Genomic DNA, 576,716 nt, shown 5'->3' with positions numbered 1-576,716 from the left:
TAATAAACACCGCTGTGAAATGCTCCAGTGCTGCCTTCTAAAGGACATGCTGCAAGTTTTACAAGGTGCACAGGCTAAATGTAAATAATTATCAGTTCTCAGATTCTCATCCAGGCAGGAGAGATGCCAAGAGCTTGTGTGTTTATCCTCAGATCTATTGGGAAATTTCCCAGGAGCACGAGCTCCCAGACATTTAGTCAAAACATCTAGTGGTAACTGTCTCCAGAACATTCAGCAGCTCTTTGATTGACATATTTCTCATCAACAAGTTGGCTTTGTTTACATAGCTCTGAGAAGTACATAGGCAATAATGGAAAAAAATACAACCAGACTTTTCTGTTCTTAGACTTTCTTCTTCTGGCAAGATGGGTTTTATTTCAGGAGCTGTTACCAGCCCAGATTTGCTATCATTAACCAGCTGGGCTGTGCTGAAATGGCCATGCAGAGCAGCTTGCAAATACTCCTTGAGGAGCTTTCCAGCAGCTCAGATCTGAAGCAGCATCAGCAGAAGGCAAAGAAAGTTGGTTTGGTTGTTTTTTCCTTCAGCACACCTCTGCTTTCTGGGCTGAGCAGGTTTTTGTCACTTCTGTCAATCACACTTTTAGGAAGTAGATCCCATGTCTCTGCAAAACACAGGTACAAATCCTGGAATCACAAAATGGCTTGGAAGGAACACTAAAGATCATCTCATTCCAATTTCCTGCCATGGGCAGGGACACCTCCCCTGGACCACATTCCTCCAAGCCTCCTGATGCACCTCCAGAGCTGTCAGATCTCATTTTAATTTGCTTAATTACATAGAATAGTTTTTTATCAAACTGACCAACTCTAACAAATCCTCTTCTTCCTCAGCACCCTTGACACTTCTAAAATCCCAGAGGGGATTGCCTAGGTTTTACTTCTGACATGGTGCTGAGACAGTTCATCACCACCTGCATCTCCAGGAATCTTCCAGTTTATCCACCTCAAAAATATCTGTAATACTGACTTACCTCCTGGGGTTGCTGCAGAACTTAATTTATTTATGGACACATGGAATTATTCTAATGGATCACCTCACAGGCCCTCATCTATCTGTGTTTTCTTGTAACACCTCTCATTATGAGACCTAACTATGCACACACTGAGCTGCAAGAGGGGAGAATTTGGTGCTTCTTTTCCTACCACATTAATTCATGCAGTGGGACCCACACCAACCTAAGGAGAATAGAAGGAGGAGGTGAGGTAACTTAATCACTTACCTGCTCCTCAGTCTGCAAGCACACTGTGACATTTTTTTGCCCCACACCATATGGGTTTCCAGCTGCTGCCACTCTCCCAGGTGAGGAGCCTTGGACTGGAGCTGGTGGCTGGTATCCCAGAGGAAGGCAGCACTTCTTGTTCAACCCACACTCCTGAGAGCTGCACTCAATCTAGCAATGAGAGCACCAGAAATTTCTTTATCAATAATTCCAATTGTCCTTGGCCACCTCTGGGAGCACCTCACCTGCAGCCTGAGCAACTGCTCAAGCCAAGGTGCCTGTCCCTCAGAATAAATCAGTAACACCTCAGAGTTAATAACTGTGAAACACTAGAGCAAAGTCTGCCATATTATCCAGCAATTAGGAAGACTTCTGTTTTTAAATCCACAGCTACTGAGAGTTCTCAAAAAAAGAAAAAAATAGTGATTTTGGAACAGAAAGAAGGACAAGCTGTTTCAGTCATCATTTTATTACTGGCTCACAAGGGAAATCAGTGCATCTACCAGTGGTTCATGCAATTCTGTTGCCAGCTTCCCAGAAAGGAAATGTCATGTATAGCAACTTGTTTTTCTATTGCAGCAATTAAAGTACATAGGAGGCCGCAACAAAATCAATACAAAACTGGTAAATCCGTAATGAATGACAGAGAAATACTGATCCTCTTGCCTAAAGAAACATCTGTCTAAATGCCACCAAAGGGTTAGGCAGTAGAAGGCTTTTATGGGTTATTTTTGTAGGGTCTGCCATTTTTTATCCCTTTCTTTGTGTAAGCATCACAAACGGCCTCCTGCTTCCTGTGTTTGAGTTTCCTCTGAGGAGATCATGTGCAAGTGCAAATTTCCAAGGCTGGAGATATCCCTGAGGAGAGTGCAGTTTGTGCTCCATGAGACATGTGCTGCTGGTGAAACCCCTCAGAGGCTCCCCTGGAGCCCATGGGGCAGAATTCTGGGAGCCATGGGGCTGCCTACGCAAGGGAGAATTCATCCTTGTGCTGCAGGCTTTGGGATTCCACCATCCACAGCCCCGGTCAGGCTGGCTCCCATTCCCATCCATTCATCCAGATGAGATGATTGGCAAGGGGGCCCTGATCAGAGGTGAATATCAACTACTGCCCTCACAACAAGAATATGGCAATTTTTCAATACAATAATGTGTTTTCAGCCTGTTTTTTTTTTCACTGTTTCAACACATGACTTTTTTGTGTCTTGCCACCATGTTGGTGGTTCAGAAGGGCTGACTGCTGCAGCCTTCTGTATGGGGGCTGTCTCCATGCTGTCCTGTCCTTTCTGAGCCAGACTTGGTCCTATTTTTGCCCTCTGCAGTTACTTTCAAATCACTTTTTTGCTTCTTTTCAAAAAACACAGGCTGAGTCTCTTTTCTACTTCTTGTTCTCCTGAGGAATCATCATAATTAATTGTGCACATGTAATTTTTCCCCTCCCCATGGCATCTTTAAGTAATTTGCTGAGGTAGAGGCCAGCCAGTGCCTCTGACAGCTTCCTCACTTCCCAGCAAGGCAACACCCAGGGAGAGGTGCAGAAAACATCATCTCAGTACCCAGGTCACATACAGTGCTCATAAATAATTGCAGATCAGCCCTATAACCTTCACAGATGTAACCTCATCTGTTGCTGGGGTGTTTATTTTTCTTTTTCTTTTTTCTTTTTCTTTTTTTTCCTTTTTAATTTCCACCTTCCCTTCCAGCAAAACTGCATCCAAATGCTTTTCTAAGCAGAACCAGATAATGCTTTTGATTGTGGACAGGATGTTTGGTTATTCATGATATTGCTTTTGCGTCTGCTGGGGGGGTTTTGCTTATAATTTTTATCAAGCAAGTTGTTTTCTAGTGCTGGAATGGCTCGCTCTGCTGTGCTAAACACTCATTGTGTCTGTCACATGCTTATCCTATTCCAGCAGGGAAAAATCAATAGGAATTGATTTGAGAATGTCCAATCTTATCAAGTATTGAGCAGGGTGCTGGGACAAAGGCTGAGCTGGTGGTGTAACATCTAACAAGGCACGGAGCCCCGAGTATGACAGCCTTGTTTAGAAGGATGGTGGGGCTCCAAGGTGTTAAGTGCTTTTGTTCCTCCCCATGCCCTCGGCTTTCAGATGGAGCCAATTTCCACAGCAGCTCCCTCCCAGCTAAAAGCAGTGTAAGCACACTTTCTAGTCCTAGCAGAAGATTGCATTCTGGAGAGAGAAAAGTGTTGCATTTAGAAACAGAAACGCTGCCAGCAAATGCTATTTCAGCAATTACCTATGTTTAGTAATTATGCTAATGTTGATTCTCAAAAGGCTGTTATTTGCTCAGCATGTTCTTCATACTTTATCTCTCTACCTGCCTAACCCTTTATTTTCACTCTAGCTATTACTGGTTGTTTGTCAAGTTAAGTGATGTTTGCAGTGCCAAGTGTTGTCAAGGTACTGTTGCTTTAGCTGAATTCCTATTTTTCCAATACCGACTCCTGTGATTTTCTGCACATCACTAGTACAAGGCTTTGGGGATTGGATTTCACTGCTTACAAGGAACCTTGGGTGCTGCAGGTGTTATTGGGCTGTGGGATGAATGAGCAGCTCCTGGGGCCTGTAAAAACATGTCTGATGAAGTGTGATGGGCATCAATTTGTAAGTGTTGAACTGACACACGTGGGGGACCTGAGTGTGCTCCTGTCCTGCTGCAGCTCCAGCCAGTGTGCTGGCTAATGAAAAGAGCCCAGCACACACTCCTGTGGACACGGCCCTGACAGAAACACCACACCTGGAGCACCCTGCTGGGATGGGTGTAAGGAGAATCCTATGGAAATGTCAGCACATGACTGATGGACAGCCTGCAGCCTGCTCGGGGGAGTCTGTGTGTAAGAGTTTGTGGGGGGTGTGTATGTCCAGTGTGTGCAGAGCAAGAGGAAAGTGTTCAGTTACTTGGAGCAAAGCAAGATTGCCCCAAGGCCTGCACAATTCCAAGTGGATGAGGCCAATGGATCATTTCGGCCAGCACCAAAGCCATGCCCTCAGGAATGTGCACAGTGGCCTCAGCATTGCTCCCCAGGAACATCCCCTGACAGCAGAGAAACAGGGGGTGCTGTGCATGGAACAGGGAAAGAGAAACTGATCTGGGGCAGGAAAAGGGAAAAGCCCTACTCCAGAAAGGGATTCTGTGTGCACAAGGCTGGGACTTGGCTCTTCAGAAAGAGACAGCTTCGGAGGCAGGTCAGAACCGTGTGACACAGCGTGTCTGAGCCTGGAGACACTGGGAATTTATCAGGGCTCAGTAGTCCCAAACATGCTGCTTCAGGTCCCAGCCAGCCTTCCAGCATGGTCCAGGTCCCAGCCAACCCTCCAGCATGGTCCAGGTGCCAGCCAGCCTTCCATCACAGCTTGGCCCAGGGTCACTTCTGTCCCCTCTCCTCCCTCGCCAAGCACTCATGGCAGATACCTGCTGGTTAAAATTGTTTGCAACAATCCCCAAATTTGACCCAGGGTAACAAACCTGTTTCTAGACCATTCCCTAGGCAGATTCATGATTTAACAGGCTAGAGCTATTTCAACAAGCATCCTGCAAACAGCAGCCTACACTGCAGGGGGAGGGAGCTGGAGGTGAGCCTGCCAGCCCCAGTGTCAGACAGTGATACTGGGAATATTTAATTTACCAGCACAGGCACAGCTTGGAGAGCTTGACTCCTCATTGCAGCTCCTCCCTAACATGGAACAGCCCCAAACACACGGCGCAGCATTACACATTGATGGATTCATTTGCTCTGCATTTGCTGTCAAGTGACATTTGCACCTTCCTTTAACTTTTTGGGCTCCATCGATTTTATATTTCCTTACAGTTCTCCGCCCTGTTCCTGCGGTTCAGAGAACACATCACAAGCCCTCCCGTGGTTAATTTAGCAGCCATTAGCTTTTTATCAACTTATTTGTAAATGAATTCTGTGAATTCATTAGTTTTTTATCAACTTATTTGTAAATGAATTCTGTGAATTCTCTAATTGTTGGGATTTCCTTAGGAGGAAGGAATTCCACGCGATCCTGCTGCAGGCAGTGCGGAGCGAGCCCTCCATCCCTGCTCCCAAGCCGGGATGTGCGGTCCAGGAACAGCAGCGTTAGCAAAGAGCTGTCTAATGGCCAAGGTGAGCCAGGTACCAATCGGGCTGACTCGGCACACGTGTTTATTAGCTGACATGGGGGAGCTGCGAGCTGCAGAAAGCGGCAATTAAGCGCTAATTGTATCTTCTTTAAGGGGGCATTTTGAACAGCTCGCCCTTTTGTTAGGCGGATCTTCTCACACACATCACGTCTCCCCACGGATAAACAGCCCTTTATCTCACTTGACTCGTCTGTTTTCCTTTCCCTGTGAAATGCTGGATCTGATTTAAGTTCCGACTCAAAATTCAATAGATCTTCCTTGTTACCGCTTTCCTTTCGGAAAGTCTTCATCAACGAAATCCTTGAAGATGATTTAAATGACCAATAGGTAGTAGTGCTCTTTAACTGCGCAATCAGAGATGATTTACTGAATGCATTTCGGGATGATTGTAGCCCCGTTAAGGGATCGCTCAGGAAAAAGAGGGGAAGTGGCTGAGGTGTTCTGCCTCCCCTCAAAGGGCAATGCACAGCGGCAGGAACACGGGCTGCATATGTCACTATTATTATGGAACATGGAGCATCCATTAAAAGGCAGAAAAGCCAATATGTCACGTATTTGGAAACCTTCCACTCGCTGCAGAACCATCACAGAGCACAGGCCACGGAGATAGATCATGCTGACCTATTTCCTAGACTGCAAACTGAACCTCATGTGCTGTTTGCACGCTCATTATTTTCACCAGAGGCAGCTGCAGATGCAGTTATCCTCCTTGCACCTTCCCTGGAAGCTCAGTTCAAGTGCTGAAACGTGCATCTATCTCACATTAAACATGAGTTCTTCCTCCAACTTAAGTTATTCTTTTGTCTCAAGACCAGCTGTCACACTGTGCACATATAGAAGGTATTCAGGATAACAAAAAGGAACAACAAAACGTAAAGATCAGTGGCAGATCTCACTGGTGTGCTGCAGATTTACCCCACCTGCCTTTACTCAGTACAGTTGTGCCAGTTTAAATAAACTCTGTAAGTTTAAATTTACCTTCTTCCCAGCCTGTGAGAGCCCCTCAGAGCAGGATCTTACATCTCAGACCGAGAGATTGCTGTGTTCACTTTCTCTTTGCTGTTGACTTCGTGTATCTCAATCAGCCCTGGAACATTATACACTTGAACCTTCCTTCAGCTTAATCAGTTTCAAATATTTATTTGTCTTTCTAACCTAAAAGTCTTTCTCTGCCTACTGATCAGCTGAACTGAAGCCAAGATCAGGCTCTCAGCAGTCTGTAGCTCACGAATGACCTTGTGTAAACAAAAATAAAAGAGAATTTCAGTGGTCTGTGTGAGGATTTGAGATTACTATAATGACACAGAATTTACAGGAGCTTGAAAACATAGGAAAGGTTCGTTTCAGAGAAGAAATATGGTAATTTGTGGCCAGAGGGAATAAGGGAAGGTTTAGCCAAAATGGAAATTCCCTTTTGGGGGAATTGCTCCTTTACAATAACCCCTATAAGTCCAATTCTAGCAATACACTGGGTTGTTTTACTCATGTCCTATAACTCCAGCCCTTATGGACTTAATCCATACAGCACCTCCTAATGAACTCATTACTCTCCTGATGCTGAGTTATTAACGAGACTTTGCTCTTGTTTAAAGGGAAATGTTGAACAAATGTGTATTTAGGAAGCAAAGGAAGACATCATGGATATCAAACCAATCCAACTCTTTTGGGGATCCCATGTGCAAACACCCAAGTCAAGAAGAAGGTTTGATGCTGGGGAGACTCTGGGTTAGACACTGATTTGGGGTTTCTGGGTGTGAGGCAAAACTGCTGGGCTGATCTGGAAATCCTCAGGGTAACCTCAAACACAGAGCATATTATTCTCTCTGGGACTTTCTAATATTTTTCTGAGCTTGAGACAATGAAGCAATAAAACAGTTTGTAAAACTTTGGGTTTTTTTCCTGTGGTGCTCTTTTTATTTAATTTTTGTTGGGTTTGTGAAGCCAGTTCTGGTCCTGCAGGAGCACTGGCCTGTGTGCATGGGTGTTGAATTTGATTCTGAGGTAAGGTTCATTTTTTTTAAATGAAAACTGAGAGTTTCTACATAAATCTAATTTTTTTTTAATCAAAGCTCTTACTAAAATAACAAAATTAACTTATGGAGAATGACCCACAAAACCCATCTTGGTCTCCAAGAATTAGAACATGGCTTAGGGACTTTCACTCTCTCTGGTTTTTCTTTTCCTTTAGTATGACTTGTGGGTTTTCTTCTTTATACACAGAATCCACATTAGACCCTTCCATAAATGCACTTTCTCATTTATTTTCTGTTTCCCCAGCAAAAGGATTTCTGCAGCTCAAAAGTTACATCTCTGAGCCTTCACACCTCATCTCCTGGGAGGTATTCTCACACTCTCCTTCCCATCAGCACTTTGGATTTCCAAAGCAGTTCAAAACAGTAAAAACCCCTCCTTTGGTCTACACTTTCAATGTTTTCCTTCAGATCCTTCCCAGCCTCAGCAGTCAGCCAGGACAGCTCCACCTCACCCTCACACTCTGCTTTGCTCTCAGCCATCCCAGGCTTTGTTTTATTTTATTTTTATTTTTTTAAAGCCTCTTTGTCTGCTGCTGGATGGCAGCAGAACAGATGCTACAGGATTATGTTTCATTTCTATCTTTACTCTCAGGCAAAATTCAATGTTCAGGGGCATGGTCAAAATTATTTCTTGATGGCCTTTGGATATTTGTTAAATACACACAGCTCTGGTGTATGATGTCTTTTCAGTGATGTTATATTGCTTTCAGTAATAGCTACAATTTAGCAATTGCACATATACCAAGGCAAAAACACACTACAAAAGCCTAAAGCTAACCTGTAAATCCATGAATTCAAGGGCTAAAGAAGGCAGAGAATTTATGGTGATATTAAGCTACTTGGTAGCTGGAAGTTCCAGCACACAAGTCCTAATTCTAAAGTATTCAGCCTGTGGAAGTTCACAATCTAATAGAGAATTTATTTTTTTTTAACTCAATTTTTTTTCTTGTTGAAGCCTATTAAATTCCATGTGTTAAACTCATACCTAAGTATTTTCAGGATAAAGATGCTTAGGATATAACTAAAAACCCATTTGAAATGGCCAAAGTGCCCAGCTTTGGAACACAGGTACAAAACCCAGAAAGGTGAAGCATTAAAGCACTCAAAGCATTCCATCTCTTCTTTGAGTAAAATCAATATCCCTTAAAAGCTGTGAAATCTGATGTAAAATCTTGCAGTGAATTTCTGAATTTTCCATTCTGGAGTGGGCGTCCAGACACCCCAGTGATTAATGTTTTCATGACTGCCCAGCCAGATGGAAGCCTGAGAGAAGACAGAAACATAATGGCCATGCAAATAAAAATGTCTTTACCAAAGGCTCTGCCAAGGCACTGAAATCTCTGGGCCTGAAAGAAAACAGCAAAGCTGGGGGTGATGCAGTAATTGTCATGTGGTTGTTCCCAGAGGGGAAGCTCAGTGCAGACACTGAACAGGCAGAGAGAGGTGGGAGGCTTTGTTATGCAGCTAATATATTGTTGTTTCATATTAATTTAAAATGGAAGTTTTTATATGGAGCTGCTGGAAAAGCACCTGTGAAACAAATAAGCTGATCACCTGGGCAGAGCTAATGAGGCACCAGGGAAGCTACTCCTTAATATTATTTAAATGAAATTTGTCAGTTTACTGTAATTGTCCTTTAACTTTTGTAAGTTCAGAGTCTGCTTCCCCAAATTTCCTGACATTGTCACGTAATTTTTATTATTTTGGGGTCTGCTTCAGCCCCTGGCCTGGGCTCAGTTACCCCTATGGGCACATACTAATCTTCCAGGCCTTTCTTTTTTTTACAATTCAACAAAGCTGAATTATTTTCATTGAATTGAGAGTACTCCCAATAAGGATCCTGCCTGTCATCTTCAAAAGTTCACTTCATTAATTTCAGCAGAGCTGTGAAGCTCAGTCCTGGCTGAGTTATTCATAAGCAGACAGGACAGGACTAAGTGTGCAACCCAGGGAGCAGCAGCAGCACCAGGCAGTGCTGGAATCCTCCCCCATGGCTTGAACAACCAACTGTTAATATGCATAAGTGTGATTTTGCAAGTCAGGCCGTGGGCTAAGATGTGTGTGAGAGAGCACAGATGGACTTCAGAATTACCAGGCAGTCGTGAGAGATGAGCAGTAGAACAGCCCCAAAGAAAACCTGCTTGCAGATAGGTAAAAACCACCAAGCCCACATCCTGCCATGACAATAACACCAGCTTTTATTGCTCATCAATTATATATCTTAACAGGTGTTATTTTTCTTTTTTTTGTTTGTTTTTTGTTTAGATATTACCATGCAGACCATGGGAGGAAAGAAAATGTTGTCCACCTCCAAATATCTCATTAAGATTTACCTGTGGCAGACGCCTACAAAACATTTGCAGAGCAGGTTGCACTGTGATAGTCACGTACTACACCAAACATGGTTATTCCCCTACCTGTCCTGCCCCACACCTGCCTGTTTTATATCCTTTACTAAACATTGTTTTAGTGCTGTTGTGTGCAAAGCTTAACCCTGTGGAGCCCCAACCTGGAAGGACTCATTAGGGGCCACAGCAACATAAACAATAGATAAATCATTAATAACAATCAATAGCTGTACTCCTCGTATGCTTTGTTTCCAGTGAATAATCCCATCAGTCCGAGCTGCCAGGCATGGCAGCAGACAAAAAAGCCTCGAGCAGCTCTGAAAACTTCCCAAATGATGGCTTCCTGCAGTTCTTTTGAAGGGCTTTAAAAGGTCGGTGAAGGATGCAGGAAAGCCACAGGCAGAGTGACTTGGGTGTGGCGCTGACAGCCCAGCCTGCAGTCGGGACTGGCATGAATTGTAGGGAAAAGGAGTTGGCAAAGATTAAAGGATTTCCCCGGAACTGAAGAGAAGGAGATACAGACAGAAAAGGGTGAATGAAGGGGGAGTGACACAGCCAGTATAAACCTAGAATCACTGAATGGTTTGGGTTGGAAGGGTCCTTAAAAAACATCCAGTGTCACCCCCCGCCATGGGCAGGGACAGGGACACCTTCCACCACCCCAGGCTGCTCCCAGCCCTGTCCAGTATAAGGACCCAAGGGGGGCACTCCCAGCAGACGTGCAAAATGACACTCAGCCCAAGGTCACAGCATGATGCAAGGACCGTGCTGCACCCAGCAAGAGCACCTGCCTTCCACTTACCTTTTTTAACCACTTATCCACAATTTCGGTGTAATTGCACCTGCCTAATAGCCTTCTGTCAGGTTCCTGCCATTCATCCATCACACATTAACAGTCTATTCTGATTTCTGAGGTATATTTCATCTTCTCTGACACCCATAATTTTCATGTAACCCCTTTATTGAGGCAATTAAATCTTCTTTCCATCCATTCTTTTCGGTATCAAATTTACATTTTTAGTACTACTTTTGCAACAGCCCTTGCTCCTTCACAGTTGCAGGGTTTAATTCATGTTTATGTTCAGTTCATGTGGCACCCTCACCACATGGTTTATTTCTGTCAACTATGAAATTTAGATTGCAGCCCAGGCTCACTTTGCATTTTCACATTTCCACCACAAGCGACATGAAAACACAAGATTCAAAATGGGATGTTTCCCTCTAATTTTGACAATTTGCTTATGTCCCATAATATTTTTTCAGTGATGATTTACAAAAAAAAATTCTATCATTATTGTAGCTATTCTCCTTATAATGCATTCAAATGCATAGTCCTGTGTGTGTGAAAAACATACAGACGGGGGAGAAAAATCCCAAGGAAAAACTCAACAGAGCATGCAGTGCTTCTCTCTAGCATTTCTAACAAGTTGTCCATTTTTGTGGTCTTCAGGACCATTTAGAGTTCTTGGAACAGGTCAGTGAATGCTTGTCCTTGCATGATTTTCAGAACACGAGAAGTTAATAGCAAAGTTTATTGCTGTTTGCTGAAGAGGATAAATGCAAGGAAGTCTGGATGTCAGCAGCAAAGGCAGCCTCACCTGGCTGCTTCTCTTCCCACAGCAGCCCTGGGAATGCTGGATATGGGCACGGACCTGCCAAAAATCCTGAATGGAACAGGAGACCTCCAGAAAAACTCTTTTATTTCCCACCAGATTCTGCAAATAGGTGCTAAACCTGACTTTTGGAAGGGCTTTGCTGCCCACCCCTGCCCTGCTGGCTCACTGTGGGATGGCAGCAGCAGCTCCCTGGCCGTGGCCATCCCTCAGCCACTGCAAACACCAAATCTGGCAACAGCCAGTGGTTTCCCCAAGCAGGGTGTGATGGGCTTGTCTTCATTGGGAAGGAAGGGTCAGACTTCCCCAGAATTAGATTGGAGCAGTGTCAGAGGGTCCCATGTGTGCTGCCAGCTCCCAGTTGAGCTGTTATTCTTCCATCTGTAGGACAGTGACCAAATCCCTCAGGGAATAATTCTGAAGTCACTTTCAGACCTGGGTAAAGGAACATTTATAAAAATGACTCTGACATGTAGGCACTGCTGGATCCTAAAGCTGTGTAAGAATATGCACAAGCCATGGTAAGGAGTGGGACCAGCCAAGCTGAAGCACCTCACTCTGCAATCCCTCCCAGATCCTAACACAACCCACAGGGTCCTGGAAACAAAGAGGAAAACTTGGAAACCTTGCTTATGTCAGAGCACATTTCCCCTGAGGAGATGCAGCACTGTCGATTCACAGAACAAATAAAAACCAAATAGAAAATAAATCAAGAAAAAGAGCAGAATTAATTCTTCTTCAACTTAATTGTCTCAGTCTTTCAAAGGCATCACCCTTGTAAGATGGATCTTTGTCACAAAGAAGTGATGTTGGGGCTGCTCCACTGAGCAGGTTCGGATGCCAGGCACGGATTTCCAGCAAGGACCTCCCACAGGAGCACGGTGAGGAGCCTGCTGATATATGGTCTCCTCGAGCCAGGTCTCATAAGCTCTTGGAGATCTATATCACACCCAAGATAGCTCAGCTACCTTAGAAGGCATAAAACCAGCAGGATGGCTTCTGTGGCGGCATTGGAAACAGCAAAGTTTTAATAAAAGGCAAAATAACAAAACTCTTTACAGAGAAAAACTGAGGCAGGTGCAAGAGTTCCTTGCCCCTGGTACAACACCTCACAAGAGAGATTAGTTTCCTTGTTCTCTTCTTTTTCTAGGAAATTGCTTGGGAGGGACTTTTTGGCTCCTGTCCAATTAGCTATCCTTAAGTTTGAGGTGAAGTCCCCCAGGTCCCATGAGGTGTCTTTTTTCCTAATTGAGGGGAGAAACTTCTGGGCTTTTTTCCTTTTTAAGGAGACAAAGGATAGTTTTGCCACTCCATGAACAGGGGACACATCCCTACAGCCTGCTGTACAGTGTAACAGGACCCTGACACCTGGGAATGACTGGCATCTGACTCCAAGGCTTCGGAATGCTGAACACTCACTCTATTAAAGCTGTATTATATTACATTACAACTATATTAAAGAGAGATACTATACTATATCATACTTATTCTAACTAGAAAACCCGTGACACTCTGCCTGAGAGTCCCGACAGACACACGAGGATCCAATTGTCAATGAATCCAAGCACCATCACCAAATCCAATCAAGCAATCACCTTGGGTAAACAATCTCCACAACACATTCCACATGGGCACAAACACAGGAGCAGCAAATGAGATAAGAATTGTTTTGATCATTCTTTTCTCTGCCTCTCTCAGCCTCTCTCTGTTCAGAGGGCATGTGCAAATCACACTGCTGCTCTCAGCTGAGCCAGGAGATCACAGATTACAGATCTGCAGATTCCACTGAGATGAAATGAGCTGAACCCAGTGCAGGTCGTGGCCTTAGGGAACATTTGCAAGGGGACAATGGGACAGTGCCCAACCTTTCTGCAGTCCTAGAGCAGGGTGCACTGGTCCCAGCCTGTGGTGCCACTGTCACAGGACAGGAGGGATGTGGAAGCCAGCAAGCAGCACAGGCAGTCCTGGCCTCCCCTCAGGACACTGTGCCAGGCTCAGGGAGTCTCCAGGGGAGCCTGAACAAAGCTGCTCTGGGCGAGGTGAGCGTGGCTGTGGCTCCAGCTGTGCCCGAGGCAGAGCCAGCTGCGTGCTTGGGCAAGCAGGGCACTGCCAGGGCAGCAGCAATGGCCTGGTTTGCTGCCCACAGCACCTGTGCCAGAGCCCACAACAGCCTGGCTGGCTCCTGCTGCTCACTGGCATGTTCAGGACGGTGTTTACAAGGGAACATTCCTTGTGGGATGGGGAGCAGCAGATCTGCTCCCTGCCACATCCCTCCTTGCCTGGCAGCAGCAGCAGGAGATGCAAATCTCACCCTACCCAGCTGTCCCCTCCTGGCTCTGCCCTGTGCACATCTCACACCCAGACAAAAACCACACCTTTTAATCATTTTCCTCAATTAGTGAGAACAGTTTTCAGGTGCTAGAATATTGACACTGCCTTTTTAAAATTGGATTGGTGCTATTTAGGAGCCTGTTGTTACTTAGGAGCACAGGCTGTTCTACTGGTATTGTCATCTTGTCATCAATTAGCTTTTAATTAACGTGAATTTTATCTTTTCTCTACTAAGTGGGGAATAGGAGAGCAGTGGGCAGGATAGGAGTAGGCAAAGCAGCTTGAACAGCAATTTCACTGAGCAAACTATGAGCCACTAAACACTGACAACACTTCCTAATGTGCACTGCAACCATTGTCCACACAATGAGTGACATTAATTTCTAGTGCCCCTCTACATTTTTGACAAGAGCCACTACTTGAAGCCAGGATTCACTGTGCCACCAGCACAACCAGCACAGAGCCACCAGGCAGTGCTGTCAGTGCAGTGACATTGTGAGGCTGGAAAATCAGGTGGTTTGGTGGTTGTGATGTTGTTTTTGTTTTTGTTTTTGTAGTAGACAATCCAGAAATAGGGAAATCTCCTCCACTTGTTGAAAGCAAACACTGAAGGAGAATAAGATAAATCTTCTCTCACCTTCTCTCTCATTCCTGATTTATCTCTTGCTCCACCTTGTTGCATTTCCAGGGCCTAAATGGGCTGCAAGAGGGCTGGAGAGGGCATGGAGTGACAGGAAAAGGGGGAATGGCTTCAAGCTGACAGGAGGAAGGATATAAATTGCATATTAAGAAGAAAGAAATTTTTCTCTGTGAGGAGGGCCTGGCAAAGGGTGCCCAGAGCAGTTGGGGCTGCCCCATCCCTGGGAGTGTCCAAAGCCAGGCTGGACAGGGCTTGGAGCAGCCTGGGATAGTGGAAGGTGTCTCTGCCATGGCAGGGGTGTGGAAAGAGGTGATCTTTAACATTCCTTCCAATCCCAGCCATTCTGGGATTCTCTGATTTTATGCTCATCGTGGCTGAAGATCTCTCCATTACTCAGCTGTCCTACATGACCCAGCCGTCCTATCAAATCCTTGCCACAGATTCCTGTTTGTGCAGTGTCAGAAAAATAACACAGAATTTTATGTCTGTTTGTGGAGGAGAACTCCACTGAGAAGGAAAGCAAAAGTAAAAAGCTCCATTGAGAAGGAGAGTGGTGTTTGTGTGAGTCCCAGCTCCCTGCCTGACAGGATGCTGGCTCCAGTGAGTGGGGATGGCTGGGGAGGTGTGAGAATCAGCCCAGAGGCCTGGATTGCAGTTCTGAAAGAGGTTTAAATCCATTAGAGGGGACGCAGTAGATGTGGAGCCATTTGTTTCTTCCGAGTGAAGCAGTGGGTTTGCTTCTGTCCTTAAGCACTATTTCAGGGTGAAGGAGAGATACAAAGCCTGAATTTGTGGGAGGAACAAAACCATTCCTAACCCTCTCAGTTTAAAGGTTTATGTTCCTTGCAGCCTTTGTTAAAAATGGTTGGAAAAGATCCCTGGTCCCTCTACAGTTGTAGACAAAAATCAGTGTACTATTCATCTTTTGTTACATGGTTGGACTTACCAAAGCCTTTATCTTGAAGGTAACACTGATTATACCTCTGCTGAATTGGATTATTTTTGTCCCTCTAATTTCCTTGCAGGACAAGTCCACAATTCCTTGACTATCCAGGCAAATCCATCATCTCCCCATAGAGCACCTCCATCAGCCTGTTTTTGATGCAAGGCTTGATAAAGGGCAGAATTTAAGCCAGACACAGACAGAATTAAATAAAAAAATGGGGTTCTGCCCACCTCTTTTTTTTTGTCTCTTGAAATTACTTTCCAGCTCAGTCCCAGACTGAGTAATTCAAAGCTGATGGGAGATGAAAGTCATGGTCCGTGGAGAGCTAATGGATATCTAAAAGCAGCAAAAAAAGTTAGGGGAAAATTTATCCTCCCCTCGCCCCTAAATCCACCTGAGTTGAGAAGTGCAATACATCAACAGGTCTGTTGATAGGTTGTCTTCTAGCACAAGCTCATCATCCCATTTTATCAGCCTCATCATCTTGTGGACCTACATAGTGGCAGCAGACAGATAGCTCCAGAAAGAGTCAAGGTAACATTAAAGAGACAAATGCCTCCCATCTCCCTGGGTTTTTATGCACACTGACTCCACTCCAGAGTCGTCTGTACAGCAGTCTCCTCTTGCCACCAGTCTAAAATAAAACAAAACAAAGCCCTAAATAAATGCCAGCAGGCTGAGGTGAAAGGAGGCTCAGCAGTGTGAGAATGACACTGGCTCAGGGGAGGTGGCCCAAGAGCCTGCCCAGAGATGTTTCTTTCAGTGACACCCTCAGGGGACATCCCCTCCAGCCCTCCCTGCTCACAGATGACTGTGCACATGCCCTGCTTTTCCCCCAGGACATGCTGGTGGAGAAGATGAGACATGAGGACACAAGGATGGCACTTCCACTTTGGCCTCTTGTTTTCTCTCTCTGGCCTTGATTTCTGTCGCGTCTGCTCTCAGACTTGTCTTTGTCAGGGATGCAGGGAGAGTCAGGGAGGTTGAAACCAAGTGTTCACCCAGCCCTGTGTGATCTCTGTGATCACCCTGTGAGGGTGCTGAGTTCCTGGCACAGGCTGCCCAGAGCAGCTGTGGCTGCCCCTGGATCCCTGGAAGTGCCCAAGGCCAGGTTGGACAGGGCTGGGAGCAAGCTGGCACAGTGGAAGGTGTCTCTGCCCACGACAGGGAGTTTGGATGATCTTTAAGGTCCCTTCCAACCAAAATAATTGTGTGAGTTCCATTCTGAAGCTCCTTTGAGTGCCTCTCCCACTCCCAAAAATTATAAGCACATCCCAAAGACTGAAGCCATCAGTGGTTACATGCAGTGCATGGCTTGGGGAAGCTGAAAAGGGAAAGAAACAGCAGCACCTCATACCCAGGGACAAGACCTTTGATCCCAGGCTGTTTCTAAGAGCATTGTCACTGTGAGGACAGCAGAACTTGTTTGTGGGATGTGTTTCTGATGTGTGGGAATGATGGAAGCACACCACTCCAGAAGGGAAGCATGCCTTGGGAAAAGGCACAGTGGGAAACCAAACACCCCAGTGTACTCGTGGTAGATGCACAAGCCTTTTCCATCAGTGGGTCTGGATTTGAACTAGCCTCCCATAGATAGAATAGCACATTTGTCTCTGAGATCAATGGGGCAGGTGCAGCCCTAGACATGAAAAGCAGGGCAGGAGGCATTTGAGAAGTAAGAAACTAAAAATATGGCAGCCCTTCTGAGGGTCAAGATGAAGGTAACATGAGCAGACATGAGAAGAAGAGGAGGAAAAGGAATAAAACTTACAAACCATTTCCTACTGCTGCTTTCCAAAACATATGAGAGGTTTTAGTCTCCAGGAGCCTGTTGGAAAGAAGTTCTCAGCTCTGTCTCTGCTTCTACAAATAGCTTTCTAAAAATACCAGAACTCAGAAATTATCACAAGAATTATTTGATATTTATCGTCATTTAAATGCCTATGTAGACAAAATGAAAATAGAGATATCAGCCAAACCCTGGGCCTCTTCTTCCCTCCTTCTCTGCTCTGGATGAGTTGAGCAAATGGAAATCTCTGCCCCTGGCTGTGTCCCTTCTATTGATTAGGCTCGGGAGGTACCAATCAGAGTCCAAAGCACACTTGCCCCAAAATTTACTTTTCCCTGATGCATCCCTTGTGACAACTTGGAAACTCACAGAACAGTTTTGTTCCCAGATACCCGGCATCATTACAAGCTGGGAAAAGTAGATCCACTTTCCTAACTGGGTTTTACATGTTAAGCGCTATCCACAGAGTCAAAGTTGTGGCAGGGACAAGCCTTGCAGCAGTGGGGCTTTGCTCTTAAATCTCAGACCGAGGTTGTGCCCCTTTGCACAGCCACGTAATGCCAAATGACCCTCTGAGTGCTCATTAATGTGAGACCCAATGGGCAGCAGAGAGAACGAGGCAATAAATCCAGGCTGGAGCCTCCAGAGCCCAGTGAAGAGGAAAGGGTGAGTCAGAAAATCCTGCTCCTTCCTTGCAACATTTCCTGAGGTCCAGAGCGAGCTCAGAGGTGTCACCTCACTTCTGTCCCTTTGCAGAACACAAATGGGAAAGAAAGGAAAGCTCAGACAGAACTGACTCTTCTTCACTGAGATTTATTGCACGCATGGACTGGTGATGGGCATGAGCCAAGGAGTGCTGAAAAGAGAAAGAAAGATAATCGGGCTGTTCCCAGCCAGGCTGGGCTTTCACAGGCCAAAGGAAAAGCAAATTGCACTCATGTCCACCTTCTAAGTTGGACCTTCCACAGATTCACACCCGGCAGTGTTTCCCACCCGCCTTCCCCTTGCACTGAGATGAATGGAAACGTGCTGGATACACTGGACTGCTCCCTAAGAAGCAAAAACCAGCTTGAGAACCATTTTTCTCAGGTTTAACGGAGTGGGGAAATGATTTTCGCCTAGCTGGCAGTGAGTTCACAAGACCATCAGTCACTGCCTGCACTGCAGCCCCCGGGGCAGTGCCAGAGGGATTAACCGAGAGATGGCACAAGGCAGAGCAGCACAGGGTGCTGTTACCCTAATTTTTTAAGACTTTGCTAAGCCTTGTGATGTTTACATTCTTGTAACACACTTTCTCACACACAATTCTGTAAATAACTTATGTTTTGCATTCTTTCATGGAGGAGGAGAGAATTGATGGACTCTTGGTTTGTCCAGTGTCATTGGAGAGGTGGCACTGTCACCCTCCAATCCACTGTCACTTTTGGAAAACTATAAATGTTGGAGTCAGAAAATAAAGGTCCCTCTTTTTTGTTCACCTGGAGAGCAGCAGTGTCCATGTCGTCATTTCGTATCGTATTGCGACAGGGTGCAGCAGCAGCCCTGCTGCACAGCAGTGCAGGAGTGTGTTGTTACCCGTTAGCATGAGAAACTGAGCGTTCTTGCAGGTTTTTGCAGGGTGCAAAGAGCAAAGAGCTCTCTGCTTCCTTTGCAGCTTGGAGTATTCTGAATACACACAAGGGAGAGCAGGGAGAGTCACTGGAATGCAAAGGGAGGTGGATACCTGTGAAACGACATTTTCTCTGACACGGTGGGTCACTTGCGTGGAGTTACTTTATAAAATCACATTTTTGCCCTTGTGGCCACTCTCCAACAGAACAAACACACCCCATGGTAAAGCTGCCCCCACTGCATGCCATGCACAGATTGCAGGGGCATCCAAATGCTCGTGCCATACAAAGTCACTGTTTTCTTCAAATCCAGCCACTCTGGAAGCACCCAATCTTTTCATAATCTGCAGTTCCCAACAAATCTGTCCCTCCAAGTTCATGAAAGAAACCTCATGTGTTGCAGCATGAAAACCCAGTCCCTGCATTGTGTCCTGGTGGGATTTGACAGCCAGTCATGCCAGGGCACAGCTTGGTGATCCACGGGGAGCTGGAGCATAGCCAAGAGCAGGGACCGAAGTGCAGACAGAGCAGGGAACAGAAATTCCCTGGGGATTCACCTGGGCTGGTTGTTTTTACCATGACCTGCAGTAACAAAGGGGAGCCACATCCCCTCAAATATTATTTTACACTAAAAAATGAGGGTCAAATTCCTGAGATTCACTTGAACCCTGTCTCGAGATAAGGGTCAGAGTATGGTGGGTTCCAAAGGAACGTTCAGGTTTGTGAGGTGTGGCTCACTTCCCTCTCTACAAGAACAAGGAGCACATAAGAAAAAGTATGGTTTAATCTGTCTTCTGTCTTGTGTTTTGCTGACAGCTCCATAGGGGACCTCAGGAGCAGAGTAGCCGAGATATTGCAGGTGCAGCTGTGAGTGTAATGGGTTTTTCAGTTCATTTGGAAAACAAAACAAGAGCTGTTCTGTGTTGACCTGAAATATTTTTCCACCATAATGAGAGAAAAGGAGCAAAAACTCACCTTCAATCAACCGAAACATTCTGTTTGACCCAAAATGAAAGCTGTCATTTTGTTTCCACAGTACTCAACCACTTATTAATTCATGCTAAATTCAAAACAAGAAACACCAATCAAGCAAAATGCTTTGTGTCGAGCTAAATAGTTTTTCTTACCTTCCTGCCCTCACCTGGGGAACTCTGCTCTAATGCAAGGTGGGCTTGCAAATTATTTTGTGTTGTTTTTGAATTACATGGAAGAGTGAAGGGGAACCTTTCTGCAGGTTGAGCCCTCCTGCCCTGGTGTGTGGCCAGGCTCGTCGAACATTAACAGTGCTGCAAGAATTCACTCCTGCCTCCCTGGGCACGGCTGTAATAACAGCACCAGCTCCCTCAAATTAGCAGCTCGGAGCTCCTTTCTGCCCCATCCAAATGTCTGTAATGAAGGCAATTCCCAGCTCGGGAAAGGTGCGCCCTGCCTCCCCACTGATGGCTACCCGCTAATCAACGGCAGCCATCCCCCCTCCATCCTAAAAGGTGTCATTAACGGGTCGGCATCCCCCGGAGAACAGCGGGAGAACTGAAAGTAAACCATCAGGTTATGTCAGGATTTGAGTCACAGAGCAGCTCTAATTGAAACTTCTCTGTCATTTACTCATCAGGAATGCAGAGCTCCTTCTTTGAATGAAACATTAGACACCGGCCTGACAGCTCCAGGTGGAAGATTATCCAGCAGCTTAATCGCTCCCTGACAGCCCTGGTTACTCCCACATCAGCATCTATTAACCTTCCTTTTATTCAGACCCTTTTATGCCTTTTTAATCAGTGGCTCTGGGTGCTTTGGATCAAAAGCCAGTCAGATCTCAGGCGGGATGTGAGAGCTGCATCTCGCCATCGAAGTGAGGGTGCCAGGGCTGCCTGCCAGGTCACCTCCTCTTGGGTGGAAATCTTCAGAAAAGGGGTTGCCTTCTGAAACCACTAATCCAGCTCATCTCTGGGAAGGAGATAGGTATTTTGTCAGAAGTTGAGCTCTTATCAGAAGCTTCAAATTTTGGGGTATACTATTTAAAGCCCCAAGTCATGGATGTGAAAGAAAAAGCACTGTGAAAAATTCAGCTTTAATTTAATTTATTTTTTGATAAGTCAGTATCGAGCCTTTAGGTTTTCAGAGAACTCAAAGCCAGATGTGAGTGCACCCTCAAGGCTCAGACATTGGAAGACAGATAAAAAGAACCCAAAGTTTATCCTCTCTAAATCAAGACTGGATGTCTCTTGAAAATTGGTGCTATAACTCAAACAGAAGTTATGGTCTTGATGCAGAAATTATTAGCTGAAGCTGCCTGAGCTGTATTATGCAGGCAGTCAGACTAGATGATAATAGTCCCTCCTAGCCCTCAAGTCTATGAATCCTTCTCCTGTGTTGTCCCAAATTGTCGTTTCTTGTATGGTATGTTTGGTCCAGATTCTCAATGGCATTTGGACAGACAGTACCAGGCGTGCATTTTCAGGAGGAAATAAAGGAATTTTAGCACCTCCATAACATCTTGCACCAGTTCTTTCTGCGTGCTCTGAGGCCCTAGTGCAGACTTGGGGAGACAGAAAGCCTGTGGTGATGAGCAGATCGAGGCACTTTGGCTTCACGTTGTCCCAGGCTGGTGACACAGGGTTGTCCCACAGTGCGTGTGTGGCTCAGCCTCTCCTTAGTGACACCAAGGGTGTGACATTCTCAGCTCAGCACCTCTGGCCCAGGTAGCCCTGCTGAGCTCACCAGACATTTGCTGAGCAGATGGGGAGTGGAACAGCCGCCTCAAGCTCTGTGCTTGTGAAAAGGTTCTTCCCTTTGTCTGCCACCCTCGCCCCTTCCAACTCCATTTGCTGCTCCCAGCATGTCCCTGAGCTGGCTGGCTGCCAACTCCTCCCGATTATCTGTGTGCTGATCCACGTGCTGCTCCCTCCTCCATCTAGGGGCCCAGATGCCCAAAGACTCAATACTCCTTTCCCAACCCGTCCTGGCAGATCTTGCCTTGTGCCAGATTGCCTTTGCTGGCTGCAGTTGGCTTGGCAATACCATGGTGGAGCCATTTCTGGAATAAATAAATAACCCTCACATGAATGGACACTTCTGCTGCTCTAAGGGATGCTCAGGACCAATGACACACATCCTAAGTTGTCTCACTGGGGAGAAAAAACAACCTTCAAGTGGTGATCCTGTATTTCTGCAACGCAAGCCCTAGAAATCTGAAGTTCATCCTCTCACCTGGGTTTCCCAACCACATTAATAATCCAAATAAGACCAAGTCCATGCCCAGCAGAGCTTCCAGCAAAGTCAAACAAGCCAAAGCAGCATGCTAGATAATAGCTGAGGGTTGGAAGGAGTGGGGAGACCTGGGTGAAGGGAAAGAAACGGAAAGGACTGTTGAAGGGAACGTGGGGAAAGGTGGACTTGACAGAGGAGAGGAAAGGCTGCCTGGAGAAAAGGAGAGAAATGTGTCCAAAACAGTGGCAGCATGGCTGAAGGAATAACAGTCAGAGAAGAGACTGAGGGAATTAGAGAATAAAAGGGCTGTGAAATATAAAATCTGGACATACCTGAGGAGATTTGGAAAGGTATTTGCTGGAGACCATGTGGAGCTAACTAGGTAAAAGAAGGAAAAAGTCCAATGGTTGCTTTCAGAATGGTCCCAGTAAAGGACAATAAAATAGAATTGATGATCTGGGAGCAGAGACAGAGGTGTAAAATGTCAAAAGACAGAAAAGGCCAATTTTTATTTAATGAAGAAGAGTTAACTTTGTGGCTTATGAACTTTTTCATACTGTGAATGAGGTCAAAGGGGGATTAATTGAGTTAATGAGTGAGGAGTCTCAGTTTAAGTAAGTGTGTATACACAGATATTCCAGCATCAAAACAAAAGGATGAAAACACCCCAGGGAGAAGTTGCTGCCTTTCCAGAGCAGCTCTGGTGTGACAAGGAGCCACAACCATCCACACAAACACTGGGAGAGCTGGGTTGCTTGATGTGTCAGGGTCAGGAGAACAGGAGAGTGGCTGACTTTTAGTCCAACCCACTACCAAAAAAAAAAAAAAAACCAACCAAACAAAAAAAACCAACAACCCCAAAACAAAACAAACAACAACAACAACAACAACAAACAACAACAACAAAAAAACCCCCAACAAAACCCAAACCAACCAACCAAACAAAACCAACATTAAAAAAAAAAAAAAAAACAAAACAGAAAAATCAAACAAACCTCACGATTCTCTGTTTTCCTGGCTTGTATCTCTCAGACAGAGGTCAAGGCACCATGCAGCACAGATTGGAGAGCAGGAATGATGCTGCACGGATATCAGCTGTGCTCCTCCTGAAACACAGATGTCATTTCCCCTTCCATCCTTCCATCTCCTATTCCCCAAAGGGAGGTTACAGAAATGTCTTGGCTTGAAAGACAGGTATCTGCTAAAGCAGGCAGGAGCCTCCCTTGGAATGGAAAATGCTCCTTCCCTCTGAATTATTATAATTTTGAAATTAAGGGTGTCTCAAGCAAAGCTGTGAGGCTAGGAATAACAGTCCTTTACTAGTGTGTACAATAAAGCAAACAAACCCCACCAGCTCTGGCACTAGCACCAACCAGAGCACAAACGCAGCGCCAGCCGTCTCCTGGCCGCGGCGCTGTCCCCGCGGGGCAGTTCCGGGCACGGCCAGCAGGGGCACTGCTGGCTCCCGGCCGGGCGGGGGTGCGGTGACTCCCCCGCACCTGCAGGGGGCGCTGTGGGGCGGGCGCCGGGAGCGCGCGGTGATGGCGGCTGGGCCCAGGCAGGAAGGGATGGAGGAGAGGCCTTGCTCCACAAACCCTGGGGCAGCCGATCCCGGGGCCCCAGCAGGGCTCTCGGGAGCAACAAGCTGGGATGGCAGGACGTCTCAGCAGGCAGGGGGTGCGGGGCTGCAGTGTGGTGGGAACTCAGAGCAGCACCAAAGAAGCAGCAGGGGGCGGGTCAGCGGCAGTCCGGCTCTGAGCAGGGCAGGGAGAGGCGAGCTCAGGATCCCGGGTACCCGAGCAGGGGGGACAGGTCCCTTGTTTTAGTGAGGTGGGTGTTAATAAGGTCCCAGTTCAGTGGCTGCTCTCACTAGCAGAGGCTCACCCCATGGCAGAAGCAGCAGTTCTGGGCTGGGCTCCGGCAGCAGCAGCGAATTCCCTTTCCAAGCAGCAGCTCCGAGCATCCTCCTCCAAAACTGAGAGAGAGAGCCAGCAGCTGCCCCAGGCCCATCCCCTACTGCCCAGTTCTTGGGGTACCTCTGTCCCTTGAAAGAAACTCCTAGGAGTTTCTGTCCCTGAGAGAAACTCCCAGACAAGAGAAGTCCAACCACATGCCTTCCTCCTCTGAGCTTGGCCACTTCTTCTGTTTATCTTAAGTATCCCAGTTGTTAGTGTTTCCTAGCAACTTATGGGAAAAAAAATCCCTAAGTAAACAGGAATAAAAGGAAAGAGAACTAACCCCCAACAAGAAAAAAATGTGTTAAACTATCCCTTCTTTGACAGCATCATATCATATATTTGCATCAGCTGATCCATGGGAAATATTCAGATTTTACACTGTTGATGTCTCAGCAAGTTCATGCGAGGTACCCAGAGACATTTAATCGTTGGGTTTGTCTTTATTTAATAGAGGTTGTTTAATGGAGTCTGCAAAGCTGTTCAAACCACGGTGGATCAGCACATAATAAACCACAAGGGCACTTGGGGGTTTCCATGCCAATTAAGCATCGATAGCCCTGGATTTGGAGGGCTTTCACGTCAGAGTTTGATTTTGGCTCTGATAGTGAGCAATAGCATTAACACACACCCGTCTGCTTCAGCACTAAATCAAATGAGGCCTAAGCCATCACAGGCTGGTAGGGATCCAAACCTTCCTGATTGTCACTGGTGCTTCTATGCTCAAATTTAATTCAAACCTACTCCTAACAAGAAAAGAGAGAGTATTAGAGCAGTGCTCCTGGATTTAGGCATGACAGCAGCTGGAGAAGGATGGAGACCTTCCTGAGAACAATGAAAGAAGGTCAAGCCCAAGTATGAAGCACGTGCTGACAGCAGAGGATAACTTACTTACCTACAGTGTTGGTGATCCCAGCTCTACCTCTGATCATGGTTTGAGAAAGGAAGAATATGTTTGCTGGCAGTGGATGTGGAGATCTGAATTATGGGAGTTTGATAGGCTGGGAACAGCTTTGTCCCTGCTGAACAGCAAAGCTGGGAACAGGGTCATGACTGTGGCCTCTGAGGTGACTTTAGCACAGCCAACTCTATCTGCATAATAATTGTTCTGATTCTAATCATAATTTATAACCCTCACCTGAGCAGCACAAAAAAAAGCTTTAAAAGATGGTTTCAGCTTATTTACAACAGCTCCATTGGCTTGTAGCACTCTCCAGATGCATGTTAAAGCAGCAATAAGGGAAGCAAAAGCATTTTTAAAATCTGCTTTTAGAGCTGTGCATTGGTGACATGTATTTAAATCATCTGCACGCCATCAAGCACGGGCTCAAATTTAAATGTCACTGTGAATCTCCTTTTCTTATTCCTTCCCAGGGTTATTTGTCATCTTCCAATTCATGCAATGAAAGGAAGTGAACAGAAAATTAGACAAACAAATAAAAATCTATGTTTTTAATGCAAAATGCAACCCTGGAAACCTCTTACTGTAATTTTTTTTTAAAATACCTTTCAGAAGAAGAGACACAGAAAACAAAGCAAAACTGCTGCTAAAAGAAACAATAGACAAAGCAAAAGTCTTTCTCTTTGCTTAAATGTGAGAAGTAATAATGAAATGAAATAATCATTATCCTTGATCATCTGGCTGCCAAAGTGGATGTTTACTTTCCTGTTTATTACCCACCTTGTTGTGATAAATTTGAATAAGCACTGGGGGGACAGGACTTAAGTGGAAGGGTTTTTATCCCAATCTTTAATTCTAAACTCATGTGAGGAGCTTCATTTTCCAGATCACTGAAATGTCTTTTTTTTTTGTCAATGTGACAAAGTGACTTACATATTCTGATATATATATATATATATAATATTCCAATCATTTTTCAAGAATTCCCAGTTTATGCTTCCTCAAATTATAGCATTGTTCTGAATATGAAAACCTCGGTCTTTCTAATGCTTCTTTTGACCAGTGATCTTACTTTTTGCTCAGACAAAATATTAAGAAAAGAATCCATAGGTAATATAACATCGTTTCCATAGCTATCAACACTATTAAAGCATTATTTCAGTTTTCCATTGCAATGGAATCTACAGAACAGACACAGATTATATGATATCAGTAATAAAATAATGATTGTCTGCAGTCATAGGGCCAATGTTGGACTTCTAAGGCACAAAACCACTGGTGCTGATGGCAGAATGCAATCTGCCTTTTCACTTCAGGCAAAAATATTTCCACTCAATTTTAATGTTGGTTGATGCAAGAGATTTCTGATTATGGTCCTTTATTATTGAATATTTGTTGTCTCTTATCAGAGTGAAAATTTTGAATTATCCCCCAAAAAGTGAAGCTTCTGTGGTCTTGGGGTTGAGATGAGGATCACAAAGAATCTGTACAAAGAATCAAGGCTGTAAGTTAGACCCAAAAGTAAAGAAAAACCCCAACATTTTAAAAATATACATCTCAGGTTGTAACACCAAAAGAAGCACAAAAGGGACTCAGAGTGTTCTTTCCAGAGGTCTCATCATTCAATGCCAGACTCAGGCTTTGAGGAAACCTTGAGTAATAGATGTACACATAAAATCCATAAGCTTCAATCAAATTAGTTATAAGATTGAATTCCTCTCAAACTGGGATATTTGGTTTTTTCTGTGGGGTTTCAGTCAGAATTTATTTGTACCCAAAATAAAATATCATCACCAGAATAAGTCCCAAAGTCAACACCAGTGCTGGAAAAGAGACCTGGAGAATCCCACCCACTGCCCAAATCCTGCCTCTGGCACAAAGGTAGAGGTAGGACCAGGAGAGCTGCGAGGACAAAGGGAAATTATTTCAGACTGAAAGGGAGTAGGTTTAGATTGCATATTGGGAATAAATTCTTCCCTGTAGGGGTGGTGAGGCTCTGGCACAGGGCGCCCAGAGCTGTGGCCGCCCCACCCCTGGAAGTGTCCAAGGCCAACAGAATAGCAAACAGAACTGAACAGCAAATGTAAGAAAATGTTTTTCCAGGGTTCATGAATGAAAAAGCCTCACAAGGAGCCTGAATGGGTGTGCAAACACATTGGTTAACTAAGGAACACAGGTTTATGTGCCTGTAATCAGCTGAGGTGCTCAGTAGTTAATTCAGCATTCAGGGAAGTAGAAGATTATTTCATGTAGAAAAAAGAATAGTATGAACAGTTCCATTCAGCATTCCTAACAGAGCTGGAGGAATAATCTGCTCTGTGAATTTGGCCTCTGGTTCTGTTTTCCAATTATCCTCAGGCAGATGGTGATTTTGTTTTATTTATTCACTATTGGAATTATTTACTGGATAGCCTCAGTAAACAATTCTCACTTGATACATTGCCAGTGAGCAGTTTCCTTGGGACCTTCAGTGCTTGCTCTGCTTCAATAAGATGCAAAGACTACCTGGAATCACTGTGGTCTCTTCTGAGATGGGCAGATGCCTTAGAATCAGGTTTCCAAAGAAAAAATGGTGTGATTTTGGTTTCAACATTCCCTTTCTAGGAATATTTTTGTAAACTGAGCTGTTTTCCATGTCTGTCATTCCACTGCCCAGAATAGCCCAGGTACAGAAAACAGCACCTGAGCTCCCAGCCCAGCCACACACCCGGTCCCTCAGGTCTCTGCTTTCATTTCCCTGCTCAGAGCTGCAGCTTTTGGCTCTTCCTTCATGTGACAGACACTCATCAGCACAATGGTCAACGTGGAGGAAATTTTAAGCAGCCTTTGACTGCATACTCAGCCTTTTCAAATATTTTACCGTCCATTAAAATAAAAGCTTGTCAAAGAGAAGTGACATTAAAAGTAATAAGCTGCTGTGTATAAGCCTGCTTCTCCCCTCTGCCTGGATCCTTCAGGCTGTCCCCAGCCTCTGCAGTGACCCATCATCTATCCACATCCCTCCTGCTCCCCCACCTCTTCCTTCTGCTGGGAGAGGCTTTTAGATGCTGAATTCTTTTGACCCCGAGGTTCCCCGCTTTGGAATACCCCCACTTGCCATCCACCATTTAGCAGAGCTAAAAGACATCCTTGAATGGGGAAGGTTGTCCTTTGTCTGTCAGCAAGATGGATAAATAGATAATATTGGAGAAGCTGTTTAGCATCATGTTTGGATTCCACTGCATCTGAGCAGCACTGAGATATTATAAATACTCCAAAATAATCCAAATCAATAAAGCATAGGGAAATTCCCATCAGATATCTCATATAACAACTGCATCTGTCTGAGCAGGCAACCTAAAATATCCACATTCCAGTTCTGTTTTGAGGGATTATTCACCTAACCTAGCTGTCTAGTAATCACATGGATTCTTTAAAGAAGTGCCCACTTATTTATGAAAAAAAAATTTGCAGTTTGAGTTCATCCTATAAAAGTTGCCAATGAATTGTGAGCCTGCTCCACTTTTGCAGATACAGATTTCCACCAGGCAGAAATAAAGTACAAAATTACTTTTCTTATTTTATGGGCCATGAGAAAAAAATCACTGATCTCAGGACTAAAAAGCTGGCCAGCAAAGCAAATGACCATTTGAAGGAGAATTATAGAAGCATAAAGAATTGCTAATAAATAACACACCAATACTGAAAGCAAGGGGTGATCTATTAAGCACATCAGAGGAAAAAACAATGTTCTAAATGCTGAGATCCTAAACAACCCTGGCAGCAGCTCCTAAGAGGACAAACCTATATATTCCAGTGTCTCTGAAAAGGTCATTGGGGTTCTTAATGAACAGCCTGGGAATCAGCATCTGTACGTAGATGCAGAAATATATAAAGCCAGGAGCTCAGGCTTGTGACAAGCACGTTGAGCTTTGAAGTAACTTTGAACTTGCATTTCCCAGTGTAGAACAGGGCAGGAACTGAAATTGCTGTGAAATATCAGTGAAAACTCAGGGGGTTGTAACTCAGTGTTCGCAGAATCCCAGAAAGGCGTGGGTTGAAAGAGACCTGAAAGCTCATCTTGTTCCACCCCTGCCACAGGCAGGGACACCTTCTACTATCCCAGGGTGCTCAAAGTCCCATCCAATTTGGCCTTATGTTGCCTAAATGTGGACGTTAAAACTGAGAAGGACACAGTTCCTTCTCTTGGGAGGCTGGACTGGGAGCTGTGAAGGCCTGGACATCTGTGGAGAGTCACCAGCACATTGTCCTGACCAGGCTGTGCAATGGCTTTTTGAGAATAACTTCATTGTTAAACAGGGGCTTCTCACAGCATCACACTCTCCTGCTTTTGCCTGGTGGAGCAAGTCACAGAGCAATCTGGAGTGTGTTTATGGAAGGACTGTAGAATTGAGATCTCTCATTTGGATGCTGCAGGTAATCGTGGAAAGGCAGGAATTCACACCAGCCAGTCTGAGATGATGAGCTGGGCTAATTTGACTCTCTCTGAAATTAAAGGAGAAGCAGCCTGAATGCTGTGCAGCAGCATTTCAACCCGGAACCTAATTTAGCTGCTCCAAGTCACACTCTGGGAGCTCTCCCTGCTCCCCATTGATTACAGAGGGGAGAAAAGGAGATCAGGTAGCAAAGGGAATTGATTAAATTACCTGTCTGAAATTGCTGGTACAAATACCCTGCAAAGTGCCCTAGAATGAAAAGATTAGCACAATTTCCAGGGAGGTGTAAAAGACCTTGAGCTGCACCCAAGAAGAATTGCACAATCTTTCCAACTGCTGCTGGTTTTTGATAGCTGCTGCTGCTAAAAGTTCTCTGCACAAAATGTTGCTTAAATGCTGTAGAATGGCATTTAAAATAAAGCAAGATGAAAAGTGACAATTAACACCAAAATCCTAGATACATCTATTTTTCCTAGAATTCAAATCAGAGCACAGGTATGACAGAGCAGCACAGCAGAGGTGCTGAAAGGGAGAACTTCTCGTGGCAAGTGTAGGTGTTTGCAATCGAAAATTTGGACTTTAGAAAATAATTTTATAACAATGTTGAAGGATGACGTCCCCCTTATAAGATAAAAACCTTGTGAAACAAAGATTGAATAAATACCATTCAAAATAAAAATAAGAAGCATAATGATTAAGTTTTCAACTTCTTCCACAGCCTGAGAACAGATCTGACAAGTTCTGAAAACAAAGGCTGAAAACAAACAAAATAATACCTTTTTTCAATAAAAGAAGTGGGGAAAAATCAATTTGAAGTGACTGAAAATTTTTCTTTCAACTTCAGTGGTACTGACTCATGAATAACCTTTGGCTAAGAAATTTTAGGTATAACTTCATGACTATAAAGTTTATCAGTCCTTCAGATGGTATAAAATGGAAATATATTTTCTTCCATAAGCAGGTGCCATAGAGCAGTTTGAGTCTTCTACAGCACTTTAGTGTAAATTCTCTTGGAAACAGGGTCTGTCTTAAGTTCAGCTTGAGGTATGAGAAAAATCCTGAATTCACACATATTAAGGGACACACCCTGCCTGTATTAGCAGATATTCTTTATACCCAATGTTTTCCCTGTTTGGGATAATTGAGCTGCCCTGGCCCTGCAGACACTGCCCCAGAAAAACTCTCCCAAGATGGATTTGCTTTCACAGTCTCTTCTCTTCTTTCATCCCTGTAGAGCTGTAGCTGGCAGAGACTTATTTTACAAAATCTCTCTCTGTTGACTTCTGTGCCCACCATGTGGTCCTTGCTCACTGGAGCAAAAGCATTTTCCTGCCATCTCCCCGTCCTCCAAGTCCTGTTACTGGAAATGAAGTTTCGATGTCTCAGGCATTGGCGCGGTTGCTCCTGCCCATGGAAGATGGAAGCACTAAACTGTTAAATTAACAGCTGCAAACAGCTCACGGAATTGGGATGAAAGCAAATGATTGTGACTCCAAATCATTCCTCCTGAGCAGAGCAGGCCCCTGGTGCTGAGGGCACAAAGCAATCAGCCTGGCCAGGCTGGAATTCCACACCAAGCCAGATTCCACTTCCAAGACCAATCAGTTTAGATGAAACACTTGGAGAGAGAAAAATAATCTTGCAACTGATGGAGAAACCTTAAAAAAACATTCTGAAGCGAGGGTTATTTTAAGCCCCACATTGCTGCTCAGATGGCAGTGTTTTTTTCTGGACTGTTTCACCCATCCCTACACAATGATATAAAAGTCAGCGCTTCATTGAACTTCCTAATAGCCAGGACATATTTCCTTCACAACCCCAGCACTGCCTCTCGCTATGAGCTTTCTCCTAAGCAGCATGACACAACATATTGTAAAGGGAAAATGATAATTAGAAGGAACATTCGAGCAGAGGAAGTTGTCTGGAAAAATGCTTTAGTTAAATGAAGCGGTGAAGATTGTTTTTAACTTAATCTGTTAAACACACTCGCCCGCACGCGGATCTAGCCCAGCTCAGGAATGTCTGCTCACGGCAGAGCTGCTGCCCATGGATGGAGCACAAACCTGGGCAAGGAGGAGAGGAGAATTCTTGGTTTGATTTTACAGAGGTTGGAATGGAAATGCAGAGGGATTAAAGTGCAGGAGTGAAGGGCTCCAGAGCCATGGTGGTGACCCAGCTCTGTCACACTCTGTGGATGCGCTGGCTGCCCCTTCCACCAGCTCAGGAACATTACAAGGCTGTGACCCATATTCCCAAGGAAATTCTGCATCACCACCGGGAACACAGTCCAGTTTGGATGCTTGCATCTTGCTTTCAACACAGAACCATTCTTCACATAGATTGGTGTTTAAACCATTGGTAATTTCAGGCATATGTCTATTAGGGATGGATGGTAAAGACATATCTGATACAAATTATGAACACTGGAAAGAGAAATAAATAGAAGAGGTTGTCCTATGGGAAAGGAAAAAAAAGCACACCACAAAAAAAGAAAAACCTTTTGCCCTGACAGTCAATTTCTGTTTCAATATTTGAAATATCTTGTGGGTTGGATGGTGGGAGAAAACGGAAATCTAAAACATCCCATTTATTCAATTAGCCAGACCACTGCAACACCAATATCTCCTCCACTCAGAAATGTTTTGCTTTTGCATAGATGAGGGAACCGTCATTTTATTTTAGACCAAATTAATTTGGGCATGGAGGAGACAAGGATAGAATTCCATTTTTTGAACACTAAGGATCAACTTTGCTTTGGAAAGTTCACTCTTCCAACAGTGATGGTCCTATAAAAGCTGCAGGGATTCCAGGCTGTCAGAAGCAGCCCCAAGTGAAAGAAGGTTGGACAGTGTAGGCAAAGGGGCCAAAACTGCTTAATAGAAGTTGTTTTTCAAGGTAAATCATCCTGTAATTGTGAAATTACTGGGATGGTTCTCTGTGTGGAGATCCAGGGATGAGATAATGAACTGCCAAGCAGGGAATGACCATGGGAGAGGGAAGAAAGCAAGTGGTGCTGAAATTGAAAAGGGACTGTGTTGGGAGAGGGATTTTCTTTCTGCTCATAGCTCAGCCTCAGCCTGCAGGTGTGGTGCAGAATGAGATCAATACAGAACACATGTATTCTCCAGAACTGATTTTTTTTTCCTCTTTTCTGTTAATACAGAAAATATTTCTGCTAATACAGTAAGATTTCTTTTCTGGTAACCTTCTACTTTTCTCTTTCTGCCCTTGGTTTCCTTTTGTCTTCAAGCACAGAGAGAAGAATCTGAAAGCAGGGCTGGGTTTCAGCTCTTTGCTGGTGGCTCAGGGCAGAGCAGCTCAGCTCATTTGTGCTCAGGCTCCTTTCCACGGTGCTGCAGAGTCAGGTTGGGACAGGGCAGCTGTGGGTCACTCTTACAATCATTTCCCTTCACACTGTTTTTCAAAAAGCTTTCAGAGTAACATGACAATTGCCAGTGTGGATAAGGATCAGTGACGGTTTAAGCGAGTGACTTACCTCAGGAAATGATCAAAAAAGAAACTTCGGAGGAAAATATAAAACCTGCCACCCAAGAAAATAATGTAACCAATCCCTAGTGTAATAGAGAATAAATCTAGGGAAGAGCCCTGAAACTCTTAATACATTCAGAAGCTTCCTGCTTGATTAACTATTACTGTTTTGGGTATTTTAATGGTCCTCTTTGGATCTAGCTAGAAATGATGTACTTCTACACAGGAGATCAAATGAATCTTGGCACTCCTGGCCAAGCCTCACCCTCTGCGTCCTTCCACCCATTGCTCAGATAAATTGCCTTGTCCAGGAAGGTGTTAGAGACTGTTCACTGAGTGCAATGTCTGCCCACAAATCTGTTCTTCACATCTGTGTAAATCTTGACTTCTCTCACCCTGCAAAAGAAGCCAATTCCTTGTGGCCAAATGAGAAGACAAGAGGATAATCCAACACTCTAATGATTGGCCTTGATTAATTAGCTGGTCTTTCTGGATGGAAATAGCTGGGGTGGTCCTGCACTAGGAGAAAGGGGGTCATGGGAGGTAATATTCTCCAGCAGAACTTCTATAGCAGACTTTCAGCACAAATTATACATTTCTCCTTGTTGGGTTTTATGTTTCCAGTAAATTTTGTGCAGGTGGAAAATGCCACCTTCATTGCCCTGGAGACCCAGACACTGTTGCAGGCATTATTTCTTTTCCTGACACCACCTATAAACAAATGTTTCTTTTTTTTCTTTTTTTTTTTTTCCTATCCTTTTAGAAACTCTCCCATGACAATGGAGTTCAAATTCATAGTTTATGGGGGCAAAAGACATTCATAGATGACAAGGAGAAATTCTGCAACTACTGAGTGAGGAATCCCAATGCCTTTAGTCAGGTTGCAGGTTGGTTGACTTTGGCATTGATATGGGTTCCTAGTTTGTCTTTCCAGTTTAAGCATCTGTTGTTACAGAGAATGGACAATTTTTGGTCTTTAACACTCAGCTTGTGGATAATCTGTCCCTAAAATACCTTGCTACAAATCTTGAAGCAAGTGGAAACTGTTATTTTGCCATGTCTTATGTGAAACAAGACAATATTTTTTTCTCTTAGCTTGTTTGTACCCAAAAGTCAGAACAATGGTTTACAGCCAAGTGAATCCTCTGATATCACAAACACTCAAAATACTTGTTTTTTTAACATCTGGACTGGTAAATGATCTCATGGCATCATGAGGGTTTGACGTGGCTGGAAAACCTCCATGAAAATGGCAGAAGTGCCAGCAGCAGAGAGTTCAAACTCTGGCACCTGACTGTGCTCCTGCCTCTGCAAGTCCCTGCAGCACATGTGAGAACTTTGCAGCAGCCAGGTTTTCTGATTTGTTTTTCTGCTCATGAACTTTACCCACTGCTCTCAGTATCATTTTGAGAGCCCAGAAGACAAAATATTTTAGCTTTTTTTTCTAGAAGAATCTGTTGCAGGAGGTGCTGTAACAGCACCCACTGCCCACATGACCCATCCCTCATTTCTAAGGACAATGCATCAGCCAGACTGAGTAAAATACAGTTCTGAAAGTGCATCTGGCACTGTGGATACCAGGCATTATCTGCAGGCTGAAAACGTCCATTTTCTGCATCAATGGCAAAAAAATAGGGCAGAGAACAGTGGCTGACTTTAATAGGAGCAGGACAGGCTGCAGCTTAAAAGGAATCTGCTCCAGATGACCAGTCTGAGCTGGTGATTTATTATTTCTGCTGCTGTAGTAGATGCTGTGTTTGGGTGAAAGTCTATATGGGCTGTCAGAATTGTTGCTTGTGTGCTTTCTCCCCTGTAATAGGACTAAACACTCTGACACCTCCTACCCAGGAATATTTACTGCTAGAGCCATGAAGAAGCATCAAATTAAATTTTCCAACCAAGGCAGGCTTCCTCCAGCCCTATTAGAGCATTACAGATTTCCTCAATGACAGGTAAGGAACTTGAGACCATCAGCATTTATTGTTAGCTTTGATTTCTGGGTAAAAAGTAATAAATAAAATCCAAATTCAATAACTGCTCTCCTTGCAAAACATGTGTCACCTACAAAGATCCATCACATATGGGCAGGTGCTAAAGCACTCTCATTTGTACTTTGTCTGCAGGTGGCAAACTAAACCCAGGAAATAAATGTACTGTAATGGAAAAGTTAAATGTTCAAGAAAAAATTAAAAGCTAAACAAGCATTTTCACATCAGAAGAACTTTGACTTTACTACCAACAGCTCCACTGTACAGAAAAACTTCAAAAGGCCTTCAGCCCACGCCATGAAGATTTTTTCCAGTTGATGTAAAATATTTTCCTCCCCTTCCAGATCTCTTTTCCCTATTTTAACTTACATGATGGCAGTGTGAGCACCTGTATCATTGTGTTTATTTCCATCAGGGAGTCCTGGATGCTCCTTCTCCTTCCAACTCCTTGAAAGTCAGGAAAGGCAGACAGAAAACCAATGTGTGTTATAGCAAGATGTGCTCTCCTGGAGACATTGCTCATCCTTAAAAGATAGTGACTAATCTCCATTATTTCTCTTTCATTAGGGAAATAATTGTCTGTACCAGACAACTTGTAGCAGAATAATAAAGCAAAGAGTAAGTAGGGATGTGAATAAACAGAATATGTCAATATTGCTTTTGTTAAGTCAGATTGTGGCCAGAAATCTCATAGAGTTCTTTGAGGGTGTTTATGAGCTTGTAAATGAAAAGAATTGGTCAGCAAAGCATAGTTGTATATCCACAAGATTTCCATTAAATTTCCTCACTAGGGGTCTTAAAGAACTGAGTCCTCCCTGAGATAAAATAACTTCTCAATTTGTGCATTAACAACTGGTTATAATACAAGAAACAAAAAAGTAAGGATGTTTTTACTGGTTTCCAACAAGGTTGTAAAAGGTTGTCTGCTTGAACTGTTTTTATTCAGTAGTTCTACATAACCTCAAAATGGGGATGAATATGGCAAATTGCTGAGGATAGAAATGTACTCGTTATAACCAGACTTAAAATTTATTTCAAAGAAGTGTATAAAGCTCCCAGGACATATAAAAATTGTAGAGGAAATACATTGAGGGAGGGAATTTTTGACTGGATAAATTATAGGAGTCTGGACTGTGTTAAATAGGCAGTGATGATTCAGCTGTGGCAGATGAAGAAGGGTAAAAGCTGAGATAAACCTATGAAACTATTGGCTGTGGGGAGATGTACATGGTGAGATTATTCCATTTCTGTCAACATAAAACCAGGGATGTATATAATGAAAAGAGTCAAAAACAGAGTTCAAGCAAATAAAAAAATACATATTTTTAGCACAAAATAAAGAATTGCTTTGAGGAACTCATTGTCCCAGGATATTTCAGTGGCTGAAACTGTGAACAGATTGGAAAAAGATTCATTGAGATAAACTGCTGTTGTTGCAAAAAGCTATAACACCTATTACACATTATGAAGCCCAAAAAGCCCTGAATTCCAGAAGCTGGGAAAGTCATCAATGTAAAATTACCTTTCTTCTTGTAGATTCCATCCTAGAGAACCTTATAACTCCCATCATGATCAAAACAGGGAGTTAGTCTTTGATCCAGCAGTTCTTCCATTTTTATGGGAGTAATTCCATAGCATGGCCACCACCTGAGCCTGCCTGGCACATGAAGTGCCTGGAGAGGAGCTGGGCCACAGCTGGCACCAGATAGGCATAGGAGGCTACAATAATTCTGAATTTTATACCCATTTATACCTCAGATTGCTCACATGATATCTTCAATACATCCCACTTTATATCAGAGTGGCATTTTTCTTTTGCAGTGACGTGACATAACACCATATAGAAAATGGTCTAGTTTAATAAAACATTGCCTATCTGTATGTAAAAACAAGTTTTCCATGTCTTAATGATGCCATTGGAGAAAGCTAACTGGCTGTGGAAAAGACAAGATTATGGTGGAGTCAAACTCAGTGTGGGAAACCAGGGATGTTTCTCAACAGAGACACTTGGGGACTAAGAAGTGATGAAAAAGAGAGTTGATGAACTGTGACCGTGAGCCTCAAACCTGCCCTCTCTTCTTTTCCTCATACTTTAAATGGATTAGGTGGGTTTCGGAGGGATCTTGGCTGTGAAGGACATCCAGGAAACATCCTGCTCTTGCCCCTGTTCAAAGACCACTGGAGTCAAAGGGGCCCTTTCCTGCAGCACTTTGTGTTCAGGCTTCAGCTCCCAGAGCAGATTATCCATGGCAGATAACTGGCAGGGAAGCAGTGCTGTGCTGCCTTCCTCAGCCATTAATTGCAGATCCAAATCAACGGCCCAGATAGCAAAGAAAAGAACAGTTCCACACCCTGAGCCTGACTTAGCTCAATCTGTGTCCTGCCCTCCTGCCCATCCCCCCTCAGGGCTGCTCAACTGCTGCTCAACTGATCCATCCCTTTCTTCTTTCTCTGTGGCCCTGGTGTTTGCTGGAAACCACTCTCCTGAGAGGTGACACTTGCACATTATCAATGAACAGAGACCCCATCTTTTTGAGTGCTGGCTCCCAGCTCCATCCCGTAGGGGCTGCTGTTTCAGAATTGTTTGGGAGTGTGTGGGTTGCCTTGTCACATTGGTTGGGTAATTAAAGGGTACAGAAAATAGCCTGAGATCTGCTACTGGAGGCATGTAATTATTGCTGATCTCCAAGGAGCTTGTAAGTTGGGGTTTCTTTATTATTATTTGTGCTATGACTATGGGATCTTCACCTTTCAGCCTTACCCCATATTTAGCAAGCTAAAAAGATGGATGTATCAGCAGGGCTCCTAAGGGGGAAAGAGTGTGGTAGAGTGTTTAGTGCCCTGTGTCTGCACCCAGACTTCCCTTTAATGAAAATGCCCTACTGTGGGACTAAAACAGTGCACCTGTAAATTGTTGCTGGTTTTGAGCTGGATTCCACTTGCACACTTGCTTATCTGCAACTGCATGGAGAAAAAGCAAATTGAAAGGCAAGGAATGGTGTATATAAACTGGAGATGGATTGTGAGGGCACAGTGGGTATTTGATTTGCAGGAAAATACACCAGAACCAAGATCTGAGCACTCAGGCTTGGTCCCTGCAAAGCAGAGGCTGCTGTATCCATTGTCTGGTTGGGAGCAAAGGGGAAAGGAGAGAAAAGCAGATTGTGCGACTAAACTCCAGCGAAAATGAGCTGTGATCCATCGGGGGCAGAGTCTGGCACTTGCCTCACCTTCATCCGTGCCGTTTCCTCTCCTGCTGCTTGAAGATAGCCAAGAGCTTCCTTTTTAATCAAGGACCATTGGAAAGCACCAGCGGGCTCCCACTCACAACGCATTGATTGGCTTCCAACCGCAGTGACAATTGCATCCTGTAATCAAAGCAGCAATCATTAACGCACGATTATTCCCCCTCCACACACTCACACACTCACACACACTCCTGTAGCAGGAGGGATGACTCTGAAATGCAGAACACAAACAGAGCTCAACGTTCTCACGGCTGGGCCTCGTTCCAGGTGGATCCTTTGCCAGAGGCTCCAGGAGGGCAGGTGTTGGTGGCAGAGTCAAGACTGGAGATCAAAAGGCAAATCCAAAGGAATTGAGAGGGAATCCAGGGTGATGCTATAGTCATTTTTCCTCAGTGTCCTCCCATCCCATCGCTGCCGTTTGAGCATCCCTCATCAGGCTCTGCCTGAGCTGTTGGCACTGGGCTGGAATTGCTTTCCTGCAGGTTCCCTTCCCCAGCACGTGTAGAGCACTGTGGCCATAGGAGAAGGTGGAATTTTGGGGCTGTCTGACCTTATGAATGCTTGGAACACAGCTGGGACAATTTATTCTGGAGGCACCAAACCCTGCTGCCAGATTCCCTTTCCTTTTTCTGTCCTCACGTGCTTTCAGCTCCCTTTCAGATGTTTCATTTATGCATGGGCTGTTCCCTCTCCACACCCAGGATATGGACAGGGTCTCCTTCTTCTCTTCTCTTCTCTTCTCTTCTCTTCTCTTCTCTTCTCTTCTCTTCTCTTCTCTTCTCTTCTCTTCTCTTCTCTTCTCTTCTCTTCTCTTCTCTTCTCTTCTCTTCTCTTCTCTTCTCTTCTCTTCTCCTCTCCTCTCCTCTTCTCCTCCTCCTTCTCCCACTCTCCTGCTCTGTGTCCTTTGGCATCTGTCTCCACCAGTGGCTCAGAACATTCTTTAGCATATCTGCCTTTTCCTTTTTTCTTTTCTTTTCTTTTCTTTTCTTTTCTTTTCTTTTCTTTTCTTTTCTTTTCTTTTCTTTTCTTTTCTTTTCTTTTCTTTTCTTTTCTTTTCTTTTCTTTTCTTTTCTTTTCTTTTCTTTTCTCTTTTCTTTTCTCTTCTCTTCTCTTCTCTTTTCTTTTCTTTTCTTTTCTTTTCTTTTCTTTTCTTTTCTTTTCTTTTCTTTTCTTTTCTTTGTGAAATAAATCTCCACAGAAAACTTATCCAGATGAAAAAGGAATTCTTTTAACCTTTACACTTCCAAATCAGAAGAATAAAATAGGTGTTAAAGAATCAATGGCATCTGAACCTTGCAGTTTGCTTTAAAGGCAGGAGGAAAAAAATATAAGAGTTATGTAAAATCTCTATGTATTTTACTTAGAGTTGTGTTTGATGAAATAAAAATGAAAACTTTTTTTCACCAGCCAATATCTGGTATTCCTTTAGAAATTTGCTTCACTTTACTCCCCGATGATTAAAAAAATATTTTCCATGAAGGTTAATTTTTAAAGGTGAGTATTTTAGAACTGAGATTTGCAAAGTGGTGTTCTGAAATGCCAAAAAAAGAAAAGTAGTTGCAGTCTCAAAATCCACACTTGTATTCTCACCAAAGGCATGCACTGAGTTGAAGCTTATTTTATGTATAATTTTTATCACTCTAATTTTCTCTTTGGGGTCTTTTCACATTTACTCCTTGTAAACAGCCATCCATTCCTCATGGTTATACTTTTTCTTTTTATTTTCCTTAACTGTCCTTTTAAGAGTCAAAGTCTAAAGGAGTCCAGCTTAGAGCAACTGACACATTTCTCTGTAATGATAGAGGTGCTTATGGAGCAGTGAAGATCCAACCAGCTGCAGCAGCTCACCAGCACTAAACTAACTTTACACATACCTTTGTAGAAAACCAGGTTAAAATGCTGCCTTATTTTCCATTTCTGGGATATTGTGAAACATGGCTCAGACCTGGAATGAGATAGAGAGTTTACAGAATATTCTCTGTAAGCAAATTTCTGGACAATAGGAACATGAATTCTCTTTACTGCAAATCATCTTCTGGAAATGCTGTGTGGTATCATCTGCTGATTCTTTCTTTCCCTTCTCACCTGGTTTCCATGTTTTTAGGGGTGAAGAAGACTTCCATAAAATAATCAGTATGAGACAGAAAAAACAAGAACACAAGCCTGTCACTTTGGGAAAAGTATTTCCCTGTCAGCCTGTATCAAACTGACTTATTAGCAAATCATTAGCAACAAGCAAATCTCCAGAGTTCAGAATTTCTTTCCATTCATTCCAGATAATTATTTAAATGTGCTTGTCTTTATTACATTTCTCTGGGCTTATTCTAATGTGTTTGGCCTGGAAATCAGACTGAGGATTTTGGGGTCTGGAACACCTTGACAGAGCCCACAAACTGAATGCAGAATAAATTGGGGGTGCCTGATGGTTGGGTGGCTTGGCAAGGGCTGGTGTTTGAAAAATCCCTTTAGATTTAGGACCTATTGGGGAAGAAAATAGAAAAGTAGAATCATAGACTAGAATAGACATTCAATCTCATCTCCTTTCACCCCTGCCATGGGCAGGGACACCTTCCACTATCCCAGGCTGCTCCAAGCCCTGGGACACTTTCAGGGATCCACAGCTTCTCTGGGCACCCTGTGCCAGGGCCTCCCCACTTTCACAGGGAACAATTTCTTCCCAATATCCCATCCAACCCTGCCCTTTATCAATTTTAAGCCATTCACCCTTGTCCTGTCACTCCATGAACCTGTCCAAAGTCCCTCTCCACCTTTCTTACAAAAGGAGACAGTTTGTTTGCTGTGGGAGCTGCAGCCCTCCAGGTCCCCCTCTGAGCTGCCCTTCTTACAGGGGATGTTTGCTCCTGCTTCAAGTGAGACCAAGGGCAGGAAAATCTAACCCCATTTTTCAAACCCAGTAAATAGTTCAGGCCAGTTTTGAGAGTCTCTTTTGTTACAGCTTGTTCAGCTGCCTCCAGAGTCCTGCAGCAGAAAGGACGACCTGGTGTTGAAGAGGAAAAAAAGTCTTTCCCTGGTTGATTCTATTAATGAGTGGATTTATTCCCAGGCACACACGTTTCTATTTTTCACAACTGGTTCTGACCTCTATCAGGGGCTTCATCCAAGAATGGCTATCAAGCAGGGCACATCCCAACCCTCAAAGAGCAAGCAGCTCCCTAAGGCACAATTCCCCAGCAGCTGGATTGTTGGAAAGAAGGCCAAGATCTCCACAAAAGCAAATATTGCCTTACAGAAGCTTTGCCTTGAGGGGAAACTTGCACTGCTACAAGCCACTTCAGCCACTGGGTTCAAGGCAATTCCCAGTGGAGGAAAAAATAAATAAAAATTGGCTGGCTCTTCTACTACACAAACAGACACAAAAGCAGAAACATGTGCAGCACCGCCTTTCCTAAAAGTGCATTATTATTAACTGGAAACAGCAGCCAGATCCATCATGTTCAGCATGCCCCACATCACTGCTTCACTAAACACCACAGATTATTTCCCTGTAATTGCCTTCCTGAGCTGTCTAGCAGCCTCGATTCATTTCCATTAAAGCTTGGGAGGATGAGATCATTTCGTATTCTTTCACTTTTCCCCGCAGTTTTTTGTTTGTTTGTTTGTTTTATTTTGTGGGGTTTTTTTGGGGGGGTTGTATTTTTAATTTGTTTTGATTTGTTTTTATTTTTGTTTGTTTGTTTTGGGTCTTTTTTTTTCTTTTGGTAGATGTAACAATAATGTGCTCATTGTCACCCTCAGTCACTGCAGTTAAAGTTTAGCTCTTGGTATTTCAGGGGAGCAGCTGAAACAATAGCGAAGAAACAAGCGTAATTTTCTCCCATATGTGTTTTCTCCTGAACTTAAGAGGGAAATATACTTATGCCCTGCACAATTTGCCAGGCAACAGCTTTGCCTCTGCCGCATCCCTTCACTTTTCTCAGGACAACTTGGTGGAGCAGACATGAGGAGAGAGAAGAAAGCAGAAGAAAGCTCTGTAGCCTGGTATCATCCAAGGGCTGACACCAAACTGGTAAATCATCTGCTGATTGTTTGCCTTTTGTAGCTGCAGAGTGTTAATTAAAACTATTCTGGATGTAGATTAGGTTTGTGCACTCGGAAGTTATCATCAATGCCTCACCTGCCTTGAATAAGAACTGCACATCCTGTGATAAATGCAGTGAGCGTTTTGCCCGGTTTCACTGAGTGTCTGCAGCTTCCTCTGGAGGATTTATTCCTCACCAAGTCTGTGCCATCTCCTGTGCTGCCACTGAGCACAGAGTGGGGTCATCCTCCAGTGTGACACAGCCTCCACCTGCTCATAGCAACAGAAACACTCGGATGGCTTCGGATGAGATTGGATTTGATGCTAGGATCATCTCCTGGTAGAAAAATAGATATTAAGTGAACAATCCTTCCATCAGACATGTACAAATCCTTGAGCTTCTGCCAGTCTGGAAGAACTGTTAATGTCTCTATTAGAGTTTCAGTGCTGGCTTTGTCTCACCGATGCTCTGCTTTTGAGAACAGGATCCAAGAAGCCATGTTACCATCTCTGTGCCTTTTCCTCATTTTCTGCACATGAGTTTTTCAGTTCTGATTTTTTTTTTCTTTCTGATAACTGGTAATCTCATAAAGGAGCTATCAGATATTTCAAATCTCTCCTGTTCTGCTAATTACTACACTTTGATACAGCAATCTTTTGATGTTGCTGCAACCTCGTTTTTTCATTAGTTCCCCATGTCACTGCTGTCAGTGTCTGACCTGATCTGACCCCGTGCTCCCCCAAAATGTTGACTGCCAGACAGGAGACCAGAAAGCTTTGGACAGGGCTTTTCATCCTCATTTTGTGCTCAGCTGTGCAAGTGCCCGGTAAAGCTCGGAGCCACACAGCCTGTGCTCATCTGAGCTGTGCCACACCCTGTACCTGATCACATCCAGAAGTAAAAGCTCATTTAAAAGGCCTGCTGAGGCAGCTTGGAGATTTCTGCATAATTGAGAGGATCCCAGTTAGTGTGGAAATGTGTATTCCACACTGACAGCTCCATGGGGACATGAAAAGCAAAAATTCACACACTGTTAGTAAATGAAATGGCATAGAATAGGAAATACGATTAGCAAGAAGGACAATTCAGAAAGCAGAGCAGCCCCATGTTATCTTTCCAGTCTTGATCTCCTAAAGCAGCTCTAGCGCCTTTTTTTTTTTTCCCCCCAGCATTATTGTTTTTTGCAGCATTTCTGGTTTTGCAGTATTTTCTGCAGCATTACTGGGCTCCTCCTCAGCTCTGCTGGGCCACAGAGGTTGTGAGCATCGCCCTGGGCCCTGCTCTTCCTCTGCCTGCACTAACAGAGGCTCAGCCCCAGAGAGGGAAAAGCAGGAGAAAAATGGGGAATAGGGGAGTTCCTGGGCTCTAGGAAGGATTATGCCAGGTTTGCCTCAAAAAAATAATTAAATCAAAATAAAGGGCCTAACACAGACTTATGCAACACTTGGCCAGCTCCTAATTTTGATTTCAGGGGCATGTAATGATTCACATCAGCTGGATGTCTATCTCTACATACATATATTAAGATCTGACACAATTACCAGTTTGCCAGTGCTAAAATAGTCTGGGCATGAGGAGGAATTCAGATGTAACAGAACTGAAACATTGAACTGAGCTGCTCAAACGGCCTCTCTGAACCCCCAGGATGGCAAGCCACCCTCCAGGCACAGAGCTGCATGTTATTTGGGGAGCAGCTGAGTGAAGCACCCTGAGATCCCCTTGGGGTCAGACCACCAACACAGGGGTGAGGGATTTATCAAATCCTTGTCTTTATCAAGGAACTAGGGGCTACTTTCTGTACTGGGAGAGAGACACCATTCTCTGAACTCAAAAAAAGGGAGGGAAGGAAAGAAGGGACATCATTTCCCATGCACAGGCATGAAGGAGACAGAGCAAGACAGAGCAGGCATGTTAATGTTTTAATGAGAGAAAAGCAAGGCCTGCTCTTGCAGACAGATAGAGATATTACAAAAGAAAGGTTTTATAAAATATGGCTTAGGCCCTGCTACCTCTAGCGAAGCTAGCAGTACCTTGAAAGTTCCCATAAAGAAAAATCATAAGAATGAAGGCAGTTAACAACAACCTATTACAGTAAGAAAAGTAATTTTGCACCTGCATAAACAATAGATCTGTCCCGTGAGAATCAGAAATGTAAACAATCCAAAAATAGAGAGATTTGATGCAAAGGTAAAATGCCAGTTACTATCCAATGAACTGAGTGGCAAGAAAACTAGTAGCCAACTGGGGTTGAACATAAGGTCTGTAAAAACTGTATAAAAATGAATAAAGAATGGGCTTTTCTGCATGAAGAAACTGAGTCCTGTCTGCTTAGTAATGCAACAGCCTGCTTCATATGGTGTTAAACACACTCAGGAGATGCAGGAGACTAAAAAACTGGAAGGGGCTGCCTATGCCACTGCCCCATGGATACAAGGGGAAAGTTTAAATGTGACCAACATGTCACCAAGACAGTGGTGCCACTCAGGTCAACCAGCAGCCACAAAACAGCTCTGAGGGCCACAGATGAGCTTCTCCCCATGGAACCTGAGGGTTGGTGAAGTTACTGGGAGCGTTTGGCTGCAGGTAGCACCTGTCAGGGTAGGCTGAGGTGGGAATGTGCAGATTGACTGTGTTCCCTGCCCAGGTCAGACCCCAGAGTCATCCGTGCCTGAGGCTGGAAAGGGAAGCAGAAGGTGCACCCTGCTTCCCTGGGGCTGCTCAGCCACACAGAATCACACTCCTCCAGGGTTGTCACCCTGTTTGACCCCCCAAACCATCCCTTCCACCCTCTGCCACAGCTCAGGAAATTCTGGGATGTGCTCCAGGAGCCAGCTTCTCTGCAGCCCTCTGCCTTGGTGCAGCACCAAGGCTCCCGAGGGACCCAGAGTCCCAAGCTCAGTGTCAGTCTGACTCATCTAGTGACTGAAAGGATGCATTCCCACTGCACAAACCCTTTTATTTATTTTTTTTAGGCAATCAATAACCCCCTGATTACAATGTTCCCTTCCTTGCCCTCGCTCAGATCTGTGTGAGCCTGGTAACGTCACTGAGTGGAACAGATAAAAGTTTTACTGGTCCTTCAGGGCTATTATGCCAAATGAAGAATTGCTACATATTCACCAACAAACAGCTGTTAACGTTTAATTTTTTACTTAAAATGCTCTGGAAATAAAGATGCATTAGGCTGAGCAGCTGGTAGTGCTCAGCGTTTCCTTGCAGTGGCTGCAGTGTGGAGGGCAGTGCTTCTCTCCAGCATCACCTCTGCCACACTGGGTTCAATACATCAGCAAAGGGTGAGAGCTCAGCTAAAGCCTTGTTCATATCAGCTCCAGCTGCTGGGCTTGCAAGGGTTCTGGAACTTGGGCTCGCATTGCAGAGAACACTTAGACTTAAATCCACCATCTGAAAGAAGAAAAAAACTTCACTTCTGAGCAGGGAATGCTTTTTAGCTTCTTTTGTTTCTGTACATCAAAAAGAGTTGGAGTTTGTTGCCCGTGTCACAGGGAGCCAAACTGGTTTTTCTGCTTACCTTCATGATGTCTGATGTCTCCTGATTTCACTTTACAGATTTTTTAGATGGGGGCCAGTGGTTGAATGAAGCTGGACCTTGCCAGCAGCCTCCTGGTACAATGGGCTTTCACCTATTCCTCCAACAGCACTTATGAAATGAAACCTGCAAATAGAGGAGAAGCAAACTACTAGAAGGTCTCAAGAGGTGAGAGGAAGTGGAATTAATCACCCTCTGAAATATGAAGGCCATGGCAAATGAGAATAGATGAAGTTTGATGAGGTTTGTCTTCCAGGAGGAGAAGCTGGCAGTGGGGCTCAAACTCTGATAGCTCCTTCTCAGAACATGGCTCAGCCTGGCTTTCATCTCCCAAGGTCTGGAGCAGCTCTGTGCTTCAAAAAAAGCCTTTGAGGGATCCCTCTGTTGAAAAGGGAAAGAAATTGAGCAAGGCAATCACATCAACAAGTCCAGAAGTGCTCAGCCTGTGGAACCCAAAACCTCCCATGTTCTCTCAGGAAATCCATGTATTAGACATGGAATTAGGAAGCTCAGGTTTGAGAAATGGCTGCTGGTGCCCTCTCTCTAAGAAGTGACTCTTACTGTTCTCTTGGCATTATTTGAGCACACCTCATCTCAAAGGACATGGCAAACAGATTAATTAAGCCTCCAGTAAATAAACCTATAGGGAAAGTTTATCAAAGCAAGGCACAGAGCCACAAAGTGATTTATGCGAGGCTGTGGCTAAGGCTGATTCCCAAATCCATTCCCTGCACACCACTAGACTGCTTTTTTTTCACTGCCACCAGTGCTTTTGTACCACAAAGCTCAGCCAGCCCACAAAACTGAATAAAACAGGTCACTTAACACACAAGCACTCTGGACAACTTCCTGCTGGGTTTCTTTAACGAGGAGAGCAGAGTTTGGCTTTGAAGCCTCAGGGCAGAAGTCTTGGAGTGTGTGCATGTGAGTGTGCATGACACTGGATAAATGTGATCAGATGTGGTGTGACAAAACTATCAGGGAGACATTTGCATTGCCATTTCTGCAGCAGGGCTGCCCGTGCAGGGCAGAAAGGGAACATGTTCGGGGTGTCAGGCGTGTTACAGAGTAATGGGAGGTGACGGGAGAGCCAGAGAATGATCACTTTCATTAGCAGAGACATCCCAGACTAACAGGGACAGTGCCTGCTCACCACGGGCAGCTCCTGGCTCTGGAGCTCCTCTAACTTCAGCTCGGGGCAGTTGGAACATTGTGGATTTGTCCTGACATCCTCCCTTTCCTGTGCTGTGCCCTCCTGCCCAGCTCACCAGGTGTGAGGGACACCACAGTGCACCAGGGAGAGCCAGAGCCTTTTCCTTCTCTGTGTGCTCCAGAGCAGCGCAGCACAAAGGGACCTGCAGCCCATTTATTCCCTGAGCAGCTCCAAACTCACCTGGAAATCTGAATAACAGATTTAACCCCACTGTGAGCAAGGACTCACTGAGATCAAGGGTGATTATTTTAGGATGTGATTTGTACCAACTAGGACATTTTAGGTGTATTGCCTTTTTCCTTCCACTTTTGCACCCAATTGTGTGACTGGGGAGAGTGGTTTATATTACACCCAAGAGACTTTCTGAATGGAGAAAAGCTGGAGAATTGATTCATTCTGCACACCTCTACCTCAGCTAGTTTGTGATGTAAGAGCTCTCATCAAGGAAAAAAAACTGTCAGACATCCAAACCTGAGCATTTTGCATGTCTTTAACCAGTTCTTCCTTTTTTATTTATTCCTATAAATACAGTAGGATTTGGCAGGGAGAACTGCACAGGTGGAACTGAGTAATGGCTCTCAGGGTTTCTATAAATTAAGAACAGCCAAGCTGACAATGTACATGTCATCTTTACCAATTCACTCCCCAAGCCCGTGCCAGGCTCTCTGCAATAAACTTCCTCTCTGTTTCACAGCTAATCACGTGCAGCATAAATCCCACAGATCACAGCCTGCTCACAGGGCTGAGCAAGGATCAGTCTGGGGGTTTATCCTCAGATGTGATCCAGCTGACACAGCTTTTCTCCCCTGCCCACCCTCCACCACTGTAAAGGAACCTCAATGAGGGGAATAATCAGAGTTCAGCTTATTTTCTAATTCAAATGCAAAGTACCTGGACATCCCCACTTGCTATGCTGCCCACCACCTCTTCCCTTTCTGTTTCCCTTGTAAACAAGCTGCAGGTGAATCGTGCTGCTCAGCACTTTTCAGACTTTATCCCTCTATTTTTAAATACAGCACAAATGTGATTAGCACATCAGCCTGATTATCTCCACGAGGATTCAAGAAGAAGACTGCCAGCCAGCCTCAAGTCTTTGGAAATCCTATTAAGGTTAAAGACAGTGTTCACAGGAGTGAGGGGTGGTGCAGAGGGTGCTGCTGTGGTTCTGGAGAGGTGAGCAAAGGGAAAAGCTGCACCGTCACACTCTGCCTCTTTGTGTCACCCCAGCAGCACGAGTCATGCAGAGAACTGTTCAATCTGCCCTTTCCTTTATCACAAAGGTAAATATTGTACTAGAAGCTCACTGAAATGCCCTCTCTTGGCCTCGTGTGCCACATTTCATCCTTTGCTCTCAAATTACATTTTTCCCATGTTGCTGGCTTCCTTCCTGCTCTTTTGGACACTTGCCCAGCTTCTCAGACACTGATACTCTCAGCCAGTATGGACAAACAGGCATATGGGTGTCTTGTGGGAGCAGCACACACCAACCCTTTCAGAGGTATTTGGGTTTGCAGAGGCCCAAAATACGCCTTTTTTGGATTCAGTGGGCTGACTCTGGAAACACAGCACAGCATCTGCATTTCCATCTGGGAAGTGGGGAGGAAATCTGGACAGACATATGGGAGTCAGTGTTTTTATATTTCCAACATTGATGGATAAGCATCTGAATTTTCAACAGCCATCTCCTTAGCTCAGAGTCAACAGAGTTTGCTCCTTGTTGGGTAAAAGAACAAGTATTTCAGACCCAAACTCCACTGATGAGGAGTCAGAGCTCCTGTATGTCGAGAAGAGCTGCACTCCCTCTTGGGAAGCCTGTTGACATCACTGGGTGCCTTGATTCAGCTGTGCGAGAGCCTGGATTCAGCACAAAGGCTATGAGTGCTTCAGTCACACTTGAATCTAAAAAGTCAGCCCCAAGTGTTGACAGAGATGTGAAAATATTTATTCTCAAATCAGTTCTTCTTTGCAGACCTTAAAAAAAGGTTTTTTTCCTCTTGCTGTCAGCCAGATGTGGTGCTGAACACACATATATGCACATGCAGCTGTACATATACCCCTGTGCAATTTTCCCACAACCTTGCAATCTCCTGGAAAATTCCCCAGCAGGCATTAAACCCCAGAAATCTCCAGAAAGGCTAATAAATCATTCTAAGTATGATGTTTGCAGGGGAAGGCATTTTGGAGATGATAAAACGAAGCCCATTTTCCAAATGTCAATGAACCCACAGCAATGGTGAGCGGCTTTTCAGATATCTGCCCACTTATTAGAGATGTGCAAAGTCAGGTGCCTGCAGTATTCAACTAGAAAAAGTTAGAGTATAAATGAGTGTAGCCTTTCCAAGCCTATAAAAAGGGAGGCAGGGATCAGAAATGATTGGGGGGAAAAAATGAATCTCCCACAAGCCTATTTTTCAGAAACCAGAGTTCAGCTTGCTCCTGAGAGCAGCAGGAAGCACAGCATGGAGAGGTAATTGCCCATGAGAAATTCTCTTTGAATACATAGGATAACATTACTGGGCAGAGAGGCAAGAGGAGGAACAAACCAGAGCTCTGCGTGTGCTACTCAGGAAGCTGTTTGTACCAATTCCTACAAATCCACATACCTCTGATGTATTAATTAATACCTGGGAGGAAAGTCAGCCAGGCCAGGGGCTCGCTGTGTCTGTTGTGACCTGCCAAATCCCAGCACCTCTCATGTGCTGGGAGACACAAGAAATAGTAAACACAAACACAAATGTCATATCCAACTGCAGAAATGAGATGTGAGGGTTACTCTGGTGGATAATACATTCATTATGTTCCTGCTTTTGAGGTACTACTTTTGAGGGAACAGGATGTCAAATTCCCTCCATGCCATCACAATCACAGAGCATTTTACAATAGGATCCTACCTCCTTATTTTTTTGTCATTGGTAAAGTAACCATTTGGAAGTGAAACTCCTGCAACCTTTCATTAAAGAAGATGGGAAGCCAAGAAAGTGGAGGGGATAGATGGCATTTTAATGAAACATTAGACACAAAGTGATGGCCACACTATTGTGTGTTAGAAACTCTGAAGGATGCTCAGCCAACTTGATAGCTTGATGGAATGAACATTTAAATGCTTATTTTTGGGAAGGAGGTGTGTGATAATGGAACAGGGCCATGCTGCTGGCAGCTGAGGGGTTGATTTTTGCAGCACAGCTATGGCTGATAGTTTAAGTGTCCTACAAATGTGTGTTAGTATTGTAAGACAATTGAAATTAAAATGCCCAGGACCTGATTCTTCTCCCACATGCAGCATCAGTTTCAGGGAATTTGTGCCTCAGTCATATCAGTACAAATGAAGAGAAATTCCAGCTGGGTATTTCTGTGTACCAGCCTCCTTCCACAAAGTATTTAAGGACAGGTTTAAATCAATCCCTATCCAGGCAAGACTGATGCAGATCTTTGGCTTTCAGCAAAGAAACATGATTAAAACTTTTGTCTAATAGGAATGAACTACAAGCCAGGGCTTTAGGTTAGTTCCTGTACCTTTCCTGATGAACCTTGTTACAGAGGAAAGGCTTTATTTGAAAAAGAAGGTATCAGTGGTGTGAAGCCAGATTATCTTGAGCCTGCAGGGAAGTTTATTACTTGGCTGCAGCACCTCAGCAGGAAAATATTTGATATTGATACCCATCTACCAAATGCAAAAGAAAAAGAATAAAAAAGAGAAATGAAACACCAAGGAACTAAACAGCTAAATGGGCTAAATGACTTTTAAGGGTGCCTTCCAACACAAACTATTCATGATTCTATAATTCTATAAATATTAGATTGCACTTTTAGTGTTTTCCTACTTGTATCTGTCAAAACCTCCAAGCTTGCCTGTTCTCTGAGGGGACAGTCCTCACTGCAGCAAAAGTGCACCCTTGTGAGCTCCAGAGCCTACAGACCCTCAGTAACCCCCCACAAGCATACCCAGCTTTTGCACAGCCAAAATGTGAATTTCATAGATGCAGCTAAAAAAAGCCATCTGGATTTTTTTTTCCACTGTGTTTGCCATTAAGTGCTTGTTGACTGTAATTAAAATAATTTATATTTCACGAGGGCAGTTTCGTCCCGCTCCCCCTTCCACGTGGGGCCACGAACTGCAGCAGCAATTAGTGAGACATGAGTGATGGAAGTCATGGTTTCAAAAGGTCAGAGATGGCTTTCCTTGCTCACAGCAGCTACACAAGGCATCAGACCTGAAAGGAGCTAAAACCTCCACCAAGGGTTCGGGTTTGTAGCAGACATGTTGCACCCAGGAAGATGTAGGGGGTACCAACAGACCCAAAATTCTATAAAATACCCAGCTCCTGATTCTGTACAATAACCAGCTCCTGATTCTGTAAAATACTCAGCCCCTGATTCTATACAATACCCAGTCCCTGATTCCATACAATACCAAGCCCCTGATTCTATACAATACCCAGTCCCTGATTCTATAAAATCTCCAGCCCTGATTCTATACAGTACCCAGCCCCTGATTCCAAAAAAATCCAGTCCTGGCTCCCTGGGAGCAGCAAATGGAGCCAGGGGATCCAAATGGAGGATGAGATCTGGGGAAATTCAGTCTCCAACACAGGCCAACACAGCCCAAGGTGGGAGATTTCCCTTGGCCCCACATTAAAATAGAGTTTTCTCCGATGCAATCTGCCAAAAGTGCACCAGAGAAACAGCTGTAAATACACACATAAGGAGCTTTCTAAGAATAAGGAAACTTGAAGAATAATGAAATTTGCTGTGCTGATAGGGGTTAGAAAATCTTACATTATACTTCTTTCATTGTTCGTGTGAGAGCAGCAGCAGAGAAATCAGCACAAGAAGTCCTTGGTTTTTCTTGTGTTTTCATTTATTTTTATTTGCAGCAAAGTTTTCCCCATTTAGATCTCAATTTCCTTTGCCCTGCTGCAATGGGGTCACCCCGGCAGGGGTGAAGGCAGCGCGTGCCTGGCTGCACCCCCAGACACCAGCCCAGCAGAGGGAACAGAGAGCCTCCACCACATCTCTGTAATTGTTAGTGCAGAATGCACCGACCTAAATGGAATTTCACCTTGGGAGCTGGAGCTGAATTGAGTCGGAATAGAGGTGAAATTCCCCAGGCAGATGGCAAGTCCTCTGGCTGGTGCAGTCAGAGCCCTGGAGCACTTCATCAGGCCTTGGGAGCCCCCCATTAGCTCCACAGAGTGCTGGGATCAGGGGAGGAGAACAGCTGTAAGTGTCTATTCATGCCAGTGGGGAGCTGCAGAGTGCTGAACTACTGCCTGTGCAATAAAAAACAGGAATACAGCTCCTCTGAATTAGTTTAGATCACTGAGGTCTCTTTGTTTCAATTATCACTGGTACAGTCAAGTCTCCTGAAAGATCCCATTAGCTCCCAACTAGTTCTTTTACACAGAGGCACCTTTTCTAATACCTTCTGCTTTAATGAAGATGCTTTTTTTAATAGCTCACACTGGAGCAGATACCAAAAAGAGAGCAGGAGCACTTAAAAATAAATGGGTCAAATGTGTCCCTGGTGTAACACAGTGGGGTGTATTGATAGTTTGTTTAGATCTAAGCTGTTGGGCGAGTGAAATGGTGGGAAAAAAGGGAAAAGAACAAAGAACTGAATCTAAATAAAGACCTGTCTTGTCCCCCTTTTCCTGGTTTCCCTTCTACAGGTCAGTATGTGGTGCTTCTACTTTGCAGAGAGGTTTTGTGGATAAGGAGTCACATCCATCATTTTCTACCTGCTAATGCTATTTACAAAGCCCCTTTCAAGGAAATGGTTAAATCCTGGTGCCTCCATTCATGCCTACACTTCTGTAGCTGGGAGAGAAGATGGTTTCCAAAGAGGAGCAGAGTTGTCTGTTTCTTCTCCCTGACTGCTGCGCCTGCGTAAGGAAAAGTTCAAATTTGTTTAAAATGCCCCGGATTGCTGCTCAATTAAAGTTCAAAAAACATCAAATAAAGGCAAGAAGGCAGAGGTCAGATGGCCTGGTCCCTTGGTGCCTGTGACAGTTCTCCAGCATGCTGCTCTTTGCCCTGGGGAGCACAGACTGAGTTTAGCCCAGCAGGCAGCAGAGAAGGGATGGTGCTGTGGGACTGTGCCTCAGAGGCTTTGACAGCAGCACGAGCACCCCAGCAATCCTGGCTGCTGCCAGCACAAGGAGGAGAGGTTCTCACTGAAATTGGATGGGAATCCTTTTCTTTTAAGATACCAAATCTCATTATACACAATCTGCTTGCAAGCCCACCGCCAGTTCTGCTCGGTGATTTTCTGCTGGGAAATGCTGCTGCATTTCAAGGCTGACTTCCTCCACACTCATTTTCCAGCCCTCTTGTTAGGCTCTATTTTGCAGGGTCAAAAGGCCCTTTACTCTCAAGACTCCTCTCCATGTAGATACTCTTAAAACTAACGATAAAAATCTCCTCTCCCTCTTTTAATAAGATAATGAATAGAGTTCTTGGTGCTTCAGGTCATGTAACTCATTTCCCATGCCCTGGATCATTTTCCTAGCCTTCCTCTGAGGTCTGTGTAGCACCTTCCAGTCACTCCTGAGGAGTCAGTGTCAGAAGTGAGTGAGGTCTCCAGCAGCTATCACTCAGTCCTCAGGACAGAGATGAGGTTACTCCTCTGATTCCACTTGATTCTTTCCATGTGCACAGGGCTGTCCTTGTGCTGCAGAGCTGGGAGCTCCCTTTGAGGCTGCTGCCCCACCATGACCCTAGAGCCATCAGCTTCCCAGACAGGATCTCCCACTCTGTGCTCCATCAGCACTTCTCCTTCCCAGGAGCAGCAGCTGACTGTGTTTACCTCCAAGTGCTGTGACTGTCCCCCTGCACGCAGCACTGCTGAAGCCACACCTCAAGTCCTGCCTTTGGTTTTGGGCTCCTCACTGCAAGAAGGTCCAGAGCATGTCCAGATGAAGGTCTGGAGCACAAGGTGGATGAGGAGCAGCTGAGGGAGCTGGAGGGGGCTCAGCCTGGAGAAAAGGAGGCTCAGGGGAGACCTTACAGAGCTCTGACAGGTGGGGGTCGGCCCCTTCTACAAGTAACAAGCTACAGAACCAGGAAGAGAGGAAGAGGAAGAGAGGAAGAGAGGAAGAGAGGAAGAATGGCCTCGAGTTGCACCAGAAGTTTAGACTGGATATGAGGGAAAACTTCTTCATGGAAAGGCTTGTCAAGCACTAAAAAAGTGAGAGAGCTTATGGCTATTATTGATCTGTCCTTTTTAACTGAAAGGTGAGGAACCCTCAGTGCCCCGAGGGTTGGAGGAAGGGGAAAGAGCACCACGGACCAATACAAGCACACATACAGCGAGGCTGAAGGGAATTTTAGCAAACATTTCCCTTCTTCTGAGTTTTTTTTTTTTTTTTAAGAGAAATGAAGAATAATCTTGTCCTTCAGAGGAGATATATTCCACTGGATGGACTATTTTTTACAATAGCTGATGCCCCTGCCAGCCCAGAGGAAAGCAAACTGAGTGATTAGAAGAGTCTAAAACTATTGCTGGAAGTGAAAAAGGACGTGGAGCAAGGACAGTTATTTTTAAGCTGTGCAGCAGCATTGCATGATGATTCAACTGTGCAAAAGTTACAATTTCTTGTTGATCACACTTCTTTTTTTCCCCTCTTTCTAAACCTATAGCCAAACTTGTAATCTGTGCTTTATGAATTACTACAGTGGCTACCAAAGAGAAAGAAGGGACCAGTTTATTACAAAATTCATTTGTTGACACTTGAGCTCCTGGGAATTGCACCCAAATGCAATTTGTATTTGCAGATGTTAATGATGAATGAAAGGAAGCCCCAGATGAGGACAAGACAGTGCAGATAATTTTGGCTTTACAAGGTATCTGGAGAAGGGGTGAGTGTATTTGTGAGCTGCAGTTAATGGCACTGCATTCCACGGATGGCAGAGCCAAGACTTTCTCTTTATCACCCCAGATCCTCCAGCCAAGCGCAGTGGCCAGAAACGACCTCGGAACAGGTTTCAGGAGATGATAAAAGTTTAAAAGGAGGGGGAGGCAAGGGAAGATATATCCATTGGTGCTAAATGGAATAAAGAATTATACACAAAGAGAGCAAGCCTGCAGCAGCTGCAGTCAAGAAAACAAATCAACCATTTATTACTTCTCCTTCAGTGTTTTTAAATATTTATGGAATGCCATCCATAACCAAGTTAATTGTGAATGGATGATGGTGTATTTGCAGAGCCTTTTTCCACCTGCAAGCAGCAGAACTGCTGTGAAAGGGACTTTTCATCAATGACAATAATTATATGGCCCCTTAACAGCTCTCTGTGTGCCTTATGGCATAATCCAGTGCAGCTACTCCCACAGGGCTTTACTGGTGAGTGGAGCCAAGGGATGCCAAGGGATGGGAAGAACACAGTTCTGTGTGTCTGTGCAGGCAGGGTGAGTGTCCTCTTGGAGAAAGAAACCAGCCCCACTTTGCCAGGCAGGGACTCGTGAGCATCCACAGCTGAAAAAATAAAAAAGCTCCGAGCTCCATGCCATTTACAAGGGAGGAATTAATCCAGAGTGCCCTCATTACTGCTGGTAGCACCTTGCTTAACTCAGTATTTAAATAAAAATAAACAAAGAACAAAACCCAACCTGCTACTTGCGCAGTGACCTGGTGTCAGAAATGAAGAATTCGTCTCCACATTGATTTAATCATATCAGAAAGATGAATGCCAGGATTCATTACTGTGACAAAATGCTTACTGTTGAATCACATTATCTGCCAGCTCTTGGGGAGGCTGAGAGAGGTTTATGTGGCACAGGGATCACGGGAGCTGCCTCCTGGCTGCTGCTCCACACACGTGGCTCTGGGATGTTCTTGCTGTCCCCAGGTGAGGCTCAGCACCTGAAAGTGGCACCACACACCTCCCTTTCCTGCTAACCTGGCTGTGTGTTTTACCTACTCCCTTCCTTTCACCATGTGGACGCGGTCTGTTCACCCAGGTGCATGGAAAAAGGGCATCAGCAAACAGGTACCACATTGAAAGAGGGTTTCTGATTCCTTTCCACATTTGTATGTGAAATACTGTTGCTTCCTGGAGATGAAATCCAAAGAAGTTTTTCTTTTTGCCAATTCACAGCTTTTCCAGGCTAACCCCAGTCAAGGTTTGCCAGACTTCCTTCAGTCAAAATAAGCATAAGAATAAAAATCTGCTTAAGGTATTTCTGAAGCGTTTTCCATTTTGGTGACATCTAACAGATTTTCACATTCTGCTCAGCTCAGATGAGAAATACAGTGAGCAAAGCAAGCTCATGCTCTGGTCAGCTGGTTTCACTGTGAGTAACACAGAACCACAGAATGGTTTGGTTGGAAGTGACCTTAAAACTCACCCAGTGTCCCCCCTGCCATGGCAGGGACACCTTCCACCTAATCCCAGGCTGCTCCAAGCCCTGTCCAACCTGGCCTGGGGCACTGCCAGGGATCCAGGGGCAGCCACAGCTGCTCTGGGCACCCTGTGCCAGGGCCTCAGCACCCTCACAGGGAACAATTTCTTCCTGAGAATCTTCCAGAGAACAGGTAAAATGTTGGGTCCTGCTCCCAGCTGGCAGCAGAGCTGCGTCCCACCAGAAATTCCTGCAGCTGGGGTGCAGAACAGGGATAACTCTCCTACAAACCCTGCTCAACAGGATTGTAAATACACAACCATGTTCTCACAGCCCCAAGCTTACAGCTCCTGTTGTTACCACACATCTTTCACAGAGACAATCGGCCTCCAGCTAAGGGCTTCAAATGATGGAGAATCCACCTTGCTGCTGGGTAATTTATTTCAGTGGTTAATTACTGTCTGCTAAAAATGTACACCATATTTCTAGTCTGCACTTCTGCAGCAACTGCTTTAAAGCAAGTTTTTAAATGAGTTCAAATACATGCTGGAGCAGGACTTAGGGAGTTAATTAATACTGTTTGGATAGCCAGACAGTGGAGACATGTTCAACAAAGCTGACATTTATGTATCACTATCAATTCACAAAGATGAAACACTGAATTCACTTGCAAAGCAACAGGCTTGTGAATTTTTAGACATCTTAGTAGAATTTCAATAAAGCTATAAAGAATAATCTACTTAATTTCCACCAAACCCTCTCTCTATGATGTAAGGGTAGAGCAGTTTTATTTCCCATAATTTAGGGAAAAATATTCACTCTGTAGCCCCTTGCAAGCCTGGGCTGAAAAATATTTATCTTACTATTTTAATTTTTTTCCCCATGATTTATAAATGCTGCTGTCTTTCCCCAGAGATGGGTATGAGGCTCAGATTCCTGACATTGATTGATTCAAGGGGGAAAAGTTTGTCACATTTGATCTGACAAGGCGAGCACATGCAATCCTTGGACAGATGTACCAGGGAGGGAAGTCATATTTTTATCTTGAACAGGGTTCTGGTCAGATGTTATTTGAGTTCAGATCCTGCAACAAATTATTGTGAATATATTAAGAGAAATAACCTGCTGGGAGAAAAAGTCTTCCCAAGTTTTGCACAGACTGAATAGCTCTGGACAGCTAATTTATGCCAATTCTCCTTGAGATTCACACCTTGCTTGAAGTGAATGGACAGAACTTTCCCATGGTTCCCAAATCAGTCAGACCAACAAATCTGGGGCATTTCCTGAAAAATGCCAAGACATGCAAACATTTCTGCTGTCATTGCAAAGACAAATCTCTTCTTCCTCCCCACCACCAACATGCAGCAATCAGAAAAAGCAAGATTTAAAGGCATTTCACACTTCCATAAAAAATAACCACAAATCACTCCAGTGAGCTGCCAAACTGAGCTGACCACTAAGAAAGGCCAAGAACTGATTTTTTTCTATCCCATGAAGAATGATGGGAGATATTGGCATTAAAATCAATATAAAGCTTATAGCTCACATCAGTTTTGAAAACTCAAGATTTTTGCCTTTTGTGGTTTGGGTCTTTTCAAATATTTCAGTTCAATTTAATTTGAAACACCTCAGTTCACTCCGTTCCTCTGGTTTGTTTCACTTTTTTAACCATATTATTATTAAGGACAAATGAATAAAACCAAGATATTTTGTCTTGGAAAAAAGCAATAACCAAAGCTTAGAAATTTACACTTGGATTATTAAAAAAAACAATAATAATTTTTCCTATGAATAACTTCATTCACTTTTCATGAACTGAGAATTCCATTCCAAATGAAATAGAATTTTGTTTTTAAAAGCTCCCGACCAGCCTCAGCAAATATTTCTTTTTGTGTTTGTAAATCCTTCCTGCCTCCCTCTGCAAGTACCTGTAGGGCGTCGATGAAGACCTCCTATCTCACCCAATAAATTCAATATACCTGTCTCCAGATGTGGGAAACCTGCAGCATACCAACCTGTATCCAAGTAAAAATGACTTCAGCAAGCATTTCTCCTTTGTTTTACTGAGAACAACCTGGCAAGCCTTCCAGGGAGCTGACCCTGGAGCAAAACAGATGCACGGAGCTTTGCAACACCTACATCTTCATTCCCTGTGTTTTGCTTTTCAGAAGAAGTGTAGGTGTCTAATGGAGCTTGGGAAAGCCACATTTTCCTTCAACTACACACTCAAAGTAAATCAAGAGTGTTGAGTAAAGAGAAACTAATTCTATTTTTCTTGCTTCCAGTAGGAAGGAGAATTGTCTGTCCTCCCCTTCTTGCCCCGAGCAACAATCTTGGCAGCAAAGAATATTTTTTCATAAAGCATAATGCAGAAGCAGCTCTCATTCACTCCAGCAAATCCTGTTTAATCCTTGGATTTGTATCGTTTGCTGACTAGACTGAGAAATTTGGCTGCATCTAATCCTTTGGCTTCTGAAGAAAAATGGCTTATTTAAATATTTAGCTGCACTTTGTCAATAGCAGCGGGCTGGGGGTGATGGATGACAGCAATTATGCTGGGTGCATCTCCATTAACGTGCCACTTTCCCCAGGTATGGAGTCTGCCTCTTGTGTGCTTTGTTTAATGATCACGACTGAGGAGGAATTTTAATGACCCCTCAGCAGCCTGTGCTCACTTGAGGTTGGATATTATTCAGTGCTGTGGGAGTAGCTGGTGAGCTGGGATGATCAGAGCAGTGGATTAGACACATCCTCTGCAAACAAGTTGACTCAGGCTTCGTGGCACCCTGAGCTGCAGCAGGTGAAACACACCAGGAGACAGCCTCAGCTCCAGCCAGGACAGCAGAGGCAGCTCCCAGCGCTCTGCCATGCAGTTTTCATCACGTGATGAGAGCATTCTACACTGCTCACCAAATTTCTGTCAGCCAGATATCTCTCATAAGCCATTTTTTATGGATCTATTTCTATGGATCCATAGGGAGACAGAGACAGCAAGAGTGAAGGCAGCCATCCCTCCCTCACCTGCACCAGGAGACGCCTTCAGCACGCCAGGGCTGGGCTCAGCAGCGATGAGCTGGTGCCCCTGACATCAGGCAGGGTTTGCTGGGTTTGCAGCAGGGCAGTCCAGGATGTGTCCAGGCTCACCCCTCTCTCCTGGCTTTCCAGAGGGGGATGGAAGGGCCCTTCTGCTCCAGAGTGGAGCACGGCTCTATGGCACACACTGAACTGGGCACTGAGGACAAGTGCAAGCACTCCTGGGTCCTCTGGCTGCCAGAATAAGTGAATCAGGAATAAATCTGAGGCCATGCCACTGCTGCTCACCCTTGGCAGGATCATCTGAAACTGAGTGGGTTCAGCTGTACCTCACAGGCCATTGTAAAGGCAGAGACAAAGAGCCTGTCAATCAATGAAAACAGGGCCAGACCTACCAGGGAAATTTGAATGTAACCTCCAGTTCTTCTCCCTTCTTTTCTCCTTCTGTCTGAGCCAGGGGTCCTGTCCCTGCTGCTATTCTCTATGTACTATACATGTAAAGTGAATTCATTAGACTGCTGTTTTTAATGCTCTTCTTTTGCTTTTCTTGTGTACCTGTGCACACACAGGCCTCACATGAACCATTTCCTTCTGGTCAGAGCAGTACATATGAAAGAAATGTGGAAGTAGTCCAATGGTGGACTATTGCATGTTAATATTGCTGTAAAAGATGTCAGATAAAATGTGACAATCTAGTAAATCCCAGATACTTTTTGTTTCACGTGCACACGGTGCAAATCTTGGAAAGTCAATGAGATGCCCAGAGGACAGATAAAAGCAACACAGATCTCTGAATGTAATTTCATTCTCAGGTAACAGACACCCTTAAAAAACACAACATGCTCCGTAAACTGTATCATTAAACTGAAGAATTGAGGGTGATCCTGACAACTAACAGGGCATTATTAAAGAATATCTACATTAGTGCTGTTCTGTCCATCTTTGGTGCACATAGGATTTGGAGTCACAAAAGGCAGTTCAGTGTTCCTGATACATTTTGGAAGTAGAAAAAAAAATCCATTTGAAAAAATCTCCCTCCTCACAAATACAGGCTGGACCAGCATAATTTTTTTTATCTGTTTCTCCTGCTACAAGGTCTTATTTGCATTGGAAAGATCCCTGTACAGAAGATGTGATGGGCAGGTTTAATCAGTCAGTCCACAGACCTGACTGCCATCCTCCGCCCCAGCTTTCACTGCAAAGAAATATGCAGAGGCCACCTTAAAACATAATTAAAGGCAGACCACACAAGGGATCCAAGCAGCTCAGCCATCTATTAATGGAAATGATGGATGCTCTGTATTAACCTTGCTGCTGTTGCAGCCCTACATACAGAGAGAGCAGCAGCCGTGTGAGCCATCCAGTGAGGTTACCTCCTGGAAATTGTGTTAATAATTCACTTGTCTGTGTGAGCAAATCCCTCCTTCCCAGGCCAAAAGGTTGGACTAATTTAATGGTGCAAGGTTCAGATATCCATATGCTTCTACAGGCAGAGATGAAGCAGAAAACCTGGAGGTTGGCAGCCACCCTTTCCTGGGCTGTGTGCAGCAGCCAGAGGCTGCCCAACCTTTCTCGTGGGAGGTAGTGCCAGGACAAGGGGGAATGCCTTCAAACTGACAGAGGGCAGGGTTAGATGGGATATTGGGAAGAAATTATTCCCTGCGTGGGTGGGGAGGCCCTGGCACAGGGTGCCCAGAGAAGCTGTGGCTGCCCCTGGATCCCTGGAAGTGTCCAAGGCCAGGCTGGACAGGGCTTAGAGCAACCTGGTATAGGGGAAGGTGTCCCTGCCCATGGCAAGGGTGGGACTGGATGAGTTTTAAGATCCCTCCTGACCCAAACCATTCTGTAGTTCTGTGATGGCAGAAATCAAAGCTGGGGATCTGCAGTCTGGCCTTTTCCAGTTCAACAGGATCCCATACACATCCCTGGGAAAGACCTGGCAGTCCCGTGGCTATGGGCATTTTCTGATAGAAAAGGCAGCTCTTCTGCAATTCAGCAGGGATCCCATGTGCTGCAAACACACCAAAGGTGGGTCCAAAATGATTTACAAGAAAATCAAAGTATCACCTGTATTCTTAAAAAACTACTTTATGTTGGCTTATACTCCTTTTCTTAACTGACAGTGTTGACTTGTTCATGTCACTGGGGTGAGACAGCAGAGAGGGGAAAGGAAAGCACAGGGGACAGAAGATGAGGAAGCAATCATAGAATATCCTGAGGTGGAAGGGACACACAAAGTACATCAAGTCCAGCCCCTGGCCCTGCACAGACCCCCCAACAGCCCCACCCTGGGCATCCCTGGCAGCGCTGTCCCAACGCTCCTGGAGCTCTGGCAGCCTCGGGGCCGTGCCCATTCCCTGGGGAGCCTGGGCAGTGCCAGCACCCTCTGGGCAAGAACCTTTCCCTGTTCTCCAGCCTAAACAGCCAACAACCTTTGAGAAATGCCCCAAATCTGAGGGGGGAGGAAGAGCAATGGATTTCAAGACTGCCATACATTTTAAGCGTTTGTACTCCCTTGTTGAACGTCACCAATCCTCCATCATGGCAACCAGTGAAGTGTTACACTGCCTTGCCTTTTGCCTACCTACACAGTCTAATTTGGAGTTACCTGCTAACAGTTATTTAATCCACTGCAGAGATTTCATGCCATTTTCACTTCTGGAGCAGTCATTTGACAACATGTCAAGTGGGAGCAGCACACAGCCGAGGCTGAGAAATCCGGCTGTCCACAGGAAACGTGGGTGGCAGAAGCAGGGAACCTGGAAAGATCCAAGAGAAGGTGGTAATTGCCCAGGATCAGAGATAATTGAAGCAGACTAGCCTTACATGAACCCCTGCAATTACATTTTCTTGCCATGCACAGTGTAGCTGCCCCTCTCCTTGAGAGAGACTCAGGGCATGTGGTGACTTTAAAGCCCAGTTCTAGGGGTTTAACTCTGAAGATAAAAACATTGTGGCTTTAACTGGGAAGGGTTTAACATGGCTGGAAACCATAAATGTTATGGCTTCCCAGCAGTACAGCAACCATCACTGTGAACACACGGCTGTGATGCCAGCTGTGAGTGCCTGTGCTGGATGTAATTGCTTTTTTTCCTCCTAGTGTTCTTCATCAACCACCCAACCAACATATGAAGCAGAGGCATTTGCCATATGAAAGAGGAAATCTTGCACAAGATTTGCTCCAGTTTCTCTCAGTGTTGATCTGATATGAAGAGAAATAGCAACAAGAGATTACAGGATGTAGAAGCAAGAGAAGATTGTTTGCCTAAAATCCTGGTTGAATCCAAAGTCACAGGGGAAAAAAACAGCGTGAACCATTTTTCCTGAGGAGCCCTGAGTCTGAGCTCTCTGAGGAGTGCTACCACACATCTGGAAATACAGAACCAGTGTATGGATGTGACTCCAAAGCAGTGGTGACAGCTGGCTTTACAGCTGCTGGCTGCCTGTGCCAGGTGTAGCCTTTTCCATCGCTGACCCTTCAGCTCCTGCTGCAGCTCTTTGAGCTGCTTTGTACCTTCCCAAAGACCCCTCAGATCTGCTGCCTTCCACTTCCACCCTCCCTGCTTTGTACATTCTTGTCCATGGTACATCTTTGCTCTCTTCCCTCTCCCCAGCCTTCACCAGGACTCAGCTCCAACTCTGCTCACACAGCTGTGCCATGAACAGCCCAGAGTTCAGACAGCCTACGGAGCACAAACAAGAACCAAACCCAGTAAAATCCATCCCCCTTCCACTGCATGAAAAGCAGGCAGTGGCAGACCATGGAATCATGGAATATCCTGGGCTGGGAGGGACCCACAGGATCACCCAGCCCAGCCCCAGCCCTGCACAGACCCCCCAACAGCCCCACCCTGGGCATCCCTGGCAGCGCTGTCCCAACGCTCCTGGAGCTCTGGCAGCCTCGGGGCCGTGCCCATTCCCTGGGGAGCCTGGGCAGTGCCAGCACCCTCTGGGCAAGAACCTTTCCCTGCTCTCCAGCCTGACCCTCCCCAGCAGATGACTTTTCCAGCTGTTCCTGAGCCACCCAGCGTGAGGCAGAGGTTTTCCCTTCCCTCCGTGGGTTTGAATGACGCAGGGAGTGAAGACAGAAACCGGAATGTTTCTGTTTGTAGAGTAAGACAAATGTCAAAGCAGTGGAGGGATATTTCACAGCCTATGGACCCTGAGGACAGAAGTGCAGAAAGAGGCTGCCAAGTGATGTGTTTCTTGTTTCCAGACATCAGCTTTCCCAGGCACTCTCTGGACCTGCCTGAGGAGTGGTTCTCCCCAGCTCCTGGATGAATCTGTGACAATTGCAGTGAAATTCTGGAATTCTTTCTTTTTTTTTTTTTTTTTCCCCCAATTTTTGTTTACAGATCTAATTTGTATTGAAATACGAATATTGTTGGCTTGGGAATCTACTTTCTACAGCTGATTCTTTGATGGAAACAATACTTTCTTTCCCCTCAGCTCAAATGAAAGGTTTTTTTCCAAGGGGGGAAAGTACATTGACATCCATTCCAGATTTGTTATTCAGCAAACACTCCAATTCAGGGTGTCAGCTTCCCCGTTGATTTGCAATATAGACTGTGAGATGCTGTTATCCTGCTGCCATTTACTCTGCACAGTTTCACTGTAGAGAGCTCCTGACCCTACTAAATTTGGCTCAAGAGTTACCGTAGGAAAAAAAATATAAGGCAGTGCCTTAAAAGGGAACTTGAAAACGGCCAGTTTGTTATTCATTTGTTTAAATGAAAATACTAATGATTGTTTTTCCCAGAAAGCCTGATGGTTACTTACAGATACATTTAAAAGAGGGAGAGAGGTGTTAAAACCAGAAGAACTTATTACCTTGTTGACACTTGTAGGGAAATAACAACAAGTAAAAATGCCTGAAGCTGCTCAGCCCTAACACTTTCAGAAACAAACATTAACATTACAAACACTGCATGAGGACAGAAGAAGGATCTCACAGATGTGGTGTTTGTATTTTCAATTGTGGTATGAGCACTGTCTATGAAGACTTCAACAGATACATGCCAGAGCTCTAATTTGGACCTTTCATTTTTATGTGGAAATGATACAAAAAAAAAATTTGTTTGTTCTCTCTCTGGCTGCTCCCAGGTACTTTTTGAGTCAGTCAGTTATTTTTAACAAGCAAACAGCACTTTTTGTTACAAGAACTTCTGAATGAAGCTCCATTCAGAATGACAAATAAGTGTGAACATCATCTTCTGAGATAATTAGCAGGAAACTTCAGCCGCAACTCTGACTCCTAGAATTTTAATAGCAAGAGTAACCTTTGCAGCACAGGGTTGAATTCCTCTTTAATTTAGGGCTACTCATAAATAGAAACAAACACCAAAGCCGGAAATTAAAGGCCTCCATCCCTCTGAGTTTGCAATGAAAACCTCGTCCACCATCACTGCTTTAACCCTCCCAAGTACTGATGGAGGCAAAGCTCTGTCCTCCACTGCCATCTCCATTTCTCTCTACCCTCTGGGACTTCATGGTGCCTTTCCCAACACTGGGAGATCCCAAAGGCATGGAGCTGTAAGGACAGCAAACCTTGGAACTGCCCTGAAATGAAGTGTTCAAAGCCAGGTTGGATGGAGCTCTGAGCAACCTGGTCTAGTGGAAGGTGTCCCTTCCAGGAAGGCATGGAGGACTGGAACAAGACATTCTTCTAACCAGAACCAGCCTTTGATTCTATGAAAAGCAGAGGAAGAATAACCAAGAAAGAAAAAGGCTAATAGTGATGTTCATCATGGGGAAAGGCCAGTGCAGCCTTGAGGGACTCATGACAAATTGCCTGGGGACACAGCCCTTGGGAGGGACCTGTTTATGGCCTGATTGTTACAGAAAACCACTGCTGAGGAAAAGAATAATTTGGGTTTATATCACACCTTTCAGACCCGAGCTGTGGCAAAATAACTTGAGAGATGAGCTGCAGTGCCCTTTCTGGCTGGAGAAGCGAGGCAGGCTTTCCATGCACAGCAGCACCTTGCAGCCTGCCTTTGCCAGCACAAGGGTTCTGCTGAGCAGGAGGACTCGATCTAGAGGCAGGAGCGAGACAATTTGTTCTACTGCCTCTGCCAAGGATGCTCCTCACAATCTGTCCTGCTCGCCCTCATCACTAAAGCAGGACCAGCAGTACAAAGACACGTGCCAGTCCCACCTTGGGGCCAGCGCAGCCAAAGGGCGGCAAGAATCCGAGTGCCCATCCATGTGTCCTGCCCAAGGCCTAAGTGTGCCCCTGGGCAAACAGGTTTAACCCCTGAGAGTGCCCAGCAGCACCACAGGAGCTCTGTGAGCTGCTGCTCTCTCTGGGTGGCCCTGCTTGCAGTGACAATGACAGTGACAGTGACAGTGGAATCCTTTCCAGGACTGCTCCTGCTGGGTGGGATGGCTGCAGGCAGAACCACTTGTCTGCATTTGTAAGGACAAGCTGCACATTCCCACTGGGCATGTTTTCTTGGGTTGCCTTCTCCAGCAGCAGACCTGCCCGACCTCCAGCTAACCTGCAATCCAAACAAGTGTGCTGGAAGGGAATCTGCCTGCAAGCCCAGCCTGAGCTGCAGGGAGCAGAGAGACACATGAATAAAGCCAAGGCAATTTGTTATCTTGGATTAAACCCTTGGTGACTTCAGCAGAGCTTGACTTGATATGGGGGTTTCATCAGCCCCAAAGTTCAGGGCAAACATGGCAGAAATATGTGCAAGGAAGCCTGCAAGTCAGGATGATTGGCTCTGAATTGGATGAGGAGAAATACACAGCCTGTGCTCTGCAGAGGAATGGATGTAAATTATTGTAAGCAAAACCTAGCAGCTTGTTTACAGTGTGTGTTACCTAAATTATGTCAATATTTCTCTCTTTTTTTTTTTTGTCAAGCCCTCCTTCACATGCAAACAAATCCCCCTCCCACCCCTCAGCTTTCAAAAAAAAATCAAGCAACCACATATCCTCTTCAAGTACCAGTCAATCATAGGTTTCAAAACATAAGTAGAAGAAGAAAATGTCTCTTTTTTTTGCTTTTGAAATGAACACAAAATAAAAAAAAAACCAACCTGTAACATCAGACCATCATTAGTGAGTGTTTAATCAGAAACAACAGATTGGCCTTCAATCATCTCTAATGACAACTTCTCTGCTGTGAAGTCTGACTGTGCAAGCAAGTACAGGGGAGCTCTCAGAGCCAACACACGGGGGTTTAATAATACTCTCTGTGACCTGTAATTCCATTTGTCCTATAGAATCACTGTACCTGGCATGTCCAGGGCCATTTCTTATGTCCCCTCCTGAAAGGGAACAAAATTACAATGGATACCTTCTCATGCTTCACTGAGGTAAAGGCAGTAATGAAGGGAGTTGGATTTTGCTACACAATCAGGAGGAGCAGCAATAACTCTTCCCAGCAGCCAGAAAGTTCTGGAGGTATATTGTTTTCTCCAGCTATCTGAAATAAATCCCAGGGGGTAATTACAGAACACAGAAATAACACATAAATCCTGTTTAATTGACAACACTGAGAAAAAAAAGAAACACAGCAGAGTTTCTTCCATCCTCCTGCACTCCCTGTGCTGCTCCTAATGTCCCTGGGACATCTGGAAAACAGGGAGGGTCAGACCCAGAAATCTCAACCTAGATGGGGAATCTGCCTTAATGTAAAGCTCTTGTGGGAAAGCATCCATCTCAATCCCAGGTAATGGGTTACAGGGAAAACCAACAGAGCAGAAAACTGGAATCAGCCTAGATTATCTCACTGCAGGACTTCTGACCCCACAGGAAAGGATTCACACAGGACTCAGAGCTGCAGCTCCCATGGCACAGGCACTGAGCAGGGGGTGCTGGTGCCTGTGCTGTCAGACAGAGAAGGGAGAGCTGGAATTCTCATTCCTGCCCAGGCTGCTGTGCTTCTCTTCTCTTCCAGCTGTGTCTTCCAGGCAGCAAAGGGCCTGAAAGGAAACGGCAAGGATCTGCGTGGTTTTGCTGTCCTGGAATCAGCATCTGAAGGCAATCTCCTCGGCAAAAGCTGTGTGTAGTCTCTCTTCATCCAGCAGTTTATAGGTAATCCCGTGCTGGAAGGGGCAGTTTATCCTGGGAGCAGGATAGCCAAATTACTCTAGCTTTTGCCACTGACCTCTACATCATCACCTTTAGGGGAAAAAAAAAAAAAAAAACAAACCCAAAAGACGATAATGAAAGGGGCTGAAAATGCTCCCTGAGCTGTCTGAGAGCTCTGGTGGTGGGCTCCTGGCACTGACACCTGCAGGGCAGCACTTGGTGCTGGCTCACTGCTCCTGGTACAGACCCAGAGCAGAGGGAGGCACGGGGCAGAGCAGCTGTGCAGAGCCCCACTGCCACACTGCCAGCTCTTCCAGCAGGACTGGAGGGATGCAGAGGCACTTCTGACAAGAGCACATAGTGACAGGACAAAGGGGAATGGCTTCAAACTGACAGTAGGTTTTGAGGAGATATTAGGAGGGAATATAATGTTATTTAAAGGCAATATGAGGAGGAAAATAACTCTGTACTGTGCCAGTGGTGAGGCCCTGGCAGAGGCTGGCCACAGAAGCTGTGGCTGCCCCGTCCTGGAAGTGTCCAAGGCCTGTCCATGTATCCATCATGATCTAAGGCTGTTCCTTTTGCTTCCAGCTCTTTGGCTCAGGGACACCTCTGCAAGCTGCTGTGATAACAAACTGTCCTGCCTCATCCTGCTGCCTGTGGACAGAGCAAGGGTGAGGAGCAGCCAAGTGTTCCCCACTCCCAGCTCTGCCTCTCCCTTCTCCAGGCTGTCCTAAGAAGATGAGTAAGATAGCAGACAGGAACACACATTTCCATTGCTCTCATGCAGATGGCTTTTACAGACATACAAAGCCAAAAATGTCCTTAAAATACATCATGGAAGCTGAGAGACAACACAAAAATCTGCTGGTCCCAATATTTAACTTTAACCACTGGGACTCCATGGAGTTCTCTGCTCAGCCTGCAGAGCCCCATGGAAATCACCCAACACCAAATGACAGTGTCACTGTCACCAGCCTCCCACCAATGTGTTCCATGCCAGCCTGGCCTCACAGAGTTTATTACAGAAGAAACTTCCCAATGTCATTTACACTTCCCCAAATGCCAGGGATCCAGCAGCATATGCTGCAATCCAACCTTTTTTTCTGCTGCTGAGCAGCTCCGTGGAGCTGTGGAGGAGAATGTCACCCCCACCACGATGCCACACAGCTTGTGATTGTCTTTGCCTCCCTGTCCCAGCTGGCAGAGACAGCTCTTTCCCTCACAGAGATGTAACCTAGTATCAGTAAATCAGGATGTCACCACTGATACCCTCCAGACCTGTGAGCAGACTTCTCCCCCCAGGGCTGTGCAGAGAGGTGTTGGCAGCAGCTGTCACTCGGTTTTGTTACTTCACTGTAGAAGATTAACTCCTGGTGCTTAGAAAGAGCAGAAACCAAATGGCAGGGTGCAGAAAACATCTGGAGCAGGAATCAGTGTGCCTCCCTTCTTTCTCTTTCACACACTTCTTCTTCACTTTTTTTTTTTTTAATTTGATCACTGGATTTGAAACCACAAAGTAAAAGTGAAATTTTGCATCATTTTCACCAAAGTCAGAGGGATGATGCACAAGTTTTAGAGCTTCATGGAACAGGAAAAGAGCCCCAGCAAGGCCTGAGGGCACGCAGGGCTCCTCTCTCACTGTGTGTCCTTTGCACAGTGATACTGTGGGACATGAATCCTGCTGATTACCAGGAGGATACCAGGGCTCTCTGCCATTCCTGTGGAAATCCCAGTGCACTTACTGTCATGTGCATTCATTCTGGATTTCTGGTAGGAGAGGGTGGAAGGGATCTTGATTATTTTTCTTCCCACTTTACTTTTCAGACTTGGCATTAAAGATTAAAAAGAGGGTCAGGTTCCCATTGCAGCTCCAGGTCATTGTGCAGCAGGCCAGGGACAGACCTTTCTGCCTGGGAACACTGGGGATGTCCTGTCCAGCTCACTCAGGTTCAGATTTGGAACAAGAAGGGCCTCAGGATTTTCATTCCAAACCATTGTCACCTTAAACCCATTCCCTGACATACTCATTTTTCTTTAAATGTAAAAATATTGCTGTATCTAGGCTGCACCAGTGTAGTTCTTCTTTTGTGACCAAATCCACGTTCAATCTTCTGCTGATTCTTGTAGCATCCTATTTCACTCTCACTTTGCTCTCTCCTCCTCTTCCCTTTCATCTCTTCTTTATTCCCATTTCTATTCCTTTTCACTGTTCTTACCTCTAGTTTATGCACTGAATGCACCTTCCTTGGTGAGTGTCAGGTTCTGAAAGTGCTGAAAGCCAGCTCCTGGATTCTGGGAAGTTGCACTGCCCTGGATTCAATGCTCTCAAAGAGGCAGCTTCCCTTTCATTAAAGCAATTTGTATTGTATTATTCACATTTGCATTCAAACACACTTACCTCCATCCTAAAGCACAGGTGTACTTGGGAACAGATCAACAATGAGTTTGTAAGTAGTTTAAAATACAGCAATCATAAAAATTCCAGCAGTTTTGGGAGATAGTCCTGCTGAGTTTCTCTGCTCTACACAGTTGTGTTCATGGGGAGCCCCAGATTGTTTGGGATAATGGCCCAAGCCTTGTAAAAGAGCTGTCACAGTGGTGGATCATATGGTTTCCAGTGAATTAAGAAGTCACTTAAATTTGATTATCCCTCTTTCAGTTAGTGCATCTAAAAGGGTTGGAGAAAGAATTATCCAGCATCCAAATCCTTCCATTAAACTATTTTGTGAATCCAGCTTTCAAACATGGTTGACAGAATGAAACCTTTCATTGCTTTCCCTGTACACCCTCCCTTCATCCCTAGGACATGCAGAATGGAGCTCACAATGCCCATCACCTGTTTTAGGTGTTTGTTTTTGTGTGTCACAACCAAAGTGCTTGAAAAGAGCAACAGCAGCAGCAACAAAGCATAGCAAAGCAAATTTTCTAGATATTATCATTCCCCTGATTTTGTACAAGCAAAAAGAGACAATTACATCTGAATTTAAGCCTTACCTCAGCACCCCAGTCAAACTGTAATTCTTTTTAAGCATCCTCTCAAAGTCCTGGACACGCAAATGGGTCTCACAACCTCCCCTTTCCACACTGATGTGAGCTATGTCTGCTGTGAGCAGACACAAATCCACCCTGGGAAGTGCTACGGGACCAGAAAAGCCTGAAAGAGAAAAAGCAAAAGCAGAAAGTTGGAGAACAACCAATTTCAAACTGAGATGGATGGTGCTCTCTGCTCACTCAAGACACAAGGAAAAAATCTCAGAGATTAATTTGTGAAGGCCCAGCAGGAACTGTGCATGCTGGGGATTGTGGAGGAAATAAAGTATATAAAAATACAGCTTTACTGTGAGGCGAGAAAGCCAATAAATCAAAGTGCATTAGCAAATATCAGCTGTATGAATAAATTGGCAGAGCCATTATGTTGTATCAGTTTCCTGTAGCTGAATGCAGATGGAGCCAACTTCATTTCTGCAAGGGAACTGCTGGTCACAAAGTTTAAGTCACACAGGTTTTCCTGAGGGGAAAAAAAACCCAAACAGCTTTCGTGTCTTATCCAGCTTGATTGACTAAAATGTGATTGTTTATCTGAAACTTTGCAAACCAAAATAATAAATCCTGGTCCAGAGTCACTTTTGCTTTCAAGTTCAGTGCATGAAAATACCCCCAAGATCTTGGTCTGGCCTTTTCCATATTGTGCCCCCAAGAGAGCACAGAGCCACCCAGCTGTTATTTGTGAATGTCTTGGTTTGAACAGACAGGTGTCTGCTAAGGAAGGCAGGAACCTCCCTTGAAATGGAAAATGTAAAACCCTCCCTCCAAATTGTTATAATTTTGAAATTAATGGGCTCTCAGGCAAAGATATGGGAGCAAGAGTAACGGTTCTTTACTGGGGAAGAAAATAAACATAAAACAAACAATGCAGTATTTAAACTAACACTGCCAGAGTCAGAACAGGCCCTGGCCCCTGTGGGTCAGGGTGGTGGCAGCAGTGCCATTCCATGGTGGCTCAGCCCTCCTGCAGGGCCAGCTGTGCTTCTGCTGGAGCAGGGATCCTGCACAAGGCTGGAGTTTTCCTCTGCAGCTCCAGGGCTGCTGGAGATGGGCCTGCTCTCCCTCTGGCAATGCAGGGCAGGAGAAAGCTGCTCCTCTGGCAATGCAGGGGGCAAAGGCTGCTGTGCTGCTGCCAGGCTCAGATTGGATCCAGGTAGGAATGCTTGGCTCCTGCCCTGGGCGCAGCATCTCCCCATGGGATGATGGAATTGGATCAGCCATGCAGGGACACTCAGTGGCCATGGACAGCAGAGATCTCCTGGAGGGAGGATTGGCTGTGGCAGAGAGAAAGAAACCTGCCCCATGAACAGCAGAGAACTGCCCCATCAGATAGGAACAGAATACACAGCCCCATTTCCAACCCAAGACAGTGATCTTTTGGGGTAGAGCAGTAAGTGAGCAGGAGAAGCTGATGGCAGGCAGAGAGGAAAGGGCTGAAGATCACCTCCCCTCTGGATCCAGGGAGCAATGCCCAGGGGCTGCAGCCAGGTGAGGCATAGAAAACAACTCTACTTCCCCAGAGCAAGAAGGGGCAGAGAAATCCTTACACAGACTGCCCAGGGAAAGGGAAGAATCCCCATCCCTGGAAGCATTCAAAAAACATGGATCTGTGGCCCTTAGGGGCATGACTTAGTTGGGGGCCTGGCAGTGTCAGGTTAAAGGTTGGACTCAAGGATCTTAGAGGTCTTTCCTAGCCCTAAATATTCTACAATTCCTTAGGACAGTGCAGATGTGATGCTCCTATGCATGGCTGAATGAGACAAAACTATGTTTTGCTTCATTTTCTATTGAATGCTCAACTATAAAAGCATAGTTTTGTGGCATTCAGGTGGAGAAGGATCACTTTACAGAAGCTGTTCTTTGTAAATCCTACAGAAATGCTACGGAGTCAACACAAATAAAAGCACCCAGAAGCCTCTGCCCTGCCCTTTCATATTATTGTTTGCACGAGGTTGACTTTCTTTTTTCTCAAGACTGCTGACTCTCTTCTGGGAATTCTTTTAATTATGCTCATAATATTATTTCAGTAGGAGCATTATCATTCCTATACTACAAAATTACTTGATCAAAAAATTTGTTTTAAATCTCCCTAGACTGCAGCAGTAACAAGGAGATGTTCCAACCACGCCCTCTCTAGCCGGGGCACCAGAGAGAGGGAGTGAAAAACATGTGAACTCCCCAGCTGGTTTCTTGCTAATGACTTTAACAAGGATAATGAACAGGAACTTGTGGAAAATGGAATATTTTGTCCTCGGAGGGAGGAGAAAGGTTTGCTGGTTCTTGAATTTATTTTGTGAACTCCAAGGACCAAAAAGTGGTAGTCACTTCTGAAAATCTTCACTGAATTCCAGCCAAAGCCCTTCCAAGGGAAGAACACTCTGCAAGCAGAAGAATTGTGAAGTGTCAGGAAATGATTAGGAACCCTACAGTGATGTCCCAAGATGCTGCAGGAGGGAGGCTCAGTGCTTGGGGAGCTACACTGGGACTTGAGACTCATTCCCATCTCTCTCCTAATGCTCATATAATTTGAGAGAAGCCCCTCAGGCTCACTGTGCCTCAGTTTCCCTTTGCAGGGGTGTCTCAAAGATAACTAAGTCAATGAGCTGTTAAAGGAAATATGGATAAAGACAAGCTAAGACGTGAATCAGAAGCATCCCCACAGCTCTGAGTGTTGGTGTAATTGCAGAACACCAAGGTATCTCTAAATTAGAAAAAAGAAAAAACAAGTTTCCTTCTTAGAGCATCACTTGTGGGTATTTCTGGACTTTCTCCTACAACATTAACTAGCACCTAGAGACAGACTGAGCTGGTAAATTGAGCTCTGGAAGCAATGTTCCATAACATCCCATTTGCTAAAGCAACACCAGGATTTCAACAACCCACAGTTGTAGGGATAATGGGGAAGTGGTTTTTTAGCAATGGCAATGCAGATTGCTACTGTCAGCAAAAAGCAACTGTGAACACACCATCCAGGATGTTCTCTTTATTGTCCAAGGGTCTGGCCAAAGGCCTGGGAAGGCTGTCAGGAGCTCCCCAGAGTCACCTCACATAGCATTTGCCACTTAAACATTGTGCTTAAATCTCCCAGGCTCCTTCAGCAATTCATGGAGAATCAGACCACCCTGGACATGCCCGTACTCTGTGAGCATCAGACAACTGCCTGAAGCAGGTGCCACACCAGGGGCTCCCTGGGGTTTGAATGTGTTGCTCATGCAGGCTCTGAACATTGAGTCTTCCTACCATTATGACTCATTCCTCCAACAAAAACAACAACAAAAACAACCCCCCCCCAAACAAAACCAATAAAGCAAACAAACTCAACAAAAAACCCCAAACAAAAAAATCCCCAAACAAACAAAAAAAAAAACCCAAAAATAAATAAAGAACCAAATAAACAACAACAACAAAAGCAAACAAACAAAAAAGAGTTTTGAGCAAGAATATACCAAATTTACCTTTCCCAGCTCTGTGAAATGCATGGGAGGCTGAATTACCTGAAGCAAACCAGTTTGGTTTGAAACCCACTGAAGACAGGTGCATTCAGGAAAAGCAACAGTTCCATCTATTTATGTCTGACTTTTTTTTTTTTTTTTTTTTTTTTTTTTTTTAATGCTTGCATTCTGGACAGCAAGAGATCAAACTCTTTATTGTGCCTTGAAAAAAAAAAACAAACTGGCAGAATTTTCATGTAATAAATGCCTTCTGAGAGCAAGTATTGTATTTACCACTACCTGTAAGTTGAGTCTGTTGCCAAGGTGCTGCTGCAGCCCTTTAGAAGAACCCACCTGGGAGCAATGCAAACAGTCTGACACAAACCAGTGCAGAGGTGCAGGAGCTACTCAGCCTCTGATTTGTGAGGAGCCATCGCATCTCAGGTGTGAATTACTCATTAAAGCCTCTTTCTTCTGCTCATTTTGCTGTTTGCCCTATGCCATTAATGAGCTGGCAGTGAGAAATGACCCTTCCCATCCTCCATGGAGCTTCTCCCTGGGGATCAATAAATAGCAAGTGAGGAGACACGGACTGAGACACAGACCCTGCCAGATCCAAGGCAAGTCCTCTGCCCAGAGGGCTGAATGCAATCAGATCTCAGCCAGGAGCTCCCATCCAGCCATCCCAAGGCCACTTTTATTCCAAAGGCTGGCAGCACCGAGCCATAAGGAGTCTGTCACACATCAGTGGGGCTTGTAAATGCTCCTCTGGGAAGGCAACTTGCACAGCAGCCCTGCTTTATTACTGCTTCCTCATCCTGGTTTTATTTCTCTCCAAAGCACCACTTCACTCTTTAGAACAAACAAGTATATTTTTAAAATAGCCAGAGCACTTTGCCCTCACCCAGTGGCTCTCACGTGTTGTGCTGTGAACTTCACAGATCGTTCTTAATTTCCTCAGGGAAGAGGCAATCTCCACTCTGAAACCTTTTCTATTTGCTTGCTGGACTTGTGGCTGCCTGGACAGAATGGCTTCAGAACCCGGGGCCTCCCAGCAGAAGCAGGGTTGGGCAGAGCCAGGGAAGCTGTGTGGGCACAAAGCAAACCCCAACATCCTCCCCTGTGTCCTTGGGTGGAGCAAGGACCTGTCCACGGGACTGAGCCTGTGCTTGGCTCACTGCAGTTCAAGGAGATGGTCAGGTGCTCACCATTCCTCCTCCTGTCACCACCACAGGCACCTGTGGCCTGTTCCACACTTTGTGTCTGCAATTTGAACTTCAGTTTCTGACACCCCATGCTAACCTGGGTGAATCCCCCCACCTGGGCACCAGGGGCCTATAGTAGAAACAGGGCAACCCCAACAGAGGGAATGATGTGCTCTGACTCCATGATTCAGAAGGCTGAACAAATGCTTTATTAAGCTATACTATATTACACTACATTATACTATACTATACTAAATTACATACTAAAGAGATACTATATTAAAGAAAAGTACACTAAAGAGATACTAAAGAAAAACCCGTGACTGTCTGGAGCCAGCCAGGACACAGCTTTGACCCAATTGGCCAAGAAATCAAAACAACCTTCACCTGTGTCCAATTAGCAAATCACTTTGGGTAAATAATCTCCATAACACATTCCACATGTGCCAAACAACAGGCGCAGCAAGTAGAGATAAGAATTGTTTTCTCTTCTTCTCTGAGCTTCTCACTGCCTTCCCCAGGAAAAATCCTTGGGGAAGGTGTGCCTGCTGCCCTCTGTGAAGAGAGCTGCAGCCACATGGGCCTGGCCTGGTGTTCTGGCACTGCCAAACCCACTGGTGCTCCTGGCTGAAGTCACTGCTCTCCATGGGGACACACAAGGGGAGCCCAGCTCAGTTTATCACAGCCCAGCTCAGGAGCTGCTGTTTATGCAGTGACTGAAAAACAGCCCTGGTGGCCCTGAAAGCATGAATGCCCTTGATTACTAACAGCAAAAATATGGATTTCCTCAGTCTTGCTCACATGCAAATCTGAGCGTATGGCTGAATACAACTCTCAAATGTTGCTCAAAACAAAAACTGCACAGGAGAAGGAATGCAGGATCTTCCCATGGGAATGCTGTTACCTCAATTTTCCTGAGCAGCTCTGTCCATTATCAGTGCTTTTTGTCATCCATCAGATATCTTTGCCACACTGTCAACCTTTCCATCTTTAGAAAACCAAACCACCACGTGGCAGAACTGAGATAATAAGGAGACCAGCTGGAATCCTTGGAAATAAAAAGTGTTTCTAATCAAAATAAAAACATTCCATTTTTAGGAAGCCTGAAAATTCAAACAATATGAAAGAGCAATTAGATTTTTCCCCCATGTCCTGGTTTTGGTTGAATGCTATTTGCACTACACCACTTCAAATATCAAGTGGGACAAAAAAAAAGTCACTTTAAGGGAAAGTTCAAAATAGTAAAACATATTTAAACATCACAGTATTCTGATTTCTCTTCTAATGAATAATTCTTTGTGGATTGAATGGTTTGGCAAAGATTTTTAAAGCATCAGCTTTTGCAAAAATGGAAATCTGTTCTTTTAAAGTGTTCTGATAATAAAACTTTCCTTTGCCAGCCAAGGACACTGCTCTCAGAACTGCAATTTGTACTGTCCTCTTTATAGGACATTGATCTCTCTGCCACACATATTAGAACATCCACACTTCACAGGTTAATGACAAAAATGTAGCATTGGTTTCAAATACTGTTTCCCAGGGAATTGCCTTTTGATAGAGGGGAATTTGATCAATGCCCAGGCCCCACGGACACTGCCCAGACAGGGAGGGACAAACTGCAGTGAAACCCACGAGCAGGAGGTGACAGTGAGCAGCCAGAGGCACCAAACTGGTGCTCCAGGGCTGTCCCAAAGTGCCCTCCCCCCATCAGATATTAACTCAAGCATGGCCACTGATGATAAAAGGTGCTTTGGACAAAATCATTCTGAGCCTCACCTCCCAGCCAAATTCCAGGTGTGGCTTAGAATAGTTTGCTTTTCTACATCACTTTCTTTTCTGTTAAGTCAAAATCCTTAATTTTTATTCTCTGTCTTAAATGGCTTTTCATGCTTCTTAGATTGCTGTGGCTCCTCTTAGCCCTGGTCCAGAGGGAAGATACCCAATTCTTGTATATTTTTAGTATAAATCAAGAGCAATCCCCCTGAAGTCAAAAGTGCATAAAAGCAAAGTGAGAAGACAATTAAGTCCTGCTGTTTACAAAGTGCTTTGGAATCTCTGGGAATAGAAAGGTGTTATATAAATCTAAGATATTATTTATTAGTTTATAATAAATCCACGTGGTGTAGTAATGCTCACACAAACTCTAAATACAGACAGAGGTCAGTAGGTCGTGTGGCTCTTTTCCCTCTCTCTGGAGAGCAGTGTCTTGTAAAACAAGAAGTGAGTAGCAAAATTAAAAAAACAAAGTGTAAGGGCCAATAAAAACAAGTTGCTTCTTAGCCCTTATAACTGCACATTGTATTTCAATGGCATCTTCACTTCATACTTCAATTTTTTTCTCACTTTGCAAGTCCATAGAGTAATGACAGCCTATAACAGAGAGCTTCAGTGCTAATTTCAGAATGCCTGAGTCAGCCACTTATCTTCATTTATCCTCTTCTGCTGGAATCTTGTTTAAAAAACCCAAAAAAAACAACAAACCAACTCCAATTTCATAACCCTCAAATAAATGGACACACACACTCCCTCTCCTTATGCTTTGCTGAAAATTAACTTTCCTGTGCTATTCTCCTTCAATTTCTTGCTACTGCCTTTTTTCCCAGCTACATTTAGTACCAGCAGTCAGATTGGTCTTAATGTTAAAACTGTAAGGGTTCCTAGTCATTGACTAAATCACACTTTATTTAAAGATTACAGAATGTCAAACCCAGCAGACCTTTCCCTTCCCAGTAGTCTGCAGCTTGTTGCCTGTCCTTTGGTATCAAGTCCTGTTTTCCAGTGGGAAGATCTTCATATTAATTGTGTTTTCTTCCAGAATAGCATGAATCCAGCCCAGGATTCCCTAAATGCTCTTTAATTAGCAGCAGACGCTCTGGGTGTGTCTGTGGTGTCTGCAACCCTTAGATGGACAGTGCTATTTGGAGAGTGATCTTCCAGCTCCAAGCCACAAATCACCCAATCACAGACTGTTTTAGGTTGGAAGAGGCCTCCAAGGTCCTTGAGATCATCCACTGACCCACCCTTGCCCAGCCCACCACTGACCCCTGTCCCCCAGAGCCACATCCACTCGTGGTCTGAGCACTTCCAGGGATGGAGCCTGTCAATGTTGGGGAGCAGCCACCAAGCCTGAGAGAACGAGCTTTTAAATCAGGAGCCAGACCTTGCCTGGCCTCCGTCACTGCCTGGGGATGGGGACTCCAGCTGCAGCCATGGTTTGAGGAATTTACAGCTCTGGGCAGTGGTCAGGGGGTGGGTGCTGAGGGTTCTGTGTGCAGTGGTGGCTGTCACCTCCTCCTGGGGGCACAGATGGCACCAGCAGGGCACTGATGGCTCCTCTGCTGCTTGGGGACTAAGGGTTCACTAGGCACAGAGGCTCCAACCTCCCCTCCACAGATGCTTTACACATCTGCCAGGTGCTGTGGGAAAAGCAGCACTGGAAACTGATGGTTTAGGGCAGTTCTGTGCTTGGCTGACAGGAGTGTGTAGGGTTAGGATGAGAAAATAATCCTTCCTTGTCTGGAACAGGCTGCCCGCAGAAACCAGCAGCTTTTCTTGTGAGGGTTCATTTTGTTCAGGACAGTGGGGGGCAGAAGTTCAGCCACTGTCATACCCTGCTTTTTCCACCACCAGCTGGGCTGGAAGGGACCCAGCTCAAAGCAGGTCACATCAGAGCATGCTGCTCATTGACTTGTTGGGATGTCATGCTCTCCAGAGATGAAGATTTCAAAAGTTCCTGACTCCCTGGAGTCCTCTGCAGGACCCACATAACTGCATCCGTGCTGTTCCCACACTCTAGAAAACAAAAGATGATTTACACAAATGATCCCTGACATTCAGGCAGCCACAAATGGCCACGGGAGGGGCAGAGACTGATGCAGGGACACAGCAGTGCAGCTTGCCCAGCTTTGCTGGAGATGTGGGCTCTAAACCAGGCAAATGCAGAAGGAGCACTGACATATGAAGGCTGCAAGACAGACAAACAACTCACTTGGTACAACTGAAGGTTCAGAATTTGCCTCCTTGTTGGGAGCAGTATGAACTTGATGAATATTTGAGCTGCCCCACTATATTCAGGAGAGTCAAATAACTGCTGGGATATTTTTTCCTCCGTGCCCTGCGCTTCCGCATGTGTTAATATTTGCTGTGCTTTCTGGAAATTGCTTCCATCCTGCATTCTGTTCAGATAACAGCAGAGCAGAGGAGACATATGCTGTGCTGACAGCAAAGAGATTGTTGGAGTTTTCTTAAAGCTGGCAAAGAACATAACAGCAGCAGGAGACAAATATCTTCCCCTACGAGGAGCTGGTCCCCTCAGAGCACAATCAGCTATGTACCAGCCTGGGCTGTGATTTGATCCTCATTTGAAACCAAGCACAGGCTCATCGTCCTGCCCATCACAGTGTTAGCACATTCCCTGTCCCTCTGTGCAGGAGCAGCTTTCCCAGCAGTGTCTCCAGGCGGGCTCTTTCCCACTGGAATCTGTGCAGGCTGAGGCAGATCTGGATGCTTTGGGGGTGAATTAAAATCTTCTCCATGTCTACCCCATTTCTGGCCTCTCCTGTGAGATGAGGGCCATTTTCTGAACAAGAATGATTTTATTCCTTCCTATACCAAAACCATGTTATCTACTACTGCTTTGAGTTCTGCTCAAAAACAGCAGCTGAAATCTCTGTAACTTTGGCTTAAATGAAGATCGAGTTTTATTTTAAACTGATGCTTAAGTACAACACTGGCAAATGGTTGCTGTAGCCTCTCTAGCAGTAACTGGGTGCTCCAGATGCATTGGCTGTTGTGTTAGAGGAACCTGGAAACAAGACCAAGTATTCATCACTCAAGTCTCATAGCTGGAGATGATGGGTATTGAATGGAACACAATCACACTGTCATTAACAGAAAATAGTTCAAAGGGTTGAATCAGGCCCAAGGTAAACTCTACAATATTTTCAACTTTCAAGGTGACCTCTCAAAGTTTCTTCTTGTTTTGTGTTTGTTTTTATCAGAGCACAAATGTTCCTGGATTTCAAAAAGCCACTGCACCAAATTTGGCTGGCAAGGAGGAAAAGGGGAATTGGAAATTTGAACTGTTTTAAATATCACCTTTCATGATATATGGTCTTCAACAACACATTGTATTTCTGTAGAGTCTTCTCTGTGTGGTCCTTAAATCCCTTTTCATAAATAAAACCATCTGTCTCCTTTGAACTATAGCAGCTCTAATTTGAAAAGTCAGTATTTGCCAATGTCTACAACTCATTAGCTCTGAAGCTGTGAAAAACTTCCCTATCTGGCTCTTCATTCAGCAGGCTTTGGCAATCACTGTGTTTTAAAAATTATGCCTGTTAGTTGTAAACATCCATTTTTATGAAAGATGTGTTTTGCTTTGGCTATCAGGTGAATTGAAAGGTAAAAGTGAGATTAGGAGCAAAAGCTGAGCAGTCAGCCTCCAGTCTGAAAGGAAAATCTCACCTGGTCATCAGTGCTGGGACAGATAAAGTCTTCTTTTCCAGTTGTGAAAGTGGAGCTGGGGAATATGACCTGCAGAATTTCCCTGGTGCTGCAGCATGGTTAGGGATGTTGTCTGCTGGGATTGCAGCTTGCTGGAGTGCTTAAAAACAAAGTGCAGGAAAGGAAAGCAAGGAAACATCCAAGAGAGCCACAGAGACGCTGCCAGAGTGAGGCCTCAAAGGAGCCAAGAGCCTGCTGCAGTGTTAACGCTGGTACCTGTCAGGTGCAATTGTGATCAGTGTGATCATTACAAATAAAAGAACAAGGCTCAGCTTGTTACACACTAACTGTCTGCAAGTTAAAAAAGAGGGAACCTAGTTTGTACAAGAAGAATTTTTATCTCCCTAGATTTGGTAAAGGCTTTCACCTGGCTCTGCTTTTAGCAAGGGGAAGGATGAGGTGTGGGTGAGCACTCAGTGCCTGCTGAACCCACGAGACCAGGACAGATCAGTGGAGTAGAGCTCATCCATCAGGAGCTCAGCAAGGAAGGCAGGCTGGGTTTGCCTCTTCTCTCTGAACAGGGATTTCTATCTCTAGGGCTGTTAATACAGCACCTTTTAGAGACAGTGAATTCTCTTTAGAAATAGGGAGATAATGAGGCCATTTCCACTCAACACTGCATTTAGATAGAAAAACAAAACAAATAATGCTGTCAAGATTTATAGCAAATACATTATAAAGGGCAACAGAACATTTGTATAAAGAACTGAAATGGACCTGCAGTAGAAAACACACTTTACTTTTATGACTTTAACTTTAGGGCATGGAAGGCACCTCATTAATGATTAGAGGGATACAGATGAGCCGTAATAGTCTATATATCCTTATAAATGATATACAGGGAGAGCTGAAAGACAGCAAATTACAGTCTCTACTCTTGTGCTTTTTTCTCTTCACCTCTTTTTTTTTTTTCTGTCTTCCAGCTGAAAGAAGGAATTCAAATTTATATTGACCAACTGGGTATTAACTTAGTCAAATAAGTGATCATTTCTGTTAGGTGGCATAGATAGCTGGTCTGCACTGGAGCATCTGGAAATGCAGTAGCCTCTTGTAAACAGCATAAACTCTGTTTTTAAACCTCTGAGCTGGTTCCTGCCAGGAACCAGGAGAGCTCACCTCCATCAGGTCTTGCTGACAGGCAGGTGACGTAATTAACTCATTAAGTCACAGCAGCTCAGTCTCTTTGGATCACTTGACCTTACACTAAAAGACAACCCATTCATCAAAGGCTTGTCCTCCATGTGCACAGGTGAGGAAGGGAAGGAAAGAAGAGGGGAGAAACACAGAGCAAAAGGAAAATTAAGTGACTTACTGAAGGGCACAAGGAGTCTCCAGGACCAGCACGGCTGAGCTCAGCGCTGAACGCCAGCCCTGCGACTTTGTGCCAAGAAAATGCCTTCTCTAATAATCAGGAAAATGTATGTGTGACATCAGGAGGCAAATACAATGTTTTGCCTTCAAGACAGAGAAAGGGGCAGTGGTGGCTACTGGCCTTGGCTGCACTGAGAGCTCAGAGCTTGACCAACCTCCCCAGAACAGGGCTAGCAGAAAAGTCTCTTTTTTTTTTTTTTTTTTTTTTTTTTTTTTTTTTTTTTTTTTTTTTGTGGTGGAAATCACTGGAACAGAAAGCTTTGGCAGTACCAGGGGCTCTGTGATGGAGACACAAGCAATTCCTGCTGCAGAGCTGACAAATCACAGCAAGAAAGTCAGGGTGAAAGAAAGAAAGAAGAGAGTGACTCTTTCCAGCCGTGGCATCACTGCACAGCTGAAAGGGAAGAAGCAGAGCTGTTCCATCCCTGCACTGTGCATCAATCTCCAGCTGTGGGGTTGGGGTGGTCTGGATGTGACTGTTAAGGAGGTTAATGGAGTCCTGAGGCTGCTCTAAGGTAGACAGAGACAGTCTGGGCCTGAGCCTTGCATTTCCCTCTGCTGTTCCCTTGGCCTCCAGCAGACAGACAGACAGACAGACAGACATGCAGACTAAGGTCAGTGCATCCTCGGGGCTTCTCGAAAGCTGCACTTGTGGAGGCACCTTGTGATTTCAGGGCTGACTTCTCCTCTCCCTTGCCGTGTAATTCTCTCTTTATGGAGTTCTTACCTTGGGGGAAATGGGTTTTATTGCAAAGTCAAAAGGTAATTTTTACATAGACTCTATTACCTGTTTATAATTAAAACCATAAAATCCCTTTGTAACAGGCTTAATAACTTCCCCCACACCAGAAGAGGTTTTCATAAAGAGTCATTAAAAGTACTCACAGCTAATGCTGGAAAATCAAGAGAAACATAGAAAATTATTGAGACTTATTTCAACATTTAACAATGGGCACTTTCCCCCATTTATTTGAATAGCTCAAAATGACAAGAAATGGCAGATCAACCTCAGCCTTTCTGGCCCTTCTCCTCTACTTTTTCCTTTTCCAGGAGACCTCCTGCCCTGGGATTTTCCAAGGCTGAGAGCATGAGTTGTGATTAGCTGCTGAGATTTCTGACCTCGAGAATGCACTGGGATTTCTGGCCTTGAGAATGCACTGAGAAGTTCAACTCCAGCAGTTCCTATGAGCTCCTCCATGTCCTGTTTGCTTGTCTTGACCTCCCACCATTCTTGATCATGTTGGTAATGTGAGCAGTGAGCTTAAATTCCTCCACAGTTTTCTGTCCTTTCGGACCATTGAGGCTAAAAGATGTTTTTGGCTTCTGAAGGCTGGTAAAATATACATAGTAGAAGCACTATAAGCAGGAAAATGTGACCTTTAGAACAAATGGATGTAAAATTACATGTTTTACTTGGCAGTAACAGCTACCTCAGGCTGAGCTGGACCTGGGGCACTCAGGGGCTTGGGGGAGCTGCATTGGTCCTATCCCAGTTTTGAGAATCAAAACAAGGAAGGAAAAATACAACAACAAAGCAACAAAACCAAACAAAAACCCTCACCAACCTAAAACCTACAGGGCAAAACTAAATCCATAACAAATCTCTAGCAATGTTTTTAAAAGCAGGCCATAGGTATCATCCAGGCAGTTTGACCTCCATGGATTTATGACCTGCAGGCATCTCAACCAGACACCAAAGCAGCTCTGCCCTATAACCATCTCTGTGCTGTGTTTCATTGTCAAACAAGCTTATCTTCAGCTCAGATTTCCAGCCTGGGTTTTTGCTTTTTTTCCCTTGGCCTAAATAACGTCCTCATCATCAGGAGTGCTCGAAAATGTCACCTTGGCAGAAAATTATGTATGCAAATGAGCTACAATTGGCCAACTGAAGTGGTGGCACAGTGGAGGTGAGTCCCCGCTCACGCCAAGTTCATGGGTTAATAGGCAAGTGTCATCATTCCACACCCTGCAAAGGAGGGGGACCTGGGAGAGTCTGGAGAAGTTCAGCCCCTTTAGAGCCTGGTTAAAGACAGATCTCAGCTTTAATGGGGGCAGAATGAGCAGAGAGCGTCCTTGAAGTCAGGCAGTTTGGAGCCCTCATTTGGGGAACAATGCCTTCAGAACGGGCCACACTCACAGCCTAACAACCTGTTAAACTACAGAACTGTTGGCAGCAGCTTATTTCATCCCCTCTCACTAAGCAGTGTTTTCCTTAAATTTACATTCTCCACTTGCAATCACATCTCAAACATCTCTTGGGTTTTTCTGTAAATCATTTCCAGCCCAAAATGCTGACTCATGGGGGAACTGAGGTTAAAGAAACTTTATTTATGTCAGAGGAATTGATCGCTTGTAATTTAAAGCCTTCCTGCACCACTATTTATCTTCTGCCTCTTGCTCCATGCCTTTGTCCCACATCTGGGCCATGGCAGGTGCAGAGCCATGTATCTGTCAGAACAGTGGAGCTGCCTCATTGCTCATTTTTGGCCTCCTTGACCTTGCCTGCTCACCTTACTTTATTAGTACAGTTCTTCAAAACTTCTGAAAAAGCACAATATTCCCCCTTGATGCCCTTCCCCATTTAATGTAGTAGCACTTCTAATGGCTCTTTCAAGCTGTAGCAGCCTCTCAACTCCCTCACCCCTGCCACCTTCTCCCTTCTTTCTTCTTCATCCCTTTTTTTTTTCTCCCAGTTGACACAGAGTCCACTCCTCTCTTGAGCTCCTGGCCTTTTAGCTTCATCCTTATGTCACTTTGGCATACAAATAGCCATCAGCACGATAATCCCATCTGACTGTTTCCTTCACTTGGGGGCTGGGTGGCTTCAAACCTCCTTCTAACACATCTTCATCCCCGCAGGAGTGTGGCCAACAGGACTTGTTTAATCTCTCAGCCCCCTTTTGCAGTGTCTCCTGCCATGACTGAGGGTTTCTTGATTTTGTGCTGCTCTCTGCAGCCTCGAGAACCTTCTGTTCCTGGGATAGAAACCTTCGTGCCACCTTTGACAGCAATCCCACCCCCTCAGACTCCAAGGGGAAGTCAGCAAACAGCTGTTGGCTGTTCAGCACCATCCATTCTCCCCTTTGCTCAGGAATAGCATAAACGTGATGGGGAACAGAGAGCCCATTAGAGGGGGCAGCCTTGGGGATGTACCTGTGCCTCCAAAAGCTACAAACCTGTCCCATGTGCTAAGAGATGCACTGAGGCAGCTACTCCAACAGCAGCCTGGAGACATTGCAGGGATAGCTGGGGGAAAAAAATAAACATCAAGTTTCTCTCTCATTTATCTGTCCCTGGTACATGAAGGTGCCTTGTAATGTTGGTTTGTAGCTTGCTGCTTTTTCTCGTATTATTTGTAACTCACTCTTCTAGAAACTTCACGGTCATTGGCCTTAGTGGATTTCCCATCAGTTTATCTTTTGCTGCACCTGGACTCTCCTGGGGATTCAGCCTGCAGGGACATCGGCAGAGGTGGCAGTGCCCTCCTGTCCCATGCACAGGGTTCCCTCAGCAGCTGAACCCCCACCCAGGGCAGGCTCATGTGGAGTGATGAGCAAGGGTCATGAAAAGCCCTCTCACAGCTGCCCCTACTCTTGCTGCACCTTGGGTCTCAGACTTTCCTCAGAAGGATTCTGAAGAATTCACAGAGAAATCTGTGATATATTACATTGAAAGAATGGAATTTATCAGCTCCATACAACAAAAAACCAATCACTGTAGGAAAGAGACAAAAATTACTTTGGATTAACGAGGCTGCTGGTGGGGAAAGAGTCATTCACAGGCAGATTAAGCAAACCAATCATGTTACAACATTGTTTTGCTGTGTATTACTTGGAGTTAGTAGATTTATACTTGCTCTGAAAGAAAAAGGACATTTAACTTAATAGAAGACAGTAAAAGCTACAGAAAAATCTGAAGCCACTTGAAGCATTCCACACTGTTATTAAGAAGGGGAGAAATTCAGCTCGGTGGGGGGAATTCTGAGCCTTTTTGTTAGGCTCCTGACTTTAGCAATCTGCCTCCTACATGGAGGGAGCAGGCAAGGCTCAGCCTAACACGTGCCAAGCTCAGCCACGTGCAGGGAGCCCAGCCTGGGCCCAGCTCATGAGATGCAGGAGGGAGCCCTGCATTCAATAAGGCTGATAGATCATTTACAGGGTGCTGGGAGATGGAATATGCAGTAATCACACCAGAGCACAGCAAAACGGAGACAAGACAGGTGTGAAAAATTGCAGACTGATTAGTAATTTGTCACAGGCTCGCAAGGGGTCTGCCAAAGTTGGAGGCAGTGGAACAACGTGCACCTCCTGTGTCTTCAAACCAACTCAGGCACCGAGTTTTCCATTCCAATTTCAGGAAATAAATAGCAGTGATAATTGATGAACAGCTCTGAGATGTCTTCCCATGCCTTTTCAGATCCTGATTTTATCATCCTGCTAGGAGAAAATTTCCCCAACAAACAGTTTATTGATTGTCCATTACACATTTTCCCTCTGAAGTTCTCAGAATGCCATCCAGATGTCAGACACATGATAGCAAAGCAGAAATTCAGCCAGGGAACAAAGATATCCTTGGCTGCAGCACTGAATCTGACATTCAGGAATCCAGACCCCATGTTTACCCCTAGCTCTTAATTAATCCTTGCTGTACTTCCCCATTCATAATGGAAAAGCGAACCCATTTCTAGTCCCAAACTTTCCTGGCCTTTGATATTTGTTATGAGCACAGAGAAGAGATGACTGTGCTCATGGGGTGGTTTGGAGAGTGCCTAACAGGAAAGAAAACCTGCAATTTTGGGGGTGCAGAACTTAAATTCATAGAATAACCAGAGTTGGAAGGGAGCCACAAAGGCCATGAAGTCCAAATCCTGCACAAATCCGTGTGGTTTGGGGATTTTTTTTTCCAAGGTCAAGCACTAACATCCTTTAAGTCTTAAGTGCAGTAGATTATAATACTCTTAAATTTGGAGATAAATAATGCTGGCTAATAGCAAGTGCCTTCTAAATAAGTTTTCCTGATCAGATCTGTCAAGGCACCTCATGCCTGTCCCTGCTAGAGGGAGGGCAATTCCTGCCAAATTAACCATTACCCCCAGTGATCAGCAGGAGTAGGCTGAGATAATTGGGGTTGTTCAGCCTGGGGAAGAGAAGGCTTTGAGGTGACCTAATTGCAGCCTCTCCATCCCTGAAGGGAGCCTACAGGAAAGATGCAGAGGCTTTTTGCAAGGACATGTCGTGTTAGGACACGGGGAATGGATTTAAATTGACAGAGGGAGCCTTTAGGTTTGGATGTTGGGAGGAAATTCTTTCCTGTGAAGGTGCTGATGCCCTGGCATGGGTTGTCCAGAGAACACCCCATGCCATCCCACCCCTGGAAGTTTTGGATAGGCTTGGAGGAACCTAGTCTAGTAGAAGATGTCTCTGCCCATGGCAGGGGTTGGAACAAGATGATCTTTAAGGTCCTGTCCAACCCAAACCATTCCATGATTCCATGAATCGTGAACAGAGGCAAAAAGTTCATCTCCTGCTCATCTCAACCTGCACCCGGTGCTCTGAAAACCAGGTCACTCTCTCACCCAAGGCAGCACCTCAGTGCACCTGTTCTTTGGAAAGAACATACACCAAGAAATAAGTGGGAAACATCTCATTTTTCCACACAAAGGAGAAAGGCAGCCCAGAATAAACAGCTTCCTGCAGGAATCACAGCTGCTTTGGCGTGCAAAGGCCGACATGCATGCAAATGGTGCCTAATTAACTGCTTAAGGAGAGATTAGCTGCCATATGTTGCAGGAGTGATGGGTGTGCTTCCAGTGTGGAATTAATCGATTACAAATACTCTCATGAAATACACTGTGGGCTGCCTGCACCCTGGGAGCACAGGGGAAGGAGCTGGGTGTGGTGTTGGTGTCCCTGTGCTCAGCTGGCTGGGACAAGGTGAGCAGGGCAGGGCTGCAGGAGCACTCATGCACAGCTTCTCTGGGCAACCTGTGCAGGGCCTCACCACCCTCATAGGGAAGAATTTCATCCTAATATCCAATCTAAACCTGTTATGGGTGCTCATGTCTCACGTTGAAGGAGCCACGTGGGTTTGGGTGGCCACAACACAGGGAAGAGGGTCTGCTCCACCAGTGTAAATCTCATTTACCCTGTGCACAGCACAGTAACTGAAGGGACAAGTCAAGACACCCACAAATGAAGCCTTTGCATGACACCACACATCCCAACAGGCCAAGATGGAGAAAGAGCTGGGTCTCAGAATTTGGGAAGAACAACCTATTTCTTCAGTCAAGCCAGGTGCCTTTCATAAAGAAATTCTGTCTGAACTTTGAGAATGACAGGGAATAGGGGAAGACATCCAGGTCTTGATCCTCACAGTTGTGGGTGCCACTGGAAAAATTGTTCATGACCTCCTGGTCATTCCCTGGCCAGGCACCTGCCCACTCCCATTCAACCCTCAGCTCACCCTGCAGCCCTTTGCCACCCACAGCTCACCGAGGGAAAATAATTGTGTTCTTCAGCTGAGAAAGCTCAATGGACGTGTCAAGGTTTTAGCAGGGCTGTGGGATCACCGGAAGGAGAAATAGGGTGGGGAAGGATCACACCTTTGAGCAGAGCAGAGCTCAGCAGCAGTCCAGCTGCCTTTCTCAGCAGTGCTTTACCCCACGTGCATTAATCAGGAGAAATCATATAATCCTTCTCACCTCTTTTTCTGCAAAGTGGGTTTTTGGTATATCCCAGCTTTGCCCAGCTTTGCATGGATGAATCCATAACCAGCATTTCATTACCACAACTGTGGGACTCTGGGCGTGTGCAAGGAAGAAACTCAAACTGTAATTCCTACCTATGCCCCTCGTTCTGAAGTCACAGACTTCAAAGGCCTGAAGCAAAGTCCCCGGAAAGCACTGAAAGGCTCCACTGAAAGCCTGTTAAAGTCTGAGCTCCAGAATTTCCCCAGAGATTTCCCCTCCCCTGCCAAGACTGACAGGCCTGGAAGCAAGGAGGGCACTGCCCCAAATGTTGGAGCAGCAGATTATACCAAAGGCTTCACCCCCCTGCAAATGGTGTTGAAATGAAGAGTAGATGACACAGCAGCCGCTGTGAGCCTCAGAAAGGTCAAGTGATCCTGTGCTTTCTTAGGAGCAATTTATGCAGTGCTTCAGTGCAGTCTGAAATGGAATAATCTCGAGAAGGCATTGAGAGCTCTCCCTCTGCTGTTTCCTGGACCTCAGTAGGAGATGGGAAACCAGGGAGATTTGTGAGGTGTTGCACAGAGGCAAAATAAATAATTCCACTCTCTCAGAGTCTTTTCAAATTCTGTCATCACAGGTTTAAAGACTTGCCTTAGCCTCAGCCTCTGTTACACCCACAAAAAGTGATATAGCAAATACTCCATGTAAACACTCATTTGCCTCCCAGTGCCCTTTAGCACTTGTAAAATAAGAAGGAACTACCACCAACAACTCGGAATGATGCAAAAAGACAAGATATTGTCAGATGAAACACCTGATGCTGAAAATGAGATGTGAGCCACTGAGATCTGGGGCTTAGGTTTGACTCTGGAAGTCTGAACTCCAGGAGCCTAAGGGGCTAAGAACTGAGAATTGCTGGGCTATAAGAAAAATCCACTTTAGTGCAGGAAATGTTGAAGCAACTTTTAAACCACAGCCAGGAGGCACCTAAATATTACATTAGAATGGGCCATTGAGCTTTGCAACAGCACCAAAGGAAGGGGAAGTTATCCCGAGCACAGAGAGGAAAATTGAAAGGTGAAGGGAAAATAGGGAAGAGAAAGGTATGAGAGAAAAAAAGAAAGGTAGGAGCCTCCCTGCAGCAACAGGCTCAGCACATCCTACACACACAGAATGCCTCTTGTCTTGGTTTGAAAAGACAGGTGTCTGCTAAGGAAGGCAGGAGCCTCCCCTGAAATGGAAAACGTAAATTCCCTCCCTCTGAATTATTACAATTTTGAAATTAAGGGGCTCTCAGGCAAAGATATGGGAGCAAGAGTAACAGTTCTTTACTGGGGAAGAAAATAAAAATGCCGTAACACAAACCAACCCTGCCAGAGCCAGAACAGGCCCTGACCCCCTGTGGGTCAGGGTGGTGGCAGCAGTGCCATTCCATGGTGGCTCAGCCCTCCTGCAGGGCCAGCTGTGCTTCTGCTGGAGCAGGGATCCTGCACAAGGCTGGAGTTTTCCTCTGCAGCTCCAGGGCTGCTGGAGATGGGCCTGCTCTTGCTCTGGCAATGCAGGGCAGAAGAAAGCTGCTCCTCTGGCAATGCAGGGGGCAAAGGCTGCTGTGCTGCTGCCAGGCTCAGATTGGATCCAGGTAGGAATGCTTGGCTCCTGCCCTGGGCGCAGCATCTCCCCATGGGATGATGGAATTGGATCAGCCATGCAGGGACACTCAGTGGCCATGGACAGCAGAGATCTCCTGGAGGGAGGATTGGCTGTGGCAGAGATGAAGAAACCTGCCCCATGAACAGGAGAGAACTGCCCCAGCTCTGACAGATGGGGACAGAATACACAGCCCAGCCACATCTTGCATTTCTAACCCAAGACACCTCTTTAACAGAAAGTGATGGGGTTTGACTTTAAATTCAAGCCTTCAAACCCCCTTGTTGTGTGCAGAGGCTGAACTGTGTGGAGCAGGTTGGGAGCCAGCCCTGGAGTGCAGTGTCACCTCCCAGTGCTGCCAGTTTGGCTCCCTGGCATCACCTCGTGGATTTAAATAGAAGCATTGATAAACTGAACCCCTCATTAACCAAGGGCCCTCAAATGCCTTCAGAATGTTTGAAGCCAGGGATAAGATTAACTCCAGAAGGCAGGGGAAAATAAAAGGTATTCAAATACCAGCAAAATCCCACAAAACTCACCCCTTTCTACTCAAGTGCGACTCCCTGGAGAAGCTGCACCCACGCCAGGCTGGGCCATGTACAACACTGCAAAGAGAAGCAACAAACACAGGTTTTAGAAGATAAGGCTTTTCTGTCTTCTTTATTGTCATTACACCAATTATTCTGGGAGATTCACTCCTTTTGTGTTCAGAAAATTCAGAAAGAACATGCAGTACAGTCTCCTCCCTCTCCATTTGTCTCCCTCGCCCCATTCTTTTTGAGGAAATTGGTAAAGGCCCTCTCTTAGGAGTCTAAAAGGAAGATATTAAATACAGACACATAAGAAATCATCACTTACATGCAGTGTTTTTAGAAAATCCAGTAATTTGTAGAAAAGCAAAGTTCTTCAAAATGACCTTTGAGGTACTAGACAATTTTTTTGAAGTGGGAGAAAGAGGAAAAAAAAAACCCAAGAGGACTTTCTCTTGATATTATGACGTGCACTTAGTAAGAAAAAGCTGTTGAAAACACTTAAACTCCGTTTTAGGTCTTTCTGCTGTTGCCCATCACCATGGTATCAGAACATCAGAAATGTAAAGCAGATTAGCAAAATCTGAGTCTCTGTGGGGCTCCTGGTTCTTTGTAATTTTTTGTGTATGCAGAATCCCATGGGAAGTGAGTCCACATGTGTTGATTTCCAGGGAGGCTAAAAGCAAATTCCATTTTCCTACAGTGCTGCCCACGGGGATGGAGTTGCAGCAGTTTCCTGAGTCACTCAGAATTTGGCCTTGTCAATTTTCTTCTAAAAGTTTATTCCATAATCAAGCCCCTTTCTGGACAAGAAACCTATACTTCAGGATTTGCAACTGATATTTAGGATTTTCTGAGGCCTAGATAGGTGTCAAATGTGTACACTGCTTCAAACACCTCTTTGCTGGCCCTGAACGGGTTAATTTTCTCACCAGTAATTTTGTGAAATTACTCAAATGGGTGTGAATTCCTGCACACAGTTTTTTCCAGCTTTTTCTTCCACCAGAATAAAACCCCAGTCCCTGTCACAATGCTGCCTCTCTCCTGACACAACAGCCAGGGCCATCACTGTCACAAGTTCTGTGATGGAGCTGTTATTACAGAGAACATTACAGCTCAGATGATGGGATTTGGTGGTCAGCTGCTTGTTCTGTACAAAATTATGTTTGAACAGAGCTAACAATGAAACATTTAGAATCATCACATAAAACATAAAAGGATGGAAGAACAAAATAATGAAGGGGAAAAAAAATAAAAAGCACTTGGGGACATTCTCTAGTACAGTTTGTACCATCACACAAGAGTTATTATTTTTCCTACAGCTCATGGTTAGGAACACTCTCAAAGTCCAGGAGCTCCATTTGACCATTCCCAGCCTCTAGGCCACCTAATTTGGGGTCCCAGAGGTGGGGTCTGCTCTTTTGATGACTCTGAATATCCCAGGCAATAACCATAGGATGCTCTGTAGGCAGAGCTCTAGTCCTGTCTTATATAATCGGATCTGGCTACGCAGTCCTGGAAACCAAAATTATGTAAATAAATTATCCCGGTGGCTGCAGGGACTGGCACAATTGGCTGTGTGCTCTGAATGCAAATGTGCTGCTCTGAGGAGTCAAAGCAGCTCAACACCTGCCCAGCAGATCTGCCCTGACAGAACAGCTCTGCCTGCCCCTCTTCCCAACCCTCCTGCTGCCTGCAATTCCAAGGGACTCACTCAGCTGAGCTGCTGGCTCTGTCTTCCACTCTGAAATCTGGGAGAATTAATCAGAAAGTTCAATCTCCAGTAATTCCCATGCACTCCTTTGGCACCCAGTCCCACCCAGACCAGGCAAAGGAGGACAGCAGCTCTGAGGGGCTGCTGTGAGTGCTGCCATGGGGAAAGGTTAGGAATGGTCCAAGGGACAAGGGGACAATTAATATTTGAGTTAATGCATCTAGTGACACTATAACCAAAGCAGGATTTCATAAAACCTTCCAAGGGTGCAGAGAAAGTTATCATTAGAAGAGTTTAGCCTAAGGTTTTTACCTTTTTTTGGGCACTACATATTAAGTGTAGTGTCTATTCAAAAATAATTACAGAACCAGGATAATCCATTCGGAATCACTACAAAAAAAAGGTGAGGAGAAAGAAGTTTAAAAAATTTAAAAAGGAATGAAATCAATGCCTTGGAGATAAATGTAAATGAAAAAAGTGAAAGGCAAAATCATTACTCAAAGAAGAAAAGTGAAATTATTTCTGCTTTGATGCATATAGAAAAGCATCTTGATAACTACAAGGCAAATCTAAAGAATGTGTTATCAAAAAAGAATGGGGTCCCTGTTTTTTCTGTTGCACTCTCAAATCTTGAATAGTGGTGATTTGATTGAGTTGACCTCAGAGGAGACCAACCAGACCAGAAAAACACAGGATGTGATGGATTTACCAGTGGAGGGCTCAGCTCTGGAAGAGTTCCCTGAAGTCAGAGCCAGGCAGCTCCACACAGCCTCTCTGAGGGAACTCACAGGGATCCAATGTCACAGTCATATTTTCTGAAAAATCCCTTTGCCTAGGATTTTCTCCTGGAAAGCTGAGAAGCCTCAGAGAAAAAGGAAAACAACACTTATCTCATTTGCTTCTCCTGTGTTGTGCTCACATGTGGAATGTGTTTGGAGACTGTTTACCCACAGGTTGTTTTTTCATTGATTTCATGTGAATTGTTTTGACTCAATGACCAGTCAGGGCCAAGCTGTGTCGAGGCTCTGGAAAGGGTCTTGAGTTTTCATTATTATCGTTTTAGCATTCTGTAAGTATCCTTTCTGTATTCTTTAGTATAGCATTCTTTAATATAATATAGTATCATAAAATAATAAATTAGCCTTCTGAGAACATGGAGTCAGATTCATCATTCCTTCCCGCCACGGGGCACCCCGCAAATACAATAATCCAAGGTCTCAGGGATATAGATATTTTTGCACACCTTCCCTTCCCATGCAGAAAAAAGCAATTTTAAGGCCTCATCCCAGTGCAGGAGGCTGGGCTGAGGTGTCTGTGTGTGTGTGCACCATTGATCCCTCACTCACCTGCCCCGTGACACCACCTGGTACACTCTGGATGCTTTATCAGGATGTGGTTTGGCCAGCTTGGGAGGCTGGTCCAGCTGGAAACTGGGCAGCCCAAGGTGCCCTGAGTGTCCTTGCAGCTGACTCCAGGTGAGGGATGTGGTGACAATGCCCAGTAGATTTCCTCAGGCTCATTAAAGAGCTGAGAGGTGCTCTCACACATTGTCAGCTGCCTGCCTGACACAAAGCTTGCTGAAGGGCTGCAGGGTCTGGGCAGAGCTGGCAGCAGCAGGAGGCACAGCCATGTGCAGCTCCTGTGGCACTTCTCACCTCCCCTGGAGCTTCTGCTGCTGGTTCCAGCTCTCCAGGCTCCCTCGAGGAAATCTGGGCAGGAACAAGGGAACGTTCATTCATTTGCACAGCCTGGCTTTGGCCTTAGCTGGGACAGGAACAGAGCTGCCACGAACTCCCCAGGTTTGTTCAGTTTTTGGTTTGGAGCAGACTCCCGCCTGTGCATAAAGACAGTGCCTTCCCTGCCTCATCTTTCCAGGTTTGTGCCACCACGCAGCAGCCTCCAGCTGGTCCAGCAGCATGTGCTGCTCCTCAGATTGTACAAAAGGATTCGGGGTAAAAAGAAAAATGGCAGAAAGCCCCGCAGCTAAAGAAAGAACGAATTCCTGTGATGGCAGAAAGTGGCACGGGGCCACCTGCACGCCGGGCCAGGATCCAGCTCTGCCACTCACCATCTGGGATTTCTGCTCCTGTGGCTGTGCCGTGTGGCAGGAGGGCTCGTCCCCTCCCTGTGGCCACTGCAGTCCTGTGCCAAGCCTTTGTATCTCGGCTGCCTTCGTGGGGCTTGATTTTTTTTTTTTTTCTTCAAAACATTTTGCTCAAAAGCTGAAGGGGCAGGAGGCACTGAAACAGTGCCCAGAGAGACCACACTGCCTGGATCCTGGTGTGTTTTATAATGTATTTGGGATTGCTCTTCATCCCAATAAATTTGAGATTGGAGGAAATCCAAATGGAGGGGTCTAGGGCTGTCTTCCTACCTCTTTCTTTGCAAAAGCAATTTCCTTTATTGGCATCCTCCAAGCAAAAGTAATCTTTCAGAGGAAAGTTTGGCAAAAACATGGAAGGGTTTTATAGTGACAGGGCCAAAGGTTGAAAAAATCCCATTGAAGCCATTGCAGTCCAAGGTAATAGGCAGCTCTAGACTTTCAGGAGAGTTAATAGAAGGAAAACAGTCTGGGTTTTCAGTAAAGGGAAAAACAGAAAACTGATTTTTACCAGTATTTTTCCTTTCCAATGCACACACATCAACACCACCAAACAACAGTGCTTTGAATGGGAGACTCGATTTCAGAAACAGGCATTTCAGATTGTCTGCAGTGCTATAAAGCAATGAATTGTGCTGAAAAATCATTCTTACTTGCCCACCAATCCCATAGAGTTGAGTTCCCCTCATTATTATCTGGATATAGAGTCTGTTTAACGTGACAGCCCAATGGGATGTTCTTCCCAAGAGCCCTCTTGTATTCAGGACAGTCAGAGCAATGGGAGACAAAAGAAAACCAAGTTTGTGCAGAGTCTGAACAGTGCTAAGCAAGCAGAGTAAATTAATATCAGGAGAAGATGAACGACAGCCTTACACAAGGCTCAGCAGAGCTCTTCTTGTGAGGATGTGGGACCTCACATTCCCTGGCAGAATCAGTTCTTCCCCTGATCATTTATGCTGGAAGTCAGGCTGAGCTGTCATCCAGCAAATTTTAAAGCCAACAGATGTCCCCATCTCCAACTGTTTTGGAAATGCATTCAGAAAGAGACACAGGCAGACAATAGCAGAAGGATTAAATTTTTGGGGGCATAAGTGCTGTGGGGATCACAATGCTGGGACAGTAGCTGAACACCACTTGGCAACTGCATCTTGTGGAGGCAGCCAAAATACTCATTCCTTCTGGGCAAAGGGAAATGGCTGCATTTGTAAAATGCTATTGTTTATGTTCTTTAAAAATAAAAATCTATAATTTTTTGCTTTGGTCATAGTTTAATCAATATATTGAGCTGAAAGAGATGAAAACTGAAACTAGCAAAGGTTGGCTTGGAGGCAGCAGTTCTGTTTTTGTTAACAACGCTCATTAGTTCATTTTTAACACCTCTTCTGCTGCTCTCTGAGTCCTGTGACAATGACAGCCGTGGGCATCTTCTCCCCCTTTGCTGAGCTGAAGGATTTCCCCTCAAGACCAGAGGTACAAAGTCACTCCTTGTGACACTGATGGGTTTGGTGACACCCACAGAGCATCACTGGTGACCAGGGGTGGACTGAGAGACTGGAAGCCCAGAGTGGCCTCCTTGGCACCTCCTGCCTAATTAGACATTGCATATTTATGCTTTAAATCATCCACAGATGGATAAACATCCATGCTGCTCTCCCTCAAGCAGCTGCCTGCAGGGATGCCCCAGCTTTGCAGCACCACCGTGAGCTCTCACACACAGAACCTCTGGCCAGGGGAGCCCAGTGGTCTCCCTTGGTCCTTTCCCCCTTTTTGTAAAAGCAGTTCTAGGGGAACAGCTTTGTTTGCTACCCTGAATGACAGTCAGGAGGTTGTTTTTACAATCCAGCTGATACAACATGTGTAGACCACGCTTTTAAAGAAATTACTCAGAGTCCCTTCACCTTTTCTTCTGATTTTGTCCATTTTGCAGCATTTCCAGGTCCTGCCCTGCTCTCTCCACCTTCATACATCCCAGCATTTTGCTCTGAAAACACACCACAGAATAGTACACTTGACCTTATACACACAGTATTTCTACTATTCCTTTCAAGTGGTTTTTGCAACATCAAAACAGAAAATTCCAACTCAGAAATTTCTAAAGAAGCACGGCTATACCTGAGTTTCAGATTAAATTAGCACCTTTGCAATCAAAAATTACATGAATACATTTCTTTTTCTTACCTGCAGCATTACAGTAACAAGAGCCAGAGTGTGGCACAGATTTTAGAGGCAGAACATCAAACACAACCCAGAGCTTTGCAATTAGCCTGGCTCAGGGAGGAGAGGGAAGGAGGAAATGAGGCAGATGGAGTGGCCTTTGCTGGGTGGTGTTTTGCTGAGTGATACCCAGCACAGCAATGCTTGCTTTGGAGTTGTTTTAGACCTGAATTTTAAAATATGTCAATGTTCTCTGGGTAGAAATCAGTGTCCAAAGTTTTCAAGTGTGTTAGACTACAATGTGGTTGTGGAGGCAGAGGAAACAAACTCTTTGTCCTTAAGGGTGGCAGAATCAGTGCCTGTTGTCACCTATGTGTACCAACCCAAACAAGCCACTTATATTTAAAAAATCCACTTACTTCCCTCTTATTGTACATTTTTATCACCAAGATAAAGGTAAAAGTCAATTAAGGCACAGATTTTAGGTTGATCCTTCCCAAAAGGAAGGATCCCATCACAGAAGAGTTTATATTGAAGAGTTTTTTTTTTCCTCATTTGAACAACACTAACATCTGTAATATCCTGAGACTAAAATGTATTTGAGGTAAAACAGTGATGACATTTGAGGCAACCAGATTAATTAGATCAGACTTCTTGTGTTTGCTCAGATTCCTCACCTCCTTTCCAACCCTTAGTTTTTTTCTTGTTTGTAGCTGAAAACACAGAACACAAATCACCCTTTCAAACTTGCTCCTACCTTGATTAAAAAAAAAAAAAAAAAGTAGGGGGGGAAATAGGTGTTTTACAATTCTAATTCTGTAACTGCTGTGCATATGCCAGAAGTTTGTTCTGACTGTGTCAGCTCATACAACAGCTTGGCCTTATCTGCACAGTGCAGAGATTTGAACAGGTTTAGGAGAGCTTTCAGAAATTCAAATTCTCTGTTTACCACCTGGTAGTCTCCTCTGCTGCTCAGCACACAGTTCCTACCACGCTGCTGTACAAACACAGCCCCCTCCTAAAACACAGATATTCCTCCGAAAGGAGGAGTGTAAATTAAAGTCCCAGCTTTCAGCTTGAGGGGAATGCTTGGCACTGGGAATAGCAGGAAGGAAAAATGGGTCTTGGCCTCTGTGATGTTCCACACTCAGCTGAGGTGTGAGATTGTAAGAAAAACTCACCAGCCACAGCCCTGGCACACTGGGTTAACCCATCCACCTGATCCTGAGCTATTTCAATATATCTGGGAGTTTGAGCCCTGTTTTAGTGTTTATTTTTAGCACTGTAAAGGTGTGCAGGACACTTCAGACTTGCATTTGTGTATTACATAGTGATTACAAGATATTGGCACATAATGATTCAGCCTTGTGGGTCAGGAGTGTGGATATTTCTAATGGAAACAGAATAAACAGCAAAATTTGGGAAGTTTTGGGAGAAAATTCCCAACACATCACAGTGTAGCTTTTGTCATGATGAAGAAACCCCACACTGCTCCCTTATCCACCAGGTATCACTCCTGTGAGCATCCTGCCTGAGTAACACCTTTCCAACACCCAGCTTGCTGGATAACCCCACAGGAGGCAGCATAACAGTGTTTACATTGATATATACCCACATACATGTGTGGAAATAGAGCTTACAAGTTGTATATAGATATATATGGTAGGCTGTATAACAAGTTGCAGGTTTATGTTAAGCTACAAGTCGCATATAATCTATTTACACACACACACACACACACACATCTATGCACATATATAAGTAGTTTTTAAGTTAGATATATGTGTATATATATGTGTGTGTGTGTGTGTGTGTGTGTGTGTAGGACATACAGCTGTAGAGGACATAAAGATACACATCCTGACACAAGCCAGTATTTACACAGCTTGTAAATAAAAAGTAAGCCTGAATTGCCCCAAAGTGGAGGTGCAAAAGGCCAGCAAGATCAAAGTGATATTTAATCCAAATTCCCAGGAACGTCCCAGGCTGCTGGAGCATCCAGTGCTATTGCCTGCCCCACCACCTGGGCAAGCAGGCAGCTTCCCACAAGGACATAATGACCAAGGAAAATTGCTTTCCAGTGAGTACCACCAAACCAGGGAAGGGGAAAAGCATCAGAAAGTGATTTCAGTGCTTAGGTTGTTTCAAATTGGATGGAACGTGTTAGGAAAACATTTCATTTCCATCTTTCCACTGCCTTTGCCAAAGAGGTTAAATCCATCTGCAATACCCTTTTTTTCAGGTTGTCCCTCAGGTTCAAAGGGTGCAGCGTGTTCTTATCAACCCCTCAGAGCTGGCTTTGGGACTGATAACTTCTAAGCCTCCTCTTTTCTCATAAGTCTGTGAAAGAGCGAGAAAATTGCAAATAATTACATCCTGAAGTGATGGAGTTATCTCCCTAAAAATCCAGTACAATTCCCAGGAAGAAACGTTCCTCTCTGATCTCCTCATGGACCCTGCTTCCAGTGCTTGCCACTGCTCCCACACTTTCACACATGGACCACAGCAGGAAAATTACATTAAAAGCTGCAGGCAAAAAAATGAAACCAAAAAACCACAAAAAAAACACAGCAGAATCCAAGAAAGGGATTTTTTTTTCCACATCCTGATGCAGGTACATCATTGTGACATTATTCAACATCCTTTCAGCCCCAAAATTGTTCAAAGAACAGGTACTGACAGAGATGTGTTCTCTTCCAGCAAGCTGCTGTCTGCTTTATATTTCTGCAGTGTTAGTCTGTCTTTTTAGCCTGGTCCTATGGTTTTCCAGCTGCAATTTGCACAAATTAAATCTCCAGACTTGCAAAGTTGATTTATGTAATCAGCAGCATCAGGAGTTTGTCAAAGAGAATTATTTGCATGTTTACGGCCCAAATTGAATTTTGACGTAGTACTTGTCCATGGTACAGTGGAAGTTTTTGTAGCTGTTCTGTCCAAAAAAGGGACAGAATGGGAGAATGGAGGTAGGGGGCAATTTGCCTTGGATCCACAGCTGAGGGTGGGAGGATGGTGAGAGGCTACACCTTATCTGAGAGGTGTGGAGGGAGTTGGTGTGGGCACTGCCCTTCTTCTCAGCCCCCTTCTCATTTTCCATTCCTGAGCTTGGGCCAAGCCCCAGATTCACACTTCAGTCCTGCAGGGTGATAGGAATTCTAGAGGTAGGGCTTTTTTTTTGCAACACATGGTAGGAAAATGGCATTTTTAAACAGCGAAGCCTGAATTGAGCCATATTTAAACAAAAGGATCACATACCAGAAACAAAGCAAGCAGTGAGCACACATAGCAGGTCTCATTCATTATAAAAATACTTTCAGGCTCTAGACTTTGGTGTAAAAATGTTACTAAACCAGAATAGTGGCACTTGGCCCTTTTTGCAGCAACACAAGAGGAAGCAGCAGCTCTCAGTGTTGTGCAGATGGGTTACAGGGTGTGTGGATGACTGGCATGACTGGAAGGAATAAATCCCTCCCCAAACATCAAACCAACCTTTCCCCTGTCCCACGCAAAATTCTTCAACAAAGTTTCTGTCTGCAGCAATGGAGACAGTGGTACAACTGGTATGGAATAAGCAAAAAACAAATGCATAAAAAGCAACATAATTTCTACACACAAATTCTGAAAAAAAATACAGTTTCCTTAGGATCCAGAGCAGACACAAAGCAAACCAAGTGCTTATTTGGGATTCTGATATTAATTTTGACTCAGGCCACAGTTAATCCTTCACATCCCAAGTGACTCGGGAGCCAGTATCACGTGTTGTGATGTTCTCCTGTTGCAGGCTGAGGGGAGCTGGCTGGTTACAAGTGGTGAATGTGCACGTTCAGCCACGTGGTGCAATTATAATTCAACTGCATGTACACACAGGCACAGAGAACTGGGGTTGCTCATTACCTCCTTTGTCAGAGCCTATTTTTCTTTGCAAGATTGTTCCTATAGCACCAGAATAAACAATAATTTTGGATCTTTGCACATCCACCAGCATTTTCCTAGACAACCCATTCTTTCATTGTCAGCACTCTGGGCTGTGCAATCTCTGCTGATAGAGCTTTGCAGTCACGCTGGGTTTAGATGCTCAGCTTTTGGGAGGAGGTAACAGAATCATAGAATAATTTGGGCTGGAAGTGACCTTTAAAGGCCACCAAATCCAATGCCCCTGCAAAAAGTGGGGTCCACTAGGCCAGGCTGGTGAGAAGACACAGGTGGGTGCACACACACACACAGACACACACACACAATCACTTCCCTGTTTTGCTGATCAAACAGCATCATCTCCATCATCAAACAGGTTCATCTCCAAGACTGATGCACAGAACTGGCCTGTGTCAATCCTGAATGGAGATTCTTTCTGTCTGTGCTCATGGCATGCTCAGCTGAGGGGTCAGAAGTCCTACAAGGACTATATGGATGGAAAAAGTCTGAGCCAAGTTCAAATTCAGGTCGTTACACAATTGTGATATCCCATGCTCAGGCACTGGACCAGGAAAGGACATTGTAAACTCATCATTTTGTGTACCACCAACACAACTGTCTCAACAACTAGTAAATCCATAGTGTATCTGAGAGCTGAACTCAGTGTTTCCAATGCAACAAACTCAGAAAATCAGTGCTGCCTTCTCCTACCTTCTCAGCACACTCAGCCATGATACATAAGGGAAAGGATGCTCCCAGGAACACCTCTGGAAATTTCAAATAAAAGGGTATTTAGTACAAGCTCTTCAGTCTCCTGATCCTACACAGACCAAGGCTCACATTCATCCTGCTAAGAAGATTATTGCTGGAAACTTCTGGGTTTATCCATCTCCAGAATCAGCTTCTGTATGTTTCACCGATTTTTCTATGCAAGCCAGGCTGTCTCTCACAGTTGTTTTAGAGACAACCATTTATATATGCAATAAAAAAGCTATTTCACCACGTTGCTGAAAATTCCACCAGGTTATAGTTTATCTTAACAGTCTATCATTTACAATGTACTAATAAAGAAGTATGAAATATTATATTGGTTTTGGCATAAAGAGTGCATTATCAGTGTTTATAAACACATCAGTAAATGTTACAGACTTTTAAGTAACCCCATTGACCTGTAACATAAAAGCCCTGTAGCTACTGATTCACAACATACATATATATGTAAGCACTTTATGGATAAACCTTTACAAGCCATTTATAAAAACACTCTTAGTGAGAAATATGACACACTCCCAAATAGATACAGAAATAACTCACAAGGAAACAAGGTCATTATGAGGAAGACTAAAAGTCTTTTTATTTGGTTCAGCTTCTGCAAATTATAGTTCTACCTCAGTAAAATTAACACAGAGTAGAATTTTAAGTTGATATAATAAAATAAATAGAAAGTAATATAAGGAAACAATTTTTCAATTGTTTTTCAAATATGTGACTCAACATAAGAAGAAGAGAACCTGAAATGGCCAAAATTGAGTCAAATTGGAAATTAGGAAAAATTGCTCCAGGAAAAGGGTTGTCAAATCCTGTAACAGGCTGCCCAGAGCAGTGGTGGAGTCACTATCCCTAGAGGGATTTAAAAGCCATGTGGATGTGTTTCTTGGGGACATGGGTTAGTGGTGGCCTTGGCAGGGCTGTGGGAATGGTTGGGCTCGAGGGTCTTAAAGGTCTTTTCCAATCTAAACAATTTTGTGATTCTAACTATCATGGAAGCAACCAAACCTGAGTAAGTCCCAGCTTTGGAGTCTGCTGGAAAACAGCAGCTGCATGCTCAGCTCAGTGCGGGAGCTGGTATTTAAAGGTTCAGCTTGTGAGACAAAGATCTGCAGCTCAGGCAGAGAGTGTTTGTCAAACCTGACAGACCTTGCAGCAGGAGCAGGACAGGATCCTGGCTGCCAAGGGGATGGATGGAAAAGCAGCTGCTGGCTGGGGGCAGGGGCTGGCCTGGATGAAATACCTGTGGATTCACACCTTGGCACACGTCAGCCACAGCACCAGGAACAGGGTGTGGAACTCTTTGAACCCCAGTGGGTTTCAGGCTTTTCCATCTGTCCTGTCTTCCCCAGCAGCTTTATCCCATTGTTATCCTTGTGCTGGGCAGATGAGGGGACAGAAAGGTGAATGTGGGGCTGTTTCTCAGTGCTGGTCTTTATGAGACCATCTGGAAGACGGCAGAGCTGTCTCTGCTGTTTATCTTCCCTAAATGCAACCTGTTGTTAATATCAAGTGTCAGCAAAATATTGTGGATGAAGTGCCAAGCTGAACTGTAATTAATCACTATGTTTCTGTTACACAGTTGGGACTCTCAGTAAAACTTCCCCTCAGTCTGACAGTTCAGTGAGGAACTTTTTTTTTGGTATCAACTTCTTTTAACACTCTCCCTGGTATAACAATAGCTCTGAAGGGTGTTTCATATGGTCTGACCTCATTAAAATGAACTCTTCAAACAAACAGTTGTATCTGAATGTTCACCACAATTAAGATGGAGAATTTGTTTCATCAGGCCAATAAAAAAAGCAAAACATCTATATCTGAGCCAAACACCCAGCACAGAAACAGCTTCATTCATAGCAATGAAGAATTCAAATGAAGCCTTTTCAAAAGAAAATAAGGATACAGAAAGGAATAGTAAATTACAGTTCCAAGGTACATGTACAGTGCTTTAATCATAGATAATCCTGAGCTGCAAGGGGCCCACAAGGATCAGTGACACCAACTCCTCTAACAAAAAAGGGAGCTATGTATTCTTGTTAATAAGACATTTATTTTTTTTTTTCCAGTAATGGACAATGCCTAAAAGAGCAATTCTTACCACAGCTGGGCTGTACAGGTATAGCATGGCTAGAGTCTCCTGTTTTGACACACTAAGCTGTGAATCTTGATGCACTCCTGCTAGAGTTCTTGGAATAAAGAGGTCTTCAGAGCAGGGCAGCCTCATCTGCTGCCTCTGCTACAATCTGCTGCTTGGGGCTGACTGACTGAAGGGGCCAAGCACTGCCTTGGGTATCTGGTGATGAACACCTGTGGGAAAGGTGTGCTAGGAAACGTGTGAAAACGCTCACTGCTGACACCCATATCCACTGTTTGGATCTGGTAGCACAAAACTTCTGCACAAAATCCCTTCCACGTCTGTGTTCCTTGGTTTGTTCAGCCTGGAGAGGAGGAGATGAGGGGAGACCTCACTGAGGTCTTCAACATCCTCGCAAGGAGCAGAGAAGGGACAGCTCCGAGCTCTTCAGTGGTAGGACTCAAGAAAATGGCACGGAACTGTTTGGGGGAGGGTCAGGCTGGAGAGCAGGGAAAGGTTCTTGCCCAGAGGGTGCTGGCACTGCCCAGGCTCCCCAGGGAATGGGCACGGCCCCGAGGCTGCCAGAGCTCCAGGAGCGTTGGGACAGCGCTGCCAGGGATGCCCAGGGTGGGGCTGTTGGGGGGTCTGGGCAGGGCTGGGGCTGCCCTGGGTGATCCTGTGGGTCCCTCCCAGCTCAGGACATTCCATGATTCTGTGATTTCTGTGACTCTTTGTCATGGTTTAGCCCCAGCAACAGCCAAGCCCCACTTGGTGGTTCACTCGCCCCCCTCCAGCTGGATCAGGGAGGGAATGGGAAGGGTAAAAGCCAGAAAGCTTGTGGGTTGGGATAAAAACGGGGAAATCAAAATCTGTGCAAGCAAGGAGAAAGAAAAAAAAGGAGCTCATTCCTCATTCTGGCTGGACAGGTTCAACCATCCTCAGGAGAGCAGGGCCCCATCACACTAATGGGTTACTTGGGAGGAAAAACACCATCTCTCCAAATGTTCCCCTTTTCTTTCTTCCTCCCCCACTTTATGCATGATGTCACATGGTCTGGGACTTGCTTTTGGTCAGTTTGGGTCACCTGTCCTGACTGTGCCTCCTCCCAGCCTCCAACACACCCCCAGCCCCTCTCCAGATGGCTGTACGAGGAAAGCCTTTGGCTCTGTGCAATCCCTGCTCAGCAATAACAAAAATATCTGTATTATCAACCCTGTGTTCAGCACAAATCCAAACCCCAGCCCCAAACCAGCCTCTGAGAAGGGAATTAACTCCAACCCAGCTGAACCAGCACAGTCCATCTAAAGAAACTACCAGAAAAATCTCAGGAATCTATCAGCAATTGTCATTCAGCACTGAGTACCAAGGAAACAATATAGTAATACCTGTTAGAGAGAAAAAGTTGCAAAAATATGCTTTGCTCTAACCCATGCTGCTAAGACTGTAATTTGCAAAACTACTTAGCTCACATCCACAGGCTTTCTGAGAGGACTGACACAAAATCTGCAGCTAGGCTGAAGTGCCTGCTGAATTCTCTTTTCTGCTTCTCATCTCCTGAATGACAACCATGATGCAAAGCCCATCACTGTGACAAGATGCTGGTCTTATTTTTTGTCATGCAATCACCCCATCATTTCCAGCAGTGCTGCTCACAATGCCTTGCCTCCTCTAAGTCCAAAGAAAAGGCACAAGTACAAGAGTCTCTTAGTAAAACATTAATCTCAGATCACAGATTTATTTTATGGATTTGCAACACAGCCCATATTACAAACATTGTCTGGGAACATTTACAAGAATAAATAAGATGGACTCGCAGTTGTAAAAAAAAGATTACACTTCACTGTAATGTACAGTCAAAAAATATATCTGATATTCATTGACTTGACATTATTTACCTTCCTTCTTTTAAGCTAGAAAGAAAAGACACTGAATGCACAGTGTTGAGAGTTTTGTATTTATATTTTTTCCTTTTTTTTTTTTTCATACGTGCTTTATCTATCAAACATCCAAACTGTACAAGTGAGTTTCACCAGTAATCCATAAAGGCCGAGGGGGAGGAGAGGGGGCGGCACCGCATCAGCAGAGACTCCTCTCATGCAGCTCTCCTCCCTGCCCAAAAACACATCCAGGGAGCTGGGATGGCACACTGCTCAGCCAGAGGCAGCCACAGCACCGCCCTCTGAAGAGGTGACGAGGCTGGCAAGAAGCAATGCTGGCACATTTGGGTGCCCACAGGGTCGGTGTGGGGAGGGAGGAGATTGAATCAGGGTGGGAGTGAATTTTGTCGCTGCGGTTAGTCGGGGTGGGTTAAGGGGTGTGTTAAGGATGCAGCTCAAACTTTTGGCGTAGAAGTACAGTGTTTAAATGCTGGCAACGCAAGAAAGGGCTAGAAGGGCAATGAGGGGGTAATTCCAGTTCTGCTCCATGTACATGGAAGTCCAGCACATGAAGTGACTGTCAGCAATATGAAAAACTGAGCAGTGTTTGTCCTGGGGAGTCTCAGTGTACCTAAATTCATGAAAGCTCATAAAGTGCTGGCCCCACTTCCTCTTCCATCCCCCAAAACACACTCCTTTCCATTATTTCACACAAATAAGAGTTCCTGGGGATTTCCTCACTGAAAGATGATGTACTCACACAAGGAAATCCATCTCCACAGTGCAACACACTTGAGGTGTCTCACAGGGAGTCCCAAAGAGTGGCATTTCATGGTAACAGATCTCCTCTGAAACACTCCTTCTGTGACAATTGCCTCCACTAAAGGAACCACTTAGCTCTTGGGTACCTTTATATGAAATATCAGGATTGGTCCCTAAGGGACATCAACAGCATCCTCACCCTGAACCTCCAGAGTGCCATGGACTGGCTCATGTTTATACTGCTCAGAAACAGCTCCATGAACTGAATTTCAAGAAAAAACATTTTAGCTTGTTCTTTTCCCTTTTCACCTTTTTTTTTTTTCCTGCCAGGAAACACTATGGGAACACCAGCATCTGGCATTCAGTCTGCTGCATTAGTTTGTCTTTTAAGGCTCAGGTTGAAAACAGAATAGTGGTGGAAAATCTGCTGCATGAACTGGGATGAGGATGGAAAGACTGATTTAGATCCCTCATGTTTTTACAAACTGGAAAAGCTGCCAGGTTTTCACATTCTGCTAGTCCAACTTTAAACTGTAGGATATTCTGAGCATAGTTTATTTTTTTTTTTCACAAGGGAATCTTTTAAAATATTTTAACACAGCAGTTAATGGTTATAGACTAGAGGTCACTGGAAGTCAGCAAGTTTTTGCCTCTTCTTTTTTTTCTTTCCATCCCACTCTGTATTACCAGGATTTGGTGGTATATGAAAATGTATGATTCTGCTTGACAGTTTGAGCAAATTGTACATTCTTCAAGTATGCATATGAGGGAGATGATTGATACCTTTTCCAAGTCAATGAACAGATAATACATGATGGATTTTCCTTGTGGTCCTTGCCAAATCGGCAGAAATTGGGCTTTGCTCGCTGTGCTGTTGGCTCACCCTCGAGGAAAAAGAGCTGGAGGTATTTTTGGGAACAGGGAAAGAAAGAGCACTTGCATTGAAATTGTATATTATGCATGTATGGCTATAGAAGACTGCAGTCTAAATAAGCAGGAGCACAGGAGGGTTAACAGAATCCTCACTGCTCACATCTGTCTCTCTGACTTAGCTGGCTCCTCGTGTTCCTCTGTCTGGGCAGGGCAGCTGCAGTGCTTTGTTCTGCCCTCACACAGCAGGAATATGGAATTTTTGACCCAATGGCAGTGGTTATGCTGAATAAATGCTGCCACTTTTGCCACATGGCCCCTTTATTTTCCTAAAAAAAAAAAGGGGTTGACTGTCTTTTGTACACTTAAGACAAATTAAAGGATTCTCAAATGAAAATGCAGCAGTTTCACACCAAGGTCTTGAGATGCCCCTTTCACTGGCTGGAGTGATCACAAAAATTAACGGTGCTGCCAACGTCGTGGAGTTGATTGTTCACATTTATTACAGGACAATGAAGTTTTCCAAGGGGAACTTTTCCACCACATTGCCCATCCAGGACCATGCCAGGACTGTGCACTGCTCTGTGATTTTACCAAAAGTTTTGCAAGTGTGACAGATAGAAGCACCTCATATTTGAAGATTCCTCTCTTGAGCAAATCTTCTTTTATCTTTGTCCCTCAGGATTTATTCCCTCTGTCACACTCCGAGTGCTCCATCTCCACAGCAGGGAATGTGACATTACGTGTTTTTTATGATCTTGGCAGGAACTCAGGAGAGTGAGATGAGAGCAGCTGTGCAAGAATGAGAGCGAGAGCAAGGTGCAAATTTCCTACCTGTTTCAGGATCTGTTTCATTTGCTTTCTCCTCCAATGTTTTGTTTCTCCCAAAGGAGATTTCTTCTCCTTTCCTTCTCTTCCAGATGGAAACTGGTTTAACTGCCTCCTGAACCACCTGCTGCAGGAGCCTCTCTCCTTCCTCTGACTCTACAGCACACCAAGAGCAGTGACCAGAAATCCCTGGCCTGAGATTCCCAAGGGATATCCCACAAACTGCTGCTAAAGGGCCTGTGGAAAGTATTTAGAAAAGCCACTCCAGCATCCACAGGCTTGAATTTACTACTGTGGGGTCCATATGGGTACTGGACTTTTTTTTTTTCCCCAGGGAGTTTACAGCTCCAGAAAAAAAGGCTAGAAACTACTGCTAACCAGTGGAATTCATTGCTGCAGTTACACCAATAATAACTTAAGGTGTTGGTTACCCCCTGTATGAGATAGTGACCCCAAATCACCTGTTTCTACTTCCTTGTATTCCAGACCAAACTTTACACCAGCTCTGTGCTATCACAAACAATTCCCCTCACCTCTGAAGGATGTCTCCATGGGAATAAGTTCATCTTCATTATGTCCATTCAAATATTGTCAATATGATACTTTTTCCAGCCTAAGATTCAGTCACTGAGGAATTCACCTTTTTTTACTGCACATTATCACTTTTCATCCACAGCAGGGGATGCTTAGGCTGAAAAGCTCACACTGACTATTAATCCTTCCAGGAGTAAGAAAACCTCCTTTATCTCATCTCATAATTTCTTTCTTTCCCCATGAAAACAAACCCATCACCCATAATCTTGCTTCAAACACATTACCTACTTCACTATGGGCTGTTCTCTAGGGTTTCACATTACCTACTTCTCTAGGGTTTAAACAACCTCAAGGTAATAAAGTGATTTAAAGTGAGCTTTTCCACACAATTCCCTTCATCATTAATTCACACTTGGCATATATGCACTGTGCAGGGAGGAACAGCATGAAGATCCCTGAGCCAACACAGACTGGAGCTGGGTCAGTCCCCCAAAAGCGCTGTAACTGCAGGAATTTGTAACAATTTGGCAACACAATCTGCAGTGTCTGCTGAGCATCTTTCCATATGGGTTTTAGGCTGGACATTAGGAAGTTCAGACACACGGTTGAGTGGCCACATAATAAGCTGTGACTAACAGTTGGGCTGTGGGAACCAACATTTGCATTGAGCTCCTATAAAACGTAAAATTTAGCTTAAATATCTTTCCCTGCAGTTTGTGCCAACATCACTTGGCTTGTGCAGAGGGCTGAGCACACAGCGAGTTGTTGCGGGCCAGCTGATACAGGTACCTGACCTTTTAGCAGTGTTTTTCATACCATAAAACACATCCAAACCTACCTCCAGACCCTAACACATGGCACTGCCAGTGCTGCTCTGCTCTGCTCATCCCACACGTCCTTCCCCTCACTCACACACCCCTCCTATGGGCTTAACTCTGGCATTTCAATCCACGTCCTTTGAAGTTAAGCCTAAATTACCTCCTACACTTCACACCTCAGTGATACACTGGCATTTCTTTACCTCCCTGTTCCCTTATCCCAGCTGTCACCCTCGGTGCTGCCTTCACTCCCCTAAGTCACGAGGGAGACCTGTCACTGTGCTACTTTCTATGTAAAATTAACAGAATGCTAATTTCTAATTAATATTTCTGTAGTATCCACAGGGAGTGGTTCCCTTTGGCTTTCTGGAGTCAGCAGAGTCAAAAACACTTTGCTGACTTGTAGTTTCTTCATACCTAGGCAGTTGTTGAAAAATCCCATCCTGGGATTAGAATTCCCTCTTCTTTTTTCTCTCCCAACACCTGACCTACACTGTTCCACCCAGCCACCTGTAATCAAAGCACCCAATATTATACTTTTCCTCTCACTTTTATCTCATAGTTTCACTTTGCCTTCTAGTCATTTTTCCTGCTGAATTGTGTTGTTGCATAAAGAAAAAAAAAATTTAGACCAGTCCCTTGACAGCCCCAGCTGGAACTAAAGTTGATTTCCTGATTTTTTTGCAGGCAACAGAAAGGACCAACCACAAACAGCAGAGAGGCTCCTGTGAGAAGGTGGTTCGTGACCAGCTAAGACCTTCATGATATTAAAGCCAAGAATCCAAAGCTCCTTAGAGGAACCCCGGGTGGCTCAGCATCCTTTGCTTGTCAAGAGGGGTATAAATGAAACTCCAAGCATCCTTCCCTAGGCTGGTGCAGGTCCTGGTGGGTGACAATGGTTTGGTTGGGTACTGGTGTGGCTGAGTTGAGAGCTGCTTTTACCAGATTTCATTTCCATCCCTCCAGGTCAAGGTGAGGGTGTGACTACTGAAGAAAGGATGGCCGTGAAGCAGAGGTGCCTTTTGAATTCACAGACAGAATTAGCAAAACATTTTGAACTTCTGGCATGCTCTGTGCCAGGCACGGGCAGACAGAGCTCCCAGCAGCCTCTGAGTATTTACCTGAGGGTGGAAAACTACAGGGTGATAAGAAAATTGGTGTTTCCTTCAACTCTTACCTTCAGTCTATCTTTTAGCAAGTCTGAATTTAAAGAACCCTACACCCCAGGATCCGTTTTACACACAGAGCAACCTCAAGATAAAGGAATGGCTAAATTGAAATACTAATTATTGTAAAGTCTTGCTCATTCAATTATTTTTCCCCAAGATTACCCTGCAGTCCTCAGTGATTAACTGCTTAAACATACTTTTTCAGAAAAGCAATTTCTTAGCTGCTAAGAAGTCAGAATGAGGTCCACAACCGTGGCAAAGCACATCTGGCATTTGTTTCAGAGAAGGAGACTCACACAGGCATTTTTGCAGAATAAAACAAAAGCTGTTTTGCTTAAAAGGGGAAGTTGCTGTGCTGGGCTAATGCTTCTCTTTACAGGTGTCAGAATAGGTTTCTGTGTATGTACATCACCTTTCCTACAGCTCCAATGGGTTACAATTTTGAAGCTTGTAGGGCCTGGAAATAGTGAGGAAATCTTGCCCAAACCCAATTTTAAGAACCTTCAGACTTTTGAACTCTTGAGCAGGAACTTTCTTTGCTGTCTGCCTGCACAGTGCCTAGTTCAGCAGGGTCCTGGCGTGACTAGGGGTCCTAAGTTCTACAGCAATACAAATAATAAATAAAAGATAGTCATACATAGTATATGAGCAATAATAATACCTACTCCATACCCTGTTTGTCAGACACACTGCACCCCAGCTAATACTTGGGAAATGTGGTAACCAAGTCACCAAAGTTGCCAGACAAATGCCATTTGTTGGATGCAAATATTTGACCTTCAGGTTCAAGTGGCTGGGAAACGCCTCAACAGCTTCACCAGCAGCGAAAGGACACAGACCAGAGGGATGGAACTGGGTCATGCACAGCCCTGAAGTTGAGCAGAAACTGGGAGGAAATATTTCTGTGGAGGCAGTGGATCCATGAACAGCTTCTCATCTCCACCATCTATTTTCATGCTTAAAGGGACTACATTTGAGAAGAGAATTCCAGCATAGCCTTTTTTTTTTGTGTGTGTGTGTGTGTGTTGGCCTTTTCATTAGGAAAAACAAATAAAAGGAAACAGATAAGGTAGACAAATTGTAATGAAACATTTCATGTATCCCCTATGGCTATCTCATTTTTCCCAAATGACTGCTGCATGAAATTAAAAAATTAAAAGGTTGGGATTTGAGAACAAAATTATAAATTAAAAAGGAGACATTTAAAAGAGAATTTCCTAAGGGTTTCAATCCTTCCCCACTCTGCAGCAAGCAGAACAAAAACACAATCCAACAGAGGAGAGAAGTCAGAGGGGATTAGAAAGTCCAGTCTTTCAGCCTGTCTCCCATGTTGCTAATTTTTACAGTAAGTTATTTAAGAAGCAGTAGATGTTCCCATAGAAAGCAGGCAGCAGCACACACAGGCATCGCCTCCTCCTTCCAGCGAGGTCTCTGCAACCTCAGTCTCTTGCTGAGAAGGAAGGAGAAGTTTTCCTTCCCACACTTGTTACTGCCTTCCAGTGTGGGACGGGGGAGAAGCATCCACCAGAGTTTGGGGTCTGGCACATCGTGGGGTCCCCTCCCTTGGCTGGGCTAAAAGGAACTCAAGTATTCCAGTGCAACCTCGTATACAAATTTATACTGTTCCTGAAAGAGAGGACACAAAGGAATGGCATTAGGATGTGGGAAAATTCCTCAGAGCCTCATTCTACAAGAAAAATACCTCCTCCCTCTTTCTTATGCCCTTTGGCAGGAGCAGGCAAACACTGGTTGTGTTTCTGAGTGATCCTGAGCAAGCGTGGCTGGGAGATGGTGTTGTCAGTGGAAGAGAAAAGCACTCGAAGAGACAGCCCCAGTCTGGACCATTCATTATTTGCCTCCAGCCCTCATTGCACGTGTTGCTTCTGAGGCATGAACTCAGAGTGATGGATGGAGATGACTGAATTCAGGACAGTTTAATCTCCTGGGCTGCAGGGAGCCAGGCCTGAGGCTGGACTGCTCTCCCTTCCTGGTTTCAAGATGTGTCACAGCACCCAGCACTGGGCTGAACAGGAGGACACATCCCTGCATGGACAGGAGGACAAATCCCACTCTTCTCACAGCTATGGTGACAGCTCTGTGGGGTTTGTCCTCCTGAGGCAGCTGGGCAGGGGACACAGTGTCCATTAGTCTGCCAGGGCATCCCCTCTCTTCAGAAGAAGCAGGAGGAAGATTCACTGAACATGCTAAAACAGGACCAGTTTTAACTCTGGTGTCTACATGCCCCCATTATTTTGATTCATCCTGAACTAAGCCATTTTGACATTTTCCTACCTATCCTGAAGTCCCTTGCACACACTGGGGTGAGGAGTGAGCAGAAAGAAGCCTTACCAGTGACTCCACCATGTTGGATTTGTTATTCCGTAGTGTTTTCACTATGTGGAACACATCGATGATGTTCTGCTGCTGGATCATCTCGCACACACTGCAGATGGCACAGAAGGTGCCGCTGCGACCGCCGCCGTTCCTGGCAGAGGGACAAAAGAGGGGAGAGTGGGGCTGGTGAGGCTGAGGGAAGGAGAGCACACACAGCTCACACCTCATGGACAGCTCTCCAAAGGAGAGATTCCTGCCACATGGAAGGTCTCTCATGTAAGGGCTGATGTTCAAGGGTTTGTGTGCCTAAAGGGGCTCCAAGAGAGCTGGGGGGGGGCTTTGGACAAAGGCATGGAGTGACAGGATGAGGGGGAATGGCTTCCCACTGCCAGAGGGCAGGGATAGAAGGGATATTGGGAAGGGATTCCTCCCTGTGAGGGTAGGGAGGCCATGGCACAGGGGCCCCAGAGAAGCTGTGGCTGCCCCTGGATCCTTGGAAGTGTCCAAGGCCAGGCTGGACAGGGCTTGGACCAAACTGGGACAATGGAAGGTGTCCACTAGAACTGAGTGGTGTTTGGGGTCCCTTCCAACCCAAACCATTCTGTGAGTCTGTGGAAGTGGAGACCTGTAGAACAGGGGCAGGAATGGAAGGACTGAGGGATAAGGGGAGCCTCCCTGTCCCCCTGGAGTAAGGGACAGGGGAGCTCAGGGACTGCAGTGCTGCAAATCCCTGCTCTGGGCTCACAGCAGCTCTGTGCTCAGGGCTGGGTACATGGCAGAGCTGCTTCAGCTCTGTCTGCGCTCCAGACATGAGACCTACAATGTACCAGGGCTCTTGGAGCTATCTCCCACTGCAATCAGTGAAATCCCTGGGCCAGGATACTGTAATGCAATACAATATTCATCTTGAAGTGTATTATAACTGTACTTTAACTCCACTTTCCCCAGCTGAAGCCTGGCAAACCACCAGATTTCCAGAGCCACAACCACAACACGTGAGGCCGCAGACATTTCCCAGTCCTACTTACAGGCAGTGGACCACAGTGCGCCCGTCTCTGCCATCGTACTGCTCCTGCCACTTCTCCAGCCTCCTGACCACCTTCAGGAGGGAGCGCTTGGAGGGAGGGGTGTCCCTGTAGGCCGGCCAGCCGATGTACTGCAGGTGCTGCACGATGCGGTACCCGTCCTGCGGCTGCAACACAGAGCCTGCTCAGGGGCTGCACGGGGCCACGCAGGCATGGGCAGGGCTGGCAGCACTGCTTGCACAGCAGCCTCCCCTCTGCACCTGCACCAGCAGTGCTGGTGTTCTCCACGCTGGGTAGAGTGCAGAAACAAGGGCTTTTCTCTAACCAGGATAACAATTGTTACACAGCCAAGCGGAGACCAAGTGCACGGGAGCCTTGATTGGCTTCCAGAATAAAGTTTCATCAAACTGCACAAGCAGGTCAAATGTCTCTTTGCTGGTTGGCTGTGCTGTGCCATAAGAAGGAGAGGCAGCCCTCAGAAATTCTCTGGGGATTGTGGAGGGAAAGGATCATCACAAATTTGCTGGCAGTGGCCGTGGTGTTGGACGTGGGTGAGTGCAGAGAGCTGTGAGCGCACAGCACCCACCCTGCCAGCCCTGCATCCACGGGCCAGCTCCATCTGAGAGCCACAGAGCCTTGGTCTGATGAGCCTTATCACCCCCAGGCTCCCTCAGGAAGGTGACTGATATCCAACCAGTTTATCAGTTTCTGGCTGGACCACAAGGTTCCCTCTGCAGTGCCACACCTGAACGGCTGCACAGGCTCTGACCATGCAGACACCGATGGGTTACACTGCATGGAAATATAATTTGCAGAGCCTGCTTCCATTTCTGACAAGAAAAAAATGAAAGAGGAACAACAAAGGAAACATAATCAATCTGGGAAACGACTAATGAGAGAAAAATCCTCTGCTGAAGCCCTTTCCTGCAGCCCTGAAGCCGGATTGCCAGGGCTCAGTGTGCAGATAAACTTTGTTTCTATCATTTCAGCTGTCCTGGGGCTGAGGGACACAGAGAAAGAGCTGCTTACAGAAATGGCAGTTGCTTATTTATAGGGAAAGCAGTGGCAGTTGGGAATCCCAGTCTAGCCAGTAAACATTGCATCTGTCTTCAGAGATGCTGCCTGGGAGCTGACAGATGGAGAGCTGCTGACACCATCCCAGTTTATTTCCTGCAATACTGATGGCTTTATATTGGCTACTAAGTGATGAATTGTTCTCAAATATACACAGAAAAATGCTCACCATTTAAATACAGATTTTCAGCTCATATCATCCACTTGCTGCCTTCAGCCAAGAGTCCTTTAGCAATGCAGGCTGATTAAATGTTAATTAAAGGAAGTAGCTGCAGTGGAATTTTATTCCTAGGTGAGAGATTCTGCATTTCTAAATCACAAGTCTTGGCTCTGCCTCTTCCTCGAGCCAAAATGTGTTTTAGAAAATAACCAGGGAACGTGGTATTTCTCCTCTCTTACCCTGGCCATGTTGCAAATCCGGAATATCCGGTTGATGATATCTTCATCAATGTCTGCAGAAACAAACTCCACCTGGATTGGGCCATAACAACAGGATGTCTTCTCTGGCCAGTACTGCATGCAGAGCTAGGAGAAAACACAAAACCAAACAGAAATCTTAATTATTACCATATCAAATCGTTCCTTTTGGATCTATAACCAGCTCAAAATCCATCACCAATTTGTGTATTGTGGCTTTGTTCAGACAAGATCTCATTCTAGCTTAGTAAAACATTTTATATCCTGAATATGAAGAAAAAAAAGAAATATATTTTAGGGTCTGGAATTTTCTTCCTCTTTATTTTTGTATGAACACAGTTTGGAACTGATTGGATTCTGGGTCTAGAGGTGAAGAGAAGGTGGCTGACAAATGAAGCTTCTGTAAGGGAAGAGATTTAACAGGAACACTGAAAGATTAGTGTCTGTAGAAAAATTTAATAGGAACCACAGAGATCTGGTAAAAATGAGGAAACAGTACAGGCACCAAGAAAATTAATCTTAATTCAAACAAACTGGAATTTCTTTTTTTCTGTAAGATGAACTTTTTAGTTTTCTGGCTCTACCAGTGAGCAGGAGAAGGAGAGTGAATTTGTTCTGAGAGCAACAAGAGCAGCTCTGGTTTTAGGGTGAACCACATCTGCACCTCTGAAGTTTGTGAAGCAGGATGAGGGTCTTTTTCTTGTGCTGATATTACTGAGTTGAAAGGGAAAAAAACACCTGTGCACACAAATTACAATCTAAGGATTTTAAATCCAGCTGGAAATAGATCATGGCGCAAAAATATTTTGCATGAGATCTCATTAGCAGTTTCTGCTAAGATTGTATTTCTTTGTGGCTTTTTTTTTCTTCCTATTTTCAAGTGTAATTTTGTACAAGTTTTGAAACCCCCAGATGCTCATTTGAACTTGATCTTGAGCCTTTCAAGTTCAATCACTGCCAGCAACAACGTAGAGTGCGTGCATGTGGCTGCATTAATTCTGCACTCCTGTTCCTCCTTTGATCATATAGGATTCAAATTGGGTGGGATATTCACACAATCTTACGCATCTTTGCCCTTGTTAGTTTTTCAAGATTAAGCAAGCCAGCCAAGACCACACAAGCAAGTCCTTTGAAGGGTTTCTTTACTCTTCCTTCAGACTTTCAAGCTGCCTAGTGATCTCCTCTCAAAGCATCTGTCCCTCAGGCAGGGAGATGTGAGCCGAGCAGGAGCTCTAGAAAACAACCTCAAGGTGTAGTGGGAAGCAAAAAAAAAGATGAAATCTTTCCTTAGGATGGAAAATTTGCTTTTCCCAGAGCAGGTCTGTGAATGGCCACCTCTCCAAACACACAGGTGTATACACTGCTGAGCACTGCCTACTGTGTGCTCTGAGCTCCACAGGGGTTTATCTGCCTTTTCCCTGAAATCAGGACACAGCCTGGGATCAGGCACTGATGAACAGACAGGGAATGACAACACTGTGATGCAAGGACAGTGCAGGCACAGTGCCAAGTTCTCTTCCATAAAAGTCCTCTCTACAATGGATCTGATGATCTGCTGGCGGGTAGGAAGGACCTGCAGAGAGATCTGGATTGATGGACTTGGGGCCACTCAGTTGCACAATGGTTGTGTGTGGTCCGAAGGGCAGCAGAGCTGGGGGAGGGTCTGGAGCCCCCAGGAGCAGCTGAGGGAGCTGGAAAGGGGCTCAGCCTGGAGAAGAGGAGGCTCAGGGGGGAAACCCTCTCACTCTGCACAACTCCCTGAGGGTGTAGCCAGGTTGGGGAAAGGCTCTGTTCCCAAGGAACAAGGGACAGGATGAGAGGAAACAGCTTCAAACTGTGCCAGGGGAAGCTTAGATTGGATATTAGGGAAAATTCCTTCACTGAAAGGGTGGTCAAGCAATGGAACAGCTGCCCAGAGCAGTGGTGGAGTCACACCATCCCTGGAGGGATTTAAAAGACGTGTAGATGAGGCACTTGGGGACATGGGTTAGTGGTGGCCTTGGCAGTGCTGTGGGAATAGTTGGATTCAATCATCTTAGAGGTCTTTTCCACCCCAAATGATTCTGTGATATCAAACTGTCTCAAGGTGTCCTGGTAGCTCATAAAATGCAAACTTCAAAATCCTCCTTAACTTCCAGTGCCACCTGGGTGTTCTGGCATTGGCTGCACTCTTGAGGGAGGTGACACCGTGCTACAGAAACTGTCAAAGTGACTTCATGCACTGCCAAATCCCCTTTTCTGTGCCTACAGACCACATCACAGCAGCAAAACTTTGCTCGGAAAAGAACCCTAAGCTTTGTGCAGAAAGATAGTCACAAGAGTAACGCTGGCTGGGGCTGGAAGGTTTGTGTTTTCCCAGAACCGAGTGTGAGAAAGTGTGTCATTTCCAGAAAAAGATGGGTTCTGCTTTGAAGTGTCGGGAGAAAAAAGTGAATTTTGTCTCTGGATTCAATGCCAAGATGCAGAATCAAGGAGATGGACAAGGAAAACAGAAGATACAGAGAACCTCTGGTTCCTCACAGAGTGGTGGGACTCTGCAGGACACCAGGAGAGCCCACTGCTGAACAGAGCTGTCCCTGGGGCTGCAACGGAATCCCACCGAGTTTCCCCTGATGGGACATCCCCTTAAGGACTGGGGTGATTGGCTTCTCCAGCAACATCCAAAAAAGAGACCAACAATTCACTGCCTGCAAGTGTGGTTAGACAAATGGATGAGACAAACGAAAAACGAATCCATGAAGTACCAACTGTTGAGGGCTCCTCTCCTCTCATTGAACAAGGGCTGTAATGGGTGAATTAACCATGCCAAATGTACTCTCCACACAAATTGCATGATTACACCTTTTGAAAGCTGTTCTCCTCTGCCACACATCAGCAAGGTGGCTGGAGACACCAGGGCAGGAGGAATGGCAAAAGCTCCTCCCTGGCAAGCTCTAATGCTAAAAATAATGCTGTGTCCAGTAGCCAAAACCCAACTTGGACATGGAATTAAAAAGGAAAAGAAAAAGAGATAAAAGGACTATATTATCCTCAAACCATGCAAAGCACATTTCTCAGTATTACACAATCATACTGGAAATCTCAAGGGAAAGATCCTTCAAATTATTTCAGCTCTCTTGGTTTTATTCTTCTGGAAATGCCATGTGAAAAAGGCAAACATGAAGCACCCTGGGGCTGTGGTAGGGAGCATTTTCCTAAACCAAACACAGACAAAAATATGAAAGGGGAGAAAGTGGGATTGGGAGAGAAATTTTGGCCTGCAAACACGAAGTAATTCTGTAATATATAAAGTATTTATATAAAGACTTTTTGATACTTTAAACAATATTTTATATAATTTTATATCAAAGTATTTTATATAATAAATGGGGAGACTTTATAGCAACTTTCCAGTACATAAAAGGGGCTTACAGGAAGGCTGGAGGGGGACTTTTCAGAAGGGTGTGGAGTAATAGGAAAAAGAGGCATAGCATTAAGCTGAAGAAGGGCAGATTAGATGGGATATCAGGAAGAAATTCCTCCCTGTGAGGATGGTGAGGCTCTGGGATAGGTTCCCAGAGAAGCTGTGGCTGCCCCACCCTGGAAGTGTCCCAGGCCAGGTTGGATGGGGCTTGGAGCAACCTGGGCTAGAGAAAGGTGATCCTCCCCACGGCAGAAGTAAAATGGTCTTTAAGGTCCCTTCCCATCCAAACCCTTCTATGACCCCTGTTAACTGCAATAAGAATTAGCTTACAAAGAGCCAGGCATATGGACTTATTCTCCATTAGAACCCCAAAACATCACCTATTACTTTCCAGCTCCCCCTCATTTATTTACCAGGGTGGGAGGGCACAGGGAATAAAATGGCAGCAGGGACTCTCTGCAAAGCCCCTGGATTTGAGAAGGGAGTGAATGAAGGGCCACTCACCTGTGCTGCATCCATCTCATTGAGCATCACCACGGAGGAGCAGTTGTAATCAAACACCAGCCTCCAGAAGTCTGTGATGGTGTTGGGCAAGGGGTGCTGGGTGACAATGAAGGCAGCAGGCTGCTTGTGGCTCTAACAAAAGAGTAAGATTAGTTAAAAAAATAAAAAAAAATCAATCAACTTTTATTCAAAGGAATATTATACCCAGGAGGCTGTGGGGAGGCAGTCTGAGCCATTTAACCAGATTATACAAATCACATCTCCTGCTCCTTGTTATCGCTCCGCAATGAATGAACGCCTCGTAATGGGATTCTTTTGCTCCCAATAAAGACATTTCATTAAAGAAGTGTCACAAGAGCAGAGATTACCCAAATCAATTATTTATATTTTGAGACTCAGCAAATAATGCTAATTCTACTATTACTACTACTATGACTATCAGTAATATTAATAATTGGAAGGCAAACAGCTGGAAGCAAATGTTCTCCTTTGTGCTGCGGTGGCCTCGAGGAACTCGAGAAGGGATTAGCCCCGTCTGCTGGGGCTGCCTGGGGGTGCAGTGTGACTGAGGTGGCACGTTTGGATCCCAGCCATCCTTTATGAGCTCGTGGGGCGGCATTCAGAGCCTGTGACACTGGCATTTAATTTCTGATGTTATTCTTTCACCTCAAAAAGGCCCCCTGACCTCAGTCTCCCTAAGCACGAAGGGGTGGAGCTGTGCTCCCAACCTCTGCAGGGCTGAGTTAATGAATGTTTGGGATGAAAAGCAACAAGCTCAAAACTTTATCACTTCCCAACCACGGCAGGCAAGGCTTAAATGAGCTTGGAAACTGCACAGTCCTTTGTGCTGTACATCTGTGAAGCAGGCTTGAATCAAAAGGCACACTAATTCTGGGGTAAAGAAAACAAAAAAGCACACAAAAACCCTCCAGCGGAATAAAATTTTGGATTTAAAGTGAAGAAATCATAAAATCCTGAAGTATGAAGCTGCACATTGTGGGGGTTTGCCTTTTCTCCTCCATGTGAGGCAGATGTGGGTGGAAGTGCTGGGCAAGCAATGCTGGGAAAAAGGGGTTTCTGAGTGTGCACGTGTGAAGAGGGTGATGGGACATGACGTACAGAGAAGGAAAACAAACTGATTTCTTGGGAAATTTTCATCTAGAATGGACTTTTGTCTTTTTCCCCACCCTGCATTCCACATCTAGAAACACCAGAATGGGTCAAAAGTTGTGAAATACCAGACCAGTGGTGGCAGCAGAGTGGCAAATAAAATACTGAGGTTTATCTCTTAATTAAACGTCACAATGCTCCTGCTGTGGTTTTTTTCATGGTGTGCCAGTAGCAAATCTAGCTAAACTCTTAGCTGAAGGTCATATGTGTTCGTGGGCTTTGCTTTTAACCCCAAAAAAAGAAACCCTGCCCAGCTCCTTGCTCCAGGTGAGGAACCAGGTTCACGGTCCTGTTTCAAAGGGAAGGTGACACAGAGGTGTGAATTAGTCATGCAAGAGAACATGTGTGGGATTATGGGGCAATGATGATGTAAGGGACTCATAAATTCATGTTTTTCTCCAAACCCCATGGATTAAACACAAATCTATCATCTCTTCTTCATGACTTGACTCATTATGTGATTTAAGTCTCATTTTTTAAAGATTATGTTCCATTGTTTTAGGGGAGGGTGAGGGACAATTTTGCTCCTTTCAGGGCAATGGATGGATGGAGGATGTCCTCTAAGAGTCCCTGCTCAGTACAATATTTCACACCTCAGCAAGAATAGCTATGAAAATGTAGGATTCTGGCTGTTCCCCTGTGATGATTTCTGTCCCCAAAAGTTCCTGAATCCTTTATGGAAAAATAAAGGAGAGCCAGAGAACATCATAGCAGCTGAATTTCAATGACAGGTGAAAAATTGCTTTGTACTAAACAAAATTAATCCACTGGAATTTTGCGGGGAGGGATCTAAATATTTGCAAAATGATTTGAGGTAACGAGGGCTGAAATGTACAAACATTCCCAATCCCTAAGAAACTAAAGACTGGATTTGGCTTCTGCAGATGTGCAAAAGCACTAAACACACTTTAAAAACACAAGTTTCCTTAGGCATGTTTGCAATGAAAACATCACAATCTTGCTGAAAAAATATAAAATAAATTCTGTGACCATTTCACTGAATATCTTAAATGCTGTTTCCCAAAGACTGAAGAACAGACAAAATTAAAAAATAGAGACCCTGCTGCTGCCAGGGAAAAAATGATGGCATTTCACCCTGGATCATATTTACCCATACTCCAACTGCAATAATTAGTGGCTTTAAAGACATCTGTGTACAAAGGCAGCACAGCAAAAAGAAGCCATCAACATAATTCATCGTCCACAAATGACCCGTGCTGTGAGATTCCAGGCTATAAACAAAGCGAGGGAAAACGCCTTTGGACAGAGTCACATCAGCTCAACTCACACCCTTTAGCCTGAATATATTTTGCACATTTGATCCCTGCACTCCCACATTCTTAACTGCATAAGATGATATCAATCACTCACTCCACACTGCAAATTATCCTTTTCAAACAGCTGACCTGGCAAACATTTCTCTTCCCAATGGATACAAAACCAATGTATGGGAAGAGCTGTCCCCCCACTTTTTCGTGCATCTACCTTTCTGTGATCCAGCCTCAGACTGCACACTGAGAGATGCCTTTGCTAAAAATTTTCTATCAATGTGGTGCAGCACTGGGGCGTGTGATCACAGAATAACAGCATGTAACAGAATATGCTGGGTTGGACTGGACCCTGAAGGATCATGGAGCCCAGCTCCTGGCTCTGCACAGCGCTATCCCAAAGAGTGCCCAAAAGTGCTGTCTGAAAGCCTCTTGAACTCTGTCAGGCTGGTGCTGTGACCACTTCCCTGGGATAATCATACCCTAGAGGACATATTTTGGTGACAAAGAGAAAATTCATGTGCTTTGCCGGGTTTGGTGATACCAGACTCAGACACTGCAGCAAAGTAAGTATTTTTTTTAGATCCATTCTCCCAGAAAAGCATCATGAGAGGGAATAAACCCATGGCAGGCCGTGCTGGGTGTGCCAGAGCAGTGCTTACATCCATGAGTGCAGCATTGATGTAGTTGCTGGACTCCCCATCCACGGAGATGAGGAAGGGCAGGCAGCGGTCCAGGGGCAGCACGTCCATGCAGCGGTTCTTGTCGTGGTTGCGCGGCAGCAGCCCGATGCTGCAGTCCTCCGGCCGCACCCGCGGCGTCACGATGTTCAGGGTCTGGGCAGGGAGAGGGGAACAAGGACACAAACAGGCTGAGTGCCTTGCAGTTCACTTCCAAGGATCATAGAATGACTAGGTTGGAAGAGACCTTCAAGATCATCGAGTCCAACCCAGCCCCAACCCCTCAGCTGAACCCTGGCACCCAGTGCCACATCCAGGCTTTGTTAAACACACCCAGGGATGGTGACTCCACCACCTCCCCGGGCAGCCATGCCAGAACTTTATCACTCTTTCTGTGAAAAACTTTTTCCTGATATCCAGCCTGTGTTTCCCTTGGTGCAGCTCGAGGCTGTGTGCTCTGCTTCTGTCAGTGCTGCCACATGCACAATATGTTTGTTTTAAAGGGACTCAAGAGTAGCAGAGCTTTGGCTGTTGCATATAGGTAAAGGCTGATAAAATAAGGCCTTGTTACCCTTAATGGCTCAGGCCTGCCACTTCAGCTAAGCAGCAAAGGGCTGTGGGAAAGTGACTCAGCTGAATTAGAGGCAGAAAAACAAGTTATAGAACTATCTCGTGCTCACATGGTGGTTTATGGTGGTTGGTTGAATTACATTTGTTGTGCTTAAATGGGATGTAACTGATTACAGGTAACTGCTTAGAAAGGCCTGGTTTTTGCAATAAAGGGCTCTCCTTTGCACCTGCCTGGGGACTCTGTGTTACTCAGCTTCAGAACATTTGGCATCCCAGAGATAAAATGGAAGAAGCACTAAGGAGCTTGTTGCTGTTGTAACACATTGTGTTTTGCAGATTGTCCTGAGGAACTCTTCCAAACACTGTTAGGTCCAGCAAAAATTGAAAGCACTATACACCTCCCAAACATTTCCAGCCCTAAACCCACAGAGCAGCTAGATAACATTCCTGCTCTTTCCTAGAGGCTGGAAATAGGTGTCATGTGTATAAGATGCAGCTTTGAGCTGGTGATGGAGTGAAACCTCCTCCTGCTTAGGGTGGAAGCACAAGTCCTTCCCCTCTTCAGGTGGGTCCTGTGCAGGCGTACCCTGAGTATTGACCACCCTGCAGGTCAGACTGTTCAGAGCCTCTGGTGATTCCTCAAACTACTGATTTGTCTTATAAAAACCTCAGATAAAATGCCATTTTGAGGTTTTTAAACTGAAAAGTCTACTTGTTTTATATATTACTTAGATTGCTAGTTTCCTTTTGAAGTGACACATAGGATGCTTCACTTACATAGTCATACCTAATCTCTGGGGCCTTGCTGTCAGTCTTTGACTGTTATCTGCCTTTTCCACAGCTTGACAGACTATGTTTAAATTTATTTTACTTTTGTGTTCCCCATTGTGGAGGCCTCCTGACAAACCAGTCCAGGTTGGTCAGCAAGGATCAGAACTCAGAAATCAAAGTGAATGTATCTTAGCACCAGTGCTTAAGTAGTGGTAGATCAATGGCTGTCTGATGTCATTGTATTTCCACTTTTGCTTCTCCCCTTCCTGAGCAAAGCCCATGGAATCCTACAGTGAACTCTCTGCAGCCAAAAGAATACAAAATATTTAGGGGCCAAAAAACCAAAACAAAACTTACAAAGAGCTGGACTTCTGCCACAGAGAGGTTATAAATGAAGAAAAGAGGAAGGTCAAACAGTCCAAGATAAAAGAATGTGTCAAAGTACAAAACTTGAAATAATATAGTTGCTCTAAATTATTCAGGTTCCACATTGCCTGGAGATGGAAAGCAGGGAGTCTGGCTGGGGAAACAACATGAAATCTCAGATCTCTGACAGTGCAGATAATCAGGCAGGTGACTTGCTAGTGATTTACTCCTGCCTATTTTATGCTGCTCCCCTCTCTCTCTTGTTCCTGTACTGATTCAGATCACAAAAAACTCTCCAGAGTGAGCTTTGTATGTCCAGACAACATGTAGAGCACGAGGAACACATCCAGCCTCACCTCAGGGCCAGTGGGACCTAAATAACACAAACTGCAAGCACAGATCTATAGTTATATCAACTGGTTCCTAAAGATTGCAGCAGAGATACCAGCTTTTGCATTAAATCCAGACAATCAGGGCTGAGGAACGCTCTGAGCCAAAATCCTGTAAAAATAGATTCTACGACAAGACAGACACTGAACCTCTTATGCAAAGCACAGTGGAGCAGTTCCTTCCCACAGGAGCTGCCAGCCCCTGGCAGCTCAAAAGAACAAGCACAGAGGTGACAAATCCTGTCTCATATCATGACAAAATACACCCAGCAAGCGGTGGCTGTTTTTTAATAGTGTTTTTTTTAAACAGCATTTGATGAAGTTCGGCTCTGGCTCCTTCATGTCAAACCAGAAACACTTTTACAGACCTGCTATCACTTGATAGAACCAGATCTTTTTTTAATTGAGCTGCCATCATTTGGGATCCACATTCTTTATCTCACTATACCAACCCTGATGATTCCCTGTAAGGCTTCAGATAAAAGACATACATTCTCCCTTTACATAGAGAGGGAGGAAAAGAGACCTCTGACTCAGGCTGGGGATCCCAAAAGACATCCTCTTGCTGCAAAAGACACTTTCCTGGGAGAGGAAAAGCAACTAAAGCAATCTCCACCTTTTTACTCTATGAGTGGCCTCAACAAATAGTAGATGTCTCTTTCTGTCTTATCAAACTCACCTTGCTCCAAATTTCCCACAGTCTTGTTTTTTTCCCTACATCAATGTTGACTCAAAATTATAGTTCCACAGAATGTTTTGGTTTGGAAGAGATTTTAAAGCCCACACATTCCACTCCTGCCATGGGCAGGGACACCTCCCACTGTCCCAGGCTGCTCCAAGCCCTATCCAGCCTGGCCTTGGGCACTGCCAGGGATCCAGGGGCAGCCACAGCTGCTCTGGGCACCCTGTGCCAGGGCCTCTTCAGCCTCAAGTAAAGAATTCATGGGGAATAAGACTGGAAAACTTAGTTCAGTGCTCAGAATTCTGAGTGAATTCTCCACTTTATGAGAGGAACAACTGCACAGGGCCCATGGCTGGAGTGTCCCAAGCCCATTTACCAGGGTGGGATAAGCAACAGGAAACAAAGGAGGGGCTCATGTTTTGTTGCTTGCCCTGGACAAAGAGCACCAATGAGCACTTGTGAGTTTTGCTGTCCATCATCTTGGGTCTCATCACCAGGTACCTGGTGAAACATCTGCAGTGAACTGAGGGATTCGTTCACATTTAATTGAAAATTTGCAATAGCCAAAATAATGCTCACTGGGCTCCCTCTCTCTCCTGTGTGGAAGGTTGTCAACAAGTTGATTGTCAAAGCTTGGAAGCACCATATGAGCCACAAGAATGGATAATAAGGCACCTTGAGGCATAAATGTTTCTGTATAAATTGTGGAAGGAAATGAACAACACAATACTCATTAAAATAAGAAGTACAGCATTACGTGTGAAAATTAGTACCCTTGCTCTACTGGAGTGATGGGGACAATTTTTTTCTTGCTGAAGGCTGAATAGTCCATGCTCAAAAACAAATCCCTGCCTGACCCAGTAGTACAGCAACAAAAATCAACTGAAATCAGACCTTGGCTCAGTGTCCCCCTTGTCTGCTCTGCTGGAAATCACAAAGAAACACACAGAATTGATTAAACACCTTCAATACACCAACTGCAGTGGCTGAGACGTATGAAATTACCTGAAACTCATCTTTTATCTGGCTGGAATTGGTCTGTGGATCCAGTCTGCTGATGTTGTAATATATGGATCTGAACTCACAGACTGGAATGGCTGTGTTGCCACAGAGACATGCCTCCAAAATGGCATCATGGACAAACACGTACTGCTCCTGCACGGGGGAGGAGATATTAAAATCACATTTTAAATACAGATCATGAAATATCACTCTTCATTTTTTTCTTAAGTCATGCCCAATATGCATATTTGGCTCTGTTTCACGTGGAGACAAATTACGCAGTGTGCTGTGTGACAGCTTTGTGAGCTTATTTCATCCATCATTGAATGTGAGGTCTCACGTGTTCATTTCAGATTTACAAGGAAAATGGGGAATTGGCACTCCCAGGAATGTTGGGACAAAATGGGGGTGGGCTGAGGAGGACATCAGGATGTAAAGCCTCTCTGTCCACAAGGCAACAGCCACCTCCAATAACACCAGAGAATCACAGAATTGTGATTCTGGCTGGGATAGGCCTCTAAGATCACTGAGTCCAGCCCAGCACTGCCTAATTCACCACTGAGCATGTCCCCAGGTGCCACATCTGCATGTCTGTTAGATCCTTGCAGGGTTGGTGACTCCACCACTGCTCTGGGCAGCTGTGCCAGGGCTGGACAACCCTTTAAATGAAGAAACTTTTCCTAATATACATTTTAACCTTCTCTGGCACAACTGTACAGAACTAACAGGTTTCTCCTGGGTTCTGGGTATTTTGGGTAAAACTCTTTCCCCAAAGTAAATATGGGAAGTCCAACAAAGTTAACAGCCCTTCTCTGTTCGAGGTTGTTGTCCTGTCCTTCAGGAAGGGAAGGGGTTAAGGAACACACATAAAAGCTGTGCAACAGGATAGCAGTTCCACAGGAGTTTGTGCAGCTGCCAGACACTGTGTGATGGAGCACCTTGCTTAATCAGCACCCAAAGCTTGAATCAAAGACGTTTTGTTTGCTTAGCTTGTAATTGATATACACTAGGTACTACTGGAGCCTGCAGTGTTCCTATGAATGAGTCATGAGAGGCTTCAGGAGCTTTTTTTTCCTGCTATGAGAATAAAATTAATCAGCAATGCACAGACCTAAACTCCAAGGTTTGCCCTCCTGTCTTGGAGGCCCCTAGTAGCTGTCAGTGAATTGATTCGGTGCAAATCCGAGCATGTTTAGCCACCCAAAGTTCTGCATTATCAAGGCACAGAGCAAGCCAGTGTTGACTTCATAAATTGCTGGGCAGAGAAGCTGACAGAAAAGCAGCACCCCATGCAGGGAGAGATGCTGGCACCTACCTCTGTCTGCACCAAATTGACCCTTTGGGAGCGCAGCTCTCGCACACAGTTGAATATATCCACCACGCCCTCGTTCTCTGCCATGTCCAGCATGATGTCAATGGCAATAAAGCACCCTGTCCTCCCAGCTCCAGCACTGGAAAAGAGAAAAACAGGAGGGTCTGTGTGACCAAGGGGCTGTGGAGAGGCAGGGCTTTGTAGAGGAGAGAATAACAGCAGCACACACACCGCTGTCTTCTGGGAGCTGCTCTGCTCCCTTCTGGATTCGTTTTTCTGTTTTAGGATTTGAGAGAATGAGGAGAAATAGTATTTCTTGAAAGGGAAGCAGAAACAAAAGCTTTGCGTTATTGAACATCAACAAAATATTGCGAAAACACTCATCATAATTTTACAGGTCAGGTCACATGCACAGCTCTCATCACACAGGGGAGAGCAGCCTCCAGGTTGCAAACAGACACAATTCCAGAAATTTTCTTCCATGGGACTCTCTAGAAGGCATGCATACATTTACTCCAGTGGGCATGATGAAAGGAGCTCAGTCCTCCACCTCAAACACTTCTTTTCCCTTTGGAATCCTGAGGAGTTTGGATCCTGAGGAGGGTGATTTGAAGTTATGGTTTGTAAATCTCAGAGAAAGGAGCTCGAGGCTGCTTGAACCCTTCTGTTCAGAGCTCCCCACTGCTTGTGAGAATTGGGCCGTCTCCTGCAAAACTGTGTTGTCATCGTGTCCTCCCTTCCCCTGTGGGAAATCATCCAAGCTGCTTAGGTGTGAAGGATGGAGAGAGGAGAACGTCTCTTCACATTACTCTGAAGGAAGCAGAACTCTGCTCAGACCAGGGAAACTTCAGCTGCACTGAAAACTCCGCCAGAGCCGAAAGCAAGGAGATATGAATGACCATAAATTAATGGACCAGATTAATCAACTGCTGAATAGTGAGAAGATATTTTTCATTTGCAGAATTTTAATGAATAAGTGGCATTTCCTCTCCCTTTATCTCTCAGCTTTTCAGAATTTTAACAAATAGTTTTAACAGTTCTATATTTAGAGGATCCTGGCACTTCATAAATATCGAACAGTGATATTATCCAGCCAGGCATCAGTGGGGAGAATTTGGTAATTACCCCTTAAAGCAAGTCATTAAAATTCAAAAGCAGATAAATAACGTAGAGGAAATGGCATTTATTCATTAAAATGGGAAGGATGAAAAATCTCTCCTTGCTTTCTTGGTGACAATGAGTCAGGTTCAGACACCTTCCAGGGCCAGCCCCATACCATGGCACCAAAGCAGCAAACTCAGGCCTTCAGCTGTAAACGAAATCTCTTCTGCCAACTTCTCAGGCTTAGCTTTACTTGATTATAAAACTGACTCACTGCTTGCTAAAAAAAAATAATAAATCCACAAAACAAAACACCCACCCAATCCAAAACTGCTTAGAAAAGAGAAGATTTAATTGATTTTCCTTTTTAAAGTAGTTGTGGGATGTATTTTCTCTCTCTTTCTCAAGACACAGAGTGGGAACTAGAGGCAATTCCCCGTGGATGGAATGGATTAGGAGGGAGATTTTGGGACAGCCAGCTCTGCTCTCTAGCCTTGTGCTCAAGCCACATCTTTAGCTCATACATGCCCTGAGCCCTGCAGACGTAGCTGCTGCTACAAACCCAAACTCTGGTTTTGTAGCATTTGAAGTCATTTATCTCCTTTTATTTGCCAGCTGGAAGTCACTGGAATTTTGCTAGCTGGAAGTTTTTAATCTGAGATTCCCACCCAACTCCTGGGCTTTCAGGAAGCCAAGGTGCCCAAGGGCTGTTAGCCAGACTCAGCCACACAAATATTTCAGACCATAAAAACATAAAATCATAGAATGGTCTGTGTTGGATGGACCTTAAAGATGGTGTAGTTCCAACTCCCCTGCTGTGGGCAGGGACACCTTCAGACCAGGTAAGGCCTTTCATGCTGGCACAAAGCTGAGCTGCAGCCCATGGGGGCACAGAGAAGCGAAGTTGCTTTAAAATTCCCTGTCTTTGTGTCAGCATTGTCTGTTCTGCCATGCGAGGCTTGAGGGCTGGAATGGCTGTCCCAGATATTCACCACTTCCCCAGCTCTGCTATGAACACCCAACCGAGCACAGACCACTGTGGGGTCTTCTACATTTGAAAGACCCTCTCTGACCTACTCCCATCATCTCCAACTCATGCCAGCTTGGCTCCAGATCTGCCACTTTAGGGAAGATAAAGCATTTGTTTCCTGACAATGAGTCAAGGAGCTGAGCTAGGAATGCAACCAAGACAGTGAAAAGGATATATTTTAATAAAGAGCTTAAATGAATCAAGGGGTTAACTTAGAAATGTAGTTAGCAAAAATCATACATTGTGATTAGAGCTTAACAAGGAAATTAATTGATACCAGGTGGGGATAACTGAAACAAGGTTAGGAATGACAGGTGATACATGAAGTATTTTAAGAGTGCAGGAGCCATAAATACCACTGGCTTCTAAGAGTGGGAGGAGGTTTGGACTGTGAGCAGCAAGCCAAGAAGCCCTGTGAACTTGACACAGGTGGAGAATTTACCATGAGGAAGAGGTCTTACTTCCTCTTCAAAGAACCCACTGACCCATTTCAGAGCCCACCGACCCAATTAAAGAGGACAATCACACAGCCCTAATGGACATTCAGCTAACTATAATACAAAGCCAGAGAGTTAATGATTATGTATCAGGCATCCTGGAAACCATCTGAATATGTAAAACTGTGGATGTGACAACCTGGTCAGAGAGCGAGAAAACTACGTAAGTTTTCCCAGAATCAGCCTGGGAGACTTTAGTGAGCTAGAGATAAAGAATGATAGCCAATTATTAAAAATAACCTGCAGGTGTTGTTTTCCTAATATCTGTTTTCTTGTTATTCTCATAAGATTGTTTATAAATGGGTGTCTTGTTAATTAGCCAGTCAGGTGAAATGTATTGATTAAATGACAAATCAGCTCCACCTGTATTGATCAGTGTATAAAAGAAGTGGTTCTGAGTAAAGATGTGTGCTTATGCCACTTAGCCTTCTGATGACTCTGTGTCATCTCTTATTGAACAGTGACATCAAACCTTTTTGGAAAAACAGAGAGCAGGAGCCTGTGACTCCTTGCACATCTTTGGAAATGACTCTGCATGTGTGCAGGGCTGTAATAAATACACCCTCTTTTCAACTTTAATTAGTTGAAGAGTTGTCCATCCATGCTTCAGCGAGGCCCACAAGTGATACCCTTAAATAGCTGCTGGTTATTGCCAGGTGAGAAGAAAAGAGGGAAAAGCTGCTGGAGGAGAGGCTCAGGTGGAGAGCTGGCCTACCTGCAGTGCACCACGATGGGTCCTGCCTCGGGGGGGTTGAGGAACTTCACCTGGCGGACGAAGCCCAGGAGCCCCGTGGCATAGCAGGGCACGCCGTGGTCCGGCCAGCTGGTGAAGTGGAACTGCCGAATCTCTCGGATCTCATGGTAGCCTTTCTGAGGAGACAACACAGCCTCTATTTCTCTTCCATCAGACTCCAATCAGCATATTCTGCTCCCTGCTGCCTTCCCTCACGCAGAGGGATAAAAAGCACTGAGCTCTCACTATGCATAGAAACGTGTCCCAAGCTGCTCTTCACTCTAAAAAACGTTTTCAGCCAAATTCCAGTTCCCAGTGAAGTGGGTAATGCGGTGCAGGCTCCCGTCTCCAACCTATGGTCTCAGAGCTCACACCCACCTCATCAGGGTGACCTCAGCCCCAGCACTCCATGGCTGTGTTTACTCACAGCCATAAATCACCAAAAATTCACTCTTAAATCCTCTTTGACCCATTGAAGCAAGAGCCTGGAGAATGAACATGTCAAGAGTGGGCAAGCCCCAGGTAACAGCAGAATTTTTTCCACCTCCTGCCAAAAATTCTCAGTTTGAGATACTGCTGGCAGTGAAAAGGGCAGGAGTTGGTACCCAGAACCATCTTTTCTGGGGAGAGCAAGCTATTGGTATGTGAAAATCACACCTTTATCTGCCCTGCAAAAGGTAACCCAGAACCCTGGATCAGCTGAGTTTTATTGTACAAGAAATGCGGGTGGAATCCAGCAGCAGCTCCTCTAGCCTGTCAGATTTTGGCATTAGCATTTCTCACCAAGTTTTTCAATGATTTAATGAAATATGGAGTTGATGTATCAGAAAACTGAAACAATATTCCCAGTGTGGCTGAAGTTCATTGAGCAGGAATTTTGGAAAAGCTTTAAAACCACTTACTGAGTATTTGGAAAGTAATTTGGACAGACCTGGAATGCTCTGACACTTAGACTTCCAATTTCTAATTACAAGTAACAAAATCTTCCAAATCCTGCTGGTTTGGGGATAGTTTTTATATTCTTGCTCTTATATTCTCATTTCTGATGAAAGGGGACCCTATCTGGCATCCAGTTTAAGTGGTACCTTTTTTCCTCTGCCATTTGCCACTCTGAAACAAGGCAGTTATTATTCCTGGCATACCATCAGCTGTCTGCTGCCTTTTGGATGCAGTTAAACTTTATGCACTGTGGATTCTACTTTCGTGGCTACATCAAGATGTTCCTGTAAAACCATTTGTCCAAAAATGGAATCTCTGTCAAAAATTTAGTTTGCTGAAGTGAAGCCTGTCCAAATAGCACAGCTCCCATCTCCAAGAGTGCTCTGGATGTGTTTCCCAGAGTTTCTGAACACAAATGAAGTGTGTCACAATCTCAGCTGCCTGGAGACCTCCTTACCTTTTGGACAGTGAAGGTACGTATGACATACTCTGCCAATGGCTCTGTCTCAATTAATGTGACTTTAATATCTCCATAGACTTCTGTGTCATCTGGCCAGTATCGAACACACTTCACCTGGGGGCAAAAGGAAAATATTGAGAGGAACTAGTTCAAGTTAAGTCAGAGCTGACCTACATTTTCCTTCACTTTCAAGCTGAAGCCAATGAAAATTGGGCTTTCTTCTGATGTGCAGAGTTGCCAAAATTAACTGTATAAATTACATCAAAATTCCTTTACCGTACATAGAAACCACAGGCAGGACTTTTTTAAAGTTCCCTTTGTCGTCCATACAAATGCAAAGGATGCATTTAGATTTTTAAAAAAATCTTCTTTGAATTTCCATCGGTGCCTGGCCCATATCAGATGTACAGAACCCTGACAGTCACCACCACCATCCCTTTTGAAAAAAATCTTTGCGACTGCTCCTGTAATTCTCAACTCTCTCTGTTTAGCCAAAGAATTTCAGTGCATGGGGATTGTGGGATGCATGTTGAGACACTAAATTTGTTTGACTCTGAGCTTTCTTTATCAGATGTGGACACAAACTTGGCATTTTACCAGCTGTGACAGGCTTCAGCTAAGGCTCAAGAGAGAAATCTCCTGAGCAGGTAAACATAACCCAGCTTAGCCTGTTCTAGGAGCCATGTGCAAAACCACCAAAAGAAATAAAAGCAAGGCTGTGAAGCTCCAGAAGGGATATTTAGGCTAACAAAGACTATCAGGTTATTAAATGCTCTAGCATGAAGAGTGGAACAATACCTAAAGCTGAAGCAATTAGCTGCAGCAAAGCAGGCTTCATGTTCCAGTTCCAGTCATAATTGAAAGGGGTTTTATAAATATTAAATATGATTAATGTAGGTTTGTTGTGGGTTTTTTGTTGTTTGGGTTTTTTTTTTCTTTTACACAGAGGCATTTATTTGGAACTGAAGTGTCAGTGGAAGGTAAAATAGAATAAATAGTAATAAATGAACAGAAGCAGCTGGCATTCAACCATGAGATCTAAGGGAAATCAAACACAAAGCAGCTGAATTACTAATGGCTCTGAGTAAACGATAATTTAAATTTTTCTTAGTACCAAAGCAATGGAAAGTGACAAACATCAGGACAAAATTTTTTAAGAACACCGGTTTCTGGCTGAGAACATATCTACAACAAAAAGCATGCTGGGAAAAGCCACCCCAGACATTCTCCTTTCTTATTTCCTGAGGTCCAGCCTACACCTTTTGATTTATCCATGTTTGATCCCACGATGGGCTTTGGGAATTGCCTTGGGCTGACACAGGGATGTCTGGTCCAGGTCAGTCCAGGAGAGGGAATTGGTGGCTGTTTAGGGGGCCAACACTGCTGGGTGGTCCCAGATCCACAAAAACCTGAACCCTCAGGAACAGTGACCTCAGGAACTCCAGGCTTTGGACTCTCATGCAAAGAGGTCCTTTGGTATTTGGAGCACCAGTCACACATCCTCACTCCTCTGGATTTTTAGAGGAGTAGTCAAATTATCAGATAAGGAATAACTATTACAGAAGTACATTTTGCCTTCTGTACTGAAGAAGGAGACAGCTTCTGAGCTAGCATAAATGTGTATAACTCTGCCAAAGCCCAGACTTACAGCAGGAACACCATCCTTATTAGTCTAGAAGGAAAGCACCTAAGTATTACAAAATCCAGCATTTTACAGAGAAAAACTCAGAGAGGCTGAATTCATTCTCTTCCTGCAGGAAGCAAAAGGCATTTTGCTGCTGAGCTCTCCTGAGCAGCAGCTCTGTGTTAAACACAGCCCTGGTCTGGCTTTGCACATTGGGAGTGGCACCTTACCCTGCCCACTTCCACCAGGTTGGTGACCATGACAACACTCGCAGAGTTTTCTTGCCAAATCATTCTCCAGAAATCCTTCACTGTCTCTTGCATCGGCCCTGGGGCAGGAGAGAAGACAAAAAGGACAACTCAAGAGAGTGCAAGGAATGCCAATAACCCCTTCTAGCTGTTCTCCAGCCATTGTCCTGTTCCCACAGGATCCTGCTGTCTCTCAGAGCATCCCTCTGCTGTTCAGGGTTACAGACACGAACGGCCTGGAGCTCTCTGGGAGGTCAGACCCTTTCTCACAGCAGGTATTTGAAGTTCCAGCATGGTGGCAACAAAAGTGATGGCTCCAGTAGGAAACTCTGTATGCATGATGGGACAAGGATGTGCCCCACACTGAAGCTGTATTAAGGCTGTGTTGTAATGCACACCTGATGCAGCACACCACTTCACAGTTCAATACTGATTAATTATGAAGGAGGAAGGAAACATGCAGAAATTTACTCTTTCCTGAAATTTCCCCCGGAAAACATTCAGGTTCCAATAGCCAACCAACCAGTGCCCACAAGAGGTTTGTCAGTCTGGAGCCTCTCCCTGACCTTATCTCCTTTCTTATCAGAAACTCTTCAGGTGACTTACAGAAGGTGGTGTTCAAATGCATTTCTTACTGGCTCCCTCATCAGTCACAGCTTATTCACACTGCCCTCCTCAAGCAGGGCAAACCCGAGACCCACAAAGTCCCCTGTAAGCGTCCTCTCATACTTCATGCACAAATGACACATTCTAGGCTGTGCTGCTACCTCTAAGTCTCTGGCATTTTCTATTCCTGCAGCTGAGGTTTTAACTCTGAGTGCCATAAAGGTCTTGGAAAATTCTACATCCTTCCCTCTTTTGCCCATACGTAGTAATCACATATCCTTTAAACAGAGGATTTTCCCAGGAAGCTGTGAGAAAGCTCAGAGAAAGAATTAAAACAATTATTATCTCAATCTCTGCACCTGGCAGGCAATCTCTGTTTGTCAAATATGTTTACAAGAAGGAGTTGTCCCTTCTTGACCAATAGGTGAGAGAAGATTCCTAAAGGCCAATCAGGTCTTACGTCCACCATTGTTTCTATAAGAACTGTGGATTTCTAATAATAAAGTGCATTTTCATGCCTTCTGATGATGGAGTCTCTGTATCACCTTTGTCTGTCCCCAATATCCCTTCAGTGATACCCATATAACAAATATTCAGATGTTCCCCAAAAGAGATGATGTCACCCATAAAAAGCTCCTACAGCAGTGTAAACCAGCAGTGGGTTTACAAATACTTAGACATACAAGAGTGAACTTGCCTTGAGTTGCAATGTAATGGCGAGGCCGATGGTACCCCTGGAAAAAAAAGGAAATAGATGAGTGTCTGTGAAATCACAGCTCAGACAAAGCTCACCAGGGATTTGATACTTTCCAGGTGCCAACTGCTGCCCTCTGGATGGTGTATAATTATGTAATATATTATAATTAACAGGTTATGGAATGAATGAATGAATGAATGAATGAATGAATGAATGAATGGGCAACTGGGCTGCCCTCAGAGATTTTAAGTGAGGGCATCTCCCTCAGATGAATAACACAATCTCTTCATGCCGAAGATAAGACAGGAATGGGGAACTTTTAAACTATTTCCACCAAGAAACACAAATCCTGCGTTACCTGAGGGTAACACTGAAAACAGATAGGCAAAACACTGCATATTCTTGTTTGAAAAGAAGAAAGGTATGAATTTGTCTCTGTGAAAATTCTGAGGGCATCTTTTATCCTTTCAAGAAACTATTCTAAACATGTCCTGTTGCTGTGACTTAAGAGCTGTGTTCAATAAATGCACGTACATTGGATCACTGTGTGTGAGACAGAGGCTGCTTTTCCAATGTCATTTTAGAACACTGAAAAAAAAGTCAACTTCTTTAGATACATGCCTTCTGCACCATAACTTTGTGAGTAGTTGGCAAATCTCTGATACCAGCTAATGCTATTGTGAGGGGCTGATATTGATTTCTGCATCCATCATCTAGCCCACGTCCCACTTATGCGGGTGGATCTGTCAAACACAGGAAATCTCCATCTGCCCAGATTGGTCAGACAAAATAAACTGGAGACTGAGAACCTTCTCCCTGTCACAACACGACGTTTGTACAACGTTCAGCTGTCACTCATATCAGATCCACCGCCTGTCCCTGTGTCTGAGGCACCAAATTCATGAGCAGGCTTGTCACAGGCGGGTTTGTCACAGGGGAATGTCCAGGAGCCTTACGTCGATGTAGTTGGCGTTGATGTAGTCAGAGTGAGGGTCCCCATCCAGCAGCTGTAGTCTCACTCTTGAGTGATCATCTGAAGGAAGGAAAGGAAAAAAAGTGACAGTAACGATAAAGAGGAGTTTCTAAGTGGTCTGTTGTATCTGCTGGCTCCTGCAAGGGTGGTATCGTGGAATTATGGGATGCCCTGAGCTGAAAGGGACACACAAAGGGCGTCAAGAATCCCACCGTGGCAATTGAATAACTGAATACTTACAATGATCAAAAATGGAACAGCATCACATGTATTCCTGTTGCTAAAAGCCCTTTGTTTTGTGTCAAAGATGTGATGTTTAGATCCTTAAGTTAGTCAGGCTCTGTATTCATTAAATTCATTGCTGTCACCATAATCCTTATGGAGATTTGAGACAGGTCACAAATGTTGTCTGGTTTGGGAGGTTTGGGACAGATCTTTGCAAAGTGTATCTCCATGAGAAAAACCATTTTCCTCTCGGAAGCTCCAAACTCCTTTGGCTTCATCTGATCTATAGAAACTGAGGCAAGAGCTAAAACTGACGAGGACATAATTAAATAGATCACGACAGAGATATAAAAGATTAAGGAGGGTGAAATGGCAATGAAACCCTGAAAATAAGGAATGGAAAAACCCAGAAACTGGAAGGAAATACAAATTAAATCAGAGCAACATTCCTTTATGCAACCCAGAGCAGCAAAATGGCATCGAGGCAGTGTTGAAAAAAACCAACAAAATCAGAAATGTTCATCTTTTTGAGGAGATTCAAAGTTACTTTAGATAAGGCAATAAAATAGCAGAGATCAATCTTTTCATCTCCCAGCATGCTCCACAGTTCAGATGCAGAAAGGAACTACCCCAGCGGGCAGATTATGTCATGATTTTCCACCAGGGGAATATTTTGATCTTTCTGTGGAACAGCTGGTGCTGGGCTCTGTCACAGGAGATACTCCAGAGCCAGGCTGCTGATGTGATTTGCTCTGGCAATCCCAGCACTGGTATGCAGTTAATTGCAGAACTGCTTCTAAGGGCCAGTTGCTTGGCAGAGGCTGCTGGGTTATGGGGGTCACTGCTGGCCATGCTGTGCTCATTTTTAAATGATTTTTTAAAAGAAGTATAATATCGAGTCCATTAAGTTTATTTCCTCCCTACCAGCTCTATGGAGCATAGCTCTCAGTCAAAGCAGCATTAATGTTTAGCAGCACTTTGCAGAACACAGGCCTGAGCATGATTTACATTCAATTAAAAAGAATCATAGCAATGAAACATAAAAATATGAGGTGTGATTCTGCAGTAACTCAGTCAAAAGGGGTTTAGTCATGTCTTAATTAAATGTAGAATCAGATAATAATTGTGAAGACAGATGTGCAAGCAGTTCTGAAAACCAAGACTCGGACATATATTAAATATTTATTTGGCTCTGTAAAGGAATTATTCTACTCTGTTCAGCCATTGGGTGAGATTTACACACCTAAAAAAACCACAACCACATTGCTGCATTTATCAAATCTCATATCTGCATTCAAAGAAGGTTCTGCACACGAATCCATCAAAAGCTCTGTTATATTTGTATTAATAAATATAACCTTTCTAGACACGGGGAAGGGGGAATATTTCTCGAGTGCTGATGTTCCCAATTACCTGCACTCAAGGCAGCTGCATGAGGAGTCGCAGTAAATCATGTGGTTAGACTGACAACAAAAGAATTTATACTTAGAGCAATTCACACAGGCAGACAAAGAGCTGATTTAACCGGACATGTGGGTGAAATACAGGGAAACTCCCGTAGACAATTTCACACTTGCAATTGCAGGCAGCAAACTAAACTTGTTAGGAGCCACATGGAACAAAAGCAAAGGAAAAGCAAACCCTGGAGCAAATGCCTGGGAGGGGAACATTTACTGACTCCTCCCAAGAGAACACCACTGTGGAAGTCTCAACTCATTGCAACAACAAAACCAAAAATGATGAGACCAAAAATGATGAGACCAAAAACGTCCCCAATGACAGGGGAAAAGGATTTCAGGTTCATTTTTTAATGAGGGACACAGACAATGTCTGCAGCTGGAGAGCTCTGAATAACCCTGGAGGAAGCATCTGCCTCTCTTCATTTAATGGAACCAAACATCAAAATTAGGTTTCAGAACTCTGAGCCACTCTTTGGACAGAAAGTTAGAGCAGGCAGGACGGATACATCCAGAGGGAGCTGAATAGGGAAGATCTGGAAGCAGACTGAGAGCATCTCCAGGATTTCAGGCAATTATGGATAGTTATGGTTAAGGAAAAGATGCTCTGTAGGCGCAAAAAAAGTGTTGCTGGTTTGTTTTCCTTCCCCACCCCTTTTTTTAAAGTCAAATGTGTGAAAAAAACCATAAATTTTTTCATCCATATAAAGGATGAAAAAATTTAACTGAAGATTAATGCTTTTTGTTTGTTTGTTTGTTTTTAAAAGGAGACATTCAGTTCTAATCAAATTTTGGGACCAAATAAAAAAATGCTTTAAGCTCAACTTTGCTTTCGGAGGACAGAATTCAAAATATTTCATTGCGTATTTTACTAAAATGAGATTAATTCCTGAGGGGGATTCATTGCTCTTACAACTGAGAACAGTGCAGCAGAAAAAAAATCTGTGTATATGTGAAGCACACAAAATATTAATGATGTCTTAATGGTTTCTTTAACCTTGTTCCAAAGTTTAGGAGAACAGTCTGGATAAAAGTTCATAAAATAAGTTCCCTTGTAAATCTCTTTTCTCCACAAAAAAAACTTTGGGATTTGACTAAAAAAAAAAAAAAAAAGGCAAATTATTATGCTCTTAGTAGTAAGGATCTTGTACTTAGGGGTTTTTTTGCCTACAGACTTTAAAGAGCTATTTAAAGAACAGCAAATGCATTTATTATCTCTTCTCCTTAAGACTTATTTCTGACTCTTCTCTTTATCCACTGGACTCCTCTAGCCAAGGACACAGAATTCTTGGCAAACTGAAATGAAAGTGTTGCTCAAGTCTTCACTAAATTTGTCAGACATCATATCCCTGTGTGTTGAAAATGGACTCTAAGAAACATTAAAAATTGAGGTTAAACAGAAAAAAAAAAAAAGTTGCATTCAGGCCACAAAAAACAGAAAAAACCTTAACCAATATGTAAATGGTTTTATTTCTCCATGCTTACTCCACTCCTTCTGCTAGTTAGCAGAACTCTAAATTTATACGAAGAGTAGTTTGACTGAAAATTGGTCTTAAAACAGACTTCAAAAATGACAAGAATTTCACTGAAAAGCTCCGTGCTCCCATTTTAGCACAAAATTGTTATCGTTTTAAACTCCTGTCAAAATTCCCATTAGTGATCATTTGAAGTATCATTGCAATTTCTCCACGTCTCATTTTGACACCACCACTGGATTAATCTCACACAACTTTCGCCACCGAAACATTACACAGCTCGTCTAAGCTGCCTGTCAGGGTTCCCCTCTCAGGAGTGGAGAATCACAGACAGCTCTGCAGATTCATCCTCACTCTGTGCTCCCCTTTCTACCCCAGTGTGCCATGAGAGCTGGGTAACATCCAGGTGGGATAAATCCCCCCGTCAGGGCCAAATTCCATGGATATTACACCAATTCCATGGATATCACACAGATGTGCAAGAGTTTAGGCACTACAGAAGAAATCGTGGAATAAAAATGCTTGGAAATTAAAGATTTCTGTTCTAAATCCAATACTGACATCAGACACTGGCACAAGTTGTCTCTGGAAGTGTCCAAGGCCAGGCTGGATGGGGCTCAGAGCAACCTGGGACAGTGGAAGGTGTCCCTGCCCATGGCAGGGGTGGCACTGGATGAGCCTTAAGGTCCCTTCCAACCCAAACCAGTCTGGAATTCTACATAGGTTTTTTTTTTTCATGCCCTATCCCTGTCTGTGGGCAAGAAGTGCTCTCCACCTGTGTGCCAGCTGAAAGCTTCTACATCTCTTACACCTCAAAATTCTCTGATTAATTCACAGTTTTCCAACTCAAAGCATATGGCAGTCAGGGCTGTAGTTTTTAGTGGACCATCATGAGACTTCAAATCCAGTGAAAGAAGAAAGGCACAGAAAGTTCTCTCCATCAGCTGAAGCAAAACACCATCCTATCTCTTCCCATCCTCAGCTCTCATCTGAGAGTTTTTATTCTCCTGTAATGTAATGGCTCTAAATCTTGGCAAGATGGAGAGAAATCAAATAGAACCAAAGGTCCCATATAGCTTCTGGACATTTTCTCTTCTCTTGTAATAGATTCAGCTCAACATCCCTCGCCCAACAATCACTTTCTGATGCTCTTTGAAGGTCTCAATATCTGGGCCCTAAAGCAGAATTAAATCATTTTGCTTCAGCACATAAATGGGTACACTGCCTACGCTTGTCCCCTGAAGAAAATCCTGGCATCTCCACAACTGTCTTTGTTTTTATAGCTTTTATAAAAGTGCAGGAGCAAAGCTCATGGGCTCTGTTCATATAATAAAAGGTTCAAGCAGGACAGTTTCCTTCAGCATGGTAAGTGTTTCTGCAACTTCCCACCATCCACAGTGGATTTCAGTGGTCATGCAGACCCTAAATCCACAGCTCAGCTTTTCCTTCCCCTGCTCCAAAAAACTGTTACAGATGGGAGGGAACGATGGAAAGCTGGGAGAGCTCTTTGAGTTCTCCTGCCCCTCCTCTGCATGAAGAGATCAGCTCTCAGGCTGGTCTGCAGCTCTGGTTTGCAAATGTAAGAAGAGGAGCAGGTGTTGGGGCTGGCAGCGTGATCTAGGTTTTCAGAGAGAGGCACGATGTTAATGCAGCTCTGGGAGAGCAGTGAGCCAGTAAAACAGTCCTGTAACTGTGCTGTTACCCATGAGGCTGTAAAGACAAGATCTAATCTGCTGTGATTCACTGAGCAATGGTACTCATTGCAAGGGCTTACAAACCCACATTTTAACACCAGTCTCTGAAGCCGCTGCAGAAGTCAGATCAAAACCTGACTTTCCAATTCACTCCCCAAAAGGCTGGGGATTTGTTGTTTCAGGAGGGATGAAATGGTTAAATAAATGATGTTAATTGCCACATGCAGCCTTTCACCAAATAAACTGGTGGGGCAATCAGTGCCTGCTCTGGGTTTCACCAGCCACTACAACTGAAGTACAACAAAACAGCTCAGGGTATAACTGTGTTACACCTCTGCTTTTGCCCAGTTTGTACCCACATTTGTTTTCATGACGTGCCTGGAGGGAACCACTGCCCTGCTATTCTCAGCTCTGCTCTCCATCCTCTGCTCTGGCTCCTGCCCTGACTTAACTCAGGGAGTTTGCCCAACTCGCCCACCAGTGGGGTCTGGCTCCAGGCTCAGCTGATAACTTTGCAATAGTTTTACAAAATAGCAGATGAATGATATGCTCCTTCCTTAGGCATCCTTCTTTTCTTCTCTTTTCCAAGCCTTCTCAATATTTCTAAATTGTCCTTGCTGTCTTTTAAAAGAGCCCTTGTCTCCTTCTCAAACTCTTTGTTCTGATAAATATTTGAAGAGAAGAAAGCCCACTCCACCCACTCAGCCCCATTCCAAAATCTTTCCCAACAGTCCTCAAACTTGAGCTCCTTTTCTGACACTTCACACTGTGCAGATTCTTGTTCCTTAGCTCTGATTACATTTTGCATTCCCTTATTCAAGTTCATCACCTCCTATCTGCACTGCTGCTGTATTTATATTTAGAGCTAAAAGGCTCGCGTCACTCTTCGTTAGACAACAATTTGTCTTTGTGAACACCTTCTCTTTGGATAACATCCCATTTATCTTCCTTGATTTGCTGCTTGAACTCCTCACATTTCACTTGGAGTTCAAGGTTTTCCTCATGGCCACCTTCAACATAAATGAGATGGAAGCTTTTGCACAGTTTTGCCTCTTTTCACCTCCCCATTTGAATTACGCCAAGTGCTTCCTCAAAATCATACAGAGAAACAAAGCCTTTCACATTTCCTTCCTCATGGCATACCACAGCACTTCCACTTTCAATCCAGTGTCTACAGCTGGAAGATTCATCTGTCTTAGACTCATTTAATTGGAGTTAATTGTATAGACAGGTGAATAGAGCCTCTGTCTGGACATCTCTCTTTGCCACTGGGTCACAGAAAGCTCACGGCAAGGTGGAGCTGAAATTAAGGGAGACAACTTCCATGCTAATTGTAACATTCCACTACTGTCACTTCCATTTTCCATGGATAAAGAACACTGGTGAACTTGGTGACCTGCTCACAAACCACACAAAGCCAGCAGCAGAACTGGGATCACATCAGGGCTCACAGACTTCAATCTTTATTTCCAGATTCCTTCATCTTTACCACGGGGCCCCTGAACTGAGATGTTCTATGTCAGTCCCCAAAAATGGCACATGAATCACTTATCTCAAGGCTTCAAAGAGAGAAGCAGTTATGTGTGAGGTGAGGTTTCTTTATGAAGAAGTTGGGTTTTTGGGTTAGTTGTTGTTGTTTTGGTGCTTTTTTTGTTGGGTTTTTTTTTTTTTTTTTTTTTTTGGTGTGTGCTTTTAAAAATTTTTTTAGTAAAATCTATTTGTTCTACAAGAAATACATTTTTAACCCAAGAAAAAATATAGTATGAAATATATCACTCAGCATGACTTAATTTTGCTCTCAGAGCATTCTATAGATTTTTCCAGTCATGAAAATCTATGGCACATTCATTTATATTCTGATTTCTTATTCTGATGGTTTCAAGCTTGGCTTCTCCAACTTGATGCAGCTCAGCAGCCCTTGAAAAGAATTAATTCTCATACCTCCTCTCCCCAGTCATTATCAGGAATAATGAAACACTGGTGAGCTGCCTGGAGAGCTTGTGGAAAGCTCAGTTTTGGAGAGAAATTTTGGAAGAGGCTTCACCAATATCTGACAAAAATGAGGAAGGTGAATTTAGTCTTGCTTTGAAGAATAAAGCTGTCCTAAATGGTTTTATGGACTCTTCCCTGCCCTGCAGTTCTGCTATGTTTTGATATTCCTGTAACACCAACAGGAGCTGATCACTGAAAGAAGTAAGCCAAGACATTTTAGTGCATTTTCAGTTGCCTTATTATGATCCTGAGGCAGAAGTTCAGCTTGTCCCACCCTTCAAACCAGCCCTCTAGGGACAAGCAGGGACTGCTCCACTGGCTACTGACCACAAGGAAGGAGAAAACCTGGCCTCTGAGCCACAGCTAAAAATCTGATCTATCATCTGCATCTCCTCTCTTTTGTGGCACGGGAAGCTCTGGGTTTTGGAGTGAACATAGACAGAAAATGGACATCATCACAAAAAAAGTGACAAAAGGATTTAGCCCTAGAGCCACAAACCTAAAGCAGAAAGCAAGGCAGGTAGAAAATGTGTAACATCATGCAATGATGTTATGGAAAATGAGGATTAAAAAAACATGAAATAAAATAAATCCCAGGAATAAAGCCTGTAACAAATGGACTGAACACACTCTACTGCTAGTCAGCTGCTGGTGAGCTTCTCAAACACACCCTTCTCCACAGCACACAGGTAAGCTCTCACAGGATGCCCAGTTTAATGTGAATTTACACCTACAGGAGATTATGTTTCCATATCTGTTCTTGTTGCGGTTCTCGTCTTCCTTGGCTGTATCCCAGGACGCCGTCTGCCCCTCGGGGAGTGCCTGCAAAATAAACAATAAGGGAGGGTTTAAAGCATCTGGACAATGCCTTCATGTGGGGGAAGAGACCTAAGGAAGAAGAGCAGGGCAAAAACAAAGGAGCTCCATAATTCAGTAGCTGACCAAGGAAACACTGTTGGTGAGGAAAGGGCACCTGCACTAATGGGAAAAGCAGAGCTCGTGCAGACCAATTGCAGCTCTTGTCTTCTGCCAGCCAAGAATCATTTTCCTCCTGCTACTTCGCATCTGAAATGATCAGGGGAATTTGTTTCTGGCTGCACAGTCACAGGTTATCCTCATTTCCCCTGCAGAACAAGGCTTGGGGAGATTTCACTTGACCACACCTCTAGGAAAACCCAGATGGTTGAAACCCAGTGCTCAGCCTTTCATATTTAAGCTGAAAATAGAGTGGTTTCATCCATTTCTGTGTTAATAATGGGTGATGCAATACAAGCCATTCAATGGATTTCTCTGGGGAAAGATAAAACAGCTCAGGGTTTTAGATCATGTATAAGAAAGAGAGGAAAAACGAGGTAAAGCATGCTCATGAAGCACGAGAATAAACAGCCATTTTCCTAAAATCTGCTCTTTCACATGATGAAGGAAGAGGGAAAGGAACTAGCAGCACACAGTGCCACCCTCCCTGCAGCTCAGCCCTACAACTATTCTGCACACCCTCAAATGAGCCACTTCATCCTAGAGACATGTCCAGGAGGGATTTTCAAGGCAGAGCCTGGAAAGCAGCAGTTGGGGATGGTCCTGCCTTTCTTGGAAAAAAACATGGGTGAAGAGAGCAGCCCCTCCTGAATTGCCTCTCTAGTTCTGCCTCCTCCCAGATGTACCCTCTAACACGACTCTACATCACTAAAACGATCATTGGAAGTTTTATTATTTCTTGTCCCTGGGGAATTACAGAGGGTTTACACCAGAGTTGTAGAATCACATCTGCCTCAGCCAGCAGCGAGAAGTTTGACACAGCTGTGTTACAAAATGAATTTATGTTCATCTCCACAAGCCACCCAGGTCTATTATGTGCCTGAATGCAATAGCAGAGAGACACAATTAGGATCTACAACACTGGTGTTACAATTAAACTTAATATGAGCAAACCCCTGGCAGAGCAGACCGCTGTGAATTTCCTGCAAAGGGTTCCAGGACAGAAAATGTCAGGCACTGCAGCACTGCCACAAGCTCTGCTGACAAAGACAGGGACACTGAGTTCCTATTCAAAAGCCCAGGAGAAAGAGTAATAACTCTGTAATTGGTGAGGGCTTTGATCACACATATATTTCCTGTGCAGACTGTTGTTTCCAAAGAGCAGTTCATCTTCTGAGGAAAAACACCCAACCAAGAAACCCACACACAACAAAAAAAACCTCTGAGTGAAAGAAAAGAGGTGAAGAAGGCTCATTTTCATCTTCAAAGAGCGAGGAAAAAGGTGCCTTATTTTTCCACTAATATCAAATTACAGCAGATTGACCAGAGAATGGCAACTGTCATTAGGTGCCTAATCAGAGCCATCTGAAAAGAAAAAGAAATAAAAGAAAATCCTTTCTCATGACTTCCACATGGGAGAAGCTATCTTGTCCAGAGAAAATATATTCAGGTCCAATAAATCCCTTTTCAACAAACCGTATCCTTTCATTTGATTTGAACATGCAATTCTCCACTGAAATGGATGTTTTTATATTTGCTGATAGAGCCTCCGACGATTTAAGAGTCCAGGATTTTTCATTTCATTCAGTATCACAGAAATCCCTGCTTTCCAGAGAACTGACCAGCTCTGAAGGGAGGCAGCACAGCTCTGGTTGGTGATGAACAAACCACCTTTGCAGGGACACCCCTTACATCCCCACTTTTATAAACACCAGACGAACAAACTGGAGGAACTCCATGTACAAGCCAAATAATTTGCCCATGAGATCCCAAAAATGCAGCACCAAGAACTGGAACCACATTAAAAAGAAAGACAAGAATATGGATTATAATTGGCTTGAATCCAGATAATGAGGAACATGGCTAATGCTTTGTTCCTTCAGGTTTTTATGGTACAGTAAGTATCTCTATAATTGTGAAAAGAGTCCTGTTTCTGTCTGCATTATCAGCAATGTTAAATCAGGACAGATCACTCAGGCACTGGTATTTAATCCATTTTTCCCAGGAAATTCTCCTCCTTCTTTCTTTGACTTGGTAACGGAAGACTTTTAGTGTTCAAAAAAATGATACTTGATTTTTAGGCTTTTTCTACTTCTAAAACTCTCTAAACTTCTCTTAGAGAAGTTTTGTGAAATCTATATTGAAATGTCTTCCCACTAGTGGAATTTAGGTTACAGTGAAGCTTTTTAAACTAAATTGATCTAAATTTTAGCTGAAATTACAAGGATAGATCTCTCAAAGTCAGCTTCATCTCAATCAAGCCTCCTAAGCACTACAGCCTAGCCATAACTGAAGTGTTCCCATTAAACTGAGGCTCACTGCAAGCCAATTTGAATTTTGGATGGATGCATTTAGTTAGTTTGCTGTTTGCTTTTAATTTAAATACAAAAAATCTAATCCTTCATTTTCGCTGATCCACCTTAATGCTGCACTTTTGCTGCCAAAGGCAACAACATCAATTCAAAGCCTTCCTGTTCATCCCAAAGTGTGCCACAGAGCCCTGGCCCTCCCCCTGAAGCCATTCCCTTCCCAACAATGGTGGAAAAACTCTTCCCACAAATCTGCTGAGAGTCAGAATTAAAAATTACCTGAGCTAAAAAACATAATCTGAAAAAAAAAGTATTTCAGCCATTCATTTTGCAGTGTCCCAGCATAGCCCAGACCATCAGATCTATTCTGGCCCCATGAAAATGTGTAGGCAGAAATCAAGGGGTAAAGTCCAGGGGTGAATTCCACAATCTGAAGGCTCTCAGCACTAAGATGTTTGAGGAAAGGAGCCACAAAATCTAAAATAACTAAACAGTCTCAGTAATGCAGCAGGAGAATGTGCATTAGTGACATCCTAAATCATAATGGAAAATGAGTCTGGATAATTAAGCCTATTATCTCCTTAGCCAGTAATTGGTGCTTGCAATAAGTCTGTGGGACTGGTCCCACAGCTCCCAACAAATCAGAGCTGATATGTTCTGGAAAAGGAACTGGTGACATTTAAATGTGTCCCGTTTAAACGTTTATGGCTATTCCCAACCCCAAACAGTGCCATCTACACCCAGCACCGCTGACAGATTTTTCTCCTCTGCTCCTCTTGTTTTGTCACTGAACAGAAGCAGCAGCCAAAAAGGCCCAAAGTCCCATTTTGCCCTCAGGTGCAGCAGGCAGCCCCAAAATAACACAGACAGGGAGCGCTGACAGATTCTCCCACTATTCACACCCAGTTAACACTCATTTCACACCAGCACTCACACCCCTCACACCATCCCATCCTGCTTCTCAGCTCCTCCTGGAGCTACCAGGAATATTTTTCTAGATGCCTTCAGCAAAACAAGCTGCCTGTGCTCACACGTGTAGGTGCAGGCATCCTTTAAACAAATATGGAATGCAATTTCCAGGTTACTCGGTGGAGATGGGAACGCACAGAGATAAGAGATTGTCATGTGTGACTGATATGCTCCGTTCAAAGTGATTTTTCATGAGAGTAAAATTATTTGGTAACATGTCACTAAACAGGCTGCAATTTATGCTATCAATTTGCAAAGTAAGTAGAAAATCAGCTCCTTAGAAGAAAAAAAAAAAAGGAGCATATTTGGAGGTGACACTGATATTAGTGTCTGAAAACACACTTTAAAAGAGACATCAAATTCTTTCTCGAGATTTTATCAACTGTTCTGCAAAGCGTCTTGCAAAGCCAATTTTGCAGCTCTGTGTTCCTGCAGATCCCAGGCTGAGCCCCCACTCACAGCCAGCTCAAACCTCCCACCTTCCAGGAGCTCTCATGCTCCCTGACACCCTCCCCACTGCTATTTGGAGCTGAAGGGCTGCCTCCATCCCATGCTCCAAACCCAAATCCCACCGTGGAAAACACCTGCATTTATGGCTGATGGAAAGGGGGAACAACACAGGGCATTTGTGAGCTTGTGGCATTCGCCAGGCCATTCCTTGTAAAGAAAGGAATTATGCAAATCTATGTAATGTCATCATCCTTACATACGTCTGCAGACAGCGCTTTCTGGGGAAGGCAGAGCTCGTGGAGCTGAAAGTTGCATTGACATTTTTCATGCTAATGTGCTATTTTGATAATTACCGATGCCAGCGCCAGAAAATTACATATATGCCAGCACCTGTTTTCTTCTTGAACATCAAGAACTGGGTCTTAGGGCATCTGTAATTGAGCTCAATGCAGTTTTGGGTACTCCTCATGGAAATGGAGGCCAAGGGGGGGGTAAGTAAATCTCCTCAGAGAATTATTAACCTTTTTCAATATTAAACAAAGCTCTTTATATTGATAGTTTAATTAGCATGCTTGATTATGGGGCAAGAGTGCCTAGACCTGGTTAACATACAGTTCCAGAAACATATGCTGTGACAGTTTTTGATGCCATCTGATTAAAAAAATATTCCCTGGTGAGGACCAGGAAAAGACAGGCTCCCAATTACAGCAAACCTCAGCACTGAGGACACAGACCCCATGGACTCTTACTTGCAGGGTGGAAAAGTGAGCTGTTTTCATTAAGTAACTTATTTTCACAGCTGTTACATTATTTTTAAATAGTTTTAATGCCACTATGCATATTAATTTCTTATTGCCTTCCCACGAGCTTACTACATTCATTATAATTATCGCTTGCTAGAGCTGAGTCTCACATATGTTTGATGCTATTTCCCTCTCCTGTTTGCTCTGCTCTAAATGTGTTTTCGTCTTCCAAATCATCCCCAACATCATGTCTTCTGGCCACGTGGATTATATTCCTGGTCATTCCAGCTTGCAGGGGGAAGAGGTGAGGGGAAAGAGGGCAGCTTTCATTTTCTCAGCTTAGCCTTTACTCCTCTCCTCACATGGAGCTGGTAGAAGATGTCAGTCAAGCCTATTCTGAGCCAGAGGTTTGATCATATTGGAAAACTTCACCTCCATTTAAGCTACACAAATACCTGGCCTTGACTTGACAATTGTGCACTGAGGCCATTGCGCTGTGATTTCATGTGATCAATTATCAGAGAGGACTTGGAGCTCCCAAAAAGCTCAGGCAAAATCCCTTCCTTTTCTCACAGCTTGGCTCACACTACTCAAGGAAAACATCCATAAGGAAGGGACTGTGGGACTGCATGTCCAGCACCTGCTGAATATTTACTGTCTGCTCTTTATGGGACAGAGGCATGAGCACAGTGTCACCCACTTACTGCTGTAGAGAACGCCTTCTCTTTGGAACAGAGGGCCTCCAAAGACTGATAGTGCTGCAAAACCCTGCCCTCAAAACCAAAATCAGATAGGAAAGGTTTAAGAAGGTGAACTAAGAAAAAGAAGCTCTCAAAACCAGCTACTCTCCTCTCCCAAGCTTCTACCCCTCATGAGTGCAACTTCCCTACTCAGTCACGTGAAGAAAGGTTCCTCTCACCTCATACTCCTCCTTGAAGCCATAGCCCTGTCCCCTCTTCATCTGGGTGATGTGCTGCAGCAGGTCTGCCACTCGGATGGCGGGCTGGAACTGCCCCCGGGGGTAGGACATCTCCACGGGCTCGCAGCTGCGGTACGGGTGCGTCTGGATGGTCAGCGTGGGCTGCGCCAGCTCGCCGTGGCTGCTGTCTGTGGGGGACACAGGAGGCAGAGCAAGCTCTCAGCTACCTGATATTTCCAGTTTCATCCTCTCTCTGTTTATTTAACACCACCCCGCAGATTGGTGCAGGCAAAAGGAAGTAAAGAAATTAATAGAAAACACAGGCTTATCTAAATGCCAAGAAGGACTAAATCACACTTGAATATTTTTTTGTGTCGAGCAGACAAACCCAAAAATACAGGGGGAGAGTGAACAGCCTGTCAGGCTAACAAGGATATGGCACATCAACGTTGGGGTCCCCTCATCAAATCCAACAGAGCTACGTAGCTGCTGTCTTCCCAAGCCTGCAAAGAACATGGCTCAGAGATACACAGAGATAAGCAAGATCCAGGCAGGATTTGGGGTGTACAGCATGAGATAACTGAGAGGGACCCCAGTGAACAGCAAGCAAATGATTAGCATTTCAAATAAGTCAGGATGCTCAGGCAAAGTCAACAGCTCTGCTAGTTCAGGCCTAAAATTTTGTATGTCAATGACAAAGACGTAATATCATCAGAAAAAAAAAACTGCAAAAAAATACAGTTATCTTGCATGCAGAAATTTAAATTTCAGATATGTAAACTTAATAGAAAAGCGGGTCATTTTGAAAGAAGTGGATTTAAAGAAATTTGTCACTGTGCAGATGGAATTGCAACTTCATATCCCCAGCAAAACTGTATGCACAAGAAAATATTCCCAGTGAACTAACAGAAAAGAAATAATAACTTCAATAACCAAACAATTGACTGTAACAATCTTTAACAACAGGGACTCAGACTAAATGAAACATTCAATGACTTATCTAGCAGAGCTGTCCAAATTTAAGTAGTTGGCCAAATATAGCAGTGTTTTTTTCCTAGGACTGCTGGGATCTGAGATGCTCAGCTCCTTTCACACATAAAACCTGCATCAATTCTTTCTGGCCTTACCCAGACCAAGGTATTAGCAAACAGAAAATGCACCTCCCTCAGACTGTTCACAAAACCCCCTTGAGCTTCCACACACAGGGTTTGTTTCTTACAGCAAGTTCACTGACAAAGAGCTGAAACACCACCCCTTGAGAGCAACATTGCAGCCACGTTTTTAAAGGGATAAAGAATAAATAAATCAAATTGCAATTTCAGGGTGATTTCTGTGAGGCAGAAATAATCTTGGAATGCTCTTGTAAACATTGCTCTGCTTGAGAAACCACTGTGGTGTTTGGGCAGGAGCTGCCCATGTCCCTCCTGCAAAGGTGGGCAGGAGCAGAGAGCTGAGGGCATCCCACTGTGTCCTCAGCACAGACATGACAAATAGCTCTTCAGCTGTTTTATTATTAGATTAGGGGAAGATGTGAAAGCAGGGATATGCTCAGTTTGGTAGCCGCAGGACTGTGAGGAGATTGGAATGCCAGCAGTGGACACTGCTGCAGGGCAAGCTCATCAGCAGTGGGACATCAACACGGCTGGGGGGTGAATTATCAGAGATGCTGAACACAGCCTGCTCCTCTGAAATAAATTAGCACAGTGATCATCTGCTTTGAAGATTAGACTCCTGAATTTCAGGATTTCTGAGTCCCAGGTTCTCATATACACAGTCACATTCCCAGGACACTCAGATTTACAGAACTATGGCTCAAGCAAAGCAACCCTCAAACACAAAATGTGAATAAATTTGGGATTTAAGGAAGAGTAACATCCAAAGCATTTGTATAATCATCCCTAATGCTCTGACTAATGACAGTGTGAGAACTCTGAACAGAGGGAATTTCAAGGCTTATTAATTCCCCTAGTTGGATTTGCTTTCCCAGTGCATCTTTGCTCCCCTATTCCCTATTAACCTCCTGTAATGAAAAGGAGAAGATTTTTATCGCGGACCATTTCCGACAGACGTACTATGCTTAATTTTCCATCATTAGGTTTAATACAAACCCAATTTCACAATTGGCTTCTCTGAGGAACCTGCAAGTAATGCCACATTTTTATCAGCCCCAATTAAAAAACATTACGAGATCCCAATTCGAGAGGGAGCCTTAAAACTAATGTGTGGTTCTGGTGCTAATTCGGGCAGGGCACACGCAGAGCACGGGCGACTTGTAAAATGGAGCTCAGATCAGCCAGCTGCTTTGCAGGCAATTACTATTTTCTCTCTTCATCAGTTCCTTTAATTCTGGTGTACTTGGCTCTCTTCTCAGAGATCTGCCACAGGGAGAGGGGAGAGCCAGGAAAGTGGTGGCTCGTTCTTTCCAGAATAACTTCCCTTAAGGTAGGCACTCATGGTGTGGAAGTGGGACTAGAAGAAGGTGCTCAGCAGTAAAGAGGGGTCTGTCTCTGGCCTTTGAGTCCATAGTGAAAACTGGTCTCTTTGGTCAACAAAATAAAAATTGGCACAAATCCCACTGATTGTAGGAACAGCTCTTGTGGCACAGAAGCTCAGAATGGTTTGGGCTTGGAAGGGACCACTTAATTTCAATATCCCAGGTTGCTCTAAGCCCTGTCCAACCTGGCCTTGGACACTTCCAGGGATCCAGGGGCAGCCCCAGCTTCTCTGGGCACCCTGTGCCGGGGTCTCGGCACCCTCACAGGGAAGAATGCAAAGTGTGATCTGTGGCAGCACCAGCACTGTTTGTGTGCCTCAGAGGTGATTCTGCTTGAAGAAAAGCACCACACAATGTGGGTCACCCCCCTCTCCACCCTGGGACACACAGCTGAAACTGTTCAGGCCATCACCTCCTCCAGTCCTCTGTGACAAACACATCATGCATGGCACCTGAGCTGCCTGCAAAAAAATCCCGACCCCAACAACAGCAGCAGCTCTGGACTCTCAGTTGCTCCCACTAGCATTTTATCTGGGCTGAGGAAGATATAGAGGGGCTTTTCTGGGCACAAATTGCTGTGTGTGAGCTGAGCTTAACACTTCCATGTTCTGCTAATAAAGGCTGATGCAGGTTACACGTTGTTCCCTCTCCATCTAATCACCCCACGAGAGTGGAGCTAAGCAGGATAATGAGGCGCTCAGCGAGGCCGGCACCTCTCAGGATGTGTTTGCAGCAATTTTGTGAACAATTCAAAACGCAGGTGGGAGGGGAGGTGGCAGCAGACTAATCTCTCACTAGGACAGTCAACCAAAAGAGTCTTTGGAGGCCTGGCAAACAGGCTTTGCTTTTCCTTCTGTGTGCAGCTATAATGTGCATCTCATTCCTTTTGGCACCTTTATTACTGGGAAAGACAACAAAGATTCCAGCAAAGTCAGGCTGGTGCTTTAATTGTTGCACTAAAGGCAAGTTAAAGTAATTTTCACAGTCCCTTTTCTCTGTCTGCTTCTCACAAACATTTCCCCAGTCTCCTGCAAATGAGTGACTTTGCAGGACAAATTGGCCAAGACTTTGCACTAAATTTTTGGCAGTACCTATAAAGCATGTGTGCCTTTGGTGAGTTTTCAGCGAGAAAAGCAAACCAGAAAAATAGTTGCTTTTTTTTTAATGGGAAAGTTGCAGGAAATAATTCACTCTAATACTCAGAAACTACTAAATAGGGAGGATCATGCATCAGGTGTTTTTTAAAATTATATTTCATGTTCACATTTATCCTAGTCATATGTCCTTGTGCTTTTGATAGGAACACACTCCACCATATTTCACTGCATTCCATAGATGGAATACCATTCCAAGAAATAATTCAAATTAAAACATTTCAGGAGGTGGTGATTCCATTTTGACCCCCAAAATTGTGGCGATGGTTAATTACCCTTGCTGACTAAACATTTCTTAATTGCAATTTGATGTTGCTTAGCTTCGATTGCAGGCACTGAAATCTTATTATACCTTCTGTTAGATTAAAGAGCCCTCTGAGCATTTGAAATCCTGACCCATGCAGGCACTGATCAAATCACTTCTTCAGTCTCTCTTTGATAAAGTAAATCAATTGAGAGCTTCTGAAGTCTCATTAGAGCAGGCTGCTCAGGGCTCCAGTTCCTTCCTAGAACAATCTCCAATTTTGCACAGTTCTATTTGTGTAGCTGTAAATAAGGCAGGTATTCTGCATGTGGCTGGGAGCATGCTGTTGGTGACAGGATTGTTTCTAATATCAGCAGCTTGTGACAGCAAAGGGTGTTGCCAGCTTGTTTGTTAACCCTTTTCAGTGCCACTCTTACTCCACACATAAGACATCCTTTGCCAACTCAGATGTTTTGGTTCTGGAAGCTGGCATTTTCATTATCCCCCATCTCTGGAAGTGTCCAAGGCCAGGTTGGATGGGGCTTGGAGCAGCCTGGGCTAGTGGAAAGTGTCCCTGCCCATGGCAGAGGGTGGAAGGAGATGAGCTTTAAAATTTCTTCCAACACAAACCATTCTGTGATTAGTTTGAGAGTTCACCTAACACCCTGATATTTTGTAGAAGACAGTAAATTAGTGATTCCCTGTCTCTTATACAACTTGGCTGTGACAAACACATCATGCATGAACTCTTCAGGTATCTCAGCTCATGTGTTTAGTGTGAAACTGCAGATAAGCAAATGCAACAGTGCTGACCTCACATATTCACAAATTCTCTCTGCCAATGAAACGGTGCTTTTTGTGAGTGTCTTTGCTGGGGAAATAATCATGAACCTGCTGAAATCAACCCTGAGGTCTTATTGGGCCAAGAAGTAACAGAGTCCAGCACACAGAGAGGAGCTGGAGCAGAGGTCACTTCAGTGGAATGTTCCCCCATCTGATGAGCAACCCTGAGAGTGAATTATTATTGCTTGCCTGCTGCTACACCACCTTGTGTTCTGTACTTTTGTGCTTCTCAGACAAGTAAAATAAATATGTTTGCCTCCACAGAAAAACTGATGAACTTCTCCATAAATGTCACAGATAAGATGAAGAGCAGCTGAGAAATTAGATTGCCAGTCTGGAAGTGGGTCTGTATGATCAGAGCCCTGTGCAACATCACAGTAAGGCTGCTGGGAGGGGTCCTGCTCACCCAGAGCACCTGTAGGGATTAAAGCTTTAGATGCTTTTCTAGAGATCATTGTTTTGTAAACACAGTTAGACTGAGAAATGGATATCTGGGCACAGAGTATGATGTTGTCTCCTGACCAGAAAACTCACCCATGCCTCTCACAAATAAAAGCAAAGATGCACTCCTGTGTCATCTTCCACACTGCAGAAGCTTCTCTCAAAACTTTTGCTTTAGTGTCCACAAATTCCTCCTGTGACTAAAATGACAAGGCTATCATATCTGCTTATATTTTTTATTCTCTTAGCCTTGGCAAGTGATAAGATGCGATATGACACCCTTTGCACAAAATAAATTATGTTTTGAGTGGTGTTTGGGATGGATTTAATTACACACAGAGCCAGTCTCTCCACACTAGAGCAAAGGCTGTCAATTCTTTGACATCTTCCGAGGGTGACTAAAGCATGGCTAATACCTCTTCCCCGTACACCAGGGATAGGGTGCAAGATGAAAAATAATTTGCTTTTTTGTGTGTGTCAAGGCTTTATTATATGATAAATACCCAGCTCTAATATTCTATCAACACTATCAAAAGTGGTATGGCAAACTGAAGGCAAAACACCATTTATCTAATGATCTTAACTGAGCTCTGAAAGGGCACATTCCTTAACAAAGCCTTCTGACAGCAGGCTTGACAGAGCACAGAGGGTGCACCTTTCATTTCAAAGGCATGAAGAAGCCACATGTCCATAATTTCTTTTCAAAGTAAGTAATTTTTTTATAGATTCTAGAACTTTGTAAGAATTGCTTGGTTAACACCAAGCATAAGAGTATTCTAATCTTATAAGAGCATTCTAATAGGAATATTAAAGTATTCTAATATTACAAGAGTATTCTTACATAAGAGTATTCTGATCTTATAAAAATTATTACATACATTTTCTTCATCAGGTAACATAGAAGAAAATCCTGTTAAAGGTGCAAAGATGCTTTGGTGAGGTAAGCAATGATTTGGGATTATTTGGTAGAAATGTAACTGTGAAGCTCTTTGGATGTGTGGAGCTCACCAAGCCAAATCTGTCTTTGCCTCCTCAGTGAAAAGAGGCTGCCAGACCAACCCAGCTTCCAGAGACATTCAGCTACATCTGAAAACAACTGGAAACTTCAAAACAGCACATGAAACTACAAGCCATTAAAGACTAGAAGAGAGGAGTTTCCAATTCTGCAGGCAGGAAGAAATGTAAGAGAAATTCAGCTCAAGGCCCAGGCTGCAAAGGTCTGAACCTTTGGTGCTCACTCTGCCCCTGGCCAACCTCAGCACTGTGTTGGGAAAGTGCTGGGAAAGTGCTGGGAAAACCTCTCCCACTGCTCCTAATTAGAGGCTGACTTGGCCTGGAAAGCTTCTGATGCAGCTGAGCAGGTCAAGCCATTGAATTTTTGAGCATCCATTGCACAAAAATCACTCATCTCACAATAAAAGTTCAGTGACAGAGGCACCTGCTAAAGCAGCAATACTGGCTTCTTAACATCTTTGAGTTATTCAAGCTAGGCTGGGGGTGTACACACAGCAGACTGATTAGGGGTGGGCAAAAAAGCTACAGAAGTCTAAAATCCATGGAAAATTTCTATGTCTTTCTAATCACAGCCAGTCTCACAGTCTGTGACTTTGTGTCAGAGAGCTCTCCTTGCTTGTTCTGCCCATCTGCAGGCACTAAAATCCTCAAAGGCACTCTTGTGAGGATCCTCGTGAGCAGCTGGAATAAGAACAAGGCTCAATGTCCTGTCCTGCTGCCAGGAGATGCCAATGGATGCAAGGGAAGGACATGCTGCTTCTCCTGAAGAGATCCCCTGATGAGATCTCCTGAACATCTTTAAGAGCTACTGGACATGAATCCTTTGCCCCAAAATAATCCCTAAGGTTGTGCTACCTCATTTTCAAGTGGAAATCTACCTCATTTAGTTTTTAGTGTTAGATATTTCCCTTCTTTAGCAAAGATGTTTGAGCAAAACATTTTAAATCCAGAGTTGTCCACAACTGGAAGAGAAAATGGCTTCACTAAAAATATGCATTAATAAAAATGTATTAATCAGGATTTGGGATAGAGGCAAATCCCAGATCTCCTGTTTCTTACATGTCACAGCCAAGCCTAGGGAGCCATGCAATACTGCAAATATAGAACATTTATTAGCAGAAAGCATAATAGATGGGAACAAACAGTACTGAATTGCAGGTACAGATATTGGTAGTGGGATGACTAATCCCTTTTCAAGATATATTTTTCTTCCCTGGGAATTAATATTAATAAACATCAAAAATTAAACTTATTTTGCTCATACAGAAACATCTAACATCTGATGGATTTGTCTGAGAAACCAGAATGCCAAGGTTTTAATTTGTCTGCAAGTCACAAGATAGAAATTTCTCCAATGTCAGGAGCTGTTTCACAGGCTGTTAAATTCAGGTGGAACTGGGACAGTGACCAGTCTGTGTAATTCATGTCTTAAAAGTGCTCTGTACTTAACTTCCCATGTGTAAAACAGGGAATCCTTACACAGATATAGTGCTTAGTAGAAATGTGAAATATTTTTTGAATGCATAAGCACAAGGCTGGTTAGATTCCTCTTTCCTCTTTTTCATCTGTAAAATTTAAGGTTTTAAAAGTTTTGGGGGCTTTTGCTGTGGCAGGAGAAGCACAGAGGGAAGCTGTTCATTGCTCCTTGAGCTTCTGAGTAGCAAGAGTGAAGTTCACACCTTAATTCCATCAGGGCAGAGGGGGGAAAACAGCTCCCAAAAAGGATGGCCAGGTTTTCCCAGATGCCAAACACCAGACTGAGAGAGTTTGGTATCTTCCATCAAACTGCAGGTAAGGGTCTTGTTTCTAAAGTACAGCCAAAAGAGAAACCTGCCTTTAGGCTTTTCTGTTGATGACACTGACCCTCTGAGAATTGAGAGCAAACCTGAGAAATGGACACCTTTCCCTCCCCACCCCATTCAGAGGCCCCATTCCTTGCCATCAGCATTTTGGCAGGCAGCAGGATGGATGTGTGTGTTGTGGCAGCTCCTCCAAGCCTCTGTGCCAAGTGACAACCAAGGAACAGCCCCTGGTTGTCATTTCTTCCTGGTCTAACTGTGGCCCTTCCCCACGTTCTGAGTGATGTTTGAAGTAGTCACGGGAGATTACTGTGCCTGGAAGGAATATTTATTGTAGATAATATAAAATGATAAATCCCACTGGCAAGATTCGGATCAGCCACACATCATCCTTCTGCTCCATGGAAGAATTCATAAATCAGAGGATCAGAGTGGCTTGTGTGAGAAGAGAACTCAAAGGTCATCCAGTTCCACCCCCTGCCATGGGCAGGGACACCTTCCACTGTCCCAGGCTGCTCCAAGCCCTGTCCAACCTGGCCTGGGACACTGCCAGGGATCCAGGGGCAGCCACAGCTGCTCTGAGCACCCTGTGCCAGGGCCTGCCCACCCTCACAGGGCAGAATTCCTTTCTGATATCTTATAGAGCCACAGAACAGCCTCTGCCTCTCAGGACCTTTGTTATCCTCTCAAATCCATACCTGACTGCCTGAAAGATTTAGCATTTAACTCCCAACATACACAGAATCAGGTGGAGCCACTTCCCAAAGACCAGCCAGGAATTTCTCCAAATAACCTTTATCCATGCAACTTCACCCAAAACTGAAGGCTCCCACCTGCTGCAGACGTGCAAATCCTTACTTTAATTTGCAACCCTCGAGGCAGCTCCAGCCGAGCCTCACACACAGCACAGGGGGTGGTGCTAAATGGAAACAGGATCATTCAACTAGATACAAAGAAGATAATTCCTACAAAAAGGGTGGCGAGGCGCTGGCACAGGTTGCCCTGAGGGGTGGAAGATGCCCGGAAACATTCCTGGATGGGGCTCTGAGCAATCTGGTCTATAGGAAAGTGTTCCTGCCCATGGCCTAGAGAGCTCTTGAAGATCCCTTCCAACCCAAACCATTCTGTGGTTCTGTGTCAGCTGCACAGGCACAACCAGCTGCAGGAGTCAGAACTAAGCCTAGGGCAAGGCAAAGTGTGGGAAAGGGACCCAGAACCCCAAATCTCATTGACAAAAAGAAACATCGTATGCTTGATAAAATGACGAAACCTTAATTTTTGAATTTTTCTTTCCTTTGAAAGCAATTAACATCAATAACGAAACATGAATGAAACAAAAGTTTTCTGTTCAACACATGAGCACAGGAATAATTCTGATTTTGGAAGCCAAACACCTCAGAGTGTTATTTTCATGCCACAGAGAGTGTGTTTGTTCTCCAGCTCAGCCCAGCACTCCATACCTCTCCTCTTACCTAACAGCGTGGTCGATGGGACGGTGTCTGATGAAACTTTGGGATGGAATTCCGTTCACCCGCACGAACAGGGATCAATGGAAATCAACAGAGGATCAACAGGAAAAGAAAAGTTACAGAAAATGAAAACAAGGTTAGCTGTGTCTCCCACTCAGAAGCCTCGGTCTATTATAGGTTATATTGGGTAACGTACAACAGCAAAGAAAATTTAGGAATGAAAGAAAAGTCTGGCACTAGTACCTGAGTAGTAGGAATTCAACATAGATTTGCTCTGAAGGGTTTTGCTTTGGACAGAAAATGAACAAGGAGAGGGTGATGCTAGGTAGGAAAGACATAAGGAAAAGACTTTAGACATATATTAAGAGAGAGAAAGAGAACAGGGAGAATGTTCCTCAAAGAACACAGTAATATGGGATATATAAGGCTTATCAAAATGAATTATATTTTTCATTTCAACATGCATATTACATTTATTACATTGTCATCATGATGGATTCTCTTTAATATAAGCACTCCAGACCCCAAATATAGGATTATAGTTACTGTAAATCAATGTGTTCCTAAATAGGGTACACACAGAGCTACATCCATAGCTCTATATTCTAAATGTTCTCTTTTTTTAAACCAAAGGAGCAAACTTAGGGTTTTATCTCTAAGAGGAAATTCCTCAAAAATGACCCCCAGAATACAAACTACAGACAATCAGTATTGACAGTAAAATAAACCCACTCAAACACAATGTACCACAAAAATACACAGGTGGGGCAGCAATTTTTTGGTTAAAACATTGCAACAGTACAAGGGACTTGTTCTTCAACCCAGGACTGTTCATAGCAAATCCTATAATCCCTTTCCCTGTGAGCAGGGTTCTGTCAGCAGGACAAGCTTCCTTGCCTTCTCCCATTACAGCATTAACTTTCTCTGGACAAGAATTCACAGATTTCCATATTAATCAAATATTTTTTGAAAGGAGGAAGGGCTCAACATCTTCATGGTAGATTCTTGTCTTGATAGTAAATTTATGAGGCTGGTTTATACCTACAGCAGCAAACATGCACATTCTTATGGTAATCCATCACTTTTGAAGGCATATTCTTTTGTTATCACTCTGCATTCACTCTCAGAGTTACAGGCATTTATATATCTCCTCCTCAGAATGTTGGGAAACAAGCTAATACAAATCTCAGTACATCAGAAAGATGACAACTGATAACACAGGAAAAACTATTCCATAGCCCAACAGAAGTAGATAAAACTCAGTGCACATCAAAGTAATTTCAGAAGCAATTTTTTGTAGCTATGGAGCAAACACTGCTTAAAAAATTGAAGTTATTCTGTGGGGGCACCCAAAGAAGTCACTGGTCTAGGGAGTTCCATAAAGTCAGAATTACCTCCTGAGCAGTTTATAATCATCTAGTTCATGAACTCTCTCTCATTCTGCATTCTCACACCTTATTTTCAGACCTACATGACTTGGAAACACATGAAAACAATCAAATTCCTCACGCTTTGGTCTGCTGGAGCTCTACCCCAGCTGCCTTAAGTCATAAAGTTCCTCTGCTTTGGGGCCTCTTGCACTTTGTCAGCCTAAATCAGACCCTTCTCTCACCACACTTAGGACATGGCCACGTTTCAGATAACATCAAATAAGATCTAAACAGAGTAAATGGTTTGCCCAGTGTGAGAGGGCAAGGCCACACTCAGGGCTTGGGGCAGGACTCAAGTTTTTCTGGAATTTGGGAGTATAAAAAACTCCTAGGGCCATACTGCCCTTCCAGAGCTGCTGAGGATGAATTTCCAGATAAGCACCTCATGTCAGTGAGTTTGAATAAAGAAGTTACCAGCTGAGGTTTATGACATGAATCGTCTTTGTGACACAGGGATGTGACTTTTAGATTCAGATCAAAAAGGAGGGAAAAAACCCCAAACAAACCCAAACAAAACCAAGAAAAAACCAAGAAAAAACCAAGAAAAAACCAAAACAAATTAAAAACCAAACGAAAAACTAAACCAAAACAAAAATCCCCCAAAACCCACAAACACAAAAGAGAAGTTTCTTAAAACTTTGGAGAACTTGTTTCTGAAATCAGTCAGGTTGTATAATGAGATGTATACACAGGGCTGCTTTCTAACTAGCATTTCTCACAGGCACTCGGGTCTGTAATCAAAGGAAACATGTCCAGAGAGGATTTCATATCAGGGTACAGATTAAGACTTCATTAAAAATTCTCTTTGTGCTCCCTGGAGTGGCACGTGAGGCCACACAGATCCCTCCAGTCATGCAGAGTGGTGAAGGCTCCTTCCTATTCTGAAAATTATTCTTTAATTTTTATAATATTTCCTAAACTAGCAAACCCCACAAGAATCCCATGGAAGCCACTAAAAGGGAATTTAGTACATTTCCTTTTATGCCTTTGATAAAATGTGAGCTTGTCTTTTATTTTTAAATTATCTTAAGAATTTTTTTACTAAAGGAAACATCTCATGTCCATGACTCTATAAGTCCTTAGACAGCATTTAGGAGGTCACCTAATTATGAGTGAAAATTATCCATGGGCAGGAGTAAGAACTACATCTTGCTGTGCTTGTCTTTTTGAAGACCTTTACATCTCACTGATCATAAAATCATGAAGGATTGTGGAAAGGTGTGAATTTTGATGTTTCTTGGAACAAATGGATCCCTGAAACCCTGAGTGCCACTTGCTTACACCTCCCTCTCATCTTCTTGTTCTCATAAGTGAAATCACACTGACTTGGTAACTTATGGTAGTGGTTCCTACTGCAGAACTCAGTTCCCCCACTTCCAGAATGCTCTGCCTGAAACATTGAAGCCCCTCCTTCATCTGTGTCCTTCCTGCAGGGTGTCTGGAGAGCTGTCTCCCCCCAAACTGAGATGTCACACAGGTAAAGCACACCTTAATAAATCAGTCTCCAGCAAAACTGGCTGCATTTTAATGGGTTAAATCCTCAGAATCAAACAGCTCCTGCCAGAACCCCTGCAAGGATGTCAGGATGGCTCTGCTGGGGACAGGGAATTCTCCTGGACAAGGCTGGTCCATGGCAGTTCCTTTGTGCAGAGCACATCAGTGCATCCCTGCTGAGCTGACCCACTGCTGCTCATCCCATCCCTGCCAAACTGCCCCTGATTTCTGCATGGTCACAACCCCCTGCACACCCTTCTGGTCAGTGCAGACACTGGGAAGCAAATTTAGGTCCACTTTGTTTCCCATTTCCCATCTTGTTTCCTAATAGCCCTGCCCTGAGCCAGTGTCCACAGGTGACTGTGCTGCTTCCCAACATTCCTGCACTCCAGGGAGCTGCTCAGCCACTGCCAGGGCCATCAGCTGCCTTTCATGGAGTTGGGATTTATTGATATCTTTAAAAAACCCAAGATATTTGAGAAAATGACCAACTGTGATTGTTTATAATCCCCAAGTAAAAGCAGACAAGCTGGAACAGCCACAGACCAATCTATGTTTTACCAAACACCTTCCCTGGTTCAGAGTGTCAGAGACAGAGGCTGAGTCCAAAAAATCTCTTTAATTTCAACACCTGCATGTATCAGTAAGAATCCTGCCAGGATAACAGCTAACAGTGCAGAATGGAAAGAGGGATGAGGGGCCTTGCTTCAGGCCAGGAAAGATAAATGCCCAATTCTCTTCCTCTTTTCAGCAAGACCTGAGGTCTTGATGCCTCAACAGAAAACAAGGGGCTGATAAGAAGGAGGGCAGCTGTTCATTTTTTATCTCCCTCATGGTGCAAAGCATCAGGCAGCACTCTTGAAAGTGGGATTTTTAAATCTAACTGATTTAGAAAATAGTCCTGTGCAGTGGCAGGGCTGTGAGACAGGGTAAGCAACAGCAGGAGGGTGGACAGGACTCACCCAGGAGAGACCAGTGGCCAACTGGAGAGAGCATGGGAAAAGAAAAGCTTCTGTAGGCACTCACTGAATTTGTTCTGTCTGAAAAGTTATCAGAATTATTGTGACAAAAAGTAAAAGCTGGGGGCAAGGACACAAGCCCTGCAAGGACATTGTATTCTGCAGGTAAAGTTGCCTGCAAGTCATTCAATAACTGAGGGATCCTACTTAGCAAATTGTCTTGTTCTGTTTGATTGCTTTTGTGAGCTGGCAAGGTGATCCTGGCATTGAAAACACTTTGCTTCTCTTGGTGGGCTCTTCCTCCAAAAGGAGAGGGGCATTTCCTCATCCCTGCTGCAGCCAGCTCGGGCTCCCACAGCTGAGGGCAGGATGGAGAGGGTGACTGCCCATCATGGGGTGCTGGAAATGCCATTTACTGTTGGCAGGCAAAAAACAATTTAAGAAGGAATCTGACTGCTGCTTAAGACAGTTGACTTCAACAGCTCTGGTGGATAAACCCTGTAAAACTCTATTAGTTGGCAGGAAAGTTAAGAAATAATCCTATTGTGTTATTCCAAAGTAGGCCTGTATAGAACCCGCAAGTATTAAACTCCATTAAGGCAATTTATTTTATTTTTCTTTTCAAGGAATTCTTTTACTCATAAAATTCCTGTATCAGCATGTGCACACTACTGCACAGAACTTACCTCCAACACCTCAGCATCCTGGACTTGGCAGTAAAAAATTTGGAGAAATCATGAAGGTTTATTGATAATTCTTTCTCATAGATACAAAGAGGAAAAAAAAATAAAAATAATCCACCCATGACTGACTCAGGTTATAGGGGAAGGCAGTGATAAAATCTGCAGAGATGTCAGACAAGTAAAGATCTAACTGATTAAAAAAATTGAAAACCTGGAGTGCTGTTTCTTTACAAAATTTGATACATCATATTTTCTACAGATGCCCTTTCAAGCAAATGACTCAGCTGTTTTAATTAGTCTGTCAAAATAACAAGGGTGGGGGGGAAGAGATGAGGTCACATTTCAAGTTTGTCTCTTTTCTAATTTTCTGGTTGGAAAAAGGGTCCCCAAACTTTCAGAAGCCCAGATTCTGAGGCAAGTGTTAAAACACTTGACTTTCCCCACACACTCCAGCCAAGCTGCCTCTGCTGTTTTGGGCAGGCTGATACAACACTGTCTGCTTTCCTGGTCTTCAGAGATGTGAACCCCACAGAACTCTTGCTGCCTCCTCAGGATAGAGCTAGTCAGCACCTGACAAAATTAGATCTTGACTGAAGTCAATTTAATATCAGAGAAAAGTGTTCCCTGCCAGCCCGGGCTGTCCCAGACACCTATTTATCCATCTCACAGGTGTGTTACACAAAGTGGCAGTAGCAGCCCATGCAGATGGAATTTGACATGACATGCAGAGAGGGAAAGGAAGAATTCACTCAACCTGTCCCACTCAGTTTCAGATTACAAGGGGTGGTTTCAATGACAAACCACGTACTCTATCATGAGCACTTCTATTTCAGTAATCAGGGAAATAAACCCTTCACTAAGATGCTTAATAAAGACAAGAGTTTTAGTACACACTTGAGTTTCAGAGCTGTCCCTTGTCCAAACTAACAGGCTGAGTGTCAAAAGAAGGAGTGACATGCCCATAGTGTCTAAGTTTAGATTTATTTAATACGAAACAAGTTTACAAATCCACCATGCAATCCACCATGCACTCAACCTAGATCTAGTGAAGCTAAAGTAGGACTTGGTGCTGCTTTACTCACAAAACTGTTTTAGCTACAGAGGTCTGAGTGGTTTACAAATGTTAACTAAGATCAGTTTTACTGAACCCGTGTGAAGAATAAACCGAGGACACAAAGGAAGAAATGCTGTCTTTCCATTCCAGGTCTCTAGCCAGGAGACCAGGCCTTCTTCCATAACAATTTCATACAGAAAATGTTTTTTCATCCCACAAGTCAGCTAAGGGATTTGACTCTTCTACTCACAAAGGAAAAGTATTTCTAAACAACAAATAAACATGTGCCTCTTATTGTGATGCAGTCATTAGAACAGACTTTATAAATTATTCTCAGTAGATTTGGACCCAGAGGAATGTTCTCCACCTGTCTGACAGTGAAACCAGGGGCAGTATCAGAGACATTCCAGATTTCTATGGAGCTTTTGCAGCGATCTCTATCACTGCCATTCCTAACTCCTCAACATTGTACCCAAAGGAATAGGTCCTTTTAAGAACCCAGAGCTCTCCAAGGGGGTCATATCCATTGCAAGCAAGTTAAACTTACTGAATCCATTAACATCTTGGCAGCTGGAAGAAAAAGCTTCTTCATTGTGAACAGCACTGAGTTTGGTGGAGGTCTTGTCAGAAGTAGCCACAGGACCCATCTCCCTCTGCGTGCTGGTCTGAGTCTCCTTCTGCTTCTTGGCTAGCTTCCTTTGGGTGGTTTGGAGAGGGGAGAAAGCAAGGTCAGTTTGCCCTCATTAAAAGCAAAGCAATGGCAAAATATTCTGGCAAAATTACCCCCCTCGGTCAGACATGCAAGGCACGTGACGAACCGCACGCCAGGAAACCCCACGGGTTTTTAATGCAACTTCTGGAGCACAATAAATATCGTGATACCAGCCTGGAGCTCCCCCTCCCCGTCACTCATCTGGCACAAACCTGCATCACCCCAGCAGTGGGAGTGCTACCTCAGCCTTGGAGAGGCTGCAATAGGTCCAAACCCTGGAGCAGGTGCCTTGGAGAGGGTGGAACGGGTCCAGCCCCCGGGGGGGTGCTGCGCGCTCCAGGAGGAGCAGAGGGCTCGGGATGGGAGCACTGCTCACTCCAGGGGACCAGGACATCTGCATCCATCCCATGGGATGCTCTTTGGGGGAGTGTGAGACCTGGCTCTGTGGCGCCTGAGAGCTGGAGCAGAGTTCTGTCCTGTCCCCAAGCACAGCAGTGAGGGCAGCAGCCTCCCGAGTCCTGACACACCCTGGAACTGCTCTGGGATCCCCAGCCAGGGAAGGGTGGGGCACGCTGAAGGTTGAAGTCGTTTTAGCAATGTCCAAATACGGCCCTCTTCTGGGAAAATGGGTCTTTTCTTGTTTTGAGGAGACAGGAAAAACTTTGTCAAAAGCAGCATGCCTGCTCTGAAAATACTAACAAAGCTGAGAACATAAGAGGCTCCTCTTTTGCAAGGACAGAGCATAATAAAATGGAGAGAAGCAGGAAAAGTGAGCTGCTAAGCTTCCACTGACATTTGACTGCCCTGTGCTTCATTTGTATCAGAGAGCAAAACCCTTTAAAAATGAATGTGTGACATTCTACAATCCACACCTTGAAAAAATATCACACAAATCCCTAGCACCAGCAAAGAACTTTGCTTACACCACTTCCCTAGATAAGAAAATAAAATAAAAGGGAGAAAAACAGATTACTGTAAGAAGGAGCTTTAGTTTTCTTTCTCTTCTCCAACTCAAAGAAGAAAAAAAAATCCTAACAACTAAATCATTTTGCAAAGAGGTTTTTCTTCTCTAAAACAACATGCTTATGGTAAGTACTACCCATCTTTTAAACTTAATTAGATTCCAAAAAAAAAAGGTACTCCTTCCAACATAGTCTAACAGGCTCTATTTATGCCCAGAACATGTCAGAGTGGCATTTACAGGCAAGTTCAAGCACACAGCTGAGCCCCAGCCTTCAGGAGATGGGCAGCTTGGCCACTTATACTTATTTGGAAAGAAGGGTCAAAGAGTGCTAAATCCTTTGCCTATGTCTGTGGGAAAAGCCTGTTTTAAAGAAAGATAATCCAGATCAGGAGAGCCCAGATTTATGGAAAAAAACTTGGATGTTTGCTGCAAACTTTTGAACAAACACATGTATCTCATCTGCTCAGCCAGTTGGGGTTCAGCCATTTACAACTGGTGGTTCCAATCCAAGCCCAGAGCTGTTCAAACTGGGTCCATCATCCCAGGGAGCTTACTCAGATCTCCCCAAACCCCCATGGTGTATCCACTTGTGCAGATGAAGATGCAAAGAGGGGAGCAGTCCTTGAGTGATGAAGCAAAAAGCTGGCATTGAATGATGTTAAAAGCTTTGCTTCCAGTGTTCAGCAGCGTTGGCACAGCCAGATTTAGGAGCTGTGAGCTGCAGACATGAGAGTCCCTGCTTTTTTGTGCTGTGGTACCTGGGGTAACTAAAATAGCCTTGAAGTGTGTTAACCCTGCCGTGTGGATGCTTTAATCCTGATGGTTTGCTAATCGTACATGCCTGTGTGAATTCCTTGGCAACAAGAATTAAAATCACTCAGTGGGAAACACTAATCCAAAATGCAGAAGTCCTTAATAACAAGCACTCTGGACTGCTGGGGTGAGCCACTACAGACCATGACTCCAATGGTTGAAAACAGTGAGTCAAAAGGGGCAACTTCCTCATTCAGTGAAAGTTAAATTATTTGTGGTAATAATTATCTGTAAGTCCCCATTGCCTGGTATATTTTCAGAAATGCCAACAGGCTACAAAGAGCAGGAATTGGCAAACTTGTTGTTTTTGAGTGAATGAGCAACAACATTTCTGCATGTCCTAGGCAGGAAAAAAATAACCCCAAACCCAAGCCCCTTAGTCCCCAAAGGCCTGCTTACAAAAGCCCTATGCAAAGGAGTTCTACCTGGTCCTGTAGAAGACAGAGAGGCCCCTAAAACATTGGCTTGAATGCCTAAAAAGAAAAGGTGACATGAGTTTAAAGTTCTCAATCTACCTTGCACACACAACCCAGGTCTGCATCTGAAAACGCTACAATTTCCTTTCCACAGCGCCTTATCAGTTTCCACCTTTCTCCCTCTCTGTTCCAAGAATGTAAAAATTCTTCATCTAAATTTAGAGGGAAAAGGAAGACAGATCTCTTTTGAGGATTTCAGAGCTAAGCTTGCCAGACACATCAAGGGGCTCTCAGTTTCTAAACGTGCCTTTTCTGCTGCCGTTCTGTGTCTGGAGAGAGTGGCAGCACAGGACTAAGCCTATTTGGTCCTTACCGTCATTATAATTCATAGAAAAGATTAGAAAATCAAATGACTAGCACTTTCCAGAATGTTAGGGATGTGACTTAAAACCCACAGCTAGGTAGAGGTTTATTTCCCAGCACGTCAATACGCCTTTTGGAAATGGAAAAGCATTTATCTAGAAATGCTGTTTCCAAAAATACGGCGCTCCAAGAGATCTCTGTGAATCACTGACAAGCCATGCTGGTGGCACGGCTCCTGCTGTCCCCGCTGCCCTGCACAGAGCCACTGCAACGCCCCAACAAAGCTGCTCTGGGAGCATCAGTGTCAGTCACGGGCTGGCTGCGTGCCCAGCGTGTCCCCAGCACAGCTGACACCCCTCATGGAGCAGACTCTTCCCCACTCATGCAATATGCAGCTGAAAAGGGGAGGAAATGAAGGACCAGGCAGATATTGGGAAGAAGAGTCTGATACAATCAACACAGAATGTCAGGATGTGAATAAAATGATCTCAGTGCTGGTTTACATCCAAGGGTAAGGGAAGTGTGGGAAGAAGGAAGCAGGAGTCCATGGATGGAGTTTACTGGGTTGCTCTTTTCAGTCTGAGAGGGTTTGGAAATGAAGAGATGATGTTCGCAAGCACCACACACACAGAGGAGGGATGAGACAGAAAGATGCTCAAAGCTGAGTGAAAAAATGAAATCAGCTGTATAATCAGGCAGTTGATGCTGACCCCACTAAAGCAAGGAGAAAAGCCATCGGCAGTGAACACAAGTAAGTGTGAATTTGAGGGAAAAAATGGTGGAGATTTGATTCAGTTATTTTTTGAAACTTCTACTCATATCAGAGACTAGACATAAAATCTGAAGCACTATATTAAAATCGTGGGAGTTCTACTTAAACAGTCAAGGAATGCAAACTTGGTATCAAGCACAAACCATTTACTGCCACGGGCATTAATCAGGAAGCTCCAGCGATATTTTCTGTTAGAAGTATCTGCAGGATCAGATTCCTGTTTCATGGAGGTTTGGATGACTGTCAGGGATTATTTTTTAAAAGCAGCTTCAAACTCTTCTCTAACTTTTTCTATCAATTCTACATGCATGAACATTAAATCTGTAACTGCCACTCCTGGAGAACTCTCGTGCATGTACGTCGACAGATTTAATTTTAGATGTTTCCAAGGATGAATTTTGTACACTGTGGTGCAGATTTGTATGCACAGGTAATTTAGACATTAGGTATAGATCATGTAAGTTAAACGTGAAATTTCCTCCTACAGACACAAATTGCATATTGCCCTCATCTTCAATAAGCAATTTGAGAAAGTAAAAAAAAATTAAATTCGTTTTAGAGAATTGTGTGTAGCAAACTCCCAGGAGTACACCAGTCATTTGTGATGGAATCTGCTCCAATTTAAGGCATGATGAGCCATGCAAATCCCAGGGAGCACTGGTCAAAGTCAGATCTATTGGAAAGGATCTCCATGCCCTAAACCTGTGGTAGATGACAAATCCCATTTGGAAGAAGGGTTTTCTGCTGGCTTGAAACTGAGCAATGGCACTGTAATCTGGGTGATGCTGTTGCTCTGACTGAGGATTGGAGAGGGCTCTGCTGCAACGCTGCTCTTCAAATCAGACCTGTGCCACTGGGGCTCACACCAAGGACACAAAAGGTAAAGCTGGAAACATGATCTACAGGCAAAGGCCAAAGGCAAGGTGGACCTTTAATCTAGGGAAGAGAAAATCAAATAGGGCTGATAGGTCTTCAAACATGAAAAGACACCAGGGAGGAGCTGTTCTCACTGCCTGCAGGGGCTGAGGAGAGGGAAGCTGTGGGGAATGATGCTCATTCTAAACTGGGCAAGAGCTCTGTGCAGGAGGAGCTGCCCATCCTGAAGCCAGGGGGCAGGCAGGCTGGGAAATGCTGGTCACTAGAGGGGTGTGAACAGAGCCAGAGGAGTGGGAGCTCAGGGCAGTGCTCTGTCACACACTGGGGGACCTGCTCCATGCTGCAGATGAAATGTGTCCTTCCTCACCTGCCCCTCCTGAAGCTGCTTTTAACACCTGCTCTGCTGAAGCCAGGCTGTGGCAGGAGCAGAGGGAGGTTGCTGCAGTAAAGGGGTAGTAAAGGTGTAGTGAAGAGCAAAGGCCAATGTCACAGAGCAAACTTCACAGGACAGGAGAAAGTGAAGTCAGGATAAGTCAAAAGATGCCCTGAGTGTTTTGTACTGTAGGTATACAAGCACAGGCTCTTGAGAGTGATCTAAGCTTCACTTAATCAAATTAATCACTACTTGTGGGGGATTTTTTTTTTTTATTTTAGTTTTACTTACAACCAGAGAGAGTTTAGACAGGCCAGGTGCACGTGGGAGCCATGCAGTATTAGTCTCTGCTGGTACAGACACCCACAAACCCTGCCCTCTGCAAGGCTGAGGCTTGCAATCACCATACAGACACGTTCTAAATATCATCTCATCTACTTTGTGCATTTTGATATATTATTTTTTAATTTGCTTTCATTAGACAAGCATAGCCACTGATGAATGATCCTGTTTTTCCATCATCTGATGAGAAAAGCACCTAATGAGAACGTTTCTTCTTAAAATCCTGATTTAGCAAGCTGACCTGTGCAGGCAGATCCCACCATCCATGGAAATACACGGAGATATTTATGTGTGAACGTGGTTATACAGAGGTACGCTTCTAAATAAAATAAAGGGATGTTTTTCTTTTCAAATGTCCCACAGATGGTGGAAATAAATTCAGTATAAACTTCGCTATCTCAAAAAATCTAAGTATAAATTTAGCTTAATAACCTTTGCAATCTCTCCCATGAAAAGGAACTCCCAGCTGAAACCACCCAACAATTAAAACTGGTGAGAAATTCCAGTGGGAGTTGAAGGGGCTTCCTACATTGCAATCATGTCCCTGGAGCTCTGGGCAGTTCAGGGGAAAAGGAAAACATCTTGGCCATTGAGTACCGTTTTCTAATAAATAACATTAAACTGAGTGCTTGTAACGCATACATGAATCTCTGTATTTCCAGAAATTCTTCCCTGGTCTCATATTGCTCTTGATTAAATTTCATTCTGCAGCCATTACCCAGCCCAGGAGAAAGAAACAAACCAAAACAAACAACCCACACACAGAAAACATTTCCATTTATTTTCCTGGTGAGCAAATAATAAAATCATGATATGGATTGCTGCAGTTGAAAATGCTGTTGCAAAAGAGGTGTCTGTCACTAGATGCAAACCCTTCTGTAAACTGGATGAATTGCTGTCTGTGTTTTACAGCTTCAGCTGGGAATAACACCAGCATCTTCCAGACCTGGCTGGGCTGATATCTTACACTGCACATTAAACTTAAGTGCAGAGAGGCAGCAGCAATTCTGTCCCAACCTTAGACACCATTTGTGTTGGTGTAAATACAGAGTAACTCCTCTGAAAAGGTTCAGGCATCACCCTGGGCACAGGCATGCAAGGAGTGCACCAGGACAAGAACTCCTAATTCCATCTCTTTCTCCTCACAGGATCTCAACCCATAAGCTTTGCTGATGGGTAAACTGAGGCACACAATATGATGTTGACCCTGCACAATGAGTTGCAAGTCAGGAGTTGAGGCCTCGTGGGCTGTATTTCCACTTAAAGCATGTTAAAGATCTTTATGGCTTTCTCCTTCACCCTTTCCTATATGTTGTAGGAAGTTTTCACCCAAATGTTGCTATACAAGAATCCCACAACTCTTTACCTAATAACTATGCATGCCCTAAATAGCTGCTCCTATAAGTGAATACTTTGGACTGGTTTCACCAGTCAGAGCTGCAGGTACTCAACCGTCTCACAGAATGAGATTTTCCAGTCCTGAATTGCAGCAGAACACAAGACTGGCTGAGGGCAGAACTCCAGTCCAGCGATTACCAAAATGTTCTGGCCTGTCTCTGTAAAGACCAGGTACTCCTCAAAAAAGTCTCTGTGACTTTAATAGAATTATCATTATAGAAATGTTTGGAATTTAATAGAATTATCATTATAGAATTATCATTACAGAGCTGTTTGGAAGAGTTAGGATAGGAGATTTTGGTCCCTAACAAGAAGAAATGCCTTTACAGAACATGACAAAGGGCTGGGAGGAATTATCTGAAAGCAGACAAGAATTACTCTAAGAAAAACAGCTTTGAAGTCCAGAAACTGAAACCAAACATGAAGGGATACAGTCCATATGGTCACATTTAAAGATCTGCCAGCAGATCTATTTGGGAACCAGCTTTTCAATACTGGTAAGTCATTCAACTGAATTTTGCTTCAGGACTAAATAATTCATGCAAGGTCATAGAATAGAAACCAATTGGTTTTTTTTAAAAAAATCTGTATATAACCATATTGCTGCTGTTATTTCCACAATATTTCAAATAAGCTGAAATCCAACCTCTCTGCTCATAGGAGTCCAGGGCAATTTCAATCAAGTTTGGATAAGAATTGTACAGTCCTTAGCAATTCCAATGAAACACCCTCTTTCATGTGAAACTTGAAGCATGAAACTCAGTACAACTTCACTGTATGCTCCTTCATGGGCTCTTCTGTTTTCTTCCCTCACGGGAACATCCCTTTTACCTTGATTGTTGCTCAAGGGGAAAAAATTCCAAAGCAGAGCTTGGTTTTCCCAGCGCAGGGCAGAGAGCAGATGTCCTGTGAACCGAAGCAGCAGAGCCTGGTGCTGGTTTATGGTGAGGTGACTGCTGATGAGCTGCCTCCAGCTTGCAGAGCTGTCCCTGGGACAGCACCAGCCCAGAGCTAAGAGTGAGCTCTTCGCAGAACATTTTGGGTGTGGTACTGGGGAGGAAAAGCTCTGTGATTTCTGCAAGCTGAGCTCCAACCTCCTATGAACACTCAGCTGGCCTGATGGCACCTCTGGCTTTTCCCCCGTGTGATGTGCTGCATGGTGGACATCTGCCTCATTAAACCTTATTAAAGCCCTTCCTCCTGCCTCTGCTGAAGCTCAATGCAACCCCAGGCTTGGGTGACCCTCCTGAGGGTTGTCTCTTCGCTTGTCCTGAGTCACTGCACTGCTCCCTGAGGAAAAAGGGTCTAGCAAACAGACCCACAGCAAACAGCCCCTTAAGGACCCCTGTGCCTGTTCTGGCAGAACAATCCTCAGCTGACTGCTTAAAGCAACGTTGTGCAGCTGCAAAATGGGTCACAGGGGGCTCAGGAGTTCATCTGATTCATCTTTTTAAACACACACATCTCAAAATGAAATGAAGCAGGGAACATGCTGACCACATACTGCCTGCTGGAAAAAGACAGAATTATAATAGGAAACCTGGCAGTGAATTTTTCAGGCAGTGGTGTTACTGGTTGTAAGGAAACCAAACAGCAAAACATGAGAAATGGGCAGTAGAGGAAAGGTTCTATCAATAAATTCAACTAGCTTGTAGCACCTTTGGGTTAGAACCAGCCCCTACTTTACACTTAGTTAACCTCCTCTTTAATCTGACTACTTGAGGTCAAATTTTGTTCTTGGTGAACCAGTGGGAGGTCTAGAGGAAATGGAGTTACTCTGCATTTACAGTTACATCACTGGGCAAAGTCAAGGCTCGTCATGGTGTCCTAAGGCTCCTCACATGCTTGGAAAGTGGGAAAGGTTCCTCTTTCAAGAGCTTCCTGACAGGTCATGGAGAAACAAAATCCCTCCAAGCAGTGGTGAGTAGGGATCCTCCTTTGCCCTGTTCTTTGGTCACAAAGCAACTTATATGGAAAAGAAATCAGCTCCCCTTAAAATGGCAGCAGATCAACCCTCTCATTCTGCTGACCTGCTGAACACCTTCCAGAAAAAAGCACCAAGATGAGACAAGGAGGAGCTGCAGGAAGGGGCAAAGGAGGCAGCTCCTGGAGCAGCAGACCAGGAGGGGCTGTCAGGGCTGATGTGGCCCTTTGGACAGCTCGGTGGGTTTCAGAGCCCTGACAAGCCTGGCAGGTTCTGGGGAAAGGGTTGGTGTCAGTGATAGAGCTCCTGCTGCTTCTGAGAGCTGGGGAAGGGCAGAGCTGTTCCTGCCCACAGCAACAGCTGCCTTCCCCATCCCTCCCAGCCCTCTGATGGCAGCAGAGGCCTCAACTCACTTCTCCAGGACTTTTTCCTCACATCATTGATCCAGTCCTCTCCTCCCTCAGATCCTCAGACAACCATTATCATGGCAGAAACAGCTTGGCCCTGATTGCTTCCCAGCCCCTCAATATTTAGGCAACAGATGGCTCTGGAAGTACTGATGTGTGAAGCATTTTCATGTGCCTTAACAACTGCCTTAATTATGCAGCATTGTCATTAGGACTGGACAGGTGATTTAGATCTGAATATCTGAACCACTTCATCATCCAATGATCTAAACCAACACTCAGAACCTGGCAGCTCCAGGAACAGGGATGTTTGCTGGGATAATGTCAAGTCCCAGTTGTCAGAAACCTTAAGGTTTTTAAAAAGCTCACATCCATGGCTCAGAAATTCCCAACAATAACTTTCAGGTGTGAATTTCCCTGAAGCGTGGCTACAAGCAATGGACAATTGAAAAGGTGCACTTGGGACACTCTGTTCATTAGCATTTACAGAATCATAGAGTCATTTCTGTGGGAAAAGATTTCCAAGATCATCGAGTCCAGCTGTTCCTCCAGCCCTGCCGTGTCCATCCCTAAACCCTGTCCCCAAGTGCCACATCTACACAACTTTTAAATAAATGCCTCAGTGGTGACTCCATCACTTCCCTGGGCCACATGTTCTGGTGCTGGACAGCCCTTTTGGTGAAGAAATTTTTCCTGATATCCAATCTAAAGATGAATATCCAGTTTGAAGAGGTATAAACCATAAGTGACATATCTGAGGACATTCATATGTTTGCAGGCACAGCTACAGGTGGAGTGGGAAAATGGGGAAAACATAACAGCATGCAACTGGGAAAATAAAACACATTCTGCGGGAAAGACAAGGATAAATGGAGTGGTAAAAAAAAAAAAAAGAGAAAAAAAAAAAGGTAAATAAAAAGAAAAAAATACAACAAAGCACAAAATTACCACAGGGTGGACATGCTCAAAAAACCTCATGCCCAGTCAAGTACTTACAAGTAATAGGAGTAGGAATATGCATTTCTTCTAAATATTGATGGCCAGTCAGATGAACAAAATATCCAAAAGGAGAAAAAGAGAAAAGCACATAATTAGATCTATATGAGCTCCAGGTTTCTTTTTCAATATACAAAGAATTTGGGCTGTTTTCTGTACTGAGATCCTGTTTGCCTGCACTTGTTTCAATGTTGGTGAGGAATAAATAGAAACTGAACTGGAGACAGGTTGTGTTTCCATTTCTGCCACCATTAATAAATCCCCTCACCTTTAATTCCCTCACTTTATCATGTCAGTACCATGGGCAATGAGACTTAATTTTGCCTCTCAAGTGCTTTGATATTTTTGAAATGGAAAGAAAGATGTCAGAGCTATTAATACAAATAACAATAAATAGGGAAGTGACAATGTAAGAACGCCACAATTTTGGACTATTTAGACAATGAGCAAATTGTCTAATGATAAATCAAGCTTCATCAAACTCTAAAATGCAAATAGTTCATTAACAATTCAAGCATCACTCCATATTTATAGCTGAGCACTGGGGGCATGCATTAGCTTTCTGCATCACTGTGATTAAGCATTTTCTACCACAGTTTCTCAACAATTCATTTCACAACATTTTGAGCAGCACCACAAACTGAGCTCTGGCAATCAGTTGTAGCTTAAGAGGTGATGTTTTCCCTTTTAGAGCTGGAAAGGGGCTTCTCTGAAAAGACTGGTTCACGACAGACCCAGCCCAGGGTATTAAAGATTTACCACCATCCACAAGAAGCCACAGAAGCAGCAGCAGTGGTCAAGACAGGGAAAAACAGTGAAACACAAGCTTCAACTTAATGCACAGCTTTAAAATCCCATCCTTGTAAGATACTAGGATGACTAGGAATCACCTAGAAATACAAATGCAGCTTCCAAGTGTTCACTTTTATGGTTGCTCTGAACACAACTTCCGTAAGCACACGTGGAAACCAGGATCGGCCCAGTCACTCTGTGCACAGTCACCCTCTGTGCTGTGCACACGTGGGGTAAAGAGCAGCTCATCAGGATTCAACTGAAGTGGCATGGTTTTCCTGATGATGGCCTTTGCTATAAACCTGCTGTTTTGGCCAGATTCCTGATATCTGAAGGGCACTGATTCCACCCACAGGTACACGGATGTATTTTAACTAAATGCTATTATCTCCTGAGGGCAGTAATTCTACTGGCCCGAGCAATGCACCAGTTAAGGTGCACTGATTGCCACTGAGCTCCCCTGTGAAAATCCAAATTCCACTGAACCTCTAAACAAAAGGAAACATGACCAAGATGTAGAAAATGAGAGCACACACAGCTGAACCCCTGAAATCCCCAAAATGATTCCATTAAACCAAGCCCTGGGAGAGGCCAGGACCTGGGCTCACACAGCTCTATCGACTGGAAGTGTTCCCTTGAACATCCTGCTGTTCTTTCTGCTGCTCTCCTGTCTAGGTCACAGACATCTGGGATCCCACCAGACTCTCAGCCCTCAGTAAAAACCTGCACATCCCTCCAGACTGCAGAGGAAAGCTCAGAAAGGTTTGCTCCATAAGGACAGAAAATAAAGGAAAACAAACAAAAGGACTGCGTTTTGAAATTGGACATTTTGGATCAAATTCTTCCAAAATATGCAGCCTGAAATAAGGGCTAACTAAAGAATATTTCAAAGCTTAACTGTGAGAACTGGTCAGAGTTCTGGTTCAGTGAAAACATGACCTGGTCCTAGAATGTACAACACAGCCCAAGCCCCTGCCTGCCTCCCACCTGAAACAGGGACACAGGGGGGACACTGGTCACTCAATGTGCAAATGCCCCTTTTCCTAATTCTATCCTACAGCTTGGCTATGTTCTGCCCAAGAGGCTTTGGGGTTTTATTTAATTAGTTTAAGGTAACCACCTAAATCCTAATCCAGAATAAGGAGCTGAATTTTCATAGGAGGAAATAATCCTAGACCCTACATAGCCCCACATCTCCTTTTTTGCTACCGACAGCAGTTTAAAGAACTTATTTACAGTGCATCCATGACAGGCTGTCTGATCCTATTTATTCAGTCTTATATTTAAAGGGGTCAGTGGAGGCTTTGTCTGCTCAAACACACCAGCCTGAGAGGTGTCACATTCTTCACTCCAGGGAAACACAAGTTACGATTACATCAGAATTAAAACTGCCCAGATGAAATCAGAACAGACCAAAATCAAATACTTTGGGGAGGGGCAAAGTCAAAGGGTATTTTCTCCTAAAAAATATCTTGTTTTTTCTTGTTTCCTTTTGTTTTTACAAAATGATTTTGTATACTCTGTTACACAAGTGTATTTAGAAATATTATCATTCAATGAAAATGAGATATTTCAGCATATGTATCTGTTAATGAAAGAATGTGGTTCTGCCTTTTGTGAGCGCATACACTCATGTAGGCATTGATAACCACCTCTAAATTAACAGGCTAAATTATCACAGAATCACAGAGTGGTTTGGGTTGGAATGGACCTTAAAGATTATTCCAAACCTTCCACTATCCCAGGCTGTTCCAAGCCCCAATATCCAACCTGGCCTTGGACACTGCCAGGGATCCAGGGGCAGCCACAGCTTCTCTGGGCACCCCATGCCAGGGCCTCCCCACATTTAGAGTGAAGAATTTTTTCCTGATATCAAATTTAAATTCATCTCTTTCAGTTTGAAGTCATCCCCCCTTGTCCTGTCCCTGCATGTCCTTGTGTGAAGTTTCTCTCCATTATGTTGCAGCAATTTTTATATTTCATATAAAAGTAATGATGACGCTATGGCTTAACTCTTGAAGTTAGTGGGTTCCCAAAACCAAGAAAATGTTAATGGTTTTGATTTTAAATACTGTAAGACAGTCATGTTTAAAACAGACATTTATATGTACACACAATTTTGACATAGATATATAGATATGGAAACTTCAGCAGATTTTAAGGCAACCTTAAGTTTCAACTAAAACTTTCAGACAAACATAATGTCAAACCCAAATTTTCCACTTTATAAAAACACTGGTTGGCTTAATTTAGCTTCACATATCTGACTGAACCCTCAAAAGCTTTTTCAGCCCCCAGAAAGTTTTGAATGTTTGCAATTTGTTCTGCTGAAGCTGTGAGCAGCTGAGCACTGCTTGCTCATGCTCTGTGTCTGAAAGGTTCCAAGCAGCGTGCTGCCAATCTGGTGAGTCCCACAGGAACAAAAAGAGGCTCCTGATGATACCAACGTTTATCTCAAACCAATGTCTTCCTTCTTTTCTAATCCCTCTCCTTCCTCTGCTCTCTGTTAACAAAATGCTTCATCCAGGAAATCCTGTGCATGTTCCCAATGAGCTGTGATGCCCTGGACAATGGACAAATGTCACTGGAATATTTTCCAGCTCCATTTGAAGACAACATCTCAAGTTCAGCTCATTCAATTATTTTTCTGAATTGTTGCCTTTCAAGGCTACACTATTTGTACACCAAGGCCTTGGTGCATTGGGAAGGGAACTGTTTTTAAAATGAGGCTAATGCAAACATGGAATGCAAGAGCTTAAGCTCCAAATGCTTCTGTTTGCAAAACAAAAAGAGAACTCTGTTAAACTGCTCTCTCTGAAGAGCTCAAGCTTTCAGCTCTGCTCCTCCAGAAGTTCCCATCAACTTGTGGCCCAAATCAGCTTCTCCTTTTATAAAAGCTGGTCCCAACCCACACGAGTTTACAAATGCAATGAGCCTGACAGGCTGAGGTTCATCCTCAGGGAGCACTTGTCCATATGCAGCCCTAAGCCCCAGCTGGATGTGGCTGGTGGTGCCCATCCAAGGAGCCCAGAAGGGATGTGATCAGCAGCTCTGGAGGTGCTGGAGGTGTGCTACAGCCTCCCAAACTTCCTCCTGCACTCAGAGCTTCGAAATGGGAAAAGATTTTAAAGTCAATGAGCCAGTTTATTCCTTATTTCAGTGTGTCTTCCAGCAGGTATCTTTGCAAATTGCAGCAAGCAGATACAAACTGCAGGGATTCTGCTTGTCTGCCCTGGGAGGGGCTGTGGAAACAACACAGAGGAAGCTGTAATCTCCCAGCTCTAGGGAAAAAAGGGGAGAATTTAGATTTTTAATACTCCCACTCACCTCCTTTCCAATGTTAACTTTGAAGAAAATTGCCCAGGTTTACAGAGCCTATGGCAAAACCAGCTAGAGCAAAGTTCTGTGCTTGGGACATCACACCCAAATTCACCAAACATTGCTGCTCCAGGGACCTGGCAAGTCCAGCTGAAGGTCCTGTGCACTGTCTGAGGGGCCAGCTCAGCTCAGCAGGAGCTTGGGAACTTTCACACAGAGCAAAGGGATCCTCAGTGCCCAACCTCTGGGACTCATTCTGCATTAGGAGTAATTTTGCTTGGGGGTTTGTCTGTGCTATCTCGAGATAATAACTTAGGTTGTAGCAGTCATGACAGCCAAAGCATCAGAAAACTCAAGTGTTAGAAAAATGGTTGGGATGAAGCAGCCACAGCTTCTCTGGGCAACCTGTGCCAGGGCTTCGCCTCTCTCACAGGGAAGAATTTCTTCCTAATATCCAATCTAACCCTCCTCTCTGTCAGCTTGAAGCCATTCCCCCTTCTCCTGTCACTCCAGGCCCTTGTGAGTTGTCTCTCTCCATCTTTCTTGCAGGCTCCCTTCAAGTACTGGAAGGCCACAGTTGGGTCACTCCAAACCCTCTCTTCCCCAGACCAAACAATCCCAAGTCTCTCAGCCTTTCCTGGTAGGAGAGGTTCTCCTTTTATCCCATTTATCCCATGCTACTTTGTGACTTATCCCTTGATATTAATTATCAATTAATTATCATTATCTCTTTGCAGTAACAACCATTCTTTTGTTGCTGGATCTCCCAGAACTGGTATTTCTTCTGGGCCTACCACCCTTAGTGTTATGGACACAAGCATCAACTGCTGCTCTCTGTCACACATAAAGAATGTTTTATCTTTATTCTTCCTTTGTAAATTACAACAAGAGGTCCAAGATGGAAGCAAAGCAGAAACTTACCTTCTTTTGATGGTAAGCATTGCTCCCAAGAGGATAATAACAAACATCAGGAGACCAGCTATAACTCCAGCCATTTTCACCGTGCTGTCAACTTGCTTTTCAGGTTCCACTGCATTGGAATTCTGGGTGGAAGCTCCTTAAAAGATGGAGGGAGAGGAAGGACAAGATAAAAAAAAAAAGAATTTCTAGGCGAACTGTGCAATGATCCACTTTAAATATTCATTTGAAAGCCTAACAACATATTTGCAATCAAATTGCAATAGACAATTGTCCATCTAACCAAATCTGCCTTTAATGAGGGCTAATGACAGATAATTCAGAGCAGTAATAGGGTGTAAAATCCCAGTGTAGTGCAAATGGCTCTAATATTTTACTAAGTTACACTGTAATGGAGCATTTACTCTTCTGAAGCACTCAGCATGCACCCAGAAACAGGAGAACAACAGTTCTAATTTTAATCTCAAATAGTTTAAATGGACTTGAAATCCTTACTCATTGAAATAGTGAGCACAGTAACATGTAATTATAATAATACTTCTGGCAGAAACTTTTTTCTCTCCAAAATCAGCTTACATTTTTCTTAGTGTATTGGAGGCCTGGCTTTTTTAAACATCCCATTATAGATATACATGTAACAAGCATTAATCCAGCATACAGAGCAGCACCCTCCACACAGAATCATGGAATGGTTTGAGTTGGAAAGGACCTTAAAGCCTGTCTCATTCCAACCCCAGCCTGGTCTTGGACACTTTTAGGGATCCAGGGGCAGCCACAGCTTCTCTGGACAACCAATTCCAGTGCCTCAGCACCCTTTATCATCACACACCAGGCATGACTTCTTCAGCCCAAACCAGAGAGCATCATTTCTATTTGAAATTTTAGGGGGTTTTGGTTTGTTTATTTGGTTTTTCGAGAAGCAAAATCTACACACCTGAAAATAAAACATATTTAGTAGCATTATTTGCACAGCATTTCTGCTCTAACTGAGCACCTTGGAGACAGCTGCCCTCTACCCTGTTGTTGAGACCTCATTAGTCCTCATTACAGACCTTAGGTCTGCTGACTTCACTGCTTGCTGCACAGAATATTTCCAGATATAGCTTAAGCCACTGAGCTTGATTTAGAAAGCCCCACAAGATTTGACTCATGGCTACTCTAAAGACTCAATAAGCCTATCTTCATTATATTCCTGTTACACTTAACTACTCCTAAAAATATCACCACTGCAGTTCACAAAGTTAAATGAATTCATGTTATATGAGATCCACTCTTATCTTGGGCTTCACCTTTGCTGCTGCAGTCAGCCAGGTCTTCCTCTGCAGCTTAAACATGGGGAAAGGGAATCAAAGGTGAACACAGAGGGCTGACATCAGAAGGCCATAATGTTTTGCTCTTTTAACAGCTCTGTGCTGCTGATCTTCAGGAAATCTGAATCACTTCTGTTCAAAGTCACTTGCTCGGGGAGATAATATTCAGCCAAGTCCATGTGTTGGTGAGACAGCAGTGTTATTGTCACTGGGGTGTTGTTTTGCCTCTTTGCCACACGTTAAACTGCACATGCTTTTAGAGATGATGCAGTGATAAAAGCATGATTTCACTTCTCCTACAGCTAAGCTGTTAATCTAGTTTACACAGAGCAAAACACGAAATTTACCAAGCAAAAAGGGCTGGCTCTTGGAATCACACATATAATTTTCAGCTTTTGCCCCTGACAACTCTACTATTGTGCTGCATTCACCAATTTGCCCATTCAGCTAAGAGTTCACTGATAACTTCTGTGCTCACAGGTCTGAAATGCATTAATGGGAGTCCTGAGCATGAAAATAAAATAAGGGATCGGTTGCATATTTCCATCTTTATTTGACAAGCTCTCCCACAATCCTGCAGTAAATGTGTGCAAGAGGTGAGCTATACACCATCAGACAGGCAATGCCCACACTGTCACACAACAAAGGCAATGAGAAAGGTACAATTTCTCCCTGAAAATGGCTAAAACTCTATTCATTGAAGTGAAAGTCAGAAGTACTCCAAATTATCCTTCAGCTGAGCTGCAGTTACTCTCATGACCCTAAATAATAGGTGTTGGAGAATGGTTTTCTACTATAAACAGCACAGTCAGCCGCCCCTCATTTTTGTACCATCTGAATACCCTCATGGAGTGTGAGCTGTGTTAGAAGAAATAAGAATTTGCTGTCAACTCCATCTTCTGACCCACCAGATTGGTTTGATTTTGCCAGGCTGCTGCTCGTTACTCCAGGCAATGTGTGGTCAGAGTGTTTTTGTCTGATATTTCCCACCCCACTGCAGGCTCCTGCAGTTCCAGGAGGAGAAGAAAGGCTCATTATCCATCCTGACACCTCCACTCCATGGTGACTGATTCACTCCAATCTTCTGGGCAACTCTATCTCTCTTGGCAAAGGCCAGCAATTCCTTTAGGCTACCAGCCCAACCGTTTGTAAGTTGTCTCAGCTAATAGTGCCCAGGAATGGAGAATGTGACAGTGTCAGCAAATTCCTGGCTCTGGGATTCTCAAAGCCTTGCAGTGAAACATTACTGCAATAGTCCATTGTTTTCCTGCTGTTCTGGTGTATTTTCCACGCAGATGTCTAAATCTCCTCTGGCTGCTCTGGTTTCCCACCTGCCCCAGCACCAGCTGCAGGTAAGAACATTCCTGTCCTGGCAGGAGGAGCTCTGTGAGCTGTTTCTCTCAGGACATGACTTCTGCTGCTCCTGACAGAAACACTGTTTTAGAATTCACTTTTGCTTTTCTCCTTTATAGAGATGCATGATCTGAAATGCCCTGAGCACAGCAGCCCATAAAAACTGCTCAGATGTCCATTTCATACAAATATCTTTAAACACACTTGCAAATCTCTGCACTACTGAACTTGAGGGGCCATCCTTTTCTTTCTGAAAACCCATGTTCATATGTTGCTGGCATTAAAAAGGAATGAAAACTAACTATGGCTCTATTTTCTAGTGGTTGCTTCCACCACATTTCCTGGAATGAACTGTTCCTTGTAACAGGAGCTGGATGCTGGAATAGTAAGACACAGAGCAGGGTCACCACTGTTATTACTGTGTGTGTTTCAGTGGCACACAAAGCCCCCATGAAGGTCAGGACCCCATTACTCTGCACTAACACAAACTAGGACAATTTTTTGCCCTAAGCTTGCTTTCTTAATAAGAACGGCAAATGATAGCAGGCAGTGCCAGAGGAGTGAAGACTGTAGGTCCCCTGACTCCCTGTCTGTGCCTGATCTACCCCACCAGGCTACTGCTCTCAGAGGTTCTCCTTTCTGTGGTGCACAAAATGCACCATCCCAGGAGCCAGAGCAGTGGCCTCACTGACTTTCACAGGCACTGACACTCACCCAGCACTCCACTGGTCAGTCAGAGCTATTTCGACATTTTAGTTCTTTCCTAGCAACCCAGCTGACTTTGTTTCTCTTCAATCCCTTCCGAAATTCCCAGATCCAGCATCTTGCAGTGAGCCAGAGGACAGTACAGGAAGCACATTCATGGGAGATAGAGTTCTGGTGGTGCTGCAGAGATGCAAAGAGAGCAGGGCAGGGGCAAATGGCCAATTTCCCAGAGCTGTCCAGATCATCAGCCCATGAGAAGTCAGGTTTCTGGATCATCACACACTGATGGTTTAATTAAGGTTTTAATTAAGGTCTAATCTGGCCATGCTGCTGTTGATTCATAGAATCACAGAATAGGCTGAGCTGGAAGAGACACACCAGGATCCTCAAGCCCAGCCCCTGTCCCTGCACAGACCCCCCAACAACCCCACCCTGGGCACCCCCAGGAGTGGTGCTCAAGCTCTCCTGGAGCTCTGGCAGCCTCGGGGCCGTGCCCATTCCCTGGGCATCCTGGGCAGTGCCCTCGGGGGGAAAACCAGCAGTGGCATCTAAGGGAAAGATACCATGGCAATCTCTCTCCCAGCAATTTCTGCACAGGTATATTATTTGAAAATAAGCCAAAAAAATATAAAGCAACCTCCTCTGTGGAGGTGGCACTCTGAAAAACATCCAGGAAAGAATGATTACTGAGAGCATGTAGCTAAGCAGGGCTGATGATACAAGTTTCTTCCATAAAACCTATTTCACAAACTGCAATTTGAAACATTCTTTACTTCAGGCAGCAATTACAATATTGCATTTTGAAAAAATGACACTGCCAGGAAAAGGAATTCAAGAGAGCCATAAGCAGGAGGAAAAGTCAGGTATTTATGTGAGGTTTCCAGCTGGTGAGGCACAAAGTCCTGCAGTGGAAGGGCAACCACAATCACCAGGAGCCAAGACTCTGGAAGAGAGAGATGCATCCCAAGGCTTAACAGGAGAAGAAAAAAAATCAAATAAAATTATTCTAAGGACAGCTGGGTCAAATATTTAGAGTCAAGGAAATATATATAAATATATAGAGTCAAGGAAAAGGCAATGCAAGTGTGAAGGAGGGAGGGACAAAGTGAGAGAAGCAACACAAAAAATGGGAGGTTCAGCCACCTCCAGGAGACAGGAAAGACCCAGCAAGGGGACAAGTCTGGCAATGATGAGGTTTGGTTTCAAAATTGGAGCACCTAAGAACACAGCTTCTTCAGAAAGAAATCCACTCTTGGAACAAAAAAAAACAATCAGAAAAATTACTTCAGAGCATTATTTAACCCAGAAAAATTAATGAAAAATATTGGGCTCCCAGTCATTATGTGCTGAAATGATCTGCACAATCAGAGTAATTTCTTTGCAGCACATAATGGCAAGGCAGTGGGCTGAATGTAAAATCTCCTAATAGACCTAGAGGCTTGTATTCAAAAGACAGCTATTCTCAAATCACTTGTAAACACGATTTCCTTTATTTATTTTTTTATGGTGCTTTCTATGTGAGTGGCCTACAAATTATTAAAGCAGCTCTGTATGCAGGAATGTTTTCCCTCATGTTTTCAGTTCCTGATAATATCTATATCTGTAAAACACAGTCTGGAGTGCAAACACAAGGGCAGACAGGTACCTCCAGGAATGATAACACTGAGATAAAGGTGGAAAGGCACCTTTTTATATCCTGATGTGGAAACACCCAGCACCAGCCCAGGGTGTCTGCTGACCACCCCCTCCAGCAGTTTATTAGCACTGAAAACAATCTGTGCATGACGCTGGTGCCTCCATGTACCATGAGCCAACAGAGTGGAACAGCTCATCACATCTAAAAGGCAGATTCCTCTTTGGCTATTTCTTTGGTGCAATTCATTAAAAAATGAATATCACAAAGAGGATCACCACACACGTCACCACACCAATTTTCCACCTCCAGTTATTGAGGACTGCAAACAGCACAGGCTTAAGCCTATAATGAGACACACTCATTTCTTTAACAAAGACCAAAAAGAATTGACAGAATGATGAGAGCCAAAAGCTTTCAACCATATTCTGAGCAGAGAGAGCAGCAAAACAAAGCAGTCCTGGAGAGAAAGACAGGCCAGAATTTGAATTTGAGGGATTTTCAGGCTTGCAGGTGGAATCTGAAGGAGGATGGGGGTAAACACACAGTGAGACATCACGATCAGCATTGCTAAGCTGAATGAGAATTAAAAAATAGCTGTAAGTGAATGATTGATTCTGGTGATTCCAGGCAAATCCAGCACAAAGGCTATTCCTTTTTTCCTCCTGTTTTTCTTCCTCTCTCTTCAGAACGGGAGCCCTTAATTTGTGCTAGAAGCAAGGAGACAAAGGTGCCTCAGGTACCAGGGTGACCGACAAAAACCTGCCCTGAGAGGCTTCACCCCAGGCTGAGGGAGCAGCATGGAGAGAAGGAATCTCTCTTCCAGCAGAAGGGAGTCAGCTGGGCAGTGTCAGGAGCCTGTGTACACACACTCTACGTGTGCTGCATGAACACCAGGGCACTTCCTGTGCTCTGCCAAGTTGAAGCAGCACTTTCAGGCAAGACTGGAATGAAAATTTCCCTTTTCCTCTACAATAAGACTACAAAACAGTCTCACACCTACCTTGTAATTTTATCACAGATCCTAATGCAACCATATAGTTTTTTATGTCCAGCTCCTGGAAGAAGCTCAGAAGCTTGTTAATACCACCCCTGTTTCTGAATGCTGGCTTATCAAAAAAACCTATTTAAGGAGACAGGCATCATGTATTTGTAACAGTCCTTGCTCTGTCATGCCTTTGGAAGTGTTGTTAAAGGACACTGATGTCAGGAAAATTAATCCACAAACATCAGAGGTTTATGTCCAAAAAGGAGACAGAAGAGTCCTTTTACTTTATTTGAATAAAGGGAGAGGCCATGGGGCATTCCCCTGGGGTCTCTCTCTTCCCCATAGCTGAGGTACTTGGGAGGTTCAGAATTCCCAGAACGCCTGATAACGAAGATTTCTCTCTAATGTATAACCCTCCCTTTTAATTTCTAATTCTTACGGAATTTAGGGGTTTTCCCCATTGTTTCTTTCATCTTTCAATATCCAGTTTCATATATCAGCTAACCTACAGTTTGTTTGTAAAGGCAAACGTCTTTTTCCATTCATCAATCAGTGGAATCCTTCCCATTGTTTCTTTTATCTCTCAGCACTGGTTTTATCTACCAGCAGACCCACAGCTTGTTTGTAAAGACAAATCCCTCATTCCTCTCACTGACAATAATAATCTATTTATGAAGATCATTTTAAGAGAGCTGCAGTACCTGCCCAATGGCTGACCCACCTTGGAAAGGATCTGCAGGTATCAGGAAATGGAGACAAAATCCTGATCATCCAAATGCGTTGGTGTGAGAGTGTGAGGGTCAGGAACAGGAAACCTCACTGTCCTCTAAAGTATGAGAGTCCCTTCCTGCCTTCTCCCTCCTCAGCCCCTGTGCAGAAGAGGCTCCAAGGGACATCCCAAGAGCTCTTCCTGCAGACTTCCAAGCAGAAGAGATGAAAAACAAGCCCCTAAATTTCATAAGCCAGGAATCATCCATGCCCTCTGCATTCAAACTAAGTAAAACAAAACCAAAGGAAACCTTTTCTTAATTTGACCTTCACTTGTGGCTTTCATGCCAAACCACTGACTTTTCTTTAATTTCCACTCCTTTATCTGGCTGCCAATTTATCTGCAAACAAAGGTGAATGTCCACTGGCTCAGGGCCAGCCACAGCACACAGCCAAGAGGATCCTTTCCCACCAGGTGGGTCTTGAAAAGGGACAAGAACCTCCACGCTGCTCCAGGTAAATCCTTGCCTGCTTTGGTTCCTGGAGGGCTCGGCTCACACAGCTATAATATATTTTACTTTCGTTTCTCCAAAGACCTTTCTGTCCTGAAGCTACTTGTGTCCTGGCAGTGCATGCTTTGAATTACAAAGGTGATGTTTTCAGGCTCCCGTTGCTAAACTATCCCAGATTTTATCTTAAACACTGTGCTTCTTCTCCTCTTACCTCCAGCTGCCTATTTTAATTGGGGAGCCCAAGATTAGGGTCTGGCAATGCAGCAGAGCCCTGGAGTAGATAATGACCTCTGGACACGAGGCTGGAGATACCAAATTCAGCTCACTCCTGGCCTCATCCCATTCTGCACCAGGTTCTCACTAGTTCAAAGCTGTGTCCTGGGATAAGGAAGCCCCTAAAGGGATTGTGATGCACGAAATTTGTGCTAAAAAATAACTTTTAGAAGGCAGAAATTTGTTCAGAGGGAAAAAACCCAACCAACCATTTTCATGCATTCAACTTAAAAAGTGTGATAAACTCCTCTGAAATAAATAGCACCAAACAGAATAAACCTGTCAAAGGAATAATATTCCAGTGTATTAGAAGACAAAATACAGCAACAAACAGATTTGAAGTGGGATTAGATCTGCTTAAAAACTACATTATCTGTCTACAAAGCCAAAATGTATTCCAGGAAACAAAAGAAGCCTCTTGAAATGGATTTGAGGGAGCAGGAGTTATTAAATCAACAATTTTCGCGTGCAGCAAAATTGTGTAGGAACAGCAGGAACTTTTTTCTTCCTCATTTCCCACTGATTTTTTTTGCAGTCTCCCACCCAGCCCAAAATTTCCCTGGTCACATTTCAGACCCAGGTTCTTTATTGAGATTTCAATATTCTCCCAGGAAGTTTCCTTCTTCCCATGTTGATGCACTATCAAAAATCAGGACCTTTATTTCCAATGCATTTGAACTTCCCAGGGATCCCAGCACCTTTTTAACCTCTGTATCATCACTGCTGATGTGCAGTTGAAATAATTGTTGGGTGAGGAAGTCATAACTAGGCAGGAACAACCATGTATCACTGGGAGGGGAGTACTCCTAGAGAAATGTAATCCATCTAAAAACTGAAAAAGCAGCCCTCCTTTCCCATTAATCTCATGTGATGCTGCCACATCCCAGCCACTCATTCTGTGCACATCAGGCTGAAGTAGAAGAACTTAATTCCTCAAGCTGATGGAATCTCCCCTCCATATTTAAATTTTATGGAGTTAATGATGATCCTAGTCCCAGTATTACATATGTTGGGGCAACTTTATGGCACACAGACCTTCAAGTTCCTTCTGATAGAAACTGCAAAACCCTTGAGAGGTTCTGAACCTCCCCACTGTGAGTGACTTAGTGCTGCTGAGGCTCAATTCTGCAGCATCTCTGGCTCCAGCAGAAGTTTCTATAGAAACTACAGTTTCCATAGTTCCTCTGTTCCTCTCCAGAGGGCTTACAGAATCAAGTTTTCCTTTTCTTGCCACCATTTCTCCAACAGCAGGACTCAGTTGTCTACGAATAAGCACAATAATCAGCCCCAGAAAATGGCACAGCTCCTTTAATTGGAAATGCAAGCTCAGCTCCGTGCACACTCAGGGGATCTGTGGGGCTCTTCCATCACACTCAGGTGCTGCTGTGAAGACTTAAGAGGTGTTGAGCCCCCAGTTGACCCTCAGCACAGGCAGATCTCCACCTCAGCACTGAAGGAGTGCCATGAAAGACTGCCCTCCTTTATACTGCAGTTGGAGCAATTATAAAAGTAATTTCTCATGCAAAACAAGTATTAAACAAGAAGTCATGAAGCTGCTCAGACCTCTGGAAGTTTGACCAGTTTTCCTTTTTCTGAACTGATAATCACCTGTGCTCAAGAGGCTGGGCGGGTTTCGCGTGGTCACCTCTTGTCTACCTATCACTGCTAAGAACAAGCAAAATGGTTCCCAGGCAGCATGCACGAGACAAAAAAAAAAGGAAAAAAAATAAAAATGTACCTCATAATGGTTATTATAGTTCCATTCTTTCATTTGCAAGAACTCACATTTTAAGGAAAGAAGAAATGAGTATCGGGAGATAAGGAACCATTAATGAGCCCTCTGCCTTGGTTTCAATTACACTGTGAAATTAATTTAATGCACTTTAGGAATACAAGAGGTAATCGCTCTCTCTTGGTAAGAGGTTGCAATTTTCTCTAATAAAGTGTCGATATAAATATGTTGTTTTAAGACAGGGAGAACAAGTCAGTTAATTCAGAAAGAATGGGACATATTAAAACAAATGCTGTCAAGGAAACCAAATGGCAAAACCTATAAATAACCCATCTGAACGAAAATTGTATGGCAGAGAACTGGTAAATTGGGGTTTAATTATAAACATTTTTAAAGACTGTTTTATGTTAATGAGATGCATCCAAGTGCCTAATGCTGTGAAAGATAACATTAGTCCAGTAATTAAAAAAACAAAGAAAATAGCCCATGTGAGAAGGGAAGTGGCAAGAGATCTGAGACCAACAAATCTGAAAATAAATAACATACGTAGATACAAAAGGTTCATAATGTTTAACATGCTGGCAAAGTGTGGGATGGCTACACAGAGTGGACGAATGCAGAGAGCTTTCTGATGGATCATCCAAGGTCACCCCAGCAAGGGCTGATGGTGAGTCCCTGCCACTGGCCCTTCCCACAGGCAGCACCCAGCCTCACACGGAGGCACTGGATGGAGGGGAAGGAGCTCAGGGGATGTGCAGGCCCAGCTGGGAACCTACTGGCTCTGCTTTGGAGCACCTGCTGCTCTGAAATGCTGATCCCACCCCCTCCTCCCAGCGTTTAACAACCCAATACGAAAGGGTTTGAGAGCTTCGTCTTGCCACCACAAGAATCAAGTTCATCTAAGGAGGAGCAGCATGCAGAGAGCCATGAAGAGAGAGCTGGGAAGCAGCTCCTGCACAGAGCTGGGCTGAACTGAAAAGGGCTCATCTGAGCAGCCTATTTCTGGCTAAAAAGGAGGGAAGAAAGCTGGGAAAGCTCCAAAGCTTTTTTATTTTTTTTTTTTAGTGGATTAAACCACTTTTTAAAAGTGCTCTGCTTTGCTTTTCTTGGTGTTGGGGCAGTGGGGCACAGAGAGCAAACTCCCTGGCAGCCAGCTGGAGCAGAGGCGGTGGAACAGCCCCGCGCGTCTCTCGAGTAATTAAAGAGACTCAGCTTCTGAGCAGGTGCCTTGCAGCAACACCCAGGATGTGTTACAATCCCCCAGTAACACATGCCTAACACATTTCACTGCCTAATTACTCCCACACTCACGTTTAGTGCCCTTGTTAATCCAGTACTTCAAGAGAATTCTTGCCTTGCTTAAACACGCCTGGATCCTAATCTTCCTGTCACTGGTGTAAATCAGAACTCCTTTCACTGGTGCTAATGGAGCTGCTTCAGTGACAAATGTCTAGGAATAGGAAAATTAGGCCTCTATTCCAAAATGAACATTTAGTCTGGCACCAGTACTATGTATTTATTTTCTTGCATCAAATCAATTTTTTTCCCCCCCTCTGGTACCAACTCAAGAAGAGCTTTTAATGCTGAGATTGAGCCTGACTCCAAAATAGGCTTTTTTTTCCCCCCTGATTCCTATTAAAGACACCACAGTGGTATCCTCACTGTCAGCTCTGATGATGCTGTTCAAGGCAGATTTCAGGTTTGCTCATTCTATCCTCAGAAAAACACCAATGCAAATGAAGGGGGATACAGAGCAATGCCATTAAGGATGATCAACAATATAATGAGCAGACAGAAGATAGCACAGACACAGGAGGTTATCTAGAACATTCCAGCTATCAGCCTTTGATCAGGACATGGTGTAATCACAGTTTTGTATCTCTGTGCATGCCCCACTGCAGAGCAGGTACAACACCCTTCTCCAGGGGCTGGTCCCTTTATCCATATGGAATTAATGTATGGTGGGAATGCAGCCTCAGGAGATGTGGAAACCTGAAACTGTGGGAAAGCCCACAGAGCCACTTTGGCCAGCTGTAGCTGTGGCAGCTCCTGTGACATTACCAACACCCCAGCTCGGTGCTCCCTTGCCTGTGAGCAGCCCTGCTCCCTTGGAGAGCTACACCTGCCTCAAATCAGGCACAGCTGGGGGATTCCAGCTCCGTGCTGAGGGTCTGGCACTGGGAATTACAGCGTTGCAATTCCGAGCCAGAGCAAGAGGAAAAGAATTTCCACAGAGATTTCTGCACTGCACGCAGAGGAATAAGATATCTACCTATAAATCAAAAGTGATATGAACCAAAAGTGATATAAATCAAAAGTGATATGAATTGAGACAGCAAGAATAAACACTAGAACTGCCATCATTTCTTGTCCTTTTCCATTCAAGTCAATAAAGAAAAAAACTAAAGAATAAGATCACCAAAAAGCAGTGGTTCTAGACATCCTCAGGCTCTATCCATCTCTTTTGTGTCTCTTATTAAATTAATCCTAGCAAGAGTTTTTTTTCCTAAAAAGAGATGACATTCAGAACCAAGAGAAGGAGGGGGCTCATTGACTGGGTGGCTCAGGGATTCTTCCTGGTGACCTAAGAGGGTTAATGGAAATTATCTCAGTTTGCAGAAGTCAACTGAAGGTCAGACACACACAGGACAGGATTTTGGGGTGCCCAAATCAGAGAGTGCAAACAAAAGGTCGTGTCAGAATGGGATTTTTCAAGCTGTGTAGGTTATTTTGGTTTGAATATTCACAGAGCAAATATTTTTCCAGCTAGCATGACAACATTCTTCCACCAGCTTCAGAAAAATTAACAACTGAAATGGAAGGCATTACTGGTTTCCAAAAATTAATCAATCCAGTATCTCTGATCTCATGACGAGACTAGGCTATTGGAAAAGCTTGTGGGGATTCATTTCACCCAGTGCTGCTCTTTCTTTTTCTACCACCAGAAAGCCAAAATCAGGCATTTGAAATGGTCACATTGCTACCAGCTGAGAGAACTGAGAGGAAGAAGACACACAGACTGAGACACACAGAATGTTTGTAACCCAGAGAATGAATTAAATAAAGATTTCACAAGGAGCTTTTAAACAGGAAAGGAACAAGAGGGTGTGGGGAGCACCAGAGCCACAGATGAGAAGGAGAAATGGGACAAATGGCTCCTCCTCCTCAGCTTTCAGTGGTGACACAACTGCTTACAGCCCCACCAGTCTGCATTACAGAGTCTGAGCAGGGAAAACACCTGCACAGGTGGGAGCTCCAGCCACTGCCACCCCAGTGCCTGCCTGGCTGGGACAGCCTTGGGATGTCTCCACAGAGAGGTGGAAAATGCTCTCCAGTGGTTAACGGGGTTTCTTTGAGCCCTCCCAACTCCTCTGCAAGTGCAGGTGCAGAAGGGATCAGGAGAAAGGACCTTGAAGCCATTAACTTCTGCCACAAGTCAAAACAGAGAGAAAAGAATGGAAAAAATGGGATGGTGCCTCAAGGATTTCTGGGTTCCTGCCAATTTTGGTGAACTCTCAAAGCCTCCCCAGGCAGCCATGCAGGTATTTCACATTTCAGCAAAGCAGCAAGAACACAAGCTGGCAAAGCTAAGTTTGGGAATGGAGAGTCATCTGTAGCACAGCCCATGGCAGCACCCCAGCATTTCCCCACAGCTCCTTGGCAGACTGCAACGTGTGTTGGGGAAATCTTTTCACAGCTCCTCTGTGTTACAAATAAATTGGTGTCTGACATCTTTTCTGGAAAAGTAGCCCCTGGGGTGATTTTGAAATCTTTAGAAGAGTTGTTAAAAGCAGCTGTAAACTCTAAGAAGGAGCTCAGACATTGTCACTGTTGGTCCCTCAAGAGCTACACCTTGTGAACCAACCTGGGGCTGTTCTGGGTTTGCTCTGTGACCTGTCAGCTCGGTCTGCTCTGAGCTCACCACAATGAAAATCAGGAATGTTTGTTCAATTATACCATGAAAATGGCATGATGTAAGAATTGTGCCCTGCTGTGTACAAGGTTAGGCTTACACGAGATCTCCTCTTATCTACTTTGTACAGTTGTGGAGAGAACAAATTGAATGGGAAGTTAATGTCACTTTTTCAGTGATGTTCTGCCAACAGCAAGAACAGTCCTCAGGACAGAAAAGCTGTCAACAGAATGAGGGGAAGGAGGAACCACAGAGAATTATACCCTGCATTAAAAAAATAACAGAGGCAAGAAATATAGTGGAGTGGTCTTAGAAATTGTTGTTCTGCCTTGGCAATCTTCTTTTTAAAAAAATAAAATAAAAGGGGAAATAAAGATGCTGGTTCTTGGGCTAGGAACTGTAATCAAGTTGTGCCACCACTGCAGTTTTTACATTTCTGGTATTGTGTTTTGCAGGAAAGAGAGACCCACATACCTTTTGTTGCCAGCCGGACACAGTTGATTTTTGTTTCCTGAAAAATAAAAAAACACAAGAAAAATATATCGGAAAACATCACAGTGTGTAATTTGCCCATCTCCAGTAAACACACATTCCCTTAAAAAGCTACTAAAAATACATATATATCTTTTCTTGCACTTCATCTTTGAAAACACCACCAACGGTTTTTGTTGCATAAAACACTCCACACTACTGGATTTGCTTGCAGTTGGTTCTCTTAAGTGTTGAAAAGTTGGGAGTGACAGCACGTTTCTCCACGCTCCATGCGTGAGTGATGGGTCCCACATAAGTGCCTGATTAGCTAATAGAATTTCCCAGTTAAATGACCTGCTCTGTAATAGACTGACAAGCCTTGGGTCAAAAGTACACGCCACTGTACATCTCATTTTCATGCACCATTACTGCAAATTTTGCAAATTGGGTATTTATTTAAACACATGGCAAACAGACACTGAAGAAGTCATTTGAATATTTCAGCTCTCTGATGGATGAGGAGCAGACCAACATTCTGTGCTGCTGCCTCTGCCAAATGAGCTGTTCTAACAACCCTCACCGCTGCAGCTCCTCATTGCAGAGCTGGGACAAAACCCAATGCTTTGTGTTCAATCCACCCTGGAGCCTGCAGAGCTGCAGAAATGGGATTTGGATCCGAATGTTGTGTTTGGCTTCACAAACAGTCCAAACTCTGCAGCTTTCTCAGGCCACCTCTGCTGCAAACACAGCCTCTGTGGAGTCCCCAGCTCCTCATTGCACAGCCCTTCCTGGCAGGGGCTGCTGCTGTCCAGCCTGTGATTGCCATCCAAATGGGAACGTGCTGCCTGATTAAAGAGCTGCCTCTATCAGGCTCTAATCTGCTGCAAGGCTTGCAGAGCACTTTATGCCTCTACACGTCTCAGGTGTAATGAATCCAGCATAAATTACTGTGCTGACAATGCTCCATTAATATGGATGCTGTCTGTGCTTGGGAAGCAACAGCCCAGCAAAGCACTGCTGAGCACCTCCTTCCATCCTCAAACAACTGGACAAACCTTGTGCAAATCTGAAATTGCTCTTGGAGAAAATTGCTCCATCTGTGACAAATCCTCCTTGGCTGGAGCAGACACACACTGTGCCTTTCTGCTCATGCTTTTGTTGCACATAGGAAGGGGATGATTGCAGGATCCATGCTGGGAAACGCTGGGAATCACAGGAGCAATTCCCTCTGATCCCTTTCTGTCATGCCACACAATCTGGATATGAGCCACACTGTGTGCAGCCTAAGAACAATGATACCCAGAAGGACAAACCCTCCCTTTGACCTTGCCTTCAAACTCCCTTAAAGAATTCCTGGCTCCTTGAGGACAAACCATATCTATTTCCCAGTCCAGAGTGGGACTGAAGCCCTGTTCATCCCAGCAAACCCGAGACATCTCTGGTTACACCCCTTTGGCCTCCCAAAATCACCTCCCCTGCACAACCTGCACCAACACTGGCACTGCAAAGTCTCCACAGCTGCACACAGAGCTCCCCACTCCCCTCTGCCTCATGGATAACAAGCTGGAATTGCCAGTTATTCTGGAAATCCAAAGTCTTTGTGGCTGCTTGGGATGTACGGAGCAGGAAAAACACAGATTTGTTTTCAGAGCTGTCTCTGCACATAGGGCTGGGAACCAGAAGACTGAGAGGTCCTGATGTAGTTTCTGATCCACAACAGGGTGAGCTGGAAAATCAGCAATGAAGAGGAAAATAAAAAATTAAGAGACAGGATTTTTGTAGTCTACAAGTAGGTGGACACTAGCTCACATTTTGTTGAGGAAAATATTCTTGTGTATTTGTTGCTTTCTGCTGGCTTCAGAATGTAACAGAAAGCTGGAGAAATTAGTGCTGGAAAAAGAAGAGTCTAGAATAATTTCATTTGAACATGTGTGTATTCCTGCACAAGACCCTCCCACAGGGTGATTTGGGAAGACAGAATTTGTTCTGTTTGCGTCTGTATCCACTGATGGCTGCACTGAGCACAACCACAGCTCTTAGGAGAACTGGCACTGCCAAAAGCAAAAGCACAGGAACAAGACATGGACTCCAGAACTTCATTTCAAATTGCATCTTCTGGGAAGAAAAGCATAAAAGAACCTGCACAGACATCAGCTTCCAGCTCCCAGGGGTGCTAAAGTCTAAAGACTTGAATTTGGTCCATATTCTGGAATAAGGCTGATTATTCCACTGCTTTCCACTGCTCATCTCTTTGGTGTCTCATAAAAATGAGATCCCCTTCAATGTACTCTATTTTTTTCTGGTTGATACTGAAAATTGTAAGTTTGCATGAATCTTTTAAAGAAGAAATAGAATAAACAAATACATTTCCTCCCCCCCCCCCCACCTCCAGAAAAAACAACCAACCAAAAAAAAAACCAAAAACAACAAAAAAAAAACCCCCACCAACCAACCCAATCATCCTCCCAAAAAACACTAAACCCACTTTCCCACAATCATGTTTGTTTTCTGAAAAATGTTACTTTTGCATCAAGGCACTTTCCTGTGCACAGTAAAGATCATAGAATGTTAATGGGTTGGAATGCACCTTAAAGTGCCATAGGCAGGGACAATGCTTTTATTTTTATTTTTTTTCCTAAGCTATGTGTCCCATCTTTCAATTTGTTCACACTACTTCTTGTCCTATCCCTGCAAGGTGCGTCTCTTTAGCCGCAAGCAAAGCAGGAATAAACAATGTTGGTATTATCAATGATCCATCCAGCTTGCCTAAAGCAATGGCAAGAAAAATAATTAAATAAAGAGATAATAGTAGAAGTTTTAGCAAAAAAAAAAAAAAAGAAAACCCAAATATTTCCCTAAAATTCAGTGTCTGTGTTGTTTCTGAATATTCTTCCAAATGCTACAATACTTATTTCCCATTTTATGGAAGCACAGAAATTTTACAAGGCCTTATATATCTACAACAATCTTAATGGTACCCAGAGAGCCAACTTATTCTGCATATCTGTTTCATGCTATGGCTGAACCCACAGGAATAAATTAAATTAAGATGCCAGTGCTGCTTCAGCTCTGTATCACTGCCAGGTTAAGGCAGACATTTTACAGCCAAACAGTAATGGAACAACACAGGCACATTTTAACTGAGATCCTGGAATAGGAAAACATTCCATGAGTACATCCTGCAGTTCCTGACCCAACCCTCACTTTCCAACATGCTCCATACCCTGAGAGCTCACTGCAGAATGAGCCCCTCCACTTGCCTACCTCAACATATTAATGGAAATTTGCTTTCTGGAACCTATTTACCAATGAATAAAAGAAGATTATGGGTAACCTCACTCAAGGTTGAACCCTGCCTCTATTTTTAAGTCCACACAGCATGGACACATATGAGCACTGTGTGTCAGGGTGCTGCAGTCTGATCCTGGAGGGAGGAGCTGCACCTACCATCAGCACAACCTGGGGACCCTCTGGAGAGACTCCTGTGCTGAGGAGCTGGGCAAGCCCTCTCTGCCCACACAGCTCCTGCCCACAGCCTGGAAACTGCACACCATGAGCCTGCTTTAGCATCCCCCTGCATTTCCAGGGCTTTTTAAAACAGTCTTTTAATATAGCTTTATTCTTTCATTTTAAAAGCAAACGAGCTGCTGCTGTCTACTAATTACTGAGGTTCCTAAATGCACATTTCACTCAAGTGAAATGGATGATAACAAAATGAGTTCTGCCTCTGTCTCTTCAGTGTTTGGATGGGAACAATTTTCTGCAGAAAAGGGCTACGAGGGCAGCAGGACATATGTTTATGTGACAGCTGCATCTTCACAACCTAAAAAGCCACATGATCTTTCTTTTTTTTCCCCTTTTCTTTGAAACTGACAGCTTGCTGTTTACAGACTACAAACAACAATGAAAGCAGCAAAGCTTTTTCATCCATCTGTTTTCACACCCACCATTTTCCCTTTCCTTTACTATGATTATGACTTTGCAGCAGTCAAACAGAGCTTGCCTTGCCTGAAGAACCCCCTGCCAGCCCCAGCAGGACCTGCTGTCCCCAGGTGTGCCATGGCGGCTGCCCTACAACAGGCAGAGTTTTTTAGGCACCTCAAACTGGGATCAGGCAATTTTATCTGCTGCTGGTGCACGGACCAGAGAAGGAATCACCACTCTCCCCTTGGCCCCAGTTCCAGCTTTAGTTCCCCGCGTCCCAGAGCTGAACATGGAACTTGTTGGCAACCTGCTTCACACAGGGCACAGACCATGGGTTTGTCCAGTCTTAAGGAGTTATTTATTTAGTCCTCAATAAATTTTGCCCAAGTTCAGGAGAGCTCTAAATTGTGTGTTTATTTTCTATCCCATTGCAGCCAGTGGTTTGCAGTCTTAAAATATGTCTGTGCAGGGTCAATGGACTCCCCTATAATTTTTATTGCCAGCTTCAGGAAATTGCTATTTCCTTCCAAAGACTATTATTGCTATTCCAATTATCAGCTTTTTTTTTTTTAGTATCTGTGTCATTTGGAGAAGGGAGGCTTAACGAAGTGGTTAGGGCTTTTATTATTTACAATAGGAAGTCATGTCAATGATCTGTAGTTGATGATTGGATACCCACTCCTCTCAGCCTCTCAAAAATGAGGTAGGCTGAAGGAGGATTTTATTTATTATGCAGAAAACACTCAGGTCCACATCCTCTGGTCAACCACATGTGGAAACAGGGGCATACAGAGAGTGAAGTGTTCCCACAGCTGCTTTATTTCTGCACCAGCACCTCCAGGATGAGATTAAGAAGGAGTGAATGTAAGTGGATAAACTGTACACCCAAAATCCTCCTGAACACAGAGCTCCCCAAAGCTGGTTAGTAGCTCACAGAAGTGATGCCGGCAGCCCCGGTGCCATTTCATCTTTCAGAGCACAGCTCGTGCTGAACTCAACCTCCCTGTTTTTTTCAGGGCCATCTCCAGAGGGATGAATGGCATCTCTCTGCTGGCAGCTCTATCCATACCTCCTAAATGTCCCAGAAGAATAATGCTGTGTGCTGTGAGCAGACCTGTCAGCATCAAGAAATCCAGCCTCAACTCCCCTGATAATAATGAGCTGCCCGATTGTGCATGTAGTACAAGTCATTAGAGAGGCAAAAAATCAATAGGAATCTTGGTAGAGTCTATCATTCCCTCAAAAAAATAATATTCTCATTGATTCCTGCAGTGCTACTTTTCACAATTCTGGGTTGAAGACATCAGTCACTTGTTGGACCACCAGGCTGGCAGAGCAGCTGGCAGCATCCCCCCATCCCTCCCAGCTGTGTTACACAGGCTCCTGCTCATCTCCCATTTAAAGGAAAAATGGCCAAGAGTTATTGATTGCAACTGTGCTGTTACAAATGTCATTTTAACTCAATGAGGTAAAATGCAGCTCCAGAAAGGATTTTTTTAAGGAGCTCTGGTTTCTGAGCTGCTCAAAAATACAGGCAGGTTTCACACAGCAGCCAAAAATTCTCCCCATCGGAGCGTGGTGCTGGATCAGACACCAGAGACCTGCAGTGAGCCAGAAAAAGACCTGGGGACACTCAAACCTGCAGCATCTCAGTTTGATTATCGAGCCAGTGTAAGGATGAGGAGTAACACAGGGTTGTCAACCTGGCCTCACCTTTCAGAGGGAAAAATACTGGCAGGGCTGGAGTTTTAAAGGGGCTGAGCTAAGGGAGGGTTTTCAGACAAGCAAACCTTCATGCTCTGTCAGACAGCCATCTGCAGCAGGTGGCACCAGGACAAGCAGCAAACATCAGATCCCTACCTGGATGGCTGTGACAGTGTCTGGAGGTCCTGCCAGAGCACAGCCAAGCCAAATGTCCCCTCTGCTTCTGTGCCACCTCTTGTGCTGACTCTTTCTATCAACTGAGCAGTAACTAATGATGCCTCTCACTCCCACAGCCACCGAGCCTGGAGTTTCTGTGTGCCCTTCCTCTTTCTCCCCTCTCTCCCTTCCAACTCTGCCACATTTCAGCCCAGCATCTGGCTGTCAGCAGTGCCTAGGAGGGAAGTTCACACGATTTGGAAGTGTTTCGTGTAACAAAGCTGAAAACGACTCAGTCTCACCACGTTCTGCTCAGCCTCCAGTCTGGAGGCAGCACCACAGCGACCAAAGTGCACCCAAGTGCCCAGGAGATGGATCCAGCCAGCCACAGCTTTTTCATTCACACTCTGACACAACTACAACAGTGCACAAGAGAAGGCAGAAGAGCTAGTGATCTGCTTCTGCAGCAATTTGCCACACTTGTTTTGCATCCAGCTGTTAATTATGCTCCTTTCAGTGCAACAATCAAAGCTAATGGCTGCAGAGCAGACGGGAACACCAAATGAGCACAGCCCTCCACGTACAGAGGAGCTCAAACAATGCAGAACTCCTACAACACTCCTAACCTCCTCCTAATCAAGCTTTTTGACCAAATCCAGGCTGTTTCTTCAAATTAAGCTCTCCCCACAGCCCTCTGTTTCCAAAGGAAGATGTTCTGGTTCAGTGCATGAAGGCTTCTCATTGCAGCTTCCAGGTGTGGAAAGAAATTTCATCATTCCACAACCGTCAGTGATTAATGAAACTATGGAATATCCTAATTAAAAAATGAGTGGCAATGTTCTGTTAAGTTTTTTCATGTGTTAGGGAACATAAGGCTCTACTTTAAACATGCTAAATTGTTATTGTTGCAGGTTTTTTGCAGAAGTGCCTTTTCAAAAATCACGGAATGGTTTGGGTTAGAAGTGACCTTAAAGACCATCTAGTTCCAATGCCCTGCCATGGCAGGGACATCTTCTACTATCCCAGGCTGCTCCAAACCCCATCCAACCTGGCCTTGGACACTGCCAGGATGGAAATGCCATTTTGCAGCCATAATTATTTGTAGGATTTTCCAAGACCAGTGAAAGCTGCTCAGGTTACAGACAAGTGAAAACTCAGAACTCTAAAATGCAAACGATACCTGCAAATAATTCTGGGAACGGAACAAAAACCTGCTATTTACAGCTGCAAAAGAGTGAATGCAAATTGACCCTAATGTTTGAAATGTGGGGCTTAATGATTTTACCAAGAACCAGAGGGGATCAGAACAGAAGCTACACCTCTGAAGATCTATATCCCACTCTTGGGCATTTCCTCTATACTTTTACCCACAGCACTGCACTTTGAGGATACATAAAGCATAGCCTGTAGAAATATAAATTATTACCACAGGAGGAAATTGCTTTCTCAAATAGGAATCTACTGTGTCTGGCTGGGCACCTCTCATCCTGTCATGAACATTGCTGCATTAAGACTATTTGATTAACTTCTGCTTAAAAAGCTCTCCTGTTAGGAAAGCCCAAGCAAGTAATTCTTTTTTGAGTCCTTAACACCTGGAATGCAGAGTGAGATGCAGGAAAAGCAGGAACACCAGTTCTGCCTGAATCCAGAACACCAAGGGAAGCCTACACTTCCATCCTCACAATCCATTTATGGAATATTATATTGTACTTAAGCAAATAAAGTTTCTTCTTCCCTGGGGATCCATTCACCAGCAATTAACTATCACACATGAGGGAACTAACTAGAAACAGAGAGACATATACATATATTCACAATTTCTTTTATAAAGGCAAATCCAAAACTGAATAAATTGAGCAGTGCTGGAAAAAACTGTATTGGCTAGAAAGGAAACCAAGGTGAAAACCAGCACAGTGTTGAAGAGATTTTGTACTTGTCAGCCACACAGCTGAAGCTGTGCAGGAAAATGGTGATAAATGAAGGGTGCAAAGCACTCGGATGTGTTGTGAACACTCGTTGGCACTGCCAGCCTGTGAAACCATCCCAGTCCTCTGCAATGTGCAGCTGCATTCCAGGTATAAAAGCCACTAAAGCCTGCACTGTTCACTGTTCACTGATTTTTGTAATTTTTCTCTCTCAGGGGTGATATCAGAAAGAATTTACCTATGTTAAAATTAAATTTCTGAAAGCACTGGCAAACACGTCAGTAATAGCAGACTCTGCTACCCAGATTTGTGATGCCTTGTTAATGATCTAAGACTCTTCAGGAGGCCAGAGTGGCAAATCCTCTTGTGTTATGTATGAGTGGAAAAGAGCTGGGGAGCCAAAGGGGAGGAAGGTGATCCACTGAGGCTGGATCTGGCCTGAAACAGGAGAGGTAAAAGGTCACAAATTACCCTCAGCTGGAAGAGAAGAGGGACGAGAGGCCTCCTGTTTTCCTGTGGTGGGATGGGGTGTGTTGTGGCATTGCATGTGTCATTTGAGTCTGAGAATGGGGTGGGCTACATTTCCTGTGCAGCCTGCATTTTAAACCAAATATCACAGAGTAAAGCTATATAAAAATATAGAATTGAAGAGGAGTAGGACAGAGATGCAGACAGACCCCACTGCAGTACCTGACTTCCTCAGGCTGGAACTCCCAACCACAAGTGCTGCATTAGAATACAGCCAAGTGCAAGCTCCAAGGTAATCCAAATTCATAACATCTCCTCCTAAATCACAAGCACTGTGAACTATCAAGACATTGCAATTATGGCTCTTAAAAGCACAATAGCCCCTACTCTGACATTCATGCTTATTGAAGGATAAAAAAAATATATCTAAATTCTAAGCAGCTCGTTTAGTAAATCACATGGCAACATGTGCCTTTGCAGAATCAGGGTCCTCAACAGATTTCTCATTGGATCTGAGCATCAGAGAGAGATTTGAGTGAAGGACAAGTAATGGCATGCTTGATTTTCATCAGATTTCTCTAAGAGGGTAATAAGAAGGAGAAGTTAAACCAGCATCCAATCGAGAAGGAAGGAGAATGATGAGGAGGACAGAGAGAGCAGTCACACCTACAGATGCAGCTCAGTTTTCCCTGCACTTACTCCATTGGCCTTGCTAAGAGCCTGGAAGTATATGCTGTAGCTTTTCAGGGGAGAAAGAGGAGCATTCCAGTAGCCATTGTAGGTTTTGTTGTCACCAACGGTGAAGGGCTGTGTGACAGGAAGGTTGATGGGCTTCAGCTCAGCTGCAAAGTAGTGTGGGGAGTCCAGACTGGAGGCATTCTTGTAGCTCACTGGCACAGAGAAGCACTCGATGATGTCTGCAGCTCTCCGGGCTTTCTGCAGCTTCTCCTCCTTGACAACGAGCTGGTAGACACTGGGAGGGAGAGAGAAAGGTGAGATTAGAGACCCCAGAGCCTTGCATGTCAGCAATAAATGAAAGGATGAGAGTAGAACAAAGTCAGAAACACACAGCTGAGGTGTCCCAGCAAGCACAGCTCCTGGCGCAGCAGTAGCAGGAGCAGTGGCCACTGAAAGTCACTGTGGGGGCAAGATGCTGGCCACGTGCTCTGTTGGTTTAATTGAGTAAATCAGGATAAACCTGGGTGAAAGAGCAGATTTCAATCATGTCACTCTTTAGGAAAAGGAGTAACTAATAAAATATCCAGTGTAGAATGAATTTTTAATGTGCTGAATGCTGGCAAGCAGATGGTTTCTCCTTCAGCCACCAAGGGGAAACATGAATTCTTTGCTTGGGCCAAATGGTGGCTGCAATGGAGGAGAACATGAGCAGGTGGCAATGGTGTCAGGTGCCTGTGGAAACACTTTCAGGATGCAAAAAGCTATTTAGGCCAAAAAGAATCTTGAACATCACTTTTTTTGGCCCTTCCTCATATCTTGATGTCCTCATAAGGACCTGGTGAGGCCCAGGCACAGGATTCCCAGAGCAGCTGAGGCTGCCCCTGAGATCCCTGGCAGTGTTCAAGGCCAGGTTGGACAGGGCTTGGAGCAACCTGGGATAGTGGAAGGCGTCCCTGCCCATGGCAGGGGGTTGAAACTGGGCAGGCTTTAAGTTTCCTTCCAACCCAAGCTGTTATGTTATTCCATGACCTCTTTTTGGGACATTCTGTAATGTAGAATTCTCTAATTCCTAATGGCAAGTCTCCTTCTACCTTCCATCCCTCGAGGACTGTTTATGTACTGAGCAGGTGGCTTTATAGCTCCCTCAATCCACTTTTGTTTCAAGAAACAGCAACAACTCCTCATATTCTCTCTGACTCTATGAAATAGTAATCCTTTTTGATTCCTGCTAAGCTTTTGGCCATTATGATATATAATAGCAATCTTGTTATTTCTGGCTTACTATTCCAGGCTCAGAGTCTGTAAGGCATTCAAATACACTCTGGTTTTTTTTTCCTTTCCTCCTCAGGCAGCTAACAAAGCCCTGGAGCTCCATGCTGCTATAGCCCAGGCAGGTTTCACTGTCTGTTTAACACCACTCACACGCTTGACAAAGAGAGATAGGGCTGCAGTCATTTTGCTTGGTGTCAGGCTATTCAGATGTGCTGCCCTCACCTGTCTGTGTCAGGCTGGGCCTTTGTTCAGGCAGACAGGGGAGATCGATTAAGAGATAGGGACAGGCCAGTGCATCATTGTCCCGCATTCACAGGCTCATTGCTGCACAAAGACTGGGCTGGGGAATTTCCAGCGTGGCAATAGCTCATCAATGCTCCCGTGAGAAGCGGGGGTTCTGGCTCCTCCAGCTCGCAGGAGTGAAGAAGCCCCAGCTCCTGTATTGTATTTGCCGGGTGCCCCGTAGCAGGGAGGAATGATGAATCTGACTCCATGTTCTTAGAAGGCTAAGTTATTATTTTATGATACTATATTATTTTAAAGAGTACACTATACTAAACTATACTAAACAATATAGAAAGGATACCTACAGAATGTTAAAAAGACAATAATGAAAACTCATGACTCTTTCCAGAGCCCCGACACAGCCTGGCCCTGACTGGCCAAAGAGTGAAAACAACTCACATGAAACCAATGAAACAATCACCTGTGGGTAACAATGTCCAAACACATTCCAAAGCAGCAAAACACAGGAGAAGCAAAGCAGATAAGTATTGTTTTCCTTTTTTCTCTGAGGCTTCTCAACTTCCCAGGAGCAAAATCCTGGGTGAAGGGATTTTTCCAGAAAATATGACTGTGACACTCCTGCTTTTGAATTCCCAAGTCCTGGGACCTGTGGGGATCTGGCTCATGCTCTGCTGACAGCAGGACAGGCAGGGAAGAACTTGGAAACCATTTGGCTCCCACTGTTAGACACAAAGACACAATTCCAGCTAATCTGTACAAGCATGAGCGATTTATGAGGTACTCAATAGTAAACCTGTCCTTACCCTGGCATTTGCTAATGTAGCTGGGGGTGCTCAGCCTGGAGAAAAGGAGACTCAGAGCTGCCCTCAGCACTCTCCCAGCTCCTGAAAGGTGCCTGTGCTCAGTGGGGCTGGGCCCTGTCTCCAGGCAGCACTGACAGAAGCAGAGCACACAGCCTCCAGCTGCACCAAGGGAAACACAGGAAAAAGTTTTTCACAGAAAGAGTGATAAAGTTCTGGCATGGCTGCCTGGGGAGGTGGTGGAGTCACCATCCCTGGGTGTGTTTAACAAAGCCTGGATGTGGCACTGGGTGCCAGGGTTTAGCTGAGGGGTTGGGGCTGGGTTGGACTCCATGATCTTGAAGGTCTCTTCCAACCCAGTGACTCTGTGAACTCTGTGAGTTCGGTGCATTCTGTAGCAGGAGCACCAGCTGCATGGACTGCAGCCTTTAATGATATCCCATCATCATTTTGGAAAGCTGTCTTCCTCCTACAGTCCATCAGTCTTTAATAAATTATTCTGGACTTTCTCTGATATTTATTTTACATTTTAAAAAGATAAAAACAGGTTTCCAAGCAACATTTTGAGTATTATCATTGAGGATGCAGTGGGAGCTGAAAGCCTGTTCAATGCAAACCCTCTCCTCAGCTCAGCAATAGCAAATCATACTGGGCTGGTTTGGGCACTGTTTACTGAGGGTGTACATTCTTATTCTGACCCTTCTTTCTGGCCATAATAATCTACACTACTGGGAAAGTTTGTCATTTTGTTTGTCAGCCATGTGCAAAATTGTAGCTGACATTTTTATGGACATTTGCCAGATGCCTTCTAACCTAAAAACATTTGGTTTCTGTTTCATCCAACCCTAAACACTTGCATTTTCTGGTCATAGAAAATGTTTCCTTTAGGTATATAGACAAATATATATGTATAGACATATATTAATCTACTTTCAGCCTACACAGAGGCCAAGAACTCCCTCATCCTCTCTCCCAGACCTAAAGGTGACACATTCTCTCAGTTATCCCTCTCGCAAGCCATGAACTCGTGCACTGGCTGTCTTTGGAGAAGGGGAAGCTCCCAGGGACATGAACTGCCGGGTAACTGAACTCTTTCCCAAATCATTAGAGAACTAAAGACACTTTTTATCATGAGCAAGAGTTTTGATACATACAGAATCCAGTCACAGATACTTTTTAAACTGAACCCAGTCACAGATACTCTCTTGCCTCTATTCTTTCACATTTTCTCTCTCCCACTTAGCTGTTAACGCACTTCTCCCCTTCACAGGGGTAACTCGCTCTTGCAGTGGCCTGAAATTTTACTTTTAATGTTTATGCGTTTGAAATGAATCAAGGTTCCCTGGAAGCACAACGGTGCGCTCACAAACATTCATCTGGGGTGTAGCAATTGTGCCCTTTGTGCTCAAGTTAAAATCCTGCTCATCTCCTGCTCAAACACTGCCTCCTTGTCCATGGAACAGGCGCCTGAGCTAGCACTGCTGTCACTGCTCCCTCTGGCAAAAAACCCTCCTCTGGTGACACTCAGGGTGGGGGACTGACTGCCTTCATGGCATTTTTCTCCCTGATGCCCCAGCTCACACTGCACCCTCATCTTTGCCTTGACTGCTTGGCTTGGGGTCCAGCACCCTCCAGCCTTACTCTTCTCTGAGCCTGGCCAAGAGGCCACTCTCAAAGGAAGTAATCGAGCAGCCAAGAGCATGTCTGAGTTCAAAGCTTGCTTTGGGCTGAAGATTATCACTCTGAGCTCTGGCTCTCTTATCAAATGGTTACTCTGGGTCTCCCTTTCTGGTTTGATCCTGGTATTTTGATCTGTCTGGATTCCCCAGTTCACCCCAGCAAGGACACAGACTGGCAGACTCTTTTTTTTTTTCTTTTCTTTTTTTCTGATCATTGTGGGGTTTTTTGTGTGGTTTTTTTTTTTGTTTGTTTGTTTTGTTTGTTTGGTTGTTTTTTTTTTTTGGTTTTTTTTGGGTTTTTTTGTGGTCTTTTTGTTTTGTTTTGAGTTATTATCTTCTCCTCCTGTTTTGTTTATACCTAGGAGCACAATTTCCCTGCTTGCCTTTTGGGCATTTTCAGAGATCAACTTCTCTGCATTAACCTGTGAAGTGCTGCACAGCAAGTGCTCCTACACCTGCACTGAAGTGCTCCAGTAACTTGGAGCAAAACCCCACCAATCCTACACCCAAACTGAATTGCTGTGGGGATTCTGAGTAGCATATGTCCTATTACCCAGCCTAGAGTTTAGCAAACCGTCTGCATTACTACAACATTTCTCAGCAGAGTAAAACTAATCCAGCTTTGCTCAGAAGATGGAAACTTGGTGGGATACAACACAATCTCCAAGATCGTGGTTGGGCACTAACTCAGGATAAACTTGGTGAGTAGGATCTGCCCTTTTGGCCTAAAAGAGCCCTTCAGCTGCACTCACATCTCTGGGTCAGGGCTGAGCAGGGTCTACCCTTTGCCATGTGCTATCCCTGCTATCACCAGTGTGATTACAGACAACAGAAAGGAGGAGTGGTTTTCCAAAAAGTGGTACTGGAAGGAAGGATAAAAAAAGCAGGCGGGCAATGAAAATAAGGAGGAGATACCCAACCTATTCTAATAGCTCTTATTCCATCTACCAGGTAGGCAGTAACATGGATTTCCTGGGGCTCTCCCCCTCTCAGGCTTCAAAGCTGCTGCTCCCAGGCAGGATCAGCTCCCATGGCTTTCCTGGCAGGAATCAATGCCTCAGCTGCAAACGCCCAGCTAGATACGAGAGTCAGTGTCATACATAGGAATGACATTAAAAGAGACAACAAAAACAGAGCATACAAACTCCTGTAGGAGATAACAACTTCAGTGCCAGTGGAATGAAAGATGATACAGCCACACAAACTCCTGCATTCCAGTTTTTAAAGTCAGGACACATTTGGAAACACTGCAATCAAACACATGTGGATGTGCTGCAGGGTGATGGTTAGCAGGGGTTTTGTGGTCCCAATGCCACTCCAGCCCACTTTGATGCAGCCAAATAATGCTGCTGTCCCTGTAAAAAACACCAGGGACTGCTTTCCAAACATCCACAGGCTCTGCTCTGCAGACAGCTCTCGAGGGATTCTCAAATCTGGGCCACAAAACAAATGCCTGACCTCCTAGAAGGCTGGGCAGCTGACTGCCCTGTGTGCAGCTGCACACTCTGATTAGAAAAGGAGGCCAAAACTGGGCTCCTTTATAAATTTCAAAGGCCTCAGATAGATAACTCCACATCAATTTAATAGAAGCTTTTTAAAGTTTTTGACAGGCTGGCTGTAAATCACTGATAAAAGCACCCACCATAACGGGCCACAGCACAAGTGTTGTCTGCAGAGGAATGAAAGGTGCCCTTATCACCATCTACAAGGTAATTTTTTAAATGATGAGTTCCCTATTCAGTGTGAAAAAAAATCAACATTCCCAGTCACAGCCCACTGCTGTGATGGAGATCTCTGTGTTTGCCTCAGGCTTCTCCTTTCCCTGATCTTAATTTTTTTGTGTTTTTTTTTGAGGATGGACTGAGACAATACTTGTCACAAATTAAGTATTAAGACCAGTCTCAAAGTTTAAATGTAGGATGCACAGGAATATGGGGAGGAAAAGCTGGGTGAGAGCTCTCCATAAAGCATCCAACATCTGGCCCAGGCACTTTGGTATCCTGACACATCAACAAGGTGAAACATTCACTACACTCTTGATAATGAGAAGGTAGGAAAAGGAATATCATTGCTTTGTAACCTTGCAGTGATCCATTCGCCTGAATTATTAAAGCTTAAAAGAAACAATGTTTCAGCAGCTGAGTACTCCCTCTGGACCAATCTTGTTATTAAACTTTCCTTCACATCACATAAAGATTTAATATATTTTCATTTAACACATAAATTTATTATCAGCCATATTTTATTTCCAATATTATTTTCTCCCAGGGAGCAAAAATAAGTGGCAATTAGTACAGCTTGATCTTGTAGTGCATTTTTTTTAGCAGACTACTGCGAGCTGGTTTTGTTGTTCATCCTACAGAGAACAGGAACTTCCCACTTCTAGCTCCGATGAACACATTACTTCCAGAGTAACTGTTTGATAGGCTACAGGAAATAACAGAGTAGTGGTTTTCTTGTTAATGGTTATTTTAATTCAAAGAATGAAGGACAAAAAGGAGCAAATGAAGGAAGGATTTGTGCCTCCCCATGTGGGATGTAGCAGCTGACGTGGAGCTGGATGTTGAATTTCCCCTCCTGCACATAATCTATGGAAGGGACAGATTCAACTATTCCAAAAAGGCCATCAAAACCCATGAAAATAACCCCCAAATACTGTCTGACCTGCACAGAGGTAAAAAAGGCATCAGCAGCACATGAACAAGAACAAAAGTACAACAAGCAGAGGGACCAACAACCACTTCAGCTTCTTTCCCCTTGTGTGCCACACAAGACTCCAGCTACAGACACTGAGCACCAGCTTTTTGTCATTTGATTATTGCATTTAACTTGCGATCCTGTTAAATTTGGTGGAGCCAAAGTAAGTATATCTGTATATATCCATGAAGGTTCATCACATTTATTCTGACAGTATGGAGCCATCTCCCAGGATACTGGAATGGGAGAGGGTTTGATGTGCTGCCTGACACCCACATTTAGAATTCAGATTAGCCATTGGAAGAGCAGATGCTTGTTTTATGGCCAAGCTGCCTTCAGTGATGCACACTGAGACACAAGAGTAGCATCAACATCTTTATTTCCCCCTCTTAAAGATATCGAGATCAAAGCTGAATTCTGCCACAGAGACAGTAAGAAATAAAATAATGGGAATCTTGAAGAAAGGTACTCCATATATCAGTACTCTGTATTATTTACCCTAAAAAATGGTGACATTAAACTGCAAATAGATCCTTCTCACAATGTGCCTCCAGCCCCACCATGAATCTGCATATGGATGATTTTTTTCAAAAACTCGACCCAACCCAAGTCTAAAAAAGCTTTATATAACATACATTCCCTAAAGTTTACAAATCTCAAGGGATAACTGCCAGAAAGGCTGATGGTGACACTCACTGCTCTGAGCACTCACTGCAGCACTGCTTTCCTTGGGCTCCAAGGGTGAATTTCCTGCAATCAAACATTCAGGCATCCAAGGGTCCACCCCCCAATGAACTTCCAAGTTCATAAAGTTTTCTGGGTGCCAACAGGTGCCAATATATTCCTGAGAATTGAGTTACTGCCTTCACACATTCTAAAATGTCATACTCAGTACCTCCAACAGCATTTTTAATCAGAAGCTCTGAAACTAATCTACAAGCCATAATAAACTGTGTTTCACAGCCACCTAGGACACACTGACGGGACCCAGTGCTCTGTTCTGCAATTTTCTGTCTATTTAAGAACTGATTTGAAACACATTTAAATCAATTAAAGATCACTACTGTTTCCATTGCACTCTGGAACAGCTCCATGCAGAATACAATATACTGAAGTGAAGATTTGCTTTCAATAAACAGCTTCATGCAGAAAATAGGGGGGAAAAGGAGATTGTTCTACAGTGTCATCTTCTGAAATGAGCTTGGCTGTTTCAAAGACTCAAAAAGTAGCCCATGAATATTGGGCTGCACTGCCATCAATCAGCTTGCTCGCATCTGCAAGGCATTCACAAAAATAAAGCTGATAATAGTGATGCTGCTTGAGGAAATAATCTCTCATATTGCAAAGTTGTTCACAGCAGAGCCTTCATTTTGGAGTTATTTTTGCATGTTCTTTTTTAACAGTCATTTCAATTAAACAACTCTTCTACTACGTTCACTAAAGTTGAAGAATACCCAAAAAAAAAAAGATTCAAATTCAGCCAAATTTGTAAAAAATGGCATAGGAAGAAGAGATGGTAATTACTGCCACTGTGATGAAAAAACCTGCTGAGATAGAGCCAATAATAATGAAATCCATTTAATAATCAAGAAGGCTGGGAAGAGAGTCTCTCCACATTTTCTTCCACTCTCACATTCAGCTCAGTGCTCCAGATTTACTACTAGGGCATGTCAGACCCTGAAATTCATGAAACAAAAGGTAACGATTTCACACTTGAATAAAACCATTTGGAGTCATCCTTTTCACACAGGCATTCTTTCATTGCTAAAATTTCAAGCTTTGTTAAGTTTCTCTAGCGATTGGAACGGGCTCTAGAAAAAGCAAGGATGTTTAATGACTGCATGGTTCCTGTACAGGGGACAGGGATGGGTCTGTGCTGTCCCCAGCCAGCAGCAGGAGCTGTGCTGAGCTGCCTGTGGGACAGGCAGTGGCATCTATTCCAGGAGCTGTGCACTGTGTCAAGCCTGAGGAAACAGCACACCCTAACAAAATGTTTGAATTTGCAGAAAAGCATCCTGCCACTGTCACTCTAACAAATGCTGTCTTTGGCCAGGATGCTTTGTCTGAAATGCCTTTGCAGTCTCACATACAACTCCCACAGCTGACTGAAAAAATGGAAACTCTGTTGCAAGGTGTGTGGGGGGGAGGGGGTTTATTTGTTTTGGGTTGCTTGGGGTTTTTGGGATTTTTGGTGGTGGTTAGGTGGGGGTTTTAGTAAAAAAAGTGACAGTGTAATGTCAAATATTCCATGCCTTCGTGGATTGCATAGGTTTTATCCTGAGAGAGCCCTGAGGAACAGTAATTATCCCACTGTTGCAGCTATATGAACAGTGGCATGGGGCATGTGACTCTGTCTGATATCACAGTGTCAGTTGTACGTAAACACATCCACACTTTCCTGTCCAATATTCCTCCATCCACCCACCAGCCAATATGTCCTGTCTAATGGAGTCTGGAGTACCCAGGCTGAACACATGCTATTCCTACCAAACCTTCCAAATCAGGGGAAAAAAGCAGAAAAATGTGACTTCTGAGCATCACTGGAGATGTGACCTGCAGCGATAAGGGAGGAGCAGACAGCGCTGGGAAAGAGGAGTTTGGAGACTGGCTCTGTCTTAAAATTGCACCACACAAAAGATGCAACAGAGCCATAAACACCACTAACAATATTGTGCCAGTAATGATTGATTAAATAATGCAGCTCTGAGCAATCTGGCATAGGGGAAGGTGTCAGGGGGTTGGAACCAGGTGAATTTTAAGGTTCCTTCAACCCAAATTATTCTGTGCTTCTATGATTCTATATGTGCACATCTAAACACCCCGGTGTGCACCTATGTGTGTACCTACACATAAATATGTCTATAAAAATCAGTGGTTCCAATCTCATAAAGTTCCGCCCACCATGACTCTTCTCTGACTGAAGGGGCTATGGAAAGGTATCCAAAAATCCAAATATTCCCATATAGCTCTGAGCAAGTCTGGCCATCACCACAGCACCTGTCCACAGCAAACAGTGTGGTAACATGCACAAAACCTAAGGAGCTGTTCAGAACACAGCTGTATTCACTGGCCATAAAGAGGGATTTGTGTACTTAAAGGGCCATTTTCCCCAGCTGGATCATTTGCCCTAAGAAAAGATGCAATTCAGACTTGCAGAAAGACCATCCCCAGACCACCAGAATGCTGCTCCTGCATCTGTTTACTTGTACATGTGTCATATTACTTGTAGTCTCTTAAATGCTTTAAATTCTCTATTTAATCTTCTGGAAAGTAAAGAAAAAAAATTAAAATAGAAAAAAAAATTAAAAAATAACCAGAGGGCATTTCAAAGCTTTGTGCTCCATTATCTCAACCATCTCCATAAGGCTGACCTGGCTTGCAACCCAGATTAGCCATAATAGCTGCTGCTCCCTGGTGGAACTGGCCCAGTCCCTCTCTCCAGTTCAATGCTGTTTCCTGCTGGCAGATTAGAGATAATGAGTGCAGACAGATACAGCTTTCACTGCAACAGGAGCTGATGTGAGTGGCTTTGGAGGTGTCTCTTCCCTCCTGAGCCACCTGCCATCTGTTTAATCTACAAAGAAAAAAAAACAAAAAGCCAAACCCCACCTCTGTTTTGTTAATGTTGCTTTGAATTAGACAGGCATCGCTGACTGAGGTCCTGTCATCCTCAGCAAGTGCTGGTTTAACATCAGGAGGAGTTTTCAAGGACAAGAAGAGCCAAAGTGGTTCTTGAACAACCTGCAGGGTGAGGAGAGACCATGGCAAACCCTTCCTGGGACTGTCCAGCACCTTCTGCCATGCCCTCCATAAAAGCAGCAGCTTGAACAAGAGCATGGGGGCATTTGCATATATTCTCAGTCAGAATTAATTTGGGTTTTTTTCAATGGTTTCCATCAAATTAGGTTCATTTGGATGCAGAAATAATCTAGCTGGGAATTCAAGCTTCCTCTGCCTTTTCCACAGCCACAGCTACCAGACTATGCAGGGAAAACCCACACACGAAGAATCTGACATTTTTCTTAAGACAGAACACTAGAAACATAATTTTATTGAGATCATGTCTGTTTGGATATTTTTTAAATTAAGAGGCTAAGAAAAACACTAGGAATAAAGAGGGAACCTGCTCTGTTTACAGCCTTCTGATAAACTTCATTACTCAACTACTCCCACTCCTGTGGTCAATGTGCAATGATGACGAGCTCTCCTGGGCAAGGCTAACACAGATTTTCAGCACCTGAAGCTGCAGGAGTATCCAGCAGCTCCTTTCCACCTTCTCTGGACATGTTTTGATTTTCAGAAAGCGCAAAATTGTTACGCTTCCGATAAAAGGGAGAGATCTAAAATGATGCCTTCACTACAAGATCTCCTGTCCCAGAACGAAGGGAAATTGAGGATAGAGGGAGTGAGAAAGTCCCAACTTCTCTGCAGCAATTCATCCATAAACACCTCCCACCCCCACCACAGTGGGAATGGGATGGATTTAAATGTTAGGAGATTGTGTCTGACAATCCTGTAGTCCACCAACTCCCTTCAAAACCAGGAGTATTTTTTACAAAAGAGCAAACATTACACATAGGCTGTGTCCATTGGCAGGAAAAAACTCTCAACCTGCATCAACATCAGCTCCTGCAGTTCCTTAGGGATCTGTCAAGGTGGGCCACAAGGGAAATTGGCATTTCCTCCTCTTCTACTGTTTGACTTTCCCAGTAGAAATACTCCACATTCTGCTTCTCTCCTCGCCTTCCCCTTCTGCACCATGGCTGCTTTAAATGACACCAGACCTATTTCCCCTTCCTTCTGCACTGCAAGCAAATCCTTCACCCTTCCTGGCTCTGCCTTTTGCTTCGGAAAACCACAGTGCAAGGCAAGCTGAAATTATGGGGAGGCAGAAGAGCATCATGGCTGCAGAGGTTTATTCCTGAGAATTGTCTGGCTGCATTTATGATAATCCCTTCATTCCATCTGCATCCCACGCACTGGTGCAGCAACCCCATTTTCTAGTTCCAAGAAATTATGCATTCATTATGGAGGAAATTAACACCTCAAAGCAAACTATAATTAGGAATTCTTCAATTCGGTTTATGCTTTTTCAATTAGGCCCTCTATAATTTTAATCACGGGAGCATTAACATGTTTCCGGAATTTATATACCTGTAGTATAATTAAATCCTGAAATGCCTTAGTCTGCAACAGCAAAGCAGAGCTTGCTCATCTTCCCTTTTATTGTGTTTTTCTGTTGTTATAGACACCTCGAGGGGCACCTGCCTGTGTGAACATCTCCTGCCATGTGCAGCAGAGAAGGAAAGGGCCACTTGTCCTCTGAACTCAGCGCCCTCGCTCCTGGGACAGGCACTGCTCCTGAGGGGTGGACAACTGCCAGGGACTTGTGCTCAGACTCGTCCCATTTCATTTTAAGTGCCTTAAGGAGCTGCTTCAATTAAGTAAATCATCCTTGATGATCCTCCAAAAGAGCCAAGGTCCTTCCTGTGGGCTTCCCACCCCTGAGCAGCTGTGGCCCAGCTCAGCTCATTCCATCAAAGAATCTGATCCAAAAGTTCTCACAGGCCTGGCACTGTGACACCTCCTGGAAGTCAGAGTTTCTGATTTTGAAGTATTTTTGAAGTGTTGTTTGTTATTACCCTTTTGTTCTGTGACAACAAGGAAGGGGCATAGTGGCTCTGAGAGCTGTGGAGCAAAGAAATGTCTTGGGAAAAGGAACCCTCAAACTGGAACCGTTTGTATTTTCTCCTGTTCCCTCATCTAACAGGGTGACAGGTTGATGTGAGGAGATGGCCATCAATTTGTGAATATCAGCTTAAAGCTCAGAATTCATTAACCAGTTGGTTGCTGGAATTAAATCTGGCAGTTTACATAGTCAGCATAAAGAATTTATGCAAAAAACCTCCTTTCCCCTACTCAGTATCCTCAGGTCTCCACAACACTACAAACTGTTAGCAAAAGTCTCCCCGTAGCACTAATAAAATGCTGCTTGGCACCAAAGAATTTGCTCCACTTGTAATTTGATTGTTAAAATATTATCATTCAAATAGACACCAATTTTAAGGCTTTCCTCTCCCATTTCTGCCCACTGCCAAAGCTCCCTGTGGAATGGTCAAAAACACAGCAAGTCACCCAGGCTGTGAAAATGCCCATGGTTTGGATGGTTGAAAAATGGTAAAAGGCAGATTCGTCCCCGTTAGGGGGCTGAATTTCAATTGCACATTGTGCTGATCCAGTAGGAAAATGCATTTCCTGTACCAGATGAGAAAATTGACCCAAAATGCCCTTTAGCCTCACTTTTTGGGACTAACACCTGACTCTTCAGGGAACTAAATAAAACCTTTAAGCCCCTATTCAGCCAATTCTGCCACGTTACACAAAAGACTAAATATTCCTTCCTGATACTTATGGTTGTACCTTACACACCTGTATCTCCATTTTGCTTTTCTCCTGATAAAATAAGCAAAGCACCTCTAATATTCATAATAATTTCAAGTACTTAATGGCTTTCACCTAAATTCTCAATTTCCTTCTCTCACATTCTCACACAGTTGAAGAATATGTAGATTTGGTTTATCTCTAAGAGGAAACTTCTTTATGTACCTCTAAACTCTTAGCTAAATTGAAGGCACAGTGTCAGGCAGGAGAAACTCAGCTTGAATGATTTCAGAACAATATCCCTGAGGTATATTATAGGAGATGTTAATTAACACAGATAATTCGGCTTATAATATCAGAAGCCTAGATTGATAATTTCATTTCTCATTAAATACTACAAAATTAAAAGATGACATTAAATAATACAAAATTAAAAGTGACAACTGTTTGCCCTCTATTGAATCAACCACCTCATGTGATGCAGACATTTAAATAGGAGCTCAGAAAAAGCAGACCAGGAGTTTTCTTTTCCAAGTACTAAGAATGTGCCTTTCAAGGGAACTTTCTGAATTACTAAGGGCATGATAATTTCACCCTTAGCACCCTTTTTATTGTTTAGCTGCTCCTTCACTCTAGTCTATATTTTCATATACAAGGTACTCTACGTGGGAGTTTTAAGAACTAGAAACTGCCACCCTTTTCTGGCATTAATGAATCAATTATCAGCATAACTGCCTGAGGCAGGCTCATGTGATGCCACTAAGAAGCTGCAAAGCAGAGATCTGAGCAGCACTGCTCCCTCTGCACTAATGGAGATCTACAAAACAGTCACCGTGGCAAAGCAAAACAAAAGCACCGGCAGATATTGTGAATTTAGAGTTTCTCCACCACAGAATCAAGGTCACTGGGCTTGCAAACCACTCCTTTGTAAGGCTAGGAAGAACTACTGTGCAGTAAAGGCAAAATCAGACTAAGGATGCAGAGAGAGGGATGCAGGGATTAAATTTTGAGCCTGTGGATTCAAATCTTCTCCATTTTTACTTTGTTGCAGGTAGGAAAACAAGTTTTAGTTACTTTCAGTTCTCTAACACAAGATGGAAGCAATAGCATGGCCCTTTCCTTCCAGGAAAGTTTTCCTCATTATTGCATGTAGGAATACTAAGTGCTCAGATAGATCCAACAGGATTTTTTCCTGGGAGAATAGCTTGAGTATAAAACCAGAAAAAACCCACTGTTCTTAGGTGTTCTGTAAATAACACTACAGCTGTCTTCTCTTAAATTTTTTAGTGTCATGTATAATGAAATTTCCCTTTATTTCATGCTTGGAAGATCAATAATCAAATAATAACACTCAAGTGTAACACAGGGTTTGGTCTATATAAATTAATTTTTCCTCCTGACCGGCTGTTGATATGAAAACATTTATTTCACCTTTACTCAATTCTTCTTAATATATTTTAAATATTTAAACTCTCGTCTCTTATTGAGATTTACGCATTTCCTTTAAGATGTAAATTAATAAACTGACCCATCTGTACCTGCGTGCTGGCAGCACACAAAAGAGTATCACAGATTATTTACTCACACACCTCTCAGAACTGCAGGAAGGAAGACCAAATCCATATTGCTCCAGCAAAAAAGTTTTCCATTTTTCTGAACCCCACCCCAAAATAATTGCAGGCTCTTCTCAAACATCCTTCTGCAGTGTCCTACAGTTCCACCACGCAGAGCAGGGTATTGACAAGGCAATCACACCTAAGGGGAGCATTTATCTAAGCTCTGAAATCCTCAGAACTAACACATGCTCTGGAAATTTGATTTTCTCCATGACAGTAGTACAGGTAGATTGACAGAACCCTCTGCGTGTTAATAAAGCAGATGGACCTTCAAATATCCAGCACACAAAAAACAGCCTGTGGACATGGCCTGCAGATAAAACCCCTCAGAGGGTTATTTCCAAGCTGGGAGTGGGATATAAATTCTCAAATAGAGGTCTAAAGATGTCATATGTGAATAATCTATGAAGGACTAATTCAGCCCTCCTGACAATAACAGAGTCAAAGGCAGAAATATCCTCAAAATCACATTGGAGGTTTTCAGGAAAGAGTCAAGGAGTAAAGATTGAGAACACTTGCATTCTTCCTTCCTCTTGTGAATGTATTATAGATGAATGTCAGCCTCCAGCAAATCAATCATAGCACCATTCACATGGTTTAGATTGATATAAGAACACCTAAAAGTTATTTTTAAAGGGCAATGTGGAGTCAAACTCTTCAGGTTATACCATGAAAAATAAAGGCAAAAATGAAACGCCTGTGCCACAAGGGAGAATATTTCTGCGTGCTGAGGCTTCACCTTTCTTTTGGCAATAGGACAAAATAGATCAAAGAATATCTAAGTTTATAGTAATCCTATTATCTTGCATGGAAGAGTCCTCATTGTTATCTATAGATTGTTAACAATGCCAGGTTCATGATCATTACTTTTATAAACAGCCACATTTAAATTATTTATCATGAGCACTGGGGAACATCAGAAGTGTCTTAATGCTGAAAGTGACTTTAGATTGGGTGTACTTGCATTTCAGATGAATGAAAATACAATTAATCTTATTTTAAATATCCTTCTGTATTATTCTGAAGATGTTCTTGCAGCCCATGCTCCACCTCTGTGCTACAGCAAAATGAAATAACTCAGGACCAAGTACAGATATTGCCTTACAGTCACACCCCTACATGTTCTCCAACTCACCATCCCCTGAACAGAAGAGGAAATATTAGAATAATTACTGTACATTAATTGTTTTTCATCTTCACAGCTTGGAAGGACCATAATAAAAACTGGAGAACTGCAGAGCAGAAACAGTCAAGTTGATGGGATAAGGGGTCAACTTATTCCTGCCCAGAGAAAGCTCTGAATAGCAGAGCTTTTCTAGGGAGGTCTGAGGGAAATCCACTCCAGACTCCTCTCAGGAACTGTCAGCTCCATTTGAGGCAGGCTGGGAGATGAAGGATCCAGGAAAGCATGGTCATGTCCACCAGTGAGGCCAGGAGAAGGCTTCCCAGCAGGATTTCCATTGGGCAGGATCCTCTGCACCGTCTCACTGCTGGGCAGGGAGGTTGCTCAGCCCTCTGTCTCAAACCTGGGCTTGCCTTAATGCCTTCAGCAACTGGGCACAGCATGGCATCCACCAAGAGGGAATTCATGAGGGAAATGAACCCCACACAAACAAAAGGTAGGACGCCTAACCAGACAGCAGCAAAGATTTGATCTCAGCTGAATGAACAAAACACACTGAGGAGGAAAAACCACCTCGTCCTTGTGTATTGTGGGTGCCAAAAGCAGTTCACAACAGGTTACTTGTGTCATTCTTTTGATCTCCCTCTGAGGGAATGGGACCCATTTCTGGAAATGGTGTTTTGAGAGAATTTCACAAATGGGGCAGTGTGCAGAACAGACCGAAAGAAAAGGGAAGAGGCTAGGAGAATTGCAGCTTGAAATAACTGGATTTATTAAGGTTAGCCTAAGAACAGTCTGGATGGTTCTACAGGGGAAGAATTCTGAGCTTGTCAGACTTAATAAAAAGCTAAAATTCTCCCCAAGACTCCCCCCCTCTTACTCCTCCTGCCCTTCTGCTTTTCATACACATATCTGTAAGTCAATGAAATGGACTCATTATAGGAAATAATTTTATCACTTAGATGTGGCATGTAAATACTGCACTTTCTGCAAACATGTGTAATAGGCTACAACACAATTAAAGAAATCAGAGTGAAAATTTATAAAAAATCTCTACCAATTTTATGTACAGATGCATTTGCTGGAAAAGGCATTATTCACTGAATGCAGTTAAAGTGCAGTAAATCGACTTCAAGAAAAATCACAAGACTTTTCAATAAAAAGACAAAATAGCAACACTGCTAAGACAGCAGGTGGTAAAACGAGATACAGGAATGTTCCCCCATATAAAGAAATAAAACAAAACAAAGCTGTGTGATTTTACTGCTCTTTTCCAGCAGAAAAAACCATCCCTAAAGGACTCAGAAAATAGGCTCCTAAATTTGCTCATATGGAGTACCAGAGATTGAAAGGCAAACTTTGAAATACATTACTCAGAAAAACCAGAGAAGGGATGGTGCTTAGTCTTAAAGAATGGATTTTTTTGTTGTTGTTGTGTGAGCTTGTCAATGCAATTTGGGCCAAGCTACAACACAGCTGGGTGACCACTGGCTGATATAGGATATTTAATTAAATCCAGTAGTTTGCGTCTGGAGCAATTTGCTGCTGAATACTTAGTGGGCATCCTTCAAAAGCAATAAGAACCTGTCAGTGGGATACAGAAACCCAAAAGGAAAGAAACCCATTAGGAAAGGGGGAACTATGGTGTTTTTAAAATAACCCCCATGGAAAAACGTCAAGAGTCTCTTGTGAAAACTGGAGGTAAAAGCTTGAAGATCCCACAGGGAGGTAATGAATACCTGCTGGACCCCTCTGCAAGGCAGGACCCACTGTTTTTACAAGTGATTCCAATTGCTGCTGTCAGCAGAGGAGCCTGGCAGGATGAGTGGCAGCAACAGGTAAGGCAGAGTGGGCTCAGAAGGGCAATTTGTTCATCTGTGCTGGTGCCTTGCACCAAACACAACTTTACTGAGATGGAAGAAAGTGATGAGAACAGAACTCCAAGTCAGGGACAGGTGAGTGTCCTCACTCCTGCAGGCGAGTGTCCCACATCAGCATGTCACCTTCGAGAGCAGGACCCAGCTCAGACAGGCAGCAAGGTTCCCTGCATGGTGCCCACCCGTGCCATGGGTGCCTGGGCAGCTCCCTGCCCCTAAATGACCAGGGAAGGGATGGCACCCCTGTACCTGGCACTGGTGAGGTCACACCTTGAGTCCTGTGTCCAGTTCTGGGCGCCTTACTGCAAGAAAGACCTTGAGGGGGTGGCACATGTCCAGAGAAGGGAATGGAGCTGGGGAAGGGGCTGGAGACTCAGTCATGTGAGGAGCAGCTACAGTTGTTTAACCTGGAGAAGAGGAGGCTCAGGGGGCACCTTCTCCCTCTCCACAACTTCTTGACAGGAGGGGACAGCCAGGTGGGGGTCGGGCTCTGATCCAGGGAACAGGGACAGGACAAGAAGAAATGGCCTCAAGCTGTGCCAGGGGAGGTTCAGGTTTGACATCAGGAGGAATTTCTTCACAGAAAGGATGGTCAGGCATTGGAAGGGGTGCCCACAGAGGTGGTGGAGTCACCATCCCTGGAGGTGTTCAGGAAATGGCTGCAGATGGCACTCAGCGCTCTGGGCTGGTTGATAAGGTGGTGAGTGGTGAAAGGTTGGACTCCGTGGTCTTGGAGGGTTTTTCCAACCTTAACGATTCTGTGATCAGTAAATCCTCTACTCTGCAGCAGGATCTGCTTGTCTGTGCTAGCAAAGCCTCACTAAATCAAAACTCCTTTTTTCAGAATTCACTGCACAGCCAGCCCAGCAGCACAGCTGGATTACGAATGTGAGAAGTGCGTTAAATCCAGAAACTGAGCACATACCTCCACAAGCATTAAAGACAAAGCAGGCACTCCTAGAACAGTTACCAGCAGGCCTTGTTCATCATGGAAGAGGGGTAGGATGGAGACCTGGAGCCTCCTCCACCGTCGTGTGGGGATGTTCAGTCTCCAGCTCCACATCCCGCTGTGCTCCAGCACTGCAAAGGCATCTGAAGTGATGCTGTGAGGGTAATAACCCCGACAGTGCCAGCAGCAATCCTTCCTGGAGGTTAACAGCGGGAGGCAAGGAGGCTGAAGCATTCATGAAAGGAGAGTGTGAAAGGCAGAATCAACAGCTGAGTTGGCCTTTTAGTCAGCGCTTGCTTTCGGCAGCTCCATTATCAGAGGAGAATGAGAGAGGAGAGGAGTGAGAGAAGCCTGGGGAGGAAGGAGAGGAGGGAAGTGTGAAGAGAAAAGACAAAGCACCCACCTGACAGGTGCTCCCCGGGACTGAGCAGGCTTCAGCATGACGGTGATGGTGGTGTCAGTCTCATTGAGGGGAGAGTCCGTGTCGTACTCCGGCATGGACGGTGCTGCAGCAGAGCAAAGAACGCCTTCATTAGGCACCAGCCACTGCCCTTGGTAGGGATGGCAGCTTTTGTTAACATTTCTCAAATGAAATATCAAAATACTTCCCAGTGCTATGGCCAGAATGATCAAAACTACTAAAATATTTGTACACTCTTTTTCCATTCCAATGACACAGGAATCGGACAGTCTTCAAGCTGGCTCTCAAAATCCCATCTTGAATTTTTAAGACCTAGTAAGGCCTTGAGATGGGATCATTCCTTCAGTGTTAAAGGTGAGGAAAGGAAACTGCAAAGACATTCTAAAAAACCCCAAACTATTAGGATGAGTGAATCAATGGCAGAGCTAAGAAAAGCACCCCTGCATCCTGAATCTTTTTCCCTGCTCTGGTCAGTGGATTTGCCCTCTCACATCTTAAGAGATTTTAATGTACAGACTTAAGCTGTGTCCCCTCGATTAGCTGGAGGGTGTGCTAGGTAACACAAAAGATGAAAAGAGAGGAGCACAAATTAACCAGGTCATTTTTGCACCCAAACCCAGGATATTTTACCCTGATGCTTAAGTGTTGCTGACTCACCAGGCAGCTGCAGGGATCCCAGTGCCACCCTGGGGCAGCCCAGCCATGGCAACCTCATCCCTGATGTGTTCCTCCCAGCAGTACAGAAACCCACTGAATAAAAACCCACTCAGGCAAACTCTAGTTTCTCCTTCTGCTTTGTTATCTTCTCTTAGGACACCATTCCATGAAAGTAGGACAGCTTTCCTTAGGAAATATATTTTACTTATTGCTTCTTCCTTCCTCAGGAGCAGGCATCTGTTTGGGACAAGTTTTACTGCTGAAGACCTGAAGAGACCATGAGGTCAGAGCAGCACCAAATTTGTTCCAAAGATGCAGGTTTTTCTGAAATAACTTTAAAGTATAAAGCAAACAGAAGAATTTATACAAATAGTTCATCTGTAGCTCACAAGGGCAAGCTTCATTGTGGGGGATCCCCTATTTAATCCTCTCATAGTGATTTCCACTGTAATCCTGTTTACAATCAGGATTTTTATCTAAATGCCTGAAAACTGTCAAGAATGGGGGCTGCTATTATGAGCTCAGCTGCTGGCTTCCCTGTCAATAAACTGGGAATGCATTCAGAGTGAATGTCAACTGCTTAAGAAGGATTTCTCTGGAATAAGGTGCTCCCCATCAAGGAGAAGCAGTGACTCCTTGAAAGGAAACACATCCCCAGTGGTCTTCCACACCAGAGGTCACTGGAGATGCTGGAGATCACAGAATGGTTTGGTTTGGAAGGGATCCTAAAGATTATCCATTCCAACCTCTGCCACGGGCAGGGACACCTTCCACTGTCCCAGGCTGCTCCAAGCCCCATCCAACCTGGCCTTGGGCACTGCCAGGGATCCAGGGACAGCCCCAGCTGCTCTGGACACCCTGTGCCAGGGCCTGCCCACCCTCACAGGGAAGATTTTTTTCCTAACATCCAACCTAACCCCACCCTCTGTCAGGTTAAAACCATTCCCTTGTCCTGTCAGTCCAGGTCCTTGTCCAACTCTCCAGCTCTCTTGGAGCCCCTTTGGGTACTACTGTAGAAAGCTGCATTGAGTCACCCCAGAGCCTCCTCCCCTCCAGGGGAGCACCCCCAGCTCTCCCAGCCTGGCTCACAGCAGAGGGGCTCCAGCCCTCATAGCACCTCTATGGCCTCCTCTGCACTCAATCCAACATCTCCATGTCCTTCCTGTGCTGAGCACACCAGAGCTGGATGCAGAGCTCCAGGTGAGGTCTCATGAGGGCAGAGAAGAGGAGAAAAATCCCCTCCCTTGGCACAGCAGGAATTGCTGAGCCCCTGCTCTGGCCAGAGAGGATGGTGCTACAGCACAACTTAGTGCACCCAGAGAAACAAATACACACACATTGCTACAGCACAGGTGTCTTTTCATGTGAAAAAAAAAAAAAAAAAAAGAGCCTCACAAGGACATTCCTGTCAGTGCGAAAATCCTTCTTCTCCCTAATAACCTTGAGGCTGCCTCTTTAAAGGTAATTTTCAAATTATTTGGAAAATGTATCAGAAACTTGACGACACAATGAGAGAATCTAATGCCAGAGACTAGCCTAATGCTTGCATGGAGTTTGTACCCACCTGTTGAGAGCCAGATATTTGGGAGATGGGGGGTAAAAAAGTCAATAAACCAAGCTCAGTATGCATATAGTTGGCACTCATGCAGGCTGCTAACACAGTTTGAGCACTCACGGGATGATAAAATGCAAAGAAAGTGAATCAGAGGAGAAAAGGCCCCCAAACCATTGCTGTGGTTTTTATTTCTCCAGTCACAAGGGAATGGAGTGCACACTGTGCTGTCCCTTCACAGCAGGGCTGCAGAACCCCCAAAAGCCCAAGGAGCTGTTTGGACACTTAATGGCTTTTACTTCAAGTGGCTCAGGGCTTGAGTGCTAAATGTGAAGGGTTCAAACCCTGAGCAGAGGGAGGAGATGTGCTTTGCTTCCTTAAAATTTACCCTGTCACTTACTGCTCACAACTTGCTATTATTAACTGATTTTGAAAATAGGGCAGTGGAAAATCTATACTGTAGTGCAATCTTTTCTACAATAACCAGCCATAATTTCAAGCATTACCAGTGTCCTGAATTTTCCAGATGGGTATTTTGACTTTACTGAAAAAAAACCTGTTAAAATAGTCCAAAAAAAATGACAGCTTTTCTCTCTGTTAGAAAACCTATTTTAAAAATCTCTTTTAGTGCTATCAACTAAATGTTAAAATCCACATATACCTGCCCAATATTGCCAGTCCATTTTTCTTATAACTGCCCTGTTTCCCCCTTTTTTTTCCTACACTTTCTTTTTGGCATTGCCTCCTTATTTTAGTGCCTTTCACAGTCTTATGTGCCTCAAGCCCTCCCTCTGCTCTTACCCTTTAAAAAACCCAAGAAAAATAGCTTTCCTCCCTTATTTTTAGTCTCTTTGCACTATTAATTCCATTACTTCATTACACTTTGGTACATCCTGAAAATAAAAACCACATTACGGAAGGAGCTTCCCCAGCCAGCCAGATAATGCTAACAATAATTACTATAAGGGTAGTTCATTTGTGGAACTAATGATGGTTCTCATTTAAAATGTTCCACAGATACCCAGGGATACTTAGGACACCCCTGAATTAACAGGGTGAAACCCCTGACACCCATGAATTAACCCCTGTAATTGTAACCCACATAAACAAAGGTCTGTGGCTGTCTCAAAACTTTGCCCTATGAAACTGGGAGAGATATTAAAAATTAATTAAAAATTAAAAACTATTGTCATTTTAAAAATTAAAATAATTAAAATATTAGACAATTAACATTTAAATAATGATTCTTAATAGTTATTAATAATTATTTAAATTATTAGAATTTTTTTTTATAATTTTATGCATCAGCTTTGAGTCTAAAGCACAAAGCTCTAGAGTGTTTTTTTTTCTTCTTTCAGTACCTGAAATCTTTGTTGCAATCCGGGTGGTGATGGGTGGCCCAAAGCCCTTGACTGTGCTGGCTTTGATGGTGAATGAGTAGGTGGTGCCTGGGTACAGCCCCACAAAAAGGTGATGGGTTTCATTCCGCAGCTTGAAGACTTTCCCTCTTTGGCTGGACAGGTCAGCACTGGGATCCAGAGACCCAACGGCCTTGTATGTGATCTGCAAATGGAGAACAAGGACAGGAGGTGACGAGGGCCCTTCTGCACCTGGCCTCTCCCTGCTCCCCGGCGGCGTCACCTCTCGAGGCTGAACTGCAAACACAAGGAATTATTTCAGGATGATTTCTGTATCTCCCACGAGCTGTTTTGTGTTTGGGTGCTGTCAAACCAACATGACAATTTTTCCAAGGCTTTACTCAGGGAAAAACTAATTTCCTCTCTTGGCTGAAGCCTCAGCACGTGCTGACTTACTCTTTACATCTTTTGTTGTATCTTTGTGCTCCCAAGCTCAGAACTTGTATTGTCAAACCAGAGCACACAGCACGGCCGGCAGGATTTTCACATGAGAATCACCCATGCAAGCCCCCACAGCCCATGAAAACCACCCTCAGTGCAAACAGGGATACGTGTCCTTTTGGCAAATCATCTCCTCAAAAGGCAGCTGAAAACAATGGAAGCCTTCTTCTGACAACAAAAGCTTTGGAGACCTTTCCCTGTGCTACAGAGAATGTGCTGACATGAAATAATGTGTTAAAATGAAATAAATATCACCACGTCTGAAGACAAAAGCCCTTCTCTCTTTGGAAACCAGCTTCTGCTGTCCCTTCCCTGCCCTCATTCTGAGCCTCAGAGCACAGATTTACAGGTGGTGCAGTCTGGTTTACACCTGGTTGAAGCCAGGAGGATTCCAGACCTGGAGGATGTCCTGAGTACACCTGGAGCGGGTGCCAGCACACCTCGAAACCTGCCTGAGCTCAGCATGCTCACCCACGGCAACCCTCCTGATGTACAGACACTTCAAGGGAAACTCATGACTTATTCACCAGCCAATTCCTTGCCTGAGTTCCAAATTCAATCCCAAGGCAGCTCAATTTCCACAGAGCTGTCAATATAATGTACCGTGCTCTGCTGCTCCCCTAACCTTTTTTGATATTATAGGATCCTCACTTATTTGTAATGAAACACTATGAATAAATCAATGTATGTTAATACATGAGGTCTTCAATTTTTTATTAAGGTCTCCACAAAAATCTAATTCCCAGTCTTTCTGAAAGAGCCTTTGAAAATCTTTAAGTCACTTGCTTTATGACAGGAGGGAAATGTTGCATTTTGAGGAAAAATAAATATCCAGTGTTTAAAAAAGGAGGCTTTAATAATAACAGGATAAATAAGAGACCAAGACTGATGTTACTGACACCAGAGAAGGGTGAGAGCATGTGAATCCTATTATTTGGACAGAGAAGAACATTTAGACAGAGCTGACATCCAAGATAAGGCAGTGTAACAGAGAAAGGGCATGAATTATACCAGCAACAAGAAAGTACAGAAGCAGAACTCTTAAAGGAATTATAATTAGACAGCTTGCAGGTGATTCCATTGAAAACCAGCTAATTTTTCCAGGAATTACAATCTGGGTTTAAATTTTTATTACATGCCAGACACCTGAGAGAGAGAGACCTCTGAGCATAATGGTTCTTAAACAAACAAAAAATTAAAACCAGGAGGAAAATCTCTGCTTTTCCCTCAGAGAGTCAAGAACCAGCATGGCATGGGACAGTATTTTGAGAGTTCTTATTGCATCAAGGCACTTCAAGGCAAGGGAATTTGTAAGAAAACCATTGGAATTAAATTGAGAAACAAGTACTTAAATCAAGAGACATGACCCTGTCCATGCCATAGCTAAAATCCAGAAAGAAAAATGCATTTAATTTAATGTTATGTAGGAATGAACCAATGCAATCTTCTATGCTCTGTTGGCACATCAAGAGCTGGAGAAATAGAAATTCTATAAAACCACAAAGGGGAATCAGAAAAAAATGGGAACTGGGGGAGAAGTAAAGGAACTTCCTACACCTGGGGCACTGAACAGCACATTCACAGGATGCCCAGGTCAGGCAGTGGCCTATGCAAAATCAGTAGTATTTATTTTCAAGCACATTATACTGAAGGTTATAAATACAAGTGAAAGATGCACTTATCCTTGATCTCTGTCCATATAAATAAATGTATTCTGCTACCTTCAGCAGTTCTACAATCATTACAGAAACAGTTATTTTTCCTTATTAAAAAACCTCAAAAAACTCCCTATCCCCTTAAGGCAAAAAGAGCTACAAAAGCTTTCAAAAAGAAAAAAAATCAAAACAGCTAAAGAAAAAAGCAACTCACTGATTTAAAACAAACAAACAAAGAAACCAACCCAGTCTTTATTTTTTCTGTTGACTGTAGCAGAGAATGAGTACAAGGGACCTTAAAACAACCTGGGTCAACTCACAAGTAGCAGAGAAGGAGGAAAGAGCACTTGAGACAATGTCCCCAATTTGATATTGTAGTGTGGGTCAATTTTCAGAGCAGCTGCTCACTCAAATCAGGCTTCAGGATTTCCCAGGGCTCTTTTCAGGATATATAAACTCCAGCAGTGAGATTTGTGGCACAGCCAAATGGGAGTTTACCTTTTCTGCAGCAGAGGCTCTTCCCAGTAGACACAGACCTTGTGAAACCAGGCGGTGTGGGGACATTCAGAGCCACCCTTGTCCCCAAAACTGAACATTTGACTTTACCACATTAACAGTACCTGGATGCAGCCCAGAGAATAGAAATATAACAGTGCAAAGCTGTGCATGTGTCACCCAGTCCAGCAGCAGAAATATTTAGGGGCTGATAAGTGCAAATGGTGCGGAAACAACAACCAATTCTTGCTCTCATAAGGGTTGAGCTCTTCTCTGCTTCCCTCCAGGAGGGCTCTGAGCAACTGGAGTGGGCAGGAAAGGACACACAGCCCCTGCCAGGAGAGCCCTTGGGTTAAAGGGCATACAGCCCCTGCCAGGAGAGCCCTTGGGTTAAAGGGCATACAGCCCCTGCCAGGAGAGCCCTTGGGCTAAAGGGCACACAGCCCCTGCCAGGAGAGCCCCTGTGTCTCTGTCATATTTTCTGAAAAGTCCTCTTTGCCCAGGATTCTTCTCCTGGGAAGCTGAGAAGCCTCAGAGAGAAATGAAAACAATAATAATCTGATTGCTTCTCCTGTGTTTGCTGCTTTGGAATGTGGTCTGGAGATTGTTTACCACCTGGTCATTGTTTGGTTCGTTTCAGGTGAATTGTTTTTACTTAATGACCAATCACCATCGGCTGTGTCAGACTCTGAGGAGTCAGTCACCAGCTTTCATTATCATTCTTCGTAGCTTTCTGTCTGTATCCTTTGTCTATTTAATATAGCTTTAGTATAGCATTCTTTTATATAATATAAGTACATAAAATAATAAATTAGCCTTCTAAGAACATGGAGTCACATTCTCAATTCCTCTGTTCCTTCCAACATCCTGGGCTCCCAGCAAATACCACATCCCTGGGCTAAAGGGGACACAGAGACCCTGCCAGGAGAGCCCTGGGCTAAAGGGGCACGGATACACTGCCAGCAGAGCCCCTGGGCTAAAGGGGACACGGATACACTGCCAGCAGAGCCCCTGGGCTACAGGGGACACGGATACACTGCCAGCAGAACCACTGGGCTAAAGGGGACACGGATACACTGCCAGCAGAGCCCCTGGGCTACAGGGGACACAGATACAGTGCCAGCAGAGCCCCTGGGCTACAGGGGACACGGATACACTGCCAGGAGAGCCCCTGGGCTAAAGGGGACACGGATACACTGCCGGCAGAGCCCCTGGGCTACAGGGGACACAGATACAGTGCCAGGAAAGCCCCTGACTCTGGGAGCACTCTCCTCACCACCACGAGGACCTGATGTTCTCCAGGCTGCCATTTATAAAACCAGGGCTTCTACACTCCTCTTCCCAAATGTTTGTGTGGCTGAGAAGTCTGTGGGCTTCTGTAATTGCTGAGTGCTGCTGCTTAAGCAGCCAAACCCCAGGTGAAGCAGAGGAAGCAGCCCTGGAAACAGAGCTGTCCGCTTGGAAAAGAAGGCAAACTCTTCCAGCTCAGCCAAAACCAAACAAACAACCAATCATTCTTTTCTTCCAAGGGAGCTATCTGCTGTTTTTTAGCTCTGAGTGCTGCCCTGAGTGTGGATCAACAGCTGAGAGCTTTGTCTCAGCCTTATTCCTCTCTGGACCTGCAGGCACAGCGACAGCAGCTGCCACTCCAGCTGCAGCCACAGCTGGGCCTGCCAGCAGCGTGTCCTGGGGCTGGCCTGGCACACATCCCTGCTCTGCCACCCTCCTCCCAGCCAGCACGGGCTGGGCACTGGGATTTCCCCTCTGGAATAACTCAGAAGTGCCACACTCGTGGGTTTGTGTGTACCCAGGGCCCTGGGCTGGAGGATTTCTCCTACAAAAATCGATATATCGCTTCTCTGCTCATTTCCATGTGTGCTCCACCAAATTACAGCCAGGTAAAAGGAAGGCACCAAGGAGTTTCCAGTCTTCTCAACTGATTCAAACTCAATTTTCTGAAGTAAGAGAAATTGCAGAGAATGAGGGAGTGAAAAGTTTTTGAGAAACTGTGGAAATTTCCGACTCTGGAGTAATTTATAAAAGCACAAAAACATGTCTGGAGAAGAAATATGGCACTTCTCTAGAACAAGAAGGATGCTGGAAAAAACACCTGTCTTGTGGTTTGTATGCTGACTATTTGTCTTAATTTCTTGTTCCAAGTGTCAAAGCATTTCATTACAAAACAAACAAGAGATTCTAATCTAAAAAAATAAGATGACTCAATCGCTTGAAAACAGCTGTTCTAAATTATTTCAAATAATCTATTTTAAAGACAAACTGAGCCATCTAATGTTTCTGAATTATTAAAAAAAAAAGAAAGAAACATTATTAATTTAAAAGCACAGACAGAAAACAAACAGAAAAATACCCAAAAATATTTTTTAAAATATAATCCTGATTGGAAATATTGAAAATATTTATTGGCATTCTGAAGCAAAATAAATGCAAATACAAAGATGAGGAAATTTCTCACAAAACTGAAACTCTATGGTTTTTAACCATCTTCCTGATCTCCCTGCAGGCCAGGCACTGCCCTAAGTGGAAAGTTGTCTTTGCTCTGCAAACTGGAATGTCTGCCCAGGGTTTCCATAGGGAATGGAGAGTTTACACATCAGCTCCAGGGGAACTCGAATGTCCCAGGGAAAATTTTAGTGGCCAGCACTGCCATGGATCTAAACACAGCAAAATCAAACACAGAAATACACATTAATAAATGCTAAATCTCCTTGGAACCTCCTTCACTGAGTTAATTAAATGCTTCTAATACTGAAGCAATAAATTTGAAAAAAATCAAAAAGGCAAGTGGTGAAGGAACTCAGAAGAATAAAGAACAGCAATTTTTCCACCAGGACAAGAAGGCCAGAGCACTGAGCCTGGGGTTCTCCCAGCTGGGCAGGAGGGATGTATGCTCAGATGCTGAAATCCCCAGCAAACTTTGGTTACATGAGTCCAAATTCTTTGTGAAAGGTAAAACAGGCCAACAGGACCAGTTTGAGTCTACTGGAAACTATCAAAAAAGCCTTCATAGTTTAATGCCCAGCTGTTCAGTGATGCATAATTGCTGTGATAGATTGGAGAATAAAATAAGAAAAGATCAGCATAAAGGAGTAGGCTGATGAACAAGTTCACTCCTGGTTGTTATTTAAGCAACCAATTCCAGTGCACTCTAGTCCCCATTAACCAGGGGCACCCCCCTCTTATTCCATCTATCTCTCTGTTTTTATCCAATTTAAAGCTCGGAATATTAACTCTTTTAAATCACTGAGCTATGGTAACAACCCCAGAGATGTAGATGTAATATTGAGAGCACAAGCACAGCTCTTATCTCCTTCCCAGAGCCCAATTTAACACAATTTTCTGGGGAGATGTGAACACTTTGCTAACTGTCATCGTCTGCGACTGCAGAACTTCTCTTGCAAGGACATAAAACTTTCATGGGGAAGGGAGAGGTATTAACTAAACTAGGAAGCACAAGTTTATTTCCCACTGCAAGAGAGAAAGCACATAATTTAAAAAATAACAAAAATAACCCGCTTGGATTTTTCAAAACTCCAGTGGTGAACAAGCAAGTGCACAAGTCTGGAGAATTTTACTCCTTCTTTGCATGGTGGAGGAAGAAAGTGCTTTGTCTTCTGCTTTCTAAATTAGAAATGGCAGCAAGAGTTGAAAATTAGAAGTTTAAAAAATCCCTATGGAAAAAAAAAAAAGGGTACCTATTGTTCAAAATGTGGTAATTAAACAGGGAAATAGACCATCAAGAGATGTGATGAATTAACTTTGGGTTTAGAAGTTCCTCTGGAAGAACCTATAATGGCACGAGCACGAGGCCCTAAGCTAGATACAAGAACAAATTGTGATAAAGATCTCATCACTCCACTGTAATGGCCCTTCTTGCTCTGCACTACTAAAATCCTCAGGGAGCCCAGGATGGCTGTTCAGACTCTCTTTAATCCTCTTAAATAAATAAATTAACAAGGCAGAATATTCTGCTCAAATCACAGCTGATAGATCCATTTAGCCTGCCCATACATTTGGTACATTTGAGTAAGATTTCACCCTGATGAATAACAGAGTTGTCAGAATTTTGTGTGTTCATAACCTTAAAACTGAGGGCAGAACACTCCAATGTCTCAGGATTGAGAGCTTGCCTGTCAAGGGAAAAAAAAATATGTTCATATGTTTCTTCCCACAGCAATTGATCCCGGTATGCAGACCCCTTTATCTTATATCTTTTGCCATACAGAATTAATCAGCCCCAGTGAGCAGAATTTTGCTCTCTACAGCCATATCCACCATTAAACATTAGGACTTTAAGCTTCCCCTCTGATTTTAGCAATTGCAGCCTGTTTCAATGCAAATGGTAAGTACTGCTGTTAAATCACACACTACTTTGTGGGTACATTATACAACCTTATATCTATTTTCCATTTTGGTGACAGCCTGCATAGCAGTTTGGGAAAGGCATTTGAAGCCTATAAATCCATTGCATTATTCCCCTACATTCCCACTGATGTGTGATGTGCCTGTCTTTATAACAGCCCATTCTGCCTCTCCACACCCCTCCTGCAACCCCTCCCATCTGGGGATGATTTGGAGCTGACAGGTAGCTGCACTAGCTCTCTCTATATAAAATAGATTTTTTCCTCCCCTTTTTCACTCAGCAATGCCTCAAGACTAAAACAATCTCTTGCTATGGACAAGAGAAGAGGCAGGACAAGGAAGATGACACAGCCACTCCATGCATGAGCACCAAGGTCAGGAGCAGGGTCTGCAGGGACACCCTCACTGCTGTCTGTCCCTTTACTGAGCTAGAGGAAAAGGCAGATTTCATGACTTCTTGTTGCTTTTTTAACTCACTCCTGCCTTGTGAAGCAAGACCTGGCATCAAGACCATTCTTATCCCTCAGTTCTTATCATACCATGCAGCACACAGGGCACAGGGAGGTGGTCTGCTCTGGGAATAAGGATCCCAGAGACTGTCACAGATGTCAGCTCCTCCAGCACTGCTCAGCAAGCACGAGGCAGCCTGTCCATCCAAGCAGAAAATCCCATTGACTGGAGTTCCTTCCCACACCAGGCCTGGGCCCAGCTTCCCCTGCCCCGTGGGACTGTGTCCTGCCACCAGGTCCCACCTGTCCCATTGCTGACTGCCCTGCTCAGCTGATGGAAAAGCCTGGGACCAAACCTACTGAAACAGCAAAGCTGCTGCCATCCCAGAAAATTACAGCTGCAAAACCAGCCCCAGTTCTAATTTCTTTCTTATTTTAAAGTGGAGCCTTCTGGAGAGGGACTTTTCACAAGGGCGTGCAGTGACAGGACAAGGGGGAATGGTTTAGGTTTGATATTGTGAAGAAATCCTTCACTATAAGGGTGGAGAGGCACTGGCACAGGTTACCCAGAGAGTTTGTGGACACACCATCCCTGGGTGTGCATAAATCCAAAGTTGGACAGGGCTTGGAGCAACCTGGTCTAATGGAAGGTGTCCCTGCCCATGGCAGAGGGTAGAATGAGATGAGTTTTAAGGTCGCTTCCAACCCAAACCCTTCTGAGGTTCTATAATTCTCATTTTGAAAACCACTTTGGTCCCAATTTCATAATCCTCTCTGGAGCTGGAGTCACTTCTATTTACCCAGATGACACCCAGGCAGGCTCAGCTGCAAACAAGCCTGACTTAGTGGTGTTTAAATCCTCCTTAGAGCAGCTTTAGGAACGCTCAGTGTTCAGCTGCCAGAGCCCAGCTCCAGTGCACTCACACCCCACACAGAGCAGAGCAGCTGTGTCAGTGCCAGGCTGTGCTCCTGCCCAGCACCGGCAGCCTGCAGCCACCAGGAACCTTCCCCTGTGCTTTGCCACACCACTTGCTTCAAATTCATAACAGGGCTGGCACAAGACTTCACAAATAGACGAGGAGGAATTTTGTCACAGGCAAAGTGTGATTTTCCAGGGTTGGAAAATGTTCTGCAATTCATAAGAGTGCAGAGATAAGGGAGTCAGGTATCAGCAGAGAGCTGGATGTGTTTCACAGGGTTCAGCACTGCAGATGGAGGGGAGGGGAAACCAACTGCAAGGCTTCATGATTGAAAACACCTCAGGAAACAATAGGCTATTTAGTTTTAAATCTTGCCTTACATATTCCACTCCATGCTCTAATAAAGCCTACAGGAAAACTTCATTTTTCCCCGTATCCCAAAAATAAACACAAATCAACTGATGCATTCAAGTCTGACAGAAATATCCTTGAACTCAAAGTTATACAAACATAACCATTCATTTCCCTAGTTGCTGCCTCGGGGAAGCAGTGTTCCTCCAGCCAGGTGTTAAGATGCCACGTGCAATGTGAGTTAACAATGAAAAGGACTTTATCACAGTATGGTTTGGCTTGGAAGAGACCTTAAACATCACCTTGTTCCAAATCCAGTGCAATGGGCAGGGGCACCTTCCACTAGACCAGGTTTTTATGCTGGAAGAAATTAGCTCAGGGTGTCTGCTGGAAATGTTTTATTTTGAATTCAGCATGTGCAGAGGGTGTACAAAGTGAGAACGTTCTATAGAACATCTCACTCACCATCATTTTGAGCATCACAGACCTTCCAGAAATTTCATAAGGCTTCACCACAGTTCTTATCACATGTGGATCTATTCTCATGTAGTCAGCACTGAGTTTCCAAACCACATCTTTTTGAACATGAGTTTGTATCGTTCATAAGATACCCAACATCAAAAGAAATCTTCAGATTTCAATGGGAAGAACAGCAAGGAACAGCCATTCCCAACCACAGCCTTCCCTTCCTGCTTGTTTGAGACTTGAAAGATCCATAAGATGCTTTTAAAATGATATATTTCTTACACAGATCATCGCAGCACCACCAGTGGCTTTTCCCCAGTCCCTGCTCACCAGGCTGAGCCATGAAGGTTTAATTGCCCCCATCCCCTGCAGTGACAGCTCTGAGCAGCAGGGCTCAAGCTGGGTAAGGACAATTAGCACTGAATTCAATCCTGGCAAGCCAACGCCTTCCCCAGCCTGAAACTCACTGAGAATGAAAATCAGCTCTTTTCTCCCCGACAGCCCCTTGCTTGGGGTCACTCTCAGAACCACAGGGCCCCAGTAAAACACCACTGCATGGACACCTGATGCAATAGAGAGCTAATTACAGCGTCACTGCCTGCTGAACCCAAGAGCAAAAAGCAGGTACAGGTCTATGGGACAAAGCCCAGACCTAGGTTATCCTGCTTTTTCTGCAGAAATCCTTACTTTCAGGCATTAATCCTACATTTAATCTTGGCAAACAGCAGTTTCAGGAGACAATTAAAGATCATTTGCTTTCCAAAGGTGAAATATAATTGCAGCTTTGTATCATTTTAAGTAGCTACACAGAGTCTCCTCCTGCAACAGAGATTCCACTCCAGGTTCCCAGCCACATGGAGACTGGCACAGTCCCCATCCCTGTTTACAGCATGACTGGTAGCACTTGCCACTTCCAGTTCCGAGGCTGGTATCAAGCAGAGTGTAAATCATAAACAGCCAGGGCCCAGAATGTGGGCTCTACATTTGATTTCAAGTTCAAAGCTGGGAGTGTCAGAGTTGGAGGACTCAGATCTGTGTTTTGCATCAAAGCATGCTAATATTTTGTCTAGCTCACCTCCATCTTCACATTCTAGCACAAGCCTCACTTGGGTGTGAAAGATAAGGCATGAAGAACATAAGGAATCCCTTATTTTCCACATACATTATCAGAGCTGTTTGCTTTCTTAAAGGGAACAGGAGAGAAGCATGATCCCTCTACAACACCCCATGGGCTGTTAAATGTAAGGCATGTAATTGTAGAGACTCGATTAAAAGAATCACAAAATGGTTTGGGTTGCAAGGGACCTTGAAGATAATCCAGTGCCACCCCCTGCCACGGGCAGGGACACCTTCCACTGTCCTAGGTTTCTCCAAGCCCTGTCCAGCCTGGCCTTGGACACTTCCAGGGATCCAGGGGCACCCCCAGCTTCTCTCGGTTACCAACTCCAGTGCTGTGCCACCCTCTTAGTAAAGAATTTCTTCCTAGTATCTAATCTAAATCTCTGCCCTCACTCAGTTTAAAACCATTCCCCCTTGTCCTATCACTCCGTGCCTTCACAGAGCCTCTCTCTATCTTGCTTATAGCCCTTTAGGAAATGGAAAGTGCTCTAAGGTCTCCTCAGAGCCTTTTCTCCTCCAGGCTGAGCCCTGGAGGGGGCTTTAGGGTCCTTTCCAACCCAAACCATTCCAGGATTCTCTGAGCATTACTGTCACAGATTGCAGGTGATTAACACAGGAGCAAAAGCAGCACAGAGTGAGCAAGTCACAGCTTTAACCCCAAACTGAGTGGGAAACCTTACAAAAGTCTTAATATTCCCAAGACACAAGAACCATAGGAAGCCTGGCTGCACACCTGGATACATCTGCAAGGGATGAAGGGCAGGAGGAGCACTCAGCACAGGAACACCAGCCGGAGGCACTAAGCCAACATTCTGAGCCCAGCAAACCCCTCAAACACACATTTAACCTCCTTTCCTGCCAATCTGAAGTGCATCTCTACATTCTCATCTCAAAAGCAGAGGATAAGTGAATCAAGCCCAGAGCTCTGTTCTTATTCCAAGATCAAGCTGGGATCACTCACACAAAAAAATTAAAAATTCTTCTGCAATGAAGGAATCGCAGAGGACTAAGGATGAGAATTCACTTGTAAATCAGTTCTGAAACCTATTGAAAAACAAAATTTGTTTTTCTATGTTGATTTTTTTGTCCTCTATCTTAAAATTTTCAGATTTAGAGCAGAACTGAAAGCATCTCAAACCCCAAGTATCCATGATTAATAAATAAGAATGGTCATACTTTGCTAATCACAAAAAAATTTGCCTGTACCTCACCATGCTCTTTGCACACTGAGTTTGCCATACCAGAAACACAAAGCATCACAAGAGCAGGTACAACCATTTTTTTGACATTGGGTGTTTAAACAATGACTCTGACTGCACTTTTTACAGTTCCTCTCAAGCTACACTATCAAGTTTTATGAACTTGGGATTTTTTTTCACCAGAAAGAAAAAAAAAAAAACCAACCTGTATGGAGTAGGTGTGGGATGAAAATAGGCTGTGCAATTTTCCAACCCATTTTCCAAGTTTTTAAATTAATATCTTCACCCTTCCTATCTAGCATAATTGCCAAAAAATAGTTTGGCCACTTGCAAAGATGTTGAAAATTGTTGCAAGACTAAATCAGCCCTGCAAAACAGAATGGAAGCCAAACCAGCTCCCCCATTAATGCACACCTGCCATAAATAAGAGGGCAAGAAATTCCTCCTGAAGCCAATGTAAAATCCTTGTTTTAATGCCCTAAGTAATAGCAAATAAATCCACCTGAACTGCTACAGCCAGCAGGGAAAAAAAAAAAAAAAAGCCAAGTTGCTTCTGCAACATTCTAGCAGAAAAATGGTCAGAAAAATGGTCAGCTTTGAGCTAGATAACAGTGAAGAAAATAAATGTTTATATGCAAAATATTCGCTTGGAATTTAGTGCTTAAGAAGCTGTCTTGTATTAGTATTTATAGCAAGATGGAATATGTTTTCCTGAGCAGCTCAGGTGGACAAGGTTGAAGTTCTTATGAATATTGCTCAGCCTGTGATGGAGCTGGGCTTTGCAGAGCTCTCTGCTGGCCCCGTCTTGCTGTGCCAGTGGGACAAAAGGGGCAGGATACAGGCCCAGCCATGGGAAATAGAGAAGGGGGGATAGAGCTCCCAAACCCCATCTCAGAGCAGCACAGAAGCCGAGCCCGAGGGGTAATAAACCAACTACCCCCATCCCAAAAATCTCTTCTGAACCTTCTATTGAAGAAAGAGGCAAACCCCAGATGGGGAACAATGTGCTCTGATTCCATTGATTCAGAAGGCTGAATAATTGCTTTATTAAAACTATACTATATTACATTAATGCTATATCATAACTATACTAAAGAGATACTAAAAAATACTACAGAAAAACCTGTAACTGTGTGAGACAGCCAGGACACAGCTTTGACCCAATTGGCCAAGGAAACAAAACAATCCTCAATAGAATCCAACTGACAAATCACTTCAGGTAAACAATCTTCCTAACACATTCCATGTGTGCAAAAACAACAGGAGCGGCAAGTAGAGATAGGAATTGTTTTCTCTTCTTCTCTCTGTGCTTCTCCAGGAAAAATCCTGGAAGAGAGAATTATGTCTGTCTCTGTTCAGAGAATGTGAATGCCACACCTTCTCCTTCTACATCTCAACATACTGCACCAGCTAAAACTTAAAGGATTCATTCTACATTTTCATTCAAAAAAGCCATTTAACTCCCCTGAACTCCTGAACTCCTCCCATAACAACCTCCTTCTTCCCACCCTTACTGGAAAGTTTCTGCTCCCTCCCTCTCCCAGGGTCATATGGCTCGACACTGACATTTTGTTTTCCCCTCTAATAAAAACGCATCATCAGAAAGAACAAATCCTGTGCCCAACATTACAGAGCCTTTAAAAGACATCCCAGTGCTCACATCCAGAGGCTTTTCATTTGTGCACTGACTGTTTGCAACTTCTGCTGAATAAACTCACTGCTGCTTGTTCCCTCTTGAATAAATCCTGGACCTGATTTTCTAACATCCTGGGGATAATCCAAAGTCAGAAGACATCTGGAAATCCTCCATCACCTTGGGTAAACAACATCCTTTGTACCTCAGGACAGAACTGCTTTGGAGTAAATACATGGGATATAGCTTTTGCAGACGCATTAGGTACTACATGAATAAAATCCTATTACTGTTGTAGAAGAGGTCGTCTCCAATCAGGTTTGCTGCAGCAAGTTTTCTGCTTTATTTACCTGAACTATATTTTCCCAGAAGCCAGAGGCTGTAAAATCCACAGTTTATAAAGCAAGCTAAAAAATTCCTACCAAAACAAATGTTTCTTTTTTTTTTTTGACTTCCCACACAAAGGTGTCTCTGAGCTATCCATTAGCTCCAAGTGAGCTATGTCTCACTGAACAGCTAAATACTCTTTGTAGAGGGAGAAAACATACAGCATGTGCAGAAAATGTGTTCCGGAGTCAGAAGCTGAGACGATGCTCCTCCCCAACTCATCACAGTGCTCCAGGATCACTGGGGGCATCTGACCTGGGCACAGGACACTGGAAAGGACTGGCCAGACAGAGTTGTTCAAAGGGTAACACATAAAACCCAGTGCCTATCAACCTCTTGCCCACTAAAAAAGAGGCTGAAGGGGGGAAAATATACCAAATATACCAAAATAACCCAATATACCAAAATATACCAGCTCTTTGTGTGCTGCTCTGTATAAATACCTCTTCATCTCCTAAAATCCAGCTGTCTTCAAATAAAACTGCTGGTCCACAGGGTGTCCAAATGAGCAACCACAGGAACCACATCAGCGAAGCCTCACACAGCACTCAGAGCAGAGGCTGATTCATTTTGTTCACACAAGGACAAACTAAAGCCAGCTCCAGACCTTTCTCCCCATGCTACATTGATTTTTGTATTTTACTCAATTTGAGAAAACATGGGCATTCACTCAAACACTGACTAGCACAAAAATAACTGTATTATGTGCATTATGGTCCATTTTACATTGTAAGGTTTATTTCAGCTGTGTTATTTTGTTTTCTGAAGGCTCAGTGTGGAGACCTTGTGAATGAAAAGTGAACTGTTAAGATCTTTAGATACCTCTCAACTCCAGTTCTGGTTTTATGGTGCTGTAATCAACTTCCAATCCACACAAAAACATTTCAATCACACTTTAAAAATGTTTTGCAAAACCCTTGGCATAATGCACTTGCTGTACTTCATTACATTTGCCTGCTCTCGAGTTCAAAACAGGAGTGAAAAAAGATACTTTTCTGTTCCCTTTTTTAATAGTCTATTGAATTTTCCTACTACTTCATCTGTAGGAATATTGTCAGCCATTAATTTTGTTTATTGGATAATCCATTAGATTGGTTCAACTCCCTTTTTTTTGTTCCCCACATTAACAGCAACATTCTGAGCACTCTTCACTCCACCCTTGGGATGCTCCAAAGATACTTTCAATTGCTTTAGGTGGCATTAAAAGTCTTCCCAGCTCAGAGTCTTAAAGAACAAATTTTAATCCAATTTATTTTTCCAACTCCCTTTTTAGGATGATCTCCCTCTTCTGCTTCTTCTCTTTTGCTAATGAGATGTAAAAATCAGAGGAGCCTGGCTAGCTCCACCTCTCCTTTATAAATAAGGAGAAAAACCTCCATAAAGAATGTGCCTCAACTCTTTGGAGACTCTTTTGGGGTCCTCTCCCTTGGCAAGGGTGTCCCCAGGAGCACACATGGAATCTGCTCTGGGTCTGTCCTGCTTGGTGCAGTGTTGCCAAGTTTCACTTTCATTTTTCTTTCTTCCCCAGGGATTTTTCCAGGTTCTAGCTGCTTCCATGATCTTTGTTTCTTCAGGGAGGTCCCGCCCCTGATAGGTGTCCTCCTCACATGGGATCACCACTTAATGGAGTCTTTGCTTCTTTTATGCCTGGATCAGAATTAAATGTGCAGGATGGTATTTCTTGTTCAGACTCAGGTGTTTATTAGTTCTTGTCTATGTTACAGGCTCACAAACTCTACACAAAGCTCTACAGCACTTAAATCTAACAAGCTAAAAATGGAGCCCTATCTCTCTCTCTACACAGCCTTTTAAGGAAAACCAGTCCAATTAAGAAATGACACCTAAATTATTTTTACTTTTAAGCCAATAACCAACCACCTGTGACCCACAAAGTGGACTTTTTTTTTTTCAATTACACAAAATCACCCAAACCCATGGAAAAGAAAGTGAAGAAGGTGAAGGAGAAGGTAAAGAAGAAGGACCAGCCTCTGTCCCAAAACCTCCATCTTGCTTTATATATATTACTATATTCTAAACTGTAGAACTCTAAGTTTTCCACCCTGTGATATCACACACTTCTATTCAAACTCCACACCCATAATGTCACAATGTAAAATCTAAATCTGTCATTCCTTTTGGGAAGCCTTCTCTATGCCTCAGGTCAAATGCAGTGTTCTCTTGGGGGTCAGTGCCTGTCAGCATAGAAAGTCTAAAATTCTCACTACCCAGGGTTCCAACACGGTGTTCTGCATTCCCTGCTTTCTCCAGAACTCCAGAAGGGTTTGGGGAGGGCAGAAGGGGAAGAAAGCAGCTTGGCTCCTCAGTGCCACTGTCACCCCATGCCAAGGAAAGCCACAGTGCCAACAGCACTGCTGGGCCAGTGTCTGGGGCAGAACTGGGGCAGGGGCAGAGCTGAGGTGCCTTGATGAGCAGCCAGAGAATGCCCCAAATTTTAATGTGCCTAGTGAGGAGGTGACCAAAGTTAATTGCTGCAGATGCAGACTTGGGATTCCCCTGCTGGGAACTGCAGGATAAAACTCAGCCTCAATGGCTCGGGCACTTTTCAAAGTGTACTTCATTAGGTTTCAATTATACAGCACAATTAGACGAGCACAGAACAAGAAATGGTGGATATTTCTTCCTCTTTAAGGCATTTCTGTCTCTTCCACACTGTCCCATATAGCCAGTCACCGTGACCCTGGGCTGTGCAGGATGACTGCAGCAGGGCCAGGGGAGGAAAAGGCAGGAACCCCCTCAGGCTCTGACTCCAAACTTTAACAACCCCAGGCAAGTATGTAAAGGACACTTAGTCACAGTGATTCATGCAGCAAATCATTCTGACGCCACATTCTCCTCCATCCACCCAGATCACACTTTTCAAATCCTAAAAGAGTTTCTTTAATTTTCTTTTTCTGGATGTCTGACACATTGCAGACTATTTTAAAGATGACTAAAAAACAAGCTAGCCAGGATAATTCAATTTGCTGTACAGTGGTCTGCACCTTCATAAAAAGTATTCCAGGGGAAGGAAAGTAGTCCAGGGGTTTCCACAAATCAAAATGGGTAGAGGATATAACCAATTCCTGCAGGACTCACATTACAGACTTCAAAACTCTAAATGCCACCACTAGAAAAGGGATGTCTATTTGTGGTCAAGCTTGAGTTGTAATTTCAGCAATAAAAGCCCTTGATCAGTGCAAGCCTTTATTTTCTGATTGTCTCAAGTGATTCATGATTTCAACCTCAAAGCCTTATAGTGGTTCAGCCTCAAAGAACATAAAAATAATTGCATGTTATTGGACATATCAAAGCTGTGAATAAAGTATTTTGCACCAGCTTCTTTTAGCCTGATTTCAGGGTTTTACGGACCCTTAGAATGAGTTTTCCAAATCTGGTAAGTCAGTTGAAGATGGCAATAGGCTTCAAATAAAAAGTGTAGAAATATTAAGCTTACCCATACCTGAAAGCCAAAATAACTTCAGGAAGTTGCTGCCTAAACTTACCCTGAAAAAAAAAAAATCAGGGCATTTTATAGAAGGAAAAAGGTCTTTTATTGACAATTTGAGCTTGGTACAAAGTATAATTTAAATAGACTTAGCAGCTGCTTCTGGACTTACTGGAGTATTAGAGCCTTTCACCAGCAAGTATTCAGAATCTGAATAGGAATAACAAGAGCACAAATTTGAATGAGACTCAGCTTCATCTCCCACATCTAAAACACAAGGAGGGTGGCATCAAATTGTAGCAAATTAGAGTGCAGACACCTGGTCCTGAAAAGTCATGCAGAAAACTTAGTTTATACTGCTTTGCCTTATTTCTCATCAAAATAATTTGGAGGCTTGAACATGAAACAGATTTGTGAATTCACTAGGGAGCCAGAGAGAGTCATCACACAGTAATGGAAAGGCAGATTTTTTTATTGATTCAAATTAAGGGTAATTTATTGAAAAAAAAGCCACAATTTGCATGAAAGCCGTTGCTGAAAGACGCAGCAGGGTAAGTGTGTTTTGATCCATTTGACTCAAACACACACACAGAGCCTGCTGGGTGCAGAGAGCAGCAGATCTGCAGTCACTGCAAGAGAAAACCAATTGGTCCTGAGCCTTTGCTCTGAGACAGCTCAGCCCTTTGGCACTTCAAGTTCCTCCCCTCTTTTGCTCTATCACAAGTGGTCTGGTCATTCTTATCCTCTCTGACCCTTCTAAGCAATGAAATCCAATTGTCTCTGGCCTCAGAAGGTCCCAGGATAGCCAGTCAGTGGATTTTGTCCCTAAACTGTGAGGAGCCTTTGTTGTACAGCTCTTGGACACAGAACAAACCTGAACTATCCCAGGGAGATCAGGTTACCACAGGGGACATCTGAGTGTAGGTCTCAGACCTGAAAATAGTGTGTTTGTCTACATCACAACTATTTGCCAAGAGAAGCCTACTGCTCCATGGGGAAGCAGCTCAATTCTTCCAGATTTGGCATTTCTCAAACACATTTCAAGATCAAATCTTGATGACAAAACTGGACAAGGTGTGATATTAGAGAAATTACAGCAGTCATGGAGCAACTCTGGCTCCAAATGTAAACATTTCCAAAACTAAATGCTTCATCTTCTTTTAACTGACAGATTTCCTACAGCCAGAGTTACAGGGATAGGCTGCTAATCCCAGAGTTTAACTGGAGTGTGGGTGGGACCAAATGGGCACTGCCCAGGCTCCCCAGGGAATGGGCACGGCCCCGAGGCTGCCAGAGCTCCAGGAGCGTTGGGACAGCACTGCCAGTGATGCCCAGGGTGAGGCTTCTGGGGGGTCTGGGCAGGGCTGGGGCTGGGCTGGGCGATCCTGTGGGTCCCTCCTGATGCCTCAGGTTTTCGCTTTTATATTTTTCAGATCCTGTGCTGCTTTAGTGTGTACTTCTGAGCTTCATATGAGGGGATGGTGAGCTCTCTTCACGGAGTAGGAAGACAAAACAATTCCTTCTCTAGCTGGGGACCAAGGACCAATGATCCAAATCTCAGCCCAAGAGCACAAACACCGTGGGCTGAAGAGAGAAAAACAAGGATGGGACTGCATGGGCTAAAGCTGTAAATGGACAATTAACTGCAATATGCAAATGGAGCAGAACTGATCCAAGGGAGAGACCCTGTAGCCACTCATCCATTTTGTGACCATTTTGGTTTGTGCTGCCCAAGGTGGATCTGTTTGAGGCCTCTTAATAAATCCCTACTTTATTCTTTAGCTCTGTGTAGTCTCTGTTCCAGGTCAGCCTCCCCAAGGCATCACTCCCAGCTCAGGATAGTCTGATTGTTTCCTCATCCTCCTGAGCTGTGGCAAGGAACGAGGCTCCTGTGTGATCCTAAACCCATCAACCCCACCCACAGCACTGGATTCCCTTGCCCAGCTCTTGAGACAAGCAGGCTGTTTCTCCTGGAGCTCCTCACTACAGAGCTTCCATGTTTATGAGAAAATCTGCTGGGAACAGCCGAGTGTAAAACAGCAACATTCCCTGCCTTCAGCATGTCCCTGGCTGCTGTCCCTGTGTCACAGCACAGCCAGGTTATCAGTGATGGCATTCCTCTCTGTGAACAGCCTCTTTGTGCCACATTCACACATTATTGATCTCTGCAGCTAAATTTTCCATTTTCCCAAAGGATTTAAGCCAGTTTTCATCTGTGTGAGCATGCTTGGAAGGCTTGGAGATTTGAGAGAAGTGATTTCTCTCCCCCAGCCACAGAGTGGCTCCTTTAACACATTCCCACATTTGCATTTTGCCATTTGCATATGCACAGTTTAATGCCAGAGCAGCAAGTAAACAGGACTGTTAGTTTTATGAAAATCTGACTTTTGGGGGGAATTGCTTTGTGCGAAACAATAGTAAAAAGCAGGATCCAAAGTAAATCTTACAGTGAAGGGAGAAAAACCCACTTATTACAAGACTAGGAAAACTGCATGAAATGCTGAGGAGCCTCTTACAAAGGCAAATTATCCCACAGCGTAGATGGCAAAGGGATCATTTACATTCCCAGTTCGTAAAAAGCAGTGATTAATACAGCTAGAGAAAATGTAAAATTTAATGAGTAACTGAAGTGTTCAAACAAACTGCTACTTTAATAAAGCAGAATGACAGGGCCAAAGTGTTGGGAATAAAATCCCAAGGTTCTGTTAGCAGAGAGAAAATTCATGGATGGAGTGAGAAAAAGAAAAGGTGATTTAACATCAAAGGAAATAATTACTCTTCATCTAAATAAGAATTAGAATGAACATTTATATTGTCTTTTCTTCCCCTCTGAATGTCTCCAAAACTCTTATTTATTTTAGTTTACATACTTAGCTAATTAAAGCTCTAAAATAATATAAATTTTTATAGGCCATTTTTGGAGAAAACCAGCATAACTAAAAACAGTCCCAGGCACTTTGAATATTGCATCAAGGTTCTATTAGTTTTCATGGTGCAATTAAAAAAAAAACCAAAAAAAACACCAAACCTGCCTCCTGCTGAATAATTACAATCTTATTTTTAAGCAATTTTTAAAAATTACACATGGATCACAGACTTTCATTCTTAATGGCTTGAATTTAGCAATAACCTGCATTGGAGTTGGCAAAGAAAATACTGAACCAAGGTCTCAGCTGATGCAGAGGGGAAACCTTGCTGACGTTGTGCTGTTAGTGTGAGCTGTGCTTGCAGGGCGCTTGACCTCTGCAGCTCCAGCCCTGCAAATCCACTTCCTACTCCAAGTGCACAGTGGGGTCCAGCTCATCTCCTGTCTCTTCAGTGTTGGCTCTGCAGGCCAAACGTGCACTGTTATTTTATTTTGCTCCATTTCTCTGAACTGAGCCACACAAACCCAATGTGAGCAGCCTGTGATGAAGGGTCAGGGAAGCCCAGGGTGCTGCTGGGCAAGGCTGACAACAACTTTCCACTGAGAGCGTTTCACTCCTCACAGTGTGCAGTGGAAATGTCTGTGAAAAAGGCAGTCCAACTCCCTCCAGAAGTATTACTTTACTCAGATATTTCTCACAACTGCATCTTCCTTTCCCAACAACATCCACCTACTACGTACAGGCTATGCAGTATGGTCACAAATAGATCCATGGAGAGCTGCTACTAATAACTTGCATTTTGCAGCTCCAAATATAGAGCTGTTAGAGTGAGAGTGGTGAGACAGATCTACCCAGAGCATTGCAAAAGTCAAGATGCCCTCTGAAAACATGCCCATCATGGGAACAACTTGACCCCAAAATGCCAAGGTGGACAGACGCAAGACAAGGCAGAATTAAGGGTTCTGTAGGAGCCCTTTTGGAAAGTACCACTTTGCATTCAGGCAGCACTGTCATCATAACCTCAGGATCTCTCCTATAATTAGGAGCTCCTCTATGAGGATACAGCCAGGCATTTTCATTCCAGGTATGTTTGTCATGTTGGAAGTATGGTACAATGAGTACTCTGAGTGGGAAGAGAAGCAATGGCAGTACAAGAGCACAAGCCACACTCCAACACAAAGTCATTATTTTGTAGTCACTGATGTCTGCATGACTTGCTGCTCACAGAACTCATCTACAGAGAGAGGACTCTTCCCACTCTCACAGCAAGGACTGGCTTAGTTTCAGACACTGGGAGGTTTGTGGGCTTTTCGTTCACCCTTTTTCACTCTCTTGTACAGTTACTTTTATTTTTACTGTCACATTGGCAAAAATCAATGCACTGAGAACACAGCTGCTAGAAACACTTGTTAGGGACACAGGATACAGCTCAAGGTCGCTCACACACTCTCCCTTTGCAGTGTCTGTAACACCCAAAAGAGGCTAAGGAACGGGCAGCATTTCCAGGGACAAATCAGGAACAAAAGAAAGGAAGAAAAGACAGTTTTAGGGAAGAAACCCTGAGATTAGCTCAGCTGGTCAATTCCTGGTGCTAAAAACACCACAGCTGGTGGTTCAGCCCCTGTATGGGCCATTTCCTTAAGAGCTGGACTTGATGATCCTTGTGGGTCCCTTGCAACTCAGATTATTCTGTAAAACTGATGATCAAACTCCAAGTCTGTTGTTATTAGATGAGTCCACCATCATAATATTTAGAACTTGGGTGTAAGTGCACCCAAAAATTCAACAGCCTGGGCAGTTCTTGCAGTGTATGTGTCCTGAATGAAAGGGATGACCCCAGACATCTCTCTAGAAGTCAAACTCAAGTCAGATTTACATAGATATCTGCAAAGAGATTTGGCTTCTTGAGCTACAAAACTTATCTAGTCATCACTTCAGCTTCCAAAGTTTGAAAAGAAGGCAGGAACCCATCATCTCTTCTGTGGTCATCTCTTGTCCCTGCCTCAAACATGTGACATTGGCTCCTGAACACAGCAGGCTCTTGGCAGTGACATTAATTTTAATTTAATATCATAAGACTGCATTGATGCTTAGCAAGAGCCCCAATCCACTAAAGCATATTTCCCTCTAGGGACTTGGGCATGAAAAGAAAAAGCTGCTGAACAGAAGGCAACATATCTTCCTCTACATTTATATCCAGAGACATATCTGCCTGCAATGGCAAGTAGGAAAAACAAGTGTCACCTCAGAGAAGAGCTCTGTCACCTCATCTGTTACCTTCCTCAGCAAAACAATGGCTCTCTGAGGGGCAGACAAGGCTGAATGGGTTGTACCAGATTGTTTTCAGCTGCAGGCAATATTTATAATCACTAATTTATATGCAGAAATATTTATAAACAGTAAATTTTGAGACTGTCATCTTGGTAAAAGCTGCTCAAGCCATGTCACAGAGTGTTCTGCCCAAATCCTGCAGCCCTTTAAGTGAGAACGGGATGCAGAGGAAAGTGGTCCTCCCATAAATTATTAGTTATCCTTTATCTGTATGAACACTTAGAAATATCATCAGTAGGAGCCACCACATCTTCTGAAGGCAAGTAAATGAAAAATAAAATTAATCTCTATCTTCTGAAACACCACCTCTTCCAACAGTTCTATGGAGCATGGAAACTAACTCAAAGCTGTCCACTGCTTTTGCTGTTATTTGATTTCCCTCTGTTCACTTGGGGGGAGGGTAAGAGACATGCACTGCACATGGTGCCAGCACTTGGGTGCACAGGGGCAGCACGGCTGCATTTGGCTGGGAAGGGTCACAGCAAGCAGGGATCCTAAAGGGATCAGTGCCATCCCGCAGGAACACTTCTCTCCCTAAGAGCTGCTGTCAGTTTTCTCATCTACACCTGACACAGCTTGTAAGTTCAGTAATAGACTGGTGAGGACTCCAAGATCTCCTGAGCAGATGGCAGTTCTGCCAATCTCATCCAGGACTCTGCCTGTTCAGCACAGCAATACAGAGAGCAGCAAACTCAAACCACAATCTCCTACCCACCTGCACACAGACTGGCAGGAGCATCAAATCACTGCTGTCCAGGTCTGTACAATGAATGCTACTATTGGTACAACAAGGTGGCTTTCTCCAAAAAGGAGATGCTATCACCCCTGAAAGACCCACTACTGTGCACTGCAACAATTGGAGAGTTATTTTCTTTCTGTGCTTATCTAATTTCAAACCCTGAAACACCCATGTGGAACGGCACACAAAACAGATGCACACTCAGGCTCAGCAGGTTTCAAATCATCTACCAAAACTCTGCTAGGCTTATCTTATGCTGAACTGATTAATCACAGGCAAGACTTCCACGAGCAGTGTGTGCCCCCAGCACATCATTAAGGATTATGTTCACACATACTCTGTTTAGACAGCACTGTGTTAAATCCCAGCAAATAACTTGGTCACTGAGATGTGTGTGGAGCCCGTGAGGAGGGAAGCTGCTAAAACAATTATGTAATGATGTGAAAAAGCAGTGGGTAAACTGCACATCTTGATTCTTCCTGGGCATCAATGCTTTACTAGGGCTTCCTCTTCATCAGATTTGCTGGGGAAGAGCCACTGCTACCATGTTTCCCTATTAGAAATGTCAGATACACTGACATAGTTTTTGTCTCGCACCACTGAGGAGCTCAGGGAAAAGGAAAACACCAAGATCTCCATGCAGCAGGCAGAACTGCAGCTCATTGATTGTCACCCTTCCCTTGCCACCTCCTAGCAAACAACTGTAGCTGCAGGGAATTTCACATGGTCCAGAAAGGCTGTTCCAAAGTCCTGCAAAGTCCACAGACTTTATTTAAACCTGTCAGCAAAGCAGCCAGAAATAGATGTCCCTCCGCTGCCAGATTACACAATTTAAACTAGTAGCAGGTAACAAGGGATTTCCTCAAAAGTCTTTCAGAAGCAGCTTTCTTGGTACTTATTACCATGACAGAGGAAAAGAAGAGTCTAAGAAACTCAGCTGGCAGCATGGCAGACCTTTGCCTCAGGCAAAGTAGAATGAATTCCCCTGTTCCCAAGTCACTCCAATTTATAGCCCAGGGCTGTGTCTCATTACTCCTGCCCAAGCCAAGGTTGCTACAACCTCAGTCTCACTCCAGCACAGACTTGTCTCCTGCTGGCAACTGCTCTGAAAGCTGAAGCTGTGGGTTTATCTAGCTGGAAACCTGTTCTCTGCTAGAGAGAGGTTTGGAAAGAAGAAAGAATGTTTCTGGAATGAAGGGCATTGTGAGAGAGGTTTTATAAAACATTATGAGAGAGAAAGATTAGAGTGTGAGGGAAAGGACTGAATTGCATCCACCCAGAAGCAGTGATTGCTCAGCAGCAACATGGATGAGTTCACAAAGTTCACTTGTAATAAGGATGTTGGATTGGTGAGGATGTAGCTTTTGTCTGGATAACCTGAATAATTTCTAATTTGTCTGTGGCCTAAATAAGAAAATGGCAAGTTAATAATGCTGTATATGCATTTTTTCCTCTTTAAATTTAGTGCAAGTTCAACACTGTCACAGAGACAAAGTTAAATAGCTCAGAAAAACCTTTCAGCTCAGTGGAAACAGGAACTTATCAAGCACTAAAAGGAAAAATATTCTAGACAGTAACATGCAAGAGTTCTGCATGCATGACTTGTGTTTGGATTTCTCATCTCCAGTAGACAAACCAATAATGATTGGGCAGCCACAAGGCCCTTGTGCTCTGTGCAATAGAAAATAAACAGATAAACGCCATCACTTCCCATTGCTCTGCTGCCAGGACTGAGCTATAGAAGGAGCTGGACCATCACCCTCACTGAGGACCTGCTCTGGGCAGGGGCTCAGGGAGCAGGAAAACCTTGAGCTTGCCCTGCAGTTTGGGGAGTGGCATTTCTGACTCTTGAAAAGCACCAAGGTGTGAGCCTTAGGGAAAATCACTCATTCTAAAAGACAACATAAATCTGGATACAAGCTTGTTATGCTATTTCAGCAGGGGGAAGTTGTTGTGTTATATTTGATTATTAGATATTTTTTAGCTCGTGTTGTGTCTCCAAGATATGGGCCTTGTGGAAGCATTTTAAGGACGACAGCAATAGCCTTGTTTTCTTGATTCCTTCCTGGGAACTGTGGAGTTGGCCCATGAAAAGTCAGGGCTTAATGAATCATTTCCATCAGCAGAAGGGTTTGAGACCTGAAATTTAGAGTGACCCCGAACTGGGAACATTTCAACACAAAATACAAAGCTGTCAGACATGTTAAATCTTCCAGGGACAAGACTCAAGAGTAAGAGTGGGTTCCTGAAATTTTCACGGGTGAGCTGATTTTGGATTTGTTTCAAATGAAGTTTCACTAATGTTGAAAGACCAAAATATTCCTGAAATGTGGGAGTTTGAAATGGGAATTAAATTCTGTCAAGACATGACCAGACCCTCATTGCAGAGATCTGAAAAAGAATATCCTTCATTGCTTCAGGACTGTGTCTTCACAGCATCTTCTTTTTTCCAGCTCCAGAAGAGAGGGGAGAGGAGCTCCATCCAAGAGGACACCACATTTACAAGACACTGGGTTCTTTTTTCTTGTCAGCCTGCAGCTCCTGCAGTTCTTTGATCACCACCTCGTCATCACCACTGCTGGATTTGTCATTCATCCAAGCCCCCTTGCACACAGCCAACAGCCTGGGCATCTTTCTCCCAAAGCACCACTCACTGGATGACTGGGAAAGCAAAACAGGGTTGGCTGATGCTGCTATGCTCTCAAATTCTGATTTCAAGGTGATTTGTGCTCCTTTCCTCCTTGGTTTGCAGGGTTGGGAGGGGAAGCCAGAAGCTCTTTTTGTGCTTGGAGCCAAACAAGGAATTAACTTGCCCAGCAGAGTGTATGCTCTGGAGTGCAGGAACATCAGGGGGACAATCCATTTCATGGTTCCATGGAACTGATTGAAACATGATTACACAGCAAGCCAGGGGCTCTTCTCCTCTGAGACTCCCCAGCTGCCTGTGCTTCCTAGGAACAATTATTACTGCAGGTGACTTCAGGTTGCAGCTGGGATGGACTTAGGTTCAATCTTATCAGGGAGGTTCAGACATTTCGGGCCAGGAGACTAAAGTTAATTGCACCAAGTATGTCACAAAGGGAGTAATTTGAAGGAAGTTATCTTCCAATGACAGGGAAGAGTTGGTGAACAGGTTAGTGAACGATCCCGATCCTTCTTCAGTGCTGGAGAAGTAAAGAGCTGAAGAATGTATTTTATGATCAGATGAATGAGGACATTTTCCATCTTAAAACTCACTTTAAACCAGGCAATTATTGCACTTACATCCTTCCCCAGCCCACTGATTTTTCACTCAGGAAATGGGAGGAACCAAAGGCCTTTCGTTTTCCATTCTTGCACTACTTCTTTTGGGATAAGGTTAAGGCAGAGTTAATCAGCATTTGCAAGTAATATTTAAGGCTGGCAACACGTGAAAGACTAAAAGCCCTGCAGAATAAAATCCTTTAATTGAGTCACAGCACAAGCACAGCATGGCTGGTATGAGTATAAAAAGCCAGAGCACAGCTATTCATTAGGAATGAATATGGAAGTTAACCCAGGGAGACCCCGGGAATAAAAGAGGCCCATTGGCTCCCTGGCCTATTTACTGAGAGCCACGTAAACACGGGGGCAATTAAACCTGAATACAAACACAGGCAGCACAGAACATGGTCCTGCACCAGGACCAGGGACAGCAGGGCTGAGAAGTCTCCTCCACTCTCCTTTTGCACAGACTCTTTCTTCCTCTTCATATTTCCTTGGGATATTATGGCTTTTTGTTTTTTTATAAACAAAGCCAAGTTTAATGTCTGTGAGAAAAGGAGGAAGAATGGACTAGGTAGCAAAGCAATTGGGAGTGCCTCAGTAATGTATTCAGGCCATTAAGGATTTCATTAGGTTTACTAAAAGGTCATTAACGATAAAATATCTTCTTTTATTTTACCTACTTTCTAAACATTATAGTCTATTCTGCCATTCAAGCTTGCACCCCACTGACATTAATTAGCATGCTATATATTAAGGAGAGATTTTAATGAGCTGTTATTTCATATGATTTTATTGGAGAGCCTCATTGTTCAGCTTAATAGCAGAAAATGACAACTATAGAAATTGCTTTGATAGGACTGCAGCATTGAGGCGGTTATTCAATCTCCATGCTTGTTTCTCAGTTATTTCTTGATGCTGAAAGCTCTGCCTGAAACCCCTCATTGTGGTTTGCCATGATGCACTGGGTGTAGGGAAAGCTGTGGGCAAGGAACAGCCCCCAAACCACAGAGTGGGGTGTGAGCAGCATCACATAGAGCTGCTGCATCTGCTGCACAGCAGAAAGCAGCAGCAGCAAGGCCCACGTGTGTACAGAAAGGGTTTGGCCACATTTATGGATCAAATATCAGCCTTAGCTCTTATTGTAGCTGACAACTGTGAGATGGTGTCGTTTCAGTCACTTGACTCCTAAGATATGCATTTGCATTTATTCTCCAAGTGTCTGCCTCAATGGTTTGGGAGGGACCTTAAAGATTACCCCAGTTCAACCCCCTGCCACCTTCCACTAGGCCAGCTTGCTCCAAGCCCTATCCAAGCTCACCCTAAGTCATTTTCCCAAATTCAGAGCAAAGCAGGTGAATTGAGAACAAAAGGAAAAGTTCTCCCTGTGCTAAAGCCTTCATTCTTCTGAAAGCCACCTCACCCTCACTGCCAGCAATACCACCAGGACAGCAGGGAGAGCAGGATCAGGGAAAAGTGTAACCAACAGGGAAGGGAAAAAGGGCAAGGAGAAAGGAGGCAGGGGACTCCAAGTGACAGAAATTGGTAAATGAGCAGTGCACAGAAAACTAAACCCAAACCCATCCTGTCCACTGGATGGCAGGATCATAAAGACTGGCTCCAAGACACAAACACAAAGGACACCAAAAAGGTGAATTTCCCAAAAAGAGCCAGGCATCCACACATCCATACTGCTGAAGGTGATCCAAAGATCACCTTGACTGGCTTCTCCCCTTTTACAAAGTTCCTCAGTGGCATCCATTAACAGGATGAAACCACCACCACACCTGAATTATCCAGCTGTATGTATTTTCTAAATTAAACACTCCTGAAGATGAAACAGAAGAAAAAAAACAACAATCTAGGAAGGAAGTGCAAACATGCATCTGCAGTTTGCTTTCAACTTAGCTAACTGCTACATTTTGGTAAACAAAATACTGCAAGATGTGAAAATGGGGTTGTTAAAGAGCTTTGTAGAACTCTTAACTGCACAGGTACACTGCCACGTGAAAAAAATGGGATGGAGGAAATGGGATTAAGGATCAGCTGTTCTCCTGAATAAGCAATATAAAGAAAAAAGAATATACTGTTTTGTTGTTTTTTTTTTCCTGGGGAAAAAAAAAGGCATTGGAAGGCAAAAAGACAAGATGCTGAAGTATCTACAAAAGGTTGTTTTAAAATGGAACTTCATTACAAGAAAGAATAAGTTGGAGGTTTTTTCACTTCTTATCATTTAGTTTAGCTTAGAAAAAGCACAATGTGCACACTAAAATAATTCAGCTCCTAAAAAAAAAAAGTGTTGTTGTAACCAAATATCTTCTCATTTGCATGGGATTTATATCACTGCATGTCTATGGGCTTCAAAAGAACAATAAAAAGGTAATCAAAGAAATTGTTGTGCTCAAGGGACCACATTATGCTTTTATTTCTGAAAAGCTTGATCAAGCAATTTTTTTAAAACAGTTGATTCATTCTATTTATAACGTAAGTATGCTACTTACCTGGAGGTTGTCACACATTTGAAAAACCCTGACATCTGAGTTTCTCAGAAAAACCCTCTCATTTTCTTCATGAGATGTTACTGGAAACCACGGGATTTTAAAAAGCATCATTAACAAATGCTCCCAAGCTAAGCACATCTTGCAAGTAACAGCAAATGAGTAACACACAATTAAGAATCCTATATAATTTGAAGAAGTTTGTTCAAAAGCTCTTTGAGGTGCTTATTCAGAAAAGCATCCCTAATTAGGAAAGCATTTAAACATTCCTTAAGTCTAAGGCTGTGCTAAAGTAACTGGGACAGGGTGGAGAGAAACAGGAGCAATAAAAAACTGGTGCTTTGTTGGGACTACCTAAAATCAGAAGCCAGACAAAATTAGGGAATAAAAAGCAGTATTATTTATTGAAGAGCCTTCAGGTACATTTTGGGCAGACAAAGCCCCCCCAGGTCCACCCAAAAAATGGACCCCAGGTCAGCGGTTTTCACACTTTTATAAGTGTGGTCCATTTGCATATTGGGGGTTAATCTGCCAATTACAGCTTCAGGTAATGAAGCCATTTACCCCAAGTTTGCTGCCCCCCAGTTCACTTTTGTTTCCATCTCTGGGGCCTGAGGCAGTGAGCTGTCCTTGACTGCCAGGCCTGGAGAGGAATTGTTGTGTGTGCCCAAACTGGGAAAGCAGCAGCTCCCACTGTGTGTGGCGTTTAGAGTTATACCCTAAAGAACTGCAGGGTTATAGACATATGGAAAATAGAAAAGCTCAAATCCTAAGGCATCAATACAGCAGGCTCTTTCCAACAAGGAGTAATCCCTGAGTAAACCCCCAGCCTGAATCTGGAGCATCCTCCCAGCTGCTGCTGTCCTTAGCGGGAGAGGCAGGAGCAGCCAAGCAGAGCACCCTGGGTTGTGCCAGCCAGCCAGAGCCCAGCCTAACTCCTAATAGCTCCCCACAGCACCTTAAATCAACACAGCTCAGACTAACTCCAGTCCTGCCACGGCATCTGATGTTTCCAAACGTGATGGGGAGGGAAAACCATCCTGTTCCACCAGAACAACAGCTGCAAGCATTGCCCTCTGTGTTATTGCACACAGGCAAATTGTGCTTTCCTTGCAGGGTCAGAGAAACCACCTTGACTGAACACCCTGGGTGTGGCAGGAGGGTCACTCAAGCACATACTCATATTCTACGCTGACAGGGGAGCTTGTAAACCCTATTAATTTATTAAAATTGATTAAACAGCGGGGGGGGGGGGGGAGGAAGGAGCTCTCTGTGGGGTGCCACTGGTTGTGGGGTGGGGGTTAAGTTATTTCCTGTGACCTTATGATGCTCAAGTTTCACTGGAAAGCTGTCTGACTGAGCCCTGTCTTGTTCTAGGAACAGAGCCACAGGATCTGTGACTAACGCAGCATCCCAAGCTCCTGAGAGAGCAAGCAATGCTCAGATTTATCACCCTACTCAGTTGCCAAGAAATGATAATAAATCAGTGCAATCAGCACCGTTCATTTCCCATACTCTGGCCTGAATCTTTATTAAGTGGAGCCCAGAACACTGGCAGCGTTTAACCAACCTGTTCACCAAGTGCTCAGTAAATACTACAGTCAGCAGGCATAAAAGAAACAATTTCTCTTCAGCCAGCCCAGCCCTGTTCCAGGGCCCTTCTGTGCTAAGAGCCATAAACTCCAGATCTAATTGAGCTGGGTATATGTGAACAGCTTTCCTTACACGTCACTGAGAGGGTGACACAGCCTCCGTAGGGCTGACAGAGCTCCAAACTTGAACAGATGATACATGGCCACACACTTCCATTGCTAGTTTAGATTATTAAAGAAGTCTAATTCCATGTGGCACAGATGCAGTAAACCCCTTATTCATGATCTAATCAACTTTCATGGACTGTGGACAAACAAGAGACTACATCTTGTAAATCCAGTGTCAGAGACAAACAGCATCAGTGCTGCAGATGAACAGGGAATCATTCCCAACAATGTCCCTGCAGATGAGTGGTGAAGCCAGGACCCAATACCCCATCTTTAATTGCTCACTGCCTGTGTTTTGAACCCTTGGCAGGGTCTTGTCCTAGGTTACAATATAAGATGTATTCTATTCCCATCCTCAAGAGCTGCTGAAAGCAGGAGGGGCATTGTTTTTCCTTAACTCCTGTTAATGGGCCCATCAATGCCTTTCCACATGAGTCAGAGATCCATTTCTGTTTAATGGACCCACCATGACTCACAGAATGATATCAGCCCACTGTGAGATGCTCCACCCAGGGGAGAGGAGCTAAACATCCCTACCTGGATATAGTCTGGGTTTGGGACAGAACAGTCAGTCTTTCCACTGATCTTCACAGAAAGACTACACCCTTCTACAGGATCCCTGCTCCAACAGAACCACATCTGCTATTCCAGGAGAACTGCAGCCATCAATCCAACTGGATTGCTACCAACACCAACAGGGTGTCAGGTTGTATTCTGACTCTGTCAGCGGTTTTTCTTTTGTATTATTGCATCTATTTTGGTTTTCTTTTCCCTTTTCCTAATAAATTGTATTTCTGACTTTGAGTGTCTCACTGGTTTTCCTTTCAAACCAGAATAGGTCTCCAGGATGTTCTGCTCATGCTCAGCTAAATGCAGCCCCAGCTGTGCGTGGCACGGCCCAATGCAGCGAGTTTAAGTGAGAAAGCTCCCTCCCAGGAGTCGCCTGCATCCATGGAATGCAATCGAGTGGCTGTAACATGATTGATTTTCATGGGAACATTCAAAGCCACTTCTCACTGAAGGCAATTTCTGACAATTGTCATCTTTGCACTATTTCGATGGTAGAGCTTTATATAAATCGGTTGCAAGATTTTGTGGTTGTTGCTTTCCTTCTTGTGGGAGCCATTTTTCACCCTTCACAACCAAAAAAAAAGCCCCAAAACCCTTTAAACAAACAAACAAATGACTAAGCCAAGTGGAGTTCTCAACCCTTGCAGCTTTTTCAGGGGAAACCTTTTTTCTTGCAACACCTTTTAGCAGGAAAGATTTTATCTAAAAAATCCAGTTTCCTGAACAGCTTAGAAAAGGGCTATGAATAGAAATGGATGCATATCCCTGCATAGCTATCACACCAGATAATCCTGCTTTTTGTTATAATAAGCGTGCACTTTGGAGGGTTAAGGGTGGAAGAAATTTGTTTCCAACCTTTTATAAATACAGGCAATGCATCCCACAAATATTGACCTCATGCAAGACGCTCTAAAGAGGCAGTTTGCGTGTAACAACCTCTCCTGCATTGCAAAAGGGAGTGAGGTGATGGAGAAGAAATGGCATATTGGCAACTGGAGAGATGAAGAAGGGCAGACTGCAATTTTACATGGTAACTAAGAGGATCTGTAGCCTCTGAAGTGCAATTTAAACCCAAATCCACTGGGATTAGATGTACTAGGCTCCAAGCATCCCATTAAAGAGCTGAAATTGTGTTTGAAAGTCCCTTGTATTATTATTCCTGGCATCAAAATAGAGATTTACAGCGTTTCAGAAACAGTGATGGACAAAACTAGCTAGTTAGAAGCTGCAAATATATCCTTACTTTTCCCCAAAACCACCAGGGATTTAACAATCCTAAAGATGAGGACATAAGTGATTACAGGACTGCACCTTATAGTGTTTAAAAAGACAATTTGCTGTTTCAACATTGCCCTTAGGCATGGCTCACTGAAAGGACTTCAGCAGTCTGGGAGCCATTTTTCCAGCCAAGAAGCTGAATATTTGGAATCCACCCTTTAAATGCTGTTAGGATTACAATATCCCTAAAAATGCCTTCCCCCAAGCAAGGTGACAAGTATTTCAGACAGCAATGATAGGTGGGTTTCTCTTTCTTTCTTCCTGATTAAGAGTGAAATACTCTAAAAACTGACAATTCTGAGAAATAGAATGCATACAAAAAATGAATTTCCAGAGGCAAAAGCCAGCATCACTTACAGAGTGCCCCTGAAAGCTCTCAGCTGCCCAAAACAGCAAAGTGAAGAGATAAATAAGTTTTGTTTACATACATTTTCTGGATGCAGGTTTGCACTAAACATGCATCTAAGACAACCTCATATCATCTAAAAGCAGAAGAATTTTAGTGCCAAAGCTGGTTCATGACCTTAAATTAGATTGCTTGCCCTTGCAGCCCAATGACAGTGTCTGTTTGATGGTAGTTTGACTTTACACACACTTAGGAAAAAATAAATTAAAAGGAATAAATCTTTGTTGCATGTCTTTGTACACAAAGGCTTTGAAGCTGAACTCCCACATGGTGTGAGGACAATGAGCAGAATTTGATTATTAGGGATTTTAAAGCAGAACAGCTTTTCAGGGCTGGTTAAAAAAATGCAAAATAAAAATTTCAACAAGTCGTGGTGCTTTCAGTCTGCCAGGAGACTGATGGTGGGCAGGATTACTGAGATATTACTGAATTGTGCCATTCACGGGCTGCTCCCAGAAACAATGGGATACCTAATAATGATAGTAATAGAGCCTCTTCCATGGGTGTCACATGCAGAACCATCTGCGTGGAGCATCTTACCCAAACCAAGGAACCAGCAAAGTCCAGCTCTGCTCTCAGCTGGGTTTCTGAGCACAGATTGGTCTGCCTGCCTCCTGTAGGTATCTACACACCTTGAAGCCACCTGGGGATCTGTTAGAGGCTTTAAGCTTTCCCTCTGTTGCTTCCAACAGCAGCTGTGCTTCTCCCTGGCTTTCCTGATGGACAGACAGACTGACACCTCCTGTCTCACCACACACCTGTGAACTTTGCTGGGCTCCCCTGGTGCCTTAGGTTTAGCTTTTATATCTTTCAGATTCTGTGCTGCTTCAGTGTGTGGGTCTGAGCTTCATATGAGGGGATGGTGAGCTCTCTGCACAGAGCAGGGAGACAAAACAATTCCTGCTCCAGCTGGGCACCAAGGACAAATGATCCAAATCTCAGCCCAGGAGCACAAACAGCGTGGGCTGGAGAGAGAAAAACAAGGATGGGACTGCATGGGCTGGAGCTGGAATGGGACAATGAACTGCAAGGTGCAAATGGAACAGAACTGATCCAAGGGAGAGACCCCGGGAGCGCTCGTGCATTTTGGGAACATTTTGGTTCATCTTGGGTGCAGCCCTGGCTGGGCTCTTGTGCTGCCCAAGGTGCGCCCATTGAGGCCTCCTAATAAATCCCTGCTTTATTCTTTAGCTCTGTCCAGTCTCTGTTCTAGGTCAGCCTTCACAAGGCTGCACCCCAGCACCCCAGAATGATCTGTTCCATCCTGCCTTTCTACCCAGCTCATATCCTAATCTTTCCAGCACTGATTAACTGATTCGTAATTCTCAGAGCTTTCCAAGTTGTCTTGAACAAGAGGTTTCTGCTCCCCAGAAAGAGACTGCAATTAGAGAAGGATCTAGAACTACAATTACAAGGGATCTGAAAGGTCCCTCTGTTTAAAAATCCAGCTGTTTCTGTACCCAGTGAAACAATTAATTCTGCAACTGAACACAGAGGGGGTTAAACCACTTTTAAATACAACACTCCTGCTTTGTTAAAAGGCAGCAATAGCATTTGGAAGGGAAAAATACCCATCAGAAGAGAAGTCAAAAAGCTTCATTTAGGTCCCTCCATTCTGATTAGGCTCTTTAGAAGTATTCAGTCATTATGAAATTAGTGCTTCTGGCTGCCAAAAGACTTGCTGAAGGTTGTGCTGCTGAATCCCAGCCCAGTTGGCACCCAAGCACTGGATATGAAAGCTGGAACAGGAATTTGGGTTATAGGGACATCTGGCAGGGAGCTGCAAGAATGATTAGGGACCTGGGAAGAAAATCAGTCCCAAAGGGAAGCAAGTGGGATGTAAGTAGAATAGACAGCATGATTACTTTGAAGCATTTTAGAAGCTTATAACATTTTTTTTTAAAGAGAATTAGTGGGCAAATACAATATCCAGATACAATGAATCAGATTGTGATGGTGATGGTGAAGAGGGAACTATTACTTAGGAGGAGAAGGGGGGGTTTTATTTGTTTTTATTAGGAGGGTTTGTGCCCAGAGGGGTTTGAGAGACTCTCAGTGGTACAATTCTAATGTGTGAATTTAGCCAGCTACCTCCAGGTGTAGTGCGGGACCTGACACCTCTAACTCAAGTTCATAAAGTGATAATACTTAATAAACACTTTGCAGGTTTGGTTTTTTTGTTTGTTTGTTTGTTTTTTTAAATAAATGCTCACAGGTCTTTGTGGTTTTTTCTCCCTAATAACAGCAACACAATTGCAGAGCTTCCAGAGAGCTGCATATTCACTGGAAGATCATTGAATCTCCCAAGATGGATCAGAATTCCCAGTGACAGTGTACAGGAATTGTGTGGGTTCCATCTGCATGGATCTCCGTGTTCCAGACAGAGCACACCACCCTGAGAGTGCCCTGGCCACCTCTCCAGGTTGTGCAACTGCTCTCCTGTATTTTTATCTCCAGCTGATGGACTTGTCTCAGGCTTCCATGGACAGTGGAAAGCTTCTGTAGGAATTTTCATCTGGAAGGAGGGACAGGAATGGACAACATTTTCATTGTGACAGCCTCCAAGCACTCTGGTTCTCATGGTGTTTCTAGCAGTCAGATGTTCATCCTTTTGGAGGTGAGGGGGAGTAGGAAAAGGAGGAAGAGTTTGAATTCACCTTGACTTCTCTTTGTCTCCAGCTGCCAAATATGCAGAGAGTCATTATCAGAAAAGAAAAATTTGTTTGTGCCTCCACTGAGACTCGAGGAATGATATGACTTCAGGGGCAAAGGCACTGTCATGATGCATCACAACCCTGCAGGCATTAAAGTGTCTCATGCAGCTGCTCTGCCACAAAAGCTACTCAGATTGCTGAAGTTCTTTCAACAAGCTGAGCCCAAGGCAATATTTTAGTAAGAAACTGTTTCTTTAAAAATTTAAAGGAGTTATTTTTGTATCATTTGCATCATTTGACTTGGGTCATTTTAAGTATGTTCTGTTACAGGTCACCTGTGTTGCCAGAAAAAAATGAACTTGTAACATTCTATTCAGATTAATTCCTTTAAAACACACCCAATTCCTTACACAGACACCCTCAAAGACCATGAAATTACGAGGGCTGGTTCTATTTTAGCACTGACAGATGATTTGCACCCTGCAAGCATTTCTGTAGGTGTCTCAACAGTGACCAACAATGACTCCAGACCTAGTCAAGGGTTTCAGCCTGGCTGAAATGACACTAAATTAGCAAGAGGAAATTCTGTTCATCTGCTTTGTGCTGCTGTATCAAACTCAGTCTGGCCTTTGTGATCCAAATGATGACCTAAAAGTGAAGTTACAGGAGAATGTTTCCATTGCTCATTCTGGAATGTAAGATCTCAGTGATGTTAAACCTGCTTCATTGTTCCCATTTGACTGTGACAGAGAGCCAGTGCTGGTAAGGACATCTGGGAGTGACATATCACAGGACACCCTGCCCCAAAGGGAGAGGCTGGATGGGAAGAGGAAAGAGGCAGAACCTCATCGGCTGTGGCAGAGCTGCTTCTTGCACCTGTGGCTTTTCTAAAGTGAGTTTGTACAAAAAGCACAAAAGAGAGAGTGAAATATTGGTTCTTACTCCTCTGTGTCAGAAAATGCTGCACAAGCCACAGTGAGGGGTTTTATGTCACCATAAAACCAAAATTGTTTTTTCTTTCTCTAATCTTACAGAGGTAAATACTGAACCCATAAACTGGGCTCAGCCAGTACTGGTGCATCACTTTCTGCTATTTAATCCAAGTGCCTTTACCTTCTCTTGTAGGACTGTATTTCATTTCACATGATCCCCTGAAGAGTCTCTCCTGTTACATTCCTGTTCCACATATTTGGGTGTACATGGCATTATGGAGAGTTTCACCAGGAGCACATGGCAGCGGTAACACTTCACAAGAAGCACCACCTCTGATAAATTCTATAATCACATTTAATTGTTTGTTTTTCCTCCAGCACAGGATGGTCAGCAATCATCCCATAACCTGCTCTACTTTATCTGTCATCAGAGAAATTCTTGGGATGGACAAATATTATCACTGAAATGTTCAAAAAGAGGTAAGAGTTGATGGTTGCATCCTGCTGATATTGCCAGGCAGTGCTGTGACAGGTGGAAGGCAAAGAGGAATCAGTTACTGTGTGTAGGTACAAAACCTAGCAGTGTTTTACCTCAAGAAGAAAAAAAAAAAAAAAAAAAAAAAAGGAAAGCAAACAGACCTTGGAGCTACTGCAAAAGGAAACAGGGCACCTGAGACATGAGGAAATGTGTGGCTCTCAATTTGCCACAAATATTGGAAAGAAATCTTTCTCTTTTTTGAACTGGGAAATTTTTTCAGTGGTAGCAACAGACTATCTTGAAGATTCCTATCTATTTTAATCAGGCTTCTTTTAGCACCTGCTGAGATCTCTCAGAGCTCAGGATTGGCTTAAACAAACATGAAAAGGGCCCTGTGGCATGTATTCCTTGACAACAATCTGTTCTTCTCACCTCATAGAGTGTAATGATGCCATTTGTCTCATTTGGAGGCTTCCACTGAACGTAGATCTTCTCTTCAAAAGGTCCTCCTTGGATAGATTCCAAGGGAACGGGTCCAGGAACTGCAGGGGGGAAAGAACCCAGACAAACTGTGTTAAAAACTCCACCAGCTCCAGCTGCACACACATGAGACACCAAAAGGCCATCAGACACGAGGCGGAGTGTTAAAAATAAATAAATAAAATTAAAAATTAAAATCCCTCAAGGCACTACCATTACCAAGGTACTATCAATGTGAAAGGCTTATTTTTCAACTTTTGGTTCAAATAACAATACTCTAATGTAACCACTAAGTGACAAATAAAATCAGAATCCATGAAAATATGATGCTAATTTCAGTGTGATTTTATTCCAGTACAGCAGAGCAGCAGCAGGGAATTTAATTTGTCCTTCTCCGCCCACACAAGAGCAGAACTCTTCACCTAAACAGCCAGAGTGCACCTTGGCATGGAGATGCTAAGGGGCTGCACACCTTTATCCATAGGAAAGATTGATTTGCTTAGTAAAGTAACAATGCAAGATTTATATTTCATTACAGCTACAAGGCCAGCTCAAAAAAAATCCACCTACTCCAGCAAAATGTTAATGCCATGGGAGATAACCAAATAAATGCACTCCCAAGCCTGTCTGATAAAAACCCTGCTCATTTTTCTGAAATATCTGCCATCCTTTTGTGTCTCCCCACGTGATATATGGGGCTGGAGGAGCCACTTTCAGCTGAGAGAAACTTAGGACAACAACTTGTACAGCCCAGGCAGAGGAATTTAGTCCTTGGTCTGAAATAGCTCAGGTGGGATAATAACGGGTTGAAGCTTTCCATCAATTCCTCTAGAAAACTGTTCTTTTATATCCACAACCGTTCTTTTATACCCACAATTAATTTTGCTTCTGAGATCTCTATAAAATGTGACGTCCAGAAGATCACCTTTAAGAAAAGCTACACTCTGGAAAACAAGGAACTATAATTTTTTTTGGGGATGCCTTCTTTTGTGTGAAGGCACAAGAAAAATCAATAAATACCAGGATTGCCTTTGCCCATATGACATAGGAAGCTGCTGGGTGGTTCAGAACACCAAGACTTAAACCTAGAGCTCTTTAACAGCTTCTCAGACTGGTGTCTGTCATGCCCAAGCACTTCAGGGACCTTTGCCCTTTCATGATCACGGCTGTGAAATGGAAATCATCTAAACCTACAAGTTTTACACTCAAAACACACTGTCCAGAGAAGCTGCACCAGTCTTGTGGGACAGAGGGTTATGTTGTTATTTAGAACTTGAAGACGAGTCTTCCCTCAAAACCCAACCAACCCCACCACAACTCACCATCCTCCTCAGTCTGCACCACCAGCTCCTCGCTTTCCATTCTGCCCTCGGGGTTGGAGAGGGCCAACCTCAGCCTGATGGTCATGAAGGGCCGGAGCCCCCGCAGGGTGTAGTGGGAAGAAGTCTGGATGAGCTCCTCTGCCTCGAATTTCTGCTGGTTGAAGGTGTACTGGTAGTGCACGGTGAGGTTGTAGCTGTGGCAGCGCGTCACGGCGTAGCCGAAGGGCTCCCACTGCAGCGTCAGCTGCCGCGAGCGGATGTCCACCACCTCCACGTTCTGCGGCCCGTGCACAGGGTCTGGGGAGCAGGAGAAGAAATAGACACACAATTTGATGTTTAATCAAGGCAGCCATCCACTAACATGCTTCATTCCATGTGTGAGTGTCCCAGCACCCTGCAGTTCTGGATGTTTTTGTCTGTACGATGTATAAAGTGGTTGGGAAATGAACATCGAATCCCAAGCTGCATTCTGGAACCTGAGTTTTGCCTGGAAATTTCCTGTCACAAGACCCAGAACAGTGCTTATGTGAAAGATGATGCTCACTTCCAAAAATTTGAAAAATTTGGTTTATTAAAACCTTATCAAAAATACAACAGAAGACTGAATAGAGAAAAAGTTGGCATGGGGAGCAAAAGATTTTCCCTACCATGTGCTCATCCACACCATGGAGGTTTCACGTTTTAACCCTTTATCCCCTCCCAAAGTTCTGTCCATCAACTCCTTCTTCGCTGTCCAGTGATGGAGTTCCCTTCCTTACATCTTGATTGGAGGTCAGGTGCTGTCATAGTAATGAGCCAACCCTCCCAAATGTCCCAAACCCAGGCCACCCCTGGTAACAACACAAGGGGGTAAAGTGTAACTAGAAGTCTAACAACATGTATACAGGATATTTGCCTTTAATTGTGAGAGTCAATAATGGTATTTCTCATCTATCACAGCTGTGCTCCTGATTCCTGTGAAATCTCACTGAGTACGACAGTGGCAACAGGATGCTGTTGCAGTAAGGTAGAAAAATCATAAAGAAAGGCTTCACAAAATCAAACCTGCTCTCTGAGAGTCAGTGGCTGGCCTTGTCAGAGCTAACATTCTGTGAGTTCCCATGTGAAAGCAATCCTGGTGTGAGCAGTTCATTAACATAACAATCTATTCCTGGGTAAAAAACAACCAGCACCTGTATAAACTGTTTTTACACTGTTAGATAGAAAAATGAAAACTATCTCTCACAAACAACTTTTCCTGCATGTATGCACCAGAGGTTTGAGTGACCAATCAATACAGGATAACAACTTGTTACTAACCAATAAATGAATGGGCAAGCAAGCTCCTGACCAACTGGAGTCACACACGAGGTCTGTAAAGCTGTATAAAAAGGAGTTATGTGAATAAAAAATGGCTTATTTCTGCCATGAAGAAAATGGCTTCCCATGTGATTTATTCCCATAGGATTCCATCAGGTGAGGGGTGAGGAAGTTGTGCTTTCTTCATTCTTACAAAGAAATAAATTAAAAATAATAGTAGCTGATGGCCTGCTTGACAGTGCTTAATGACCTTGGTGAGTCCATCCCTAAGTGATGCAAACACACAGGAAATGGCCCCTGGGGAAGGAATGAATTCAAGTCTCTCAGCTTTGAATTCAGCTCCATGGCCCCTACCCTCCTGCCACCTCCAAACCCACCCTGCTCACACTGAAGCCCCAGAGTGAAAGAATCAAGTCTCAGGGATCAGCTGCTGGATTTCCAGCATCCTGGATATTCTGCCATTGAGGTGTACAGGCAGATCCTTCCACTCCTGAGCATGTTTTCTGAGTCATCTCAAGCTGCTGCCAATAAAAGTTTAATTTCAGATCATCTCCATGCCTTGGTCCCATCAAAGTTTCTTTGCTCTTTATTATTCTTTCTACAGTATCTGGCTGAGGTAAACTTTGAATATTCATGTGGAGGAATCATTTTCACCTGCTGTTCCTTAATTTATTTTTAACAGCCTAACTCAAATGCTCTGACTAGACTCTGCCCTTTATATAAAATATAAATGCATGTGCCACTAGACATGTAGATATAAAGGATGAAGGATGACTGAGTAAAATCAGTGTTTGAGATAAGTCAGACCATAAAAATTCTACAGATGTCAGGGTTTGTTTATCTGACATTTCTCCAACTTGTATTTGCTCTTTTGCTCAATACATATCTGAACAAGGTAATCAGAAAATACATAATTTCACATTAAGTTTCTTAATTTATAGCACAATTCAGGGTTCTTCCCTCTTCTCCCAGTCTCTCACAACTTCAACCTACGAAAAAAATGTTTTCATGGGAACAAAAAAGTTGGAAGGATTCCTGAATACCAGTCACACCTCTTTGAGAGATAATTAAAGTGTAAAAAACCCTTCTAGTAATTCTTGAAAGTAAAGCATGCACCAGCCATCCTGACTTCAATCTACTCATGCATAAGCAGAAAATACATTTTAACAACCTGCACATTCTGTATTACTGCTAAAAATCCCCTAAGGACTGGCAATGGGAAAGTATTTGCATCTTTTTATAGATATTCACATGTGCAGACACTTTGGCAATGGGATGGATATTAAAAGACCAGGGGTCTAAAGCTAGCAAATGTTTTAGGTTTCCCTACAAATCGTGTCAATCCCTCAACATCCAGAAAACACCTCCTAAAAGTGAGTCCTTGACTCTGTGTGTCAAACAAAAAAGGATTAATTTTGAAATTAGGAAAATTTTATGCATGAATATACACATATATACTTAGCACGAGGTGCTAAACGTTCATTTTCTATAAATCCCTGAAGTTTATGTTTCTGCAGATGAATTGTACAGATAAATTAGGTCAACAAAAGAATGGTTCTCTGAAAATATTCAGCTTCTGAAACAGCAAAGGTGATCCCAAGCCTCATTCCAAGATGCATTCAAAGGAAAGAAAAGCAAAAGCAAATGCAGCTATTTGCCCTGCTGAAGTCTGAATCACACCAAGCCCTCAACTGCAGAGTCCAACTCAGAATGTGGCTGAGATGAGGCAAAACATTTCACAGAAATGCAGTAAGGCAGCTGAAAATGGCAATTCACCACCATGGTAATGTTATACTGCCTCTATTTTATTGTTTTTAACTACAATTATTGGCCTTAAATCAGTCATGTTATAGAGTGAATCAGCAATTAGAGGGTGTTTGGTTAATGGATGTCAGATGTTCTGACTGTACCTGTGACTAAGGAACAATCTGATCATCACCTCACCAAGTCATCTGCCCAAAGCTGGGTAGGGAAGATTTCCTGCAGTTTTTAGCTTCCTTTCTCGTCCTGTCCACATGTGTCCTTTCCTTTCCTACCCCAGGCTCTAAGTGCTAGAAGATTCTTGCAACCAGCTTCTAATTTTGCTCAAAGCTTTGCTGTAAATGCTGTAAGCTGTGTTACACACACAGAGTTTGAAACAGCCTCTGATTGAGTAACCAGCCTGTGAACCATAGATGAGTTTGGTTACAAAGCAAGAAGGTAAAATCCACAGTGCAGACCCCACCATACTGCATTTTTCCCAAGAACCATCTGTTCTCAGGCTGACAGTCCTAAACCAGGTCCCAAATATTCATGTCCTGAGGTGTCCCTGGCTACAAGTGTAGAGACAGATCTGGTGGTCATCTAGATCCTTAAGTAGAGGGAGAATAAGTAAGTAAAAACAACTTAAATTTTAGTTTCAAAGAGGGAGAAACCAAACTGGAATTAAATCAACAACTAGAAGCTGGCCCTGGAAAGCTTTATATTCTCTCCAGTTTTCTTCTCTTGGTTTCAATCTCCTTTTTTTTCTGAGTACTGAGACTATATAATTTTGAAAGTGTTTTCTGTTGCCACACTGATTTCCTCCACAGCAGAAGCCATTGAATCCTCCTTTTCCAGGATGAGATTTTGTACTGTTGTTTCTAAAGGGCAGTGGTCCTACTGTCCTCTCTGTATAATTCCTTCCGCCTGTTAGCTCTGTGAGTATTCAGTCTCAAAAGGTCTGTAGCTATTCCTGGGACCTGTCTAACATCACCTTTTTTGTAATGTTTTCTTCCAAAAGATAAGCAAAATTTATAATTATGTACAATGGTAGTGCTGATATTTGAAACTGGACAAATGTCTCCATTTCTGTATTCTTGGAATGATAGCTTCCAAATAATGCAAGAAAATATCTGAAAAGTAGTAACTTTGCACTTGGCTAGTGGAATAAAAGCTGCTAACACATATCTCAGCTTCAACTATTCAAAGATACCCACCAAAGCAAGACAGAAACAGACCAGCCCAATTTGAATACTTAGGAGATCTGATCTTGGTATAAACTGAAGTACCTGATCTTGGTGTACCCTGAAGTAACATTTTCTGTGTGTCCTAAGAGCTTGGGGAAAGAAAAAAGGACAATTTTAAGAAGCTTTAGCAATGAACCAGCTGCCACAGATCTGAAACGAGACTTGGACCCACGCAAGGAAAATTGCAGTTTCTGGGATTTCACTGTGCAAATGCTGTATTTTTATTTCAGCCTGGTTGAACCATTAATTACATTTGGAACGTTCACATCAAAGTCAAGGACTGAACAGTGTTTTTTAATACTTCATCACCCACTGATGCTTTGCTACCTTTCATTACTCTGGTGGGCTGCGGAAAACACTCAGCAGCCAGGAACCTTTCTGGAATCCTTGGGATGTGCAAGTCTGGAGGGGTCTGGAACTCAAGTCCTATGAGGAATGGCTGAGGGAACTGGAAAGGGGCTCAGCCTGGAGAACAGGAGGCTCAGGGGGGACCTTGTGGCTCTGCACAAGTCTCTGACAGGAGGGGACAGCCAGGGGAGTTAGGCTTTGCTCCAGGGAACAGGGACAGGAGGAGAGGAACGGCCTGAAGGTGCACCAGGGGATGTTAAGATTGGATATGAGGAAAAAATTCTTCACAGAAAGGATGGTCAGGTGTTGGAACAGGCTGCCCAGGGAACGTTTAGAGTCACAGTCACTGGAGGGATTTAAAACACATTTAGGTGTAGAGCACTTAGGTACATGGTTTAATAGGGGGCTTGGCAGTGCTGGGCCCACACTTGGACTTGATCTTAAAGGGCTTTCCAACCTAAATGATTTGATGATTCTAGTGGCCTGAATGAAACAAACCCTCCAGTGATCCTTCAGTGGAATCTGTGTTCTCAGCCATTGTTGAGCAAACAATGTCCAGAGACTGCTTTTCCTGCATCAGAATTTCACAGAAAAGCTGACAAAAGTTGGCTTTTGAGGCCAGTTTTGCTCATTCCTTACTGAGTGTCATGGAGCTCATTTTGTTCTCAGCCCTCCTCTCTCTCAAGGTGAGGCACAGAAGAGAAGAGGGTGGTTTAGATTATCAATAACAATTGTCAGAGCTCTGTAACCCTCCACCAGGGGAAGAACAGAGAGGAGAGGAAGCTGTGGGGGGACACTGGGGTTTGAACACAGAGCTCAAGTCGAGCAGTGAAGTTAAACACAGACATTCAACTGCTGCCCCAGGGTTAAGTACCTGCTGCAGGAGCCTAATTGCAAGAAATTGCTGCTGTCAGTAAAGACATGACAGCGACTGGAGATGTCCCTCCTCATCTGGGGCCCTGTGCCCGTGTCCCCTGACCCTATGGAGAGCAGCAGGCAGAGTTTATTAGCAGTGCACTGATTAAATTCTGTTTCCCAGCAGCAGGTTACAGAGACTGAGAATGCACAAAGGGAAGAAAAAGGAGCGTGGCATGAGCAGCAGCTTTGTGTGAGTCCTGAACTGATACATTCAGATACAGAAATAGAGAAAACAGGTGTAACTAGAAATTCAGTCTTCATCTCTGCACACCCACACTGAGGTCATCACCCCAACCAGCACAGGCCATCCAGAATCTGGGCACCACAGTGAAGTCCCCAGCCCTTTCTCTAGGCAGACTGGGAGGAGATAGGGAGAAAATTGGGTGCACTGGTAGCTGGTAATGCCACCAAAACCTGTGCTCTCCCAACTACCAGCACGGTACAGCCTCTCTCTGTAGCCCAGGAAAAATTTTAATTCATTTTAATTTACAAAATATAAATTTGGCAGCATCACAGAGTGGTGGAGAAGTGCACAGAATATTTCACTCCCACAATAAATTGAAAGAGTGGACATTTTTCAAGCAACAGCAACAAAACTCATAATTACAGAGTCTCTGAAAGGCTTGGGTTGGCAGGGACCTTGAGGATAATCCTGTTTGAACACCCCTACCATGAGCAAGGACACCTTCCTCTGGAGCAGGGTGCTGCAAGCCCCACCCAGCCTGGTGTGCAACCAGCAGTTAGAAGGTTTTCTTTGTGTTTTTCAAATACAGTGTTCTTGGTCTGCAGATGGAAAACCAAACTGAAATGTGTCCAACAATGATTTTATTCAGGCTGTAAGATAAAAGCTGAAGCTTTCTTTATCTCCCCTTTATTCCCCATCCCTCATCTTCCTCCCTTAATTTCCACAGGAAGAAACAAGTCTAGAGAAACATGTCTACTATCAAAAAATGCAGCAAAGCAAAGAGAGCAAAAATAATCCAGAGGTTTACCTTAAATGCAAAATTCACAGGTGTGTGGTGGCTCAGGGTAAACCCAGCCCCTCCACAGCGTGTGCTGCTCATCTCATCAAAGAGATCCTGTCAGAGGAATTGTCCCTCAAACACCTTCCACAGCCTTGTCCCAGGCACAGCCATCTCTGAGTGATGGACAACTCTGCCCATGCCTCGAGTGCAGTGTGTCCTTCTGTGACAGTTCCTCTGCTGAGCCTCACAGCCTTCAGCTGCTGCCCAGCACATTTCAATGCCTCTGAGCCAAAATGTGGGGTAAATACCTTTTCAGACATGACAGATGAAAGCACTGATTAAACAGAGTTCACCAGTCTTGCAGTGCTGTGAAAGTGTTTTGGCTTTGCCCTTCTCTGAGGAAAGAGCATCTCCCTAATATTTGGATCTAAATTTGCTTTATTTTAAACCACTTCAGCTATCATCTCTGGTCCAAAGGCAGTGCAGACAGAGCTGAAAGTAGGCAATTATACAAAAAGGGGTGTTCTGAAATACTTGCAACAGAGAAAAGAGAAGAAAGGAGTGAGACTGACACAATAAAATCACCAGAGAACAAACAACATGTTTGTGAGGCCTTCAATCACTACAGCCCAAATCATGAACAAAGAAATAGGTGTCATTACAGCTGATAAACTAAACAAGGCTATTTTAGGGCATTCTCTGAGCAATAAAGAAAAAGGAATGCTGCCACACTATTACAAAAGAAATAGGAAATAAGTTAGATAATGGAGTATGTGGTTAAGTAAGCCAGGGACTGAGCTCTCTCCACAACTAACATTATCATTTTAATTCAGTTAACTGCAAATCCTCTTCATTTTTTATTGATCTGGTTTTGTTTCAGTTGCAAATTTTAGTTGAAAGACACCCAAGATTCGAAAATATCTATAAAAAAAGAAAAATATTTGACACATTACAAATCCCATAAAACATCCTCTAATCCCAGACTTCTACTTTGTTAAACAGAACCAAACAAAACAAATTTAAAACAACCCCAATGCCCTTAGTGGATCCCAGATCTATCTGGACCCCTCCATTTGTGACAAAATGTGCCTGTCACACTCCCAGACCAAATCCAGGGGCTGGCCAAGGGCACAGGGAAAGCAGAGGCTGCGCAGAGCAGGACCTGAGCTGCCAGCACAGCCTTCCCAGCACTGCTACAGCCTGAGCTGAGCTGCCAAAGCTCCACTTGTAAACAACTTCAAGATAATTAAGCACTGCTTTTTAAAAAAGGTTTATTAGCATCTATTTAAAGGAAATTTTTTCATTATATTATGAAATGGCAAAATGAGAGCTTGCTTTCTTTTATACCCCAAACCTGTTGTGCCCTAACACACTTAAAAAATAACAATTTAAAAGAACAATAAAGGGTAATTACTGATTTTATTAAAAATATCTATCATGGATCCACATAGCGGTGGCATTCCATGGCTGGGAACAAAATGTGCATTACTGAGCATTTTGATGATTAAATACAACAGCTTAATTAAATATGCTAATGAAAGTGAGATTAGAAAGCAGGTAAACCACTGGTTTTTTGCCAGCCAAAAGTAAAAAATCAGATTTTACAAATTTATTTCATTATGCATCAAAAAAATATTTATTTTAACTGTTTGTTATATAATACATACATGCATTTATTTTTATTATCTCTTCCTCTGTGTGCTTTGCTCAAATGGTCTAAGTGGAGGAGACTGAGAGTAACACAGAATCTAGATCCTGACAAAACATAAATTATCGCTATAAAATAAATAAGTTAATCAAAATAGTGAGTAAAAGAGAGGCTTCCTCTACAGAGGCTGTTCAGTTATTCTGAGCAGCAGAAAAAAGCATTCTTCTTTAAGTCATGTTTTCTCTCATTTGTAACTGTGGGTTCTTTTAATGTCGTGCAAGCAGCAAGAGAAATTCTCAGTATTCCTTCAGAATCATGTTCTTCAACAACAAATACATAAAAAATTAAAATATACCCAGTTCTGCTTGTTGATCTGGCAGAAGGAGCTTCTAAAGTTCATGAAACAGTGTCTTTGAGAGCTCTACTGGAAGAGCCAAATTGTCCTAAACCTCTTGAGCTCTCGACAGCACATCAAGGGAGGTGACCCAGCCCTGGGGACACCTCTGGCTGCTGTGCCCAGCTCTGGCTCCTCAGCACAGCAGGGCCAGCAGCTCCTGGAGCTGGGGAAGGGCCTGGAGCATCTCCGTGCCCAGGAAAGGCTGAGGGAGCTGGGGCTGCTCAGCCTGGAGAGGAGCCCCAGTGAGAGGGGCCTCAGCCCTGGCTGGCCCTGGCTGTCCTTGGGTGTCCCCCTCTGTCCATCCCTGTCTGTCCCTGGGTGTCCCAGTCTGTCCCTGTCCATCCCTGTCTGTCCCTGTGTCCCCCTGTCCGTCCCTGTCTGTCCCTGTCCATCCCTGTCCGTCCCTGTGTCCCCCTGTCCATCCCTGTCCATCCCTGTCCATCCCTGTCCGTCCGTGTGTCCCCCTGTCCATCCCTGTCCGTCCCTGTGTCCCCCTGTCCGTCCCTGTGTCCCCCTGTCCATCCCTGTCCATCCCTGTGTGTCCCTGTCTGTCCCTGTGTCCCCCTGTCCGTCCCTGTGTCCCCCTGTCCATCCCTGTCCGTCCCTGTGTCCCCCTGTCCGTCCGTGTGTCCCTGTCCGTGCCTGTCCGTCCCTGTGTGCCGGGCTCAGAGCAGGCCCGGGCTCTCTCCAGGCCCAGCGATGGCCCCAGAGCCACGGGCAGGGCCTGAGCCCGGCAATTCCCCTGCCCGGGAGGCAGAACTGCTGCCCCGGGCAGAGCCAGCCCTGAGCAGAGCCCAGAGAGGCTCTGGGGTCTCCTCCCTGGGCTATTCCAGAGCCACATGGACACACTGCTGTGCCCTGTGCTCTGGGATGGCCCTGCCTGAGCAGGGAGGTGGCACCAGATGAGCCCGCCGTGGTCCCTTCCAACCTGACCCATCCTGGGATTTATTAAAGTATGCATTAAAAAAGTTCAGAAGAATCAATCATAATAGATTAAAAATAAATCCAAAATTACTGGAAAGCGCTGCAGAGAAAAGGAATACAAAGGATGAAAAATTCCTCTGTACATCACAGACAAGGTGGGAAAACACTCAACAGAGGGACCTTGCCTAACAACAGCCTGCATTCTCACTATGTCTAATGGAAGCACTAGCCCTTGGCTTTCATGGTGCTTCCCAAAAGAACACAAAAATAAAAAGACAGTGCCAAGCTTTCAACACTCAATTAAGATTTAGGATGTCACTCAAAGGAGGCAGAAAGCTGTTTTTGTCTGGCGACACTCAGTGAGTAGATCTGCCTCATTCATTGTTTATGTTCCCAATCAGGGCACACTATCTGTATTAAAGAGAACAAGACACGGAATGGAAACCTCACAGCCTGGGGAAGTGTGAGGTACCAGTGTGCTCATCAAAATAAATTCTCCTGTGAGAGCAGTTTATTGATTTGTGTATTTGACTCTCTTTGGGATTATTGTTCAATTACTTTTATCCTCTGAGATGAAAGCAGCTGAATGTAACATCAAAGCAGATAAAAAGTCGCATGTTTCAAATTTTCTTTCAAATCTCCATAACATCCATTACAGATACAATTTTCAAGAGGGTCCTCTGAGAGCAACAGCAGAGGGTAACTCCATCAGACATACAGCTCCCATCTGTATTTCCCCTAATTATTCTGGCTGGAGCATATTCCCTGGAAAACACATTATTTATCCTTGAGAAGTGACAGTCTGCAGAAACTGTCTCCTCTTTACCAGGTGATCTGCTTGCTATTTTTTGATATGATTAGTGATTTATCAGCACTTAAAATTGCAAACACACAATTTCCACCTCTAGCCCGGCTGAGGTTAGAACATGGTGGTGAAGAGACAGAGAAAGTCTCATTTTGCTGGTTGCATTCATTCCTCACTACAGGTTTTTCATGCTCTGCTTGCAAGAAACCCCCACCCAAACAAAACAAAACAAAAACCCACAAAAACCAAACCGAACAAAAAAACCTCCCAAACAAACAAACAAATAAATAAAAAAAACCACAAAACCCCAAAGATATTTTTGATAGTCAACCCTCTATTTTCACTTTGGGACATGGACTCTCATCATTTTAGTTTGCTGCACGTCACAAGTAGTGCAGCTCCTGGGATCAGGCCGTCTCTCCCCTTTTGAGAGGCAGGTGTAGCCAGCAGTTGCCTGGTGCTCCTCTCATTCACAAGGTGAGCTGTGCTGTGCAGTCACCAGGCAAAACTGGCCTCAGTTCCTCAAACATGAAAAGGCATACTATTGCAAGTTTAGAATCCTAGCAGGGTAATTTTATAATGTATAAATAACAAAATTTATAAATTATATACATGTATAAATTATAAACTGGGATAATGGTTCCTGTGCTCTGTGTGGCAGGGACATTCAGACCACAGTTCAGCACAGCCCTCAGTCTAAAAACTCATCACAGGTGACCTCAGTCACAGCCACAGCCCCACTACCAGCATGAACATGAACTTTGTTAAAGCTCAACACGAAGTAAAACGATGAATTTAAATACATAATTGCACTCCCAGTTTGCATTTTTGACCAGCTGCTGTTTACTCAGCTCTAAGACACGAACAGGTCAGTGCTCTCTGCACTCTGAGGGCAGCCCTGCACTCTTCCCTGCACAGATGTGAGCAAGGCTGGGCTTTGAACTCCCAGGGGCATCAGGGTTAGCCAGACATGGGACCAGAAAGCCACCAGGCAGAGATGGAGGGCAGGAGTTCCAGCCCATTGCAGCTGGATTTTTTCTGCATTTGAGCCATTCATCTGCTCTGGAACTACTTTTTTCTTTTGCAAGAGAGTGTTGTAAAAATCTTTGCAAAGCTGTTTCCAACCAGCCTGTAAAGCACATTGGTTTTCTTTCAGCGATGCAATTACAAGGAGAAGGCAGTCATGAATATTAGTGAACTTTGAAATATTGTTTCTAGGGGCAATAGATTTTACCCAAAGGGATATTAGTGCTCCACCTCAACATTACAAAAAAACACTTTAAAACTTACAGCAATACATTTCAAGTCCATTACCATGCGTTTTCAAATGTCATGCCTTGAATGTGACAGTCAAATTCCTGAATCAATCAGCCAAATGGAATTATTTCACTCAGAAATTATGTGAAGAGAAAGTAGCAAAAAGCAGTAAAAATGTAGAATAACTTTATGCAGTAACTTAAGCAACTGAACAGGCTCCTTGGTGAAATGAGGAGCAACACACTCTTTGTGTCTGCTTTATAGGATGATGAACTGCAGAACACACTGGGGATTTTTTTCTGTAGTAGAACAAGGTTTGGGGTTTTAATTTATGATCTGTCCCATGAGTAGTGCCTGGGAATTTGCAGGGAACAGCAGGTGCCTGGGCACAGCTGGGCACCACCACACACAAGGGGCAAATCCAGCCTGTGCCAGCTGCAGTGTGTCTGCAGGCTTAGCCTGCATCTACATTTGTGCTGTTATGCTCTTCCTCAGCTAAATTTTCCAATATCTTCATTAATCCATATGGAAAACAGGCCCAGCCCAGCTACTCCAGTCAGAAATCCTGCTCTGGAGCATCCTAGTACACCAGTTTAACTCATGCCAATGGCATGGCATATTCTGCCCTCTGCAATAAAGAATTAGAGCTTTGGAACCCTTTTTGTCCCGCCGACATCCCATTATCCCAGGACATGTTCAACATAGTCACAAGATGGGTGGCACTGGTGGCTTTCAGGCACAGGAGTGACTGAATTCAGCAAATCTCACTGCCCTCCATCTCTGCTTGGGTGCTCATGTTCATGCCTTCTGTTTGTTTTACTCTCCAGCACTTCCAGACAGGAGAGATTTTCTTTCTGGAGCCTCAGATTAGTGGTGGTACTTTCCATGTGGAAGACAGGCAGTGTATAAGATCAATCAGGATCAAGGATCATAAATTTCATTTCTTCCTCCAATGCTCTCACAATTTCAGTGGGGTGAGAGGTAATTAATCCACATCAGCCAGTGCTGGTGAAGCACCTTGTCCAAAAGCAAACATGATATAATCCAGTGATCAGATCCTGGGGGAAAATGGCTGATGGATGGAGAAAGAGCTGTCTACCTTTATTTTCTTATTTCCATTGGAAAATGAAGGCCAAATAACATCCAGTAAAGTATAAAAATACACTCCTGTATTTCCAAATGCCAGCAAAAAATAATCTTCTAAGTGTAGCTGGAAAAAAAAAGTGTCTTTAGTTTTCAAAGTCAACCATAGTTGTATGAAAAGAAGATTTTATGTAATAATGGGTAGCAATATAAGGCAATGAGATTTGATAGTGTCAGAGAGAGTTTCCTATTGCATGAATTGACATGCAAATGTTAAAAAAAACCTGAGAAAACAGTTTGAAGTAAGTTCCAATTCATAGCAGGTGCATTAGGCACAGCTCAGACACTCTGAGTGAACTAGGCTCTGATGAACTTCTTTTCTGGCTTCTTGTTCCACATTAGAACCCTCCATTTTTTATTTTTGCAGTGATTTGTAATGCTGCAGGAGGAAAGCCAGAGGCTCCCATCCCCAAATATATCAGACAGGAAACCATGGGACCCAAGATGCTCATTTTAAATGAGAACCAAAATTTATATACTTGGCTCAGTAGATGACCTTTGTCATTACACTGACACAGAAGAGACTTATGTTAAATAACCATGCTGAGCATCAACTATTTGGAAATGAAAGCAAAACAGAAAGAGTGGTCCTTTCTCACACTGGGACTATGATGGGATATCAGAGTTTGATTTTCACACTTTGTACTCATGACTGTGCTGCCTGGGCATGATAAAGATGATCCCAGGAATGTGTATTTAATAGGAAGCCAACTGGGCACATCAGAGTTAATTAAGGAGTTAAAAATCCTGAGAACAGTTCTAAGTTATAGATTACCCAGAGAGCACAAATCTCTTTATACACTCCCATAGCAACTCCTGCCCAAGTTAATGTTATTATACAGGGAGCAGCATAAGGAGATTTCTGTACCAACTCAGAGCACTTTAACTTCAATTTTTGTCAAAGGTATTACTGCAACAAGACTTGCAGTTGGCTGGGATAAATTAATCAGAGTCAGTTTGAATAAGCCATGCCCTCACAGGCTGCCTCATCAGAGGAATGTGACCAAGCTCCAGAGAGCAAAGCAACAACCCTGGCACCATGCAGGGTCTCCCATCTTACTGAATTCCTTCAAGCCTTTGATGTTAGGGGCTACAGATCAATAAATAACTCAATAACCCTGGGAGAACCCTAGTGCTGACCCCACAAACAAAGGGGGCCCTGTGTCAGATGCACAACAAGAAATTTGTTGTAGAATCTGAGAATCACAGAATCATTAAGGTTGGAAAGGCCCTCCAAGATCATTGAGCCCAAGTCTTGACCCAGCACAGCCAAGCCCACCACTAAAACATGCCCCTGGGGCCACATCTAAGCTCAGGTTCATGCAGAATTCCAAGCTTTAGATGGCCTGACATCCTAGCAGTTTAGTCTCAGAAAGTGTGAAATCCTGTTTTACAAGCCCATGCATAAATATATCAATTAACATTACTGTTTAATCCATTTATATCTGAAGCAAAGTGGCACAAAAATGTAGCACTGGAACCACAACAGACTTTGGGGATTGGTTGAATTTGGTGAAACTACAAAGCCATTAGGAGTTTCCCCACTGTTAAAGCAAACACAGACCTGGTCACTTACTAAAAGGGGTTCCTTCCTTTCTGTTCCTTCCTAAAGGAAGATTTTAATCTCCAGCAATGAGTGTGCAAAGCAACATGCTTGTCACCTCTCCAGTCTGCTTTATTCTTATACCAGCCTAGCTGTCAAATGCAGGGACTGTGCATCCTTAGCTGTGCAGCCACTGAAACTCCATGAATGCTGCAAATGGCACTGAATAAATTCAGTAAATACAGGGATGGTTTTCTTCCTGTTGGATCCCACTCTCCTCTGGGATATGCTTCCAACAGACAGTTTAAAGCTAGCTTGAGCAAGTCTTCACAAACAGGAGGCAATAACATCAAACAGCTAAAAACCAGAGTGTACTGTGTGTGTGCAGTCCATCAGCCAGAAAATAAGGAAGGTATGAAGAAAGAAGAAACAGAAATTAAGAACCAGAAATTCTCAGCTACAGGGGTAATACTCTTGTGAGGATAATCCTCCTGTCCAGGATGTGACAAATCCAACTTGCTAGGAGATGGCTTTGAGACAGGAAATAAAGCTGCATTCAGCTGCACTGGACAGCACATGTCTGGTGCTTCTATTATAAGCACAAATTAATACCCAGGTAGAAATAACCCGAAATCAGACTTATTTAGTTCATCAGCTGAAATGCCAGCCTTCACATAAGAATGCATTTTTGGCATTTCCAATCCTACACTTCTTTATGATAAAAAGCCAGACTTGTCATTAATCCTGGACTGCTGATGGGGCAGGGAGGGAAGCTGAGAGTGGAGCTTGCATCTGACTGCTCCTCTGCTAGCATGAGTGTCTCCTCTGCCAGCACAAGGGGAGATGTTCTGCCAGCACAGGGATGTTCCTGGCCAGCTCAGGTGTTGGGAAGGAGAAGGAGCACTCTGTGAGCACTGCATCCAGCTTGGAGGCTCCCAGCACAAGGAAGACTTGTGCCTCTTGTAACGAGTCCAGAGGAGGCCACAGAGGTGCCCCAGGGACTGGAGCCAGGCTGAGAGACCTAGAAGTGGTCACCTGGAGAAGAGAAGGCTCCAGAGACACCTCAGAGCCCCTGCCAGTGCCTAAAGAAATGAGGGTGAGGGTGGGCAGACCCTGGCACAGGGTGCCCAGAGCAGCTGTGGCAGCTCCTGGATCCCTGGCAGTGCCCAAGGCTAGGTTGGACAGGGCTTGGAGCAGCCTGGGACAGTGGAAGGTGTCCCTGCCCATGGCAGGGGTGGGACTGGGTGGGCTTTAAAGTCCCATCCAACCCAAACCATTCCATGATTCTGTGTCTGATGATAGAAACCTATGGATGTGCAGTGAGATCCAGCAGGGAGATTACAGGTATTAAGAACAGTTTGGTATGGGTTTGTATTGAGTCACTTTCTGAGCAGACAATTAATCCAGCTGCATTTGAACAATAATAATTAAAAAAAAAAGACTGCTGCATTTAAAGATTTATCCATGGACTGAGAAAACAGCTTGGATTTCAATGAGACTTTAAAAAATGTCTGCTGAGGGGTATTAACCAGACTGCTGTAATCCTGACACCGCTGTATGTTCAGATTACACTGAGAGCCCTGGCTGGGTTAGCAGCTACACTTTTTATAGGGTTGACAATGTGTCTGAAGAGCTGTTTTATTTGTATTTTCTCCCACATAATGCCTCTATTAAAATCCTTTAAGGGTCTTTTCTTAGTGTCAGGCTGATCAGATAAAAATGGTCTTAAAGGAGTGCTGACCCTGCCCCTCCCACTGTGCTCTGCTCATACTTCCCTCAGGCATAAAATTGTTTTGCTTTATTTTGTTAGAGCTAAAATGCAAGCACATCCTGGAAAAGGGCAATTACTGGGCTAAATGCAGGGCATTGATTTTGTTCAGAGCAAACTCTTATCTGTCCTCCACTACCCCAACAAGTGTCTCTAGCATTTGGAAATGCACATTTGTTCAAATATGTACATTCCCATAAGAGCTAACCATCCATGGCCTTAATGGCACCGCACCGCTGACTTCAACACCCTGGCGGGAGGAGGACATGAGCATGAAATTAGAATTAAACAGCTGGTCATAAATTCTATCTAGACCCTTCATAAACACGTGTTGCTGGAGTGCATTGCATAGTTCAGCTGCAGGAATTTCAATATCTCTTGGTCTGGTTAAGGGAATAACTGGGCAAAGGAACCAGTTGGTGTCTCTGTCCCCTTTCCCCCAGCTCAATTTCCAGCCACATTCCTGAGGACTCCCCATCTGCCTAACATTATCATTATTATGGTGGTGGCATATTCTATGTTGCTCTAAGTAATTTTCCAGCCTTAGAAGTCAGAGATTTTGGGATTGTTGTTGTTGGGTTTTCATTATTATTGCTGTTGTTTCTCCTGTGATTATTACTGTTTTCTGCCAATATGAAATGGTGTAGAGAGCAAATCCCTCCAGATGGTCAGGGAATCGGATCACCCCCATCATACAGAGATTCCTTGTGAGTATCCACAGCTGGTGACAAAAGGAGTGGCTGCTACTCCTGAATCATGAGAAAAATGGACAATCCTCACAGAATGGTTCTGAGCATCTTCACTCTAACCAGACCCATTTCACTTTGCAGCTGTGACGCTCTCAGGTTTTAAATTTCACAGGAGATTTTCTGAAGATGAGGAGGGAAGAGAAAGTGGTTTTATCTGTAAGTCTTGAGTGGAACTGAATGGATGCCACTTGGAGATCCAGGACATTTCTAATCTTCTTCTCAGGATAAGTTATAACCACCTAGGGAGCAAATGCTAACACTTCTCTGGTAGGAATATTGTTATTTTAATAGCCAAGCAGTAATTATTTTTTCTCTGCCCTTTTTTCTTGGCCTTTACTCTAAGCAGGAGGAAATCATTAACAGCTGGAAAACAACCAACCATCCAACTGGCTTTTTCAGCACTTGTTGTAGGTAGGAATATTAGATGAAAATGAGGTTAGGAATAAGGTATGCTCTTTATGTGAATTCAGTGTCATAGTAAATGAAAAAAAAAAAAAAGTGTGTCTCACCATAAATGCTGTTACAGCTTGCAGACCTGTGGTGCCAAGCTGTGGCAGTAGTTATTGGAATGCTTCAGTAACCTATTAACAGACCTTTTTCTTAAAACTCTTAGCTTTCTTTAACACACTTCCAGCAAATGGATTTCCAATAAGCATCTAGCTCCTTTCTCTTCTTTCCATTTCCAAATAAACTCTTTCAGGGCACAGTGGTGTATTTGTGTGGAAATGGCTTTGCTGAGAAATTGAAAGGTAGGATCTGGATCAGTTCCCTGCATGAGCTTTGCAATATCCCTGAAAAGTGTCATGATCTGTATTTGGTGCCCAGAGCATTGCTTAAGCTACTGAGGAGAAAACTAATCTCTTGCGCTTTCATTGGCAGCACTGTCTCATAGAGTGATCCTAATGGGGTGGAAATGAGCTCAGCTGCCTAATTCTGTTAAAAACATAGGCTTTTTCTCACACATGAATGCCCATCTACTTCCTTCTAGCCTTGCTGAAGCCATGGCAGCAAAGAATCAAGTCATAGTTGCCGAAAACAGAACATACTGCTTTTTTTTCCACTTCAGTTCTTTTTAGTTATTTATTTATTTATACACAGTAAGAAACAGCCAGTGGAAGAAACTCTATTCATGCAGAAAAAAACCCCATTCTAAAGTAAAAAAGATCTTGATGTGGACAAATGAGCTTTTCCCTAACTTTTAGGGCATGACTAACTTCCTCATTAGCAGAGTAATTTTAAATAGCGCTGTAAACCTTGTTTTTATCATCTCTATTTCACAAGCCACAGGTGAGGGCAGTGCAGCAGCAGAACCAGAGGTGCCTCCTGTCAATCCAGCTTCATCCAGCTGTGATCCATGGGCATGCAGATAATCCAAGCCCCGCCATGGGCTGCTGTGGTCCTGTGTTGGAGTTGTTGTTTGCAGTAACACAGAGCTCTGTGCCAGTGGTGATCCAAATTTCCAGATCCAAATCCAAATTTCCAGACTCCAGATCCACATTTCCCAGCTGGTGGACAACCACTCGCCTGCTCCTGCCTATGGGATATGATGGAAGCAGGCAGGTCTGTAAATAAACCTCTGCATTCCCATCTGCCTGTAAATGAGGACATCAGCAATCATGGGGCTCCCTGATGTGATTTAGTGGACATGGTGGTGTTTCATCAAAGGTTGGACTTCAGGATCTTAGAAGGCTTTTCTAACCTCAAAGATTTTATAACTGTTTTCTGCTATATAAACAATCCTCTGGGTGTACTTTTAGGTCCATTAGGGTTGACCTTCCTGTCTGTGCTCATTAAAACCAAGACCCAATTTGTTAAAGGCTCTGGAAAAGAGGAGACTGAGGTCAGACCTCATTGGGGGCTGCAGCTCCTCCCGAGGGGCAGGTTGGAGATCAGGGAAAGGGTCTTCCCCCAGAGGGTGCTGGGTACTGCCCAGGCTCCCCAGGGAATGGGCATGGCCAGAGGTTGCCAGAGCTCCAGAGGCACATGGGGGGATCCTTGGAGCTGTCTTGTGTGGAGCCAGGAGTTGGTTTGGATGATCCTTTTTGGTCCTTTCTACTCAGGATATTCTGTGATCCTATGAATTTGTTTAGTTCCAAGAAGAATGTATCCATATAGGACTTTGTGGGAAAGCCTAGAAAGGGAACAACAACACAATTTGAAGGGATAATGATCTTTATCACATCCTTCATCATTTTCCCTTTGGAAGACTACAGGGAATGTGCTCATGGCACTCCAGTCCATGCTCTGAGGGAGCTGTAGATGTTCCTCAGGCAGAAGTGGCTGTGTGAGGAGGACCCGGGCAGACTGTGGGAGTACACACAACTCATGTCCCTTGTGAGACACTTCCATGACTTCATTAAATCCTGCTATTCCTCTTGTAAGGCTGTAGCTGGGTGCTGATCGCTTGCTTTGCTATGCATGAGCTGAAAAGGGAGCTGAAAAGGATGTGTCCAGGCCTCCACATCAAACAGGGATTAGGGATAGGAAGTTACAGCTTTCTTTCATAAAATAGAGCTGAAGAGCAGGGCAATAACTTGATATTCTTTGGTGAATACTTCTGATTCTTGGGAGTTTGTTTATTTGCTTGTTTCAACCCAGAAGTTCCTCAAAGTTTAAGAAGCAAGTGGTCTCAAGTTGTCCTGGAGAATTTTTGCAGATAAAATCCATTCTGCTCTCTGCACTGGGAATGTTCACCAGCTCCTCAGCCTTCCTGGTGGAACAGTGTCTTGATCTTTGCAGAATCCTTCTTTCTGCAGTGTGGGGCATGAATCAACAAATAAACCCCATGTTTGAAACTAAAAGAGCAGAGATTTAAGTTGGATATTGGGAAGAAATTCTTCCCTAGGAGGGTGCTGAGACCCTGGCACAGGGTGCCTAGAGCAGCTGGGGCTGCCCCTGGATCCCTGGCAGTGCCCAAGGCCAGTGTCCAAGGACAGGGCTTGGAGCAACCTGAGACAGTGGAAGGTGTCCCTGCCCCTGGCACAGGGTAGAATGGGATGAGCTTTAAGGTCCCTTCCAACCCAATCCGTTCTGTTATTCCTGAATTAAATTGGAAAGTGCCAGGCTCCCGAGATGCCAGTTCCAAAATCAAATACATCAACAGTGAGGAACTTGATGGTGAAGCAGATCAAATGCAGCGCTCAGCTGCTGAAGCCTGATTCAAGAATGCTATGGATTTTCTTATGCAAGTAATCATTACATGTGCATAAAGATCCACAGGATTCAGATAGAAAACAGATCAGAACTACTTCAATAGCTTAATATGATAAGAGCCTCCCATGGAAGATAACTGCTGCAATTATAACTGTACTTTTGCCTACAATACACTGTTGCAAAAGGAACTAAGAAAATTTATGTCTGTGCTTTGAATAGAGGCACAAATTTAACATATTAGATAAAAAGTCTGTAACTGTCTTTTCTCCACATTTTGTGCCTAATGCTTCAAAAGAATAAAAAACCCACACCAAAGAAGTTGTACAGAGTAAAGAGACAGAGATGAAGGCTGCACACTCAGAAGCTGATGCTCTGGAGAACAACTTTTTTCCTCAGAACAGAGAGCAAGGTAAAAATCCTCATCCTGTTGACTTTTGTTTTGTTTTGTTTTGTGGGGATTTCTTTGTTTGGGTTTTTTTGTGGTTTTGGGTGCTTTTGGTTTTGTTGGGGGGAGTGTTTTGATTTTTCTCCTAGAACTTTAAAATAGATTACTGCTAAATACTAAAATCTTAAGTCTGCTATCCATAAATAGCACCCAAGTGAGCTTGACATGTGAAATGGGAACACCTAAATGGCCCCAGATTTCAATTTCTACCTGTATCCAGTAGGGAAAATGCTCTTCAGGTTGAACAGGATAAAAGGGTTGCTTTTGATACAGTAAATATTGTAATCATTGCATTAGAAACAGCCACCCTGCTTCATGCTTGGAAGTTTCCAACTTACACCACAAGTTCTGTAACTTTGTGTATTTCTCTTTCATCTGCAATTCCTGTGAAAGGTCAGGGAATTGGCAAAATCCCACTGCTGAGTACGAAGCAGTAGGAATACACGCTGGTTTTCTGGGGGGATCTACTCCCCTTCCAGGCCCTGAACCATGCCAGAGCTGACTCAGGGACTGGAATAACTCCAATTTTACCAAAAACTCTGGGATCAGCTCATGGATGTTACTAAAATTGTTACACAGCAACAGCAGGGATGAAGTGGCCCCTCTGCAGGAGCCATCCCCAAGGATTCGTGCCCCAAAAAGCTGCGTTCAGGAGCATGAAGTGACAGAACAAACCTGGCCCATGGATTGAATTTGTCATCAGTGCTCACAGAGATCTGTCTCCAGCTAGCCAGAAATAGAGGGAAACAACTCTCAGTCACAGCTGACAGTCTGCTTTTATCTCTGTACTTGCTTGTCCTAGTCCAAAACTGTAACAGTAATCAAATGGGAATAAAAGAAGTTTTCTTTGATGAGCATGTCATGCTGATGAAAGGCAGCAGAAGTTCTCTGTGTAGACAAGAGCCACAAACATTAACAGACACTGGCATTTGGAGCTTTTCTCTCTGTCAGTCCTCAAAGGGGTGTTCTTATGAATGGAATCCTACGTAGGAAGGGAAGTTGCTGCTTAATTTTTGCCAGAGCTCCCAGCTCATCCACCCTCATGGAGCAGCCCCCTGTTGCAAACCCCTGAATATTTCTGTATTTGCCATTGAATTCTGAGATTAAGGCAGGCCTTTATATTAATAAAACAGTAGTCTTATCATTCAGCACTTCATATATTGCTTATTGTTTCCTTTGAATCTTCAGCAAATGTTTGTTTAGTTTGCTCCTTTAATAGGAAGGTCTGAACTTCAGATGTTATTTTGTCCAAAGCAGGCAAAGCTTTTGTCAGCTGATAATCACAGATGTTGATGTATTTATATTGACCTATTTAAAATCTCAAATGGTTTTAATAGGATAGGAAGATTTTTTAAAAGGCTGTTTTCAGAAGCCTTATTCAAAAAGCATAATGGTCCCATTTGTCAAAAGCGCAAGCGTGCCCTTTAGCAGAGACCTAGGACACAAAGCAGACTTCAGACAAACTCCTTCCAAAATAGCTGCTCTCCAATTTTTCAATAGCTGACTGTGAAAACACATTTTACCCCAGCTCAGAGGACAACCATTCTGTTCCAGCCTGCTCAAGAAGAAGTTTAAAGTTGAGTATCTTCAGCCCTTCAGATTTGCATGTGCCCATTGTAAGGTGTCTTCAATCTTTATGGATTTTCGTATGCAGTGAGGAAGGGCAGGGAATCCTGAGGAAGGAAATGCCTGTGTGTGAGATGGAGCACATGCTGTGCTCCAAAGGGAGAGCCACTGTCAGTTTTCTGAGGTTTCCACACCATTTACAAAATATTTTAGCCTGTGTTTGGCTCTGCCTGTGGCACAGGGTGGGTAACCTTGGAGGTAGATGCTTCGAGTCACTAAATACTTGTATGTGTTCTTAAGATTTTCTGAAGTGCGATATTTACATCCTTCTACAATCCTGAGAGGAAACAGGTGGCAGTTCAATCTATCTGTGGCTGTTCAATTATACGCTCAGGCTCCTGGCACAGGGCTCAGGGCTGGGTGGCTGCTGTGTAATTGCCCTGCTCTGGCAGCCAGCTACAAAAGCACTGGAATCTCCCTTTCCAACTGGATTGCTTGTGTGCAATCTGCAGCATGGAATTTGTCTTGAACGCTTTCCCTCTGCATCTGAATGCAAACTGAAGATATTTATTTCTCTCTACTTTCATGGGTTGCTTTATATTCAAGTTATAGGAACTTGTAGGTACATTATGCTACAGACTGAACAATAGAAACAGGTGCATGTTGGAATACATAGAGCCACTAAAGCAAGGATTGCATTGAAAGGTCTCACTTTTCTCCCAAGGCAGCGGAGAGCTCTGTAGCCCAGATGTGCACTCTGAGCAGAGTACCAGGATTGTTTCAGCAGAAACACAGTGAAGAACAAAAAACCTCAGAGAGGGGAAGCAACACATTCAAAATTGCTTTTTTAAAGGGCCTTGCAGAGTCCATGCAAGCAGTTACGCAAGGAAGTTTGCTGGTACTGTGGCTGTTCTTCAATGGTCCCAGGACAATGCCTTGGATATTTGTCAGGGCAGTCACTAATGACACTCGGGTTTCTCAATAGTGTGGCAGCAGCTCTGGAGCTGAAAGCACATCTGTAAATTAGCAGCTACTGATCTGTAATCTGTGCTATGTGATCAATAGCACAGACTGCACCAGAAGGGATAAGACTAAAGATGGAAATTCCTGGAAAAGGTACCAGTGAGATCAACCATGTCAAGCTCTGAAGTCCTCAAACCACAGGTTACACACATATACCTTCAAATACAGCTTTTCCTGAGAATTTTTGTTGGCCACCTGTTAACCAAAGACTTTTAACTCAAAAATTGCTCTGACCTAAAGCAGCTCAAGTGGATGGTACAGCTACTCAAAGAACAAAAGCAAGGGTCACCACACACAGCTCAAATTATGTGTCCCATCCATAACACCTCCATGCAAGAGGTTCAGAAGCACAATTTCTCAAGGAACACCTTTTGGTGTCGCAATCTTATGGGATCCTATCCAACACAAATACTCATATTGCTATGGGGTCTTGAACAGCAACAAACAGCAGCAAAGAAGATGGAAAAATAATATCATTCAACTTCTGCCAAGCATTATGTTTACATGAACCAAGAAGTTTAGCTCAGAAATGCCTCAGGCCCTCAGGTCATTAGGATAATCCCCCCTGCCTTTGGATAGCACACTGCAGGAAACGATCTGGCACTGCAATTTCCACGCCAGGCTAGAACGCCCCAGGCAAAGAGGAGACTCACTCTAATACACTTCCCAGGACTGAGCTTTAATAGAATTAGTTCACTTTTTTCCTTTTAAAATTCCCATTCAGCTATTCATAGTCATATTTGCCATATCAGCCTGCATTCTTCCCCCTAAGTGTTTACAAGTGCCTGTATTACAATCCTTATTTTGTGCTCTCTGCCCAGATGCTGCCCAGTAGAGGCACAATATGTATGTCTCATTATCTCTTTAAGCCCACAGCATCTCCTTTTATTTCCCTGAGCATTTTGAGTGCTATTATTTCAAAGCCTTCCAGTTTTTCATCATCTCAAAGATAATTACTGATGATGATGATGACTATCATTATATGCTCAAGAACGTTTCTCCCTCTCCCCTTCTCCATGCTTTGAACCAGAGCATTAGATAATCTTCCTAAGACGGGTAGGTCCTGAAGTTGTATTTGTAATATTATGTAAGTAAAAGTGAAAAAAAAAACATTCTAAAAGTGGCACAAGAAAAATATCAGCTGGCAAAAAATGCATTGTTCCTGATTACCAACACTGTATTGGGCTCTGCAGCATTCCCTAAAACCTGCAGTACAACAAATGCAACGCATAAAATCATCTTCCTAAATTATAAAACAGCTTAAATGAGATTATGTAAATTATGGAAAAAACTCAATTCCTATCAAGCAGGCGTTTTGTTGTCTTTTGGGAATTTTTTACACCTAGGAGATGAGTGTGTGAGAAATATTTCTGTATATTCCAAAGGTAGGTAGCAGGTACTCCATTATATTGAGAAACAGACATTTGCCCTCGTTTTCAACTCAGTATCACAAAATTCTCTGAAAAAAAGTACTTGAAGATAAATTTTACAGCACAAGTTTAGGCATCACATCATAGGAATATGAGTAAGCATAGAAAAATGTCACAAATAAATCATTAGGAAATAAATTTAGAAATCCAACACAGAGGGAGATGAGATGAGATGAGTGCCAGGCAGAACATTTGCAGAGCCACAAGAGAAAGGAGAATGTTTCAGACATTGCAGAAGTAGAAAGAGCCTGGAATATATTTCTTTTTTCAAATGGGAAGGAAAATCTAATCTCTCCCTTTCAATCACTTCCCCCCAAGCCCTTCCAAAGTTTGTTTATTCAAATGAAACAGAACTTGGGCCAAACGCAACCAAAGACATTTAGTGCATCCCAAATCTCAGTTCTAATTCTGGAACTGCAAACACATCTCGGCTGAGATATGTCAGTTTTGCATTAAAAAAAAAAAAAAAAGTGGAAGAGAGATTTCTGAATAAATTTGACTCAACTCAAAAGTTCCTGTGGTGTTGTACATAATATCTTAGTTTCAGTTTTTAAAATAATATTTAGAATTTTAAAATAAGCACATATCCTATCCTGAGAGCATGAATTGAGAGAGAATTAATAGTTTCCTGTTGATGTTACTTCGCTAAACACCAAGGAACATGACATCCTTCTTTACTCCATTTTATAGGGTCTAATTCTCACATCAGTGCAAGAGGTTAATAATCTGCTTTCTCCTGATATTTGTTTCATAGTCAAAAATCAGCACATGATACATGTCACTCATCGAAGCAATCAGAAGAATACACTCCAGTCAACACCATTTATTAATGTCAACCAGAAGAGCAATTATACCTCATCCAACCAAAAATAAACAGACAGGCATCACATCTTTGATGACAGCTAAAACTATCATCTCTACAGTTCTCATCAAGTCCCCACTGACATAAAATTGTACAGGGGTATGTGTGCTAGTTCTAGGAATCCATTACCTTGCAGTAATCAGAAAACAAAATTTTAGAGAGATATTCTGGGCATGTGCATGGAAACAGAGGGAAATGAAGAACATAAATCTTGAATGAATCAAAGGGGTAAGAAAAAAACAAAACACCAAAATGTATAATGGTTTCATTTGTCAAAATATACTCCAATGGCTTGATTTTTTTTGGATTCCCTGTATGCCTGTAAATCCCGAGTAAATCCATTACCATCAGAGCTCTGGTGAAAGCTGGATGCCAGAGAAAAGACTCGAGTTGGCTGTTTGATGAAGTGAACCCAGAGGCTCACAAAGGCATTAAACATTCAGCACTCTCCTCTGCTCAGTGCCAGCCCAGGATGCTGCACCGCCCAATGCTTCTCTCCAAGGGAGCCCATCCTGGTGAGCACCAACATGTGCAGAGAGCTGGGTGATGCCCCAGGGATAAATCACTCACTTGGGGTATATTGAGAGAAGTTTTGTAGAGTTGGAGATAAAAACTGGAATAAGATGCATGTGCACTCACCTAGATTTTGCCGTTATATATGAGAAGCATACTATTGGGTGGATTATACGCATAATTCTTTAGGTTTTGGAAAGAAAAAACAAGTGAAGGGAAACAGAAGAAAGGAACAAATGGAACAAGATGAAGTGGAGAAATATTATTGTACTCAGTATTGTTCCCATGACCTTAAAAACAGCACTGTCCCTTTAGATTGTCATCCTATATTAGTACACTAAAGCCTGAAATGATCCTCTGATAGCACTCGATATAGCCATTGTTGAAGAATCCTAAAGCTTTCAGCCCCATTGTGTGAAATTCCCAGTAACACCATCCGTTTTCCTCCCTTTTGTGTACAAGTCTGGTTCCCAGTGGCAACAAAACACTCCAGGCAGCAAATTTCTAGGCATTAATGAATTTCTCAGGTGGTTTAAGCCACTTAATCCTTGGCCTCATGCCTTATAGCACCACCCAAGTCAGGTTATAAGCACCCAGAAATGCATTCTGATGTGTCTTTATTGCTTAATTATCAAGGTGAGATGTTCATATTAAATTGGGCACTTAATTACAGGCACACACATCTCCGAGCATTACCACCAAAAGATTTCCCTAGGTAAAGAATATAATTTATCTTTCTTTCCCCATTGATGTTATTTAATTCTTGCATGACAGTAAATTATATTTCAGAGCATAGTTTTAAAAGTGCCAAATGGGTCTTGCAGCAGAAATTACAGACCAAGCTTTGCCTCTCCTATGTTAATACTGGACCTAATTGCAGAGCTCTCCTCCATGAGTTTTTCTGTGAAGTCAACTCGTATCAAAGCAAGGTGATCACAGCCCTGCCCAGTAGGCCTAAATCCAAACCTCTTTGGGTGTGAGAAGGAAACCCTTTCCTCTAAACCCCTGCTGTGCGTTGGGCGCCTCAGTTTGGGAAGGACGCTGAGGGGCTGGAGCACATCCAGAGGGGGCAAAGAGGCTGGAGAGGGGCTGGGAACACAAACCCTGAGAGGAACCACTGAGGGAGCTGGGGGTGCTCAGCCTGGAGAAAAGGAGACTCAGGGCTGCCCTCATCACTCTCCCAGCTCCTGAAAGGTGCCTGTGCTCAGTGGGGCTGGGCTCTGTCTCCAGGCAGCACTGACAGAAGCAGAGCACACAGCCTCCAGCTGCACCAAGGGAAACACAGGCTGGATAGCAGGAAAAAGTTTTTCACAGGAAGGGTGATAAAGTTGTGGCATGGCTGCCCAGGGAGGTGGTGGAGTCACCATCCCTGGGTGTGTTTAACAAAGCCTGGATGTGGCACTGGGTGCCAGGGTTTAGTTGAGGGGTTGGGGCTGGGTTGCACTCAATGATCTTGAAGGTCTCTTCCAAGACCTCTTCCCGGTCACTCTGTGAATTCTGTCCTGCACCAGCTGGGCTGTCACTGCTCAAGCACAGGGAAAAGGAGTCTGTCAAGCAGCTCTGAGCAGGTGAGATGTGCCCCCTCAAGCCCTCCCCTCCCAGGGTTTATCAGCACCTATAAAATAACCCACTTGGTAAAACTACTGCCACTTCATTAATCAACAGGCTCCACCTGCCTGTGAGCACAGTGTGAGAAGAGACACAGAGACAACAGATAGGAACCAGCCCTCGTGTATTACATGCACTGTAATTATCTGTAGCTGTGTCATTCCTGACAGGTGACTGCCTCAGTTCTCCTTCAGTGATGTGGCACAACCTCCTCACACAATGCAGCTGGATGCTTCACTAGCCCTAATGTTAAAAAGCTTTTCCTTACAGACTTAACTGAATCTTTCTTGCTGCTATTTAACCCCATTAATTTCTATTCCTGTCCACTACAGACAGAAGGAAGAGATTACTCTCTTCTTTCCTTTCATGTTCTTGAAGAATATTATGTTCTTTAAGAGCTGTCATCCCAACAAAACTGTTGTAATGACTAAATCTTGCCTTCCATGTTGCTCTTACTGTTTTCCTTCAGGCTTTTTCTGTTGCTTTCCACATGTAACTCTGCAGCGTCCAAAACTGGATTAGCTCCTTCATTTGAAGCATTACTAAAATCTTATTACAGTCAAGAATAACTGTGTTAAGAAAAACTCTCCTCAACAGCTTCATGTCCCAAAGACAACCAGAAACAATGCCGAAATCCCTGTCAGAGGACAGGATAACCAAGCATACAGGTATCTGGTAGCTCTTGAGCCAGACCTCCTCTAGGACACCAGGAAACACATTTTCTTGGGTAAAAAGGGTGATGACAGAGGCAGTTTCTCTTTCAGCACATTCCAGAGAGATTCAACCCAAGGCACATTGCACTGCCAGACTTCCAGAGGCTCTTAAACAGCAATTGGAACATCTCCAGCCTGCCTTGGAGCACGAGCTGACAGCAAGAGTGACAAGGAGAAAACCTTGGGAGAATACTTAGTCAATGTTATAGTTTTGTGTTGTTCCCAAAATACCTGCTGGCCAGGTTTGCACAGAGCATTTCAAAGCTGGTCTACAGTGGGCAATGCCACCTCTCCAGGATCGAACTCAGCCACAGATCTAGGGAGGGCAGGGGAAATCTGCTGGAGGAGCTCAAAGAGTTTGCTGTAAGAAATCTGTATAAAGCATACAGAGCCAGAAATGTACCCAGTGGGTGTGGAGTTCTTTGCTTTCAGTGCTTTTCACTTTGCTTATTTCCTTCCTTCCTTGTCAATGGATCTCTCTCCTGAAAGAGAGCTCAGGTTGGTCATTTCAGACTTTCAGGTACAGAATAAAGAGCATATTCCAAGGACAGGGCTGCCCAGGTAACATGGCACTGAAATAAGACTTTAATTTATTTAATGTCTCACTAACATATTTAACCAAAGACAGAGCAAGGCAGTCCCACAACACTGAATGTGTCAGGAGGGGCTGCTGTTTCTGTGGAATATCAGGAAAAAGCAGCAGGAAAAGGAGAGTCTCAGCCCTCAGTCTATGGTGTCATGATCCACTCTGGCATATTTGCAAGATTCATGATAGACTTAGTGAAAAAGAAGCAGTGACTTTGTAATAAAAGAGAAACACAAATGTTTTACTGCTCAAAAATATGGGAAGTTGATACATTTGGAAGGAAAATAACACAAATATCTGACAGCCCTGTATGAAAGAAACAATCCCAACCATTTTTTTCCCATGCTGGACCAAGCAGGAGCACTTTTCAGAGGAGATAAATCATGGTGGGTTTATCTATGCCCTGAAGGATGCAACCAATCCACCCCTGACATTAATGCAGTGGTTTTGTACTGCCCCTTCATCTCCTCCTACATCCCTTAGCCACCACAGGTACAGGTTACACCAGAAAACACAAAATTCCTCCTGTTCATGATGCCACGTCTCTACTAGACCCAGCAAACCAAAACAGGGCATTTCCATGTCACACAGAACCTTATGCAAGCCCCATCCAAAAGAGCACCTGAGGTCATTAGAAAGAATCATCTTCCCCATCTACACTTCAAATTTCTAACTTTACACTGAACCAAACTGTCTAAAGCCTAAAAAACATTTTAATTCCTTTCTTCCTTTCTCCACATACTTCAAGGCCTGCACTTGCCGAGAAAAAAAAAGTCATTTTCTCTTCAAAGTTTATGGCAAGTTGAACTATAGAGCTGCAAATGAGGCTGTTACCTTGGAGGCAACAATTTTCACCTCAAACCTGGGGCTGTGACGTCCGTAGATTCCCCTTTTCTGTTTGTGTCTGGGGTTTTTTTGTCAATTACACCAAGAGCATTTACTTTTGTGGAGGAGAGAAAAACAGTATTATTGTATTAATTGTCTGACTGGATTTTGTATGGGATAACCTCACAACTTGCACCAGTGAGCAAAAGCAGTCCCTAAATCCAAATGTATTGCCTGAAGTAGTGGCATCACATGTATTTCTGCATTGATATGGCAGAGTAATTGCAAAAGCAGAGACTGTGAGGGCACAGCAGAAATTCACTGAACTTCAGGGAACTCCACCAGCCCTGGACTCGCTCATGTAGTGGAGTTTCCAAATATTTTCCAGTGAGACAGAGTTTCCAAAGATTTTCCAGTGAAACAGGCACAAGGTCTTCAAGATCTTTGAGACATAAGGTTTAATTATGGCACCTCTTGAATTGCATACAAAATGTGTTTTGCCTTTAAAATAACAGTGCCCTTCCTGATTCCACACTTCTCTCTTCCCAAAACACACAGTACACACATTTTTTAACACGCAACAGTGAAAAAAATGTAATCTTGGGAAAGACTTTTCAAAAGAGGTTTTTGTTCAAAGCCCTGCAGTCAGCATGGGTGATAAAAAAGGAACTCTTTGAACAGCTTAGATGTCTCACTTTGCCATAGAGGACAGTGAGTTTGATCTGCCAGCAATCACACGTGTAATCCTTGTACTGCTTTAGGATGTGTGATCCCTTGTTTCTGACCCAGTGGACATTCTTTGAAACAGGGCTTGAACAAACTGTATTTTCCCCAAGAAGCATCTGAATTTCACTGAGTGCTGTTGTGAACATTAACAGGGACACTCACATCTCTGCAGATTTATTTGTGAATGCACATTCCACCTCATGGAAGAAAGAGGAGAACAAAAAGAGGAACATGGCAATAAACAACATCTTCCAGGTCAGAGACAAAACACAGGAACGTTCAAAAAACACAAAAACAAAAAGAAGTTCCTAGTGAGTCCTGCTGTATTTTGCCCACTTCAAAAGCAGACCAGTTGGTATCAATATAAAGAGCTCTCCTATACAGAGACACCACAAACAATAAAGATAAATAATTTTTTTGCCTTTTTTTTTTTTCCTTAAATGACAATATATTCTCCATCCTGTCAAGCCATGAGGCATAAAATTAGAGTCTGGAAGATTTTTAATTGTCATTTAACAATTATGGAATCTTACGTGAACTTTTCCCATCCCCAGGCACAAAAATGCAGAGATATCCTTGGACATGAAGCTATGGAAAAGCTCAGGATGCCTTTATAGACGGTTAACACTGCACTTATGAGGAGTTTATGGATGTATGTCATTAAAAGAAGTCAATGCTTCCTTAGCTACTGAAGATTTTGGTCAGGTTCATGTTCTAGCAGCAGCTTAAGCTAAGCACTGCTGTCTCTGTGAGTGACCCACTGTGACTGAGCCACCAGAGCTGACCCCAATTCAGCCCCCAGTGGCCCCTCAGCACAGCAAACACAGGTGTAGGGAAAAAAGAATGAGAAAGCAAAGCACCACTGTTGTAGGACAAAATCAGAGAAATCTTCACTAAATGTAATGAAGCAGAAGGACACAGAGTCCCCAGGCAGGTGCAAAGGGGAGCCCTGTACTGCAAAAACCAGGCCTTTCTAAGCAGTTCCCTGTAATCAGTTACATCCCATTTAAGCATAACTAATGTAATTCAACCAACCACCATAAACCACCTCGTGAGCACGTGATAGTTCTAGAACTTGTTTTTCTGCCTCTAATTCAGCTGAGTCACTTTCCCACAGCCCTTTGCTGCTTAGCTGAAGTAGCAGGCCTGAGCCATTAAGGGTAACAAGGCCCTTATTTTATAAGGCTTTACCTACAAACAACAACTAAACAACCTCTGATACAATATGAACCTATTAAACACCCCAAACCCTCCACTGCAGACTCCTGAGAGGCCTGGAGGAAGATTTTGGCTCAGTGCTCCTCTGCACCCATGTGCAAATCCACCCCCAAGGTTCAAGGCTCTCTGGCTCTAAGACCTCTCACTTCTCTGTCGTATTTCTTGCACCTGGACAAAAAAGTGCACGCTTTTTTTTTTCCCCTAGCAAAGCAAAGAAAGTGTTTTTCTCAAGTTCTGTTCATAAACCTGTAACGCGCATGTCCCACTGGCACCAATCAATCAATCAATCCCTGAGTGCTCTGATTCAGGAGTAAGTCTGTGAGAGACAAAGATTGGGACACAGGAGCTGGTGGTGGGCTTTTATGTCACTGACAACCTGCAGTGGCAGTGACATCCACATCCAGCTCATGGTGGGATGTTCCTCTGTCCTTCTCTCCCCTCAGCAAAGCCACGCTCACATCTCCTCCTGCACATTAACAGAAATCAGGAGCCCAGAGGACTCAGCAGCTGGTAAGCACCACTACTACGCATTTAATCCTGAACTATTTATTATATATCACACACCCTCTATGCAAGAATAGTGGCATTTAATATTTGATAACAAAATGTTGTAGTACCAAGACCAATAAGTATAATTCAACCACCCAAACCGATTTGGTTTTCAAGTCATCATCACCCAGTTCCAGTTTTCTGATGACAGCAACTGGTTTATTCAGTTTATCCATTTCTCAGCAGGAAGGTTGCTACCTTGCCCCCAGACTTTTAAAAATGGGCTGTTTAAGGGAAAAAGTTTGGCAGTTCAGCAAAGCTGCTGTTTTAGAATGGAGATGTAGAATTCTACAGAAAAAGCAGATTTTTAGTACTGCAAATCCTTTTATCTTGGGTGGCATCAAAATCAACAGTAAGGTGCCCGGTATGGAGGATACATCCAGGAGTTGAAAAATTTCAATTTATGGGCAAGCTGATATACTGAAAGAAATACTTTGATTTTCCTTGGGCTGATCTTTGAAGTTTATGCCACTGCAGGCTCCATTTGCTGTTCTTACATCTTCAAAGGCATCTAAAAAACATCTTCTCCAGCCACACTTTCCTCTAGCAAGTTATTTGTAGAAGGAAAAGAAAAAAAAAAAAAAAACAGACAATGAAGGTTGCATGAACAACCAAGTTACATTCAAAAGTATTTTTCCCAGTCTTTGAGGAAGGAGAATGGAAAACAAAGCAAAAATCTTGGTTTCCAAGCTGTGGCCACCTTCCCACATCTGAGCATCACTGGCTGATGTGTTATTCCTGCCTGGATTCTCTGCAGCAATACTTTCATTTCAACCTTGCTGTCACATAAGAGATCCAACAATATCAAACAGAATTTATAGACACAAACACTGCTCTTGCCAGCAGCTACAGCTATACAATACAGATATTCTGCTTGCTCCTTATTGTTTAATTTTAAATACACAGGGAGCGAACCCAAAGTTGGAGTCCATTCATTCTAACATTATTAGGACAAGAGCAGGAAGCTCAATTAGATTTTGGGCTGAGCAGACATATCTAATGTTGTCTGCAGCAGCACAGCATAAAGGTAAAACATAAACCAGTCCAAGTCAATAAGGAATACGTCTTTGCTGTGCTCCTGGCCATTGGTGTTTGAAGGCACTGTGGCAGCAGAAAGCTCAGATATCTCCTAATTAGTCACAATGGGTAAACGGAATATTTACCTGTTGGCTAGCCTTGGCTTTATAAAATATTTACAGCTACACACACAGCCCAAAGAATAAAAGAGTTTCTTTTCTTTTGCCGTTTTCTACTTCACAGTATTGACCTTAATGTTAAAAACTTGTGGATTTTGCTCAGAAGTCACTTCAAATCCAAAAGAACTACTTGAAACCATGCCACTGGCTCCTTCTGAAACACTGGCTACTGGATGATTCTGCTTTCATTTTCCAAGGAAAAAATGTCTTGCAGGTACACAGCAATCTCATTTCTGATATGGGAGAGGGACAGAGTGCAGGGAGAAATGATTTATGTGACTTTAATGTGATGTGAGGCAAGCTTGAGATATTATTAAGATATGGTCAATAGCACAAGGACATTTGAGAGCCCTTATGTTTGAACACCTTTGTGGTGTTTCAATGCATCAGCTTCAAAAATTAGTTTTTAAAATAGGATCAAGTGATTTGAAATATCTTGGAGTAAAATACATCTCATCTAACACGTTCCTGATGAGGTACAAGCAAAACAGAACACCAAAATATATCAGTATGGCTGTGCTACAATGACATGTGCAGATAAGAGGCCCATCTCCAAGTGCCCACTTTCCCATTAAATCATCCATTTTCTCCCTTTTATTTCTTCCTTTCTTATATAACTCTTTCAAAGCATCAAATCAGCTGTAAGATGCCATTGACATTTCTTTTTATTGTTACTCTAAAGAAACTCAAACATTAGCTGCATTTATGGTAAAGAGAACTGGAAAAGGTCAGACAGCTGAAAAAAAGTGCTTTTTGTACTAAATGCCCAAAAGAGTGGAGGTTTTTTTGGTCATTTCACAAAGCAGCTGAAGAAACCGACCATCTGATGGTGAATATTTCACAGGAAAGATCACTGAAAATGCAATTCCTTCCACACAGCACAGATCATGAACTTGGATGTTGTTTCTAACACATTTTCTGGGGTTTATGCAATAACAGGTAAAATAATACCTCATGGACTGAGGTAACTGAACCCAGACAGGCAAAGTTTGTGGCTTCCAAAAATAACCAGTGTTCTTCTCCACAAAAAATAACTTAAATGTGTACTTAAATGGGATCTTCCACCTTTGCAGTCAGAGCCTTTCTGAGATTTGAATTGTTACCTGTCCCCAGCTCTGCCTGGCCGCAGTCACCTGGAATTCCAGTCACTGCTCTACAGCTGAATAAAGAACACAGGTAAAATTACTGAGGCTATTCATAAAAAAAGAAATAAAGTCACCTCTGTGTGACACTGCAGAGCCTGGAGCCTGCCCTTCCCTCATTTCACATTCTGTATCCTCGATGACTTCACTCCCTCCATGAAACACAGGATCACTGTGACAGCAGCTCTTCCCTGGTGTGCAAATACCATTCAGGGGACATTTCCCCTGTCATTTTCTGCTGCTGGAACATTTCTGCTCTACTTCAGAACTGCTTATGCTCCCAGGACTGTGATATATTGTGATTTTCTTTTTGCAGGAAAGTTGTCACCACTTTTATTCCCTCTTCAAATTGAATTTTGTATTGATTAAAGGCCCAGGCAGACTGTTTAGTTATCCCTTATGAGAAAGTATTCTCCAAAATATTTAATTTTCTATTACATTCTATATGTAGTGTTTTCATACCATTGTATAGAACCTAACACTTAATTTTATTCCTGCTATAGAATTTTATAGGGAGGCCTTAAAAATCTTTAGGAGTAGACATAATTCTTTATTAATTTCTACTGGTTTTTCAAGTAATTCCTGCAGGACCTCTTTGCTTTCATTCTTCATAAATTCTTCAGCTATAGTTCACAGAGGTTGTCTGAGCACGTGCAGAGGATACAGAGCACAGTAACTTTGGCTTTTGTTTCCACTCTGAGGTGGAACAATTTGAGTTCAGCTGCCCGGGGTCACTCAATTATTTCTCTATTTACAAACAGGAGCCAAAGCTGCTGTTCAGCTCCAGCTCCTTCACCAACCACAAAAATATGTGAAATGAGCTCTTCTTTGCAGAACAAATATTATCCCTCCACCAAGAGACTTGAGATGCTGCTTCCCTTCATCAAGGGCTGAATAAACATTAATGACTCCACAAAAACAGTGACCAGGCCCTGGCACAGGGTGCCCAGAGCAGCTGTGGCTGCCCCTGGATCCCTGGCAGTGCCCAAGGCCAGGCTGGACAGGGCTTGGAGCAGCCTGGGACAGTGGAAGGTGCCCCTGCCCATGGCAGCGGAGGAACTGGATGATCTTTCAGGTCCCTTCCAAGCTAAACCATTCTGGGATTCTCTGACCTTTTCATGCCAGTTATTTTACCCCATGCTCAGAAAGAGATCAGTTGTTCTTGTGCATGGTGCATTGAATTGTGACCTCTTCGAGTCCTCTAAGAAATTGTGTGTGTCGCCCTACATCTTGTTTTCAACAACATCCAAGTCCATGATCTGCACCATGTGGAAGGAATTGCATTTTCAGTGATCTTGTTTTCATGAATACTGTGATCACAAGGGATCACAAGCTATCAACTTTCATGCCAAATAACAGTTTTAAACCAGGATTAGTGGGGGCAAAGGAAAACAAGGGGTTAGTGAACAGAGATCATCTTAGCATTTAAAATTCCCAAATCTAATCACCAGATTTCCAAACATTCCAAAAATATTCAAAGTGCTCAGTTTATGTCAAGGAAGCAGAAGACTCTTCAGCCAAAACAAATAATTTACTATTTACAGCATCTGTTGAGGGGCCACAAGGACAGCAAGGAAGGGCCAAAACTGTTAAACAATGAATTTGCATCAAATTCTTTTCCCACCCAATGCCAATTCCTTTGAAAGCAGTTGATGTGCCCCTTTCAGTTAAATATGGATTGAAATGCAACTGCCAGAAGAAACCTAGTATTTGATATGGAAATAGACCACACTGGGTCACATAATTCAATATACAACACTAGGGGAGAAGGGAAACCTTGCTGAAAATTCAGCAATCACTTCAAGGCATGGACGGGGAAGATTAGCAGTAACACTGACCCACAGGAACAATTAAATACCTATTAAATCATACCTATTATTAAATTAAATACCTATTATTAAATTAAATAAATGCTTAATGAAGGATTTTGAAGTCCAGTCCAGTTGGACTCTTGCATCAAAACACAGTCAACTTCAGCCACCCACAGAATGAAGGCAAATGTATTGCTAAATTTAATTTTACTAATGATCTTCAGTTACAGAGACAGGATGGTGCTGAGAGGGAGGTGAGCACCCACCTCCCACCACCCACTGCCATCAGCAGCTCCCAGCCAGCACAGACACTCCTCAAACATCTTTGTCATGGGTGACAGGTTGATTTTCTGCACAGGACTGGCCTGGAACCCCGTGCACAGAAAGAGGAGAGACTGACAATACAGGAGAGAAGAAGGCAGCCCAGCATTACAGCAGTGGCCTGGGGGCAGACCCAGAGTGTTTTCAAGCACTTCTCCAAAATATTTCTCAAGTACTTCATGCTTCCAGAAGCCTCTATAAAATGCAGGCAATGCTTTCACTATATTGTTGTGGTCGCTGACATAAAATGTGGTCTGGAAACCCCTGAGAGTGTTTTATTGTATGCCCTTAATAGAGAGTAGCCTGAAGGTTCACAGGCTTAATAGTGAAAAAGACCCCTGCTGTTTCCCAGACTTGTTTTTCTGTGGATTCCCATTACCATCAGCCCCATCCCTGCACTACATAATGCTGTAGAGTTGTACATTTGCCTGTACTGACACATATATTTTATCCTTCTGCCATTTTTTCCATCCTCCTTCACCTACCCACATATCATCTCCCACTGTATTTGTTTCCCGTTTAAATCCCCAGCCTGAATCTCAAAGAGCAGCCATGGATTCAGGGTCACTGATCCAGGATCATTCAGGATTTTCTTTTTAAGAAAGATAATTAGCTACTATTCTGTGTCTGGTTATGACAAAACAGATGCTGTTTTGTTTTTAAATATTGCTGTTAAAAGGATTTTTATATTCTGCTCTGCATCCTCTGTGGCCTCAGATGCAAATATGGCCTAATTCTTTAAGCTGTGTGCATATGGGGACTTTAAAAAAGGCAAAGTGCTGTTCCTGGAATTAGGTGCACAAGTGCTAAAATGCGGGGGGAAAAGGTTTCTGCAGGTCCATGCAGACAGGCAGGGCATGATGTGGGAGGAGGGAGAGCCAAGAGCAGAACTCCTCACCGCCAGAGCTGCCTGGCTGTGCACTCATCCTGTTTGCCTGGTGCCCAAGGTTCCCTGAAAGCTTTGGAAATTCATACTTTATACACAGAACATACACACACACCAACTTCCATCAACAGAGCATCCACAGAAATGAATCAAAATTCAAAATACATGAATGTCAGATTATCTGCACCTTTATATTACCCAAGTCTCTTCCAGGAACTGAACATTGTCTTTATGCAATTCCTTTTATCACTTTGCTGGCAAAATTCCCTAAGCCCATCCAAGAGTCAGATTTGCTCTGCCAGGATCATCTACACTTAAAATCTTCCACATTTTAGAACATGGAACACCAGCAAATCACAAAGTTCTTTACAGAGGAGCAGGTCCCATTTACTCCATGCCATTGACCTTCATGTCTATAAAACCAAATTCTAAAGCCACGTGGGTGCCCTGTCTGTGCCTGTGCCTGCCTGGTTTCTCTCCCCTGTGCTCCACAAGATTCCTGATTCCTTAGTTTGGATGTCTGATTGCACATGAAATAAAACTTCAGACAACACCCAAGCACCTACATTTTTGTTTGGTTTAAAAGAAAAAAAGAGAGCAACCTTGTTCCTGTCATGTTTGCTCTAGGCTGAGCTACAAAAATCAAACCATGGGTTGTGGTTGCCTCAGATTTTACTTTCTTCTGATCTGTGGAGGTGACAGGAGAGGCTTCAGTTCTGGCTCTTGTGGAAACTTGTGTCAGCAAAGCAACAATCCTGGCAAAAACCCTCCTCTGCCCCATGGGCCTTGTTGGGATGCTGCAGCTTTCCTTGGATGCAGCTCTACTGGAAAACACGTGGGATTTCAGCCTCAGGAAGCTGCTCCTCATGGACCTTCCTGCCAGTAAGCTCACACCCCATCAGGGGTCTTTAAACAAAAATGCTATCAAGATCATGGAGCTCATTTCATGTGGGAGGTAGTTTTTCTCAGTATCTGCAAACTTAGGTTGTTTCTTGTTTTGTTCTGTTGGTTTTTTAATTTTTCCTGATTGTTTGGGTTTTTTATATTTTAACACTTCGGGGCACTTAGCTTGCTTTGGGCTTAGTTGAAATACATTTTCTTGCAGACTGTTTGGTATTTCAAGTGGTAGATATTTGTTACATTTTAAACAAACTCAAATTTATGATCAGGAACTTGTCAGTCTGAAACTTTTGGAAAGAATATCCTGCATCCACTATTGCAGGGGCCGAGATGTTGCAGCCATGTCACTTAGCTGGACAGATTACTCTAAGTTATGTACCTGGGTATTGAAAATAAGAGGAAAAAAAAAATCTTTCTTATAGTTTTGCTTGTGTAACTGCAGCACCAGGCATTGGATAAAACATGCATTTTCTGAACTGTAGCTTCTCCCAAACCAGATAAATATTTTACTACAGCCAACAATCCTTCACAAAGCAACCTTAAATGCAAACCTAATATTTGTCCTGTAGCAAATTCAGTCATCTTTAACTTCAGACTGAAAATTAACCTCCCCAACTCTAAGTGTTTGATCTTTATAAGTTTCAGCTGAAAGTACCAGAATCCATCTCAAAGCACACTCACATAAATTATAAATTCTAAAAATTAATCTCATAAATTAGGAATGTAACTCATTCTTTTCTGAATCTCAGACCATAAAAATTGAAGGAGTTCAATAAAGCAAAATTCACCTTTTCACCATGGCCTGCTTCACAGTGTCTTCACTCAACATGGCTCAGGGAAATGATTTATTCTTAGAAACAGGCACCTTCCCCCAGTCCAGGGAGAGCAGGGTGTGCTGCAGACACGTCCCTACAAATGGGACCTGATGGTCACAGCTCCTTGTGTTCAGCTGCCTTTGACCATGGAACTTTTAAGTCAAAGATGTGCAGTGTCACTCTTTAAACTGTTGCTGCTACCACCAGAAAGGGGCTGAGCAGTATCATAGGAGGTCTGGGTTCAAAGAGACCTTAAACATCATTTTGTTCCACCCCTGCCATGGGCAGGGACATCTTCCACCATCCCAGGGTGCTCCAAGCCCGTCCAACCTGGCCTTGGACACTGCCAGGGATTGAGCAGCCACAGCTGGAAGGCTTGGTGATGGTATTTAGAGAAGAAGAGAGGCTTAAGTGGAGCATCTTGCAAAATAAATTACCATAAATAGAATGTTAGACTGCTAAGAAACCTCCTGGGCTCTTTAAATTTGTACTTTTTTATTTCTGACTCCTCAACAGAAAATCACAGACTTGCTTTATCATTTAAATCTCTAATACAGCAAAGATCAAAGTTGGGTGCTGAGGAGCTCATCTGTTTGATGAGCTAATCAGCAGAATTGACACGAGTTTTGAGGGTTTGCATAATGTAAGAAACAAAGGCAAAAGGCAACTAAAACCACAACTCTACAAGCACCTTGTGAGCACATCCTTGTTCTGTTAATCTGAGCCTGAACAGGGCACAGCTGTAGAGTTCCCTCCCCAAAGCAGAAAGCACTGTCAGCAGCAGAGCAATCCTTCCAGGGCTCTGCATCTCTGCTTGTTTCCAGACCACTCTGCCTATAATAGCTAATTATTCCAGCCTGCAGGAGCTCTCTTTTCCCATGAGACACAGCACAGTGACCTGGAGTCTGGTACAATGCATGAGGTCTCCCACATCCCTTGGTCATGTCCAACAGGCTGAGATCTTCCTTCCAGCCACATTCCTTAACAAAACCTCCCTAACCAGGTTAATGCTCATATTTACAAGTGTAGCCACAAGACATTGTCATTTTGGGAAGGAAGTCCCACTGCCATCCCCCTGGAGCTTTTGGGATGTATCTGCTTAAACACATCTTCACCTGAACCTGGCCAGGTGACTCACCCAGAGGTGTGTAACCACAGCTCACACTGTCCTGTCCAAACCATCCAGGTGGCAAATTATATCTCAATATTAATAATTTCCTCTTTCCTCTCCTGTCTACTCTACAGTGAGTGACAAACTTTGCCAGCAGCCATTCATAAACAGGACAAAACTGGGTTTTATGATTTCTCTCAAACCAAGAAGCTCCCAGGAAGAGAGATGGATGCAATGGAGATATGAATACTGTTTGTATCAGGTGATACAAATCCACCTTCTCATCACTTTTCAGTCATTACCTGAGACAGCAAGAGTCTAAAGCAGAAAATCAGGAAAAATTTCTCCACTGAAAGGTTTTTGAGGCATTGCAACAGGCTGAGCAGGGAAGTAGTGAAATCACCAAACCCCCATCTCTGAAAGCATTCAGAAAAAAAAGAGATGTGGTGCTTAGAGACATGGATTAATGATGGGCTTGGCAGTGTGGGTCAAGGGCTGGACTTGTTCTCTGAGCTCTTATCCAACCTTACTAATTTTATGATTCTATCCTCATAAGAATTTTAAAGAATAGAAGGTACTGACCAGTAAAAATTACCAACTGACATTGATATGAATAATCAACTCTGAATAATCAAAAATTCTCCCTGTCAGGGCTTGAATTTTGGAGGTTTTTTTCTTATTATTTTAAGCTCCTAAAACCATAATAGGAGATGCCAAAAGCTCTGCCTGCACATGAGCTGAGAAAGGTGCATTAAGGCCCTTTTCCTTTTCAAGCTGCAGTGTGAACAGCAACAAAGGGCATAAAGGAGGAAACAGCTCAGCCTGTAATTTTAATTCACAAATGTCTTGCGAGTGCCATTGCAGAATCCCCAAGCAGCTCAGAAGAGTGAGATTACAAAGCAATGCTAATATGTATCAGAACATCATCCATATGGATAAGGACATAAAGACACTGCAGGACAAGTCTGAGGATGCTGAAGCCAACATGCCTTTTTCACACTAAGTAAAGCAGCCCATCAATACAAACTGGTGTTCACTCCTTTGCAAATGGAGCTGTAATATTGGGCCATGGCAGCAAAATACATTTTTGCCCAGCAGTTTGCACCACAAAGAGCTTTATTAAAGATTCCTGTTGAACAAGAAGACAACAACCTGTGATATTTCCCACTTTTTATCAGGCTCCTACTGAAGCAATGGGCAGAACAATGTGCCCAGCACAAGTTGGGGTAGCAAACAAGGAACCTCAGTGATTGCAGGCACACAAGAACTCTGGCTGCTGCAACAATGCACTGAAAATCACTGAGGTTATAACAAAGCCAGTGGAATAATGGCAAAATTGCACTTTAAATTTCCAAAGAGAGCCTGCTGCTGCTGCTCTGGACAGACAGCCCTGCATGTCCAGTGTGCTGGCCACCAGACAGAGCCTGTCCCTCTGAGAGGCCCTGAGCAGCAGATGGAGCAATTAGCTCCCTGCCCCACAAAATGGCCTGGTTCTGAGCCCAGGGTGCCAGGGAGGATAATTGCTTTCCCAGCTCTCCCAGAATGTGCTGCATTGTTTACTGACAAACCCTCTTCTCTCTCAAAACATGAAAGCCCAGGGCAGGGAAGCATTTGTGTGCCTCTGTAAACGTAGCTAAGCACAAAAATTCATTCCCAGTGTGACATCCAGCATTTTTGAGGTGAGTCCTGAGCCATTCTGGCCAATACAAAATACAGCTATGTGAGATATTCCTATATGTTGTCTTTTTGTGTGCTAAAATAGAGCCTTAAGAGATGTTTCCATTTCATTTTCACCAAAATTATGGGTCATTATATAATGTTCCTGAAGTAAAACACTTGCTAGGTGTTAGTCTCTCAGCGGCCATATTTCAGCAGAAGGCAATTTAATTTGTATTTGGCTTTGTGGAATATAGATCAAATCTTGGCTATAAAATGATAATTAAGCATTTGGAATTAATTGCTATTATGGCCTTGACATTTAAATTTGTCAGTTCTCCATTAAAGACTGTTATAGCTGCTTCAACCTCTCTTTCCTTATTTATCTCTTCTCTACCACATGTTTTTTCTAAAATTAAAGTAAAACATTTACAAACACATCACAACCCACACAATCCCTTGGATATCACTGCACACAGTTTGCTGCAGCGCTGAGCCTACTCTGGTTTAAGATCCTTCCACGCTAAGAACAACGCACTGTAAAACACCAGAACCCTCCCAGTGAATCCAGCCCTCTCAAAATAAACCTTTAGGCACCACAAATCCAGGTCAAGAAGTTAGGGACTGCTTGAGGCAGTTTCAGGGTTGTTATCCCAATCCCATGTGACTCTCAGAGAGCAGACTGCACTACATGTGATTCACTGCTCTCAGAGGAGAGCTCAGGAGCCTGCCAGTCTCTCCTGATGGGAGCACCTTTAGCTGCTGTTCTGCTGTCTCCGTTCCTCGGCCAGGCTGCTCTCTCAGCACAGCCTGTCAGCACAGAGCAGCGTTTTCCCCTGCCTGCTCCAACAAGCCAGGGATGATTAGTGAGGCACAACAGGGACAGAGTCTATTTCCCCAGGTGTTTTATTCTGCGTAGGCTCAATTTTACTGCTTTGCAGCATCGTAGTGAGCAGAGAATCCCAGAATGGTTTGGGTTGGAAGGAACCTTACAGATCATCTCATTCCACCCCCTGTCATGGCAGGGACACCTTCCACTAGGCCAGGATGCTCCAAGACCCATCCAACCTGGCCTTGGACACTGCCAGGGATCCAGGGGCAGCCACAGCTTCTCTGGGCACCCTGTGCCAGGGCCTCCCCACCCTCACAGTCTAGAGTTTCTAGTATATAACCTAAATCTCCCCTCTGTCAGCTCTTTGAAAGCCATTTCTCCTTGTCCTGTCACTATCTGCCCATGTAAAACTTGCTCTCCATCTTTATATAAGCTCCTTTTAGGCTCTGGAAGTGCCTCTAAGGTGTCTCCAGAGCCTTCTCCATGCAGAACAGCCCCAAGTCACTCTGCCTGTCTTTCTAGGAAAGGTGCATTACTTATAAGACATTCTGTGATTTTAAATTATTTATGTGATGCTCAGAATTTACTAAAAGCCACCCTTGGAGATTTTCACCTCAAACTTCAATGGGATCTAATCATATGAACCTGACTTGAACAGAACTCCATGGGCTTGGACAGGACCCTGTTCATGCCAAGTTTCTGCTCAGGGAAATTCCCTGATACACAGAGAGAAACAGGAGCACTTTACCTCAAGTAACATATTTTCCATATACCATGTTCCATCTGTTGCTCTTTCTCCCTAATGAAGCTGCTCCCTTGTACCCCTCCTCATCTGTCCTTTCATCACAAGGTGAATCCCAGCCTCTCTTCAATGTTCATCCCCAGCTGAAGTTCCAAACTTTTCACTTTTCCAGACCTGAATCTCTGTCAAGCACAGTTTATTCACTTGACTATTGTTTTTTGTTGTTTTTGGGTTTTTTTTTTAATGGAGAAGGATATACCACAGGAAAAATGGAAGTCAAAACCAGCTGCTCCCAGATCTGCAACGCCTAAACCATGCACACATCATTGCTACCAGTCCAAACTGCCTCCAGAGAAACAGCTCCGTCAGGCCTATGGGCTGTCAAAAACATCATTTTCTGCAGGATCTGCGCAGCTACAGGCAGGAAATAGGGCATTATTTATAGTAAGTGGCAAACCATTACTAATTCATTTACATTGACTGTGAAAACAAAACAAGTGATGACGTTCAGAGGACTGAGCAGCTCGGTTCTGGTGCAGTTTGGCATGAAGTAGCCTGGAAATCTTTGACAATTTTACACAGTAGGTTTTCTAGGATGTGTAGAACAGCAGGATGTCAGTGGCAGAGGGATGTGCTGGTGCTATTGCTTTACTGCTTTTTCAGATCCTTCTTCATTGCAGAGCCCATGCCTGAAGTAGTGAAACTTGTTGCAATTCTTCCTTATAAAAGATGGAACTACCAGCACTATTTTGAGAGTCAGCCAAAATCCTACTCATCACAGTACTATGTGCTTCTGCTTCAGAACTGCAGCATCCAGTTTTCCCTGTCAAAGCACAGAGGTGTTTATCTGGAAGAATAACATGGTTATTTATGTGTTTTTTCCATACTACCACCTTCTCCTACAGCATTCCTGGGAAGGAAAGTGGAGGGTGGATAAACAACCATTACAAACAACCATTTTATCTGTACTATCACCTTCTCCTAGAGAATTCCTGGGAAGGAAAGTAGAGGGTAGATAAAAAACCATTGCAAGGTGCTGGTCAGGCAGCCCCAGGCAGAGAAATGCTCAGGACACACAGGTACACTGTATCTCTGTGGGAATTGGAAAAACAGAAACTTCCACAGATACTGAAGAGTTTGGTTTGGAGCTGTGGAAGAAGCTTGGATTGATGTAAAAATACAATACAATGACATTAAGCAGAAAAATCCTAAACTTATGTTTCTGTAGTTGTAAATAAAAATATGCTTTAAGTAAGTGAGAAACTGCATTGATAAGATGGTGAAGGGTTTATAATACAGAGGTGAAGTAGTATAAAGTAAGCTAAGAGTTCAGAAGTTATAATAGAAGTGTAGGTGTGCATGTGAGACACAAGCCTACTGGACAAAAGTATCCACAGTGCAGCAGAATTAAGTCAAGTGATGGGTCAGAAAAGCAAAATAAATTTTGTGGCATCTATTCATTGGGTTAGAAAGTTTTATATTGTCTTGTAACAAAGAAACTTGTGACTACTCTGAGCTATGGCCAAGTTCTTGCTCCTTTAAAATCTCACAGCCCCTGAGACTGATGTTTATCTGAGCAATAAATCATTCTTAGGCCCAGAATAGTCCCATCCCTTCATTACTAGCAGTGACAATGATACGTCTCCAGTGCCTCAGTCCCTGTGGTCCCAAGGCTTTCCATGGCTCAACTCTGCCCAAAATGTGCTCCAGCCAGCACAAGCCCTGACTCAAACTGCTGCAGCCCACCAGGAGTTTGAGAAGGTCCTGATGACAAGTTCAGGGCTCTTTTATCAAAGTGTTGTAAAATTTCACTGCAGAGGTATTGGAGGAGAATTTCATCACTTCCCCTTCCAGCTGGTCACTAAGACTTTTCATTTCTCTTGCCCTTTTTTTTTCCTGTCTTTTTTGTTTTCTTTGGGGTTTTGGTTTTCTGGTTCCTCCCTTTTCTCAATAATTTTAATTGCCATCAGCAACAGATACACTAAATCTTTCTTATGTAAACCTGGCCCAACATCCACTGTGCAACAATATTACTGAAATCAGGAAGGGAACAAACTCCAAAACAGCGTCCAGCACTGCAAGTTCTGAATACACCCAGGTGTCTGGAAACAGGAGTTGCAATTTACCCTGTCAAAGACAACAGGTTGGCAAAGTTTTCCAGCAAACTCAACTGGTGTAGCCTGTTCTCAACACTCACCACTCATTTGAAACACTCCCTCAAGTCCAGGAGCTCAAATTTCCTTAAAAGTGATGAATGCTCTCAATTATAACAACAGGCAGGTGCCTCCTGCACGGCTGGTCTGGAATGATGACTGGCCTCTGCAGGGCTGCTCAGGGTCAGTGGGCTACTGCTCTCCTGAATATTAGTCATGAAGATTTCAGGTGTGAAATGCAAGGCTAATGAATCCTGCTCTAGGTGCTGTGTACCTGCCTGCTCAGCAAAACTGATACCAGCCCATTAGAGATTTTTCTTTTCTAATGGCAACATTAGGAAAGTCTGCAAAGTGACTGAAAAACAGAGTGGCTGGGGATACTTTCCCCCTATTATTATTTTTCACATCACTCTGCAGAGCTTTAAGTGATAAAAGTGATAAACCTGATAAAACTTCACAAATAGTCTCTGAGACCAGGATATACTTTAACTATTCATTCCTATGAATGTTTCCTGCAATGGATACAAACCCATGCCTTATATATGTTTTGTGGTAGGGATTCCTTTCTTTTATTGTAATCTTTTATTAGCTTTCATTCTCAGTTGTCCACTTTGATTTAAGGTACATCTTTCCTCTCCACTGACAAGGCAGCATGAAGCAAGTATATCAAAGCTAAGGAGTTATTTACTTGAAAAATGCCAGCTTTGAAGATCTCTTATTTTCCCTTAAATGGAATCTTTCAAAATCCAGTGTATGCAGCTCCCCATTGAGTAAAAGGACCTCACTCCTCATGCAGCTGCTCCTCAGTTGTGTGTGATCCACCTGGGAGCTCAGGCAGTTCACCAAGGCTGCACAATGGAATTAATAAAAGATGTGCTTCCCCACGAGTTACAATTGCACAGGGAAGGTTCATGAAGAACAGCCTAGAGAAAAGTATTTGCATGAATATCTCTGGAGCAGTTCTCCCTGCAGGATGTCCTTGGAACAAAAATCCCCTAACAGGATGACCATAAAGTCCTGCTTTTTATCCTATTTCTCCTCATCCCCTGACTAAGAATCCTTGATTTATCCTGCAACTCTTTCCCTCACCACTCCCCCTCCAACACACACCAACAGCTGATATTGCAACATAAAAAGCAAGGATGAAGAAGGAACTCAGACCCCTGGACAGAAGAATGAGGTTTTGAGTAAGAGGAACACTAAAGATTCTTGTTGAACAAGAAGACAATGAGCTGTGATGTACCCCACTAAAGGCCATGACAAATGAATAAAATCAGTCACTGAATAATTCAGATTGGAGGAGACATTTCGAAGTCATCTGATTCAACCTCCTACCAAAAGCACAACCAACTTCCAAGTTACATTCAATTCTGAAACTCAAACAGATGCATTTTTTCTCTAGTCCTCTCACTACACATCTCCAAAATGATGTGGCTCCATCCTCTTTTTTCACAACCATCACCCTCCTCACTTCCCCCAGGACCTCATGTCCCAGCATCTCATGGTCCCAGCAGCCAAAGCTGCCACCAACCTCCAGAGTCCAAAGAGCTCAGGAGCAGCAGCTCCAGCTGAGAATCCCCTTTTTGGCTCACTCAGCATCTGCAATGATTCTTGCTGTGCTCCAAAACCTCCTGGAGTGCTTGGATCCTGCCTTGCTGCCCTACCAGCAATGGTGATTCACTTTCTGCCTGGAAACAGCTTTCCCAAGAAGCTCCAATCACCCACAGGCCTCCAGAGACCCCAAGCAGCCTTCACACCTGCCAGGCCCAGCCCAGCGTTATCCCATGACCTGAAACCAGACAGAGACAGACCTTCCTCCTCATTTGTGCTGTGCTAGCACAAAAATGTAACATACACTGTTTTCTTTCACAGGCGTGTGGGGGGAGGAGGGGGGAAGATGGCCTTTTTGTTTTACTCCCCAAGAAACCAAGAGAATCCAAGCTGAACATATGGTGCTCATGATTTTGGAGAGGGGGAATCTCTCAACACTCTCCTCATTCCTTGATGTCAGCGAGATTGCCAGATTCTCCCTGTTCCCATTCACACCAGTTGTATTTCTTATTTAACTTTTTTTTTTTAAGACCTGAAATTGCCTGTATGAAGTTTTGACAGGCCTGACAGCATCATGTGTCTTCCAAAGCTTTCCAGCACAAGCAAGAAAAAATAACAAAAAATGGAAGAGGAGTATTATTTCGTGACTCACTAAGGAGCAATCTGTATGCAACTCTGCACAGTGGTTTGGCCAACTCATCAAACTTTTATGCCAAAGCAAAACTCTCAGGACTCTGACCTTCTGCTCCGCAAAAGTAGGGAGGGTTCTTGACTCACTTTTTGACAGCCCTCCCTTAGAAATTGAAAGAGCTGCCTTGCAAATAGAATTCGCTTCCAAAGGATGATAAAATGCCATGGGAATTAAGAAATTTTTTTTTTTTTTTTTTTTTTTTTGTTTAAAATCTAATATGTGTCTGGTTTGGAGCAGAGAGGTTTGCTGTCTCCTGGGCTGTTCCCTTCACCACACAGAGGACAGCTGAACACTTGGTCCTCTTGAGAAAACAAAGCAAACTCATGGAATTAATCCTGGAACTCTGTAGGTGATTTTACATGGACAGGTTTTCCATGCTCAGTGGCCAGCAGGGTGATTTAGAATCCTCCCAATCTGCACAGACCTCAGAAATGTCAAAGTGCCCAGTGAAACCTGTGACCAACCTTGAGTTTATGACACCACACTGAGCTGGAATCATGGAACAGTTTGGGTTGGAAGGAACCTTACACCTCACCTTGTTCCACCCCTGCCATGTGCAGTGGAAGGGACACCTTCCACTGTCCCAGGCTGCTCCAAGCCCCATCCAACCTGGCCTTGGGCACTGCCAGGGATCCAGGGGCAGCCCCAGCTGCTCTGGGCACCCTGTGCCAGGGCCTCAGCACCCTCACAGGGAAGAATTTCTTTGCTTTATCTACCCTAAATTTCTGCTCTTTCAGTTTGAAATCAAGGTACATCCGTTCAATATCAAGTCCTGGAAATGCAAATTATTCTTGTGAGACGAGTGAAAGCATTAGGAAGACAGAGATAAGAAGCCTCTCCAGGAAATCTGTAGATTGACTGATACTAAACAGAGAATCAAGCAACTCATGGAGAACTCAAAGCATCCTTCCACTTCATTCCTTTCACTTTAACTTCTCTCTTTAACTATACACTCAGTAATTACTAATCTATCACAAATCAACTCACATAAGCACACAGTGTGTGTTCCATGTGCCTAAATCTGCTTTCACATAGGGGCCAATAAGACTTTAGTACCCTGGGCCAGAATGTATCCTGGGTTTATTCCAAAAAAGTTTAATCCGAATTTTCAGCAAAGATTACTTTCCAGGTAAGGTCACCTTTTCAGCGTAACACAACAGTTGATTTCCTTAAAATAAAAGACAGAGGGTGAAATGGGAATTGACTGGCAGGATTCTGGGGTCCATGCTGCCTGGGATGACAGCAGTGGCGTTGTCTCATGGCTGCTTCCTGATCCACACAAAACACAGCAGATCCATCCCACTCCAAAGGCAGCAAAGGCATCCTCCCAGCTGCTGCACAATTTTACCCCCCTGGCCATCTGAACTGAGGGGAAACTTCCCATACGTAGAAATACAAGCACTCAGCCCCCCCTGATGTGAGCACTCTGGATTATAATAACTGAAAACCTTTTCTCTCTGAAGAAAAGAAAAAGTAATTAATAGCTAGTGAGTCCTTGCAGATATCTATCCTAAATTAATTATTACCTTAACACACTGTAAAAGTGTTTCTACTCCTTAGTGCTAAAGAAATTAACCATCAAGCAAAGGAGTCTGTAAGTCCCACAAATCTTCCATGACTCGATGTGTTTAATAATGGTACCTCGCTTCAATAAATAACACACAATAATGACTGCTCTAATATCATAATTAATTTTTGGTACCCATCTATCTGCCACTACATAAATGTAGAAGTGAGATCTATGGGGTTTTTTTACAATTGTCATTTCTCTTCTTCTATTTAGAAACAAATGTAATTACTTCAGCTAGAGAAGACAGAATTACTTCTACAGCAGAGTCAAAACATGCATCAACACTCATTTTCTGTAATTATTTCACAAGCAGCTCTGCCTGGCATCTTTCTCAAATGAAAGGACTTTTCAAAAGGCCTTTGGCTACTTAATGACTAGCACACAATTATGGGCACAATCAAAGAAAAAAAATAAGGAAAAAAGAAGAGGTTCTCGCCATTCATTTAACCTTTCTCTTTAGTGTCTGCCTTTAAACACCAGAGAATGTCAGAGAACAACATGAATGTCCTCACACCCTCGTGTGCCTTCCAGAAGAGCCAAAAATCGTGTCTGGGATATAAATAAATCCTCTCTGTATCCATGTTTCCCTCCCCAGCAATTCTATCAGAGCACCTTGGCAAGAGGGTTGTAATTAGCCTTACATCTCTGAAATTGCCATTTATGGGGGTTATTGCCCAGACAAAAAAGCCCCACACAGCTCCCACATCGCAGGTGATTTAACACAACACCAAGTGCTCACAATTAACCTGGCTGAGGAGTTAAACATAATTAGCAGAATCAGGTGTGGTGTGGAGCCAGCAGTAGGGAGAGAGGAGAGTAAAACACTGCAGCAGGCAAAGGCCAGGGATGGAGCAGGACAACTGGTGGCAGAGGCCAGAGGAAAAGCCCCCCAGATGCTTTGCTGGGATTAGCTGGAGCTCTGCCTCTCCTGCACGCCAAGGAGCAGCAGAAGCTGAGGATAAGAGGAACAAAAAAGACACACGGAGGAGACAGGCTGTTCTTGACAGCCAGATTTCTCTCTTCTCTCATCAGACTTAAGCCAAAATAAAATGTGACATGAGCATGACAAAAGGTTATTCCCCTTCCACAAGCTTCCTAAAGAAAGGAAGCGCAGGAAGTCCACACTCCCACACAAATTCATCACCCTCTGTCACCCAAAGCCTGACAACTCTCTTTTTATGAATTAAAAAGAGAGCTACTTTAAATTCAAATAAGGTGGCACAGTTATTAAGTTATTTTTATCCTCTTGTGCACTTCTAGGACAAACTTTGAGTCCCCTCACTTCCCAGGTAGATGCTTTTAATGCACGGAGGAGGAAATAGCACACTCAGCTCCTCCCACCACTCACCTGAGTGATGCCAGAGTGATCAGTGCCACAGGAGAACATATTAAAGAACCACAGAATGACAACAACCTGTAGACAAGTGACAAGAAAGGAGCTGAGCAGTGCTAAACTCTCACAAGTAAAGAGCAAAGAAGTAACTTCAGGTTTAAGTAGTTTTAAACTCAGTTCATAGCAAGATTAGCATCAATTTTGTGGGGAGGGAAAAATTATTCTTCTAAAGATAAATCTGAGGAATCATGGCTGGCTTGTAAAATGGTGTCGAGCAGTTTGCCATAAATTTAAGGGATATTCAGTGCAGTAAGATCTCCAACCCAGATACCTAAGCAGAACAGAAATTTGGATACTTGAAGAACTGAAGATGAATTTTAATGACTGAAGAGAAAATTGAGATGGGAAATTGCCTTTCAAATCTTCTTCCACAGCAGTTAATGCTTCAAACTGCCACCTACTACACAACGAAACCTCATTTTGTCTCATCTTGTGATGGCAGAACCAGTAACTGAGAATCCATGTGAGAACCTGCACTGCATCAGAAATGTGATAGTTACTGCTAGGCCCAGGAGTCACACTGAAATCCACATTTGCCTCAGGTTTTATTTGTGTCTCTATTTTTAGAAGCTAGGCCAGGTTACTTAATTTCCCTGAAATGACTTTCCCTATCCTGTGCAGGGATAGCGAGGAAGCTGCTCTGTTTTCTAACTAGGTTTTAGTGTCTGTTCAGTATTTAGGGTGAATAAATGCCACAACCTGCTGACCCTGCTGTGAGTTACAGCCAAAGAGCCAGAAAAAGAACTCTGAATTCAATGAAACACAATGCAAAGGGCTAAAGGTCCTCTGAGCAGCCTCTGGGCCAGAAAAGCCTGATCAATAAATAGAAGCAAAATGGCAATAAAAGCATCACTGCCTGATCCTAGGCCTAGAGGATTGGGACAGTCACTTGACTGCATCTTGGCTTTTGCAGAGACACTCTGCTGTCCCCTGTCCAGCTGCTCCTCACGTCCTTCTGGGAGGAACATCCTTAGACAGAGAATGTTGAGACTGAGCCTTGACCCCATCCAGGTGCTCTGGTTCTGGATCAGCATCCAGCTGGGTTGGCTCTGCTCTGTGACCCACACGGCCACCAGCACCCTGCCATGGCCACCACTCACCTGTCATGGCCACCCCTCCCCTGCCATGGCCATCAGCCATGGCCATCCCTCAGCTGCCATGGTGCTCCCTCACCTGCCATAGCCCTCCCTCACCTGCCAGGGCCATCCCTCAGCTGCCATGGCGCTCCCTCACCTTCCATGGCCACCAGCCCCCTGCCATGGCCCTCCCTCCCCTGCCAGGGCCACCCCTCCCCTGCCATGGCCACCAGCCCCCTGCCATGGCCATCCCTCAGCTGCCTTGGCCACCCCTCCCCTGCCAGGCCCATCCCTCAGCTGCCATAGCCCTCCCTTACCTGCCATGGCCACCCCTCCCCTGCCATGGCCACCCCTCCCCTGCCATGGCCACCCCTCCCCTGCCAAGGTGACCCAGCAATTGCTGATGAACACAGCCACGGCTGCTGCATCTCTGCACTGGGGTGTTCCAGTGACAAACTAGTCCCCTGAGGAAGATTTGCTAGACTGAAATGCAATATATCACTGAGTACCTGCAGTCCCCAGCAGTGACAAGTGTGTCCCCGAGTGCAGAGCGTCAGCTGTGTCAACACTGGAGCCAGCATGTTCTTCTTCTTCCCCTCTCCATTTCCAAATCTGCCATAATATTTACTGCTACAATATCTTCCCCCATCAACCCTTTAACTATCTCCTATGGAGCCTAATTAAAATGAAGTATTGTAACACACAATCAACACTTGCACAGTATTGATGGAGACATGCAGATGGTATTAGGAAGAAAATAGCTCCTCAGCACTGATTAACTTGAAAGCTGAAAGAAGTTCCTGTGTTTTCCACGTTGTATGTCAAGCTGAACATTTTGAAAATAGGAAAGTTGCACTGGTTCTTCTACACTTTAATTACAGTGGCACTTCACACTTGAACACCAGTGCTTAGAATTAGGCAATAATTAGGTGATTCTTCCTCTTTCATGTGCTACTTCAGCCTCAGCCACACTGAGCACAGTAACCATCTTCACACTTCAGTTTTAGGTGGCAATTTCAGTGTATAAATAAATAAATAAATATTTACACATATTAAATAAATATTTACAGTATTACAAATTCTCTGAATTTGACAGTGATTCTCTGAGGAAGCAGGGGTTAGAAATGCAACTGAAGTGAACTGTGGTATCTGGGGCTTGGATCCTCTCCTCTCCTCCAGATTTTAATGCAATGACAAAACAATGATCTTGAAGTGTTTAATGCCTCTTTAGAATCATAGAATCATGGAACAGTTTGGGTTGGAAAGGACCTCAAAGACCATCTCATTCCACCTTCTGCCATGGGCAGGGACACCTTCCACTACTCTAGGTTGCTCCAAACCCCATCCAACCTGGCCTTGCACACTTCGAAGGAAGAATTTCTTCCTAGCATCTAATCTAAACCTGCCCTCTTTCAGTTTAAAACCTTTCTGCAAGGTATTGCAGAGGCAAAATGTCACCAACTTACATTATTATTATAAAAAAAAAATTGAATGGGATAAAATAATGAAACCCTCCCCAAAGCTGCTTCTAAGCAAGTGACCTGACTTAGGGATAGAATTGCCATGCATTTTACTCAGAGGTTACTCCCCTCTTCTTACAAACAACTTTTCAAATGTACATCTTCGGGCCATTTTCCCCCCAGTGAAGAAATTGTGTCTAAAGGAATGATATAATGGCTGAGTTATTGTTTGAAAATGGCTTGTTTGACTCACCATGCAAGTTTCTAAAAACATTCATTAAAACCCAGAAGTCTTACACAGGCAACACAATTTATAGGATGAAAAATACCCTATGCCACAGTGCCTCATCCTGCTAGGACAGTTCCTAGAATCTGAAGGCAGCAGAACTCACCACCCACCTCACACACCAGTCCAAAGCAAACAGGCACTCGACAGCTGAAAGCTGGGACAGCACTTAAAGGAAACAGAGACCTGAGACTGTGCTTTGAGGGAGGAGAAGCTGAGCTCTTATTCCCACAGGACAGAGCACCAGCTCAGCTCTGAAAGTCAAATACTGCTTTTTCACCAGATGAGAGATAATAAAATTTAAAGAAAATAGAGGAAACAGAAGTGAGGGATGATAAGGTAAAAGTTGAACAGCACTCAACCCAGCACTGCTATATCCACAGGGATCTTTACAGCATTCCCAACATCCACTGCTGCTCCCCTCTAAATTGAGCTGTGCTCAATAAAGCCTCCAAAAAACCGCCATACACCAAAAAAACAGGCTGCCAAGGAGCAGTGCTTGCTGGAAGTCCTGTCAAACCTCCCTTGGTGGATGTCTCCAGCGTGGTGCATCCTCAGCAGTGTAGGACATGTAAAGCTCTGCACATCACACAGACTGGCACAGATCCTGAGGCTCCCACGCTTCCCTTCCAGCAGACAACACAGAGCAGGGCTCCCTAGATAGTCTAGAGTGGTATTTTAGTGTAAGCAAAGCTAAAATTATAGCAAGCTGTATAATTTGGTGGGTACCTCTGAAAGAAACCCAGAAAGCTCAGAGGAATTGTTTGAGCTAAGTGTGATCAGAAGGAGCCGCAGCGCTGCGCGTTTCCTGCGGCAGCAAAGGCGTTCCTGGTGCTCCGTGGGGACCTCTGGAAGAGGCACCAGAGCTTCTTCCACCTCCCCTGCAGCACAGCAAAGAGAGTAAGTGCAGGCAGTAAGAGCAGCTTCTTTCTCAGCAGCTTTTTGAGGCTGGAGAAAGCACTTCCAGCCAGGTTCTCAGCCAACCTCAAAGCTCTGGCTCCACATTCCACTCTCTGTTGACTCTCTTGGAGCTGGGCATGAGGAAGAACGAGGAACAGATCCCACAGAGTTGTTTAAGCAACCTGCCCCACCTTCATCTCCTTGAAGCCCAAAGTAGACATGGAGCCAGCACACAGCTAAAATAAATTCCCATTTTCCTGTGCCAGGGTATCACAGGGAAAGCTGCCAGCTTTGCCACACCAGAAAGGTTTTCCATCCTGAGGAGGAATGATGCAGCAGACAGGAGAACACAGACAGCAGCCTGGAACTGCAGGGGGTCACTGCCTGCAGTTTTGCATGGAGAATGAATGAGTGATGTGTGCCTGACACTTAATGAAAGGAAAAGCAAGAGGAAGCTTAAAAACACAAAAAATACCAGACCTCATTTCATCAGAGTCCATGAATATGGAGTGGGGAGAGGGTTAGCTTCTGACTCAGGGTTTTCAAGTTCTTTGGACCAACAACACTGTTTATCTCATAAATATCACAAAAGCCAAGCAGGAAGGATTTTTAAGGATAGACCTGTCAGCACAGTCTGGGAATCACTCAGCTTTGCTGCCCAGAATGTGACCACATCACTGCTGTTTCTGTGCTCTGAATACACAGGAAGGAAACCTGCAGTGGCTGAAGGGGCTCAGAGCATCTCCCAGTGTCCTTGTGCTCTCAAGAGGGAACAGATGGAGTGCTGCAGGCTGCACTTTGCTACTGCAGCCCAACTCCTTTAAGGAAGACAAATTTGAAGGAAATGCTGAAGGTACCATTAGTACCCTGGTCCTTAACCCTGGGGACAACCCGAGGTAGGATTTGTTGCATAAAGTCTTAAAGGCGTTTGAGTTTAAAAGCATTTCTGCCTGTCAACACATTCAAGTAGATGATCAGAGGCAATGCCACTCCGTGACTCCTGTGCAAATCTCTGCACAGGCTGCAAGGGTTTGTCCTCCTGTGCTGAATACGAGGCATTGCTGCACCATGTCTCTAAGTCTGTGACTCAGGCAGCAATTTAATCCCATCCTGCTTTTCTCACCTAACCTCTTCTTAGAGTTATTTACCTCTGGTGGGTCACACAAACACATCTGTCTGGGTAGGAATGGCTGGGTTAAGGGAGGAACTGTTTGGATTTGCTGACAGCTGAAAAGACTGGAGCAATCCAGTTGGAAAGGGCTGAAGGGATAAAAATGATTGTGCCAAGGGGGATGGTTAACAGGGGATGGGTGCTGCAGTGAGGGAAATACACCCCCCTGAGGGAGGAAAAGCTGTTTTACAGGCACCAGAGGTTACAGAGCTGAGTCACAGGACCCCAGCACAACTTAGGCTGGAAGGGACCTTAGCACTCATCTCACTCCAACCCCCTGCCTTGGGTGGGGACACCTTCTACAAAGAAACTGAATTATTTGTGAGGTCCTTTTTCATACCATGAATGAGGGAAGTGTACTGGAAAAAAAAAAACAAACCTCTCTACATGTTCTTCCAAATATTGCTGTTTCCGAAGCCTGAGTACACTGGCAAAATTTAAATAAAGATTCATCCCTTTCCCACCAACCTCATCAAGTGATGACTTGACAGGAAAGAACTTTTGAGTAGAAAATTCCATTTTTGCACAAAAATGTCCAGTGTGTCTGTGTCACAGGCAGGTCAGAGAGCCTTCAGTTATTTTTGGTGGACAGAGTACATTACACAGAACATATATAGATTCTAATAATTATCTTGTCATTGAAAAATAGAGATCCAGGTATATTCTGAGTTTCTTCAACTCCTCCTGTTTCCCCTTAACGTCATCAGCTTCTAAGTGGAACAAATTCTAGGGGACAGTTGTGGAGGACGAGCCTCTAGACAGCTGCCATGAAAAATAGAACATTTTGCCCCCTGTAAAGATTAAAAAAAAGGGATTCTGTGCCAGGCACACTCTAGATTCTTCATGGCAGACATGACCCTGAGAAGCTGAATAAATATGAATAAATAAAAGCCCACCAGAGTTCCAAAAGTGTGTGAACAAAGCTCTCAGATACAAATTCACATTGGAATTTTTGGGTCTTTTTGGTGGGTGCCCCATCCCTGGGAATGTCCAAGGCCAGGTTGGACAGGGCTTGGAGCACCCTGAGATGGTGGAAGATGTCCCTGCCCATGGCAGGGGTGGAACAAGATGAGCTTTAAGGCCCCTTCCAACCCAAACCATCCTGGGATAAATAAGGCAAAAGGTGAATATTTCAGAGCCCTGTGTTGCAAATAAGAGGAGGTGGCCACAGGACCTGATTGCTGCTGGAATATTGTGGTTTAAGGACTGACACATTTCTTCATTGCTCAAAATTAAGTTGATGCAGTACAAATATTTTAGCCCAAATTGCTCTAACCAGAAGAAAAAAAAACCCACAAAAACCAGACCTTTTTCCCCAAACAAAGAAACTCAACAGCATTAAAGCAATTTAGGACAGAAAACACACCCCAACAAACAGCACTGCTTGAAAAGAATTTGAGAGATTTTGCTGTTGAATAAAAATATCCCACCTTTTTTTTTTTTTTTTTAATGTTCTGACATTGTACCTTTAATGCTGTTACCTTTGCTTAACACACCTGGAGCACAGACAATGCTCTGCCCTCCCCTCTCTCAGTATCCAGCACTTGTTTTTAAAACTCCTCAGTATTTCACTGCCAAGGGACACCCCTGGGACAGACAAAAGGCCAGAACTGTGCATTCAGCACACAGGTACACTCCTACAGCCTAAAGAGGACCTCCACAAGGCAATGTTCCTTCTGGCACAGGCCACCACAGTCAGGTTTGGAGATTATTTCTTGTTATAAGCATCTTTTACACTGGGACAGGCAGAGACAAATAGGGACATACAAACTATCACTCATACAAATTAATTAACCAAGCCTGAAACCCTAGGAGTGCTGACACCAACGTGTGAGCCTCAATCCCACAAGTGCCAGGGGAGAATTCTCTCTAAATGCCTGATGGGTTGCAGCAGAACACACCAATAGAATATGAAGCACCTGTTTGCACAGAGCCTGCTTCCAACTCTTTTACACTGAGCTATTTGCTTCTGTTTGAAAATAAGTAAATATTTGCTCTGCCGTGCCAGCTGGATCAGGGGAAAGCTCTGAATTGCCTCTCCTAGACAGGAGAAGGCTGGCAGAAGGTGCCTGTCTGGAGTTCACATACACAACATTAATTGGAAGCAACAAGTATTGAAAACAGCTTCAGAACAGAAATGGGAACAACAAAAGTAGATAGAAAATTCATTTTCACTGCGCAGATTTTATGTCAGGTACTGCAAAGTTCATCTTTTAACTCTGTGGTTCCTGGTTTTTTTAGAAGAGTAAGATAAAAACCACATTCAGAAGAGTTGAGTTTTCACAAAGGCAAGGGAAATTTTATACCTGAGACTTGTGCCTTGTCTGATTTTGAAGGAAAAGATGATGTACTTTCTGAGATGTGATGGGAATCAGTGTTTACAAGAAACTTAACTCTTATCACCTGAAACCCCTTCCATCACCACAGAGCAAATTATAGAATAAAAATTCAGCACTTCAGACATGGATTTGAATCTATGGCACCTATCAGACAACAACTCAAAAGACATTTTTGCAATCTTAGAGCAGCAACTGCTTTGTCTGAGCTGCCAAAAGACAGCTTTAATTCCATATGAAATGAAAAACTATCACAGCTCTAGAGTTGCTTTCAGGCACAGTTTCTCTAATGAAATAGGATCCTTTCTGTCCAGGAAAAGGAATTGTGTGGATCTTTATACAGAGGAATGTGTTATGAATGTAAACATAAACATTATACCAAAGGGACCTATAGAACAGCAAGTGGAAAGATTTATTCCTATAATAGGTTAAAAACTAATCCATCTTAGGGGGATAAAACCAACTGTGAAGAACTGTTTTTATACAAATTCAGAAGTTCATCCATAGCATTGCCTTGATGCAGCATTCCTTGTTTTAAATTCAGCTTCCCACCCCTCTGCCTCAGTCCCTCCTCTGTTAAAACAGTCAAGTTCATGCCAACAGTTTGTCTTCTTATTAAAAATATTTTAAAATACAGTTATCACTTGAAGGCTTTATCTTCCAAGTGGTGGAGTTCCTTGACATATAATCTAATCTTCCAGGCTCACCAAAGATTTTTGTCAAACTTCATTAATGGACAAATCAATTTCTGGTGGTTTGGATCTATTTATAAGACCTACTTCCCTCCTGGTTGTTTTTTTTTTATTCTCTAGGGAATGCTAGAAAACATCTCCAAGTGCCACAGGGAGGAAATGATGATGTTCAGGCTTTCAGGTTTTGTTATCTTGTGAGTTGTGGTCTCGCTTTCAACCCCCTTCTGATGGTCTCTGCACCAAGATTTTAGTTTAATAATTTGAAGGATTATTGGCAGCTGAAATGAGGATTTGTGGATCTTGAGCAAAATACATTATAATCACAACTGTCAGGCTGATTTGGATGCTCAGGCCTCTCAGTCTCCCCAGCAATATTGCAGTACTTTGATGCAGTCACAGCTATGGTTTGTACTTCAGTACTATTTCTGAAGTCATAAAATATTCCACTGCTTCACATTAAAAAAAAAAAAAAACAGCTAAAGAAAAACAAATTAAATAAATAAAAGTCCAAAGCTTTTAAGCTTTTAGCTTATGAAACTAAAAAACAAAAATAAGTTAAAAGGAGTTGAAAGCATTTCCTTTTCCTCGCTACACTCAGTTGAATAACAAATAATTAAAAGGGTGGCTAAGTGTCAAAAACTGCAATCCAGTCCCATGGCCATGGCAATCAGCTGGATCACAAATCCACAGCCTGGGCAGACTGGGGGGCTTTGTTTTTCACCTGTGTAATGGGAGCTGTGAAGGGACCCCAGAACTCCCCAAAGGGAACGAGAGCTCTGCTCTGGGTTTGTCGTGCTCAGGTACTGCCTTTAACAGGCAGCAGAAATGCTCGTGGATGGAATAGGTGCCCAAAAAGGACTTTTTAAAGTCCATCTTCAAGCTCAAACAATTCGAAAATGCAACGTGGTGGTGCAGACAGACAGACACAGCATTGCCAACCGGGTTTTGCACTCTCATGCTCCATCTGCTGGTTCTGCAACACGATGTAAGACACCAAGCTGCCTTTTCCTTTTGTCCCCAAGCTGCGCAAAACCCGTGCTCATCTGGATGAACTGCCAAGTGTTAAACAAGAAGTCATGTTCATCTCAACATTTCAGAGTCCACTGGGGAAAAATAAAAGGGTAAAATATTTATGACAAAATGTAAAACAGCTAAACATGTGTGGAAGAGCTCTGTTCCTGAATGTCTTGCAAATGCCTCAGGGTTAAAAGCCTTAGCATGGTAAAAATGTAGTGCTCTCTTCCATTTTGCCTCTGCCTGGCTTTTGTAGTCTATGTTAAAGCATCCATGAAAGCCAATTAATGTGCATTTTATTCTTTGAAACGTTTAAAATTGGCCACTTCCAGCATATAGTCTCAGCATCTTTTATTATTTGAGTGCTTTTCAATGCAGACTTGTGCGTATTAAAACCACGTTTGAAAATGAAAGTCATTTATATTTCAGCTGCCTTTGAAAAAGCAATAAGAGAAACACGAGCAGGAAGCAACACTTGTCCCAGGACAAAGATGGGATCATGACTATGCAAATCCTGAATGGATGCTTTGCAAGGACGGGGCTGTCATTGATTCCCGGGATGAGTTATGGCACAGAGGAAGCAAAGGAACCTCCCTCTGGTCCTCCTGAGCCCCAGCTCAATGGGAACACATCCACAGCATCCTCCTTCCCCAGCTCCCTCCCACTGACTGGGCTTTTCACACTGGGATAAAGCCACAGCTGGAAGCGATCATCTCGTGCACCCTCGGAAAGCCAACAGAGGCACTAATAACATGGTAATGAGGGATGAGGTTTGATGAAAGATGCCTCTTAACTGAACACTAACAGACACCATGCAATTTAAATAAAATTGCTTATAGCAGGGGACTGAGTGACAATTGAGGAAGAGCGCTTGGCCTGTTTTTGCAAGTGGTGGGGCAGATTTTCAGTGGGTATAAAATGCTGACTCGGGCAAAGCAGTGCCAGGTTTGCACGAGCCAAGGAGTCACATTTTCAGGCCCACACTGGAGAAATCCTTAAACTGAGAATGCTGAAATGAAGCTGCACAAACAAGCAGGGAAGAAGTTATTAACACATCAAATATCTGCTTATGTTGCTTCCCTCCCTGCACAGTTTTGTTAAGCGAGCTGAAAAGAGGAATCACACAATTATCCAAAAGCACACAAGAAAACTCAACCACCATTGTGTTGTGCACAAAGAATCCAGCTTGTGGTTAACCCAGGCTGGCTGGGTAACACAGCAGTGAGGCAATTTTGGTTTGGTGTCTCTGGACACCACGTGTGTCCAGACTCCAGTCCTGAGTATCTGCAATCATCCACAGGCCTGTCCCGCCAGTGACCCTGTACAGAACATTTGTGTGAGCCCAGCATATTCACACAGAATCACTGAGGTTGGAAAAGATCTCCAAGTTCATCAAGTCCAGCCTGTGATTTACCCCCACCCCAACACCCAGCCCAGAGCACTGAGTGCCATGATCACATGTCCCTTGGACACCTCCAGGGCTGGGGACTCCACTACTCCTTGGTCAGCCCCTGCCAATGTTTAACCATCTTTTCCATGGGGAAATTCCTCCTGATGTCCAACCTGAGCTCCCCTGGCCCAGCCTGAGGCCGTTCCCCCTCCTCCTGTCCCTGTTCCCTGGAGCAGAGCCCAACCCTCACCTGGCTGTCCCCTCCTGTCAGGAGTTGTGCAGAGCCACAAGGTCCCCCCTGAGCCTCCTTTTCTCCAGGCTGAGCCCCTTTCCCAGCTCCCTCAGTATTCTCCAGCCCCTTTCCTGGACACCCTCAAGAACCTCAAGTTGCAGAAATACATCCTTGAAAAACTGCAGCAATAATCCAGGTGGTTTGTGTTCCCTCCAAATTTGATTCAAACCCACTTTTCCCTTGGAAGAGCAGATCTTCAGCTGCCTCACCACAAAGTCAAGCCGTGCTCGAGGATTTTTCTGAGTCCAACAAAACAGAATGGGGTTTTGTTGGTTTTGTTTTAGGCCTTTTTGTTTTGTTTTCTCCCCTCTCCTTTTCTATTTTTGCCTCTTCAGATTTGGGAGGAAGCCTGGACAAAACTCAGGAGACAAGAAACATCAAAAAGAACAGTGTCCTAAATTCAGCTGGTGTGAAAGCAAGAGCTGGGAAGGTTCCCTGCTTTTGGGAGAAGTTGTGAAATCCCACCATTAGTGAGAACAGTTCTTGCCACAAGAGCCTTATGCCTTTCTGGAAGTTGTCATCTTCCTGACCAGCCTGCCCCCTCCAAAAATAATCCTAAATTCAAACCACATTCTGGAAAAAAATATTAAATTAAACAGCACCAGGCAGAAACAGTGTGATGTGGAAATGAATAACTGGAGTTCCTCCTAATAAAAATAAAAATAAAACATTTCTGGATAACAAACCGCCTTTGCAGATAAAATAAGTAAATCCCTAGAATTTAAATCCATCCTGAGCAAAATCCCTCTGGAAAAAAAAATCCAGACCAAAGCACTATTGTGGCTGGATTTATATTCAGAACTGTATTTATGCAGACTAAGATAAGGGCAATCAATCCCCAGGCCCCAGGACAAAAAGCTGATCTTCTGCAAGGATCAGGATAAAGAAAATTCCTCACCATATGTCCCATGGCTAAAGGCAATAGGGGACATGCTTTGGGAGACTCAGGAGTGTTTGGGGATTGGTCAGTGCTGGAAACAAATGTCAGATTTATGGCACACTGATGTGCTCCAGCAGTAAATCCCAGCCTTGCCTCTGCATGCTGCTGCTTTCCCGTGCAGGGAATTTAGAGCCTGAGCTCTGGATGGATCACAGCCTCACTCCAAACCAAGGATCCTGTCAGCTCCAACAGTCTGGTGTGGGGGTACCAGTCGGTTTCTCTGGGTCTGGATTGAAGGTACTTGATACAATAGTTCATACTTGGACTCAGCTGTTTATTATTTCTTGTCAGTGAAACAGTTTCACTGCTGTGAGTTCAGCAGCTTTTCAGTAGAAGGCACATAATGGCCAACAATCTCTCGTTCCAAGGTCTTTTAAGACTAAACTATCCAGTTAAGAACTGACTCCTGGATTATTTTCCCTTTTAACCCAGTAACTGATCCCACAGAGCCCCAATGCAGACTCCTCTGCCCAATTACAGAATGCCACCCAAACTCATGAAGAAGGAGGAAGAAGAAGCATGAAGAAGAAACCCAGGACAACACCCTGTGCACTCCATCTTGCTTCCATCCACAACATACTAAAAATCCCAAAACCTCAATTTCTCACCAAGTGATACACCTACACTACTCTCTATAATCTACTTCACACTTTTGTGGATTCTAGTCATTCTCCATGAATGGGGGTCAGAGTCAGTGCTCCCCTCGGGGTCAGGACACCCCAGAGCAGACAGAGAAACATTCCCTGTGCTCTAGGTTTCCACAGTCTAGCTTTTCAGGAGTCCTGCATTCCCTCAGCCATTCCAAAGGCACCGAAGCATTCTGCTCCCCTTTCACCACTCCATCTCCTCCCAGGTTCTTTCTGTCCCATACAGGTTGTCACTGTTGTTACATCTCAGACAACAGAGCTGCTCCTTCTTTCAGTTCTTTTCCAGTAAATAATTCACAGATCCAATCTATCCCCTATTCTTTGAAATGTGGCTTTCCAGGGCAACCACATTGCTACAAACAACACAGCCATAACTTGATCCTGATGGTTCCTCAAAGAGATGCTTTTTGCCTGGGACACCTCTGTGTGTGAAACCAGCAGTAACTTTGAGAGAAACCAGAAATACATTTGTCATCAATAAATACATGACCTTTTCTTTTTTTCCCATGTTTTTCACTTATTAATCAAAGGGTAGATGCTGTCTTTCTACTCCAACAAAAAATAAGTGAGGAGGGGGAAAGAATAAAACAGAAATCAAGATCTATTTATCTATTTAATCAATTTTGCAGGGAAAAATCATGATCTTGCATGCAAAGGGATTTAATCCCTTAGGATGAAGCCTCTATCTTTCAGCAATGCTATCAGGCTGGTTCCAAGCACAAACTGGGGATCAAGGATCAAAATGAAGGAATATTGTATTTCTGTAACTCTTAATCCCTCTGGCTGACATGCGAAGGGCTATTTGAGGTGGAATGAAATCAGAGCTTCAGTAAAGGTAGAGAATGTCTCTGGAATGGGTTTGGGGGATCCACAGAGCTAAACTCAGCCCCGAGGCTGCCAGAGCTCCAGGAGCGTTGGGACAGCGCTGCCAGGGATGCCCAGGGTGGGGCTGTTGGGGGGTCTGTGCAGGGCCAGGGGTTGGACTGGATGATCCTGTGGGTCTCTTCCAGCTCAGGAATATTCTAGAATTTTAAGATAAAGTTTTCCTTCACTTGCTAAAAAAGCCTCTATTTCCCCCACCCTCTCCATTTGAAGTTATAGGAGACTAGAGCCAAGAGTTAAAATTTAATATTAATAGGGGAAATGAATGTGTCTTTCAGCACGAGGTTTAGAGTAGCTTCAAGTTAAATAAGTCTGTGAATCAGTGATTTTGATAATACCAAAAAATCAGTTGTACAGAACACTCTTTCAAATCATTTTATATGCTTTTTGTGCAGTGCTTTGACTCATAGATCCAAGTTTTAAATTATTTTTATTATAAGCTTGGGGAAAAAAAAATGAAGGCAGCAGTGTAGCAACCTTGAATCATATTTTTCCACATTTACATGTGGAAGTTTCCCATTTAATGGGAGATATCACCTTAAAATTAAACCAGAAAGAAATGTTTTTGAACTCATACTCAGTGCATGTGCTTGTGGTTGTTCAGTTCATACATTTCATGCCAGTGTGCAAATACCTTCCTTTTTCTAACGCCTGTAATAGAGCAAAAACCAGAAATATTTTTATAGATTTGGAACTATTCTCTTAAACCAACAAAAAATGTCACAAGCTGACTACTGTTAACTTCACTAGATTTCATGGCAGAAAAGTCACCTGTTAACAACTATCAGAGGAAAAAGTTTTCCAGCTCCTTGGCAGCACCATATCAAACTCGGAATGTTCAGCTCATTTGCATTTGTATCAGCCACTGTATCTGGGCTATTTTTAAAGGGAATATCGAATTCAGCCCCATCATTTAAGACTAACTTTTATTTTCCTAGGCCTACACCAAAAATTGAGCACTGATCTTGACAACTGCTCTTTGTGCAGGAGCTAAATCACCCTGTGGTGATTAAGGCAGTCTCCAGCAGTTTATCTGGAGGGAGAGGCTGCCTGTGAGCCATGGGATTTTTCACACAAGGACAAACTTCCTACAAACACAAGCCTGTTCCACGAGGAATCATTGCCATCTGTTTTCTGGGGGAGATGTTAGGGATTCTCAGGACTTTTTCTCCCCTCCCATTCCTTGCCAAACAATTCTCCTGTCAGACTGAACAGTTTCCTTCTTCCAAGCCATAAGGTTATAAAACTGCCCCCATTTTACAAGTCATTTTACAACCTGTCATCATCATCCAACAACAATTCCAACAACAACATCCAAGTCTCTGCCAAAATGCAGAGAATGATAAAGTCACCAAGGCTGGAAAAGCCCTCTAAGACCAGAATCCATCCATTAACCCCAAGTCACCTGTTGTCATCATCCAAAAAGGCAGAGAATTATAAAGTCACTGAGGCTGGGAAAGTCCCCTTAGATCAGAGTCCAACCATTAACCCAGCACCACCACGTTCACATCCACACACCTTTTGGGGATGGAAGACTGCCCTGAGCAGCCTGTTCCAATGCCTGACAGCCCTTTCAGGAAGGATTTTTTTCCTAATATCCAACTTAAACCTACCCTAACACAACCTGAGGCTGTTTCATCTCCTCCTGCCACTTGTTCCCTGGGAGCAGAGCCTGATCCCCACCTGGCCACAATCTCTTTTCAGGGAGTTTTGGAGGGAGATAAGGTCTCCCCGGGGCTCCCTTTCTTTAATCTCAACAGCCAATGAAGATCAGACAATGTTCTAATGAAGCTAAAGGGAAGCAAATGTTCAAGGCAGCCTTTCCAGACAGTATTTTAATCAGGAGTAAGTATTGATCATAAAGAAAGTATTTACTCTGTCCCTTTATTAATATTCATTTAAATATTACAAATATTACTCTTTGGCCTTATTTTTCATGTGAGTTTGCCCCACTAAAAGCAAACAGTTTTCAGATGAGATTCCCTGCAGGATAATGACCTCAAAGGCAAACTTTTCCCTTTTTTCCATCCACCAGAGCTAAAACCAACTTTCCCCCTATTCTTCCTTTCTGTGGAAACTGAAGACTGAAGAAAGGAAAAAAAAAAAAAAAGGCAGAGGAATAGTCAATAAGCACAGAGAAGAAAATAAGCCTCAAGCTTCCCAAAGCACACACTCGTGAACAAAGGCCATGGAACAAGGATTTTAAAAGCTCTGTTTATCTACAGAGGGTGGCTAAAAAGGCCCCACACTTAGAGAACCAGTGCTGAATACAAGGCACTATTGGGAACTGTGTTCAAACACTTTATTCTAATCCTGTTATCTCCTCAACCTATTATTTTGGGGATAAACACTAATGTTTTATATCTATTTTTCCTTTAGTCAACCTTCAATCCCATGTCTGGTCTTAACCCTAACCAATCTCTCTCTTTTCCCCATTCCCTGCTGAGCAACTCTTCCCTCTCACTGACACTTTACTGGGTTATGTATGCCTCAAGGTCATTTCATCTTTTCCCTGTCCCAAATCACAACCTATAACAGTCCATGAAAAAAACAAACTCAAATCCAAAACACAAAACCTGCAAAAAACAAATGAACAAATAATTTGTGCAGGGTTTGCCATATTTTCTGGCAGTTGGCTTTCCCTTGAAGGAGGCAAGCTGGGATTTAATTTTCAGTATGATTTCTACAGATCAAATATTAATTAAGTCTTTAATGCTGTCCTGTAGAACACCAAAAGCATCACCAGTGGTGTAACACGCCTGGGCACATACTGCTAACGGAAATTTAGATATTATCCAGTTTAATAAAACTTCTTTATGCTCATTTAGAGCAGGACATTCCATAATTACATTATGGGTTTTATCTAATAAAAAACCCAAACAAACAAACAACCCTTTCAAGTCCACATGGACACCTTCCATTCAGTGTGATCAAAATCTGAAACTTATTAATGATTTTGTAAGAGTTGTCCTGATGTCTGAGCTCATGCTGGACCATCCTGGCCATGCTTTTGCTCTGATGCAAAGCTGACAGTCAAGAAACAAAACAGACAAGGGCAACTTTGTAAATGAACTTCTGTTGTTTGAAGTGGAAGAAAAGCCAGGTCCTTCCCAAATCTCCCTCATTTTCATCTCTAAATCAGAATCTCGTTGCAGCTTGTGCTTGAATTGAAGGCCAGTAGTTACTCAGCCTCCCCAGAATAAAAAAAAAAAAAGTATAAAAATACAATCTCTATGTGAAAAGAGCCTGGGCAGAGTATTCAGTACAAGGGATATTGACTTCCCTCCCTTAGAAGGCTGCAGCCACCTTCTGTTTATTGTTACACTGATTTCTAGAAATTTAAATAAGTACATGCTTCTCCAGTACAGGTGATAGTCTCTACTCTTACTTGTGCAATCAATTTTGTTACCTTTATTTGTGGCCTTAATAAACACAAATAAGCACAACACCAAACAGTGCAGTAAAACTGGGCTGCTCCAATCACCTGCTGGTCACATACAAATGTGTAGGAGTTTGGTACTTCCCTCTTGCTCAGGAAAAAAGTAAAGACAAATAATAAAATAACCAAAAAATGCACATACAAAAAGCGCAGCATCACTCATCCCTCAACTATTTTAAAACCCCTCAATTTTCCCTGATGTCATTCATTAGGTACTCTCAGGAAAATCAAGGCAGCAGAGCTGTTTTCTCGGTTCAGCACATTTTTGAAAATCTTCACCGTGAAAGTTTTGTGTAATTACCCTCAAAATGGTGTTTTGAAGGAGTTCCACAACGCATGGAAATTGGAATAATGAGTTGCATTTTCTTGTCTATCATTTCAGTTGACATTTGGTGAAATTGTACATCTTTAGCTATTAAGTCTCTCCCTTCCTCCTGGTCCACGCTTAGACCAAGATCATTTCAATTTCTCCTACCCAGTGCCCTAAACAAAACATAAATGCCATCACCATCAATCTCAACAAGGCCTGTATGACAGCTAACATTAACAGAATGACCTTCTCCAGTTAGATTTTCATTAGTAAAATAGGATGGAAAACAGAAAGTGCCTCAGCTTTGCCAATTTGAACAAATTATCCACGTCATCCTTCTCGGAGTCAGTCGATACCTGAACTGGGCAGGAAACTCAGCGATCTGGGATACAGGACAAGACAATTTTAAGCACAAAGCCAACTTTTTTTTTTTTTTTTTTTTTTTTTTTTTTTTTTTTTTTAATCTTAACTCCTGAATTAAGCCAAACCTAGCATTTTTTACAGGTAAGGCAGAGAGGTTTGCAAGTTTGGCTACTGCAGAGAGTGTGACTGCAAAGTGTGACAAGGCATCAACTCCAGAGCAAATCTGAGCACGCCACATTTCCATCTGCAAATGCACAGCCCCAGGCCAGGCCTGCAGTGACTTCTGGTGAGGTCAGAGAATTTGACCACACTAGGAAAGGAGAAGAAAGCCAGAAGATGAGCAGCAGAACATGTACCAGCTTCCCAAACAGGCCAGGACACCATCCATGTCACCTCACGCTTTCCACACAGCTGCTGCAAAGCCTTTAACATCTGTGTTCTGCCAAAAGACAGGTGCTGAACCAAGCAAACACCTCAATGACAGAGCCTTGTGCTCAGGTTTATTTATTTTTAACCGAATCATCTCAAAGGGGCACTAAATATTCCCTAATTTACAACCTTCATAATGAAGGGTGTGCCACCCAAAACACAGCCAGCCTGCCAGGCTTCCCTCTCTTGGTAGAGAAAGAGGGCATTGCTGGAAATGTTCCTGCCATGAAGTGGATGAGGAACACTAAAATTGTACTGCTTAATCCCATCCTAGGATGCTTTGGGGTGTTCTGGATGCCTTCTTCCCACTTCAGATTTGCTGTTTGATCAGAAAGAGTAACAGGAAACAGAATGTTCCTATAAGGTTTGCACTTCTTAAATCCACATGCTGTAAACCACTAATTTGTGGGGAGGGAAGGAGGGTTTGTAGCAAAAGGAGAGAAGCCTTTTAATCCCTGTTCTTTGTTCAGACCACGGTAAGGACCTTGCAAAAATTACAAAAATGCAAGAAAATGAAGTTGTGTGGTGAAAAAAACCCTGTAAGGCAGAAAAGTGCTTTGCTCATCCCCTTGCCAGACACAGGGCTTGATTTCCCTTAATGGCTAATGATTAATGTATGACAACAGGATGAATAGCCAATATATCTGAAACATGAGCAACATCATCCATCAGTTTTTCACAGGAAGTCCAATATGGCTTAGAAAGAAAGATAGACTACTTCTGTCCCTGGGTCAGCACTGATCCATTCCAACATGAAAGAGAAAAGGAGGGTGCTACAAAGCTACAATTGTTTGAACACAGTCCTTTATCAGAAATGAGGGGGTGAATGGAACACAAACATTTATTTAAAAAATTACTGTTAAAATAAATACATTAAATGATTTATAAATTATTAAATTAAATAAATTATAATAATTTTAAAATTAATATTTTTTTAAATTTCCTCCTTCACCACAGGGCATTCAAACTGATAGCAGTGTCAATTTGTTAAGATCCACTGCAGATCCATTACCCAAGAACAACATAAATTTTGTTCTCCACTTAGAGATGAAAATGTTATTGCTACCTGGTCTTAAGAACAATTTTCTTACTGCGGGACTGGTGGGAAAAGAAGTTCTTTACCTATTCCAACAGAAAGTAGCCACACGCTGTGGCAAGAGTTTGTCAGATAAACCACAAGCATGAAACCAACAGTTCTTAAACACCTGCTTGTGGAACAAAACAAAACATTCCAGCATGTATCCAAATTCCCAATATCAGCTCAGAGCCCGGCTGAAGCACCTGCAGCAGGGATGTGTGGCAGAGCTCGCTGGCCACAGAGAGCAGGCACTGGCCTTCCCAGGCATTTTCCCTGGGGAGGGCTGCGAGAAGCTGTGAGAAAGCTCAGAGAAAGAATTGAAACAGTTCTTATCTCCACTTGCTGCACCTGTTGCCAGGCACATGTGGAATGTGTTATGGAGATTTGTTTACCAAAGGGTGGTAGTGTTTTGTTTGGTTGACCAATGAGGCCAAAGCTGTATCAGACAGGCTGGAAGGGGTTATGGGTTTCTTAAGAATATATTATTAATGTAGTATAGAAGAATATAGCAATGGTTCCGCCTTCTGCATCATGTAGTCCACGATTCACCCACGTTTTCCCATTTTCAAAAGACTTTTTACAACAGCTCTTCCTCCAATTCAGAGAATGTGCTCAGGAATTCCTACTATGACATTGCACACATTTTCCTCAAACCTCCTTTCCACAGCAAGATGGCAACACCCTTTCTGCATGCTCTGTAAATACTCCCTGTGTGCCTACATTGATGCCATTTGCGGTGTCACCAGTGGCGAGTTCAGCCATTGCACCCTCATTTCCCCTGTGTGCACAGCCACAGGTGCTCCTCCCCATGCCTCAGACAAGAGGGGGCATCAGGAGGAGCCCTGCATTGACAGAGCCCCCGTTAGGGAGTGGGAGCAGCAGAGCAGAGCCCTCACCTGCACACTTGGTCCTGGTGGTGAGGGGGGGCCCGGGGGGCCCTGTGCCCCCTTCCCCGGGGCGCGTCAGCAGCACCCGGATCTCGTACTCCACGTCGGGGTCCAGGTGCCACAGCTTGTAGTTGGGGGAGTCCACGATGTGGGTCTCTGCCCAGTTGCCCGTGGTGGTCCTGTACTCCACCTCCTTGAGGATGATGGGCCCGTCCCCGATGATGGAGTTGGCGTTGGGTTTGATCCACAGGTACGTGGCTCCCACGGCCAGCAGCTCCGGGGGCGCGATCGGGGTGGGAGGCTCTGGGGACAGAAATCACAAGGAGTCAAAAAATGTTGTCCAAATTTCCATCCCAAAACATTTTGAAACAAAGACACGATTTCCCCTCTCATTCATCAAATATTTTATAAGAATTTAATCTGTTACTGAAAAGAAGTGGGCTTGGGTTTTTTGTGTTTAAATTTCGGCCCCCTTGCACTGGGGGTTGTGTTACCAATTGAGAAACATCCGTGAAAATACAGGAACCACAAAGCAGCTTTCTGGTTTAAAAGTGCCTTCATAAACCTCATAAACATTTATAAACCTCATCATGAGGTTTATACTTGCTCCCTCTTTTAAGCATGTGAACAACAGCACTCAACATCTCGGAGAGTGAGGGAAATAAAACCTAAATAAAGACAACTGAGTGCCCTTAGCACAAACCACGAATAAAAGGGTTCTTTCCTCTGCCCTGTGCCCTGACACAGCAGAATATCCCAGTCACTGATCGTGGTGCTGTGGTTCAGCCAAATTCTAATGCTTAACATGACACAATTAGCAACATGAGGAAAACTCGAATCCCTTGTTCATTTTCTGATCTTAGCCCCCCCCAAAAATAGAGAAAAACAAGAGGATGTTGATTTTCTAATCAAAGCATTGGCTGAGACAATATTAGCAAATTTAAACACCAGTGATCTTCCCATGCCCAGCAGCCAAGATGCTGTTGGAACTGGCTCTGAGTGGGGCTCTTGGTAGCTCAGAATAAAGAAAACTCCAAGGCAACAGTGAATCAACACCTCCTATGGTGTTTGATTGCAAAGTTTGCTCAACTGCCTGGGCAAAGGTACTCAAGAAAGTCTGCATGACACCTGAAGAGTGCCTGGGTGTTTGAGAAGCAGCGTAAGGAGGCAGGAACCTGCTACTGAGTACCACCTCTGTGAGAAAAAGCAAAGCAAGCTGATAAAAGACATTTCAGCAGCTCCCTTTGATGGAAGCTACCAAAAAAAAAGAAAAAAATCTACAGAGCTCTGGCTGCCTGCCTGATTTTTATTATTCTTTTCCCCCTCTCTCTCAGTGTAAATAACACTTGCATTCTGGAAACCACATGAATAGCATACACCTTGTGGCTTTGAAAACCTGAGCTGAACTCCGCAAGATCATGAGCAATTTCCTGAATCTTGCCTAGCCTTCCCTCTGCCACACTCTACCGTGGTTTGCCCTCAGCCCAGGGGATACAAATTCTATTCTCTTGTGAAAATCAGGTGACAAAAAAAAAAAAAAAATTATTGAGAAGGGTTTAAAACACTGGCACAGGGTGCCCATCCCTGGAAGTGTCCAAGGCCAGGTTGGACAGGGCTTGGAGCAACCTGGGATAGTGGAAGGCGTCCCTGCCCTTGTCAGGGGTGGAACAGATGAGCTTTAAAGTCCCTTCCAACCCAAATCATCCTGTGATCTCTGTCTCAGAAAAAGAAACACATAAATGTTACAACATAAGAAATTTGGAGTTCAGTGAGAGTCATTCTAAACCCCTCTCTCCTGAAGGTGATTCCTCAAAGAACTGGAAGAATCCAGGACCCAAGGAAAAGTGGAAGAAAGGACTTTGAGTGCCACATGATGGGAGGAAGATTGGATTTTTCCCTCAGGATAATTCTTGCAGGTTAAGATCTGCTCAGTGAAGAGAAAGAAACTGTTGTACAAAAGGATCAACTGAAATTATGCTTGATTTCATTTCCTTTAACTGTTTACAACAAATCATTCTATCTCCTTGAGGCTGACTGCAGGAATTGTGTGTTGTACCTCCGGAGAAAAAACAATCTGAATTGTAATTGCAGGAGGTATCCAACATGAACAAAAAATCAGTGATGCCAGATATGTTTTCTGTGGAATGTCTGTTTCTGCTTTAATTCTGCACTATTCCATAACTCCTGCCAGAATCTTTTTCTGATATGAAATGCCAGGCTGATTATGTTTTGACTTACAAAGTTATTTCTCCAGGAAAATCGTTTTCAAGAAACATGTGTGGATACATTTTCATTAAAAATCAAATTAATATAGATCACAGGCAGTCTATTACTTGTTTCTTGATACAAGGCAATTAAAAGAGATATTTGGTTATTTTCATTCCCAGTGCAAAAGCTACATCTTACAACTCACATCACAGCTGAACACAAGACAAATGAAATATTAAACTCCATTCTCCTGGGCTGCAGATTTCAATAGCAACATGATACAGGTTACTTTGGGATTTGATGGCAACTTAGAAGAGATTTATGGGACTGAGCTTAATTAATAGCGCAGTTTATCCTACTAGGCAGACATGAAGATCTCATCTAGTGACTTCAGTAACCACTGTTGCCAAACTGATTTAAATTACGATGTCACACAGCACTCCCATCTTCCCTACTTTTGTCCCAATCCAAATCATCCCCACCAACAAAAAAAAAAAAAAAGTGATGGTGGTGTCCTTTCTTTGCCCCATTTATTTTCCCCTTTCTCTGGCACTGAAAAAACAGGTGATGTGAAATGTAATAGAAGTAGGAAATTAAACTGTTGTTCCTGCTTTCTGAATTTTAGGAACTAAGATAAGCAGCTGTTCCAGTAGTTTTTAAAGAATCAGTCCCACCTCGACGAAAATAATTAATTATTTCCCACTAGCACCAACTGGAGCAAAAGCTTTTACTTTTTTAATATCACTCTGTGCCAAATTACTGCAAGTGATCTAAACAAGTTCCCCATTATTTAGCAAAACTGGCACATAAATGAGAACATTTTTTCTCTCTGTTACAAAACCCACATGCCAGTTACAGATGACCAGCCTGATGTTATGAGCTCACTATTTTAATTAAAATCTCAGTTTGACCCTGATTAAACAAACATGGTGACAGATTGGCCTTGTACACATGTAATTGTGAACAGCCATATTTTAAGCCCCATTTCATCCCAACGCTATTTTATACCAAGCTTTACCTGGCCCGGTGCTCCCTTTCAGCCACTCTCCCACCTCCTCCAGACAGGGAGGAGGAAACCAAAGGCTCCCCAACAACCAGCATACCTGGAACTGAATTGCTGCCCCTGGGATACCCAACTGAACCCCAGGCTTGGGAATGACACGGAAAAATGTGCTTATGGGTGCTCACTTAAAAAAAATAAAAAATTGTAGTTCAGGCTCAAAAAAAAAAAAAGGGGGTTCATGACCATGGGTATATTTTATTGAATCTAAAACCAGGCCCAGTTGTGCAGACACAAAGGGAATTGGGGTGTGCCCTTCTCCTGCTGTTAGAACAGAAAAAGAAAATACAGCTCCTGTCTGCAGCTCAGAAGGCTGAACCCTGTTAGAGCTTGAAAATGACATGAACTCTAGTAATGCAAAGAGTGTGAGAAAAGAAAATTAACATGAAGGACCAGAATAGACCAAATAGAATCACAGAGGATGTCAAGCCCCACAAGGATCAAGTCCAAATCTGTTCCTTGCAGGACCATTTAAAATTCCATCATCCATAGTGACAGGGACAAGGGGTGATGGCTTTAAACTGACAGAGGACAGGGATAGATTGGATATTAGAAATTCTTCCAGTGAGGGTGCTGAGGCCCTGGCACAGGCTGCCCAGAGCAGCTGTGGCTGCCCCTGGATCCCTGGAAGTGTCCAAGGCCAGGCTGGACATGACCCTGGGACAGTGGAAGGTGTCCCTTCCCTTGGCTGGGGCTGGAATGGATGAATTTTAAGGTCCCTTCCAACCTAAATCATTCTGGGATTCTACAATGACAAAGAGCATCACCCAGACACTTCCTCAACTCTTACACTCCGAGTTCCATTAACACACAACTTTCCAACTATTGTGGAAATTGAACCTATTTTACTCTTTGGCAAATATCCCTGAGTGTTTGTGCTCTACTGCTGGAATATTTCTCCATCTGGCTTTCTAAGCAAGGCAATTCTAAGCAATTTTTACATGATGAAAGAATAACTGGCTCAATGAATGCTTAAGATGCCACTGGGAAGACTGAAAAACTAGAGAAAAATCCTCAACAACTGTTACCACTTTCTCCTGTGAAATAATCCATAAAGAAAGACATTACAGAAAATGCAATCTTAAAACAGCTGGATACACCTCCTAAACTATGAATTTTATATATTTTTTTAATTTCTCTCTTTTTCATAACAAAACCATCTGATAAACTGCACAGATAAGGTGACCATAAACTCTCATTGGCAAGGGATAGGCTGTGGCTGGTTTTAGACAAAAATAATCCTTAATGTCACAAAACTCTGGTGTATCATCAAGCGCAGCAATTCCATGCTTTGGTTTTTCTCATGCACAGGACAGAGCACAGGTTCTAAAAATAAGATCAGAAGAGGCACAGAGGTTCTTATCCTTTGAGGGTTGAAAAGATGAAGATGGGACCTGCTGCACAGAGACCTTTCCCTGACAAGCAGGATTTGTGTTTTCCAGCATGATCCTGATTATGCCCCTACTCAAGGGAATTCTAAAAGCTTTTCTCACCAAGTCCTAAACAAGCAGCTGTGGACTGTTCTTGTCAAACTGATCAGGATGGGACTGAAAGGCAAGGAAACCAAATTTTAAGTTTCTCAAAACTCTTTTTAAGCAGAAAACACTGAATAAAAAGTATCTATATAGTTTTCTACACAACAGCCAGACTGTCTGAGCAGCATCCATGGGCACCTTTTCTAGTTTCATATAAAAGCAATGAGTCTTCAGAGCTCTGAATGTCAATATTTATACAGGCATTGCTTTTTTCCACACTTCCTACCACTGTCATAAATGCAGCAGGTAAATTTAGTTTTCTAGTGATGGTCCAAACTTCCAGTTCCATTTATTACACAAAAGAAAAAAAGGCACCTGGATTTTACAATATTTAGCCTGAGAAGATTTCACTGTGCTGATACTGCACTAATAGATTTTGTCTAGGAGAGACATTCAGATGTGTCTCTCAGTACTGGAACAGGCTGACAGCAGTGGCACGTGTCAAGTGTTATAGGAGTGTGCCAGCAGCAGCAATAAATGATTCATTAATTCACCTGGACAGGCAAATTGCACCAGGGAATGATATGATCTGTCTGAGCCCCAGGAAAAGTGCCCAGAACCAATTCAGAAATCAACAATTCTGATTATTTAATTAAAGCCAAAATCCAGAAAAGAGAGAGAAAAGGAAGATTTGGAATTTCTACACCCTGTAGACCAAGGGGCAATGGTTTCATAGGTTTATAAATTTCAGAGGTGAAAAGCATTTAATGTTTGGGTTTGTACTCAAACCACCCATTATGGACAGAGCATTCCCAGCAGACAAACAACACCTTTACACCTCTTCTCCTCTGTGAGCATTCCTGTACTGTGGGATGGAGCTCTGTTCTTTGGATCCTGTGGCAAACTCCATGTCACTGCTCTCCATCTGGTGCTTCTTCCCAACACAGGATTTACTAAGGCAGCAATAAGTGACTTTAGTACGCTGTGATATAAAATACTCATTTGCCACAATGATGTACTTTTTCCCCTTTTCTTTTCCCTCAAAAGCTGCTGCTTCTGTCTAAAGGGGACTCACCACACCTTTAACGTACAGAAAGCAAGGGAGAAAGTAAAAATGAGCCAGGAAATGTGAAATATTGAGCAAAGTGGTCAGAGAATCAGCGCAACAACAATGAAAAGAAGAGATGAGCAGAACACAGGGGACAGCAATCAATAACACCAAAGAAAGCCAGTGGAGCAAGAGACCCAATATTTGGCAGGATGCTTGTCTTCTATCATCCCCTCAAAACCCCAAACTCAAAAACTACAGACTATTCCCTCAACATCTCCCAACAGCACAGGTGCAGTACACAGATATAAATGGAGAACTTGATCCATCAGCCTGATGAAAAGAGAGAAAACATTCCCTCTGTATTGTCCCCTCAAGAAGAAGAGGAAATGCCCCTTGGTGACTCGAACACGTGCTCTAAACTAAGCAACTGGGCTGTCAAGGATTAAAGAGAACACAACAACCTTTACAGGAGCTGCTGCAAAGCAGGAGAAAACCCCTTAACCCTTTCCTGAAAGCACTGCAGTCCCCAGGCAAGGAAGCTGGAACAAACCCTGCTTGAAGGTTCACCTGTATCTGTGTCATCTTATCAAACATCCACAGAGTCACCCTGAGCCAGCACAAAGAGCTGGTTCAGTGCCTCCTGCCAACCCTTCCCATGGTGTGAGAGGCTAAAGGAGAGGGGCACCAGATCCTAAGTGGGAATTACAGCAGCGTGCTAATTCATTAGCATTTCACACTTTCACACTATTTGTGCCTCAGAAGCTTAGCCTGAATCCCACCAGAGCCTCAGAGGATGCTTTCATTCTCTAATAAAGAAAATAGCATCGGATTAGTTGAACAGTATCTCATTTCCCAGTGTAAATTAAGTGAATTAGGTGGAAGAGTCTGTGCTCTAATTGTAACGCTTATTACAAGAACTCACATAGATTAGGCCTGAATGCTTCTCTTTGAGTCATCATTTGCACTGTAACAGAGTTAAAAAGGTGGCTATAGACTCTCACTATTGATGTGTAGGAACCTCCAGTTTTGCAGCAAAACACATTCCCAAGCCTGGTGCAGTGTGAGTGCCAGCAGGCAGCCTTTCCCACATGGATGGGAGTACTGCCCTCCACAGTGCTCTGGAGGCAATCTCCAGGAATGACAAGCTCCCCAGGTCTGGAATCGTGGACAATTAACTCTCAGTTTTAAAGCATGTGCGATTTTCTGAGTTTGTCAGAAAATTACTGCAAAATAGCTACAAAAGCACATCATGGAGAAGAGTAGTGCTGTGCTTCTTGTTGGTTCTGGGATGCCACTCTCTTTACAGGGATCTTTCATGCACCATGAGAGGCCCAACAAAAGGACTTCTGGCCATCCAGGAGCTGATTACAATTAGCTTGACTTCCACTATGTAGCTTCTCCATGTTCCAGCCTGCACTAATTATCTCAGGTTCTCTTAATTGTCAATGGAAAGAATGGGCTCACCTCAAGGCATATATCTAAGACAGATAAAATTATTTGTTCCCTGATCCCCCTGTCTTTTGACTGGTATTAAAATAGAGGTAAGATGCATTTTACCTCCTTACTCTTTATTTTCTCAGCTCATGGCCCTCAGTGTGAAACACGGTGAGGTGCTGGATCAGTCTGTTAGGGGAAAGCCAAGAGATAATACTGAGCACCTCTAAGCCTCTTGAATTGTCTCTGAAAGCCCTCATTCAGGGTAGAACTCAGGTGCTGCAGTCTAAACCCATCGCATGAAGATAAATGATGATGCCTTTCTCTGGGAAAGGTGAGCACAACTCACTTTCCTTTTCTCCATGCAGCCAGAGCATGCACTGGTGACAGTGATGCTCTTTGATTTAATCATTCAATGCTCAAGGTGCCTGCTGGGGAAAGGATTTCATTCTCTTACTAAGACTGTTCTGAGAATAGAGCATCTTAGTCCCATCTGCTGAGCTTGTGTCACACACAGAAAAATAGTTCAGGTTTCATTTGGCCAAAATACCAGTAAAAATAAAGAGACCATGACTTCCTCTGTGCAGCATCTATCTGCTCCATTTGATCCACAAGGAACATATCCAGCAAGCTTGAACCAAGTCCTGTTCTCCATACTTATCTTTGATGTATATTCCTTACACAACAATTAGTAATTTTTAGTTTTTGCTGCTTCCCTCATGTCTTGGAGTTGATGACAGGCACATCAGCTATGTGTGGACTAAGGTTTCATAGTAACCTGAAAATGACCCTTGAAGAAATACAAGCTAGGCTTTAACACAGGAACATATCTGAATACAGTAATGACAAAAGTATGAGAATTAAGCATCATCTCTCCTTTAACAAGAGAGATGAAAGTATGGGAGCTTTGCAGAAACTCTGGTCAAAACACTGATTCCTCCACTAGAAATTGCTGCACCAACAATCCTTCCAGCTGCAGGTTACTCATGAACCTGTGTCCGAGCTCTCTCTCCCCCAGGTGAGAAATCCTAGGGTACTACAATGTCTGCTGATTTCCAGTTCACTCTGCTGCCTTTAACAGCCACTTCTCCATCACTACAGTCTGAAAAACCAGCCTATGAGATGCTGCTCCTCCAAGTCTGTACAAGTATATGGAAATCTGCATGCACATCCCACCAGAACCAAGGGTCTCTCCACCAGCCCCTGCTCAGGGCCACCTTCAGCTCTCCCTCCTGTTTCTAATCCAAGGGTCCATCTGAGCTCATCCATCACGTGCTTTTAAGTCTATTTCTGCTTTCTGCATGAACAAGCTGCTAATATCCCACAGGGACTGAAAAATGTAATCTTAAGCAGCACCAAAAAAAGTAGAAAGGCGTTAATAAACATGTAAACTGAGAAACATGCAATTTCAGGTCAACTCAAGTTCAAGCAGCTTCAGCAGTTGCTATGCTACCAGCTGATGGTGGTGGGAAAGGACAGAGGCAAAAGGATTTTATAGCTCTGTCTAGAGTGGATATTTAGCAAGTTCTGCTTTCTGGCACATCCCTGTCTGCAGAATGAAGGATCATTAGTCTCTAAGCTGCTGAAATGGCAAGCGATTGGAGGTATTGACCACCAGGAAGCAGCATGGAATGGTTTGCCTGGATTGATTAAGGAGCTTAATCCATAGCAACCTGCTAAGTTTGCAGGAAAAGCCTGAGGCAGGATGCTTCACTTCATTTGAGGCAAAGCAGGACAGTAAAAATCCCACTGTCCTTTACATCCCTGGGGTGTGCAGGACTGATGAGGAGCAGTCAGAAAACTGAGGAACCAGCCAGGTTGGAGTTAAACAGGAGAGAGTAGCATGGCAGTGAGTCACAGATCCATCCATGTCCCCAACCAGTGACACGTATCCCTCCTCTCTCAGACACAACCTGTACCCAGAGCTGGGTCCACTCAGGGCACTTCCAGGCTCTGCTCACAGTTAAGCCACACAAAACCCTGGTGAAGCAACTAGGAATATATTGTTTTATAGCTGCAAATAATGATTAATGGACAGCTGCAGGGCCAGAGACTGAATGCAGACTTGTGTTCCAGCCTACAGCCTTTATGACCTCCTACAAAGAAGCACGTACCAGGCTTGACATACAAATTTAGGGGTTTTCTGTCCATAAAGAAAAATGTTCTCACTTAAGCATTTATTTCCCTGTGACAGATCTGTGAAAGACACAGATCACATTTGACCATGAGGAGGCAAGTCAAATTTAACACAAAGCTGTTGCTGGCATAGTAGATAACAAATGTGCCATCAGGGATCTCTGGGGGGCACCCCAAGGAACTTTCCAGCTTTTTCAGCTCTATATCCTGAAGCAGCAGCTGGCAAACTATCCAGGCAGCCAAGTGTCAGAGTGGGTGGTCACCTGAGCGCAGGGTGCTTGGTATCAGTCTGAGCAGGAGCACAGTTGTGATCTCAGTGTGGCACTTGGCTGAAGCAGACATGACTCATTTCCAAGGTACTTGGCCGAGTGCTCATTTTGGGCAGTCATTCCTCCTGCCTTAACTGACTGAAATTACAGACCTGGGAACACTAACAGCCCAAGGGAAGAGCAGGATTTGCTGTTATCGCAGCTGTACTTCATTCAAATTTAAAAGTTTTCTCACTTTACTCCTTTCTCTGGGGTAAGAACAGATGGGCACCCCGGGAAACCTGAATAAACTACTTGAATAACTGGATATCAGGGATATTTAAATGTTCCTCATGCAGGTTCCAAAACATTCCCAGAAATACCACCTACAGAAATTGTCCTATGGTTTACACCTAAAGTAGCACATTTCATCCCAGAAATTCAAGATGAAGGTTAATCATCCTCCCACTTTTATTGACAACAAAGTGTGAAAAAGAGCCAGGTCCATTACCAATAACTGTTCTGCTGCCACAAAAGCCAGGTTGCTTACACAGCTGCATAAGCAACCTATGGATTTATTCCAAAGTCTGCATGGCAACAACCTTTGCTTGTGGTGGCAGAACCAATCCTTGTCCTGGTAGTTAAACACCAGGAAGAACAACTCCAAGTTCCATGGCAATTTCCAGAACACAAAGGGGTCTCTTCCACCTCTAAGGCATGAAGCAGGATCTCCAGCACACTCAAGAGAAATCCTGCCTGCTACACAGAGATGTACTCCCAAAAGGAATGTTTGCAGTTCAGCTGATGTATTTCAATTGTTTTATTTCCCCAATGGAAGGAACAAACATTCTGCTTTGGAATGAAAGTGCAAAAATACCTCAGAGCTGATCCTATTAACCCTAAAGACTTAGAGGCCACCAGAGATCCAGGATTCTGGAGGTTCCAGTTTTACTTCTTTTTATAAGACTGCCAATATTTCCAAGAATATCTGCAGTAAGTTAATTAATTCTTTATTCTTTCTTATCTGCTGCTGTCTCACCCCTGGGACAGTTAATAAAAACAAGATCTCCTACCACCAGACAAAGGGCTTAAAAGAGATGCATTATGGCTGATGGAGTTAAAATTACAGAACTGAAGTGACTTTTAATGGGTCTTTATTTCAAAACCAGTGTTAATTCAGCTTTGGGTCCTGCACAGCCTGGATCCTCCTGCATTTGGGGTTATGTAAGAAAAATCTGCCCATCTAGAGAAGAAGCTGTGTTTCATTCCTGTAATATCAAATTTTATACAGGTCCACCATGGCCTCGAGTCAAGTTCCTTCAAGGAAAACTCCTATTACAAAATGTATGTTTTAGAAGTAGAAATTATATGTTCAAAGGCATTTCCAAGGAGCTGTAAGGCAAATATTTACTGTGTCACAAATCTTCCTAAAGCAGAGTATGCAGATGTCCAGGCAATATCTGAATATATGACTAATCAGTGCTGGGGGTTTCTTCACTCAAGCACTTCCCTGTGCAGAGCTTTCTGCTCACAGTATATTATCTCTCCCCCAATCAATGCAAATTGAACCTGGGCTTTCCTGAGAAGGTCCAAATTCAATTTGGATTTACTGATTTAATCAGCTGAAAGTTCCTTACATAGTCTGGTCCCTTACAGGCATACATTGACTAAATTCCTAAGATTCTGCTTATGCTGCAAAAGCTAAAAACACAGGAGAAAAGATGGAAAATCTACTAAAACACAAGGGAAAGTTGGTTTTTGGTTTTTTTTAAATATTAATCATAGCAGTAGAAAGATCATACTGACTGGTCACCCTTTCGGGATGATGCACACTGGTATACAAGAGTTGATATACAACTTGCCAATTCCCAGTATCTGTTTTCCCTAAGGATGGCTCCCAAAGAAGTCAAGGGTCATCAAGGAACAGCAGCTCACCCAGGTTTTTCTGGGTGAAATGAGGACAGCAGATTACCTAAGCATAAGGCCAAGCCTTATGCTGCACTTCACTGGTGCAGAGTGGGATTTAAGGTCACTTCTGACTAAGAAAAATGGATGAAATGTGTTTATGTATGGACAGACCTGCAGAACTTGCATTTCTGTGATGTTCTGGTGCTGAGCGCTCTGCAAAGTCTCTGCATCAGTTTGTAACAGCCCATGTGGGCAGGCAGAGCAGAAGGCAGCAGAGATGAGTGTCAGCCAGCAGGACAGGCTGCAGCCTGCCTGCATCACCAGCCTGTTACCAAGGACTTTGTAGTCATAACAACAAAATTGAGAGATGCCAATTACCATAACACTGAGCACATAATTAGCAGCAGCCTGAACAACTTGTCATCCTGCAAAACTGAAGAATCAGCAGCAAAAATGCAAAGTGACCAGCACAGGAGTAGGTACAAGAAGTTTTCCTCCTGCATTAGAGTTTCAAATCATGATTTAGAAAATTATTTTTTCTCCCTTGTAAGGGATGCCTGTCACTTGGTACAGGGACTGTATGTGTTCACTCAGTATGTTTGATTATATTACTCTGTGACTTTAAGCACTGATGGATAAGGAAGATCAGCAAAGAAATGCCACAGTTTGGAAATCTTTGTTTACAGTTCTAGAGCTGCACCTTTCACATCGAAGCAAAATATCACAAGTTGATGATGTGTTTGTTACACACATAAAATGGAGCTAGAACACATAAGGGTTTATTTTCCCATTACTTTGTACATGTGGAATTCCTGTTGATGCAGATCAAAGGAAATTTTAAGCAGAGGAGTCACTGTATCAGCTGTCACTTCTACCCCCAGGAATTCCTGTTAGTGGTTTTATCACCATGTAATTAGCAAGCATGGGGTCAAAATTCACCCTTCACCCTGTCAGTAATGCCTGTCAGGTACCTGGGGAAACATTTAATCCTTACACATCTCCCCACCAAACAGGATTGCAGATTTTCACTGCATCAAAGCCCCTGAGGGAACAACAGCAGCACAAACACCTCAAAGAGTCTTGTGCAACTGTCTGAAAGGGCCTGACCCAAATAAGCACAATAAAGTATTCAGTTCTTCCATTTTTTTCCTATTTCCTCTCTTTAAAAGAAGAAACCTCCATTGTCCAAATAAGCTCCAGTTAATACCTGATGAGATTTTTGTTCAATGCCACAGAAAACCATTTGTTGCTCCAACTTGTAAATTTACATTCCCTGCATGGGTCTAAAGTACAAAACTCCAGAAGTGAATTGCTAGACATAATCATCATCTTCAGAGGAACAATAAATATTGCAGATCAAATCTTGCCCAAACTACTTGCACCAAAGAGTTCTGCTGCTTCTAAAGCTACTTAAAACAAATTCCTTTTGCTTCAAGCCAAATTCTTCATGCTAGACTCAGAGTTCTCTTTCCAAGGTGTCCTTAAGAACAGCAGAACATCTCTGGAGTTAAGAACAGGCAGACACAGGTTATGGTGCAGTGCTTGGCTTTAATGAATAGCTTGTTAGCTATTCACCAGCTTAACTCCTTGTAGATTCACTTAATTATTTAAGAAATACAATGATTATTTGGCTCTGTGCCCAATTCTTCTCTAGTTTATGTTGGTACAAGTCCAAAATAAATGGAGTTACCACTGTGATGCAAATAAGCCAAGTTTCTGCTCTTTTGTTCCTCAGTAATCTGAAATGTTGATGATTCCTTATCCTTCACAGGCAAGCTGATAAGAACCAGCACCACAGGAAACCATTTTCTAACAGAATCTGCTGTGTGCCTGCTCTGAACCCATTTGTTGCTTATTAGGACCCTGGCACAGCTCCATAGTCCAATGAACATGATTAAAAATGACTTGATGAATGTAGTTCATTGAACAGGTGGCTGTTGCCAGGCTGGAAGGAAGAGCATTCTATGCTGGGTGGAAATACTTAATGTTTTCTAAAATTGTTTAAACAACAATAGCTCTGTGGATCTGAGCACAGACAAATTCCAGGAGTCCTAATTCCATTAACTGATAGCTGCCAAAAACTCTGCAAGGATCAGAACAAAATGTGGAGGCAAGGAAAAAGAAACCTCTGCATGGCTGCCTGTACCTTCCACCACAACAGGAATACTTCATCAGATCCCAGGGTATCAGGAAATAGGAGATGATGGAAAAGTCAAGAAAGGAACAGCCAACACCGGAGCTGCGAGGTGAGAGAGTGAAGCCCTGCCTCCAAGTCTGACCCAAATTTCTCACAAATCCAGGGAAGAGCAGAGCCAGCAGCTCACAGATAAAACAGGCACTGCCAGCTGGGTAAAAAGTAACTGGAGACAAATGGAATAGCTGTGGAGCTCATCAGTCTGCCAGGCACACCCTGGTGAGGCCCAGAGCTGGCCTCTCTGGGGCACAGAGGGATTAATAGGGGTTTAAATGAAGGGGTGTACTGATGGTTTGTGATAAGATTACAAAAACCCCTGGTTTTAAGAAGTGTGCAATAATTTCATAAAAGGCAAGAACTGAGTTAAACCCATCTGGACCTTCTGAGCAGCAATGGTTGGTTCATGCACAGGTATTCTACTCCCTAAGCAGAGCATTACAGGATTTCATTTCCAGCAGAGTTTAAGTGATGGAATAAACAGAAAAGGGTGCACTGGGAGTTTAAGTGATGGAATAACCAGAAAAGGGTGCACTGGGAGTTTAAGTGATGGAATAACCAGAAAAGGGTGCACTGGGAGTTTAAGTGATGGAATAACCAGAAAAGGGTGCACTGGGAGTTTAAGTGATGGAATAACCAGAAAAGGGTGCACTGGGAGTTTAAGTGATGGAATAACCAGAAAAGGGTGCACTGGGAGTTTAAGTGATGGAATAACCAGAAAAGGGTGCACTGGGAGTTTAAGTGATGGAATAACCAGAAAAGGGTGCACTGGGAGTTTAAGTGATGGAATAACCAGAAAAGGGTGCACTGGGAGTTATGGAACAGATAGAGAACCAGCCCAAACTGTAACAAACCCCTCTGAGATCTGAAACTTGATTACAAGTGCTCTTGATTATTAAAAGCGAGACAAGAAAAACAAACAGGGGAAACAAATCTGCTCCTTTCATCTAACAAAATACATTTCAACATTTTTTCCAGGAAAAAGCATCAGCTCTTGAATACTTTATATTATACGGATGCCTTCAACTCTGCTGCTGATCTTGACAGCTGCACTTTAATTTATTTGCACGACTCTTATTGGAAGTTGAGTAAAATATGGAATACAGTGAGTCCACGCAGTGATTTAGAGCTATTACATCCACATTTGTCACCAGCTGCCAGGTTGAACACGATCTGCCACGCCACTGGCAGGCATTCCCTTCATTGGCAATAAAATCTGGGGCTATATTTCTTTGAGATCTACCAATATTCACTGCATAAAAGAAAGCTGCCCTGAAACATGGGCACTAAAACTGAGATGAATTCACACAGAATCTCCAAGCTTCAGCTGCAAAGAAAACAGTGGTCCACTTATCCTGATGTTATTGGAAATGCCTGGGCTTTATCTAGGAATGTAAATCACCTCTTTGTATAAATTAAAAAGATCTTCCCAATGACACAAAACCAGGTTATATCCTAGAACACAGAGGATATATGTCACAGGGAGAAACAAGTGCTTCACATACACCCTTTTTTTCTTTTTATAGGGTTCTTAGGAGCTCATTTGGAATTTACTGTGCATGTAAATGCCAAATGAATTCCAAGTGCTGCATTACTGCCAATCCATTACACCAAGCCCTGCAATTTTAACTTACAGCTCCCAACTGCCTGTGGCAGCAGGTCTGCATTCCAGTTCTTACACTCAGATAATCTTGTGGATCTGTGGAAATCACTTTGTTAACATTTCATCACACCTCCCAAATCAGGGGTGCTTGTGCTGGAACATTGCCCAGGGTTTTGTAAAGGGAACACAAACACAAGAGAGGCTCTGAGTGAGCTCTGTCCCACTAGAGAGGGTTTCAGTACTAAAATGACTTTTACAGATAGTTATTAAATTTAACCATGAGTTTAAGGTCCTTATTTATGAGGCATTACCACAGCAGGTAGGAACAGCAAAAAAAAAAAAAAAAAAAAAAAAAAAAAAAAAAAAAAAAAAAAGGGGATACTGCTGCCTCTTCCACCTTATTCATTGAAATGACAGTTCCAGAGGGTGACCAGGGACAACAGGAAGGTCAGCAGGCAATGTCCCCTGCCACCCCTGCTGCAGAGAGAACTGTTTCTTTTGCTGGGAAATCAAGTGCAATGCATCTGTAAGAGCTGTAGGTGAAGCTGGTTACCCTCCAGTAGGTCATGGTCCTGAGAGGCAGGAACAGGGAACTGAGCAGGATCACAACCGCAGGCACCAGCAAAGAGGATTTTGGCTCATTCAAGGTCCTGGACAGAAGAGTGGTCCAGGAGAACTGCTGGATTTCCAAGGAGCACCTTGTCAAAGCTCAGTGTTCCCTGCTAAGCTGCTCGTTGAGCTCTTACCACTGAGGACAGAATTACTGGAACTGGTTCCAGGGCTCTGCAGAGCACTCTCAGCTCACAATGACACACACACAGCTCCCAAGTTCAAGGACATGTACACAGCAGCAGCCTGGAATAGGCTCAGGACTAGGGAAATACTGTCCTTGTAAAGCCAGAGAGGGGTCAAAGCAGGTGTAGAGAGCTGCTGGCAGTTCCACAAACAGATTGTCAATTTTGTGCTTGCAGCATACTGAAGATTCTCTTCATCAGAAAACCAATATTTTCATGAAGGTTTTGTGTATGTGTTCATCAGAGCTGCTGCTGTAATTTACACTTATATATTTAAGCCTGTTTTCACTGCAGGCATAAACAAGAGTTTGATTTTTAAAGATCTGGGCCTTTAAAGATCTACCTGTAACACCTACCAAAAATAACCCTCAATAACTAAGAGCAGGTCCCCAGCTGCCTGAAAAAAAACAAAACAGAAACATGCCAAACAAAAAAATCTTTGCATTATTCAACATAAGGAAGCAAAATATATTAAAGAATTAAAACCAGGCAGTGGTGCAGTTTGCCTTACCAACATAAGGTACACACAGGCTTTTGCTGAGCTTTGATTGTGTGAAGACAGCAGGCAACACAACAGAAAGCAGCACACACTCTAACTCTGCTCCCATGGCACCATCCCACAGGTATCCCCAGCTGTGCCTGTATTTGGTGGCCAGAATAGAATCCACAAATTGGCATGCTCAATTAGCTAACTTGACCCACATGGCCTTTTTCAAGTGTCTTTTAAGTGGCTTTTTACTTGAATTGGGTGTTACAAACCCCTTGATTTCTTTGAGTCATTAAGTTCAATCTCCTTCACATGTTCAGCAGCAGCAGTATCTGCCTCTCCAATCAGCAGGATCCCCCAGAGACCCAAGGCAACCACGTGAAAGGAGCACAGGCACACCAAAGTGGAGATTGTAGAAGTTTCATCTGACACAATTAATTACTCAGCTGCATTAATTTGCCTCTGAATTGCACCCAATTCCTATCCTCAAAAATCACAGCACAGATTTAGATTCTAAGCCATTTTCTAAAGGAGTTGTAGTGTTCAAACAGCAAAAGACACAGTGATGAAAATCAAGACACACCTCACCCTTTCTTAGGGCAACAAACTCCTGCAGGTGAGCTGAGGGAGGGCAGCAGCACCAATTTGTCTCTGAGCAGCCTGTCTTGTGTTCAATTTCACTGGAATTAAGCGAGAATGAATTCTTTTGCTTAAGCTGATGTCACATTGGGACATATTTCTTCATGGCTCAGTTGAAGTGCCTGGATGTTAAACTCAATTGTGTTTGCAGACAAGGTTTTTCAATGAGAAGTGATTTATGTGGATGATAGCAGCACATACATCTCACAATTAGGTGTGAAATAAATCTAAAGGCATTGTGTTCTTACACATAAACAAACAAAAATGCTGAATACCTACTGGGATACACAAGACAGATGATGGGCTTTGGACCTGGTTAGCAGAAGAGATTTGATAGACAAAAGGCTTGGCAAGAGCAAACAGAACTTTGAGGATTAAATCAAGATTGCAAGAAGCTTCAATCAGACTAACTTACCAGAAAAAGAAAATTACATCAGACTTCTGCAAGCGAGAGATGTTTAAAATGCAGCAGTTTGTTTGTGTGACCATTAACCCAATCATTGTAGTAAAGCATTACTAGCCTTGCTAAAATACTATATAAGCATTTGTACTTCACCATAAATTGGGATTCTCTGACCATCTCACGAGTCCCTGTCTCTCTTCATGGCTGATAAGTACCTGCCCATGAGAAGTCAGTTTGCAGTTATGGGATTCTTGTGTTCCTTGTTAAAAAACATCCCTCAGCATGCCACTATAACATATTCAATAGAATTAGCTGTAGCCTTGTGTAACACAGGGGGCTCAAACACTCAAACTGGCACTTAGATATCACAGCTCTCCCATACAGGGCCAATTTCATTTCATGGCAAACTTCACAGTTCCTCCCTGCAGGAGATGGAGAATCTTGATGAACCACGTACAAGCACAACTGTGGAATGCAGGCCTACTCCTTCCAACGTGGCACAGGTGTAATCTGACACATAAAAAGCACTAAAGAGCTGCAGCAGGGTTCAGAGTGGGAAGAATAACTTCTCATCACCTCCGTCCCAAGGTTCTCTGTGTTATGGGATTTACTGCTGTTGGTTCATTTGTTGGGAGTAGCAGTGGGAACTGGGATCATGGACCACTTCTGGTGGTTCAAATGACAAGCCACCCATGGAACATGGTGGTAAGATTTGCAAACTGAATATGGAACACACTAACAAACCCTTCTTTTTCCACCGCCAGGACTGGATGATAACACAAATTTGCTTCCAGTGGTAAATTCTGTGATCTGCTTTAGCCTAAAAAGGCACAGCTGGTAGGATTTATATTCTGCTGTTCCTCCTTACCTGGTCTTTAGAGTTTCTCATTAATCCCTGTCAGCGTGTCCAACCCACAGTCAAATGGATCCAGCCTTGCTAAATGATTCATTCCCCCTCCATTAAACACATGATTCCATTCTCTTTTTTCCTACAAGGTTCTCAGAAGGGACAAGGACTCATTCCTGGGGCCATAGGAGTTGTTCTGCCCCTCTTCTCAAAGGGTTGTGTGCTGCCCTCTGCCCAGTCACTTCACAAATGGCCAGAGCTTAGGCTTTACTGACCACAAACACAGCCATTCACCCATCTTAAATTATGCTAAATGTGCTCACCACACAAGAGACTTCCAAATCCAACCAAGGAAGAGCTGCTAGAAACCAGATGTGCATAAGGAACTAAACAGGCCACCACAAGAACACAACTTCTTCCTTTTTATTTTTTTTTCCACAGCAGGGGATTGAAACAAGGTGAACTTTAAGGTCCCTTCCAACCCAAAGCATTCTGTGATTCCACCTGTGGCATTAAGGAGTGACAGGAGCACCCCAGGATTTATGCCTGCAATATGCAGGTTGCAGGCCAGTTTGCTTATCAGGTTATCTTTTCTGGTTGTTTGACAGAGCTCTGTGTCCCTTATGTACAATGTGGTGGCTTAAAGGACTGCTTGTTTTATTCCCTTTAATCAGATAAACCAGCAGAGGAACCTGTGGGGAGCAGGGGCAGAATATCAGATTTGATGCAGCAGCAACAGGTCCCCTCCAGTATCCAACAGTTCTGTTGGAGCAAAATTTGTCTTTACATAAAGACATGCTTTCCATCAATATTTTCACAGGTGCTGGCCTGAAGGATCGAGGTCCTCAGCCTATAGGGTGGGTTGCAAAAGGTGGCAGAATTTGCAGCTAAGGGGCAGCTGTTGAAAATTGCTCATTTAACAGCAAGAAGGAAAAAGTGTTGGAAAAGCTTGTTTTAGACAGACTCCTACATCTAGAGAAGCTCCCAAATGCATTTCCTAAGCATGCATTCAAAACTATCAGCCCTATTAACTTTTCTTGTTAAAAAAATAACAAAAAAAAAACCAAGCAAAAAACAGAAAGTAGAAAGGCAACTTCCACTCTCTAGAGATATAAAAGGGAAAACAAAGCTTTGAAGGCAAATTTCTCAAAGTAAAGAAAATAGGACTTGTAATGAGGCAATCTAAATCTGCTCTGAGAAGTGGAGATGAGGAAGAATATAATTTCTCATGATCTGTTATTTCCTTTAAAAGCCCCTTAGAATGAACGGAGAGTTGCCTACATTTGAATTTTATTCCATCTGGTCAAGGAAGAAGATAGAGAAAGAAAGTAAAAAACAATTAAAGGAGAAAACCACTTTTCATAAAGCTGTAGTTTAGGTGAAAACTTTGAGTGAATCAAGAGCCATTCATCTTACAGTGAACTGTTTGTGCACCACATCCCTGCATGGACCCTCCAGTACAGAAAACTTGCTCAAGAAAAGAGAAGCAGATAATTTTTACATTAAGATCTTGTCTTTCCATGAAACATGAATGCTGAGAGCATCTTAATTCCCGGGGTAACAGAGTTTGAAATTTTTCAGAATAGATTCAGCAAGGTCCTGAGAGACAGATAATTAAAGAAGCAATACTACCTGTGGGAAGCAGCACACGATAGGGTATGAATCAAAACCAGGGTTAGAATCCACTCTGTGTCAGCTGGAATAGATCTGCTTTCAATGGCGCATCAATTTTAAATGTTTCTGATTCCCAAACTCTGACAGGAGAGCAGTGAGGGAGTAGATGAGATCAATACCAGAATACTTGAGGTAAAGAACAAAGTGATTCAGATTTGGGAGAGGCAGCTTAGTGCTGAACATGCTTTGTGGAAGAGAAAATGCTGTCCAAATGCTGCAGAGGATTCCCTCTCATCCTTGCCATACCTCCCTGCCTGTCAGTCACACCCAGGGACTGACAGGGACTTTGTGGATAAGGGGGAATTGCACAGGGAATCCCTCCCTCTTCCCCACTGCCCAGGCTCCACGATTCTGGTTTCCCCATTGTTTTGTCCTCTCTCTGTCCTCTGAGTGGGTATGGACAAAAAAGAAAAATCGGAGTGGCAGAGTGTTTGCTGAAGGAAATAAGAAGTAAAACTGGTCACTAATGTGTGAGTGTGCCATCCTTTCCACCAGCACTGTGAATCCCCAACTCTCAGGGGTTTCTGGTGTCTCTCTGTGGTGCCCCCAAAGACAGATACAGCCACTCCTCCAATTTAGGTGATGCTTCTATAGAGGAAGAGGGAGAAACTTTGCTGGAGTTTCTTCTCCAAGGTCTTCTTTGAAGACATTACACCTGTGCACAGGGGGAACTGCAGTCCCTTGTTGTTGCAGTAAGGTAGAAAAATTATAAAGAAAGGCTTCACAAAATCAAGCCTGTTCTCCTAAAAATCAGTGGCTGGCCCTGTCAAGTTAGCCCTTTGCAAGTTCCCATGTGAAAGCAATCCTGGTGTGAGCAGTCCATTAACATAACAATCTATTCCTGGGTAAAAAAACAACCAGCACCTGTATAAACTGTTTTTACACTGTTAGAAAAATGAAAACTATCTCTCAAAAACAACTTTTCCTGCATGTACGCACCAGAGGTTTGAGTGACCAATCAATACAGGGTAACAACTTGTTACTAACTAATAAAGCAATTGGCAAGAAAGTTCCTGACCAATTGGAGTCACACATGAGGTCTGTAAAACTGGATAAAAAGGAGTTATGTGAATAAAAAAGGGGCTTTCTCCTCCATGAAGAAAATGGAGTCTGTGTAATTTATTCCTATACCTTGTAAATACGAACCCACGAGAGTGCTTGGTTTTGGCAGAGTGTCCCAGTTCCCATTGCCAGCTTGCCCATGTTACAAATATCTTTTTACACCCATTGCAGTGATATTGTGCAGCAGCAATTCCCACCATGAATTACATTACAGGAGAGAAACTTGTGCCTGGGTATACTTTATACCTTATCTACCCTTTACTTCCTCTTGCTCCCAAATCCTTCTCAAATCAACCTGAGAAGGGACAAGATGGGGAAAAAAAAAATTCTTTTCTCAAAAAACAGTGGCTATGGAAAGGGATTCCAACAGAAAAAAACCCCAAAAAACACCCATCAAAACACTCTGCTTTCCTCTGCATCTCTTAAAAGAGTCTTGCAAATGCCAGTGAAAATGATGGGGCGTCTGATGTTTTGACAGAAACAAGAACATCATTAAGGTAAGAGCTGTCAGCAGGTATTTTATTTTCTCCCTGAAGAATATGGCTACTCTTTAGGCATTACTTTTTTTACTAATCTTTTTTCTTTCATTTCCATTCTGTAATTCAATCCTGAAAGATGGCATATTTTATTTGCCTGTGAACTGCATAGATTAGAGAGCAGCAGTGATGGCTTGTGAATATAACCATGTGTGGTTCCCAGCCAGCAGAGATGCACTAATTGTCCTGCCACTGGGATAAGACAGGAAAACTATTCCAAGTCCAGGTGCAGTCCTTATTTATACAGAAAACAATGCTGGGGTAAAATTAATGTAACAGCAAGAGAGTAGCTAATATTTCATTATTTCTTACATGTTAAATAATGGCACATATAGCTCTTTAAAATCAAAGAAAAGGAGGTTTTTTGTGTGTATTTACAACCTCGTCAGGCTCCAAGTATTAATTAATATTACGTTCCCAGCAAAACCACGGGGAACTCAGGAGCACCCACAAACCAGCTCTCCACATTACCAAGGGGGAGGAGGTTCAAGAAAAGCAGGAAGAGACTTCAGGAGGCAACTGGTGACAAGAAACAAATAAAGGAATGGGATCAGGGAGCCGAATGAGATGAAATGCAGAGGGAGCAATGCAGAACACACCTGGCCCAAGGCTTTGGGAGAGCCTGGAGTGCTGCTCAGAGGAACAATGCCCGGAGGTGCACCACGAATATCAATGAGTGCTGAACCCTGCTACTGGCAGGCTCCAACTGGGAGAACTGGAGTCCAAATCTGGCAGCTACAGGAACTGCAGTGCTTGACAAACAGAAGACTTAGGGTTCACTCAGAGGAAATTCCTGGAAGGTACTCAGAAACCCAGTGACACTTACTTAATCCACCACACAGAATGAGAACTCAAATCCTTCCCCAGAGGAGTGTGACATGTCAGTCTGGGAGAAAAGATTAGAGAGGTCAGGCAGATCTGCAAGTACAGCTTCCTCAGAAGTTATCAATAAAAGAAAAGGTTAAATCAGAGAGGGAAATCGCAGCATATTTTATCAGGATTAATAAAATAGATGTTTATGATCTCTACTAATTTGTTTGATGGTTGTTATTCAAAAATCCTTATTTAGTCATTAAAAAGACAAGCCTCATGTAAGTGTTGTTAGCAAAGGCTTTTTCTATAGAAGAACAGCAGACGTATGGGAGAGTGAGTCAGATATTTATGTTCCTTTTTAAAAATAAAATTAGCAAGCTTTTAGAGGAACACACTGTTTCCAGATACATAAAAGCATTCCTGATTATATCTGCAGTTCCCAACCCATGCAGAAGTTTCACTTGCTCTGGCCTATACACAGCTTTTGTTCCATTCATGGGGCAAATCTTATTGAGGAATACTCCTTCAGAGAGAAAAATCATTATGGAATCATGGAATATCTTGGGCTGGGAGGGACCCACAGGATCATCCAGGGCAGCTCCTGGCCCTGCACAGACCCCCCAACAGCCCACCCTGGGCATCCCTGGCAGCGCTGTCCCAACGCTCCTGGAGCTCTGGCAGCCTCGGGGCTGTGCCCATTCCCTGGGGGAAAAAAAAGTTCCTTTACTTTTCTAGTGAATACACAAGAAAGGGAGTGGACAGATGCAAAAAATGAGCATTACACACATTACACATAGAAAATCTGTTTGGCCAAACAAGCTCATTCATCATAGGTGGTAGAGCAGGTTCACATTCTTCCTCAAGTGCTAAGAAAACTGGGAGACACTGCATCTTCAAATCTCCTCTGTGGATATTCTCAGTTCAGTCAAAGAAAGAACAGAGACCATTTCTCCCAGGCTGAGCCTGGGAATCTTAGACAAAATAATTCAAACAATTATTGTCTCTCTTTCTGTAACCGTTGTTTACAGTTATGGTTCTCCACAGCGTGTTCATAGTCACCAATAATGTGAGAGGTTTCTATTTTGAGACCAATCAGGTCCCACTTAGCGAGTGAGACTATAAAGCTCGCAACTTCTGGCTAATAAAGATTCTACTTGAGCCTTCTGATCCACCTGAAGACTGGAGTCTTTCTTTCTGTCCCTGACTCAACAGCATCACTCCTCATCATCAGCTCCAAATTTGCTAGCCGTGTATTTTCTCAAAGCATCGTACACATGGATGTGGTGAAGGCTCTTCATGAAAGAACAAACCCCATCTGGTTCAATGCAATCAAATCAATGAAAAATCAAACAAAAATTCTAAAATTATGCATTTTTAGCTACTAAAAAGCTTTTCAGCTTTTGCAAGGACATTCATAGCCCAACATTTCTACTTTGAAACAGATGGCAGTGGTGTTTACTGTGGGTTCTTTTGCACCACAAATCCACAAAGAAAAAGCTGTTTTCAAGAAGTTTCTTTTTAACCACTGAATAGTAAAGTGTCTTGCACTAAAATAATCTTTGTTGCCATGTTTCAAATGATCATCTGAAAAACGACTGGCTTTGACATATCCAAAACCAGCACTCCCTGGGGTTTAAAGAACATGAAATGTTTTTGTTTACTAATTACATTTGAAATCACTGGTTTTTTTAACTGATAAAAAAAACACTAATTGGTTATAACTGACATGACCTCCAGATATCCCAGGCACTGTGCTAATCATCTGCCTGTCCTTTACTTGGAAAAACAGAATTCCAGCCTCTTTTTCAGCCCAGCAGTTTTAACTGGTGGCTTGATGATACAGGGGCTTCAACAGGCAGCAATATTCATCTGAAAAATGCCTCCTTTTGGGTCACCCACTCCACAGAAACTTTGGGATTCGGTAAGATATAATGGCTTATTTTTGCACAAGTTGTGGCAGGGGAAGGGAACTTATTCTTCCCTCACACAGTTAATCATATGGCTGCACAAAGCTCCAGACAGAGTAATTCCTCCCTAAGGACAGCAAGGACTCTCAGCTCCAAGTCTCATCCTTTTATCCCTGAATTAGAAACCTATTTCCTGGTCAGGACAGAGGAACAGCATCAAAGCACAGTGAAGCAGGAAGAACTGGGAAACAAAGGAGAGATGGACAGGATGGGATGGGATGGGATGGGATGGGATAGGATAGGATAGGACAGGACAGGACAGGACAGGACAGGATAGGATATGTAGAGTGGTGGGGTATTTTCCAAGTCCCCCATCGTTGGGAGGAATGATGAATCTGACTCTATGTTCTTAAAAGGCTAATATATTATATTATATTATATTAATTATATTATATTATATTATATTATATTATATTATATTATATTATATTATATTATATTATATTATATTATATTATATTATATTATATTATATTATATTATTATTGAATACTTACTAAACTATACTAAAGAATAGAGAAAGGATACTTAGAGAAGGCTTAAGAAGATACTAATGAGAAATTTGTGAACTCTCTCTAGAGCTTTGACACAGCTGGCACTGATTGGCCAATAAGTAAAAGCAATTCACATGTTGATAAACAATCTCCAACCACCTTCCAAAGCAGCAAAACACAGGAGAAGCAAATCAGATAATTACTGTTTTCATTTTTCTCTGAGGCTTCTTAGCTTCCCAGGAGCAAAGTCCTGGGCAAAGAGATTTTTCAGAAAATTTGATGGTGACAGAGTGTGAAGTTCTGGTTTGGTGGATGGACAAAAGAATGCAAGAAAGGGTAGATTTAAGTGCACAGACAGCCCTGCACAGAAACAGGAATGGCCACCACTCCTGCAAGTGGTAGAAGCTGACCACTGACAGCTAAATTTGAGAAACCCAAGTCCTCTGACATCCATTAAGGTCTCATTCCAAAACTACCCTCAGTGCAAATGAACCACAGAGAACTAAATAAAAAAGTGAATTTTTCTGTTATCACAGGGGTAGGGGGTGCCTGAGCCACATATTCAAATAAATCATCCACATTGCTGCCCTGGGTTACCTGCTGGGATCACAGAGCAATGTGCAAATATTTGACCAGCACATTTGGGTATATCCCACAAAATTTTGTTTTCTTCCTGAATATTGATTTCAGGTAAGATTTACCACTCCACATCCTTCATGATTTATTCCTCTAATTACGTTTGTATTTTTTAATTTTCCTGAAAATGGAGTCCACAAGGATTTTGCTTAATGCTTTTCTTTTTTTCTCTCTCCAAGGGATGCTACCAAACAGAAACACACCAACACCTGTGATAGAAAACAGGCTGCAGACCCTCCCAAGGTATCAGACAGCTCCTTTAACATGAATTGTTTGAGGTATAATTTCAGGTCAGTGATCCTAACACACTGGCACATTTTATGCCATTGGCCTCAGGGCCTCAATCACAGTCATTTAGTTAAATATCACATTAAGTCCCCTGGGTTCAGTTCTTCACAAAAGTTAACAAATACGGGCTTAGAGTAAATGTTTGCTCTCCCACATGATAGAGAGCATGGCAGGATCTCCCTGTGCTTGTACCTGGGTAACTGCAGCCACTGCCCTAAATACAACATGATTTAAAATTTACCCTGGTGTAGAGCTACATCCACTCTAGAAATAATCAGAAATAATCACATAAAGTGATCTCAGGTACTGCTATTTTGAGCATTCGTTTAGTAGCCTCAGAGAGCAAGTCCTCAGTCACTTTTACAGGCAAAGAAAAGCAGGAGTCTGGAGTTCTCCAGGGCAGGTCTGCTCTGCTCAGCTCTGGGTTCTCAGCTCTGGCAGGTGGATGTCTCATTTTGCCAACTAACAAGCAAATTTCTGTTTGTTTGGAGAATTGCAATCACTGCCATAATTGCTGCCTTTTAGTTTGTCTCCCATCTCCATCTATTTACAGAAGTTCAGCAAATACCCAGTTTGATTCTCTGCTGTGCACATCAAAGGACTTTCTCCTTCCAGGAGCCCTAAAGCCCCTCCCTGGAGATCTTCAAAGATCCTGGATGTGGCACTCAGTGCTCTGGGGTGGGTGACATGGTGGGGATTGGGCACAGGCTGGGCTTGATGACCCTGGGGGGCTTTTCCAACCAGAAGGATTATCTTTAACTATGACAAGCCTTGTTTGAACAACCACAGGTTATTCAATATGTATATTTAACCTGGGAGAAAACAGAAGGGAAGAGCTCAGTGCTCTGTTCCTTTACCAGCACAAAGCTCCAGCAGCCAATCCCTGCACACACAGTCCAGCTCTGGCAAGTACAGCTGGCTTTTTCTCCTAAAATGAGCTTCTAGGATAAGCAAAACCTGGTGGTGTCTGCAGGGGTCAATGGGACAAGAAGAACACGGGGATGTAATCAAAGTTGTGCCACACTGATGCTTTTGTGCTTTGTTCAGGTACGGAGCTGGGCTTTGTTTTGGTTTGTGTTACTTAAACACATTTTGTCACAAAGCTTTTCACAGTTTGATAATAAAAGTTGACCCATTTCTCCCCAGGGATATAAACACAGTATCTCACACATCCAACAACTAGCTGAACTTCTTTTTGCTCTCAGTTTGTGACACAACTGCCTGGAACATTGATTTGGTTAATAGACACAAATGGTTAGAGAAAGCACATGGTAGGGACTCTAACCTAATGAAGAAACAAATTAAAAAATATATGTATTTTACATACAATAGTAACATTAAATTTTGAAATAAATTGCCTTTCCTCTTCTGCTTTCCACAAAAACACATAAAAAGCCACAGGTATCAATAGTGCAGCCTCCATACAAGGACTCACACTGCTGGAATTGCAAATAAACCTCCACTACTGTGGAATAACCCTATCAATGCAAGTGTCTTACTGGCCAATTATTAGTCATTTCCTCCATTCCCTTCCACCAGAATTACCTACTGTATTTTCTCCTGTTCAGATCGAAAACAGGATAAATACATGCTGCAGGAACCAGAGGGCCATTTGTCTGATCTTACTGACAGAAGTTTGATTGATGCAAGGAAAATTATCACCTCACCTGCAGCAAAACATTTTGATGTGGGCAGAGGTGTCTGTGAGCGGATAACGTTATAGCTGTCACTCCAGCTGCTGCCCTGGAGAGCAGCTAATGAGAAAGGCAAGGAACAGGTGCCTATAAAAATCTCAGAGCTGACACAAATACCTACAATGGTTTTACCCAAGACAGAATCCTCACTTTTTTACAGCTTTTCAAGCAGGCAGTAGAGTACATACCACTGAGTGCAGTAAATACAGGGGGCTGCTAATTTACTGTACACAGCCATTGGAAATAGCTTTCATTAGAACACCTCCCCAGCTGCACAGTATGAACTTCAGGAGGCTGTTTCTTCGTGCTCTCACGTGGCATGCAGGTCATGCTTTGTGTTAGAAAGTTTATTTTCCTGTAGTTCCTGGCAGCACCATTGTGGAAGCCACACTCAGCTAAGCAGCAAGTCCATTGCTGATTATCATTTCTATAATTTATTTTTTCCTGCTCAGACCTCAGATAAATCTGATCCATCTGTGCCACTCATTCCTGCTTTTGAAGCAGAAATATAACTCTCTGCCAAACCTCTACAACATCCTCCCCCCCAAAAAAATGCCAGGAGTAAAATGCAGCTTCCTAAAGTAAGTTCAGCTGCCACAAAGTTGGCTCTGAGGCTCCTTAGGCTTTAGAGAGTTAAGCAAATCCTAGGAGCACACAGTGTAAAAATATTCTGGGGTGTTTTTCATGTGCTTAGAGGTCACAGACACTCCGTGGTTTACATATGTCTATTCATATGCCAGCTGGGATGGTGAGCACTAAGTTGTGTTTTCCAAGTAAATACATCTGTTCAGCTCTTCCCCCTCCCAGTTTCACTCCATCTGATTATCTTCTAGTTGGAACAAACAGGCAAACAGGGAGGCTCCGTCTCAAGCACTGTGAGCCACAGAAAAAGCCCTCGCATTTAAGGTCAGGTAGCAGGTTCACTTACCCCAAATGATCAAGGCAAATTTGACAGGAAAAGAAAAAACCAACTCACAGCTAAGGCTGGCAACCTATTGAGATGTATGCAACAAAAATAAAACTTAAATGATAAATACTGAGCCTTTGCTAAGCATCAGTAAATTCTGGATGTAAAAATACCCAACCAAACCAAATAGAAACCCAAGATATTAACCAAAAGGGATCACTCTGGCTGGGAGCCTGTGGTAATCACAAATCCTCTGAACAGAGAGACACAGCTCTCCCTGGATTTTCCTGGGAAGCTGTGAGAAAACTCAGAGAAAGAATTACAATAAAGAATTACAACAATTTTTATCTCAATCTCTGCACCCGGCAGGCAATCTCTGTTTGTCAAAGATGTTTACAAGAACGAGTTCCTTCTTGACCAATAGGTGAGAGAAGGTTCCTAAAGGCCAATCAGGTCTTAGGTCCACCATTGTTTCTATAAGAACTGTGACTTTCTAGTCATAGAAGTGTCTTTTCATGCCTCCTGATGATGGAGTCTCTGTATCACCTTTGGCTGTCCCCTTTGGTGATAACTGGTGACACCTTCAGTGACAGGAGCCCTCCCCCTCCCTGACCACATAAAAATACCCAGGGATGAAGCAAACATCAGGATTTGGTCCAAAAATCCCCCACACCTCCCATAAAAAGTCAGCAATAGTAGTGGAACCAGCTCTAGCAGGCAGACACACCAGAAGTGCCTGATAATGGTTAAGGTGAATCTTTCTTTACCACTCAATGCTTCTCTTTTTATTTCAGGTTTTTATGATACAGAGAGTTTCACAATACCCTGCAGACCACAACACTCCTTCCAGCTTTCCCTCTCCTGGGCTGCATCTCTGTTTATTTCCAGTTTAAAACTCAGCCTTGAAACATACTTCTTGATTTAGGCTGTTCCCTCAGAGAGACCCCACAGTATTACACCAAAAGATCAGTTCTTTCTTTTTCACAAAATGCATTTTGAGGCAGTAATAAATGCTAGAAATTCCAATATGCTGCACAGTGTGCTGTTCACCCTGAGAGCTGCAATGATGGGTGATTGGTGCTGGGATTTCACAAAAAGCATTCCAGAGCCTGTGAGAAATTGGAGAGGATTGAAACTACCATTCATTACTCCTGAAAAAAAGCAAAGGAAAAGGGTGGGAGAGACAGCACCAGACAAAATCTGAGACTCATTTACTCCAAATGAATGTGTATAATGGCCAAAGTACCAGCTCAGCTCACTGCTGGTGACAGTCTGGTTGCCAGATCTCAAAATACTTTCTGTGCTTTATTCCTGTCAGAGTTAAAAGACATAAATACAGAGAGCAACAGAAGGAATTCTGAAAAAAAATTTTACGACAATCCCACTGCAAATCTGGGAGTTTCACCTCCTGGATGAGTTCCTGAACTCCACAGCACTTGCTGTGGAGCTGAGAACAAGGGTGACAGGGCTGGAGCTCAGCGCTCTCAGAACAACAAGGTCACACACAATGTCCCTTCATTCATTCTTCATTTTTGCTGGACAATTGTGTTGATAAAACAGCACAGGATTCCCAAGGCACTCAGGTACAGTTCCAAAGGCTTGGCACAGTAGGTGCAGCAGGAGCCCCCATATTCCCTCAAAATACCCAAACTTTAACATGCCAGGGAACACATTTTGGTGCTGGGGAACAAGTTCAGCCCTCATGGTGTGCAGGGTTAGAAACGTGGTGCAGGAGCACACACAAAAATCCTGCATGTCCCAGCTGTGAAAGCTTTTCTGAGGCACAGAAATCCCTTCTGGGGTGGGCTCAAGGGATTTCTTTCTGGGACTGACACCAAAAGGCTGTTTGATTAAAAATAATGTTACATTTAACCGCACCTGAACTGAAAACTAGTGACTTCCATCCAGCCTCCATTAGTTATTTTTGAGGTGTCCAGGATACTCTCTCAATAATTCATGTATTATTTGTTACTGTTTGATGCAGAAGTTCACCATGTGGGTGATCTTGCAATGATCTGCCATATGAAACATTGCTCATGGAACAAGTGCTTTTCCCTGACCATGTAGCACATGTTTATAGTGCCTTTCCTTGGCTCTGCTGAAGAGGTTTGTGTTAGAATTGGGGAAAGAAATATTAATTAAATCCATGTGCTTAAAGGTTTCCCCATTCCACAGCAAGAAAGGGAACAAAGCTGGTAAGGAAATGTATTCATTGTGGAAACAAAAGAAAATATTTGACAAAAATACCTGAGAGTCCAGATTGATATATTTTCCCCAGAACTGACAGCAGTTCTTCAACAGAACAAGGGACCTTGTGAAGACACTTAAGACACATAAATTAACCAAACAAAGCCAAGATTGTGATCAATACGGGTTCACATTCAATACTTCAAGATTGATTATATTTAGAAGAAAGGATGAAGATCTGTTAGCTGCAAAAGCTGGAAACATCCCACTCAAATAAGGTATAGGTGCTACACAGGGAAGATAATTAAGTATTTAAAGAGCTTATCTAAGGCTGGTGAGACTTTCTATAATTTAAAACCTTTCAATCACAATCTTTTTTGAAGACTCTTCTGCTTTATTTATACAGCAGTGCTCATGATGCAAGAATGACTTGTGCATTCTGTGGCCTGCATTTTACAAAATGTCGAATGAGATTAAACATTTTTTTCTTCCTGTCATGACAGCTGTAATTGAAGTGAGATATATGAAAAATAATAAAACTTCCTTATGAGTGTAGAGCTGCTACACCTGGGGCTGAGCTACACAGAAAATTCTCATCCTCTCTGTTGAAAGTAAATCCTGTAAGAGAGAATAGTCTGGTCCCTATTGAAACTATCACAGCTCTAATGAAGGCTATTAAAATTCCCTTTTTGCTCAGGAAACACCAATAATCCCACTCTAAAGACTATAACAGTACTGTGATTCCATAAAGATGAGATATAAAGACATTATGGTGAATTTGAGGATAACTCAATACCAGAATGATTTTCCTTAGTCTCCTTGACTAAATGCAGTGTCAGTTAATGCTGAATCAAATCTCACTGGGCAGGCTTTGAGAGGACCATGCATGTGGGGAAAAGGTTCTTTCTTGGAGACAAAAAAATGCATTTTTCCTAATTATTCAATTTTAAATCCTGTAAGGGAAATTAATGAAACAGTCTTAAGGAATCCTGGTGGTTATATATATATATATATAATTTGATATAAAATGCTTGTTTATGATGAGACTTCAATTCTCAAGAGCAGTTGGGTTTGTGACTACAACAATGAGCATAAAACCTTCCACAAGCAGAGTGATTGATGCATGCTCTGAATGGCCTCACCAAAATGCAAATAAATCAATGTACCAAAATTCTGGGTCGTCCTTGAAGCACAATATTCTAGACACAAGTGAAACCAAATTATCCACAAGGCTCCTCAAGTAGAGCACAGGTAAGGTTAAGTAAAAGGGAGGTGGGAGAAAACAATGCAAGAGCAAGCACAGAAGTGTTTATATTTAGAGTTTCAACCTCAGAATCATGGGAAATACTGATAAATCACTATTTGATGAGCAGTCTGGGTCAGAAGATTCAGTAATACCCCATTGCTGATCAAAAGGCAGCAGGACATGGTCAGCAGTGTTCACAAGGGTCAGTCAAAAAGTCATGAGCAACGTGAGCAGCAAAAGAAGGTTTTGTGTAACCTGAAGGCAAGAAAAGAGAAAATTGTAGAAGCAAGTAATCCAAACCTCTTCCATTTTAATTTGTGTCTGTACCCTGCTGAGGGAACAAACAGTTTGGAAGTTGTAGTCTGTCATGTAAGTCAGTAGTAGCTGCAGGGTAATAAATAGGACAGTAAAGCATATGCAAAGTCTGATTTATGGGATCCAAACAAAGAGAGCCCAAGTCTTACAGATATTTGCATCTTCCTCACATGCAAACAAGCGCTGATGGAAAGTTTCCTGCTGAGAAAGAGAGAGAGAGAGAGGCAAGAGATGCACTGGAGAGAAACCTGTTATGGAAAAAAAAATAAAAGAAAGAGGACTGGAGTAATTTCTTTAGACAGGGGTTTTGTGTATCTTGGCACCAGAGCAAAGCACAATCACAGAATCACAGAAGGGTTTGGGTTGGAAGGGACCTTAAAATTCACCTCATTCCAACCCCCTGCCATGGGCAGGGACACCTTCCACCATCCCAGGCTGCTCCAAGCCCTGTCCAACCTGGCCTTGGGCACTGCCAGGGATCCAGGGGCAGCCACAGCTGCTCTGGGCACCCTGTGCCAGGGCCTCAGCACATTCTGAGTAAGGAATTTCATCCCAGCATCTAATCTAAACTCTTCTCTTTTAGTTTGAAACCATTCCTGCTCACCTTGAAGCTGTAATAGCGCAGCTGTTCAATAAGCAGTGTGGACTTTTGGGAGCAAGGAAATATCATATTATGGGTTTTTCTTCTCAAATTCCTAGGCCAATTTATAAAGAAGTTGCAGGGTTTTCTGTAACTATCACCCCATTGTTCAGCAGGTTTCTGGTCTTAGATCTAAAGCACCTTTAAAATTCACAAAAAAAAGCTGGACGGGGTGATGGGGAGGGTGTGACCTGAGGCAGTCTCCCAGTACCAGAGGAAGAATTTACCATGGCACAACATCAGAGCAAAGCTGGAAAGCAGTGCAACAGGTTTGAGGGGGTGGTTCTATGAGAAGAGTATTTCATCAGCTCATTTCATCCATGAGAATGGATGCTGGGAAATTATTTGCTTTGAAAACTGAAGCAGTCTTCAGTTGGGTAGAGACGGGAAAGGAGGGCTGCAACATCTGCACTCCAAACTGCAGTTCTGGCTGCTTCCTGGTCTCACAGTCTCAGTGAACTAACTTCCTAGTGATCATTCTTTCCTTAACACTGCAACAGGCTCTTCAATCTCTTCATTCAGACAGGACAAATGCAAACATCACCATCAGCTGCTCCCTGGAGTTCAGTCACACTGGCTCAGAAAGCAAACCAGCTCAGCTCCAGCATTCAGAGCTAAATGCTGTGCAAACATTAAAAATCCCATTCACCTGAATTCCTGACACAAACTCCTGCAATGGTCTCCATGCAGCACCACTCACAGACCCCAAAAGCCTTCTGCCAGCTCCCAGATTGGAAGCTGAGAAGATTCTGGAGCTGCCTTAATGCCAGTATCCTTAGCCCCATCATCAGTCAAGTGTTTACAGAGCTCCCATCATTTGTTTCCTTGTGAACTTTCAACCTTTTTTGCTTCAGGATTAGAGGCTCAGCTTGTAAATGCCAACCTCTAAACCAGCAGAGGAGTTTAACCTTGCAGAGGCTGTAGTGGTGTGTTGGCAGGAGGGAGAAGAGTGTGTGTGGCACCCAGACCTGCAATCTCTGATGGCTGAACACCCGCAGGAAGAGATTGTTTAAGGAAGGGTTAAACCTCACCACAATCCCAAGTGCTCCAAGATGTACAAAACAAAAGAAAGCTAAGTTAAATAAGTCAGGGCAATGTAAAGAAACAACAAATAATTTCTATTGTTTTATATCTTGCCTTGCAGTTTGTTTAAAAACAATAAAAATAAACTCTGTGCACATGTTTCACACATCCTAAGAGACTAAATCATGCACTGTGCAGACTCACAGGATGCTGCCAGCAAAAAATGAAAGCTCAAATCAAAGCAAAGACAGCTGGGAATTCATCAGCACCTGGCTCAGGGCAGAAGTTGTCCCTTCCACAGGTGATGTTCAACTCCCTAGTTCAGTGTCCTACAGCAAATGCAAGACTTCTGCTGAAAGCCTGTTAGCTGAGGAGTTAAATTACGGCATGTCTGAAAGAGATCAGTATCTGAGCTTCTTTAGCACCTGGTACTGCAAAACTTTTAAAAGTTCCAGTAACCACATTGGCTTTAGGTATTTGCATCTACAGAAACAGTTTTCTCTTTTCTTTGGAAATTAATTGGTTTCTCCCACAGACATGGGATCTACAGGTCTCACTGTATTGCAAATACACCCTTTTTTTTGCAGATTTATTGTTAAAGATTCTCATACTAACAGTCATCCGTCCTTACTAAGATATCTGGTATATCTTAGCTTGCATTTCACATCAAGTAAAACATTACTTTTTTAGTGGGTTTTTTGGGGGGGTTTTCTGGTTTTGGTTGTTGTTTTTTTTCCTGCAAAAGAAATATATTTTGGTGCGAAAATATAATTGTTATCTCTGCCCTGCTGAGATAACAGCTCATGCTCAACAATTACACCCCATAAGTGCCCAAATCTGCCTGAATCATCCCAGAATCTTCACCAACATCCACAAATGGTGACAGATGACACTTCAAGGGAGTTTTCTTGAATGGAAAGCAGTTAACAGCATTGTAACCACAGGGTGGATAAATTAGGAACAGCTTTAGATCCTATTTTTCAGGAGAAGCCCATTAATAACTTCCCTACAATTAAGCAGGCAGAGGAAGGATGAGCAGAAGAGAGTTAACAATGCATGTGACTCATCTTTCGTGCTAAGTCTTTAAGTTCAGTCATAAGCAAAAGAAATGTGTAATTTTGAATTTTAATGTCATGTGAGCATCATTAACAATCAGTTTGCATGAAAATCTGTACTTTAAAAAGGAACAAAGAATGGAAAGCTGCCGGGTTGTTTGATAATGGCACATATCTGGTGGTCATTCACTGCAAGGACACTTCCAGGCAGCAAAGGCAGGGGGCTGTGTTCTTGGTATTTTATGTTCTTTTCTGAGCATCAACAGTCCCGAGTTAATCTCTATGCAGTTGCCTTAAACCTCCTTAATAATTCGAACTAGAAACTAAAAGTTTGCATGTACAGGTGTGATAGGAGAGCCATTATCATTTCCCAGGTTGTTAGAAACAAGGTGAATTTAAACCCTGAGTACTCCCTGCTCATCTTACAGAGGAACAAAAAGGCTGCTGAAGAGAAAAACAAAAACTTGGGGAAAATATAGATTGAATTGACAATACACCATTAGTTTATGAACTTGTCTTGTACCCCTTGTGGCTTTGTCTCCTCCTGAATATGTTTGTTTACACCCTCTTGATTAATATAAACAAGGGAAACCAGGAAACGTATTCTGGACCATTGCTGCAGGTCTGTGTGGCACCGGATGCAATGCTGACAACTGGATCCTTTCTGTAAACTGCACACTTATCACTCCTCAAGGAAGTGGCTTCATTTCCCAGCTCTGTTTTGGAAGTTAAACATAAGGAGAGGGAAATATTTCCTTTTGAGAGGACTCATGTTTCATACCACTGAACATCTACGATACAACAGCTCTGTCTTCCATCTCCTTCATTGGCTTCACAGATATGAAGTTGGATGGACAGAAGAGAAATTGGAGTGCTTGTAATCTCTTTGCCTCCTCTCTTCTTACCACACACCCACCCCATGATTAAAACTGAGTTAAAGCAACAGCCACTGAACTGCACTGAATTAAACAGAGCAGTGACGAGTTCAGGTAATTACCAGCAGATGCCAACAAAGGGATTGGTGCAATCCCTACACCACTATGACTGCAAAGAAATAAAGGGAGAAGTGGCTTTTTCAGGCACTCTGTTAATGACAGAGCCACTCTCCCTCATTCAGGTATTTCACAGGCAGCACAGCCCTCACAAACAGCCAGGATGCACCTCCCAGTCTGGGGGTAGTGCTCAGAGCTCCTCATTAGGTGTTTTAGCAGATCTGTACTCAGCTTCTCACAGCACAGCACAGCACTGAACACTGACTGTACTTGTGAGAGCTGGGAGGAAACAGGCAAAGAGAGAGCAGGCAGCCCGAGGGAACCCTCATTATCAGTGTCCTGACACTGCTGGGAGCACCAGCCAGGGACCGACTCCTGCTCACAAGCTGATAGCTTTGAGGGCCTTGATTAATGTGCAGAACTCAGGCAGATGAGTTCAAATGTGCCCAGAAACTTCTGTGATCTGGATGAAGCTGATAAATTCAGATAGCAATCTTTACACCTGCCAGCTGCTTATTAATGCACATGGAAAACCTGCTTTTTTGACAGTAAAATCTAAACCAGATGTGCCACAGCTGAGCTTGTCTCCCCAGGAGTTCTAAGGGACAGAGGGACGTGGTCTTCCGGCCACTCTGATGGCAAAGGAGGACAGTTCCAATACAGAACCTACTTTTCATACCCACACCCCATCTCCTGGGTGAAGTATGGAGACCTGAGCATCACCAGCAGAGGTTATATTACCCCATGATGGCCAGGATGTTTTTTGTGTCTGTTTTAATGAGCACATTTGGCATTAATATCTCAGGGTATAGAACTATCTGTGTATCAGGCATGAAAATATTAAAAAAAAAAAAACAAAAAACAAACAAAAAAACCCCCCAACCTCAAAACCCTAAACAAACAAACAAAAAATCCAAACAAACAAACAAATGAACGAACAAACACCAACCAAACAAACAAAAACCAAAACAAACAAGCAAAAAAAAAAAACAAAACAAAGCCAATACAGAAAATATTTAAATGGTTGGGTCTTTGTCACATTTATCACATCTCTCTATAACAGCTCTACAGGAAGTGAAAAACTTTGGGGTTGGTGAGCCTCCTCCATGATTACATGGAACTATCTCCTCATCCCAGGAACACATTCCAGAGTGTGTTACACACATGAGTCACACACTTCCAAACCCACACTGAAATTCTTGTTTGCAAGGAAATCAATGGAGAGCCTGATGTGACATTTCGAGAACCAGCTCCAGCCCAAGATCAGGCTCAGCTAAAGAACAAAGATGTTTTCATTTCTTATGATTTTAAAGCTCCAGAAAATTCTTTCTCCTAGTGGGACTTCCTGCTGTTGAATATTTACCTGAAACTATTCTGGAGTCAGTTCTAGTAATAAATACTGAGACAGCAAAATACCTGTAGAGCTTTTCCTTGATGAATCTGTCTTAGTAGTGTAAATCTGAAATGTTCACAGTGTATTTCATACTGGAAAAGCTTCCATATATGGATTTATTTAAATGGGTAATTATTTATCATGTTTTTCACACCTGAGTATCTCAACTCCAACAATTTGACAGGTTTTCTTGATTCAGTTCATTGTTTAGTGCTTTTGTCTGTGCTGTTTTCTTTTGTTTTGTGGTTTGGGGTTAGTTTTATTTTGTAAATTCTGGTGTCTTGCTTTTAGGAAGAGACTCAATCACTCGAGCAGATTTCAGTGTGTACCTGGTGAGTCAATAAACAGATGGTGGAATTGCAGTGATGAGCATCACACCAGAGGAGACCCAGAGAGAGAATGATAAACAACTCTGACAAGGAGCCCACCTCTCCCTCTGGTGTCACTCAAGGCATCAGCTCCTCGTGCGACTGATAAAAGCCTGATAAAAGCAAAAGTGAGCTGTCCCAAATACCACAGTGATGACAGAAAGCCTCTCAGGTAAGAGACAGGTTATTTTTCCTGCCAAACACTTTGAAAATCCACTAAGACAAAATTGAAGAGAGCTAGAACATCACCTTGGAGGTCTATGGAGAGGCTGGGCTGAGGCTCAACAGGCTCCTCCTAACCCTGCAGTAGTAGAACAGACCCTACAAAAATGCCAGGAACCTTAAAAGCATGTTGAGGTAGCAACAGGTAGCAGGAAACAAGTAGCAGCCTCTCATTTTAAGAGGCTTCTGGAGAGTGAAGACCTCAGAAAAAAATGGCTCATAAAAATAGGACATAGATGCTGTAATATTCCCTCTTTATCAGTTCTGCTCGGATTCCTTTCATATATTGAGTGATTAATTTGGGCATCCAGAGTACCTGAAAGGGATCAAGGAATAAAAAACTAACTGCAAACAGTTCTCCATACACCCCCACAGAGTTTAAAATGTTATCCACAGCCTTACCTGATGTGGCATGTGTCCTGGAAGGACACCAGCATTAATAGAGACCTCAAATGATAAAATTCTAGCCAATTTCCACAGTATTTTAAACAATCTTTATACAAGCAAGGCCTACATTTTGCTCAGAATACGAGGAACTGCCATGCAGCTTTTACTTAAAAGAAAATTACAGGCAGGAAATGTTCCATTCAGGTGTGAGCAGTGTAGTGAGACACAGAATCTCTGGGGCTTTTTTTAACTGCCCTGTACAAAATTGTATTAAATTACTATATGTGCACCAGTGAGAGAGAAGAAATAGAGAAGAGCTATTTCCACTGGAGCACCAAAGGATGGCAAGGGGGGCAGATGGAAATGATAGGTTTTTCTGGCCTGGCTATTATGATTGGAGAGTGCAAAGAGAAGAATAAATGTATTGTCATTTATTCAAGCCAGAAGACAGACAAGCATTAGCACATACAGCAAATAGCTGCCTGGAGAACAGCATTTTCACAGGATTACAAATGTATCTCCTGCCACTAAACATACTGGAATAATTTGGAACTAATACTGTTATATTCTTTTGTATAAAATTGCCAGTAATTTCTTTTCAATAATACATTGCTCTTAGTGAAGGTGCCCACAGACAATCAAGGTGCTGTGTTTAATTTCATTGATCATTCCGTTTGCTGAAACAGGAATTTACTATCCAATTTGGAGCTTAGGAGTATGCACATTTCAAAGTAAAACCACTCTTCTGATATCTATCAAACTTTTTCTTTCAATATTGAGACATGTAAACTACTTTCTGTTCTAAATACTCCAATAAAACTTCTTATGCATAGGGAAGCAAACACATCTTTCAATTAAAAAGATTACATAGACACACTTAAATCTTAATCTTTGTTGAATCACCCTGTGATTTTATGTTCCTCTGATCAAGAGAAAGCACGTGAGAAGCAGAGATTTAGCTTGGATTTAGCAGGTTTAGGAGCAGGACTATCAAATGAGCAAAACCTCAATTACAGGCTAATTGAATGTATGCTCAAGTACATTATTACAATTCAATAATCATCTCTCCAGAATTAAACAATTCCAATTTGCTTTCATTGCCGCCTGTGCACATGCATTACAAATTTGCTATTATTCACAGTAAAATTAGTCAGGCTGGTCGGAAGCCCAGTGTGTCACAGGGTGGTACTGAACTGACCTCAAATGAGCCACTTAACCTCACCTGCGTCCTAATCAGGGATGAGGAGCAGGATGGGACCTTCCCACAACAATATGATCCTGTTAAAGTTCCTTCCAGGTGGGTGCATTGCTGAGCAATCCAGCAATGAGGCCATCAGCACCTTCCCTGCTGGACATCCAGCCATTCTTGGTTTTAATTTATTCTTCTATTTTTTTCCCAAAACAACAAACATGAAGTTTGTTCCCAACTGAAGCTGAAGTTCCCAACTGCACCAAGGGAAACACAGGTTGGATATCAGGAAAAAGTTTTTCACAGGAAGGGTGATAAAGTTCTGGCACGGCTGCCCGGGGAGGTGGTGGAGTCACCATCCCTGGGTGTGTTTGACAAAGCCTGGATGTGGCACTGGGTGCCAGGGTTTAGCTGAGGGGTTGGGGCTGGGTTGGGCTGGATGATATTGAAGGTCTCTTCTAACCTGGTCATTCTGTGAATTCTGTGAATTCTGTGAATTCTGTGAATTCCAGGCACCTAACTGAGCCTGGAGTGCTCTGATAGCTGCTTGCCCTGGAAGGGTGCCTTCCCTCTATTTGCTGTGGTACAATCCTAGGTGTGCCCCTCCTGGCAGTTCAATCCCCTTTTAATTGTGAATTAATTCCTCCAGATTTGAACAAGATACAAGATCACTGGATGGGAATGAAAAGCACTTGGCATCCACCACAAGCATTCTCCTCGTGATCCATGTGGTCCAAACATCTGCACCACACAACACTCCAAGGCATAACAAAGGCATCTGATCACCAAAGGACAGATCAGTTGGCAGAAAACAGCACAGTGGACAACCTGATCTCATTTGTACAGCTGCCCTCTGTTTTCATACCCTCCACTTAGATCAGTAAATTATACCCTGTGAGCAGACCCAGACTTCAAATTCCTCTCACCCTAAACACAGAATACCTCAGGAACAACCCAGCCACTTTCTGAACTCACCACCTAAGAGACAGTGAGCACTCCTGTGGTGCAGCTCAAGGTAGGTTTAAAAAATAAAGAAAGAAGAACTCAGCAGAGGGGATAGCACTTCACCACCTGCCACGGGAAGGTGAGATTAAGACACACCTTGCACGTGTCAGGCTCTTGAATCATGGTAAAATGGCTAAAATCCAAACACCCTTCAAGAACTACTGATGCTTCTACTCTGGACTTCAGGGCGTCAGCAGAATCAATCCCAGCATTTACTGCCAGCAGCCCTGAACAGTCTCTGCTGACATGCAATACTGCACCACAAGATTATTTCTGCCTGATAAAATACTGGAAAGGAAAGCAGCTTGTGAAGCTGACTGACAGTCAAACTATTCAGCTAACTACAGTAAAAGTCCCCATAGCCACCATATTTTACTACAAAACTTTAAAAGAGGGCTGTGTCCAAAGCTTAAATTCAAATATGGGGAACTGCCACGCAGCTTTTACTTAAAAGAAAATTACAGGCAGGAAATGTTCCATTCAGGTGTGAGCAGTGTAGTGAGACACAGAATCTCTGGGGTTTTTTTAACTGCCCTGTACAAAATTGTATTAAATTACTACATGTGCACCAGTGAGAGAGAAGAAATAGAGAAGAGCTATTTCCACTGGAGCACCAAAGGATGGCAAGGGAGGCAGATGGAAATGACAGGTTTTTCTGGCCACTTTAAATTCAAATACCCAAGATACCGACTTAAACTCAAGTCACTTTCACCCTTTTTCCTTATTTTAACATGAACGAAAGAAGGTCCAACAGAATGCCAGTTTTCATAGACAGTTATCCCCCAGGAGGAAGCACTCCTTGTGCAGGAATATGGTTTGCTGCTCCTACCTTTGACGATGAGCTCGGCGTAGTTGGAGACGCCGGAGCCGCCGTCGGAGCGGATGACGCAGCGGTACTTGCTGATGCTGCGCTGCGACGTGTCGGCCACGCTGACCGTGGCCGAGAAACGCCTGTGGTTGACCACTCGAGTGACCATCAGGGCTGTGTCCCTCCCGTTCCACTGCTGCAGAGGCAGAGAGAAATAATGCCATCATGGAGACAGGTAGGTTATGTGTTGGTGCATCCGTGTGTAAGTCGCTCTTTGGCGTGCTTAACATGGTCAGAGCTCCGTGTTCACGTTGCTGGGAGAGGTTTTGGACAGCACGGCTTTTCAAGGGAAGAATTCAGCCATTCCCTCAGGAAATCCACAGGGCTGTGTGAGCTGGGCCCTAAATATTCTTATACCTAGGTGAGGGTGGGCAGGCCCTGGCACGGGGTGCCCAGAGCAGCTGGGGCTGCCCCTGGATCCCTGGAAGTGTCCAAGGCCAGGCTGGACAGGGCTTGGAGCAAGCTGGGACACTGGAAGGTGTCCCTGTCCATGGCAGGGGTGGGACTGCATGAGCTTTAAGGTCCCTTTCAACCCAAACCTGTGATTCTAATATATATTTAAGTTTGCATTTCTATTTAATATTTGATCTATATCTGGGCTTTTGGTGTGTTCTAAGGATACAAAGAGGATGAAGTGTCTGGAAGGGAACACATATGAGGGGCAGGACACTGAGGACACTTGGCTTGATCAGAGTAGGAATTCAGTGACAGGGACAGGAGCCAGGGAATGGCTGGAGCTGTGTCAGGCTGAAGAGCAGGGAAAGGTTCTTGCCCAGAGGGTGCTGGCACTGCCCAGGCTCCCCAGGGAATGGGCACGGCCCCGAGGCTGCCAGAGCTCCAGGAGCGTTGGGACAGCGCTGCCAGGGATGCCCAGGGTGGGGCTGTTGGGGGGTCTGTGCAGGGCTGGGGCTGCCCTGGGTGATCCTGGGGGTCCCTCCCAGCTCAGGACATCCTGTGATTTTAAGATTAGCTCCTGCAGAGGCTGCAGAGGGGCAGGTCTGACTGCCACTGTGCAGTTCCACCCAGTGTAATTAGAGGCCCAGCTTGGATGTGAAAACACAACAGCTGAAGGCTTTGTGTTCACCTGGGAAAACACTACAAATGAACAGATTCTGTAAATTTGGCCTTTTCAGATGCAAAACTCTGATTCTGGACCAATTTAAATAAATTGGTTGGATGAGCAGACATCCTTGTATATCCAGCATTCCCCAATAAACCTCTCTACCAATGCCAGACTACATTTTTCCAACTGGAAAAGGGACAGGCAAAGAATTAGCCAGAAATTGTTCTCCACAGGATAAACACCTCAACCTCCTCATTTGTCCAGTTATTGGGAATTTTAAAGGAAAGCACATTGCTGTTTTGGCAGTTTCCACTAAACAGTTTTTAGGGGTGTTTCCAAGGCTATTTTCATTAAATGTTGCAGTTTTAGAGAATGGAAAACAGGTTTTCATTAACAATAGCAATTCTTTTCTCCCCAGCTCTGCTTCTCACAGGGAAAGGTTCATATCGCTGCAGGTCAGAATTGTTTTCACACACATCTAATTGTAACTGGGAAAATATTTTAATGAAAGAACCCAAAAAAGATAAAATAAGTCAAAAATATATCTCAGTGGGTGCTAGATGTACACCACAGGTAAATAAATTCAAGTTAATAAAGCAGTTTTTAGAAGAACAGCTGTGATGAGAGCATAGTTACTGAGTATAAAATCATTTTTATATAATGCCAACCACATGTCTCACCAACTTAAGCCTTTTTCCCAGTACTATTTTTAATTTTTATTATTAGATTAGCCAATTCCTTGATTTAAGCTAGATTTGAAAATGTTATTTTTAAATTTTATTAAAATGCCTGAAGTCAATTATAAAATTTGATAAAATCTGGAATAATTTTTGACTAGAAAGGCCCTTCCTGTCTCCCCCAGATGTTACAACTACAGAGTGATCAAAACCTCTGGCACATCATTCCAAGTTGAGAATAAAACTTTTGGACTGGCTTTAGTGTTCTCCAAATTATGTTGGCCTTGGGAACATGCAACAAGAACCCTCTTGACTTGTTTTGGACTTAAACACTTAGGAACTCAACTATTTTAAAAGCTTCTGGAATGGTAATGCTGGGAGTCCAGATAGCAGAAAAATTCAAGGGGCAGGAGAAATTATAGTGTCCTTCACTGGGAAACACACACGCCATGTGCTGATGTTGGGGTTGATGTCAATTCTAACACTGACAATGCATTCCCAAGGTTTTTGCTGCACCCACCAGAAGAGCAGGACCCAGACCAGTTTTTGATCAGTAGGCTGCAAATAAGACATCCAGGGAAGGAATGTTTTGGTCTTTTAGTGAGTGACTAAAAGGAACAAGACCAAATCTGCTGTCAATGCAGCCAAGGGAAACTGGGTGCAAGAACTGGGTGCAAACTGGGTTTGCCTATTTTAACCACACAGGTAAGTAATTTCAGACCTTGGAGATTTCCTTCTTAACAATTATCACTGACTCCAGGCTGAGAATTTTTTAGGGTGAAAGGAAAGCAAATGGCATAATAAAGCAGAAGAGAATTGCTCCACTTCCTCTCTCTTCTGCTTTATGGCTGAGTGTTTACAGGTATGTGGACATTTGTTTGAAACCAGAATTTTGCTGTTACTGGCTATTTGTTTCCTTTTTCTGTCTCCTAATTCCATACTTCGTCACCTCAAACTCTCACCTATAAAAAATTTACGGCAGCTCTTCAAAGGATCTTAATGAAAATATTTTCTTTCATCACCAATCTTTCTCCAGCTATTTATTTCACTTGCAAAAGCAAAGAAAGCCCCAAATTAATCACAAAAAGCCCAGCAGGGCATTGCTTTACCTGGAGCCAGAGCTTGTCGTGCTGTGACCACTTCCCCCCGGCGATGCACTGGAAGGTGGCGTTCTGCCCCACGTTGACCTCCACGTTCTGCAGCCGCAGGAAATGGGGGGCTTTTCCTGACAAAAGAGGCAGAGGATTGCAAGGGTAGAGCCAGGCAGGAACCATCTGTGCTTCACCCACCCAAACACCCAGCAAAGCCTTTGCAAAAGTGGCTTTGCAAAACACAGCTGCCCTTGGGTGTTTAACTCCTCCTTGCAGGGAGAAGTGGGGATGGAGCTGGGAAAAGGTGGCCTGAGGGATCTTAGAGAGCCCTGGCAGCTCTGAAAATACAGATTTGGATCAAATCACAGGTTCATGGTCACTGGCACAATTTCTTATTGCCTGCTATAAAGAGTAATTGAGTCATCTCTTTTCTTCAGAAAACTATGTTTCTAAAAAGGTCAAAAAAAGTCAAATGCTTTTGTGCTTGTCAAGCATGACTGACCCAAACCCCATTTTCACATGAGTCTTTTATTCTTTTTCATTTCTTGACTATCAAATATGTCCTAGACCTTTAGAATAACGCTTCATCAATATCAAATCAGGTATTAAATGAAATATTCATTTAACTGACAGTATTGTATCACTGGTTTAGTTTAAGATCACTGATATCAATGTTCTGCTGACACTAAATTCAGCATTAGTTCAAAATTAAACCAGTGGTATTAAAAATGCAGACGTGGAGTTTTTTTCACAAAGAAACTAGATGAGAGGATTATCTTTTTGATTAAATATCAGACTGAGTTAGGTCTCTATTCAACTAAAAGTATAAACAAGATTACAGCAGTGAATGCAACACCTTTAAGTGAACTATTTTCTTTCAGGACTTCAGGAAAAGGTTTGTGCATCATGTGAAAAATTTTAGTATGATACTCTGAAAAAACACCTAAAAAGGTCGGTGTTTTTCAACAATATCTGCATATTTTCTAGTATGATTAGACACTGAAATACATCATTTCAGAGGACAATATAACCTCTCTTCTGTTGGAGGAAACAGCTTTAAAGGGAAGTGGGCATCTTTGGCCGCGCATGGCTGAAACTTGATGTACAAGTGTTTGACACATGAACAGAGAACACGTGTTCATACACCATGTCAAATGTTTTTATCTGCTCCTGTGCCCCATCCAACACAGCTTACTGACAGCTCCTAAGGACAGGAACTCTGTACCATCCTGCTTTCTGGGCAGCAGGGATTTGCATCAAGGTTTACTGGAAAACTCTCTCTGGGTGACACTCAGAATGTTCTACAGGGTATTTCAGGATAATTCTAATATTTGTGCCAGCAGCCTAAAGTGTGCAGCTGTAAGTCAGCTACGAATACAAAGGTGTGGAGTCCCACCAATGCCAACATCCTGGTCCTTGGGTCTGCCCAGCCTCTGGAGCATGGGTTGTGCTGTGATGGCAAGGGCTCATGCACACAGAGCCAATGAGCTTTTGGCATAAGGAAAATGGATATTCCAGTGTATTGCTTCACAGGACAAAGGAAAACAAGAGGCAGCACCAGCAATACATTTATTTTTCTGTATTACTGTGCCATTAGGGGCATTTCACTGCTTTTTGCTGACTTTGGTTTGTCTGCCTTTGTCATCTGTGAAGGTAAAGCAGAAATGAAGAAATAAGACCAATGATTTCAGTAACCTCCAGGGTCACCAGGAGCTTCACAGTCCTTGTGTTTTGATTTACAACAATTGTGAAAGGAATCTGAGGGGCAAAGGCTGTACAAGGAAGGGGAGCACGTGGGTGACGTTCACCCTGGTGACTGACACTGCTGAACAACAAAAGCAGCTCTGGAACCAGACAGGAGCAGCATTTACAGAGAACTTCAGCTTGTAATGAGCTCTGTATGCTGGGGGTTGCAACCAGATTGAAAAAAACCCCCAATCAATCAACTCTGTTTCAAACACTTTGTTGCTGAGTCACCAAGAATGCATTTAATTTTGACAAGGACCTGTATATACTTGAAGAAATGGATTCAAAATCAGTTTACTTAATTAAGCAGGGATACAACACAGCATCCTGCCTAACTGCTTTAAATCCCATCGTTTTCTTGTTGAGGCTCTGCCCCAGGGTTTGTTTAGTGGCCTCTATCCCAGTGAAGGGACCAGCAATCACCCAACATGCTGCGGAAGGCACAGAGCATTTGGGGATTTGTCTGGATGCTGCCAGTTATCAGCAACATCTGGTTAATACAGACTGTAAGTATTCCTTAATGAAGTAAATGCACCCAAAGGCCTGAGCAATGAGCACATGGTAAATACAAATATAATTTACTTAAGCAGCAATTAAGCATACTGCAGTTATCAGAAATGTCCTGTTAAACTTGAGCAGAACCATGTCTGTCACATTGAAAGGCAGATGTTCTTTGACATTCTGATCACAGCAAAAACAGTTGATTTCACTCCATCTATAAGATCCATCATTTTTTTGTGAGCAGCTGTCACTGACTTACTGAAACCATGAGCCAGAGAGACGGGCTGTTAAAAAAGATCTTTACATGTAACTAACTGTACATTACATCCATAAAATCTACAAAGTCCTCAAGCCCCACTGAAGGTGGGTAAAGGAACCAAACAAGTTCAGACTCAAAGACTGAGGCACAATGCTTCTTTAAACATAAAAAAGTAAATAAATCTCTGCTTATTGTTGCGTCTGCAATAGAAGAAATGCAGCACTAACATTTTTGAATAATGAACCTGCATTAGTTTCTACTTCTGCATAAGTGCAGTGCCTGAACAAGATTAATTTTTAATCTCTTCACAGCTTTCTGAGCAGGTCTAATACATTGAAACCAATGAAACTTTGGGACAGGCTTCTTCCCAAGGAAACACTGAAACAATTTGTTTGGTTTTTCTTTTCAAAAGTTATTATGAGAAGCATTTTAGATTGTTTTCTACAGCAATAAGATTAAGAAATAATAAAACCATCAGTTCATTAGCAAGTAAAGAAGAGAGAATTCCACTAGCCATAAACTGAGAGCAGCTTTGCCTTTTGTACAACTTGCAAAAGTAGGTAATTAAGCAAGGCTGACTGACTTTAGGGGTCTTGGAGGGAGACAAGACATTTTAGTGCTGACCCAACTGGGTAAATCTCTCCTTTAGACAAAAACTGTGGCCTACACCACGCCAGTACAGTCAGAAAAATAAAGAGTGCTCACTGCAGGGATGGGCGAGGACTCTGACTTCATCCACAGCTATGTACCCAGGGTGTCCTTTCAAAGAGACAGATTCAAATATCACCTGAAATACAAAAGAAAAAAAAAAATCTGAGAAAGAACATTTCCATCAGTAATTTCAGCAATCACCACATTCTGCTGCTATTCCAAGCCTGAGTCATTCAATGCTATCCTTTACCACATTAAAAGATGAATGGGTGGAGAAGGAATGGGTGCTGGTCTCTGCAGGTGAAAGTCCCAGTCTCGCTCCATCTGACTAAAGCATTCACACTAGACTGGATTGCTGATTTTTGCATGAGTAAACAATCAGGTTTCCAAGGACAGAGTTAATTACACGTTCAGCCAGCACAGTCACTGCCATTAGAGCAGTGTTCTGATGCAGCTACTTGTTCCATAGGAGAAAGTATTCCAGTCATTTGTAACTTCTGAAATTCACTACTAGAACACAGAGTTAACTATTGAAAACCAGTTTTCAACAGTTCTTTTTGTTCTAAATAAAAGCTGGCATTCCCAGCCTGCCCCTGTTCAGCCTCTTCTTTATCTCCTTCATCAAAAGATTTATTACAGTAAAAGGTTCAACTGTCCAAATATTGCCCTGGATAAAAATAGACCAAAAATATCCTTTCTAACTACAGAATTGCTGGTGTTAATTTTTCTTTGCATTTGGGCTTCCAGAACATGGTTTCTTCTCATGTTTTCATGTCTTCCTAAGATCTCTTCCCCCAATTCAAAACACAGCCAGATGTGAGATCTCCTGAAATGTATACATAAGGAACAAAAGGCATAAAAACAGGCAAAGACAAGCTAAGAAAAGCTCAGGAGCCAATAATATGTAGAAACAAAGTTCTCCTCCAGAGGGGACTGGACAACAATTAGGCTGCCCAGGAAATACTAGGAAGAAGCAAGCTACTGGAAGATAAAATAATCCAAAAACCATTAGCAAGTGTTTTGTGTTAACAAGGTCGTTGATAGGCTTTTTATGGACTGCATAAAATAAGAGTATAAAATACGTGTCTTTAGTATGGAAATTATAATTACTTTAGCAATTAAATATTCATGATAAAAATTACATTTACTGGGAAGGTCATGCAAGGCTCTACTGCAACTCCCTTAAGACCTGAATTCAAGTGCAACATTTTAGCTACAAAATCTTATTTTAGTTTTACATTTGTGAAAAGTCATAAGCCACAACACAGTAATTCTCAATTTTCTGCAAGTCAAGAACTTGATAAGTTCTCCAAGGCATTGGCATCAGGTATGAGTGATGGCAAAAGTAAGCACCAACACACAGAGAATTGGCTTTGGTTAATTACCAACATGTGTAGGGTCTTTAATACAGCACAATACATCCTAATTATAACCAACTCAGCCTCTAAAAAATCCCTGCCCACTGGTGCAGAATCCACTGAGTAGAGGACTCCTCTCAATCCAAGCAATATTGTTTGACTATTTTATTCTGTTCAGCTTCACACTCAGATATTCCCAGTCCTTTCCCAGTTCAAACTTACACATTATTGTCTTTTTGTGCATTTTGAAGCATCTCATCCCTATCAAAATGAGAAGCATGGAAGCACTCAGGCTTTCCTGAAATCTGCAAATTGAACCCCAGCATGGGGAAAAGGTAGGAATAAATGTTTATGGGGCCCATTTCTGCAAATCTCATGCTCAGTATCACTCATGTCCTTTGAAATGCAGTTGGAAATGCAGCATGATGGTTGAGACAGGCAATGCTTTGCAATTAATAATGCTTTGCATTTAAAGTAATCCACATAAATGAATACAGCTGACAAAATACAAAGCTTCACTCTTAAAAAAGCATTCTTAAATGCTCCTGAGGTCTGCAAATACAAAGTCATTTCATGTTTCCTTCCCACTGAACAAGCCCCCGTTGCAGCACTGTGATTTACCAACAATGTCTGTGTTAGCAGCCTGGCCCAGCTCATCTGTTGTGCTACAACGCTTTTCTCCAGGCATGGATCAATAACATTCCTTGCTATACATCAAAAAAACACCTTCCTGGCAGGCTCTAGTGCTGCCCTTGGTGCATTCTGGGACTGAGTTCATCCTTATGGCAAGCAGTAATTCAAGATTACACGTATTACCTTTCTCCAAGAACCATTAGAGCTTTTTCTCGCTACGCTGGAAAACATTTGCAGGCTGAGAATCCAAGTACAAGTAACTCCAGGGTAGACATGATAAATCTCCCCACGTTTCTGTCTCAGCTAAGTGCTTCTGCAGCCAGATGACTCCTATGACCCTTGCACAGAACTGCCAGACCTAAAACACGACCTCTGGCAACTGCTTTGGATACCAGTTTTCCACTAGCCACATCTCCAAAGTTCAAAGTACTTGATAAAGCCTCAGATCAGGGCAGAGAGCTTCAGATTGTTCTGCCTGGATGACTTTTTGGTACACATCCCAGTCCAGGATGGTGTGGTTTCTGTGCATTAGGAGGATAATTGATATTTTGCCTGATGTAGAGTTCAATATTTAGGGAAAATGTTGGTTTTGCATGGTCTTTTCAAAATACAGAACAGGCTGTCAGGCCTCTTGTGTACAGAGAGTTCTCCAAGAATGCATTGATTTTAAAGCTGACAAAAAAGGCAAGTGTGAGGGTGGGGAGGCCCTGGCACAGGGTGCCCAGCAAAGCTGGGGCTGCCCCTGGATCCCTGGCAGTGCCCAAGGCCAGGATGGACAGGGCTGGGAGCAAGTGGGACAGTGGAAGGTGCCCCTGCCCATGGCAGGGGGTAGAATTAGATGATCTTTGGGGTCCCTTCTAACCTGAGCCCTCCTAGGATTTTATTAAACACTTCAATGGCACATTCTAGATCATGAGTGTGAAAAACAAGACACTTCTCAGGCCGCAACACACCCAAGTTTTGTCATCCTCCCACCTCTGGACTTACTTAGGCAGAAGTGTTACTTTAGGCTGGCAAATACCAATAATTTTTCTTCTTCATTTTTTCAAGCTTCAAGTTCTCTTTTTCCTTTTGATTTTTTCTTAAACCTTGCTTAAATGTAGAAACACACAGGACTACAGGCCACCAACAAGGTGATTTAAAAAACCAGAGGCTGAAATCAGTCTACTAGACCCCCATAATATCCAGGACAGATCTCAAATTTTACAAGCCATGCTTAAGGAACAAAAATACAAGGATGACCAGAAGGAAACATCACTCACTCATCTCATCTCAAATTTAAAAAGAAGCCTCTTGCATTTTCTAGGAAGGAACTACTCCTGGCCAGGTACTGCTGCCTTCCAATTCATTCAGTTTTGTACTTCAGTAGAAAATTCTTGTTTGATTTAAAGGATTCTTTTGCCCAAGAAAAGCAAACTTGACCTGCCAAAGTACTTGTAAAAGACCTAAGTGAGGCTCAGGAAGCCTCCTATTGATATATCTGAGAGCAGGATCCCTCTTAGTGTGAGATCAGACTGCCTTTTGCAGGTTTTTCAAGCACCGATTTTCTGGGTGAAAGATCATTTCTGTTATCTCTGTGGAGAACCAACGATGAAGCAAATTCTGCTTCATGCCCAGGATCATGTTAATATGAATGGAGTAGGAGCACTCCAGTGTGCCTTCAGAACAGTCACAAGTTGTGCAGTGCCCTTAAAAAACCATTTTCCCCACATTTGCATCTCTTTATCCTTCCCTCTCGCCTGCCTGGTGCACTCTGTGGATTCTGCTGGTATCCACAACTCTTTCAGAGGCTCAACATTAAAGCATCTTCCTCCAGCTCAGATTTTACAGACCTCCTACCCAGTTATTAGAAGCAAGAAAAAGAGAGGCTTTTCTACCTGCTGTTTTTTATACACAGACTATTTGCTGCCTTTTCATAGTTCATTCTATCCCGGTGCCTGTCTCACTCATGGCTTTTATTGGTGTCACATGGACATCAAATCTCCTGTAAGGTTTAGGATGCAATTACCTCCCAGGCTTTTGTTGTTGTTGTTGTTGTTGTTTGTATCTTGAATATAAAACAAGACAAAAGTACCCTTCAACAAATAAAAAGCAGTAGGTGAGTCCATTGTGTACGAATTATCTAACTGAAATTGAAACAATGGCTGCAAAGTTGCCGCATGAAGTTTGAAGCAGACAACTAATAAGTTGATGTAAAAGTAATATAACCAAAAAATAGCATAGCCATTACATTCCTGGGCTTTGTCCTTGTCTAAAAAAAAATTGTCTTCTAACAGAATAAATAAATCTGTGCTAGAAAGAGGAGGAGCTGAGGATCTAGAGAAGAATAACCACATATGATACCATGGTACAAGAATTTATTAATACCTTATTCCTTACACCCCCCAAATGGGTACAAGATGCAAAGCCAAGTCAAAAAATGTTCCTTCTTATGGAACCAAGGTACAAAAATAATCCAGGGAGATTTATGCAAAGTACAGGTACACATACAGAAACTGTTTCGTTTACAGCCGCACAGTGCCACGGAAAGTGCCAATACAAGTGGCAATTTCATCATGAACGAGTGGGTCTCATCAATAATTGCAACCTATCCATCAGGCTGTGGCCTGCCAACAGCTAAAGAAAAAAGTGAGGAGGAAAGAAATATGTCAAGCTGCCTATATATCCACTATAGGTGAACTTACTCTGAGAGGAAAATTGAGGGAGGGAGGTGATGATTTTCAAAACTAACAATACACATCCAAAGGAGGGAGAGGGAAAAGTATTACAAGCCCCTACCTGATAGAAATGTGGCCAGAAGGTGCTGATGGCCAGCTCTGCCTTCACCCAGCCTTCAGTCACCACTCCTGACACATTCCAGATGGGGTTGCCCTGGGGGCCCCCGTTGACCTTGACGTAGACGTTGAGGGAGCCGGGGCTGGAGCGGTCGCGGCTGGACAGGTAATAGTGGAAGTCGATGCAGTGGGTGTCATTCTCCTTCAGCGTGGGCAGCAGCAGGTGAGCTTTCTGCCCTGATGCTCTCCCAGAACTGTTCACCATCATGAAGGAGCCTGCAGAGCAAAGGAAAAAGAGAACAAAGAGTGGGTTTGCTTGGATTTTTGATGTAAACAGCTCCGTTGGAAAAGTCAGCGGGTCCCTCGCAAGCCACAAAATAAACCTTCCTCTGAAGGAAGCAGCTGTTTGGTGCCAGTTGTTAGGGAAAGAAAGGATATTAAAATTGTAGGGTATGTACACCACTAGACTCAGGGCTAACTAGAACCACTTCAATTAAATACCTTGCAAATCAAAATGGAAATGCTGGCTTGCTTGCGTTATTTTATCACCTTGTGATCACACAGTCGCTCTAAACAAAAGAACATTCCCTCTTCAAGCACCAACCAGGTTCTCCTGCTGCACACCGTGCCCCAAAAGCACATTCAATACAAGGTAACAAGTGACAGGATGAGAGGAAACAGCCTCAAGTTGCACCAGGGGAGGTTTAGATTGGATATTAGGAAAAAATTCTTCATGGGAATTGTTGGAAAGCACTGGAATGGAATGAGGAGTTACCATCCCTGGAAGTGTTAAAGAAATTTGTGTATGTGGTGGATGTGGGTTAGTGGTGAGCATGGTGTTAGATTAATGGTTGGATTTCATGATTTATAAAATTTCCAACCTTAATAATTCTATGATTCAACACAAAAACTACAACAGAGCAAGCTCTCAGCTGATATTTGCCTGCATCAACCAACACCCTTCATGCCAGTCCATACCTGTGAACCCTGAATATTTGAAGGTCATGTGAAGAAAATCCCAACTTTCAGAGCCCTACCAAGTGAGGGTTGTCAACAGAACAGAAACATCTTTACTTGTAATAATGCAACAGGACAATAATTCTTGTGGGAGGGAAGGGTAGCCTGAATTTGGGGAGGGAAATGTATACTGAGGCAATTTATGAGTTTGTTAACCTGGAAGTCTGCATCATATTAAGCGTGGCACTCAATGTTGAACTCGCATTTGGATTCATCAAGCAGTTATTTTATAGCATATTGTGTCTCCACTCATCTCCTCACAGATGCATCAAGGTGACAAATGTCAGCAATAAGGGAGAACACGATGAGAGTTATTTGATTCAATTCTGGTTACAGGATCTCCTTTATGGGGGTGCAGACACTCACACTCAGAAAGAACTAAAGAAAACACTGGGATGGGGCAGGGGGAATCTGTGTGTCAGCAGCCAGGCATGATAATTTTTAATCAAACACAGCCCTCTTGACACTCCTGGCTCTGATGCTGCTGCCAAGCCACCCTGCAGATCTGTTTGTCTGCTGGCCTCTTGCAGTTCACAGAAGATTGAGTTTGAAAAGCCCTGCCTCACTTCTGACCTATTGACTTTCCCTTTTCTTCACCATAGCAGATGACTCAGATGAGCCAGGCGAACATCTGGATCAATTCTGTGCAGTGAACAGTCATATATTATAAATTTATAACAGCTACAAGCAACTTTCTCTCAGAAGATTTTTTTCCCCCAGTATTTATGTGATATATATTCATTTTGTAAAGGATCGACAGGAGGAAGTCAATCTTAAAAGAAATAAATTAATAAAGTTACACACTCTAAAGACCTTGGAAAATTCCAGTGCAATGCAAGCACAGCTGGGGAACAGGAAGAGACTCTAAGAAAATTTATAGGCAAGATGGTCTCTGGCAATGGTGCCTTTCAGTGGAAATGAAGGAAAAACAAAAACCAAAATGGTCCCAAGTCAAGAAATTCCAGATTCTCAGCAAGAACTTGGAGAAATGTTAGAGCTGAATCCAAACTTCCTGGTTTTAGTCTAAAAATTAGGATCCTGACAAATGCCCATTGCTGATGTAATTCTGCTCCCAGTCAACCATAAAATCCTCTTCTTCAGCATGCAATGTATACACACTACTCTTAAAAATCTACTCATATAAACTAAACTTTTGAGAAACTGAAATTTGGGTTCAGTTCCTATGGTCTGAGAACTTTATTATCAGTAAGAACAGCAGGCCTGGAGAGGCAGCACAGCCTCTCAGCTGAGAGCAGCCTGGGATCCTGACACAGCCGGGCTTGGGCAGGCTGATTGTGACTCCCAGCTCCACCAGGGCTGGGTGCTCTACTCTGCAGCCAGGATGGGAGAGCTGGGGGGGTTACCTGGACAAGAGAAGGTTCCAGAAAGACCTCAGAGCCCCTTCCAGGGACTAAAAGGGCTCTAGGAGGGCTGGAGAGGGACTTGGGACAAGGGATGAAGGGATAGGATAACAGGGAATGGCTTTAGGCTGAAGGAGGGGAGATTTAGATTGGAAATTGGGAAGGAATTGTTCCCTGTGAGGGTGGGCAGGCCCTGGCACAGGGTGCCCAGCAAAGCTGGGGCTGCCCCTGGATCCCTGGCAGTGCCCAAGGCCAGGCTGGACAGGGCTTGGGGCAGCCTGGGACAGTGGAAGGTGTCCCTGCCATGGCAGGGGTGGGACTGAATTGGCTTTAAGGTCTCTCCCAGCACAACCCATTTTGGGATTCTAGGATCTCTGTCAGTACAGAGTTGCAAGAATCACTCTTCTGCAGGGAATTTGGGAGGGAAGACACTGTAAAACTGCTGAGTAAGGGTGGCCTGGTCTGGAGGAGTCCAGCAGCTGCTGTGAAATGCTTTGCCTGAGGCCACTGGAGTACAGTGAAGACAAGTTCTCCATGTGCCAGATCCCACCCTGCAGGAGGCAGGTGCAGCCCAGAATCACTCAGGGAACAGCAGAGCTCCTGTGCATTCACAAGGTTTTTGACCAAGTGCCTCCCACACTGGGGAGGCTCCCAGGAAAAGGGATTTTTACACCGTAATTGATTGCACAGCACCTGGCACAACATTCCACTTCTGGGCATGCCTCTCAACTTTTCTCTTTTTAATTTGGATAATATGTAGCTTATCCTGCCCTAAAGAACTGCTCTGATCTGTGCTGTGTCTAACTCAATGCAGCCCTGAACTGCACTGGGGGAGGTAAGTGCTTCAATGACAGCAAAAGTTAGGGAGTATTTCACTTTTACTGATCCATATATAAAACTAACAAGCTTTCCTCTGGGAGAAAAAACATCAGCTTTTATAAAAAGCTCCAAGCAATAATTACAATTTTATTTTTCACCACCCACAAAATAATGAATCACAAGCTATTCATGGCCTTTTGTGCAACTGCTGACAGTTCTGGGGAGAGTGGGGAACCTGAATCCAGCAACTGACAACACCAACAAGAAGAAAACCCATCCACCAAAATGGACTTATCAAAATAATTTGTCTTAATTACTAAAAAATAACCTTGCAAACAATTGTCATGGATAAATTATTCCCAGCTTCCTATTTATAACATATGATTTTGTTTAATACAATGTGTGTAGAGATACAGGAGGAAATCCTATAAGAAACACAATTTTCTCAAGAAAAGTCCTGATAAGAGGTATTATTTTATGACAGTGGAAAAGATGAAAAATATCCACTTACAGAGCCATCTCTGCCAGAGAAAAGAACTCACACCTTGTTTAAAGGGATTTGTTCCCTAGGAACTCTACCACAGTCCTTTCTTTCTGCAGGCTCTTGGAGTGGCAGCTTCCCCCACAAACTCTTCCCTGGGACACCCCAGGAACAGCTCACCCCACAGGATCCAGAGAAACACTTCAAGCCTGGTCATCCTAGGGGCCGAAAACTTGTAATTCCATCAAGGTAATCACTGATATAAATTATATTAAATTATTTTATTATATTATTAAATTATATTATAAAAATATATATAATATATAAATATAATAATATTTAATATAAAATTCAACAGTGAATAAATGACACTCTATATCCTATAAATTGACCCCAAATAGACTTTTTTTTCTTTTTTTTTAATTTTTAGTTTTACGGCGTGAACTTGAACAGGAATCCTGTCCTCCAGGACCTTCACAAAGTTGCTCTGCATGCTCCAAGATCAACAGATGGGATCCACATCCTATTACAAATTTCCAAATTTGTCTGTGGAACTTGTGTGGGCAAGATCCATCACTTAGGAGGAGGTGAGAGATCATGAAAACAGCTCCCACCAGGAGAAAATAAATAAAAGACAAGCCAGCCTTTTAAAGACAAATGTGGTTTTCCTCATTATTCTTAATGAAAATTGGCATATTGTGATTTAGGGTCTGACAGCCTTCTTTAGGCTGAGCACAGAGCTGAAGCTGATGGGACTTATTCTCAATTTATAGGCCTATATGTGCAAATAAAAGAGATACACTCTGGTCTGGCACCAACAAATCACTTGTCACAGTTTCCACTCATACAAAGGACTAAGGAATGAATTAACATGTCACAAATGGAAATTATTGACTAATAGATGACTGAAAGCCTCCTGAATGTCTCCAGGCAAGAACATGAATAAAACAAAAGGTATCTTGGAGAAACTCTTGTTTAGACTGTTGCATATCCAATTGGGGGAAAAAAGAAACAAAAATATTATTGAGTTTCATTGTTTTGTTTACTTCCTAACAAAAGTTCAAGTTTCCAATATTACACTGAACTGAAAAAAATGAAATTTGGAGGAAAAATTATCTATGCTGGATGAAAGTTCTTTTTTTATGTTTATTTGACAGAAAAGTATAAGCTTATTCAAGCAAATTGAGCGTAAGGTCAATTAAACATGGTGTTCTTGGATCAACAGGTTAAATTAATTAATATCTTGCTGGTTTTATCCTGACTATGTAAAAATGAATGTGTTATGCTCAGATCAGTCAGAAGCAAGAAGGATGGGGAGACTGTAAATAAATTCATTTTCAAAAATCCTTTGCAATGGCAGGAACATAAAACGCCACTCTCTCCTAGTTATTAAACATACCACTGAAAATTGGGGAATTAAACCATGAAGTGCTCTCTAGCTGGCCATAAATTTCAATTTTTCCCCTGCTTGGTGGATAATGATGCCTTGATAAGCGTCCTATTATTGATGCATCTGCAGCACAGCTCCTGTTTCTGGAGCCGAAACACTGCTCTGCAGCAGATGGTGGCTATTGTGTTTACACATCAGCACTTTATGTTTGCCTTCTCTCACGTCTGCAGTAAAGAGAAGGCCGTAATTGAGTTTTTAATGGCTTTGCACATTGTTCATTAAGTTTACACGAGTGTGCTCTGACAAATGACAGCTGAAGGAACGAGGCACCGAGGAGCCGCCGGCAGCGCCTGGCAGGCCTTGGTTGGTGCTGTCTCACTGCTGGCTTTGAAGAGCTGAGCTGCTTCAAAAGTCAAATTACAGCAACCAGGAAAGACTTGAAAAAGAAGCTGTCAAAATGCTCCGCTGCAAAATGAGGCTTCTAAAAGCCTGAACAGCAAACCCAGGTGTACAGTGTTGTTTTAAAGAGCAGACTCTCCCCAACATACAGACACGGGTTTCCAGCAGGTGCACCAGCCTGTTTTCACACCCACTTGTGTTTATTGCCAAAGAACAACTCTATCTCCCAGAAAGTGAGTCTGACACCTGTCCTTGTTAAGGCAGAACAAAGCAGCATGGGATAATCTGGGCTGAAGGGGCCTCAGGCCAAGCCCCTGCTCAAAGCAGGATCAGCCCTGAGCTTACCACTGAGTCTTCCACACCTCCCCAGAGGATTGCTCATCCTCTCTGGAAAACCTCCTCCACTGCTTGACTACCCTCATATTTTTTTTTTCCCTTTTTATTCAGTCCAAAACCTCTCATTTCCAGTTACATCTTTGTCTCTCATCCTCCAGGCACCTGCTGTGGTACAAACTAACTCACTACTCCTGATCCCCTCCTGGTAGGAAGGGATTTGCCGGGCGAGGCTTGGCTTTGCAGGAGTGCTCTGACCCTTTCCCAGTATCCCATTCCCAGGGGACAGGACTAGGGTCACTTCAGTACCCCATACACTGAGACAGAGAATGGGTTCCTTTCCCTTGATCTTTCCCTTTATCATAGGGATGGCTGCAGAAGCACAGATCAGAACAAGGGGTCTCTCTGAGCTACCTTCAAGTCACTCTGAAGGCCACAGAACAGACACTGAACACTCCATATGTTAAGTATGACACAATGTGTTTGTGGACAATATAACAAAAGTCCATCTACCTCCACACTTGGTTTCCAGCAGTGGCAAAGCAGCCACTTTAAGCAGAATATAAAAATTCTTCACAGGGTCCTGTGAAGCAGAATTTACCATTCAAATCTTCTGACAATCAGTAATATAAAGATTTTTTTTAAGTCAAGAGCTGCATTAAGCTCATTTATTAAATAGCCACAGAATAATCTCTCTCTCATCATTTTTGTTGAGTCAGGAGTAAGACTCTGTCAATGAGCTCTGGAGTTTGATTATACATTGTGCTGGGGAAAATAAATGAATATTTCCATGCACTTTAAGATTTTGTAACTTAATTTGTAGTTATTTTATGAAATTTATGATTACCTACCTGCTGCACACTTCCCACATTTTTACACCCATTTTTGTGTATAATACTAGAAAAAGACTCAGAAATCTCTTCCCCTCACTGATGTACTACAGACAGCAGCGTTTGTACAAACCCAGAAATTCTAAATCTCATAAGCACATTCCTTTTCCATGTATTAGGGCAAAATCAGACCCATGGGGTTTAATTCTTAAATGTGAGTCATACTGAATTAATTTAGCTATGAAATTGTTTGATTCGCTGATAAATATGAATATAAATGGCAAGTTGAGTTCAGTATCATTCATGAGGACAATTCATCCACTTGGGAAATTGTTAGATAATAGGGAAGAATTTTTAAAAGAGACAGTCTACTGTTTGTAAAAAGCTTTTCTTCTGGAAATGAATGTTATTAAAAGAATTATTATTCTGGGAGATTTTTGTCAGAAAAATATTCTCAGAACGAGACTGACCTCATATTACCTCAAATATTTGCTATAGATATTTGAAGTAAAGATTGTGACGTAAACAGTTTCTCATTCCTCCCTGAGAGATGAAGTGTGTGCAAAAGTGGGTCTGCTTTGCCCATTTCCAAAAGGCCTTGGGAGGGGAGAAGCTTGCAACGCCTTTGCTTTATACATAAAACCAAATAATTGTGGGGCCATGCTCAGAATTAGGAAAAGCTGGTTTCCCACAGGTCCATAACTGCAGCTGCAGACTTCTCCACTGATTGCACGGCCTGAGCCATGCAGGACTGCTGCATTTCAGTGCGTACCCAGACACCGCTGCCCATGAAACACGAGTGCTTTGGTATCAAACTACACTCCTCTTACAAATGCTGTCCAAAGCCTGAATCGTGGTCACCCACAGACACTGAAAGATGTTCACAACCCAGAATTGATGCCTTATGAAGGCTGCACCCAAGATGAACCCAAATTGGACACAAAATGCACGAGCACTTACGGGGGCTCTCACTTTGATCAGTTCTGCTCCATTTGCACCTTGCAGTTCATTGTCCCATTCCAGCTCCAGCCCAGGCACTCCCATCCTGCTTGTTTTTCTCTCTCCAGCCCACGCTGTTTGTGCTCTTGGGCTGAGATTTGGATCATTTGTCCTTGGTGCCCAGCTGGAGGAGGAATTGTTTTGTATCCCTGCTCTGTGCAGAGAGCTCACCATCCCCTAATATGAAGCCCAGACCCACACACTAAAGCAGAATAGAATCTGAAAAATATAAAAGCTAAAAGCTGAGGCATCAGAATTGTCTCCAGCCAAGTGGCAGCTTTCCTTTATCCCCCTGTGAAGTTAATGCTGAAGAAAGGAACATCTACTGCAGAGGCTTCAGCAACCTGGATGGGGAAGATTCAACTACCTCTGACAGAGGAAACAAGAGAAAACTACATCATGGATTACAAAGAAAAAAAGAAAATCACATTTTAATGACTTTCTGGTGGTTCAGAGTCACCAAACCCTCTTCAACTACAAAATCCATATGGGAGGTGATCAAGTGACAAATAAGCCAACAAATGTCTAATTAGCAGAGGGCTTTAAGGGGGATAATGGGATTTCTGCAAGAGGCTGTGAAGCAGGGACTTGGGAAGGACTCCATTTGTTAATGGGATGCTCTTTTAACCTTGCAAGATTATTTAAATCAATAATAAAAATAGCTGCTTCGGTTGTTAAAAGCATTCTTCCATCAGTGTAACATTTTGTGCAGCTTTTGGTCACATCATGTCCTTTACAAGGACAGCCAACGACACAGACTGGGAGATTTGCAATAGAAAGATAAAGTTCAGGACTCAGGTTCTGACTTCATCATTTCCTCAGTGACACAGGTTTTTATTCTTTATTGGCCTGAAGAAAATTCAACTGAAACATGAAGACAGAATTCTTAAGAATGGCAATGAAAAGAAGCACTTGGGAGAGCAAGCATCCAACACAGAAGAGACAAGAGGAAATTTTTAAGCACAGGAGGGACTTATTGCCTCAGTTTTTCACCATGGCATGATCTAGAAGTGCAAGAAAACTGACTGTAACACCTCAGAAGTGACAAGGCAGAAAAAATAAATAATATCTCTTTCTCTATTGCCTGTTCCTGGCCTCATCTACAGGCCAGAGTGGTCTCCAGTAGTCTGTAATCAATATAGAGACCTGTTGGATCCAGTGTGGAAAACCAGCTCAAAAAAATGAATTCTCATTGCTGTGGACACAAACACAGCAATGATACCTCACTGCACTTCCAGACATTTGTTCTAAAGACATTTGTTGAGTCAGCGAGCTCCTGAAGGCATTGACATTGAACATTACTAGTCTGTAACAAGCACTGCACAGTTTCTCACAAAGATTCATGACAACATTTCTCACTTCAGTGGTGCAAGGTGATCCAGCATGGCTTTCCACCTGCATCTCTAGGGCACACTCCTTAAAAATCACCACTGAGAGCTGCAGCTTGAATAGCATCGGAACTCGAATCATATTTTCCTCTCCACCAACAAATTCACATTTTTATTTACCACACAAATCATTGTCCATGAGAATTCAGGAGAACACCTTTGCTCTACAGCTACAGCCATGTGGCAGCTCTTCTGTGTATCAGAGAATCCTAGAATGATATGGGTTGGAAGGAACCTCAAAAAACATTTAATTCCACCCCCTGCCATGGGCAGGGACCCCTTCCACTATCCCAGGTTGCTCCAAGCCCCGTCCAACTTGGCCTTGGACACATCCAGGGATGGGGTGTCCATATGCACAACATATCTCATGCTTCTCTCTAGAGTCCACTCCTATTTCTAGAATTTTCCTCCCACATTTCATAAACTTTTCTTTAATAAAAGCCCAATTGCTATAGCTGGGTTCACTGAGAAGCAAAAACTTATGTGTGCTATAGAATCAGAAATAATTCTATAAATCTCAGCCGTGAAAAACCTTTTTAATAGACTCATTGCCAGCATTCACTGTTGCTAAGGTCACTGCAGCAGTTTCCTTCAACACTGTCCTTATTCTATTATTTATAAACGTGGTATAAATTGTTTGGCAGGGATATTTTAAAAAGAGTCCATTAACAGTGGAGTTACACCAGTCTATCAGGTAATGGCATTTGTAATAAAAACCATACAATTTGCTGTAAACAATAGTCAAGAATTCTCTGCAAATTTAATTTAGTTACGTGATTATCTTTCAAAACTGATGAAAATGTACACTAAACCTTGCAAACTGAAGAGGTTTATTTGCTTTTCATTTCCAGTAGCCTGATAACTACTTATCCTACCAATCACTAGCTTACCACTTGGGTAAAATGTAGGCAATTGATTTAAACAGCTAATAATATTTATGTAATTAAATGGGCAAATAAAAAATAGGGGTAATAGCCATTATCCAACATTATCTCTTCATTTATTGGCATCAAAATTCCTGTTCTTAACACCCAAGAGCTTTATTGCAGCTGAACCTTGAAAGTAAAGACCCAGAGACATTGTGGGGACACGAGTCACAAACTCTGCTCAAAGGCTATCCCACAGATGTTGCTCAAGAAGGCTCAGGGTTCAGCAGAATTCACCATCCCTTCCTCACTGATTTAACCTGGGGCATAACCTGCTGCCAAATGCACCTCTCTCTCTCAGTACTAGCAGGAGAGGAGTTCAGAGGAAATGGTCAGCACTTTTTGAACAAGTACTTGCTACTTATTCTGTGTGCCTCAGCTTTGTATTCAAACACAGTGCTTATTTTAAAAATTAAATTCTGTATCCTGTCAAAACCCTACGGTTAAAAATAAAAATCTCTCCAACCAGGTGGATACAGATGCAAAGAACACATGTTTTAGGTTGTTGACTACAAGCAACTGAATAATTAAATCACTTCATCTCAGCTACTGCAACATCAGCTCTCCTTGGAGGGGGCAACAAGCCAAAAAAGAGTGTTGTTTCCCTAAAACCTCTCTCCAGAAACAGGATCTGATATGCTTAAACATACATGACATGCACAAAATTTGGATTAAAAAGTCAGGTTTCCAGGGCTCTCTGTCCCATGAAGATCTGATTTATGTAATGGTGAAAAGACACAGAAAACAACTTCTAACAACACATGATTATCCTCATAGACTGCTCTGCATCACCCAGAGCCAGTGGCTGATCAATTAAGCCATTACAAATTTAACAACAGTCCTTTGCCAGGGCAGCCTTTGTTCTCGACTTTTATTTTGTGTTGATCTTATTTTCCAACTCAGTTTTTTCTCTGAACACATATTTTTATTTTTGCATAATCCTCTCCCCTAACACCACATTAAAAGATGAAGGACAGGCTACAAACTCCGTTCTGCCTCCTTCTCCCTTCCCAAAGATGCAGCAGCTGTTGGCAGCAGCCTCATTTGTGAGAGGTGCATGGATGAATGGTTCCAGGTTCAAAACAAGGAATTACAATTATAATAATAATAATTCATAATTGAATTTATTTAATTTGGCTACTCTGAAGCCGCTGAGGTTGAATGCTCTCAGGTGGTTACCCTGGTGTTGTTCAAGGTTTTCAGGCTCCAGTCTACTGTGTCTAAAAAAAAGCCTCTGTGTCTCCAAAGCCTCACAAGACCATCACTGAGACAGCTCTACCCAGAGCTTCCTGCTCGTGGCAAGTTAATAAACTGTGCTTATCTTCGTGCTGCTGTGGTTAATTAAAACTGACATCAAATCTAAATTGCTGGGCCAGTTGGACCCTAAAGGTTGAACCAACCAGGGCTTTGTGGAAACCACTCTTGAATTGCCTTTGGCATCAGCCAGGCAGCTGCCAGAAGTATTTTGGTGCAAACATCACTTTCCTGGGCAGCACTGAGCTCCACAGTTCAGGCACATATTTATTTTCAATACATTGGGCTCTCTGTTTGCTTAATCATTAAAGACAAATAGCTAAATATATTTTATTACATAATTCTAGAGTATTAGGAGCAGTTTCCATGTCAGCCAGAATTAAATGTCTCATTAGCAGGCATGCAGCTCCATTGCCAGCCAACATTTATGTTCTCTGCAACTCAGCTAACATTTCCATATGTTTTGTATATGTAACATTTTCTAGGAAACTGCAGAGGGATTATTACCTTTTCTATTTGTGACAGAAAGCACATATTAAATGTAATGCCAAAAGGCAACCAGAGCAAATGATGTCTGAAGAGGAATTGTGTCCTCAATTTTACATAACTCTGCTCTAACCATATGGTCACTTCTGTGTACATCTAAGAAATCAACACTACAGCTCCAAACTCAGAATATGTTAAAGGTCAAAGGCTGAGCTATTTTTTGCACCAAAATTTTCAAATTTGATGAGCTCAGTTTCTGAGCACTGGGTGCTGCTGAAGTCACTGCTGCTATTCTGGGAGAGTTGCAGCATAGCCAAGGATGGAATTTGGCAGAGTGGGTTCAAAAATAATTAAGGCCATCTCACAAGCCACCACAGAGGATGGCAGCACAACAATTTCTCAAAAGGAGCAGCTCCAAAGTGCCAAAGCAGAGGCTGGTGCAGGCCCCAGTGGGGGCGTGCTGGCACAGGGGGAAGGAGCCACGGCCAGCCCACGGCTTTCCCAGCTGTGATCACCAGCATTTGCTCATTCCCGTGGGAACTAAATCACTCCAGATTTTTCTTCTTAACTCAGTGTTTGTTTGCCTATCTTAACTCCTGTTAGAACTGCAGCAACCTAAACAGGGGGCTGCTACCAGCACCCTCTTTTCCAGGGGATTGTATCATTCAGGGGGACATTGGCCAGCTGAATGTTTCTGAGTTATATTTAAAATAAATTTTAAAAAAAGAGAAAAGGAAATGCCAGCTTGAAGCAGCTCAGTTTGCCCACAGTGGATGGTCCTGGTGTTCACTGAAGGTGCCTAAGTCTCGGTGATAACAGACTAATTTGATCCAAATAGCAGCTATTTCTGCATCAAATGATTAATTTGGTGAGTGGTTCACACCACAACACAGTATTTGTGCTTAAAGAAATCAAAAAACACACAGTTACAATTAAAGATTATTAAACTATGTCCATTATTACACCAAAGTCTAATCATTATTTAAGAAAACATCTGATAGCACTGAAACTTGACAAGTATTTTTGCTCAAATAACTTGACCCTTGTGTTTAGTAACAAAGCACTTTTTGAGTAGCTTGAAACATGCTGCCTTTGAGCCACTGTATACGTGCCCCTGCTTTAATCAAATAGCCTCAGTGCACTTAAAGGACACATAATTTGCAATATTTTATCATGTTTCACTTCTTGGTCTTTTTGATATTAGGCAGAAACAGGATTACCAGCATCTACAAAGGCTGTTAGTCCCATGTGCTTTTTGAGCTGGATGCCTGTGTAAACATTTTTTACTAAATTGCCCAAAAGTACAGAGAGATTTATTTCCTGTGGACTGCAGTTCATTTAGAAATAAACAGTGTTATGTGCATGTTGTTAAATTTTTATTAGAAATTAATGGTATCTACTGAATCACATTTTCTGGTCCAGATTTTCCTGCTGAAAACCAACAGGGCAGGATACTACCAGAGCTATTCTGAGCTCTGCAGGCCATGGCAGATGGACTTGATAGCACTGCTTGGATGGGAGCTTCAAATATTGTAACTGCTGAGTTCCTTGATCCATCTAAATCCACCTTTTCCCCGTGGTTCCTGCCACAGCAGAATGATTGGTTTAGATGGCCAGGAATACATTGAGTTTTAGAGTAAGCAGAGTTCATAGTGTTCACCAAAAATCAGAAGTTCTCTATGAGAAACTGCCCCCAGCCTAGCCCAAGCTGATGAGCTGTTAGCTTATCTCCAGTCCCTCACAGCTCCCCACCCTTTTCTCTCAGTGCTACTCTAGTTATCCAGTTGTCCATATTTTCTCACAGAATGGAATTTAATGCATTATTAGGAAGGACATTTGGGCCATCAGTTGTGAACCCTCTGACACTTTTGACTATTTGCTGTCTGCACTCACCTTCAAAACCCACAGGGAGTTTTGTTTCCCCCTGAGGATTACTTTAGATAATAAACTCTGAAAGGCATTTCAAAAGCTCTGAAATAAATCCAGTTTAAATCCATTATTACACTGGCACAGTAATTTCTGCACAATAGAAAGTCAGAGTTTTCCTCTGCAAAGGTTCTGGTGGTGAGTCTGCCGTGCTGCACCCACCCTAAATGGATTCATCTATTTATTATTGTTTCAATCATTTTCCCTCCAAGCTTCCTGGAATCATCCCCATTTTCTCTTCTTCAAAGAAAAAATTCCCACTGCTTTTCTATTTACTGGTCAATTAAACAGCTATGAAAGAAATATATCAGCAAAGCAGCCCCTTCACTCCAAAATCTCCTCAGATGATCCAAGACTTGTTGTTCCTCACCAAAATGATAACCAGTCGTTTGCCCAACATTTCCTTGGTCTGACATCCACCAGAAAGGTCCATAAAAAGACACAGCAATTTCTAGAATTAACACTAGTGCAAAGTAATCATTTGGAGCCTCTGAAGCGTGCATTTTTCTCTAAGTGAAGCAGCTAATTACTGCTATTCTCACTGACTCACCAGTTCCCATTTCCTGCAACTAGGAGATTTAAATAAACCTAGAATCTCCTATTCTTATTCTGAGCGTCTCTCTTCACCCCAGTTTCAAGTCCCTACATTACAGTTTGAAATTATTCTTAGTAGACTCCTTTTCATTTTGGAGTTGAATGCCATTTTTATCCTCAATGTTTACATTTATTTGAAAGGCTGAGAGATTTGGGGCTACTCAGCCTGGAGAAGAGAAGGTCCTGGGTACACCTTAGAGCCTCTTCCAGAACCTAAAGGGGCTCCAAGAGAGCTGGAAAGACTCCTGTGAACAGGGGGAATAGTTTTAACTGTAAGAGGGCAGGGTTAGATGGGATTTTAGGAGGAAATTCCTCCCTGTGAGGGTGCTCAGGCCCTGGCACAGGGTGCCCAGAGCAGCTGGGGCTGCTTCTGGATCCCTGGCAGTGCCCAAGGCCAGGCTGGCCAGGGCTTGGAGCAGCCTGGGACAGTGGAAGGTGTCTCTGCCCATGGCAGGGGTGGAATGAGATCTCTGTGGTCTCTTCCAACCCAAGCACCATGATTCTGTGTTTGAAACATATCCAGATCCACACTACAGCTGGCAGTAGTTTCCTGTGTTCTCATCTTATTACTTCCACTGGAAGCAATGGCAAGATCTGCACACAGTTCAGTAAAAAAACAGCTCTCTGACACACTTTCAATTCACTAATTCTATTTATCAAAATTGCTGTAATTTAAGCAGGTGTAAAACATTTGGGGGATTACACATTTTGCTCATTAACAGACAAAGAATACTGGGAGATGTTCGTGGCATAAATAGGAATAAAAACTAAAATTCTAAATTAAACATCTTGGAACAATATAAAACATTGAGGCTTGATTGGATGTTAGGCAATTACAGCAGAGCATTTCAGATGGCCAAGAGGTAAAGTAGAAACTTCTGTTATATTTTAGAACCTGAATACAGCTTCAGTCCTGGCAGGACTTCAAAAGGGAACAGAGATTTTTCCACAGGCAAGGCTTATCCTACAGTTCCGACACTTTGCAGTTGAAACAGGTTGTAAACACCTTGAGTAGAAGGAACTCAAATTAAAATACACTTGAGCAGTTCTCTGGGGTTCTGATCCTGCTCTAAATGACCCAGACAAATGAACCTCCCCCTGAACACAGCATGATCAGCATCAGTGCCAAATTATTAACAAGCATTTTCTCAGTAGGATTATCTATCCCGGAAAAATAATTACCCCTCAGGGCCTTGCAAACAAACAAACCATTTATGCAGGATTTACACTGAGTTAGCTCACAAATTCCTACACACAGCCTGACCTTCTGAGCATGCAGTTTTCTCATTAATCTCTACTACATAAATCTAATCCAGGATCATGTTTAACATATCAAATTCTACCCTTACTGAAGAGTTGTGTTCTAGACAGTTCCAAGCATCAACATTGTTCTGATATGGATTTGGGCCCAGAGATTTTCCCAACATCCACATCCTGCTCATTTTTAGAACCTGGTTTTAACAAGCAAGCCAGGATGATTTTCATTCAGCTTTTCACTTGTAAACTCCACCTGAGTTGAAGGAGCAGAATTCGGATGCCATCCTCCACATACAGACACACAAACACACACCCAGATTCCTGACAGCCTCTGGACATGAGAGTTTTTAATCCACTGACAATAATGGTGTAATTTGGGGTGTGCATTAGATTTACCCAAACCATACACTGTGTGACAGATATTCACTGTGCTTCTGCCACTAGAAATGCCACTTGGTGTCATTTATTCCTTCGCTTGTCTTGACAATACCACACCAAGCATTAAAGAGATGCCCGGCTTGTAAGGAAATTCAGCAATATCTCTTGATAAACATGTGTGTCTCTGCATGTTATAGTTACAAGTTGCTGATATTTCCCTGAAGTGATTAAAGCTCTCAGATCTCTTCAAGCAAGAAAACTACCCTGGTAACTTTATCTTTTACAGATACATCCCCAAATCTTCAAAGTATTTGTCAAGTAAGTGTTCAGAACTCTTTTGTGATCTGTGCAGTACACAGGTAGCACGAGAATCAGCAGGATACTTCAACCTAAACCATCTTGGCTTAAGAAGGAAACTCCAAAAGAAAACTGAGTGCCCCTGTTGTCTTTCAGATTGCACTCAACCAGACAGCTGTGGTGAAAAAAAAATCACAGGAGAAAAAGAAAACATCTTCAAATGCATAAATGAATAAGATTTCTTCCTCCAATAGTTCAACATAAAACAGATAATTACAAATTCTTCTTTATAAACATTACGTAAGCTTGCAATATAGTCCAAAAAATAGGCAGTCAAAAATGCAGCAGTGTTAACAGCAAAAACCTGGGACAGATCTTTTACAGCTCCCATTCCACAGGACCCTTCCACAGATTGGCTGCTACTGGTGTTACATGTCCTCCATGCACAGGGCTAGAATGACACTCCACTCAAAGATTAAACCCTTATAAAGACTAAATGAGGAAGTTTATACTCCTGAAAAACAACTGCTGAAATGCTCTCCATGTTTATCACAGAATCACAGAACAGGCTGGGTTGGAAAGGACCTTAAGGACCATCTAATTCCACCTCTGCAGCCACGACAGGTTGGCAACTGCAGTTTTTGCCTTGGAGGTTCTGCTGAAACACCATCAGAGTAACCTGCAGAAGTTGCTCATGACTTTGTCATTCACAGAGATCAGTGCCATAATAAATTCACTGTGAGGAGTAACCTAATGAAACCTAGAATATTTCCCTTGACTTATTGCCAGGATAATTGATTTGTCAGGAGCAATGATATCAGATCCTGGACAACTTGAGTAGTTCTCAAGCTACCAACATTTCTCAAAAAAAAAAAAAAAAAAAAAAAAACCCAAAAAAACCCAAAAACAAAAACAAAAAAAAAAAACCAAAACCAAAAACACAAAAAACCCAACCAAAACCAAACAAAATAAAAACAAAAAAGCCAAAAAAAGCAAAGGCATTTAGCTTGCCTCCTCTTGTTTTTTGATAAAGTACCGAGATGCACTGATGCTTCAAGTTTGCATCTTAATTGTGTCAGTGATCTGTGATAACTTAGAGGATGTGATGCTCTAACCACACACAAAGGCCTCAGTGCTTCTCCACACACAGAATTGTTCCCTTCCCAACTCTAGAAAGATGCTACATTAAAGCAAACACTTCGTTTAAAAAAAAAAAAAACAAAAAAAAAAACCCAAAAAACAGTAAAAATCTTAAGATAGTCTGCTTAATGCTCTGCTCAAACCAGTTCTTCACACACCATTTTCAGTGGCTGAGTAAGAAATGTACCTGAGATGAAACACTTCAGATTGGGATGCAAATGTAGAAACTAGCTGTGGAAAAACAAAGCTCCTTTCCATTTGTTCAGTGCTCTCTAGCACAGAGCCCCGTGATGTGAGCCACCAGAGGAACTGAGATTGAGCAGTCCTGCCACCTGGCAATTGCTTTGCAGATTTGCCTAGTTATGCTAGAAGGAAGAATCCAATTTCCAAATCTCCAGGCAGTCCATTTAAAACACACCTTTCCATTTGGAACACGTACCACTTGCAGCTTGTGCTTTCCTGAGACACAAATACATTTCACCCTTGTAAGCAAAGGCTCAGCATATTCCACTACAAACTGCTAACATGCCCTAGATTTACTTTTGCAACACAGATATCTTTATGAAATTTTGATTTCATAGTGCTGTAGGTACCACATGCTAAATGTAATCCTTCCTCAAAAAAATACATCATCTTTTGGAATCTTACCCTTCTTTTCTTCTAAAATATTGGATCTATTATTGCATCATTTAAAACATTTCCAGATTTTTTTTAGTAATGTATTGTGACAGTTCATAAACGAATTAACAAAAATTAAGATAATTTGCCCCATTTGGCTCAGTTTCCATTTTGTACTTATACAGCCTCTATCAAGGGGACTAATTTGGAAGAACAGTGGAGTGTAATTTCTTCCTGTTTCCAGAATCAGTCAGACTCAGCGTGCAACCATTTCCCTATCAGTTTCTTAAGAGCTGTATTTCTAAAGAGTATATCCTCAACCACCCTGGAATTCTCTGGCTCTTTAACATATTTATTTTTCTCTAACATATTTTTCTTACACTTCAGTGTAAGAGATTGTTTAACCATTTCTTATTTAGGAAACTACTGAACAAGTCTCCTTCATGTACAGTGGTGCTAGGAATCAAGCATCAAAAGGCATCTAAAACACCACAGAGCACCAAGTTCTGAAGTATTTTGTAGGTTTTTGGGCTTTTTTTGGAACTAGATGATCCTTCAGGTCCCTTCCAAACCAAGCCTTTCTATGATTTTAAAATTCCATGTACTGAACCACACAATTTTACAGCCAAAGTCTTATAGGATGTGTTAAAATGTGAAGCACTGCTTACCTGTAACTTTGAAATGAGTTTAATTACTCATCAAGCTCTCAGCATTCCCACCTGGATCCAATCTGAGCCTGGCAGCTGCACAGCAGCCTTTGCCCCCTGCATTGCCAGAGGAGCAGCTTTCTTCTGCCCTGCATTGCCAGAGGGAGAGCAGGCCCATCTCCAGCAGCCCTGGAGCTGCAGAGGAAAACTCCAGCCTTGTGCAGGATCTCTGCTCCAGCAGAAGCACAGCTGGCCCTGCAGGAGGGCTGAGCCACCATGGAATGGCACTGCTGCCACCACCCTGACCCACAGGGGGCCAGCTCCTGTTCTGACTCTGGCAATGGTTTGTTTTGATTTACTACATTGTTTATTTTTTAATTTTTTCTTCCCTAATAAAGAAATTTTATACCTTTTCCTGAGAGCCCCTTAATTTCAAAATTATAATAATTCATAGGGAGGGGGTTCACATTTTCCATTTCAAGAGAGGCTCCTGCCTTCCGTAGCAGACTCCTGTCTTTTCAAACCAAGACAAGAGCCAATTCCAGGGAGCTGTTGGCCAGCTGGGGACCACCTGCTCACTAATCTTTCCCATGCCAAACACCTCCCAAAAAACAAAAGTCTTCATAAGCATTCAAACCACACATACGGAATTCCAAGTGTTCTGAACAACATTGTGGCAGCACTGAAAGCTGATGACACTGGCAACAAAACACAACTGAAGAAGTTTTAGGTTTATTATACAGGGACAAATCACAAGAAAAAATTAATTTTATTCCACTTTTTCATTGAACTTCTCAGCTGTCCCAGCTTGGACCATGCCCATGCTAAAGCTCCCAGTGAAACCAGAGCCAAGGCTCCCTGAGCCAAGGCTCCCTGAGCCAGGGCAGGGTTCTTAGGACTCATTCCTCACATTTATCACATCTATCACAGCCAGACAGAAGGTGTGAAATGCCATTTACACAGCCAAGAGGGCCACAGACCATAACTTGGCTTTGGTCTCGAGCCTCTCAGTGCACAACCAGGAGTGGCTCCAATGGCTGAAACAGGATTTAATCCATAAAATCAGTTCTGCTGCTGCCTCATCCTGCAAATCTCCCAGAGACTCTTTAAAAATCAACAATTTCCTAATAAATGTAAATATTGGGAGAACAGGTCTTCCTGCAAAGCAAAGACAGAGTGAACATTAAGGTCAACCTGAAATTAGTCCAATTGTTTTATATTTCAACAGCGGGAAACTGTGGGTTTTACTTCAGATAAAGAATATAAAAATTGACAGATCCCACTTGATAAGCAGCTAATTAGTCTGGTATTTTCTCTTTAGATTCAGCTATGCTTTCAAATAAAATAGTACAAGAAATCTTATAGTGAGCAGTATACCTTCCAGAGAAAGCCTTCTAAGTCTGGGTAATTAGTTAGCAACCTTGAAACCTTTACACTGAAGATGTTTTAGGCTTATTATACAGGGGAAAATCACAAAAAAAAAAGAAATTCTATTCAGCTACCGAGAATCACAGCAGAGTTGCTGCTGCTCAAAGATGTGCTGCCAGAGAATTTGTTGCTAAGACAAATTTTAAATAAGCCAAGGATCTGAAGGGCATCTCCAACACCATAAAATTCAGAGCTGCCTTTCCTTCCTAAATCAATAGACACATTCCTGAGGTTTTATTGCCCTGATATCTCAGCTTCACTGGGGAGTTGCCTCTTTCTGCCCTGAAAATGTCTCAAATTTGAGCACAGATACAAAAAGTGGGAAAGGAAAATAATCTGTCCTTCTCCCCCAAAGAGTCCAAGCAGCACAGCTTCCCTGGATAAAGGCAAACACAAAATGTGCTCCCTAATTAATGGAGACACATGTCCTTAGTGTTCTAAAGTCAGCATTGCTCAGATCTATTACCTCACCACAGAGAGTGGCAGCATAATTCAGTCCCTTGTGATGGGCATAGGGAGGAGTACACACTTTCACTGCACTTGTGGAGTCTGTGCTGATGCATATGTTTGTGAAGAAACATGGATTTCTCTTGTTCTTTCCATATAGATTTTCTTCTCTTTAATGAATAAGTCATTAGGATAACAATTGCCAAGCCCTACTCCGCTCATAACAAGGCCTTTCAAGGCTGATGTTGTCTAATCTCAATATATTAACTCATAAATTTTATTTTTTATTTTCTCTGGGGCTTTTTCCTCTCAAGGCATCGAGATGCTACAAATAACACCTTGTTAATGCATGCAGCATACATACATACATTGATTTTCTATGCTGAATAATGAAACAGAACAGAAAAAAAACAGAATAACTTTATGTCTCACTCGAATCTTCATTTGAACTGGTCACCAGTATTGTTTACAGCACCTGTTTGATTTTTTTTATTTGCAGTTGGTGGAAAAGCATCCCAGAGATTCCTTCAGAAATTCAGGGATACAGAGTGATCGCTGTGCTCCAAATCCTGTGTTTACTGGCCTTTTCCCTATTTACTGACATATTCCATCAGTTCTACTCACAGAGTTCAAGGAGGGCTTAAAACACACTCGTATCTGTTAAAAATCCAATTACAAGCCTATTCCCCAGTCCTGACATGCCACCAGAGGATTTCAAAACCAAGGGTCAGACTTTGAACTTCACTTATTAACATGCAAGCCAGTGGTGGGAGCCAGGCAAAATATTTCTGTGAACACCGTGTCAGCCAGTTCAAAGAAGCATTTTTTAAATGAACTCTAATGCAGTAATGAAAAAGGAGGCGATAATACACTGGAAATTATTCAGACATCTCAGGGGTTCAGCTGCTTCTGCCATTCATGTGCCAGCTGCCTTCCTCACCCTTAAGGCCAGAGTTTTCCTGCTTAATGCTACAGCATCAAAAACCAAACAAACATGAAACTGTAACTCCCTGGAAGATTTCATCTCAGCAAGGGTGATGTTATGCTTGGCAAAATGAATAAATCACTGATATTCTCACACTTTCCTGCTATGAACTGTCTCTTAGAGAAGGAAAAAATCCGCAGGAAAAATGTAAAAGCATTACAAACACCCAGCTCTTCACACCAGCATTCCATGCAGGATCAGCTTTCCATGCCATGCTGCTCTACAAAGCCCTGCGAGGAACGTGACAGCACATGCTTTGCATTTCTGGTTCTGCTCTCATGGCAGCAGGATCTTGAGGAACCCATGGAAGTGGCCACCCTGATGTAAACTGGGAGTTCCTTAGCCCATCAGGCCATCTGTTGAAGAAAAGGCCATGGAGGGCAATGGCTGAGGTCCCTGTGAAATTCTGGCAGAAAGGTTGGGATGCCAGTTGAATTCCTGACCCAGCTATGAAATAAATGAAATAAAAAAGGTTCATTGTGGGGGCGTAGAGAATATTACACAAGCTCATAAGTCACCACAATGAGAAGGGGCTCAGCAAAACCCTGTACAAATGCTTCACCTGGCAACATGGGCAATTCTCTCATTTATGAATTATTCACCAACCCAGCTTGACACCTTGGAAATTGTTAGGGCTCTGTAATAGCCTAAATCCTGTATGTGGCATTTTTCAGCTGATGGGTTGCTCACTATTCAGTTCTGCTCATCACAACATGTGCCTCCAAGCAACAAAAGCACTGCTTCTATTCCTGGATTGGATCACTGAGCCTTTTACAAGTGAGGAACAACTGCTCCCACAACAAATAGCAAATATCAGATGCATTTTTCCCAGGCAGACTCTGAAATTGTCAGTAATAGCCATTTGCCCAAATTTCTAAGCTTCCCATCTCCTAAAACCCCAAACCTACTCACGTTGTGATTGATTTCCCAATATCTCTCTTGCTCTGTCCAATTTGATTTTTATTTGTCCTTGATCAAGAGAATAAGATGAACGTCCTCAGAGAGGCATGAGCACCATCAGCCTCAGCAGGGTCAGAAGGGTGCCAGAGGGAGCATGTACACTGATTTTGAATGGACTGAGCAGCTTTGGAGGCTGGGGAACTATTTACAGAAAAAAAAAAACTGGTTTTCCAACTGCTGAACCAACCTTTTCCTTCAGTGGCAGAAACACCAACTGGCTTTAGTGATAGAACTAATCTGTAAAAACTTTATAACCCCTGATGGATACACAGGGGAGAAAGACACTGCAACCAGCACATTCCCAACATAGTGTGGGAAAAGCAAAGCCCTGCAAGAGTTTTAGTTAAAAAAATAATAATAAAAGTAACATTTTATTTTGCTTTTTAATACTTTTCATTTGGAAGATGCAGTATCACTTGCCTTAAAAATATTTTTCTTTTAATGGATTGGGAGTTCTGAAATACAAAGAAAAATGAAAAAATCTGGCACAGGGTGCCCAGAGAAGCTGGGCTGCCCCTGGATCCCTGGAAGTGTCCAAGGCCAGGTTGGACAGGGCTTGGAGCACCCTGAGATAGCTGAAGGTGTCCCTGCCATGGCAGGGGGTGGGTCTATGAATGCCACTGATAACAAATCTTTAATTAAGTGCCCAATTCCAGGCTTATTTTAAGTAATGTTTCAGCTGGAGCCTCAATTGCACTGTTGGGCCCTTTGCTCCTCCTCTCAGCAGCTCCTTTAGCTTTTCATTCTGTTCTGACCTTTCTGCACCAGCACAGCCCATGGCATCACCCAAAGGTGCACAAGTGTCCTGACTGCTGAACTCTCCAAGTCTATTTTACCCTGCTAAAAGAGATGATCTTGAACTTACTGAAGTATGTACAGGAAGGTGCCCAATATCATTGCAAGAACGCAGAACAGCTCATGGCTCCAGCTGGCATCCTGCACAAATGTGCTCATCTCACAAATCACCACCCTGGGTGGCTGGATGGGACACTCAGCTGTGCCTCACTATCCACAGGGACTCGGGACAGCAGCAGGTCTGCACTGCAAGTGTCTCCACCACCAGCATCTCACACAGGCATGGAAAACACTTGTGCTGGCACAAAAGAGCACCCAGGCATGGAAACACACACCAAAGTTTTCTCTAATAACCATGTGGAAACAAGAGCCAGCCTATATCGCAGTTGCTGTTTCAAAACATGGGGATCTCAAGTCTGTTTTTTTTTTAAAATGCTGACACACTTCTAAATAGCTGTTCAAATCTCCAGGACTGTGGTGCAGCCTGCGCCTCAACAGAGAACACAGCTGAGGACAGGAAAAAGACAAGGCTATTAGAGTTATGTATGTCACTGCTGAGGGGATTTTTGGAGTTACATATGTCACTCACACGAGGGGATTTATTCCTACAATTACCACAGATCCTCTCTGTGCTTCCACACAGAAGCTCTGTGTTTATCTACATCTTTAAGTCTTTACACTGTGTCATTTTTTAGTTTTTGACATGGTTTAGAAAATTCAATTTCAACTGTGAAGTCACAAACAAATACCTCTGACAGGTCTATTTCTGTAAAACATATAGTAATATCTGCCTCCTATTACACTTCATTTCCCAGCACTTTTTCACTCAACTTTAATTTGCTTTTTAGATTAGATAAAGTGAGACCCACCAGTAGCAAACACTTCCAACGGCATCTCAGATCGGTTAAATGTAGGAAAGTCCAGGTTAAGGGAAGTAGAATGTATTGTATGCCCATGGGATGAACTGTGACCCTCTGAAGAGTCCCAGCTCTGCTGCTGGCAGAGGATTTCAGCCCCTGAGGGGCTGGGTCTGCTCCAAGGGGCTGAAGTCAAACCTGAGGTGATTCAGACAAACTGCCCGCAGTATTTCTGCCTTTTGTGCAAAACCAAACAACATTGAACATTGAATATTGCTCAGTCCAGAAGGAAGAGCCACAAGTTAAATGAAACCATTTTCACAGGAATGTAAGAGAGCATTTCCCTAGCATTCCCTTTGCTCCATGACTCTCTGCACCAGAAACACACAATGAGATAAAAAGCCCTTAGGGGGACAGTGACTTTCCACCAAACATGAGGTGACAGAGGCCAGGTGACACTATGAAATAAGCTTTATCTCTCACATATGAATGCAGAATGTGCTGCAAGAAGGAATTTTAAAAGGAAGAAAGCATGTCCTGGGCTGAGCCCCAGTGTGGGCAGCAGGGCAGGGGGTTCTGCCCCTGTGCCCCTGTGCCCTGGTGAGACCCCAGCTGCAGAGCTGCCCCAGCCCTGAGCCCAGCACAGGGGGTCCTGGAGCTGCTGGAGGGAGCCCAGAGGAGGCACCAGGGGGATCAGAGGGATGGAGCAGCTCTGCTGGGAGGAAAGGCTGGCACAGCTGGGATTGTTCACCAGGACAAGAAAAGGCTTCAGCGACCTCATTGTGGCTCTCCAGTACATGAAGGAGCTGACAAGGAAGGTGGAGACAAGAGCTTGAAGTGACAGGACAAGAGGGAATGGTTTCAAATTGACATAAGGCAGGGTTAGATGGGATATCAGGAAAAACAAAATTTCTATGAGGGTGGGCAGGCCCTGGCACAGGGTGCCCAGAGAAGCTGGGGCTGCCCCTGGATCCCTGGCAGTGTCCCAGGCCAGGCTGGACAGGGCTTGGAGCAGCCTGGGACAGTGGGAGGTGTCTCTGCCATGGCAGGGGTGGAATGGATGATCTTTAAGGTCCCTGCCAACCCAGACCATTCTGTGATTGTAAGAAAGAGTTAAGTTAGAACTGGAGGAGAATTAACCTCCTACAAGTTAGCTCCACAAGTTGTCTCAATGCTATTCCAGAGCACTTCAGCTGCTTTCTTCCTATTTTGAGATATAGAAATTAGTGTTTAAAACAGCAGCTCTGGAAAGGCATCCAGCCATGTGCCAAGGCTGGGGCAGCCTGGGAATGCACAGCTGCACCCTTCAGAGTGCCACTGGAGATTCTGGAGATTCAAGCACACCAGGTCACTTGAGGGAGGCTGGAGTGACACATTGCCACACAGTCAACAGGAAAAGTGGAATTCAGAACAGCCTACATGGAAATTCATTACTATGAATGCCTGTTCCATCCTTCCTCAGCAGAAAACGCCTGTGTATATATGTACACGTGTATATTTTATTCATGAGTGTGCAAAGACTATATATAGACACAGCATTTATATATATACTCAGTGTACACTGATGCATAATGGAGCACTTCATCAACTGGAAATAACTGCAAGAAAAAGAAAAAAATTCCACAAAACACCATTAAGTAGCAGGTCGCCCTCTGACCTTGGTGATCTTGATAAATAATTTGTGTTTCACAGGGTTTTCTGGGGCCATGAAAGGAAATGCTCCTTCCTTCACTAGTCACCTAAAGACCTTGTCTGACCACAAACGAGTTCAAGCTGGCTCATTTCTGTATCTTAATTAATAAAGACATTTACTTTTAAATTGCAAGTCCCCATTTCTGTCAATACTTAAAATTATGCCAAATGTGGGCAGATAATTGTTTTTTAAAAGGACATTACAAGCAGGCAGAAGACATTAAATAAATATGGGCACAGACAAGACAAGTCAGTAATTTATCCTTGAATTTGAAGCATATTACTTTACCCAAATATTTTAAATGAGTGTATTGATTCATCTTATTGTTCCATTAATTCAATTTTTTTTTTATTTCTTCCCATCTAATTTGCTTTCTGCCTTGCTTCCTTCATGCAGTTTGCTTTCTGCTCCTGGTATTTGTAGTGGAATTCACAGCTGATCCACACCATATGTTGAAGTTATTCAAATCCTTTGTGACATATAGAATGTGCTAAGATACTATGACTTTTAAAAAGCACCATGAATGAGAAAGACAGGTTGCAGAATGGGAGAAAATACTTCCCCACCCTGAGAAAACAACTGCAATTGATAGAGAGACCTTCAAGAAAAACATTAAATCCTCAACTGCTGCAAACTGGCCACGCTCCAAGAAAGATGAGAGAGGTAAGACATCAACTCAAACCACCATGTGGGAATGGGAAAGAGAAATGCCACACCAAAAACCCCAAAAACCAGACAGAAAAGCCCACAAAGGTCCATTTAGCTTTAGCTGGGCATGAGGAGACAATGGTGCTTTTGTTATTTGCAAAGATCATAAAATCAGCACAGATCTTTGATGTTTCTCGAGTGTAATTCCTCAGCTGCTGATGGGATTCAAGATCTCGATCTCAAATGCCAGAGAGACATGGCAAAGTTCGTGCTAGGGTTGTCCTGAGACAGTGAAGAACACACCTGTCCCTTAAAAAATATCTCAAAGGCTCACATATTATCCTGGATTTCACCAAAAGCCACCCAAGCCAGCTCTTTACCAATGACCAAGAGTTTCTGGATGACCATCTCCACCTTTCCTAAGGGGATTCCTTATTGGAATAGGAAATGCCCATGGTAACAAGGTCTGCAAGGGACCAGGCTGCAGGTTACTCCTCACAACACACTTTGGAGGCCAGGTGGAAAAACACTGCAAGACAAGGAGACTTCTCCAAACTGAGGCTCTTCTACTCCCTTTTAACACCACAGCTCCAGGTAACAGCAGCCATTGGTAAATATCATGACAAAAAAAATCACCTGATATAAGAAATTTATTTCTTTTTCTTCAGTAGAACAGTCTTCCAAAGAGGTACAACTAATCCAATGAACAAAAGTGTTGGGTAATGGACAATGTTTTCTCAAAGGGAAGTCAACTTCTTTGAGAAATGTTGCCACTGGTTGCTTGCCCCTGGAGGTATTTCATGGGAATTGCAAAAATATCCAGTCAGACCCGGATGAGACAGGACAAAGAGATGGAAAAGGATTCTCATTACCAGCATCCAAAGAACAGGGTCATAAACAGGGCTGTTTTTTCTCTGTTTTCAAATATTACCAGACAATTTTACTTTGCAGTAATTGCATTCTTGTGTACAGATGTCAAAATCAACCCAGGAACCTGAAGCCCACCTTCTGGGAAAGTTTACAGATTTATGAACAAAAATAATGCTTAAATGTTTCCTATTTGCCTGCAAGAACTAGTTAAAAGACAGAGTAAAAAAATAAATGTTTCTTTAATAAAAGAATCAATATTTATGACTTTGTTCTATTTACTGTTTATGAAGATACTTAAGTTAACTCTTATCCACCAAGACAAACAACAATCATTCCTTCAGGACAAAGCAACCTCTTCACAGCCAGAAAAACATCATCAGTACAAGTGAAGTGTTGAAAATTTTGACATATAAACAATAAGCATCTAGACAAACTAATAAACAGAATGTCTCTTAAAACTAGCAGAGAAAATCCATTAAATACTCGTCCACTGGAAAAACACAGAGACTGGCCAAATGTCACGTTTAGAAAACACAGAATGCACAAACACATTGTTTTGAATATGACTGCAGTCTAAATGGATGATTAATGTATAATTAAAGCAGTCAATCCAAGAGATGAAAGAGACTAGAAAACCACAGTAGTACAATAGGTGATGCCACATCTACTGAAATAAATTCATGTCAGAAAGTTACACCTCTGGAACTGGCACACACTCTGGGGAAGGTCCATTTTAACAGCTAAATCACAGCAATGCCCAATTTTCAGAGCATCTCTCCTCTCTTCTTTCACCCTGGATTTTCAGCACTGATCCCAGTGGCCACATGAACTCCATAATCTCCACTCTCCAGCACTGTTCCAACAGCATGCTAAGAGTTTGGATGCATAAAACATTCCTGCAAAGAAAATCTGGTGGAAAGCTGCTTCCCTTTTCCTCCTCACACAAGTCACGGCTTAGGCAGTGTTTTGAAAGTCCTTAGAGCATTTATCCCACTCTTCTCCCTGAAAGCCTCTGGTGTATTTCTCTTTATTCCAAGGAATCATGATCAAGTGCATACATCCCTTTCTCACACCAGTTCTCAATGCCTTGGCCTCACAGTCCCAGCAGCTCAGACATTCCTGGAGCATCTCCCATTTTATTCCCAGCACAACAAACACCTTTATCAATCAATGAGCCCCCATTAATCCTTTTCCCACCTCTGTTTTACCAAAGGCTAATAAACTCCAATTTTTCAATTGTCCCATAGTACTTTTACATCCTCAGGACCCCAGATCTGCCCACTTTGGCCTTGGCTGTGCCCTGATCTCTTTTGGAGCAGCCCTTCCACAAGAGGGGAGCTCCACCCACCCCAGCAGCTGCAACTTTCCCTCACTCTGTTTATTCAGTCCAGAATTTGTTTGCTTTTTATTGGGCATTTAATGCTGCTGAGCTATACATTAAAGGCATCAGCCCTAGCCTTTATAATCCTTTTTTCTATTGCTGCCTTGTTTTTCTCTTTTAACTGCATGATTATTTATATTCCACTTTTCAGCTTTTACAGCTTCATTGCCTTACGTTTTCCTACAACTCCCAAACCAAAGGTTGTCTTCACCCCTGGGCTAGAGCAAATTCTATTATTTTTTTTATTCTTTTTATTAAAAATAACCTTTATACAAAACCTAAAGTTTGTATTTTCAATGTCTTGCTACCGACTTCCCACTCATTCCTGTGAGAATGTCCACAAGCCAGTTCTAGGAGTTTTTATTCTGACAATTTACTACCTCATAAAGGGATAAAATATGTATTTAAGGCCAGCTCAAACACAGATTTTGGCTCTTTGATAGATTCCTTTGATAAATATTTCTCCTTGTTTTTTTTAATGTATACAAACATCATCCTTAATTCCAGAGGATGATGCAATTCCTTCTCCTACTTCAGATTATGCTCATTATTCTCTTATCACTTCTTCATGAGAAATAATCCACTTTTTATTTCCACTGACTACTTGATCCAACTGGATTCTTAAGGGTTGTGCCAGGACATGAACCATAAACTGAGTTTACAAATCAGAAGGTATGCAGAAGTACCTGTGTACTTTACAGACTGGAAACAATCTTCCTGAAGGTACTGAAATGAAACAATCCTGGCCACTTCTTTTCCACTTTACAGTTCACACTCCACACTGATCAAAGACCAACTACAGAAGACAGAATGATTCTGTGGAGGCAGCCAAGTTCTTCTACATTTCCCCTTTCCAGATGAGATGATTTCCTTTCTTGCAGAGAAATTATACAATATCACCTGATTTTTCAATTTCAGAAATCAGTATTCACATTTTAAAAATCCACATTGCTCTTCTAATTGATTGAAGTTATTTTGTTTTAAAATCCTTTAAAATGAAAATGAAGTTGTTCTGCATCTTCACATCTGCTTGGAGAGCTGTGTCTCCTGTCTGGAGGGGGGAGAGGGACCAAAACTTTCTGATGGGCATTTCCAGAGCAAAGAGGCTCCACAAACCATCTTCAGGCTAAGTAACTTGAAGTTAAATCAGTTTGGGAGAGTTTCATGCCTTGGTTTGTATTCTAAGTTATAGCTTTAAAGGCAATTTTTTTTTTAAAGAAAGCTCCAAAACAAAAGAAATGTGATATATGGCAAATGTAACATTTAAATGGAAATTGATTTTCTGAGTGGGAACAGGTGAGAGTCTCCTGCTCTGTACTGGACCATTCCAGAGCCAGGTTCCTCCTGTCCCTCTGTGCCACTGGGCTGACCTGGGAGCATCTCACTGCCTTTCCCTTATATGAGAACAGTCCATGACTTTAGCAACCAGTTAAAAGCAAACAAGTCTTTAAATATCAAACAGCAACCACAACTGCTTTAAAAAAAAATAAAAATTCCTACTCCAAAACTTGGGGGTATTGCAAATGAGTGACTAACTCAGGATAATTGCTGTCTGGTTTAACATTTGAAAGCTGTGCCACCTGCATCCCAGACTTGTGTTATTTTCAGGGGAGACATCTCATTTAGGCAGGAAAGAAGAACAACTGGGTGATAGGCACCACAGTTAACTCAACTGGGCCCAGGGGCTTTGAATGCCAGCAACAACTGCTGGGGTGGAAAGGAGCAAATGCTGATTTCCGAGTTTAATGAGTGCCTTAAGTATTTTAAGGTTTCTGCCATCATTTAAGGCTACATGGGCAATGCACAACCTGTACCTGCAGAGAAAGGGATCCTCCACAGGCAGCAGGAGAACTCCATTTCACTCCTTCCTGCCCCACTTTGCCCTCAGGAAGGTGAACCAGAAGTAAACAAAGCAAATTTACACCAGAACCAGCTCACAAAGTACTCCAGGATAACTGCAAAGCCACAAGGAAGTGTCATAGAGTGATATATTTACAGCCATAGGAGGGGCAGGCCTTCCACACCTTGTTACTTTTGTTACTTCTAGGTTTGTCTGCTCTTTTGCATTGATTTTGCCCAGAACAAAAGTATTTTAGGAATAAAAGCCAAGAACAACTGTCAGCTTGTTTTTCCTAGAGAAGCAAGCATTCTTTCAGTACAAAGTATTTATTTATGCATTTCCAAACAGAACTGGCTACGGGGGAATTACTTAAGCCTCAGTGAAGCAGCAAACATTGTTTGTGATCTTTTTCACAAATGCTGTCCAATCCTTCAGTGTTTATTCAGCTTCTGATAGTTTCTGTTTATCTGCTGATGGTTTTTGGAGGCTCCAGTTGTGGTTTGTTAAAGCCCTGGAATGGGAATTTGCTGGCATCAGCAGGGGCTCTGCCTCACTGGATCCACAGGCTGATGGGTTTGGATCTGTCAGTTCACTGGGGTCAAAGCTGGCACCTTTTTTATGGGCAAGTGAACCTTGGAAATGCCCCAAGGCACCCCAGCACAGCCCAGAGATTTGTCTGAGGAGGCATTTCTCTGATTCCATCCATATTCAATACGGAACTAAACGGAGTCAAACAGATCTCATCACACAGATTGATTTAATGAGTGATCTGCACACTGCCAGCAGGGATGGACCAGGGTGCAGCCAGGGGAGGCTGCAGGAGCCACTGCCCTCATTCATGGCACAGCTGCAGCCACCTTACACACAAAATCCCATTTATTTGCAGCTCCCAAACCTTAAACTGTCCAACCTCTGGCCTGGAACGAGCTCTAATCCTGCTTTTAGCCAAACAAATAAATAATAGCAAAAGAGATTGGGAAAATCTTCCTAAATTCTAATTGATCCTTTTTAATCTGTCTAAATTGCTACTGAAAATTAAGAGCAGAAGAGGAGAGTTAAAACTGTTTTTAAATAGTTGGTCACAGAGAGTTTGTCACAGAAGCTCTATTTCTGTTAAGAGACAAATGGATTTGGGCACACCCGACAGCTCTGGACCTTTACTCAAGGTTTCTCCAGCTCTTCTTCAGCAACAGAGGATTTGCTGGAGCATCCCACGGCTTCCCTTTGGTCCGGTTTCCTTTGCCCAGAAATAAAGAAATTTCTGGGAGTGTCCCCTCTGATCCTAGCACTGTTTAGCACTGGGAATCACAGAGCCTCTGAACCCCAGGGCACTGGCAAAGCCTGTGTTGGTGGTTCCTGCCTTTCCTCACACAGGTGGGATTCAAATGAAACTCTGGAGCTCTTTTCTTGTGCAGGTGGTTCTCTGATACTACTGAGCCATATCACTGTGAGTTTCCTGTAGATATGAAATAGCTGACATTTAAATGGAGGAGTAAGTATAACTTCAGAGGAGTATAAAATAAAAAGTATTTTGCATCAAAGCTTAAATAGCTTTTAAAAGTTTCCTGAATGTGCTATCATGTCTGTTCTCAGGGTTGTCTGACTCTGAAGTTTTCCTTTGAAATTCTTTTTCTGGTGACACCTAAGCCAGTTTCCCAGCCTTGAACTGAGCAGGGGAGATCCAGCTGTATTTGTATTCATATAAGAGCAATGTTTCCTTAAATGCACATCACTCTACAGTCATGGATTTCAAGAAAAACATCTGCTTCTTCACACCTGTGAGCAGCTCTTACATTGCCCCAGCACAGGTCACTGCACACTGGAACTCCACAGCAGCAAGGAAATCAAGGGACCAGGAGTGAGCCCAGCAGGTGAGCTGCTGCCCTGCTTGACACCCAGCACCCCCACCAGGCTGGGAAATCTGATTTTGGGCATTTCATTGGTGGGAGACTGAGTTTTGACAAGGCAGCAATATGAGGGAGTGGGCAGCATCTGCAGCATCCTGTGGCACCTCAGTGAACTGATGTAAATCACTCTTTATTTTACAGTTGTGGAGCTGGGAACACGAGACACAGCTACCAACAAGGTCCACAGCCCCCTGCAAAGGAGGATTGTTCCCAAGTACAGCTCTCTCTGCTGGAACACATTTTAACCTAAAGCACGGGGGTCACAGGGTAAATGGCTGCACTTGCTACAAAGCACAGGAGACAAATGTAGTTCCCTGTGAAGGAAAAACAAATTCACCACTGAAGAATTCCTCACAGTGTATTTATCCTAATCTCTCACCACAGAACAGTTTCCAGTGGCTGGAGGCAGATTGGTAAGAGATACCAACTGTCAGGAAAAGGTGAAAGGCAATTAGTAAATCACTATCTCTTTTGTAATCACTGATGAAATTTCCATTTTTTTTATCCCCTACTGCTCACTGGCCCAAACAAGCAAGACATCACCTTGAAAATGAATGCGATTAATTATATTAACTGAAGCTTTTAAAGAGGAATGGCTTCTCATTTACATTCCTGGCAGAAATTCAATAAGATTGCACTACTGCAAGGTTGATTGAACTGCTGCTGCAGTTAGACCTGTATCCTGAAATAAAATAAAAAAAAATTCTAATGTTCATCATGAGATTTTTAGAGCTAAGTACTTTGAACTGTTAATATTCTCAAGCAAGTCTGCAGTGGAAAGGCTGGAAAAGGTAGTTTTAACTGTGTGTTAACTGAAGCTGAAATAATTTCCTTCCCTTCTGCACCATCCTCCACTTACTTTTAACTAATCAAAAATTAGCAGAATTATCTTACATGCCTGAACTAATTAGTAAAGATGTTATCCAAACCTTCAGCTTTCACCTATGCACCTGAGCACTTGCCCTCTCTTAACACAGCTGTGGCTCTGGTGACATGGAAGGATGCAGAAGTTATTATTTGTGTGCAGGGATTTCCTGATTTCACTGGATGCTGCTGTAGCAGAGGGCAGCACAGCACTGTTGGACTGCCTCAGCAATCCCAGCCAAGCAGGGCAAACCCAACAGAAATTGTTACACTGGCCTGGATAATGGAGTCTTTGCAGCAAACTTTCAATTAGAGACAATCAATGATTATGCATGTATTTGTAAAAGCATAATCAGTTTGTGAAAGCATAATTGGTTTGTGAAAGCATTATTAGTTACAGGGATGTAAATAAGCAAGGAGAAAATGCAGGTTGGTGTTTGGATCACAGGCTGGAGGATGAGATAATGAAAAAAAAACCCATTTAATAGCAAATTGGGCACACATTTGGCAGGCCCATCCCATTGCAGAAACACACCTGCACAGAGGTGGACAAGGTTCTCAGCCTTGCTCCAAGCACCTGGCAGAGAGAGGGCAGAGAAGAAGAGCTCCATCCCTCCCTTCTAACAAGGAGACACCTGCACAGTCAGCCAGAATCCAGAAATAAATATCTACAAACAGAATGAAAATGCTTCAGTTACTACCCCAAACCCCCTATTAAATATAATATGGAATGGACTTTATTCTTTATAGAATCACAGAATGGTTTGGGTTGGGAAGGACCTTAAAATTCATCTTGTCCCATTCCCTGCCATAGGCAGAGACACCTTCCACTGTCCCAGGCTGCTGCAAGCCCCATCCAACCTGAAGTTTGATGGGTTTTATCACTTTCTTTAAGTTCAAGTAGAGTTATGTGAATACACACATCAAATACACAGAATAAAATTTGTGCTTGTAGAAAATTTGCCACAACCCACTGAATCCTGTCCAGGCCGCTACACTGTACATTCACAACCCCAGTTTATGCTGCTCATGTTTTTTATCTGACCTCAGTTTAAGAAAGTTTTAAATATAACTATCATTGAGTGAGATAATGCTTATTGCCTTTGCTTTTGGAATAATGAAAAAGTATTCAGGAAAAGCAGGTGGGAGTATTAAGTCTGCTATCTCATGAGCTAAAAAAAAAGAAATATAAAGACAGGCAGAGTTTTTTGGCTGCCTAAAAAAACCCTACTGTTGGTCACATTCCTGTAACTAAAAGTAGTAAGGGAAAATCACTGGATTTACTGCAATTTGAGCAGAGTTAATTTCAGATAGAAATGTCAGTATCTTCTCTTTTTCCACAAGAATATGGAGACTGAGTGAAGCCTTTATGAAGGACTCAAGATGAAGTTTTATCTTTAATATGGAAGGTATGAACTCTCTATTTCACAAGAAGGATGTTGGTGACTCATCTACTTCTTAAGTCTTTCTCAGACAAATGGAAAAAGAAATCTAAAGAGATAGCTGATAGAATAAGAAAGCCAAAATAATTCCCAGTGTATTACCTGTGTTGGAAAGGCTCTCACAGAGCAGTGCTTGGATCCAAATGGATTTCTGAACAGTTCACACTTATCTTTGAGCCAAAAGTGAGATTTCAGCCAAATGTTTAGACTTCTTTGCTTAGACAGATGGCTGAGGGGTGTAAGCACAACGGAGAACCTGCAGGCATTTAGTGTATCAAGTTTAGCAACAGGCCAGCCTAGCTCTGAAGCTGCAGGCTGGACCTGTGCTTGCTCACAAAAAGTGATGAAAAAGTCAGTTACTTCAGTTAAACCACATGCATGAGGCAATCATATCATCTTTAAGATGATATAATGAAGAGAAAGTTAAGCTTTTTGTCCCAACAGGCTACAAACCTGTAAAACTGAGCGTGCTGGCAGGAGAACCTCTGGAATGCAGGGAGTGACACAGGCTGGAGTCACCAGCTTCAGACAGGCAGGACCTCCCAGGCTGGGCGAGCAGGTTTGGGGCTCTGTGTCACTCTGTGTCACCTCACAGGGTATTGGTTCTCAGCCCAGGTTATCCAGGCTGCAGTGAAGTCTCCAAAGCACGGGAACCCTGGCTTCTCCTGGAACAGTCAGGGACTTCTGCTGTACCACCAAGAATCACAGCACAGAAGCCCAGAAACTGAACTCCTGGTTACCTGAAGACAGAGGTGGCTCTGTCAAACAGCCTGGGACATACAGGATCAGAGTCAGGGCACTGTTAATTACCTTGATGAGCTCATCAGCAAGGAGAGCTAAGACGATAATCACAACAAAACTCCAGTTTTTTCCAAAGCATTTATGACTTTTCTATTACTGTACATGTCTAAAACACACACCTGCCTGCACTCTGCACCTTGTGATAGAGCCCTGTGGATTTCACAGGAAGCCAGATCTCATGCTGGCAATGCAGAGCAGGGATGGAAGCAGAGGTGGCAATCCCCAGCCAGTGGAAGGTTTGGAGGGTCTGGGGCACTGCCAGCTGGTGGAAACTATCAGGCTGTTGTAAAAGTGATGGACATGGGAGCATATCTAAACATGTTGGTATATTTACATCATCTAGAAACTACAGCTTTAAGAATGCAAAAAATCCACCTCAGAGACAGCGTTGACTTTAAGAACCTTTAAATCACAGTGGATTTGTTTTTTGAAGGAGTTTGTCACTGTCTAGACAGTATGGCCACAGAAGCTCTGAGATGTTTCCTTACCTTGGGTTTGAAATGTTACAATGTTTGGGGAGGAAAAGTCTTCCTCTTCAAACACAGGATTGGAGACCATGCTTTTCCCTCTTTTAATAAATGAACAGTTTGAATAGATTATGCCTAAAGTTTCAAAAAGAAATCAAAACAGCAGCAGTACTGTGAGGACATGGGCTTGGCCTGATTTTGAAATCGTGGTCCACTCTGCCCAAACACTAGAGCATCAGGGACAGGGAAAGCCTGATGTGTAACAGCTCCTTATTTTACAGTGAGATACGGCTCATTTAGAGCAGCACACTAATTAATACAATCAGAGGCAAAAGTTTCAGAACTCTCCCAACAGCACACATTAGCATATACTGCCAAGAGACTTGATAAAGTTCAAAGCTTATCTTGTAGCCTGCACGCTCCGTGTTTGCTCAGAGCAGCAGCTGGCCAAGTGATCTCCCTTCTCCTCAAAGAGCAAAATTAAATTAGATTAGATCATCTTCTCTCCCTTGTAGAATTAAGATCGTGCTACGAAAACAAGCAAATTAGCTTTTGAAATTCTGTTTCTCACTTTAAGGCTACAAGGCTGAGGAAAGCTCTCTGTACCAGTTCAGCTCAGCTGCAGGAGTGGGTTTGTGCTGTTTTCCTGGTGAGCTAAAGGAGAGAATTTTGCAGATTTGTCTCTCCCCAGGCTTGAGGCTGTGAGTGGCAGATCCTGAGGGAGGGAGCCAAAGAAGGGAACAAAGGAGGAAAAGTAATGGACACAAAGTCTTGGGAATCAAGACATGCAGAAGTCACAGAATCATGGAATGGTTTGGGTTGGAAGGGACCTTAAAGCTCATCTTATTCCACCTCCTGCCATGGACAGGGAGACCTTCCACCAGAGCTTTGTTGCTCCAAGCCCCATCCAACCTGGCCTTGATGGTTTAATAAGAGCTGCAGTAGTGAGGCTTGAAAGCTTCTTGGTTTGTTGCTCTATAAAAACACTTCTGAGTAAAGGAGTAAAACCTAGTTTCTAGAAAAAGCAGGATTAGGAACATGAAATGTTACATCAGAAGAAAGGCTTAAGGTATAAGGAAACAAAAGGAAAACTGTAGGGACCAGGATTTTTTGGGCTAGAAAGCTGGTCTGAAGAACAACAAATGTTTATGTCTGGGTGGTAGAGGTTTAGTTCAGATCAGCAATGCCAGATGCCAAATTCAAACCAAACAAATACATAACAGCAAGTTAAGTTCAAAGGGGGACATACAAATGAGATCCTAGACTGAAACCACAGTTTCTAGAGCTCATTCACTGCACACCAAGCTGTGAGGTCAGCTGGCACGGGCACACTTAAACAAGCTGATAAAAACATCTCCCCATTAAATCACCATGCTGCAGCAATCAGACACACTCCAGAAGTCCATCCTAGGCAATCTGTTCTAGATGAACAGCTAATGAGAACTAAGCTAAACCACTTCTCTCTGGTTATGATTCCTCCTTTGAATATTCCCATAACTGTACTGCTAAACAACTCAGACCTATAAAACTGAAACAGGGAAAGAGATTCTTCGGCTGTGGACAGATGGAGTAGTAAAACTGGCCATGAGAAAGCACAGCAATATCCACGGCACATCTTCACTCAGTCACTCTAGACTGCAACAAATTTAGCAAGAAGTTAATTTAGCTTATAGTTTGTTTGTTTTTTAATGCTTTGAGTATTTCTTATTAGGCTGGAGAAGGTGATTTGGGGTTTATTGCCAAATTTCTTCGCAGCTTGATCTTCGCTACCGTAACTAGAGGAGATTCTAAGATGAAGATGGTATTGCAGGATAAAAAGAAATGCAACAAAAGTCTCACATACGTGGAAAACAAGAGGGGTGGAGGGAAAGGAAGATTTTGAAGTGTTTATGTTTCTGTGAATGGTGAGTTTATGGGGCAGACTGACTCGTGAGAAGGCATCAGGAACTGTTATCCCATGACAATGTTCATCATGCTGCTTAAAGCTTGGCTAACTTGGCTGTTAAACAAGAGTGGCACAGAAGCAAATTAAAAATGGAAGCGCTGCATAAACTTTGAGGACATAAAACATTTGTTCTAAAGCATTTAAGATTAATCAGAAACAGCTCTGCTGTTTCATGGCTCTGAGGACAGTGAGCCACTTGCTGCCTCCAAGTTGGTGCTTTCCTCGTTCTGCCACATCTGCTGTGTGTGCCAGGGCTGGGTGGGAAGCTGGGACAAAGCATCCTGACTCTGCCAGCATCCCTATAAGGCAATAGATGGCATTTCCAGAGATCTAAGGGATGGGTTCAGATCTTCAGCATGAAGGATGATCTTGTTTTAGAAGAATGAGATGAATCAAGGTGGTTCTTAGACACCTGAGCTGTGATGAAGGTTTCTTATTCCATATTGTTATTATGCTTCCCTTACTGCATCCTTCTGATCAACACTGATATTTCTTTCACATTACTCCCTCGTGCATGCACTGTAAGTAAATCCAAAGCAGAAGACCTGAGGAAAAGCTTTTTCCAGCCTTAGAAAGATAAACCCACTCAGCAAAGTGTCTTTGTTCTACCCATAAGAGGTTCCCAAAGGGCTTGACACCTTTCAATGTTTATAGACATTTTACTAAGGAAAAGCCAAGCATTTCTCAAGGTAAATGAGGGCCCAAGTGGCTTATGTTGAAGCCTGGAACATCTCAATTTCCTGTGAATTCCCTGTGACTTGGCTGGTGCCATTTTTACTGCAGCTGTTCATTCAATTGAGAGCTCACATCATGAAACGTGTCAGGGAGAAAAAGAGCCGATGAGAATTCAGTGAATACAGCTTTTCATTTGAAAAGATCTTCAAACACACACAATTGCTTTCTGTTGCTTAATTTTCAACATTGATAAACATAATTGCATTTATTTATCTAGTCAATACTGAAAACAAGTGATAATTTGTAATATAACAACTTCACATCTCAAAGGAATACAAGCACAACAGTTTCCAGTCCCTTCTAAAGGAGGTGAATGACACAGAGGAGGTTGGATTGCCTGTGTAGCAGAAGCTTACATTATTTTTTTTCCATGAGGATATATTAATATTGTTGCTATCAACTTGCTTTTGTACATATATAAATGACTTTTGGAAAAGACATTTAAAAGCCAGTATTTTTCATGTGCCAAATTACACACACTAAATATCTGATACTGGCAATAGCAAATGCTAATATTTCCTAAGCATGAAAAATGAATTCTCTTTCCCCCACAAGTTCTCAATAGCAACAGTTCTCATTGGAACCAGTGATCAGAGGTTGTTATTATCATTCCATCAAACAATCTGTGTCCTTCTAATTAAACAGTAAAGCATCTGAAAATCTGCTCATTATGAGTCTCCATCCTGTTTATTCTGAAGCTGGCAGAAAGACTTACAGTTAGTTCACTATACACTGAATAGGGCTTGTGGTAAAGAAACTGCATTAGTTAAATAATTCTTATCACTGCAATCTTGGATATCCTTCCATAGCTTTGTACTCAGGTGCTGGGAGTCTGTTAAGTGGTGTGATGGTTGGTGACAGAATTAAAACACTAAAGAAAAAAGTAATAAAGATGAAAGAAGAGAGTTCACTGGGCAAAAGAGACAAATGGGGGGGAAAAGTGCATTAGCCAGACAATGCACTGCAGCACAGAGTCTCCCTAAGAGATTACACCCAGCTCCCACTGAATTTCAGGGATGTCAGGAGAATTCCACTGACTCTATGTTAAACAATCCAAAAAGCTGAAAATTCACTCATGAGCTACCAAGGCTCATAAGGGGCTGAGCAACAGCCTTGGTGATACTTCCTACCTTTCCTGTATTTTGCTCACCCTCTGCCTTGAATTCCTACTTAATGCCTCAGTTGCTTTCTTGGATCATGCTGAGGAGTAATTTTGCCTCTGATTTCCCCAAAATTTCCTTTTGTAAATCCTCATCTGTCAGTATTTGTCTGTTCATTCACGGCCTTCTCCTTCCCTTTTTCAAATGTGGTCTGTCTGAACCTGCCCCATGCAGGTTCTCAGGTCACTCTTCTTTTGGAACTTCTTCCCTGTTAGACTGTCCATCTCTAGGCTGTTCACAAACGTTGTAGAAAAAAAGAAAAATGCCCCATGCAGAGCAGGTTCACAGTTTGAGGGGAGGAAAAAGAAATAAAACCAGAATTCTGTCTACTCAAAAATTCACTCTTCAAATGTTGTTACAAATCTCAGCCCTCACTAGACCAGCAATATCCCTAATCAGTTCCTTCAAAAGCACTAGAATTTATTTCTTCCTCCTAAAATTTCTGCTCTTATTTACTCACTGCTTTGCCTCTTCCTTAATATCCACTAACTTCACATTTATCAACTTCAGCATTTAATTTTTGTCAGAAAGACCTTCCCCATCCCTCATGCTACCTATGCACCTTGTTTACTCCTGCAACCACATTTATTTCAATAGAACTTATATTAAATTTCATCTGTGTGGAAGAAACCTCTCTTTCTTCTATTTCCCAGCTCCTGAAGATTTTGAAGCTGTTCATGAGAAATATTTTTCCACTGGTGTGGCTATAAAATTCCCTAACTTAGCCCTTGAACAAAAACCAGTTTTAACACGTTGGCATCTGGACAGCATGTCCAAACAGAGCCCAAAATAACACATTATAAAAAATAGAGGCTGTGTGCTCAGATGCTGAGAGGCATCAGTTCCTGCTGGAGCCAACAGTTGCTGAGAGAAATTAATGTTTCTGTGCTGAAATCACGCAGGACGAACGAGTTCACCAGCTTGCTTGTCCTCCCCTTCCTCCCAGGGTGATGCTGAGTGATGTTGTGGCAGTGCTTTAGAAGTGCCATGATCTCACTAATGGTGATAATGGAAAGGTCCTGACACTCACAAACAGCTCTGTTTGGGGAAGCTCTGGCAGGAAAGGGTCAGGAAGAGACTGACAACAGTTCAAATGTACCATTTAACACATCAAGGTGCAGAACTATGTGTGCTCCCAGCAGACAGCAATCCCTTCAGAGTTATTAAAACACTTCCTAAAAGCCATCCTGCTCTTTGATATCATTTCTTTATACCCTGTGAGCTCACTGAAGGCTGCACATCTTTGCTGAATTTGATTTTAGTACCAAAACTCCACCTCCCTCTAAGTGGAAGGATGGTTTTGCTGACCTCTGACCACAGCACATGAGAAGAAATTCTCTCTCACCTTTACAATGGGAATGACACAGAATTAAAAACTGGGATGTAACTTCCTCTCAGCAAAAGTTTTCTGGAGAGGTAAATGTTCTTAATTAAATCTACTTTTTGCATCATTGAAAGCAAGTACTTAGTTAGCTAAGTGTGACATACTTTATTTATAGGTGTGCAATTTCCCCACAGACTTAGGTCAAACAGCCCCCCACTGTTTCTGTTTCATCCAAAACCAGTACACCCCATCCCAAAGGAAAGGTTTCACTGGGTGTTAGAACAGTGGAACATGAGACGGAGCAAATATTTGGTAAGAATCACTCTTAAAACTGATGGATTTAAATTGCCACCTGTATGAAATCAGTTCATGGTCATGGTCTTCATTGCTGAATAAGCAAGATTTTCTACATATACACAGGTGGGATTTAGTTACTGGCAGCCCAGACCTTACACAAGGTAGTAAATACATATGGGTAACAACATATCCCTCCAAGAGACGCCCAAATCCTGGCGCTGGGCAGAGAGCAGCCATCACAGAATAGTTAGAGGGGTGGCTTAGGGCCTGGAGAGAGTAAAACAGAGCAATTGGAGGCTGGAAGGACAGAAATAACTCCCTCTCGTTGCTTGCAAGGTTACATTCCTCCCAAAGCTGCATTCATTAATAGGTCAAAAGTGTGCACTTTCCTGGAAACCTCAACATTGGCATGCACATCCACTAAAATAAACCCAACACCTGCAGTCAATCCCAAAAAAACTCAGGTTAGCATCAAGCAGGGATGGAATTCTGGAAATAGGGAAGAATTATTTACAAGAAAGAATCCCAAAACACAGACAGGAGGCTGCAGAATAAATAGCAAATAAAAACACGTTGGGGAAACTTTCCAGAGATCCCTTTCTCTTTAGACCTTAACAGCTGAGAAATTACTTGGAGCTCATTAACAAGCCACAGACTAATCTATTTACTTGTATGCAAGTGAAAGAGTGGGGAGAAACATATTTGACTCATTCTTAGTAATTTCCCCTGCATAAAATATTTTTGGAGGAAAAAAAATATACAGGCAGCTGAGCCAATTTTTTTTCTCCCTCTCAGACAAAACTGAATCATGATTCATCATATACACAGATGAATTTTAATTTATTCCTTTAACAAGTTTCTTTTTGTATTTTCTTGTAAGCAAGAATTAATAGACTCAGACACAGGGAAATGTTAATTTTGCTGCCTCGCCTTTCAAATTTACAAATGTTGAGTCTAACTCCTGCTGGCACCATTCTGGCCTGCAGGGAGAAGAGACGAATGCCTGACCTATGCACAGAGGGTCCCTGGCCTTTCTGGAGGTCAGCAGTAGCTTCACATCTCTCCTCTCCTGAACAGAATAAAAGCATCCTGCTCATCCAGTGTGGGTTATCCCTTTCCAGAAGGAAAGCTGCTTGATAATTATCCATTCCTGCTGTAACTCCATGGTGCCACTCACAAAAAGACAAAGGTGACACAGGAAAGCATTTGGCCTGTTAGACTCCCATAAAACTTCACTCAGTTCAGAGCAGCCCGAGTGGAATTTGGCCATCTGGAATTCCTGGATATATCTCAATGCTTGCCTGCTAAATGAGTATTTCACAGAGCCACACTAATGATGATGACCCTTCTGTTCTTGCAGTGAGAAGCTCAGAGACTCCTCCAGTTCCTGCAACAAAGGAACACACTCATTTAGGTGTGGGAAGAGTCCCCCATCCCTTCTCTCTGCTGCAGGAGCAAAGACACAGATTCTGCTGTGATCTCTCAGTGAGTGGTGCCGTGGTGGAGGATCCATCACATCCAGGGGAGGTGATGCACTGCACACCCTGAAAGCTCTGAGCTGGGCTCACTCACTGGCACACGGGATGCAGGCTCTCTAAGGCCACACTCAGAACTCATTTGGGCCTGAAAATATCATCTCAAAACAGCCACCGTTTAGATGGAGGTTTAGATTGGTTCTCAGGAAACATTTCTTCACCAAAAGAGTAGTCAGAGTTTGGAACAGGCTGCCCAGGGCAGCAGTAGAGTCATCATCCCTGGAAATATTAAAAAAAAATGTCATGGCATGCCTGGGACCATGCTTTAGGGGTGGGCTTGGCAGTGCTGGGGTAATGGCTGGACTTGATGATCCCACAGAGCTTTTCCAATCTAAATGACTCCATGGGAGATAAAAATGCACCAATTTCTATCACAAAATTACCCTTCAACAGTAGCAGGTCCTGTTGCTCTTTGCAGAAGATGTTTTGTGGAATTAGGATGCAAAGTGAGGCCATTTGCACTCGCTAAGTAACCTAAAAGCGGTGTCATTCTGAATATTATCATTTATTCCAAACATTTTGCTAATCCATACATTCTTCATACCTACACTTCTGTTTCCTAGACAATGCCCAGCTGGAAAACAGTGGAGCAAGAAACAGCAGTGATATGGAGCACTCAGAGATGCAGGTCTATGTTTATACACACATGTACTCCATTTCTTTTGGAAGAATTATTGTTTATTTCTGTGAAAGCAAAGTGGCACTTGCTCTAAGTGCTACAGAGATGAAAGGAAGTGAGCAGTCAGGCAGATGGGACCAGAAATTCAGCCTCTGTGTGCTGATTATTTGTCTGCTAAGCTGGAACAGGAAAACTTCACAAAGTAAATGTGGGATTAAAATCCAACAGCAAAGAATGCAGCTGCACAAATGCACAAGGCACGATGCCTTTGCATTCAGATAGAATCATATTTAATACAATTAAAGTAATTACTTCAGTCTAGTCAGCCCTGGTTAAGTCTCCATTGGAGTTAATTAGCAAATGATAGTAAAATACTTTGAACTTTAAATGTTAAATACTTTCATTATTAATATTATTCTTGCAACTGCTGCCAGAGCAGCCAGGTCCCAGCTCCTTGGAATGCTGTAAAGTGGTGACACGGAGAATAAAAGCAGTACTTTTGCCTGGTTGATTCAAACACATTTCTTTGTTGGGCTAACCAAGCATCTGCCTCAAAAAAGACCCACAAAAGAGCTCAAGTCCCACTCTCACAGGATCCCAGACTGGCTTGGGTTGGTCTTGTGCCTTCCAGCACTGCCATGCAGAGTGCTGAATCCTTGCTTGGTAGCACAGCTTCAAAGAAATGTCCCCCAAAAGGTGAGAAAATAATGACTGAAGGTGCAGGGAAGGCAACAAGACAATTAAGAAAGGTTAAAAGGACTGGGTCACATTTAGTCCTGCAGAATAAAGATTTAACTGCATATAGGAGAGGTTATAAGAGAGGAACAACCGATTATTCTCCCTATTCAAAAATGGAAAAACAAAAGAGTTGAAGCCACAGAAAGGAAAATGAAGGTTTAAGAACGTCTACAATTCAAACAGTGGAACAAACAGCCCAAAAGCTGCAGAATACTCATCACTGAGGGTATTCAGGCTTAAGTAAACACCCATCTGTTAGAGAATATTTTGTTATAATCAGTCCTGCTATTGTGCAAGGAGGTGGAACCAAAGTCCCACTGAAATCTGGGGGTTGGATACCTACGATTCATGTGTTCTGCGTTTTTGAAACATTTATTCAGAACAACAAACATCTGGTTCTTAATCCCCCAATTAACACTGTTTCCAGCCCTAAGGAATTAATCACAGAATTCATGGGAAACAGTTTATTTGCTGGCAATGGAGTAAAACAAATTGCCTACAAACTTCTACATTGCTAATGAAGCAGTTTAATTGGCTTCTTTTTTTTTTCTTTTTAACATTTTAATTAAAAAAATAAAGACCAGAAAGACATCCCTGGGCAGAGACCTTTGCAGCAAGTGTGTCAGCAGAGAATCACACAGCTCTGGGGACTCGGGCTCTCATTCATGGAACTGACCTCCTTTGAAGAGCACTCTGAGATCTAGCAGTGAAAAGGACTTTAAAAAGTGCTAGACAGCATCATTAGTATTCAGGAGGACACAGTTCTGTGGCTTGGTTGAATTCAAAGGGATCTGCTGGTACTTAGGAAAGCCAAAACGTTTTCCAGAGGAAAGGGCTGAGCAGCTGGGGGCTGGCCATGCTTCCAGCACTGCAGGCTGACTCAGTGTCACTGAACCAACCTGATTCCTGCTCACTTTTTGTTTTCACCACTTCCACAATGTAGAATTTTAACCTATTTCTAGCTATAAAAGTAAGGCAGTATTTAAAATACGGCCCCAATGTAAAAATCTGCATTACTGCATCCCAGAGCCCTGCTGGCACTCCTGCCACCACTCCCTGTGCTCTGTCGTGCCTCTGGGTGCTTATTCCATGAGCACCTCTTTGTTACCACCTCTTACACCCTGAAGCTCAGTGGATTTACACCCTGCTTCTCTCAGCTGCTGTGGAGAAATTCAACGGAATGGAAAGTCAATCATCACATGTTCGAGGACTCCAGCTTTAAAGATGTCCCCGCTTGTAGGAGTGGAACGTGCTGTTCTTCAGTTCATCCACCTGGCTTTGCCTCTACATGAATATTAAGTAAACAACTTTTATTCCCACCAAACAGCTTTTGAAAGAGTAACCAACACAAACATCCCAATTCTAGCCAGCAACAGACTCTCAATAATAGCTCCAAAAGTCTCACCAGCTTCAGGGGGTGTGATTGAACACTGCAATTTACTCCAAGGTTAGCACGACTTGGACAGCTCTTGAAAACATGGGGTTTGTTACACCAGGCCCTTCTGTACACATTTGCTGTGGTCCATGATCTTCCAACTACTGATCTTGCCCTTTGTTCTGTGCGAACAATCCTGTGACATCAATCAGTCACATCAGGAACTGACTCATCTCTCCTCATGCTCCTTCAAACCTTCTTACATAGCATTTCTTTATCAGCACATTCCCACTGACGGCTGCTTTACCTTTGCCTTCTAACTTCAATAAAGTTTTCTGCATTTTTTGTTTCAGTTAAATTCCATTGTTTCAATTCAGTTAAATTCCAAATGTTTCAATTTAAATTCCATTAAATTTGCAGCTGCTGGAGAATCTCTAGATATTTTTTTCATTATGCCAGATATCAAGGAAAGGGGGAAACCACAAGTATTTGGACAAACTACACTGTGATGTTCTGGGGTTGGCATGGGGGATTTTTTGTGCATATGGAGTGATTTATTTGGGGTTGGGGTTTTTTGGGTAGGCTTGTTGCTTTGGGGTTTTTTAATCATGCCATTCCAGGGTGTTGCTTGTCTTTTGTTGTTTAGATTGGATATTAGGAAAAAATTTCTTTGAAAGGGTTGTCAAGCACTGGAACAGCTGCCCAGGGAAGTGGTGGAGTCACCATCCCTGGAAGCATTCATAAAATGAGGAGATGTGGCACATGTGGTCATAAAACACAGAGATGTGGGAGCATAGTTTGGGGATGGGATAATGGTTGGAGTCAATAACCTCAGAGGTCTTTTCCAGATCTGTGACTTCTGCTGACCCCTCCATGGTTCCAGGGTATTTCAGATTACAATACATCTCCATAAGGAGGCCAGGAAGGGTTTACTTTAACATTTTGAGTTAACAAAGCATTGAACTCATCCAGTGGAAGCCATATAAACCTTCCCATTTGTTCCAGATTCTCAATTGCATCAAAACTGTAAATTCCTACTCCTTCCTTCTGGGATCAGTTAACGCAAAGATTAGCCATGTCTCTCCAGCTTGGTCTTTACCAAGGACACAAAGTAAGGCCACAACAATGAACCCAAATCTGAAGAGCCCCATAGATAAAACTGCCATCATTTAAAACACAACAACATCCAGAATCATGAAATACACTCTTACAGGCAGGACCAAAAATTTGCAACTTCCACAATTCACTCCTTTGGGGATGCCACAGCCAAACCAAGTAGCATCGGGTGTGACACACTTTGAAGGCTCCTATTCTGAACAATTTCCAATGATAAAATTATTTAAAACCCACAGAACTTAAACAGCTTTCTGTGCTGGAGGAAGCCCAGCCAGGCTGGTTCTCCTGAGCTGTTTTTTAGTGAAAAGCTCCCAGGAATGGGGTCTGGGCTGTCTGTCAGTGGCTGTGGCAGGGAGCTATTGCTGTCTCAGCTCCACACCGTGTCCTTACAGGCAGCCAGCAATTACAAGTCTCTTATCCCAATAATTACAGGCATAAGAATATGTCTTGAACAACATTATATTCTGTTCTTCCACGTAGCTCATGCTCTCACAGTGCAATGCACTAACCAGAATAAATATTTGGTTTTTTAGGAGTGAAATCAAAGTCTTAACTGGCTGATGAAGTCTTTTTGCCACTGTGTGCCTGAAAGAGACTTGTATTGCTTTTTTAGGTGGCAACCAACGTGGACAAAGTAGGATTTTTAGGGAACTTTGAAGTGTTTTCTTAAATCAAGTTCTTTTTCAATGTAAACAAAGCATTCCACAGCAATTTAAGGCTAGAGAATTCATTCCCATATAGAGCATAATGGCAACTTCCAGTGGAAAACAACACTTGGAAATTATCACCACCATGAGCTCTGCTAAGAATATTCCAACTACCACATGGAAGTCAGTACATATTAGTAAATTAGAAACTCTGATAACTCTCACTGATAAAAATGTTTTTCTTGCATATGAGAAGTCTCATGTCTCAAGCCTCAGCCTAATCAAGCATTAGGCACCACAATTAATTCTCTAGGAACTTTCTTGTCTTTCTCAAAATTGGAATTTAACTCTCATCACTTGAGAGCTAAATGGTAACTGCAATGTCCAGCATTTCCACACATTGTTAGGCTTTACTTCTGGCCTGTCCAACATGAACATCCCCAGATAACTCTCTCATCCAGAAACAAGCCAAAAGCTGGCCGAACCATGGAGTTTTATATCCAAAACATTTCCTCTCTGCTAAATGAGAAACAAAATAAGAATAAGAAATGTAAAACAATTCTTCAAGGATATCCAATGGCAAATGTTGCAAAAAGTCACCTCACATCTATGAATTCTGTTGCCAAAATATTTTGAACACAAAATTAACATTTTATCATAGAGTAAAATCCTGCTCTGCTGTTGTGTGTACCCAGAGCCAGTGCACACATACACAGCAATAACATCTGAGTCTCTCCAAGAATTGCATCTCATCACTGTTGATGAGGCTCCTCACTCACCAGTTGGGACAGCAGGATCCATTGTTGGCTTTTCCCAGGTGTTGATCTGCTCCCAGGTAAATCCATTGGTTCCCAAGGCGACGCTATAACCACAGTTACTGTAGTGCTCATCAAATGAACAACCACCTAAAACCAAGAAAAATGAAAACATTTCTGGGTTAATTTTCTCTCTTTCTTTGTGGTAGGCCATTTACTTGGATCTTTTGTACCCAAGCTTACAAAGGAAATAAAAATAAATAAAACTCATTTCCTGAACATTATTTTTCATGCAGCTCCAAAGGTGATGTCCAAAAATATCTTTGTACTTTCTATGTTTTATCTCCACTGGAAGCCCTTGTTTTCCTCCCTCCACACTACTGTTTCTAAGATCAGTCCCCTTTATTTCAACCTGTTATTTTCAAGGACAATTCTACAGGATACCCCCATGCAGGAATATTTGCATGAACCTCCAAGAAAGATTTTTTTTTTTAAAAATCAGGAAAATGAAGGAGGAATGCAAATTACAAACAAGCATAGCATCACTGTTCCTACAGCAAGGCCTCACTTCTTTTTGTTTTAAGCCTTGATTATATTTAACCTGGCTTTAACCATCTCCTAAACTTAACAGCACAAATTTCTGTGTAGTCCATGAACACACAGAGCTTCCTCAAGGTCTTTCAAATCAATACATTTGAGCATGGCCCTGTAGTTTCTGAACAAGAGAATGAGAAGCAGCAGATGTCAACTGGCATTCACACCTTCCAGATCTTTACTGCAATTCCTGAAATACTTGGAAGGAATTAACTCTCATAAATACATTGGCAGCTGCCTGAACACCTGTGAATCAAGGGAAATTCAGGAACTGTGGAATGAAATGTGTTCCAGGGCAGATATTTGAAACTTGGGTCATGCAGAGGAATAAGATTGTTTATTCCCTAGGATGTTCCTACTCTGGTGTCCCTTATGATCTCATGCACTCTTCACCTCCACCCAACCCAACCTGCCAAAGTATTTCACTACTGGATCCACTGGATCAGGGATCTGGGTAACTCAGTTTAGACTTGAATCATGCCCAAGGTGTGTCTATAAAGATTTGGTTTCCTCTTAGGGAAGAAAGGATCATTGTTCTCTGCAGATCCCAGTGCTCCAAAGGAACTGGGCACATGTAACATGCCAGGGCTGCACAGTGCTCAGGACAATGCTCCCTTGCTCTGCCAGCCAAGCACCAATGGCTCCTGATGATGCCTCAGGTTTTAGCTTTTATATTTTTCAGATCCTGTGGTGCTTTAGTGTGTGCTTCTGAGCTTCACATTAAGGGATGGTGAGCTCTCTGCACAGAGCAGGGAGACAAAACAATTCCTGCTCCAGCTGGGCACCAAGGACAAATGATCCAAATCTCAGCCCAAGAGCACAAACAGCGTGGGCTGGAGAGAGAAAAACAAGCAGGATGGGAGTGCCTGGGCTGGAGCTGGAACGGAACAATGAACTGCAAGGTGCAAATGGAGCAGAACTGATCCAAGGGAGAGACCCCGGGAGCGCTCGTGCATTTTGGGACCATTTTGGTTCATCTTGGGTGCAGCCCTGGCTGGGCTCTTGTGCTGCACAAGGTGGATTCATTGAGGGCTTTTAATAAATCCCTGCTTTATTCTTTGACTCTTTCTAGTCTCTGTTCTAGGGCAGCCTTCACAAGACATCGCTGACACCAACCAGAGTTGCATGGACAGAGATATTCCTGACTCCTCCCTCCTTCCCACAGCTGCACTCACACAATAAACACCTGGCACGTCACTGACCTGTGGTTCCCCTGCAATAAAGGGTTACCCAACACTAAAGGCATTAAAGCTTTCTTTAATTTTCACCCATATTACCCATCCCCCCTGGAAAGCCCAAAGTTTGTCTCAGTTCCTATGGAACTCCTCACAAATTACAAGTATATTTCATGTCATTCATAGTTCTCAATCCCTTACTCTGTTAAATGACTCTCTCTGCACTCCAACTGTAATTGATTTTTTAAGTGGTTCTACAAAACTTCACCAAACATTTCTAGTCAAGTATATGCTAGGAAGGTTTGTTGGATAGAGTACCTGACACCTCAAAATGCTCTGTTGCTGAAAAAAAGGTTTAAAGAGATCAAGCTTGTCCTAAAAAATTAAAACTTGTATATATTACATATTTTCATCTGTTAATAAATTTTATGACCCTGGAAAACTTGCATGTTTCAGTAGCTTCTGAAAATATTTCTGAGTTTTCATGATTTTATAATATTTAAATAATCCTTGCCTTTAATTTATTGCATTTGTGAAGCCTTCCCAGCTGTCAAAACAAGCAGGATTACACCTATCTGTGTAACTGTCTCCTGTCTCCCTAATTTTTATTTAAATTAATTTAGGTGAAAAAGTTCAAAATTGCAATATTGAACAGGCTCATTAAAAAAGTCTAAGGGAAAATCCAGGCAGCCTGGACTGTGTGGGAGTGAGCAATGAAAGTCCTCTTTATCCCAGCCAGCAGAACAGGCAAAATCCAACCCTGTGCTCTCAGCCTTGATGGGGCATTCTCATTTTGATAGATTCCCTTTAATTCAGACACAAACTACCCCCACCCCCCTGCTCAGCACACAGGGATGGGGCTGTCTGGGAGCTGTTCCTTTGGAGGAATTGTAAAACACATCCTCTGCTCCAGCCCAACTCCCGTGCAAGGTCTCCTGTACACAGAGAAAATTGCACAGGAGCTGCTACAAAGTCCCAGAAGCAAAACAAGCAATAAGTAGCAAAATATGGGGCAGCAGCGCTCACTGAAGTGGGAATGTAATTGTCAATAGCCTGGCATAATCAGCTAAACAGGTGGTTTTATCCTCTCTGAGGAAGATGGAGTGTGAGGAGCTGAAAAAGGGACACAGTGAGAACCTGTGGAAATTAATTGGGAGCATCTGCTGATACAAGACAACACCTGAGGAAGCTTTAAAGTGCCTCGCCTGAAAGTCAAAGCTAACCTTGTAGTACAGCTGAATAGGAAAGGAAAGGATAAACCATGGAGAGCCTTAAAAGCAGTAGCAAGACACCTACATTTCCAAGAAAGAAAAGGTTAGTGGAGAAACCTCCAAACACAGAGTGACAGGGCAATAAGCCAGAAGGATTAATTTACTAGAGGCAGCAGAATTGGAATGTGGCGGTGAATTTGCAGGAAATGAGGACAAGGAGAAAAAGCTGGAGTTGATTTTAAGGGCTCAGACAAGCAGATTGCCTGTGGGAATCCTGGGAGCCAAGAGGAGGGCAGTGCCCACCAGCTTCTTGCTCTGCTGTGTCCACTGAGAGCAGAATTAAAAATGAAATAAAGGTTCAGCTGGGAGCCAGAGCCACAGTGACTTGTGAGCCAAAAAGTCAACAGCTCCTCTCTTCACACTGTTGCAGTGCACAGTGTATAATGGAATGGAAAGAAACTTCAGAAAGTGACAGGAAAGTAGTACAATATATCAGAATATCACAGATTTTGGGGTTACTCTAACAGTCACAGAGTCACAGAATGCTTTGGGTTGGAAGGGATCTGAAAGATCACCCAGTGCCACCCCTGCCATGGCAGGGACACCTTCCACTGTCCCAGGCTGCTCCCAGCCCTGTCCAGCCTGGCCTTGGTCACCTCCAGGGATCCAGGGGCAGCCACAGCTGCTCTGGGCACCCTGTGCCAGGGCCTGCCCACCCTCACAGTAAAAAATTCTTCCCTATATCCAATCCGTGGTAAAGCCATGAAGCCACAGTGACTTTTGTTCATATTTGCCAAGCAAATCAAGCAAGCATGTCAGTGGTTGCCCCCCTTTCTGCAGAAGGTGGCAGATGTGACATTGCATCTTCCCTTCCAGGCAGCCAGGTTCAGAAAATTAAAGAGATTTTAGGAGTTCACTAAAGTAGGAATAGTAACAAGCAGAAGTGTTGCTTTCACTGATGTCAGCATAAGCTTAATGTTCAATATTTCCACAGACACCCCACCCATGCAGATACTTTTATACGAGCTACACCCAAATATGATGAATATAAAGACAGGAGAGGTTAGATCCATCCCCAAAGAAAGTCATCCATGGCTGAAATCTGACTGCTGAGAGGCAGAACAGGGCTATTCATTAACCTTGAAAAAATAATCCTCAAGTTGAAGGGAAAGGAGGACCAACCACTGGATGAATTTAGTTACCAGGTCTGCAAGTTATCATTTCAGTCACACATCTCAGAGTAGCTTGAGGAAAATGGCAACATTTACACATTCACCAAAGTGGGGTGCTGGGTCTTCATAAATTGTTAGCAAGAATGAGGATTTTTGGAAAAGATACTGGGATGTTTGGAGCCTTTTTCCTGCTTGGCTAAAAACTGAACAATCGCAGTTGCTCAGTGGGGCCAACGAGGGAATGGAGATGGCTTTGATGGCTTTGGATAACACAGATGGTGTTAAACCCTTTTCACAAAATGAAATCTAAACAAGAAAGTTTTTCCCTTCCTGAAAAGGGTCATATTGAAGCAAATAATGGCTCACATAAGAAGGATAAAATATCCCTTGTTTTACTCTGCGGGCTTGTAACAATGCCACTGCTCATCTGAGTGATGCTAATTAATCTTGAGCAGACCTAGCATCAGTTACTGAGACTTGCCCCTGGATTATATGTAAACCAGCCTTGCATAAATTGAATGGCTCCTTTGAATATATAATTGAATTTGCAGAAGTGTGCGCCAGGGGGGTGTTTAAATAAGTGCACAAATATGATAAAAAGAACTTCACGCCATAATATCTAATTCAGTAAGCAAAAATAATGGCAGGGCACATTCCAATTAGTGTTTGATTTATTTATTTTAACAAATCCAATTAGTTGAATGTTTTATAAAGTCATCCAATGTCAAACTCTCACAGACTCACCAGATAAAAAACACAATACTTCTAAAAGGGGATAAAGAAACACAGTGATGTGAGAAGCCTCATTGGTTATCCTGTGGTTCTAAACACACACAGGAAACAGAGGAGCAGATAGAATTTGATCAGGCATTTACAGCAATCCCAAAGTGGGAAAGGAATAGAGACAATGAGAACATCAGTCTCATTGATCCACTGCATCATTCCTCCAAAAAGAAGTAGTTACTTCTCTCATTTACTGAAAACAAAACAAATAAAAACAACAATAACTCCCAAACAGCAACAAAATGGGCAAAAGTTAAGAAAGCATGAACACTTTTTAGTAAACATCCCTTTTGAAACTTTCATGAGAGCTGAGATTTAGTCTATCAGTTTTTGTCTTAAACTCACAAAATGCAAAGCAAGTAAAGGAAGAAACACATGCTGTTAGGATGAGGCAGTGCTTATGAACTATAAAACTCTACAAATTAAACCACCACTGTTTCTGATCATTCATTCTCATCCCTTCCAGAGACATTCTTGTTTACCAGGGCTGGAAAAGATGCATTTGGCTCATTAAAGTAACTCCTAGTGTGGGATTTATTGTATAAAAATCCATTTGTAACTTATTTTTCAGACTGTAGAATTCATATAGCAAATTCCTGAGAAATCTTATTGTATATTCTTCTGGAAGTGGGAGAGAATGAAGAATGAAAATGTACATGTAAACCTTGTGCTGAGTTGCTTTAAGATGGGATAAATCAAGGAATATTGGAATTTCCTCACTCAGGAAGAGCAGTGAGTCCTTTGTGTGCTTTCTAGTCCTTCCAGAAAGATGAAGACAGGAGACATCAGACAAGTGCACATCAACCTGCTCTTGCAACTGGCCAATTTCAATGAGTACTTTATTATCCTAACCAAATGTTTGTTCTATAGCCACAGACTTTCAAAGAACAGGTTTCTGCAGAGAAAAAAAGAGTCATCTTGACTGAGTCAAAGGGCACCATGTATTCAGGGTCTATTTAAACTCAGACTCTACAAGGGAGACAAAGATGCTCTGACTCCTCAAACTGCAGGGAAAGCTTTGATCATTTTTTATGCCTCATTAGAAAACAGAGGATCCACACCAGGAGAAACTGGGGAATAGATTCTCCAGAGTGTAAGAAGGAATAAACTCTGAAGTAAAGCATTCATAACTTCTTTTTCTGATGGCAGCTCTTTAAGAACTGGGCTCAGAGCTCGCACAGATTCAGGTGAGTCACTCAACCATTAAACACAGCTCCCAGGCTTCTCAGCTGCTGGTGCTCACAGAAGTGCTCCTCTTGAGGCATCCAGATGTTTGGGGCTCAGAAACAACCATCAGAATTCCTCTAATACATCCCACCTGGATTGGGTTCTGCTGCAAGTGTCAGTCCCCATGGTCGAGGAGTGATTCACCCAGCACAAGACACTTCTGTTCCTTGTCTTGACAAATCACTCTTGATACAGTCCTGCTAAATTTACATGTAAGCAGAGACAGTTTTATCTATGCTCTGGAAGGTGACAGTTCTCTGAGATACCAGTAGCAATTGTCTGGCCAACTTGAAGCATTTTTGTTAGAGTTGACTAAATTTCATTCTTTTTGCATGTTCTGTGCCCTGGCAATCCAGATTACAGGGGAAGCATGCAGGAAGCTTGCCTTTATTTTTAAAAACAGCAATGAAAATTATTTCTCTTTAGAATTAAAATATGTATGTATAGGGTTTTGGGTTTTTTTTCCCTAAATCAATGTAATCCTTGAAAATCCTGAATGCAGTTTAGAAAAGCTCTCCTTGGTTCAAAACTGGAATTGGGATTCCAAGTGCTATGAAGCCATTAACAAAGACACTTATACTATCAGCATATATTTATACATTTTCTAAGTCTTTTTCCAATTACACACCCTGTGACCTTGCTGTCTTTGCAGTAGCAGTGTTACCTGTCTATTCCCACATGTTGTGAAGCAGCTCTGAGCACAGTTTCCATGCACACACATCCCCCATGAAGGGATAAAATCAATAGCTGGAGGTTCCTTGCATAGGAACCTTGCTGCAATCAAAATATTGCTTAAGGGATCACGTGTGGTGTCCATGAGGAGCATCACCAGTAACAGACAGGTGAAGCTCTGTCGTGTGAACACTCCAAGTGCCCTCCCAGTAATAACAAGTTCTTCTCCCAGCACTTCCCTGCAGAAGTGTTGGTCCCAAATGTGCAGCAGAGCCCGACAGAGTTTTTCAGTTCTGCTCCTAATCCCAATGGAGCAGAGCAAGCCTCGTGGATCCTGACATGCATGGAACAGTGTTTAAGCTCCATGGCCTGAACTTGTCAGTTTAAGCTGAGTTTTCTTCCTCAAATTCATCATTACAGGTTTCTCTTTGCTGAATCTTCCCTCTGTGTCTCATCACTGAGCCCCAGACCTGCTCAAACACTCATTACTAATTCTGTACTGCATAATCCACCACGGATCAGTGAAACCACTTTGAAGTATCCCAGGACTAAAACTAACACTAAATGTAATTTGTTTCAATTTATATGTCCAAATCAAGGATGACTCATCTAACTTGCCTTGCAAAAATGTATGTCCTTTATTTAATACCAGGAATACATTTTTGCTACTGACAGCTGAGCTGTCACTATTTCAATAGCTCAATATTAACATTTTATTGCTTTAAGCATAAGTTAATATTAGAGATCTGTAATATCTCTAATCTGATTGAATTATTTTTTTTCAAGCTGCTAAAAAAGTCAGTTAATACCCTGCACCTTTTCAGAGAACCCTGACTTTCCAAGTTCAGTTAGTTCCAGTCTGCTGCATCACGCCAAGATTTGTGCTAAGAATGTTCAGACTTGACTGTCCCGAGGAAATGAAACTGGTAAAATTAACACAGGTTATCAAACTCATAAAAGATTCTGAAACAGACATTCCCCACCAACTTTTCTCATGATTCTAACTAATAGTTTTTCAATCTATAAATTTAATGGCTTTCCACCATTGAAGCAGACTCCTGCTTTAGTCATACTAGGACAGAATGAAGATTTCTTTTTAAAACCACAGATTTGTAGCACACACTTGCTGCTATACTTGTAGACTAAATATATTTTAAAAAGCCTTAGTTTGCTTCAATTCATTTATTTAGTCACAGGACTTTTTTTTTCCTAAAATAATTCTATTTTGTATTCAAAAAATTCACCTTAAATTGTTAGCCACGACTGTTGAAGATGTGCTTAGTTATATTTGTCAAGTAAAAGCTATTTGTGGGTGTTCATTGTTTCTTAAAAAAAAAAAAACAGAACATTGCTCTGCTTTTCTTACAGTATCTGAAAATTCTTAGGGATAATTATTCAGTGGATCCTAACAGGCTTGTCCAACACTGTATTTATAATGCATTTCCACTAGGTTCTACCTCAGCTGCTACACTGGAGAGTTGATCAGAGCTCTCTATTGGCTTGCTTCATTCCAGCATTTTATCTGTCACATGGATACCTGTTCAAGCTGCACACGTAAATTACACCCTTCTTTTACTCTACAAGGCAGAAAAAACCTGTCTGGAAGTAGCTGTTTCTCACTTATTTTATATTCCATTAGCAAGCCTCTCATTCTCAATAAGCTTTTATACAAACTTCAAATTAATGTGTTTGAACTTCAAGCAAGAAGCAGCCGTTGACTGACTCACATTATCTTTGGTGATGAATAAAATATTGCCTCAACAGACACCATTTCAGGAATTCCAGCAGCAACTACAAAACCTCCAACCCTTCTTTCCCTGTTCTGCTGTTCAGGCTCCTGTTTTGGAGGATGATCTCCTTCCAACAGGGATGTTCCATTGGAAGTTCATGGTCATAAAACACATGGCTTGGCTTAAATAAAGGTAGGAAGTCTGGTTTCTTGCCACACCACCAAACACGGAATAGAATTAAACACAATCTGGCTGCCATCAAATATAACTAGAACAGACATACCCTTTTCAGAAAAGAATTTAAGTTTTTATTGGACTGGCACTTTTATAATCATTCCATTAACTTCCCAAATGAGGCCAAGGGAAGTAAATTAACTCAGTGCTGAACTTCCAAAATGCATCTTACTTTTGCACTTACAGAAAACTACTCACAGTCTTCATGAGGCCAGAAATGTCCATGTGCACACACAGACACACCCCATCTGTATTCTAAACAGTTCCAAAAAGAACTATCAGTAGTTTAAATGTTTTCCTGGAGAAGATTTCTAATGAAGTGGGTTGATTCTTGATGAACAATACTAATATTTTGTTTAAATTGCTTCTGAACATGTGCAATTAAAGATGCAGCGCTGTGCAGGACTCCAAAAAGCTCCTTGATATTTGAGCTGCTATGCTTGACAAGAATTAGCTCAACTCACCCCGGTTAAATATCAGATTTAGATAAAAGGACAGCTATCATCTGTTATTGAGTATCAGCAAATCAAATCTAATTGGCTAATAATACAGTGGTAATAACTTGCAATGAGTCTTGCCACTGATATATCATGCTAAATTTAATAACTTTGTTATTGGAATCTACTCCCGGAGAATGGCTGTATAAATAACTTTTATTGAGTTCCAACAATTCCTGTAGCTCCAACTTTATACGTATCTCAGATCAAGGTTATCTCTTCCAAATGCCCTTTCACTTGTTGCTGACAGTTACTGGTTCAAATTACAGTTAAAGTGCAATGTCAAGGATATTTCAAGACATGTATTTTAAATTGTTTTCAGTCAAACCATGATCTTCATTCAATGTGTCAGGAGCAAGTCAGCCCCAGAAGTGACAGTGGCTCTCCAGCTGCTCTGCTTCCAGGTGCCCTGGAGTCAGGCTGGGAACAGGAGGGCAAATCCTGGACTCTAAGAGCTCTTGTAAACCTCAATCAGCTGACTGATGGTTGAGGCACTGACAGTCAGCTGCAGATTTGAATTTCAGTCATTTGTTACCTGACTTTTAATTGCTTTTTCAGTTTATTTATTCTGCCTCTGCATTTTTTTATCCACATTTTCTCCCTTGACGTACAAGTGCACTGCAATACCCGGGATGCAGTTCAGAATCCCAGTGCAGTGGGGCAAACACCAAGCCCTGGAAGCCCCTCTGTCCTCTGCAGCACACTGGAAACAGTGTGAGAAAAAAAAAAAAAGATTTGATTGCTTTTATCCTCCAGCCTCCTCTGTGTAAATTCATTGCCCAAAGAGAAAAACACAGAGTAAATACGTGCCAGGAATAAATAGGCCTCTGCCTAACAGCACTTGTGAGTTCTTGAAAATATACAGAGCTCCTCTTCTGTTTAACCAAATTTCCTAGTACTACATAAGCATATGTGCAAAGTGCCTCTCTAATTACAGCCATGAATCTTCCTCTCACAGTCCCTGACCCAGAATGTGCATTTAGCAGAGCTGCAGCATTCCAAGCTCTGTATTAATGAGGGGCAGCATGGCAATGAGGAGAAAATCCAGAGTAACTTCACACGAGTGCAGTTATCTCTACAGACACCTCCGATTTTGTTAAGAGGCATCACAGCCTCTCTCATCCCCCTGGGTGTTACCCTGTCACATCCTTGGCCACCTGCAGCCAGTGACAAGTCACAGGTGGGCTCAAAAGTGGCCCATCAGCCACGTGCTGCTGAAGGAGTCCCCATGAGCCACTCCAGTCTCCATCCACTGATGGGGGGAAATGATTTGTTAACAACAGCTAAGTATCTGCTGAGATTCTTGATTTTAGAGGAATTCCAAACTTTAAAATGGACGACATTTCAACATCTTATTTTCACTCTGCACTTCACTTGGGAACAGTTTCAGGCAGTACTATCCCAGTTACACAAAACCAGGCTGGTAATGAACATAGAGAAAAATATTCCTATTCCATCATCTAAGGCCTTATTCTTGTCTTTGCTATAGATAACCTCCAGTTTATGGCTGAAACTTAGAATAATACATTTCCAAGGAAAAATATTTTTCAAGACAGATTTTCTGAACTCCACAGCTCTTATTCCATTTAAGCAGCATCAAGCCTGAACTCTGCTGGGAAGCATTAAATCCTTAAAACATTTCTTTCTGAGACTTGAAAGGCACAAGGTGAAAGAATCTAAAAGCAATCACTTCTCGGTATAATGAATGACCAGCTTGGAATAAGAAGCCCTTTTCTGTCACATGAACCATGGTTTCAATCAGCTTTTAATCCCTGGTCTATTGAGACATGTGAACCAAGTGCTCTGAGCTTTTTATCCCAACCTCAGCAGCCCTTGGTGGTGCAGTCGGGATGGACATGCAGCAGAGATGGCCCAGTAAAGGGCAGATTCTAAAAATCTAAATTTGAAACAAGCTTCAAAGCTGTTTCACTGACAGTACATCAATATTTCTTTTCAGGAATCTTGGAGGATTTTGTAAAACCTGTGTAAAACCCCACACTTTTGGTAGGACTGCAGACAAACTTTATTGCTGTTCTTAGACTGAAATAGTCAAAGTTCATGAGTGCTATTCAGATGCACAAAAAGCTCCTTTACTGGATATTTCCATCTGGAAATAAAATCTTACCAGCAATTTAAGAAGATAATTATCTTTGCTTTAAAGACTTCTTTTTACACTCGAAATTGCATGATGCCATCTCCAGAAGTTAGACAAATACCTTGTGCATGATATTGTTTTATCCACCTGCTTGCCCAGCCCTATAAAGCACCTTTCCATTTGATTTTGGTAGATGAAAGGGTATTTGTGAGTATAGCTGCATACAGTATTTAACAGCCCAGGAAACTCCATTAAAATGTAATGCATTCCCAGAGCCTCAGGTGAAAGTGCAGCTACTCAGAAGCAAAGATTTTTAATAAGTGTCCTCCTCAAGATTTCAGCTCTGCAGCTTAACTAAGTATAAAATTTCTAATAAATTCATTGTCCATTTTTATACAAGTCATTTACGTTTTAAGATGCCTGTGTGAGAATCTGATTTATTAAATATATGATTCTTCAAAAGATTATGATCATGACATTAAGTCATTCAGAAATTAGATTCAGTTTCTGATCAACTGAATTGGTATTAAATATACTCATCCAATTATAACCAGAGTGCAATTACACTGATACTTGAGCTAACTGCACATTAGGCATTGCAGCCAAAAATGTAAGAGAGATGGAGTGAAAGAATGTTTGAAAGCACACTTTTAAAATAAAGGAGAAGAGATTCAGATTAGAATTTAAGAGGAAATTCTTTACTCAGATGGCCAGAGGCAGTGGCACAGGGTGCCCAGAGAAGCTGTGGCTGTCCCTGGATCCCTGGAAGGCAGGGATGGAATCTTTCCATCAGGATCTTCTTTCAGGATCCTTCCAGGATCCCTGGAAGGCAAGGCCAGGCTGGATGGGGCTTGGAGCAACCTGGGACAGTGGAAGGTGTCCCTGCCCTGCCTCTTTAAGATCCCTTCTGACTCAAACCATTCCATGGTCCTATGACTTTCTGTGGTTTTGTCCAATGGCCTCTCTCTTGATCTTTATTCAGTGTGCTAAAGCTTGTACCTGAAAGGCTAAAGTAAGATAAAAACAGTAATAAAATAAGCTAATCAGGCATCTCCTTTTGTTATCAATGCACTTTGTAGGCTATTGTAACAACCATGGCATCAAACCACATTTTTTTACCCTGAAGTCCTCTCCCAGTCTCCTCACCAGCACAAACTTGTGACTGGCAAAGGGAAGGACACAGGGAACTCCACACAGCCAGCTTAAAACCAGAACAGCTGGATCAGGTCAGACACCTGCCAGGGGTTACTTGGAAACACTCATGAACAGGATAAGCACACACTGAATCTTCCTCAAAACACATTCCCAGCCTCCAACACCTTCCCACTTTCCACTGGTGCTGGCACTGCCCAGGCTCCCCAGGGAATGGGCACGGCCCCGAGGCTGCCAGAGCTCCAGGAGCACTGGGACAGCGCTGCCAGGGATGCCCAGGGTGGGGCTGTTGGGGGGTCTGGGCAGGGCTGGGGCTGGGCTGGATGATCCTGGGGGTCCCTCCCAGCCCTGGATATTCTGTGATTCCATGGACAAGCTTCACTGATACTCAAACATTCAGGATCTCTGTGCACTTCTGGAATTTGTCAACTCCCAGGATAACTGTACACCTTTGGCACAGCCTGACACCTGGCTGTCACCTTCAGGGGTTCAGCGGGAAACAGAGGGGACAGGGGTGCTCATGCCAGGACTGGCATGGGACAGTGACACTGCAGAGAGAGCATCTGCCACGTGCTGAACCAACACCCCAGGGAGGAGACAGGGACTGCAGGACATGTTTTTTTCCATGGAAATGACTGTGCCTGGCAGGCTGTACCCAGGAGGCACAACTGTTTTCCATCACATTTTCACTTCATACAAGACAGACTTCTCACCAGACTATCAATATCAGCTTTGGTTTGTTTGTTTGTTTTCTTTTTTTTTTTAATTCTAAATCGCTGTCTCACAGGGAAGAAATAAGTGTGATACTTGACTATACTGCAGCCTTTCTAGCAGTTTAAGACTATTTTAAGATTAGATAATTAAGATAAACTTGATGATGAAATCCCAGCTGGAATAAAGATGTTGTTTATCTGAAAACACTCATCTGTGGCAAAAACTAATAGAATTTCCCAGAACAGAGACTATAATTAATATGGACTTTTTTTACAAAAGCATTATTTAACCAGCAGATATAATTTTATTAGCACAGAGACTAAAAACAATCCAAGTGGACTTGGTTTCAGATATAAAGATTATACCAGAGTTGTGTAAGTCGATTTTGGTTTAATGTTCTCTTTCCTCAGAGGTGGAGATGATACAACCACTGATCTTCATCCAGCTGCAGGAGAAGTGTGAACAGAGACTTTCTGAACTCACTTGACCTAAATCCCAGTCACAGCACCAACTTTTCAAACAGTTACACTGACCCCACTCCTCACACCAGCACCAGAGCTCCCAGCCAGCTGTGCTGGGTGATTCCTCACCTATCCACAGCTAATTGCCACAACTGTAGAGGAGGTGTGGTAGTGTGGGAGTTCCTGCCACTTCTGTAGTGGAGGAACTACCACAACCATGGGATTTGATGGCACTCCAAGCTGAAAACAAGGAAATGAGCTATCAAAAAGTGACCTCTTTCCCCAGCACTGACAGCAGCCCCTGGGAACACGGAACTCGTGGTGACAGCACAGGCTGGGTGCCTTGAGTCAAAATTACAACTGTTGTTAGCAGATCCTCAGCTAAATGATCTGGTTTTATTTTTTAACCTACATGGAATGATGAAGGCAATAATGAGGTGTCCTCAAGGGAAAAATGACCAATGACACGGAATATTATTTTCTTGCCAATGTCACCAAGGCTTTCTTGGGATGTCTGGAAGACACCGTGGTAAGGACAGAAGTGAAACACTATTTAGGAAAAGAAAATCCTTTCATTCTGGAAGAGTTTTGATGCCAATTTTGCATCAGCAGTTTGTGAAACCATAGTTTCACTGTAGCAAAAGTTTGATTGTTCTCAATTGAGGTTCCCACAGTACAGAAATCTCACCCAAACCACACAGTCTGAGGGTGGTGCTAAGGCAGGTTCCAACCACTGCCTCCTGTTCCTGCACACTCTGTTATTTGTTCTTTGGAACTAGAAGTCCTGTGATGACATTGCTGGCTCCTCACAGCCACTGAAGGCCTGCTGAATTCATTCTTTTTCCAACCTGGAGTGGCTGGAGCGTTCCGTGCTTTACTTCACTGCACCTCCCAGGATCTGTTTCGCTGCATTAAAGAAGCTACACACTCCAGCCTCCCCAAGGCAAAAATTCTCAATTATGCCACATCTCCTCATAGCCCTTCTTTACATCTGTGATGTTCTGGATTTGTCTCTCCTCTGGAGGAGTACCTGTGCTGTCCAGATTGACATTCCAAAATACTCCAGATAAAATAATTGCTGATCTATAGAACACATTCCTGTCTTGCCATCTTGCCTTACACAAAGACATTCTCTTTGCAGGTGCACATCTCAGACTCATCTCAATCTCCTGGTTTTAATGCTCCAACAGCTTCTTGTCACTTCCAACTGGTTTCAAATCTTAAACCAAAAAAAACTAATTAGTCCTGAGATGCATGACCTTGCATTCTGTAATGCTAAATTACATCCCATTTTTTTATGTCATCACATTTCAAAATCCTAATTCCTCCTGTCTGATAATTTTATCCTCCTCCAGCTGTGTGTGAGGGACTACCTATAACAGCACATTCCTTGTTTTTATGTTCAGAGCAGCACTGAAATAAACTAAGATTTCAAATATTATCATTTAACCTCAGTTAGGATTCCTCCAGTCTGGTCCAGGAGAAAGGTATAAAAAAAAGCTTACAATGCCCAGGGTAGTCCTAGACTCGCACACTCAGCTCGTTTGTCTGTAGCAATGCTGTTAAACTTGAATTAAATTTACTACACTATATTTTCCAAACCAGTCACAGAGTTCTGGAATAGTTGGGGTTGGAAGGGACCTTAGAGCTCATCCTTAAAGGGCAGGGACACCTTCCACTAAACCACACTGCCCATCCCTGGGCACTGCATTTCAAGCACACAAATAATCTTTTGGTATCATCCAGGTAAACAATGCATCCATGTTCCAGTTCCCTTGTAAAGCCTGTCTTTTAGGATCTATGTTAGTATTTCCAAAAACCTACACTTTAATTTAAACCTATTAGACCTTCCTACACTTTAAATTAAACTTCTCCAGCTTTAGCAATCAACATTAAAAGATTCAGCAGCAAATAAAAGAATTTATATCCTGTTGGACCAATCCTCCATGATTCAATTCCACATTTCACAGTATTTAAAGTGTCAATTATGTGATTTAACATCTTAGATAAAGACAGAGCAATAACATGCTGGTACTAATTAAACAGGGCAATTATAAAATAGAACCTGACTTCCAGTCCTGGCAAACTGACAGTGTTTCACAGGTGAGAAGGTGAAAATGAGAAACACAAAAACAAGAGGAACTGCTCTAAAACCCTTCATTTAACAAGCTCCACTTGACTTCCCCAAACTTGCCATTACTGTTTTGATATGAAGCATCAATAATCTAAAATCAGTAACTCACAAGTACCTTTACTAGTTACTACAAAGTTAAATTTTTTGCCTTATTGAATTTTGGGAGAATTCCAAAATACTGCTGAAGCACACACTGAGCAGAAATTCTTGTTCTTACCCCAACTTTGCAAATTTAATTTTTATATACATATAACAAATGTATTCATATACTGACCAAGTGAAAGATCCTGTTCTCTTTCTGATGCCACATTCAGGGAGTTGATCTGCATTACACCTGGTACCAACACTTATTTTCCTTCATAGTGCAAAAAATCTGTGTAAAAACATGTGTACAACAGGTAACTCACTGAGGACAGCAGCTGAGAGTGCTTGGTCAGGAAACAAGCCCTGGAACCTTGGTGAAAGCATTAGGTCTGCTCCTTTACAATCTTTGGGATGTGATCAAAAAGGCTGTTAAAGCACAGAAACATATCTCAAGTCCTTTTTAAGGTGATTTTGATGAATCCCATTGGAGCAGACTATCATAAAGCTTATTACTAATTGAACTGGGATGTGGAAATGAGGAGTATAATTCATGTACCCTGACTGGTTCCCTCTACTGGTGCCCAGTGCATTTGTGTTGGAGTGAAAGAGATGTCACCCACAGCAACAAACTTAAATTTTCCTAAGAGAATGCTCAGATTAAAAAAAAAAAAAAAAAAAAACAAAACAAAACAAAACAAAAAAACCCCACAAAATTTAAAAAAAAAATTAAAAATTAAAAGAAACTAACAAACAAAAAACCACCAAGCCCTCATAATTTTGTAATACCTCATTCTCAAAAAGAAGAGATTTGAATACATGAAAATCATATAAACTCAGAATGGTTTGGGTTGGAAAGAACCTTAAAGCCCATCCACCCCTGCCCTGGCAGGGACACCTTCCACTGTCCCAGGCTGCTCCAAGCCCATCCAACCTGGCCTTGGACACTGCCAGGGATCCAGGGACAGCCACAGCTGCTCTGAACAGATACATTCCCTGTGTACCAGAGAATTTAGTTCATTTAAAATATTAAATCAGGCAATGTTTTAACTAATTAACTATCAGCTCAGCAAATTTCTAGACTCCTACGAAGGTCACATAATTCTATCCATTAATCCATTATTTTCTACAACAGCTTTAAAAAAGCCTTTACTTGTTTCCAGTGAGCTGTGTGGACTTCACGTACTCCAACAGGAAAAGGTTTCTAGGAAATACAGGAAGCAGTTTACTGAATTACCCATTTCTTACATTTTTTAATTATTATTAAGTTTTTAAACTATGCTCCTTTTCTACATGAGTTTTAGAAACCCATGATCTGCCTGAAACCCTACACACCACAGGCACATAAAGAGACTTCATTAAACTATAATATTCTTATTTTAATCTTTAAATTATTAAATTTGCTGCCACTCAGTACCAGCACTTTGAGGCAATTATAAAGTGTTTTCTAAGAGTTTTAAATCTTTTTGGCTAAGATATCAATCACAGGCTTTCCTAAAAATGTCCCCGGGAATGGATATTCATCCTTTTTCCTTATGCCAGAGGTGAAAACTATATACCCAGCTGAATATGCAATTTCCCATTACTTGTATTATCATAGCACCCCAGAGACCTGAGTGAGGGCCAGAATGTGATCAAATGCAGGTTATTGAGCTAAATCCTTCACTTCTTGGGATCTCTATTACACTCCATGCTCTGGAGCCCACAGGAAGGGATCCCCTGGCTGGATGAGATGCTGGCACTGTGCTGGGGGAGCAGCAGTTTGGGGTCAGTGCAAGGAGTCCAAGATTCACCTGCTGAAACTCTGCTTTGCTGGCTCTGAGCAAAGGGCCACTGCCAGCAATCCTTGGGAGAGGGGGACTCTTTGGAGGGAAGAGCTGAAGGATTATAAACCATCTAACTTTTGCTGTAATTTGTTTCCTGAAACAGTTTAGAAGCTGCACTGGCCAATAACAATGCCCAAGGCGTTTGAACAAAACTTTGCTTTTTTTTTAGGTTACATCCCTGTGCTGGAGACACAGGAAAAAGATTTCTGGGACTGACATTGTGTACACATGGCAGAGCACCTCTTTGCTGCAGTTCCACCCCAATCCACAAGATTTAGGTTGGTAGGATACATTCAGGGGGTAATCCATACCCTGATTTTAACAGCCTGGTACCTTAATTCCCCATTTCAGACCCCCCCAGGTTTACACCTACTTATTCCCAGGCAAGTAAAGAGGCAGTTGGCATCAATTCACCCAATTCTGACCTGCTTGCTCACCAGCAAGCCAGTCCCATTCAGGAAGGGATCACAGGCTTTTAAATTCAAATTAAACTCCAGCTGTTTGCTTTGATTCCTTCTGACCCGACTCCTTCATGGCACTGTGAGGCAGATTACAGACTAAGAAAGATTTTAGAAAAAAAACCTGTAGATTTTTCTTAATCTACAGATTAAGAAAAATCAAGAGGAATTCAAGCCTGAAAATTTGTCCATCTCCTGTCCTCACACAGACCTCACAGTCTTTACCTAATTCAGGTCATCAAGTTTTCACTCTCTTCAACAGGATCACACTGCTGTTGTCACCCAAATATCACACTTGCTCTGCCTGAAAGATCCAAAAGCCTGAAGAAAACCTGGACTGAAAGTCTGAACCACCATCAACTTCACCCTGCCACCTATAAAGAGAGTTCAGGAATGATGGTTTATTCTTGTGCTGCCCTGGAAAACTACAAAGTAATGGATCTCTAACTTCTGAGATCTCAGATTGTCAACATAAAGTTTAAATCTCATTTTCAATCCAAAAAATACTGTTTAAGGAGAACTGCTGTTTCTTTTCTTCCTCCCTGAGGCACAAAACACAGCATTCAAATAAATCAAATGCTCTAATCCTGTATCATTCATTTATTTTTATTTCAGATAGGATATTTTTGCAGCAAGAAAAAGAGCAGGGAATTCCACCTGTGAGCATTTTTGAAGACTCCAAAACTCCCTGGCACTTAATCACCGAATCATAAAATGGTTTGGGTTGGAAGGGACCTTAAAAATCATCTTGTTCCAACCCCCTGGCATAGGCAGGGACACCTTCCACTGTCCCAGACTGCTCCAAGCCCCGTCCAGCCTGGCCTTGGGCACTGCCAGGGATCCAGGGGCAGCCCCAGCTTTCTCTGGGCACCCTGTGCCAGGGCCTCAGCACCCTCACAGGGAAGAATTTCCTTCCAATATGTAATCTAAAGTTACTGATTTCATATTGAAGCCATTCCCCTTGTCCTGTCACTCCATCTCTTGTCGCCAGTCCCTCTCCAGCTCTCCTGGAGCCCCTCAGGCACTGGAAGGAGCTCTGAGGCCTCCATGGAGGCTTTTCTTGCCCAGGTTGAACAAACCCAGCTCTCTCAGCCTGTCTTTATAGGAGGTGTTCCAGCCCTGTTGTTACTATAGGACATGAAATAAAATGATGTGGATATTGGAAATTTTAAGGTAAAAAGAAGGATGTTTAATTTCTGATTTTAACATTTATAGATTTTTAAAAGTGACAGTGGATTGGAGGGTGACAGTGCCACCTCTCCAATCACACTAGACAAACTAATAGTTTATAATTTTTTTTTCTCCTAGAAAAGAATGCAAAACAATAAGTATTTACAGAAAAGCGTGTGAGAAAGTTTGTTATGAGAATGTAAACATCAGAAAGCTTAAAAAACCTGAAGAAACAGGGTGACACCCTGTAATCAGTTTGGTGGCCTCCTCTGGACTCTGTCCAACAGCTCCATGTCCTTCCTATGCTGGGGACCCCAGTGTCCCTCCCCAGCTGTGCCACAGGGCCAGGTGCCAGCTGCCCACGGCCCCCCTGGGCTCCCCCAGAGCCAGCCTGCCCTGGGTGGATCCAGCAGCTCCTCTGGCTCCACACACACCAAGCCCTGGTTTGGAGAGCCCAGCCCTGCTCAGGCTGAGCACAGGGACAGCACCCGAGCTCATTCCCCATGCCAGCTGGAATTCCCAGGCACACGCTGCTGCCATGTCCACACTCAGAGATGCGGGAACCCAGGCACAGGGAATATTTCTCTGTCTGCTCTGGGGTGCCCTGACCCCCAGGGGAGCACTGACTCTGACCCCCATTCATGGAGAAAGTTTCCTAAACTTCAAGATAGACTGGAATCCACAAAAGAGTGAAATAGATTATAGAGAGCAGTGTAGGTCTGTCACTCGGTGAGAAATTGAGGTTTTGGGATTTTTAGAATGCTGTGGATGGGAGCAAGATGGAGGACACAGGGTGCTGTCCTGGGTTTCTTCTTCATGTTCTTCTTCCTCCTTCTTCATGGGTTTGGGTGGCATTTTGTAATTGGGCAGAGGAGTCTGCACTGGGGCTCTGTGGGATCAGTTATTGGGTTAAAAGGGAAAATAATCCAGGTGTCAGTTCTTAACTGGATAGTTTAGTCTTGAGGGACCTTGTAACCAGAGATTGTTGGCCATTTTGTGCCTTCTGATGAAAAGCTGTCCAACTCACAGCAGTGAAACTGTTTCACTGACAAGAAATAATAAACACCTGAGTCTGAACATGAACTATTGTCTCAAGTGCCTTCAATCCAGACCCAGAGAAACCCACAACTGGGACCCCCACAATGCACCCTATAAAGCTTTCAGCTACAACTGAGGTTTAAAATTCCCTGAAAGGCAAACAGCATTGAAACACTTTCTTAACGTGGAGTTGCAGGATAGCCACATCAACAAACAATTCAAATACATCTTGATGTGAGTGCATTAAAATAATGGATAAGATCTATCAATTAGCAGGTCAAATATTTCGCTTTCAAATTCTGCCTTGGAAAAGAAAGCTATATAGAAAAATAATCATATTACTCTTACAGAAGAAGCAGTATTTCTGGAAGAGACAATGTTTTATAGGTCAGTACTCACCATCACTTTAGATTATCTGAGAAAGTCTTCAAGAGTTACTTTATAGACCTTTTAATACAATTTTCTAGCATTAAGGATAATGCTGCATTACTTTTACTAAAGAAACTTAAATACTGAGAGACTTTCAATTTGGGCTTGTTTGCAGACCTCCCTAACATTGCACGAACAACTTCAACACTGCTTTTAAAACTCTGACTTGAATTAATGCTACTTGAAAAGATTGTCTTCCTCTGACACAGCTGCATTGTCTCTCCTTTGTGTCCCTGCTGCACTGAACTGACCACGAGCTGTGTGACCTCCCCTCCTTTGTCACCAGCAGCTCTGGGTTTCATCTCTCAGACTCTTTCATGTTTTCTTCTGGTAGTAGCAGCACAGAGTTCAAATGAAGATGCAGGAACAGAAAGCAATGTTTGTGCTTTCCTTGCTCATTTTCCCTTTTATCTGATAATCCTAGGTGGAAAAAAAACCAACAAAAAGACTGCTGAAACTTAATTAATGAAGCTGAAAATTTCAGTTAAGAAGTCAACTACAGAATCACAAAAATTAGATAGAAATAAGTGTGCAGCTCATGACCTTGCCACTGCTGTAAATGAGCAAATGTTCTCACTGTACCAATGCCTGAGTGAAAGCAAAGGTTTAATTGCATTTTTTTCTGTGGTACAAGTGGACATATTAAAACTAAGCATGGGGAGAGTGGGGAGCTAATTTGATAAATCTTCTAGGGCTGCAGAAAAGACAGCTGGTACTTAAAAAGCAAAATATGACAGTGTGAGCTTCCCCTCTCCCTCCCTTCCAACTTTCACTTATCAAAGCATCCCAGAGCTCTTCCAAGCTTTATCACCCTTTCCACTGACACTGCTGATCCATACAAATGCTCATGAGGGCTGTTTACAGATCCAAAACATAGCATGCTGCTTTTTTTTGGTGTAGTTCCTTTCCCTCCTTCCAAGAGCAAAAGTCTTAACCTTCCTGAGAAATTACAGAAATCTGGGAGGGGAAGGGTTGAACCAAAACAAAATAAACCAAACAACAGCAACTTTTTCATGGCTGTGTAAGAAAATGTCCCCTGGTTCCAATTACTGTCATGCAGCAGAGTTGATGAGATGTTGGGACTTGAACCTGTTGTGGCATTGCACGAGAGCCCCCACAAGTCCCCAGCTTTAATCCAGTTTCACAAGCAGAAATGTCACTTGATCCCTTGGTAAATTGCTTTAAAAAAGATTGCCAAGTATGAAGAGCTCTCCAGCAGACCAAGTAAGATATCAGACAGTTGCCAACCTCATGAAAGAGAACCCAGAAGTGCCAAACTCAATTTCCTCCCGTTGTGCCAGCCTTACACAAGCTCCTGGTGGTTTTATCCCTTTCACGATGCTGGCACGCTGTGGAACAGCAATAACATTTCCCACAAACACAATTTAAATGGCAGAGCTTGTGTAGGTGCAAAGACTTGAACTCAGTGGAAAGCTTTTGCTTCTGCACCTGCCCACAAAAACTTCACATTAACCCCACTGAGGAGTAACTTAAAAACAATCTGCCACTCGGAACAGTTACCCCACAAAGCCCTCCCTGCTGAGCAGTCAAGGACTGATTATGGAAAATTTTGGGGCTACAGGGGAGTATAACAGAAATAAAAATGTCCTCAAGATGTCTCATCCTCTTGTTTCCAAACATATATTGGATATTAAGAAGAAATTCTTCCCTGTGAGGGTGCTGAGGCCCTGGCACAGGGTGCCCAGAGAAAGCTGCCCCTGGATCCCTGGCAGTGTCTAAGGCCAGGTTGGACAGGACTTGAAGCAGCCTGGGATAGTGGAAGGTGTCCCTGCCCTGAGAATAGATAAATTTTAAGGTCCCTTCCAACGCAAACCATTTTATGACTCTGTGATATTTGTTAATCACACAGCATTTGTTTACTGAAAATTCCTATGGTCTTTTCTCCACATCCCGTCCTGCATCAAGCATCTGGTATATTCCTGGGGTTTGGGGTGTTTGGGTTGCTGTTTCTTTGGTTTGTTCTTTTTGTGTTTTTTTTTTTTTTCCCTTACAAACAGATCTCAAATAACTGAAGATTCTTGAATTTAAAATACCAAAAGCCTGATAAAAATTCCTAGCAGCAGCTGCTGCTCACAAGCAGCGCTCTGGAGACAGACCACCACGGGATACTGGGAGGGAAGGAAACAGCAGGGCAGCAAAATTCATTTGCTTTGCTGCAGTTTGCAACGGGAGCTTCCCGTATGCCACCACCACCTGCAGCTCTGAGCATCATCTGGAAAAGAAAACGAGGTGGGAAAATAACCACAGCCACTCCTGCAGCCACCACAGGCGTGGAGAAGCCCATCAGGAGCACAGATCACCTTCTCTGTTACCCGAGCTGCACTTAGGAGAGCCAGGATCTCTGCTGCATTCACACAATAGAGGAATCCAAGCAGCTTTTGCTCCTCAAAGAATCCTCCTGCTCAGTCCGTTCAAGCAATGACACAATCCTGTAATTTAGGAATTCCTCAGAGAGTGTTTGGTTGTTCCAGAAGAACACAAGTGACTTTAAACTGTCTTTCAAATTAAACAGCATCAGTTCCCCTCAGAGGATGAGTTAGAGATGAGTCTGCTTTACAACACAGAAAGAGATTGCTGTGACTGCTCTCCCTGGGAGGAAATTCCACAAGTAGGAAATGGAAAATTCTCCATTTTCCTGATGTTTCCCACAAATCCAAGTGCCGCAATATGATATGAAATGAACACTTACACACTGAGATGTTTAAGGTAAAAAAGCCGTGTTTATTTCCAGACTTTTTATAGAATTCCAAAAGTGACCATGGATTGGAGGATGAAATTGCCACCTCTCCAACCACACTGGTCAAACCAACAGTCTATCAATTCTCTCCTCCTTCAGAAAGGAATGCAAAACAATCATTATTTACATGAAAATGCATGAGAAACTCCATTACAAAAATGTAAACATCAGAAGGCTTAGAACTTTAGAAGAACAGAGCAACATCCAAATGTCCCCACGTTGAAACGCAAAGTCATGTTCCATCTCTAAAATTCAGGCTCATTTAGGTTGGAAAAGCCATCCAAGATGACTGAATCCAACCGTGGCACTGCCACGGCCACCACTAACCCATGTCCCCAAGAGCCACATCTACACACTTCTTAAATCCCCCCAGGGATGGCAACCCCACCACTGCCCTGGGCAGCTGTGCCAGAGCTTGACAACCCTTTTGAAAAAAAAATTTTTGCTAAACCTCCCCAGCACAACTTGAGATTGCGTTTTGATACCTGAAGAAGCAACAGTGCAAGAGAGAAACAAGCAGCAAAGAATAAATTACTGCTGAATGCTCTGAGCTTGAACTTTCTTTGATAATTTTGTACTCATAGCTGTGACCCTGCAAATGGAAGTGCAGATCAAATCCTGATTCTTAACGATTTTTCCAAAGCCTCTAAGCCAGTAAAGATTTGCTAAACTCAGGAGTCATAAAATCTATTGTTTTGCTGCCCTGAAACACTTAGAGAATTTGTCAATATTCAGAAAAATCACCATTCAAACCTCCGGCAGCTTCAAGTGGGAAAGCAAAGGGAGGGAATTGGGATCAGCTGGTTCATGTACTGAATCCAAGTGGCAATCAAAGTACAATACTCAGCTTCTCAAAATCTAGGGTGTGAGAAATCTGAAGTTTGTCTTAAATCACAAGGCAAACTAGATGTATTTGCAGGATTAACTCCTGGAAGCAAAGAGCATTTGGATGCTTGTGACACTTGGGATTTCTGTCCCTGCCTTTCCCACTTATAAATAGGTGCTGAAAGCCTTAATATTAGAGAAATGTTTTACTGGAAGCACACAGTACTTCTACATTAGCTTTAAAAAAAATCTGAATTGTTACTTTGATCCTTTTATTTTCTCCTCATGTTTATCTACATGAAGAATGATACACAGAAGAAGAAACAACTGCAATTGAGCAAAGAAAAATTCTTCTCTTTCATGGGAATTTTAGTGCTCAAACATCCTCCGCAGGAGAGGAGGTCTCATCATGAATGATACTCTTCCTATTCACCAGTGCAACAAGCACAGATCAGTATCATCACTTGTTTTTGGTTTTTTTTTTCCTATTTTGCACACAGCAAATCAAGCCAAGCCCTCAAGCTCTGAAGACCTGAGCAGACCCCGAGGCACAGCCAGTAGGAAGGAGAGCATTTCTCCAGTGCTGCAGAAAACCTCACCGACCCAGGTGACCTTGATTTGCAGGCTCAGCTGACAGCAGAGCAGAGCAAAAAGCACTGCTATCATTAGCACATCACAAGGCGGCAGGAATTAGCACTTTCCATGTGGAGGTTTCACACGGAGCTGAGCTCTGCCTCACCCTCTGTCACAAACCCAGCCTTCTAAAGGAGTTATCAGTGGGCTGAGCAGCCACGTGCAGGTTTGCTTCACACTCACTCCACAGCCTTCAACTCAGCCAAAACTTCTCAGCTGCCCCAACACCTCCTCCATGGTAGCTATAACCAGGAGATGATTTACCTCCAGGAGACACATGGCCCACTTCAGTCAAATGATGCAGCTCCTGGAAGGGGGAGGACAGAAAGGATGGAGAGAACATTTTCTTGCTTTCTTTATTGCCTAACACATGGAACGAGAGGAAGGCACACTGCACACAGCTCTCTGCTCCTCTGATGACAACAGCACCTTCACCCATTACCCTCTCTTGCTTGAATCAAAATAAAATAAACCCTGAATAGAAAATAATACAATTCTGAAACAGCGACTTCAAACCAGATGTAGCAATTTTTCTGACAAAATTTATTTATGTACAACTATTCTGTACAATTCTACATGCAAGAGGTTTGGCCCTGCCTCTTTAACCAATGGGAATTTAACCAATCTATACTCTAAGCAGTCAATATAGCACTGAGAGGGCCTTCACAAAGAAGGCACACTCTCCGTTTCCAGAAACAAAACTACTGCCACCTTGGCAACAAGGCAGCAAACAGCAAAAACTCCTTCAAAAACTGGGAAGCAATCTAATCACATCAATGCCAGGTGTATAATTTTTAAATACAGTAATTCCTGGCACACTCTCTGGAAAAAGAAAACATTAAACTCTGTGTACAAATATTCACTGAAAATATGTTCACAGATGCATACTGTCTTGCAATAAAAAATAAATTACATCTGTAGGACTGCCTAGGATGATTTTCAACCAGGTAGGAAATAATCAGTTGCTTATAAATCTAGGATTGCAAATAAGCACAAGATTGGAAACATACATATATTCTGAAGCAAAAATCCTGTAGACAACTACAGCTAAAAATGCAGAAGTGAAAACTAGATTTGTTCCAAAGCATGTGGCTGTCAAACAGAGCTGTTCTCCACTCATTTAGGTGTCTCGAACCACACAGACCCAAAAGTGTAAAAGATAATCCCAATGAGACCCAGATAGCATTCAACTCAAGCTGGAATTACTTCTTTGGGTTGGTTTTTGGCTGGTTTTTTGTTTGTTTTGTTTATTTGTTTGATTTTTTGTTTTTATTCTTGCTTTGTGTGTAGAAAGGAGACAGGAAAAGAGAATTAGAGGTTTGTGTTGTGTTCTGTCATTTTAAAATATGTTATTAGAGGCAAGCCATATCTCAGAAACCAAAGCAGCATCAGCAGTCCTGAATTCTAGCAAACTACAAACACTAAACTATTTAAAGAGCTGACAAAAACAGTTCCACTAGGATGAGAAAGAGAAAGCAAAGATCCTTTTGCAATAGTTCTCTGAAGCCACCGAAAAAATACCAACTTCAAGCAGATTTCACCAGGCTGGAGCTGGGAGTTGAAATGCACAGCATAATCCAGAGCGGGTCTCTGGTGATTTCTTTACCTTTTTCCCCAATTTGGCTGATGCCAAATACTAAGGTGGTTCAAGAGGACTTCAGAGAAGCAGTAGGTATGAAAAATTCAACCACAGCATTAATTTTGATGGCCTTAAATAAGGAATCATAGGTCAAGACAAGCATTGCTCAGTCAGGAACCAGAGCCAGGCTGGAGGTCTCTGTGCTGGGAAGATTCAAATAATATATAATATATACAATATAAATTGCTTGTTCCACACACTCACAACCAGCAGTTTCAACTGAGTGTGGAGCCAAAATGAACTTTTGGAGCAGTTGGGTAGGAACCATGGTGAGGATGAGTGTGCCCTGCTCAAACCCTCTGCACAGGTGAAGTCAAACCTCTGAATGGGATGCTAATTAGTGCTTGAATCTGAAAGGACATTGACATAAAAGTAGTTTTAGAGCTAGACTTAAGCTTTTGAAGTTTGGTAAAAAACTGTTTGCCACCTAAGACTTCAGCCAGGACAGGGTAAATACCTTCCTGCTCTTTAGAACTGAACAGAAATAGAAGTACAGAAATAGTACCCATGGCTGCTGAACCAGGAGACTGCTGCCAAAAAAAAGGCTTTAGTGAAAATGGGTGTTAAAAATAATAAATTAATAAAGTTTTGTGAAGCAAAGTTAATTATTATGAATGAAATGGCATCACTAAAACTCACCAAAACAGCACAATTGACCACTAGAACCCTGACATGATATTCAGCAGAAATAAACTTTCTGAAGTGTTGTTCCTTTTATCTCCTCACATCCCCACGACTTCACTACAGCACCTCCCTCTCCCCTCCTCCTGACCTGAGCCAGGCAGAGCAGGACTGAACCCAGCTGGGTGCCCACTAATTTGGTACCTACTCCAAATTTGATTCTACTCCCTACCCACTTCCCCCTCCACCCCTGCAAAATGTTACCCAAGACTAAATCCTGCTTGGAATTCATCTGAACTTGGTAATTTGCTTCAAAAAAACATCAAGGAAAAGGAACAGAGAGCAGCTGGTGAAGATAACGTGCCATGGAAGAGAAGTTTGGGGCTGAAAATGCTTTCCATCATCGCTGTCAGGCACCCTTCAGCAGCAGCTGCACTGCAAACAGGAGTGCAGATCACAGGCTCTGTGTGGAGCAGAACCTGTTCTCACACCATGACAAGTAGGTCACAGAGGCTGATCTGGCCAGCTAAAAGTATCTGCAGAGCTACCCCAAATTCTCCAAAACCTCAAAAGGCAGCACAGAGAAGTGCATGGCTCCCTGCTAGCCCTGCCTGCCCCAGGCTGGGAGTGGGGACAGCAAAGATTTCTGACATTGCAGAACAAAACGCAGCCATTGTCTTGTGGGCTGAAATGGATGGGGTTTTGAAGTGTGAAATTACAAATCATTTCTACATCTTGTATCCAAAATATGAGTATGTAGAGGTCTCAGATTTCCCTTTTTCTTTTGGAGGGGTTCTAGGTTTCAAAGCACTGCATTTCTAGTCCCATAGTTGCCACTGCCCTCTGGATAACAGAGCAGACTCTGAATTACATCTGAAGGATTTTACCCTATTATTTGCTTCACATGAACAGGGAGGAGAGAAAACCAGAAAAATTGGACTTTCCTCTCTCACATTCCCTGCAAGCCACTTATCTTTCTCTCAAGAGCTGAGAGAATTTCCCTGCTGCATTTCTATGTTCCTGCTAGTGATGAGTAGTTTTCTGTTGTAGAGTCAGGGCTGCTCAGGATTTCTACTATAATGACATAAAAAAGCTCAAATAAACTCTGAGCCTGTGCATCAAAATAATGTGTTTATTGCAAGCCTTTTTTTCTTTTCGTTTCTTTTTTTTTTTCTTTTTGCATTGAAAAAACACCTCCTAAATGTAGCTGTTTTCATCAGCTGTAATTTTTTTCCTGGTTTGGTTGGTTGGTTTTGGGGTTTTTTCCATGGAGTCCTCAGTATAGGAGACAGAAACCCAAAGGATTACACAGAGTTAAAGATCTTGCAAATCACAACAGATATTGCTTCATGGTTATGATTTTCATGGTTTCTGGTGTGTAAAAACTGTGATACCACTGTAATAATTTACTGATGGCATTGCTGACATGCTGCAGGTGTAACTGCCCAGAGCAGGACCCCAAACAGCATTCCTGGAACAAACTAATAACAAAGACATTCTTATTGTGCAAGATTTCTCTCTCTTTTTGTCTGGCACAAGTTCAGAAAGCACAATTTGAAGGCTGTCCTACAATTTGAACATTCCCTCTCTTCCACACTTGACAAACACTCTCACTTTTCAGACAATGAAGTTGTCAGATTAAGAAATTCCTTCTTTGTTCTCACAAAACACAGCTCAAGCCTTCTCCACCCACAAGGAGCCTGTAACTTCCACTCCACCAATTTTCCCTTTCTGCTTTCCAGCTTCCCTGGCCAGGCTGGCAGGGATTATTCCCTACAAACCCAGCCAGCTCCTCCAAGCCCAGAGCCAGGTGCTGCTGCTAGGAGCACAGGACGAGGTCCCCACACTGAAATTTCTGTGGTACATGGCACTTTGCATTCTGCATTAACATCAGCTCCTCCATATTGTGGGAAGGCAAGAAGATTTTCAAAAAGTTGGAAAAGCTCAGAAACAGAAAGAACGGAGAACTTAAAACCAGCTACAGCTGCAAAATCAGGAAGTAAAAAGTTACAATAGTACAGCAAGCAAGGGCACGAAACAATAGTTTGGGTTTTAGGCTTGGCTAAGGTAGACCTTAAGACTGCAGGAAAATATGCTTAGCAAGACAGTAGGTTTTAAGTTTAATAATGGAGTATTGTGTATTGTCAAAAGAAAGAAGACAAGCAAGCATTGTGTGCAGCAGGTGTAAGTGTGCTTTTATGGATTGGCTAGAACAATTGTCTGTAAGTTTAGCAATATTCTATTGGCTAGAAGGTTTTTTAAATGCCCTGTACCAAAGAAATCTTTGGCTGTTGCTGGTTGTATGTGAGCTTTGCCATCTTTCTGTTGTCTCAACCATGTCATGAGGCTGATGCTGCAATGAAAGCTCAAGGAACAAATCCCGGCAGTTCCATCCTGTTGGTGAAAAGAAAAAACTTCCCAGCACACCACATTTCCTGCCTTCCCCAGCAGCTGCTTTATGCACAGTGACATTCTGCTTGAAGTCTGCTCCAGGGGAATGAGTACTATGGGATGGATTTCCAAACACAAGTTTCTCAAGTAGGTCAAAGGCAGCAGCAGCTCTCACCTTCCACAGGCCCCGCTGCTGCTGCAGACACCGAGAGCTGCAGAGGAGTTCCAGTGCTGGGGGCAAAGGTGTTCTGGACAGCTTGCAGTGAAGAAAGAACACAAATCCTAGAGGATGTGTCCAGTTCTGGCCCCTCAGTTTGGGAAGGACCTTGAGATACTCGAGCATGTCCAGAGGAGGCAACGAGGCTGGAGAGGGGCTGGGAACACAAACCCCCAGAGGAACCACTGAGGGAGCTGGGGGTGCTCAGCCTGGAGAAAAGGAGACTCAGGGCTGCCCTCATCACTCTCCCAGCTCCTGAAAGGTGCCTGTGCTCAGTGGGGCTGGGCTCTGTCTCCAGGCAGCACTGCCAGAAGCAGAGCACACAGCCTCCAGCTGCACCAAGGGAAACACAGGCTGGATAGCAGGAAAAAGTTTTTCACAGGAAGGGTGATAAAGTTCTGGCATGGCTGCCCGGGGAGGTGGTGGAGTCACCATCCCTGGGTGTGTTTAACAAAGCCTGGATGTGGCACTGGGTGCCAGGGTTTAGCTGAGGGGTTGGGGCTGGGTTGGACTCCATGATCTCGAAGGTCTCTTCCAACCTGGTCATTCTGTGAATCAGTAAAATAAACCACCAAGCAGGAAGTGAAACAGGCAACACTCCCCTTTCCTGCCATCACTGCTCCAGCAGAGTTCCACCTTTGGGGATACTGACAGCCACATCTCAGCCTCCTGCTTACCTGAGCCTCAATGAGCCCCTCAGATGGCACAGTGATACAGGGGAGGGACAGGAGCAGGAGCACTGCTGATGTTGCACATGCTTGAAGTAGAATTTTCATGAGAAAACACACAGTTTCCTCCCTGACAGTGTGAAAGGCCCACAGGGAACATTTAGCTGTCGTAGATGCTGCTCCTTTCATCAAAAACAGGCTTCAGTGTGCATTTTCCTTCCCTCCACCCAAGCATAGGAGAGCATGAGCAGGAGCATAACCTGCTCCTGGGAAAGTCACACAACCAAAAGGGAAGAATTTGCACAGAGCTCCTGGCACTCACATCCATCCAGCCTGCAAAAAGCAAGAGGAGTAGGACCAATTTCCCAACAGCTTAATACTAACCTACATTCTGAATACTCTGCTGTGACACTGGGTGTCTCATGAGCAGAATTAATTACAGGACCAAGGAAGTAAAAGGCAGCAAAAATATTCCTCCAACATAAGACTCTGAGGGTCCCAAAGATGTAACAGATTCAGCTGCACGTTGGGAAGGACAAACTCACCTTGATTCTAGGAAAGGGAGGTTGTGCTCTGTCCCAGCTGAGCACCTGGGATAAAAACTGCAAACCTTTCTCTGGATTGTGCTGGCAAGCCTGTTTCAAGACATCAGGCTGAGACAGAGCACCTCAGGCCAGCCTCTCAGGCTACTGTCCTGTAAACCTTATAAAATTTGAGAACAAGCCATTTCCTTAATCTTTGACTTTTCATGTCACAAGGTGACCCCAACATTTTATTCTTCATAATGCCTTTCTTAAGTCTGTCTACATATCCTACATGTCCATGACACCTAGAGAGAGGACAAAGCTTCACAGGCAGCAGACCTCAACTGGTCAGCCAGAAGACTCATGCTTGTAGCCTAGATCCAAATTAAAAAGCAGGAAAATTCTGAGATGTCACCACGAGAGATCTACAAAGCTTCACTGTCAGTTGTGAGAAAACATCTCAGCCCCCTGCCAGAACAATGTCACTCACTGCAGACCTGTGAAAATTGTGCATATGGGGTGGCAGCAGGAGCCACATTTGGGGTTTGGTGCCTGCTGCAAGCAGAGGGAACGTGTACCTCAGCAGGTATTGTGAAAGCAGCTAGAAATGAAGAACGGTGGCACTTTCCTCACTATAGTGTATTTGTGTTTTCAACCATGTGGGTGGGGAAGGCAAGTTTTACTGTAACCATAGCTGTTCCTAAACAAAGAGCATTCCTGTAAACTCGAGGAATCTATTACAAAGCACAGAAAAATATTTTTACACACAGAGTCTAATAACATGTTTTGTCAATTAGCTCAGTCACTGTTCAAAGGAGCCACCATCCTACCCTCTTCCCCTTCTTTCCTCCCATGAAATAGAAAAAGCAGCAGTTTTAGAAGTAGTTCTTAAACACAATTAGCATTTATTATAACTTCCCAGGTACAACCTACGCTTATCTCCCAACTGCACGAAGAGAGATCTCTTTGAGGGGTTATGATAAAAGTAGTTATTTCACAGTTGATCTCCACACACTGTTTTAACAAGCCTGCCCATTTCCAGAAAATCCTGTCACCCTATAATCTTCAGAAAGATTAAAGGTACATAACACAGCTTTAAAAACCCACATTGCCTAAGGTCTCTTATTACTCAGGTTTTCTCTAAACTCACTGTTCATTATTTCTCAGCCAAGAATTGAAATGAATTTCCTGTAATGCCACCAAGACGTCACTTTTAACAGGTAGCAATGGCTTCACTTCCCAGCTGCCTGAGGATCAAAGAGCACACTGGGACCATTATATGAAGGAAAAGGTGAAAATAGAGCTGAATACCTTCCATCTCCTCAAGCAGTCTGAAGTGTTCCACCTTTAGCTCTAAATTTCGTGCATCTATCCCATCTCTGCCTTGAGAAGGCACAGAGAGCTCTACACTCCTGAGAATAAGGATGTTCATCTTTAACCTGAAATCAAAGCCCCAAGTACCCCAGAGCTTGCTCTATGCCCCCCAGAAAAGTGAGGCATTAGGCACTGCAGCAGTAATTAGAGGAAAATAAGGTGTTCCCATTTCATCCTTCCTTTTTGGAAAGTTGTAACATCTTCCTGAATCGCTATTTTCTCTCATCTCCCCCTCACCCTCTCGCTGTGGTTTTGTGAAGTGGCAGCCAAAAGCAGAGGTTGTTCCTAGGTGGGAACACGAAATTTAATTAGCTGCTCCCTCTCCTGTGAGGATGAGGTGGAGAGAGCCAGAATCAGAAGGCACAAGCTCCTCCTGGAAGGAACCCAAGAAAATTAAACTTCAATCAGTAAGAGAGAAATGTTTATTCATTAGACTCTGCCAGTGCTGAAGCAGAAGAGGTATTTCCAACCCCCCCACTATTTGCAAGATGTTTCCTCTCATTTTTATTAAGTTGAATCCCTCAGTTCCATTTTGGATATCCAGCTCTGGATAATGGTGAGCCAAGTCCCTCAGTCATTCCAGCCTCACGCCTCCCTAAAGCTAAATTCCCTTATTTTAGCTCACAGGTAGACACATCACACCATCAGGAACCAGTTCTGTATACTGGTGCTGTTTGAGATTTACTCTTTGGAGGGCAAGTGGCTACAGAATTTCACCTGCAGGAGGAAAGTTTCCCCAAAATTCATTGCCTAATGTTGTTATCACCTGTCATCTAGAGCACTCACAGCTTAGCAAAAATTATTCCATCTTCTGGGCAGCTTTAACAGCCATGGAAAGATGAGGAAAGTTTGCAGTTCTTTAAAGCAACCTTTCATGGCACAGCAAATGGACAGCACTGAGAAGCTAAAGGAACTGAAACACAGTTTCTTCAATAACTTCATGTGCAAGGAGAACGACTGAACACAATGAAAATGGACAATATTCCTTCAGTGAGCTCCCATCAGGAGCAGGTGAAGATCAGGCCAGTGGCACAGAAATAGCTAAAACAATATTGTAAAACATGCCAAGAAACCCCTGGACTACATTAAAGAAGCAACACCACAGAAGCCAGTAAGAAAACACTATTGTGATAACAGGTAAAATGTGGGGAAAATAGTTGAACAATCTACAGATTTCTATAAATGTCAGATGTCTGTAACTTGGCTGGATAAAATTTTCACAACTGGTGGTTTCATTGTTTCTTTTCAATAAAACTTAGAGGATTAATGAGGATTTAGAATATGTACAAAGGTAAACGTAGTACCTGTCCAAAATAAGTGCTAATTCCAGTCCAGTTTGGCTTAACTTGAAATTCCTCCACAGAGCAATAGCACATACTTACAGACAAATCACCCATATCTGTTGGGATGACAAGGAAATGAGTAACAGCAACAATTGTCATGGATCAATCCATTTTTTTTTTCCACAGCCATGAACAGACTGGATAAAGGAATAACAGAAGTTAGATATTGAGACTCCAGTGAGGCTTTTGTCACTGTCTCATCAGACAGACTTCAAAACTGTCTCATTTTAGAGATACCCCCTTTATTTAATACTTTGTAAAAACATCCATTCCCCAAGAATGAGCCAAATTACTAATGAAAGGTCAGAGCTACACAGCAAACTGCAGTCTAGCGCAATGCTGAAAGCTTTGGAAGCACCTGGAAGTGCCTTCCTAAGGTGGAGGACCCACAGCAGAAGGAAGATATTGACAAATCTCTCATTTAAAGGAGAGTCAGGTCATGGGACCAATAGGTACAGGATCTCCGGCACCAGACTTTTTTTGACAGGTGATCTGAGAAACTGCCTTGCTGAACCTCCAGCTTTCATTCTCCAATCACTCAGAAATGTTTCAGCAGTGCTAGTCAGTAACACCCCCAGTGCCTCCCCACGCAGGGGCTAAATGACACAAGTGATGGCCTTGGCACTGCCTGGTCAGTGGCTGGAATTGAGGATCTTAGAGGGCATTTCCTACACAATTCTGTGATTATATTAACTCAAGGTTTTGGCAGCAAAACCAAGCACTGGATCCTCCTGCAACTCTGAGCGCTCAGATTGGGTAAATGTTTGCACCATCTAATCTCTGCAGGGCACAGGGAGAAAAGAACATTTCTTTACATTTTTGACAGCATGAGGAATGCAAGTGCCCAGCACAGAGCATGCATCAGTCTCTTTTCTGCTCAGTAGAAACCACAGCCCCTACTCCTCTGACCAAGCAGCACATGGGCCCATCTCAGACCTTGTTCCAGCCCCTCAGCTCCCATCCTTGTCCCAAGGGCATGGGCAGAGTGACAACAGCCACAAGGGTCACAATCAAACAATCCCTGCTCCAAAGAGCTCAGCTCTCAACGCTGGGGATTCCACCCTGCCCCTTCATCCAGCCCAGCAGAAATAAATCCTGCTCCCACACCATGATGACCAGACAGATGCACTTCTTCAAAGGGATCCACAGGAAGCACAAACTATCCACAATTCCAACCATGCTGAGAGAGAAAAACTTTCCACGAGGAGTTCAATAAAAACCCCATCATATTTGCTTGTAAAGCACATTTATACTTGGGTAGTTTGAGATTTGGCTTCTTTTTCTTTCCATGAGATATGAGCACAGAGCACTCACATCTCAGCTGCTACCAAACACCTTAAAGCTCCAGTTTCTGGTTTTTGTTTCCTCCAAGACTTGGCCTCTGCCTCCAGAGCCTGCCTAGGAGCTGAAACAGCTCTGTACAAATTCACCAGTTGGGGCTGTTCTGAGCATTTTCAGTCCTGCCTCAGCAGCCAGATATCCAGTGGCACTTCCACACTAAGCCTACAGAGATTTGGGCACACATTAGCAATTCACATGCCTCACTAAAACCCAATATTTCCTAATTTCACCTGTCTCTCCCAAGCCGCTTTACAGGGGGTAGCACATGGGGGGAGGCATGTTTTGCTTTTACTGAGTGTTCCACACACCAGTTCATGCTTTACAGTTCACACCTTCATGTTCCTGACTGTTCTGCTGGGAGGAAAACAAACCATTTCCAATCCCTGGTTGTTTTATCCTCCCTTCTTTCATCAACAAGAAAAGTGCATCATGTTGGACCTTTTCTTTAGTGACTGTTTTACACCTCACTTCTTGCTGTTAATGCAACAGAGACACACTAAGAAAAAGAACACTTCTTTCACCCAGTTCCCCTCCTCCAGCAACACATCCAGCAGTAGGGAAATCATGTGGAGAGCAGAAAACTGCAATCATAGCATAAATACAATATAGCTCCTTACCAATGTGTGACAGAGACAAAGACACCTCAAAGTCCTTTGGAGATACAAGTTCACAGGCCTGATTTTACAATTCTACTTCCCCTGGTGTAAGATCTCGCTGCCTGCAGAAACAGGGCTAAGGAAAGCTTACACCTCTTTGTCTTTCTTAGCAGAGAATATGCAGAAAAGGACTGGCACAGTTCTGACTTTACTCACCCAGACTGTTGACTCCAGAGGCAATTTCTGGATCTAATTTATTAAGCCAAATTTTTACACTCCTTAGCAACCAAAGATAATGTGTTAGTTCATGCAGCTTATTAGGAACAATGTGGATCAATGCTCCACCTGGGCATAAGCTGACAAGGTGACTGAACTTGTAACTACAGTGACCACATTTAATGTGAGTGAGAAACAGCAGCTTCTTAAAATACCACAGCACCTCAAGATTGTGGGAATGAAACACAAGTCAGGCCTTTCTGACCCTTTCTGTGTGGCTGCCTTATACTCTAAAAGTGGAGTCCTGATAATGTAATTTCCACCTTCAGCCTAAAACCAGCCCCCACACTGAGAGCTGCACTGACCTGTGGGGTGCAGTGGCACAGCATCCCTGGCAAGCAGCACCCTGCAGACCTGGGGCCAAATCCTCCTCTGGGGACTTTAACAGACAAATCTAAAAGCTTTGGCCAACACCTGTTTCCTTGGATTTGCTGTGGGAGAGTTTGCCAGCCTAGAAAAAAACCCTGGTTGCCATAGAAACAGAAATACCATAGTAAAGCAAGAGGAAGAAATATTCAATTGTCAGCACAGAGAGATTGATTGTTTAGGTTTCCCCCCACACGTGTAAAACCAACACAGGGCTTTGTGTCATTTACTCCCAACCTAAATCCCTTCCCACTGGTTTGATCTGGTATTTATGAGGGCTCTGCACTGATAACCTCCCTCCCTGTCACAGCCCCAGCCTGCCTTGGCTGCAGCAGCAGCCAGCCCAAGCACATGGGGCAGGGGAAGGGAGCCCTGTGCCACCCCCCAAAACCAGCACAGGGGAAAACGCTGAGGGAAGAGGGGAAGAAAAGGATAAAACACCATCATTATTTTTTTAAATTCTCTTTGGGCAACGCTGCTTGAATAGCAATGGCTGCCCTCAGCTCTTTGCTATGCGCGCGGCGTAAGCGCACGGCGCCCTGGAGAGCAGAGGCAGCCCCACAGCCCAGCCCTGACACATCGCTCCTGCAGCTCCTCAATCACTCACAGCACCTCGCCAGGAAAAGCCCGACCAACTTTATGAGCAATTAATTGATGCACTGAGGTAAACTCAAGGAAGAGGAACATCTTGGGTTGGAAGAGGAACATCTTGGGTTGGAACAGGGCTGCAGCTTGTCCAGGGCTTGAGCTCTGACAGAAGGTGCAGAAAAGCAGCAGAAAAGATCATTATAGGCAGTAACAAGGCTCCTGGGGAGGAAGGCAGTGCCTAACCCCAGGCCATGAGTGCTTGGCTCATGTCTTAAAGCCGGCAGCTTTATCTCTCTTCTAAAACTTCATCCTACATAATTTAGCTGTGGATTTTCAAGTAAACGTCTAATCTTTTGCCAAGCCAGCTCAGTTATTTTCCTGAAATGCCTCGAGACAGAGTGGCAAAAGTAAAATGTGTGCTCCTTTTCATTCAGTTTTAAATACATTACCTTCCAAATTTCTTGGATGTCCTTTTGTTCCCACATTACCAGAGTGGCGAATAGCTGTTAAAAAGAACGGCACAGATGTTGCATTCTCTCTGATGGATTTTTTGCGCATTACAAGACACAAAAATTAAAGATCACTGACTTGTATTTTCATTCCAGATGAGTTAATTGATCAAATGCACACTAAAAAAAGCACAGAAGAAATTTGCTTGGAAAGGAGTCCCAGGGAAAAGAGGAGGCTTGGTGAACACAAGGAGCACAGGGAGGTAAACAGGGATGTGGAAGGACACTTGTAGATCAAAAAATTACTTTTCCTCGAAGTTCTTGTACTGAGATTGGGAACAGGATCTGAAGATGATGAACAGACAATAAAAGTGAATACAAATATCTGCAGCACACAAGTGGAAATCTCTGTTTGGTTAGGACACCACTGTTATAAGAAGGGATCAGAGTGCTAAGATCTTTTTATTGTTAGGAGCTTGAAAAATCCCACTGTCATCTATGGAAGGAAAATCCTGGGCTTTTTTTGCTCCCTCATTTAGGCAACAGCACAAAGTTACAATAAGTGTCCAAGGCCTGATCTGTACAAAATTACTCTCAGAACCAACACTGCAAACCCAAGCTGATTCCTAATACAAATGTTACCTGAGATCATTTCCAGGAAGATATTGCATATAAAAATTCCTTTCCAGACAGGCACAAAACATTTGTGCATCTTCAGAATATGTTTTAAAAAAGCAAAACTAATGAAAATTCAAGGTATAATATCACACAGTCCTTTCAAGCTGGTGCAAAATTCACTGACATCCACAACAGCATTTGCAACAAAGCCCAAGGCAGGATGCCTGACACCCCTTCAGACTGGACTTGGTTTCTGGAAATCTAAGCCAAGGTCAATGAATTTTTAAATGCTCACATTTTTAATTAGCTGTAAATCAGTTCCTTACAATTTTAAACAAATAATTTTGCAACATCATTTCCCTGTCTGTAACATTGGAAGAAATCTTCCACACTTTTCTGAAGCAATAAAAAGAGATTTTACAGGAAACATGTGCAAGGCACTTTCAATATGAACATGCTCCATGCTGCTAAATTATTCCATTCAAAAAATTCCAGAATGCAAAAATTCTGCAGACAGCCAGGTCCTGTCAATTCAAACTCTTTCAGCTCGAGGTTGTTGATTTATTTGTGCACTATGACTTCCCCAAGTTCTGCAAAATTCATGGATTTCAATTAATTTTAGTTTAAGAAAGTAATTTCTATGAATTAAAGTCTGCAGTGTTCTAGAGTTTTAGGAAAAAAACCAAAAACCAGAGCATTTTAGCTGTTTGAAGGAAAACTAGAGTTATCTCCTGGGAACAGCTAAAACTGCTGAGTTTCTCTGCTGACACCCTGGGACAGCAGCAGAGAGAAGATGGACAGTGAGGGCACAACAAAATTCACTCCATGGGAATGCATCCAGCTCCAGAATTCCCTGGAATTTTCTGTAACTTGGGCAAAAAAACCCCAACATTTTGAAATTCCTGTTTGCATACTAGGCTTAGATGAAAATGGAAAAGTTATCTTTCACTTCAAGAGTTGTACAGAAGTTGCTCATTTCCCTTTTTCTGTGATTTCTCCCAAGTGAAGGGGGAGGAAAACCCCTGCCACTTGGCATTAATGGAGTGCTGAACAGCCTCTTGCCTGAAGGAAGAGCTTTTAAGCAAGTGAAACCAGAATTCAGCAGAAAAAGTATCCCCCTTTACCTCAATTAGGAGATGAAAGGGGCCCCCTCAGGCCCCTAAGAAACCTGAAAGGACAGGGCAGCAAGAGCAGCAGGGGCAAGAAAAATTTATGATTTTACTTTAAGTGTTACAACAACACTCTGCAAGAAAAGTTTTCTATTTTCCAGACTTCAAATATGATTAAGGGCACGGTGTTTAGCTCAGTGACATCAGTGTAAATCAGAGCAGAGCCACTCTGCTGACATTAATTACCTGCACACTCATTGAGCCCTCTGTGATAATGAGCAGTGTCAGCAGTTGTGGGTTCTCAGCCAGCTCTGTCAGTGCTCTGTCTCCAGCAGAGAATTCAGTGTTGTGATTAACATCTGTCACTTGAATTTCAGTTTTTCATCTTCACCTTGGAGCACATTCTGCCCAAGACAGTGTTTTGATTTTTATGCAACTATTAGGAAAGAGCCAGAGAGCTTAAGAAAGTGAACAGTGCATTTTTTAAGGTAACACCACTAAGATAAACGTTTAGAAGCCCCATTGCTCAAGTTAATTCAAATTCAGCACTGAGGAGCTGACCAAGGACAGCTCCCACAGGCTCAGGATGGAGAAGGGCTCTTGCTGGAGTTTAGATTTGCAGCTGATGCCCGGCACTGAAGCAAGGGAAAACCAGTGAGTGATGGTAACTGGAAATAGGATGGATAACTCACAGAAATACACAGTGTCTTCTGAGTTTTAAACTCACAGAACATTGAATTCAAGTAGTTTGTAATAAATTGTTCCAGCAAGAACAGGTCCAAGAAAGAGAGACATGATTGTAATTCAAATATGAGAAGCATGAAAATTGACATGCAAGTTGCTGATGTGTGCAATCTCACTTGAGAAAGAACAAGGAACTTTAAAAAACCTCCAAGTTCTTTAGCTAGTGGTGAGAATACAATATTTTGTGTCCTGTGTATAAATAAAAGGCTGGAACAAACCCCCTGTTCCCTTGTCCACTTAACAGGGGAGCTCCCATCCAGCCAACACTGCTGAGAGTTCTCTGCCACAGAGTGCAGCAAGACAATGCTGACTTTCACAGGTGACATTTTATTCATTAATGTTCCTCCATCCACCTCTCCTTTGTCAGACTCCTCTCCCAGAACACAAAGGCACAGCAGAACTCCCTGCAGCTCTATTCTCTCCACCCTGACTCAATGCCACACAAACTCTCTCTGCTTCTCCCCTCTTGACCACCCACTCATGAACAGCGGGACTTTGCCATGGATGCTCTGTCTGCCACTTTAAAAAAGTCACCTAAAGGAAATGGTAAGTGCTAATGGAGTGAAAAACCATTTTCCCTGTCCAAGCCAGCGGCCTGACCCAGCCCTGTGTCAGCAGACACAGGGAAATCCTTTATGACTTTGATTACACAGATCTGCTTCAGGATGCTGCCAAAAGGTTCAGACTTGTAACCTGGAGAGCTGCAGAGCAAACAGCAAAGCAAACACACTCAAACCAAACTGACCAATGTTTGAGAAACACAGGAAAACGGCTGAGAAATACAGGAAAAAACCCAGTTCAAGTTCTGAAACTCCCAAACTACACCAGAACCAGGAGGTAAAACTTTATTCATACACAAATTTCTCTCAGCTGATGTTCCACACATCAAATAATATGAAAGCATTTAGCTAATGCCTGAAGTCTCTTCCATTCTTGGCAGCTGACAGCTGCAACCAGCATGAGTGGGAGAGCCTTAGTGCCTGCCCCAAGGAAATACTTGGTCTTGACTTTGAGTTATATTGAGGTTTTGTAAGGAAGTAATGGAAATTATGTTTAAAAAAAAAAAAAAAGAAAAAAAAAGGTCAGTCCTCCCACTCAATGTAACATTAATAATTCCTTTTGAACCAGCTTTAGATATACCATGCTTTAAAGAATAGCCATAAGTCCATATTCAACTTTAATCCCCTTATCTGTGCACTGGAATCAGGGAACCAAACAATTCTTTGCAGAACATCTTTAGCAGCAAAGCTACTCTGAAAGAGGGTGTTCCACAGTATCTATTGCTAATTGTTGAATATTGCATCTTGAACTTTGGAGCTGGTTTCAAACTCAGTTGAAAAGTTTGTAAATTAACTTTTTCCTCCCTTGCTCTGTCATTGGAGTGCACAGAAAATAACTGAAGAAAGGCAGAGGAAGCCAAAGACCATGTCTGACCCCTCAGCTGAAAGAAAGGAGGAGACATTGTGACCAAGGCAAACATACAACAAATCCCCAGGAGGATACCTGGATTTGGGCAGAGCAGCAGAGAAATCTGTCACACACCCAGGACACATAAACACACAGTGGCTCACAGGGAGTGATAGCTGAGATGCTCAGCTAGGTTGCACCATGAAAGATGTGCCTGATCCAATCACTGCTGAGACCACCAAGTGACAATGAAGGTTTGTTCTCAGCATCCTGGTGACAAAGCCACTTAAAATGGCAGAACTCACTCGAGCGTCCTCTGATCTTAGAGCTGAGATTTCAATAGCATTGACATTTTAAGGAAATCAAATACTTAATTTCCTCCTGTTTATTCCATGTTGGGAAGCCGAGGTGAGGCTGCAGAACAAGGACATGGGGAGAAGTCATTTCATTGCATTTTCACGACCCAGCTGTGTCTGCACTGTTTTCCTGCTGTCTCCTGCTTCCAGTAAATACCAGACCTGGCCTGGGCTGATCCCCACAGTGTCCATCCTCAGGGCAGGAATACACCCTGGAAATGCCACACAACACACATGTTCTCAAAAACTGAGCACAAGCAAAAAATGCACATCAGTGAGCAGCTGTGCTCACTGCTAACAGAAAGAACACAGAAAGAACCCCCTGCCAAAGAGGACACCTCTACAACAGCACAGGGATGAACTGCACAATTACAGAGAGACTGATGTTGTGCAGGGTGATGTGGCCAATTACACTGCTTTAAAACACACATCCAAATAGTCACCTTAATTAGGCACAAGGAAAAACCACTTTGTATCCCTTACTTGTATTTGACTCTCTCTCCATTTCCAAGGAGGCAAATATTTGTCCTGCCCCAGGAGGGAGACCACAGTGAGATGTAATAAAGGACAGGGACTTAATAACATGAGGTATTTACAGAACAGCAGACAGAACATATTGACTTGCCAGAACAGAGGGAACATCATTTGGAATGGTCTTCGGGTCAGGGCTACTGTGGCAGTGGTTGAAAAAAACCAATTCATGCTGAGGTCCTGGGAAAAGGCAGGAAATTAAAAAGGGAAGATGCTGTATCAACATTTACCATTATTTTTAATACACAATTTAGATTATGAATTCCAATAAACCCCAGAGCAGATGAATGCAAGCTCTGCTTTATTCCTTGATAATGCACTGGATGAGAAAATGGAACTAAGTGCATCAGATCAAATCAAAATGTGAGGCAAGATTTCAAAAATATCTCAGAAACAGCAGCAGCTCTCAGTCTTGGACTTCAGGAGGATGAGTTACAAAAGTGCTGCCAGTCCAGAGGAAGCCTTTTCCCATGGCTGGGTCCTTGGAAAGGGGCAAATTCCTCTGAGCTCCCAAGTCCCCAGCTGAGCTGGTCAGTGCTCTCCCTGTACATAAAGATGGATTCTGCCGCCCTGGAGGTGCATGGAAAGGCAGGACCCACTTCCCATATTTTCCTTGTTCATTTTTTGGCAAATAAGCATCTTGAAAGAAGCAATAAAATTTCAACATTTAAAGTGTTTGAGCCTCTATCTGTTCAGTGCACAGAATGGAGAGAGGAATGTTCTACTTTGTTACAGCAGCACAAATCCAAGTGCCTTCATTTTTTAATTTGTTTTTAAGCAGTGATTTTACATCTGTACAGAGAACAGGAAAAACTTGACCTGCTGACACCAGCAGAACGTCTCAATCCCCACATTCCCCCCTCCAAGACAGCACAAAAGCAGTCTAGCTCCCCAGTTTCCTTCTGCACATCATCAGAATCCACAGGCTCTCCCACCTTCAGTTCCACTTCGGGGCACAGATTCTCTTGACTGTGTTTGCATCACACACCACAAAATGTACCTTTCTGAATTATCACCACAGGGAACAGGTAAAAAGCAACCACTGTTAGAGAGGATTCTTATCCAGAGTTACAGCCCTGGCCTGAGAGGAGAGCTACCTTGCTCATTAAGGAGCAGGAAGTCACCAAAAGGGCTGAGTAAAAACCTTGTGATTGATTTCTGGGGCAGAAGTGAGCTGAGTTATTAAATACATATTTACCAATGAAAGGGCAAAACCCCTCAGTTCTTCATTAGGCACAGCTACACCTGTCGGAATGCTCATCTCAATACTTGAAGGTACCTATTTTGGGAATCAGTACTGGTTTATGTGTCTCAAAAGCACGTCAGGCCTTTCCATGTTCATTTTTGCCTCAGTGTATGCATGCCAGCTCTGTAAAGCTGCTGCCTGATGTGTCTGCTGGGTCCCATCTTGTTAAATGTTTGCATTCTATGCTGTTTCACAAAGTATAAAATAATCCACTTCAGCAGCCTTACTTAAAATTTATGGCATGGCAGCCTCAATCTTAAGCGTTGTGTTAATAAAAAAAGCACATAAATTTTGTTCCTGATCAGTGGCCAAGTTCACCAAGAGATAATTTCTGCTTTATTTGAAGGCCTGATGAAGCTCTGTGTTTACCTAGAACAAAAAAAAAAAAAAAAAAAAAAAGGAAAAAAGTGGAATTTGCACAAAGTGAGACAGAAATACAGGTTTGGAAAGCAAAGTGTTAGCTAGCCCCACTACCTGGCTCTTAAAAAGCCCCAACAGGTGAATCCAAACAATGGAAAGAGTCCAGAGACTGTAGTAAAAGAAGCCAACTTTGCTCCTGCTGGAAAAGGGAGTTTTCAGTTTTCATCCCACCCTGGCAGGAATTCTGCTGACCAAAATCACAGGAAGCAGCAAGGAAGAGGGAGAGCTGGCAGGAGCATCCTTCTCAAGTGGTGATAACAGCCCATAGATTTGCTGCTCAGCTGTGATGCTGCTCTGTTCTAAATGCTTGACTTCTCAGACTTAATGTGGTGTGAAAGCTGGGCTTGCACGACATAGATAAACATAATTATCTCCTGCTCATACAGAGCATTATTTAAAAGAAGTTTTCCATATTCACAATTCGCCAGGATAAAGAGGATTTGTGGTGATCAGGAGGCCAGCAGAGTGAAAATGTGGGAATTAAGTAAAAATCTGGAGTGTGCATTCACCCAAAAGAACATTTTAGAGAGGACTAGCAAGGTATTATGGTTTGCTAGGAAAAAGCTTACTGACTTGAGAGAGAACTGGAAAGGAAAACAGCCCTTGATCCCAGAGCAGGATGAAGCTCCTCAGTCCAGGGAAATGACCTGCACCAGGCAGGGCAGGACTGTGCCCAGCCCAGGAACCCTCAGCTCCCTGCTCATTCTTGACCTTCTCCCACCCACAGAGCCAGAAACATCCCCACTGCTTCTAAGTCACACTCAAGGCAAGTAGATGGAAGTTTCTGCATGGTTCATATTACATCCATTTCAACTTTATATCTACCAAGTTACTTTAGTAAATCAATTTTAATGTAAAAAAAAATCTTATAAACTTATTTTCTCCTTCTGCAGATAGTAAGTTTAACTGCTTTATGTATTTAATCATCTTGAAACACCATTTTTTTCCCAATTTCAATTCAAATGCACACAGACAAATCAAAAGTAACAGCCAAATCTAATGAAAATAACACTTGATTCACCCAGTGACAGAAATATACAGAAAACCAAGAACCCATATCCACATCCATCTGTAAACCTGCTTAAATAAGTGTTTATAGCTTAAACATTGCAGGCTTAGCACTAAAAACTCAGCTCTAAGAGTACACCCTGCATTAAGCTTTAAATGGATTTATCATCCATTGAGAATCTTACCTGAGAAAATAACCAGGAAAAAAAAGCAAAATATGGCTACATTCTGCTTGCCAGTTTTACATCCATCATTAGAAACTGAAATTTTAAATTAAAAGTTAAGAGACCAAGGTGCTCCAGAGCTGCTTGAGCACAAGAGATGTCAGATGTCATCTGATTTTGGAGAGGTCGGGGCCCAAGAGCAGCCAGCAGTTCTTGCATGGATGGAGTTGTCAGAGTGCTCTCATCAGCTCACATTGGCTCTCAGTGGTGCCAGGGAGCCTTCCCCCACTGACCCTGCAGCAGCAGAATCAGGGCACCATGGGCATGGTCCTGAAACCCTTAACCTGCACTAATCCTGGCGCTGCGTGCCATGGCTGCAGCCCCCACTCCTGGCACAGCTTTCTCTCATTTCTGCTCTCTGTTCACAGCCCCTTGAAGTGGCATTTCAGCTTTAACTGACTCAAAAAGAGCAATAACAAAATGCTACAACTCTGCCATTTTCAGAATGAAAGAGGCTTTCTTAGCCTTTCTTCTAGGCAGGAATGTGTTTAAGCAGTCAGTCATTTTCATGGTTTTCATGCTTTTCATTCATGCTTGAGCACATCCAGAGGGGGCAACGAGGCTGGAGAGGGGCTGGGAACACAAACCCCCAGAGGAACCACTGAGGGAGCTGGGGGTGCTCAGCCTGGAGAAAAGGAGACTCAGGGCTGCCCTCAGCACTCTCCCAGCTCCTGGTAGGTGCCTGTGCTCAGTGGGGCTGGGCTCTGTCTGCAGGCAGCACTGACAGAAGCAGAGCACACAGCCTCCAGCTGCACCAAGGGAAACACAGGCTGGATAGCAGGAAAAGGTTTTTCACAGGAAGGGTGATAAAGTTCTGGCATGGCTGCCCGGGGAGGTGGTGGAGTCACCATCCCTGGGTGTGTTTAACAAAGCCTGGATGTGGCACTGGGTGCCAGGGTTTAGCTGAGGGGTTGGGGCTGGGTTGGACTCGATGATCTTGGAGGCCTCTTCCAAGCCAGTGATTCTGTGAATTCTGTGAATTCTTTCCAAGTAAACTCGACCTTTCAGTGAGGATCCAGGTATCATCAGGGAAATCAACTGTGTCAGCACGAGGAGCACCTGCAGCAGCACATGGTCCTCAAGGATTTCACTAGGGAAGAGCTGACAACAAACCCTGCACTGACAGTTTGTGTGTCCCTCACAAGTTGAAATTCCATAATTTTGAGAGCTGCTTAAAACCCTACTGAAAAAAGCCCCTGGAACCTGGGAAACAAAGAAACAGGAAAAATGTAAAACAATTTATCTGCTTGTGTTTGTTCCTCTCATGTGCCAATCAAGGCACTGCCACCCACATAAACTATTCTCTTTTTTCTGCCTCTCATTGGCAAATAGATGAAGGATATTGATTTGACTGGCAGAGAAATAAAAACAGATTCAGCTTCACTGAACTTTAATATAACATAATTTGAAGCTAAATGCATTACAGACTGGTATCCAACAAAACAACACTTCAAATCTGAAAAAAAACTAATTCCACAGGAGGCCAAGAGCAGGAATGGACCAAAATATTGTATTTGAAGGCCAGAGGCAGATCTTTCATGTAAAGACAAAGTAAAAGAAGATTTTATATCACACCAATGCCTAGAGAAAGATCCTCTGAGCTCAGAACCAATATTGAGTTTGTTCAACACTCACAGTATGTTTGCATAAAAACCACACTCCTACTCCATCATCTGAGGACAGGAAGTCAATCTCAGGCTATGGGGATAATCACAGTGACTACTCCAACACAGACACAACACAAGCATTAAAAGGAAAGGATAATCTTAATCACTGCTCCTCTAATCCCGTCCCTTCCAAAGCCACTGGAAGCACAGTGGGATTGCAGCCATGCAGAACAGAGGCTGTTGAGTATTCTGCAACAAGAGGAAATTAACTCAAGCATCCCCTCCCCTCTCAACATCCTCTGCAGTTCCCTGCAGTTCCCTCTGCCCCAGTGTTTTGTGCTCATAGCCCCTTGCTCCAGAGGCAAGCTAAGGACTAAACTTGGATTTTTTTCACACAAAACTCAGCTTTCAAATAAAAACCAAAATCTTTCAGGTGTTGCTGAGAAATGAAGCGACTGAGGTTATGAGCAGTGAACTGCTTATGATCAAGGGCTGCTCAAAGGATTAGCAGCATGTAAACATTTAAATGTTTAGCCCATGGTCCCACCCAATTCAGGAATCTAACAATTTTTCACATGCTCTTCATTGCTGAGAAATGAAGGAACATTGTCTTTATTGTGCGAGTGAAAAACTGTCATATAAGCACCACAGGATGCACTTTTATGTGTAGCAATGTACCTGAAGCTGTAAGATGGCAATTAGCAAGGCTGAAAGCAGCAGCCAGGCACACAACTCCTACTGAAAACCTGTGGGAACTAATCACTTAACACCTTTTTCAAACTGGCATTAGGCTCCTGTATAGCTCCCATGTCCTTAACACCGCGGAAATTTGTATCAAACTTGCACAAAACCTCTGGGGGACACCAAAGAGCTGAATCCAGATACTTTACACCCAGTCTCTCTACCAGCAGGTAATTTGTTCTTGTCCCAAAATGCCTGGAGAAGACAAGGGATGAGTGCTGGACTGTAGCTTTGACACCTGGCTGGACAAGGATGGCTCAACACAGTCCAAATCCTCAGCATTTCATGGAACCACAGAAGGGTTTGGGTTGGAAGCGACCTCTGTAACCTCTTGTTCCAGCCCCACTGTGCCATTCACATGAAAGCCCTAGAGAAAAGCCCCTAGAAGAGAAGTTAAGGTTCAAGTGGAAATCCTAGGAGTAGCAAAGATACTGAATTTCTCAAGTGAAATTCTAGGACTGGGAACCTTGTCTCATTTCCAGTTCTCAGTACATTCCTACACTTATGACAACAGACCCAAGTGAGCACACCAGTACATTAAAAGAGTTCAAAGAGGCAAACAGAGAGCACAGTGCTCAGCCTCAGCAGCTTCCAATGCAAGAAATATTCTCCTTTTAGCTCTTAGGGATTCTGAAGCAGCCTGTGCTGTCACCCACAAAAACAAACCCCCCAATATCTGATGTTCACAGAATTCCCAGAATGACCAGGTTGGAGGAGACCTCTGAGATCATGGAGTCCAACCCAGCCCCAACCCCTCAGCTAAACCCTGGCACCCAGTGCCACATCCAGGCTTTGTTAAACACACCCAGGGATGGTGACTCCACCACCTCCCCGGGCAGCCATGCCAGAACTTTATCACCCTTCCTGTGAGAAACTTTTTCCTGATCTCCAGCCTGTGTTTCCCTTGGTGCAGCTGGAGGCTGTGTGCTCTGCTTCTGTCAGTGCTGCCTGCAGACAGAGCCCAGCCCCACTGAGCACAGGCACCTTTCAGGAGCTGGGAGAGTGCTGAGGGCAGCCCTGAGTCTCCTTTTCTCCAGGCTGAGCACCCCCAGCTCCCTCAGTGGTTCCTTGCATTCCAAACCCTTCCCCATCCTTGTTGCCTCCTCTGGACATGCTCAAACATCTCAACATCAATGTTTTGCCAAAGCAGAGCAGAGCCCCACAAAGAGGAAATTAATTTGGTTAGCACACAAGCTGGCAGCCCTGTTTGCCTTTGCAGCAGGACAGGTACCCAGCTCCCATCCCCTGCTCTCTCCTCACAGCATCCCAGCCCTGACAGAGCTCTGGGGCTCCCAGGGCTTTGTGCTGATGAGCTCAGACACTGCTCACATCCCTCAGCACTTCCCCAGAGCCACTCTGCTCTCCCAGGAGCTCTCCTGCCTCCCAGGCTCTTTGGGGCATCTCACAAACCCAGGAAGAGACACGGTGGAACCTCCAGGCACAAATCCTCTATCCTGCCTCCAAATACATGTGTCTCAGTAAACAACAAGCTCTGATTTCCTGTACCACCAAACCTCTGATCTATGAAAAGCAAAATGAAGCAGCACAAACCTACCTGCTGCAAATCTTTGTTCAGAGTACAAGACTCTATTTTATTTGTTCATTTGTTTGGCATTTTTTAAACCAGTCCTGAATTCAAGCACAAACTAGTGCACCCTCCAGGTTTTAATTTTGAGTTTTCTAGGACTGAAAAACACTTGCAACATTTGCTCAAACCTAGTTACTATTTCTGCCCAAGCTAGTTTGTTTTTTTTCTAGGACAGCACAGAGAATGCAGAAAGCATCCAGGGATGGAAGATGAAGATACACAGCAAATACATGTTTACACTGATACTGCAGGGCTCAATAAATGTGCAGCAAACCTGCAAGCCCACAAAAATGCTACTGAAAAAGTCATCAAATGTACATGTATGAGAGCAACAGAAAAGTGGGGTGTCCTTCATAATGCAAACTCTCTCACTGCAGGCTTTTAAAATCCTGGCAGCCTGAGTGGTCCACAGATGTTAAATATTATTAGATCACTTCAGGGAAAGAACATGAAACACTGTTCTGTCAGATTCGCAGCTGCTGTTGCACAGACTCTCAGACAATTTCAAATTAGGAGGAAGGGACACATTTTTTACAGTATATGGGTGATTAACCACTGATGCAAACAGCAAAGGGAAGCATTGGAGCTGCCGTATCTTGATGCTTGAGATGAAAAGTTTCCTAAAGACACATTTAGACAAAACATAAGCTGTGTTTTCTAAGAGCTACAGTGCTTTTTTGGCTCTGAGTGAAGGAAAACAAGTGCAAATCAGTAGTTTGGCTACCAGAAGAGGCAGTACCACTGGATGGTCCCTCCTGTGCTTAATTCCTGTGAGTGAGTTTTTAGGAGTATTCTCACACATAAGTTTGCAAAAACTTATTTCACTTAGAAAAGTGAGGCCCCAGAGGTGGAACACGGCCCATCCCATAATTCACTCCACAAGATTTCCCTTAGGATGGTGACAGGCTGGAGAGGAGCACAAGGGGACACCCACTTCTGAGAGAATTGAAAGAACCCTTTCTTCAGCGAGATTATGGATTTTATGTGAGAGGATTTTAAGGCAATAACTTAAGATTTCAAGCCTGCAGAGCCATGGAATATTAAAATGGCTTTACTCTAGATAACATAATTCTTTCATTCTTAACAAGCATTTTCTTATGATAGCATAATAATCCATAGTTGGAGCTATTGCTTTGTTTCAAGTAAAAGTGATTACCACTATGGCAAAAGCAGAGAGGATTCAATAAACTGGGTAATCTTTTCTCTCTGCTCTACAACATTTCAAATGTCCTGAACTCTAAGAACTTAACCCAAAGACAAGGGAAAAAAGAAAAACACTTCAATCTCCCAGCCCCAAATTTCACCACAATCCACACAAGAATCTCATTTCCAGTTCAACTTAGGCTTGAAGGTTTATATTTCTAACCTGGCTAGTGTTCCCAGCTGTCAAGAAAACCAGTTCAAGGCAGAAGTATAAAATGATTTTGGGTATAAAATGATTAAAATTCATCCAGTGCCACCCCTTGCCATGGGCAGGGACATGTTCCACTGTCCCAGGCTGCTCCAACCTGGCCTTGGGCACTTCCAGGGATCCAGGGACAGCCACAGCTGCTCTGGGCACCCTGTGCCAGGGGTTCATGGGGAAGAATTTATTGTAAATATCTAAATCTCCCCTCCTTCAGAGTAACCACAGGCTCATAAGAACATGTCTGGCAACAGTGATCCCTGCATGGGATACCATAAATGTGAAGATCTAAACCATAGGAATGAAAAGATTTAGCTAGAGCAAAATATTTCAGAACTTTATTAAATCTAGAAAGTGATGATTTTGCTTTGGAAGGATGTTTTATTGCTGTTCCTTTAAAAAAAAAAAACAACTGATTTCACAATTACCTTTCTAGGTAGTCAGAGAAATCCTGTTAATGCACAGCTAAACTCTTCTGTTGCTTGGCAGTTTTCATCTCAAAATGAGAAAGGATATGAAAGGACTTATGGTCTCCAAAGCAGAGTGCATAATTGCAACATGTTTCCAGAAACAATAATCCCATCTTTACCAGTGCTAAGCTTTACAGTTTACACATCTGTGCAACTGGATGTCTTCATTGTTCTTATGGGATCTTTATTCTCTTTCCCTTAGATTCCTCCTTTCCTCTCACAATAATAAATTAATGTGTCACATACACAACAATTCTTAAACCTCAGTGCTACATTAAGCCTCACACAGAAGCACAAACATCCCTTAAGCCTCAGGCTCAAAATCATTCCCGTGTTCAGATGTTCTGGATGCAAATAATACCTTGTAGCTTTGATAAAATTTAAATGTTTAAATCAAAACAAAGAGAATCTTTGCAGCAGTGAAGTTTCAGGTAATTAATCCCTTACTACTGGGACTATATAGATGTTTTTGTCAACCTCATAATGCCACAACAAAAACTATCCAAAGACTCATCGTTAAGATGTTAACATTTCTGTCAGTTATTCAATTACTAATTTCTGTTTAGGTAGGATATATGAACAGCTTTTGTGGGTGCACAGAGAAAGAGAAGGAAGCACATTGTTCACAGCCTCAATAGCCACTCCTCAGATTACCTTTTATTTCAGTTTGATCCAGCAAGGCAGGGCTTGCCTCACCAAAACAAATTGTGTAAGATTTAATTATTCTGCCTCTTCCATTACTTCCATATTGGTGATGCTCTATGATTTTGCACTTCCAACAACCTTACTTTGTTCAAATTAAAAACTAAATCTCAAAATATCATTATTTGACTTTATCTTGGAGTGACAAATTCTCTGTTTTAATTCAAGTCTTTTAAACTCTATTGATATGTCTTTATGGAATCTAAAGCACTCTGATCTGAGTCAGCAGGACTCAAAAACACACATGAGTGTATTTGACAGGATAAAGTGTTCTGCTTCTTGCAGCACTGATCTCCAACCACTACTCTGCTGGAGCTACTCAAATGACAAAACTAAACCAAAAAAACCCCAAATGAATCAGGATCTGAAAGCCAGAAACTCCAACACTAAAGCCAGCAATGATTTTTTAGTGTAATATTGTCCCCAAAAGTTTTGATGGTTTGAAATAGAAGAAGAGAACTGGGTTTTGCATCTGTATATCCACTTGAATACACAAATCCCAACCCAAATCCACTCCGTGTGACACGTGCAGAGAAGGGAAGGCTCCAGGGACACCTCACTGAGGCCTGTCAGTGCTTAAAGGGAGCTCATAAGAAAGCTGGAGAGTGACTTTTGACAGGGACTGATAGTGACAGCACAAGGGAGAATGGGTTTAAACTAAAAGAGGAGATATTTATATGGGATATGAGGAGGAAACTCTGCCCTGTGAGGGTGCTGAGGTCCTGGCACAGGGTGCCCAGAGCAGCTGGGGCTGCCCCTGGATCCCTGGCAGTGTCCAAGACCAGGCTGGAAAGGGCTTGGAGCACTTTGGGATAGTGGAAGGTGTCCTTGCCGTGGCAGGGGTGGCAGTGGATGAGTTTGAAGATCCTTTTTAACCCAAACCATCCCATGCTGGTCTGTAGGAGCACATTCACTAAGGCTCCCCAGAGACCTCATGAAATACATCTGTCACCAGCAGCGAGGGTCAGGGTCAGCAGGAACTGCACTAAAGAAGCAAAAAATAAAAGTAAAAGCAGAAAAGTGAATCCTTAGCAAGAAATTTAACAGAGAACAACCGGTAACAACCAATAGCTTTCAAGCTGCACCTCCCAAGTTTACAAACTTCACTTAGAGAGATAGATATCACACAAATTTACAAGATTCTCCAAAGTAATATTCACGGTAACTTGACTTTAGAAAGCAGATAAATAGGCAAGAGCAAGAAAAACATATGTGCATCTTCCTCACAAATTCAGAATAGCGTCCAAAACTACAGAAGGAACTGTCATACACCTAAGTTTTAATTGGTACTTCTACTAAATAAGGGCATTATTATTTTCTCAGTTACCTTCAGGTTCTCTGAGCAGCACAGATTAGTTTAATGAGACTTTGGATGAAGCACTCCAAGTCAAAAAGGCACAGAAACTGTTATCCCCCCTGCCAACCTTTGCCATGATTTATTACATTGGAGCAAACAAAGAACTGCATCCTACTACTACTGATTCAACAAAGGATTAGACACTGACATGGATAATGGAAACCCCTAAATCCATCAGACTGAATCTGAATAAATAAATAAACAAATCCTAAGACACATTAACCCTCTGCACCTTCCTAGCTGAAGTGGGGAAGAGAACATCCCTAAGAGTTACACCAGGACTTTCCTCTGGTGTTTCTTCCACGCTCCTCTGATGCATCCCACAACAATGGGGCTGGGCACACAGCTGGTATTCAATGAAGGAATTATTTCCTGCCAAATCCAAATGCAAAAGGTGCTCTCAGAGAATTCCATTGCATTTTTCCCTTTAACACCCTGCACGCTTCAAAAAACAACACCCAAGAGTCACTGAAGACATTATATGAAATGAAAGTTTCACTTATTGTGTGATCAAAGTAATGTTTTATTTGATTTGTAGATTCTGCTGCATCTCCTGCTACACAAGCCAAAACTATTTGAGTGATAAATTACAGGGGTGCATGAAATTACAGACTGGGGGGAGCATCTTGTCAAAGATCCCAAGGGAAGGTGCAACATGCAAGATGCAGTCAAAACAAGCCAGAAAAAGAAGTTCCCTTTGCATGACAGGTTCCTGGATGTACAAATTTCACTTGGCTGCTGATTTGTGAGATTTAGGGTTTAGCAATCTGTATCCTGCTACTCTTCCTCTGCAAGGGAAGTTGCCTATAGGACATGGCCAATAATTCTCTTCTTCCTCCATCTCTCACACTTTCCAAGAGCCACTTGCAGCAATTCCAGCTGAAAAGCCCAGAGGAAGGCAGAGCAGCTTTGCTCAGCTCAGCTGTGCCCTGGTGTTTTGACACAACCTCTGATTTCCCTGTCTGGCTTAAACCAGAAGCAGCCTGTGTTAATGTTAGTCAGGCACACACCTGGATATTCCTGCGAGCAAAGATGTGACAAAAAAACAAGACCAGAGGTCTTCCAAAGACTGACAGAGCTGTTTAGGTCATTAATACAGGAGGGAGAGGTCTCTGTGGACAACTTCTGCCAGAAACTGCTTCTCTACAAGATCCAGGCAGAAGTTATCAGGAAAGCTGTGCTACAGAGCTGCTCTAAGTCAGGCTGACAGGACAGGGCAAGAAGATAAACTGTGCTGCACAGCAAGAACAGGCAGGCAAAAAACCCTCCAAGACTGAGAAGAGTGGGTTTATAGCTCCTCCTTCCTCTCACTGACATTGTCAAGGACACAATTCCAACAGAGGAGTGGGGAGTTACCCAGACGGAGGGGCTGTCACACCCAGAGCCTGGGCAGGTGTGCCCTGTGAACGAGAAGCCTCAAGTTTCTGCCTCAGTTGCAAACACTTTTTGGTCATCGAATTCCTATTTAAAAAACCAGCCAATTTGAGCTGTCCTTCCCCCAGGAGTAAAGGATCAAGGTGCCAGTGGCACCTAACAAGAGGGAAGACTTGGCTTAGAGAGCTGAAATGAACTTTTAAATTAAGCATGAAGAAGGCATTACAATGACAGTCACATATCTCTTGGAAATGTTGGTATACTCAAACAAAACCAAACCAAACAACAAAATTTAAAGCTGTGGTTCAGGAAAAAGAAGAAAAGGAAATTAAATCAAATTTTCCCCCTTTCCAGAATTCACAGAATCACAGAGTCACTGGGTTGGAAGACACCTCCAAGATCATGGAGTCCAACCCAGCCCCAACCCCTCAGCTAAACCCTGGCACCCAGTGCCACATCCAGGCTTTGTTAAACACACCCAGGGATGGTGACTCCACCACCTCCCCGGGCAGCCATGCCAGAACTTTATCACTCTTTCTGTGAAAAACTTTTTCCTGCTATCCAGCCTGTGTTTCCCTTGGTGCAGCTGGAGGCTGTGTGCTCTGCTTCTGTCAGTGCTGCCTGCAGACAGAGCCCAGCCCCACTGAGCACAGGCACCTTTCAGGAGCTGGGAGAGTGATGAGGGCAGCCCTGAGTCTCCTTTTCTCCAGGCTGAGCACCCCCAGCTCCCTCAGTGGCTCCTCTCAGGGTTTGTGTTCCCAGCCCCTCTCCAGCCTCGCTGCCCCCTCTGGATGTGCTCCAGCCCCTCAGCGTCCTTCCCAAACTGAGGGGCCAGAGCTGGGCACAGCACTCCAGGTGTGCCCTCACCAGAAGGTGATCCAAACAATCCCAACCCTACAACAGCAATCCTGCTGCCCTGAGATGGGTTGGTGGCATCAATCTGGGTCTCAGCACTGCGGTGCCTCAAGGACTGGGCACTCCCTGCCCCTCCAGCCAGGGCTGGAGGAGCTCTGTCCCCATCCCTGCAGCAGCACGGGGGTGGCTGCAGCCCTGGGCTGCCCTGGAGCCAGCACTGCTCAGGCTGAGCAGCTCCCAGCACTGCAGCCCTGCAGCTGCCCCAGCCACCCATCTGCTGCTTCTCAGCACCTCTGAGCAGGGCTGGAGCTGAGCAGGGAGAAAAGCAGCAGGATTCTCCATCCCTCAGTATCCAGGGGTTTAGCTGGGAGCAGGCCCTGGCTCCAGAACATCATTAGGAAGAGGCTGCTGTGCTTTCCAGCCCATTTGGCCGAGGCTGGTGACAAACAGGGTGTCACTGGCTGAGGAAAGGCTCTGCAAATCTGGGGCTGTTCCAAGGCTGATGCGCTTTCCAAATCTGGAGGGGTGCACTCCCCAGTCACACCTGGAGACCAAAAGTCTCTTTCTCCTCTGGGGTTCTGAAACTCTCAAACACCTTTCAAAGAGAAATGCAAAACCCACCTAATACATATGGAAAGAAACACTCTCACTAAGCTGTCAAGAAGTACAAGAGTTAGAGAAAGTACAGGAGAGACTGAGGCAGATTTTCAACATTTTTTCCATAATAATGACCAAAATTTGCACAATACTAAAAGTCTCCCATGCGAATGCAAACATCACTATAATCCTTTTTAACAAAGCACACAGAGAAATTAAAGCAAGCTTAACTAAGCAATGTTTGTGAATATTAATGAGCCTAAAAGCTAAATCCAAGCTTTTAAAATTTAAAGTAAAGCGAGGATTGTTTTCAGACTAATTTGTATTTAAACCCAATGCTTTGCATGTGAAATGCAAGGAAGAGAATGAACTGTGGTGCCCTGGAAAAGCATTAAAATGAGTGTAACAAAGTCAGATCTTTGAGAATTCTAAATATCTGCATCTATCCAGCTTTTAAGCTGCTGCAGTGAGATGTGCTCAAATATCACTGGACAGTGGCTTATTCCAAATCTCCACATCCTGTTTTATTGTAAAGATTAAAAGAATAGGGATTTTTTTTCTTATTGTCATCATTCAAACAGCACTGATTTTCACCTGGTACATGGAAACTCTGCATTTGCCGTCCAGAGAAGTTTAGGACAAAAGTGGAACAGCTTCCACATCTGACACAGGCAGCTCAATCTTGATTTGGTGAGGCTGAACATCCCTCACATCAAACTGAATGGTTTAAAATCCCACCAGCTTCAGCAAGGAGCAGAAATCACTTCAGGTGGGATTTACCCAGATCCCAGGTGTTTATCACAGACACCCACATCACCTCTGCTCTCTTGGCAGTTAGTGAAGAGAAGCTGATACTTTTATTCTGAATTCATCCCAGCCTCCTGGAGATGTCTTGGTGAGATGGATCACCCTTGAGGATACCTGTTCTTCTCCAGAAGCTCTAAAGGAGCTGAGGGATCACTGCAGGGCAGCTGGCAATGACACAGACACCTCACACAGACGGATCTCACTCCTCAGGGGCCAGAAGCCAAAAAAACCCCACTCATCCACTGGAATATGACCAAAATTTGAGAGCACCAGCTCAATCCTTAGAACAGCCATGACCAGACTCCCTTTGCTTGGCCATCCTGACCTGACAGAGCTCCACTAGAAACATGGAAAGGCTTGGGCTGGAAGGAAACTTAAAAGTTCAACTCATTCCACCCCTACCATAGCAGGGACACCTTCCACTAGCCAAGGCTGCTCCAAGCCCTGTCTATCCTGGCCTTGGACATTTCCAGGGATCCAGGGACAGCCACAGCTTCTCTGAGAATTCTATTCCAGAGCCTCCCCACACTCACAGGGAAGAATTCCTTCCCAATATCCCACCTAAACCTGCTCTCTGGCAGTGGGAAGCCATGCTCTCTTGTAAATAGTCTTTTCAGCACTTTTTAGTTTTGATGTTTTGTTGTTCTCCTTTTCCTTTGCTTTTGGTGTGTTTTGTTCAGGTTTTTTAAGTTCAAAACCACAGCAGAGTTGAAGTTTTCATTGCCCCAAGTTCTACCACCAAGGAGCACAGGCTGAGCCCTCTTGGTGTCCTAACAGAAATACCTGTCTGCTCTTTTCTGTGCTTGGAAACCTCCAGTCTGTGAGGAAAATTCCGTTTTCTGGTTAATAGTGACAATGTAAAACAGACAGCAGAGAATGGCACGACAGTTGCAGCAGTCTGTGAGAAAAGCCAGGCCATTAGCAGGCAGAGGCTGTGCTGGCCTGATCCCAGCACCAGGCATCCCCAGGAGCACAGGGAGCACCCAGGCTGAGGCATGGAAACTCCAGTCCCTGATCTATCCACAAAGCACATCCAGAGATTTACACAAAAAAAATTCAAGCAGTCACCAGGCAGCCTTAGCCACATTCTGACATCTCCTGATCAAATACCCTCCAAGCCCAAAATAAATAAATTCCCCTTGTAGGGACAAATAACCTACACTGGGTCCTTCTGCTTTTCCTGCTTTCTGCTTGCATGGAGGGCACCCTGAAGTTTGAACAACTGGTAAAATAAGTTTAAAAAAAAAAAGAAAAAAATTCAGGCCAGTTTGCTTCTCAGAACTCCCTTATTTTCTCCTTCCCCTGCCACCCCCTCAGTGCCTGTGCAGCACTCAGGGGAGCTCAGGCAGCTGCAGCCCGGGTTATTCAGCTTACAGAGATCACTGCTTACTGCAGTTCAAACGGTTCATTAACCTCTTGTGCTCGGACCCTGGAGATAAGAATCCACTGTCTGGAACAGATTTGCATGAAGGCAACAAAAGATAAATAAAATTACAATATAAGACATGACAAAGTGAGTAAAGCAGGGCTTTAGCCCCTTCTCTAAAACCCTAAACAGGGGAGAATCCCCACCTTCCCCTGCAGAGGTGAACCTAGGAGAGAGCTGGGACCTTAAAGCTGGAATTTACCTCTTGCCTTCCTGCACAAATAGGCTAAATAGCTTGGATCCCAGTCAGGATCACAGATGTGCATACCCTAAAACACAACTGCTAACAAGTTTGGCAGCCTGTGCAGCATTGGTACAAACAAGGCTTCCCTGCCAACTGGTCCCCAGTGCAGCCCAACTGTGCACAATAAAACACTCTCCAGCCTTGCTCAGGTTCTGAATTCCTGCTCCACGGGAAAGGAATGGGATTTCCAAGCATCAGCTCTGTCACAGCTGCCCTGCCTCCCCCACTGGCAGCCCCCGACACAATACCCAGGTGCTGAAAGCTGCGTGTGCTCATTTATCTCAGCCCTGACAAAAGCAGTGACATTTGCCAAAGTTTGATTCAACCCAGGCTGAAATCCTCATTCCCTGGAGGTAAATATTGCTGTCTAATGAGGAACAGTCACGCGCAATTACACTGTGAGGCAGCAAATGGCTGAGGATCTTGAGAAAGCTGATTTGTTAAACTAATTGCTGGGGGTAAGGACTGGGGTGAGCCATGGCTCCAAATACAATCCCAGCCCTTCCCAGGGCACTCTCCAGAAGGGTCATCGGATCTGCCTTGATAAATGTACAAAATAAGCACAAAATAGATGAGAAAGTAGCCTGAACTCTCTCCTCTCTCTGCCTATGATTTTCTTCACAGAGAAAGGAGCTTTGTTGAAAATGTGCATTTTGTAAGCTGCAGCAGGAGCTTTCCTGCAGCCCTAGGAGCTGATCCCTGATGGAGCAGCACACCTCTCTCCCAAACTGGGACCTCTCCTCTGCCTCCCAAGCTGTGCTCAGTGCAGCCTAGAGATCACCAGCAAGAAAATCCCTGTTGAGGTGAGGCTTTAGCACAGAATTCACAGAATCACTGGGTTGGAAGAGACCTTCAAGATCATCGAGTTCAACCCAGCCCCAGCCCCTCAGCTAAACCCTGGCACCCAGTGCCACATCCAGGCTTTGTTAAACACACCCAGGGATGGTGACTCCACCACCTCCCCGGGCAGCCATGCCAGAACTTTATCACCCTTCCTGTGAAAAACTTTTTCCCAATATCCAGCCTGTGTTTCCCTTGGTGCAGCTGGAGGCTGTGTGCTCTGCTTCTGTCAGTGCTGCCTGGAGACAGAGCCCAGCCCCACTGAGCACAGGCACCTTTCAGGAGCTGGGAGAGTGCTGAGGGCAGCCCTGAGTCTCCTTTTCTCCAGGCTGAGCACCCCCAGCTCCCTCAGTGGTTCCTCTGGGGGTTTGTGTTCCCAGCCCCTCTCCAGCCTCGTTGCCCCCTCTGGGTTGCAGGTTTACCATCCTGAGCTGTGTCATACCTGCCTCTCCTGCTCTACAGAGCTAGAGCAGCGTCCTGCAGCTCCTAATGCACATCATTATTCCTTGCAGGGGTCATTTGGCACAAAGTTAGGACAAAGCAGAAAAGCAGCCACAGAGATTTGTATTCTGTTATCAAGGCAGCCTGAAAAATACCGGTGTACCACGCAGCAGGATGTGCAGCATCCCAGCCCTGAAGGGCAGCTCTGCTTCCCCCAAGCACTCTTGCATCTTGCCCCATTCCTGCTCCATCTTCAGGAATGGCATTACATTCCAGCCAGGAACTTCCTGGCCCTTGAACTAAAACTATCTGGGTCTCAGTTTAATGTTGCAGAGTTTCTGAACTTTTTGCTTTACACCCATTGAGAGGATTTCAGTTCTGGAGCACCTTTCAGGGGAGAAAAGAAAAAAGAGAGAAAGAGAGAAAGGAAACAAGAAACCCCCCCAGCAAGCCCAGTAGCATAGACTTCTATAATTGATCCAGGAGGGAGATGAAACCATAATTAATCCATTCGGGAGATGGGGATGTCTCAAACCCTTTTTTGGGAAGATGGGGAGTACCTGGTTATGCTCACTTTACAAACAAGCAAAAGCTAATTGCTTCAGAGTGCCAGCAAAATCTGTCCAGGGAATTCGTCCTCTTATCTAATGCCACCTGCAGCAGGACTGGGCTGCTCTGAATTAGAGCTGAGATCAAAGAGCACCTGTGCACAGCAAGATTTTGATTTCCTCCTCCCCTCTCTTTGCTCCACCAGACAGGTTTGTATTTCTGATCACACTGTCAGCTAAATTGTTACTTTTAATTACAAGGCATTCCCACTTCTCCCCTTCCTCCTCACACCTCACAGAGATGAAAACCCCACGTATCCACCACAGTCTGCAGCACGGGGAAGTGGGGCAGGAGGGAAGAGCTGCTCCTTGCAGCATCCTTGCCCCTGCAAAGGGGCTGCTGCCAAGGGCTTTTCTCTCAGTGTGCAGCCCAGCATCTGCAATTCATACACCTTGATTCCCCCTTGCTGCTACTAACAGGGGGCAGGTTAGCCGTAGAACAGCATTAATTAGTTATAAATTGAAATTAATTATCATCATAATGAAAGGATGCATGAATGCAAAGTTTGCCTCTTTTGCAGTGGTATTTACAAAAGATAGATTAGCAAGGTAACGTGTTAGATTTTTACTGCAAAACCCATGAGGGATTCAGAGCACAGCAATGGGAAACAGCTGCTTGGGGGCACTAATGTCTAAACCATGTCAAACCCAGCACTTGCAGGAGGATGGAAACACCTCTGAGAATCCGAAGTCATAAAGCAAAAAAATATCCTGCTGTGTATCATGTCTGCTGGGCACGAGCTCAAAGCTGCTTGCTCTGAGCCTTTCATTGATTTAAAGTACAGCTGTGTGGCTAGGAGCTGGATGTGCACAGCAGCTGCCAGTGCTGTCTCTGGACAGTGGCAGAAAGGCAGTGATGATTTTCAGCCCACGGGACTCTGAGTGCCATTCCTGGGCTGCCCACCTCACACCAGAGCTGTGCTGAAGCCAGCAGTCATCACTCAGAGCCCCAGGTCTAGTTGTGCCTCTGTAGGCATCCATTTACAGGAAGCTGTAGCAGAGAAATAGCCCCAAATGATCTGCAAAACACAGCAGAGAGCACCACACAAAATATCCTGGGCCTGGGAAGACAGAGCCCCCTCTCCATGTCCTTGCTTGGATTAAGATAAAAGAATCGGGAAGTTCAGTGTGAGTTGGTTTAGCACTTCCAGTCCCCATAACTGGCTGTGAATCTGCAGTTTTAATTGCAACAAATTAAGCTCACTCATCACCCCCCTTTATTAAGCTTTGTGATTTCTTTGGCAGCAGTAAGACACCAGCAGCTGGAATAAACTCTGTTTGGGGTAGAGCAGGCTCAGTGTTGAGAAGAGGCTGAGAACACTGACTGAAGGCAAAGGGGAGGCAAGCAGGGACAGAAGAACTGTTACTCCAGACGCCCAGACTTGCTCTCAGGTCTGACTGTGAAAAAGGATTTGCTCTGCACTGGAGATCCACCGGGAGTAAGCCACAGGCTCCTTAAGACCTTCGACTCAGCACAGGAACAAAACCCCATGAACCAGATTCCTTTGCTTTAGAAAAACCAGGGAAAAGTTACTCAGGACAATGAAATAGGGTACAAGGGGAAATTCTTAAGGATGAAAATTTGGTTTGTCATTGAATCCTAAAATCATTAAGGTTGGAAGGAGCCTTTAAAAGCATCAAGTCAAACTTTCTGTTTGGTTCAGCTGGAATTTTGTGGCCCAGCAAAATCCCTTCCTGGAATATCCTGGCATAACTCTATTGATCAGGGGATCAAGGGTGGTGTTTTACATGGGTAAAGGGAATGGCTGAAAATGAGGTGAAGGAGGCTGGAGCAGGTTTTAATCTCATCATCTGAGCAGAGATGTCCCTTACAGGCAATGTGCAGGTACAAACCAGCCCTGGCACAAATCACACACTGTGAAGAGCAAGCGTAACTCCGTCAACTCCCTGAAAGGCCTTTTAGTCCTCTAAGTGGAAGTTTGTACATTCTTCATTCATTTACCATCCCTAGTGGGTTCAGTACTAAATTAAGTGTTTATACAGCGCTTTGAAGCTGTAAAGCACTGAAAGTGGCAAATACTCTCACTAGATATCAAAGAGCTACAGCTCCTAGAGACTAAGCTGATCCATCAGCTGAAATAATTGGTTGCACCTAGCACTGACAAAGTAGAGTGGCATAAGTGTCATTTTTTTTTTTTCTCAGAAAAAAAAAAAGATTCTTTCTCAGAAAACACAGTTTCACACTCAGATTTGCTCTTGGAGGAAGCAGATCATGCCAGGATTATTTTATCCAAAGGGTTACCTTGGTGGGAGGAGCACTGCCTTTCTCTTAAGGACTGAGTGTTGGGCACAGCTGGAAATAAGGACTAAGGATGACAGGTAAGTGCTGTAAATCATGATGGAAAACGCAGTGTCTTTGATTTAGGTTTCTTTTACCAAAGATAGAGTCTGTTGACTTTGCTGTTCCTGACTCCAGAACTACACAGGCTATGTGCAACTAAGAAAATACCTGGAAAATAGGAAAAGCCTGCCCTGAGGAGCAAAGGGCATGATTTACAGTTACTTTCCATGGCTATTCAATGTCAAATCAGCACTGCCAACTGTGCTGAAGTTGGGAAGGCACACATTACCCTTCCCAGTGCCTCCCCTGCTGCCTCAATATGCTAAGGAAAAAAAAAAATATTAGGACTGCTGCTAATTAAGCTAAAAATATGCCATAAGGGGAATATTAAAGGGGAAAAAACCCAATCAGTGAGAAAGGCATTGATATAGCAGCAGTGAGGCAGCTCCAGCTGTTGGGCACATCTGGCCAATAAAAATTACTACCAATTTATTTCTCCTAGTGAAGGACCCAAAGCAGATTTCACAGGAAATAGGTGTATCATGCACAGGAAGGGATCTACAGAAGTGCAGCACTTCTGCCCCTTGTGGGCTTTTCCCCAGGTGAGATCTGGCAGGTCAGAGGTGTGAACCTGCCCTGGCTAGCTGTACAAAACACTGCTGAGCCTCCTGACCTGCCAGGGACAGCAAGGGTTAATCACTCTCAGATGCTTTGGATGTGCTGTGACGTGCAAGAAAACAGTGATTTTGCACTTTATAGTAAAAATAAAGATGGGAGAGCTTTCCCCCTCCTTATTTGTTCTGAGTAGTTATTTTATTTACCAATTCCTCTTTTAATATCTCCACCTATTTTGACTGAGGGGCTGGAGCTCTATGATTTGTGTCCTCATCTTAACCCTCCCCTGAACTGCAAATGCTCCTTTAGGGGTCTGTGCAGCTCACAAAGGTTACCAAGATAATGCACCCAGTAATGTAACAGCTCTAAAATAGCCAGGTTTGTTTAGACAGTGCTTCTAAAGGTGATATAGAATTGAATTTTGATTATTATTTAAAAGGCAACTTTAATCTTTTCACATAGATGCCAATAAAAGAATTTTTGTTAGGGGAAAGGTGGAGTAGATAAAGAAGAAATTCTTCTGTGGGAATTCTCTCCTATCTCCCTGAAGGATGAGCTTGAGGATCTCAGCCACTCTGATTATTGTTGTAGCTTTAAAATGGCCTTTAATTCCCATTATAAACTGGCTCCTGACTTTCATCCAGGTGTGACTGATGCCCACCCACACTTTCATTCATTAACAGGCCAGTTGCCATAGATTTACTTGAATCTGGTTTGTGTTTTGGCACCAGTTTGACCAAAAGGAGGGCATGCAGACGAGGGAGATAGAGGAGCCTGGTTTCAGCCCTGTGCCAACAGCAGCAGCAAGAAATCAAAGGTGAGCTAATGGTGAGAGAAAATCTGAGAGCCCATGAGTATGACAACAGGTAAGGGGGGAAAAAAGACATATTTAGGCAAAATAGCAAGAAAGGATGAAGAGACCAAGAAGTTGTGCTACAGGAGCTGTTGTGAGCAGCAGTGTCACAGGTACAGCTGGCTCACCTAAGGGAGAGAACAGAGAGGATGGAGGAACTCTCTCCTCCAGTGTCCAGTGAAAGGACAAGAGGAGAAAAAGGTGAAATGCTGTTATTCTCATTTAAACATAAAAATTAATTTTTATCACAACCTTGATTGAGCACTAAAACAGATTTGCCCATAAAAGCTGTGGAGTTCCCACCCTTGGAGATAATTAAAATTAAACAAGGCCCAGAACAACCTGCTCCAGCTGATCCTGCTTTGAGGACAGAGAAAACATTTAAGGATCTCTAGAGACACCATCTAACCTCAGCAATTCCGTTATTCAATACCATCTGGAAGGAAAGGACCTTGGAACCCTCAAAATCAGCTCCTCCCAATTCAATGTCCCAAAATCAGAGGAAAGGAGTCAAGATGCCTTTCAGGTATAGGATGCTCCAAACATGAACTTCTTCCTCTCTCTCCCTATAACCCCACCAAGCTCCTCTCCATCTTTTAGAGCCCTTTAATGCCCAATTCCTTCCCAGCCCATACAGGAATGTTATATCTGCCCTATTTCCTTTACCTCTATTTTCAATATCACCTCTCCAAACCCACAGCAGATGTCACATGTTAATGAAATCACCCTCCAGGGAATGAAAGCTGCAATGCAAACAGGAACATCTTGGTCAAATGCAATTTTTGTTTCAGGAAAATTTCTCTCAGAAGAGCTGTGCTTTAATGGCTCCACATTCAGCTCATGAGCTTCTCACAAGTCTAAAAGCTCCTAGACAGTCTACATAAACATATGGATCTCATAATGCCCATGCTGGCCATTAAAAGGGGGAAGTTCTTGGAAGTGCAAGTAGAATATAGAGCAGGCATTCCCTGTGTCTGAAACCTGATTTTCATGATGGCAGCTGGTGAGATGCTAGTGAGGGAGTGAATTCCCATACAGGGCAGTGTTTTGAAGGAAACACAAGGTTGTTTTTTGGCTCTTGAGTGAAATTCAGAGCTCAGAAAAGCTGGAATGAGCAGTGTCTGGCCTAGTTCTCTTCCAAATAATCAAAGAAAAGTTTGCAAGCTGCAAATTGCAACAGAAGACTTCCTGTGGTGCATTACAGATGTATTTCTACCTTACACCTCATCCCAGCTAGGTTAGAGCTCAGCTCAGGTCTCTCAGCCCACATCTCCTCCCCGAGACTGATGGCTCCTGCTCGCTCTCACCACACAGCCACTTGTTTGCATCAGGCCCTTGATTGACATTAATACTATAATAAAATGATACTAAAAAGATACTACAGAAAAACCTGTGACTGTCTGGAGCCAGCCAGGACACAGCTTTGACTCAAATCGGCCAAGGCATCAAAACAACCTTCACTGGTGCCCAATTAACAGATCACTCTTGGTAAACAATCTCCATAACACATTCCACATGTGCCAAACAATAGGAGCAGCAAGTAGAGATAAGAATTGTTTTCTCCTCTTCTGTGAGGTTTCTCACTGTCTTTCCCTAGGAGAAATCCTTGGGAAGTTGTGCCTGCTGCTCTCTGTGAGGAGAGCTGGGATCCCACAGAAGTACAATGTGCCTGTGCTGAGCACAGCCATCCCTCTGCAGGGGCAGCAACAGCAGGGAATTAAAGTGGAACACACACTTTGAAAAGCAAAAAACCCATCTCCAGAGGTAAAATCCCAGGCCTGAATGCAGGGCTGCACTGAACAGGTGTGTTTATTTGGAAATGAGGATAAAGGAGCCAGTAAATCATTCCCACGTAGCCACAGGAGAGCTGGCAGAGGCCAGGGCCTCTCAGAGGTTATGCAGGATCAAAACAGCATTTGGAATTTAAAAGCCAAAAGCCCTCTCCTCCATCCAGAGTAATTCTGCACATGGAGCAGCTGTGGTGGCAGGAACAGAGGCAGGATGCTCTTAATTTCCATTCTTTATGATCCATAGCAGTCACTTTGGAGAGACACAGCAAACTGGCATTTTTCTAACCTTCCTAATGAAAACCTCATCCCAAACTTGATTCTGCCCAGTAAGAACAGCATCACAAGTTATGGGCAGAGCAGAGAGAAAGCAATGATCCCTCTGTTCACCACATCTATAATTTCTTTCCATCTCTCTGCTGATCTCAGACAAATTCCTGTTAACTCAGGGTCTCCCAGGAGGCTCTGCCTGGGCCAGCATTCCCATGCTCCCTGCATTAATTGCAGGAGGTACACTGGATGTTTCTCCCAGTGCCACGAATCAGCTACTAAAATGCCCACTCAGCAATCTCCTGATGCACACACCTTCCTCTGCCACCCACTGCCCAAGTCAGCCCTCCCAAAAAAGTGGAGAAAAAATTATTTTTAAAATCTATTCTTACATAATACTACTAGAAACATCAAAAGGAAACTGCTTTCTACTGTTTACTTGTTAAATAGCATTTTTTTTCCTTATGTAACTACAGAAAATGAAGAGTGGAGATTTCTAACAAGCAAAGTTCAGCTCCAGTTGGGATGAAGCTGGCACAGGCTTCCATGGGGAAACAAAACCTAAACCACATCAAGTATTTTTTTAAATTCAACCCTAAAACTAACAAGCTTAAGGAAAACAAGCTGAAATCTGGCTTTGCACATTACTGCCTTTTCTGTTTCTGTGGTAGCAGCAAAAGTCTGCAGAAAGATCAGTACATTAAACCCTCTTCAGAGGCAAGGTCTATCCTTGCACTCTGCAGATGAAGAAAGTAGAAGGGATTTATTTGCCCCAAAGCCATAAGACAGACAAGGACCCAAGTGAATACACAGCCCAGAGCCTCTCCATCTGCTGCTCCTGTGCCTGCTGAGCAGCCACGCTCTCCCAGCCCACTGCAGGGGAAGGATAACGCAATCTGGATGATGTTTTCTGGTCTAACTGCATCTCCAAAAAGGCAACAGATCTATATTGGGAAGCCCTCACATTGATGGTTTGCTCTGAGACCAAACTTTGATGAAGAATTTCTCATTTGGATAAACCAAAGCCATTCTCATTATAATTTAACATTTCGCTGTAACGAACAGAAGAATCAAAGGCACTGGAGATTTCTGCCAGGCTATAATAGAAGTTGAATTAAGTTCAAAATTTCTGGGTCAGAAAAAAATTCAAACATGAAAATATTTGCATTCCAAATCAGAGTAAAGAGCTGAATTTCTTTTAACCTCTGAAATAGGACTTGTCAGGCTCTGTTTTGATCATCTTTTTAATCAAAATGACACATTTTGATATTTTGGATCACTTCTCTGAGTACTCAAAGCTGCAAGTCAGCCTGATATGAAGGAATGTTCTCCTGAGCTCCCCTCTCCTGGCAGAAGCAGCCCTTTGTGGAGGCCCCATTCCAGCACTGAGGATCCATCAGAATTTGGGAATGCAGGAGATGCAGCTCAAACCTTTTATCCATGAGCTCAGCAGCTTCCCAAGGCCCAGGCAGGGAGGAGTTCAGAGCAAAATAAAGCCACAATTTCTCCAATTCAAAAGGAAAACACTGGAAGACAGTTCAGACACTGCAATCTGAGTGCCAATATTTTTGTATGGACCATGAGAAAAGCATCCTCTGTTTCCTTTAAAGTGCAAGAGGGAAGTTGCTTGCTTGTTTTCAAACTTGTCCTCAAATTTCCACTGAGAAACTGACTTAGAAGTTAACACATTTTTTACCATAAAATAATTATCATTAATAATTTCCAAACAGTTTTTATTTAAAACTGTGATTTAATTCATATATGAACTGTTCATTGAAAATTCTTTTCCCCTCAGTGTTCTTTTAAGGCTTAGTAGTGGTTGATGGGCCACTAGAATTAATTCCAATCATCATTAATCTTCCAATTGCCTTTTTTTTTTGGGATTGGTTGCTTTTTTTGTTTTGGGATTTTTTTTTCTGTCTGTTCTGAAGCAGCCAGCAAAAAAAAACCAACAAGCAACACCAGCACAGAGAAACATGGCTTGAAAATTCAGCAAGCATGGATACTCATGTTCTGTCAGGGAGACCTGCTTTTATTCACTGTTCCTATTGGATCAGGAGGAAAGATCAAATTCATTTAAATACAGAGAAGAACTTCCAAAAGGAATGTAAAAAGCTGCAGTCGTTGGGGTTTTGGTATTTAGCACTGTCCTGTGCTTGGCAGGGGACTGCAAAGGGGCCATGCAGCTTCTCAAGCCATTAACCACCATTCAGGTCTCCTTTTCTCTCTAACAGAGAGAGCCTAAGACAATATTTTACCTTTTCTATTAACATTTAACTACAGGAATTCAATTAGTGCCACAGCTTGAAGCCAGGGAAAGAAAAGCACAATACAGGTACCAGCTTTTCTTCTTTCCAGCACTCAGAGCAGCTGAGGGGAGAATGAGCAGGTGCAGTGATGTTTGTAAGGGGCAGAAGTGACCACAGGGCTGGGAGGGAATGCTTGGGGATTTACAAGGGGAGGCAGCATGGCACAGAGGGGTCTTTTCATCTGCACTCTGCCAAATTCCACGTTTAGCTGATGCAATAAATTACATATGAAATAATCAATTACATAAACAAACAGACTGGCAAGATGTGCAACCTTTCCATGGTTGATGAAACCCCTTTGATTTTAGTGATTAACTGTAAATGAGCCTCCAATTACATGCACAGAAGGAAAAATGGACACAAAATGGAGCAGTGACAGTCAGCTGTGCTCCAAGTCAAAGTTCATACATGAGTGGCTTGAGGTACCAGAGGTTGTTGATAATACACAATGTCCAAATCTGGAGCTGCTTTGAGAACCCAACTCCTTGAGATGCTTCCTTCAAAGCAGCAGCAGCAGGAATCAATCTTCAGGTCTTTACACTGCTTCTCTACAGCAGCAGAAGCACTGCAAATGATCCATGACTAATTCTCCTGAGTTAATGAAGAGAATTAAATCCATCCTTTCTTACTAACTCTACACTTAGGGGTCAATCCACCCTTGAGCTGCCTCTGTGCAAACACCAGTGCCCAGCACAGGCAGTGAGGAGCAGAGGATGCTCTCCCTGATGCCTTAAGCTTTAAGCTTTTATATTTTCCAGATCCTGCACCAGTGTATAACTCTGAACTCCATGCAGAGTGTCAGTAAGATCTCTTCACATTTTAGTCAGACAGAACAATCCTTTCCCAGATGGGAACCAAGGGCATCATTGCAGCCTCAGGCCCAAAAAGTATAAACAAAAGTGACCTGGTGGGAGCAAACTGGGGGAATGTGACTTCATTACCCGAAGCTGTAATTGGACAATTAACCCCTGACATGCAAATAGACCAAATAGAAAAACTCATGACCATCATCCATCTTGGGTGTAGGCTCAGCCAGGCTCTTGCACTGCCCAAGGTGTATCCATTGAAGGCCTTCAATAAATACCTACTTTATTCTTTTAACTCTGTCTAGCCTCTGTCCTAGGTAGCCTCCCCAAGGCATCATTCCCAGCTCAGGGACTGGGGAGCAGAGGATGCTCTCCCAGCCCAGGCAGTGAGGAGCAGAGGATGCTCTCCCAGCCCAAGCAGTGAGGAGCAGAGGATGCTCTCCCAGCCCAAGCAGTGAGGAGCAGAGGATGCTCTCCCAGCCCAGGCAGTGAGGAGCAGAGGATGCTCTCCCAGCCCAGGCAGTGAGGAGCAGAGGATGCTCTCCCAGCCCAAGCAGTGAGGAGCAGAGGATGCTGTGCCCAGCCCAGGCAGAGAGGAGCACAGGATATTCTCCCCCATCTCCAGAAGCCTAGTGTCCCCCCTGACCAGCCACACACAGTGGGGAGGATGGGCCAAGCAGCCAGAAGCCCCTTGGGCTGCATTCCCACTCCCTCCTAACCTAACACTCCAAACTTCTCTCACACTCCTCCATTTCTCCCTTAATTACTACAAGTAATTTCATTAATATACTTTGCAGCACCATTAACTATTACCTGAGGCTTAGCTTTAAATATGATGAGACTACATAATCTTAATGGCACTAATTAATAGTACCATGACTTTAAAATTTCACAGATCTGACCAACAAAGCATATCAAGTGTGGTTTGGGGGGAATATTTTTGGTTGGTTGGTTGGTAGGTAACTTTTGTTGGTAAATTAATGCCCCTGACAAACAGGAGCAGAAAAATGGGAGTTATAAAAGCAGAGAATTAAATTAAAAGCAAAGTAACTCCCACAGGAATTAAGACAAATATGGAAGTTTGTCCAGAACTTTGGTCACCAATTCAGAGACACAGGAGGGGCTGGAAAGGCAGAGGTAAGGTCCCATTTGTTTGGAATTTTTTTTTACTTAACTATTTTCTTGTGTTCTAAGCACTGAAAAAATCACAAGCTCTCTCAATACTGCTTTGGTGGCCAAAGGCTGCTGACCACCAATGGGACAGGGTGATAAAATCTTCAGGAGCTGCAAAACTGGACACTGCATCAGCCAGAAAACAGAGGGTACACAACCAAAACACAGACCTTGTTCCTTCAGTGGCACATTTAATATTTAATACTCATGGCACATCCTGTCAGAGCAGAAAGGCTAAAGCTGTGTGTCCCCAGCAGAGGTTCTGCCAAAATGTTAAAATTTACGACTTTTGTGACTAAACTGTCAAAAAACCTGGCACCAGAAATTTGCACTGGGGGTTTTTATTTCTGGATTTTATGCTGTCTGTCCTTCTCTCTTTCAGTTGAGCGGGGAGTTAAAAAAAAAAAAAAATAGATTTGCTTTATTCCCAACTCCCAAAATTCAACAGCTCATCAATCAAAGAGAAACACGAACTGCAGGTACTGCTGGTGTGGTTTCCAGAGGCTCTGAGGAGCCACAGCTGCTCAGCACCACCCAGAAAATCATCCTGGGAACAAAAGTACAGCAGTCAAACTGCTCCAGAGATGATATAAATTACATTGTCAGATGAAGAGCAATGTATTTCCTCTGCAGTGATACTGTAATTATCAAGAAAGTGCCCTGCCTTTGCCTGTAAGTGCTGTGTGCAGTAATTAATTTTCCTCTGCATACTGATGTTTGATAGTAATATGTAAATCACTGGGTATTTGCTACAGCTATCTAATGAAATATATCTACTGTCACACTCTTGAAAGCATCTTAAAACAACATTAAGAAGTTGCATGAACACAGAAATGCAGTCTCCTTATGTGTCTTTAAAGCAGGCTGTAGGTAGATGGTCTGACAGTGCCAACACCTGAAACTGCAGCCCTGCTTTTCCCATTATTTTATTCTCAACAAACCCTCATTGCAGTCAAGAGGCTCAAAAGTTCCAGCCTGAGAGTCTAAAAATCCAAGTGCTCAATAAGGGCAGGGAAATTCTGGTTCCCTGGAGTGCTGGTGACTCCAGAGAGCCCCAGGGACACCCAGGCAGGGGGGCTCACACTGAGGATGGTGCAGCTTCTGCCAGGGTACGCAGAGCTGGGGACAGAGCAGACAGAAGTCCCACAGTGAGAAAAGACCCTGTGGCACCAGCCTTTGAAGGAATCTCCCCATCCTGCCACCCCAGGCAGCACAGGCCAAATTCAAAATGTGCATTAACAAAGAGCAGTTTTCCTCCTTTATTCCCAGAGATGAGCTTTACCATTCCCAGGTATAGATAATCTCCAGGTTTATGGGAAACACCCACACCTGGGAACTAAAGCAGTGCTGTGGCTGGAGGGGAGCACGCAGCCATTATCTGGCAAAACTCCTCAGGTCAAGCGCAGCTTGAGCCTTGCCCCTCTGCCACATCCCAGGCAGCACAGCCCTGTCCAGCACCACTTTATCCTCAATAATAATACTGATGCACAATTAACCCTTACATCCACCACTTCAGCCCCGGAGATCAGCAGTTAAGCTGTTTCAAAGGTGATTTCCCAGCTCCTGCAGCTGTGGTGTCAATGGCAGGTTGTGGGAAAAAAGCCAACAAATTGACTGAGATTTTGAAATCCTGCAGAGGAGCATCACACCTGAGGGACAGCACCATCCGTGGCCCCAAAACAGCCCTTCAGTGTCTGCTGAGGGTGCCTGGGCACTGCTCTCCAGTCATTCCTGGCAAGAGGAACACCACCTACACCCCAACCCCAGCACCCATTGTTGCAGCTGTGCTTAACTGCAGTGAAATTACCCCCCCAAACCTAAAATAAAACCTAAATACATTGTTTTCTTACACTATAAACTCTTGTAAGTGATCCACATTTGAATTTTTAGGCAGAAGAATGCTATAATAATCACATCAAGTGTGTATCCTTGACTTCTGCAGAGGCCACATTAACTCCAGAGTGAAAAATACTTCCAGAAAAATGATTGTAATTTTGTCTCAATAAAGGCTGCAGGAAGATTCCATTGGGGATTTATTCCACTAGAAGAGAAACTTATTTTTCAGATTAAAAAAAAGAGGAAAAATATGTAAATTCTTTTCTTTTTAAACAACATACAGCTTAATTGGAAATACAGAAAAAAATTAGGACAAAAAAAGCCCAGGGAAGTTTAAGGCAAAAACTCTTTAGCAGCTTTGCATACTTGAGCATGAAGCAGAGGCAAATCAACAGATAATCTTCTCTGCTAAATTTATACAAGAGACAGAATATTCTCTAGAGAATTTGTTTCTTAAAATGAAAAAAACTTAGCATTTTACTTGACCAAAATTATTTCCTATTTGAATAATCATGCTTATCCACCTCCAGACTTAGTATTCTTTTTATGGTGATTTACAGACTGGCTCTGCCATAAGTGCTGCACAACACTCACAAGGTCTAAAGAAGTTAATGGTGTGCTGGAAGTGCTTGATAAAGAATTTTTACTGTCTTTGCCACTTGACAAAATCGAGTAATAAGCATAATAAATAGATGTATCAGACGTTAATGCTATGAAAGCTTTTCTAAATCTTTCTGTCCATCCTTCTAGCACTTATTCTGCGTGGGACATGAGATTTCTCTGTCTTTGCAAATAAAGCTCAAATTATCTCCTGTTAACCTTTCTCCTAGAAATGCCATCTGTTAATAATAATAATAAAAAAAAACAACTTAAAACCCCATTCCAGCAAATGAGGACTACAGCTCCACCTTTTCTATCCTGAAGACAACTGATGTCTTTTCGAGACTACCTAAAAACAGAGGCCAGACAAAATTAGGGAATAAAAAGCAGTTATATTTATTGAAGGGCCTTCAGGTGCATTTTGGGCAGACAAAGCCCCCCAGGACCACCCATTAAGTGGATCACAGGTCACAGGTTTTCACACTTTTATAAGTCTGGTCCATTTGCATATTGGGGGTTTATTAGTGTTAGTTTTGATTGATATTTGGGAGAAATGATGAGGAGGATTTGATTTTATTATAAGGTTAATTATTATGTTATATTATTTTATACTATATTACATTACATTTAAGCTGAATTTGTTAAGTACTTAACTGCACTTCATTGCCCAGCATCTCATGACTGCCAGCCCACAGTCCTGTCACACACACACACATGGATTCAATTGGTCAGTGAATTAAAACACTTACACTAGAATCTAATTACTAATTTTTTTCAGGTAAACAATTTTCTACAATGTATTCTACTTGTGAACAAATACAGGCGTAGCAAATGAGATAAGAATTGTTTTTCCTTTCTCTGGGGTTCAGAAAATATGAATCCCAGAAATTTCTTGGGAAGTTGTGCCTTGCATTTCTCTGTGAAGAGAAATGTGGCAACAGGGGTTAATCTGCCAATTACAGCTTCAGCTAATGAAGCCATTTACCCCAAGTTTGCTCCCCACAACTCACTTTTGTTTCCATCTCTGGGGCCTGAGGCAGTGAGGTGTCCTTGGCTGCCAGGCCTGGAGAGGAATTGTTGTGTGTGCCCAAACTGGGAAAGCAGCAGCTCCCACTGTGTGTGGGGTTTAGGGTTACACACTAAAGAACTGCAGGGTCACAAATAGATGGAAAATTGAACAGCTCAAATCCTAAGGCCTCACCATGAAGCCCCTCAAAGTGAGACATTCCCACCAATTCACCCCAGGGCAAGACCCTGCTCCCAGCTTCCCGAGCTCTCCAGGGAACTGGCCAAGAAGCCACTTCCACAAGGATCACTTGTCCTGCCACCCTTGTCTCATTGAACCTTCTCAGAGTGCTTCCTCCCGAGACCCACAGAGGGGCTTTTGGAAGCAGCTGCAGCAGGGGGGCTCCAGAGCCACAGAGCAGCTGGGCAGTGCAGCCTCCCCAGCCCCCGGCACACTGCCACAGGGCCACCCCAAGAGAGCCAGCACAGCCCCTCCAATAAAGGGAAGGCAATAACCAGGACTTTTTTTAAGAAGAAATCATTTATATCATTGCTGTGACAGACTTATCCCAGTGGGACAGCACTGATGGGGACTGAACCAGAGCAGCATTGCAAATCTTAAAACCTGAGCCCAAGATGTGGCTGGAAAAGCTGTAACACCCTTGGCTGCTTTGTGACAGGCTGACCTGGGCTGACGTTGCCCCTTTTGAAGAATTTCCCTGTTGAGTTTCCCCAGAAAGGCTTTGCTTTGCACTAAGATGCGTTCAGACATACAAGTCCCTTTGATGTGTCAGGACCCACTGAACATTAATAACCCGATTACAGTGCAGAGAGCTCTTGATAAATTCCCCTCAGACAGCAAGATTTGCTTGTTCTGAAGTGTTTACTTCCACCTAAACCAGTATTTCAACCAGGAGGTCTCTCAGTGTAACAGGGGAAGTCCCTGTGCCCCTCTCTGCTGTGTGACTGCACAATTCCCATCTGCTCTCCTCCTCTGACTTGGTGATCCCACTAGGAATCACCAGTTTTGGGAAGCATCACCTCCAAAGGCACCAGGAGCACAGAGGCCACCCCATGTTTGTCAATACACAACTCCAACACCTGCCATTCACTCCTCTGCTCCCACCCTCCTTGGCAGAGTCAGTCACCCTTTTTTTTTCTTTTGTTGCACATTTCCAATTTGCTGGCTGTTGCTAAATTGAATAGCTGATGCTAGATTTGCTTTTGTCACAAGGTTGCTACAGACCTTGACTTTTCTCACTAAAGAAAATGACTTTGTGTCAGCCCTTAGTGGTTGTTTATTATGGAGACTTCATAGTGCCGCCCAGTATGGATGTCTTTGATTTTGAAAGAAAATCAAAACAGGCACATGAAATGTTCTGGGAATGAGGGCAGTGATGAGGAGGCAGAAAAGGACTACATCATTAACTCACTTTGGCTATAAACTCAGCAGAGCCCAATCTCAGCATTATTACAGTCTGTTTCAATTTTAAAGTTCAAGTTTAAAAGGAGATGAGATTAACCATTCACAGGCTACAATCTCTGCTACTAATTCCTCTCTCGTAGCTCCAAAAACTGGGTTTAAAACCAGACAGTTCACAAGTCAGCTAAAAAATATCACCTACAGCTCCCCTGCTTGCTAATTCTTCAACTTGACTGAGAGGCACAGCAGATGCACAACAGCACATCCCTCTAACTGCCAGCTTATCAGGGAAAAATGTCTGACTTCCCCCCGCAATCTCTCCTTGCCTTCAAAGCTTCCCTCCTCTCCCCAGCCTATCCTCAGTATCTTTTCCCACTCCCATTTTACAGTTTCCACTAGAAATAAACGGAGTGGCACAGCAATCCTACAGCAGGAGGTAAAAGAGCACCCCAAAGCCCAAGCTGCTGAAATCCCCCCCCTTACCCAGGGACACAGCACACACTGCCCAGATTCTTTGCAGAAAAAGAAGCACCAATTAAAGCACTAATTTTAACAGTGTCACCAATTTAACACAATTTAACATACCTTGCTCATGGTCAGTGATAGATTCTTATACTGAAGGTGTGCTGGTTCAGCTGGGGGAGAGTTAATTCCCTTCCCAGAGGCTGGTTTGGGGCTGTGTTTGGATTTTGCTGAACACAGGGTTGATAATACAGATATTTTTGTTATTGCTGAGCAGGGCTTGCACAGAGCCAAGGCCTTTGCTGCCCCTCCTGTGGCCATGCTGGGGAGGGGCTGGAGGTGACACAGCCAGGACAGGTGACCCCAACTGACCCCAGGGATGTTCCAGACTGTGTACATCATACTCCGTAAATCAACTGGGGGAAGAAGAAAGAAGAGGGGGATATTTGGAGTCACCCCTGAGTGTGCTGGAACCCTGCTCCCCTGGGAGGGCTGAACACCTGCCCAGCCATGGGAAGCAGGGAATGAGCTCCTTGTTGGCTTTGTATGTACACCTTTTGCTTTCCCCATTAAACTGCCTTCAGTTACCTCAGAAGCTGTCACAGTTCCCTTTCTGACTCTCTCCCCCACCCCACTGGTGGCTGAGTGAGCATCTGTGTGGGCCTTGATTGTTCTGTGGGGTTAAACGGTGACAAGAATATGCCATGAAACACTGGCAGGGCTGGCAGACACTCTCGTTATTAAGCACACAAGGTAAACCCACGTTTCTGAAGCAGGAAACCTCCCTTAAGTCATTTAGCTGCTTTGCAGTGATGATCACACAGATCTGCAGCTACACACACTGCATGCAAAGAGAAATTCAATAGTGCTTGTACAGACAGAGGGGTGTTGGAACAGCTCAGGGTTTTTGAGTCTGTACATATATAAATAAAAGATTAACTCAAACTTTAAACAAGAGATTAAAAGGACATTCTGCACCATTAGCATAGCGCTCACAAATCTGTAATGGGATAAAACAGATTATAATTACTTTATGTTCATAGTTTTAAATGAAAGAGGGGGCTTGATACCACATAACAAGAAGCAAGGTTATGAAGTTTTGAGGCAAGAGGAAAAGAAACAAATCCCTACTGTGAAAAATGCATATTATATGATTGGCTTTTCTCAAATATTAAAATGAATATTACATGTGTTATGTTAGAAAGTTATGCTGTATTAATTTTCTTAACTAGTGTGTTAAATATCGTTTCAGGTTATAACAATTTTAAAATAGAAACTATGCCATGTAAGATACTTTTTTTAAAGAGAGGACTCCCACTGAGATTGCAGCCACAGGACACCCAAATCTTTCAGAGAAAGAGAATTTATTGCTCTGTTAGCGAGTTCTTCCCACCTTGCTCAGCCCTGAAGACGCTGTCAGGATTCAGAGGAAGAAGGTGACACTGAGCAGACAGAATCCTTTGTTTGAATGGAATTTATGCATCATGTGTGATGTGTTTGAATATGCAACAAGCTGTTGCTTTTAAGGGTTAATCTTCTGTTAACGTAGGTCCTTTTTCGGGCTTATTTTGCCCAGAAAGAGCTACCCAGACTGTCTGTAACTCTTTGTTTTTATTGTCTCGTATTGTCCTAAATCCTAATTGTCCAAATTTTTATTACTCTAATTATATTACTCTTTTTATATAAATTTTGTTACTATTAAACTTTTAAAGTTCTAAAAACAAGAGATTGGCATTTTTCACAGTACCAAATGACCATAAGCAGACACAATATACCATTAAACTCTGATAACAGAAATGCTGCGTCTAAGGAGGATGAGAACATTCACCCCAAACCTCTAAGAGCAGGTGGAATCTGCACACACAACCCATGGGGCACAGCCTGAAGCCCCCAGTGCCCCCCAGCTGCGTGCAGGAGGCTGGCAGGAGCCATCCCAGCAGCTCTGGCAGCCCCAGGAAAGTTTCCTGTGGATCCCTGCCACTGCCACTGCTCCTCCCCAACAATGCTGGCATTGAGCAGCTGGGGCTGGGAACACAGCCTGCCTGTCTGGGCAGCCTGCTGGGGAACACTGGGGCTCTCAGGCTCCCTCACAGCCCACCTCGGCCAGATGCAGCCCCCAGCTCCAGCCAGACAACTGCACCCACAACATCTGCACACCGCAGCCCTCCAGGGCACCTCTGCCTTGCATTTCCTGGGTTCACTGCGTTTTCAGGCAATTAGACATTTTTAATTTGGTTTTAAGTGTTTAGCATTCACCCATTTGTTACCCTGAAACTTATTCTGCCTTTGCAGAGGAGACATTAATGTCAATGGGTAAAGACAGGAATATGCATGCACACAAATTGTACAGGATTTTTGTAGTCTCACAGAATCACAGAATATCCTGAGCTGGGAGGGACCCACAGGATCACCCAGGGCAGCCCCAGCCCTGCCCAGACCCCCCAACAGCCCCACCCTGGGCATCCCTGGCAGCGCTGTCCCAACGCTCCTGGAGCTCTGGCAGCCTCGGGGCCGTGCCCATTCCCTGGGGAGCCTGGGCAGTGCCAGCACCCTCTGGGCAACAACCTTTCCCTGCTCTTCAGCCTGACACAGCTCCAGCCATTCCCTGGGTCCTGTCACTGTCACAGAGAGCAGAGCTGCAGACCCTGGTGGGATCTGAGCTCAGTCTCCTCTCCTCCAGCTGAACCAGACAAGTGACTTCAGCCCACTCCTCATGCAGCCCCTCCAGACCCTTCACCATTTCTCATTTCCCCCCCTCCCTGCACCAAGTGCTCCAGCAGGAAGGCAACGGCTCCTGCGTGAACCAAGAGAACCAACAGGGTGCCAGAGCCCCAGGGCAGCTGTGGCTGAGCCCTCATCCACTCTGCTGTGTACGACACACTAAACAGAGAGTGAGACCAAATCTCAAAGCACAGGAAAAAGGTGACACCAGAAATTAAACTGCTCCTGCAGATGTAAGCACATGAGAGGCCATAAGATTGAACTGATTTTCTTTCAGGTTTTTTTCCCTTCAGAATAATGTGCTGGTGGTGGTGCATTTGTGTGCTGGTGGCAGAGAAAAGGCTGCAGCACTGCCTGTACCAGGCAGTGAGCAAACACTGCTGAACCTGCCCCGAAGATCCTACAACATCAAAAAACTCTGCTTTATTGAAGAGAAAACAAATGCACACTTCACATTTCTCTTTTAGCAACCTTAGGGTTCAGGATGCCAAGTGTAATAACATCAGTTGACACTTCCACAAGAACACATGGTAAAGAGAGAAGAGATTTCAAGGGGGGGGGAAAAAAAGCACCTCAAAACCCTGTACCAAATATTGTGACTTCTCCCACGCTCCAGCAATGCTTCTGACATTTCCCAATGTGAAACCAAGCTGACATCTTCAGCCCACCCAGAACAACCTCGACTCTTCCTTCCTGCAGAGGAAGGGAAATGTTTTTTTCTTCTTTTCTTCCTTTTCTCAGCACATATGTTCAAGATAAACATCTGAGGCTGTGAAGAAGCGCCAACTTTTCAGTGTTAGTGGCTGCACAGCACATCATCTGGAGTTATGGGATGGGGTTTGTTAAAGATGACATTTCAAGAAGCCAACAAAGTGCTACGTGATCTCTTCTCAGCAGTCCCAGAAAGAGATTTACTCTCTCTGGGCAGCTCATGGCAACAAACTTCACCACTTTTATGCCACTGAAAGTAGATGTGGGATTTATATTCCGGGAGAGCTGTACACATTTATGCTAATTGTGCAATAGCACGATGTTTTCTTGAGCAGTTTAGGAAACTCTCTGATAAGGGGTGGGGAAAACTGGGGATTTTCTGGTACATTGGCAGCAACAAAAATACAGCAAAGGGTCATTTACTACTGATATTGTGGCTGCATCTGAGGTAGATGAAGGCTGCTTAATATGGATTTAGGGGAAGGCAATACCCAGCTGGTTTAGAGGCACACAGGAAATTCTGTAAGGGCACCCATGGATGCCAATGCAGTCAAACCAGGCTGGAGACCAAACTGAGCTGCTTGCTGCCATCAGAAACACAGCTCACTGCTCCAGGGTGCTGGAGATGGCCACGTAACTGGCTGTGACAGCTGGAAAATCCTAAGGAGACATTTAGTGGGTGTATTAAGGTGTAATATGGTTTTATTTTCATTCCTTTGCAAACATGCAAGGCAGGAATTTGCTATTGCTACAATCAAACTTTCATGTTTTACACTTATTCTGGAGAGCAACTGTTCATGCTGAGGACTGTGACACATTGACAAAGCCTACATTCAGAGAGAGCTTGGGCCCACCCTGCTGGAATCAGAGTCATGCAAGAGCCACAGTGAAATGGAAAAAAGCTAGATTTTTTGAACAGAAGCTATCTCCGAGTTGTGGTGTATGCATGGATATCACAGCTTTGTCTGTGCAGGAGCTGCTCATCAGAAAACATTCCTTCCATCAACACAAAAGGCTGAAATCAGGAGTGCTAAAAGTTGTCCTCTCAGGGCCAGAAAAAAACCCTACCCTGGAGATAGTTTAACAGGCAGAAATGAGACACTCAGGAATTGGATATCATCTGTTATTTCTCACAAACATGGCATTTAAAGTCAATTAAAACAAGCTCCTACCAATTCCCTGCACCCTCTGCTGTCATTCCAAACATCTCTAAGGTCCCTCAGCAGAACCTGTTAAAAAAATAAACCCCCCAACCTGAGCAGCTGACACACAGACCACAGGCATAAAAAGTAACACTCTGAAAGAACAATCAATATAATTTCCCATTAGTTGTCCTCACAGATTTGTCATTTGGGCTTTTCCTTAGCAGCCTTGAGGGGGAAATGAGAGATGTGTGTGACTGCACAGGAACTACAAAAAGTCTCTTAAAGGCATTTAGAGCTGCTATTGTAATCATTTCCTTTCAACAGATGAATGAACTGAGGACATTAGGCATGAAGAAAACTAATTTTCAATAGAATACCACCTATACATTATGTTCCAGCTGAGTGGGTAACCTCTGGAGCTGTAGGAGCTGCCCAGAAGTCTCCAAGTGAGGTTTCCACAGCAGAGCTGGTGGCATCTCACCCTGCTAAGGGATGTGATGTTCTCCAACAGGGGCCAGGTCTGACCCTCTGAGGTCTCTCAGCTGCGCTTCAGCCCCAGAGAGGAGAGCCAGGATCCCTTCCTCAAGGTGAAACTCTGCCCTGCTGCTGATGCCTTAGCATTTAGCTTTTATATTTTTCAGATCCTGTAACTCTTCTAAACCCCACACACAGTGGGAGCTGCTGCTTTCCCAGTTTGGGCAGACCCAGCAGCTCCTCTCCTGAGAATCAAGGACACCTCACTGCCTCAGACCCTGAGAAATGGGAAAAAAAATGACTTGGGGGGCCAAAGAGAGTAAATGGCTTCATTACCTGCAGGCAGCTGTAACTGGAGGATTAGCCCCTGATAATTAAATAGACCAAACCTCTATGAAAATCTCATGACCATCATCCACCTTGGGTGTAGCCCCTCAGAGGCTTTTGACTGCCCAAGGTGTACCTACTGAAGGCCTTTAATAAATACCTGGATGAATTCTGTCTAGGCTCTGCTTTAGGGAGCCACTCCAAGGCATCACAGCATACAGGGATTGCCCTGCAAACCCCAGCCACACAAGGGCTCCCATCACCAATTCCCCCTCTGCTCTTGGCCAAATTATGCTCTTACAGAACATCTCAGGCATGGCATTAAATAAAAAGCCTAATTCCAAGCCCTTAGAGTTTTTATTCAAACCCTAATTTAGTTTTTAAATAAAAAACCAGAGCAGAGCCAGAGCCTGGTTTAGTGACTCGAACCACACAGCTCAAAGCTGTCAGAGCCCAGGGTGCTGCTGAAGCACAGCCCCAGTGCTCAAAGCTGCATCCCCCACAGAGCCCAGGGTCCCATTTGGGGTCTGTCCAGCAGCTCAGTTTGACAGGATAATGCTCCCACAGAGTTTATCCCTCACACACCTCTCAGACCACCTCATACCCTGGGATTGTTTTGGCCCAGGGGAGAAATATCCCAGATCACTTTGACCCTGCATGGCAGGGAATGCTGAATGTATCCTCTTCACTGCAGAGCCAGAGACATTTCTGACAGTACCCATTCATTCTGGTTTTTTTTCTCCTACCTAACTCTTCCTTGACAAATGATAAAAGCCTCTAAAACTACCTCTGCTAAGCACTATATACACATAAAATCTGTGCTGTTGGGCTTCTCCTGTGGCTCTGAGCTCCCAGGTCCTCATTACAGAGTCAGGCAAGGGCTTTCAAGAGCGGTAATTGCTGCCTAACTGAACAAAACCTACCCTGAGCACGCAGGCAGAGCCTGCTGGAGGAAATGGCCAAAAAGAACTGGGTGGGAAAAAATAAAAATGAGCAGATTAACTTAAATAATGGCAGTTACCTGGAATTACTGGATCCTCGGAATACTTAAAATATAATCTAAACCAGGGGATTTCTTTAGCATGTGCAGAATTTCTTTCACTGGCACACAGGTTTTCATCCCATTCCACCAGCTCCCACAGAGCTGCGACAGCTCCCACCAGCAACACTTTGGGGTCAAAGACTGATCACATCCAGGTTCAGGGTTAAAAACAGGGTTTTAAATCTGAATTGGCATCACAAGATGTGAAATGTTTTGAAAGATAGATCAAACATGTATGATATGATATCAAATATGCTTTAAATTAGAATCAAGCTAACAGTGTAGATCTACATTAGCTTCATCCCAAGCAGGTATTATTTCTCCATAATAAAAAAGAGATGCAGACCTATGAAGCTGAATAAACCCCCCAAGAAGCCAATCCCTATTATCTTTCTTCTTTAGGCTTTGTTTTGAACAGCGAGTTTCCTTTAACATCCTTCAAGACAAAGCATCATCACTCTGAACAGGGGAAGAACAAAGCAGCTCCTTTTATCTACATCTCCATTTTCTGAGTAAATATTGCATCACTGCTCTCCCTAGGAAACACCTTTCATCTCTGCTTTAGGGATGGGGAAGAGCCGATGTGGTCATGAGAGGGGCAGAGCTGCAAGGGCACCCTCCCTGCCTGTGATAAAAGCCTGTGCAGGGACCCCCCTGTCACCCTGCCCCTGCTCACAGAGCTCAGCACCAGCCCTGGCTGCTGAGGGCAGCAAGAAGGGCTTGATGCCTTAGGATTTGAGCTTTTCTATTTTCCATCTATTTGTGACCCTGCAGTTCTTTAGGGTATAACTCTAAACCCCACACACAGTGGGAGCTGCTGCTTTCCCAGTTTGGGCACACACAACAATTCCTCTCCAGGCCTGGCAGTCAAGGACACCTCACTGCCTCAGGCCCCAGAGATGGAAACAAAAGTGAGCTGGGGGCAGCAAACTTGGGGTAAATGGCTTCATTAGCTGAAGCTGTAATTGCAAGATTAACCCCCAATATGCAAATGGGCCACACTTATAAAAGTGTGAAAACCACTGACTTGGGTTCCATTTTTTGGGTGGACCTGGGGGGCTTTGCCTGCCCTGGATATACCTGAAGACCCTTCAATAAATATAACTGCTTTTTAGTCCTTAATGTGAAAAGTGCATATTATATGGCTTTACACAGATATTTACTATATGTATTATGTTGTATCGATTAGCAGTGCTGTATTAACATTTTAATAGTGTTGTAAATGTGGTTTTGTAGTTAAAATAGAAACTATGTATGTGGGATATTTTTTTAAAGAAAGGAATGAGGTACTCGCACTAGCAGCCACAGGACACCCAAATCTTTCAGAGAAAGAGAATTTATTGCTCCCTTATCAGAAGAAACGAACTTCTTCCCACCTTGGCCATCAGGATTAAGAGGAAGAAGTTGACACTGACCAGACAGAATCCTTTGTTTGAATGGAATTTATGCATCATGTGTGAGATGTATGAATATGCAATAGGCTGTTGTTTTTAAGGGTTAATCATCTGTTAATGTGTGTCCTTTTTCGGGTTTCTTTTGCCCAGAAAAGGTACCCAGACTGTCCATAACTCTTTGTTCTCATTGTCTTGCATTGTCCCATTCCCAATTGTTCCGATTTTTATTACTCTAATTATATAACTATTTTTATAAACATTTTATTACTATTTTAAAATTCTAAAAACAAGTGATTGGTGTTTTTCACACTTAACTTTGTCTGACCTCTGTGTTTAGGTAGCTCCAAAAGGCGTCAGGCTGAATAGAAAAGTTTCCTTTTTCCCTTTCCCCCTGAGACAGCACCAAAGCAGCGAGCAGAAAATCCCCGTGTGTATGTGGCTAGGTGCCATCTGCTCCCCTTTCCAGAGGAAGAGTCATGATATTTATATCCCCCAGAGTCCCCACATTAGCTGTGCATAAAGATTCTGCTCCTCCTGCACTGCTCTGCACAGGAAGATAATGGCTGCAGAACAGATGGGGAAAACAATACAAGGATATTATTAGGACAAACCCACATTATAAGAAATGGTTCTGCTCCTTATATAATTACACCAGAGCAGGGAGGGGTTTCTAGAGTGCTGCAGCCTCTGGGAATTTAAAAATTCCATAGAATCAATCTAAGGTTCCTTTATTGTAGATCAACAACGTTTACCCTTAAAATGTTCCACAGCTGTATTCTGAATTTTTAAAAAAGGGAAATACAGGTAAACAGCAGTAGTTTTTGTGGGTTTTTTCAAGAGTTAATCCATCATGAAGCAAAAAGGTCATGGAAAATAAAGTAAGCCTGTTCTGGTGGTGGTCTCCTCTTGCATCAGTCCATGACTAATTCTACAGCACCCACCTGCCTCTGTTTTCATGTGAAATGCTTAGTCTGGTACTTCTGCCCCCTCCCTCCCACTTTGAGCCTCTTCTGATATTCCATCCCATAAAGGAAACATCTTGGTTCTGCAATTCCCTCCTTAATTCTGCTACTCCATGATAACAGAAAGGTACATCCTGGATAGTGTGAATCTTGGCAGCTGCATAAAGGGAATAACTCTGCACCAGTGACAGCTCGGATGACAAGATATTTGCTACATCTAGGGAATGCCTTTGCTCTCTCCCAATCAGCTCCCATTCTATAAGAGAAAAAAAAAAAATTATTGCCCAGTCTAAGACTGGGAAAAGTTACAGCCCATCTTCACTGGTCATCAGCAGCTTTCAAATCACTCATGCAGAAAATTACTTAAAACACATCTCCCTATACAAATGCATCTGTTTCTGATTTAAAATAAAGTTCAGTTCCCATTTTTGAAAAAGCTTTTATCTTCGGGAAATATGGAGGCTTCTTCGAAGTTCAGTCATTTGCAGCTCATTTGAACATTAATGAAAGAAGTGTTCCTCCACTTCAAACTATTTCCTCAGTCAATTAGACAAACCCTCTAAGTGGAGCTGGTGAAGCACTTCATGTCCAGGAACTTAATTAGTGCCGAATTCCCAGACTTGCATCCACCTCACCCGCACCAACAGCCACCTGTGGGCCATGCAGCTCCTGGCACTGTGCAGGAGGGGCTGTGGGGACAGCAGGGGACACCAGGGGGTCAGGACAGCCAGCACGGCAGCTGGGACAGAGGAGCAGTGCTGGAAGAGGATGCAGGAGCCATCAGAAGGGAAAAGCAAATTCAAACCTGATGAAAGACTTAGCAAAGGTCCTGCCTTCTGATGGTCACTGAGAAAACTCCTCCCGCAGATTTTCAGAGTAACAGCTCTGCCCTGTGCCCTTGCTGAATTTCCCATTGGCATCTGCAAAGTGTTCCTGCTGCACTCCCCTGCAACTTCAAGTCACTGTCACTTGCACACTTGTTTGTCCTAGTTAGCTGCTCTGCTCCTGACTGTGGCTCGTGGCACTCCAAATTAGGATTGCTGGCACAGCACCCTCCAGCATCACCAGGAGCAGCCCAGAGCTGGCTGGGGAGCCCAAGAGCAGTGGAACAAGAGTAGAAGCAGAGCAGCTCTACACTGACAGAGCAAGAACTGCATTCCACACTCTGTGAAGCTGCACTTCCATGCTAAGAAGAGTGTGGAAAGCACTGCAAAATTCCTAAAAATAATTAGGGTCTCTTGGGAAGAAAGAAGTTTGAACAATATTTATAAAGAAACTGAGCTGGGGGCGGGGGGAAGAGCAGCCCTTTCTGCTGGTGATGGCACAGTATTACAGCAGAAACTAAGTGAGCTCCTTAATAAAAGGTTCATCCAAAGCAAATTGGTCTCATCCTATGAGGGCTCAACCCCTGTTTCCACTTTCTCCTAGGCCCCAAGTGAGTGCAGTTCTTGAGAGCAATTGATAATTACCATCTTAAGACAAAACAATTCTCTGAGTTTCTCTGAAAAGGCAGACAGCTGGTCAAATAAAGCTAAAAAAGAATATTCTTTTTGAAGCCTCCTTTTACATGCTCATATTTATCACTTATGGAGAAATCAAACTCCACTGCTTTTTGTGGTCACACACCCAACAAGGCCTGTGGCACATGGAGAGGAACCACTTGAGCAGGTTTCTTCTACACTGCCCTAACTCCTCACACAGGATTTAACTCTCACATGGATAAAATTCAAAGATCTCAATGCCCAAACCCTGGTCCTCAGAGTCACCTGAGATTCCAACAGGATGCTACATCTACATTAACTACGTAGGCCCATTTCTGCAACTTCTGGGCACATTGGGTCCTTTTGTTGATTTGCTTGGATCCTTGGACAAGAGAGATGTTGTGTCCCCTCAGGGTATCTGCAAATACAAGACCCACAGCTCAGATTTGTCAGGATAAGCAGGTGCCTGAACACAGCACATTTCCAACAGATCCAGGAGGCCTCAGTTATCCAAGACTGGGCAGTAAGTTGTTGAAAAAGGGCACAAGAAGCCCAGGTCACAGTGCAGCCTCACATCTTGAAACAATCCTTTCACAGGCAGAGGCAGCATCAACACAACCCAAGGAAGAGCTCAGAGGAAAAAATCCATGGCAGAACTACTTCATCTTGCATCCCAGTAAGGTTTTTCCCTTCCCAGGGAAGTCCAGGTAATCTGCAGACTCTTCCCATGTGCTGCACCAGTTTAGTTGGAGGAGAAATAAAATTCAAATCAGCATTTGGCTTTGTCTGTCCAATCAGCCCTGAGTTTCCTTGGAGGGTCCAGGGCAGCTGCCTGTGCTCACACAGCCTTGGGAGCCCCTCACACAGCCCTGGGAGCCTCTCACACAGCCCTGGGAGCCCCTCACACAGCCCTGGGAGCCCCTCACACAGCCCTGGGAGCCCCTCACACAGCCCTGGGAGCAGCTCTGCTGAGGGGGATGAGCAGCAACACCCAGCTCACACCATGGAATTAAAGGGGGAGAAGGCACATGAACCCAAGAACCATCTTCAGAGGTGTCAGAACCAAGGGGAATGCATCCCAAAGAGATATAACAACTGAAACCAGCCCAAAAGCATCCACTATAATTTTTTTTCTGTGTAAGAGCTCATATTTCTGTTTTGTTTATTATCAGAAAGGGGTACAATATATTTCCTATCCCATAAAATACACATATAATTTTTGTGGTAATAAGACCCAGGAGAGGCATAAATATTCCCAAGGGTTTCTGCAGTTCAGGAGAACACTGTAAAACAGTTTGATAACTTGGAGATTACATTTCCCTCTATTCACCACACACACACACACACACATATAAAAGCCTGCCAAGGGGAACATTATTGATGCTTTATAACTATGAGCCAATAAACCTCATGAATTTCATTTATTTGAAGACTGCAATAGAAGCAGAAAGATAAGTAGCATCCTTAAATTTAGGATCATTAATTTAATCCCCGCCCCCAACACACACCAGCAAGCTCTCTTCTCTAAATCTTTTCATGGTTCTTTTACCAGTGCAAGCAAAACCAGTAAATGCCATTTGGGAAGGAACATTACAAGCCTGTTCAGCAGAGTACCCCTCCTGAATTACCCACAGCAAGTGGCAATGAGATGTTTCTTGTGGCAGAGCTTGTGTTTTGCTCCCAGGAATAATTCAAGGCTAGGATAGAGAGGAGAGTGGTGGTGGGGGGAGAGGAGCAGCAGGAAAGATGGGCTGGGCTGCTGTTTCCAGCTGTTTGAGGGAAGGATCAGAGTCCTGGGGGAAGTTCTCCCTCCCAGGAGTCCTACTTAGGAGAGGATCCAGCAGCTCTTTTCCTTGGGAAGCTCTGGCACACAGAGCTCTGGCTCTGCAGGGCAAGTTCAGGACTAAGAGCTTCTCCTTTCCTCTCCAAAGTACCTACAAAGCTGAGAGAGGATTCACAGCAGCACAGCCAAGGCATTTTGTTTAAGAATCATGAGATCAAACCTAATAGTCAGTATTTCTGAGATGCTGTTAGCAAGCACAACCCACCCCAGTCACCCTGCCCGGGTCACCTGGCTGATCTGTGGCCTTTGGCACCACAGCTCCCATGTGCAACAACACAGCGAGCATCAGCAGTGCTGATAAAACTGCTCTGCACAGAAAGGAAAGGTAAATAAAATCCTTCAAACAGTTAAAGGCTTCAACAGAGAAGAAATAAGATGCCATGGATTGCCAAAAATCTATCAAAGGCAGGTTAGCTCTCATCAGTGGTGCTAAATAGGTATAAATGGACATGTTCAGCCAGGCAGAGACAGCCCTGTGGGGAGCTCAGCCAGGGGGAGGAGGAGGGAGCAGCTCCCCTTCCAGATGGGATGAGTTCAGCATCTGTTTGGTTCTCAGCCTTGAATGCCTAAATGCATCTTTAAAAAAAGTCACCAGGCAGAGCCTGAGACAGGCAGAAGGACACGTCACATCAAACAGCACATCTGGGCAAGAGTCACACAGAACTGACATTCCTTCACAATTTGGACACTGCCCCCTGTTTGTCCTTGCAGATTCTGAATCCAAACCTCTGCTTTATAAAACCAACTGCTTAGTTATGGAAGTTTCTTGTGAAGCATCTATACTCAATCCTGGTGCAAAAATTTAATAAGCCCCTTGACTCCTGATCTTGCTGTTTTAAAATTTGAGGGCATGGTTTCTGACCTGTGAATCACCAATTATCCACCCTGCCCAGCAAAATTAAAGAAAAAAAAATAAAAAGAAATGACAGCTGCTGGGTCTGAAGCATCCCTGTGTCCCAGCTGCTGCTGCATGGTCCAGCATCCCAGAAGGGAAGTGGGAGAAGCCCTGCACAGCAGAGCAGCAGCTCTGCCAGCACACAGGTAAAGTTCATTTATATCTGGAATTATCCCCCAAAATCTGTATTCTTGCTGCATACAAATGCACCTGCAGCAGTTACAGGCATCACAGAAGACACTTATTTGTTCAAAATTAATTCACAAAACATTAAACAATTCCCTTTCCCTACAATGACTAACCAACAGCACAAACCATGCCTCACCCAAAATCCCAGGGCATCTCAGGAAATCTGATCCTGAGAAACAGTGATTTTCAATCAGATTAGCTGGGGGAATTCTGCTGCTCTTTGGGTGCAGCTTTCAAGGGACTTCTGCCTCTCCAAAACACATAAAACAATACAAGAAAACCATCATTTCTTTTAAATACACACCCTTAAAAACAGAACTGAAGCTCACATACCAGGACTTCACAAATACAAGTGTTTGACACAGAAGAATATCAAGAGAGAAGAATAAATTAGCTGGGCCAGATGCTTAAATCAGGAACTGAAGTCTGACACTGCATGTGGGTACCTGTCTTGGGCTTCCTTCTTTAAACACCCATGTGTGAAAGCAATCTTAGCTAATAAATAGAGAGCAGCTATCAACTAAGCCTTGTGACAACTCACACTGCATTACCCAACCCTAATGTTGCCTTTAATTCCTTTAAAAAAATTTATGACTATTGAAGCAAATAAGAAAAATACTAAAATTATACACACGAAACACACAAAATTATGCCTTATTCTCAAAATAAATTATTCACTTGCTTAAGCCATCACCTTTTCAAATGTATTTCCTTGAGGCAAAACATCTCCAGTACCATCACTCTCTTTGAGAGCAACATTCATCTTATTTCCCTCTTTTGGAAAGGAGGCTTGATGGGAAGGCAAGAATAGACCTTAAGCCTTCATTTCACTTCTTGCCTCTCCCCTACTCTGTCCTTGTCCTACCCATCACTGTGGGAACCCAGGCACAGGGAATATTTCTCTGTCTGCTCTGGGGTGTCCTGAGCCTCAGGGGAGCACTGACTCTGACCCTCATTCATGGAGAAAGTTTTTTAAACTTCAAGATGGACTGGAATCCACAAAAGTGTGAAATAGATTATAGAGAGTAGTGTAGGTCTGTCACTCGGTGAGAAATTGAGGTTTTGGGATTTTTAGTATGCTGTGGATGGAAGCAAGATGGGAGGGCACAGGGTGCTGTCCTGGGTTTCTTCTTCATGCTTCTTCTTCCTCCTTCTTCACGGGTTTGGGTGGCATTTTGTAATTGGATGGGAAAATCTGCATTGAGGGCTCTTTGGGATCAGTTATTGGGTTAAAAGGGAAAACAATCCAGGTGTCAGTTCCTAATTGAATAGTTTAGTCTTAAAAGACCTTGGAACGAGAGACTGTTGGCCATTTCTGTGCTGCTTTTCCAGCGTGCTGAGCCTGGTGTGGACAGCGTGCAGAACTTTAGATAAGATAATCATAAACAAGAACCTGAAGAACAAAAAAAAAAAAAACCAGTGTGTCTCTCTTTCCTGACACAAAACTGCCCAGGAGGGCCTCCCCTGACAGGGGAGCCCCCAGGGAGGGGCCCAGCCTGAGGCCCAGGAATCAATAAATCCATACATCACCTTGGGGCTCACTCCTGGAAGCAGCCTGGGATTTAGGAGCGTTGGTCAGCTGGATGCCAGCCATGTGGTATTTGTGGTCACTGGCCCAGCTCTAATGGCAAGACAACAGTTTATGGCCAGATTTGGGCTCCCTTTGACCATCCTACAGCAGATGGCCTCTTTTACCTTCCAACATGAGATATTTTAAGATTCCATGGCTTTAAACTCCTATTATCTAATTCACCTCAAGTGCCAACTCCATACTATGAATATTACTCATCACTAGTGATTGTGCTTTACCTTCAAGCTGCAAAATGAAAAAAGTTGTGGAAATTAAGCCTGTGGTGGGCACCTTGACACAAACCCCACCAAAATTATGGACAAGCCAAACTGACATCCAGCACCACCTACATCTCCCTGGGGATAACTGGGCCTTGCACCTGGAGGATCTCTTTAGGGCTGACCACGTACAATAAAAGAGAAGTTTGTGACCTGGGGATCCATGGAAGTAGATTTTCTTTAATATATGTTTAAGGGAATGAAAACTGGTATTTTATGGAAAATGTCAGAAATGCAGAGCAGACAAGGCTGACCTATGAAGGGAGCAGTGCCCAAGCCCATCTTCTGGCTGCATTCACCAGGATAAAACACAAATGTTCTCCAGCATTCCTGGAATGTAATGAAAATGCCAAAAAAAAAACCCTGAGACATCTCACAGCAAGGCTGGAGGGGAAAATACTGGAAGATTTATGCACATCTGGAGGTATGTGGTAGAAAACAGTCTGCAGAAGGTGGTAGAAAACAGTCTGCAGAAATTTCATCTTCCCAGCTATTCATCACCTCAGAAGACACTTGCTTTGGGCAGAGAGACATACTGCAAATTTGTTACTGATTCCTCTTGAAAAACATTTCAGGACGGTGTCATTTTCCAAAAATAAGGTTAAATAAAGGCAGTGTTATCTGCACCCAATGCAAAATACATTTTACACGCACAACTCGTGGCTGCTGCATGTATTCAAAATGTAACAAAAATTACAGAAACTTAAAAAAAAAAATAAAATCAAAACAACTCTTATCTTCTTCCTTGTCGGAACCATCAGCTATTTGAATTCCTATTCATTTTCCTGTAGGATGATCAATGGTTTAGTTTACAATAATAGTAAAAATTTGAGTTCTTCAGAGAGTTTATACAGATTAAGTTCCTACTAGCTGTAAGAATTGCAATTAAGAGGTTGCAAAACACAAAGATGAGCCCAATTTTTCATTATGTTAACATTTATCACAAATCACAACACCACAAAAGAAAATAAACTTGTTCAAAAAAGCCAGAGAAAACCCAATCCTACAGCAAACATTAGATGCTCTACACATGAGGAGAGAAAGCAACTTATTTTCATTAATTGGGACTTTACCAGGTTTTTAAAACACATCACCAAGGAAAAAATCTTGTGGACCTCTAAATTGAGAAGTTATTTGGATGGCAACCCAAATTTTAAATCCCAGGCTGTTCTGCCAAAGAATGCTCAGCCTACTTCACACCTGAATGTCTTTTTTTGACCACTCCTGATGCTCCCAGAAAAAAAGGCCTTTTCTCTGAAAAGTCAGAAATAATTGATAACAAATAGCTTCAGACATAGTTTTCATGGCCTTTTATTTATTCATTTTCTTACATTAAACAAACTTCTGGGTCTTTAAGGCCTTCACACACCTGAAGGCACAGATGTTTTTCTCACCATATCACAAGAATAAACACAAGCTTATTTCAGATTCTTTTAAAACCATTCCTTCACTAAAGCTTGGGGCACACCATCTGAATTAAAAGCATCAGTTCATCTTATTTCAAAAAATATCTTGAAATTTAAAAAAAAGAAAAAGCTTAGAGAAAGGCCAGCTTTGATGCCTCTGGGAGCCCACAACGATACTGATGCCCAGACAATGTCTTTTTCTTGATTAAGCAGTAAAAGCTGCATTAAAGCACCTCCTCAGTGCCTGCAGCACTCAGCAGGATCATGTTGGGTTCTTTAATCCCAAAGTGCGGCTCCTCAACTCCTTCCTGCTCTAATTAGACGCCTGAAGGTGCATCCTCAGTCTCTGAATTATCATCTCTCCCCACCACTGGAGCAACACAACATGCTAGGAGGTAAAAATAGAAGGGACTGCCTTGGATGGCAATCTCAGAGCTGTGGGTTATCACCTCAGGGTTTAGTGCAGCTCTCCTGGCTGTAAAGTGGGCAGTGATAAATGCTGGGGGTGCTCATGGAAAAGGATTCACCCTGCACAGGCCAGTGAAATTCCAATATTAAAGGCAAAAGCCCCAAGGCTGCTGCCACCCAGGTCAAGTTGGTTTGCTGCCTGCAAGGATGCAGGTTCAACAGGAGAACTTCTCCACTCAAAGCATTTGATAACACAAACCTTTGGCTTGGATTACAGAATCACAGGAAGGTCTGGGTTGGAAAGGACCTTAAAGATCATCTTGTTCCAACCCCCTGCCATGGGCAGGGACACACTCCACTATCCCAGGCTGCTCCAAGACCTGTCCAGCCTGGCCTTGGACACTTGGTCACTACCACAGTGACCATCACTTCACCTGTACACTCCACATCCCTTTAGAGAGCTCCCAGGAAATAATGCTCTGTTCTGGAAATAAGTCTGGATACAGCTGAAAATATAGCCTAGAAACAGCTGAAAAAATCAGCTGTATGTTTCAGGCATTTGTTCTGACCTAATTATCTCTAAATAAGCCTAGAGGGGGTTGGGGTATTTTTCCCTTCCCTTCTCTCCAGGTAATACTCGAAATCCTCAACTCCATTTTTCAGCCAGTGATTTCAGTAACTCTCCTCAAAACATTAGTAACAGATAACTGAGATGGGATGACCAAGTGCCCGAGTATTCTCTGGTGTTTCTTCAAGCAGAGGTTTCAAAAGACAAATCACTGATTGCTGGAGACCTCTGGGGTTGTTGGGGAGCTTTTTTTCCACAAACAAGACGGAACTGCCAGTATTTGTTCCTTGAGCTTTTATTGCCACATCAGCCTCATGACATGGTTGAGACAACAGAAAGATGGCAAAGCTCACATACAGCCAGCAGCAGCCAAAGATTTCTTTGGTACAGAGCACTTTAAAAACCTTCTAGCCAATAGAATATTGCTAAACTCACAGACAATTGTTCTAGCCAATCCATAAAAGCACATTTACACCTGCTGCACACAATGCTTGCTTGTCTTCTTTCTATGAACAATAAACAATACTCCATTATTAAGCTTAAAACCTTCCACTACCTTGCTAAGCATATTTTCCTGCAGTCCTAAGGTCTACCTTAGCCAAGCCTAAAACTGAAACTATTGTTTCCCATCCTTGCTTGCTGTACTATTGTAAATTTTTCTACTTTCAGACTCTTCAACTACAGCTAGTTTTCTCTTTCTCTGCTTTAAGACTTACTTTTCTAACTTTCTAAAAATCTTCTTACCTTTCCTATTTCCCACAGTGGTCAGTGCATAGAAGGGTCCATCTGCAAGGGACATCACTTGGCACAGCAAGTGCTGAGGATTTGAAGAGGTGGATGAGCCAGAAATGCCCAGCCAGGTATTCCCCAGTGGCTGGAACTCCTCGCCTGACACACCAGGTCACAGGGGGATGCTGGTGAAGCTTTCTTTCATTCAGGAACAAAGCTGCTTCTTAATATTGAAATAACTTTCCTTGTTCTTTCTCTAAAAGAAGCTCCTGTTAATGCTCAGCTTTTATCAGGAGCTGTAACACACCCTAAAGGTTCTGTGTGAGGCCAGCCCAGATGTGGTACCATCTTTGGGGGTTTTTTTTAATCTAGATCAAGTCTCCCATCTCATCCCAGAAGTCATAGTTCAAGAAGCCACAAAATTAATCAGCTTCTGTTCTTGATTCATTTCCAGTAATTGCTTGTAAAAGCACCTTGTTAACCCAGGGGCTGCTCTGGCTCAGGAGCCTGCAGGACTGGCCATGGCACAGTGACACAAAGGGCATGTCCCTCCCTCAAAAGTATCAGGACACAAAGATTTCTTCCCAGCCATTGTAACAGACTCTCACCTGGCCAAGTTTTATGGTTGTATTTTATGGGGGAGGGAAAAAATGGAAGGGAGGAGAGCAGATGGTGATTGTATCCTGACTTCAGAGGAGAAAGGGGAAAAGAATGATTTTCAAAACCAGCTGGTTTAATGAATGGTACAAAATATCACCCTACTTCCACACGACTGGGAGACACTTTGCTAACTGCAGCCAAACGAGAAAATAAAGAGAAAGGTAAAAAACAGAGTTCTGGATTTATGCATACAGAAAACTGAGACTGAAATTCATCTCCTGAATGGGATGAACCCTGCTTCCCCTGCAAATGGGGAATGGGGGAGAAACAGCTCTAGAACAAAAGAGCTTCCAAAATCTGTGGTGTGTTTGCAGAGGAAGAGAAATAAAGTTATGTGATTTACTCCTGTGTACTGAGTAAAATCCAAATACTATGACTTAGCCTAAAGGAGAAGTGCAGGGGAGGGTTTTTTATTATTATTTTTAAGTTTTAAAGGACAACTTAAATTATCTGAGCAACTACAGAGTTATCAGCTTGGCATCAACCCCAGGTAAAAGAATTGAATAGCTGATACAGAAATCAATTATAATTAATTAATCTAATTAATCCATAAATCCATGTTGACTAAAATAACAGCCCTTGCTATAATAACAGGATCCCTTCCATAAAAACTTCTTGAATGCCAGTAAGGGGAAGTATTGATAAAGTTACTTCAAACTTCCACAGGGCATTTCCCATGGCATGAGGTGGCACCTGCTCCATTCACCAGCTGCTGCAGCAGCACAGGGCAAGAACATTCCCACATTTCCTTTGTGGGGAAGACATCCTCTCCCTCTCCAACATTCAGCAATTTGGGCTTTCCAGTCCTCCCCTGGGATCACTGGCACAAAACATTCCCTTGGTACAGCTAAGGCACACACATGAGGAGCCAGAGAAGAAAATGAGGGGCAGCTCCTTAATCCCCCAGTTTGCTGGTGTGGAGAGAAAGCAGCACATCTGAGCCATGAGAGGTCTGGGGGGTGTTCCAGGGACAGGGAATGGGATGGCAGCAGGAGGCAGGCTGCAGATGGGAGCAGGCAGAGGATGTGGGACATGAGAACAGAAGGAGCAACAGGGAGGGTCGGGGCTGGTTCTTGTGAAGAGACTGGGAGGGGTAAATAGCCGCCAAGGAAAAGAAAAAAGCCACAAACATTTTTTAGGTACTTTTGAATACAATTTTTTTTTTTTTTCCCCCAGACCTTTAACTTAACTCCACAATGCTCTGGGGCACCTTAGATCCCCATTCCTGCTCCACAGTGCCTGCCTTCTCCAGAGCCTCCCAGAGGTGGAAGGTCAGGAGGCTGTGGCTGGTGCTCCACCCCAGCACAGGGCATCCCAAGGGACCTCAAGGGCTCCAGCTCCTAGAGGAGTCAAATACCAGTTCTGCTCACTTCCATCTCTCTCACCACCAGCCAACCTTGGCAACATAATTAGAAATCTTTTCTCTCACAAAGAATAGCTGATATTCCCAATCTCATCTCAAATCTGTGGTAAACTCCATGGCATCTCTTTTATTTCCAAATGAATTTGCCTTATTAAAAAGTAATGAGCTATTAATTAACTTTGCACTCATACAAAGCTGTTTAATTCTCAATCCAATTAACAGCAATCTGCTGAAGTATTCTAATGATTATTTTAAATTTGCTAAGAGAAACATCTCTGAGCCTTTCATAATAAGATATTTATAGAATGGCTTGGGCTGGATCGTGCTCGCATTTTAATTCGATAACATTTTTATAATACACCAGCATCTCCCTGCAACATTATCTCTGACAACACATCATTCACATGCACAGGGAGGCTGAATAACTAAAGCTGCTTATTTAGAAGTTGTTCTGCAAGGATTATTTTGTTTTAGGCTTTCCCAACCCAACACAGGTGCTCCTCAAGCAGGGTTTCTGCTCAGAGGAGTCGCCCAGGGGTTTCACCCAGGTGTTTGCACTGCAATTCTGCACTTACAGACTGTTTACCACCTCTGCAAAGGCTCAGCAAATCATCCCTGTCTGCACAGAGGAGCCCAACTCAGCAGTGCCATGTGAGGCTTGGCTTGTTCTGTCCTGTGAAGTTTCACAACCACATCAACAGTACTTGCATTGTGTGACCTTTGAGCCTAAACAGGGACAAGTCCTGCATGGCTGGACAAGAAAAGCTTTATATCCATGTGATTTCAGCATCTGAAGGGTTTCCCCTCCCAACACACAGATAGAACCAGCACCTGCAAACACCTGCAGTCACTCACCTTGCAGCATTTCTGATAGAAAATAAAGGATTGTGCAAAATCTGCCCTTTCAAGGAAAATTGTTCCCTCCACCTCTGCAGCAAAGGCACTGAAGAGCTAGGAAGCTGCAGCTTTTCATTCTCACTAATATAAACTTTCCCTAAGGCAAGTAAGGAGCACACTCAGCTCAACACACTTGGGAAGATAACCCCCCACTTTCAAAAACCACAAATAAAAGCAACTTTAATATTACTAAAGACCACAACCTCACATATGGTTCTTAATTATTAATTGCCACTGCCTACCTGAAATGAGAACTGCCAGAAAAGCTGCAATAATAAATTCCGAGCAATTTTGTGTCACACAGGCCTCAGATATCAATCAGGTGTTCAGAGCAGGAAATTTCTAAAGGCAGTTCGTAACTCACCTTTGCACATACCCTGAGCCCACACAGACCCTGGCCAGTTCAGCTTTACACACATCCAAACCTGAAGTGATGTAACCTATCACATGTTAGAGCTGACAGGCTCCTCTACAAACACAGCCACAGGAAAAGCCAGTGATAAAAGCATGGAGAAGTGTGGAAGGGGCACTGAAAAAAGTGGTATACAACACAGGGGGCTGTATTTTTTTAACAATACAATTCCTTTAATGATAACTTTTGTTCAATGATAACTTTTTCTCATCCAGGTGAGGAATTTTTGCTGCTCCCCTCAGGGCTGTTATTTGGACTGAACCTGTTTCTGCAACCTTGTTGGATTTCCCAACTTCAGACATTCCTAATAGGGGATCTATGTGCAACATCTGTCCCTAAAAACAGGTACCCACTTAGGAAACTGAGGCTAGGAAAGGTCACAGCCCTCCAGCCATAAACAGGAGTCTAAGAACAAAATAAACTTAAAAATTTCGGTGCATCAATGAGTCCCAGTTAAAGTTAGCACTTCTCTTTGCATATCTACATTGGCAAGATGTAGGATCCTTCAGGAGAGAAAAATTAATTTTCTTCGATTTTAGATATTAAGTAATTCCCAAAACAGCCCAAAAGTGAGAGATTTAGAGACAGCCACAGTAGGAAATGCTGGTTTTTTACATTGTGGGATCCTCCAGACACTCCTAATTCACTCATGGCATCATGCAGAACAACTGCACAACGTGCAGCAAGGACTGTTCATCTTCCTGATTGATGAACATCCTCTGTGGGTGCAGTTTTCCCTCTCTGAGGCAGTTTGTTCATTTACATGCTCCACAGCCTCCTGCTTCAGAAGGGACACACGATTGCTGATTTACTCTCTGCCTTTGATTGAGGCTGAGGGCATTGCACATTATTTTATTATCTAGTACATGCACACACAGGGTGCTTTAACTGCTGCATCCATACTCTTATTTTACAAATCAATGCTGTGCCTCTCTCTGAATTAGAAGAGCTATCTGAAGGTATTGATCTGTTCATATTTCTTTTTCTAGTGATCATGTCATCCACGGCCCCATCAAGTCTCCTTTGGCACAGGGTACATTCACATGGTGCAATTTTCCCTGCTCAGTGCTGTGACATCTGCCACTGACCTGCCCCAAAGCAATAAAAGTGAAACTTCCTGACTGTTCTGTACATTACCCTCTGGACACACACATTCTCTCACACACAAATAATTTTTCCTGTGACATTTGCCTGTTTAGATTGGGGACATCTTGTCAACTGCAGGTATTTGTCCAGTCTCATGGGATGGCCAGTGAACTCCCCTCCAAACACAGCAGCCCAAAAAGAGGGGCTGGTTTGCAAAATTCAGGAGCCAAATGACAACACGTGAAAATGCTTTATGCTTTTGTAAAGCACAGAGGGGGCTTTAAGAACCATTCACACATCTTGCTTAACCTTAATTTGAAAGTAACTCCTGTTGAACTCTACTTTCCAGGAGCTAAAGAACAAAACCACAAATCTAGCTCCCCTGCTAGCTTCTTCCAATAAAAGAAAGTTGTTTCTACAAATTGTTATTCTCAAATTCTGTTATGTGGAAGGTTTTTACTACAGAAACAACAGAGCAGTAACTAAGAAGGTTTTTGGTGTATTAAGGAATAAACACTTGTCACCTGACATTTGTGCCCTTACACACCCCTTGTACCAGAGGGAAACAACTGTGCCCTGTGATGAAGTCTGACTTGAACACAAGTTCTCAGACTCCAGGCATTGAAAATTAATTATTCTTTAGAAGAAAATACAGTTTAGATGCATTCTTTCTGCCTGGGTGGAAGTGAGCTGTGCCTTGGCTGCACAGAGGTGCTGGGAGCAGGGTTCCAGGTCTCTTGCACAGCTCTGGCAGCACAGCAGGGCAAGGTTAAAGTTGATGTTTTGCAGCTTCACAGAGGAGTGAAAATTATGTCCGGTGCCATACAGATCAAAAGGTCCGGCAGCTCAGGCAAAGACCAATCTGCAGAGAGCACCTGGAAACAGCCAGGCTATTCCTAAATAACACCAATTCTGCACAGGCAGGAGCTCCAGATGAATTGAAAGAGGGAGAAATAGGGAGGTCCCCGAAAGAGAGCATCAGGGGAAGCTGCATACACAGAGAAACACGAGCCTTGAATAACCTATTTGATAAATATTACTCACTTTGCATAGAACCACATATTCAAGCTCACTCCTACTGAAGTCAAGCAAGCTGAATTTCCTTAACATTGAGATCAGGGTCTAAACACAGCTGTAAGTTGTAGGAAATTATCTCTGAGTAGCAACACAATATAGATCCAAGGCATTTAGGCTAGAAAATCTCCCACAGGAGCCTCAACCCCCTTCCCATTTTTACACCACAGAAATTTCTACTTTACACAATTTCAAATTATTGATTTATAGGAACTTTCCTCAATTATATAAGCATTAGAAATGACAGTGAAATAAGTTTCAACAGCTAACTTGTGGTGCAGCATGGAAGAGAATTTCACTAAATTCAAGACAGCATCAAATTAGGATACTGTAACTTTCATATTTAACATATTTTCATCCCAGTAAAAGGTGTACTAATTGATGGTGTCATCCTGTACTAAACAGCACATGCCCGGAGGAACAGATGTTAATGCTGCCCAGCAACAATTTGGATCAAGGACTGAAAAAAACCCACACATCCAACAGAAATAACTAAATGCAAATAGGTAGAATACTCCTAGTTGTATTTTTTTTTTCTGAGAGAATTAATAGAAAGCAGAACTTCCTTTTTAAAGAGACAGATTTTGTTTGGTTCAGCACATAGAAAGTTCATGGAAGTGCAGGATCATTACAAATTAAAGGATTACTGATGCATGACATACAACATGGCTGCAATCAAGTAAACAAAGCAATAAGACAGGAAAAATCTGTCACAGCCCAGGCACCTTGCACCTGGAACTTTGTGAGAACTTGAGGTTTTTTCAGTGTGAAATGCTGTCAGTCATAAAATGAGCAATCTGCTCTCCTCTGAACAAAGACAAACCCAAGGTCCAACTCATGCAGCTTCAGCTTCTCCATGGTGGCAGAGAATTCAAACCCAGCTCAGCAGCAGCTTGAATTCACAAGCCTGAAACCCGAGGATGCCATCTGCAGCCCTGCATTTACATTTAACATTCAATTGTGCTCCTGGCAAACTTCAGGCACAGCCTCCAGAGCCTCAGCCTCGTACTCTCCCAACATCCACATATTGACTCCTAAACTAAAGGGACACGCAAAGGAAAACTTGTCACCAACATTAAAGCTGTGTGGCACAGTGTTTGATGTCCTAGACTGTTGGACTCAATGATCTTGAAGGTCTCTCCCAGCCTGGTGGTTCTGTGTGTGTGCAGCAGGGGTGAACTATTGATTTGCGTTGCCTCCAGACAAAGGCAGGAATGATGCATCTGACTCCATGTCCTCAGAAGGCTAATTTATTACTTTATGATACTATATTATATTAAAGAATACTATACTAAACTATACTAAAGAATGCAGAAAGGATACTTACTGAATGCTATAAAGACAATAATGAAAACTCGTGACTCTCTCCAGAGCCCTGACACAGCTTGGCCCTGAGTGGCCAAAGAGTGAAAACAACTCCCAGCAGAATGCAATGAAACAATCACCTGTGGGTAACAATCCCCAAACACATTGCACATGAGCACAACACAGGAGAAGCAAATGAGATAATTATTGTTTTCCTTTTCCTCTGAGGCTTCTCAGCTTCCCCGGAGAAAAATCCTGGGCAAAGGGATTTTTCCAGAAAATGCGAATGGGACTTTTTTTGTTTTGTTTTGTTTTGCAGGGACAAGGGCTCCCTGCAAACACCCACACTGCTGTCACCACCGCTTTCCCTGAATGTTCTTGCAGCACAGGACAGGCACATGGAAAAATAGAAATACTGCTTCTGTTTGAAGTCATGCAGCCACAGAGTTTCTCTCTTTTCCAGAGCCCTGGAGCCAACCTGATGCTGCCTGCTGAAGGTGACATGGACCAAAGTCAAAGTCAGCATTCCTCTAGAGCATTAGTGCAGGCTGGGGAATGCACAGGCAACACTGGGAACATGCTGCTCACACAACCACTCCAACCTCAAAAAATCATCTCTCTCAACATCCATTACTATATCTATTGACTGTTTATAAAATAATTCTGCTAATATTGGATTTATCTGAAAGTCTTGAGCCTGCAGAATTGGCATACGGAACAGCTTATTATAAATCTCACAAACAAGGACAACTGCAAAGTCACTTTGTACAACTTTCAAAGCTGAGCAGCTCTAAAATGGACAGAAATCCCATTACTGCAGCACAGCATCCCATTATTCAGCACTGAGACTCTCCCAGTGCTATTACACACTTCACACAGTGCATGAGTATTTGTGTCAATATGGATCAGTCCATGCAATGTGCAACTGATTTTCCATAGTCAACCTTAAGTGTAATCAAACAATTTAAGGCCTCAATGGGTATTTTAACAGATGGAAAGAAATCCAAATGAGTAACGGCATTTTGATATTTGCTACCACTTAGAGTTTCAAAGCTTTCAGCACACATATGTTTATTCAGAGAGTTGATTGGGATCATGGGTGAGTGATTATTTATTGACATGTGCACAGAGGGATGGAAACAGAATGGGATAATTGGTTCCTTGCCAGAGTAACTGGCAATCGTTATTGACCATTTTTTATTTTTGGACATCAGCCCAAATATGATACTGCATGTGCCAGAGAAGCTTTACATTTGGCAAAAGTGGAACTACAGGAAAAACTTCCTACATGTGATTAACCCTCCTAATTCAGGGCCAAGATACTCCCCAAACCTCACAGTTAGTCAGGGCCTCCATCTGCACATGATACAGAACAGCTACACACACACATTATTTTCAGCAATCCAAGCAGAAAAACAAGCTGGCATTTAAGAAAAACAAACCAGCAGCACTCAGATGCCTTTTAGACCCCTGGTATGAAGCAGTAATCACCACCTTTCTCTCACAGCCCACTATTAAAATGAGGGAAGAGCAAATGTTTGCTTTCCTGAGAAGGGCAATATTCCAACAGATGAGAAGCAGAGCCACCAAATATTGACAGAGCATGAGGGTCCTCAATCAAAGCAGAGCAAGGTCATGGTCCCTGTCCCTGCTGGGACTTGAGCTGAGCCCCTTCTCGTCCTCGAGGGGATCCCTCTGCCAGCTGAAGTGTGGGTAATAATCCTGTCCGAGGCCTGCAAACAGAGATGCCACACTCACAGAGAAAGATCACTTAAAAACCCTCAGATCCATCTGGTCCAACAAAGCTGGAAGGAGGAGCTGGGTCAGCTGCAAGGAGTGACCAGGAGCTTTCCCACATGTGGGCTTTGAAGCAGATCCTTGAGCACAGCTGCTCAGCTGTGAACGCACAAACCTTCACATCAATTCAAAGAATGCTTTCATGTCTCCTCCATACAGCTGAAGGCACAGGCAAAATTCTGCTGCTTGTATTTTATCTGTGAGCAGCACCAATGAAAGTCAGATACATCAGAAACCCAGGTTTTTTCTTTTCAAATCTCAAACTTCATCTTCTCCCCAAGCCTTTCCTTAAGCATCCTTCTTGCTACACTGGAAATTACCACACCTGAGAAGACTTTGGCCCATATATGCAAATTACAATCTTTCCACAAAGTTTTTTTTCTTTTTTTAAACACTTTAATTTACCTTTAATTATTAACAGCAGAGTAATTCAAACAAACAAACAAACAAAAAAAACCACAACATATTGATATGGGATTGCTAATCAACTTTCCAGCTTTGTTAGAATTAATAGAACTGCCTTCAAGGCCCGCCCTGAAGCCTCTGTCCCTCTTCTGCATAAGGATATGTGCACAAGTGGATATAAATACATACTCTTGAACCTTTAGGGCTGCAAAACAGACATAAAAATCTGCAACATTTAGAGTAAAACAAAGAAGTGCAGAGCAGACTGTATGAGTTACAGGCAGCTACATTATTTTGAGTTATAAACCCTAAAACATGAGGAGGGAGGAGGATAAAATCAACCCCAAGACCCAAAATTTGTCCATATAGTTTCTTTTTTTGAGGTAATATATTTGCCGCATGGATTTGTGGGAAGAGGGGGATTATTCTCAGTTTTGCTAGCAATCACCAGCTTGTGTGGAGAGATTTTGTGCAGATTGGTATCCTTTAACTCATAGAAAAACCCCAGGAGAATCATTTGACTCTAAGTCTCTTTGGAAGAGAATTCACAATTTAGCATTTTTCCCCCAGTACAAAATACACAGGGCAGAGATGGGAAACACATGGAGCAGGGAAACCTGAAAAACATCCTGCCAAAGCTCACCTGGTTCCCAAAGCCAGCAGAGGTCTCACAAAAGCACTTGTTTTACTACCCAATTCTGAAATATTTCTACTCCCATTGGTAATTCTGACAATTTTCAGCCTGTGCTTATCCACAGCTCAGCGCAGATGTGGAAGGAGATTTGGAGGAAGGTGCCAGGGGGAAAGGAAAAAAGCAGTCAGCTCGACATGCAAGGTTTTATCTGGATGAGGAAACAGTGCTAAAAGAAAGCAATTTAGCAGCTGACACTAAACTTCCTGACTTTAATACCTCCAAGTTAAAAATCAATAGATTTTAATTGTTCATTCCAAAGTAATGTTTCGTTCTGAACTGAAGCAGAGTTTCCATGCTTTCTGCCCAAGGTTGCCCCTCAACAAGTGTTGCAGTATTGATTTTGATTTCACTCATCAATAAAATACTCCATTTCAAGTCCTACACTGTGTAATATAAAACTTGGAAATTTCCCCCAAAAAAGTAAGTATTGCTGCAGGAATACAGTGAAAACTGACACATTTTCTTCTTGTCTTGCTAACAGTGCTGAGCGAGAGGTAAATGAGCTATTTATGCCCCCACTTGCACAGCTGCAGACAGGACTGAGGCTGACCCCATCTCCTTGGGAGCTCTCCACCATGAACCAAATGCTCTCTGCAGCCACAGGAGCCTGCACAGCCTCAGCAATCAGCTCAGACAGCAAAGTCTCATCCTAAACCATCCTTTCCATCTGCTAAAAACAATTTAGGAGTTCCTTCAGACTCAGGCAAGATGAGAACTACACCAACCATGCTGCTGAGCCCGTGGATGTGTACAAGCCCACATAAATGCCCACGTCTTTCCTCACCAAAGCAGGGGGGTTCAGAGCACAGGAGCTCTCTCTTACCCTGTTTAATGCACACATTTAAAATATTCTTCAACCTGCTTCCAGGAATATTTGCAGTGCTTGCAGTTCACACACTACCACAGACAGGCATGGGAAGATTTCAAAAACCATTAAATTTAACAAGACTGCTCCAAGCAGACAGACAGCAGCACTGTCAAACCTGTAATGGGAACGAGAGGTGCCAGTGGAGCCACACAGGCAGCCACAGGAGCAAAGCCAGGCTAACCAGGATGGTTTGGGCACACAGCCCTTGCCCACAGCACAGCAGGAGTCTGCCTCCACTGAGAGCTCTCTCTACTTCTCCACTCAATGAAAAAAAACCAGCCCTCTTTCTCCTACAAAGACTGCTCTGCTATATTAAGATGTGATCAAATGCAAAAATAAGTCTCAAAGAGAGTGCTGGCAGAAAAGGGATTTTGGAGGCGTCAAATATGCAGCACTACACTTGGTAGCACCACTCCCTATGAATGTGAGTTAAACCACAAACAGCCCCAACCCAACACACCACAGGAGACAAAACTGACTTGTTTTTTTATAATTTACAAAATTAAAACACACTTTAAACTCGCTTCCAAGCTAGGCTTAGTCCTAATGTCCAAGCCACAAGGACAGCAGGGATATCCACGCTTTAATGAGGCCAAGTACTGGAAGCATTTTCAGCTCTCCAAAAGAACCAAATAAATTGTTCAAGAAGCTCTTGAAAAAAAAACCACCAACTCAGCTTCTGGCAAAAAAAAAATAATAGACAAGTCAGTGTGACACAAAAAATAAATCTCTCCTCCTATACATTGTCTCAAAAAAGAATTAGTATGTTTTCCCCTAAATGAAAACGTAACAGCTACTGACACTCTGATTATTAGCTTTCTGTACCAAGTGGACAGCACGGAGACAGTAAATCAGGATGAACATAATACACCAATTTATTCAGCAAAGCCAAATATTTGAGCAAGCACACACTGAAATTTAATCAAGCAAGAATCACCTGGGAAATCCTACCCTGTGCATCAGCTACCTCCAAATAAATCCTAAAATATACATGTATGTGTAAAATACACACAGAGGAAACTGTGCCAGTACAAACAGGTTTTGTATTAGGGTTGATCTGTGCAGAGAGGATTAAAGCAGACACACAGACACAATTATTACATGGTGTCCTGGTGCAAATTCAGCAGAAGGCATCAACAATGAAGGGATTGGAGCACCTGACACGCAAGGAGAGCTGGGACCATGGGAAGGAACAAAGGAGATGCCCAGAGCAGCTGGGGCTGCCCCTGGATCCCTCAAAGTGTCCAAGGCCAGGTTGGACACTGGGGCTTGGAGCAGCCTGGGACAGTGGAAGGTGTCCCTGCCCATGGAAAGGGGTGGAATGAGGTCTTTCAACCTCATTCCCTTCCAACCCAAACCATTCCATGATTCTATGATCTCTTCCTCCAAGGAAGAGCTGGCACCACTCAATTCCTGAGGTTTTTGGAAGATGAACAAGAAGTAGCTCCACTGGTTTTATTGAACACATGTTCATGGATGACAGCCAAGATCTAAACAAATCTTCTTGAGAAGTTATCCTTTGATTCTACTGAGAAATAGGAGCCAACCTGAAAATACACACCCACCGTGGCACCTTTCATCAGGAGATCTTCAAATAATTCCCCAGTGTTCATTAAGCACCCCCAAACTCCTGAGAGACAGACAAGAAACAAGGATGCTCCTTACAACACACTTATGTGAGCCGTGGAAAAAATTCACTTGCTCGAGGTTATCAAACAAGATGGGGACAGAGTTTGGAACAGGGAAGCTGAGTCTCCAAATCCCTGATCTAAGCACAGAACCAAAGATCCACCTGCTCCCTGATGGAGCATCCCCAGCGCAGGAATCCCTGGGAGCATGAGGAGTGCTGTGAAGGGAGCACAGCTCCCACAGACTGCACCATTTCACCATTTCAGTGCAGCATTCAGGGGGCAGCTTTGCCCCCAAGGAAAGCTGAAGTTAGCTAAAAAAAGCGAGATTTCATCCTCACCTGTGAGATTACCAAATACAAGAGTGGTGAGTCAGAGTCACTTTGATTTTCCTGGTAAACCAGGAGCAGACAGAGAGCTGTGATATCCATTAGTCTGAAAGAATTAATTAACAGCGCAGTATCACAAGGGGCTGGGGGAGGGGAACCTTGATTCATGTTCATCTTTAAATACATTTTCTTTAAATCATTTCCTTGTGCAATTACTCATATATTACAGATAATGTTCTTGTACTCGATTTGCCTTGCTGTAAAACAGCAACATAAACATTTTCCTCCTCCCTAATATCTTTGGAATCAAAGTTATCATCTGATGAGAGGTATCCAGGGGAACAGTATTCAATACAACAAATAATTTTTCATTGGTATTTACTTCCTCTTTAAAATATTAAAGGGCAAGGAAGGGAGTAGAAAGAGCCAAGGTCAATTCATACATAAATATTTAGCTTGGAGATGCAATTCCTGCTTCCATTACTTTGTACTCTTTTATTACTGTGTCCTAAGGACATGTACTGCCAGTAAACTGCAGTTTAAGTTTCCAGACTTTTATTTTGTACCGAGTTCCCATAAAAGAGAAATTCCAAGTTCCATCTATTCCTGAACAATTAGCTAAATTCCTGTTCTGACAGACAGGCTAAGAAGTGGCAGCCCTGTCCTCCTGCATGAATTCCATGCCACTAGAATCTCTCTCCATGACAAAGAGAAAATTGCAATTCTGCAAAAAGCAAACTTCTTAATCGTACCATGCTTCTCCCAGATTTTTGCAACTCACCACAAGCTTCTCCCACAACGCTGAATCGTGGAATTGTTTAGGCTGGAAAATACCTCTAAAATCACTGAGACTGTTAACCCAGCACCGGCCAAGCCACTTCTAAACCATGTCCCAAATGCCACATCCACACACCTTTTAATTTCCCCCAGGGATGGTGACTCCACCACTGCCCTTGGCAGCTGTGCCAGTGTTTGACAACCTTTCCATGAAGAAATAATTCCCTAATCCAATCTAAACCTCCCCTGGCCCAGCCTGAGGCCGTTCCCTCTCCTCCTGTCCCTGTTCCCTGGGAGCACAGCCCGACACCCCTGGCTGTCCCCTCCTGTCAGGAGTTGTGCAGAGCCACAAGGGCCCCCTGAGCCTCCTTTTCTCCAGGCTGAGCCCCTTTCCAGCTCCCTCAGCCCCTCCTGGTGCTCCATTCCCTTCACTGGACACTCTCCAGCCCCTCCAGGTCTTGGTCACGAGGCCCCAGAACCCACCCCAGGATTCAAGGTGGGGTCTCACCATGTCCAGCACAGGGGGAAAATCTCTGCCCTGGTCCTGCTGGATTTTTCAGAGGTTTCCAAGATCCTTGGTGTGCATTCTCAACAGAACTCTCCCGCAGGCAGCAGCCTCTGGCAGCCCTGGGGGGAAGCACTCATGGCTGGCTGGGACGAGCCCAAGGAGCTGGAAAGCAAAGCCCATGAGGTGCTGGCAGCCCAGCAGCACAGGAAGATCCCCTCCAGCAGGGCTTCCCTCCCTGCACCAGCAGCTTGGCATGAACCACCATTCTCCTGTCTTCCCTCCATCAACAAACGTGGGTGAAAGTCAAACTCAAGACCAAAGACTACAAAAGATCTGCTAAAACATTTTTAACCACTGATATCTTTTACCTTTTTACTTCTCTTAATAGAGTTGTCACATTGGAAAATCTCAAGGTTTCCTAAATAACTCCAGTCACCCTGACAGTCTCAGAACAGAAAAGGATCTGCAGATTTACTGGGCACATACCATGAGCACACAGACAAGCACCTGCTGCTGTGCCACTATAAATTCCTAGAACATCATTTAACATGGATGGGCATTGCAGGAGCACAGCAGGAATGAACAGCCACTAAATGCCTTGCAAAAGGAGAGAGCAGAGTAAGGAAAATGGATTGGAAGCCTAGGGGCATAAAGAAAAAGGAAAGTTTGGAAAAAACTCATTATAATTTGTTCTCTTTAACTCTACAGTAATATCAATGCTGAGAACAATAGCAAAAAAATAGGGTTGAAGCTAATTTTCAGAAGACATTAATTCCCTCAAGTTGACTGATAAATAACAGTGTTTTCTCGCCTCCTTTTTTTTCTTTAATGGGATTCAAATGAATCCATTTAATTGCAACAGCACTGGTTTCTCCACCCAGCTTTCTATACTCCAGTGAAGCACAGGGTGACCTTAATTGTGTACATGATGCTGATTTTGGTTCAAACAAGAAGTACGAGTGCACCACGTAGCAAACACAAAATCAAACAAACCCATAAAGGCTCAAATCCCAATTCCTTGCAGTCCAACTGCCTCCTTGCAAGTCTAAATCACAGCAAAATTCCTGGCAGCCCTTCATGATCACCTCACAGAGGAGCTGCCTCTGCTCAGCTCTATGGACATGTACACCAATAAAATACAGGTGAAGTTTCCAGGATCCCATTTTGTCCTGAATTCTCATAAAAGAAAAATTTCCAGTGCCATCTAGTTCTGAACAATTATCTAAGTCACCATCCTGACACAGACAGAGCCTGAGAAGTGACAGCTCTGCCTTCCTGCATGAATTAGATGCCAGTGGAATCTAAATCTATGACAGCAAAAAGCAAATCTATTAATTCCAACACACTTCCCTTAAATTTCCATGGCTTGTCAAGAGCTTCTTTCACAACATAGAACCACAAATTGTTTAGACTGGAAAAGCCCTTTACTCTGCCCAAATCCCCAAACTTCTGTTCATATCCCTGCCTTATCAACTCTGGGGTGATATAGAAAAAGATGAGGGTGCTGCAAAGTTACACACAGAGCATCAAAACCTCTTCTGTACATTCATGCAGCCAAAAAAAGCCCACAACTTCCTGACCACTCACTCAGGTGATGGGCTTCCCTGCCACAAAGGCACACTAAGAGAAATATTAACATCAATAAATAATCAAGCTTTCCCAAGGGTATTAGCTGCACTAGTAGAAGGTTATCCACAAAACCCTGTGCCAATCCTCTTGCAGGTTTGACTGAAAAAAATCACCTGAGCACACACTTCTGCCATGGGACCTTTAGTTGTTTATGCAAAAGATGGATGGTCCTGACTGGAGGGGCAGCTACTCAATATTTTGTTTTATTCTTACTGTTAGCTCCATGGGCCCATGCATTATTTACTGCACACTATGCAAACTGAGCTCCACAGACAGAATTATTAACTTCCTCTCAGGTTTCTCCACAGCTATAGAATTTCTGGACTTTCACCAGCAATCAGACACACTCACCACCCCACCTCAGAGCTCTCTTCAACCCTGTCCTTTCAGGCACTCAAAGATGAAGGATTAACCCACATTAACATAGAGTGATGCTCCCCATTGGCAGCTCAGGGATTTTTAGGGTGCTCAGGGTTCTCACCCTCACACAGCAGCACTGAGTGCAGGTGTGAAGTGACATCTAAAGCCCTTTTTGGGGTCCCACCTCAGCCCCCCCCAGGGTAAGAGCTGATGCTCCCCTGCCTCAGCTCTCCAAAACTCACCCACAAGCACTCAGGAATTCTGATACAGAAATAAAGCATCACATGCCTAACACTCCCCCTCTCTCTGACTGGTACATTATGTGCTTCTTCAGCACCTACAAATCATATATTGCACTTGTAATTGGGTTTTGTTTGGGCTGGTTTTCTGTTTGCTTGGGGGGTTTGGCTGAGATTTTCTGTGGCGTTGCTTGTTTGTTTGCGGTGTGCTCTGCTGGTTGGGCTTTTTAATCCCACACTCACTATTTGCCCCCAGATTAGATAAGGTCTAAATGGAGATTTGGGGTTGAGGGCGATTTGGAGGGGCACAGGATACAATCTTGCCTTCACCATGATGCTGTTGATATTTAACAGATAATCAGATTAATTAAGAAACAGCAGAGAAGCATTAGTATGTGTTATCACTTATGCTAAATACAGCATCATCACTTTTTTTTTTTCCTCACACTACCTCCTCTTCTCTCCCCTCTTCAACAGCATTACTATAAAGTCAGAAGTTTTAGAGGAAAAAAAGCCTGCAGTGGATTGTTCAATTTTTTGTCTGTCTAAATTTAAGTGACTCAGACAGAGTTCCCACCATTTCCTCTGGGACACAATTCCACAGGCTCATGGATCTGCAGCAAGATATTCATAATGCCAAAGTAATTATTTGCTTGTTTTTATCTCATTCTATTCCCTTCCCTGTACATTAAATATTTCTCCCTTATTCCCCTTCCTTCCCTCTGAGGTACTCTCCCCTTCACAGCTCCCTTCTCAGTTAGAGATCCAGAAATTAAATGGATTTAGATACTGTAAATCTTTGTTCAAAAGAGGAGAAATTGCTGTCACTTGTGTGTACTCTCAATATGTTAATTTGTCCCTCCTGGAAATAAGAGGATGCTCAGGGGGAATATTCCAGGCAGAAAAAACATCCTGACATGTACTTTTTAAAATCCAAACACAGCAGGTGGCATATTCTGCCCTTAGTGCACTTGCTGCTTCTCAAATCCACATTCAGTTTGATGCAAATATGCCACCAATTGCCAGTCAGTCCTCTCAAAAATCTCAGCATTAATCACCCCCAGATTTCTCTCCTCCACTCAAAAATCACTTTGTATACACCTTCACCTGGATTTACATTGTAATATTACTCAGGATTTCTCTGCTCAATTTCTGTTTGAGACGCTCAACTCTGGCATTTGTTAAGAACTGAAAATTTGAAAGTTTACCATCACTAAGCAAAAACTTATAAAAGGAACTACTTCAAAATGTTCTCAATTTTAATAGAAATTGCACCTGAAGTCTGAATGTGATGAGTGATCCTTCTGCCATCCCCTATGAGGAAAAACTCTGTGGGTAATCTAAAGTGGATAATCCAAACACTCTCCTGTATTCTCTCCAGCAACTCTAGCATGAATTACACATGGCAAGCAGGACGATACAAGTCTGGGGTGTATGTATAGTTAATGCTGCTGCTCTTTCATGTTTTAAACACCTGCAAGTCACCCTGAAGTCAGTGACCACTGAGAATTACACTAAAGGACAGAAGGAAATTTACTCTTTCTTTCACTGAAATGCTCATTTTTGGGCATTCTGTTAGCAGTAGCAGCTCATCAGCATGGAAGCAAAACCTCTAAAAAATCCAAACAAACAAAAAACACCATCAAAAAAAGCCCACACCAAAAAATCACACCAAAACCCAGGAGTGACTCAATATAGACAACTGCCAAGTGACCTTCAGAAATCACCAAGTAACATTCCAAAACATTACTTCCCAGCCATTATCAGAAATGGTTTTGTATTATTACTAGAAAATCAAAGTGCAAGGGTAAAGCAGATGTCCAGTGCAGCTGTACTCTGTTTGTTAATTTATTTTTTTTACAGTAAATATGCACAGAAATCTTAGTAAATGCATTATAGAACATGGAAATCTTTGGCACATGGAAAAGCTTTATTATAAAAGATGCAAAGTTGAGTGTTTACTTTAAAAGGGTTATTTTTGCTTGGTAAGTTCATTTAAGGACAATTAATTATACTTTCTTATTTTTGCAGGCTCTGGCCTTGGCAGTCTCCAGGGTTATCCCTGTGCCAACAGAGACACTGTGTTTATTTCCAAGCTTTCCACTTCTCTGATCATTCCTACCACGTGCTGATAGCTGTTAGTACATACACCATCTCCCATGTTTTAATCATAAAAATATTTACTGTTTGCGTAGGAAACCCTATCGCCAACAAAAAATTTATTCAGGAAGCTGGGGAAATGTTTTGACCAACATTTGCATAGCAAAAATCTCTTTTAAAATGAGATTTTGATTTTGAAACCTATTATTTTTTACTAGATCACATGGATTCACATCCTCCCTGATGGAATATTTGAACCTCAAGAACTGCAGGGAAGCATCTGGTTTAGAGCAGCTTTTTTCAACAAAATAATTATTCAGATTGTACTTATGGGAAACCTCAAGAGGGTCTAGATTTAATATATACAAACAAATAAATTCCCACTTCCCAAAATGAAATAGTGGGTGCAATGCAGCATCCCTGGCAAGGACCAAATGCACTGCTTGTGCACAGGAGTGCCATGGAAGCAGGGGGATGCTGGCAGCCATCCAGCCCTGCTCTCTGTACCTGCCTTACCAGGCAGGAGAGCAGCAGAGGCCCCAGGGCACCTTCCAGAGAGGGAATGAGTCAGTGCTGGCACAGCAGCCAGACCACGGGAGCTTCCAGGCACCCATCTGAAAGTCAAATCCATCAGCTGATTGTGCCCTGTGCAGCCAGAGCCAGCAATGCAACACAAAAAATCTGTCTCAAGCGAAAGGCTGAAAACCAGATCTTTGAAGGGAAGGGGAAAAGATGAGTGAGTGGTTTTAGGTGGGTGATGGCTCCTGGATGTTTAATTAGGGTTGGCTGCTGCACAAATTGAGGCACATCTGGGCTGTCTGGCATAGGCTCTGACCCAGGCCTAGTGATGCACTGAGGTACCCAAAAAATATGTAAATGCAGGGCCACCAACGAAGGCAGGAATGATGAGGAGGATTCCATCTTATCAGAAGGCTAATTTAATACTTTATGATGCTATATTATATTAAAGAATACTATACTAAACTATACTAAAGAATGCAGAAAGGATACTTATGAATGCTGAAAAGACAATAATGAAAACTCGTGACTCTCTCCAGAGCCCTGACACAGCTTGGCCCTGAGTGGCCAAAGAGTGAAAACAACTCCCAGCAGAATGCAATGAAACAATCACCTGTGGGTAACAATCCCCAAACACATTGCACATGAGCACAGCACAGGAGAAGCAAATGAGATGAGAATTGTCTTCCTTTTCTCTGAGGCCTCTCTCTGCCCTTCAGCTTCCCAGGAGAAGAATCCTGGGTGAAGGAATCCTGCTCAGGGAATGAGAGTGCCACACTGATCAGCCACTGTGCTACAGGCAGCAGTGTTCTGCAGAGTGTAACTATAACAGGCTTTTCCTCTCACGTGCTTATTCCTTCCCATTACTGAAATAAACAGTGTGCAACTGTCGTGTGAGCACATGAGCAGAGCTCTGGATACCAACTGAGCTGGAGGAACAACAGGGAGAGCTGCTGCTGGGGTGGTTAAGGCTCTTAAAATATTAGCAACTGGCAAAAATAACAGATAAATAGATGCTTTTCTAAGCAAACCCAGAATGGGCTGCTGTCAAATTCAAAATAATCACATCAGTTTGGTTTGTGAAGGGGGATGCTCAGTCACTGAAACTGAAGACAAGAGCTAGGTGCTGTATCCCACATTTCAGGCTAAGAAGTAAAATTTGCAGCCATGAGCTATCTCCCAATGACTCTGGTGGACATTTAGCTTAAAGAAAGGGAGATTCTAGCAGTTCCAGCCACCCTCCCAGCCTGAGAGCATCCAGCAGCCCATTTCAGAGTTTTACATCTGCTTCTTTACTGTTTTTGTTCTGGTGAAGTTCCCTTTCCTATTTCTCTTCCTACTGCTATAAATTTACCATATTCTCCTTCCCATCACACTGTCCATGACTAACCCCCATCAAACACCAGGATCCTGTCAGCTGCCACCCTTCTTGCTTGACTGTGGCACTGCTCACATTTCTGCTGCTGTTTCTGTTTCTCCCTTAAACGACTGCAAAGAAAATATTCTTCAGGGTATCAAAAAAACCCAGTAACTTGTGCCTCTAAAGCATTTAGCAGTTGGCTCTTCAAGCCAACTCTTCCAAAGTTACTACACAACAAAGCCATCCCTTCAGGTTTAATGAACAATTAAGAGGGGAAAGGGGGTTTCTATTAAAGAGGCTCATTAGGAGAGGAGCTGGTACCATTGCAAACTGGCAAATGCCTCTCGAGTCTGGGATGAGAAGGTAACAAGGAGGAGCTAAGGAGCACTTCTGCCCAGCCACTTGACAATCACACCCAAGCTAGGGACCAGAGACAGCACAGAACAGACTTTCTAGAGAGATTCACCTCTTTTAAACAGGTAGACGTGAATGGAAAACACCAGAAATAGCTCATTATTGTTTATCTTGGTGCTTTTCTTAAGAAGTAAGAACAAATAAGTAAAAAATTCTTGGTACCAGCTGAAAGCAGTGGCAGAGTTACACAGACAGCCTCTTGCCTCAGCTGGTTGGGGCTTTTTAAATCTACCTCTCAGCCACACACCTCTGCAGAAATATCAAAACCATAAAATATTTCCCTGAGAAATGACTGACTGTGGTAGAAATACGCTGCACTTTACACTTTCAGCAACTGTTCCCATTAGAGCACTGAATTCCCACCTAGGAATGCAGAATGAGATTTGGGCTGCCCCCACCTAAGTGGGTACATGTTGACAGCAAATCCCTTTTCTGGAGAAACGAACCATCAAGCTCAGCAGCTTCCCATCCTGCTGACAGAAGTGCTCTTCTGCTTATCCAGCAAATGCTGCTGCACTTCCAGTAAACATTTCTAAAGGAAGAAAGGCCCATTATAGAGCAGTCAGATTGCTTTAATTCCCTTCTTCCTCCCCTGCTTTGTGCCCTACTTCTACTAGTTGGTCACAATCACACACTGCTTTTCACTCCTACAAATCATCATTATCTTCTCAAATAAACAAAACCACGTGGCACCGTTACCATCCCGGACTCCACACTTTGTCATTTAAAAAGATCCTGATGGCTCACTTCAAAGTTGGTATATTTGCCAATTTAGGATTTCTTTTCTCCCCTCTGCTATTGAGGGCTGACCTTTGAGTCCGTACTAAAGGGGAGAAAGATTCACACATGTCCAGATTAAGGTAGCAGCAACAAATTCAGCAGTGCTGGAGTCAAAAGCACAATATTCCAATAATATCCCCAGCACAGCCTGAAGCCCTACTTCTGCTCACACAGGTAATGATACTTTCTTCAAATTCAAAGAGCAAAGGATTGATTCTCAACAAAAAAATGGATAAACTCTGGCTGAAGTGGTAATACCCTTGATTTTGTTGTTCTTTACAGCATTTCAGAGGAGAAGAGTGGAGCAGCCCTGCTTCACTCTACAGCTGAATTCGCAGCCAGGAGCTGCTTCCCAGTGATTCAACACAGTCACTACCAGGAACGAAGCTGAGATTGACAAGGATATATGTGGGGAAAAAAGTGATAAACTCTGTTTCCTCTGTAAAGCCAGATCTGAACCCGTTTCAGCTAAGAAAACATGAGATATGGGACACTTTGAGCACTTCCAGCACAAAGGGAGCGGCATGGCTGAACAAAGAGCTTTGCGTAACTGGAGGTTGCTCAGGCTGCAGCACTGATCTGTGCCCACACAACATCATCAGCTGTCAAACCCCACAGCCTTCCTGAGAGATGAACTCAAAAATATCAAGGAACAAGAGCCAGGTCCCATCCTCCCAAAATTCATAAGCAGCTCGATCATTCTTCAACTACACGAGCAGCATCGCTTCAAACGGCAGCAGAATTCACCAAGTCAGTTTGAATTCCCAAGGCTGCAGTCCCAGGGGGATCCAGCTGGAGAAAAGAAATCAAGCAACTGGCCTTGGATTGATTTACAAGCACTACTTAAAAGAAAACAAGATAACCAGAGGAGACCAAGCACTAAGTAGGTTCTTTCTTCCTGGGGTTTCTTGTCCTGTTTTACCAGGACTTCCTAGAATTACATCATCTTTAACTGGGGCATTAAACAACACCTTAACAGCCTTGCTTCTCCAGAGATCCTTGTTTTCTTCAGCTGAAATTTCTTTCTCATCAGCATTTTCCTCTGGAACATGCAATGTCCTGCCATCCAGTTTGCAAAGCATTTCACATCTCTGAACTGCAGTGATAGATGGGATGTATTTATTGGATATTAAAAACAAGCAGGACTGATTAAATGATGCATAGTCTGATTAAGACAGTAATTGTCTCCTTTACCATGAAGATGTATGATCTTTAGAGCTCACAACAATGAACCCTTTTTTGTTATGTAATGACAAGCGCACAGAAAAATAGGACCAGGCTGTGAGAAGCCATCACTGATGCCATCAACAACATCCACCACCTTTGTGTGCCTGCTCTTTTCCTCTGGCTTTGCCTGGAATGGCATTCAAAAGGAAGGGACAGCACCAGGCCAGGAAGGTGGCAGGGTAAGAGGTAGGTAAGGATGTCTCAAAAAAAAGCAGAGACCACCCAAATGAAGGTACATCCAAGTAATACCATCCAGCACAAACAGGAGAGAGCACCAGCTAAAGAAAAATAAGAAAACTAGGAACTGTGAGTGGTATAAAAAAATTACTCCAAATACATTGGCTTAAATGAGCTAAGCAATGCTGCTCCATAAAACGTTCCAGAAATACCAGAAGAGCCATACACCATCTTCTTATCAAGAATATGAGCACAGAGCCAAGGAATGGCAACCCACGAGCCCTTCCTCAGGGGAGTGGAGCCCTCTGCTACTGAGGCAACAGCAGACACAGAAGGTTTCCTGCTTCACAGATGGAGACCTGGACTACAACTTGTTCACAGCAGCAGGTGACCCCTGCATGCTGCTGCTATTTCAAATACATGTAAGGAAAGTCTCATCTATGAATGTTCCTATGAGCATTTTTTGGAAACTCAGTTACATTTTTAATCTGTGCCTTACAAGACACTGAGGAAACAGACTGCAGCAGTTTCCATAAAAAATTAAGGGATGTCTCTCTAGAAAGACAGAGGGCTTTATATAGCAATGCACACACACATCCTGCTGCTCATCACCCAAACACCGTAAGGGTTTCTGGGGATGTCAACCAGGCTGCAGGATTTCTGGGGAAAGCAGAAGTATTATCACTCTCATTACTGAGCAAACCCATGTATACAATCAGATCTTGGTAGGTGGATTTCAGACAACATCTGCTATTTTTATTCTTTTTCCTAATTAGGGCCACGTTAAATCAGTTTCTAATTTGCCCATTGCCAAAATATTTAAGTTCCAATGCACACCTCTCCATTGTACATTCAGTGCTTCCCATTCAAGCAAAGAACAATACCTGCCAATACACATTCGTGCACCTCACTCATGAAATCACAATGAAAATTACCAGAGGCATAAAACAACTATTATGATAAATAATGAGCTTTTAAAAACCCACACCATACACATAGAGAGAATCAGAGACACTGATCCTTCTGTGCTGAATGTTATTCAAGAGGATTGTCAGAGCAATGCTGAACAGATCAATTTATTTCTCTTTCTTCTTTCCACTTAACTGGATTTCATGTACAAAAGTAATTGTTCCTATAAGAAACCACCCTTGTCCATGGCTTTCGAGGTTCAAAGCCTCAGACCTACATCTTTACTACTATTCGGGTTTCCATGGCAACAGATGATGGTGCCTTCCGAAAAAAATATACTTTAATATTCTACAGTGAGTGCCCCAAATCATTCCCGTTATATTAATGAAAACTAGAGCACGTGGGCCTGCACGCAGAGCATAACAGACTTCAAAAGTACAATTAAACAAGAGAAGCAGAGCTCAGGGACTTGCAGGAGGGTGGATGGTTAAAAAGGGCTCTGCATTTGTAAAAGAGAAGGATTATCCCTCAGAGATTCACAAACGCCTTTATACACACAGTGACCTTTCGTTGCCGCTGTCGAAAGAGGCAGTTTCACAACATCACCTTCTTAGGATTAATTGTTTATGTATTAGAAAACAAATCGAGCCAGCCGGGGATAAAAATAAAGTGGAATTGTGGCGCTAACAGCTCCCCAGAGGGAGAGAAAAGTGATTATTGAGTTAAATGGCTGCATTGTTAACAACTGCCACACAGAGCAGCTCGCTCAGAAAGGCCCGTTTTTCACCGCCAATTTACTGACAGCAAAACCTCAGCAAATGAACTCCTACTAAATTAAGGCTTCCCCCAAAAATTTCCTTGCAGTTTGCTCCCTTTTCATCTTCTCTCCTCGCTGGACGAGCCCTGTGTAATGAACTCTCAGCTGCCGCAACTTCGCGATGTGGCAGCAGCCTTTGGGAGCGTTCGAGCTCTGCCAGCAAATCAAGGAGCAGGACAGGGGGGAAATTAAATTAAACACTGCTATGAGAAGAAAAACAAGTGTTAAATAACCTGGTGTTCAGGTCAACAGCCCCCATGGAAACCCTCTGTCCTACTTTCCCCCCTCCGGATGCTTTTTCACAGCTGCAAATGACTTTAACCTCTCTATTTATGCCCCTGTTGCGCTAAAAATCCTCACAAAACAAACAGTAGTAAAGTGTGCGGCAACTGCAGGAATACCCCACATGTTCTAGCGGGAGAAAAACCGCACACGGACTTTCAGGAGAAGAACTTCCCTGCAAGTAATGCTGTTCCAAAATCCTGAAAGAACTGGATACCAACATCGTTACCTGGTGCTACTTCTGTGTCTGGCACGGACAAGTAAAGCATTTAAATTAGCAGCTGACCCTAGAGCTGACAGAAAGTTCAGAACCTCGAAAAGCATATGTTGAGTTACAAATAAATACAGACACTGCAGGGAAGGGGAAGTAATTGCTGGGGAGAAGAGTTATAAATAGAGTGATAGAGAAATTACATAAAGAAATGAGTGGTAGCCAGCTCCCTCAGGATGAAACAAGGTATGCCAGGGAGAAGTCATGAGCGTTCTGCTGCCTCTTTGGAGTATTCCTAATTTTACGTTGGGAATAACACAAAGCAGCAGCAGCTGGGCAAATCGGGTGGGAACTGACTACATTTCCTCTTGACTTGTGCCTTTCCTACTCCCTAGCCCAGCGATCACTTAAGAAAGTAAGTTTAATTAAAAAAAATAACAGCCAACAACTTGCACAGTGATCTTTCGGGATATTTAACAAAAGGCTGCTGTATAAACGCAGTAGTCTTTGAAAAATAATCGGAGAAGGGAAATATTTGCATCCTAAAAGTTATGGAGAGAGCACCACCTGATGGAAGATGCGGAAAGACACCGATGGCATTAACTGGAGCCACTCCAAACTTGACGGAATTTTCAGGGACAGAGTGCACCTGCAAAAATTTGCTTTTTACCATAAAAAAAAAAAACCAGCTACAGGGACACAGTCCAGACCGATACACTTCACAGCAGATATTTATGTTAAGAGTAGAAAGCTTTCTCCTAATTTCAGTATTACAGGAAGCTCAGAAAACAGTTATTAAAATCAGAGCCCTTTACTTTGGATGGCAGGACGCACACTCAAATAGGAGGGAGAAGGGGATTCTAATGATTTTTTTAAAAACCCTCACAGTTACTATTTCCACTGAACTGATAATTAAAATATTTCATGGCTTTCCTAAAAATAATTGAAATATGTTAAATTTTCACGCGTTTAGCTCATATTACATTATCTCCCTCAAATACAAAGTGTCTTCTGCCCCCTTAAAACTTTGCTATTTTCACAGAACACTCTTCTTTCCAAGCATCTGGCTAAATGATTCATCAAAAGCCCGGGATCTAATCACAATTGATATGACAAGTGTCAAGAACACGAAAACAGTTGGAAGGGAGAGAAAAGAAGGGGGGGAAATAAATAGCTCCACATATTGCTTACTCAAGGAAGCAGTTATTTAACTAGGTTAGATTTCCCAGCCTCTCTAATAAATCTGTGCTTTGTGCAGTTGCCTAGCAATGTAAACACGATCCCGGCGGTGTCAGAGCCAGCCGGGTTGGTGACAGCACCTCCTCGGGCGAGGGTCGGCCGGCCCTTCCAGCCAGCCCCGTCCCTGAGCCCAAGGGCTCGGGGGAAGGTGGGCACGGTGCTCAGCATCTCCAAAACGCCACTACTGCTGCTTTCAAACAGCGAGACAGAGTCATCCGCGCTGCTGCTTCGAGTCACAAAAACCTTCTTGTGTCTGAGATGAACTCAACTTAATTTCGTGCCTCCAGCACGCCTAAGTCACAGGCAGTGAGATGCATCCCCATGTTAAGCGACAGCACAGGGAAATTTTACTCGTCTTAAAAATATACAGGTAGTTTTAAAATACTTTCTTTTTCCCCCTAAGTCAAGAGAGAAGAAAGCTATAACCACTTATCTTTTAGCATGAGCACAAACTGCAGTGAGAAAATTAATGTATTGCAAGATTCAGGTGAAAAACAAGACCCATGTAGCTTTGGATTACCTACAGAATAGCATAGGAGGAGAAAGCCAGCTCTATAAGCTCCTGTCATCTACAAGTAATTCAAACTATGCCTAAAGGAACTCGTAGGAGTGGGAAAATAGCCGGCTACTATTACTGTACACATGCCAGGGAGCAAAGGAGCAAAGTACTCCTAAACATCAGCGACAGAGAAAGTGACAATTGGGAAGGAGCCGATCCGAGTGGCTGAGCCCCCCGAGAAAGTTCCTGGAGCAGTGACATGCAAGTGGCGAAACAGCTGCCACTAAACTTCCCAGAGCAAGCCCAGACCCCTTGCCCTGACCGGAGGGGAAAGACAGCGGCTCCCCCCGCGCCGCACATCCCGCAGGAACCAACTCCTGCCTTGGCCTCGCAAACCACCAAAAAAACGCCTCGCGTATCGCGAATCCCAGAATACAGGCGATGCTGTCGCCTCCTGTCACACGCAACTTTCGCAGGAGCGAGCCCCCCCCGGCCCCAGCCCCGGCGCTGCCCCGGTCCCGACGGGACCCCCGCACGGCCGGGCAGGGCACCTCACATCCCATCCCATCCCATCCCATCCCATCCCATCCCATCCCATCCCATCCCATCCCATCCCATCCCATCCCATCCCATCCCCGGCGCCTTGGCCGCCGGCGGGTACCGAGGCTGCTGGCTGCCGCTGGCCAGCGCCTGCCGAGGCGCCTCCATCCCCTGCCGCTCCCCGGATGGCACCGGGAGCTCTCTGCGAGGCCGCGGGGCCGGAGGCGCGGACGAGGCGCAGAGTTCGGGCTGCCGGGAGAGCCGCCCGCGGCCGGGGTACCGGGGGGATGCAAGAGCGGGGCACCGGCCGGGCGGGCATCACTCACCTGGGAAGAGCTGTCCGTCCGCCCTGGGCAAGAGCTGCAGGAAAAAGACGATCGCGGCCACGCCGGTCATCCTTCCCCGGAGTTCACCTGCCCTCCCCGCTGCCGCGGAGCCGCTGCCGCCCCGCCAGTATGCCCCGCATTGGCGGCCGTGCGCGGCGGCGGCCCCGGCAGCCGGAGCCGCGGCGCTGCTGGCGGAGCCGCCGGAGTGGCGGCGGGCGGGGAGCGCGGCGGGGCGGGCGGGGGGCGGGCGGGAGGTGCCCCCCGAGCCCGGCGCCGGCCGCGCCCGCGCAGAGCCGGCCCCGCTGCCCCGCCGCGGCGCCCCCGGCCCCCTGCCCCGGGGGAGCGGCTGCCGCGGCGCGGGGCACGGTTCGGGGCGCGGGTGCCTATTCACGGCCGGCTGCGCGCACGCACGGCGCCCCGCGGCAGCGGCTGGAGCGCGGCATCGCGCGGCGCAGCCAGGTTTGCTGCTCCTGCCCTGGCTCCAGCGGGGATGGCGAGGCAGCGAGGGGCTGGCGTTAAACGGAGGGCTGGGATTGGGGGTGGGATTGGGGCCGGGAGCGGCGCGGGGATGGGATGGGATGGAGGGAGCGACCCTCTGCTGGAGCCAAGGAGGAGATAGCCCCCCCCCGAGCCCCGCCGTTTGATGGGGCGGCTGCTATGAGCAGCTCACGGGCACCTACAGCTGAAAATAGTAATTTCCATCCTTATTCACTTTACTTTCGGGAGTTCGCTGCTGAACACCGAGTCACACCGCGCCCTGGGCACTCCTAGGGCTTAGGCACAGGCAGGGACACAATTCCGGGCACAATTCTCAGAATTGCCGTCCACTGGTAACTTCTCGACCCAAAATGCTAAGGCGGGGGGAAAAACCCAAGGCCCTGAACAGGGATCAGATCAGTCACCTGGGCTGGAATTGACACAGGAAAAGGAGAGCAGTGACCGCCCGGACAGAGCACCTGTGCGGCCAGCCTAGGGCAGAGCCTGCAGCGGGGGTGGCAGCGGGGCGGGCGGGCTGTCACTGCCGGTGCAGCCGAGCCCGGCTCCCTCCCTTCCCCGCTGCCTCCCGCCGTTCCTCGCCGGCGGCGCGGGCGCTGCGGGCCCGAAGGGGGCGGTGTTGGACCGGCGGCGGCCGCGGGCGCTCCCGGGGCTGCCCCGGGCACGGGCAGCGCTCCCCTCCGCACCACGGCAGGAGCACCGCTGGGGGTTTGAAACAACCGCCTGGCGCTTCATTTTAAATGCTATCACAGCGCCCGAGACTTATAATCACGGGAGTATTATCGGGGATATTCTTGCCCGACGTCCGGGAGGAATGATGCATCTGACTCCATTGATATCAGAAGGCTAATTAATTACTTTATTCTACTATATTATTCTATGCTGTATTACATTACATCTAAACTGAATCTGCACAAGCACCCAGCTGCAGTCCACTGCCCAGAATCTCGGGACTGCCTGCTGACCCACGGTCTGCACACGCTGGGCCCTGACAGGCCAAGGAAACCAAGCACCATCACTCTGGGTGAACAATCTCCACACTGCATTCTACTCTGGCACAACACAGGAGCAGCAAATGAGATAAGAATGGTTCTGATCATTCTTTTCTCTGCTTCAGAGAATGTGAATCCCACAGAGTATGGAAGTTTTTTGGGGCCTGGGATGTCCTCAGGACTCAGCCTGCTGGGATAATCAGAAATTTCTTCACTGAAAGAGTGGTCAAGCACTGGAAGAGGTTGCCTTGGGGAGATTTAAAAGGCAGGTGGATGTGGCATTTGGGGCATAGGTTTGTGGTGGGCTTGGCACTGCTGGGTCAATGTTCTTAAAGGTCTTTTCCAGTCTGAACTATGCTATGGTTCTGGAGTAACCACTGAAGAATTGCACATTGCAGTCCTTGACTGCAAGAGCACTACCCTGGGAGCCAACAGAGACAGCATCAGCTTGCAGCTAATACTCCCCCTCAGCTGTTCACACCCTTAGCCAGAAATCAGCCTGAGTGGTCCCTGTATCTCAACAGAGAAAAGCTTGGCTTGGAAGGACCTTACAGATCACCCCGTGCAACCCCTGCTGTGGGCAGGGACACCTTCCACTACCCCAGGGTGATCCAAGCCTGGCCTCAGACACTTCCAGGGATCCAGGGGCAGCCACAGCTTCCCTGAGCAACCAAATCCTACGCCCGGCCATAAAACCCCTCCAATCAAAGATGTGTGACCCTCTCTTTAGGTGTCAGCATCACTTCAGGATTTAAGGCACACCTCTATCTTTCATTTAGCACAAGGACAATCACAAACAAGTACAGTTGTAGATGAAGGGAGAGCAGAGAACAGAATAACAAGAAGAAAACCTCACTAAATAATCTTCTAGGCAGAAGAAAGGATGCAGCCAGCACAGCAGACATAGAAATCACTGGAATAATTCTTAGATCAGAGCAAATTGCCTGGGCAATAAGAACAGAAAGTCTTGAAACACAGGGATGGTGCTGGTAAGAAGTGAATAAAACAGTAGCAAAGAACAGCTGTAAAAAACAAACGCTAAATAAAGTTGTTTTCACATAAACTGAAGGGGAGAAACTGAAGCAAGTCTGGCATTCATGTTCAGAATGACAAAAAATTGGCAGACTAAGTGACTTCCTGAGGCCCAAGGAGCTCAGGAAGTGAAAAGGAGAGAACTTAACACTTACAGGGGAGCTTTTCAAACCAAGAAGTCTGCATCATAAGCAAGGTGAAGAAGGGTGGGAGGGGAGATATGGATAGAGAAGAAAGGTTAGAAATAAATTGCCTGCAAGAACCTAGGAAAAAATTGACAAGAGACAACTGTCTTGGACATCAAATAGCGCAAAGGCAAACATTAGGCTGAACTAAAATCAGGCTAAAACCTTATGAAGGATTACCTGAACTCAAAAAGTCTTGTGAGAAAGGAAAACAAAAAATATAATCTGCAGGATGACTGCAGCAAGAACAGGATAAACTAAAATTAGGCAGATGCAAGCACAAAATCCCAAAGTCTGAAATTATTTCAGTTAATGGCAAAGTCAATAGATATTTGTAACCCAGGAGGATTGAAATAGTCTTCCAGACAACAACATCATCTTTGAGGGCTAGATATATAGTGGTGGGATGAAATCCAGCTATTAAAAGAAGTTGTAAGGCTGGAGAAGGGAAATGAGAAAACATGCTGCAGATAAGGAATGTGTAATTTAAAAATAAAGAGCCATGCCATCAGTATAACTCATTTACAGCTAAGGGAGCTCCTGAAATTCAAACAGAGCCATAATGTTGGTTCATAAACCATCAAGAAAGACAGGGACAAGTTGTGCTCTAAAATTCAGGTATTCACCAAGCAGTAACACACACAAAGGTTTTTACAATAGGTGGCTTTGGAGCTGGCATGAAGAATTAAAACCCTTACAAAAGGAATTTGTTAGACTTCTACATTTCAAGGCTAGTATGCATTGTATGATATTATTTTCTGAAAATGGTAAAGAAAAGTTCTAAGTGATCTCATCCTGGTGTACAACACCACAGCTTATTTTGCTGTTACTAATAACTCTCAAGTGGCTTAAAAAAGAAAACATTGACATACTCTGAAGTTTTCTTGAGCTTGTTGCTTGAGGCTTCTTGACTCTGTAAAACTGTTCCCTCACTGGGTCAGATGAGACAAAAAAAAATGTAATTCTTTGGTTTCCAGGGACAAGCTGTACCATTTGTGGTGGGGCAAATGAAGGGCTAAACAACTGAAGGCACTGTCACGTTAGGACAGCATTTAATCAAGGAAACACATTAAACAAGATCAGCTCACAAAACTGAATCAATAGGTATGTTTTTGAAGTATTTGACAAAAAAGTTAGTATGTAAATACCCAATCCTCCTACCAGGCTAGAAAGGGAAGTTAGAAGAACTCCTCCAGTCCCCTGCAGTGTGTACAACATCTGACAGCTCCAGCAGAAAGCTGACTCACAGACCACAGCCAGGCTGCCTCTGCTCCAGACATCACAGCTCCTATACCTGGAAATGAGTACTCCACAGCCATGTGCTTTTTTTTTGAAGGGTAGGAAAACATCTTTTTGCAGTTCTACAGGATTCTTTGAGGGTGCACAGGTCCCCAAAACACAGCTCACACTCAAGTCTGGCTCTAGGCAGAGTCCTAGAGGTACAGGAGAAGCTTTATTCCACACCTCAGCAGGTCTTTAAAGAGAACCTCAGCTTTGACAAGTTCAATACACACCAAGATCAGTCAGTTCAATACAGCAAACTCTTTTTTCTCCCCCGAGGCAAGCAGTAAATATGTACTTACAAATAAATACTCACACAACTTACAGCTTTCATTACAGAGCTTCCTATTAGGCAGCATCCTGGTTAAAACACAGGATTGATGGGTGAAAGTTTTAGGCAAACTTCAATGGGTAGACTTAAAGTTTCCACTTCCTTATATTATGCACTGAAAGTTTGGGTCTGGAATATGATCTGTTGAGCTTTTGTTGTCATGGTGTTAAAGAAAGGAAACTTAACACTTCAGGTCATTCTCCTGATACCATTTGCAACTTCACCATCTGCCTTCCTGATTACAATTTTTTTATTATTAGAAACAAAACTGTCTCTCCAGCACTGGTTTCACTTCTTTGTGCAGATTCATCCATTTTTATAGATATCTATGTGCACATCCAGACATGCCATCACCACAGGAAAAATAAACCCACACCACATCTGTGCACAAACTTAACCACTGAGGAGCTAATAATAAGCCAGCTCAGTGAGTATCAGGGAGAAGACCTCTGCCCAGTTCTCTGTTCCCTGTAAGTGGTACCTTATCTGTTTTTCCACTCCCACCAAGTAATCAGCACAATTACAGATAATTATGTGCTCAAATACAGAGCCCAGCTGCTTTTTCCAACCTGGTTACAAGTTGAAATCATTAATCGATGTCACACACATTGGCATTGATCTCTCATGCATTATCCTCATTAATAAGTTTCTTCCTTTCTGAAGATAAAGAAATTAACTGCCATCCATCAATTATTCAGAAATACAAGTTCACCTTTAGACACGAGCACAATGACACCTTCTGGGAAATGCTGAAAGGCCCTGGATCTAGCAGGTTATTTCCACAATGCTGGATCATGGAAAAGCAATCTATTAATACCATAGGCAGACACATGTAAATAGAAAGGTACAGCAAGGAGGCAACTTCAAAATACTCTGAAAATGTCAAGCAGCCCAGCAGTTGCTCTTCATTAGCAAGAAGCCTTGTATTTAAACTTTATCTTCCCATATAACAGAATAAGAGTTAGAGGACCTTGATAAACATCTTTCTAAAAGAAAGCACAAGTTTCCATGGGTGTAGCTGAATTTATGGATCACAATTAATGAAACTCCAGAGACAGCTGTAGCACACAAGGCTTAGCTTGCCTGGCTCTGCTTCACTACAGCTGGCTGAAGAGCAGAAGGGGCAGCACCTGGCTCTTTGTGCTGGCTGCGAGAGGGGATATTCCCTCTGGAAAACACCTGATTGTGCTCAGGGGGGAAAGCTCTCAAGTGCAGCCTGAGATGGCAGGGACAGAGAAATCAGAGCCAGGCTAAAGGGAGCCTGGGCCAGCAGCATTGCAGATCCACAGCAGGAACAGAGAGGATTTTCTGAGCAGCAGGAGTAGCTGGTGCAGTGTTTGCACTGTGCTGTTCCGTGAGGGGACAAGCTGGACATGGACAGATTGCTTGGCCAACCTTTTCTTTTTATTCAATATTTTTAATATCCCTCTGAGCTCTTCACCATTATCCAAAGTTTGCAAATCTTGCAGTGCCAGCTGTAAGTTATTGTCAAGGCAAAGCACAACAGAGGGATGTCAGTGTCATTGCTGCCACCTTCTGACTCACTGGGACCTCGAGTGCATTTCCCTGCACAGACTATTTCCCCACTTATCCTATTCTTTTTAGCTGTTTCCAAAGCACTGAGCAGGTAAAACTCCTGTTTTACCCAAGTGCCATCGTGTACCATGATACATCTGAAGTTCTAGTGCTTGATGCTGCTCACTTTTCTCATTGAAAGCTTCCACTCAAGTTTTGTTTGATATAAAATTAATCTGAATTAACGCTATGAAGTGGGGATTTGGATGATGTGTGCATGACCAAGCAGGTGTTCTGCACAGCTTTCCAGAGGTGCTGCCCTTGAAAGGGGAACTAAGGGCCTTTTCATCAGCCACAGGGAACAGGACAGCTCCTCCAGGCAGGGGACATGAATTTGTTGCTACCTAACTCAGACAACTCAGAGATCCCCCTTGCAATAGGAAACCTCAGCAAAACATCTGAAAGGGATATTCTAGCTTTGTGTCTATTGGGATTCAGAATTAGCTACTGTATTTGACAGCTGTAAAGAAGGGAGCATTCCAGTTAAAGATTACTCCAAGCCCAGTTTCTGGAACAGGCAATAGCATGAATGAAAAACTGACTCATTCTAAAAAATTTTAGAAATCTCTTTATTTCTTTTTAGGGGTAGAAGGAAGAATAAACAAACAACCATGCCAAGTTTAACTCCAGCTAGCATATCTGAAAGGAATTTTTTTCCCCACATACATCAAGGACGGTGTGAAAAATCACAGACACTTGCACTGCCTCACTCTGTCTTCCTTCCCAGAAACTGCAGAATCCTGACTTGGAAGCTAAGGTTCTACAAGGTACATTTCACCAAAAAATAAAAAAATAAAGAGACAAAAAACAAGAACAACCAAAAAACCCAAACAAAAACAAACAAAAGTATAAGCCATTTAGGTTAATCAATGAAAAATGGCAGTCCATTGTCTCAACCACTGCAGCTGGTGAAACTTTGGAAAGCACTGCTTGTCAGAAAGGAGAAGCCAGAAGCATTCAGCCCTTCATACACAGCTGTGAACCTACAGCAGGTTTTCCACTTCTATTTTGCAGATAGAAAATCAGAACCTGTCACTACATGGATGTACCCCAGAAGTACAAAGTAGAGAAAAGTAGGAAAAATTTCTTCATTGATTGGGTAGCCAGGCATTGGAATGAGCTGCCCAGGAATTTGGGGAATCATCATCCCTGCAAGTGCTCCAAAAACCCTGTGGATGTGGCACTGAGGATGTGGATTAGTTGACTGTGGTGGTGCTGCTGTGTTGACACAGTTGGACTTAATGACCTTTAAAGGTCACTTCCAACCTCAGCAATTCAGTGATTGCAACTTCTCCAGAAAGTACAAGAGCCTGGAACATTAGGAATGACTTTAAAAGTAAACCAGTTCTGTTAAAATTTATGATGATGCGCATTAGCCCAGAATAAACCATAAATTGTCCCCTTATTTTCTCTGAGCTGTACCCAGGGGATTTGAGCCCACATAAAGAAAGCAGCTGAGCTTGGCAGGAGGTGGAAGCCTTTCTTCTTCCTGCACAGCACACAGAGCACCAGCCCCTGCAATGTGCCAACCACTTGTGACTAAAGAGTCACATCCATTATGCACTCATTCAGGAAAACGTGGATGTTTTCAAGTAAACTACATGGAAAACTTGCAAATTCCACAACTCCCGTTTTTAGTGGATTGCTCAGGAAGCTTATCTAATAAAACCTACAGAGAAATTTATAAGCTAACATAATGATAGCAAATATTTTTTGTTAGGAATTTGCTGCAGTGTTACAGCCAAGCATAAACTTTATCAGTTATTTGGAAAATATAGAGTGCCATAAAATAAAAGTAATTAGAATTAATGTATCTTCACTCTCCCCCCCCCTCAAAAAATATCACTTAATTCCTCTTTAAGACATAGCCATTCATCAGGGTTCATTAAGGCCATATTTTCCTCTCCGTGCTGTGTCATTAACAGTCATTAGCAGAGAAGGCAGGAACACAGTCACACAGCAGAGCTTCAGCAGCTTGGGAAACAAAGGAGCAATCTCCTCCTCAGGCCAAGGTGGAGTTAGGGACAAAGGGCCTGTAGGAAACAACCCCAGTAATCCATTCCTTCACTATTTAATTCAACTTTCCCTCCTCCTTTGACATCCCATGGCACAGTCCATCCAAAGGTGTTTAGGTGGACAATTAGCATTTGTAGACAGCCTCAAGACTTGCACAAGGGTGCGAGGCCTCCTCTATGTTGCCCTGTTCTTCTAAAGTTCTTCTAAGCCTTCTGATGTTTACATTTTTGTAATGGAGTTTCTCACTCACTTTTCATGTAAATAATGTTTTATTTTTATTTAATGTTTTGCATTCCTTTCTGGAGGAGGAGAGAATTAATAAACTGTTGGCTTGACCAGTGTGGTTGGAGAGGTGGCAATTTCATCCTCCAATCCATGGTCACTTCTGGAATTCTATAAATATCAAGGTCCAGAAATAAACGTGCTTTTTTTACCTTAAACATCTCAGCATGAGTGTCATTCGTTTCGTGTCATATTGCAACATCTTTACGTTTCCCACACGAGGGTTCTTCATCTTCCCTATTCAGGAGCCTGACACCTCCCACAAAGCCAAGTTCACCAACCCCCCTGGCCCTGCCACTTCAGGGGCCAACTCCTCGGGCCTCTTGGACCAAAACAGACCCAAAGCCTGGGGCATGGAGGCAAGGACTGCTCATGTTTCTCTTTTCCCATTGATGTTCTCCTACAGGCTGCAATCTGGGTTTGCCATAGTCAGCACCATCAGCAGATGCAAGATATCCTACAGCAAGGACTTGCCTTTATGTGCAAGCCCGTATTCCCCACTGAATTCCTGTAGCTATCCTAAATGCAGCTTTTAGAAATAAAACCCAACAGCTGACAGCTGGCCAAAGTCACAGAATCCCCAAATGGTTTGGGTTGGAAGGAAACTTAAAGCTCATCTCAATCCATCCCGCTGCCATGGCAGGGACACCTTGCACTGTCCCAGGCTGCTCCAAGCCCCGTCCAACCTGGCTTTGGATGCTTCCAGGGATCCAGGGGCAGCCACAGCTGCTCTGGGCACTCTGTGCCAGGGCCTGCCCACCCTCACAGGGAGGAATTCCTTCCCAATATTCAGTCTAAATCTAACTTCTTTCATTTTAAAGCCATTCCCCCTTGTCCTGTCCCTCCAGAGCCCCTCTCCAGCTCTCTTGGAGCCCCCTTAGACACTAGAGGGGCTCCGATGTCTTCTGGAACCTTCTCCTCTTAAGAATGAGTAATCCCAGGCCTCATAGGAGAGATGTTATAGTGCTTGGAGCATCTTTGTGAGTCCAGGAGCATCCCTTCCCATGGCAGACCAGTGAACAGAGGTGGAGGCCATCAGATACAAAAACCTTTCCATGGACCACTTGCAGTATTTTAAGACTGGACTTGATAAGGCTGCTGAGAGCTCCCTATTTCAGACAAGTGTCATGTGAATAAATCTGTCTTTGCAGCTTCCTAAACAATCACATAAAGTGCCTTTGCCTCGGTAAGTGCTTGTAAAGCAATCAAGCACTGATATGATAACCAAATGTTTCTCTAATAGTAATTATGATTCTTTGAAAAAACGCTCCTCCTAACACTAATTTATTTTCTACTTGAAAGCCAATCTTGCTAGTTATTAGATATTCTCCTTCCTATCACAATCAGTAAATTATTTAAGAGCTGACCAGGCTTTGTTTTAAAATTATTCTCTTATGAAGCTCCCTGATATATTTACCCTGAATACTGAATGATTTCGAGGCCTCTAAGGACCCATGAATGATTTCTATTTACTACCTTTAGCAAAAAGCCTGTGTAATTAGCAGCAGGAATTTCACTTGAATCACCGCTACTGGTGATATTTCCAGCTCACTTACACTGAGTCTCTTGAAAAAAAAATAATTAAAAAACAACCCAACAATACAAAGCTCTAAGCTTTTGATGGGAGAAAGCATCTCAGCCTGGGAAGTTACTAAGTGGCTGTGCACTTAGAGATGTGTGAAGAATCAGTCCCCTGCTGGGAACCTGGCAAGGCTCTTGGTTCCCAAACCATCAGCTTTACCACCTAGTAGAAAACAGCATTTGGGAGAGTTCTCTGCAAGCACCTCACCTCAATTCCAGCCCTCCTGCTACAGCAAGGTGTGGCTATCACACTCCCATCAAACCAAGTGCACAAATTCTCCTGGTTATCTACATGACATGTAGGCACACCTCAACTTTTTAAAGCTTCTTTTTCAGCTATCATCTTTTGATACATATTCAAGCACCTGTGCTGAGCAGAGCAGCATCATTATCTTCACTTGACAGACAGGAAAACAGGGGTCAAGTTCTGCCAACACACTGAAGAGGTGCAGAGCAGAACTAGTTTTAGAAGTAAAACATGTAATTAATGCCCTGTTATCATGATCCTTATGGTTCACAGCAGTCAAACAAAACCCATGGATGGGAAACTTAATGAATAATCAGAGCTTCCTTTCAAAAGCCCAGCTTTTAGTAAAAACAGATGGAAAGGTTTCAACAAGTATTTAAACCAACTTCAGACAGAGTCCCACGCGCTTGATTCACTTGCTACAGCAATGGGTTTGTGCAGCACCCCTGCCACCTCCCAAGAGTAGCTCATTCCAGAGCTGGAGGCTCAGCCTGGCTTCAAACCCCCCAGACTGCAGTGCCAAAATCGGCCTTCCATTAGCCCTGAGCAAGAATTGCATCAAAGCAGCTGATTCAGGTTCATCTGCTGATATAGCCATGCCCAGCTGAAACGCCTCCTAAAACAAAATCCATGAAAACCCCACGGAACCAGAGGCGCATAAAGGAGCTAAATGGAGGCAAGAACTCCACAAATACATGTAGGAATCAGTGCTTGCACAAAGATTTGAGAATTCATTCAGTGTTTGTTGCACTTTGTCTATTCCTGTGAGCAACCAAAGGCTGTGCTGCTGTTTGAAGCCACCCAGTTCTGAGCCCAGGAAGCTGACACAGGATTGCCACCAGTTTGGGTGGATGCAGGACTGAATTCAGACTGGGCACCTAAACAGGAAACAACATCCTCAGCTAAGATTTCAGCTCATCTTTATTTTAAAAAGAGCCAGCCAACCACCAAATCTCCAGCCAGCCCTCATACATCAAGAAAAAAAAAAATCAATGGAAGACACCATTTTACTAAAATCAAGATCATAAAAACTCACCCCAAAAAAACCCCACAAACCCAGTCTACTCTACACCATACCAACAAAACCCACCTTGATATGCATTAAGTCTCAAACAATAGTTTAGATTTTTATAGGGTTGGGGAATTTAGGGTTGCTTTTTTGTTGTTTTAAAATCAAAACAGGATATATCCAATTCCTTTTGGTATAGCACCACCAAAGTCTGCTTCACCAGAAGTAAAAAAAAAAAAAAAATTGGTCCAGAAATTCTCAGGCTGAGAATTCTAGTTCAATACTCAATGTTTTTGTAGCTGCAGTAATTGCTTTCTGCTAGGGCCAGAAATAAACCTGTTCAGTCTGTAGTAAAAGCAATATCTTAACGAGTGAAATTGCAAAAGCACCACTTCCAAGATCTGTGTAATCTGGGAAATCTCACATGGAAGGGTTTTCTAATTGCAAGACAAGTGGCTCCCAGTTAGGAAGTGTTTCACCTGACCCTTAGTGCTTGGGCCAGGACTGGATTTCCCTTCCTTCAGCCCTCTAAGCAGACCTGCCCCTGGGGAAATGGGGCAAAAAATGAAATGCAGGTGATGTAGTCCAGCACTTTGATGTACATGACAGCCCCATTACACTCTCTCATAGCCTTCCCCAAGTACTGGTTAATACTATTGAAGTTTCCCTTACATGACAGGTGAACTATTTTTAGCTTTAAAGCTTAGGTAAAGCAAAGATTAAATTTCACTGTCCATGTCATACAGCAACAACACAGCTCATACAAGGCAGAAGTCTTCAGCTCTGCTTCCCTCTGCAGATAAACAGACAAGATTTCCTCTGAACTTGAGGGCACAACCATAGCAAAGTTTATAAAAATCCAGTTCACTCAGCAAGAACATCAAATTAAGCACTCCCAGTGACCACAAGTTGGTGCAGCCTGAGCTCTCTGCAATATTTACTATCTTTCTCCCCTCCAAATCCTAAAAAACCATGTCCCTGAAAATAAGAAGGACACAGGATCAGGCCTAGAACTCAATCCAGTTCTTTCTGGCACACATTTTTTACTCCATGGTGTTGGGTGTTACACAATTCCACTTCAGCACCAAAACCCAACGATTTTTAGAAACGGATTGTTACAATTTTGTTAGAAATACCAAAGGCAGTTTCTCTTACAAAGTCAAGAGCACTTACATATATATTCATGACACTTAGAAAAAAAGAAACCAGGCTGGGAGTTTAAAGAGACACAAAGGTAGCATTAAGCTTCCAACAAATCCCAGTGAATTTAAAATTAATTCCCTTAGGTGGCACTGAGAAAAAAAAAAAAAAAAAAAAAAAAAAAAAAAGTTGATTTGCTCTAAAATAAGCATCAGATTTCATTGGCTGGATCACAGGTGGCTCACATGCAATAGGTCAGTCCCAGAGCTGCACCAGTGCTCAGTTATCTGAGCAGGTTTACCCTTTTCACCTCTGGTGGGGTAAACAAGGAGCCAGCATTCCCCACAGCAGGGGGTGGGAAACTCAGATTATTACAAACTAATAGAAGACAGTTAATGGACAGAAGACTGTAAAATGGAGAATAACTGATGGAACAATCAAAAGGCACCAGGGAAAACCCACAGCAAAGGGCTAAGTAAGACAAAGAGGTGTTGTTTTAAAGTGTAATGAGATTTTTATCGTTGGCATGGGCCCATTGCTGCAGAAGAAGGGCAAAATTATTAATAATGACAGAAAAGTTCAATAAATATTTTTGCATTTGCATTTTGAGTGAAGGAGGAGGATACACTTGTATCACTTGAGAAAGACAAAGTACTTCATGCTGCAGCTGCAATCAAGAGCAACTCAAAGGATAACAACAGGAACTCTCTGAAAGCACCCTGGGACATGGTTGACATGCTGCTGCTAATTTTAATACATCTCTGAAGACTGATAATATCATACCAATATCCATGTAAGGCAAGGGAAGTGACTCAGCTGCACAAAGACTGGTTTGCTCTGGGCTAAATCTTAGGCAAAAAAGGAAAAACTGTGTCCAGCTATATGACTGAGGGAAAATTAAGGGGAAGGAATTTCTAGAAGGTTGGGTTGATATCCCTTCATCAAGCTGACCTTGGCAGATGTGAGGTTTTGAGGGCTTTAAGGCGTTTGATTTAATAACGCACACAATTCCCTAATAGATCCTGTAAGCTATAAGGAAATTAAAGCAGAGTAAGGAATAGGGAGTTGGTTGCTCCACAGTGGTTGTCAGGAGCTGAGGTCTCCAGCAAGGAGCAGCTCAGTGTATCAGATATCGCTGTGTTTATCAGCAGCTGGGGTGAAGCTCAGCACCTCCAGTGAACTGGGAGATGCTGATCAGGAAGGTCTGTCCCAGCCAACAGCCTGGAGGGCTTCCACAGGGACACATCCATTCCCACCAGAGGGATTTCAGTGCAATTCCAGGCAGGGCTGCTCTAAAAAGGGCAGGACTATTTGTGGAATGGGAAATTTTGGTAAGGAGAGAAGTTGAGGGAGATTAATGGTTCATACTCTCAGTAACAATACCAATAATGAAGCACAAAACCAGTAACAAAGCATTAATGACCTGTGCAATTTTAAGGCTTTCCTGGATTTATGAGACAGGAACAGCAGCTCTTCCCACCACTGCACATGACAGATACTGGTACCTTTAAAACCAATGTTCACATTCACTGACAAAACTGGAAAAATGGTAAAAAAGTCAAGATGCCATGAAAAGCAGAAGAATATTTGTTTTAGGGCCAGAAAGTGTCTCATAACAGAGAGTAGGCAAAAGATTACTCTGGTTATTTTATCAAAAAGATTGAAAGGGACTTGATTACAAGTGTGTCCTTGGGGAAAAGATACCAGCTCCTAAAGAGCTTCTTAATGTAATAGAGAGCAGCATAACAAGGAGCAATGTCTGCAAGGCTAAACCAGACAAGTTGCAAAACTTGGCAAGTTTTCTCCTCTGCCTAACCACAATGAGGGGAAAAAATGAAGCAAACCACAAAACCTCAGCAACATTATTACCACCACCACCACTGCCCTTAATAAAAAAGTTACACCACTTGAAGCAGTGTAACAACCACTGGGGATGCTGAAGACCAAACTCATGTGTCTGAGCTCTTGAATATGGCATATTGCTGAATTTATAATGATACCAGTCTACTGAAACAGTGCCACAAAAACAACAGCGCAGGAGGTGTCACCTTGATTAATACAAATAATTTCCAGATAAGCTTCTCTGAAGAGGCTAAACAGCATCTTTTAACTCTGTATATGGGTTTATTCTCTTCTCTGCCACGGTTTGTAAACACACACTTCTCTGTCTTCCCTTGCCCAGCATGCAGCTTTTTCAGAGGCAAAACCAAAAGGAGCCCAAGACGTTTCTACACCTTCCTGAAGACATATTTTATACAGCTAATACCAGCCCAGTGGGAAGGCTCCCCAGAAACGGCAGGTGATAAAGAGCAATCAGAACATAAAAGCTCACTCCTCAGCTGTGAAAAATGCGTATTTTATGATTGGTTTTTTGCAAATATTAAAATGAATATTATATGTGTTATGTTAGAAAGTTATGCTGTATTAATTTTCTTAACTAGTGTGGTAAATATAGGTTTTGGTTATAACATAATGTTAAAATAAAAACTATGCCACGTAAGATACTTTTTTTAAAGAGAGGACTCGCACTGAGATAGCAGCCACAGGACACCCAAATCTTTCAGAGAAAAAGAATTTATTGCTCCCTTATCAGAAGAAACGAACTTCTTCCTGCCTCGCTCAGCCCCGAAGCTCCGTCAGGATTCAGAGGAAGAAGGTGACACTGAGCAGACAGAATCCTTTGTTCGAATGGAATTTATGCATCATGTATGAGATGTTTGAATATGCAACAAGCTGTTGCTTTTAAGGGTTAATCTTCTGTTAACGTGGGTCCTTTTTCGGGCTTATTTTGCCCAGAAAGAGCTACCCAGACTGTCTGTAACTCTTTGTTTTTATTGTCTCGTATTGTCCTAAATCCTAATTGTCCAAATTTTTATTACTCTAATTATATTACTATTTTTATAACTACTTTATTACTATTAAACTTTTAAAATTCCAAAAACAAGTGACTGGCGTTTGTCACATCAGCGCTCACCCGGCTCATTGCAGAGCCTGCCCAGCTCTGCTTCCCCTCACCCAGCGCAGCTTTCTGGCAGCTGAGATCTGCCCTGGAGGCTTCAGCTGAGCCCATGGAGCAGATGTTAACTCACTTAGGTCTGTTATACCTGCCACGCAAGTCTTGTTTTATTTTACAGGGTATTTTGAGTCTTTCATAGCATCTTTCATCTGAAAGACTCAGGGTAAATTGCAATGAATAAGCACAGAGATAGCTATTCACGTCCCTTTGTTCTCCAAATTCCCTCTATTCAAACCAGGACTGAGGAAAGAGATTGCAATTCTAGGAACATATTTTGGTAGGATACAAACTCCTCTCACCAGAACTGAGCTTTGATCAATCATTCCTTCCCCTCTCTCTCTCTCTGCCTTCAGCTGGGATGTTGCACAAACCAAGTTCCAGGTAGGAGCAAGTCATTACTGTCAGCGAGACCCTACAGTCTGCATTGCTGAAAACAGTTCCCAGAATGCCCGCACTGACCTGCAGAGACTCGATTCATTCCTAAAGACTATAAAAACAGCGTGAAAACACCTGAGCCTGCGCCTGTAAGGCCCCTACTTTCAACAGAGCTGGAATCAACAGTGAGGAACAATTTGGTTTCCAGCTGCTTTGTAGGGTTCTCCAGATCCACAGAGTATTGCAGATGCATCTCTGAAACACAGTTTGTCATGCCTGCTATCACAGGCACTGCTACTGCAAGGGGCTACAGGATATGTAAGTTAACAGAACTGGCAAATTAGTGACAAACTTGAGACCAGTCCCTGTGGCAGCTCAGCCACTTAGACTTGAATATGGTAACTTCAGTGCACAGTCAAGAAAAAAAAAAAGTATTTCTGAATTCTTTTTAGAACCCCATAAAAATCCACTACTCTTTCAACAGCTACTCACCTCACCAGGGGTACAAAATGTTCTGCTTGCCATTAGCCATTTAAGCCAACCAAATAAACAGTAATTGACTTAGAAAAGTCAATTTACATTTCCAACTGCTCTGGGAAGCAAATTTACACCTTGGTCAGTACTTGAGTGATCCCATTTCCTCTGAAAATTTGCATTTCAGACACGCTCACCACTCCCTGCACCCAGAGCTAAAGTGCTGTGAATGAAAGCACTCCTTCCAAATCTTCTTGTAGCCAGAGCTGTGCCTGAGCTCAGCGAGTTGAGGGACACTCCTTTCAAACCACTCATCTTGCCCCAAAAGTTGAAAGATGTTCAGCAAACTATTGAATTAGAGGAGGATGAAACAGGCAAATATTCTGGGATAAAGCCCAGCCACCCTAACTTGTGCTGACTTCCTGAGCTCCCACCTAAGCCGAGGTGAATCTGATTGAACCACAGCGATGGATTCACACAGTCCCAGGGCAAGCAGGATCCTTCCAGAGCCAGCTGCTCCTTCTGGAAAGCCCAGCAAAGGGCACTGCACACAGTTGGCTTCTCCCACGTCACCCCTATGCCAACAAAGAAACAGCCAGGATTCAGGGGGTACAACAGTAAAATGGGAATGCGGGGTGAATCCAGGGAGAGAAAACTCTCTGTGGAATGTCAGCAAGACTCCGGGCTCCACCAGAGCTGCTGTATCTTTAATTATTCTCCCCCTATAAAAACCAGCAAGATAAGTCATCAGTTAAACTGGCAGAGCTAATAAAAAGCAAAAGTACATTAAAATATAAATTATAAGGACAATGAAAATACACCGTGCATGGTACATGGAATCATTCAGCATCCTTAAAAAAAAAAAGAATCATCTAAATAAGCATCAGGAACACTGAAGAGTTACAATTCAAAGTAATCCATAAAGAGACATTAAGATAGTTGTGCTTACAGTCTGTGAAGAAAGCAGTTAAGATTCCCAGGCTCTTATCCAGCATAAACACTGCTGCCCCACATACTTATTTTTGCCTGGAAAAAAAATCTATAGTTTCATTCCTCACCAATAAAGGAAGCATAAAAGAAAATGGTCAAACAGTTAATCTATTAAAGAGGCATCTAAATACTTGAAAGAGATAAATCTGACAAGTATGAGGATTTTTTAAAATGGTTAGAGGGAAATAAGGCTCAGTTTGAGAAAAAAAGTCATTAGGAAGTGTTGATATTTTAAGACATTCGATTTATGCAAGAAAATTAAAAGGAAAAACTGAAGGCTGCCTTAAAGCAACAAAGGAGGAAGCGTGCAGCAGGCTGTCACTGAGACTTTCAAGTGCCTTTTATCCCAGATGCAACACTAACATGGCCAAGCAGCTGCTGGCTGTGGGATGGGGTGGAGGCATCATCCCCCACAAATGTGAAAGGCACAAACACACAGCCATCAGCTGCAGGACAGCTCCCCCACCCCATATTCTGCCAATAATTATGTCATTAATAAAGCTGATCTATCAGTGATGCTGGGATACTGTGACCCAGTTCACACATACAGATACACATCTATAAAATTCAGCGTGCAGCTCCACATCTGTTGGAGACAGAACAAAAACTTGCAGCAGCTCCCTGATGAAGGATATTGCGTCCACCACACTCGGTTCAGATGTGCTAACATGGAATAGAGCTCTGTGCAAGCTGCCCCTCAGTGCCCTGGCTTCAGGCTAAATTCCACTTGCAATGGCATTTGCAGAATTAAAGCACTAAAAGGGTACTTGCATCTCCCGCTTTAATTTTTGCCTTGCCTTATTTCAGAAGGCACAGAGGAGAATAATCCAGCAGCACAGTGCAGCCTGCATTAGTCAGGGTCTGGGCAATTAGCATCTTTAATATAAACTGCTCCAGGATAAGGTATATTTGGAGGAAAAAAAAAAAATTAAATTATCTAATTTTGATATACTCGAGATTCAAAGCAAAGCTTCCTGCTGTCTTCAAAGCATCACTGAATGTCAGTAAGAAGAGAAAAGTATCACTCTGGCTCTTACTACAACATTCATTTATTACCATCCATTCACTCATAAATGTCAATGTTGTTTCACCCTCCCATTCCTCCTCATCCCTTTTGCATCCCCAGTCCAAAAAAAATATATTTATGGCCTTTCCTAATGAACCTGGTGTGATTTTTTACTGCTGGAGACTTAAATAAGGCAGAGTCCTGTAGTATCCTGCAGTGCAAAGGAAAAACACACGCCAGTGTGCAGGCATACATTATAAAAAACAGGCTATGTGTGATACAGAAGCCTTTATGAGGGTTAGATTTATTCCTATTACAGCGTAAAAACAAAAAATTGCATTGTGTTTCTAACAGATAGCACCACTTACACTTGGGAATGCAAATGCCACCTCCATGGAATGAGAATTACAGAGCTGCTGGGGCTTCCCCCAGCTGGCAGTGCCACAATGCCAGAGTCCAGCATCAGAGGAGTGTGGAATGCATTCTGAACTACAGGGCTTGGAAAATTTACTGAACCCATTCCACCTACTGAATTGTCCTGAAGAGCTCTGTCAGCCTGATGGCACTCATCAGATCAGCCTGATCTGGCAAATTTATTCATTATCCTTTCCCTTCTCTTCTGCTAGCAGAGGAGCACGAGGAGGGAGGGAGAGCAGACACACAGGCACATTTACTCCTGAGCTCCTTTAATCCTAACCACAGCATCAAGAACAAGAAAAACCATAGTAAAAGGATTGTCATAGAAATTTGAGCCTGTTCCAGCAAAGCATCCCCCAAATTCTGGTTCTGAACATCAATCCTGCTTTCTGGGAAGGAGAGGAAGAAATGAGAATTGATATATGGTGATAGGGCCAAGATCACACCTTGCTCATCCCTCCTGCTGCTTAGACAGGTTAAGTTTGAAGGAATGGCCTGTTGATTGGCAGTGCTCTTTTGAAACTGTGACAAATGACACTAAGATCATTTTTAATGGCCTAAGAAGTCAAGTAACTTATCCATTGGCAAAGGGGAGCAACTGATGGCTTTTAAAGAGTACAAATCTACAGGTTTGGCTCCTGAGCACCAGGAATACCACAGTAACATAGCCAAGCAGCACCATCCCTCATGCTGGGTACCACTGAAATCCTAAATCCTCATCCCTGCTGAAGTCACTCGGGCCCCACTGAAGGATTCAGGGCCTCTCTGTGCCACTTCCTTCCCCAAAATGCTCAGCTTACTACAAGATAGAAGGATTCCATGAAAAGCAAGCATGGAGGGAGGATCACAGGAGGCAAATGATGTTTTCCCAGCTCATCTTAAGTTTTCCTCATACATCAGAAAACTCTGCCAATGAAGTAGTAGCTGTATTTCAGCACTCAAGCTGTTCTTCAGCAGGACAGAATGCCTTCAAAAACACTTTGCATATGCAAAACACTGCATCAGGCATTTGCAAACAAGCAATATCTTGGTTTTTAGACCAACTGTGTGGCTTTTGTGGATGCACACAGGTCGCTCGCCCGGACTCTGGGTGCCTGCAAACACCAAACCTTGCTCCATTTACAACCAGTGTTTGAGATATGGAGACAGGAGACATCAGTGCTCAGACCTCTGGGAGGTAACACCCGTGTGCACACTCAGTTTGGCTGTAAGGATTTCACACAGAACAGAAAACACAACCGAGGGAAGTTTTCCAACAAACATTTCTGATAATTGCATACATGGCAGCAGAAGATAAGAAGGGAGCATGAAAGCTGCCTGCAGTTATCAGGGAGGATGGAACAGTTTGAAATGCTTCCAGTTATGGAAGTTCTACTGTAAGAACTTTGTCATTTCAATTTTTCTCGTACACTTTATGGTGCTCTACATTTCTGTGAATTCTTATCTCTTCAGCCCAATGCCACAGGCTACAGGTCTGGCACAGAGCCCAGCTCCCACTTCAGTCCTCACAGGAGGGAGGGAATGCATCTCATGTCATGGCAGAGCTAAGCACTGCCACTTCCATCCCCAGAAGACTCTGCAGGATCTTCTGGCTCACCAAGCAAATGGGAATCTGAGGGGCATCTTCTTCCAGTGCTGCTGCCACTTCTTTCTCCATCATCACTGCTGTTTAATTTGTCTGAGGAACAGGAGAGTAGCACAGCAAGTTGCTGGCTGCCAACCAGAGAAAAACAGCCCTGCAGCTGACAAAGCCCAGGGTCTGTCTCTTGCTCCTCCAGAATAATCCACTCCTGGCTGGCTGACAGAAACCAGCAAGAGTCTTCCACCACAAACCCACATCTCCCCATCGGATACAGGTGGTAACTCACACCAAGTTGGCTGCCCTCATGTTTGCTGCTGTACAATCTAATTCGTGGCTGACTGACACAGAACTAAACGACGTAAAATCAGAATATGAAGTGAGTTAGTCAGGTGTTGGCATGTCAGGAAGTTTTGTGGAGCTTTTGTTTTATGATTTTTTTTACAGTTTTGACTATCAGCTCACACAAGCTGATGGACTCATTTTTAAATAGCCCCCTTGGTGGGGCTGCAAGTTCAGAACTTGACAGGATCTGCTTGGCACCACTTCCTTTAAAGGCAGAATAACCCAGAGTCACACTGCTTTATAGGCTAAAAATTGTAACAGCTTCCTCTGGGGGCTTCAAATCAGTCCCCACACATTCTGTTTCCTGACTACAGGACTGGCTTGGACTGGTCACACACTGCCTCCCCAGCAGCTGTCAGGCTGCTGTTGTCTCTGCCACAAGTTCCTGTGCATGGAATAAGGATAATTTCTTCAATATTTGATAAAACTCTTGAGATCCAAGTGCTATTTGTGCAGACTTTTCATAAAGTTGGTGTGCACAGGCAAAGTTTTCATCTCTTTGCAGAGTTTGCTGCTTGCTGATTGCCATATTTAACTCACACTACACACAACTCACCCAGGTCACCCTTTCAGGGGTGCAATCTGCAAGGAGCTAAAGCACCAACTCGAAATAAAAGTAGCATGAAACAATATTGAGGAGAAAAAAGCAAGGAACTGAACAAAGTAAGTGTCCTTGTAATGCCACAAAATTATAGTCTCACTCTTCAGCCTTTGTTTCCTTTTGTATCCGTGCTCCATGGGAGAGTGGAGGGAAAGAAAATAATTGAATAAGTGTCCTTCCTGAGATGCTTGCAGCACAACAAAAAGCTGTGCTTTGATGGCTCTGTTCACCCACGTGCAGCCCAGCTCGTTCAGACCCTTCAGTCTCTACTGGCACTGCACAATCGTGACTCAGGCCCACTCCTGGTGTAAAAGCCCCAGCTCAGGTTACAGATTAATGTGTAGCTCGCTGCTCTGTAGCTCCTGGAAGGCACCACATAAACCAAGGAGAGGATCCAGGCTCAGGCAGGTGAAGAACTCTCCTTTCAGTCAATGCAAAGCTAATAATTTCCCTAAGAAGCAATGGCACTTGAAATGTTTCTTGACATTTTCATTTTCTAGTTATATACAGACAAAGCCAC

At 43.5% G+C, this 576,716-nt stretch overlaps 1 protein-coding gene and 1 long non-coding RNA gene across 11 annotated transcripts; one reads left to right on the top strand and one right to left on the bottom strand.

The window, feature by feature from the left end:
- Window positions 1-104,987: 104,987 nt before the first annotated feature.
- Window positions 104,988-555,733, bottom strand: PTPRT (protein tyrosine phosphatase receptor type T). Of its 10 annotated transcripts, none has more exons than XM_038158539.1 (35): window positions 555,228-555,733; window positions 434,050-434,175; window positions 385,859-386,130; window positions 381,144-381,225; window positions 377,951-378,066; window positions 375,063-375,237; window positions 333,666-333,959; window positions 263,327-263,623; window positions 261,957-262,066; window positions 224,773-224,974; window positions 221,185-221,287; window positions 202,163-202,436; window positions 193,290-193,326; window positions 188,779-188,835; window positions 179,692-179,827; window positions 174,661-174,726; window positions 167,219-167,266; window positions 164,852-165,000; window positions 158,928-159,005; window positions 158,688-158,723; window positions 149,227-149,414; window positions 143,596-143,683; window positions 136,002-136,078; window positions 135,046-135,082; window positions 133,725-133,822; window positions 131,868-131,984; window positions 130,454-130,608; window positions 127,114-127,249; window positions 125,802-125,951; window positions 122,001-122,174; window positions 118,901-119,032; window positions 114,976-115,101; window positions 113,506-113,669; window positions 112,493-112,628; window positions 104,988-111,769 (listed from the first exon to the last, which is right to left on the bottom strand). In XM_038158539.1, the coding sequence occupies exons 1-35, from the start codon at window positions 555,295-555,297 to the stop codon at window positions 111,716-111,718; spliced, it is 4,560 nt and encodes a 1,519-aa protein (XP_038014467.1). In that variant the 5' UTR covers window positions 555,298-555,733; the 3' UTR covers window positions 104,988-111,715. The 10 variants fall into 10 exon arrangements, with proteins under 10 accessions (XP_038014467.1, XP_038014468.1, XP_038014469.1 ...); XM_038158540.1 differs by having other exon boundaries at window positions 136,002-136,075; XM_038158541.1 differs by having other exon boundaries at window positions 174,661-174,690.
- LOC119710049 lies at window positions 376,867-390,170 on the top strand. The gene is made up of 3 exons (XR_005259492.1): window positions 376,867-377,546; window positions 389,652-389,781; window positions 389,963-390,170. It is a non-coding gene; the product is annotated as an uncharacterized LOC119710049 (long non-coding RNA).
- Window positions 555,734-576,716: the final 20,983 nt, after the last annotated feature.

This window comes from Motacilla alba, chromosome 20 (genome assembly GCF_015832195.1).
Source record: "Motacilla alba alba isolate MOTALB_02 chromosome 20, Motacilla_alba_V1.0_pri, whole genome shotgun sequence".
In the NCBI taxonomy this organism is placed as follows: Eukaryota; Metazoa; Chordata; class Aves; order Passeriformes; family Motacillidae; genus Motacilla; species Motacilla alba.
Note: the sequence above shows the minus strand (reverse complement) of the source record. Positions and strands in the feature narration are given on the sequence as shown.

What these genes read in the sequence shown, in the direction of transcription:
- PTPRT (XM_038158539.1), bottom strand. Translation starts at nt 555,297, where the DNA reads ATGACCGGCGTGGCCGCGATCGTCTTTTTCCTGCAGCTCTTGCCCAGG. An exon ending in ATATGGAAACATAATCTCCT is followed by an intron (nt 136,079 to 143,595) that starts GTAGGTGTAAAT and finishes TCCTTCCTTCAG; the next exon opens with ATGATCACTCAAGAGTGAGA. An exon ending in TCAACGCCAACTACATCGAC is followed by an intron (nt 135,083 to 136,001) that starts GTAAGGCTCCTG and finishes TTTTTTTTCCAG; the next exon opens with GGGTACCATCGGCCTCGCCA.